This window comes from Parasteatoda tepidariorum, chromosome 8, assembly GCF_982258835.1.
Source record: "Parasteatoda tepidariorum strain Cologne lab strain chromosome 8, Ptep-v5.0, whole genome shotgun sequence".
Taxonomy (NCBI): domain Eukaryota; kingdom Metazoa; phylum Arthropoda; class Arachnida; order Araneae; family Theridiidae; genus Parasteatoda; species Parasteatoda tepidariorum.
This window is the reverse complement of record NC_141762.1, coordinates 25,821,219-26,328,180: the sequence shown is the minus strand read 5'-3', so window position 1 is coordinate 26,328,180 and position 506,962 is coordinate 25,821,219. Positions and strand designations below refer to the sequence as shown.

The window sequence follows — 506,962 nt, the reverse complement described above, 5'->3', positions numbered from 1 at the left end:
AATTGGAGAATATCCCTGCTTTAAAATTTGCATTGAAAAATTTATTTGCAGTATTTCAATTGCAAATAATTATAATCGAAAAATATACCTATATTAAAATTTGCACTGGCACTTCCAATTCCTCTTTCTTTCGACTCAAAAACCGAAACGGATGTGTTATCAGCATCATGTAAATCGCAGTTTGACTCCACTAGAAATCCAAACGAAAATCTGTATAAATAGAAAAAGAAAAGGAGAAATTAAAATTATTTACAAAAATTATATCAGACGGCGTGAAATTCATGTAAATAAGTAGCATACCTATTCGATAACGCTTTAATTTGGCTGAGATGAAGGTATTTTCCAGACTGAAACGGGAAACAAATATAATCAGAAACTTTTTTTTTGTAATTTTCTAAAAGTATAATGAGTATTATTTGATTAAAAAACTTCATTCGTTTCAAAAATTTATAAATTGGAAATAACATGTTTCAAGTTCTCAAAAACAGACGCCCATTTTCAAGACTCACCAGACATCAATGAAAGTAATTTGAAAAATAAGCAAAAGGTTGCAATAGAAAAGTTCTAGTTGGAGGAATGGAAAAGTTCTAGTTCTGTTTCTCGCCTTTATGTTTCCATTTTTGTTTTAGCAAATTCATGTTTATGTTACAAGTCAATTTTGTTTCTTCTCATTCACTACTGGCAATTCTAGAAAATAAGTGCCTGCTTTTGAGCGCTTGAAACATGTCGAACATTATTTCCAATTTGCATATTTTTGAAGCGGTTGAAGTTTTCAAACCAATTAATATCTAATCAAAGCTTTAATTTCTTGGGTTAATTAGTTTAATCTTTAATGTGTGTTTAATGTAGTCAACATCTCTACTGAGGCATTTTTTTTAAAAAGGAATTGAATGAAAATGGGTTATGGATGTGGGCAATACTTTTTAATCAGATTTTTGAACCAAACATTGCAAAAGAAAACTGCCCTGTCAACTCAAACAATAATATTATAGTAAAAACAATAACTACTACAAAAGTATAACTAAAACTATAGCAGAAAACTGTCTCGTCAACTCAAAACAGCTATAAAAAAAGGAATTCTTGTTTGGTTTAGAAACTTATGACAGAGCTCTACAATTGATATTCATAAAAACTGCTGAAATTGCACTGATATATAGTATTCTTCAAGTAAAAAATTAAATTTTTTGTCGTCAAGTTAATTTTACAACACAATCGCACTTTTATAAGGCAATTTTTTTAATACTTTGGTAACCATATCGTCGAAAAGTATTTGTAACTAAGTACAAGATAAGCATAACAGCCGACTTTTGCTTCTATCAATACTACTTAACATTATCGGTAAGCGGTAGCGAAATGAGAAGAAAGTTACCCATAAAATAATTTTGGTAAAATATTAGTATGCGTTACACGCTTGGAGTGTTTTTAAAAATGTCTCCAACGTTGAAATGAAGCGTTAATTAAATTTCTAAAACCTTAAAGTAATTGCAAAAGTTAGAGTTTCGCTACTATTTTATATATAAAAGTAAAATCCTCCATGAAAATTTGCAGTTATGCTAAAGTGATAAGTGGTCTGTAATTGCATGCCACGATGACACAAATTTTTGTATTGATGTGAAAAGTGTTTTTATTTTTAAAAAAAATAGAAATCGAACAATCGAATCAATTTAAGTTTGAAAAAGAAATCGATTCAATTTTAGACTAAAAAAATTATTTTAAATTTTTTTATACGTTATGGTATTCTTCTCTCTTCAAAATGTATTCTAAAAATAAAATAATTTAGTTTACTGTCTTTGTCTTCGACGCAAAAGCGATCAAAATTATCAAAGTAGAACGATCATGCTTAGCTGCAAATTTTTAAGCATTTTGCGTAAACTTCTATTTTTACACTTAAAATGATAGTAAACTTCATGGTTTCTATTTATATTTTGATTTATAAATTACAATCAAAATGATTTTCCCCACTACGACTTAAATAAATTGAACATATTTTTGAATGTAGGGTAATATATTGATGATATGTTTTTAGCTCTCACAAAATATAACGCATATGACTGGAATCTGTGACTTGAATACAATATTTATTTTACTACCACAGTAGAAAATCCTCTTCCCTTATAAAACTAAATAATAAATTGGCGTGCGTGGTCATGTTACCGAAAAATAGAGATTTGGAATTAAATGGGTTAGAACAACATGAAAAATAGTAGTTTTATCTATAAAAGTATCTGTCAAAATTTATGAAACTTAAATAATAGCAGCTTTAAATAAAATCATGAATCTGCTGTGAATACATTACTTTTTTAGTGTATCCTAGAATGTGATGAAATTCGTTTGGTTTTAGTTGAGCTGGGTTGCCTGTAAAATAGAAAGTAGACAAATAAGAATAGTAGAAGAAAAAAAATATTAAGTTGTAAGAATTTAAAATCCCACAATTAAAAGCGTTGACGAATCTTTCAATAAGTTTAGTGGTACTTAAAGTGTGTAATGCTTCTTAATTTCTTCAGCGCAAAATTACATCCAAAACTAAGGAGTTATTTTGAGGTTGACAGATGCTAAAAACACACCTGAAGTAGAAAGTGAGGTTATGTTTTGCACCAAAAATAACCTCATTAATAAACCTCAATTTTAACTTCATTTCTACCTTACAAAATCATCCTCATATATAACTCAGTGATACTTTTAGTAGCGAGAGAGTGAAGTTATTCACATCTCAAATATGCTTATTTGCTTGAAGTATAGAAAAAATAACCTGTACACCTAAAAAACAATCTTCCTGAGTTGGTTGCTCTAAAGTAGATTTCCATCAACCTCAAAACTACCCCAAATATGAATACGATAACTGCATACACCTTGATTATACACCTTGGGAGGTTGATTTTGTAAGATTGTTTTTGAAGTCAACTTCAAATGAACCTCAAACCAACCGTAAAACAACCTCAAATAGACCTCAAAAACAAATTAAATTGTTGTAAGGATACGCTTTTTGCGAAATATTTTATATAGTGCGAGACAATTAAAAACTAAAACTTTCAGAATGTTTCGCAATTTGCCAACATTTCAAAAGCCTCACCACAAGTTGGTGAAGTTGAGTTGTGTAGGGGTTGATGAAAAGAGCCTGTGCAATTTGCTTTTATCCTCTGTGCTGTGTGAGAGAGTTGAGCTGAAGATGATGAAGAAGTGAGGATACAAGATGATCATGGAGAAGAAACTTTAAACTAATTCGATGAGAAATTTGCAGTTTTCTGAGAACTCAATGTACAAAATTTTGTGGACCCAACACCTTTGAGTTGATGATGATGACGAAAGAAGTAGAAAAAAGTGATTGATGTTTTGTATCATTTGCATGAAGTGGTATGGAAAATAACTTTAAATGAAATTTGTAAAACAGAGAATCATACTTTAAAACATACACTTAGCTAGTAGAAATTTTCCTACAAAGCGTAGATTGTTGGCCGCCCTGTAAATATTAGGTCCACCGGAAAATTCTGCCCAGAAAAGAGCACGCCCCATTGAAGGTGTCTTTATTAAAATAAGCATGTTAAAACATTAATACTTTTTTTTTTTCATATAGTGACCTTTATTGCATATATTTTTCAGCGTAATATTTTAAGTAAATGCAAAGAACTTAAACTGTTACAAACATCTGGGCATCTGAGGCCGCTTGCGGCCCTTTTTAAAATTCGTCTTTAGCTTGATCTTTGTGGAGCTTCGATGAGGTTGTGGAATTCAAATGAAGTAAAAGAGTATTCATGTAGATCATTGAGGCTCTGACTGTGTAATTATAAGCTGTAGGGTGATTTTTGCTTTAAATATAAATGATCTGAATTTTAAGTTAAAGTGGTAGTTGTGATTAAGTAATTATATAGATAATAAATAAATAAAAGTGAATTGAGTTTCTACTACTTTTTACATTTTCAGTCACCTGTGGCATCCCTGTAAATAGCTGCAAATCTTCTATGTTTCGTTTTGCACAATATATTTTTGAATCAAATTTATATATTAATACAAGTATAAATTTTGAGGAACTAATTTGATAGAAAGTTAAAGTGTTTGGGAGGAATTTCCTGCTTAAAATGAAAGAAAATGACAGTTTTGTTTCAGTACGTGTAACATAACATAAAATTTAAAAAAATATTTTTATTTATTTATTGTAATAACAATTGAATTTAAAATAAATTGGATGTGTTGTAATTTCGAATTCCACATCAAAACGAAATCTAGAATTATGCCATGCGTCTACGGCTTATTTCTTCTTGGTTTTGATGTTTACGGCTTGGTTTTGATCTCAGTTATACAATCTGATCTTTCGTGGTTTGTGAGCACTTAATATTTACATACCGTTTGGCATAAACATTTGACTTCAGAGAAATACTCCAGAAACAGAAAAATGCTCTTCATTCATTTTTATTCCTAAAATCCATATCGTCAACGTATCCAAATACTTAATTTTGAACTACGCAATAACACAGTTACATTAAAATCTAGTAAATATGGTATCCCTAGACTGCGTCACGAAGCAGTGACACTAATACATCAAAATCTAATAAATGTATCACGAAAACCGTTCACGATGCAGTGACACCAGTTACACAAAAATCTAGTAAATTTGTCATTCCGAGACTATGTCACGAATGCCTCGTTTCAGTGACAAGTTACATTAGAAGCAGGGACACAATTACATCAAGTCCCAATAAATGTATCCGGCTATACACAGATTGCGTCACGAAGCAATTAAACATTAAAATCTAGTAAGTATATCACATTGACCGTGTCGTGAATCAGTGATACTTCAAAACCTAGTAAATGCGTCTCATATGGACTGTGATGCCAAACAATGATACCGTCTAAAACTGATACATTCACTAGATGCGTTGCTTTCTTCCTATAACAAGAATACTTCAAGATTTAATAAAAAAGTTCAATGTTAATAAAAAAAGGCATTATTTTATTTTTCGTTTTCATTGGAGATGTTCCGTACTTTATATTTACCTAGATACCTAATTCGTTGACCAAACAAATAAATTTCTCTGTTTTCAAATTCATTTTCTACTGTCACTTCCCCGTGTATTGTACCAGCTTGCCCATAAAAATCTAGAGCTTCCTGAAGGCTAGAAAATAGAAAAATACTTGCTTGAACGTTTGAAACGATTATATGCATGTGCTTATTTATGAATCACATTTTCTTGATGAACTTACTCATTATATTGAGAATGTAATGCTTTTAAGGGAACTTCTGTCAAGCCACGTACAAATGTTAGGAGACTTATGTCGTATTTGAAATCATAGACATCCGATGCTGCTTTCCACCTACAAGGAAATTTAATTTGTGCAATTTTAGTTTTCTATATCAGCGGTTTACAATTTTTTACGGCAACGGAACCCTAAATGATCGAGCATCTTTTGATGGAACCCTAAACATCTAAATAAAATTTATTATAAGATGTGAATAAATTAACCAAAGAAACACAACTAATTATTTCGACTTTATTTATTGAAAAGAATGAATTTTTTTTCGATAATCGTTTTATCATCAAAATTCTTAAAATAAGAGGTTTTATTTCAAACAGTTGAATTCGCAGGCCTGAAATGATATCTAGTCCATATAGAAATTTCTTTTTAAGACACATATAACCTGGAAAGGGATATAATTATACTTCTTGGAATAGTTAACAAAGAAAGATAATTTGTTATTCTTGAATTTAATCATTTTATTTTGAATTTAAAAGTTCGACGAGAAATTCTGATGCAATTTTTTTTATAAATTTTGCCACTTCTTTTTTTACTGGCATTATCCTCAAATAATTTTATCAAAATAACGAAATTATCAAAGAAATTATGGTTTATTGTTTTGATATAAATATTATTACAAGTTTCAAAAATTAGTACTGGTTTAAAAAATTCAAACTTTCGAAACCCTTCTGACCTTTTCAGGGAAACCCAGACTCACCATTTGGGAACCACTGCTCTACATCATACGAATTTCCTGAGATATTTAACTCTCCGCATACTTTATGGACACTTTATAGGTGTATAAGTTTAAGGAAAAAGTTTTCAAATAAATTACCATGTCAAAAATATTTTTTTATTTGATTTATAATATTTTTTAAATAAAAAGAATGTTCTACTTACAGAAGAGCGAATTTCACATAAATCATTCTTTTATCTGAGATATTCTCGTCGGAGGTTTCTCTGTAATAAGAAAAAAAAATCATAAAAATAGTAATTATTAGGTTAATAAAAACGTATAAGAAACACACACACAAAAAAACAGGATTATTGGAGCATATAAATTGAAATGAAATGTTATAATAATTATGGAAAATGTGCAATTATTAAGTATGCTTCTGTTCAAAATTGAAACTTTCAAAAATTTTCAAACTGTTAAAGATCGTTAAAACGAAAGGGGGGAAAAAGCTTTCCCTCAATAAACGCAGGCACCTGACTGGTTGATTCTTTCCCGTTAAGTCCAATGTCATTTTAAATTTAACGTAAAAACAATACTGCAATTAAATACGTTGAACTTAACAGTCTATTGTCATTGATAGTACCCTATATATACAGTAATAAAAAGTTCGGGATAAGATAGAATCAAAAGAATTTCGTCCACTGCTTAAATTGTTTTTTAGAAAAATGTATCAATCCTTTGCACTCTGATGTCGCCTCTAATGCGCCATCAAGGGTCACCACTGTAAAGTTTAAAACTTTTATACCATGATAATTAGCAACCACACTATTTTAGGATTCTTAAAAATACCGTATTAATGTTTTTTTAATGACTTTATGCCTATATCAATTTAAACATTTCAAACAGGGTTTATATGGTCTGGAAATTTTTTTAAAGTGGTAGCAAAAGTGAGATGTATCTAGATACTTTAAGCTCTCATATTAAATATTTAATTTAAAGGAAATATATATGGGTGGAAGGAATAACTCGGATACAATTTCGTAATTTACAAATGAAAGATACATTTAAGCATTTTTCAGTAAAATGTTTCTCAATGAGATTACAAGTTGCCCACTATTTAAGCGAAAAACATGTATCAATTTTTCTTGCTGTATTTTGAGAACAAAAATAATCAGATCAAACATTACCTTAAGTAGCCCGCAAAAAACAATCGCCATCTCCTCATCGGTGATTGGCACTGTAGCTGAAGTCCTCCACAAGAAAATGTCACTTCATCGACACAAGCTTGCTGAAAATCGAATGTTTTCTCCAATTTATAGATTTTACCAGTTTCCAATTTCAGAAAAATGAAGGCTTCAGCTTTATTGTTGCATTTTCTATTTATTTTTGCGACTAGAATCTCTGACTTTGAATTACCACCGTAGAATAAAATTTCATCATCTCTCTAAATTTAAAAAAAAATTATATGAATTAAAATATTAATTATAATAATATGTTGAAAAGAATTAAAATAGCACAAAAAATAAAAAGAAATACGCATTTATAAGATGCAACAGAAAACATTTGGTCAGTTTTAATATTAAATATTTTATTGCAACATAATGCAGAAATGGATTTCAAATTTAAGAATTATTATTAAGTGTTGGGCAGGGCGTCTAGTTTCCATAATTACTTCATTATAAATAATGTTGTCCAGGTTCAACTTTGCGATTTAATTAGATAAATGCACGTCGCTTGCTGCTAACTTTGACAGGAATACCTCGGGCGAATAAAAATCTAAGAAGTGGTGATTTATAAAAAGCAAAAATATATTAAGAGAGATTAAAAATTTTAAATTTTTCTAGCACATTTTTTTTCACTTTTCTACTGAAAAAAATTTTTAAAAATATTTCGCTTTTATTATGAATAATTTACAATGTTTGTCGTTTGACGTGTCGTAAAAGTTCAGTTGTCAATCTAAAAACTTCGAAGTATGTATAATTTTTCAGAATTTCTCTACCACTTTAAAAACAGTTTCCAGGTCATGTTTTTCTTTTAAGACTTTCGTAAAACTATGTTCGGACAGCTTGGATTCAGATCCTTGACGATTCCGGTCAGCCCATTTGATGTTCCTGACGAGGAAAAAATTTTGATGTTTTGAGTTATTGATGTTTAATCCTTTTGGTGAGTAGTTCTTAATAATTCTCTCGAAATTATGTCTGGACGTGGCAAAGTTTGAAGCTCGTAGTTTAAAGTAAAGTACAAATATTAAGTTTAAGTTTATTCAATTCAATTTTTAAAGTACTGCAAAATGAGTCTTCGACGTTGCGGACGTGGTGGAAAGACAAGCACGCCTACCGGGCGTCAAAACCTCAGTGACTCTACAACGGATGAGGAATCCACAGAATTCAAATCACGCAATATGGCTACATATCAAAATCATCCACGTGGCGGAAAATGCCAAACCGAAAAGACTTCACGAGAACCAACGGTAAATGTGGAAAGCATGAGTCCAGGTGAACGAAAGTTATATGAAGAATGGATGGAAATGATAAGGATGACCAACGAAGAAATTGAAACAACAGCGAAAGAGCTCCAGGATTGCTCGCAACTCAAAACTCAACTTATGGAAACTCAAGATGCAGGCCAAAATTTAGAACAGAAAAGCGAAATGACAACCGATACAGAAGATACAGCTAAAAATAATGCAGAGCCTCCTACAAAAAAGCGAAAAAGGAAGAAGAAAAAGCAAAACAAAGCCAAAAATATTGAGGATACACAAATCATGATTACAGAAAGCACCTCTTCTTCACCAATAGATGCCGCCACCTCCTTGCTACTATCTGAAACAATAGTCAACTCCGACATAGCTCCACCCATGGAAGTTCCCAATGAAGAAACAGACGCACCCATAACCTCTGCACAAGCACATCCAACTATACATATTAAAGTATTACTCCGTGGACTATCAACAGAATACAAAACAGATGAGATCTCCCATCAACTGGCAAAAACAGGCATTACAACTCATAAACTCATACAGTTTAAGAGAAAAGTGGGCGAGGCCTATAGGCTTCTCCCACTTTTTCTCATAATTCTTAAAAATACAGTGCAAAATCATCAAATTAACTCCATCACCACTATTCAAAGTATTCCAGTCAGAATAGAGAGATTTAGGGGGGGGGGGGGTCGTGGACCAATTCAATGTTTTAATTGTCAAGCATTCCACCACACTCAAAGATCATGCAACGCTGCCTCAAGATGTGTGAAATGCGCTGGCAATCATCGCTCCCATGAATGCAGAAAGGACAGACACACTCCACCAAAATGTTGCAATTGTAGTGAATCCCACACCGCAAACTACACTGGGTGCATAGCCCGTCCCACTAGGAAGGGCTCTCGCCCGATTTCCACAACAACAGCCGGTATGGCTCGCAGACTTGTCATAATAATAAAAGAACTGCAAGAACTCATAAAGAATGAAGAGGTACTCCAATTACTGCAAAGAATCATTAGAGATAATGCTCCATAATGTCATAGTCATGCCCAATTCCGGACTATTCATTCTGAACTCTTGCATTAAAGTAATATGTAGATTATCAAACTCTTCTTCAATGAAAAAAGTAAAACAGCTCAATTAAATTGCAAACTGTATCCGATAGATGACGACACCAATATTAAACAAAACTTCTGTAAATTTATCATATATCATGTTATATTTGTTTTACAACTTAAAATTACACAATTCTAACTTTATTCAATGCTAAATTGTCAATCGCATTTGCATATATTCTAATTTTACTCATAATTTATCACAACTTATGAATGCATCAAATTTAAATTCCATTCAATGCTAAAATATCAATTGTAATTGTTTATATATTAATTTAATTCATATTTTAATCACAACCTATGATTGCATCAAATTTAATACCAATTAATGCTTAAATATCAATTGTGCTTTTTATATTCACGAAAATTTCTGATTATTGCATAAATCATGACTTATATTAAATATCAAATCATGTTTAATTTATCAAGCAAATATGCTTGATCTTCTGTAATGCTACCTAAATGCTGCATAATTCAAAATGTTTTTTAATTCAACTTGTAAATACTTCATGCTGAATGGGTTAGGGGCCGCTGCGCGGCCCAGGCACCCAGTCTTAGTTAAATAAAGAGAAAACTATGTTCAGCCACTAACGGTCTCAGGCGCCCAGATAAATTTTGATAATTATGATGATGATAAAACTATGTTAATGTAACTGCAGTCAAGCTTATGTGGGAAAATAAAAAGAAGAGAATAATAATATTTGAGACCTACTTTTTTTTCTAGACAACAGAACATTCATAACTACCAGAACATATTAATACTTAAAACTAGCATATTTACACAAAAACTGAAATTCGTATTATTACTTTTTAATGTATAGTGGTAGTCACAGGCAATTCAATCCCCCCATAAAAAGTCCCATCCCGAAATGAATTGATATTACTACGAGTTGTTGTTGTCATCGTATGACATTTTGACAATGCTGGCAGGTCAATTTTAGAGCAGAGGGGTGCACTTCTTCTTCTATTTAAGTGGCGCCATCTATGTCCAAGAATTCGACTTCTGCCACACACATACGTCACAGCCAGTTTCACAGGGAGGACGCATTCCCCCTCCATCCATCCACAGATCGCAATTTTGACCTGAACCAGAGCACGATCAATCTCCGATCTAGTAACCCCAGAGATATTGATTTGTTATCCGATCTTAGTTTCCCGACAGATTTAGCATGCACATGTTACCATTTCAGCATGCACATGTTACCATGTCTTCGGCCGGTGAGGATCGAACTGACGGCCTCATCGACATGGGTCTAACACCCTACCAACCGGACTATTCCGGCCCATTATTATCAGTAATTTATTTTTTACGTATACGCAACAGCCCTGATGAAAGAAAGAAAAAAAAAGAAGTGAAAAAAAAGTTTATAAATTTAATAATTAAGAACAATGAAATTTTTTTATTCTACTAACACTTCAATTAAATAAATTTATTAGTGATGAACTTTAGGAATAATTTATAATTTTTCTAAAAACTTATTTAAAGTAATCACTAAACTTTTTTGTATCTATACTGCACCTAAGAACAGAGTTAAACGAATAAATGTTATTTCTATTATTAAGGTTGTAAAAAAATATTTTATTTATTAAGGGTGTCAAAAAATGTTTCATTTATTCACTGTTTGAAAAATGTTTTATTTATTCACTATTTGAAAAATGTTTTATTTATTAAGGATTTTAAACATTTTGTGCTTAGTAAAGATACATATAAAACAGAGAAGTTCTTCATTTATATCACACCTATGATGAAGAAATCAAACAAAAACTGTATTACTTCTATGAAAATTTACTACAAAAAATAAGTACTTCCCACAACGATCTATTTCCATTTTTGTTAAGAAAATTTATATAAAAAATTCACATCGTTGCCTAGTTATTTATTCATACAAAAATACAGAAATTTTTTAATATAAAGAGAATTTTTAAAGGAAGCACAAAACATTAACATAACTCTTAAATTTTCTAAAAAAATTCCTTACGAATAATCTTTGTAATTTTTATTTCATAAACACACAATAATATTTCGTTAGTAATATTTAATTTCTAGATTAGATATAATTTCTAAATTTCTACATTAGTTAAAATAGTATCGACAGCAATTATTATATTTTACTTACATTTCGTAGATGAGATTCTTTTTGGGGAGATTCTAGTTCATGCTCCTCTTCTGGAATCGTGAAGTTTACTTTAACTGGATCATTTTTGACTGTATAATCATACAAATCTATTCTTTTCTTGGCGTTACGTTTGTAAATTCTAACATACATATAAAGTATAAGCCATTTACACCACCTTGTACAATCTGCAACAAAATATTTAAAAATTATTTGTATGAAGGTATTTATTTATATCCTCTATTGGTTTAATAAAAATTTCGTACTTTTGATTAGTTTGGAAATTTTTGTATTTATTTAAGATTTAGCTTTTTTTTCTTTTTTTTTCTTTTTTTTTTAGTATTTCCCCATGTTTTCGTATATATGTTCTTAAGTACTTGAGTAGGTGCACTGTTAAAGTATTTGGTTACAGACATATGCAGTAACATGAAAACATAGATAAGTGAAAGTGAAGGGAAGTAAAACGATATAGCTACAACTGTATATTACTACATTCATTATGCCGGCCAGATAGCTGAGAGGTCAGGTTGCTAACTGAAAAGCCAAAGGTCACGGAATCGAATCCCGCTTTGGGCATGGATGTCTCTCTCTGTTCGTCCCCTATCGCGTGCAATATGAATGTTGCCCTTCCAATGAACGGGCATCTCTGGCAACGTGTCTGCTACTTTTTTCACACTATCCGTGTATTCTCGATATATCTTCGTATCTTTCAACCTTGAAAATTATAGTTCTCTGGCAATTTTTTTAAAAAAATGAATAACTCGTTGGTTTATATTTGTACATGAACGAGGACATCTGAATCAAAAGTATTTCCCGTAACCAAACGTTGTTGACCAATGACGAGTTAGCTCGACATTGCAAGTGTAATGACGAGTTAACTCGTCATCGGTCTACAACTTTTGGGCATGAGAAGACAAGTTGATTCGTCTTCTGTCAGCAATGTGTTATTACATAAACCCCTATTTATAAAGCTTCAAAAATATTTATTTTACAGACAATAATTCAAGCTTATGTATAAGATTCCCAAAAGCCTTAACAATTTTATATAGTGTTAAGAAAATCTGATAAACATTTATAATATTAACACGCTTCTTTCGTTCGTTGTAGTTGAGCTGGACGTCTGAGGCCTTATATAAACATACTCGAGACAACTATTATGAATTATTTCTTAAACTTGCATAAATATTGTGGAACTCAAAAATATTTCAACTTAAATTAATTGAAATAAAATTAAGGATTGTTGAAGTTGTTGTTGTTGTTGTCGTAGACCATTAAGGCAAGGAGTAAGATTGTTCTTGTTTTCCAGTGGCGGCATATATGACCAAGAATTCGACTTCTGCCACATCCACGCGTCACACCCGTTTATGGGACGAATCCATTCATGCATCCTTTCATTCATCCACAAATCGTTATTTTGACCTCAACCAGAGAACGATCAATCTCCAATTACCTAAAGTACCCTCAGATGTATAATTTACGATCACGAGAACGATTAATCTGCAATATCCCCAGAGATATAATTTGTTACGGCCATATAGAGGACTTTGTGACTCCGACAAATTCAATGTATATCAGTCACCATTTATTAGACAAGGAGTCTGCTAGATTTGAACTATCGCTCTCAAATACGTTAAACATTATCTTCAAGGTTCCTGCGGTCCCGAAAAAATTTTAAAAGTGGTAGAAAATGTAGGGTAATGCTAGAATATATTTTTTATTTTAATATACCATTTTATCGTTAAGTGCTGGAATTTTCATGTATATATACTTTCTATGAAAAACAATTTATAGTAGCGGCTACACAAGAATTAAAATATCAAAATTTGTCTTATTTTCGTTACAACTTTTTAAAAGTTTCAAGGCCCGCGAGAACCCTATATCAGAACTACCGATTTAAACAGTATCTAGCAGTACCTAGATCGTATATATTACTTAAATCTGCTCTTAAATTTAAATTGGGACAAAGATGGAAGAAGGGAGTGGTATTATTTACGTAAACTAAGTTACGAAATAAAACTATCAGAATTCGTTCGTTCTTTGTTGTGGAAGTGGGCGTCTGAGGCCTTACAGCCCTTTAAAACTATCAGAAAGCTTGCAAGCCTATCATATGTATGTTTATATTATTCAAATGCAATGGCTATCAAAATCATTTTAAACTGTATTTATCTAATGAAGAATAGAAAGTTATTCTATAAATTTTGCCACCATCTTAAATACAAATATAAAACATCTGCTGGCGAAACCGGAAGAGTTGGCAAGTATGCTATCATAAATAATAAAGCGATGTTTTATATTCACAATAGCAGCCTATGTTTGAAAATAAATTAGATTTAGCATAAAACTTTTTCATTAAAGTACCTTTTCACTACTAAATTATCCGTTCTAAATTACTTTTGATGCAATGGTTTCAGTGCACTATTAAAATTAAGAAAGTAATAGGAATTTTTTTAAAATTATTAATGTAAGGAGATAGTTTTACTATTAAAGCATTTTAACAATTTACGTGATAATATTCAGTTCTAAACTTGCTAACAGTGATTGCTAACAGTTACTTGGAAAACTCGAATTTTCCAGGAGAAAATATATTTACCAACAAGAAATGCATTCTTGTGACTGTTATTGAAAAATTACCTGCCTGACAGTTATTTGTTTTGAATGAACCATACTGGAAAAAAGGATCCAAAATTTTACCTACGCTACTGAATAAAATATTACAACTATGTTTCTTATGTTGTAGTTGCTCTCATTTTTTGAATCTTGAAAAACTCGAATTTTCCAGGAGATATTTACTAACAAGAAATGCATTTTTGTGACTGTTTTCGAAAATTCACTTGCCTGGCAGATGACACTGAAACTTTTTTTTGACATAATAAGCATTCTTTCTATACATATTCATGAAACATTCGTCTTAATTAAAACAATTAAATTTATTTCATGACACTGATATCCCAAAAGTTAAAGTCTCTTACCAGAAATTCTTGCTATAAATAACCCTATAACAAAAGTAAACAGAAGAGCTGACGATAGTTCCATGCTTGCTTCACTCTTAAATGTAATCGCATACTGATAGAAAAAAATGAAGATGAAAGCTTTGTAACTTAAGTGATTACTGATAACTGAAAATCAAGTTAGATTAGAACTGATTTAAGTACGAGAACGAAATTGCGCAATGTAATATAATTTATTCCTGACACCGATTACACAACATAATGTAGAGAAGGGCACATCATTGTTTTAATGCATATCATTAATGCATATCATTTATTTCATGAGTGGTTCTATAAATGAATGATAAGCTCGCAGGTATTTTTTTTAAAATGTAATTTGCTTAAATCATTTTAAATACTGAACTCTTTCAAAATATCGAAACGGTTCCGAATGCTGAGTGCCCAGTTGGTAATGTAGTTTTTTATTTTTATTTATACGTTTTTTAAAAAAATAACGTATAAATCGAAATTATTGAATTATATTTATTAAATTAAAAGAATAATGTATAAACTCGTAGACGGTTTTATTCTCAATGCCAAGAAATAAGGTACAAGTCAATAATAGTCAATAAGGTAGTAGGTTTAATCAGGTTCCTGCAGTTTTAAAAATTCTTTTAAGAGTGATTAAATTAAATAAATTTGATTATTTTATCTGGATAAAATTAAATTAATCTAGATAGATCACTATTTGCATACTATTTTATTAAAAATATTGTGCCTTAGAATTTTACGCTTTGAATCGCTTGTGTGCATTGAGCAAAAATAAAAGCCATTTTAAACAATTTTTAATCTTATAATCGGATTTTTACTCAGTAGGACTATACTTGGGAACGTTACTTTTAAAAAAGTAACGCCTGAAACTACAAGTACTTCAAGCAAAAGTAACGAGTAAAAGTAAAATATACAAATAAAAGTACCAAAGAAAGTAACAATTCTTAAGCCATTGGAAAAGTCACATCTATCTATCTGATTCAATCTGTTTTCTATTTTCTATCAGATTTTATTAAGTCATTCATTAAGAAATTATAAGGAAAAAAAATAAATTTAAAGTTTAAAATACATCCGATTTTAACTTAAGATTACAAAGTCTTAAAATGTATGAAAATGTTACAAAATTTATTGAAATAGTGTACTTAGAAAAAATCCAGAAACCAAACCAGAAATCGAAAATCACTGTTTGCTTCAATGTTTGCATGTAAAAAGGAGTTGCAATTTATGTTAATCCCAATTAAGATTTTTTCCGAAACTTACGTTACAATTACTTGTACTTTTTCCCAAATAAAATAACGAAAAACCAAGTAAAAGTACTAAATTTAAAAACAGATGAAGTACAAAAAATGTACTTACTTTTACTTTCGTTACAAGTAACGAAAGTAAAAGTTCCATGAATGTGTGGGACTCAATCTTACTGGTTCGAGAGGGTGACCTCAAATATGCTAATTAATAAGAGCAGACAATATTTTAAGTTACGAAATCAGATACAAAAAAAATGTACTTTCTCTAAGTGTCCGCTCCCCCAAAATATAGAGGACAGGATCTGGGAAATAAAATCCTTATAATTCCCCCAGGAAAGTGTTGGCGGAAGTTTATAATGTAATTAAATGTTGATTTTACTCTTTGTGTATTTCGCCATATATCAAGAATTTTGTAAGCTAATTGAAATTTTTGGCACGCAATTATACAATTCATTTATCCAAAGATAGTTCCATGCAAAAAATAATTTTCAATAATTATATTTATGATTTTTTATTGCTTTAATCATAATTGAAAAAAATTTTGCATTACTGAGTATACAAATTTTTACATAATTTTAATGAGTGTAATTTTCTATGCCAAAATACTAAGTTCGAACTAAATCGGTCAAATAGTTCCTAAAAAATTAAATTAAAAAAAAAATCAAACATATATTAAACATTTTCATCGTTAAATGTTATTTTTCAAATAAAAGATAAGTTTGTGTATCAAAATGTTTGTTCCAACTAGAGCTCTAAGCATGGCTGAAAGCCCTTATATAGCAAGACGGAAAAGTGCAAAAACTGGTACAAAAGACATTTCATTTTAGCATTTTTTTCGAGAAAAATAAAATATCTGTAACTATCAAGATTTCTTTTATAATTTTAGTCTATATATGAAACTGCTTAATTTCCAAGGATAATGTAGATAGTGTTGAATAGTTTTAAAATGAATTAGTTAACTCCTCCCGGAAACTAGTTATAACAGAAGTGGTTTTATTACCAGCCATTCCTCTTTTCCGTCTCGCTTTCATCCCTGGCTCTAAGTGTTAAAATAGTACCTTGAATAAAGATCTATTAGCTTTAAAGAAAATTTACTGTCATTATTAGATTTTTGCCACTTCAATCACAGCTGCATTTTTAGTTAACATAATTGATTAGCACTTTAACCTCTTCATGACATGCCATTCATAAATATATTCACACAGAATCAGGATCAAAGAAAAACTGTTAGCTTTCATGAAGGCATGACTTACTTTCACTTTAATTCTAACATATCCAATCAATGTACTTTACTTTATTTTCAAAAATTGGGCACCTGAGCCGCGAAGCGGCCCCTATCCCATACATCTAGAAATTTAAAAAAAATTTGAAGTAATAACATTTTGAATTTAGCAGTCGATGTGGTAGCTAATAGAAAAACAAGCACTTTGCTTGAGTAAATATAACATTTGAATATCTGATTCATCGAATCTAAGTTGACAAATATAAATATAAACATAATTTGACATTATATATATATATGTATATATATCCGCGTTCGGCTGACCACCTGACCGGAACATCTGCTCCTGCACCCCAGAGCCCAAGGATGACGTAGATTCTTTGCAATGCGGCGGTGAATTACGACCAGAGAGTGATACCTTTCCACCGCGAGCTGTTTTATGGTACGGCATGACTTGAAAAAACAAAATGGCGGGCTCAAAATCCAGACATCAAAATGGTCAGTTGTCAGTATTGTCTCTCCCGACTGAGGAACCTGACGAGATCAAAATCTGTATCACTCACCCTGTAACGTTCAGGATAATTCAGCTTGACCGGCATCGCAAGGAAGAAGAGGACATCAGTAGAGCATGACCAGCATGACATCACCGTCGAATATGACCATAACCTGACATCCCAGTGCCTTTTAGCCCCATCGCAAGTCTGATTAGCGAGAGAACCTCAATCAATGCTAGCTCATTGTGTAACAAATTAATTATTTTTATTCTGAAATAAGTAGTGGTGAATTAAATTAATCTAACTATTGCTACCTCGCCAACTGATAATACGTTAAAGAAATAATTTGGTTACCAGTTTTATTCTTTTAACCGCGTTTGTCTCTCGTTTCAGTTCACGACTACTAATAAAATTGTTTTTTAAAATCTTCAAATGTATGGGTATGGTTGTAATTCATTAGTTACTGCATAGTGCTCTCTTTAAAACCCTTTAATGGGCATTTATTTCTGGTAGAGGTAAATGAAAGTATTTTTGAAGTTAAAATTGTTTTAAGAATAGTAATTGATATAAGAAAAAAAAACTCATTTGGTTTATAGAAATGCCAGTTTTTTGGTGATAAATATATTTAACATGACCTATTAGGAACGTATTGACTTTTATATTTCTTTATTTATAAAATAAATTTTATAAATGCTACAAACTTCAAAAGGAATTATGTATTTCATAACTTTTATACGATTTTTAAACAAATAAATGGTTACCAATTTTATTCAAACGCACTTCAAGAAGGCTGAAGTTATTAATAAATAGAAACCTAAATTAAAAGTGGTAAAAAAACTGGTGGTAAGTATACTTCCTACGGACTTCGAAAGCGTTAAGAGACTTTTAAAAGACTCTTTTAAGAGTTGGCATATTCACAAGTTTATCATACTCTATTTAAAGAGTAGTTCGACATTACTGTTCAGTGTCCACTACTAAATGCATGGTCACTGTGGCAGGGTAGACATTTGACTTAGAAGAAAGCAAACCTCTGTAAATACTTGAAATTATAGCGAAATTGAGTTAAATAAGTAAATATGAAAGTATTCTATGGACCAAAACATTTTAGCTATTCAAAAAAACTTAATTATTGTTAAAATATGCTTCCCCACGGATCCTACAAATTAATTATGATGTTAGGTTATTAATTAGGTTATTAATACTTTTCGTAAAGGTCCCTCTTTTCATATCTCAGTTTAGCGCTAAGTTAACAGACCGCTCAGAGTTCTCATACAGAGATATTTCCGTTCAAATATATATATATATATATATATATATATATATATATATATATATATATATATATATATATCCGCGTTCGGCTGACCACCTGACCGAAACATCTGCTCCTGCACCCCAGAGCCCAAGGTCAGGAAAACTGAGATGGGCACAGTAAGCCTTGGCCCTCCATGGGCTGTCGTGCCGCTGAGTTTATGTATATATACATGCTTCAAAGGTGTATTTGAAATTATTGATGGTTTAGGATGGTACCATTTTTCAAACATCTAATAATTAGCAGCACTCTCACATTTATGAATCTATTAAAAATTTAAAGTTTGTATTTCGTTTCGTTTATGTTCTTAATAAAATTCGAATATTTAATCATTGTCTTTTTTTAATATCTACATTTTCTTTTCTTTATGAAAACTGTTTTTACAGCATGATCTGGATATTTATCATATTTTGCGACACACAGAAATGGTTGGATGTTTTTGCCTTATTTGTGTAACCTTTTCCCAACATTTTCTATTTTTACTTATTTCTGTCTTCTTTTCAATCCTATATATCTAAATTTGACCGCTATCCTATTCCTATTTGAATTACTGATCTTAGTTAACCCCCACTAGAGGCTCTAACTAATTCATTTGAGTATGAAATGATGTATGAAAATGAAGCATGATGTATGAAAATCGCCGAAGCGCAATTGAGTGAGGAAAAGGAGAGCAGTAACTTATAAATTAAGCGCAATTTAAGTGAAATTAGAGTGTGATCTTTAGAAAATTTGCAATTATTTGCAATTATTTACAGTATTTGCGTGACAGTACCCCATCAGATAAGAAGGCGGTTGCCGGGCTATACTTTATGTTATCGTGTATCAAGTCAAAATCGAAGTTCTTATAGTAGTTGCACTTATCATAGGATAGTGCAGAAGGTCGCACATACTTCAAAATTCGACCCTTTTTACCTAACGTGCTTTTAAATAATTTATTTAAGAAACAAACTGTTAACACAAGCGTCTTTTTCCAACACATATTTTGGAAGATTTCACATTGCAAAAGTGTTTGCACAGTTTGAAAGATCATGCTTGAAGCCTTTAGAAAGGATGTCATTTTCTTCGATGATTTGACTCGCCCGTCTTAAAGAGTTTAAATCAAAGTATTGATAATAATATCACCAATATATTATATTAATGATAAAATCACCAATATTTTGATTTAAAAATTAGGAACATATATAGTTTGTTTTACCAAGATTTTCAGTATTATACTAAAATAGTACTAAAAATATATCAAGATATAATATTATTGAGTAATTTGTCTTTATCGTTTTAAATATACTCATGCTCTGAAGTCTCGTACTTGGTCTTCCTTGTTCGTTTAAAAAGAGAAGAAAAAAAAATCACCACATATAATCGCGCTCTTTACTACATTTTAACATTTTATTTCCATTAGATTTAATGGAAATAAACTGTTTGTTTTATTTTAAATTACCTAAGTGAATCGGAAAAAATATTCTTTGAAATTATATACTACAAACGTTTCTGTAAAAAGGCTTGCACAGAAAGCAAAAATTGTTCATTTTGTAACTGTAATTTCATAGCTTTCAAAATTAGGTAATATAGTTTCATTATCTATTTCGTCTTCTAAAAGTAAACATCATTTGTAGGAGAACAATTCAAAAAAGAAACATTATTTGCTAACAAAATCGCTAGATGAATAGATTTCGTGCAGATAAAGAAAGAACTCTCGCGTGCAATTTCTTTTCTTTCTTGGAGGGAAACCCAATTCTTGTGTCTTTTAATCATAATTATTGAAAAAAAAATCTAACTATAATAATAGAATTGTCAATGAAAAATCGGTTTATAATTTAGATGATTGTGTCATTACCAAAATCTCTACCTAATTTGTAACGAACAAGAAAGTAATGATTTTTTAATACCAATAACACTAAGTATTTTGAGGAAATTTAAAAGTTAGCATTAGACTACTCTTTGCAAGTTTTACTTTGTGTTCCGGTGATTTTATTGCTTCTTAAGGATATTATAGATTTTGAATATGGTTATGATCACGATTCAAGGAGTTATACTGTAGAATATTTTACTAAATCATTGTATGTGTTTTTAGAACTGTTCCGTTTGGTTGCATTGTAGTGGTTGCATTCCTTTGGTTGCTTTATTTTGTGACTTCAAACTTACGTGAAAGAACGTTTAAAATTGCTGAAGGCAGCATCTGATTTTGAATTTCAAACAGTTAGAAAGTGAACAAAACATAGAGTTATATTAAAATTATTAATCAAATAGCTGATGGTAATAATGATATCAGACTCATAAAAAGTACTTGAAAATTGCTAAACTTCTAACCACTACAATTTTTAGCATACATAAAAAAAACTTGTAAATTCTGTGCTGGTTCAGGAAATTTCAGCAAAAATTTCTCCTTTACTTACAGTTTTCCAATCTACCACAACACTGATTTTATTATCATGAGCACAATGCAAGTCAAAGCGCTCATGACTTTTGTAGACCTATGGATCTGATAATAACTGAATAACTGAATTGTAAATAATTGATAGTAATTACGATCTCTGACTTACAAAAGAATTTCTGAAAAACTGAAATGTGGCAAAGAATTTAAGAAAGTTTCAATTTCTGATGTATTAGAAAAATTTGTCAATTCACTGTTGATTTTGGAAATCAATAAATTTTAAAAAAAAATTTTCATTCTCTACAGTATGCAGTTTTCTTATCTATTGCAAAACTGTTTTCGCTATACTGGGAAGAATAAAGGTCAAAATCACCTTTCCACAATCTTTAAAGGATTAAAAACTTCACGGAATCGCAAACAAGTAAAAACATTTCATCTAAAATATAAAAAATAGAATTGCCGTATGAGAAAGTCTTTAGAACATATAGACATGTCACACGTCACATTTTTGAAGTTGATTAAAATTCAATTCTCTGGATTGATGACTGTGATAAGCAATAGAGCTGCCTATCTTCTCTAAGACAAAACAAAGGGAACGAGTTGAAGCATTTAAAACATTAATATAGAAAAAAAATCACGGATAAGACTAGAATATCTTCAAACGATTTGGATACATCTTGTATGAAGCTTTTAAAACCTTTTTTGAAGTTAATATATGCATAAATTAATATATGCATGTGGAACTCTAAACTCAAACTCAGTGACACGACAGCCCACTCTATGTGTAACTCAGTGTATCTATGTAGATTCTCTGAATTGATTGGTGTCGTCTGAATATAGCTTTTTTGTGACAAACGAAACAAAGTAAGACAAAGCAAAGAAGTAAAAATATCTCGTCTATAAGTACAGAAATAGAAGGAAGCTAGGACATCTATAGAACGTATGATTATGTTACGCGTAAAGTTTTGAAAGCATTTTTAAAGTTATTTATATTAATTACAATTTCAAATACTTTAAAGATACTACTTCTTCAGTGTATTTTCGCAACAACAAAAATATTATGAAGTTTCCAAAACACATAACTGTGTCTACAATGCCTCTTAATAACGTCATCGAAGTCAAAACTGATCAAAATGGTCATATCAGGCTTACTGGTGGCACTGATGCGGCAGTGTTAAACATACTTTCGAAGGTTTTAGACTTCCAGTTTAACTTAAGCATTCCCGAAGACAAAGAATGGGGTCGTTTGGCCGCGGATGGACACTGGACAGGTATGGTTGGCATGGTTATGAGAAGCGAGGCTGATCTCGCAATATCCTTGATAAGCAAAGATGGAGAGCGCGAAAGCGTTATTGATTTTTGTGAGCCAATTCTATACAATGAGTTAACTTTCGTTACGCATTTGCCAAGAACTCGGAATAGAACGTTAGCATTTATTTATCCTTTTGATTATATCACCTGGATATGTTTGGCATGTGCTATTGTTTTTATGCCTTTTCTGTTTCAGTTTATTTACCAAAAAACAAAACTTTATTCAGATTTGTTTTTAGGTGTTTATGCCAGTTTAGTTCGACAAGGTGTAAATGAAGACATATTTGGTGGTAGATTGCTTACTTGCTTTTGGTGGTTGGCGGCGATGATAATATCATTTAGTTACACAAGCGTGCTATTTTCATTTTTAGCAGTTCCACTTGTCGATCAGCCTGTGCGGTCATTTCGTGAACTTGCTATGGCCGTTGAAGTTGGTCGATATAAGGCTCTGGTCAATCGTGGTACTCTACTTATACCAGTATTTAAAAGCAGTCAGAACGAGGATTTAATCAAAATTGCCGAAGTGATGGAAAAAAATGACTGGTTCGTAAATATTATTGATTACTTGAGCGAAAAATATTTTGATGGTAAAACAGCCTTTATTGGACCGAGATCTCTGTTTCAATTTAGGTTTGGAAAAGCACCATTGACAACAAAGTATATCTCTGAGGATACTGCTATTACTATTGATTCTAGTATAATAACTGGTAAAAAGTTTTGTTGTAAGAAAGCGATTGATCTTACCATTCTTCGCATGAAAAAGGCAGGCATACTATTGAAAATAACGAACGACCAACTGTTTAAATCGTGGCTATATGAAACAAGCAAAAAACGCGCATCTTCAACAGAGCATAGCATTTCCTTAAATGATATTATTGGTCCGGTTGCTTTACTTTCAATAGGCATTGGTTTATCAATAGTCATTCTATTTGCAGAAATAATTTGTAAGAAAACTTTTGGCTAAAAAAGATATGTTAATGTTAATCTTTTTTAATAAGTTCTTAGTTTAATAATTATGTTTTTAGCAGCACTATCACATATAGCGTTGTAATTACTATAGTTCAATAATACAACAAAGAAAATGTAATCGAAATGTTTCGAAACAGCACTCAGAAAATTTCGAACAGCTTTTCGAAACAGAAATTTTTGATTGAAAACGTAATCAGGCAGGTCATTAACATGCATGATCTTACATAATCAGAGCTGTCAACTACTACACTTTTTGGAAAATACTTTATTGAATAGCAACAGTGGCGTACGCAGAGAAGGGTTTGGGGGTTTAAATACCCCTCTTGAGCTCAGACAAAATGGCAAAAATGAAAATTTTAATAGAAATTATGCGGGCTATTATTTTTTAAGACTATATATTTTTATTTGCCTTATGCCTACTTTTTTTTCTTACGGTATTTCTCAGAATACTGAAAAAAAACATTTACTATAATAGGGTTGTACTTTTGAAACCAAAATCACGTGATAATGTTACGGACTGGTTCCTTTCTGTTCTGCCAGTCGTGATAGTTTTCGAGACTGGCTAGCATTCGCGAGGTCTTTACGCGATGATTCTGGAATCCTAGAATAGTGTAAATAATTTACTTTTCTTTTATCCTCAATTGTTTCCATTACTATGTATCAAATGGCGATTTTATTGTTATGTATAACCCAGACTAGAATTATGGTTTTCAACTATTGTACATACTGAGATTTAACTTACTGTTAACGCAGCAACCCCCTTCCCATCCTCCAATTTATTTTTCTATTGCGATGAAAGAGCAGATATCCAACACTGGATAAATACTCTGATAAAACTTGAATAGTTAGTTAGTGGAGTTAGTTAGTCAGACTTAGAGTTATCTCTGCCGCTTGTCTTTCGGAGCTTGTCGCTAAATCTGTTTTGTCTTAACAAAAAGTTCATTCAATCGCCGAACCCGTCGTCGTCACTATTTCGACTTGTGAAGAAATCAGTAACAATAACATTGGTGATACTGTGCTGTGCTCGTTGAAGTTATTCATTCCAGCTCGAAACTTTGAGATCGTAACATAGCGGATATTTCTGCACCAATATATTACTTTGAGAAAAAATCACGATTTGAAATTAGTGAGGTGACAGCATCTAGTACTGATGTAAGTTTTTCTGTTGTACGGAAATGTGATACTTCCGTTGAAGAAAACGTTTCTAGCATAACAAAATCTGATGAATGTGAAAGTGGCCCTCAAAGTGTTACTTCCCACCCATATGACTTTTTTCAGAAAATATTACATTATGTTCTGAAATTTAAAAAATCAAATCAAAATTTAATTAAACAATGTTGTCTAAATAAAAAGTCAAAATTGTCTAGCTGTCTAAATTAGGGAAATAATAGTGCTTTATTACATACTCGAATTTGTTTTAGTAGTTCCAGAAAATTATGAACACCCCCCTTGAAAAAATTCTGTCTATGCCACTGAATGGCAGACGATAAGAAAACTAAAGCTTACAGAATTTGTGGTAATTTTGCCAACATTTTAAAAGCCTTACTACGCGAGGTTTTGAACAAATTTTGAATTAAAGTAGTCTTTTTATAAAAGTTTTCGAATCAATTGGAAGTAATGGTGCGAAAAATCAAATTTACAAAAATCAAATTAAATATTTTGAATCAAATTTTCAAAAGAAAACTAAACTTTAACACATTAAAGCATAAACTTAGCTTCCACTAACTAAGAGACATTTTTCAAAAAGCATAGAAAGTTGGCAGGCCTAGATAATATGTTCAGTGTAAATGAAATGACACACTTCAGCTTGTTTGAAGAATAGTGGTTGCTAAACGTTTAAAATCAGTTCGTTTTACAATTCTGGTCGTTTGTAGCATTTGTTAAATCAATATTGCAAAACTGTCTGCACTACACCAGAAACATAAATTTTAAAACCTGCTAACTTTTTTTTGGAGATTTTATCAAAATTTAAAATTATGAAACTCTGTATACAACATTTTATATTTCTGTTTAAATTATTTATGTCTCATACTGGAGGAAATCCTTTTTACTCTAATTCAACTTATTCCTTTCGCTCTATTATAAAGAATATTATAATTTGCTACGACCAAAAATATTTTCTGATCAAGGCAAATTTCTTAGTAGACAAAAGATATGTATCAGCGAAAGTTTAGAAATGCTTGATTTATTTATCATGGGTTGTATGTATATGGAAAAATTTTAAAAACTCGTATCAGTTGTACAATAAGCAACTACAACAGAGCTTGTAATAAAGCAATAACAATTCGTTTTATAATTAAGAATTCAAATTCTTTACCTTTAGATCTATACAATTTTATTTAGAATTTTTAAACTACTCTGCACAGTTTACGATTTTATCTTTTAATATTATTATCTCTTTTTATTTTTTCAAAGTGCATGTGATCCCTGGTTAAGCTCAATATTATTTACAATTTAAAAATCTTTTATCGAAATATTTATAATCGAAGCACCATTTTTTGTTTAATGACAAATATTTCCATGAGAAGCATATAATTTCTGGCAAAAAATTTGAATTCTAAAAATAGTTTAGTATTTTTTTACAAGAAATTTGAAACATTAGTATTAAATTTATAATGCTATAGGAGAATTAGGAAGCTTTTTATATGGAGAAAAATTAAAAAATGTTTTATATGGAAATCACCATAAAATTGATAAAACACACTTAGAATGTTATCTCCTTAAATCATACACTTAATCTTTAAATTTCTAGCGATTTTTGAATTTTTGTGATAATTATTACTTCGACTATTATACACTTATTAATCCAATAATTCAAATTCCTTACATTCACAAATTATTTTAACAAAAAAGTCATCTTTTAAAAAAATTAACTCACTAAAGTCAAGCCTCACAAAGTAGTCGACCTACAGAAGACATAAAGAGATTCCAAATGTTACGAATTCTCCGTAGTTTCATAAAATATGTTTCCTAGTGGTAGCAAAAGTAAAGTATTTTTATTTTTATAAATTAGATATAAAAGAATTTTGTTCATCACTAAACATATATGATAGTACAGGCGAATGCATATCTTCTTGAATTTTAATATTTTTCCCCTCATGTGGACAATAAATTCACAGCCATCTTTATTGTAGCAAGTTGCTTACAACTATTTTCACTTTTCGTTTCAGTTAAGCAAGCAAGGTGCTTGCTTTACAATATCAGTCACCCCAGAGACTCTGTATGCAAACTGCTTATTTTTTTTAATTTGTCGGTAATTTAACGATGAATGGGATATGAGTCTTCTGCGTGGCCCACGTGCCCAGCTTTTCTTAAATAAAGTAAGTCTAATATTTTTTCAAATTGTTTTCAAATTGGTTTTTGTTTCATAAAATTTTGCTATAGTTCTCTACCACATAAAATAAGTTGTAACATGCTCAAAAAATCTGAGTTTCTGTATAAGAATAACGTGACACAATACAATTGTTTATGCCAAGTATAAATTTATTACCGTCATTTACCTCTTTACCTTTAAAAAAGCACCAAGGTTATTTTATGAATAATTTTACATAAATGTCGCGAAATTATTGCATCGAAATCATTGTATTTGACTGTCACGAAATAATTCCAAATTCGATGATTTTTACGGATTTCCATGATTGTTTTATACGTTATTTTATAACACATATTATTATATTTTACGTTATTTTGCACCACATTTCATTGTTGTTTTGTTATTTTACACCACGTATTATTGTTTTATACGTTATTTTACTCATCGTAATGTTAACTAAATTCCGACATTTTTAGAAAATTGAAACTAAATTGAAATTGAATTGAAACCAATTACGTTGGTTTATATAAGAAAAACACCTTAACCTTTTCGCGCCGACTGTCACAAATACGTGCCAGCATAAAAACGTATCAATCAGGGTAAAAAGATAAAACTGGTAATCAAAGTAATTCTTTAGCAATTTATTTGTGGGCGGGGTTATAATTTTTTGATTTATTTTAGTCACCATTACTTTGTTCAAAATAAAATTATTTAGTTATACTTTGAACTAACCTTGATTATTATATAAATAAACTAACAATAATTAAAGTAATAGCAAAGTAAGTCTATTAAATTAGCAACGCCTGCATTTAAGCTACCGTTTTTTATTTATTTACATCCAGATTCTGATTTTGTACGAATGCTTTTAAGAATCACCCGTCCCCAAGGGGTTAATGGAAAAAGTGTTAGTATTTATTTGTTTGTACTAAGTGGATATTTCTTTCCATTAACTATCTTGTGAGATTCAAAAAATCATTGTGATGAGACTTTATAATCAGACTCTTGACTTTAGATTCTCCTATACTGTTTATGAAAAAATAAATCTTTATAATGAAGCATTAGTGCAAATACTTGTTATTTTTTGAGAAAAGATACCGTCTCTCTAAAAGAACAGCTAAGCACCAATGGATTTATATAAAATGTGAATAAGTTTCTTACATATTGTAATCAATAAATCCTGCGGTCTCTCAAATATATAATAATGGTAAGTAAATTTTTGACATAAAATATATTTCATGTTCCTTGAAATGTTAATATTTAACGTTGCTGATCACCACAATAGTTTGATAATTCAAACACATATATAGAGTTGCGTAATAGATCTAAAGAAAATTTATAACATTTAAACTCATTTTCCCTGAACTGATGGTTAGTTAATTTCAGTTAAAGTTGAAAATTAATTATACAAAAAGTATTTATTTAAATTGTCTTAGGTTATTTCAAGTAATAATTTAAGTAGTGTTGAATACTTAATTACACGTTAAGCATTCATTTACAATAATTCTGTTTTCTTTTTACAGAAATAAAAGCTTAATTATGAAGAAATTATTTAGATTTATTTTCTACCTTTTCTGAAATTGCTGTAGAAATTTTAATCATAAAAGGAGCGCTATGACGATACATACTGTTATACCAACTATTGAAGAAGGAACTTGCCTTTTTAGGAGCATAAATATTATGCGATACGATAAGTTAATGACTCGAAAGGTGCGCGAGGAAGTAGTACAGCACACAATGGAAAATTAGAACATATTTTTTTCATTTTATCTTATTACGAAGATGGAAATAATTTTAATACTCTTACTGCCACCTAGGCTGAAATATCCTGAAGTCATAGTTGTGATGGTTTGCATGATTTTATGGTGGCAAGACAGATTTTAAATTATTACTAAAATTTAATATCTAGAGAAATTTCACTATATCGTGCACATCTCTTGAAAATAGTTAAAATTGAAGTCAATGAACACCCGCTCTGGCAAAGCCCCAACCAGCAACTAAACGGTGAAAAAAATTGATTAGTTTATTCTTTAAAACAGATTAAGTTTTCGGGAAGGAGTAACAGAATTAGAATCTTTAAAGACAGTTTCGCTGTGCATTCTTCTTAGTTAACTTTAAAGTTAATATGTTGCATAGAATAGTTTTGAAAGATAACAAAGCTGGTCACCAAAGGCAGCTAGAAGAAATTGGCCAATGGCCGATACAGTCTACAATGGCTGATAGTTTCATTCTGCGTGTGCATACGATAACCAAACTGTTTATGACACTTCTGGGTTAAGAATTTTGATTAAATTATGTTGTCCTTTACAGCGATTAAGAACTTATATTAACAAAATTACATAAAAGATTTCTTGTCATTAAAATCTGGTGTATATTAGACAAAATAAACTAATTAGAGAAGTTGTCCTACATTGTCGTATCATCAGCCTAATAATTTTTAGGCTTATTTCAATGAGCTCATACATTTAGTCTGTTTGGAAAATAAATCATTCACTGCTCAATTAGTCTGATTTATTAAGGCAGTTTGCAATAAACCCAGGGTAGAGGAGGTTTATTATGAATAGCATTTAAGTCTTGTTGCGATATACCTTAGTTCAGTCTGATTGAATAATTCTCCAGATATTTTCTTACTAGCCTAAATTACTTATTAAGCTGATTGTAATGAACCTAATAAATATTCTGCATATTATAAAATGTTGAGGACTTTTCTAATTATTCTCGCACATTGCAAAATTGGCCAATGACATTGGCCAATTTTAAAAAAGAAATGGTTTTAGATATTAAACTAACTAGATCTTAAACTAACTTAGATATTTTATGCTAAGTAAAAATAGAACAAAACTTGAAATAAATGTGGTTAACATATAGTTTAGGTTTTTACGCAATGACTTTATTCAGTAGTGTGCTTATAATAACAAAGAAAAAATTCAGACTCATTAAAAAATATTAAACTCTTTATTGGAAATAAATAACAAAACAAAAGCTTCTAATCTGTTTATAAGGCATCAAGTTGTCTTTCTAAAATGTGAACGTAAGGTCATTTTTGTGACATTTGCAATTTGGTTTTTAACAAACTATTTCTTTTGAAATAAAATACCCCAAATAATAATAATAATAAGTTTCTAATAGCTGATTACATTAAGAAAAAATTTTAACATATTCACTATTTTGGAATAGTACAAGAAAATTTAATATTGCAATTGATGTAAAAATATTTGTACTAAAAAGTGGTAGTAATTATAGGTTTAAAACAAATCAGTATAAAATTTTACATTAAAAAAGTACTGAGCTTTATAGTTCTGTAAAGCTCAGTGCTTTTTAAATGTTTTTTCTAATATGGGAGACATTATATAATTAATATAAAAATTTGAAATTATTGATACGCTATGACGAACACAACTATGTGCTTCCTTAAAAAATAAATACTGTAAACAAAACATTTTTTCTACCACTTTTTGTTTTTTGAAATTATACCTTCTTTTAACGAAGAAAAGAGTAGTCCCAAATAAAATGATTTCAGACACAAAAGAGTTGACATTACTGAGGCATAAAAGAATTTCATTTAGGAGTTATAAATAAGAGATTATTAAACATATATTGGAGTAAAAAAACAATTTTCCTGCACTTGAATGCATACAGATTAGAAACAATTTTACTAAATAAATTAGGTATAGTTTTCGATCCAAGTTCAATTATATAAAATAATGTTTATTATTGATTTTCCGTTTCACTATCACTTGGTTTCGGCAGTCGTTGCAAGATACCCTTATTTCCATCCAACAGCACGTAATCACCTATTTCAAAAACAAACAAAAAGATAAAATAATCAGTAACTCACATGTATTAACTAAGGAATTAATGCTACATATCGTAACTCGGGTATTAACGCTACCTCAAAGTAACGCTAAGTAACTCACCTATATAATGTACAACATGCTGTGTATAATATAGATCAAGGGTTTCCAACTTGCATGAGGCCGGGGACCTCAATTAAAAACAGCAGTTAAATGGTGGGCCGCAACTTTATCAAAATTTTATGTAGGAATTAACTCTTTTAAGTTTGAAGGAACATTAAATATTACTGTCAGACATTTATCAAGTTGTACAAAACAAAAGTATTGAATTACAAATCAAAATACGTAGTAGATTTTTACCCGAGAAATAAATTTTTTTCCACCGTTGGTACGTTAAATTTCACAGAAACGAAGAAATTAGGCTTTTTTTAACGAAAGAAAAGTATTTTAAATCCATAAAGATATTTTACGAAAATTGTCCGCAAAATAATAACAACTAATATATTTTTGTACGCTGTCCGCCTGTTTGTAACCACTCATATAGATGATCATTAACCCATTAACGTCGAGTTTCTACACACACACACGCACATATATATATATATATATATATATATATATATATATATATATATATATATCAATGTTGAAAATAGAGCCATTATAAAATTAGTGGCTTTCATTAGTAGTGGATATGATCACCACTCAGTAAATGGGTATATGGGTATTTAATGATTTAATTACTACTCGAGAAATCAGTAACTCTTTTGTATAAAAAAATTACCTCAAAATAACACAAAGTAAATCGCCTATATAATAAACAGCATACGTGCATAATACTGATGATCATTAACCTATCATTAAACACCGAATTTTTCATACATCAATATTGTGAAGAGTGCCATTATGAAATGAGTGATAGTTCATAAGAGGGTATGATCACCACTCGTTAAGTGGGTATTTTCAGATTTTAGTTACTACTCAAAAATCAGTAACTCCTTTGAATACAAAAAACGCTTAAATAATTAATACGTAAACTCAAAGTAACTCCCTTATCTAATATACAGCATGCTATGTATAATATACATGATCTTTAATCCATAAACGGATAAGTTTTTAATATATCCAATGTTGTGAAGAGTGTCATTATAAAATAAGTGGTAGTTCATAAGTGGGCATGATAACAACTTATTAAATAGGTATTTTCAGATACTAATTACTTCTCAAGTTTTAAATAAATCATAGTTTAATAATTATGGATTAAAACTAGATGCTTAATATTACTAGTCTATAGTGGTGTACATTGCGCAGAAAATAAACGAATCACCCAGAATAACTCTTGATCCCAATTATTGGATTTTTACGTACTAAGACTCAAACTTAATAGTTCACGAGGCTGACTTCAAATATGCTTAATAATTTTTAGGATATTTTAAGTTACGGAATCAGACACAAAAACGTACTTTCTCTGCATAAACGTATCTTCCTTTGCGTCTGATTTGGATTCCTGACCTTTAAAATTCTGGAGGCAGCCGCAATCTAGGAAATATGGTCCCAACAGTTTGAAACTCTTAATGTTAATTTTACTTGAGTATTTTGCTATATTTCGAGCAATTGTTTTAGCTAGTTGAAACATTTGTGTGCACAATTATGATATTCGCTTAACCAAAGAAAGTTTGACTCATAAATAATTTATTTTCTTTAATAATAGTCGAAGAAATTTTGAATTAAGGTATACAATCTTATAACATCATGGTAAAGCATTTAATTTTAAATGGTAAAATACCAAATGCGAGCTAAATAGTTAAAACAGTTCCTGAAAAATCAACTTTTATATACAAGATTTCTTTTAAAATTCGATTTCTTAAGGACTATTCAACTGGTCACGCTCAAACTTTGTATTTTGCCCTTTAAAATTATATTTAACTTCTTGTCCTCATTTTGGATGATGTAAATTTTGCATGGTTAAAAAGGACACAATTTTTTAAAACTTTCGAGCATGATCTTTCAAAATGTGTCAACAGTTTTGCCATGTAAAATCTTAACAAACATTTGCTACTAAAAGAAACATCGCTTATGTAGTGTTAGTATAGACGTGTTTACATATTTTTGTTATTCCCCTATATATAAACATATTATACTCCAAAATAGTCATGCTCCAAAGATTTCTTAAAGGTTTTAAGGTGTCTATTTGTCTTTATAATTGTGGTTTCAGTTCACTACCACTAATAAAAAAATTTTGTACGACACTAAAACTTTAGGGAGTATGTACAGTCCGCAAAAAAAAAAACGAATCACCCTAAATAACTTTCGTTCTAATGATCGGATTTTCACGAACTAAGTGTCAATCTTAATGGTTCCTGGGGGTGACCTCAAATATGTTAATTAATTAGTGCTAACTATTAATTAAGTTACGAAATCAGACACAAAAACGTACTTTCTCTGAATAAACATATATTTTTTTTTACATATTTGGAATCTAGACCCTTGAATTAGTGGGGGTAGACAAAATTTTAAAAAAATTGGGTGGTAAATTGGGCCGCAATAAAGGTTTATGTATTTGGCGATAGTCCAGAAAACCGCCAAAAAAAGTCGCCTGTGCAAATAAATATTTTAAGATAACCCATTGACTAATTCAAAAGAGGAGTGCTTAATTTTACTAGGTTGCTACGCAACCAATCTCTGATAGTAAAAAAATTGAAATAATGTTCAGTGATTGCTCGGAGGGGCTTAATTTATTGTTAATAGAAAATATCTCGAAGTTTCCAGGCCATAAACAATTTTTTTAGGGGATTTCTGTCCAAAAAGCAAAAAAATATTATTTTAATCTCCTTTGAAAAGTAAATTTGAATTGATTTATAAATTATTTATGATAGTTTTTAGAATTTAAATACATGAACTTTTTATGTGATATTATTTAGATTACACTGTTTTTACTATATTTATTCGAGGATTTTATACTAAAATAAAATGAGCATAACTTATTATAGCTATATACAAAATTTTAGGGATAATCATTTTTACAGCTTTAATCGAGTCTTCTAGGCAAGAAAGTTTGAAGAAAAAAAAAAGTGCTTGAAAAATAAAATGTAGATTATATAATAATTCTAATGCACATTCACAAGGCTTTCTATAATTTGCGATATTTCTTTTTTCTATAACTCAAGGAATTGCTGAATGTTTAGTGGCATTTTAAAAAGATTGAAATATGTTATGTTTAAGAATAAGATATTGAAATAATATGCTGCAAATTGTAGGATTCATTATTTAAAAAATCGCTTCATTCTACTAGATATATTTAGGTTACATCGTTTCCTTTGGATAAAGATGATTAGCAAATAGCATTCTCATGTTTCGATACATTCTGAAACTTATACGTTCGCAAATTCACCATAAAATGTCGCACAACATATTCTTCAATTACGATAAGCTACATTTACCACCAAATACTGCTACTATGCTTATTTTTGCTTTATTATATATATCTGATGATCTCTTTTTAAACAGAGCTCATAAGATCCTTAAGATACTGAAATGGGGGCACAAAAACTTAAGAGATAAAATATTTAATTTCATTAACTCAAAATATCTGGTGTCAAAATGTTAATTTTTAAGTTAAATATAACTTTTGCAATATTGATGTTCTTACATTTTTAAAGACCATATGAATCCTCATAAAATATTAAAATGCATATGTTTACTTTAACTAGTGTAAAATCCTTATCAAAATAATAATCAAGACCCAAATGTAAAACAGTATAATTGACGATAAAAACTCAACTGGCTTCAAAACATATGAAGAGGGAAGTAAAAGTCGACATGTTTCGAGTTTTCAAATATAATCGCCCATTCTCAAGACTTGTCAGGCTTGGATAACTTGTGACTTTTATTATTGGACGCTCAAAACATGTCTATTTTTATTATCATCTATTATTTTTTTAAATCAATGAAGTTTTTATATTTTCGATTCAGTTTCTTGGGATTATCCATTTAGTTACACAACATATTAAATTATTTCACTCGATATTAAAATAAGTTTTACATATGTTATAGGCACAGGTTCTTAGATTGAAAAAATAATAATTCACTACTTTGTAAAAAAATTAATGCAGTAAAAAAAAATTTTTTTTTTTGCTGCAAGCCTTAACATTTTAGTTTAAGGTCATAAAAAAATTCCGTTTACAATTGAAATTTCAAAAGTCGAATGTGAAAATGGAATGTCCCCTAGTACCAGGAATCGAAATTAAATAGTAACAAGGACAACTTTTTTAAACAAATTAGCGTTTCCGTCCTACTCGAAGTTGTTTGAAAAGGTATTTTTTATATATCGATTCCAAAGTTTATTCTACATATATTTCAGGGTATACTTTCGGAGTATTTCGATCGAGTTTATTTTTACACCCTTATTTGCTTAAAATTATTAAATAATTTACTTAAAATAAATTATTCAAGCTACATGATTTAATGCATTTATAGTACAATAATAAACGGAGCTTCCGACGCATATCCTTAACCTTAAATAGCTATCATTAAATAAATGGAATAAGCTTAGATAAATAATAAAAGTTAATTTTTCCCTCGTGTAATTTTCAAGGAATAATATGTTTCGATCAAACAGATTTCATTCTGGAAATAGCGAAATTATTGAGTAGGTCTCTTGGAGCAATATCATTCTTATCCTCTTTTGACGAAATATAGGAAAAATTAGTTTTCACAGTTTCTGTAAAAAGTATGTTAGCCTACTTGCCACGTTTTTTTTTAAATTTTTTTTTATTAAAATAAAGTCGGAAATTGTGTATTGTGTGCACAGCTTTGGAATCCTTACAAATTTCAATTTTTAGTATTTCCTGATTAACAAAATAAGGCATTTTCCTGATAACAAATTATACTACAATAATATCTTGGAAATCATGCTAAAGTAAAAAATTAAACTAAATAGTTTAGTGTATTATCAGAAAAAAAAATCTACTTGGTATCATAAAGAGTAAAAGATATAATGAAATAATTAGTGAATCACACTTGGTCAGAAAATTAAAAATTTAATTTCACAACTAAGATAGTAGGACGACATTTAAGATACTGAGATATTTTAAGACACTAAAAAAATTGGCTACGTATTCCACAGCTTTTTATGTTCGGTATCTTTATCCTCTTTGTAGTGACTTATAAAACATCAACACTATTTTAGATAATCTAAGTTGAAGTCACAAGAAGCAAAAAAAAAAAGACAATCAATAATTTATATTCTTTTTTCAAAAAAATAGTATGCTAAGTAAATAATCAGCTGTTTTGCATTAAATAATTTTAAACAGCTGAATGTTTTTAATTTCTTAACAAGGTTTTATTCTTAGCTAGCAGACAATAATTCTTTAAAAAAAACTTGACTATAATTTGAAAAGGAAACCTAAATTAAAGAAAATCTAAATTAAAGTTCTAAAAAATTATTAGTATATTAATGAAGAATTAATAAACGTAAAATGGAAAAGAATAAGAATTTTAAAATGTTAAAATTTTATTAAATAGCTGGTAAAATAGTTCTGCGATACACTTCCGGAAATTTCTTTTAAGATTAGGATGATATAGGGTAAACCAACAAATGAAGGAGCATTTCATAGATATTTCTTAGAAATAAGATTTTAAACGTTTTAATTTAGATTGATTGGTAAGAGTAGCTTACTACCTAACAATAGGAAGTTCTTTAACAATGCATTTAGTTATCTGGTCTTTGAGTCTTCTCTGGAAAAAGTTTTGAATTTGTTAGTATCTGTTCAACACCTTGTTTCTTTGACAAAATTATAAGGTCAATGTTTGTTGTTATCCGCTTAAACTACAATTAATTGCATATAATAATGCTTTTTCTTTTCATTGTGAAAAAAAGAATTCAAAATATGGTCATTGAATTTACGTTTTATTTATTTTAAGCAACATAACATAAGCAAGTACTGAGATTAGGGGGTGTTTATTAACTGGATTACAGAACGATGAAAAACCAATGTATAAACAAGTGTTCCTTTACTGGGATTTTTTCAAGTTAATGAAAATAAAGGAAAAATTTTAATTTTCTTGTACCTTTTGTCATATTATAAATCAAAATTATGTTAAAAATAAAAAAAAAAACAACTTCTAACCAGTGAAGGAACAGACATGTTCCTTCACTGAGAATAGATTTCCCAGTGAATGAATAGTATGTGTGAAATATGATATTACTTGGATAATTAGTAGTTCAGCGACATAGAGGACTCCTAAAATTCAGTTAAATGTTGTATGAATAGTTCCTATAACTATTTCATTTAAATATGCAAATTTAATTGCTAAATTTATTTAAAGAATTATAATAATAATTAATTTATTATTTATCTTTATAAATGTAGTGATTAGTTATTACATCATACCTTAGACTCCTTAATAAACTATGTTTATTAACTAAATATAACAACTGAATATAATAATAAAAGCTTGAATGGAATCTTTGCAGGATTTTGTGCCAATAATTAGCTAAATTATTATCCTATTGCCGTCTTTAATGTCCTAACGGGAACTGGTAGGAAAAATCCATTTAAAGACAATTATCTAGGTGAAAAATGGGTGAAGTTTTTTTAAGGTGACATCCACCGATAACTCAGTGCAATGCGAAGATAATTTCAAAAGGCAAAACTTCCCTTAGAGAATAATATTCGAAATACTGGTTTTAAGAACTTCAGAGAATCTTTAGGAGGGAAGTAGCCCTGGCATCCTTTTATAAAGTGATTGCATTTACAATGCGAATGAAACAAGAGTTGAATACTACCCTTAAACGGGAAAAATCTGCGGCCTTAAAAATTATAAGGATTTATATTCTAAAGTACCTAGGAAAGAAAAAGTACCTCCATTGGTAGTTTTTCCTTACAGAAGAATTCGTAGAGATATTACAGAATCAGTCCCTGCTACATATTTCATTGGAAAAAGCTATTCATGAAACGAAACGATGACCGCAGCAACATTTTACAAATATATTGCAAATGTTTCTACCCATGGCTAATTAAAAATGCAATCAAATTCCTAATTTTGCTACTTCTGGATAGGTATAAATCTCATATCAATTTGAAACTGAGCAAGTTTTGTTCCTCAAAACAAATTTTCTGGTTTAGTTTTCTTGGAAATCTCGTTAGATCTTGAAAACAAAAGAATTGTAAAACAATATGTCTAGAAAATTTTACATCCATTTTTAAATAAGATTTGAGGCATCAACTGATGAAGTTAAAATGCTTTTATGAAATGCGATATTTTTTCATTCGATGTAGAAAACGTTGACTGTAACAAATGCATGCAAAACAGACACCAAGAGTTAATGAGCAAGACAACTTATCAACAAAACACATGCTTCGAGAGTAACGATGCGCTATTTCTTCAGAAGCTTGAGAAGGAAATCTCACAAGTTATGTTGCAAATTTTTAAAGGAACATTGACAGAAAAGTTTAATCTCCCAAATATCCAATAGCCTGCGCTTTTCTCAATATTGAAGAATTTATTTCAAAAAGAACAATTGTATAATCAAATTTTGGCTCTGAAGCTGAGACAACTAACATTAATAATGAAAGTATCTTGAAAACCGATTTTGAGATAAATCCTCTTGAGGCATTGTTAGTTGCAAAAACGATTGGTTTCATAAGTAACTACTAGATATAAGTCAATGAGAGATGGGTTTTACTCAAACTTCGAAACTCCTTTTTCTCGTTTATTATCCAGTGAGGAATTCTTGAAATGGAACTGGAAAATCAAAAGAAATTTCAAAGATACATTTACATTGGCCAAAAATTTGGAAAAAAGAGGAAGGTTAAATCAAAAGAAAAAGAAATAAATTACTCATGACGAAGAGAAAAAAAAATACTTAAAGAGATTTAAAAAAAAGCTTGAAAAATATGAGGAAAAGATTAAACAAAAAAATGATCGAATTATAATAATAATAAAAACATCATCAGATTACACAATGATAAACATTCATAATTTAGAACGGACTATTAAACTGTGAGAAAAAAATGAAAAACATTTTCTTAAAATTATGTATTCAAACATATTTTACTTTCCATTCCATGACTGAAAAAAAAGTAAAATTTTCCACATTAACTATGGTTATATGTCGTAATTCCAAGAAAAATCTTGTTTTTAGACATTTGTGTGGCCTATGGATTCCTAACGAGCATCAAACATTATCAAAATTAAGTGTTCATTCTCTGGAAAATTTAGTGCTTATTCACTGGTAAGAACTGTTCCTTCACTTGGTCATCTTACTACTTATTATTTAAACCACCAAAAGCTTAAAACAATATTATGTAAGTTATCTAACTTTTTTTACATAATTTGCATTTAATAACAAATATGTCGAAACCATCATTTAGCTAAAATTACAAATTTTGAAATTTTTATGAATTTTTTTTAAAGGCAAGCTAAGCTTAAGTGTTCCTTCATTGTTTAGTTTACCCTATAAGATGTTGAGAAATTTGCGATGTTGTGAGAGATGTTTAAAAATGTTGACTACGTATTTTTATTAATATTTATAAAATATATATTCAAGAAATAGATAAATATATTATTCCAAATCTATGCATACGTATGTATATTATTGAAATTGTATCAGTTATTGAAAAACAAAATAAAAAAAATAAAAAATAATCACATTAAATAAGCACTATCTGGTGTATTCTATCAGAAGCACGCTTTTTTAAAACTAGACATTTGTTGAATAAAGTGTTTTTTATTCAAAATTCTTTACTAAATTGCAAATAAATTATTAAATGACTAAAAAAGAAACATCGTATTTTATAGTGTGAAAGAAATAAAAATAAAAAGATTAGCAAACGATTATTAGCGAAAAAAATATGAATGAAATTTTACGCTACGCGCGCGAAGTCAAGTTCCTCCAAGTTTATCACATTTTAATATTAATCGCCCCAATTAGTTATTTCTTTATTGTCGCCAAATAATTTTTTAAAAAATAATTAATTTTAATTTTTCTCAGCTTCTAATAAATAAAAATAGTTGAAACTTTAGATTTTTCAATTGAAAAATATGTAGATTAATATGGTATAAAAAAATTCATACCTTATAATTCAATATTTTTTCATCCTCACTTTAATTAAATAATAAAAAATAATAAATAATTATTAAAAATTATTTTTTGCATGAAATTATCTTTGGGTAAATGAGTTTTATGAGTGGGTGCAATTTTTTTTTAATTGCTTCATTAGTTTTGAAAATATGACTGAAAACGCAAAAAGCGAAATTAACATTAAGGGGTACGAACTTTGAATCACTCTCCTGACCAAACTATGGGGACCACATTTCCCAGATTGCGGCTACCCCCTATATTTTGAAGATAAGAAATCCAAATATGTAAAAAAAAATGCATGTTTATTCAGAGAAAGTACGTTTTTGTGTCTGATTTCGTAACTTAATTAATAGTTAGCACTAATTAATTAGCATATTTGAGGTCACCCCCAGGAACCATTAAGATTGACACTTAGTTCGTGAAAATCCGATCATTAGAACGAAAGTTATTCAGGGTGATTCGTTTTTTTTTTTGCGGACTGTACAATGTATACATGCCAACTGGTACGGACACTGACAAAGATTTAACATAGTGGTAGTAAAAGAACAATTAAAATTAAGAAATACTTTATTAATAATTAAATACTTAAATATCTCAGTTAAATGAGTTACCAAATAGATCATATAAAAATATTTTGTTAATTATTGATTTGTCGTGGGAAGTTGAAATTTTTTTGAAACTTTGAACTAGAGATTTAATACGAAAAACGCTATAATGTTGCTACCACTAAGAAACTTTTTTCTCAACAGCCGTACAAGTTGGCAACTAAGACAATGGATAAGCATGTTCTGTTTCCCAAATGAATTATAATGAACAACGACGATGAGTCTTATAATGAATTATAATGAACAACGTTCCTCGTCCGAACGACGGAATGTGAATGACAACAACGCTTTGAGGTGGCTCATGAAAATATGCGTGTGTCATCCCGTGTTGAATGAACGCTTTGATGTGACTCATGAAAATAGGCGTGTGTCCTCCAGTGTTGAATGAAGGCTTTGAGGTGGCTCATGAAAATATGCGTGTGTCATCCCGTGTTGAATGAACGCTTTGATGTGACTCATGAAAATAGGCGTGTGTCCTCCAGTGTTGAATGAAGGCTTTGAGGTGGCTCATGAAAATATGCGTGTGTCATCCCGTGTTGAATGAACGCTTTGATGTGACTCATGAAAATAGGCGTGTGTCCTCCAGTGTTGAATGAAGGCTTTGAGGTGGCTCATGAAAATATGCGTGTGTCATCCCGTGTTGAATGAACGCTTTGATGTGACTCATGAAAATAGGCGTGTGTCCTCCAGTGTTGAATGAAGGCTTTGAGGTGGCTCATGAAAATATGCGTGTGTCATCCCGTGTTGAATGAACGCTTTGATGTGACTCATGAAAATAGGCGTGTGTCCTGCAGTGTTGAATGAAGGCTTTGAGGTGGTTCATGAAAATATGCGTGTGTCATCCCGTGTTGAATGAACGCTTTGATGTGACTCATGAAAATAGGCGTGTGTCCTCCAGTGTTGAATGAAGGCTTTGAGGTGGCTCATGAAAATATGCGTGTGTCATCCCGTGTTGAATGAACGCTTTGATGTGACTCATGAAAATAGGCGTGTGTCCTGCAGTGTTGAATGAAGGCTTTGAGGTGGCTCATGAAAATATGCGTGTGTCATCCCGTGTTGAATGAACGCTTTGATGTGACTCATGAAAATAGGCGTGTGTCCTGCAGTGTTGAATGAAGGCTTTGAGGTGGCTCATGAAAATATGCGTGTGTCATCCCGTGTTGAATGAACGCTTTGATGTGACTCATGAAAATAGGCGTGTGTCCTCCAGTGTTGAATGAAGGCTTTGAGGTGGCTCATGAAAATATGCGTGTGTCATCCCGTGTTGAATGAACGCTTTGATGTGACTCATGAAAATAGGCGTGTGTCCTCCAGTGTTGAATGAAGGCTTTGAGGTGGCTCATGAAAATATGCGTGTGTCATCCCGTGTTGAATGAACGCTTTGATGTGACTCATGAAAATAGGCGTGTGTCCTGCAGTGTTGAATGAAGGCTTTGAGGTGGCTCATGAAAATATGCGTGTGTCATCCCGTGTTCAATGAACGCTTTGATGTGACTCATGAAAATAGGCGTGTGTCCTCCAGTGTTGAATGAAGGCTTTGAGGTGGCTCATGAAAATATGCGTGTGTCATCCCGTGTTGAATGAACGCTTTGATGTGACTCATGAAAATAGGCGTGTGTCCTCCAGTGTTGAATGAAGGCTTTGAGGTGGCTCATGAAAATATGCGTGTGTCATCCCGTGTTGAATGAACGCTTTGATGTGACTCATGAAAATAGGCGTGTGTCCTCCAGTGTTGAATGAAGGCTTTGAGGTGGCTCATGAAAATATGCGTGTGTCATCCCGTGTTGAATGAACGCTTTGATGTGACTCATGAAAATAGGCGTGTGTCCTCCAGTGTTGAATGAAGGCTTTGAGGTGGCTCATGAAAATATGCGTGTGTCATCCCGTGTTGAATGAACGCTTTGATGTGACTCATGAAAATAGGCGTGTGTCCTGCAGTGTTGAATGAAGGCTTTGAGGTGGCTCATGAAAATATGCGTGTGTCATCCCGTGTTGAATGAACGCTTTGATGTGACTCATGAAAATAGGCGTGTGTCCTCCAGTGTTGAATGAAGGCTTTGAGGTGGTTCATGAAAATATGCGTGTGTCATCCCGTGTTGAATGAACGCTTTGATGTGACTCATGAAAATAGGCGTGTGTCCTCCAGTGTTGAATGAAGGCTTTGAGGTGGCTCATGAAAATATGCGTGTGTCATCCCGTGTTGAATGAACGCTTTGATGTGACTCATGAAAATAGGCGTGTGTCCTGCAGTGTTGAATGAAGGCTTTGAGGTGGCTCATGAAAATATGCGTGTGTCATCCCGTGTTGAATGAACGCTTTGATGTGACTCATGAAAATAGGCGTGTGTCCTCCAGTGTTGAATGAAGGCTTTGAGGTGGCTCATGAAAATATGCGTGTGTCATCCCGTGTTGAATGAACGCTTTGATGTGACTCATGAAAATAGGCGTGTGTCCTGCAGTGTTGAATGAAGGCTTTGAGGTGGCTCATGAAAATATGCGTGTGTCATCCCGTGTTGAATGAACGCTTTGATGTGACTCATGAAAATAGGCGTGTGTCCTCCAGTGTTGAATGAAGGCTTTGAGGTGGCTCATGAAAATATGCGTGTGTCATCCCGTGTTGAATGAACGCTTTGATGTGACTCATGAAAATAGGCGTGTGTCCTCCAGTGTTGAATGAAGGCTTTGAGGTGGCTCATGAAAATATGCGTGTGTCATCCCGTGTTGAATGAACGCTTTGATGTGACTCATGAAAATAGGCGTGTGTCCTCCAGTGTTGAATGAAGGCTTTGAGGTGGCTCATGAAAATATGCGTGTGTCATCCCGTGTTGAATGAACGCTTTGATGTGACTCATGAAAATAGGCGTGTGTCCTCCAGTGTTGAATGAAGGCTTTGAGGTGGCTCATGAAAATATGCGTGTGTCATCCCGTGTTGAATGAACGCTTTGATGTGACTCATGAAAATAGGCGTGTGTCCTGCAGTGTTGAATGAAGGCTTTGAGGTGGCTCATGAAAATATGCGTGTGTCATCCCGTGTTGAATGAACGCTTTGATGTGACTCATGAAAATAGGCGTGTGTCCTCCAGTGTTGAATGAACGCTTTGATGTGGCTCATGAAAATAGGCATGTGCCCTCCCGTGTTGAATTAAAGCTTTGAGGTGGCTCATGAATGAACGCTTTGAGGTGGCTCATAAAAAATAGGCGTGTGTCATTTCGTGTTGTTGTAGTCATGTCATCATGCGTCAATCACGTGATGAGAAGCTTCGTGTTGTAGCACTCGAAACATGACGAATTTTCATTTATTTAAATGTAAAAGAAATTTTCATTTAATTTCATGCTGTTACCTGTTTGAAACTGCCTAGTTGCTCCATGCAGACCTGCTATACATGGCAAACCATATTCTCTACTGACGACAGCACCTAGAAAGAAATTACATCAAAACTACTGCTACTTTTTACAACTTTTGCAGAAATATTTTTTCCCTTCAAACTTATAAAAATATATGCTTTAAGATTTTATTCTTTACTTCATATATGTGGCTTAAAAATTTCAAAGCAGCTTGGAATTTAAATAATAAGAGAAAGTTTTATAAGAAATGTTTATAAATTCATGTGAGGAGGCATATTTGGTAAATGGATGCATTTTAAAGAAAATTCTGTTGAATTGCTTTTATTTTGATAGATGTGTCAAAAAGTTTTCAAACAAAAAGAAAAATTTTACCGTGAGAGATAAGGCCTCCTAGTTCTGTAACTACTCCACCAAGAATAGGAAAATATGGCGACCATCCAATGTCTGTACTATAGGTTAACAGGATTTCTCCCGGCTGTAATGCAGAAAATAATTTCATGCGAAATATTTTTCTTTTTTTTTTAATGTAATTTATCAATTTTATTTGCAAATTTCTAAAACAAAAGTATAATAAATACACAAAATAATCGGGAGAATGCACATTCTTACCTTTAGTTGAGCAGCTTCTTCTAAAGTAAGAGCTACTCTAACATATGCTTTAACCGTCCCTTGACTTACTGGTATTCCTAGGGAAAAAGATTAAATTTAAACAATTTTCAAATAAATTCAAAAATTCATACAGAAAAAAAACAACTTCGGAACTTCAAAATGCATTGATTTGTTTGTTACTTTTCATTTTTAATTTACAGAAACTTTCTCCTAAACTAAACAAATAAATTAAAAATACGAAAAAATAAAAAAAATATATGCATATAATATAGAAAAGAAATATAATCGAATGGGAAAATATTGTTAACTGAATGAGTATATATTTGTGGATATAATATGGAAATAAGTATGTTTTAAAATAATTTAATGACTTGAGTTTTGTGCCCAAATAAATATTTTGTTAACTTTTTAATATTGTAAAAAAGTAGTAAACTTTTCGAGCACGTCTCTTTATTACAATAACTTTATAAAAATATAGAAAGATAGAACTAAAAATAAAATAAGAGAATAGTATGTGGCTAATAGACTTGCAATAAGGATATTTATCAGGTGTTGATTAAAAATAAAGGTAAAAAGCGCGTCATCTAAATTTATTCTTACATCAAATGCATTAACCCAACTAAAAATATTTGGCATAACTAAGTTTTGTCCATTTTCTATTTTGTGCTATAAAATTTTAATTTTTTAATAATGTTCTCTTACATTTTATAAATCAATAAAATTCAAGTCTGAGCAGTCGTCTCCCAAAGAAGTAACTCAGGTCCCAATCCTAGCAATGCCAATTCTATTCATATACGCTATGAAATAAAAAAATTCCCAGAAGTAAATGGATTAAAAGTTTGGTAAAAAAAGACTTCGATTAAAAAACAATGATTAAAAATTTGGAATAAAAAGTGACATTCCTGCTTGCTTATTTTAGAACGTTTGATCAGTCAAGTCAACCCAAACGTTTTTTAAAATTTATTCTTTGGCTGACTTTACCTTTTAGGCCAGCCAGTTGAACGAGCCGTTACCGTGCCTGATTGCTAAGCCAAAGGTTGCGGATTCAAATCCCGCTCAGGGTAGGTGTGTTTCTTTCTGTGTTGTTTACTATTGTGTAATGTGTGAATGTGGCCGACCCTATGAATGGGTATCTGTGGAAGAGTGTGGCGTAGGTAATGCTGCTCACCTCCGTGACTTAGGTTCACAGGTGCCCATCGGGTAACTTTAAATGAGCATTATTCCCGGCATCTTTCTAGGTGAAAAACGAAAGTTCAGTGCCTGCCGTTGAAAAAAAAATTGTTCTCATTCACGTTCAGTCGTTCAGTTAAGAAATGTTGTGTTCAAGAAATTATTTCATTATAAGACTCTCTTGGAGAAACAAAACATGCTTATCCATTGTCTTAGCTGCCAGCTTGCACGGCTGCTGAGAAAAAAATTTATTAGTGGTAGTAACGTTAAAGAGCAGCACTACCGTCATCTTCCGAAGCAAGTTCAGCGCCTGCAAAAATAAAATTAAAGAACGTAAAAAAAAAATATAAAAAACTTTACCTTTCATAGAAAAGTTATCTTCACTTGAAATAGGAGTATTGTCTTCTAAGTTGATCTGAAACCAAATTGAAATATTATTAGAAATTTAAATTAGCATTTAAACTTGATTTTTTTAAAAAGAAAGAGGAGTTATGTTTTTATTATCCTGCATATAAATTGAGCTAAATGATGTTTTCATAACGGTCACACTCAGAGAAGTTGATCAGTTTTCATCTACATGCACAATGGTGTTCGATGTTATATTTTTGCTCTGTTTTTTGATTTTTTTGTTGAGTTGCTTGATTTCATTTGAATGTACAGGATCTTTGGTAAAGTTTTCTGTAGTAGTTTCTGTGACGGATAATGCATTTTATTTCTGGAGGAAGTTTGTATCGGTGGACTACTCATTTAATTTCTATTGTTGCACTTTTGTATGCTTCTGTAATTTCTAGTTGAAGTTGCTGGATGTAGGTTTCTATGATTAACTCGTCTTCGAGGGCTGGTAGATTACAAATATTTATGGTCAGGTTATTTTGATACAAGTTCCAGTCTGTTTTTTGTTTGGGTTTTTCAAAGTGCTGAGTGGGTAGTCCAATAGATAGTTGAACGGGCAGATGATCAGAGGACAGTTGATTGTGGGTGCAGTCGACTATGGGGACTTGGATAATTGATATTGCTATATCTAAGATGTCACAGCTATGGTTTTGCCTGTTCGGTATATAGGTGGGAGTGGTTGGAGCAATGACTGTGAGCCACAGTGATAGCTAAAAATTAATGAACGCTTTGAAGCAGATAATTTGAAACTTCTAATGGTCTGTATTATTTGTGGATTAAATGTTAACAACTGGCAGCTCTTAGCAAGTAACTTACACTGTTCCGCAGAGATTTAACACACTCGTGTGTGTGTTTGTCTATATATATATATATATATATATATATATATATATATATATATATATATATATATATATATATATATATATATATATATAAGTTCATATATATATATATATAAGTTCATATATATATATATATATATATATATATATATATATATATATATATATATATATATATATATATATATATATATATATATATATATATTTTTTTTTTTTTTTTTTTTTTTTTTTTTTTTTTTCTTTAAAAGAGTTGTGCGTATCGTTAAAATATCGTATGTTTGATATAGTTAAATATTTTGTTACAAATCATATTTCTGATTAAAAAATTACTAGATTTTTTGCAGAAACAAGTTCGTAATTTGAATAAAAAATTAAGCGAATCATTAATATATTTTTAAAATTCTAACTCAATTTTTTTACAAATTAATTGTTTTAGTCATCTTTCGTATAATAAGTTCGAATTAACCAAGACATAAATTTCATGGAAATAATTCTTGTTTCGCTAAACATGTTTATGGGAAAAATTGAAAAGTCTTAGAATGGAACAATATTTTTTTATTCTCACCATTGTTATATGAACATTGTTAAGATAGTAAACAAAATACCTTGTAAACACAAAGTTTAAATGGATAACGGAAACGCTTACATTTCAGCAGTTAGTTTAGCAGTTACTGACAAAACTTTTTGGAAAACTTCAGTTAATACAACTTATCATGATATTACTATAACTTTTAAAAATTTGTAATAATAAAATGAAACTCATTTCTGTAATGTTCAGTTATTATTTATGATTCGAGAGCTGAAAACTTGTTTTTTCACTAAAGCCATCTTTTAAAAATTTGAAGAAAAGAAGTCAAACTAAATGAGAAAAAAATTAAATAAACAAAAACAGAAAAACTATAGAAGTAAACAAGCTTTCGATCGCCAGATGCTAGAAGTATGATGGCGAATAAGAAAAATAACCTGTACTTTGCCAGACATTTTAAATTGCTGACTATCCAAATCCGTCACCGATCCGCCACTTCGGTGACGAGCTCGTCATCAGTAGTGACTTTCAAACGTCACCAAGACAGTCTTAAGTTTAGCTCCACTTATTCATACAGTTAAATTGCTCTAAGTTCATTAATATTAACATGGTTACACGTAATACTCTTCCTTTCTTCAGTCTAGAATGTTGAAGAATTTCATTGATAAGGCTAAACGCACAAATTTTATCATAATTGGAAACTTTCTTCTAAGGATAACTGTACCAGTTACTGTGAAAAAGTACAAAATAAAAATAATTCCTGGCAACTTATATGCAAAAAAATTAATTTTATGAAAATAAATACATGGCTTACTTACTGGTTTAGGAAATCCTTTCATTATTTCTGGAAATATATACTTGTCCAAAACAGGGTATCTGCGTTTCCTATGATTTGCTCTACAAAACGAAATTTAATTTTTTAATTTGACAAATAAATCATTTAAATTTTAAGGAAATTGTTAGATATGAAAAAACATAAAAGACGCACGAAATGACCAGTGGAGTTAATTTTCACCTTCATTAATTTTCACCCTTTCACGAGGAGACGGAGAAAAAATGGTGTTACATATACTGAGCTGCCAACTAATACGCTTTTCAAAAAATGTTAGAGTAGTAGATAATTTAAAACTAGCATTCTTAGAATTTTTAGTAATCTTGTTGACATTTTCAGATCCTTACCATTAGAGTAGATCAACACGGCGTTTCATACATCAAAACATAATCTTAGTTACTTCAAGAAGAAATTTTCCCATAAAGCGTCAAAAGTTGACGATCCTGCATATGTGCTTTTGAATGATGTATATATATAAAGCTCGCAGTTTCTACACTTTTTGAAAAATATTTTGAAGTTTAAAAGAAAATTTAAAACTAAAGCATTCAGAATTTTTTATATTTTTTTCCAGTATTTTAAAAGCCACACAACAAGAGAACTGAAAAAAGTCGTGTTTCTTATGAGCTTTTGAATCATTTATCTGTAGTATTGCAAAAAATAACTTTAAATCAAATTTTCAAAACGAATAATCATACAAAAAAAAAACATAAATTTATCTACCACTAGAAGAAATTTCCCTTAAACGTCTAGAGAATTGGCAGCCCTACCATTAGTTTCCCATGGAAAAGGGCCGTAAGGCCTCAGACTTCCAGTTCCACTACAACGAACGAACGAACAGTAGCATGCCCATAACGGCTACAAAATTTCCATAGTTCAGAAAACAAATTTCCCTGTAATTGCAAAATGTTCTAAGATTCTAATAAATTAGAATTAAAATAATTTTGTCCACCACTGCGCACAAATTATAGAAAGATGGACAAATGGTCAGATTTTCAATTTTGCTGGGAGCTTTATATGAGTTCTATTTGTTTTAAAAATTTCTGCCTTTGCTTACCACCACTGGAAAAATAATTTGCTGAAATTTCAGACATTCGAGACCATAATGTAGTCAAAAGACAAAATTGCCAGAGCAATTTGTATGCCGGAAAATATATCAAATTGGTAGTAAAACCATATTATATTTCATTTGTCTTCGGTAGAAATCAAGAACTTTGTCTACCAGGGCATATACAAGAATACTTCGCATTTTGAAACAAATCTAACATCCTAGATAGTGAACGAATAATTAAGATGAACTATACAGATTGAATGCATTTCATCAGCATCTCGACACTGATGATGTTATCTCGACACTGATAAGTTATCTTTATCTAGATAACATCATCAGTGTCGAGATGCGACATCACGACGTATTGATTTGATAATGTTAGGGACTGTTGATGGTCATACCGAAACGATTTTCTACCTTGCAAAATTTTATTTGTGCTTTATACATTTCTTTACGTTTCATTAGTAGTTTAATGATGCATTAAATAATTAAAAGTAATTGTAAATTATTTAACCTTGCAATTATTTTTGGTGATCTTGTCTCTAAAATTTCCCTTATTTCGTCCACAGTCATAAAGAAGAGTAGATCTTCGTCTGGTATTCTACCTTCTGATACCATAAGCTTTGCTAGGTGATAGTAGCCTTTTCTCCATTCATCTTGAGTCTTGATAAGCAGAGACTATGTAAAAAAAATACATATATTTGCTTTAAAAATGAGTAAACTTCACAGACAAGTTTTCGTAACTAAAGTTTACGTCTTAAAACACTAAAAGCTATCAAATAATGTCATCTTGGAAATTGTATTATATCAAAAATAAATAACTAAAAATTAGGAAATTATTATTGAAAAAAATGGATTACGCCGCCCATGCTTACCCCGTTATTTCATTTTACTTTAGAACCGTCGTTGAACAGCCAACCCAATTTCGAGTTCACGACTCAACTCCGTAAAATTGTAATTTTGAACTCAATTTAGAAGACAAGGGAACTCATGGATTAGTAATTTGCCGTCTATATGGAATTTTTGGTGAAACTAACCCGTATTTGCGTTACATGGGGAGGAAAACCACGAAAACCTCCCACGGTTAGCCTGACGCCAAGAAGATTCTCCCATGATTCGTCTACCTCTGAGGATATTTTATGTCAGCACTGTAGTCAGTGTGAGCCGGGAGCGGAATTCGTATCGACCAGCCAACTCTGGGACTCGAACCCCGGTTCACCTCATTGGAAGGTGAACGCTTTATTCCCTGAGTCAAACGGTTCCTTACCCGGATTTTTTTAAATTTCAACTTACGAATTTTAAAAAAAATAATTTTTTTAATCTTAATTTATAATTTTTTTATAAATTTTAATTCGTCAAACAGCAGACCCAATTTACTGGGGAAAGTATTTTTTAAATGTTTGAAAACATGTGAAAGTCCTAATTTTAATAACTGGTTAACTCCATTTACTTACATGTTCATCATTTCAATCTTCTTCTGTATACATTTTAAGGCAATTTGAGTTGTCTGTCAAACAAAAAACGCCATCACAATAGAAGCAAGATAGAAGAAACCCTTCACTCATTAGACTTAAAGATTTAAATTTCACACTATTCTGAAAATGCCTTAGTACGGTGATCAAAAGAAAAAAAGAAACCCCCTGAATAACTTTTGATCTAATGATCGAATTTACACCTGATTGGGTTAAGCCTTAATAGTTAAATTCCCATAACAAATCAATACCTCGGGGGCACTGGATCGGAAAATTAATCGTACTCTGATTCAAGTCAAAATTACGATTTGCGGATGGATGGATGGTGTGCAAATGTGCCCGTCCTGTATGTGACGTACGCATGCTGACTCTGGATCATCCTTAGGAATGATTCCAAGACCGTCGCACACTGTGTAGTTCTAGTGTGACGTAAACAAAAAGTACCAAGTACTTAACAAATATGTTAAATAAAAAGGGTAGACGATATTTTAAGTTACGAAATTGTACTCAAAATAGTACTTTCTCTGAATAAGCATTCATTTTTCCTTACGGATTATGATTTCTGATTCCAAAAAACAGCCATAACCGCCATCTAGGAAATACAGTCCTAACAGTTTAATCAGGGCAACAAGTCAAACTTTGATTAACATTAATTTAATTTGTTTTGTATTTCGTCATGTCTTGTAAAATCTTGCAGAGAATTGAAAAATTTTATGCACACCATTGTAAAATTCGCTTATAATCCCCGCAATAAATAATTTTAATAACTATTTACTATACTTTATTATTTTATTTAATAATGATTGAAAGAATAGTACTGCAAGGTATGCCGAATTTTACATAATTTTGAAGAATTTAATTTTATATGACAAAGTCCAAAATTCGATCGAAATCGGTTGAATAGTTCCTGAGAAATCGAATTTTAAACATCGGGTATTAAAAATAAAAATTTTCTGGAATTATAAGACCGATTTCATTCAAAATTTGTATTTTTCTATACACAATTCTTTATGTAGAGAACAATTCTTTAAAATGATGTCAGTTCAAAATGATGATAAATTCTTTAAAATTATGTAAAAAGCTGTATATCTGACAATTAAAATTTTTTTGGGAATAATGAAATAAAATAATAAGTAATTATTAAAATTATTTATTGAGTAGAATTATCTTTGGATACTAATTTTATAATTGTGTGCAAAACTGATTTTGATTTATTTGAATTATTCTCGCTACGTAGCGAAACACTCGAAAAGTAAAATTAACATTAAGAGGTTCAAAACTTGAATCGCTGTCCTGACCAAACTATTGATGACATATTTTTCAGATTGCGGCTATCCATTATATTTTGAGAGTCAGAGATTCAAATCCAGCAAAAAATTTATTCTTTTTCAGAGAAAATACGGTTTTATATCTCATTTTGCAATTAATTTAAAATATGGTGTAATAATTTAAATATTGATCTAAAGTTTTTCAGGGAATTTCATTTTTTTCTTCGCATTGTACTTCAATTAATCGTGGATAATTTAATATTACGATATAGTTGCCTGAAAATTCTACTTCTTCAAAACATCGCTCCCTCAAATTTAATCCAATTACAAATGCCGCTCTTTAAATCACAAAAGAAGGAAAACTATTAGGAAACTGCACTAGTTGGTAAAAGTGACTTACGAGCCGACGGATGTCATAGTTGGTTGGATTTTTTTTCAAGCCAAAATTCATGCATTTTGCATTTGCATGAAACATTTTAATTTGTTCATATAAAGCAGTGTTTCCCAAAGTGTGGTACGCGCAAAGAATATATAAGTGTGGCTTATATATTCTTTGGTACGCGTACCACCAGGGATACGGGAACAGTTTATCGGGGGTACGCGTTCTTATGCGAAATATCTTGCAACAAACGAATATTTCGAAAAATTTTATTTAAAAACAAAGCTAGCCATGAAAATTTACAATTACTTTTTTTTCTGTTGGCTATTTTTTGCAGAGTTAACAGTAAATAATGAGTGGTGTCAAAAGCCAGTTGTGATTTTTAACCTTTGTGCAATTTTTTATAGTAAAAACTACATTCCTTTTTTCATTAGTGGTATACAGCGTTACAAAAAATTTAGAAACGGTACGCAAAAGTCATAAGTTTGGGAAACACTGATATAACTGATATTAGCAAGGAAGTTGAGATAAAATAAGTTAGTTGAGATAAAATAATTATTTATTTTAGAGCTCGAAATGTTTATAATTTTAAGATTTTCATTCGTCAAAATATGCAAAAAAAAAATATTTTTAACATTTGTACGCTGCTGTTGCTGTAACTAAACAAATTCACAATTTTTACTTAGAATCAATTAATAGAGATGCCAAATTAAGGTGATTCCTTAAAAATCTTGCATGATTCTAATAATATGCCTTAAAATTATAATATGAGTTTTTCTAAATTTTAATTTATAACACAATTTTTTCAACAAAAAAAAGGGTCAATTCAAATTTCTGAAAACTAACAAGTATTTACTTTTCTGAATAAAGCAATATTCGCAGGTCAATAAGAAATAACTTGAGCACTTGCAATTTAATATAATTGAGTCACGACAGCTCATGGCATACAGCGTTCACCTCATAATGAGGTGAACACCAAGAAGTGGCAAATGCCGAAGGCAGATACCAAGGACAACACTTTTGCACAAAAGCATTAGAACAAAAAATGATTCATTAAACTTTGTTTTTCATCTTTTACTGAAATCGTAAAAAATATTTACCTTTGACAATTCTCTAGTCTGAACTCCTTGTCGACTTCGAGATATCAAGTATTTCAGAGTTAGTCTGGAAATAAAGTGCAAAGTACTTTAAACGCTTCTTTTGACACAAGTTACTTATAAAACTGAAAAGAAATTCAACTTAATCAAAAAGAAATTTAATTATTTGTATTCTCAAAAATAGATTACCTTGTCTTGAGACCGACATTTATTCCTAAATCCTTCAATGTTTGGTTAAAATTCTCCTCTTTCTTATTTGTTACTTTTTTCGATGAGGATCCGGCGAGATTCTGTAAATAAAAAATGCATAAATAAACATTAGATTTTCAAACATTCTGATCTATATTTTGAGGTTTTGAAACTAACATTTATTTTAAGCTTTAACTTATGAGAAGGCTTTAACTTTTAAGCTTTAACTTATGAATAAAAGGGGCCTATTTATTAATTATTTATCATAATAAAGTTCTGATTTAAGCTCTTCTTTTCATAGAAGTATTGACGTAAGGTTGTTTGTTTACAGGTATATCAATACTACTACTTCCTTATAGTCTTGATATACCCCTTAAATAAAAACCCTTAGTTAAAATAGTTAAATCCTTATACTGGGCACTAACTATGATAAGCACCCTCGCAATCAACCTCTGACTGAGCGGATGGTCAAAATGAAATGCATATTCAACACACGTGCATAGTTGGTGGAATTGGCTGTATCTAATTAGGATCTTTTAAAAAAAGGTCATTCCGTTGAGTACAAGAAACTGTGGAAAACTGGCATTGAAGAATGTTGGATTCTTGATTATATCATTCCGCTTGGAACATGAAAGGAATTAGGGGAAACTATTCTGTTCAGTAAAAAAAACTTCATGGGAAACTAGCATCAAGAAACATTTGATTGAAATTTGATTACTTCTTTCCGTTGAGAACACGAGAAAAATTCTAGAAAACCATTTCGTTCTGAATAAGAAATAAATTCTAGAAAACTAACATTAAGAATCGTTGAAGGCTTGGTTATTTCATTCCATTTAAAACACACAAAAAATTACAGAAAACCATACTGTTCTGAACAAAAAGAAACTGCGGAAAACTAGCATTAAGAATCGTTGAATGTTTGATTATTCCATTCCATTCAGAACACTCGTTAATGGAAGAAAGGCATTAAGAATCATTAATTCTATTCAAAACAAGACTGAGTTCGTGAGAAACTTTTCTATTCAGTTCAAGAAAGAAATTATGGAAGAACAAAAAGTACTACACTCAAATAAAGAAGCTGGACATCGAGTTAAAGTGTTTAAGAAGTATGTTTCGAAGTCATTCCAAATTTTGCTACCAGTTTTTATTTTTAATCAGCTGAAACTACTTAAGGTAACTGACTTAAATTTTTTTATCTTTAATGCTGATTCCGAGCTTATCATCAATCGGTTTTAATGTTAATTTCATTGCAACTTTTTTTTACAATTTGAGATGGATTTAAGAATGCTCAAAAGTAATTCACAAGGGACTATTTAAAGCTTACTGACTTAGAAACATTTCTTACCTTTAACAGCTGTATGAGAGTTGTAGGATCAGTTCCCCATGTTTTTTGCCGCAAATCAAACTGAAAAAAAGGTAAAGAATATTGAGATTAAATACTGAGAATATTTGAGATTACTTTTAAATATTAAAAAAATTTTAAAGGCTGTTTAAAGAAATGTTAATTGTGATACCCACCATCATGTTTACGACAGCATTTTGTATCTTTAAGTTTTATAAAGCGATACAATAGCTGCCAACATGTACGCTCTTCAAAGAAACTTTTACCTAGTGATAGCAAAATGAAATTTGAATTTACAATGTATTCAGACTTTTCATTTATATTCAGTCCACTCATCGAAACACGCAACGATAAGTAGTAGTATAAAATCAAATGGTATTAAATTAAATGTATTAAATCAAGAATCGATGCATGCAGTTTTTTACTCCTTGTTAAAGTTTCCACAGAAAGTATAAGCGATAAAAAATTTTAAAAAGGTTTTTTGCTTACCTTAGCAATTTTTGTATAGATTGAAAATAAACTTGCTTAGAAAAAAAATTGCATCAAAAAAAAATTGCTGGGAAACAAATTTGAAAAAAAAAATTCTATTTCATCTTTTGTTATTTTGTAAATACACGTGAATGCGTTACATAGGATGCATGTAATTACTTCATCAATATTGCATGGCTTGCTTAATCAAACATCATGTATTCTACTCAAAATATGGAACAGGAAATCAAAAAATCCGAATTAGCTGGTTTTAAAAGCATTTGAAATTGATGAAACATAGAAACTCATATATGAAAAAAAAATATTTTTTAACTTAATTGAGATCTTGTCTTCTTTAAAATGGATGTAAATATAAGTTCTCATTTTCTTTTCTTAGTTATAGAGAAAATTGTTGCAAAATATAACTCTTTGCACTCGAGGTTCTTTCAACTATTATATAACAGAGATATTTACTTCTTTTAGACATCTGTGTCCGTGTCTGGTAAGAAATTCACGGTACTTCTTTCCAGCGTCAGTTTGAGAATTTTGAAGCCATTCCACTATTTCCTGTTTGAAAAAAAAAGCATATTTATTTGAATATAAAATTTACCTGAAATTACAATTGTTGATTATTCAGTGAATAATCGTAATTACCTGATTACTCATTTTCTTCAATTCCTCTGGTGTTCTTTCTTTAGCTATTGCTAAGCCCAGGCGCTAAATATAATTCAAATATGCTAAGAAAGTTTTGAAGAGCTTATAATTCAGAACAAACCAACAATAAATTTGAATAATATTTTACCTGAATAAATATAAATAATAAAAAGAAAGAAGTACTAATGAATAATATATAAGAAAGAAAATACTTGCAACAAGTATACTATTAAATTTGAATCATAATTTGACATTATTATGTGGTGTAATAGTGATAAATTAATAATTTTATAATTATTAAGTGACTTGTGTAAAAATAGATTCCTATCTATTGCTTTCTTATATAGCTATTCCAACCTTACTCGATTTTTTATTTTAAAAAAATTTTGATAAGTGTTTGCAACGTTAATTCAATATTCTTCATTGTTGTTCAAAAGGATAACGCTTAGCAATTAACGGTGCAGTATAGCCAACAACAAGAGAAACTTTCCTACAAATAACAAGAGAAAAAGTATGTCACTTCACTTAAAATAACTAACTAAGTTCGTACTCGCTATCCCGTCTGACTAAAATTTTCTGTCGAAATTTGCTGTTCTCGATAAGATTATGGAACAACGATGGGCTCTTGTTAAAATGAAAAAGACTAGTTACTCATTTATTTCATTCTTGAAATTTTTCTCAAGAAAACAAGCCATTCTTGTTAATTATAAATGATTAAGAACACAAATATGAATGTTTTGTGCTCTAAAATCATGGCACTGCAATACTTCAAATTTTAACCAATATTGAAAAAATATGGTAAATTTGAAATCAAACAATTCAATAGCAATTTTTACTTATTTATTTGCATACGGACCAAAATTGCACAAAGCCACTTTTAACAACATTGCAATATATTAATATTGTGATTAATTTCTTACTTCGATGCTTGCGGGAACATCAGCACTTTCTACTTCAGTACTAGTTGTACAAAGTGTTGAAAAATCTCTGTATACTTCTGCACTCATTCCTGTAAAAAGATAAATCATTGTGATTAGTGATTACAGAAAAGTAATGATTTGAGTCAGAAAATATATAAATGTAGTACCGAATGTTTCGAAATAAGTGACCTAAAGACATTATTTAACAATCCTAAATAAAATGAGACAAAAAAATACATGAGTTAGGAGTTGACATTTATATCTAAGTTATAAGAATAAAGATAAGTTACAGGCTCTAACCAATCACTTTTGGGCTCAATAATAGTATAATTGGAGTTAAAATCAACTCCACTATAGTTGCCAATTCTTTTGGGTTTTCCCAATGATTTTATTTTCATATTTAAAATAATAGTTTGTTTTTCTATTTCAAGCTTGGACTTACAATCTAAATCAATAGTGATTTTAACAATCATTTGAAATGGATAAATTAAAAAAATTCAAAATAAAACGTAATATTTTTAAAAACCACGTTTTAATAGTAGAGAATAATAATTCAGGAAAAAATTTAAAAGCGAAAAACGTGGGGCGCATGAGATACATAACAGTAATGTTATATTAGTGTGTGTAGGTGTGCTCTTGAGAATATGTGTATGTATATCAGTAATTGTAATTGTATCTGAATGTGGATGTGGAATATGCTTTTGTATATGCATATGTATGTGGATGTATATGTGGCTGTGCATGTGTATGAGTAAGAAAATGTGTATATGTATGTGTATATGTACTGTTATGTATTTCATGCGCCCCACGTTTTTCGTTTTTCAATTTTTTTCTTAATTATTATTCTCCACTATTAAAACGTGGTTTTTAAAAATATTACTTTTTATTTTGAATTTTTTTATTTTGAATTTTTTTATTTTAAACTATGATTTTTTTAATTTTTATTTTATATTTTTAAAAAATTATTATTTTTTAATTATTATTCTTCACTACAAAAAACGTGGTTTTTAAAAATATATATTTTTATTCAGATTATTTTTCTCAGTCAAGAGTAGTCAAGACTACTACAAGACCACTACTAAAGTAATAGAACTTTTATTTTAAATTAGGGATACAAATATCTTTATAGAAAAACAATACCTTTACGACTTTCAATAGTTTTATGCTGATGACAACCAAAACAATCTGGAAATGAATGAGGAAAAACTGGATCCTACCACGTGATTTTTCAGCCAATAAAAATACTCCGACAACAAAAATCTTTTCACCTGACGCGTAATAATTTGAAATAATGGAATCGACAACAAAAGACAATCTCGAAAATAATTTTTTTTTTTAAGTTTTAATTTTATTTTACTTTGCATGTCTTTTTTCTCTTCATTTTCATGCATTGTCATCCAATTCTGAACTGTGTGCTAAATTTGAAGTTTGTAGCTAGTCGGGAAGATAGTTTAAAATCGATTACAAAATTCCACCCGGACAGACATACACGAAGGCAAGTTTATATAAACGTGGTAATAAAAATACATCTAAATCTGATTTGGCCATGGAAAAATATAAAAGTATACAAACTCTAGCTATTAAAGGCTGTTGCGAATTAATTTTTTTAAAGGTAGACAACTAAAGCAAAACGTTTTGAAACGATATATACAATTTTCAAATACACTGCTGGACAATTGCTAAGGACGGATAACACTATCATCCATAGCAACCACAAAATGAAAGGAAGCAAAATGTGGAAATTAGATTAAGTGCGGGATATAGTAAGAAGAGGTATGCGTATGCAAATTTTTTTTCCCACGTCTGTTCATCACGTGATAGCGCTGATAAGAGCTTTAAAGGTTTCGACGCGTGTGGAGAATTGTTGTTTCAAGTCAAAGTTTTACAGGAAAGATTTAGTTGACGAACTTGAAATTTTCGGCATGTCTTCCCGATATCACTTAGATGATTTTAAGCGTGGCCGAATTATTGGAAAGATCGAAGAAGGGCGAAAAATAAAAGACGTTGCCAGGGAGTTCGACATCGCTCGCAGCGTTGTTTCACGGCTGTGGTAATCATTTAAAACTACTGGAATGTGTAGTAGGCGGCACCGGGGAGGTCGTGTTAGAAGTACGACGCCTGCAGAAGACAGATACATCGTCCTGTCAGCAAAAAGGAACAGGCGCACCACAGCTCAGCAGGTGGCAAATCAGTTTCTTGCTGCCACGGGAAAGCAGATCTCCCGAAAAACTGTGGCCAGACGTTTCAGGGGAGGAGGACTATACACCTGCAGACCTGTTGTGTGCGTCCCATTGACCAGACAGCACCATATTTCTCGTTTGCAATGGTGTCGTGAGAATCACAATTGGACTGAACAGGACTGGGCATGCGTATTTTTCTCAGATGAGAGTAGGTTCAGTCTGTCATCGGATTGTAGACGCCAACTGATCTGGCGTGAGAGTGGTACTGGTTATCGTCCGGAAAATATCCAGGAAAGGGACCGATATCCGACGTGCAGTGTCATGTTGTGGGTCGGCATCATGCTCAATGGCCGCACGAGCCTACATGTGGTTGCGAACGGGACTATGACATGCCAACGATACATTGATGAAGTTCTACTTCCTCATATTCGTCTTTTCCGTGGTGCTGTCGGTGATAAATTTGTTTTTATGGATGACAACGCAACATGTCATCGAACACTCGCTGTTCAGGATTGTCTAGACAGTGAGGGTATTCAACGCCTCGTATGGCCATCACGTTCTCCAGATCTAAACCCCATTGAAAATGTTTGGGATGCTTAGGGGAGGCAACTTGCTGGTCGAAACGGTCCATCCCAACCTGTTAGTGAGAGAACATTGCAACAGAAGCTGCATGCAATGAGCATTTGGAGTCGAACACCTCGTAAGACGCCATTCCTCACGCAGACACGTAAAGCAGCGTGATAGCACTGGGCTAGAAGTCACCGAATGTGGACAACTGCTGACTGGAGGAATGTAATATGGTCTGACGAATCACGTTTTTGACTTTATTCAAATGACGCACGTCATCGAGTGCACCGAAGGAAAGATGAAGCATTTCATCCTAACTGTGTGAAAGGTCAGGTTAAAGCCGGAGGTGGGTCTGTCATGTTTTGTGGGTGTTTTTCTTATTATGGATTGGGCCCCCTCACTGAGGTGGCCACAATTAGGAACCAAAATGTTTATTTGAACATTCCGGATGATCAGGTGCTCCCTTTCAATCAACATCTTCATGAGGAATATACTGTTCTTCAAGACAACAACAGCAAAGTTCATCGGGCTGGAAGAATATGTGACAGGTTTTATGAGCACTCAGACGCTCACTACTTCGTGACTGGCCTACAAAATCCCCTTGACCCCCATTGAAAATTTGTGAAACATGTTGGAACAACGGGTAAAACGCCGAAATCAACATCCTCGCTATTTTGTAGATTTGCGCATTCAAATCTTCAGCGAGTGGCTTAAACTGGATTTCAAAACATTGTGAACTCACTTCCTAACTGAATCTAGGCCGTTATAGAATAAAGAGGTGGTGTTACATGTTATTAAATGATGTTTGTCTTTACTTCTCTAAGGGTGACTAATTTTTTGCTAGGTGTTCTTATGAACAAGATGGCGTGCTAACGCTGCAGCTATTAAGCTTGGTTTGTTATCCTCTTGAATCCATTTTTGGATCGGATTTAATTAGGTACCTGAAAGCGACATCATGCGTAGTTGTCGAACCTGATTGGCTGCTGAATCTTGTCACAAACAAATGCCACGATTCACCATCTAATTAGATTCGACCACCACGAATGACGTCGCTTTCAGGCAACCACTTATGCTTTTCCTGCACTTACCTCCTCTGGCCTTTTTAAGAATGCTTATGACGAACATATTCCATATAGAGGATGATTCTGTATTTCTCATATGGCTCCGCATTGACTGAAAAATACAAATGGATGATCAAACAATAAAATAATATTGCTTTTATGGTATGTGCAATTTAATGAAATGTGCAATGAAAAACCTTCTTTCAAACAAAAACATAACAGAATTCGCAAACGTCAAACAACTTACTTTCTTTTAAAATAGCACACAAAATAGGAATATATATTTACTGAATTTCGTTGCATGAAACTATTATCACGAAGTAGACATTGTTTTAAAAACTTAATTATTTTAAAATATTTGCTGAAGATTTATTTTAAATTCTATGGTATAACTGAATTATCAAGAAATTCAATATGAATGCACTTTTTCATTCTTTTACAATATTGTAATAAAGTCATTTATAAAAATAATGCATAAATAGTATCGATGAATTCAATATGCATACATTTTTGTAGCAAAATGCAGAAATTTTTCATATTGGTATTATAAAACTGATGAAAATTTAAAAGTGAAAACATCTTTAATCAGATTAAAAACATATAATGAAAATATATGACTTCGGATCAATTATTTCCGAATTAATTTATTTTTTAAAAAGAAATTTTATATACTTGTACTCAAAAAAAATTTTTTTTGTAGTATCGCAATTCTGCAGTCAATAAAGTTAAAATCAAAGTAGAACTAAAATATGGACGTATGTGTGTATTGCATAAATGTGTATGACAATATGAGCATTAAAGGGAAATATTATAATAACTTATTACTTGATTTCATGATTTTGTAAAGAGTACAAGCTATGAAGCTTGGTATATCTACTTTATATTTTCAAGATTTTAAATATTCAATGTAATAGATATATTACCAATTATTTGTACAAAGAACCTAGGTAATCTTCAAACTAACGAGAAAATCTGCAGAATGAAAATAATATCCTTTCAGGAAAAACAAGGTTTTCGTACGTTTAAATTAACGTAATGATATTCATTTAATTTTCGCTATCTGAAAAGAAATCATGCTGCTGCAATCAACACATTAGTAGATAGAATCAGTCATCTAAGTATCACTTTTAAAAATATTATAAGACTGATGAAAGGGTTTAAAATATCATAACAATTAAGAAAATTAATATTAAATTAAAACCAATGAAAATATCTTTTTAATTAAAACGACCGATTGTTGTAAAATCAAGCTCATTTCAAAATCCCATTAATGCATTTCTTTAAATTAACATTCCATGTACAGTACGCAAATAAAGGGACCACTCTGAATAACTTCTGATCTAATGATCGGATATAGGGCATTAATAAAAGCAGACAATTTAAGTTACGAAATCAGAGACAAAAACCCATTTCCTTATATAAACAAAAAAAATTGAGCGAAATCGATCGAATCGTTCCTGAGAAACTGAATTTTAAAAAAAGTCACATTATTGCACCACGACCTGTTCCGCTCAAATTTTGTAATTTACCATGCAAAATTATATTATTTTAAGTAAGGCAAAAAATTGCATACCTTTCAATTCATAATTCTTTGACGATAATTAAGTAATATAATAAATATTTAAATAAAGTCATTATTTTTTTTCATGAAATTATCTTTAGATGAACAAATTTTATAATTGTTTGTAAAAATTTCTTAATTCCCTTCAATTCTCGAGATATGGCATTTGAGTAAAAAATAAAACAAACATGCTGTCCAAGCTTTGGACCACTCTTCTGACCAAACTAGTGGGGCCATATTTCACACATTGTGGCTATTTTAGGGGTCAGGAATCCAAATCTGTGGGGAAAAAAATATCGTCCACACTAACTAATTAGCATATTTAAAGATACCTTCGGGAACTATTGCAATTGAGTCCCGTAAGTGAAAATCTGAACATTACATCAAAAGTTATCCAGGGTAATCTATTTCTTTTACACACAGTACATGTTGTTACTTCGATGGTAGGTTTAAACAGAAAACAACATTCAACAACATTGAACAGCTTGCTAGCAGTTTTGTAACGCCATAACCATGATCACAAAACGTAAAAATACGCAGGATATCTAAAAAAAGTGAGCATAAGCAAGCGCTTTAAATCTTAAGTAAGGAATGTACAGGATGTAACATAAAAGTACAAAATCTCCCTCTAATGTAATTTATTTATTTTTCGGTATCTAAAGGTTCAAGTCAATGCAATTAAACAACCGCAAAATTAGTTGTGAGAAACAAAATTCTGAACTTTAACTATTCGGACACCATAAATGCTCACATTACCTAGGTTAATTGTTGAAAATGCTTGGTTACTCACGCTTTTTGACTGATCACCCAATTTAACCTTGAGATTAGCTATGCAATGTGCATATTAGCTGCTTAATGGTGGTACATGTAATAAATCTGTTAAATTTTCAAGTTTTTGTAGTTGTTTCTAATGTCACTTGCCACACGGACAGACCTGCTTGGTGAAAACGAGCAAATTTAAGGCAGAGTGTGCGTTTCTTGTTTTTCAGTGGCGCCATCTATGGCCAAGAATTCGACTTCTGCCACACCATACGTCGCAAACGTTTATAGGGCGGACAAATTCGTACATCCATTCATTCATCCACAGATTTTAATTTTGACCTGAATCAGAGAATGATCGATCTCATTTTCGTATATATTTCAAACGTAATTTATAGAGGAATGTAACAAAAAAAAGAGAAGGCGATAGTTAATCTTTGGTGTTAGAAAAAATCATTTATACCAGTAAGAATTGTGTGAGAAAAAATTGTGATTGTTATAAAAATTGTGTCATAGAAATTAAATCATAAAAATATGAAAAAATGCAAATGCACTTCTTACCTGTACTAAATCCGTACAGGAGAAGAGGAGATGGTTAAACATTTCAAGAGATGTTTGAAAGCGTTCAACAGGAAGTCTGTAATTTTTGTAAAACCTCAATGCTTTATCCAGTTCCCTCCTGCTTAGAAAGAGCTGCAATAATCAATGACAAAAACTTTAAAATTAAAAGAAATTATATTAATTTATGGATATAAAATAGTCTCTGCTTAATATAATCACTTTAGAGGGACACAATGAATTTGATAATATAAACCGATTGATAACAATAAATGAATCTCGAAATCATATAAATTTATCAACTTAAGTCACACATACTTAGTTTGAAAATAAAAACCTCACTTCATATGTAATTTATAGATATACAGTAGTCTCTGCTTAATGTGATCCCTTTGGAGGGACACAATTAATTTCATAACATTAACCGATTGATAACAATCAATCTCGAAATCATATAAATTTATCAGCTTAAGTCACACGTACTTAATTTGAAAATAAAATGCACTCTTACTATAGATTTGATTTAAAATATAAAAATTATACATAATTTTTTAAAAAAAACATCAATATTTGGTTGTCTACGTTTTTTCTAACAAGCTCAATTGTAAATTGTTCGTAGTCATAATATTTTTTAATTTCATGGGTGGTGTATTTTATTCCACATTTTAACACTTTCATTTTAATCCTCCTTTTGGATTTGTAGAAGGTAGCTCAACATCAATAAGATCACAATTTTTCAATATTTTGCAAATCTAGAGGCTGAAAGATTTTTAACTGTGTTGTACTTTTACTTGTGTGCTGAACTAATACCTCAAAATCTGAGGTACCAAATTTCATCCCACTTTCACCTTATTATTGGCAAAGTTTAAAATTCGGCGCAGCTGGGTAAAGTTTTAAATTTACATTTCACTTAATTCTTCGGCATTCTATAGAATACCAAAAGAGAAACCGGCAAAGTATGAAATACATCTCCGCTTCATTTCAAATATCACATGGCAAGGCCCGTAATTTCTCAGTTTTGAAATTTCATACTTTTTGCCTTACTTTATCTTTTTACATGAAAATTTTGTTTTCCGTAATCAGAAAGGCGTAACTTTTGTTTTGGAAAGCTTTCATTTTTCTTTACGTACCACAATGGGCCAGCATCCAAGGTTTCGTGGCCAAAATTAGTATTTCGATTAAATTTGTTTCGAAATTTGGGGGGGGGGGTACTTAGGGGTTTTTATGTACAGGTAAATTCAATTCATAGTTGAAATTTTGAAATACACTAAAAATACCCACAAAAAAAACAAAATGGCGGCTGAAATATGGCAAGAAAAAATTAAAAAAATAATATAGTACGTTTAAATAATTAAATATAAGCAATAAAAATATTATATTTTTCGTAATTTTATATTGAAAATGAAAAGCAAATTATATTTCCGAAGTAATATTACAAAATAAAGCGAATTAATCACGAAATAACGCGAGAACAAGAAAAAAAAACATAATTTTTGTTTTTCGGTATATTTAGTCCACCTTTGCAATACGGGCAAAATGAGGCAGATTTTTCCGAAAGAAGAAGCATCAAAGAAGACAACAAAAAAAAGTTTAGCTAATTACCACGTGGAAATTTATGGAACTAAATTTCGAAAGTCATTCAAACATTGTAAATTGCAGATGATAAGATATAAACTATAAGTTTGCCAAGAGTATTAACTAATGCAGCAAATCGAAAAATTGTACTATAATATCAGACTAATTACTCTGATAAAAATTTAACAGTAAGGTAAATCACCTATATATATTTCTGAAATAAAAATTTAAAAGTTACATTTAAAAAGAAAAATTTAATATATTTTTCATTGCATTGTACGCTCATCGGTCTAAAAAGTAATTTGTAATGTTTGGAATGACTATGAATACTTAATTTGAGCTATATTAAAACTGCCTACACATATTTTAGTTGAAAATTTAATTTTTGACATTTGGCCATAGATCATGGTCTTCTGGCCCACAGTGCGTACTTCGAATAATTTCTTAACTATACTCTCATTATTGTTTTGCTTTTTTTCAGAACGCCATTCACAGTTTTGAGATATGTCTGCCATTTATATATTAGTCATGTCAGGAGCTTTTTTCATACTTAGCCTAAATAGCATTTATCATTCTAGAGAATGTCAAAGTATTACATACAATGCTTAAAAAATGTGTAATACTTTAACTAAAAACGTCCGGAATTATATACAACGTGCAGACATTCTATAGAATGCTGGCATTTCACACTTTGCCGATTACATGCACTCTGCTAATAGGTGGGTTCGCATCACAGTAAAATCAGGGCAATTACTTTTCTTACTGACGACTGTATCTTGAAGTGAATAAATAAATGCTGGAAAATCTTACCCTAGAAAAGGTGGCCAGTAATGTGTAAAGTCCAGCAAACATGGGTTTCTTCTTCTTTTTACCGAGGTCGAAACGTTCTATTGCTTTCTTAATTATGTCATCGTCTTCAATCTTGCGACCAAACAACGCAATCAGAATACCTTCATTCATTTCAGAATTTTCATCCATTCTTTCGAGAAGCTTAAAATAATTAATTATGCAGCCTATAGTCAAAATAATTAATTATGCAGTAAATTAGTATTATATTAAGTAACAGTATGGTATTTTTGAATTGGAGGAGGCTAAAATCTGCATCTTTACTTCATATTCTAAAAACGTAACTAAAGATGAAACACGTTTATAAATGCCCTTTCTATTATAATGCTCCCTATGCCCAAAATAAGTTGCTACGTTTGAATAACTTTTTACTGGTTATTGATAACAGGAATGCCAACTGCTCCACTTTTTGTGAAAATTTTAATGAATTAGTTGCGAGTTATTTAGTAAAACTTGTAAAACAAGCGATAAATTAGTTTTTTTTTTCTAGTCTCTTCTCAGTAACTGCAATCGACTTAAACAAAGGGTACGGAATTCCTAGCCCAAAAGACTATCTGCTTCTTCATTTAATTTGAAATTAATAAAACGTGGGAATATGGCTTACATAGCGTAAATTTGATACATAATAATAATAAATAAGGTGAGATACTGAAAAAACACTATAATGTTATGTGCAAAACATTAACCCTTTCGCGCCGACTGTCACAAATATGTGACAGCATAAAACCGCATCAATCAGGGTAAAAAGATAAAACTGGTAATCAAAGTAGTTCTTTAGCAGTTCATTTGTGGGCGGAGTTATAATTCTTTGATTTATTTAATTCACCATTACTTTGTTCAAAATAAAACTATTTAGTTATACTTTGAACTAACATTGATTATATATATGATTAAACTAACAATAATTAAAGTCAAAGCAAAGTAAGTCTGTCAAATTAGCAAAGACTGCATTTAAGTTACCGTTTTTTATTTAATTGCAACTTGATTCTGATTTTGTACGAATGCTTTTCTGAATCACCCGTCCCTAAGGGGTTAAACTGGGATAAGGGAAAAGACTAATTACAATATTTACATAATTGACCGATAGTAGATGAAAATCAACAAGCATCTCGAATCCCTGCATCACACCCTCGCCTGCCCCTTCCCCGAAGTACTTCTACGGTGCAGAGTGATACAGTTCATCTTGATATGCTGAGTAAATTAATTTGAGTAGCAGCAACAAAGTTGCATTCAATATAAGGCTTTGAATTTTGATGTGCAGTGGTGGAAAAATTATTAAAAATAAAATTAATCCAAAAAATAACTTAAACTTCGCTACCACAAGAAAATATATTTTACAAAGCGGAGTAAATTTGCATCTCTCAGTGTTACTGTTGATTTTGTTAGAAAATTTTTTTTAAGATTTCGGTGTGCTATGCTATCAATCAACAACTTTTACTTATCAAGCATTCCCTCCTTAAATCAGTACTAAGTTTATAAAAATCTAAGGTTAGTACGCTTTTAAACCGCGTCCCATTTTCTATAGACTCTTCCACTAGCAATTGCATTAAAACTCTCTTCTTGCTCATAAATTGTGAGTTCTTTATTTGTACAATTTCACTGGAGTCAATCTATGAAACACCATCGGAAGAAATTTATGATTCCATCTGCTTGAAATGTAGCAACTAATTTGGGTCAAATTTTCGAACTAAATGTGGCAACTAGTTTGGGAGGGAGGTAGTTATTGGTTTTATTATAAAAATTTTAAAGAAAATCTTAGCTAAAAATGTTGTGAAACTGTGTGAAATGTTGTAAATATTTAATAAGTTCTTCTGGATAATTTAAAACTTCCTATAATGGTAATCATTTAAAGGTACATTTTATTTTATTTCTAAATCGATAGACAAAACAAGAACACTAATCGCAATATTTTTTTTCTACTTAATACTTAGAACCAATAACTGTAAAAGTTAAATTTAGAGTCTCACAATATTATTATAATTTTGAAGTTACATTGATTCAATGGAAAGGAAATTTTGCTCACTCTTTTAAAAATAGGGCAATTATTGCTTTCAGTGCATGTATTATTGCATAAATTTATAAATTGAATAACCTCTTGCCAAATATTGCATTAGTCCACCGATATTAACAGGGCATGATTTTAAAAATAATCCTACTTATCATAATATATTTAATCCATTAATGACAAGCTACAAAAAAAAATTCCAGTGCCCACCTGTGTTACCATCCGTCAATTCAGGCATATACGGGGCGATTTTGTTAGCCTCTCTTTCAGGGGCACCATATTAGGTGGGCCAACGTCGCTCCCACAGTGACGACAGATAGTACAAAGAAGGAAAGAACATCCATGCCTTGTCTGGAGTTCGAACCCAGAACCATACTGATGCAAGGACAGTTCCCTGCCCCCTACACAGGCCGGTCGGCAGCTGCACTAAATGGTAGTATATATTTGTTTAAACAAACTTGATATTCCCTTTTCTCGCTTACCATTTTAACTTTTTAAATGCAATATGGCAGGCACTGAACTTTATTCGTATATATATATATATATATATATATATATATATATATATATATATATATATATATATATATATATATATATATATATATATATATATATATATATATATATATATATATATATATATATATATATATATATATATATATATATATATATATATATATATATATATATATATATAATAAAATGAAGATAAAACAAGGGAAAATTATAGACATATGCAAAAAAAAGAGGGGGAGTAATAATATTGAAAAAATAACAAACAACTGATTTAAAAAAAAAAAAGGATGTTTGTTATTTTTTCATTATTATTTCTCCCTCCCACCTTTTTTTGCATATGTCTATAATTTCCCCTTGTTTTATCTTCATTTTGAACTTATCTAATGAGTTCTGTTTACTTGAAGCTTATGCGCAATAAATGAAACTTATTGTTTTTCTTAACTTTCTTCGTGTTTTCTTGCATTTATTTATTTTGTTACATGTATATATATATATATATATATATATATATATATATATATATATATATATATATATATATATATATATATATAAATATATATATATAAGGAACAGAAATAGAGAAGAATAAGACACGAGTCCTAAAGAGACCAATAACTAAAAGGTATTGCTAATCCGTATAGGTACATTTTCAGTGGTCTGTCCGTTTACGTGTCTCTGTTCAATTTTTTTTTCTCTTTTTTTTTTTAAGGAGAAAAGCTAGTGCAATGAATTTAAATGAAACATTACAATACAGAGAGCATGCGTAATGCCGCAATTCAGATGAAATATGCTATTTTGTGACAAAAAGATCAAAAATGAAACAAAAAACTTTATGTCATTTTATGTTAAATATCCGAGATCAGCTGGTAGTCTGATTAAAAGACCAGTGGTCTTTAACGGATGACTGTTAGTTTCATGCTCAGAACTAATTAAATACAATATTTAATAATAAATAAAAAAATTTAAATGTGTTTTAATTTACATCCAGGGCGTAGAACATCACTCGAGAGCACATCGTCATAATCGCTCTAGGGTAGTATCTTGGCTTATCTACTGTTTCGAAACCTGAGCCCATTCTCCTCTGAAATAAGAAAGAAAAAAATCAAATTTCTTGCTTAAAATCTACATATACAGAGTTCGCACGAGTTACTAAAAAATCCCAAATGTGCTACGTAATAAATGTCGATATTTAATTAAAAGAAATTATAATTAGAAACTTTTTAAAGCACATTTTTTTAATTAATTAAAAAGTATTACTAGTCTATATACATTTTTAGTGATTCGTTGGTATAATGAAAATTTTGTTTTTAATATGAATATTTTGAAATAAAAGTGTCAGTGGTAGTTATGATTAAATAGATAATAAATGAATAAAAGTGAATTGCGTTTCTAACACTATTTAGATTTTTAGTCCTCTGTGTCATCCCTGCACATTTATCATACACAAGTATTATACATATTTTATTTTGTTGTAATAGAACACCAATAAAATGACTTTTGAAATATTAGTCCGATTTCATTTCTGTAAAGCATTAAAAAAAGTTCGCAAAGAAACGTTGACTGGTGATGAGCTCAATATATGAAATCAGAAAATTAGAATTATTTATAAGAGGTAAATTTTTCAAGCAATAATAATTTTAAAAAAATTTCTGTCGAATTTTTTTTTCTTTTTTTTTTGAATTTCCGACCCCAAAAAAAGCATTTTTATTGCTAAAAATTCATATATCATACCTGCCAACTCTTCCGGATTTTCCGGAAGATTTTATTTTCATATTTAAAGTGGTAGCAATACTCAAATTATTCCAATTAACTTTTGAATTATAATGATAATTATAGATGAGTTTGACCACCACTACATATAAATAATTACAATAAATATATGAAAGCATAATAATCTTTACGCAAGCAATTTTCAACGGGATCAAAATATAAATATATTTTTGAATCAGATTGATTTCCGGGTATTGTTTTACAACCACTCTGAAAATCCATTCTCGGAAGGAGTGAAAATTGGCAGGTATGATATATGTTCTATTCCAAATTCGAAAATGCAAAATATTTTTGCAGGAAGCAGTTTTTTGCTAGACCTACTGATGGTGAAATATATAATGTCCCGTCCACTGATCGCCAGTTTTCCCTGCAATGCACCCAAGTTTTATCTTCAAAAAAATGCATATTTATTAATTGCTGTGATAACATATTTATTAACTCAATTGCCTTAAGGTCTTTAAATTAATATCTGCATAATATTATTAAAATTAGTTTAAAAAATATTGTGGTAAATAATTTTCCAACCTTATACATTAGAACTATTTTGACATGCAACGATTAAACTTATAATAGCAAAATTACAGAAAGTACAAAATGATTTTTATTTCAACTCAAGGTGGAAAATGTGAAGAAAGTGGAACTAGTTGCGCCATCTCTTAACAATATACAGAATAACAAAACTAATCGCGGGATTTAAAGAGACGCGTAACTAGCGGCGAATTCAATTTCAATCGTGCATTTTTTTCTCTTCGTCGCAAGACATGCGACGCCGACCATTTCATATTGCTCCAAACCTTTTCTGTATGCACTTTATTTGCATACCGCAAACCGGGGCGAGTCTACCCATTTTTTCAGTTTGTCAACTTTCAAGTGGTCAAACTTTTGTAAATATTAAAGAAAAAAGGCTTTTAATAGGTGTTTCGGAATCGCTATTTATCCTTCTTTAAAGCTGTGAAATCGATTTTAGAAAATATTAACAGTTACGCTGTTACTGTATATTTTTATAGAACTGCTGACAAATCTCTCGCATGGGTTGAGTCTACCCATTCTACTAAAATGAATGTTAACATTGTAAATAATCAAATTTTACTATTAAATTGTTATTTTAGTTACTATATAGGATATTTATGAAGTAAAATTCATAACTTTATTATATATTCCATTTTTTTTATTCATAAAATAACACAAATTGAGTATTTGATCGATTATCACATTTTGATCACAGTTTTGTTTTTATAATCATTAACATTATAAAATAACATTTTTTTCTGATTATTGTTGATGAAAATAAATTAAAATTAATATAAATTTACAATTAAATAATTAATAAATAATAATAATTAAAGATTATTAACAAAATCGAAATTCAAACATTGGGAATCTTGAAAAATCCTTTTCCCATTCTTTTGGGAGGTGTGATTTTTCTTACAATGTTTTCTCGTTGAATGAGCTCTCGATCTGCATTAAATAAAAAAAGTTAATTTTGTAATATAAAAATTGAAAAAATAAGTAAAATAAACATATTTTATATTTACATTTATATTTAACCTATAAATTTTCTTATTAATGATAAATTTATCAATGCAGAATTAAAATAATATACTCAAATTCATTTAAAATGACTTAATTTTAATATAAACAAAGTTCTAAATTATATTATTATGCTTTATTAAAACTAAATACGAATGGGTAGACTCGCCCCGCGAATTCTGGCTTTTTGTTTACAACAGCAAAACTTACATTCTTTTTTTTTTTTTTTTTTTTTTCATATAAAATTAATGTAATCTTAGTCTTAGATAAGTTTTCCACTTAACCAAAGTGAAAATAGTAATAATAATAATATACTTACGGAGCACCAACTAAAAGTTGGTTGATTTTCAATACAAATCTCTCAAAAGACGTTTGAACAGGTCGGTTAAAAAGACACCAAATAAATAAAAACGGATCAAACTACTACAGCGCTATCTTCCTTAGAGTCTGAACTAAGTCCTCCGTCGGTAAAAATTTTTTATTTGCAATTTAAAATAGTGAAAATTAAATAAAACTAAAATGGGTAGAATAGCCCCTGGATGGGTAGACTCGCCCCGGTTTACAGTAAACGTTTTTCGGAACCATTTAAAAAATCAAAATCGTTAGCTTTAATTAATATTAATTTAATTATCTTTACTTTAATTAGTTTAGCACTTGTAATAAAATCTTTTAAAAGAAACTACAAAATATCTTGTACCACAGTGATTGAACTGTGTGTCTAAGAATGTGAATATCGGTGACTGCAAAAAATATTAATAAATGAACAAAATTTTAAAACCAGCAGAACTCAAATTATTTTTTTACTTATTTCTTTCTTAATGCTCAAAAATCTTCCTTGATTTTTATTTAAAAAACTTAACCTTGATTTTTATTTATATATGGTATTAATTATGAATAAATAGTTAAAGGAACAATTGAAATGAAATTTTAGCCTTTTCTCAGCACTCTAGCTCTTATGTTGCATAATAGAACTTATATCTATAAACACATTACATATAATGCATTGCTCACTTCATTTTAAACTGCGAAACAAAAAAAATTAATTAAAACTGCATATTCATGGTTACCGCAAAAGTTATTCTGAAGTATTTCATAACAACATCAAGAGACAGAGTTGAAAAGGCTCCAGGCATCACCTCACTGAAAAGCACATCCATAAATTATTAATTACTTCTTAATACTTAAATTATTTAAAATTGAGTGAGGGAGTGATCTAAGTGACATTTTAGTCAATCTGAATTAATGAACTTTAAACATCATACTTTGACCATAGAAAATGAATATTATCCTTTTTTCTTTGTTTCTTGCTCGAAAATGTTTACTTCATGGCATTCGCAATTCAAACGTGTTAATTTGCTGACAAAAGACTAAAGCTACTAGTTCACAGTTTATTGCCGAATGCCCTTAAATGGAACTTCCTTGATAAAAACATTCAGAGGATATTTCCATAGACTAAGATCTTCGGAATTAAAAAAACTTAGCAACATCAATCAATGTGTTGTTAATAATGTCATTTGCCAATACCAACAAGCCTGCTTGAAATCAGGTTAATTTTTTAGACAGGTTAATTTTTTTGTCTTATTCACTCAGTGGTGCCATCTATGATCGAGAATGCGATTTCATCCACATACATGGAGCAGTCCATTTTATAGGGAAGACCCAATCATGCTCCATTTATTTATACATGGATCGTAATTTTGAAAAGAATCAGAGAACGATCAATTTTCAATTCTGTACCCCCAGAAATATTTTGATGGAAGGAGTGGGGGTGGCAACTAATGCAACTGCCACATGAAAAATTACCCAGTGGTTTGGAGATCTTACTTTTTAAATCAGATTCATATATTAAAAATTGTTTATTCGGCTTTTTACCTCACCCTGGATTTTTTGATGGTAACCAACTTAACAACCAACAGAATTTTCAATCACAATATCTTGAAAATCAATTGGAGCAATCATATAACTCCATCTATAATCTATTACTCCAAAGAAGTAATTCGGGACAGATTTATGACAGTTCAACTTAAGAAAACAAAACTAGACAAGTAGGAACCATCCTGATGGTTCGAACGTGCTACTGATTATATGACTTTCTTGCCTGCTGAATTAGCTAGAATTTCCATCTTGGAAATTTACTATTTGAACCGTCATTAACCATCAAGATTCCAGTCATAGTATCTTAGAAATCTATTGTTGAAACATTCATGAATAACAATCACGCTAATTAAACGAGATCGAAAAAAAGAAGAACTCAGTTATCCCGATAATTTTTTCATAAGTGTCACTTTGACTCTTCCTCCACTCAAATTTTCATAATAAGTCATAATAACATTAACACTCCATCATAAATAACATTGGGGAACAATTTTTTAATCAAATATACTACCAATAAAATATCATTCTTCTCTATTTAATTAAAATTAACGCTATAATAAACTTGTTTATAGATTTTTAGCACATTTTAAACAATAAATGTATGAGATAAACTATGGGCTTTACGTATGTTCCCTTTTTTGGGCAATCCTATATTTCATGTGTATGAAAAAAGAATTTTGCTGGGAACTTATTTCATAAAAACCTAAGGAAATACTGAAGTAACGGAAGGAGACAACACGAAGGAGCACATTGTTTGTTGCATTTATACAAGTATTTGATCTTACCTAATTCAGGAGGGGAAACTTCAGGTCTGAATTTAATTTTGTTAGAAAAATTACTTTTTTTAAAATAATATTTTTGTAGTTTTCGTCTGAATGTACAAGATTATAAAGAGCGTAAAGTTTTAGGTACATATATAAACAGCTTGTCTACTCCATTCAAAATAATTCTTACGACAAAAAACTTAGGACCTTAATTCATGACATAATAAATAGAAATGTAATATTGTCCAACGTACCTCTCCCTAAGTAACAGATAAATAGGGAATATCAGTAGTAAGTTGAAAGAATTTCAAAATATTATTAAATTGTGTTAAACTAGCTACTAGAGATAAACCAATCGCATGTTTGAAATCAGCAATGCGAAAATACCTACAATCTGTTATAAATTCTTATACAACATAAAACAAAACAGAAATTGTTCCTCTGTGTAAGCAATAGATACCACATTTAAAAATAATATTACATTGCCTTTTGTCGCGGATTTTTTCCTAAAGCAGGTAATTAGAGAAAACTCATTACCTACTTTCGAATTTATATTTGTTTCCATGAAAAAACATTTTTTCAAAAGTTCTAATAAAAATCTGTATTTAAAATGCAATATTTTCTTCCATACCCGACATTGCAAACTGTAAAATAATCTTCTTCCATCCTCATTGGAGCGTCCATTTCGTGGTCAATTTCAAAATCTGTTTCTCCTGTTCCACTCGTTACAGGACGAGACTAAATTCAAACAAAATGTAAATGACAATATGAAAAAAAAATAACTCAAATTATGAGTCTTAAAAATGTTATCATATATTGCGAACAGCTTTTTGGCATTTCTATACATTTTTTGCACTTTTTCATACATTTCCTTACCAACTTTAAACAGTAGGTAATTAACGAGTATACGAACCTTAATCTTTTTTGCTTTGTAATTTTTAACCCTTAACATAAAACAAGAGAACTTCAGTATCAAACTCGGCTTCATGATGTGCAGGGGCATATTCAACTGCTACTGATGAAAGTAAGGAATTATTCTTGCATTTACTTTTCTGAACAATGGAAAATTCGAATTTAGGGCAATTTAAGAGAATGATTTGAGCGAATTTAATAGAGGGTAAATTGTAATGGCGTGAAGACTGGGAGCGAATATGTCCGAAACTGCACGATCGGTAAGTTCACGATCTGACGCAATCTATTTATTTGATCTACTCATGCAAAGTAGAGAAATGACGGTGAAACTAGCAGTAGACATCGACGTCCTCGCGTCATAAAAAAAACTGACGTCAGACCTGCTTGATGAAACGAAATCATCGCCTAACAGTGACTTATCTGAAATCCCATTATTATGCCAGGTCCAAGTGAAAGTCTTTAAGAACACACAGTTCAGCAGATATTATAGGATATGGGACTGCGCAACAACCGTCCCACTTGTTAGCCTCTGATGACACAGGCATGGGTGAAAGCCCTTATATAGCAAGACGGAAAAGAGAAAAACCTGGTACGTAAAACATTTCATTCCAGCATTTTTTTCGAAAAAAAATGAAATATCTGTAACTATCAAGATTTCTTTTATAATTCTGGCATATATATAAAACTGCTTCTTTTCCAAAATAAAGTAGATATTGTTGAAAAATTTAAAAAAAAAAAGAGTAAGTAAACTCCTCCCCAAAACTAGCTATAACTGAAATGGTTTTACTACCAGCCTTTCCTCTTTTCCGTCTCGCTTTCACCCCTGGACACAGGACCATGCGTATGTGGACAACAATTGTCTGGTCAGATAGAATATGATTTCTCATTCATCACGTCGATGGTCGCGTCACGGTACACCGTCTTACCTGAAAACATTTCTCCCCTCATGTTAAGAAAGAGCAGGTCATACACAGGCTAATGATGGTAGTATTATGTTCTGGTCGGCGTTCTCACTGGTGCCTCTGGTCTCCATTGTTACGATAGGACAGACTCTGAAAGCTTTGGACTATCTAAACATCAATTGCACCCATACATGGCGTCTGTTTTCTTAACTGAAAATGGACTCTTCCAGCAGGACAACACTTCAGTTGTGTTGGAATGGTTCAAAGAGCATAATGCTGTTTTATAATTTATGTCCTGGTTAATTCACTGGATCGTAATCCGATAGACCACATTTGGGATGTTATGGAAAAACAGCTCAAACACCACCACGCTTTGCTAAACCGCTGCTTTGACATTTGGAATTACCTGCCTGAAGTTATCTATCAAGAATTTATCTATCAAGAATTTATTAGAATGTTTCAGCTGCATTCATGCTCAGGGGAGTTTCAGCTGTTTTTAAAGTCAACGCGTTATTGAGCAGGTGATCATGAGGATTCAGTTCTTCAGTGCATATAACTAGCAGAATTCATACGGTTCTTAAAAAGATTTAAAAAGTGATGCTGATATTCTAATATTTTTATTAAAATATCAACATCACATTTTACATTTTTTTTATTAAATTTCAAAAGTGACGCTGATTAATTATGATGCTGAAAATTTATAAATTTCTTTTATTAAATTTCCTTTATTAAATTTCATTTGATAATTAAAAATTCTACACACCATATGTTGTAGCTAAGTATATTTATTCGCAAATATTAATATATTGTATGTGGTTATACATATTTATAGAGAGGAATTTTATTTTCTAAATTTTCCTACCATTTTTTAAATTTCTTAAGGACTTCATGAACCCAGACAAGGATGCATGTATTGTTGGCTCTATAATAAGTGCAAATCTACTTTACTAAAACATGAATGTCCGCATCGATTATCAATATCCATAATAGTATCCACATAATTTAAGCATTAATTTATAATTTAAGCATAATTTAAGCATTAAGCATTAATTTAAAATTTTTGCAATTCGAATAATTTTCATAACACGAATTCTTAAAACATTAACGCGGTGCCCTATAATAAGTAACTAAAATAATTTTGGTACAAAGGAGTACGTTTGACAATGAAGAACTTAACATGAAATAAATTGGTTCTTACTTGGAATATATACAAGTTGTTGTTCCAAAATCCCCATTCGATATCCCTGTGGGATCTATAGCTTTTCTCAATCTAAAAAAAATAAAATTTCTAAATAGTATTTTCATTCAAATCCATATTCCTTAAACAAATTTGATTAGTACTGAAATATCTAAAGAAAAAAGTAGTCTTTCGACTGAATTTTAAGAAACCCTTAGTTTGGACTATGCTCGTTGTTTTGAAAGGTTATTGCCAAACTTAATATGCTGGTCTATCATATTCGTCATACGAGCAAGATTTGAAAAGGAATTTAAGTTTGAAAATGCAAACTGCGATCGCTAGCGGGCAATGTTTCAGGACGTTGCAGAAGGACGAATCAGTTTACTAACGTAGAATTGGCCAATAGGATTTATGTGTACATGTAGGGTGCTGTGGGGGAAATTGACGAGCAGTGGAACTATTCAGAACGCTATCCAAACAGACGCCAGTCAAATAGTGCTTTGCCTGAGTAATTGTTTCACGGATTGCCTAAGGCAGGAGCTTTCCAAGTGCGTAACCACGTCGATCGAGAACGCACTACACTGACACCTGTCACAGAGGAAACTTTGCTACCGGGGTTTGAGGGGTACCCGGACACAAACCTCCTAGCACTCGAACGCGTCTTCGGCATACATCGTTACAGCATTATGTGCATACTACATGGAGACCTGCAACACCATTACCACGTCCAAAGAGTGCAAACAGTATGTGATAACGATTATCTCAAACGTGTTGCATTCGCACGTTGGTGTTGGCAAAAACGGGTAGCACTACCGAATTTTACATAGTGTATTTTGTTTATTGATGAAGTATCTTTTACACAAGATGGTGTCCTGAAACTGCACAACAAGCGCATGAAACACAAGGTTTACACATGCCCATGTAAATCAACAACGTTTCATCACAATTATTTGAGTCGGAATTATCGATGACATGTTTATTAGCTCTTATCTACTACCTCAACGCCTCGATGGGAATACATATCATACTTTTTTGGATAGATGGTCTGATAGTTAACGTTCCTGCTCCACTCGCCGAAGCATGTTGTTTCAGCACGATGCACATTTACACAGCACATTGCACTTTCTCAATCCAGCGATCAGGATAAATCCTATCGAGGTATTTGTGCACATTTTAACAACACTGTGCAGGAATACCTCGATAAGACTTATCCTGATCACTGGATTGGCAAAGGAGTGTCAATCACGTGTCCACCACAATCCCCTGACCTGACTCCTCATGGTTTTTACCTGCGGGGATGCATGAAGTCCGGGTTGTAGGAGACGCTCGTAACATCGGAAGCGTATATCATCGCCAGGATCGTGGAAACAGCAGTACATTCGTGACACACCTGCCTATTTTGAACGTCTCCGTGAATCCATGAGTCAACGTTGTGAATACTTTGTTGTAAAGGGGAAAAAATTGAGTATTTTCGGTAATTTAACCGTATTCTCTGATAAGAGTCATGTTAACACCTCGTTCTACATCATTTTCCCCCTATACCACTATGAACATTGCTCGCTAACTTTCGCAGTTTGCATTTTCGAGAACAAATTCTTATGTATGTTTTGTTCATCACGATATGACAGACCAGGACGTTAAGTTTTGCAACGACGTTTTGAAACACACTCTCTATATATTTTTCGATTGTATAAAAATTGTAGCTCGTAGAGAGAAACCGACTGCAAATTTGAAATCAGGGATGCGAAAGTATAAGATAATTTTGGAAGCCCTTGATATGAATCACTAACTTTTAAAATAACAGTGAAAAGACTAGTTCCTGAAGTATATCCCTGAAATATATCTTTGATCCTGAAATGCATCTATACTTACTTTGACAGCCAGTTTTCCTAAACGGAGTGACATTTCGTCGGTTAAGCAACATGAATTCCGATCATTTTCTGAAATATCTTGTACTTCTGTGCCTCCAGATTCATTCCCTTAAATACGAAATATATTATAAAGTTTAAATAAAAGCAATAACTGGTTATTAAGTTTAACTAAAATAAGTTTAAGTTTAACAATAATTTATTATACAGTTTAAACAAAAACAAAAGTTTATTATAAAGGTTAAGTATAAACAGGAGTTTATTAAAAAGTATAAATAAAGGCAATGATTTATTGCAAAGTTTAAATAAAAACAATAGCTTAAGAAAATTTAATTAAAGTAATCTTTAATTATAAAGTCAAATATAGCTAAATAAAGTTAAATAAAAGCACTAGCTGTACAATGCGCAAAATAAAAAAGTGAACACAATGATTACATTTTGATCTAATGATAGTATTTTCACGTACTAAGGCTCGGCTTAATTGAGTCCTCCACCTTAAATATTTTAAATAATTACCGCGGACGATATTTTAAACTACGAAATAAGACACACAGAAGTTTTAACTCTAAATATACATGCTTTTTTTGACGAATTTAAATTATGACTCCAAAAAAAGGGGAGGGGTTTCGCAATCTGGAAAATATTGCCCTGTACTTTCATTCGGAGAACAGTTGAAAGTTTCCACCCCTTAATGCTAATTTTCTATTTTGCACATTTCACCATATCTCGAGAATTTTTTAAGCGAATCAGAACAACTTGGCATACCATTCCAAAATTTATTTTTGAAAGATAATTTCTTACAGAAATAAATTTTTATAAACCATTAATTAATTTATATTATTTTAATTAATAATAGACGAAAATAGTTTAATTATATAATTTTATATATAATTTTGAGTGTACATACGACTACCAATGTTCAAAAATGTAACGTTGCAATTTTGACCCGATCCAGAAGAAAAGGGAACTCTTTGATCAAATATTTCGAGAAATTTGTATTGATTTACCACAGTAAGCCTGATGGCAAGGGACTGATAGCTTTAACCCATTATCCGTCAGCTACTGATTACATTTTACGTCATTGTGGTCGTCATTTAGGACACTGTGGTCGTCATTTAGGACACTGTGGTCGGTGCAAGCCTGGTACAGAATATTCGTATCGACCAGCCATCGCTGGGATTCGTGCCTGGAAACACTTCTATATCTCTCTGTAAACAATCTTTCCTTTAGCAGCAAATGTCTTAGACTATTTTACATGACATAATTGTTGGCACAATTTTAAAGATCATTGTTGAAGTTTTAGAATTAGTGACATTTTTACCCATGCAAAGTTTGCACCGACCAAATTGAGTGTGAAAAGTTAAATGTTTCTTTCTTTTTTTCAATATCTCTTCAATTAAAAAGCATTCTAATATAAATATTGGAGCATTCAATATTTATGTTAGAATTCCAATATAAATATCGTGCCTGGAAACACTTCTATATCTCTCTGTAAACAATCTTTCCTTTAGCAGCAAATGTCTTAGACGATTTTACATGACATAATTGATGGCACAATTTTAAAGATCATTGTTGAAGTTTTAGAAATAGTGACATTTTTACCCATGCAAAGTTTGCATCGACCAAATTGAGCGTGAAAAGTTAAATGTTTCTATCTTTTTTTCAATATCACTTCAAGTAAAAAAGCATTCTGATATAAATATTGCAATCCTATAGAATTATTTCAAAATTACTGATAATAAAACCAAAACTTAGTTATTAATTTTCTCTCCTCTTTTGGTCGTTCCAAGTTTTGTATGGGTAAAAATGACACCATTTCTAGAAGCTTCAAGAATGATCCTTTAAACTGTGCCAACAATTTTACCATGTAAAATTTTTCAAAACATTTGCAGCTCAATGAAAAAATGTCCATATAGAGTTAGAAGTGTTTCCATAATTTTTTCCAACCACTGTATTTTATATAATTGTGTATTTTCTATATTTTACTTTTATTTTGAATGAACACTTTACCTAATGAAAATACCTTTATAATTTAATTTATAATCTTTTTTTTATTCTGAAACTTTTTTTAAGAATAATAAGTTGTTAATATAATCACCTTGGAGTACAATTCTTTGACGTTTGGCACCAATTATTTTGTTGTGAACATACAAGTTGTCTTCAAAATCTCTCATAAGCTCAACTGTGTCTGGTTCTTCTGAGGCCGAAACGACAGACTGATATAAAAATAATACACAAAATTTCATTATGTAACGTATTAGAAAAATTAACAATAAAGAAAGGCAAGCATACATAACATTTCCTCTGTTTTTTCCCCACGAAAACGAAGTTATTCATTACTTATAATTTCTACTTTAAACGTTGTCAACTAACATTGTAAAGTACTTAATTATAAATTGGTCATTGCTTAAATAAATTCTACCGAAAGTTCTAAATAGTGTTCCGTAAATAACAGACAATTCCAAAAATATTCAATTAAATTACAATTTAATAAAAAAAAATGTAATGTGATGAGCATTAATGCGTTTGAAGTAAATCCTATAAAATAACAGCTACAACAAAATGTATTAATTAACATTCAAAACATGAAGCGAAAAAATTAGCAAATTATAAGAGCCCTCAGCGGCCAAAATGCAGAAACATTAAAATATACCCTAATAGAGGAAAAACCAACCCCAACCTAACGAGCCGTCTTCTATTCATCTACTCTTTCTTAATTCTTTAATTAGGTTCGTGTCGCCCTCTAGCAGTGAGCCAATCCCTACAATGTGCTGTTAAAGAGAAACGAAAGGAGTAAGAAATGTACGGGAATTTTATTATTCCCAAATTTGAAAATCTCTCACAAAGTTCACCTACGGATGGTTCCGTTATTTGAAAAATTTATATATTGATATTTTCTGTTACATTTCAAACCATTTCAACTTAATATATGTGTGTGGGCATATGTTAATAGCATCACACGTCATATTGCTCAGTGTGTAATTGCATCACACTCAGACTGAATAACACGCGCCGAAAAGCAAGTTTTAATTAAAATATGGTTAAATAGTTTTTCTTAATAAGCAGCACTCTCTGTCGGCATATTTAATCACTAATTTTAAAATAGGGTCGAGATAAATCATCTGGTTTCCTAAGCAGAACGAGGCAAATCTTAAATTTCTAGTGCCTAACTCTTTTTAGTTTACACGGAAATTTTAAACCGTCAGTCATTTTGGGGTAGGTACTTGAACTTATACACATACACAGTGTCAATTCTTAATTAATTGCTCGTATTTATAAATGTAATAATTATAAAATTCACAAATTTGAAAGCCTACCTCTCCAAGTCCATAGTTTGCGGTGATGGTCATCTTAGTTGGATTTCCAGTGAGGGGATCACAAGTGAATAATACACCAGCCACGTCAGAGGGTACCATCTTCTGTATAACGACTGCCATTGGTGAATTTATTATCTGACCATTCTGCCTAAAAATGAAATTTTATTAAACAATAATATTTTTTTCATTGCAGACGAAAGGTTTAGAGCAACACTATTTGAAATTTCCCTGAAGAATTGATTAAATAAAAAGTTTTAACTATTTTTTTTAACCATAATATACCAAAGCAGCAAATAACCATGAAAAAGATTGTGTTCAAACTACAGTGAGAAAAAAACCGCTTATTGACTGTATTCACCTATAACGGTTAAACAAACAGAATTTTACCATGGCAACTGAGCCCTACTTTTAAAGCCACATAGTTCCTTGAAGCTAGGCCCATATTATAGCCTAGAGAGCTAATCTGTCAATCTCATGACCAGCTGAACGGAGTTTGAATCTCAGCATAACATTATTTCTTCCATTCCTGCAACACATAAATAGCTACCAGTGTGTTGCCCTTCCTAATTGGTGACCCTGAGCTATTAGAATACAATACTCTCAGTCACGCATGGCACCATAAAGCTGCTTAACACCAAAAGTACAACATTTCCCCTCGTTTATGTTAGATAGTCCCAAAAGATGAACTAATTAAGCCATATTCCTCGGTTTAATTCCAATGAGTTCAGGCTTTTTATTAGGTTCACTACATAACGAAAAACCTAACTCCAATGTCCAGTTAATTTTCATTTTCACGGTATTGGAACCATGCTAGTTGAAAATGGTTAAAAAATGCATAGTTTTGTAGTCATAGTTTTTAAACCATACAAGTTGCAAAACGGTTTTAAAACTGTGAAGGTAAAAAAAAATTCTAAACCGTAAATTTTAAGGTAAATTGGATGGACCAAAGCAGCTGATTATTTTTCCGTAATTTTAGAATTTAAATTCTAACAGTGAAAGAAAAAAATCACCTATCATTTCGAGCAAGAAAAACAGCGAATGGTGGAGACTATATTATTATTTAAGGATACATAAGACTCAGATGACTTTGTAGACTTTTACAAAGATATGAAATTAGCACAACTCCTCATCAGAAGCTTTTATAAATAGAAGAGGATAAAATGAATACAAAGTCAATGCGTTATTGAGAAAATATACTGATTAAAAAACGCATAACTGCTGTATAGGTATTTACTGTGAAAAAGTTTATTTTTCAGATAATAAAGAACAGAAATTCACTTTTTAGACATAACTGCAAACTTTTTCTTTAATGAATTTTATTTCTGTTTCACAACCGTCGTTAAGCAGTCGACCCAATTTTGGGTTTACGACTTCTAATGTTCAACTCCGTAACCTTGTCCTTTTGAACCCAATCCAGAAGACAAGGGAACTCCTGGATCAAGTATTGGGAGAAATTTTGCCTTCGTGAAAGCCTTTTTAATGAATCTAACCCGCATTTGCATTATATGGAGAGGAAAACAACGAGGGACTCTAACAAATGATCCGTCTATCACTAAGGATATTTTAGCGTCAGCACTGTGGTCGGTGAGAGCTGGGTGCGAGATTCGTATCGACAAGTCATCGCTGGGATTCGAAACCAGTTCACCTCATTTGGAAGGCAAACGCTCTATCCCCTGAGCCACCACGATTCTCTTCAGCAAATTGTGTATATTACGTAAAGTAATTATTACAAACAAAATCGTACTTACTTTTTGTATTGAGTTGCAATGTGGCTAAATTGAGATGCCCAACATTTCTTCACGGCAGTGAGAATCTATAAAATTAGTTAAAAACGTTAAAAATTTCAAACATGCTTTTTTTCGTACAGCAGCAGAAATAAATAGTTATACAGCACCATGAGAATTTTTCTTATAATAGTGATTAATATATAACACAGGGGAAAAAATTTTTCTTTTGTTTCATGTTATATCTGTCTTCTGTTAGATCTTAAATACAATCATATCCTAATTTCATATCTGCAATCGGATTACAGTTTTACCTACAGTTTTTTTTAAACTTGTAAATTTAGATGAATAATAAACTAAAAAAATCTGTTACGTTAGGAGCAAAACTAATTTCAGATCTGTAATCCCCACAAACTAATTAGGCAAGATCAAATATTTTTATCAAAAAAAAATTGTTTTTCAGGGTAATCATCAATTCGCAAAATAATGAAACAACACAAAGAATCGAAATCGGTAAAATGCCTTTTTTATTTCAAGTAAATTCCAATACTAAAAAATTCCTGGTATTTATTTTAAAAGTTAAACTGTAATTTACTTTTAATATTAATTATTTTCGGTGGTTGATGAGTCCAGAAAGCTTATATAGGATAAAACAGGCTCTTTATTCCTCCAAATAAATAATGGATTAATTTTGATTCTTCACGGATAGTGGCCCTATACCACACTAATTTGAAATTATCCATTGCGCTTTACCCAGATGAAATCAAAAGTTCCTAGAAGAGAGAAGGCCTCAGTACGGATCAATTTCGTAGTTCGACGTAACTAATATAAATTGCACAAAGTAGAAAAAATACGAAAAATGTCACAACGTTAGGACTACTAAAGATCGATTCTCGTTTATGGTAACCCCTGCGGAGGCTTTCTCTCCTCTAGGAGGTTTTGATCAAATTCTGCTACTTTTTTATAAAGTAGGGCAGGAATAACTGTAGTTTAAGTTAGAGTTCATATACCAGGATGTGTTTTTGAGAGATGGAGCATACGGGCACAGTCTGTCATTCGCTGAGGGCCAAAGTTTATCGAAAAGAAACTGAACAAAAATTTATCAGTGTTGTTAACATTAGAGTGCATTCATAAGGTCTGTTTACTCAATTAAATCTGGAAATTATAGATGTGCCTATATCTCTTTTCTTTTGCCTCAAAAATTAAACATAATTATTCAAAGTATTTATTGCAAGAAAAATTGGAGTTGAAAGTAGTTATATTTTGTGAAATCGTTAGCAAAAACTATTACAGCTGTATTTGAGACTTTCATTAAGTTATTTAAGTTAAACATTTTAAAAAGAAATCTGTCCTTGTCTCCTTGCTAACAATATATTACAGTCAAAACGTTTCGCGAACGATTCCAAGAATAAAGATACATTTTTATACTGAACTAGCTGAATACCCGTTTTTCATTCGGGGTGGAAAAAAGGTAAACAATAAATAAATCATGCATAAAACTGAAAGAGAATAATATAATTAATTACATTTTTTAAAAATTTATTATTCGCCCATGCCAGTGACCTTACGTTAATAAATTAAGCAAAACGCGTTTCTAGTAGTTCATCCTATCATAATAAAGATTAATTGTATACAGTATTATTTGAAAATGCTATTTTTCTCGACTAGCTAATAATAGGAAAATTTTCCATGGTTAAGATATTTCTTCCGGGACTTATTCCTTCCAAGAGACCCCTAAAAAAATGCATTAAAGCATTGATGTTGATAATTTTATTCTGCTTAGAATAATGTTGCCAAATTGATCTTTTTTTAAATTAATAACTTTTAAAATACTTCAGTTATTTGTCTGCTCTAAACTCCAGATAATTCTTTACAGCGAAATGACATTTATGAACTTTTATAGCTTTGTTTCAAGTGCTAAGACACTTTAACTGTAGTTTTTTTAATTAATTTTCCTTGGCGAAAAGTCTTCGAAAAACATTGTTATTAAAGCAAGATTTGAGGAATTTTTCGCCAAACGTAGCAACATATTCCGATATCATAACTTTCACATCTTTAAATTGCAATTTTCTAGATTCTTGTCCTAACTCTGCTAACATAAAGTAATTCTAACTAAATGAACAAGGAATGTCCATTTTGATTGCTTGATAATTATGGCATCCCATGAATTTTTGCATCTTCCATGCGCATGCACCTGCTTTTACTCAAACAAAACTGATAAAACTAGTACAATACTCTTCAATATATTAAATCCACTTACATCGTCTAAACCTGCAACACCCAAGTATGTTTCCATTTGACCAGCTGCAGACATTTGTTCAGTATCTTCACCTGTGAAATAATATTTTATTATTTGATTTGTGCTTGTGAAGCAATGTGTAGTTAAAAGTAATTCAATTCTTATTAAGTGTAATATTTTGTTACTCAATTCAATTTTGAAAATACTTTTTTGTTTCTAAGCATAAGCAACAGTTATAGTTTATTTTTTCTAATAAAATCATTTTGTCATTTATTAATTGATTCAATAAAAACTATGTATCTGACCTGTTGCTGAAGATCTCACTGCAAATTGAATAACACCTTTCTCGGAGAAATGCTTTTGAAGCATGCTTTCAATTGCTTTCATGATTTCATTTGAGAGTTCCGATTTTATAATTTCATCCATAACCCTAAAAATATTAATGAAATGAAATGTGAAAAATATAAATGAAAAATATATATGAAAATAATAATACATATTAATTATACATATTAATTGTAATATGTGTAATAATACATATTAATTGTCTAATAAAATAATAATTCGACAATTTTGCAATTTTAAAAACAAATTACCTTTGGCATGATTCTTTAATATCACCAGGAACATTTCCGCTAGAGGTTTAGAAATATATAAATACATGAGTACACTAATAATAAAATTCATGAAATCTTATTTTAGTAATTTCAATGGTCACAGCGTCTTATCAAAATTAAAATAGTTGAGGGAAAACTTAATTTTTCGCTTATTTTAGATTAGACAATTTGTATAAACTATTGCGACATTTTAACAGTTTAAATAATCATTCATGTTAACAATTCAAGTAGTTCTAAATACGATTAACAAGATCTTATTTAAAAATAGAATATAGAAAATAAAATAGAAATTTTAAAGACTAAGAATTAAGTTAGCTTTAAATTAATTTAAAACTTGTGATTGCTTGTTTTGTAAAGTAATTACCAGGTCAAACATTTTTATTAAGACGCTGCAATTTCCGTAATATCGAAAATACCTGGCATGAATGCCAATTTTTATCGGTGCTTGACGGATCACCAAATCCTTTTTTACTTTCATGAACCAAAAACTGGGTACCTGGGCACTTACTAAACTTTTTGTTCTTAAACATTTTTTTTTAATTATTTAAGTGGTAGTGAAATGTATACCTTAATATTTTACCTTTGTATTTCAAGTTCCTGTTTGTAGTTCATTTTGAAATGATATTTAAGCTCTGATTTTGTTTGGTTCTGATATTTAGCTTAAAAGATTCTCTGATCCAAGTCTTGAAAAGCAATTAATTACTTTATTAAATATCAAGAACACATCTGGCTTGAAAAACCAATGCGATTGAAATTGCTTATAATATTTAGTATACGATCATTCGCGGCATATTCTAAAAAAATATTTACTTATTTCCGAAAAAAATATAAGTTTTATATATTATACAAATAATACACTAAACTTATATTTCTAAAAATTATATATTATATTATTAGTATAGATGGATTATAAAATTAAGATATATACATATTATATTAAAAAATATATGAAGAGCTCCAATTTATAATATCCATAAAGAAGCAGACAGGATTTCATTTGTAACTGCAGAACATTTGAAATTGCTTACTATAGAACATTTTCAAGATTCTTTATCTCCTTAAGTACATCTTTAGTTATGAACTTTAGGTAAGCTGCTGTGGTCACCACCATACCGTTAGGAACAATAAACTGAAAAAGAATTGTTTTGAAATTTTTTAACACATTTTTTGAATTTAAAATTCCGCATTTCAGATTAAAAAAACAGATATTTGTACTATGAAGCTAAAAGCTTACACTTGATAGTAGTGATTCGGTGCCTAATATGTGATATATACCTAATATGCGGCACCCCCTCCTCTTCTATTTATAGAAAGGAAATGGTAAGCTCAAACAAAAATAATTTAGAGCATGAAGCATGAAGAGAGGCAGCGAGAAAACAGAAGCCTTCGAATGGCTGTAGTGAAAGGTGTTGCAAAAATTTACCTTTATAGAGTATTTAAGTTTTTGAAGTGTAGTAAACCTAGAGAAAAATTTACCTTGGCCCCAATTGGGCTCAAAATTGGTTTAATATGGATCCTATAAGTACATGTACCAAGGCAGTCGAATCTAATTACCACGCTCTAATAATTTATTGGCCCTGCAATCGCGGCATATTTACCAATGATATCCAAGCATCTAGTTTATGATTTTTCAAGTCGATTATTATCTCTTTTATTTGTTTAGATATTTTTTTCTGCTTTCATCTAAATAATTCATGATTAAAACAACTTCAAAATAAAGTGACACACGATGGAGAGGTAAAAAGCCTCGAGCAACCGCATGACTATGATTATGTTTAGATATTGTTGAGGCCATGATCAAGAGCATATGCATTTTCTAAGCTCAAACAGCTTATAGAAATTTATCATTCAGTTTATATGCATAGCAGCTTTATTGAGTAGTTAATTGCAGTTGAGATGCTGCTATCATATTTGCGTAGTTACTAAACATTTGCTCAGAATTGATTTATTTATTTTTTTTTTGGCGTACGGTACATTAGATAGAATCATAATAAGTGTTATAATTTAATTTTAAATTATAAAAAAATGGCTCAAATTGGGAGTTTTTTTTATAAATTAATTGCGGTTAAGTTTTGATGGCAAAGATAATTATATAATGCCAGCAAATTAAAGATTCCCGTAAATTGGTCAATATTCAGAAAACTAATTTTTTTTTCCTTGACTAAGATCGCGGCACGAAAAAGATGTAAAGATCTCCGTACATATCATCACTAAACATTTGAAATTGACTATCAATTGAATTGAATTCAAAATCAAATTTTAGTTTTTTAAAGAAATGTTTCCCTACAGTTTGAAATTCCTTGCTCAGTTCCGTGAGCTTGCCAAGAGAGGAACCCTTTCCACCAGTCATGGATGATTCTTGGCATATTTTTTCAGCAAAATGCACGACCAATGGATTATCTGAAACAAATGTCACAGTTGATCCAAATAATGTAATAGTAATATTATATATTATAAGAAATTGCTTTTACAATATACACTGCTTGCTCAAAACAATTAAAGGATGTTGAGGTTGTGGGTTGATCTTGCACGTGGAGAATTGTTTGAATGATTGATACATTATCAAGAGACTTAGTAGGCTATATGAGATAAAAATGAAATTTGTTTGGCAGAAAAAAATGCGTTTTATTAAGCATTTGAGTTCAAAAAGGAAAAAATTCAGCATATGAGAAAACAAATAAAAAAAAGTTGTTTTTCTTAAAAGAAAATCGTTTTTGGTAGAGGGCATGGTTTCCCCGAACGGCTGGCGACGTTGAACATCTTTGAGGCATCGAGTCAATGTGGTTATTAATAAGGGGCTGGGGTATTCTGTCCTACTCCTTCAGAAGAAATCTTTCCAATTCTTGCAGAGCTTGCGGGGATGGAAGCCGTCCAGAAATTTGTCTGCTTAGAATGTCCCAAACAAGATCTATTATGTTCATGTCCGGAGAACGAACACGCTGGTCCACCTATTCGTATGATTCCTTCCTCCAAAAAGAAATCATTCACCAAGTTAGCACGATGTGTCCTAAAACTACCGTCCATTAACATGAAATCATCTCCAATTGCTGCAGCGTAAGGGACTATAACAGGTCTCAGGATCTTATCCCTATATTAGTGACCCGTCAGAGCTCCATTGCGAATGATATGGAGATCGGTGCTCCCATTAATGAAGATGCCAGCATAGACCATCACTCCCCCACCTCTAAATCTTACACTTTCATGCACGAACGCAAGACCATTAGCGCTGAATAATGGTCTCCATTGGGTGTTGTTGCACGTCAACGCCCTTGCCTTGATCAGCGGCCTGCATTTCCAGTCTCCAAAAAACGGTTCCAGATCCTGAAAACTACACTTTGCGAAACTCCAATGGCTTCTGCAAGTTCGGCTTGTGTTTGGCCCCCCTCTAATTGGCCAATAACTCTCCAAGCTCGTAATTTGGTTTATTGACTTCGTTGAAACATAAAATTCATCGAAACGAAGCGCTTACTGAATGTCGCTCATTATTTTCCACTTAATCTTACATTAATTTGAAAGCCAAATCAAATTCGTTGTCACTAAAACGTCGTCGTCGACGTCAAACTCAAATTTGCATACTACGAAGTTTGAAAAAAAGAAAAATTTGTATTCGTGGCTCTCTTCCTACATTTTATGCAAAAAAAACTTGCTTATACTGTTATTTCATACAAGACTTATAACTTCGCTATACAAGACTTCATTCTTCGCCATATTGACCTGCAGGAAAATTGTGATTCAAATTATTAAACAAACCCTTGAGGACATTCTAGCCCCAGATCAACTGACCCCAGTCATGAACCAACAATAGAGCATGTCATCGTTAATTTTTACTAATCAACTTTTAGCCTTACATTTTGAATTTTTATCTACTTTTGATTTTAGACTTCATAGACTTCTAGTCAAACTTTTACTTTTAGATATTTATTATTTGGACTTTTAGCTTTCATTGATTTTAGTTTTGAGATTTTTTTTATCTCTTGTTTCTTTATTATTATAATCATTTAATTCTCGACATTTACACCGGCGCTATTGGGTTTCATTGCCTTTAACACATGTTTTTAATTGTCAAGTGTTATTGTTAATCCATTTTTAACTGATCACCACCACTGTCATTTGGCAAAATTTTACTGTAATTTTGGTTTTTAGAGAATTTTATTGTAATAATTTTACTTTTATCTCCGTATACCCCCCTGGCGTGGGTCGGAGTTCAACCTATCTTATACAAAACTTATAAAATCCTTTAATTGTTTTGAGCAGTGTATATTATTAAAGCATTCGTGAAATAATACACATTATTAATACGTAACGTGATTGAGCAAAATTATGGTAACACTTTTATACTAACTCAACGTCAACAATCTTCAACAAATGTTTTGAAAGATGTTATAGGGAAAAACTGTTGGCGCAATTTGAAAGATCATCATTGAATCTTTTAGAAATGGCATTTGCTTTACCCATACAAAAGTTTCGACAAAATGATCTAAGACAATAAAAGCTTATTTCCTTTTTTAATAGCGCTATAATTATTAAAGCATTCTAATATAAATATTGCAATCTTATAGCACGATTTAAAAATTGCTGATAGCAAAACTAAAAAGTAGCGCCATTATCTCCCTCTCCTCGTTGAGGCACATTTTGGGTGGGTAAAAATGACATCATTTAGTAAAATTTCAAGCATAATCTTTCAAGCTGTTCCAGCAGTTTTGTCATGTAAAATCTTTTAGTACAGAATTCGTTCTAAATATATTTTTGTCCAAACACTATATTTTCTCCGAAAAACGATATTCATGAAAACTGTTTGTAACAAAAATCTAAGCAACAAAACTTAGTTTTACGTACATACGTAAAAAATATAATAATAGATGCAGTACGACTTGATGATTTCAACTGAGTGAAAACTTTGCTTGAAGTCGGTTCTGGAAGTGGTGGTCAGAGCAGGTCAAAACTGTTGGCTCAATATGAAAGATCATGATTGAGACTTTTAGAAATGTTGTCATTTTTATCCATGCAAAATTTTCATTGACCAAAATGAGTGTTTGAAACTAAAATCTTCTTTGCTTATTTAATACCATTATAATTGAAAACGCATTTGATTATAAATATCGCAATCGCTATATAATTATTAAATATAGCTGTGGAATTATTTAAAAATTGCTGGCATTAAAATATTTTTGACCAACCTCTCTCTGAATTTAAGGAAAAATACAAATATGTATGAAGAAATTCAATCCAAATTGTGCTTTTAATGCATAAATTAATAAAATGCAAAATTTAAGCTGTTCATATATTTACCTTTAGGCGTTGTGTCGATAGAATTGGTCGGCATGACTCTGTTTAGGGGGTTTGTGATAATTCTATAAAGATAAACATCGAAATTATGGTACCACAGAATAAAAATTCTATACGACTTAGTATATATCAAGGCATTTATAATGTATAAGTTAGTATCAGCTTAAATGACTGATATGAACATTTATAAGAAATTCATTTAAAAAAATCCATGAATTCGGAAAGACACAGCACAAAAAATAATTATTAACATGTAATAATTTAAACCTAGTTATTAAATGCATATTAGACTAGAACAGGGCTGTTTCTGTACTAGAATTAGCTTCTTTATTTTAATATTTTACTTGGGCTTCTTGGTATTACTCACCCGCTAAGTTTTACCCCAGCACATTTGTAAGAGTTCAAGTTGAATTCTGCGCAGTCAATTGTTACTCGCCCATGCCATCCTTTTTTACTTTCAAAATGTGCTTTTTTTCCTGTCAAACTTCCTTCCACATTATATGTCTTTCCTGAAAAACGAAGCTGTTAAGTAAGTTAAAATGGTTTCCTCAGTTTTTTTTTCGAAAATAAGAAAAAGAAACTTGTTTAGTTTATTCATGCAACAAATTCATATAAAAATTATTTAAGTATACAGAATGACAAAAAAATCCTTAAAACAAATTACAAAGCCCTCAGAATAACTTTGATCAGTTGATGATATATTCAAGAACTTCATGATTCTTAAACCTATTTAAATTTTGATAATTCGTTCATGTTGTCCATTAATGGAATCAACATAAAAAGCGTGATTCCTCTGAAAAACAAAACAAGGAAATTTCAAGTCAGAGATGACACCATCTTATGATCACGGGTATTTTATTCATGATTGATTTATTTGTGATGCTCATTATTTACTTTTAAAAAAAACTAAATCAGCAAAAATATCCATTCGACCTCTTTCTGAAACACCATCACAAGGGCTTTTCAAATAATATTTTTCATTTTCTTAGTTCCCTTACCCATTATCTAGTAATCCAGTAAGAGTTTGACAATTAATAAGAATTGCTTGTTAATTTAGTAAGGAACTTAAACAAATACACTGTTTCTGTTGAAAAAATTGGATTTTCAAGAAAAGTTCATGATTTTCATATCTCATTTAAATAAATTGAATAATTTGGTGTTGCCCATTAATTGAGAAAAAAGAGCGTTTTTTTCTGAATAATTGTAACATATAGTTTAGAAACACTAAATTGTAACCTCAAGATCTCAAGCTTGAAAGTAAGATCGAAAACAGAAGACATTGGTTGTAAAACCTTTTCAATTATAGTTTTCGTGAGGAGTAAAATAAGCTTTTACTTAAAGGGTAAGAATTCATCCTACAGGTAAGCAGAACTGCCAACTCTTCCAGGATTTCCGGGAAGATTTCATTTTCATAAATAAAGTGGTAGCGAAACTCATGTTATTCCATTAAACGTTTTGAATTAAAGTAGTAACTATAAATTTAGTTTGTCCACCACTACATATAAGTAAGTACAGCTAATATATAAAAGCATACTAATTATTGCTATAGCAAATTTCAACTAGGTCAAAATATTTTTTTAGTATGATTGATTTTCGGAAATTGTATTACAAACACTTGGAAAATTCAATCTCGGAAAGAATGAAAGTTGGCAGGTATGTACATGTTATAGCAATCTTGGTTAGCATGGATGTTTGACTCCTGACGTATATAAGATAGAATAAAATGATATTTTTACCAGCTTTCAAGCTTTTTCGTCTTAATATATGTAAACTTTCACCCTTGTTGGTTCTTAGAGACCATTCCGGAAATGTTAGTGCAGCTCATAAATTTTCTTTCAAAATCAAGTAGCATTCTGTTTTTGTAGCGAACCCCCAACAAATCTTAAGGAGATTAATTCTCTGTCAAATCCGCTGAGTCCTGACAAAGTGCTCGTTTTATGTTTTAACTACTAAACTTTCGATAAATGTGATATTTAGGGATCATTCATGATCTATTAGTTAGTTTTACCCCATTACTTTTATTTAAGAAACCAATGATGCAAACACGTTGCTTACTTCTCTAACAACAGAAGATTTTCAAACAGCAAAATGTCATTTTAATAATTTGCAGAATTGAAGATGTGTTGATTTACTTGTGATGGCCAATAACTTATAAATTAAGTACGTCATAAAAACGTAATTTTTTCTGCGAAAACATCACAAAGAGTTTTCAGCCACTAAGTTGTTTAAAACAATAAAGAACACCAATGAAATAAAGTAATCTGTTTCCTTGATAACAAATCTTATACCTTCATTGATAAACTTTGCTTTAATGTTACTTTCCATCTCACCATCATCTGTGGAGTTTTCTGCAGCAATGTGAATGTCATCAGCGGCAGACATTGCGCCAGTAGGCCTTACGAAGAAACCAAATTTCAGACTAAAATTATAAGCAAATTAAGAAAAATTAAATATTTGCCCTTGAAAATTCATCATGGTAAGAAAAATTATTAAATGACTATGGAAAAAATTTTAATTTAATATTATTGACTTTTCTAAAATAAGTTTTCAATTCAGATTCATTTATCGTTTTGTAAATTAATTCAGTGTAAAATTCTGAACCTTAGTACTAAAGGGATTGAAAATTCCTTCCTAAAATTTAATGTCTACAGTTAAATGAATAAATAAATTAGTTATGAAATTAATGCAAAATAAGTTAATATTAAATAATACATACTCTTTGACAACGTTTTCTATTGACACATCAGAAATATGAACAAAACTTCCAGTCTGAAAATTTTAAAGAATGTCATTACTTTCTTTTATGATATATACATATCACAAAAGATATATATATATATATATATATATATATATATATATATATATATATATATATATATATATATATATATATATATATATATATATATATATATATATATATATATCTTTTGTGATATGTATATATACATATATATATACAACAAGCCTGCGGTCTGACACATAAATGTTACCACTTCACTAACAGAACCTTTTAATTACTAGATAGAAGCAATTTTCAAACAATAATTTTCAACATTTCATGACATTCTGATTATTATTTTTAGAGGTTACAAGTTGTTTCAGTGAGCGCAGTTTTGAAATCTATTGATAAAATAAATTTTGTGTATTGATTAAGTATTGTTTTTTGATGGAGAAATTTACTGATAATGTACTAAAAAATACTCTGGCTGGATACTAAAATGCATTTTCCTGCTACCGAGTCACCATTTATGGCGACTCGGTACCAGGGAAATCAGTTATTATTGACTGATATGCTCAATTTAAAGGTACTCGTAAAGGCACTGGTGATGTTGAACACTCTGGTCGTCCAAAATAAGCTGTTGTCCCAGAAGAATTTGAAAAAGTTCATAAAATAGTTTTGAAAGAGTGCAATGAGAAGCTGCGTGAGATTGCTGACACCTTAAAGAAATCGGAAGATTGTTTGTCTACAATTTTTATGAAAATTTGAGCGTGCTCAAGTTGTTTTCGAAATGGGTACTTCATTTACTCACACCAGACCAAAAAAGAACAACATGTCGATAATTCAGGACACTGTTTGGAGTTGCTAAAGAGAACTAAAAAGAATTTTTTGCTTCAATATGTGACGATGGAATAAAACACGGATCCACTACTTCACTCCTGAATCAAAAAGATCTTCAGCAAAATGGGCAACAGCCGGCGAATGCTGACCGAAATGTCCAAAACCTCAGCTGGCATGGTTATGGCATTCATATTTTGGGACGCGCACGATATTTTGCTCATCGACAATCTTGAAAAAGATAAAACTATCAACAACGAATAATTATATGGCATTATTAGATCGACTAAGTGAGAAAATCAAGAAAAAGCGGTCTCCCATGCAACGAAGAGGTTCTGTTTCACGAAGACAACGCCCCTGATCATAAGTATGTGAAAACGTTGGTTAAATTGAGTGAATTAGGCTTCAAATGACTTTCCCACCCTTCTTACTCTCCAGATATGGCCCCTAGCGACTACTGGCACATTGCAGACTTCAAAAAGATACTCCAGGGATAACAATTCCGCTAAAATAACGAAGTTATCGCTAAAGTTGAGGCCTATTTTGAGAGCAAAGACAAATCGTTCTACAAAAAAGACGTCGAAAAGTTAGAGGGGCGTTGGAATAAGTGTATCCCTCTTGATGTTGATGATTGAAGTCAAATTTCAATTTTTTCTCTTAACTATACCGGAGACTTACTGAGTAACATGCATATATAATTGAATAAACTTATCCTGACCAGTGTCCTCAAAAAACAATTAAAAAAGGGTAGAGAAATTTCTAAAAGAACCCTCTAAACTCACCTCTTTACCTTTCCAATTATTTAATCTGCTAGAAAATCCCTGAAGGAGATTTTTTTCTCAGAATATTAATTTAAAAAAGTAGCATAGTAAGTTTTCCGACATTCGTTTCGAGATTTTACTACTAGTTTTTTTTTCTAAGAACGCTGGTCACTTCTGATTAAAAACAATGAAATTTTACTTACTCTGAGTGTTTGTCCTAAAACATGCAGAAATTGCGCTCGTTTATCGAAAGACGAATCACCTGAAAGAAAAATTAATAAATTTTTTACTCAATAATTTTACTGTGCAATGCTAAATTTATACTACAAGGTTTACTCAGGTTTTAAAAACTTTAAAAAGTAGTAAAAATACGAAGAATATGTTACATCACTTAAAACCAGAGACTCGAACTATTCCAGGCTGTTGTGAATTATTTTTGTTTTTCAGTGGCATTAATCTTAAGTGGAATTTTGAGAAACAAATAGATTTAGAAAAAAAATAGTTCGTCTGGTACCTTCAGAATTGATTAGCTTTTAACTTATGGGCTGTATTTTTTTGTCAAATTTATATTTTCGCTATTTTTATTTCCAAGGCTTATGACTATACTTGGTTACATATAAAAATGCTTATATTTTCTTACCCATGAACCTGATTCGCTCTCCATACAAATAAACTTCAGAAGCTTCTTCATTCTCCCCTATCGTCATTGTTCCAAAAATTACTCCGCATTGTGTATAGCAGTTAACAGCTCTATTGAACCTATTAGCAAGAAAATGCATATTTATATAGATTGCTCTATATAAAAAATGTATGTAAATTGATAAGATTACGTCGCAGCGTTAACGATCGTTAAATATTTGGAAGATAAAAAATCATTCTGATTTTTGATTCCGATGTATGTGTGATTAAGTAAAAATTTCAAATAATCAAGCAACGCTTACAAATCTTTTTTGAATCAAGTCGTTCATTTAAAAGATCCTCCAAAACTTTTCTATAAATTTTTTTCAAATTTTATATTTTCACTTACAATTACACTTTCAAAATTATGTAAAAATGTGCATACATTACAACCCAAATATTTTAGATTCGTATTTAAAAAAATAAAAAAATTATAAATAAATATTAAAAATTATTTTTTGCGCGGAATCATCTTTGAATAAACGAGTTTTATTATTGTGTTCAAATAAGATTTTGATTCGCTATTTAAAATTTCTGATAAGGAGGTAAAACGCGTAAAAGTGAAATTAAAATCACGCTTTCGACTAACTTACCGATGAATCTAGAGGGGAAACAGTTTCCGAATTTTTGACTTAAAAATTTTTTTTCGATAATTAATTATTATATTAAAAGTATTTTTTTTCAATGCCCAACTGTGTACATCCGTCAATTCGGGCATATGTAGGGCAATTTTGTTGACCTCTCTTACAGGGGCACCATAATAGGTGGGCCAACGTCGCTCCCACAGTAAGGACAGATAGTACAGAGAAAGAAAGAACATCCATGCCTTGCCCGGGATTCGAACCCAAAGCTTTTCTGATGCAAGGACAGTTCCCTGCCTCCTACACATGCCGGTCGGCTTATATTAAAAGTTAGGCCTTCGATTCATTAAGATTGAATCTCGGTAAAAGAAAATCTGATCATAAGGTATTCGGAATGGTCACCTTATTTCTTTTTCCTTTTTTTGCATAACAGATAAATTCTTAATCAGATATATGCAAGCTTTTCTGTCTAGTTATTTGCAATACAAGTACAGTCGGCAAAAAAAAAAAGATATCACCCTGAATAATTTTCGTTCTAATGATCGGATTTTCACGAACTAAGTGTTAATCTTAATGGTTCCTGGGGGTGACCTCAAATATGCTAATTAATTAGTGCTAACTATTAATTAAGTTACGAAATCAGACACAAAAACGTACTTTCTCTGAATAAACATATATTTTTTCTTACATATTTGGATTCTTAACCTTCAAAATATAGGGGGTAGCCGCAATCTGGGAAATATGGTCCCCATAGTTTGGTCAGGAGAGCGATTCAAAGTTCGTACCCCTTAATGTTAATTTCACTTTTTACGTTTTTAGTCATATTTTAAAAACTAATAAAGCAATTCGAAGAAAATTTCACCCAGTCATAAAACTCATTTACCCAAAGATAATTTCACGAAAAAAATAATTTTTAATAATTGTTAATTATTTTTTATTATTTAATTAAATTAAGGATGAAAAATTTTTGAATTATAAGGTATGAATTCTTTTATACCATATTAATCTACATATTTTTCAATTGAAAAATCTAAAGTTTCAACTGTTTTTATTTATTAGCAGCTGAGAAAAATTAAAATTAATTATTTTTAAAAAAATAATTTGGCGACAATGAAGAAATGATTAAATGGAGCGATTAATATTAAAATGTGATAAACTTGCGAGGAACTTGACTTCGCGCGCTTAGCATAAAATTTCATTCATATTTTTTTCGCTAATAATCGTTTGCTTATCTTTTCATTTTTATTTTTTTAAGCTATAAAATACGATGTTTCTTCTTTAGTCGTCTAAAATTCTATTTGCAATTTAGTAAAGAAATTTGAATAAAACATTTTATTGAATAAAATACATTTTATTCAGAGAATGTGGAGTTTTATAAAAGCATGCTTCTGATAGAATATGATTATACAACAGATTGTGCTTCTTTAATGTGATTTTTTTTTAATTTTTTTTTCTCAATAACTGATAAAATTTCAATAATATACATACGAATGAATAAATTTGGAATAAAATATTCATCAATTTCTTGAATATATATTTTATAAATATTAATAAAAATACGCAGTCAACATTTTTAAGCATCTCTCACAACATCGCAAATTTCTCAAAATCTTATAGGGTAAACTAACCAGTGAAGGAATACTTAAGCTTAGCTTGTCTTTAAAAAAAAATCATAAAAATTTCAAAATTTGTAATTTTAGCTAAATGACGTATTTGTTATTAAATGCATGTCAACATATTTGTTATTAAATGCAAATTATGTAAAAAAAATTAGATAACTTACATAATATTGTTTTAAGCTTTTGGTGGTTTAAATAATAAGTAGTAAGATAACCCAGTGAAGGAACAGTTCTTAAATTGAATGAACACTAAATTTTCCAGTGAATGAACACTTAATTTTGAGAATGTTTGATGCTCGTTAGGAATCCTTAGGCCACACAGATATCTGTCGCCCTGTAGATGCCTGAATTGACTGATGTTAACACAGGCGGGCATTAGGAAAAAAAAAATCTTTTAAGTTTTCGTGCCCCCATTTCAGTATCTTAAGGGCCTTACGAGCTCTGTTTAAAAAGAGAGTATCATATCAGATATATATATATATATATATATATATATATATATATATATATATATATATATATATATATATATATATATATATATATATATATATATATATATATATAACAAAAATAATCATAGTAGCAGTATTTGGTGGTAAATGCAGCTTATCGTAATTGAAGAATATGTTGTGCGACATTTTATGGTGAATTTGCGAACGTAAGTTTCCGAATGTATCGAAACATGTGGATGCTATTTGCTAATCATCTTTATCCAAAGAAAACCATGTAACTTAAATATCTAGCAAAATGAAGCAATTTTTTAAACAATGAATCATACAATATGCAACATATTATTTCTATATCTTATTCTTAAACATAACATATTTCAATGTTTTTAAAATGCCACTAAACATTCAGCAATTCATTGAGTTATAGAAAAAAGAAATCGTAAATTACAGAAAACCTTGTGAATGTGCATTAGAATTACTATACAATCTACATTTTATTTTTCATGCACTTTTTTTTCCTTCAAACTTTCATGCCTAGAAGACTCGATTAAAGCTGTAAAAATCATTATCCCTAAAATTTTGTATATAGCTATTATAAGTTATGTTAATTTGATTTTAGTATGAAATCCTCGAATAAACATAGCAAAAATAGCATAATCTAAGTAATATCAGATAAAAAGTTCATGTATTTAAATTCTGAAAACTTATAAATCGATTCAAATTTTCTTTTCAAAAAAGATTAAAATAATTTTTTATTTTATTTATTTATTTTGCTTTTTGGACATAAATGAACTTAAAAATTGTCTATTGCCTAGAAACTTCGAGGTGTTTTCTATTAACTATTAATTAAACCTCTCAGACAGGGCCGGATTTAAGCTTGGCGGGGCCCTAAGCTACTGAAAATGATGGGGCCCTTTTAAGTTCAATTCTATTTCTATACACCTAAAGTAAACTGTCGTATTTTTTATTGCTGAATATTAACATTATATTATTAAAAATTTGATAATATTGCTTGATTGTTAAATATATTGATTGAGATGGGACTATAATGTAGAGCCTTTCTATTATTACACATATTTTTTGAACGAAGGAAAAAACAGAAACTCATTTTAAGAACATCATAAGCGCAGAGTAAGGATTTGGCACGTTAGAAGAACCATTATATGTTTAACAGAGTTTTTTTTTTCTTGAAATTCTGAATATATGTTATTTGGAATTTTAAATAATTTTTTTTTCTTTTTGCGAATTTTTTTTCTGAATTGTTTTTTTTTTTTTTTTTTTTACCTTACGTTTCGCTTTGCTGCTCTATGACTTAGAAACATGAAATTATGAAGGTGTGTCAAAAATAAGCAAGGAGTTAGAAAGAACAAAAGAAAATACAATTTGATTATTAGTTTTATTTTTTTTATAACCACCGTTGAACAACCGACTTAATTTTGAGTTTATGACTACAAATGCTTAACTCCGTATAATATTTAATAATCACCTTATAATTTTGAACTCAATCCAAAAGACAAGAGAATTGGATCAGTACCCAGAGGCATTGATTTGTTGTGAGAAATTAGAGGACTTTGGGACCACGGCAGATTTAACATCCACCAGTCACCATTTTATACATGGGTATTCTTCAGCCGGCTGGATTCGAAATCCCATTCTCACGAACACGAGTTCAACGCCCTACCAACCAGGCTATCCCGGCCAAATTATTAGTTCATTTTATAATAGTCATTGAACAGCCAACCCAATTTTGAGTTTACGACTACTAATATTCAACTTATTAGACTTCTAATTTTAAACTCAGTTCAGAACACAAGGGAACTGCAGGATCAAGTATTGGAAGAAATTTTTGTCTTGGAGGGGGATGTTTTGATGGAACTGACCAGCATTTAAGTTACATGATGAGGAAAACCACAAAAGCTTTCCACTGTCAGTCTGACAACAAGGGGACTCTAACCTACGATCCGTCTACCACTAAAGATATTTTACTTCGGCACAGTGGCTGGTGTAAGCCGGGTGTAGAATTCGTATCGACCAGTCAACACTGGGATTCGAACTCAGTGCCCTTGAGTCCATCTTCACTAGGTAATAACTCTGCAAGAGATACCAATTTCATTGATTTGCCAAATTTCAGTCATCTTCAAAATGTAAATAGAAATTCAATCTTAATTTTTGTAGAACAAAAAGATGGAAATAAACCGTTTTTCCTCTTAATCTGCAGTGATTAATCAGAAGCAACCATGAGGGTTAGTGTGCAAAATGAACAGGGGGTGTAGCTTTCTAGTTTTTTAAATACTTGTTAAATTATTAGTTTTTAACATGCATACTTTAAAAAAAATATAAGAAATGCATTTTTCAGTATTAAGAAATAATAATTAAAAACTGTCACCAGCTGGAATAGAACCCGCGATCTCACTGTTTTGTGTTAGATTTCGTAATCATCAGCCCCAAATATACACACCTGCCTTGCTGATATTTATTTATTATTATTATTATTATTTTAAATTTAATAAATGAAGTTATTTGGATACTTGACATTCTTGAACTGGATACTTTAAATGCTTGTCATTCGTTATTACAGAATAAAAAGCTTTGAAAGACAAATATTAGTTAATGTTTAATAATATTTAATTAAAGAAAAAACATACCCCGTATTGAAATCTAACGAATTGTTCCTGATAAATTTTGTGGCAGTAAAAAAAATTGAAGCCTGATACATGTCCGGATTTTTGAAACACTTTCTAGTTTTACTATTTAATCAAATTGGTTTCGATGTCTTTCATCCCGCCTGTCTCATTAGTGATTCAGCATATTTCGATATCATTTTTGATTCGTTCTTACTTAATATTAATTTGTTTGCGACAATTAATTTGTATAACTTTTTAACTAAATTTTTGAGAGGAGTTTAAAAATATAATATCGAGGGCAATAACTGAAGTTAAATTGGCTTTTTTTGTATGCCTCTTTTACTTACATCATCCACACACCCACACGCGACCTACTGCTTCTTAGAAACAGATATTAAATAGTCTCTTGATCAAATGATGGGACAAAATTTGCCGTTTAAACAAATCAAAAAACTTTTCTACCTTTTAAAATTATTTATTTTTAAATAATTTATTAATACTCAAATTGTTTAAAAGATATGTTCCTTTTCATTGACAACACATTTTTATATTTTATCTAGTAATTTATTTATATTTTTTAAACCTATTTTTTATTTGTTTTTATTTTATTAAATTAAATGCACAGATTTAAAATAAAAACAAATCTGCCAAAATTTTATAAATAGTTTCAATTTGCAATTTTAGGAAGTTATTTGGACTTTGCTTTAAAAATTTGAAATCCTTATAAATTAAAAAATTTAGATGCCTTATTAAGTTTAAACCCATAATAACAACAAAAACCAGGGAGTTAAAAATAGAAACAAGTATGATCAATAAACAATAAAATCATAAGCTAACTAAATAAATGAATTTTGTGTACGAAACATCATATTTTACAAATTAAACATAATTCATATTTCGGGGATACATGGAAAATTTGGTCAGACAGGAGGTTTGAACAATATTTTTACATATATATTTAAACATTTGTTTAGCTGATGATCACTTGATTTCAATGCTCTATCAAGCAATATCACATGTTGCTTCTGTCTATTAGCAGTAAGTAAAATTAAAGTAAAACCACATCTGTTATCTCCATTTCATCCAAAATAAACCAAATCAAGAATTTTGGCAGATAGGCCTGTCAAAGAGGGAATTGAATAGTGGCCCACCATTAAAATAAATAAAGAAAGGAGTTCACGGATTCATGTACGAATAATTTGGAAAATAACAAATTAAAATCAATTACAATAATTAAGTAAATTAAGCAATTAAGCTAGTTAAAACATTTAGGATAATTAAAAGGAAAAAAAGCTTTTGTAATAAGTTGGAAAAAATATATTTTTGCAAAAAAGAAAAGTTTAAAATTAAACGAGAAGCTCTTTAACGACAATGAGACACAACGGAAATCTCGAAACAGAGTGACCCTAAACAAGATTCTCCCACAGCCCTAGAAATTTTTTGCCCAGAACTCAGACAAAAGGGTGTTTCTGTGGACAAATGAGCCCACAGCAATTTAAAGAAGCTGAAAACATTTCACACAGTGTAAATTGAGGCAGCTATTTGACTACTCCATGGAGTACCGCTTTTTAGGATTCATGGACTACTCCCATACTGGTAGCTACGAAAAGCTACAGGATATTTTCATCAGTCAAAAGGCCTTTTTATTGCTCTTTTGGTTAAAAAAGTGAAGAGTAACAATTATTTTATATTTGTAAACACTTCTATTAGATTTTGAAAAGCGTTCGCCAATGTAAAAAAGAAAAAAATGTATTTTAGGTTTCAGAGGGCACCAGATCCGAATAAAACTTTAAAAAAAGAAGGAAAAAGTTGGATCTGGGGGCCCTTGCCATCTCGGGGCCCCAAGCTACAGCTTATTTAGCTTATACGTAAATCCGGCCCTGCTCTCAGAGCAATCACAAAACATTATTTCAATTTTTTTACAGTCAGAAATTGGTTGCCTAGCAACCTAGTAAAATTAAGCGTTTCTCTTTTGAATCAGTCAAGGGTTATCTTAAAATATTTATTTGCGCAGGCGACTTTTTTGGCGGTTTTCTGGACTATCGCCAAATATATAAACCTTTATTGCAACCCAATTTACGACCCAATTGTTTTAAAATTTTGTCTACCCCCCCTAATTCAAGTGTCTAGATTCCAAATATGTAAAAAAAAATATATGTTTATTCAGAGAAAGTACGTTTTTGTGTCTGATTTCGTAACTTAATTAATAGTTAGCACTAATTAATTAGCATATTTGAGGTCACCCCCAGGAACCATTAAGATTGACACTTAGTTCGTGAAAATCGGATCATTAGAACGAAACTTATTCAGGGTGATATCTTTTTTTTTTTGCGGACTGTACATCCGACCACAAATCTAGCTTTACTTTTCAATACCAAATTTACAAAGATGAGAAAAAATTAAAACTCATTTAGAAAAAACAAATCCTATGACGGAAAAGTATGGAATAAATAATTTTAAAAAATACCTTTCTATGATTTTGAGCGAAAAGGTGAGACATAAAATATTGCGTGCAACTTACAAGAATCAAGTTGATATAATCTCAGTTAATATCAGTTAAAACTTTAATAGAAAACTGAATTTTCATCTGCTCTCTTTAAAAATGTTTTAAGAAATTCGTGCAATACTTTATATGAAATGAAAGTAATACGTGAAAAATTGACTGAGACTATATCAACTTGATTCTTATAAGTTAAGTTATAAGTTAGTTAAGTTAGAAGTACACCTTATAAGTTAGTTGTTCTTATAAGCTAATTTTAGTTAAAATTTTAATAGAAAACTTAATTTCCATCTGCTTTCTTCAAAAATGTATGAAGAAATTTTTGCAATAATTTATATAAAATGAATTTTTTTTTCAATGGCTGGCACTTGGGGTTTGTCCCATTGGCCACAGAAATGCCAGAACTGCTATTCTCTTCTCGTTACCCAGTGGGCACCTGTGGCGAAGCCACGACGGTGGAGCAACGTCGCCTATGTCACACAACCACAAACCCGGTGGGTTACATTCACACAAAGAATAAAAGACATAGAACACAGAGAGAGAAAGAAACATCCATGCCCTGAGCAGGATTCGAACCATCGGCCAATGGCTCTACAGTCAGACACGCTAACCACTCGGCCATCTGGTCGGCATATAACATGAAATAATACGTGAGAAGTTGACTGAGACAATATCAACTCGATTCTTATAACTTACACCTTATAAGTTAGGTAGGTTATAAGTACATCTTATAAGTTAGTTAAGTTATGAGTACACCTTATAAGTTAGTTAAGTTATAAGTGCACCTTATAAGATAGTTGTTCCTATAAGTAAATCTTAGTTAAAATTTTAACAGAAAACTAAATTTTCATCTGCTTTCTTTAAAATTGTTTTAAGAAATTCTTGCAATACTTTATATAAAATTAAAATAATACATGAAAAATTGACTGAGACAATATCAACTCGATTCTTGCAGAATCATAAAAAATTTTGATTTTTTTTGTTATTTATTTTTTTAAATTACTTAATTCTTATTTAGCAGAGTCATCCGTTGACCCTTAGGTGCAGAGGAGAAACCCGTGTTCCTTTTGTGCACTTTCTTTCTGATGCTCTAATTTCAAGTAAGGATATTTTTGGTATTTTTTAATTGTATACAACAGACTGCCACTGCGTGACAGATCCCGTGAATGTAACAGAGTATGATTTGATATTTACAATTCTAAAGGAGGTTTAAATCCTTTCCATTTTGCTCTCGCGAAACCTTCTGCCAGTGCTCCAGCCTTTATGTCTGTCGTGAAATCAAACACATCAGATGAGGCAGCCCACCTAAAATTTGAAAACACAGCTATTAAATCACAAAAAAATATCTATATATTTTTCTGTTAATTAATCTAATTGTGACATCTGGATTACGAGAAATATATTCTTAAAAAGCTAAAAAATGAGACCTGTATATTTATTATTAAGTCTACTGATAAAAAAAAAATTTTCTTGGATGTAGATTTTAACACATTGCTGCAAATGACAGCTGTAACGATTCTATTTTTGCGATAGTTAGGTAAATGACGGCTATAGCTGTCCTCAGAATGTTTACCATGTCAAACAGAAATCTTTATAAGCGAATCTGTCAATAATCATTTTTATTTTTAAAAAAAAACTAATTCTTATTTCTTGATATTATATGATTTGTAGTTAGCTTGAAATTCCTTCTGAATCATTAAAATTAAAATGACAAACTTTTACCGTACATTTTTACGTTAGTACAAATTTTACTAATGCATAGATTTGTTGATTATTCAGAAATACATCGGGGGGGGGGGATTTAACAGTCAAACAATTGCTTTTTTGTTGTTGTTTCTTTGGAAAGCGAAAAATAATGTCGTGATGAGCAAATGATGGCTACAGGGATTAAGAGTTTTTATGGAAAATTGTGACAAAATGTCAGAATTTTCACTTTCAAACCTACAACCTATTATCAATATCATATGATAAATGATAGTCATAAATAATCAAAGAAAAATGTGGTTTTTCAGCAATATCATCAAATTTTGAGTGTGCGACAACGTATTAAAGGAAAAGTTTTGCCCGCTCTGTATTTAACTGAGTAATGCGAACTGGTATATTAACTCTTTGATAATAGCCGTTATTTTAACGTGACACCCTATGCTACACAGGCGATATTAAAGTGGTTGAAAACTAACCACCTAAACAAGTGGAAATTTCCTCGATTGGCAACCAGTTAATTTCCATTAAATTTTACCTCGCAGAATTTGTATTTCTATCGTCGAGTTTGAGTTACCGTAGTTTTGTAGTTATCGAAAACGTCTTATGGTAAGAAGAACAAGGAACCCATTTTACAAAATAAGTTTCGCTACCACTTTAATAATATTAGTGGATCACTGGAAGTCATGTTTCTGCTTTAAATGCATCGGAATATTTAACACCGTAAAAGTTTTATCACACATAAAAAGATTACGATCAAATTTGTTAGAAAATCAAAATTTGCATCGACCAAAATGAGTAAAAGGAGTTAAAAAAAATTCTGCATTTTCGATACCACTATTAATTGAAGAATATTGTTTTCGTTGAACGTCAAAACTTTGAGGAATGTTTCTGAACTTTCTGGCACTAGTTTTAAAAGTAAGCCTTTATTTACTCCACTTATTTTTGTTGAATCTAATCTTGCAGATCTAAAATGTTGAAATCTTTTTTTGACAGGTTTTGTTCATTTTTTCGAGCAAAACAAAGTGAATGTCTTAGCACATTTTATTAAACTTATGTGCTGTAAATTTGCTTAAGTTTAGATTTAAATGGTCTGTTTAAGTTTAGATTTAAATCGTTAAACAAATTACAGTAATAAATTTTTAATCACTTAAATTTGTTAAAATTTCAACTTACAGGAGAGCAAACTTTACATGTACCATTTTCGATGAATCAGATTCATTGTCATCAGTTTCCCTAGAAAAAAACAGCAATACGAGATATATATATATATATATATATATATATATATATATATATATATATATATATAAAAGTTCAAAATGAAGAATAAAACAAAGAAAAATTATAGACATATGAAGAAAAAAAGGAGGGGGGGAAATAATAAATAAAAAAATAACAAACAACAGTTTAAAAAAAAAATTTAAAAAACCGGAAAAAAAAGATATAATCCTTTCATCAGCCCACACAATTACATCCGCAAATTATATCTGTCAACGATAAAGAGAAGGTTATAGAAGCGATAGATAGTCTGACAACTACCTTGTCTGCAACTCTGTTATAGGGATGACCCTCAAAAAATCAGCAACTAAGTCATGTTTCATAAGAACTTTGAAGTCGAAGTAGTGGTGTGTAAAATATCTTTAAATAAAATTTATAGAACAAGGAATCATAAATGAAAACAAAATTCGAAGAAATTTTCCCGAAAATCGTAGGAAGTTAGTAGCGGTTTGCATTTCGCTTTTTCTGCTCACAAAAAATTTACAGTTATGGCAAAATGAATATTTTTAATACTATAATCTTGTTATTTATAACGACTCGACAAGTTTGACTAACTATTAAGTGATTAAGTTGTCTTATGATCTTCAACCCTTTAACAATCGAAACTTTCATACTCAGACTCTTACTTTTTTCAAAAAGCTGAGATCTGGGTACTTAATAATTTCATCAGTTTTTGAATTTATTTAAATGAAACAGAAACCCTCAAGTACGTACCTGCCAACCTACTATGGAGTTTTTGCTGTTTCAGAAAATATTTTTCTTTGTGATAGCAAAGGTAATGTAGAAATATTTATTTTGATAAAAATTAAATAATTTTGTCCACCACTTCAGATCAACATATGCCAAATAGCATGAAAAGCGATAAAAGCGGCACATTTGGTAAAAGCGGTGAAGTTGTCTTTCTGCTAATATATTGAAATCAAAATAATTTTTATGGCACCACTATTCAGTTAATAAACTCAATTTTGATTTATTAAGACAGAACTACAACTTACGACTTGCAACAACTTGCAAAATACGATTACGATACTGAAATATTAAATTTTTCATGTGTCACGTTATGGCAAACAGTGAGGAATGGGTCAGTTTTCCGGCACGGAGCTTTTCGTGCGGTTTTAAACTATTTAATCGATGCAGTTTGAAAACAAACCGAAAAATTTAATCAGTTCCCATTTTAGAAAAAGAGTTGAGATATCTACTCTTTGTCTTTTTGCTATAAATAAACAATTTTGTGTTCATTCAATGCTGATTTAAATATTTTGAAAGCAAACTTTTCATTTTAATTCAAAATATTTTTCTGGCTCATTGCCGACAATATTTTTTTGTCCTTTTTTCATCAAAATAAAAATTCCTACAAAATATGCGTTTAGAAAATGAGAATTTGATTGGTTCCTTCGAAGCAGAATTATCAAACCATATTCAGTATGAATGCACCCTGATTTTTATAAAAATCATGATTTGTTATTTTATTATTCATTAAAATTTAAACCTTTTTACTGTAGTTTAATTTTCTGAAAGAAACATTTTAAATTACTGATGAAAGAAAATTATCATTAAGCAAAGAATAATGACGTCACGTAAAAATTTATGAACTGCATCAATTGAAGTTGTAACCGTTAAACGATTAACAACTGTAAATGATGAACTTTTAAAAAGTTGAAAAAATTTGGAGCGGTCTCCGAAACCTCCGTTCCGTGAACAACCCCGATGAAATACCTTAATAAACCATTGAAAAAGATTCTCCATCTTCTCATAGGTGTTATGTAATGCATTTGGAGATCGCCACACGTAAACACTTTCTTCTCGCAACTTGAGTGTTGGTAATTTGTGGTTTGCTTGAGTTGGTACACTTTTCCATTGCTGAGTTTCATGTATATCCAAGCTTCAGCCTCATTGTTTACGCCTCTCATTATTCTTGTTACAAAATACTCAGACTTTGAGTTAACACCATAGAAAAATACTTCATCAGATGTCTAGATAAATAAGTATAGGAAATAAGTATATAATAAAAATAAGTTATACGGAATGAACACTAAAAATTCACTCTTGTCCTCAATATCTTGCAACGCATAGAATTAAAAAATTTTCATAGCCCTGATAGAAATTTACATTTTTTGGCCAAACTTTAATTACCAATAATGCATTGAATCATTCGAGACCCCCAAGGAATTGTCTTTGCCTGAACAGTTCCGGCTTATGGGCAGCATAACCCCAGCATACCAGTTGTTAAACTGCGGAATTTCCGTGATTTCAAATATTATTGCAATATTGGGGGGGGGCCGAAAAGTAATGTCATTTCGGTGCATTTGATATTTGTTATCAAGATTTTATTTTCAATCAATAACGTATTCACCATCGTTATCAACAACCTTTCAATGCGCAATCGAAAATGAATCGTCAAAAAATGAATTGGTTTTTAAGACAAACTAATATTGAATGCGCCGAAACGACATTACTTTCCAGTCCCTCTATGAGCATTTTAATAAATTAGAATTAAATTAATGCATGCTACCTCTAAGTATGAATAATTTAAACACACATCAAGAATAAAATAGACTTGTTAGACAAGGTGGAGCTGAAGGAAGATCAAGCACTTGTATAAATGCAGCAAAATATTTGTTCCCGGGGTTATTTAAAAACCGAAATGGCCAAAATTACTATGAATAAATTTTACTAAACCAGAAATAAATTAATAATAATGCACAAGTTTTGTTAATAATAAAAAATATTTCTACGCACAAAGAAGCTGAGTGCTTTGGCATATCGTCGAACAGGAAGCTAAGCTCCTAAATATTTTAATAAGTTCATGCACACTGCAGCGTAATAATTTGAGTAACCGCATAATCTTTATGTACCTAAAGTTGAAGAATAATCTGTTTTGTATCTCAAAAATTCTTTGACATACTTTTGAGTAAAGGATTCATTTCCTATTTCCATAATGAAAGATTTTTACTGTTTAATAAAAAAAAAATTATATACCTGAGGAAACTTACAGTATATAGTTTAGTTTCTTCTAAAGGAGATTCTAAAGCAATTTCTTCTGGCGCTGAAATAAATGAAACCTTCACGGGATCATTGTCGGCCATTTCATCGTACAAATCGAATCTTTTCTTTGTCGTTCTTCTCGACATTTGAATGTATGCGTATGATACAAGCCATTTGCACCAGTAAATAAAACCTAAAAATAAAATTCATAAAAATAAACTTGCAACATTTTTACAACAAGTTTGAGCCATTTTTTAAAGAATTTTAAAGCAAAAGTGTTTGCAATTTTTAACTATTAATAAGTTTAAGTTATCTTTTTAGAAATCGTGGTAGTATATAATGTATTAACTACTAAGAATCTTTTTTAAGAAAGCACGCGAAACAGTAGCTGTGTAATTAAGTTTTTGTCACACCTAAATGGAAAAAGTTTGTTGGTGATTTTCAATATTGGTATTATGAAAGTGTTATCTTCTTAGACCCAGTTGCAGAATTTACAGAGTGAATCTGCAGCATTATCTCATAAGTAGAAATTTTTCTACTACCTCAACGCATTTAAATAAATAGTATTATTGCTTCTTTTTATTTTTCTATAACCCTACATCCCTTTGTCGGCCCTGGCTTGTTTCATAATTCTATTCCCTACATCTCTCTGTTTTGACTTCTCTATTCAACTACGAATCTTTATTATTTCCACGTCGTCAATAACGTCGTCTTTCCACCTTTTCCTTGGGCGGTCTCTGGGCCTGGTTATTGATATTATAGCAAATATTTATTTTAGCCCAACGTACATGTCGCAAATATAATGTCCGTAAAGATTATGCATAAAAAATTTATGATATTTAAATTTAAAGTTGAATTTTATACAATAATACTAAAAAATGCGGACAGAAATCCCTGTACAGTTACCCCAGTAATCAAGTAACAGAAAAAAAATTCTCTACAATTTGTTTTATTTGTAATGTTCTTTGGATTCACCTTATTAGTTTTCATTCGGTCAAAATCAGAGATGTTGTAAAAATAAGTTTCTGCAATTTTCTCTCCATTTGTTTGTTTATTTTTTGATGAAAAATAATCAGCAGGTGATCTGCAAAGAAATATCTGTTGATTATAATCATGGCCATCTGCCGTGATGGAGGGTTTCAGCTACCCATGTGTCGGGTATTACCCATGCCCTCCACCGTTTGCAGAATTTCCATATTTTTAAAAAATATATTTCATATTGGTAGTGAAAGTTTCGTATTCACAATTAATATATTCGAGTTTCAGGCACTACTCATATCCTCCAACGATTACGGTATTTTTGCAGCTTTAGAAATTATACTTCCTATCAGTAGCAAAAGTAACGTATTCACAATTAATATATTCCAGTTTCAGGCATTACTCATGCCCTCGAACGACTACGAAATTTCCGTAGCTTTAGAAAATATATTTCTTATTGGTAGCAAAAGTAACATATTCACAATTAATATATTCGAATTCTAAGAATATTGTCCATTACTACATAAAATGATTCCAACAAATATATGTAAGATTATATAGAGAAATGGTGATGTTCTTAAGTTTAGTTGAAAATATCACGGAAAATTTATTTGCTTTAGCATGTTTACTGCCTGCTACAGTTGGTTATACTATACGTAATCTATAAAGAGTGGTAATTTATGAGTCAAGTTACTTTATTTTAGCAACCGTTTTAGTTTTTTTAATTTTCCTAAAAGTTTATTTTAAACACAGTGTGTTATTTTCACGTAAAAATATATTTTCTGAAGATATGCATAATTTTAATTTAATTTATGAATTTAATATGGCAATATTCGTAATAATTGAAGATACTTGTAATAATTAAAAAACAATTTCAACTTCGGGTGGCAACAGGCAAAAAGCCCCAGTTAAAATTTGAAAGCGTTCCCTAGCTCAACGAAGAGTGGCAAAAAAGTTAATTGAAATAAATTCCTTACAGTGAATATTTCTTACTTATAGTAGTCAGAAAATGATTAAATCTTGCAATGTCGTCGAGATCTAAGCTTTAGCTATTACACTTTTTTAGCTGGTCGTAAATATAATTATCAGTAAATTCTTTTCGTACTGAATTCTGCTTTTAAAGTTCTGGAACGACTAGAACTTGCATTATCGTTAATTAGAGAGCAAAGTATTAGCCTCGGTAGCTCAACTTCATATGCTAGACTCTGTACAGAGTACATCAGGTACAGAGCCCAGCAAACAATTTGAAATTACATTGTCATCAAGTGCAGATCCTTTGTAGCCATAAGGTAAAGAACCTAGCAATAATATCGCTATAAATTCTCCTTATCACCGAATTCTGTTTCTGCTTGTAAGGACCCGAAACGTTAGTTAATCCTCAACACTTTTTGGCGTTGTCTTCAGATGCAGAGTTAAGTATTAATTTCAGTAGCCATATTTCGTTTACTGGGCTCTCCTCAGAGTACATCAAGCACAGATAACAGCTAATTAATAGTCTTGAATTATTATCAGGTACTAAACCTCAATAATCATCAGTTACAGAGTACAGCATTAGCCCATTTCTTTTTCTGGGCTCCGTACAGAGTACATCAGATATAGATTCGAACAAAGGATTAGCAATTGCATTGTTATCATGTACAGAACCTAGTCATAATATCGCAACAAACTGACAAATTCTACTGTATATTAATTACTACTGCATTAAATATTACAGCATTAGTCCCAAGTACCCAATTTAGTTTGTTGCGATTTTCAGAGAGCAAATCCGGCACAGAACCCAGCGAATTATTTAAACTTTAGCCATCAGGTACGGAGTCCCAATAATAATCAGGTCAGCAGCCCAGTAAACGATTAGATTTGAGCATTGTCATCAGAAACAAAGCCCAAATAATGATCAGGTTCAGAGTGCAGTTATGATATCCTGATAAATTCTGCTTGTAAGGGTCTGAAACTCATCGAATAATTGTCATCATGTACAGAGAGCCCCAGTAGAGTGAGCAAGTATTCGAAATTTCGGCACCATTCAGTTGGTTTTTTATAACACGCAAAGGTACCATATGAAAATTAATTCAGAAAAAAAACGTAGTTCACAAAAGGAATGTCTATTTTATCACACTAAAGTGACAATCTTGGATGCCAAAATTACAATCAATAATAGAAATTCTTTTTCATTCTTCTGTATTTGTATTTATCCTTTTATAGCTTGATAAGAAGCTTAATGTTACAATAACTCTTACTTTTTATTTCACGAAAAAAAAATTATCTTCTGAAATGACGATAATAATATTAAGACAAACACATCATCTTTATCTGATAAGATATTTATTATTTGTATTTTTTATCATTGGACTAGTTTTAGTGGACTCCGAAATTAGTATTTGAATAGTGTAATTCAACAACCCTTTCCGGTGCAGTGTAGTAAGTCACGGCAACACTAATTTAGCAAATGTTACATACTACCAGAAATGAAAAAGTTATTGCTTTTAACCGTTTAGCTGCTACGATTCTTTAAGCAACAACAGGCTGAAGCATGTCGCTGGTACCGAGTGGGGTGGTTTTGTAGGGTAGGGTTTTGGGGGTATTCAGTATAGGGGAGTTTAGTTGTTTTTTGGTAGGGGTGGGCAGGGATGAGGGGTGGAGAGCGGTGTGGAAGTGTAAAGTAGTAGTGATATTACGTGTCGTGTACGTGTAGTAGAGTAGTGTGTGTGTGTGTGTGTAAGTGGACCGTGTGTGTGTGGTATGTGTTGTAGTGTGAGTCGAGTGTCCAGTGACCGTGCTAAGTGTGTGTATGTGTAGTAGAGAATGTGTAGATTATACATATAGTATACTATATACATACATATATATACTATATATATATATATATATATAATATCTATCACTCTATATAATATATATATATACTATACTCTATTCTATATATATATATATATATATATATATATATATATATAAGTGGCTATTTGTTAATTTGAAAATCACTTCATACATAAGAAGTGGTAAAATAATATTTTATCTTTTACATTCTATCTACAGCATGCTATCAAAGTTGTCAACTTTTTAAGTTTTTTGAGAAATTTCTTCTAGTGGTAGCCACTTTATTAAATCTCTCTTGTGGAAAAGCTTTTAAAATATAGGTAAAATTATCAAAAATTCTGAAGGCTTTAGTTTTTAATTTCTGCGACTCTAAAGTATTTTGCAAAAAGTATAACTGGCAGTCCCGTATAACACACATTATTCAAAAGCACATGTGCAAAGCTGAGAACTTCCTACGCTTTCAGGGAAAAAAATTCTGTTAGTGGTAGCTAAGTTTGTGTCTTAATGTGCTATTCTTTGTTGTGTAACTTTGATTTAAAATTAGTTACAGTCAAGTTCATGTGAAATGCCCCTTTTTTCCAGATCTCTCATAATGAGACTTTCAAGATGTTGACGAAATTGTTAAGCTTTATTTTTTAAGTATTCTGCCACTCTGTAAAATATTCTGCGAAAAGCCTAGTAGTTGCTATACATTTCTGTGAATCAGATATAAAATGCCTTAACCCCTTCAGAGGCTGTGGGATAAAAACTGTCCCACTCATTTTTGACAATATTATAAACCTCCAAAATTGGAATAGTTTTTATCTCTTAACCCTTTAATGGACCATTTATTTCCAGTAAAGGTAAGTTAAAATAGTTTTGGAATTGATAATTGAAATAAGAAAAAAAAACTCATTTTGTTTATACATGAGTGCATGTTCATATATGACCCATATGTTACCTGTCACAGAAAGTTTTGTGACTTATTTTATTCCATATCCGAAGACTTTCGAAGAGTTTTTTTTTTTTAAATTAGATAATGGTACTTTAAATTACAGGCAGTAAATAAAGAGTTAAGCTCCTTTTTTTCGCAAATTCAATTTTTGGCCTATTATTTTTCAATTTTGCTTTTTCTTTAGAGGTACAAAGCACTGTGTCCTAAGTCTTAAAGTATCAGATTTTGCCATTCGGAAAAAGAGTCTAATAAAAGAGAGCAACAAAAAAAAACTTCAATAAATTCGATTTAAAAATTTGCCACTTGTAACATTATTTATTTTTTCTTCAATGCTCTGATTTATTTCCTCAACTAAATAATAAAAAGTTTTGAAATAAATGTTTTTATTTAAAATCATGGATTCGTGATTCGAAGACTTAAGATAATAGTAGAAAACATCCAATGTTTTACACATGGTTCAGAAATAAATGTATTACATCGTTTTATGCACTGGTCATATTTCTCTGAGTTACATATAACCTCTTTCCTGAGTTACATATAACTAATAACTGCAGATTGATGATTACATTTAATCTAAGAGGTAAACGTGTTACGATTTAATTTCATTTGTAGTAAACCAAAATATTATATTTAAGCCATAAAAAGGCATACAACTATTCTGTTTTCAATGGTTATCACAAGAGCGTTATCTAGTTAACCTCATTTGCTTTTTCATTCGGTAATTTTGAGATAACCTGCACGAAGTTCAATTCTTCTCGTAGCTTCAATTCGAAACTAAAAATAGCGAACAATAACGATGCTATTCATTTCCTGTGTGCCAATCATGGTCCATAAAGGCGTTCATAAAAGGGAATAACAAATACATAACCCTTCTGTCTCAAATTAGCAGCTGCATTTAAATACTTTCGCACTGATTATTGATACTGATGATTTTTTTATTTTGTTTGAACATATTTCAGCGGTTTCAAGATGCTATGCTATCATTCAGAAACATTAACATTCCAAGCATTCTCTCTTTAAATCAGTTTTAAATTAGTTTCAAAAATACCAGGTGCAAACGCTCTTAAGCCATGTTCCATTTTGTAAGGACTCTACCGCAAGCATAAAACTATTATCTTGCTAATTAATAGTAGACGCACTGTAATTTTAATATTTACTAAATTGCATTATTTCGTAGTAGCTCTTTAAAAAAATTTAAGTAGGTGTAGGAGAACAGTGACATTTTTCGCCAATATTTGAAAAGAAACGAGACATTTTAAATACGAATTCCGCATCCTACTTGCTTGCACCGACCACAGTGCTGACGTGCTCAGTGATAGATGAATCATGGGGTTAGAGTCCCCTTGTCGTCAGGCTAACCGTAGGAGGTTCTAGTGGTCTTCCTCTCCTTGTAACAGAAATGCGGGTTAGTTCCATTTCAAAGTTCTTTATGAAAGCAAATTTCTCTCCATACTTGATCCAGGAGTTCCTTTGTTTTTTGGATTAGTTTCAAAATTACAAGGCTACGGAGTTGAATATTAGCAGTCGTAATTAAAAAGAAATTGGGTTTGCTGTTCAACGACGGTTATAAAATAAAATAAATGTAAAATTTATGACAAAAATATTAAAAAGTATAGAAAAAAAAGAGGAGGAGGTAATCTTTATAGTTCAATAGTACATAAAAACTAATTACTTACTCAATGGTTCCGATGAAAAAAGCGAACATATTAAAGTAATGGGTGTTGCAATAATTGACCCCATGTTTCTGTCACTTGCGTAGAAGTTAAGCTAACTAATATCCTTTAAAAACTGCAATATATGTTTCTGAAAAGGTTTAAAGATAACTTGATAACAGAAACAAAGCTTTACTGATAACATTATTTTGTAAATAATAATGCTTGCGTTTTTTTATATCACTGAAAATCTGCTTCGTAAACTCCAGTCAGACAAAAAAAGGCTTTCTTTAAATGATTAGTGTATTCATTTTTACTTCATCACAATTTAGCAATTTTAATATTATCATGAATAAATCACCGCACTCAAAGAAAATTAATACAATTTGCATTTACTTAACAGAAAAATAAAAGTTTTTTTTAACGAAAGGAACCAATTTAATACAATTGTATACTCATCTAGTTGAAAAAAAATCTTATTAACGAACTCTTCACATTAGTTTGCATTCATTTTGCGAAATATAAAAACATGAGTGACATTTACAATTACTAAACAATACCTAACGTTACTTAATATATCGTATTGTAATTATGAAGTAATCAAAAGTTGTTCCATTTCCATAAGTTTACATTGTTAATTGCTGTACGCATAAGTTCTAAATTTTAATTTCTGGAAATAGCTGGCAAATTTTAAGCTTCCAACAGATGAGGTATTTCAAATGATTGATGTGGTTTTAATTGTTCTAGAAGTCAAAAGGTTCTGATAGTGGATTCTTGGTTTAATAAATTATGTTTCAAAGTATTTTGAAAAAGATGACGTATATTAAAAAAATATATAAGCTAACTTACCACCCTGGTTTAATGATTTAAAATGAAGACAAAATCTGATAGTGATACAGAAATTCATGGAACCAAGGATTTGATGTTACGTAGATTCAATGATTTATTGATTTACTTATTCATTGATAGCCATATTAAATGATTAACACATTTTTAATTCCTTTTTTTTCATTAATTCATTATATACTGATGCTTTGGTTTACTCATCCAGAGCTTTACTCATTGATCAATACACTCACATTTGTGGATTGGCAATTTCGCTTTTTGGTTCCCTGATTCCTTTACACGATTTATTTATTTTTTGAGCCATGTGATGACTGCTAGAGACTTAGATGATTTTGTGCTAATTATATCGACTAGAAACTTGGATGATTTTGTGCCATATGATGACTGCTGGAGGCACAAATTTTTCTAACTATTTTTAACTAAGGCACAAATTTTTCTTTTATTTTCTGCTGCATGAGAATTTTTATTTTCACATTGCTGACTTCAAATATGTAATCTACTTTGCTCCTTATTTATACTGAAATATGCTAAGTGTAAATTTATCAATAACGACGCTAAACTTTTGGCCGCTTCTCTGGTTAAACTATGATGACTAATTAACAGATTATGACAATCCCTTTATTTTGATGGTCAAGAATCTAAATAAGTTGGGGGGAAAGCAATTTCATGCATAGAAAGTGCATTTTTACGTCTGATTTTGTGACTAAAAATATCAACTGCTTTGACTTAAACCTTCGAATTGTTAAAATACTTAATTCTATCCTTACCACTAGATCAAAAGTTATAAAAGTTATTCTTTTTTTTTTTTTACTTTACTCACTTTACATCATAAATCATTTTTCCTTTTAATCTACAAATCATCGAAAACAATTGTAAATAATAATAATAATAATGACTAAAATATTAACTTATGCTTCATCAAGTTCTGTTGAATTATACAATAGCATTGCAAGCAAATCGAGTTGAATCGAACATAGACAAATAAGTAAAAGCAGCTTTTCAATTGCAATGATTCAAATAAAACGAAGCAGAGATAAAATAAAAAAAGAAATATTTTGCTATTTTAGATTAATCTATGATTAATTTTTATATTAATTAGATATCATATCCTTAAGATACTTATTTTATTCTGTCTATGTAATTCACAAAAATATAATACACTTTTGATGTCATAGTGTCTTTAAATAGTTTTATTTTCTGAAATAAAATCCCAAATAACATTAAGCAATTAGTAAAAGGAGATTTTCAATTGTCACTTTAAATTTAAATTTACCTCAGAAATTTGAAACTCTGAATGAAAATTAGCACGCATTAAAAAAAATTAAATCATTAAAAAAATTAAAAATTAAACATAAGTGCCTAGATTGTATTTTTTACAATAATTCAAATAAAACGAACAAATTAATAAAAGAAATCTTTCGTTATTTTCTTCGATATTTATCTTTCTTATCTTTAAGATACTAATTTTACTCTGCATAGGTAGTTTACAAAAAGACTACTTTTGATGTCATAGGACTTAAAGTAATTTTAATTTCTGTAATAAAATCCCAAGTAAACATTAAACATTCAAATTAGTTCATTATGTGCTTTTAGTCATGTTTTTAGTCTATGTAGAATACATAGAAAATAATATTTTAAAAATAATGCTTATGTAAAACCTTTTTATTACGTCATATACGACTAAAGAAAAATGTTCAAGCCTTCTTTGTTTCTTATTCTACTGTAATTAAACCTATAGTTAATTAATAGTAATTTTATTTTATCCAGTAGTGAAAATTGCGTTGTATGTAATTGACAACACAGCTTTTTCTAATATGCAATTTTAAAATTACTTTTGAGTAAACTTTGAACATTTTCTTTTGTCTTGAGAGTTTGTTTTCCTTCTGTTACCATAATTACTGCATTAAATCATTTCTGCTGAATTGGCAAAATTGAATCCTACTGCTTCCTGGATGTAGATAAAGTAGCCTTTCTAAATATATAGATAATAAACTGTTCTTAGATAACATATCCATTCTAATTATTGTCATTATATTGCTACACTTTAAGACAATAAAGCTTTTGCAAGCTATGGATGCTTTATTAATCTTTCTTTTTGTTACTAGCATAATTGCTTTAAATTTTTTGTTTAAACGTTCATGTGATTGATTTTTTATGTTAAAATCAGCTCCCATCAGTTTTCACCTCTGTTACCTTTTCCCATTCTCCCTGTTACCTATCATTTATTAAGCTTTATTTCCTTATATAATTTAACAAAAAACAACTTTAGCGTAATAAAATTAGTTCTATGAAAACTGTTTAAGACAGCACAACTTTTTCTAGGAGTTTGTTTTCAGCTCCCGTTACCTTTCCTCTCCGTTACCTTTTCAAACTCTCTCGGTTACCTATCATTTATTAAGCTTTATTTCAAGTTGATGTTATATATTTTTATTTTACGTTGCAAACCTAAAAGTGTACTGATGTTTCAAGTTATATAGACAAGAAAACCTCGAATGGCAGACAGAATTTTTATCAGTAGCAATTCGAATATTTATTTTTTTGAAAGAAAAATTTTCTTAATGCCTCTTCATTTTGAAAATGACTCAAACATCAAAATAAGATAAGCAAGTTTCAAAAATCAGCCTAGTCCTGGTATGAAATGATAATAGGGTACATATCCCCTCCATCGTATGTAATTCTTTGTATCGAAACATTGAGTTCAGCTGGCTTTGTGGTTGGTTGTTAGTTTAAAAGCACGAGCTCCTTGCTCGAAAAAATAATATAATTTGAAATAATAAGAGCAAGCTTGATCAAACTTATTCCGGTTGTTGATATAGCAATTAAGGTGAAGTATAGATGTGAGGAAGCTCCAAAATTATCGTTATATCTTCAGTAGTTCAATAGTCGAAGTTGGTGAAGTTATATTGCTGTAGTTGAAGTTGGAATTGAATTTTGAAGCTGAAGTTTGAGGTTAAAATTGAAAGTTGAATCTGAAGGTTGAAGTTGGCAGTTGAAGTTCTGGTTAATGAAATTGGTGATGTAATATTTTATCAGTTCATTTATTTTGGTATAGTTCGTTCATCAGGAGTTGGCACTTGGCTCCACCTCCTCCGACGAAGAGTTCATTTCAGCGAGGGAGTAAGAGGAGAAACGTCTTCGTGCTTGAAATTGAGACAACCCTTAATACACTCCAAACACAATCAATGAATTGCTTTTCAGTCACTTACTTCTCTGCATCATCTGCTTTTATGCCTTTTGTTACTCTAGCTAATTAAATATATTGCAGCAAAATGTCTCAAAAAGAACAAACTATTCACTCAAAAGAGAGAAATCTATATATATATTTCTCTTACACGGCGACAAAAAAAAGCCTCATTACAACTCCCCAATGGCAACGCTAGAAAATCGACCAATGATTGTCGCTAAAAATGTCCCATGCCAAATCTAGTTGAGATGGCTCAACATATAGCGCTTTTAAAAACGGAAACTGAAATAAAAAGTGAGAGCATAGGCAGAAGTGATTAGTCTTTGTCGATAGATCTCTATTTTAGTATTTTGTCGAAAGCATTTTTTTTTTGACGAATTTATATATTACGAATTTATTTGACAATTTTTGATTTATATCACGAATTTATTTGTTTTACTAGAATTTATTTGTTTATGCAGGTTTTTCCATTGCAATTCACTCATTTCAATTTTTAATAGACTCAATTATAGCCAAAATTTTAACATTTTTAAAGAGATATCAGTTTTAGAAATTTTATCTTAAGATTTTATACTATAGCACATTTCTAATAGGTTTAACGAATTACATGTCATTTATTTGAATTCAAATTTATTTTAATGACTTAGCATTTACTAAAAAGATGTAATTTTTTTTTAAAGAAAAGTTGTTATATGGATTTGAATGATCGTTTTGAATTCTTAGAATTTCGTGCAATTCGCGATCGCAACGCTCGAGTACGCCCTCTATCGGGAGCCTGTAAATATCAGACATTAATTTATCACGTTTTCATTTAGTTCCATCAAAATCATCGGCCATGACAGACGCCGTTTTCTTAGCAGCAAATAAAAATCAAAATTTCCCTAAGGAACAGCTGAAGAACTTGAAAAAACTAACCAGAACATGCCAAACATTGAAGCAGAACACGCCAAGCATTTGAAGAACAATTTCTCAATAATTTTTACCTTTCTATTACCAACAACATAACTTACAATTTCATGATCACTTGCTGTTACAGATGTGTATATTACGGTAAAATAATTTTTTCTGTCTTCAATTCATTACAAATTAAAATGAAGTCAACATTGCTTTCGTCATTCCAATAAAGAAATGTGAATTCAGAACGTCAAGAACTGCAATAGTTATAGAATTCTTCTTTGTTATAGAACAGTATATATTTCTGTATCTATATAATTCGGAAAACAACAATAAAGTATCAACCAAATTACTTGAAATAGTGTCATTTGTGCTGATGATTAATAAATTTTTTATAGTTTTCTTGGTAAGTATTTCTTAGTTTTGAAAGAATAGATAATTTCAACTAGAATTCAGCTGTTCTGTTTTTAAGCTACATATTCAAATTCATATCGAGATCTTACAATTATAAAATTTTGATGTGTGGTATGTTATCTAAAAGAAATAAAGGGATAATCCATGTACATATTATTTGAAAATAAAACTTTCAAACGAAGAACATTTCATTTGGAACTCTGCGGATTTATGAAGAAAGTAAGTGTTATGATTTTTATAATAAAAAATTAGCTTGTAAAACTTTTTTTTCTTATTTGATGATAGTTCTCTACAGAATGATTTCTTACGTCTGATTAAGAACTATAAGAAAAGAAACTATATGAACGCTTTTATTTCAAGGTAAAGAATTCTTAAAATCGTTTTTTATCCTAAGAATTCTTTATTTTCCGTTTTATAGTTTATAATTTTTTGATAAAAATTGCTGTCAAAATACTTTTTTTGAGAACATAAATGGTATAACATTATGTGTTTATGTATACTTGCATATTCTAATGTTTCAAGTAATATGATTCAGAAAAGTATGAATAAAAATTCGGTACTTATGTATTAACGCCACAACAGCTACAGATTTGGCTGTTTTTAAGTGCCGCCAATCAACACCTAAAATTTTTGTGACAAATCATAAAACGAAACACTTTATTTAAAATCAAAGTAGTTTATCGGATTTCGGAAAACAATGGGTTAAATATTTCGCTCCAGAAAAAATAAAATTTCATCTTGTTCTATTTTTGGCAAATCCCAAAGACGCATTTTCGTAGCACTAAAAAATGGTAACAAAAATCGAAGAACAAATCATTTTGGAATTCTTCTGATTTATGAAGCAGATAAGTGTTAATTTTTATGAAATAAAAAATTTTACTTTTAAGTAGTTTTTTTCTTGATGATAGTTTTCTATAGAATGGTTTTCTACGTCCGATTATGAATCAAAAAAGAAAAAAACATGAAAGTTGTTTATTTTAATATAAGGAATTTTTAGAATTGTTTTTTTTTTTTTTGTATTGTATCGTAAGCATTCTTTACTTTAAGTTTTTCAGTTTCTAAATAATGATTTTTATTAAAACTTAAAATTTTTTGATAAAATTACTTGTCAAAAAACTTTATTTACAAAATTAAATTACATAAAATTATGAATCTATGTATACTTTTTGCTTATTTTAATGTTTGAAGTAATATGATTCTTAAAACTATGGAATGTAAAGTTTAAATAGGCCTTTCAGGTTATATCATTAAATTTAGTAAAACTATTTCTCAAGCATTAGGTTTTAACTCTAATAAGAAGATGGATATTTTTTTCTGTTTATTTACAAATATTTTTCAGATGTGTTTTGGATGTTCCTTCTTAAAAAAAAAAAAAAGAAATACCATCTTGTTTTCGGTTGTATAAGAAAGGATATCAAACATTTTTCTCTTTTAAATTTAATAAGCTACATTAAAGAAGGAACGTTACAATGCTACACGCTACATTAAAGACGTCTCCAGAGTAACTGAATGACGGTTCATATAGAAATCGCAGGTATGTGTCTCATACAACAACGCCCCCTATAGTTCGTTGCGATCGCGAATTGCAATGTACCTAAGTTAGTAGCGAGCGAAGCGAGCTTTGTTTGCTTTGTTTGTTGCTCTGTTCGGGGGTTGGCGAGCGTTAGCGAGCAGGGGACGCAGCCCACTAGTATCAGCAAATTTCTGAAATATTTAATGTTTAAAAAATGCACTCAAGGGTTGCGAAATAAGTATTTTTGTCATACGATCGCCAAATAACAACCTTGTTCAGAATTCTTCACATATAGCCCAAGACACAAGCTCCCAAAAATAGCGCAATAGTATCATCGGATACCACGTGATGAACTATAGTTCCGTTTACCTTTCTGTATTTACGTTTTGTATCAAGCAGAAAAAAAGCCTTTATAAAAAGTGGTAGAATGCTTGGGATTAAATTACACGAATATTTTATTCATTTTGAAAACTAACTGTATTAAAAAAAATATTACAATAAACAGATTTCAGAAACAAATCTATAATTGTGTATCATTGAAATAGCTTGGAAGTTAGATAACCATGTCTTGCTTATCTGAGATAGATTCAAGTAAGGAAATAAATAATTTACTAATTAAAAAACTAAGAACTTAATTAAGAAACTGGTGAAACTTAAAAAAATATTTCTCATGCTCGTTTAGTATAAACTCTTTACTATTGTTACAATGTTTATGTCTTGATGTATAATTTCTGTTCTTAAATGGATAAAAAAATCATTTTACCCGACACTGTAACTAAATAATTCAAACATATTTATATAAGATCAATTAGTTAAGCAATTGTACTTTTAAGTGAAGGTAAAATAGCTTTACTGAAAACAAAAATTATTATTGTATTAATTACTATTTACTACCAACGACGCCACCACCATTGCTTTGAAATTAATTTAATAATTACTCTAAAATTAATAAAACATTTAAACTAATAACAAATGCAGAAGTGAAAAGAAAATAAATTTTAAGCCAAGACTACGAAATAAAAATATGTACACTCACCGAAGCTAAATAATTCCATTTAACTTTAATAAATTAACATTAAATTTAGAAAGCCATTTTAAATAGGCATTAATATGAAATGTCTGTAAAATTATTCCCGCACCAAAATACATTGCATTAAATTCAGGATAAAGAAAAATAGTGATTGACAGCTGCTGCCAACATTTAACTTCCTCGCATCATGCTATGTTTCTAGTTGTGTAATTCTCCAATTGAAATAATATAATTTCCATTTCCCGTATGTATGGTTGTTGGAACAATGAAACAATGCAAATAATATTTCACTCATTCATCATCATGTTTTTTTTTTCATATATCTGCCTTGGTATATTTAATATTAATGTAACAAAAACACAAAGAAAAATATTACTTAAAAGTTAAATTCGTTATTCTATTAAGGGGCAAAAAGTTTCGTTCGTGCTTTACTTTCAGATACGAAAGAATAAAACAAATCTTGCAATCGCATCATATTTCTAATAAATGTGAAAATGGTTTATCTTAGGAGGCGAGAAAATATATTTTATTAAAATAATGATGCTGCTTTAAATGTCTCAATCAAGGAAATTTATCGAGATTTCGCGAAATGACAGTTGCTGATAAAATTTGAATGCCTGCAAATTTTTAATACTTTTGAGGAGGATTTTTCCCAATGGTAGTAAAATGGAGTTTAATTTACATATTTAGGCAGAAACATACGCTGTATTTTGAAGGGGCTTAAGCGGACTACCTGAACACTATCTGATATATATAATTCTCTTACGTGGCTCCCAAATTTTGGCTCTATTTCTTTTCCGCCGGTGGCAACGTTTGCTTTGTTCTGTTTACGTTACTATTTCTCTTACACGGCGAATCGACCAATGATTCCCGCTAAAAATGTCACAGGCCAAATCTAGCTGAGGTGGCTCAACATATAGCACTTTTAGAAACGAAACCGGAAATAACCAGAGAGCATCAGCTGCGGCAATATCATACTATTAAGCTAGGCAGAAGTGAGTAGTCTTTGTCGATAGATCTCTATTTTAGTATTTTGTCGAAAGCGCTTTTTTTCACGAATATATATATTACGAATTTATTTCACGATTTTTGATTTATATCACGAATTATACTATAGCACATTTCTAATAGGTTTAACGAATTACATGTCGTTTATTTGAATTCAAATTTATTTTAATGACTTAGTATTTACTAAAAATATGTAATTTTTTTGTAAAAAAAAGTTTTTATATGGATTTGAATGATTGTTTTGAATTCTTAGAATTTTGTGCATTTGTAATGTACCTAAGTTAGTAGCGAGCGAAGCGAGCTTGGCTTGTGAAGCAAAACATATAAGATTGTGTAGCAATTTTCGGGGGTTGGTGAGCGTTAGCGGGCAGATAAATTAAGTTTATAAATGCAAGGAATATATATAAATCAAACATTTTACTACGACTTTAAATATAGAAATAAAATTTTACGCCAAATGCGTAAAAGTTGGCATTTATGCATTTGTGGATAGAAGCTAACCTCCTTAGAACTTCCGTCCAAATGTAGTTTTAACTGCTTGCAGCTGATTATATTATTGTCAGCTGCTGAAATTTAAAATGCTGTTTTAAAGTCGAAAAAAGTTTTAAATGCTTGCGACTGATTACATAATTGTTAACTTGCTACTGAAACAACATACAGTTATAGAAGAAATGAAATATATACGGCGGAATAATGATAAAACAGTCTTATTTTCAAAATACATTTTTTAGTAATTTATATATGTCAACTTACAAAATAACGTTACTCGTAAAATTAAATCAACTGAACTATTTTCTGCCAGAGCTATCAGACAAAAATGAGACAAGATAGTTTTAAATTGTAATAAAATAAGGTCATATACTTGCTTCCTTTTTTAAATTCATTGCATCATTAATAAAATCCATACAATAACTTAATATAAATATGCATGTTATATAAAAATTAGAGACTGAAATTGTTTTTTAAAAAATGACAAAAGCATTTTTCTTATAACTGGATTTAATAATCAAAGAGATTGAAAATAAAAAAAAAGATTAAATGCAATTTAAAGAAGATAACAATCTCAGTTTTATGCTACTGAAAATTATGCTAACAAATTCTTGCAATTAATAAAATAAAAAAAGCTTACATAAGTAAATTTAATAAAAAAATATTTTTATTTCCGATTCCCTTGAAAATTGGTGTTTTGTTCATGTATTGATGATGTAAATTAATGCTATACAAATGGAACAAAAAAGGAATTTCTCACATGAAATTTTAGTACAATGTGCTGTATATATTTATAAAACATAAAATCTAATCATAGAAGAAATAGGGTTAACAATTACGATTCTAGATTATTAATTCAGTTTGTGAAAGAACAAAACATTCCTTTCAGCATTTTTTTCAAACTGTTTAGTTTAACTACCTGTTCAGATATTATTTTATATAAAAAGTAAAAATATCTTATTTTTGCTGTAAGAGTTGCTTCATACTAGCATCTATCCTATAATTTGACTAGAAAAAAGAACAACAAAGAGTATGTTTAAAAGCGCACGCCGAGCTTCGAAGCATTGCCAAATGGAATCTAGTACATGATAGTTTCAAAATGCATAAGCCAGAATACCTAGTTCACTGCATATTTAAAGTGCTAAGCAAATAACATTTACATAAATATCGTTCTTTATGCTTTCTTTTTCAGATTTTTTTATTGTGGCAACGGCATAGTCACTAAATTTATAATTGCAAGTAGAATTTTTTTGAACTTGATCGAACATTTAAAAATTTTAAAGAATGCTATCAAGACTATTTATTCATTTAAACCTATTTAAGTCTAACCGTGGTCAAAATCATCATAGATCAACTTTTAAGCCTCGGGGGCTTAAGAGATAAAAAGAGCTGGCCTTCCACTGAGGTACTGTAGATTCCAATCCCATTGGTGGCTGGTCAATATGAGCTCTGCTCTTGGCTCGCACCAGTCACGGTGCTCACATAAAATATCCTCAGTGGTAGATGCATCATGGATTGGAATCCCCTTGCAGTCGGGCTAACCATGGGAGGTTTCGTGGTTTTCCTCTCAATGTAACGTATATGCGGGTTAGTTCCATATAAAAGTCCTCCGTGAAGGCTAGTTTGTCCCGATTCTTGATCCAGGAGCTCCCTTGTCTTCTGGATTAGGTTCAAAATTACAAGGTTATGAAGATGAACTTTGATAGTCGTAAACTCAGAATTAGGTCCGTTGTTTAAAGTCGGTTATAAAATAAAATAAAATAAAAATAGATCAACTTTAACATACTCCAAATTAGATTAACTATATGGAAATGTTAACTTTTAACATACTCCTGAAATAGAAATTGCAAAAAGAAAATACATAACAAATATTACAACATATTTTTTTATTTTAAAATAGAAAATGTGCATACGTAAAGAAAAAATACTTTTCCTGAAAGTTTGTATTCTGAATTATTTGCATTGATTTAATCACAATAATATAAAAATAACAGTTAAAAGTTTTAAGGATGTAATGAAGAAATGAATTCAAGTATTCTAGCCTTAAACAGCATCACACATAATTATTATTCCTCTTTCCTTAAATGTTGAACTAAAGTGATGTTTCAGCAATCTCTACTTTCTTTAATCGTTGCAAAATACCTTTGTTGCCGTCCAATTGAACATAATCACCTGAAACAAGTAGAAATAGAAAATAATATAGGGTTGCAACAGGTGGCTTATAATGCAAAAAGTGGTAATTACTGAAATGAAACATTTTATTAAATGATGCAGTTAATGCTGGATACTGGATGCTGGATATTGAGGTTATCTCGGCGTTTGGCGCGAAGCGCCACTAACCGATTCATCGAATCTGTTTTGTCGTATTCTAGGAGATCCTAAATATCCATGAAGTTGCAGTATGTTGAAACAACAAATCAAGTCCTTAAAGAAGTAAATCTTTAGTTTTGAAGTGAAATCATGTTTGGAATGGGGAGATCCCCTTGAGTAGAGCTGTATGATAAAGTTAATAGTATTTTGATAGTATGCAGTCTGAGCATAAAAAGGCGGTAATGGGGCTGAAATTCGAATTATCGCGGATTATATCAATATCGAACAACTTATTGAAATCTGATGTGGTGCATGTTTTTGCGTCGCTATAAAATTTTGTGGTCAATTTAGCTATAAAGCAATTGATATCATCAATGTTTAAGTCTTTTCTGTGTAATCTATTGCTAATCGCCCTTGGGGCGCCAGTCATTGTGCGTAAAAATTTACCTTCCGTTATAGATAGCTTCTTTTTTAGGTTGTTGCTTATAGTAGCGAGGGCTGGTCCATCACCTCCTACATCAAGAAGCCTCCACACGGTCTTTTATAAGTAGTCCGCGCAGACTGTTTAAAAAGTGAACCAGTTTTGCGCATGGACCCAAAACCTTTTATAAAAATAATTGAGAAAAATTTATCTTATATATTTGAGAATTGAATCTGTAGTGGTTGACAAATGAATAAAGTAAACCAATAATATTCATAAATAAAATAAATTTTTAGTCATATATTTGCTACCACTTTCTTATTTTAACTATATTCTGTATTAAATGACTCGTTCGGTAAGTGGATATCCTTCACAGTGGTCAGATCGGACTACCTGGAAAAAACCGTGTGGAGGCTTGGCAAGCATGCGTAAGAATTGGTCGAATCGCTTGTATATAGATAGTTCTCTAATTTGATAGATCAAGCTTTGAATTCTTATGCAGGAGGACTTAGAGCGCAAAAAACGCTCCTCTGGCTCTTTTGATTATGTCGTTTAAGTGAGTACTCCAGCTCAAATTATATGAGATCGTGACGCCTAAGTGTTTAACTGGTTTGATCTTGGTATTAAAGAGATAGATGTGGGGAGTATTTTGTTGTTTTTTCTTACTATTTATGATTAAGAATTGACTTTTGTCGGGGTGGTTTTGTGCGCCATTTGATGCACCATGTTTCAACTACTTGCAGTTAATGCTTGTTTTTTTTTTTAAATATGAATGATTTGAAATGTTAGTCATAGTGGTAGTTACGATTGAAAAATTAACGAGAAAACAAATAATTAAAAATAAATTGAGTTTCTACCTACCTCTTTTTTACATTTTTAGTCACCTGTGGCATCCCTGATAACGTATATTATTTCTCTTTGTCTTATTTACTGATTCAATTTAAATTACTTTAATTTTCTAATTACACATAATTTTTTATTACCAGTCTTAAATTGCCTCGTTGCTCCATGAATACCAGCAATACACGGAAGTCCATATTCTCTGCTAACAACGGCACCTGAAATAATAATAATTTTCCTACGTTAATCAACACTACACAAAATACGTGCGCAAAATTAGAACTTTTTAAGAAACCAAGAATAAATTATCAAAGTAATTTCTTCTTTTTCAGGTACGCTATTTAATGAAGCCGATCTATTGGTAGACATTTGCAGAGATGCCAACTGCTCCGGACATGCCAAAATAATTAAAAAAAACGGTAAATAACTACAAGGTAAATTTTGCAAATATTTGACTATTTTTGCTTGCTTTTTAAGAGGTATAGCACGACATAAGTATTATGAAGTGGTGAATTATGTAAGCCTACGAATTATTTAGAAATAGTGCCGGATAAAAATCTACTAAATTGAATTTATTAAGCCAAGAATCACAATTGGTATACTACAACTTTAAAATATATATTTGCTGTCCGGAGCAAGTTGGCATCTCTGCATTTGACTTAAAAATTATTTTTAATATCAACAAAAAACTTTATGGTTTTATCACAAATTGAATGCTATCATTTTGTGCATAAACTTCCAGCATTATTGGATAAGATAATGTACGAGTATTAACCAGATTTTTCATATGACAAGTTAACGTATTGTTTCGCGCAGTGTGTCCGTTTCTAGAACCTTCTTTTCCTGCTCTTTAAACTGCGAAACTTGCGAACTTGTTAATTATGAATAAAAAGTTTTGCGATTTTTTTGAATTATAAAGGAACAATGAATGCCTACCTATTTAAACATATATTTACAGGGGTTGATCAGAATAATGGAAACACGTCTATACTTACATGATGTAAACAATTTTTCTTTGAGCAGCAAGTGTATTGGGAGATTAAACATGGAAAAAATGTGGGTACTATTTGCACATTCATGCTTTAATCTTTCAAAAATTATGTATACTTTACCCATGCCAAAGTTACATCGACAAAATGAAAGTAGGAAATAAAAGCTTACTTCCTTTTTCAATAGCACTTTAATTACAAAAGCTTTATAATATAAATAATACAATCTTATGGCATGATTTAACTATTGCTGGTATTTAATACTAAAAAGGAGTCATTATCTTCCTCTCTTCGTCTATGAAAATTTTGCATTTAGAAAAACTTCAAGCATCATCTTTCAAGCTTTATCAACAGTTTTGCCATGTAAAATTTTTAATGCTTTAAATAAGACTGTTTACACACATTTAGCATAGAATTATTTCGATATTTTTGCCTAAACCCTGTATTTTCTCGGAAAAACGATATTCAAGAAAACTGTTTGTAACAAAAAAACTAAGCAACAAAATTTAGTTTCACGTACATATGTAAAAAATATAATTAATTATAGGTGCATTAAGAATTGGTGATTTCAACTGCGTGAAGACTTCGTTTGAAGTCAGTTGTGAACGTTGACTGGACTGAGTAGTGGTCAGAGAGCTGATCTTACATCAGAAAGGTCTTGGGTTCGAATCCCAGACAAGGCATGGATGTTCGTTTCAATCTCTGTACTGTCTGTTTTCACTGTGGGAGCAACGTTGGCCTACTTAAAATGGTGCCCCTGAAAGAGTAGTCAACAAATTTTGCCCTAAATAACCTTAATGATCAGTGTCAATTGAATGGGCATTGGAAAAAAGAAGTTTGTTGTACATACTCAATGGAGTTTAAGAGGCTTTAGGAAAATACAAAATAGAATACTTAGATATTTTATAAACTCAATTCTGTATTAAATAATAAAAGAATAATTTAGTAGTAAAAAAATATTAACACTTTTGTAGATGGGCAGTAAATAAAGTTAACACAATTTTAAGAGCTGCATTACCGTGAGATATAAGTCCACCGATTTCGGTAACAACACCCGCAAGCATAGGAAAATAAGGTGTCCAACCAATATCAGTACTGTAAGTCACAAGAATTTCACCTGGCTGAAAAGAAAATTCAGAAACGTAAAATTACCAGCATATAAATATTCACTTAGAGTAAAATACAAAAATTGGTCATGCATTCATTTATAGCGATGCGAAAATCATAGTAAAAAATGCAGCGCGCCTGAATATATATAGCGGTGAGATATATTACAAAGTATTTATATCTTGCCAAGATTGGTAGGGAGTTTTGCCCATATCCAAGACTTTGTGAGAGCGATGACCGCCGGTTGAAGACCCCCCATGCATGTAATTAATCGTGATTTGTGCACGTTAAAATTGAAACTGTCGGGTCACAAAGTTCCCATAACAAATCAATACCTTTGGGGGTACTGAATTAGAGATTGTTCATTCTCTGGTTTAGGTCAAAACTACGATCTGTGGATAAATGAAAAGATATTTGAATTGGTCTACCTTGTAAAAAAGGAGATGTGACGCGTGTGTGTGGCTGAAAATATTACACTTCTTGGCCGTAGTTAGCACTACTGAAAAACAAAAAACGCAATCTCTGCCTTAAAACGGTTTGGTCTCTCCAAGAATATATATATATATATATATATATATATATATATATATATATATATATATATATATATATATATATATATATATATATATATATATATATATATATATATATATATATATATATATATATATATATATATATATATATGTGTGTGTAATACGAAAATTAAATACTTTTGTATTAATAAAAGAATTAAAACTCTTTCGTTTTCATAAAATGTCTTTGTTAAAGAATAAACGTCGAGAGATTCTATTTTGGGAATTCAAGGCTGAAAACATACCATTGAAATATAAATAGATTTATATTTCAAAGGAAGAGTTATTTTTAGAATCGTTCCCTTTTTCAATTCCATATAAGGAAGCAGAAATGATTTTCCTTAATGCGTAAGGTTACAAGGAATGTACGAATGTGCCTTTTTACTTCAAATCTATGTTGGTATAAAACGTAAGAACGCATTGTTTTGCGTGTCCTTTTCATCATGATTTGATCCTGATAAGCTGTTCAGGAATTGTCAGAAGTCTTGTCCATTCCCCTCCCATAGGGAGTGTGGACGTAAACTGTTAGCAATACCAGCCTATATTTAAATAAACCTGTTTAGAACGTCTGATGGCTTATGACTGCAATTATTTCAAGCTAAATACAACACTGATAACAGGGTTGGAGCCCTGTTATTACATATATATATATATATATATATATATATATATATATATATATATATATATATATATATATATATATATATATATATATATATATATATATATATATATATATATAACAAAAGCACTAATGTGGAAAAAGGGATAACACATACTTGTTTATTTACAAGTGACTTTGTTATGTGTTACTTAACACTTTATCTTTAAAGAAACACTGTGTGTTGACTTTGAATAAAAATATGGGACTTTATATAATTATTCATACATTAAAATTATGTCATACATACATTGTAGAAATGAAAAATATGTGTTATACAAAATAAACTTTAATAGTGAAACAGTTGAAGATCAAGGGGAAAGAGCAGCTTATGTCCATTTCTCACGACGATGATTGAATTTTAAAGATTATAAAGTTTTGACAAATCTGTAACGTGGAAAATCAGTTTTCCCATAGAATACAGTGAAGATGGGCCATGATGTGGGAAAAAACAGTTTATGTCTAAGCGCAGAAGAGAAGAAGAAGAAAAAAAGTATAGTAGTGACGACGACGGAAATACTAATGAGAAAATATTGATTGGGGAGGAAATTTGGGGAAAATACGATCCTTGTACATCCAGATTTTCAAATTTTAATCTTTCTCAACATCAAAAATTGTAAAAAATTTTGGTTTAACCCCTGGACTCAGAATTTTCATTAATCCTATTTTCAATTTTTTTTCATTATTTTGCATTAATTTAGGACAAAATATTATATTTAGCATTTTAATAATTTTTGGTCATGAAATACAACATCGGTCCCTTTTTGCGGTAAAGGTAAATTTTTCCAAACATGACTTACATCCAAACAATAATTTTTCAAATTCGCACTTATTTATAACTAGCCGCCTAAGGCGGCCAGCTGTTCGCCACGTTATTAATTTTTTATGGTATCAATTTCTATTTCTATATAATTTTTTATGGTATCAATTTCTATTTCTATATCGCTACAAAAATTATCGTCTTCGCTTAAGAAAAAAAAATAGTGTGTGGAAAGAAGAAGAAAAACTTATTATAACAATTACGAACAGCGACAAATATTGAATATTGAGTATAGTTAAGTGCGGCGAGCTCTCTGCTTATCGCTTATAGCTCTGCGTTTAATCCAATTGGGTATAATATAAGAAAAACACAACTACTTCCACTTAGTAGGAATAACATTTACCAAGACGCAATGCTAAATTCTATGCCACTATCCACATAACTGCCACTATCCACATAAATCAATTATTAATCAAAAATCGATATCAATTACTTTTCTTTAGAATGCAATAAAATCTGGCGAGCAGCTATTTAAACGATCAAACACTTCGTTTGTTTATTTGTGGCTTGAAGTTAGGCTCGCAGAAAATGCCGTTCATGGGTTAAATTTAGTAGGAATAACACAACCTGTGACGTAGGCTATAGTATACCCAATTAGCGACAAATATATCAAAGCGAAGCGTTCTATTTACGTATCGAATATGTTGCCACAGTTTTAATACAAAAGTTAAACTTTTCTCCACTTTGATAAATGTAAACTAATGCTAACCTTACAATTAAATTTTTAATTCCTTCGTGTATTATTGGTTCAAGTTGTCGAAAATTAATATTTCAATTGTAAGGTTCGCATTAGCATACATTTATAAGAGTGGGGAGAAGTATATGCATTTTTTAATAGTTTTTTTAATATAGCTCTTTGAAGACGAAAAAGCATAGATTTTCTTACAAAATGACTGATAACTAAAAAAACTAATCCAAATTTTTGAAAAAGAAAAAAAATACTTCTTCATTATGTCAAAACACAATTATGTGACGAGTTTCGTTCCTGGGCGAGGCTTCTGGGGCGATATATTGTGATTACAGACAGATAGACGGACAAACAGACAGCCGCGTTTATTATTATGTATAGTTGTATAGATAGATCTAAGAGAAGCAGTAATTCGTAATTGAAATTTGTTTAATTTACAAAAATCAGTTATTCATAAGTTTTTGAATATGAATTTTTAAAAAATTTAACTGCTTTTTTGGATTTTATATTTTAGAACAAATGTTACGAGAATCTAACTTTTTTTTTCAATAACTATTAGACTGCTTTTTTTCGGAATTCAAAAGTATCAAAATATATTTTTACTTGACAGAAAGAAAGAAGATAACGGTGTCCCATCTGCGAAAGAGGGTAAATGTACTGGTCTTGTTGTTGTTGTTGTTGCCATAGGCCATTAAGGCAAGAGATGCGAGAATACTTGTTTTCCATTGGCGCCATATATGGTCAAATGTATTGTGATTGACACGAATGTCTCGCTTTATCAAAATAAATCCAAACAGAGAAATAAATGATTTATTGTTCTTTAAATTTGAGGAAAAAAATTAACTAAAATGTGTTTTATTAAAATGGAAATCTTTTAATTTTTTACACTAACGTCTATATAATACAACTCAGCTGACTGATTGATACTATTGACTCATCCACATTTTCAATGATCACAAAATAATTTCATGAGAATAATGATCGCGCATTTACACTTAATAATTCAGAATTTTGTTTTAATTTACTACTTAACACTTTAATGAGTCATTTATTTCTAGTAAAAGTAAATTAATATATTTTTGGAATTGAAATTGTTTTAAGAATAGTAATTCATGCAACAAAAAAAACTCATTTAGTTATTTTTAGTTCAAGGTTATGATTTAGTTTAAGATGCTATTTTTTTGGAGGTAAATATATTTAACACGACCTATTAGGAACTGACAGACTTTTATTTTTCTTTATTTATAAAATAAATTTTATAAATGCTACAATCTTCAAAAGGAATTATGTATTTCATAACTTTTGTACGTTTTTCTAAACTAACAAATGGCTACCAATTTTATTCAAACGCACTTCAAGAAAGGTGAAGTTATTAACAAATGGAAACTTAAATTTAAAGTGGTAAAAAAGTGGTGGTAAGTATACTTCCCACGGCCTTCGAAAGGGTTAAGTTATATAAGACGTATCGCAATCACGAAATTTCATATCCAGTTATAGATATAGATACTTGTCGATTTCTTCTGATTAAAAAGAATTATAATTTCATAAAATTAAAAATCTGTCAACCGAATTTAAAGAATACAGAAGAAGTATTATTTCTTACTTTTAAGGACTCGGCTTCCTTTAAGGTTAACGCAACTCTGACATAAGCTTTTGCTATTCCAGCACTCACAGGAGAACCTTAAAAAAAATGTTTGATAAAATTCGATTTCTTTTTACGATATTTCAGTTTTAAAAAAGTTTATAAGTGATTAAATATATTTCATCGAAATACACTGGTTATCATAAATTAAGGAAAATTCACAAAAATCGCGATAACTCAAGAAATTACACATGGAATTTTATGAAACTTACCCACAATATACAACACATAGTAAGGTATTAAACAACATAAAAAGAAATTATCAGACATTAATAGTAGTATAGAAATTAGCACATGTATAAAATAAACAAATTGGAAGTATCGGTTTGCAATAGAAAAAGTACCTTTAATATGGAATATGATTGCCTCTAGAAGCAATACAGCACAAACAGCGATGTGTGATGCTTTCAATTATGCGGTCTATCAGTTCAATAGGAAGTGAGAGCCATTGCTCTTGTAAAGCAGTTGCAAGCGTGGCAAGGGTCTGAGGGGGCGGATTGATGGCAGATACACGCCTCCCTAGAGCATCCCAAACGTGCTCGATAGGATTCAAGTCTGGGGATCGAGCTGGCCACTCCATGTTAGTAATTGTTTCCTGTTGAAGATAATCATCAACAATGCGAGCTCTGTGTGGTCTTGCATTATCGTCCTGTAACAGGAAGCAATCACCAATTGCCCCGGCATATGGGCGCACATAAGCATCAAGGATGTTGTCTCGATAAACCTGAGCATTCACGGTTCCCCTTGGAAAGACATGGAGGTATGTGCGCCCTCCTAAGGATATGCCTCCCCAAACACAGACACTGCCTCTTCCGTATGCATCTCTTTTACGGATGTTTGATGGATGATAACGGGTCCCAGGTTCTCTCCATATCAAATAACGTCTACTGTCACTTTCTAGACTAAACCTGGACTCATCCGTAAAGAGAACAGGCCTCCATTGATCTGACGTCCAGTGGACATGTTGTCGGGCCCACTGCAAACGGTCTCTCCTATGGCGTGATGTGAGCGGCACGCAAATGGCTGGTCTCGCATACAGACCACCTTCGTGGAGCCTTCTGCGCACAGTTGACGTTGACACCAACCTTCCGGTGGCTGCAGCAAGAGAGGATCTAAGATGTGTCGGAGTAGCGGTTCTATTCCTGCGTGCACTTAATGTCAAATATCGGTCATCGGCACTGGTCGTAACAGTTGGCCGTCCTTGACTGAACCTCCTAGATGCCGAATCTGTGGTTTGAAATTGCCTCCAAAGTCTATGAACCACAGATGGACTCACATTTAGCCATCTGGCCACTTCTGATTGACTCTGCCCTGCCTCTAGTCTCCCGATGGCTCTCCATCGTAGTTCTTCAGGCAAATGATGCCTAGAGGTCATTATTACGAATTGGCTATCTCAGATTTTCAATGTCGCAATCACAGTAAAATTTGTGTGCTTTCTCTCAAACTTGGACTTTTATGCTCCAGGCAGATGACGTAAGCCGAGTGCAGCGCCACTAATTTGCATATTGCAATTTTACTCAGCTACTCTTAGTGGACAACATATGCAAATTTTGCACGGTTTGGCTTACTTTTGAAAGAGTTATCGCTATTTTTGTGATTTTTCCTTAATTTATGATAACCAGTGTATTTGCTTTTTTTGGAATCTGGCTTAATTTGTTTTTAAATTAAGACTTGAGAAGTTATTATTCCTTTCCTTACCTTTCATTGAAAAGTTCTCTTCATCAGAAATTTCCACATCGCTCTCCATATCTATCTAGTTAAATGAAAATATATGTATTGATCACTATTATCTCTCACACAACATAAATATCTTTTAGCAACATATGTTTTGGATATATAATTTTTATATATATTCAAAAATAATTTATTATACATATATATATATATATATATACATATATATATATATATATATATATATATATATATATATATATATATACATATATATATACATATATATATATATATATATATATATATATATATATATATATATATATATATATATATATATTCAAAAATAATTTATTATATATATATATATATATATATATATATATATATATATATATATATATATATATATATATATATATATATTCAAAAATAATTTATTATATATATATATATATATATATATATATATATATATATATATATATATATATATATATATATATATATCTTATACATTATTAAAAAAAAAGAAGTAAGTAATAAATATATTGCAAAAAGTGTTATAACTCACATCAGCAGCCAACAATATTCAAAAGTATGTATTATTGTTGTTGCTGCTGATGAGTTTCAACATTTTTATTTATTACTCTTTTTACACTTTTATTTATATTTTTATTATTTTCATCTTTTTGTTATAATGTATAATATATATACTCTTAAATCAACCTTGTAAGGAACTGATATAGAAGGTTTTTAATATTGGTTAATATTTTTGAAAAAAAAACTTGGCATAACTTAATTTTCCTTATACAACCAATTAAAAAACTTTTAAGAAATTGACAGGAAAAACTGAAATGTTTAGTATCCACGTCTGAATGTTCAAGACGTGATTCGTCCGGAACAAGAAAGTTTTTGTAATCAATTATTAACCCAAAAGTTTTGCTTATTTTATAGTTAATATATACTTCTTCAATGATTTATTGAAAAATAAAAATATATTATATATGACTAAAATTAATGTAAATAACTGTAAAATTATCTTACTGGTTTTGGGAATCCTTTCATGATTTCGGGAAAAATATATTTGTCTAGTATAGGATAACGCCTGCGCCTGTGCCTTGCCCTGCAAAATAATAAGATTAGTTTCAATCTATTGCATATAGCTACTACTTTAAATATTTTTTTTTTACTTTTAAGGATTTAGCAACCACTTTATTAAGTCAAACATAAATATAATATCAAACGTAAGTATTAAAATACATTTTTTTTTCTAAATTTAAATGGTTCTAAATTTGATTAGATCCCGGTTCACAACAGGGTATCGAACACCGACACAAGACTCGAAAAACAAAGTTGCTACCCACACTGTTTAAACATATATTTTATGCTGACAATTTAATTTCATAAATATAAGGTAAAGTATTAAATCTTCTATCAATGGTCAATACATTATGAAAATTAAGTACTTTCAGTAACCCAATTTGTTAAAAATCCTGCATTTTAATAATAAAAATTAAATGATATTTCAGCATTTTATAATTTTTAAAATCCAAAAATGTTTGATTTAATATCTATTTAAATGTCTTTCATATTTCACTAAATAAATTTGCTCCAAAAATAAATTTTAAGTAACAATCTTAAAATATAAAAAAAGTGTACCTTGATATAATTTTTGGCGATCTTGTGTTAAGCAGCTCTTTAATTTCATTTAAATTCATGAAAAAGAGTAGATCTTCATCTGGAATACGACCCTCAGAAAGCATCAATTTGGCTAGAGAAGTGTATGCTTTTCGCCAAGCATCGATTGTTTTGATTAACAAAGACTAAAAGGAAAAAAAGCAATAATTTCAGCTGATAAAAGATAAATTTGCAAGAACTTTAGTCCCAGTCCTAGTGTTTTGATTGTATTGACCACCTGGGCCGTGAAGCTGTCACTATCCCATTCTTCTGGAATTTTAGAACTATTTTGGTTAAGCATTGAAGTAAGCAGGCAGTGGGGTTGCTTTTATGAATGTTTCAAGAACTTTGCTTGAATAACTAAAGAGGAATAAAAAAATAAAACGAGCAGCTTATTCCAAACTATGTTTATTTGAAGTTGAAGTAATAAAGAGTTTTTTCAGCGTGAAGAAACGTTATTTTCAGAAGGGTTGATGTAGTTATTTGTTTTGATAGTTATGATATGAGGCTTCGGAGGTGAAATGTGCAGCCGTTGGTCTATGGTTTTTATCTTTTATATAATTTTCAAATTTAAAGATTTCATTAAAATTTACTGTTTTACATTCTATAGCTTTACTGAAAAACTCTGCTCTTAGTTGGTTATAGAGTTGGTATTTTCAGATCTGCATGTATACTGGTATTCTGGATGAACCAACTGGCATTGGTTATTTTTCTAAAGATCTTGTTTTGAAATTGGTTTAATTTTTTCAGTAGATGTTGTGATATTTTTGTCCATACAGGTGAGTATTGGGCTGATCATTGCTGTACATAGTTTAAGTGTACATAGTTCTTTAGTTTAGGTGGCATATTCCGATTAAATGTTTATTATATGGCTATTATTATGAAAAAAATGGATAAATATGACAACCGACACTGACGTCTTCAGGGGGTACCAGCTCCGGAACAATCTCCCTTGTATTATATACAAGAATGTTCCAGTACCATGTTAAAGAATTGTTAATAGGTCTTCGTAATCACGGACATACGTTTCAAAAAAATGGCTGAACAATCAGTTTCTCTTTACCGGGGTACAAACATCTCTGGGTTTAAGTTAAGCGCTCCAAGCCACCAAAATCCATTCGCATACGACGTGAAAACCCGCCGTCTTTACATCAGCCTGCTACTCAAGAGCACCAAACATTATGCGGACTTCACGACTCATGGACCTGAGTCAAGCATGAATTTTCATCAAGTAAGGCGCATAAGAAACCTGAGGAAACTGAAGGACGAAGGCCGAAAAAAGTTTAAGCTAAGTTTTGTTCTTTTCCGTCTTCATATATTAGCAGATTTTTAGCCCTGAACTCAGCCTAGAAAATTGTAGATTCGCAGCCTGAAAAGTAAAATACCCCTACCGGAGCCTAAAAGCGTTAAAAACAATCGTCAAACTATGACTATCTTAGATTCCTTGACTGAATTATTTAATTAAAATTCCTTGCCCCGTAAAGAGTTAAAATATAATTTACACAAATTGCTTAACTTGAGCCACAATGGCTCAGGGGATAGAGCACTCCCCTTCCAATGAGGTGAACCGGGTTCGGATCACCAGCGATAACTGGGCGACAAAGAATCTGCATCCGGTTCGCACCGACCACAGTGCTGACGTGATATATCCTCAGTGGTAGGCAGATCATGAGTTAGAGTTCCTTTGCCGTCAGGCTAACTGTGGGAGGTTCTCGCGGTCTTCCTCTCCATGTAACGCAAATGCCGGTTAATTCCATCAAAAAGTCCTCCACGAAGGCAGACTTCTCCCAATACTTCCCTTGTCTTCTGGATTGAGTTCCAAATTACGAGGCTACGGAGTTGAACATTAGTAGCCGAAAACCCAAACATTTGTCTGGCTGTTCATCGACGGTTAAAAAATAAAAATAAAATTTATAGACATAACTTATTTAAATTTATCTTTTCGATTCATTAAGATTGCCTCTTAGGACGTGACTGTCCCATCATTAGATCAAAAGTTATTGAGGTATTTCGGCTTGAGGCGGTAGATTGGTATTGAGGCGGGCTTTTACTTCTATTTTTTTGCACATTTTACTGCCCTAAAGAGAGTAAATGCTATTGTTTTACATACCTTTGATAATTCTCTTTGTTGCACTGCATATTGTCCTCGAGATATTAGAAACTTTAAAAACAATCTACAAGCAACACAAATGTTTCATTACCAGGATTTATTTTTAAAGAACAATATAATTCAAACATAATGTATTATTACTATAAGTATTTATAATTGGATCAAAGTTAAAAAATGGTTATATCATGGTCGAAGTCCTTGACAGCAAAATTAAAATTGTATCGTGTTGATGAAGCTTAATAATAAATATTGTAAACTTCTGGTGCAATATTTTTCTGGGAAATTTAAAGTGGTAGTCCATTTTTTGCTCTAGCATTTTATTATCGATTAAATAAATTTGGCTTGTAATGATTTTGATGACAACTATACATAAATTCAAACAAATATATAAGACCAGGTAAGAGTACAGTGAAATTTGTAAATTCGAGCGTAATTATACAGGTTATAAACTTAATGTTTCTTTCTATATCTATAGTTTATATTAACGTGAACTTTCGCGCATTTTGTGTGAAAGTTTATATTTATATAAACCACGGATAAATATTTTGGAGTGATGGTCTTTTGATGAATGATTCTTAATTTAATAAATTTGATTCATAGGGTTTTTATTAACCACTATTTCTAAATAATTCTAAGACTTACGGGATGCGGTCACCGTTACATAGCTGCCAACTTGTACAGCCCTTGAAAAATAATTTTCTTAGCGGAAGCAACATTAGCGTTTTGTCGTTATATCTCGAAGTTGAAAGTTGCAAAGATTTTTCAAATTAACACGATAAATCAATAATTTAAAAAAATTTGTAGATGAAATCTATTTGTTGGCTAATTATGCTTACAGATGTGTTAATGGTTGTGTTTTAAGAAAATTCTTCCTAACATAATTGTCGTTCTACAACCACTTAATAAATCTTCTTCAACTACCGCAGAAGTTGGCAGGTAAGCAGAGATGCCAACTTGCTCCGCTTTGTAACAAAACAATTTTCTAGTAGTGACGAAATTTAAGTTATTTTTTGTTTAGTATTTCTTATTTCAGGTAATTTCTTCACCAGTACACATCAAAAATTCAAAGTATCATATGAAATGCATTTTTATTGCAGACATCTCGCGGTGTCACTTTTAAAGAGTGACAGTAATTATCCGTACTCTGCCAACGCCTCCTATAACTGAAAGCCTCCTCACGGTTTTTATAGGTAGTCCGATCAGACCACTGTGGAGGATATCCACTTACCGAACGAGTCATTTAATACAGAATATAGTTAAAATAAGAAAGTGGTAGCAAATATATGACTGAAAATTTATTTTATTTATGAATATTATTGATTTGCTTTATTCACTTGTCAACCACTACAGATTCAATTCTCAAATATATAAGATAAATTTCTCTCAATTACTTTTATAAAAGGTTTTGGATTCATGCGCACAACTGGTTCATTTTTTAAATAGTCTGTGCGGAGTACTTATAAAAGACCGTGTGGAGGCTTCTTGATGTAGGAGGTGATGACTCTGCACGTTTTACTATTTAATTCACTACCAATTTATTAAAACTTTTTCAGAAAATGGAGCAGTTGGCATCCCTGAGTATGCCATAGCATCTTATAGTTTATTGTTAATCAAATTTATTGAATCAAAAACAAAATGATTGAAGTTGCAACCCCTTTATATATTCATAGAAAATAGTACATAAAAAATAACGCGAATTATTATTAGAATTGCAGAAACAATATATATATATATATATGTTACAAGAATGGATTTTTCGTCTTGCCATTTTTATGTTCTTTTAAATTTTTGTAATATTTTCTCAAGGTACTTAGATAGTTTATGCAATTTCAGCTTAAACTTACTTGTTTGGAAAACCCAATGAAAGGCTCAAAGATGAGAGCTTTTCTTCAAAACTTTTTTTCTTATTCGAAACTTTTTCAGGCTTCCCAACTAAACTCTGTCAATAAGAGAATGAAAAAAATATTTAATTTCTCTTTTTACAATCTCAAATTCTTAAAAACAAATTAAAAGCTAAATTTATCGAGAATTATATGAAAAAAAAACTTACTTTTGCTATTACTTTATGTGTATAAATAAAACCTAATGGCAAAACCGAGCTGGAAATTTTGCATTCATCTTAGATTTCCTTTAAGAAGTTCTAAGTGGTAAGAAATATTATTTCAAGATTTTAAGGGTTGCCTTCGTGTCTCCGAATTCTATTACCAAGATTTGGGGACTTTTTAAGCCCCCTTTAACTTAACAGTATCCAATATATATCAGCGAATGAAAAATCATATCATAAATAATCTCTCGTTTCGGACTTTTACCAGAAAGCATTGGTAACTCCTAGGTTTTATAGCAAAAGCTTGATAAAAATCCTAAATATAAATCCATTTAGAACTTCTACCAAGCAACTTTGGAAGATCTGAGGTTTTACCAGTAAGATATAAGATTTACTAAACTTAAGACTTTTATAGTAGCATATACACAAATGGCTCCTAGTGGTCAAAATTATTTTAAAGATGGCAAAATTTTTATCATAAAATGCGTTTCTTCTTTTAACAAGTTTGTCATAAAACACTCTTGATTAGCACTGTAATCCTTTAAATTAAAATGCTGATTAAAAATTCTACATCAACAAAGCTAAATATATTTAAATTTAAGTGATTGCTAAATCAGGAATACTTACGTTTGCTTAAATGAGTATTTGCCTTAGTCAAAATTTTTTATAGTTTTCCATTAATAGGCCAACATAATTATGATGGCAACCATCTAGTGTCTCCATCATAAGCCACCGTATTTTAATATTGTAACCAACATAAATAACCATCATTACTACTACTTCAATATTTTAATGAACCATTGGTGCATTGGAATGACCTAAAAATCTGAACCTATGCACATAAAAATATTATATATTCAGAGCTCCTTCGGGTCTAGTAGTGGTAGGAAATTTGCGTTAATGTAAGTAGTATTTTTATAACTTCTTCGAACCCAAGGTATATATTAGGATACATAGCCAAATACAGGATACCCACAACCAAGTCTTGAGAAAATTAAAGAATGGTGAAGAACTTTCCTCAAAACTGTTTGAAATTTCCTGAAGTTAACTTCTATTTTTTGATAAAATCAATTTTAAAGTTTTCACACAACGATAAAAGAAATTTTTTAAAAAAATCACTGATATCACTACTTAAAGGAACTCATATTTTTTTAAATGTACTTACAGCTTTAAAACAATTTTAGGCAGTGCTTGGGGCATGCCATATCAAGGCAGAAGTGGTTAAGATAGCACTTTAACCGATACAGCTACGAATGGACTATGTTCAGTTATCTAAACTAGTGCAAAAATAACTCGAATGAAAATTTTCTTACCTTCAAATTGAACAAAAAGCGTTATGAACGGACGTTGTCCAAAAACACTAAAATAATTTTGCAATCAGTTCTCTTTTAAGGGTAAATAACAACAGCAGTTAACTTGTATAAAGTGTATAAAATTTAATCTTAAATTACTTAAATATTATTATCTTCCATAATTATATATATATTTATATATTAATGCCCGCCTGGTGAATGACCTTTCGTCATACAGGCATCTGAAGGGCATATTTGTTGACCACTCTTTCATGACAACTGCAACTTGCAATAAATAAAATTTTACAATGGGCTGAGCTAAATGGTTTTACTTTTTTACCCTCCAAAACATCATGTATTCATTTCTGCCGAAAACGCGGAATTCATCCTGAACCGGAGCTTTTCATAAATAACACTCTCATTCCTGTAGTTGAAGAAGCAAAATTTCTAGGTCTAACTCTGGATTCTAAATTGACATTTTCAGCTCACATTCAAAAACTACGAAAATCCTGTTTTGCAAAATTAAATATTCTAAAAGTACTGACAAATACATCATGGGGGGCAGATACTCAATCAATGCTTAAAATGTATCATGCTTTAATCAGATCTAAACTTGACTATGGGGCCATTGTTTATGGATCTGCTAGAAGGTCCGTTTTAAGATATCTAGATATTATTCATCATCAGGGACTAAGAATTGCCACGGGTGCATTTCGTACATCACCTAATAATAGCCTATATACATTGCACAACGAACCTTCACTTGATTCAATGCGAAATAAACTGTCTCTTAACTTTTACTTTCATACTAAATGCCATCCTTCACATCCATTATGCTCTCATATTTTAACACCATCATGTACTACACATTTTAACAACAGACCTGCCTTAATTCCTACTTTTGGATTGAGGATGAAGAAACTCTTAACTAGTTTGAATTTAGAAGATTTTCATGTATTAGAAACTGCTGAACTGATTCCGTTTTGGAACAAAGCACGTGTCCAAATTGTTGACATTTTCGATGGCAGGTTAACAAAGGATAATACATCTCCAGCTATATTCCGACAGTTATTTTATGCTCAAATACACAATTTTAACAACTTTAACGTGTTGTATACGGATGGTTCAAAATTTAATCACCATGTTGCTAGTGCAGTTGTGTGCAATACAGAGGTAATATCCGAGAAACTGCCTTCTATCTATTCTGTATTTTCCGCAGAATGTAATGCCATTCTAGTAGCTCTCAAATTTATTTCAAAGCAACAGTTCAAAAAATGGGTAATTTTTTCTGATTCAAAGAGTTGCATTGATGCATTAAGTAATTCGGTCAAAAAACCACACTCTATTATCCCGCATATATTAAACTTATACTTTGACTTGTGCAATAAAGATTATGATATAATATTCTGTTGGATTCCAGGACATGTGGGCATTACGGGAAATGAGGTAGCAGATTACATAGCCAAATCAACCAACAACCTCTCAAATAAATCTCTCTGTTTCTATGACATTCAAAATTTGATAACAGACTCTCTAACACAGCTCAGGCAACTAAACTGGGACGCTGAATTTAACAATAAATTGCACGAAATTAAATCGGAAATCAAGCCATTTAAAACATTAAACTACAATAGAAAATCGCAAGTCATCATCAACAGACTGCGCATTGGACATACCCGTTTAACACACAAATATTTAATTTTAAACGAAGCACCACCAGAATGCAGTTTTTGCCGAGAGCATCTAACCGTGAAGCACTTTCTGACCCAATGTTTGAAATTTAAAATCAAAAGACGACAGTATTTTAACTGTGACTTCCCGACTTTAGCAATTTTACTTGGAGACTCACCTCATCCCAACTTAATATCTTACCTCAAAGACATCAGATTTTATAATTTGATTTAGCTCAAATTTTTAATAAATTGACCAGTTTTTACCGAGTTATATTGATTTTAGAAAAAGTATTCTAGTTTTAATTTAGTTTTGATTTTAACCAAGTTATATAAATTTTAAACAAGTAATAAAATTTTTATTAATTTATTTGAACTTTTAACCTAGTTTTAGGCGCGGTATAGCCAAATCATGGCTCTTGCGCCAAAAATTCACATCACTCACTCACTCACTCATGAGCACCATGTTAGGTAAGCCAACGTTGCTCCCACTGTAAAGATAGATAGTACAGGAATAGATAGTATAGAATGAAAGAACATCCATGCCTTGCCCGGGATTCACCCCCAGAACGTCTCTGATGCAAGTTCTGATGCCGGTTGGTCCATAATTATATATTATTTATCCCATTAAATACTACTTGTTAAGAAATTGACTTACCTTCAACAGGTTAATCAAAGAATTGCGGTCTTCTCTCCATGGCTTTGTTCGCATATCAAACTGAAAAAACAAAATTAATTAAAAAATTTCATGGTCACAAATTCAAAAAAAAGTTTTTTTTTATTCTTTTCATTCATGTTTTTCATGTCATGAAACATTCAAGTTTTTACTTTTCGTTTTTTGTTTTTCTTTCTGAAATATCAAAGAATAACAGAAAAACAAACACCTGATTCTTCAAATTTCATCCGACGCCTCATATTACAATCATCAAAATAAATAATAGCCTCAACAAATTTCATAATCACAGATTCAACTACAACAATATTGAAAGATCTATCAAGCGTTTCCCCACGCAGAGCAGCAACCTGCTTCCAGTTCTATAGCCACACATAGTTTAAAGCAAGCTGCTTTGTTTCATTTTCATTATTTTTATGTATTCAAGCAAGTTGCTTGAGTCCCCCTCATAGCTACAACACTGTCTGTTGACCACAAAGAACTCACACAATGCTACGCAATACCACAATGAGTCAATAATTTAAAAAAATTTTGTAGATAAGATATATTTGTTGCCTAATTATGCTTATAGATGTCTTTATAATTTTGTTTTTAGAAAATTCCTCCAAACTTTATTTTTTTCTGACTACCACTACGTAAAAGATTTTTCAACGAATAAGTTGGTAGACATGCAGAATTGCAGACTTGCTTTTCTTAGTAAGAAAAAAAAATTTGATTGGTGAAGAAATTTAAATCGTTTTTAGTTCAGTATTTCTAATTTTAAGTAATTTTTCTACCACTACATATCAAAAATTCGAAGTATCATGTAAAATGCAACTTTAATGCAGTCACATACCTGACAACTTTTAATCCTTTCAAGGATGATCTTTTCCAGTGGTAGTAAAATAAAATTTAAATTGCAATTTTACACAGAAACATTCGCTGTATTTTGAACAAACTTATGTGACATTTTGCAATTGTATTACATATTATTATATATGCTTAATTTATTTAAAAATAGTGGTGTATCAAAAATATTATAAATTAAGTTTATAAATGTAAGGAATATATAGAAAGTATACATTTCATTACCACTTTAAACATAGAAATAAAATTTTACGCCAAATGCGTAAAAGTTGGCAAGTATGCAGTCATCCCGTGGTGACGCTTTTAAAGAGTACTGAATATATGTACAAAGGTATACATACAATACGTATGTTCACATAATGTACTTACGTATGCACTATGCAATAACAATTTATATGCATTAGTTAGCTCATACAACGTACCTCCATATATATGTACATACTTAGATAAAAGAGTTGGACTTCGATTACAGGCAATTGCAGCTTTGTAATCAATTACTTGAAATCGTGATTACTATTTTCAATATATGTATTCACGTATGCTCAAAATTTGTGTGTACAATTATATATACACTGGGTATTCATATACTGTACAAACATACATTCCACTTGCATACATTGTACGCACATTTACCTAGATACTTTCGAATTGCCTTTATTGTAATTATATGCATACATATATTGGACATACATGTTTTGTACATATGTGCATACAGGTTTTTAAAATGTATGTATGTACAATATTTGTATATCTAAATATATTTACAATGTATACAAGTTATGTAAGTAATCTAAATTTTAAAATTTTAACTATAACGACCACTAATAACGTCTCAAGCAATTTAAATGACTAAATCAAATTATATTGAAAGATTAAAAGCGAGGGGCAGTCAAAGAGTTAAAGAATTAATAAACGAATAAAAATGAATTGAGTTTCTATCACTTTTTACATTTTTAGCCACCTGTAGCATTAGAAACGCTATTTTTACCTCTCTCAAACATCTGTGTCCATGTTTTGCCAAAAACTCTCTGTATTTTGCACCTGCCATTGTTTCAGATTGATCCAAAAATTCTAGAATATCCTAGAAAAAAAATATATACCTTAAAGTAGCTAGTTGAATATTAAAATTTGTATTATTGTCAAAATGATAACTAAAAAGTACCTTTACTGATTTAGTCTTGAAATCCTCAGGCTGTATTTCTTTTTCAATGTAACTAGCCAATTCCTGCAAAATTTTAGAAGTGTGTGAAGTTTATAAACAAATTCTCAATGTGTCTTGTTTTAAATCTAAAGAGTTGAGTTTATCTAGTTCGGCAGAATCATACTTAACTTTTTGTCAACAATTTCATTTGAACCTTAGCAGAGTCGAATTTTTAAACAATCCATAATAAAAATACAATAGATTTATATTTTAAGTACAAAAGTCATAGGTATTAAAAGTCTCTCCATGTTTAATTCCAAAACTCCAATTACTTGAGAATAAAAAGAAGGACATTACTAAAAAGTTGATAGTTTTATTTTATTTTATAACTGTCGTTGAACAGTTACTCAATTTTAAGTTGACAACTACCAATGTTCAACTCCGTAACCTTGTAATTTTGAACAAGATCCACAAGACAAAGGAACTCCTTTATCAAGTATTGGAAGAAATTAAACTTGGTGGCGGACTCTTTTAAGGGAACTAATCTGCATTTTCGTTACATAAAGAGGAAAACCCCGAAAACCTCAGACGGTTAGCCTGGCAGAAAGGGGCCGCTAACTCAAGATCCCTTAACCACTGAGGGATATTTTAAATCAGCACAGTAGTCGGTGCAAACGGGGAGCGGAATTCGTTACGACCATCATCACTGGTTTTCGAACCTGGGTCATCTCAATCGAAGGTGAACGCTCTATCCCCTGAGCCACCATGCCCCAAAAGTTGATAGTTTTACGAAAAAATCAGTTAAATATGCGACAATTGGCAGCCAATGAATTATTCAAGTAATCATGGATAATCATAGTCTGCTAAAAATTTCAAATAATATGAAAACTACTTCGGAAATTGTACAGTGCACAAAATAAAAATCGGACCACCCAAAGTAACTTTTGATCCAATGATCTGATCTTCAGGTTCAAGGACTCTATCTTAATGATTCGAGAGGGTGACATTAAATATGCTAATTAATTAATTCTGATGATATTTTAGTTACGAAATCAAATACCGAAACGTACTTTCTCTGAATAAACATATTTATTTTTTAAAGGATTCGGATTTTTAACACCAAAATAAAGGAGGTATCCGCAAGCTGCGAAATATGATCCCCTTAGTTCTGTCAGAAAAGAGGTCCAAAATCTGGACCCCATAATGTTATTTTTATTTTCTGCGTACTTCGCCATGTCTCGAGAACTTTTTCAAAAAAATCGAAAAAAATTTCACACAACTATGAAATTTGTTTATCTAAAGATAATTCCATGCCAAATATAACTTTTAATAATTACTTATTGTTTTTTCATTATTTTATTCAATAACAGTAGGAAAAATTTTTAATTATAAGTTACACAATGCTTTACATTATTTTAAAGAATTCAATTTTAGATGGCAAAATACAAATCTTAAGCCAAATCGGTCGAATAGTTTATAACATTTCAAAGTTTAAATAAGCTGTATTTTTAAAAATTGATTTCTCAGGAACCATACGACCAATTTCGCTAAAAATTTGTATTTTGCCATGTAAAAATTACATCAGCTTAAAATGACGCAAAAAAATTTATACCTTGCAATCAGAGATGCCAACTTACTCTGGACAGCGGATAAATATTTTCAAGTGGTAGCCGCTTAATGTATGATTCTTGGTTTAATAAATTCGATTTATAGCGTTATTAATCACCACTACTTCTAAATAATTCAAAGGTTTATGCAATACACAATCTAATTGCTGTTTAGCCTTGTTGATCCTTTTAAAAAGTTGGTAAAATTAGAAGAAAATTGGCAATTTTTAGTTTGTGGTTCTCTACCGTTTATTAAAATATTTTGTCGAATCCTGAGTAGTTGGCATCCCCGTACAATTCAAAATTTTTTCGACTATTATATAAAAAAAAACAATAAATATTTATTAAAAGTTGTATTTTGCATGAAATTTTATTTTATTTTATTTATTTATTTATTTATAAACGAATTTCATAATTGCGTGCAAAAGTTTTTTAATTCACCTAGTTCTCGAGATATAGCGGAAAACGCTAAAAAAATTAACATTATGAAGACTAAACTTTGGAACGCTCTCTTTACCAAAATATGGGGACCATATTTTCCAGATTGCGGCTACTCTCCATATTTTGGGGATCAAAAATCGAAATTAGTTGAAAAAAAGGTACGTTTATTCAGAGAAAGCAAGTTTTTGTGTCTGTTTTCGCAACTTAAAGCACCGTCTGCATTATTTAATTAGCATATTTGAGGTCAACCCCTCTAACCTCTAAGATTGAGTTTTAGAGCGCTAAAATCCAATCATTAGATCAAAGGTTAATCTGGGCGATCCATTTTTTTTATTTTGTACAATCTGCACATGTTACATTTGTTTTTATTCTAAACATATTTTGCACATTTCTTTAGTGCTTCAAGTTACGGGTTAATATTAAAAAAGTGTACGACAACAAATTTACCCATATAATATTGTTTGAAAATACTTACTTCTATAGCCGCTGGAACATCAGCACTTACAACTTCACTGCTTATTCTCATCAGCTCCGAAAAATCCCTATATACATCAGCATTTATTTCTAAAAAAAATATTTGTTTTATATTTCACTTGGCTAATTACATATCTCTAATAATAAACATATTATGTGTCGCTAACAGTAGCACGTATCTCTTACAATAAAATAATAAACAACAAAAATTTTTGTACAAAAATGACATACTTCTTTCTAGATATACGTTGGAGCTGAAGACATTAATCCGGGCAAAATTATCCTCATCAGTATAAAATATATCTCTAATAGTAAACACATTATAAGTCTCTAATAGTAGTATTATCTCTAATAGTAAAATAATAAACAGCAAAATTATTTGTACAAAAAAAATCAGACAAAATATATTTCTTTCTAGTTATGTTGCAGCTGAAAGCATTATTAATTCGAGCAAAACTATTCCCATCAGTATAAAATATAACCCATCAGTATTTTAGGAACCGATGGTAAGAAGTGGCAGCAATCTTCCATCATTTGAAACTATTGAATTAATGAATGGATTAATTGTGTTTACAAAAATAAAATTTTGATCCTTTAATTCTCAGTTTGCATGATATTGCAGGTTAGATATTAGCCCAATATGTGTATAGTGGTAACATATTCATTTTAAAACAAGTTTAAACTGAGTTTTTTTTCTCCAAAAGCTACATTTCAGTATTTAAAATATTTTTTGGTTCAATATACATGCTACTTTTAAAAAGAACGAGCAAAAAACTAAAAACAATTTAACATGCCCAGTGTATCCAGTGTACATGCCCAGTAACAAACTATTTTAGCATGCCCAGTGTATCATCATATTGCAATTCTAAAAACTTATAAACATACGAAACATAAAAAAAAAAAACTTACCTCCTCGATATTTTATTAAAGCATTCAAAATGAACACATTCCAAACAGAAGATGCTTCGCTATTTTTTACATGAACAGTCATAGTCTAAAAGAAATTTAAAGAAAACAAATTATAACATCTATACATTTAATTCAGTTACTAGGTTTAAAAGTTCAGTTACTAAGTTATGTGTTTCTAATAATCTTGGCTTCACCGGTCACCGGTAACCCCCGTGGCGCTTCGAACAAACTCAGTGCCGGTCACCCCCATGGCATTCAACGTGTTAATATAGAGTATGACCTTCTGCAAGCAAATGCCACAGGCAAATAAAATTGTTAAAAGTGGTGACTAATAAAAATTAAAAATCCATTTCAAAACTTTAAATTTAGCAACTCTAACTTGCATATTTCTTTCATCTCACCAGTTAAACTAAATATATAAGGGATATCAACTACTCCGCTTTCTGAAAAAGTTTTTAATAATTGGTAGGAAATTAAGTGATAAAAGTTGCAGAATAAGGATAATTACGCCTTTTCTTTAAAAGAGTCACCAAAAGATAACTGCAATGAAGGTGCATACCTGCCAACATGTGCAGTAGCTGAAAAAGATTTCACAACGTGGCAGTAAAACAACAATTAAAGTTGAAACATTTTCTAAAAATTAAACTACTTAGACATTTAAGAGCTAAATAAAATAAATTAACAAATAGGTCACATTTACATATTTTTTTTAAAAATGCTTATTTGAAAAGCTTAGTGGAAGAACTGGGTAAGTGACATTTTTAAAAAAAATTGAGATTTCTCAGGAAAGTTCTTATTTTAATTCTATTTAAATATATAACATTCATTAATATTGCTAAATCTATTTATGCCGAAGATATTCAGTGGACGAACAGGTTAAACAACATTATTTGAATATTCAGAGGATAGTAGTGGATGAGTGACGTGGCGACATGTAGTCAAGAAACAACCCTAGAAAATCTCTTTTTTGGCATCGAACGCTATGGCAAGGGGAAAAAATTTGGTGAAAATGAAAAACTTGAAACAACAGCTTCCATGCATTAAAAAGGAATTAATGTTTTTTTACGAATCAATAATTAAAAAGTACAAGAGAAAATAAACAGCTTAATCATACATTTTTTTTGCTTCTGGTTCGCTTAGTTTGTGTTTAAACGCACTGCCCAAATAAAAAATTAAATTTTTTTTTCAAAATAAAGTAACGTTGAAAATAAATATTATTTAGTGCTTAGGCAACTTATTCAGTTTAGTATTACTGTTACCTGCTATTGTTACATATTTGTTTTTCTTTTTGAAATAAAATTAAATAATCAATAAATCGGTAATGATCAATGAAAATGACAAATACTATACTAAAAATAACTTAAATGACGTTACCGCTAGAAAATACGTTTCTACAAATCGGAGCAAGCTGCGATCTCTTTACTATTGATAATGAATGCTATCTGGTTTACTATTGATATTGATAATGAGTTTTCGTTTCAAACATCAATATCAATGAAAGATAAGTTATGGTGGTTACGATTAAATAATTTAATTTTGTTGTCCTCGGCCATTAAGCAGAGAGGGTGAGTTACGCTCTTGTTTTCAGTGGCGCCCTCTATGGCCAAGAATTCTACTTCTGATTCACACATTCGTCACACCCTTTTTTATAGGGCGGACCCATTCATGCACCCCCAGAAGTATAAATTGTTATGGGAACATAGAGGACTTTGTGACTCGACAAATGTTACATGCACCAGTCACCATTTACAACCCGGGGAGCCTGGATTCGAACTCCCATATTCACGAACGTGAGATCAGAGTCTTGCCAACCAGGCGAATAATTTAATAGATTAAATATATAAAAGTAGATTCAGTTTCTAGGACTTCTTACATTTTTAGTCGCCTGTGGTAGCCCTATTTCTGAAGGCCAGGCAAGAGTCACAATGAATTCTTACTCTTTCGTAAGAGTATACAATCCAAAATTCTTCAAAATTTTAGTAATCTCAAAAAAAAAAAAAAAAAAAAAAAAAAAAAAAAAAAAAAATTTCGAGTGGTAGTAAAAGTAAAGCAACAATATTTTAGTAAATTAGAATCAAAAGAATTTAGTCCATCTCCACATATAAATAAATAAAGCAGATATATAAAAAGCAAGACAACCTAGGAATCATTTACGCTAATTTAATTACCAACGATGCTCGGCCTATGTTTCCAGCTCCATATGACAAGTGAAAGGAGCTAGGAATCACGTTCTAAAGTCTAATAAAAATTTTATAAAAATTCCTTAGTAAATTTTTTTTTAAAAATTTCCTTTAATTCAATAACACAACAAAAAATATTTTTTTCAAATAATTCAAATGTTAAATGATAGGTCAATCCTCACTCACAGCCGTAATAAACTTTAATTAAGCACTTCTTCTAATTTTTGTAGTGAAAACGCGAAATTACAAATGATAATACATTTTTACCAGTATTTTGGATAAAAATAGTTTTAATTACCTAAGGTTACATACATATGTTTCAAATATATTCTGTATTCAAATAATTCATTAAAAAAATATAAGTATAATTGACTCACATCAGTAATTTCGGTACACGCATGCAATAAGGCATCAAACAATTCTTGAGACGTGTTATAATTTTCAGTTGGAATTCTGTAATTCTCATACTTTCTCGCTGCTTTTTTAAAATATTTTTCGTATCCAAATAGTAGCTAACAATAAAAACAGAAATTTCATAAATAAGAATGGTGGCAAACAAAATTACAGCAAATTCATTATTTCTGTTCCACCGGGTCTACTCACCCTACGGAGTTGTAAAAGCTCCTTTAGACTTGTTAAAGCGTCTGTCTTGGGTTTTCCAAACCTGTCATCAACTATGTGAATAAAATCTGAAACTTCTAATACATGGCCAAACGTACCGATGCTCGCTATTTTCATCATCTGTTCATCAGAAAATCTCTTTTCGTAGAACTTGAAGAAGAAAAATGATAAAACGAAAAATATCAACTAGGTGCAACTTTAAATGCATCAAAGTTTAACTAAAATTCTAAATTAGATTTATTAACTAGCTGAATATCCGTACTCCATACAGTATGAAAAAAACTAAACTATCAATAAATCAGTATTGAGCAGCGCAACAAAACTTAAAGACTTATATCAACTTCCCAAGTAGCACATATCTCAAAAACGATATCGTAAAAACGCAGCTTGAACATTGTATGATATCGAAGCGAAATATTGTACAATATAAAAATGGACCCCTATAATAACGTAAATCTTCAATATAGCAAAAATATATTATTCGATATTGTAAATATGTTGTGGAATGTCAATCAGCTGACATTGCTAACCCGATATTCAGTAAACGAATGCTGGCAATCACCAAAATTACGTTATTTGTTAAAATAAATGACTAATTTTGATTTAAAACTTAATAAAGATCAAAATGACAAGTTTCATAGAGTTTTACGCAACATCAAATGGGAATCGTACAATATCATACATACAGTGTAGGTGTCGATTTCCTCCGATATTGACAATGTCGGTTAATATATATTAAGGCTGTTACAATATCTCTGAGCTACACTGATGGACAAAATTAAGAGATGGAAAGCATTTTCGCACATTCATTTGCTCATGCAAGATACCCGCACACCGCTCCATGTGTTTGACAATGGTTCCGTGAATTCCGAGAGGTACAGACAGGAGGTCCTAGAGCACTATGTGCGTCTTTTCAGGGGCGCTGTTGGCCCTGAGTTCATTTTTATGGACGACAATGCGCGACCACATAGGGCTCTCATGGTTGATGAGTATCTGGAAAGCGAGGATATTCAACGAATGGATTGGACAGCCAAATCCCCTGACCTGAATGCTATTGAACATGCTTGGGATGCTCTTGGGAGAGCTATTGCGATGCGCCAACCTCCCCCCAGAACCATTCTGGAGTTAAAAATTGCTCTGGTGGAAGAATGGGAGGGTCGTCCACAAGTCCTCCTTAACTCCCTTATTAACAGCATGCATACTCGTTGTGCATGCTGTCTGTCTGAAAGAGGTAACCATACACCACACTAGAGGCAACACACACTGTACAAGCCTCACTTTTATTGTCATTTTTTATCCTTAAGTTCAGACTACATTGGATTTATTGGCAATAGGTCTTGCCAGTGAATGGCACTTCCATTTTTGTTTTGTATGCTTTATTATCATGGAATAAGGTATATCCATACCAAATTTCATTTATTTATATTCAGTATTTTTTGAGATATTTGGGAAAATGTCTTCCATCTCTTAATTTTGTCCACCAGTGTACTTGAGTTAATAAACAAGGCTAAAAAAATACCGTTTTTTTAATAACTATTGTTTTCTATACTTGCCGGTGGCTTTACGTTAATATATTAGGCAAAACTCGTTTTTAGTAGTTTATTTCATCAAAATAACAATTAACTACATTTAGTATGTTTTGATGTTATGGCTCAAAGTTAATTCATGATGATCAAAATGTACCACAATTAGGCGATTTTTCTAGTACTCATTCCTTTCGAAGCCCCGATTAACACCTCCATTCACATTATTAAAACTGCAGACCAAATATTAGATAATGGTAACATTTATACATAAAATAAAAGGATAGATTCTTCGATTAACTTTCACTTTAGTTATTATAAAATAAATTATCAATTTTTGAATAAGACATAGAACTTTTTGACTTATTATTGTTGGACGCGAATATCTTGTTTAAGGTTAGAGTTCTATATTCGTATGAAGTATTAGGCCTACTGAAAAGTTCTGTTCTTGAAAATACACGCCTCTTTTTACAGTAATGCAAAAGGCTCTTTCATAAGAGAAAGTGGTAGGAGAATTACCTTTTTAATCAATGGTAATGTTCTCGCTTAAAGACACATATATATATGGCGCGAAACAGCATGTGCATACATGGGTGATTCTCAGGAAATATGACAATTCACTGTCCCTTACTCCAAGATCTAATACTATAATACTAAAAGAACTTTTCTGGAAAAAAAAATAATAACTAACATTGCTGTTGGCATTTTGAAATGACTTTTTACTATCATTGACTGTTTTGTATAGTTAAGAAATTTAATTGAGTTTCCGGCATGTCACAAACAATATTTCCAATAATGACTAGCTTCAAAACTTCGCAAAAATTTTTAAATATCTAATTTTTTTCATCTCAACCGTTGTAAGCATTTCTAGAATATACGCAGAGGGTATTATTTACTAAAACTTCGTCTAAAATAATTTTTTCTGTCAATAATTTGTTTGTCACATGAAAATCTGTCACTTTCCTAGCTACTTTTATTTAGTAATTTATAACCAAAATAGATAGAGCCAGCAATCAATATCTTATGTTAATAGATTGATAAGATACCATCCTATCTGAACATGTCTTGTTGCATGAATAAAGAACCAACTTTCTGGTACAAAATCTGTTTCAAAAATATTTTCAAGGTGAGTAGGTTTTTATGTTGTCATTTTCCTGTCTTCTTGAAATCATTAATAACATAAACTACATAAATTTATCTGCGTTATTTAACGAAATCCTGCTGTTTTCTGCGGATTGTAAACGTCTTAGGCCGAAGTGTTAAATTAAAGTTAAATGCTATAAAATGGAAAGTTTGTCCTTTTCCCGGCTTATGAATGAAAGGACAATGACGTGTTACCAGAAAACATTTTAAACAGTATATTGTAAAGAGGGAAAGCAAATATTAACCTAATACCAAGTTTATGTATGATTGCAATATGCTTGGATGTAATCAAAGTTATTTATTTATTTAATGATTGATTATCATACTCAATTTTATTCTGTACATATCAGCAACAAAAATTTTTTTGTTTCTTTCTACAGGGGATAAAAAGAATTAATTTAAGCAATTTATGGTCCATCTAACATAAAGGCTTAAGTTGAGTTACTTACTATTAACTTAAAATTACTGTTTTTTAAACTTTTAAACTAATATGTCATTTTCCTGGCATTCAAGATTTGGTGAATTTATATTTTTTTTCCCTTGATAAAATGTCAATAAACTACTCTGCTGTCTGAAGATATTAATAAATGTAAGATATTAATAACTAAAGAAGTATAAAAAAATTCGAATATATTAAAGACTTTCAATTTGAAGAAATGTTTTGGTCCGAATTGTTGTGTTTCCAAAGAATCACCCACATAATTCAAACTTGTAACGAAAGTGTCCGACAAAACTAAGTGATACATGATATATATATATATATATAATATAATATGAGAAATTACCTTTAAATGTACATTTGATATATGTACATTTAAAGGTAAATGCCTTGCTGAATTTTTTTTATAAAGGAACCTTTTGCATGTTTTTGTATAACGGAGTGTGTTCTGTCGTGGTGAGAATTTTTTCTGATAGATCTAATATAAACTGCTTTCATGAAATATTCTAGATAACTTACATCACAAAGATGAAACATGGCACGATTGTACATAGAAATCATTCCTTTGCTATAATATGCTGCTTTGATATCTGTACTCCAATTGCTTCCTGTGTTTCTCTGAAATATGGTTTAAATTTATTACGACAATGTTACCATTATTATAACAACATTACCTTTAATTACTGTGACACCGTTACAATTATAATAACAGCGGTATAAAACAAAGAGTTGTATAAATTTAGTTAACTCGTTGACTAATTATCAATATTTTTTTCTCAACAAAAATACAGTTGCATAAAGTTTTAAGTTTTTACTTTAAGAAACTTAAATGGAACAATGAAATCAATTTTCTTTAAAATAATCAGAAAACAAAGACTGTATAACACTTTGCGCAGTATTGTAATGTGTGTTTTTACTTAGCGACTAAAAGTTCAGTATCAATTAAAAGTTATTATTTTACAGCTTTAAAAAAGTCACTTTTCAGTCAATCATTTTTATTTATTTGATTTACTTTTTACTTGAATTTTTTGTTTTCTGTTTTGATTCAAAGTGTCCTATAAAAGTGAATACATATATATATATATATATATATATATATATATATATATATATATATATATATATATATATATATATATATATATATATAATAAATACAAGAAAACACGGCGAAAGTTAAGAAAAACAATAAGAACGGCACGTTAAAACCCTATTGTTACACTCAATTTGCGCTTTTGTTTTCATATTTTGTAATCTGGCAATCTTTCTGCGAAAACTTTTTTAAATCATTCTTGAAAAATTTCCCGTCCATGTAAGTTAATCTTATTGCGCCACTCGCTTTATAGTCCATTTTTATACTGTTTTTTCTTTTTATTTTATTTTATCTTCTGCTTTTACATGTTATTTTTACTTATTTTTACTTTTTGTGTTCTATTTTATTTGTTGTAATTTTTATAAAAAAAATTTTTGAGTGCTCCTCTCACTATTGTATCAATATATTTTGCTTTGGCTTTATTGATACAATATCAGAAAGCACTCTGTTTTGCGGATATAATCGTGTGGGCTGATGAAGAGATTATATCTTTTTTTTCCGGTTTTTTAAATAAAATTTCCTCCTTTTTTTTTAAACTGTTGTTTCTTATTTTTTTACTTATTATTTCCCCCCTCCCTTTTTTTTCATATGTATATAATTTTTCTTCGTTTTATTCTTCATTTTGAACTTATGTATGTATATATATATGTATATATATATATATATACAGTCAAACCCCGCTGTAGTGAGCACGGTTTATAGTGAACTCCCGGATATAGTGAACGAAATGCTCGGTCCCGTGCCTTGCTATACACGTAAAATGTTATTTTTTGTGGATATAGTGAACCAAAAAAGTGAGGAAGTTGGATATAATGAACTTTTTTCTGTCTCCGACTGATTTTTTTTCTTCATTTTTCTTGTAATAATTTTAAAATTTCTACTTCAAAATAAATACATATAACAATGTTTAAAACCATCTATAGAGGGGAATGTAGCGATAAGCATTTTTTCTTGATTGCTTCTTTTATCTCACTTTCCAATCCCTAAACAAACTAAGCAGATGTTTCCAACCCAGGCAGTTGATGCACCTGTAAGATGTCAGTGGGATCAATATGCATTTTCTGTCTGAGGGAATGAGTAATTATTCATTATTGGTCAAAGGGTTGGACACTAATATGTGTTGATAAGTCCCTCATTTCAACTCCTTTTTGTTCTCAGTTCAGTTAAGAAAAAGTCTGAAAACAAGTGTCTCAAATTTAACTATGGTGAGCAGTAAACGTAAAACGTTCTCCATTGATGATAAAATGGGCACAATCAGAAAAATTGAAAATGGATGCAATCAAGTTGATATTTGCTCGGAATATAAAGTATCCAAATCTTCAGTTCGTAACATATGGAAAAATAGGCAATTAATAATTTCTGCTCATGAAAAAAAGTTATAGGGCAGAAGAAAGTTGAAAAAAGCAGATCACAAGGATGTTGAAGAAGCATTACTGAAGAAGTTCACCATTCGAAGAAGCCGCAATCTCCCAGTATCTGGAGAAATGTCGATGAATTTGCTAAGCGATTTTATGAGACTACTTTTATAAGCTCGAATGACAGTTTAGACAGGTTTAAAAAGCGGAATAACAGAAATTCAGGAAAAATTATCTGAGAGTCAAGAAGTGTTTCCATATCTGATGTTGGGGATTACTCATCTGCTAAAAATTAATTTTTTTTTTTTTGCACGCAAGACGAAGAGTAATGAAAAATAACACCTTTTTTGCTACTACATAATATTTTCCAGTCATTTATTTGAATAATGTGTAATAAAAGGGAGGAGTTTGGGAACCGTTAGTTAAATTGCCTGCGTAACGGATATAGTGAACTCCCGGTTATAGTGAACCAAATTTTCAGTCCCTTGAAGATTCACTATAGCGGGGTTTGACTGTATATATATATAAATTTGCCCAATTGAAATTAATTTACCATTTGTTCATGTTTACAATCAATAATATTATAATATCTTAAAAAACTGAAAAACTTGTAGTAAAAACTAAATAGAAAAATTACCAGGAAACTCAAACGCATGAATTTGAATAACACATCCAAGTTTAAAGGAGACTGAGCACCAGGCATTACTTCTCTAAAAGAAAATAGGCTTTATTAAGTAATGATAAACAAAAAAAAAGATTAAAAAAAGCGAAGAAGAAAATAAAAGATTTAACAAACTTCCAACGTCTCTCTGCAGGTGGCATAGCACTTCGGAATTTTTAACTAAACGAATTTTTTAGTTGTCACGTATACAGTTTGTTTTACATTAAAAATTTAAAAAAAAAATACAATATTCAGCTGTTTATGTGTTAGAAATGAATTAGTAATGAACACGATCAAATAGTACGATAGCAACTCTAAATTCAACCATAAACACAAGCCTGCCAACTACTACGCTTTTAAAGAAATGTTTTATAGAGTAATAGACATTTAAATTCCAAAGCTTTCAAAATTTTTGGCAATTTAGCCAACATATTAAGAGCCTCAAAACGAGAAAGCTGGAACAAGTGCAGAGATGCCAACTAGCTCCGGACAGTAAATATATATTTTCGAGTGGTAGTTTATTAATGTGTATTTTTTGGTTTAATAAATTCAATTGATAAAGTTTTTATACACCACTATTTCTACATAAATTGAAAGTTTATATAATTCGCCACTTTGTTAAAGCTAAGTCATGCTACACAATGTAAGCACAATTAATCTAATATTTGTAAATTTGAATTAAGTTGTTTACCGTTTTTTAAATTGTTATGGCCATCTCTGCAAGTGGTGTAACATATAAACCTTTAATTCATTTACATGTGGTTTTGTGGAAACTAAGTTTAAATGAATAAAAAATTATACATTATAACATAAACTTAGCTACCACTAGAATCAATTTTTATACAGAGCGTAAAAATTTGGCAACGTAGCAAACAGCGCACGCAGCTGAAAACAAATGTACAAATATACTTTAACTCTGTGCTGTTTAAAGAATACTGGTTGCTAAGAAAAGGTGTGATAATATGATATTCATCAGAGATGTCAGCTTGCTCCGGGCAGAGGATAAATACTTTCGAGTGGTAGTCTTCTGTAATATAAAATGGATACTTATTTCATAAATATTTGAAAATTTAAAAATTAGTTTAGATACCATACCCAACGTTCGCCACAGTAAAGAATTCATCTTCAATTCTCAAATGTGCATCCATTTCGTGATCGATTTCATAGTCAGTTTCTCCAAATCCGCTGGTTACTGGTCGAGACTATTGATTCAAAACACGTTCGTACGTTAAACAAGCATAAATTACAACTAGTAAAAAAAATGTAAATTTTATTTATGATTACTAAAAGCTTTACATTTTCATTTAGGCGCCTGATCAAAGCCTCCTATAACTCAGTCTCCACACAGTTTTTTATAGGTAGTCCAATCAGACCACTATGAAGGTAAACTAGTTTACGAAAGAGCCATTCGATAGAAAATCTATTAAAAATTAGAAAGTGGTTGCAAATGCATGTCTAAAAATTTTTTTAATTTATGAATATGATTGGTTTGCGATATTTACTTGTCAACCACTACAGATTCAATTTTCAAATATATATCATAGATTTCTCTCAAGTTCTTTTAAAAATTTCACCATTCATTTGCGCTTCGGCGATATATTATTTATTCCCACTCAGATGAATAAGTTAGAGCCCCTGGCGGGGCCGATGCTAAGATAACCACCACGTATGAGTATGAGTTCTTTTAAAATAGAATTTGGGTTCATGCGCACAACTGGTTGGCTTTTTAAATAATCAGCGCAGACTACTTATAAAGTCACTTGTGGAGGTTTTCTGATGTAGGAGGTGATGACCTGATACCAAGAAAGTGACAATTAATTGTTATTTCATAGCTACCAATGCATTTGGAGTTTCGTGCGAGATTTTAATATTATATTTAAAGTCAGTTGGGATTTAGCAATAAAGTCATTTCATTTGTTTGATATTACCACAACAACATGTGAATAAAATTAAACATTGATATACATGAATGATGATCGTAGTATGATGTGTTAAGGCTCTAGCAAAATGTAAAAATATTTTTTGTTCATAAATTATCTTTACTTTCTCATTTTACTGCCATTTACAAAAACCAGTTTTGGAAAACAAAAAATTGGCAAGAATGTTATTTGTTTAACTATTAAACCAATTTTCTTACGTAATATATTTTTCTAAAATGTAAGCTTTTATATGTGAATTTAGTTACATAAACATTATCAAATTAATAATAATTGATAATTAATGTAATGAAATAAACTTATTGATAACAAATAAAGCTGGATCCAGCAAAACACTGCAACTTTAATTTATAAGCAACAATTAATCCTAGGAAATAAAAGTAAAGTTTTAGCAAAACATATTTTTTTTTAATTAAATGCAGAAGCACTCACACAGTTTTTGTGGCAATTTTTTTAAACACCTAATATTTATGTTCTAGAACCATTTAGTAATACAATTATTTTTTTAAAAAATAAAGAAGCACATATGAAATATTTTGAATTCATTTAAGCAAAACTAATTCTAAATGTGCAGTGCGCAAAATGAAAACGAACCATCCTGAATAACTTTTGATCTAATGATCGCGTTCTAGGACTCAATCTTAAAGGTTCAAACGGGTGACCTCAAATATGCTAGTTAATTACTGCAGACAATATTTTAAGCTATGAAATCAGACACTAAAACATGGATGAAAGCCCTTATATAGCAAGACGGAAAAGTGCAAAAACTGGTATGAAAGACATATCATTTTAGCATTTTTTTCGAGAAAAATAAAATATTTGTAACTATCAAGATTTCTTTTATAATGTTAGTCTATATATGAAACTGGTTATTTTCCAAGGTTAATGTAGATATTGTTGAATAGTTTGAAAAAGAATTAGTTAACTCCTCCCGGAAACTAGTTATAACCGAAATGGTTTTACTACCAGCCATTCCTCTTTTCCGTCTCGCTTTCACCCATGCACTAAAACGTACTTTCATTGAGGAAATATATATTTTTTTCGACAGATTCAGATTTCTAAACTTCAAAATACAGAGAGCAGTTGCAATCTTTGAAAAATTGTCTCCGTCTGATCAGGAGAGCGGTCCAAAGTTTGAACCCCTTAATGTTAATTTTATCTTTTGCATATTTCGCCATATATCTAGAACCTTTAAAGTGAATTGAAAAAATTTTGACACAAATATAAAATTCGTGTATCCAAAGATAATTCAATGCGAAATATAACTTTTAGAAAATATTTATGATTTTTTATAATTTTATTTATTAATAGCTATAATTTTATTCATTAATAGTTATTTATTAATAGTTATTAATTAAAAATTTTAATTGTAAGGTATACAATGTTTTACATCATTTTAAATAATTCAATGTTTATTGGCAAAATACAAAATTTGAGCAAAATCGGTTGAATAGTTCCTGAGAAACCATCTTTTAAAAAAAAACGACTTATTTAAAATTTGATTTCTCGCAAACTATTCGACCAATTTCGCCCAAATTTTATATTGTACCGTTTGAAATTACATTCTTTTAAATGATGAAAGAAATTTTATACCTTACAGCTCAAAATATTTTCGACTTATTATTAAATAAAATTATAAATATTTTCTAAAAATTGTACTTTACCTGGAATTGTCTTTGGATAAACGATTTGCAAACATTTCTCAATTCGCTTAAAAAGTTCTCAAGATGCTGGTGACCAAACTCTATTAATTTTCTCTCGTGACCAAACTATTAGGACCATATTTCCCAGATTGCGGCTCCCTCCTATATTTTGGGAGTTCAAAAATCCGAATCCGTCAAAAAAGGTATGCTTATTCTGAGAAAAAGCTTTTTTATGTCTGATTTCGTAATTTAAAATATCGTCTACACTAATTAATTAGCATATTTGAGTTATCCCCTTGAACCATTGAGTCCCAGATCGTAAAAATCCGATTAGATCAAGAGTTAATCAGGGTGGTCCATTTCTTATTTTGCGCACTGAACCGGACATATTTCATTATTTTAAAACAAAATAAAGAGATAGCACTTTTGATATGAAGTATGCAGAATTTATTTAAAAGAAACTAAAAGCTAAATGCCTTATACATGTATTAGGAGGCTCCGCCCCCTGCTCGCTAACGCTCGCCAACCCCCGAGAATTGCTACGCAATGCTATGTGATTCACGCCGTGAACCATGGCTTGCTGCGCTCGCTCGCCAATGAACACAATGCTCTAGCACAAAGACATAGCATATTATCATCAAAGACATAGTATTTTATCATCAAAGACATAGTATTGTACTTATGTAGAAGAGTTCTATCAATCTTCTTATTGGCTTTTAAAAAAGTATAATAGCTATTTAGATTGTACATGGTGAAAAAAGCAAAACATTAGCTAAATGAGAAACATATTAGCAAAATAAATTATCAAATATAGCAGTTACTCACCTAAATTCAACTAAATGTGTATAATAAATTAGTTAATGCTAGAAATTCTGAAAGCTTTAGAAAAAAAATTTATTATTTAAAAATATAAACTTTGAACCCTAACTTTTCCTTGTGAGATAATAACCCTCAAAAAGTCTTTCATTTTCAAGAACACAAAAATTTGTTTTATCGCCAAATGAAATATTTTTTAGTGATCTGCATTATTGAAATCGATTTCTATATTAATTAACATTTGTGATAAAGTACATAACATTTTAGAACAAAATAAGGATGTCTTACATACAATAAATTAAAATGCATGGCTGTTAGCATTACCCGAGAAATACTGCGTGGAGGTCGTCATGCTGCATTTCTAATCGGGGAGTTTTGATTTTGGCAGTTCCCCTTGCCTAATGCCAATAGAAGTTTCAATTAATTTTTTTCCAAAAAACATTTTTTTCTGCTAAGCTCTAAGAAATTAACGCTAAGCATTTAGAATTTCTTTAAAAACACAATTGTAGATTTGGCATCTTGGAGCAATTACTGAATGGCTGTCAAATGACTTAACTCTTGACAGGCCAACATAAAGTTGTCCATGACTAAAAACTTGTTTAGTCAATACTAAACTGATTTTCTCAAAAGTCTGGCCTTGTGACTTATTCATAGTCATGGAGAAGGCCAGCCTAATTAATTCCTAATTGAGTTTAAATTAAATATTATCATGTTTTTAGGGCATGAATCTGAATTGTACAACCTGATGATGCTCACTCTGGTTATTGTTTTTTAAAAGCGCTATATGTTGAGCCACCTCATGTGATATTTGCCATGTGACATTTTTAGCAGCAATCATTGGTCGATTTTCTAACGTTGCCATTCGGGGCGTTGTAATGAGGCTTTTTTTGGTGCCATGTAAGAGAAATATATATATATAGATTACAGAGATGCCAGCTCCTTCGGACACGCCAAATAATTAAAAAAAACGGTACATAACTACAAAGTAAATTTTACAAATATTTGACTATTTTTGCTTGTTTTTTAAAAGGCGTGTGCGTAGCATGACGTAAGTACTCATACTCGTACTCATATGTGATGGTTATCTTAGCATCAGCCCCTCTAGGGGCTCTAACTAATTCATCTGAGTGGAAATAAATAATAAATCGCCGGTGCGCAACTGAAAGGTGAAAGTTGGGGTTCAGTATCTTTTACTGAGAGAAAATTAAAATGAAGTAGTGAGATTGAACAAACAAGTTTAAGAGAGAGAATAGGTTTTGTGGCAGACTGCCTCTCCACAATCCCCACAGCTCCGTGATCCCTCATTGAGCCATTACAGTATAGAAGAAATCGATCAGCGAATTGCTACTCGTGTTGCTCTTCTTAAACTAGTAAAGGAGAATAATGCCTTTAACCCGGAGACACTCACTTCCTACGAGCAGGAACTCATCGACTTACTTAGAGCAAGCAAGGAGTCTACGGTGTCCTGTGGAACCTCGATCGACCACGCCCATGGAAGCGGAAAAGACAAATCTGCCTGAAAAGACGACGGAACCCACAGAAACTGTTTCTTCCAGCGAGCCTCAACTAGAAATTACCCAAATCGAGTCATCTACTGAGATAAGTGTAGAAAAGGAGCCTGTTCCTAAAGTTTCCTCTCCCGAAAGACCGAGGAAGAGAAAAAAGAATAGTCGAAAGGCCAGCGGAAACCAGGAGATCATTTCTACCCATCTTGAACCAACACCTGAGAACACTTCATCCAAACCAGAATTGACGGAGCCTTCTACACCGACCAAGAACAATTACCTCCCGAGAAAACTTAAATTTCTCGTGCGAGGCCTTACAGTAGACATCCGAATGGAAGATCTTCGGAAAGATATAGAGGACAATGGTCGACGACCCATCAAGATAGAGCAACTAAGAAATAGGTATGACAACGGATACAAGCTCCTCCCCCTTTTTCTAGTGATTTTCCATGACTTCCCAGAACATCGGGACTTTATTTTCACAAAGAATCTGCTGTCCTTACCAGTCCAAATCGAGAAATTTAACGGAGGGCGTTACGCCATCCAGTGCTACAAGTGCCAAAAATTTGGACACTCACAGAAAGCATGCTCAAGTGATCCAGCCTGCATGAAATGTGCAGAAGCACATTTTACCTACCAGTGCGTGAAACCTCTCTCCCTTCCGGCCAAATGCATCAATTGTCAAGGCGATCACCTGGCCTGTTTTACGGGCTGTGGTGCTCGTCCGAGGCGAAATCATCGCACCTTCACGCGTAGACCACAAGATGCCCCCAGCAGTGCAGTGAAGTTCCTAAGGATCATTAAAGAACTTCAGGAACTTTTGAAAGATGAGAAAATCATCTCATTACTCATCTCCCTGCTCCCAGCCCTAAAGACGTAGATGAGGAGCCTCACCATCAAGCCTGCTACATCTTTCATGATGCCTTTCATTATTTTTTCGCATTTCAGGTTCTTTTCCGAACCACCAATACAACTTTCTTATGTATGTCCCTTTAGGATATTTCATGATGAATGGAATAAGGGCCATTTAGGCCTCAGATGCCCAGTTCTAAAACAACGAACGAACGATATCTATATATATATTTCTCTTACACGGCGACAAAAAAAAGCCTCATTACAACTCCCCGAATGGCAACGCTAGAAAATCGATCAATGATTGCCACTAAAAATGTCAGATGCCAAATCTGCCTGAGATGGCTCAACAGATAGCGCTTTTAAAAACGGAAACGGAAATAACCAGAGAGAGCATAAGCTAGGCAGAAGTGAGTAGTCTTTGCCGATAGATCTCTATTTTAGTATTTTGTCGAAAGCGCTTTTTTTACGAATTTATATATTACGAATTTATTTAACGATTTTTGATTTATATCACGAATTTATTTGTTTTACTAGAATTTATTTGTTTATGCAGGTTTTTCCATTGCAATTCACTTATTTCAATTTTTAATAGACTTAATTATAGCCAAAATTTTAACCTTTGTAAAGAGATATCAGTTTTAGAAATTTTATCTTAAGATTTTATACTATAGCACATTTTTAATAGGTTTAACGAATTACATGTCATTTATTTGAATTCAAATTAATTTTAATGACTTAGTATTTACTAAAAAGATGTAATTTTTTTTTTTTTTTTAAGTTTTTATATGGATTTGAACTCTTAGAATTTTATGCATTCGCAATGGAACTAAGTTAGTGGCGAGCAAAGCGATCCATATAAGATTGCGTAGCAATTTTCGGGGGTTGGTGAGCGTTAGCGAGTAGGGGGCCCAGCTCACTAGTTATATTTTAATACAAAATAAAAAAATGTAGTTCATCTGACATGAAATATGTAGAATTCATTTAAACGAAACTGAAATCCAAAAGTATGAAATGCATTCCATTATTAAAAACCAAACCCAAAAAGAATAAAATCATATTTTACCTGAAATATGTACAGATTACTTTTCCAAAATCCCCATTCGATATCTCGATGAGATCTGTAGCATTTTTCAATCTGAAAGGTTTTAAATGGTTTGATCTCATATCATCTTGAATGAAAAATAATAATGTCATTGCTAATATACTTACCTTGACAGCCAAGTCAGCCAATCGGAGAGCCATTTCATCTGATAAGCAACATGTCTGCTTCTCTTCTTCAGAAACGTCCTCAACGTTTGTCCCAGCTTCATCTTCAAAATCCAGAAAGCAAGTATTTTTTCATGTTAGTTTCTAAGGTTTTAATTTAAACTCTTTGAACATTTAGTGAATTAGATAATTCTAGTAATAAATTAATATTTTTGGAGTAAAAAAATTAAACGCATATTTTATAATTAAATTAGTTTCAAATTGATATAAATATTAAGTCCACTTCCCGATTGCTTCTGAAATTAAGTTTGTTGATCACTCCTTGTGGTCAACTGCTCCTGGAGACAACCTAAAACTTACTTGCGCTTAAAATTTATGTCCATATGAAAAAAGCGACTCACCACACTGCTTGACATTTTATACACGAAACAAACGAAGGAAATTCTTACTACCGCCGTTAATTTACAGCCACCCTTGGGAACTCGAATAAAAATAATTTCAGAAATTTTTATAAAAATTTTACAACAAAGGCAGGTGGTATCATAATTAATTGATAACAAATTTTATTTTAAATTGTCAATTAAAAAAATATATTCATCTGCATACAATAAAATAGCATAATAATAATGTTAGCTCAGGGGAACAAATGTTTTGTTGCATTTATGCAATACCAGAATAGCATAAATCGGGTGTGGGGATTTAATTTTTTTTTTTCGTTTTTCTCCAAAAGCTACTAATTTTTTAACATGATTTTTTAAATCCATTTTTTTTGTCGAACTGTTTAAGTTTAAAAACGTTAAGCAGGGAGTCGCGTAAATTTTGTGACCAACTTCTAGGGGAGGTAATGCGCAGCATCAGGATCAAAATTGCATAGGAACCCATGCCTAGACCCTATTATGATCTGCTCAGAAGATAATGAAGAAACAGTTCATCATAATAGGAGAAACTCCCTTAGCTGCGTAGGATAACATTTCCTGGCATGATTTTTAATGTAATTTTAATCCTGATGATGTGCTTTAACTCATCTATAAATTGGTCGCAACATTTATCTCGTCCTTAAACTTGTACATTTCGACAAAAAATAAACTAAAAGTGTCATTTTAAAAAAACTCTGTAGCATAGAGAGGAAACCAATAGCAGATTTAAAATCAGCGATACGGAAATATCTAAGATATGTTTTAAAAAATCTCATGCTACAAAAAACAAAAAAAAACTGGTCCCCAGTGTAATTAATGACGGTTGATTGACTCTTAATTGTAATTATTTTTACTTTTATTACAATACAATGTAATTCCAATGCAAGTGAATGTTTTGTTATAATGCCACAATTCCTCTTTATGTTTCTTTACTTTTTTTATTTATGTTTCGAACAAAAAAAGGGTATTTTTCAAATAATTTGCCTCTTAAAGGCAACTTGGCACCGATTGTAGTTAGCCGGAACATCGAAATGCCTAATACGCATATTGCACCAGTCTAGTACCCAAAAAGTTCAATTTTCTTCTTAAAATATTATTACCTTGAAGAACTATTCGATGGTCTTTTACACCAATAGTTTTGTTCTTAATTGACAGCTGATCATCAATATCTCGAGCAATTTCTATGGTATCAGGTTCTTCAGATGCAGAAACAACAGACTTCATACAAAGAAAAAAAATACTTAATCATGGATGTTTAGTTTGCATACAAGAAAATTATCATTGTTAGACAGTGAAAAGACGCAAAATTAAATTTTAAAAAAAAGGATAATTCAAGATTAATAAAAGTGGATACTTTCATATTTAAGCTATCTGTTTCATTTCAAAAGGTAGCATCAGGATAAAATCAAACAGTAGCTGTGGAATTTTTATTTCACATCAAATATTCCCTACTTTTATTTCATCAAGAACTGGTACAAAAATTTGTCCCTGACGTCCGCACAAAACATTTTTAGTTTTGTGCGGATAAGTAACAGTAAGGACAGATAGTACTGAGAAGGAAAGAACATCCATGCCTTGCCCGGGATTCGAACCCCGAACCTTTCTGATCCAAGAACAGTTCCCTGCCCCCTACACAGGCCGGTCGGCTTATTTATGCAACATTTGCATCGAGCAAGCAAAACAAGCGTATAAAAAGAAACTAATTTCATTTTTTAGTACCATTATAATTGAACAAGCATTCTTATATAAATATTGCAATCTAATAGAATGAGTTCAAAATTGCTGATATTTAAACTAAAAAAGGTTATCAACTTCCAACGCTCATTTTGATCTATGCGAACTTTGCATGGATAAAAATAACATCATTTCTAAAAGCTTCAAGCACGATCTTTCAAATTGTGCCAACAGTTTTGCCATGTAAACTCATCGCTGAAAGAAAGATTGTTCACACAGATTTAGAACAGAAGTGTTTCAATTATTTTGATCAAAGCCGGTAAATATTGTAACTTTTATAAGTTAAGGATTTTTTTAAGGGAAGGAGATACCAATTATCATAACTTTATTACTGGTATGTTAGGAAAATTAATTGCGAATTATAAAATTTTAAAGTAAGAATTTCAGAAGGTTTAGTAAAGTATGAACTGTTTTAATGAAAAGGAAATAAAATACTATTGCAATCTTAGAATTCTATTTCATAAAAAATATAAATACCTTTGAAGAAAAAGAGAAAGAAAATAACAATTAAAAGAGAAACAAGAAAAAAATGAACAATTAAAAGAGAAATAGATAAGAAAAGGAGCAATTTAAAAAGAGAAATAGAGAAAGAAAGACAAACAGTGTAAGAAAATAAAATAATCGAAAGAGAAGCTCTTAAATTTTACCTCGCCAAGACCATAATTGGCGGTTATATTCATAATTGTTGGGTTTCCATTAAGAGGATCACAGGTAAACAGAACCCCAGCCACATCACACGGAATCATTTTTTGTATCACAACGGCCATTGGTGAGTTGAGAATTTGACCATTCTGTCTGAAAATTAATTACTTCGTTAGCTCTAACTGCCAATTTAGTTAGCAATTTTTGCACATACCAATTGCAAAATTAATTGCTTCATTAGCACTAACTGCCTCTTTAATTAGCCATTTTCCATACAAATTTAAAAAATTATTACTCCATCAGCACTAAATGTATCTTTAATAAACCAGTTTTTTTTTCATACATTTCTATTTTTTTAAAAACTAGAGGGCTCCGCCCCCTGCTCGCTGACGCTCGCCAACCCCCGGAGAATTGCTTCGCAAAACCAAGAATGCTTTGATTTCATATATTTCAATATTAAACTGAATATTAACTGTTATCATCGAAAAGAATTAATTTTCTTAAATGCAGAATAAGCAGTGTGTCAATATCAATGTCACTTTTTTTCGTTGACTACAGTTCCTTCTATGTCCTATTTGTTCTTTAAATGAGCCAAAATTGTCAGAAATTAACATCAATGTGCAGATATAATCTTAATATGAAACTTGTTTAAAAAAAATGATAATCACAATAATACAGACTTTGTCCCAAAGAAATGAATATATTTTTAACACATTTAATTCAATATATATATATATATATATATATATATATATATATATATATATATGTGTGTGGTGCCAGCTCCTGTACACCAAGCCGATCTCAGTTCTCTGTGGTGCCAGTTCCTGTGCTGTAACCCGATATCAGTTCTCAGATCCGTAAGCTAGAAGTTCCGCAAGTCTATGCAAGCCACAAGCTAATCCCTGTGCACGACGAGGAAGCAGTGGGGATTTCCCAGAGGTAGAGCGCAATGGAGAACGAACCGAGATAGACGTGAGGATATGCACTCCAAAGAGGAGTTATACAAAACTTTTAAAGACGTTCCATACTTATTATTTTTTGTTATTTAATCGTTAATTGTTAATCGTCCGTCCAATGTAAATTTAATCTTCAATATATATGTTTTTGTTTAAGAACGTGTCTTTTATTTAAGACGACCACTCATGCCGTCCCCACATATATATATATATATATATATATATATATATATATATATATATGCAAACACTATAATATTTTTCAATAAGCAATATTGTTAAGAACAGGGTAATTTTTAAAAAAATATTTTAATAATATTCAGCAAAATAACTATAAATGAAAACATTAATTTTGCGGAATTAAAATAAACAATGCACCAATAGCATTTTCTTTACGCTAAATACATTTATAAATTTGACATTATATATATATGTTATAATATTTCTCTATATACAATATTGTTAATGACAGGATCATCTTTAATAAATATTTTAATGTTCTCCTTCGTTGTGCATCTTGACAATGCCACATATAATTGACCATGAGAAAAAATAGGCCGTTCAATATATAGCCCAACTTTATCGAATGTTTGGCCCTGGGCCTTATTAATTGTTAAGGCATAAGCTAATCTAACAGGAAATTGTCGTCGATAAAGCACAAATGGTAAGGAAGAATTACTTGATAATGTATTTAATTCTATTCTTGGAAGATTGACAATACTACCTTTATTACCAGTAACAATTTGGCAAGTCAATACTCTTTTCCCTATTTTAAGAACAGTCAATCGAGTTCCATTGCAAAGGCCATCAACAATAGATATGTTCCTGATCAGCATTACAATGCATCCAACTTTTAATTTGAGCTGATGAGGTGGCAGTCCCGGGAGATTTATGGAGTTTAAATATTCAATAGAATACCTTAAAGTAGCTTCTTCTTCTCTCCCGTCTGATTTATCTACTCCATATAGTGTGGCCTTATCAATACTATAACTTATAACCTCTTCACCTGGCACACGTGATAAAATATTTTCATTAACTTTGTTAACTTCATTATTTTGCGGTGATAATATGATGTGATTAATGAAGTTAGTATTAAGACAATCGATTTTTTCAAAAAACCAAGAAATGATATCTTTACAATAAAGATCAGGAGTGCTTGCATCAAGATGTAAAAGTTCTCCATTGCCAATTGTCAACAACCAATTGGCAACAACCAATTGGCAAATTCTTGGTTACCAGCTTTAACTCTCATATTAATTGTCAAATGAAGGATTTCAAAAAATGGCCAAAGAGTATTTTATAGTTTCATTAATAACCTGCATATGTGTAGCTTTTTTAACGACAGGTAACACTTGTCGAAAATCTCCACCTAAAATTATTATCTTACCACCAAATGGTATCTCATTAGCTAGAAGATCACGAAAAGTTCTATCGATCATTTCTATTGCTTTTCTGGGAATCATACTTGCTTCGTCCCATATAATAACGTCAACATTTTTTAAGCGAATCTTATCACATTTTTTTAAAATACAAATCCCATCGTCACTTAGATCAATAGAATGTAAGGTTCGCATAAGTCTAATTTTATTATAGCAGAGAATAGTTTAACTTTCATAAAAATAGGTGGCAACATTCAGAGATGTAAATAGAACGCTTCGCAAACGCATATATTTCGCTGTTATTATTTTTCATTAAATACTTTTATAAAATATCTCTTCGCTTATTTACTGTATTGCATATTAATTAAATTCCTTGTCATTCAACTTTATCTTATATGCCGGAACCAGATTAAACTTACGAATTAACGTTTTAGAAAACAAATAATCAGATTAATCAATATATCAATACGAAATAAGTTGAGATGTTGTAAAACTGAAGAATGAAATTCTAACTATTTTGTGATTGGTTGCATCTCTGAAAAAGAAAATTCAGACTTGTAAATCGCTTTTTTAAGCTTGCCGTTTTCAGACATGTGATTGGCTGTTGTGAACGGCGGTTATTCTTCATTATTAACTGCAAAATCGTGCTTTAAAACTAAAATAAATAAAAATTTAAAATTATGTAAAAGATTTGAATGCCCTAAATGTCTTCCCTGAAAGATTCTGAATGAATTGATTCCTTAATCTTAGATTTTCATCACGTAGTTAAAAAGTTTTTCAGGGGACAAAATTAACTGCAAAAACTTTTTTTTAGAATAGAGAGATTAACTATTGCATTAGTCCTTTTAATAAGTCGGTTTCTTTCTGCACACTTCTATTTGGAAAATAATTACTTAATTAACATTAAAGGTAGACGTCCCTTTAATAAACCCTTTCTATTTTTTCTTTCAAAAAATTAAAATATGGGATAAAAATGTTCGTTATGTTCGTGATGGTTCATTATGTAAATAAAGTTCATTGTGACATTATTCAGAATGTCTACCGTCTACACGAAAATCTCTTTCAGAGAATCACTTCTTTTTAGAAACTAATTCCTCGCTATCAGATTCGTTGGCAAAATTTAGTTAACTCAAAAATCCGCAATAATCTTCGAATTTATAATTAAGATCACGAAAACTTTCATAGACATCCTGGTTATTAGTATTCGTGTAAAAACGAATACGTTAGAACAAAGCGAATATTTTTCCAATTTCGGACTCTAATTTCCCAGAAAAAAATTTAAAAATTGCTGTAAAAATCGTAATAAAACATTTGAAAGCCTGTCTCTTAGGGTTAAAAAAAATAGGTCAACATTTACCTCTATATTAAATTTCATAGCAACAAGTGGCCTCATTTATTTTCAGTGCATCATACATCAGATTAAAAGCTCAAATCTTGTTATTTAGACTGCTGTTGTTATTTAAATAATGTTGTTGTTTTCATGGAATTTCTTTGATTTTGATGATTTTCATCTTGGATGAAAAATCTGCCTAATTGGCATTTTTTAAAATTTAAAAAAAATTATAAAAGCACTGGTTAATCATTTTGAGGCTTTGATAATTTTCTTCTAGGTGAAAAAATCTGCCTACCAAAGCACTTTTTAAAATAAAAAAAGAAGTTTAGTAAAAGCACAGGTAATCCTTTACGCAAAATAGTATAGTTTAAAATTAACAGCTTCACGTCAAGTGAAGGGAAACTTTTCGAAAACTCAGGCATCACATGAAATAATGCTTTTTGCGAATAATTTATTGTTTTCATAACTACGGTGAGTTATTTGTAATAGTTAATCACGACTGTTAGGTCATCAAGTTTACGGCATTAATTTTGACAATTCTAGGACAAAAATGTTTCCTAATTGGCGATTTTTAAAAAAGTGTAATAACTTTAAAAATATTTAAGTTACTTGTCCATTCTAAAGCCCAAATAATTCTTCGCGGCAAGATAACATATATAATTAAAAAGCTTTGCTCCAAGCTTTATGCAATTAAACTGTCATTTTTTTTTTTATTTTCCTTGATTCAGAGGACTTTGAAAAACACTATCAAGAGAACACATTATTAAGATAGAATACAAACATTTTTGCAAACTTTACCTACCTTTTATACTGCACAGCTATATGACTAAACTGAGAGGCCCAGCACTTTTTAATTGCTGATAAAATCTATAAAAAAAGTTATGTCAATAATCAATTTTAAAGCACAGGTGCCAAATATTCATGTTTTGCAGTTTTTTTCTGAAGGCTATCAAAATTTATGTTTCAATATAATATGTCTTTTGGTATTATTAATTTGAACTACAATGGTTTTGAGTCAACGGCCGTGACAATGAAGTTAAGTAGAGGAGACATCAAATTCAGATTTAATTTTAAGTAATTTTCTTTTTCTTATTTTTGCATCAAATTATCATACTCATATGTGGCAGTTATCTTAGCCTCAGCCCTGCGAGATGCTCTAACTAATTCATCTGAGTTTGAATGTATGATAAATCGCCGAAGTGCAATTGAATGATGATAGTTGGGGTTCAGTAACATTTACTGAGAGAAAATTAAAATAAAGTACCGAGATTAAACAAACAAATTTAAGAGAGAGAAGAGGTTTTTCTGGCAGACTGCCTCTTCTCCCCCCGAGGTAAAAGAAAAATTCATACTTGAACTATCTATGTAATACCAATTATTTCCGTAAATGCATGATTTCAAAAATTAAAAATTATGAACTGGCAATAATGGGTTAATTGCATTCTAATATACAAAGAGTAAAAAGTGAACTTTATTGCCTTATCGGCACAATCAAAATAATATAAAAGGTAAAATGTTTTTAAGAAAGTTTGTGATTCACAATAAAGAGGCAAGTTAAAAATTTAGTTCAACAAAATTTGAGTAGAGTTTGCCAGCAAAGTGAGTAGAAGGCCATGACTTTATTTAGAGCAATTAAAATTCAATAAGCTCTCTCGTATTCAAAGTGTTTTTCAAAATTTAAAAAAGAAAAAACACACACTTTTGCAATACAGCATTTGTAGCATTATAAATTACGGTACCTGATTAATGCCTGAAACTCCTAAGAAAGTATCCATCTGCCCTGCTGCTGACATTTGTTCTGTATCTTCACCTGAGTCAAAAAAAATTTTTTACTCAGTACTTTAGTTGTTAAGCCCAAATGATAAAACAATTTCTCTGTTATAAAACAGTAGAGGTAATAAAATTAAACTACGCGTTCACATGTTTAATAAAAAAATTTATAAAGTGTGACCAAAAAGTATGGTATCGGTCAAATATCTCAAGAAATCCGAATCAAATCAAAAATTTAAGAATTAAGGAAGGAAAAATTTTCAAAAGTTTAGATGATACCAAAATGCATTAAATGATATCAAACTTCGTCCCTCACATCACTAACTGGTAGTGGGGTGAGGGACCAATTTTAAGATCTTACCTGTTGCAGATTTGGATTCTTTAGAAAAAAGTGCCCCACTTTATCTTACAAGTGTTTGCTTTTAGATTGCAAGAAGGAAACGAGATGCAAATCGTTTAAAATGGAGAGGAGAAATACATATCTGATAGAAAATATTTTGTAAAAATTAGTTTTGGGAAAGTGTATTTTGTGACTCTCTGAGGCTGGGACAAATTCCCAGGCTATGTTTAAGGTTTACAAATTTGAGCAAACGATATAAGTTTCCTGTTCTTTTACGAGAGAGGGAGAATGCTCTCTACATGAGCTGCACATATACGATTCGCGCATACACGAGCAGTTTGTCTTAGTTTTTGTATTCGCACATACCTTTAGGGCATTGGAATGCAATGTGAATGGCTCTAAAGGGGGAGCACATAAGAGTAAGAAAACACTGGTATGTCGGTTAACCATTATCTTTGACAGGGTTGATATGGTCTGGAAAAACTAGAAAAGGTGTTGATAACTTAAAAGTTATAGAAAATAAAAGAATTTTAGGCGATTCTTATAAACTAAATGTGTTTGAATAACTTCAAATATGCTTTATTCTATAACGAAAATATATCTCTTTGAAACCTTTCTCCCACCAAACCCCTAAACCTTGAAGTGATACCTTACAAAAGGAGTCTTCTACTTATATTAAGGTTTATTTACTATATTAATTTTTTTCTGAGAGCTATGAGAATCCCAGTGCAAGTAGCTTTCATAAAAATTAAAACTTCAAAATATTTTTTTAAATAAAAGAGCTGATTGATACAGAATGGTGCACTACCTGTCGCAGAGGAGCGAACAGCAAACTTGAGGATGTCTTTGTCAGGAAATACTTTTTGAAGTGAGGTTACAATAGAATGAAGAACTTGGTCAGGAATGTTTGATTTCACGACTTCTTCCATCACTCTAAATAGGACAAAAACCAGGAATGAAAAAAATAAAAATAAAAAACTGGTTGTGAAACCATTTCTCTTATAGCTTGTTTTAATAAGAAGTGAAACATCAGTGCCACTTTTACGGTTTCTTTTAGAAAGGAGTGAAATATCAGTGCCACTTTTATTGATTGTTTTAGGAGGGAATGAAACTTCAGTGCCACTTTTACAGTTTGTTTTAGGAAGAAATGAAACCTCAGTGCCAATTTAGTTTGTTTTAGGAAGGAATGAAACCTCAGTGCCACTTTTATTGATTGTTTTAGGAGAGAATAAAACCTCAGTGCCACGTTTTTAGTTTATTTTAGGAAGGAGTGAAACTTCAGTGCCACTTTTACAGTTCGTTTTTATAAAGGAGGGAAACCTCAGTGCCACTTTCACAGCTTGTTTCAGGAAGAAATGAAACCTCAGTGCCACTTTTTTAGCATGTTTCAGGAAAGAGTGAAACTTTAGTGCCACTTTTTTTACTTGTTTTAAGAAGAAGTGAAAACTCAGTGGCGCTTTTATTGCTTGTTTTAAAAAGGACTCATACTCGCTGCTACTTTTATAGCTTGTTTAAGGGAGCAGTGAAGCATCCGTGCAAAACGCAAATTATTAGCAATTATAACATCAGACTTGCTAAAGTTTGGAAGAAATTCAAAAATGATAGTCGGCACATTTAGAAGAATCAGAATAATAGCGCATTTATATTTCCCAACGAATATCTGCAAAGTAAGAAAAATGCATCCAGAGGAGAAAACAGGCTATCTCAATTGCTAAAATTAAATAAAAATTTCGATAAGCAGCATGAAATATTTGTCACCACTTTATATATAACGTCACCAATCCGCAGAAACCTAGTTTGACAAACTCTTTAACTCTTTAAAGACCGAAGCAGTGGAAATTTTACCACCGTTAACATCCTCAGTTTTTCAGAAGAGAAAATTCACAAATGAACTCACCCTCTTTGTTGGGGGTTCTCTTTAGTCATTTGCTTCTCAGCAGGTCATTTGCTCCCCCACGTCACTAATAAATCAAAGGCGTGCTCTACTTGTCAGTGAAACTTCATGGCATTCAAACTGACAATCGGCTTGCTTATTTTTTCCCCTTGGAACGTTTTTCTGGTTAAATATTCAAAAGCAGGAATTAAGTAAATAATGAGATTTTTTTTTCCATATCTTCCTTTTATTTATACATAAATTTTTTGTTATTTTATTTATTTTTTAAATTTGGGGTTATTTTTTCTTAAAACAGATTATCTTCAAATGCCTATATCATGCAAAAATAGAAGAAAAAAATCCTCTTGAAAATGTGTCGAAAATTCAGTAACAAGAACAATTTTTTTAGTTATTTTTTGTTTCAGTTAATATTAACTAAATTCACGCTTTTTTTTTTAACTTTATGAGTCAAATAAAGTTCAAATAATATTGAAGTTTGATCATGGAAATGTTTTTGCATTAATTATTAGAGAAATATTTCCTTGAGCTATTTTTCTGATTTAATTGAATACTTGGAAAAATAACAGATAACTTTCAAATGCTGCTTTCAAAACGTTATTTGGGTGTAACTGCAAGAAGAGAAGCTGGAACTGGTTCTTAAAATACTGTTAAAAACTTGCAAATTGAAGAATTTGAGTTTTAGGAAAAAGTGAATTTTTTTAAGGTAAATTTTGAAGGAAAAAGCAAATGCTTATGGGATATGGTAAAAAATTAATTCATTTCTTTTCAATTTATTGTAAAGAAAATTTTTTAGCATATATACAAATGTGTTTTCTTTAGTAACAACGGAAATTACATCTTATGTCTGACTTATCGGATATCTTTTTTTAATTTTATTTATTTAACTTCATCTGTTTTCTCCAACATCAAGTCGGTTGTCAACATCAAGTTTCTACAATTTATCTGTACCTGTCTTCATTCAGTATTTATTTATTTTCATTTCAACGTACACTTTAGTGGTCTTGTAGGCACACTTTAGCTCTGTAAGTAAAATGGGATCAGTTTGGTTCAGATGGACAAAAAATATTTCATTTGTAAAATCTTTTCTATCAAAAAAAAAAAATGTGGAAAATTATCTTTTTCCCTTTTAACTATGAATTTTTTAAAAGGAAATTATTTTATTATTAAAATTAATAGAGGCTGCAATTGCAGTGATATATTTTTTTTTAACTATAACATAATTTCATTAATCAATTTCGTTGGATAAAAAGAAAGCATAATTAAATATTTTTAAATCTTCAAAGTCATAAGTTTAAAAAATTTTTATTTTTATTATTATTATCATTAATTTTTAGTTTTTTTTTTTTTTTTTTTTTTTTTTTAATTTTTTTTACTTTTAATTTTTTTTCTCTCACATTTAAAGATGCAGATAAACCATCGTAAAAGTAAAGTATGCATCTTCCAAGGATAATTTTAAACACTTTAAAAATCCTTTCTTTTTAAATTCATACAAGCACATTTTTATTTATTGAAACTTTGCTTAACTAAATTTATTAATGAACAAAAAGTTTCTCTGTTGCAGTGAAACTTTATTTTCATATTTATTTCGGATAATACCTAGTTCAATGTGCAGAAATATCACGTAAAAGGTATTTCTGCACATTGAACTATAAGTAAAAGAGCAATAATGCATCAAAATGACATGGGAAAAAAATTATTTTTAGTTTGAATTACAATTTAACAGTTAAAATAAATTACAATTACATTTCCAAATTGGATATTAGCAACTGAGTGCAAATTAAATTTGATAACATTGGATTTGCAGTTAGGTAATAAAAGAATTACAAACAATTTTGCGCAAACAAGATAGTTTTGTTCGATTATTCAATTGGCAATCTCAGTTCAACCTCTCAGTTTAGTCACAAAAGGGAAGGGCATTAGTCCCACTTTTTGACAGGAGATAATCTATGCTCATCTTTGAATGAATACTCCTTTGAAATCTTCAATTTATTGTATTCAGACTCCTTTTCACCTGCCTAATGATTTGAAAGGGTATCACATTCTTAGGTTTCTTTTTATCCTTAATAAAAATTAGCATATATTTTCTTCAGCCGACTATCAGCTGGTTATCCCCCCCCCCTTTTTTTTCTGCAAACCCCAAAATACCGAAAAAAAAGCAACATGATTACACAAGGATTACCCATTTTACTATTTAACCAAAGGCTAACACAAGTTTGAATTAAGAAATCATGCATAATCCTTTTACTGTGTACTAGAATCAGGGAAATAGCGATCCCTATGAAAACCCTTATATAAATCCAAAGAAAAAGAATTTATACATAAACCATTTATACATAAATCAAGGAAAAAGAATTAAAAGGATAAATTGGCTATTTATCGAAGAAAATATTTTTTTTTCTTCTTTTTTTTTTAGCTTTTTCTGAAGCAGAACTATTGTAGTTGAGATAAGAAAAGGAAAGGTTAACTATTTCTTTAACACCTCCCTGTACAAAACAATTTAAAATTCTGGTGTTTTCAAAAGAAGAATGAAAAGTAAAATATCCTTTCTATGCATTGCACCTGTTTAGCTGAAAGCGTTTCCTTGAAAGGGACAAAGGAAGCCTTAGTAACCCACCAACTTAAGTCCTAATTATTGAGTGCTATGCAAAGATAATCTATCCTTGATTATTTAGCAAATGTGTTTTATAATGACTTACAAAAATAATTATTGACTAAATTTTCTTCCAGTTTTTAAGAACTATATAAATTCCCGTGAAATTGATTTTGTTTACAAATTTTGATATTTCATAGTAAATAAATTTTTCGAAATCTTCTTGATGCACCTATTTTGTATTATACTATTATATCAATTACTATGCATTTTAGTTAGAGAAATTTGTAGCGCGCATTTTACCTTTTGATTTGTTTTAAAACCGTTTGTTAGGCGAAGCATATCTTTTCTCTGAACTTGTGTCAGTAAACCCTGCATTAAATTCAACTCAAAATCTCCTCGTTTCAACGTGTAATATTCAATTATTTAAATGCAATTATCTTTTAGCACCATAGTGTAAACAAAATTAAGAAAATAGTATAAAATAACTAAGCAAAACTATAAACGAGAAAAAATTTACAAGTTAAGTTAGTCACTAGTTTTAAGTATTTTTTAATGAAACTTTAATATTTACTTCCATAGTTCAATATTTAATAAAGGTAAATAACAGCCGACCAATTTTGGGCTTACGACAAGTAATGTTCAGCTCCGTAGCCTTACAATTTTATATCCAATCCAGAAGACAAGGGAACTCCTGGATCAAGTTTGCCTTTGTGGAGAACTATTTGAAGGGAACTGATCTCTATGTGCGTCACATGGTAAGGGAAACCGCGAAAACATCCTAAGGTTAGCCTGATTGCGGGGGACTCTAAGTCATGATCCGTTTACCACTGTCGTTATCAGCACTGTGGTCAATGCGAGCCGGATGCGAAATTCGCGTCGACTAGCCATCGCTATAGAATTCGAACTTGGTATACCTCATTGGAAGGCGAATGATCTGTAACCTGGGCCACAACGACTCTACATCGTATTATTAGAGCTAATGAGATTATGACAGCAATTTTGAATGAGGAATATTGTAACGTTAACCAAATATTGTGTAGTAATTTAAATTTTTATCGATTGTTTGAAATAGTAAGAAATTAACTAAAAAAGATGGATTACTTTTCAAATTAATTTTTTTATTAATTACAGATTTTTGTGTCATTCTATACAGAGTTAGTACTATTTAAATGAAATATTTTAATTCATTGATCAAGCAAATTAAGCCTGCAGCGGAAACAAATAATATTGTTAGACAAAAAAATTTACTTAAATAGAAAAATTTCTTTTCACAATTATTTTAATATATGCATTTAATTTAAAAAAGAATGAGTTCCTCCATTTATATTAATTTAGAAGTTTATCCGTTTCGCGTAATGAAAATGGAAGTATGTTAGCTATTTCTCTTTATATCATACTCATCAAAGGGGTAAAAATCTATATATTTTTAAATAATTAAGAAGCCTAGATTTCTCTTAGAAATTAATAGATGGTATCTTTAATATTATTTAATAGTATGGATAAAATATTTTCTTTGAAATGCATATAAATGAAATATATGAATCTGAACCAGTCTGAATTATTTTGAATGATGTCTAGTTTTATCAATAAATATGCTACACCTTCAAAGCTATATTTTGCTCAACATAAAATGTCTGAAACATATTAAAACAAGAAAAAAAAATAATACTTAAACAGTTCTTTATAGTATGAAATTCATATGTAGCTACAAAACTTCCTTTATAAACTTTTCTTTTATAAACAAATAAATATCTATTAATTCAGCAATAATAATACTGTTCTTAGAATTCAATAATAATACTGCTTTCAGAAGAGTATCAAATCAAACTCGAAAATTAACGTTTAAAATAAGGTATGGTTCTTTTTAGCTGGTGGGTTAACTTTTATTTCCTTTAAATAGAGATTAACTTTTAAAATTACTATTAAATTAAATAATTTATTTATTTGAATAAACTATTGATGGGGTTAGATTTAGCATTACAAATGAGCGTATTGTCAATTCTATTTAACCACCTGCACTCATTTACAGACTTTACCTACTAATCATATGAGAGTACTACCAAATGGTACAGCAAATAGTTGCGGCGTTTAGTGAATGGAAATAGATTCCAAGTATTTTTCAAAGAAGATAAGTTGCTATTGTCAATACCTACCTATTAGCTTCCCTTTTCGGCTTTGTCACAAAAGAACTGGATTTACTATCCTTTCCCCGTACGGTGATCAAGGAAAATCGCTTTCAGCAATTGTACTGACTGAAGGTTTTTTTTTTTTTTTTTTTTTGGAAATCTTCAATTTGTTGCATTTAAACTCGTTTTTAGCAACAAATGATTTAAAAGGTTCACTATAAAACTTTTCTCTTATAAATCTATTCATTTTGACATTTTCCCCTGTATATATATATATTATTATTATTATAATTATTAAAATAGTTAATGTAATTTGCTCAATTTTTAAGTCAACTAATGTATCTAGCAAACTGACTTAAGTATTTAAATGAGTGAATAGCAATTAAAATTACACCATTAAAAAAATCCAGATAACAGATACTATTATGTATCGTGTCTTGAAGATAAATTTTTAATCGGGATGTTTTTTGCTGCTATCTGATGCAGGACACAAATTTATTTTATACAAATTTATTTATTTATTATAAGACTTACTATAAGATTATTCAATTAAATTAAATTCATATCAGCAATGTCATTTAATAACTTTGCATTAGTCATGTTTTGCTATAAAGGACCAAATTAAAACAATAAACAAAACAATAAACTTAATTTTAAGCTGATTTGGAAATTGTAATTGCAGTGAAAAAGTAAATAATGATTAAAAAGCTCTGGTTTACAATTAGAATATATAACTTGCTGCGTAAAGAAAATGTATTCAAATTTAATAAGCTATTTCATAACAATTACCTAAAAACCTTACAGGTGAAATCAGAAAAACCATTTCATTCAGAAAGATCTGCGACATTGTTTGACTATACCTATTGAATTACTTATATACAAAAACTGCATTATCAAAATTGCTTACATATAAGTGAGATGACATTTATAAAAATCCTTTATGTGTGAAAGCAATTTCCTTTAAACAATAATTTTATATAACTTATTATCCTTAAATATAATTTATATATTAATTGATAGGAAATTAATACCAAAAAGAACGAAATTACTATACCGAAATTATATAATACAATGTAAAAAAATTTAGAAAAAAAAAGCTGGATTATTTTTTTTTAAATATTTGTATAGTATTTAAAATTATGTATAATCATAAATTTAGATATAATGGAATTTAGTTTTCTTTAATAAATCATTAAATAGAAATTTTAATAAGAATTTTAAGATTTAAAAATTTTTTTGTTGAAGTAAAACAAAGTCTAAAATATCTGCACTAGCCCAAGTTTAAAAGATATATTATTAATTTAATGTATTTTAAATTATTTTATCTATCGTCTAACATTCACTAATGAAAAGCACACTGTAATAAAATTGATTACTGAAAAATACCAAACAGGTTAATGGAGAACAAAATGGAAATAAATAAAATATTTGATAAAAAAATACCTATAAAAAGTTTATTAAATGATAAAAATAGTAACCTTTTTTTATTTTATTCAGGGATCAAAATTTCCATGAACGGGTTTAATGATATTTTAATGATACGATTTTAATGATAACATTATCATTAAAATATCAGTGATTAACAGAAAGTATTATACAATGTTGGCTTTATTCAAATTTTTTTCAGTAATTTCGGTATTTATGATACTGTATTTGTAATTATACAAAAAATTAACGTTTGGTAGTCAACAGTAAGCACATTACAATTTTATTAAAAAGATATTTGTTTTAATGGACTCTGATATTTCAAAAATAAATTCCCAAAAGAACGCCATTCCCGAATTTTTAATAAATGAATAAAATGGTCCAGTTCAAACAACAAACAAATCTGTTACAAATTAAGAGGATTTTGTGTTTCCCTAAAACCACAGGGGGAAGTGTTTCTGAATAAAGCGTGAAGTTCGCACACCTCTTCCTTTTGACTTTCGATGAGTTCCTATACATCACTGTCAAGCAGCTCATCCCCTCCCAATCACTACTACCCATTCACCCTTCAGAGTTCCCCACTGACCCCAGTCGGTCGTTAAGTAGTCCGGACTTCTTCAGGCCACTTGGTCTTTAAAGAGTTAAAGCGGTACCTAACTAACTTTTTAATGGAAACTTTTTACTTTTGTCCGCACTTAAAAGCTTCTCTACTCAATTGATATGCTGTATAAATATGTTTAAGTTGGAAAGCATCTACAGAGGTTGGGGGAAAATAAGTAACACTTCAAAACTAACGCAATATAAACAATCATTTTATTTTTTGGCTACAAATGTTCTAGAAGGCTTAACATGGGAAAAAAAACTCTTAGCATAATTTGAAAGTTAATACTTGAAACTTTTAAATGATGTCACTTACCCATGCAAAATTCGACCGGAATAAATTGAAGAGTAGAAGTTAATAACTTTTTCCTTGCTTTAATACCAGCAGTTTTGAAATCATTTTAAAGGATTGCAATATTTATATGATGTTTTCTTTCTAATTATAATAGTGTTGAAGAAAAAAATGTGTCCCTACAGTGTGTTCCACTTCCTACACAGTAGATGTAAATTTTGCTTGGGTTCAAACAATGCCCCAACTAAAACCTCAAAACATCATCTTTTAAATTGTGTCAACAGTTCTGCCATATAAAACCTTCCAAAACATTTACTATTTACTGTTAAAAGAAATATTCTTAAAGAGCATCTACATTCGGGTATCATATTCATAAATAAATATTTAAAAGGAGGTCGTAAATTTTATGGGCTTTAATTTCACGTCAATTTTCAAAATTTAGTGAATCGACACTATTATAAACTTATATAACTTACAAACATTTTCTCTTCTCTTTTTAAAAAATTTTTCTGTATACCTTGTTTCTGTAAAATTAATCCTAGCAATGAAACACTTCTGCTACCACTTTTTTCCTTTTGAAAAAGTAACGCCTCCTTTAATTAAAAACCTCCACACAGTTTCTTATAAATAGTTTGATTAGACCACTCGGAAGATAAACCTGCTTACGAAAGAGTCATTTAATACAAAATCTAGTAAAATTAAAAAAGTGGTAACAAATGTATCTCGAAAATTTTTTTTAATTTATGAATGTGATTGGTTTGTTAAAGTTACTTGTCAACCACCACAAATTTAATTCTCAAATATATATGATGAATTACTCTCGGCTACTTTTAAAAAAAATCACAGATTAAGCTCGTATTTCATGTATATCCATCTAATCATGGCTGTATTCATTTTTCAATGGCAATTAATGTAAATCTCCGATCAAGTTTGTACATACTTCTAATCATGGTTACTTTATTATAATGTTACCACATTGTTACTTTTAAAAAACAAAGAGCTTGAAACATTCATAAAAGCAACTCCACTGCATGCTTACCTCAATGCTCAACCAAAACAGCGTTAGAATTCCAGATGAATGGGATAGGGATCGCTTCGCTGCCCAATTGCCCAATAAAATCAAAACACTAGGACTTTTAAAAAACTCTCCCAATTGGCTTAAAACGTTTACTTTATCTACAATGCTTAAAGCCTATCCTTACATATACCTGCCCCGCTATGGGAAACATTATTAACAACTCTCTGATTAATAAACTTGAGGTTGTCCAAAACAAAATACTACGACGCATCACTGGTGCTCCTCGCTATCTCCCAAATATAAATGTAAAAAAATGACCTAAAAATTGAACCAATTGTCAACTATATTAACAGACTAAATGCTAGTTTCTTTGGTAAGTAAAAAAATGCAGACACACGTGGCTTTATTATCCTATTAAACAAAGAACTCATAGCTGATATGAAAAGCCACAACCCCATAACTTCATTTATGTTATCTGATTGCATATTATCCAAGTATTATAAATAGTCACCCCCATTCATTGTATATATGGATACTCGCAGAGAGAGGAAATGACCAGAAGGGTGATCCTCGATTCGCGAGTATTCCACCCCTATCTTTATACTTAACTTTTATATTCTATATTTAATTATGTTAGTTAGGATTTCCTTGCAATATTTTACTGCATCGAACCATTCTTATCCCGCTTATTACAGATCAGATCTGTATATGACTCCTTTGAACCAGAGAAAGGACCAAAGGTGATCTCTTGGATCGGGAGTGGTATACGCCACCCTATATATTAGGACTATCACTTTCAGTATAAACTGATTTGTGACTTCCGCTCATGAGTTTTCGCTCATCATCAACTTCTCTCAACTCATAGTCAACGTTATAAGCGCCCTCGGGCACAAACATAGATGAAAGAGTCAATTGTCCGCTTCGCGGACAAGCACTCTGCAAGCAACACCAGTTCAAGTTTTTACTTATAAAAAAGAATTTGAATTCATACCCGTAACTGGTTTACTTTTTAAATAATCTGCATAGCATAGACTATTTTTAAAGAACAGTGTGGAGGCTTTCTGATGTAGGAGGTAATGGCTAGGCACAGGTGGAATAGATGTTACTAGAGAAAAAGTGAATTGGTCCCACAGTGTTCTTTTTTTAGACAACGTCAAATTAAAGAGAATGAATAATGAATTCCAATACCTTTGAGAAAGTTGTTGCACATCTCCAGCAGTTCTTTCACTAGAATTAAACAAATATTGTTTATTTTATTTTTATACAATATATTTTTTGTGTGCAATGATATTTAGCATGATTTTTTTTTCATTCAATGTTATTCTTTTAGACAGAGTTCATATATCACCTCCTACATCAGAAAGCCTCCACACGGTTTTTCATGAGTGATCTGCGCAAACTATTTAAAAAGTGAACCTATATGCGCAAAAACCTAAATTCTCTTTTAAAAGTCATTGCGATAAATTTATCATATATATTTGAGAATTTAATCTGTGGTGGTTGACAAGTAAACAAAACAAACCAATCATATTCATGAATTAAACAAGTTTTTAGACATACATTTGCTACCACTTTCTTATTTTTACTAGATTTTGTATTAAATAGCTCTTTCGTAAACTGGATTACATTCATAGTGGTCTGCTCGGACTGCCTGTGAGAAACCGTGTAGAAGCTTTCAGTTTCAGGAGACGTTGGTTTATAAGGGCCTGGAAAAATTTAAAAAGTGGTAGAGCTATCAATATAATTTTTTATTTTAACTAAAAATAACTTAAAATCCGCTACCAATAGAAAATATTTTTTTACAAAGCACAGCAAGTTGGCATCTCTTTATCTATAATTTTTTTTTACCTTTTCATATCTATTTATACTGTTTATCGGTATCAGAGGATAAAATTCTTTAAATTTTAATTTACAAAAATATTAAAACATTACATTTGCTGCCACTTGGAAAATTACATTCTGATGCCACGAAAATTCCGTATTAGCTTAAGGATTTAAGATATTCACATAACATGGAAAAATAAGTGCAAGAAATGCCAGTGCACTAATGCAAAATAAATAAATAAAAAAAAACAGAAAGAAAAATAAGATATTTACTAAAGCACGTCTTCTAATAATTGTATTTCGTTCTTGACTTCTTCTGTGATGAACAATTCATAAGCAGCAGTTGTAACTACAACTCCATTTGGAACAATAAACTAAATTTAAAAGAATCGATTAATTTTGTAATATGAAACAAATTTCAAATAACTTTAGTTTAACATTTTTAGGTAACATAAATGTAAAAAATAAGAAACTAGGCTTTATTCATGGTGCAGAGATGCCAGCTTGCTCCAGATCCATTTTAGTAACGATCATAATATTTAAAAAATTAAAAGCATTAAACGTTTACTCGAATTATGTGTTTCTAATAATCTTGGTTTCGCCAGTCACCGGTGACCCCCGTGGCGCTACGAACAAGCTGAAAAAATATTCGAGATGCAGAAAGTAGATTCATATTTTATTTAGGTTTCTTTGATAGGATAGGCATAAAACTTTAGTAATTACCATGCATTATTAATAATAACACGAAACGAATGTGTGGGTCATTGCTCTGGGATATTATTTCTAATAATAAAATGATTTCTTAGATTGAAATTTGTGTTTCATAATAAGTTGATTTATTGAACAAAAGGAGTGTTGTTTTTCTTTGATTGCCAACTTGGAAATATACATAAGAAATAATAAAAAAAGATAGAAAAAGAAGGGGGGGAAAGAAAACAAAGGCACTGTTATCCTATTTTTGCATAAGGAATGTTATTCATTGTATTCAATGCCTATATAAGTATATTATCTACAATATAAAAGCAGGAGCTGAGGTGAAAGAGCATTCACCTCCGAATGATGTGACCCAGGCTCGATCCCAGGGGCGCTGGTTGAAAAGAATCCTGCACAAAGTTTATTACATGTTTTTATATTATTATTTATTTTTTGTTCGTTATGTCAAGTAATTTCTGTCAAAACTGTGGTGACATCATGGCATGACGTCATCAAAGTAATAGTTTAATAACTATCTGAATCCTCGTAACTATTTTCCGTACGCTTTTGAAAAGTACTTTCATGAACACTAAAGAAAAGTTGAAAACTCAACGATGATTGAAATAAAAGAAATTAATTATATATTTAATTAAATTAAAAATAAATTTAATTACAAATTAATCAAATATAATTAGTTAATAATTAATTGCTTTTGTTGTAGTTCTTGTTACTTACGCCACTTTCCAAAATCAGCAAGTATGCTATTGAAATCAGGCTAATTTTTTGAAAATAAAAGGGTGCGTTTCTTCTTCTTCCTGTTGGCCAAGAATACTATGGCCAATCTATGGCCAAGAATACTACTTGAACCATGCACAGGTCATAGTCCATTCATTCATCCACAGGTCGTAATTTTGACTTGAACCAGAGCACGATCAGTCTCCAATTCAGTAACCCCAGAAATATTGATTTCTTATGGGAACTTGGAGGACTTTGTGACCACGAAAGATTTCACGAGTTCCTGTCACCATTTAATGCACGAGGATTCTTCAACCGGCATAATTCTAGCTCATGTTCTCACGAACACGAGCCATGCATCGTACCTCCCAGGCTATCCCAGCCGAAATTAATTGGGATTATTTAATGGAGGTATGGTCCAAATCAGAGCAGATCTAGTTCAGTGCTTCACTATCATTTAATAAATTTTCGTTTGCCCCATTCTTATTGGATGATTCCTATCCTAATAAAAACGTATTCCTACTGATTGCATCTGTAACTGTTTATCAAAGACGGATTATAAGTGGACAGGTAAATGAAGTGACTTCAGCTTAGGCATCTCTATTTTTGGGTCAGGTTAGCTCAAGGATAGACATACGAGATCACGAATTAAATTTCTAAAGTTATCTGAAACAAAAGGGTTTATTTTATTTATAATTGCGTTTTAGAAACTTGTTCCTCTAAAACTAAAAAATTGAAAGTCATTTGTCGTTGAAATAAATAAATAAAAAATATTAAGCTATGTACTTAAAAGCAAAACTATGGAAAATTTGTGGTAGATTTTGACTATCACGGGTTACGCGCCAATCATTGTCGGTACCGAATAAAACTGAGTATAAATTTAAGTTTGATGAGTTAAACTTCTAAAAACGTTTTTTGCCTAATCTAATAACGTAAAGCCACTGAAAAAGACAACAAATAATTATAAATTTACACAGTTAATGCACACGCCTTTCAAATTGCATGATTTTGTAACATTGATTCATGCAGATTTATTGATTATTCGCTTTTTCTTTCTTTCCTCTACGAAAAGATATTCCACTAGTAATTCACACGTCTCATAGTTTTGCTTAAACAAGCTATATCGTACAGTTCGTACATTTCTTCAGAGGTTGAACAAAATTATGAAAACACTTTAATACTAACTCTAAGTAAGCAATCTCTCTTTTAGTAGCAAAATTTTTCGAAAATTTAACATAGCAAAACTGATTGAAAGATTTTGCTTGAAGCTTTTTGAAATGGTGTCCTTTTTATACATGCAAAATTCGAATCGATCAAAATGAGTGCAGGAATTTAAAAGCCTCCTTCCTTTTTTAAACCACTATAATTGAAAAGACATTCTAATATAAAAATCGCAATCCTCTATTAAAAATTCCTCTTTTCAAAATTGCTTATATTGAAGCTAAAAAAGCTTATGAACTTCATCTCCTTAATTTGGTCGATCTTTGTTTTACATGGGAAAAAAGACATCATTTCTGAATTCAAATCATGATCTTTCAATCAGTTTTGCCATGTAAAAACTTCCAAAATATTTGCTTCTGAAATAAGTCATGTTCGCATGTCTAGAAGTATTTCCATAATTTTGTCCAAACCTTGCATATATTCATTAAATTGACTCACATTTTTCAAATCTTTACTGAGCTCGGTTAACATTCCCAAAGAAGATCCCTTTCCTCCTGTTAAACTAGGATCTTGGCATACCTTCTCGGTGAAACTTGTCACCAATGGTTTAGCTGCAGAAATAGAAAGATGTTTAAATTAATTGTAATCCATTATTTACAAGCAAGTAACAAGAGCCACAAAAAAAGAAAATATCCTTTATTTTTAATTCCTAGCAATACTCTTGACAGAAAACATTGTATCCTGTCTTTATATGCCTAATCAACATTATCTTGAGCAAAGATAATGCGAACTTTTTCGCTTCTTAAGTACCGTGTGCTTACAGTGTAGTTAAGTAGTGCTTCTTCACCTTTTCCGTATAATTTTGCTCTATTAAACAGCCGAAAAACCTAAAATACTTTTTGTCTCAATAGTGGAAGTGTAGTAATTTTTTACTCGTCGTATGAATACAATTTGTATGTCTTTAATAATAACATTTTGATGGTGACTTGGGAATTTGTCGTAATAGCGGCCTATTACCTCAATTGTCGTAATTTGTAACACCTAATTTGTAGTAAAAAAAAGCGGACAGCGGACCTCTCACGATATACCGTTACATCAAGCTTTTGCTGTATTTTATTTCATTTTTATGTAAACTACTATAAATAGCAGCTGCAATTTTGTACACCGATATTTCTTCACATATCGCACCCTTGCTACAAAAGTGCCACAACTCAAAAATTGTAATTTTTGAGTTATGACCGTCATTAGACGTAGTTTACACGTCTCTACCAATCTTCAAAAGAGCCAGAAGTTGCATTGAAAAATCAGCCGCCAGAGGGCAGTTATGGCGTTTTGTTGTTATGGCGTCTGTTTGTACGTGAGAAATCAAAACAGTCGTAACTTGAGAAATTTGAATTTTGAGTCGGAAAGATGGGAAAACTAGAACAATGACTAACGATCATAGTTTGAGATGTATCGGTCTTCATATTGACAAATTCAAAAATACTAAAATGTGTCTAGTCAGCCCGGGAACAGTTTTTTGCAATTCCTGGAAAACGTAGTTTTTTGAGTTGTGGCACTTTTGTAGCAAGGGTGCGATATTTGACCATACTTTGCTTATAAGCATCTGTCCATTTGTGTTTTAGTCCTCAAAAGTAGTTGATTGCCCTTTAATTTTATGACATATCGAAGACTTTTACTACTGAAGTAAATCTTTTACTATTCATTTGCTGTTTATAGTAAAATAACATGAACTTTTGTCGCGATCTAAAAGAAAAAAATAAAGAACAACAGTAAGTAGTTTAAATTCAGCTAATTGCTGTCTTTGAAAACTACACTCGTATTTGTGAAGATTCCAGCTCCATGAAGAAATCAAACTAACAGAAAATGTAAAGTGAGGTAAGACATAGAAATGATTCGAATTAAAAATCGATTGAAGGGTGTTTATTGGTACCACAATCAATAATATGTAAAATAAATTTCAATAATTTCTGACAATTCCTTCATAGTGTTGCAAGTTTCACAAATAGCAGTGCAAATTACCTGAGTGGGTTTCACTTTTAAGACTTGTAGGAGGTTTACTTTGGTCATCGCTGGTATTTGATGGGACAAATATCTTTCTGTAATGTAAAGAAAAAAACGAGAAAAAAAATTATCTAAAATATAGCCAAGACAATATCGAGGGTAAATTAAAATTATTTTCCAATTTGCCATTTACTCCTCAATATAAAAATTAGATGCTTCATTAATTTGATATTAAAATGAGCAAATAGTTTTCTATAATAAAAAACCAAGAAAAATGAGAACGAACAAACTATGAACAATAACCAATAAGATATCTAGGGTAAATTAAAATTATTATTGAATTGGACATTTACTCCTCAATATTACTTTCATTACTTCAAGTGAGCATACTCTTAAAATTAGCCTTTACTCCTGCATCCTCAAGTCATCTACATACCTCCTTTGACCTCTCCGTCACGACACCCCGCTTAGTGTCAGCTTTTTGTATATATTCTTTGTATGTATTCTTTTTTTTTATTCGGTTTTATTTTATCGTCATTAACTCTGTATATAACCCTCTTTGTAAATATTTTCAAATTTTTCGACTCTCGCTTAAATTGTTACTACTTCCTTATCACCGACTTTTAATATGTTTTTAGCTCGTCGATTGTTTACTTTTAAGTACTCGGATTTTTACTCATTAACTGTTTCATTATCTCATTATTACCCTTAGAACAATGGATGCTCATGCTTACGACTATAGTGGTATGATCAATTGACCTCCCCCATCTTACTTGTGCACGCTCCTCCTTCCTTTCTTTTTTCCTCACTAAATTTAATTTTAACCAGGCATTTTTAATTTGGCCAATTACCCATCGTTTCCAAATTCTAGCGAATCGGTTTATTGCCGTCTTCGCTGCAGACACCCAGATTATGCAATCTTCGTGAATCGTGAAAGCATGCGAACAGCTGACCTCACAGTGGGTGATATGGGCCGCTTCGCGATTCATCTGCCAATTTTCAGAGCACTATAATGAAGGGAAGATGGGTGGGAAAAAAGCCGTAAACGGCCTCATCCACCCAGATAAATTTTGATGGTAATGATTTCAAAGTGGCCTCTTTAACTGAGAGTTGAAACTCGCCAAAAGATGTGCAAAGCGTGAGGGTAGCAGGTTCGAATCTCGCTGACAGCCTGGGTGCTGTCCTTCTCTGTATTGTGCTATCTGTCCTTCTACTTGAAAAAGACTTAAAAGCCTTAATTGAGCACACAAACCTTCAAATGTATGTTATACTAATAAATCAAACCATGATTTCGAAATTATTAGCTTTAAAACTAAAAGATGTTACTAACTTTCTTTTCTCGCATTTTGGTCGATCTGAATTTTGCCTGGGTGAAAAAGTTTCAAGCATAATGAAAGTTTTAAGCATGATCTTTCAAACTGTGTCAACAATTTTGACATCTAAATTCTTTTAAAACTTATGCTGAAAAATAAAGAAGGTTTGCATCGAGTTAATAAAGAAGTTTTACCGTATTTTTGTACAACTCCTGTTTTTGGATTCATTTCCTGCTCATAAACGTTAAATTTTATCCTTTTAAGGTATTAAGGAACCTTCTAAGCAGAAGAAAAATAATACTTCTGAAATCCTAGAGTGGCCTTAACTTCTTAATTTATTAATTAGAATTTAATCATTGATATAGGTTCTAAATTAAAAAAACATGATTTGCTTGTTGCTTAAAATTTTCTTCAAAAAATAATTTATAAAAATAAGAGAAAAAGGAAAGTGTGCGTTGTGTACGCATGAAATTAAAAATAATTTTATACCCTTCAATGATGAAACCAGATCCTTCGTTATTATTCAATTCAAACCGTATGTTATCCATAGCTTCGTGAGCCACAGGATTTTGAGTGCTGTAAATTGTGTTTGCTTTCTGATCCGGCTTTCCTCGCAATATATACAAGTTATCTGAAACACAAATTTGACAATAATAGCGAAATGCAATTAAAAAGTAATAATTAAATATTAAAAAATATTTAAATACCACTTTTTTTCAAAAAGACTAAAGAGAAGAGAATCCTTTTATTTTTATCAAACCAAAAGTGAGACCAGACCAGCGCTCGTCCCTTTCGAAAACTTGAGTAGGTAGCAATTAATTGTATAAATGATGTGACTTAAGTTTTTCGTTCTATGTGTACGAAATTATGTTTATTTTCTCCATTTCAATCATTTTGAATACAGTACAAGGTATTAATTTAATGCGAACTCCAATTCCTAACCACATTTTTAGCAAAGGTACTTTCCACATCAACAGCATGTTGCGTTTACGCAACGTCAGCGAGAAATGAATAAATGTAATTCAAGAAGATGCTTTCACGATTTGGATTTTCTTCAAGGTCTGTAATATTCTAATTCATTTCTGTAATATTATGTGTTTCCTTCATTTAAGTTGAACTGACCAGCGTCCTCAAAAAACTAAAAAAACTGGCAGCAAAATTTCTAAAAAAATATTCTAAAACTCACCTCTTTCCCTTTCCAATTAATAAAAAAAAAAGTATTTTTCTCAGAATATTAAACTGGAAAGGTAAAGCAGCAAGTTTTCAAATATCCATATCGAAATTTGACTAAAAATTCTTTAGTTTTTTGAGGACGCTGGCCATCTTGATTTAAGTAGATCTTAACCCAAAGCTGTTTCGTCGTAATCTTCTGAAGTCACCTTTATTGAACAAATATAAATATTAAAAACATGGAATTTGCTATCACTGGAAAATAAAACCTTGATTAAGCGCGAAGCTGGCAACTATTCATAGGGAATTTTTCCTCCTCAAAAGGAAAATTATCAACATTTAAAATCACATTTTATGATTACTGCTTCAGTTATATCGGTTAAAGAAAATCGTAATAACAATTGTTCCTGTAGAACCTAATAGACAATACTGTAGGGTTTTTTTTTATAAAAAAAATTCTTTCATCGCTTCTTGTGTTTTACATCACGTGACTTTAACGTATCTGACATTGAAACCACAGATGGTTAGAAACTAATAATGGCTCCTACTGAATTGCCTACTGTATGGATCTGTCAACGGGAACAGGTAATCAGGAAAAGACATCCTTAATCAATGGAGTTCGAAGTAGATCCTTATAATTTGAAAATGCAAGAAAAATGCATCTAGGCCTTTCCCAGAGGCATTCACCATGAAATTTCAATGTTTATGTCACGTTTTCTGTTTTACTGAAGTTAAGAGTGGAAAAAAAACTGATTTGGACATCATAAAATACTCCATAAAGCGATGCCAATTAGAGAAATGAACGATTAAGCAGATAACAGTTGAAAAAGATAATTAATCGTAACATCGAAATTATGTACGTTACAAAGTGAAACCAAATAGAAAAATCAATGTTTATGTATGTTATCTCTCTTACAACAGTTAAGAAAATAACTGTGTTCGTGATGTCACCATAAAAAACTCTCTCAAGTGAGACTAAGTAGAAAAATTAACATTTAAGCAGTTAACAGTTGAAAAAGGCAACTAATCATAACATCACCATGAATTACGCTATAAAGTAAGATCAAACAGAAAAATCAACGTTTATGTTATCTCTTCTGCAACAGTTATGAAAATAACTGTGGTCGTGATGTCACCGTAAAACTCTCAAGTGAGACCAAATAGAGAAATGAACATTTAGGCAGTTAACAGTTGAAAAAGGCAACTAATTATAACATCGCCATGAATTACGCTATAAAGTAAAATCAAATAGAAAAATCAACGTTTATGTTATCTCCTCTGCAACAGTTATGAAAGTAACTGTGGTCGTAATGTTACCATGAAATACTTTATGGAATAAGACCAAAACGAAAAATCCAAGTTAATGTCAGGTTATTTATACCACAGCAGACAAAAGTTCTGATAGTGACGTCACCACTCTATACAGTGTACTCACTTTTGCCATGAAATTTTATTATTTCATCATATCCACTTCTCTCTTCTTTTATATTTCTCAAGTCGAACGTTGCGTCAGTCACTACATCTATGACACCAGTAGGAGTGACAACAAACCCATGAGTCAAACTGAAAAATATATAAAAAGAAATATTTATATATTAATAGATACTAAAACAAATGAGCTTGGATATGTTATTAAAAACTAAAATCTTATAAGCATTTTTCAAAGTTAAATATTTTAATTTTAAGCACCAATTTGGAACAAGAGACAATCAGTTCGATCATGCTTTCAACCAAAAATGGATAATGCATAGTAAGTCCTTAGATGCCAACTTTCGATTTTCGATCAAAAGAACATTTCTATAGGTTGATGTTTTATTAACTGATTATTGATTTAATAAATGTGAATTAATCTTAATTTAACGGTCACAACTGATAAATAGTTCAAATACGATGAGTGTTATTTTAAGTAAGGACCGCTTTGCTGTGTACACTAGATGACGCTAACGTCGCAATGAGTACTTTCGTCTTGTCCCGGTATTCCTTGGGAAGAAATGTGCACAGTTGAAGCTGTTTAGGTAACCTGTACGGTCAGTTATGTGTCTTTAAAATGTTTAAGATTATTCAGTCGTCAGCCCCATACGAGGTACGGTTAGTGATGCGTTTTTTTTATCGGCAAAAACCTGTGTGCTGCAAACATCGGCAGACATATGAAGTTTACGGTGCTACTGACGAAAAGAACAAGGAATTTTGTTATTCTACGACAATGACTCTCCATCAGCAGCTGCAGCTTTATTGGACTCTTTGGGCTAGGAAGTTTTGGACCCTCCCCCTGTATTCCTGACCTTGAGCCGATCGATTTAAATATTTTCCGATGCTTCAAAGATCATTCCGGCGGCAAACACTACAACGAAGAAGAAGACGTGAAAGCCACCGTGACCTCTTGGTTATCGGATCAGATGTCAAGTTGCTATGAAGAGGGTATTCTAAATCGAGTTGTAAGGCATTATAAGTGTTTAAAAAAACTGGCAATTATGTTGACACAAAGAAAAACGTATGTACAGTCTGAAAATAAATTAATTTCCTGAAAATTTTCTTTCGTTTGATTTTTGTTTTCGAACATCCCTAACTTTAGAAAAACGCCTCGTATATGGGTGATTCTCACGAAATATGACAATTCACTGTCCCTTGCTCCAAGATCTAATACTATAATACTAAAAGAACTTTTTTTTTAAAAAAAATTTATAAATAGCATTGCTGTAAGCATTTTAAAATGACTTTGCACTAGAATTGACTGTTTTGTGTACTTAAAAAATTTAATTGAATATCAAAATGTCATTTTCCTGGCCTGTCATAAACAATATTTCCTGTAATAACTACCTTCAAAACTTCCCATACATTTTTCAAAATTCAATTTTTTTTTATCTTATCCTATGTAAGCATTTCTAGAATATACGCAGAGGGTATTGTTTACTAAAACTTCGTTTAAAATAATTTCTTCTGACAATAATTTGTTTGTCCCATGAAAATCTGTCATTTTCCTGGCTACTTTTATTTAGTGATTTATAACCAAAATAGATAGCGCCAGGAATCAATATCTTATGTTAATAGATTGATTAGATACCCTCCTATCTGAACATGTCTTGTTGTATGAATAAAGAACCAATTTTCTGGCTCAAAATCTAGTTCAAAAATTTTTCAAGGTGAGTAGGTTTTTATGCTGTCATTTTCCTGACTTCCTGAAATCATTAATAACAAAAACTGCATAGATTTATCTGAGTTACTTTAAGAAATACTGTTGTTTTCTACAGAATATAACGTCTTCGGCTAAAATATTAAATTAAAGTAAAGTTATATGCTATAAAAGGGCGAATTTGTCATTATCCTGGCTGTCATTTTCCTGGCTTATGAATGCCAGGACATTGAAGTGTTACCAGAAATTCTTTTTAACTGCTAATACTGTAAAGAGGGAAAGCAAATATTAACCTAATACCAAGTTTATGGATGATTGTAATATGCTTGGATGTAATCAAAGTTATTTATTTATTTAATGATTGATTATTATTTACAATTTTATTCTGTACATATCAGCAACAAAAAAATTTTTGTTTCTTTCTACAGTGGATAAAAGGAATTAATTTAAGCAATTTATGGTCCATCTAACATAAAGGCTTAAGTTGAGTTACTTACTATTAACTTAAAATGACTGTTTTTTAAACTTCTAAGGTAATATGTCATTTTCCTGGCATTCAAGATTTGGTGAATTTCTATTTTATTTTTTCTCTCGAGCAAATGTCAATAAACTACACTGCTGTCTATAAGATATTAATAAGTGTAACTAAAGAAGTAAACAAAACAATTTTTAAATTATTTTGAAGACTTTAAATTTGAAGAAATTTTTTGGTCCGAATTGTCATGTTTCGTGACAATCGCCCATATATCAGATCCGGTGATCATAAGATTGGCGAAATTTGAGAAGTTTCTGTTACATAAAGTAACTTTAATTATTATTTTTCTATCTCTAGAAAAAGTTGGCAGCTATGTAATAAGTAGCGATCATGTAAGAAAAGAATCCTCATAGATTCTACAAGATCTTCATCTGCTGTGTCGAGTCGCACAAACATCCTCCTTATCCTTATCCAAAGAATTGGAAGTTGCACACTTTTTAAAATACTTTACAATAGGATTTGAATTCGGGTCCCTGGCATAGCTCGTCGATATGAATTCCGCACTACCACAATGCTAACGCAAAATACCCTAAGTGGTTGATGAATCATGGATTAGAGTCTCCTTGTCGTCAGGCTAACTGTAGGATGTTTTCGTTATTTTCCTCTCCATGTAACATAAATGCGGGTTAGTTCCATCAAAAAGTATTCCACAAATGCAATTTTCCCTAATACTTGATCAAGGAATTTCCTTGTCTTCTTGAGTAAAAAATTGCAAAGCTACGGAGTTGAACATTGGTAGTGGTAAACTCAAAATTGGGTCGGCAGTTCAGAGACGGTGATAAAATAAGAGTATCATCGAACACGTGACGTTTATAAGAGCAGCGGGGAAACTTTTGATGTGAAATATTTTTGTTTTAAAAAATTTTGTAGATTGTTTAATTTTAGAAATTTCGTATGGCTTGTTCTGGAGGTCGATTTATACATCCGACCTACCAAAACTTTGCTTTCACGCAATCAAAAATAATGGGTCGACTTATACACCGGGATATACGGTGCTTATAATTTTGCAACCACTCTAGACAGTGTGGAGAAAATTTAACCCTTTTGTTTGATCGGTCTAAAATTATGTTTAAAAACATATAGAAACACGGTGTAAAAAATACTTACTCTTTTACTATATTAGGCATTGATATGCGAAACAAATGAACAACGCTCCCATTCTAAAATTTAAAAAAAAAAGATTAAATAATTTAAATCCTCCTTGACTCTCAAAATTTTTATTTTGCTAAGCCTTTAAAAAATTAATACCATACTCGATATACTTGTCCAAACAAATGATAAAACTCTATTTCATTCAAGATTGAAAAATCACCTAAAATAATGCAAAAAAACCATAATATTGCAACAAATATTGCAATTTTTTTGCAAAAATAATAAAATAAATAAATAGTTAACATAAAATTGAAATTGAATTTTTCTTCTGAATTTGTTAAGTAGAAACTTATTATTTTTCTTAAACTTTATTGTACACAAATGTTTTCGGAGACGACAAATAATCATATTTAAACTGCATTTTTTCTTATAATAGCTAATATTTTCGGTAAAAGGTATTTTGCATTTGTTTAGGAATTGTATCTGTTTTGATTTTAACACGTTACAATAAAAATCCTATTACAAAATACAAGGTGAAAATCACCAGGAGCTAATTTTCTCCACATTCTATTTTGTTCAAACTGTCTTTAAATAATATTGTTAAATTATTTATGTTTAAAACGATCTTCACCTAGTTGGTGCACGTTTTAAAGATTTGATCCACTATTTGAATTTAAAAAAAGCCCACCCACCAACCTTTAATAAAGAGTGCTGACAAACGAAATAAAATAAAAAGCTTAACGCATTTTGTCAATTATGGTACTATTAAAGCATGTATTTTTCAGCTTCTGTTTTTACCGGAGATTGCGTGGTAAGGTAAACATCCATTTTGAAAAAGGAAACATACCAGTCGATTAGTTGTCTGGGTGTCAGCCAGAAGACACACGCTATTCATTTTGTCCCTATTCATTTTGTCCCTATTCATTTTTGTCGGTATTCATTTTTGACACTCTCTATTCAATGTTGCCTAGAATAGCCCATCTCTGAATTACATAATTTTTTTTAAAGTGTTTAGCGAAATTAGAATTTTAAAAAAAATTGTATGAACAAAAACTTTTAATACTGTACTTTAAACTTTGTCTATTTTCTAAATAGCTTTTTACTTTTTGACACTTTATACTGAACATTAAGGAATATTTCTAGCCAAAAGTAAACATCATGTTTAAAAATTATAAGTAGTAGTAAATGTTTGCAACAAATGTATATTTCTGTTTAATTATGAAACTAGTTAAATCATAATCATTTCAAATCCATTTTTATTTTAATTATTAATGAATGTAACTATTAATGAACTATTAATGAATGTAACTATTGATGACCAATTTAAAGTATTAATGAATGCATCTTAGTATGCACGATTGCTTTTCAAACTCCAGATAAATACTGGGGAAAATAATAAATTTTCTACCAACTATTGCCTATTAACCACATTCAGAGCAATGCTTAATACATACCATAAAAAGTCTAAAACGTTTAAAGAAGTACAGACAAGCCTTACCTATATATCTAATTCTTTCACCGAATAAATACATTGATAATTCATCAGTTCCATCAACACTTAGGGTACCTGATATGGTTCCAGACTGAGAATATAGATTCAGAACCTTAGAAAACCTATTAAAGAAAGTAATAATAATATCTGTGAACAATATTAAAAAAGCACAATAAATATTTTTAAAAATTGAAAGGAAAAAGCTATATTGTCCAAATAGTCACATAACTCGGTAAACAACATAGAATTAGAATCATAGCATGCTAATATCATGTATCAAATATCATCATAAAATTCTATCGCAATTTATTGACAACATACAAAGGTTGAAGAAAAATACGGAGACACTTCAATACTAACTCTATATAAACAATCTTTTGCAATTGTTTTGATCTCTATATAAACAATCGCAGCAATTGTTTTGGAACGTTTTACATGGCAAAACTGTTGGTACAGCTTTAAAAAAAAAATACTTAAAGTATTAGCAATAGTGTCCTTTTTGCCCATGCAAAATTCGCACAGATCAAATTGAGCGTTGGAAGTTAAAAGCTTTTTTTTTATATACCAGAATGATTTTCAAAAAATTCTTATAGAATTATCACAATCCTAAAAACATAAATTCAAAATTGCTGCTAATAAAGCTAGAAATAAGTTATTAACTTTCTCGTCTCCTTTTGGACGATCTGAATTATACATAGGCACGAATGGCACGATTCTAAAAGATTCCTGCATGATTTTTCGAATTGTGTCAATAGTTTTGAATCGAAAAATATCCCAAAACATTTGCTGCTAGAAGAAAGATTGTTTCCATAGCGATAGTATCGAAGTTTTTCCATATTTTTGTCCAACCCCTGTACAATCAGAACATAGAAACAACATAAATTACAGTCATGGCTTGTTAACAACACAGTACAATTTAATAATTTAGATACGTTCAAACAATTACTCTTCTATAGGTGGCCTAAAGTTCAACCATTTCGTTTCAGACATCCCCTTAGCTAAAGCAGATGCGCTGATGTCTGAAGTAAAATCGAAAACATCCGACGAAGCTCGCCAACTAGAAAAGAAAGAAATATATTTTATTCTATTAACCTTTAGCGATGGAAACATTTCGAACAAATACTGAAACAATAAAATTTCAAAGACAGAAAATACAAATTGTTATTGATTTTATAAGAAGGTTACATTTTGAAATAATAAAAACTTACAAAATAAGAGAGAAAAAACTACATTATATATACATATATATACGAGTTAAAAATATAGAGAAAGCATGGAAAAAGATGTAAAGAGTTTTTTCAAAGAAGAAAAAAATATTAAAACTTTTTTCAAAAAATACTTTAAAAAATTTTAAAATAACGGGAAACAAAATAAGGAAAAAATATTATCTCGTCATCAGAAAAATCCAAAAAAAATAGCAAAAATTTTTTTTATCAGAACAATATATCAAGAAAATTATGTATATCAAAAAAATGTTATCTAATTTTGTGTTAATATAGCCAAAGCAAAATATATCAATACAATATTGTAAGGAACGCCAAAAACTGGAACAAAATTAGAACTTATTAGGCAAAAAATGTAAAATAAAACAAAAAATACTAAATAAAACAATCAAACAAAAAATACAAAATATAAAAAAAATCAAGAAAATGCAGAACAAAACACAAAATGTAATATATAAAACGAATAGCGAATTCGAACTTAACTTATACTTAACGGCATTTTTTAAAATTTAAGTGTTTTCGTAACAAGTACATTACAAAATATGAAAATAGAAGCGTCTTCTTTAGGTAAAAAATCTTACACATCGGGTTATTTAGACATAAATACAAAGCTAAGAAGATTATTTTAGACATCTTGGGTGTAAATTATATAGAAGAAAAGAAAGGGGAAAAAATTGGAGAAAGCATTTCAGAGCTTTAGGGGTTTTACAATCCATGGTATCCATACTTACATGAAAGCAAATTTAACATATACCATTTTCTCGTTGGTACCATCATGGTCTGTTTCCCTGCAAATAGGATAAAAATAGAGATATATAGTTTCCACCATTTATGCATCATTAATATGGCATTGACTGCAAACGTTTGTACTTCTTCGGACACTTACATCATCAATTGCAAGCAGAATGTTTTTAATATCATTAAAAATAAACACATATACATAAATAACAACCAAGCCATCTATAGATACGTTTTTATTCTACATATTTATATATACATTATATTTTTTATGTATACTGTGAGTCTTTTTTATATATACTATAGTGCACTTGTTGTATATTGTATATAGTATTGTCTTAATAAAAATATATTCATATATTTAAAATATTTTTTTGTCTAACATGATACATTATATTTATGTACCCTTTCTTTATTCTTTTTCTTTTTATTTCTCTTTTTTAAATTTTTATGTATATAACAAAATTCATTTTTTTTTATTGTTCATGTTCTTTTTTCTTCATTTATTGTTTCAGTAATTGTTTTTTCTGAAGCAAATGTGTTGCACTTCATTGTCTTCTGCAAGACTTTCAATACTGTTTTTTATTGTAAGAAGTTTTATATGTATTATCTAACATGCAAATTTTTTTAAATAAATTCCCACTGATCAGGCTAGCTCGCCAGAGCTGGACTGGTAGCCAGACGTGGACTATACGGGTAAGGGTTTTTGCAAACCTAGGTACGTGTCCACGTCTGGAGGAAAGAAAGAAAGTGCACTTGTTGTACAGTCCGCAAAAAAAAAGATATCACCCTGAATAACTTTCGTTCTAATGATCGGATTTTCGCAAACTATGTGTCAATCTTAATGTTTTCTTAATGTTTCCATGGGGTGACCTCAAATATGCTAATTAATTAACGCTAACTAGTAATTAAGTTACGAAATCAATAGTTAGCACTAATTAATTAGCATATTTGAAATCAACCCAGGAACCATTAAGATTGGCACTTAGTTCGTGAAAATCCGATCATTAGACCGAAAGTTATTCAGGTTGATATCTTTTTTTTTTTTTTTTTTTCTCACTATACCAACCGAAAGCAAAAGATTAAACTGTAGCTTTTTATATTTTCCTTAGCGGAGGATCTTTTGAAAACCATGCTGGTTATATGCTAAATTTACTTACTTCAGCAATCCATTATAAAATATTCTCCAAGCTCTCATGGGTGTTATATAATGTAGCTGAAGTCCTCCACATGAGAACACTTTTTTCTCACAGCTAGATTGCTGGTAATTTGCAGTCTTCTTCAGCTGATACAACTTTCCATTGCTTAGCTGTAGAAATATCCAAGCACTTGCCGCATTATTAGGATATCGCATTATCTTTGTCACTAGATACTCAGATTTGGAATTTACCCCATGGAAAAATACTTCATCAGCTGTCTGCAATTGAAGACATGCATTGAATTTGTTTTATTGAACTTTCTTCAAGATATATACTTCTACAAAAATACTACAACCTCATTTTATTCCATTTAAAATGTTAGTAAAAAATTAAATTTCCTTCTATAATTGTAAGTTGGCTTTAATATTAAAACAAAAATCAGCGGGAGTTTTAAGTAGTGTTACAAGTTTATTATGAACGTTATGCATTGCCGTTTTTCATAGACTAAACAGGAGAAAAATTATTTTCTCTTTTTTGGTCTATCTAAAAAACATGTTTTAAGAAAATTCAATCACATTGTTTTTTGTTATTTTACTTTTTTGTCATTTAATTTTTTTCGGTTAAAAATTTATTTAAATTCTAACTGTCGATAAATTCGTTTAATAAACAAAATAAATTCTACTTTTAGTAGTCAGCAGACAATTGAAACTATTATTGCTATATGCCACAAAGATTCAGTTGAAATTTAAGCATTCTAGCTAGTCGAAAAGTGATCGGAATTTCAACTGTTTGAAAATTCTATTTACAACAAACAAAACTAACAAAATTATAAAAACAAACAACAAAATGATAGTAACAAAATTATAAAAAGTACGTTTCTAAATGATAGGAAAATCCTTGAAAAATAATTTGTTAACCGCTATGAAGTTTCAATTGAAATTAAATTTAACAATCTAGGTAGTCAAAAACGTATTAGTTAGCAATATATTCTGCATTTAATAGTCAAACAATAATTAAAAAATTGTACTGTTATCTGGCACAAAACTCCAGTTGAATTTTAAACACTCCAGCTTGTTAGAAAGAGGTAGAAATTCCGATTGCATTTCTCTCACACCGTCACGAAAGGGTCTAAAAACATGATAAAAATAATGTTATTATTTTACATAAAATAAAACTTACTTTGTGCAACTGACCCTCCTCTAATGGCGATTCCAGATCTATCTCTTCTTGGGGAACAATAAAATTTGCTTTTATGGGATCATGTTCAGCATGAACATCGTAGAAGTCGAATCTCCCTTTCGTCAAGTATCTTGACAATCGAATGCAACCATAAGATATAATCCATTTGGCCCACACTACAGCCTCTGCAAAAAAATTTCGTTCGAGTTAATTTTATCATAATTCATATCGGGGGTTAAGTCTCGAACAAACTATGTCAAACTTAGTTGTATAAGCGTGGTGGCTCAGGGGACAGAGTGCTCACCTCCCAAAAAGATGAGCCGGATTCGATCCGAGCAATGGCTGGATTCGAATTCCACACCCAGCTCGCACCAACCACAGTGCTGACGTAAAATATCCTCAGTGGTAGACGGATCATGGGTTAGAGTCTCCTTGCCGTCAGGCTAACCGTGGTGTGTTTTCGTGGTTTTCCTCTCCATGTAACTTAAATGCCGGTTAATTCTATCAAAAAGTCCTCCGCGAAGGCAAACTTCTTCCAATAATTCAAAATTCAAAATTGCAAGACTGCGAAGTTATACATCGGTACTCGTAAACTCAAGATTAGGTCGACTGTTCCACGACGGTGATAAAACAAAAGTATCATTGGACACTTGACGTTTATAAAAGCAGTGGAAAAATTTCCTGTTTTTGTAAGAGTTTTTGATGGGAAATATTTTTAGCTTTAAGCAATTTTGTTGGCTTAGTATGTTTTGCTGTTAATGCTGTTTAACGACGGTTATAAAGTAGAATGAAGCCTAATCAAAGAAAAAACAACCTACTCAAGAAAGTTATTTATAATTAATTTATTTATTATACTATCATTATTAAATATCTAATATATATAATTCTCTTACGTGGCTCCCAAATTTTGGCTGCATTTCTTTTCTGCCGGTGGCAACGTTTGCTTTGTTTTGTTTACGTTACTATTTCTCTTACACGGCGAATCGACCAATGATTGCCGCTAAAAATGTCACATGCCAAATCTAGCTGAGGTGGCTCAACATATAGCGCTTTTAAAAACGGAACACATTTCTAATAGATTTAACGAATTACATGTCATTTATTTAAATTCAAATTTATTTTAATGACTTAGTATTTACTAAAAAGATGTAATTTTTTTTTTAAAAAAAAGTTTTTATATGAATTTGAATGATTATTTTGAATTCTTAGAATTTTATGCATTTGCAATAAACCTAAGTTAGTAGTGAGCTGGGTTTGGGATGCAAACCATATAAGATTGCGTAACAATTTTCGAGGGTTGGCGAGCGTTAGCGAGCAGGGGGCGCAGCCCACTAGTAGTAAAAACTAATTTTAGAATCATTCAGTCAATACCTGATGGGGCGTAGGAGAGGATGACAGTTGTTACGGCGAGAGGCACAGCGACTATTGCACCCATAGCTTTTCTTACATGTATGGCTATGAATAAATATCACAGAAGTCAGACTGATGCTGAAAAAGCTACACATTCTATTATCTAATAGATAAAAAGAAAGACATTTTGATTAGATATTGTTGTCAATGTACAATATGACAATGCCGTAAAAAAGGCATTATCAAAAAATTGATAATAACTACGATTTGAAATAAGAAAAATGAAAACAAATAAGATAAAAAAAAAGGTTAAATTACATAATTATTTTTATTAAAATTGATGCGTCTGTAATTAAAATGTATGTTTGTTATGTATGTTATTAAAATGTTTAAATATTTCAAATATAATTTTGATTAGCAATGAAAATTTAATGAAAAGTGTTTCTTAAAGAAAAAAATTCTTTTTGCTCTATTAAAAAAAGATTAATTATATTTTGTCATATTAAGTTTCCTTCATTGATGATTGATCCTTTAATGATGGTTTTGTTGATGATTGAACATCATAAGTCATTGCTCTGAAATTAAAAATTTTAAATCTCAATATTTTGTGACCACATTTTTATTATAATTGTTAGTTATTCTGTAAAAGTATTGTATTATGTATTTTATTATGTATTTATTATCTATTATTCTATATTGTATTTATGTATTGTATTATGAAATTCCATCATAAAATTTTGCATAACGAAATTTAAGATAAGTGGTAATAACATATTACAGCCAAAATTTACGAAAATCCAGAATTTAAAATAAAACGTTGCGAAAATTATTAGGAACTGTTTGCATCAGGTTATAAATAGATAGGCCTATCTTACTTCTATGAAATAAAACCGACATTTTGGAAGGACGCTAGGCACATGTTTGATCAACCTAGGCAGCCTATCATCCCACAATGTTAAAAGTAGCTGCGAAATAACAAATTATTCTTGTTGTTGTTGTCGGCCAATAAGACAGAAGGGGTGCGGTTGTTCTTGTTTGCCAATGGTGCCATCTAAGGCCAAGAATTCGACTTCTGCCCCACCCATACGTCACACCCTTTAATAGGGCACACCCATTCACACATCCATCCATTCATTCACAAATCGTAATTTTGACCTAAACTAGAGAACGATCAATCACCCATTCTGTTCACCCAGAAGAATAATTTGTTATGGGAACATGGAGGACTTTGTAAACCGACAGATTTAACATACCCAGTCTTCGGCCGGTTGGACTCGAACTCCCGTTTTTACGAAAACGAGTTCAGCAACCAGGCTATCCCGGCCCCCAAAATATTCTTAATTTTTTAATTTCGCCTGCACTTTAATTCCATTCGATTAGTGGGTCTTTCACATTTGTTTAAACATTACATTACATTGATTAAACATTACATATAATGGTGGTTAAAATCATTAAAAATCAAATTTATTAAATCAAAAATAAAATTCTATAATCCATCACCAATTTAAATATGAAAAGAAATATATCATACTTGAATAAGCAAAACTTGTCATTTCAGCAATTTTGTTAACTTATTCTCGCTGGCTCATTACAAATATACATATTTTTAATGCTGCCGATTTGTTAGAAAATTTCTTTTAGTGGTGGCTAAGAAAATATTTTAATGTATGGTTATTTGTTCCGTACATTTGATTTAAAGTTATTTTCAACACCACTGCATGTTAACTATTCAAAAGTTAACATGCTATTCAAATCCTGGCAAAAATTCTGAAAACTTTAGTTTTTAATTGCTTATCACTCAATAAAGAATATTTTGAGAAAAGCGTAGTAGTTCGCAGCCCTGTATTTTGTGGTTGTTACTTATGCCACTTGCCAATACCAGCAGGCCTGCTTTAAATCAAGGGAATTTTTAAGTAGATTCTTGCGCGCTTCTTGTTTTTTCAGTGGCGCCATCTGTAGACCAAAATACTACTTCAACCACACACTCGTCACAGTCCGTTTGGCATGTCCCCAATCACACTCCATTCATCCACAGATCGTAATTTTGACCAGAAGCAGAGAATGATCAATCTCCAATCCAGTACCCCCAGAGGTTTTTGAACAACCGAACCAATTTTGGGTTTACAGCTACCAATGCTCAAAACCATAGTCTTGTAATTTTGAACAGAATCCAGAAGACAAGGGAACTCCTGGATTAATTATCGAGAAAAACTTGCCCTCGTGGAGGACTTTTTAATGGAACTTATCCGCATTTGCGTTGCATTGAGAGGAAACAAGGCAAGAGCACTCTAACCTATAATCCATCTACCACTGAGGTTGTTTTTCGTCAGCACTGTGGTCGGTGCAAGCCAGGTGCGAAATTCGTATCGACCAGCTGTGGCTGGGATTCGAACCCAGTCCACCTCATGGAAAGGCGACATCTTCTTTTCTTAAAAAATTAATAAATAAAAATAACAAAAAAATTTTTGAGTGAGAAATACTGTATCAAATGTACTTATATGTTGATTGCATTGATCATAGTCAATTTGCATCCTGGAAAAATAAATGCTTAAAAACTCTCTTGAAAAAGATTTATACTGCACAGAAAAGATCTACTGCACAGAAGCATTAAGAGTTAAATATATTTTAAAAAAGAAAAAGAATTAAAAAAATAATAATAATAAAAACTATTTATAAATAAAGTGTCATAAGCGAAAACAACCGCCGCTGTTTTTTCGCCACCGACACTTAGTAAATACGGCATTACCATGGTATGAAGAAAAGTGTATTGAAATTAAGATGGAATGAAAAAATGTCATATTCGTTAGACTGGTAGTAAAGATTACTCTGTAGTAAGGAATAAGCTTGTAGATAGTGAAGATTAAACTTTTGAAGACAGCTCTGAAGCCCACAGAAATGCAGTAGAAGAATTAAAAATTCGATTGCAATTGGTAAGTACTTATCTCTCTCGTATAACGAGTAAAAGTACTACTTTTTTCTTTATTCTTATTGTGTCACACATTCTGTTTTTCTTAGTTTTAATTTTTTCTAAATACAGATTATTATTTTTCAAAACCAGGTAAGGGTTCATTTCATTACGATTACCATATTAACAAAATGTGTTTTCATGTAAAATTATAATAATTATATATTTAACTTTAAAAATGATCTTTACTTTTTTGAAATATATTGACTTTAGAAATAAAAAAAATTTTGATAAATGAGAAGCAACTATGGCGGTGTAGAGTGGAGCCTCGAATTAAAAAATAAATAAGAAGTTGTAAAAGAATTAAATATTGTTTATAAAGTTCTACTTTAAAATTTTTCCAAATAGCTCTTATCTTATCTTGGTTTTTAATGAAGAAATTTGAAGTGTGGTTAGAAAAACATTTTTTTTTTTCCTGACGCTGCACCCATTGAAACAAAACTTTTTTATCGCCCTTATTCCCGACTCAACAGCCTTATCTGTTTGCGTGGCAACGATGTTGCTGCCATTTTCTTTTTTATGATTTCAACTTTCTCCTTGTCATTAAATGTTTTTTTGGCTTATTGTTTCAGATCGGTCGAAAAAGACTGTTTCGTTCTTTCAGAACCTATGTTTCTTTTTTTTTCCTTTTTTTTTCGTGTTATTTTATAATTTTCAGAACATTAAAATAGAATGGAATGTCAATTTAAAAAAAGAGCATTTTCGATACTTCTCTTTGCTTTTATTTAAGCCTTGCTTTCTTTGCTTTTATTTATGGTTCTATGGCCGCAAAAGCTGCTCCGAACATTAGTGTTGTGAATGAAGAGGGTACCATAGCTGAAAAAACTGCCATATTTTCAATATCTCCAAAGCATAATTTAAAATCACTCACAAAATTTTAAAATATTTGTGACTGAATAGCAATGGTATTCATCCATCAACCCCTTGATCGGATCGACTTCCAATTGTACTATATCGACCAACCACGGGTCGATATCAACCACTTTAGCGACTTCTGGGTTAATCCAAATTTACCATGAAAAAGACGAAGGAAATGAAATGTTACTACTGTTAAAACTTTAAAGAAAAAAAAGAAATTTAGCTGTCAACCCAATATTTTGATGACGTTACATAAAATCTTGAACTAATTTCTTCCAGCTTCTCACTGGAAGCGCATCGCTAGAGATAAAATCATTGCGGACTGGAATGCAGAATTTCTTGCTTCGCCTCGGTCGCTCTGGACGAAAAGGTTCTTTCCATCCATTTTTCACCGTTTGCAATGTAAATTCTTTGCAACTGATTTTAAATTGACCCAAATTTTAACAAACCATGGAAATTTTAAAAGATATTTATTTCGTTTCCATCTGCAGACCAGTGGAATTTGTGCTTGCGGTGATGCTGATGAAGATGCTGAACATATTCTTCTTCACTGTAGTCTCCATGCGAGTGCCCGAATGAATTTAAAGACTGATTTGAGACGTCTTTCAATTTGTTGGCCACCTGTCTTATCAGAACTGGTCAAAAGTATTGAAAGTCTTGCGGCCTTGCGGAATTTTGTTTTTAGTGTAAATTTGTAAATTTTTCTCCTTTTGTTTTTTACTTACAACTGTAAGCCTCATGCTATACTTTGTGGTGCATGAGGAGTTTTAAGTCGTTTAAATTAAAAAAAAAAAAAACAATCAATGAAAAATTAATTATACCAAGTTCGACAAATATTGTCTACATTTCTACACAAACATTTTTCTGTTTATGCAAATTAATAAATAAGGTAAATTAATGTGAATTTTAGTACTGACACTGACAATTACTTTATTTTTTTGGTGTCAAAAAAAATGCTTTTTTTTTTTTTTTGATATTTTCGCACAAGCTTGAATAGAAAACTATTGAATGAATGTTTATGCAATTATTGTTTAATAATTCGTTTTTGGTATGTATATGATGGAGTTGCAAAAAATAAAGTTTTAATTTTCATCGTGATTTCTGCATGTGTCTACTGAAGAAACACCTAATGTTTATGCAATTGATACATAAATGTTGGTTTTCAATATTCGTTATTATTTTTTGCTGTCTCAAAAATACAAAAGCATTATCTTAATTTTATCCTTTTTCAGGTGCCCAGTCTTAAAACTTAAGTTTGTGCGATGAATGTATAATATTTAATTTTTTGGCAGCTATAATTATTTTTTGCTAACACAAAAAATTAAAACCATAATCTTAATTTTATCTATTCGCACGTGTCCAGTTTGAAACCTTATGTTTAAGCGATAAATATATAATATTTAATTTTCTGACATCTATAATTATTTTTTGCTGCCACAAAAATTAGAACCATAATCTTATGCATTTTGCAAGATTTTCTATTATTGACTCTCACCGTTATTATAACGCCAGCGAAAAAAAAGCGATATAATTCACTCCTGTGGGAAGGAAAGCATGGAATTGTATAGCTAGTCTTATACAACAATGACTTAGTTTTTACTATAAGCAGTTAATAATGACTACCACTTACAGTATTGTGTGCAAGAAGAATTTTTCATCAGGTAACAAACAACACTTAGCATTCACTAGTAAAGTTAAATGCAAGAAAAAACTTCAGTACATACTTTTTCAATATTATTCAATGTCTTGTAGTTTTAATAAATTAAATTTTTTTACAGTGATACTTCAAAAAAAAAATTTTTGAGAAACATATTATATATTTTTATAAATTTGTTCAGATTATAAAATACCAAGTACCAGCTTCTTTCCCTTTTTTTTAAAAAAAATTTGTGTCTATAAATTGAATTTGTGATAATTTTTTCTTCAGCTGTTATAAAATTAAACAAATTACTAGTTTGGGCAAATTAAGGAAAACTGATTTTACCCACCAGTACTTACCAGTATCAGTAAAAAAAAAAATTTTAAAAAATCTGTAAATAAAATGCCATTTGGTTTCGATTATCTAGTGGTGAGGCGTTTAAAGAATTGTCTGTATGTAACAAAATTATGAAGATTTCAGTGTTAAATACTCGGCCACTTTATAAAATATTCATTTGGAATCCCTGATATGCTTGTGCAGAAAAACCAAAACCTAATTTGTTATTATTGTAGAGCTGGATTATAAAAAATTTAAAAAGAGCGTGACAGAATAACAAACATAATTCCACCTGAGCAGTAGGGGCTCAGGGGGTAAAACGTACACCTTCCAATAAGGTGAGCCAAGTTCGAATCCCAACGATGGCTGGTCGATACGAATTCTACACCCGGCTAGCGTTGACTAACCACAGTGCTAACCTGAAATATTATCAGTGATAGGCGAGTCATAGATTTAAGTCCCCTTGCCATCAGATTAACAGTGGGAGATTTTCATGTTTTTCCTCTCCGTGTAACACAAATGCTGGTTAGTTCCATCAAAAAGTTTTCCCCGAAAGCAAATTTCCAGGAGTTTTCTTGTCTTCTGGATTGGGTTCAAAAGATTGGGTCGGCTGTTAAACGACTATTATAAAATAAAATAAGAACATATTTCCACTGAAATAGAATATTAAATGAGAAAATAAGTTTGATCATAAACTCATAAATAAGACACAAACATTCACCTAACTTTATTCAACAAAGAAATGTCGAAAGAAATATAAGTAGTTTTAGGTATTTTCTTTAATGACATTAAAATACTTTTTTTTTATTCATTAAACAATAAAAAATAATAAATCCTCAATAATAAACAAAAATATGGGAAAACATTAAACATGAAAGTTTTTTGCTTTAAATAAAAAAAACTTTTTACACTTTCATGAAAATGCGCTAAAACAGGCTCATGAAGCAAAAAGAAAGAATAAAAGTTTTTTACACTACGCATTAGCATGAATATTGATGTTATGACTTTAAAAAAATATACATGTAAACAGAAATACCATTGGATTCAATTTAATTTTAAAAAAATTTCTTATTTTGATGCTTTTATTTTACACCCTCTTTATGCTATTGAAATAAAAAAAGACCTTCTTTACAAAACTATTCCTATTACAACAACAACCTAGTACTATTTTAGCAGCTCTCTTTTAATTTGATGATCGTGTTCAGAAACAATTTTTTTTTCAATTGTTTGTGACTGCCATATGAAACTGAGCATCAATCGTATGTTTGAAAGTGTAAATTATGATATTTTGTCACAGTTTTTCTACATGTTAACTATAGACGGCTGTAGCCGTCATTTGCGCAAGACATTTTTTCCTTTCCTTTAACAAAAAAAAAAAATTTATGTTATCTAAAATGCTACATCTTATTTTAATGTATTACTGAATAATTAAGAAATATATGCATTAATATAATGTATTACTGAATAATTAAGAAATATATGCATTAATATACGTCATACAAATTATGTTCCTTTACCTCATTAATTAAAAATGTGCAGGACTGGGGAGTCATGAAAATTTTCGTGACCCGTATTTCCAAATAAACGAATCTTGTTGTTTCGATTGCCAAGGGTAATGCCAGCAAGCCTGATGGAGAAACCAAGCGAATTTTAAACCCATTCATACATCCACAGGTCGTAAATTTGACCTGAACCAGAGAACGATCAATCTCCAATTCAGTACCCGAAGTATTGATTTTTTATGGGAACTTAGAGGACACAACAGATTTAACGTACACTAGCCACCAATCTTCGGCCGGAGGGATTCGAACTCCCATTCTCAGGAACACGAGTCTAACATCCTACCAGTCAGACTATCCCGGTCCTTCAACGAATCTGATACTGAGGAATAGAAATTAGTTTCTAAAAAAGAGGTTGTGATTTACCCCAGTTTATAGAACATTTACAGATCCACTAACAGAGGTTTTTGTTTGAAACGGCGGACACTCAAAAGACGACTATAGCCGTCATTTGTCAAAAATCAGACAGCTATAACCATCATTTAGGACAACGTGTTAAACCCTCTCGCGCTAACTATGACAAATGCGTGCCAGCATGAAACGTTATCAATCAGAGTAAATAAGATAAAACTTATAACAAACAGTCCCGCACTGGACTGATCGTTATAAGACACTGTTCCCAGTAGATCACCGAAGTCAAGCATTACTGGCTGCGGTCAGTGTGCGGGTGGGTGACCACTTGGATTAGTCTGCATAGGAACCGAGGGTGTGCGGTATTGGTCCTCGTTAAACTGTTCTACCGTAAAGTGCCCAACTTCGTGTGCAGGTCGTCAGTGGCCCCCATCCCCCCAAAAAAAATTTGCTAACTTCCCCCTTCCATGTTAGCTTGTTCGAAATAGTGCTGCACCTGTAGTCAAGTTATGTATGCCTGAAAATGGCCAGTTGCTTCTTTTATTTATGTACGTAAAGAAAAATTCTCTCGTCTAAATTCCCCCCCCCCAAGCTTTAAGTGGGCGCATCGTGCTCCCACCTTCCCCCCTGATGGGGGCCCCTGCAGGTCGTCGGGCTACAGAAGCGGGGGTGCCATCCCCTCTGTAGAGGATCAAAATTGTGATGGCAAGTCTTCGGATCATCTTCAGGGATGTTTAACAGACCGTTGCCAATAGCCCATTGTGCAGCTCTAGTGCGACGTAAATGAACTACAACAATAACAAAACAAATTCTTAAGTAGTTTATTTGAAGGCGAGGTTATGATAGTTTGATTAAATTCACCACTTCCTAGCTCAATATAAATATTATATACTTACAATTAGAACACAAGTAAGACTCAAGCAAAACATTGCATAAAAAGTTAAGAGAAAAGAGATCCTCTGTACAATAGTGGGCACCAGCGACTGAACCATCTTGGAAGATGTGTAGATCAGTATGGGTATCAAGCACAATATCATTCCATACTCCTCTCCCTTCAAATCGGTTCTTTCGTGATGTTAGAGATGCATCAGATATGGATGCGTCCAGAATCACTGGTCAAACTAAAACTGTTCTTATCTGAAAAGAGTACTCGACCCATCTGCGCATCTGTCAAGTTGTGTTCCCGACACCAAATTAAACGGCTTCTCCGATGAACTGCAATTAATTGAACACACTGTACTAACCATCCTGCAAATAGACCACCCTTGTTCAGTCTCCTGGTCACTGTAAAACGCTATATCGGGCGTCCAGTACTTTACTGTGTGAGCTTATCTAATTCTGTACTTTTTTTCACAGTTTTTGCTTTAATCTATGTAGTACAAAGTATAACCTATCCTTCTTTTGGCAATTTTAAACAGTCACTAACTGTCTAACTGAACACAAAACTACAGAAAAATTGTTGAAATTTGTATGTGTGTCTAAGACTTTGTAGGTATATTAAGTAATGGTTCTTGAGTCTTTTGAATGCCCATCTATATTAAAATTACTTTATAATAATTAAAGGTATTATTTTAGTTTAATTCAAAAATTAAAATCAATTTTAAACTTATAACTTAATATGTGATGACAATATATGATTAAATCATGGTTGATTATTTATTTGTAATTCTAAGCTTGTTTGAACTTTCAGTTTAAATTAACCAATTTAAAGTGTAATAACAATACAAAGAAATAGCAAAAAGCATTTAGTTTCCTCGTAGAAATATTTCGATTTTATTCTTATATTTCTAAAATAATATAAAGCTATGACTAGACATTTTAGATTTAAATTTAACAAAAAAAATTTGAATTAACATCTCACGTTTCCACTTCTTTACATCTTCCTTCTATCATAGATTAAAAATACTTAAAGATGAAAGAGTTTTTGTTATAAATTTAACTACATTCTTTTGTTTCCGTTGTGCTAAAATAATTCAAAACTTAAAATACATTTGGCAAATTTTAATTACAAACAAAATACATATTTTGAAAGTTATACCACAGTAGAATAGCATTTACTTCTTAAATACAAAATCTATATAATTATTAGTTATGTGCAGTGAGCATAAAAAAAAAAAAATAACACCCTGATTAACTTATGATCAAATGATGGAATTTTCATTGGACTCAATTGTAATGGTTCACCGGGGTGATCTCAAATATACTACATATTAAGTTAGAATAGACAATATTTCCAGTTACAAAATCTAACACAAAAATTTCCTTTCTCCGAGTAATCATACTTTTTAGCCGAATCAACAGCAATCTGGTAAATATGGACACGAGAGCAGTTAAAAGTTTAGCCCACTCGGCGTTAATTTTAGCTTTTAGGTAATCTCGCTGAATCCACGGTTTGATCGAGAAATGTGGAGCATAGACTTGTCAGGCACAGGCATACAATTTTAAACCAAATTTATATGTTGTTTATTCATGAAGCGCTTTTAATTTATTTATAACATAAGTGAATCATAATACATTAGTAAATTTAAGCTCATATTAGTTTCAATCTATGTTTCTTAAGGAAGAAACAAAACAAAAATTATTTGTAACATTTAGAAAATCCTTAGATATGAGAGGGCCCTATGTGACATAGGCTATGCCTGTCAGGTCTTATGATAAATCAGGCACTGGCCATATCCCAAAAAAATTTGAATAGTTTCAGATAAATAGACTTTTAAAGAGGTCAAATATTTAAAATTTGATTTCTCAGGACCAATTTTGACCAAATTCAATTAGACCAATCTTGTTCAAAGATTATATTTTGCCATATTAAGATGATAAAAAAATTAGTATATCTTACAATTCAAAACTTTTTTCAACTATAATTAAATAAAATAATAACTAATATTAAAAATTATTTTTGTTGAGGAATTATCTTTAGATAAATTAATTTTATAATTGTGTGATAAAATTTTTCAATTCACCTACACAGTTCTTGAGATATGAGGAAAGAAGCAAAAAATAAAATTAACATTAAGGGGTACAAATTTTCGACCACTATCCTGAACGAAGTATGTAGACAATATTTTTCAGATTGTGGCTATCTTCTATACTTCGGGGGTAAAAAGAATAAGAAAGTATAGAAAGATATAGAAATATACTTTATATAGAAATATAGAGCAAAGAAATTATAGAAAAATTAGAAAGTATATCAAAAGGTCATCAATGAGCCAGCAAAGTATGATCATTGTTGGGACAATGATCACAAATCTAGGTAATTTTTACCAAACTTCCTTTCGCACCTTGGTGGATACGCATTGAATTTATGTTAAAAAATTATTAAAATTTCAAAGAATTAACTTACAAACAGGGTTCATGATTTTTTTGATTTAAATTGGATTATTTTTATTTAAATCAGATTTTTTTTTTATTCAAACACATTGTAAGAACTTTAATTTATGATTAAAAATACTTTATAAATGCTTAATCAAAATTAAATTAATATTAAGATAATATTACAGAAACTCTAACTTACTAATATAATTTTTCATTATAATACATAGCTTTGAATGCATAGCAACCATTTTGAAACAAATGCATGATTGAAATTTGAAGACTAGATGAAATAGAGAATTTAATGAAAGGGGTCTGTCTGGGTTTTTCTGAGAGATATTTATTTTGTGAAATTTTAGACATAATTTGAGAAAATTTATTCGTTTCTTACGAAACACAAAAATAAAATTTTTAAAAAATTTATTTTTTTCCTAAAGTTGAATTTGTGTAGGTACCCTAAGCATTAGCAAATTTGGCTTGGACAGACTCTTTATTTATTAAATTAAAGTTTCAATTTGCAAACCATAATTTTAATTTAAAATTGTGTTTTTTTTTCTCTTGATTTTTAATCTGACAAAATAAATGTAAGAGATGCAGTCATTCATCAAAAAATAAATATTTAATCTATATATTTTTATATTAAAATATTCATTTTTTAATTCTATATTTAAATAGATCAGCTAAGAAAATTTTTAAAAAAATCTATGCACTCATTGGAATTTTTTTTCACAAAATTTCTTTATAGGAAATCTGATAATGTCAAAGATTCTGTAAACATATTATGAGAAATAAACACAAGTTACCAGTTAATAACTCTATTGCCTCAAATAAAGTTTAAAAGGGAAGAATGACACTATATCAGGAAAAAATATCTGAATTCATTAGCCTTTTTCTTCTTTTTTTTTTCTATTTTTGGCATATTAGGGTAATTTCTTTTTAATATAACCTCGAGCTTTAGAAATATACATTTTCCACCAATAAAATATAATGTAGATTTTAATTCCATGCCATTTCAATCAAAAGGTAGAATTTTAATTAAGATTATTTGTATTTTCCTTTCGAAATTCATGTCTATTAATTACTTTCTATAGCTATGCGAGTCTATATTAAGACAGCATTAAATGTGTACTTTAATCTGTACTTTCAATCACAAGAATCAAAAGATTTTTTTAAAATGTAATTTCAAATGTGTTAGAATTTAACACACACCAAGAAAGAAAGTAATTTCATTAACTAAAATTAATTAACACAGCAATTTATTTAAAATAAATTTTAAAACTAAGAAAAGAAAATAATAAAAGTATCAATACTTTAAAACACTGTTTTTTAACTTTTAAAATCAATATATATATTGAAAAAAAAAATTTTTTTTTAAATCAATGATTTTTTTAAAAAAAATCATTTGATTTAAATCATGATTTAAATCGTGATTTAAATCGTGATTCAAATCAAACTGATTTAAATCAACGAACCCTGCTTACAAAAGCAATAAATTTAAAAAATTCTCTGATGAAATGCCAAAAACAATAAGAAAACATTAGGTACAATTTTAACTATTTCTGAATTTTTTTTCCTAGGAAATCAAGACTCCAAAGTACTGATTTTTTCTTTTTTTTGCTATTTGGTAGGTATAAGACAGTAAATTTTAAATCTAGTCGAATCAGAATTTCTTTTTTTGGCAATATTTTATTCTTTTTAAAAAGACATAATATAAATTACCTCTTTATTATACAATTTTAAGAAAAAATACTCTAAACAGACATTTATATAAATTTTTACAAATAGTTTTCCTTTAAAACTTCTACAGTTTTATACGGAAAAAAACGTAATTTTATAAAAAATATTTGATGATAAGATTAAAACTATTGTTAGTTCGGGTTGTATTGTTAGAAAAGAACTTTTATTTATTCTGTTGATTTCTTTCTTAACTAATGAAACATTGTATAATTTATTAGACAAATTCTATGTACGTATATCATTTAACAGCTATTAGGTTCAGATATTTCAAAGATATTTGCCCCCTTCTCTTTTATAAAAAAAAAATATTATTTTTAATAAAATATTATTTTTTTAGAAAACAAGTTTTAAAAGAACGAATGAATAATTCATTTTTCAAGATGTTAGTCAACTAAGAGCACACTTTAATTTTTAAGTAACGAAACTGCAAAAATACAAAATTATTTTAAAAAGACTTTTACATTCAACTTTTAAGTAGACATTAAGTAATAACTGAATTTTAATAAGCTCATGTATTGATACAATGTACTTATTATACACAAAAAATGTAAATATCTATCACAACCAAATAAAACAATTATGCATATGAAGTTTTTATAAATTACTTTCTTCAATGATGACAAATAAGATCTCGGTAAGTAGCATACATACAATATTCAAAATTAACAATCATTGATAATTCCATGCCACAAAACCTTACAGAATTTTTCTACTTGTGATCTGATAAGAAAGAAATCGTTTAAAATCTGGATCTGGTTTATATTATTTCCACTAATTAAAGAAGTTCACTATTGTAGAGAATTCTTTTAAATAATTTCCTATTGTAATACAGAATTTAATTGTCATCGTAAACTAAATGCCAAACTGCAATACATTAACTATGAGACCATATAAAAATATTTGATACAATTCTATAGCAGTTTTTCGAAGAAGAAAAAAATTAATATGGCAGATAAAATTGACATTTTCTTCTATATATGAACAAAAGAAACAGTAAAAATGATGTACAGACAAATTTGCTCTCTTAATCAAATACAGAATAAAAGGATGTTATGCACTACCCAAAATGCAAAATTTTTAGTGACGAAAAAAAAAAAGATTAACAACATAAATAATTCCAAAACAAAACCATTAAAGGGGATATTTCTGTATCGTGATCTGCTTCGCCAACTACAATCGCCAACGTGCCAAATAGATTTTAAACTTGTATCCAAAAAACATGTAGATGTTTGCTACGATTTATACCTTTCAAGTTGGTCCCATTCCATGATGACTTTTTTAGTTTCCCGAGGGACACTGCCTGGAAGTTTCCAAGACCTGACGATTATTTTACCTCAGATCACGATGCAGAAATCTCCCCCCATTACGCACAAATCCTTTAAAAAAATTTGAAAGGGAGCTTTTGATAATAAAAAATCATTACCAGTGCTGATAATGAAAACTTTGATACACAAAATCAAATATAAAAATAAATCTTCTAAACCTTTCATATTGTTGCACAATAATTAAACTCAGGAAAATTTTTTAGTGTCTTGTAGTTTCCAAATACCAGTTTGATATTTAATCCAAATCATCAGCAAATCAATACCCATTTGTAACCAACTCCAAAAAGGAACTAATTTTGAACCATCAATTTCTGTCCAATTTACAGCAACTTCTTTTATGGCCATAGTTTTTTTTTCAGCTATGTAGAGCAACTCTACATCAAAAGCCCAACGTTCTACGTGAAGTATTGCAAACAAAATGATTCCAGCTTCGCGAGTAAACATTTTAAATCCACATTGAGTATCCCTAACAGAGCGAACTGCAAATAACCATACCAAGAAATGGAAACCATACATTAAAATTGTTCGGAAAAATGACCGTGATGCTATAGCTTCTTTCTCAAGATGAGCTCTTGAGCCTACAACAATAGAATAAATGTTTTCTACAGTAGATTGCCTCATTTCGCTCTCCAATTTTTCAAAATCTTCGAACTTTGTTGCACCATCGGCATCAGCGAACAGCAAATATCTCCCTCGAGCATACAGCATACCAAGTCTAACAGCACCACCTTTACCACGATTTTTAACTAAGGTTAAAACTCTACACTTATCAGATCCATACTTTTTACTATATTCCAGACCAATTTCGGAGGTTTTATCCAAACTCCCATCATCAACAATGATAACTTCATATGAGAATTGCCGGTCTCTACGAGAGCGATTTTCCAGAAATTCCATACATTCATCTAACATCGGGGGAAGTCGATCTTGCTCATTGTAAGCAGGAACGATTACTGATAAATATAAGGAATATTCATCGAAGAGACCAGGAAATGGTTTTTTTGTTGGAACAGCAGAAGAAAAATCCATGTAATATTTCTCTTCATCGTAACGAATAATAGCCGGCATATTGTTGCGAGTAAGCTTTCTAAATATAAATAAAATGACAAAAATAACTATGAAACTGATCATAAAAATAATCATATCGGTAGAAAACAAAAGCATTTTGAGTTTATTTAATAAATAATATTAGATTTATCATCGCCGATGTTAGCTGACGTGTTTACAAAATTGACACTTAATCATTGTAACGCGGTTATAGTTAATAAAAATGTAAACATTATTATTACGTCTTTTATGGCTTCTTTTTGCCCGGAAAGGAACCAAGTTGTCTGAGCAAACTTTTATTTGGCTGAAATTTACACCACAGGTGAAAAATTCGCTCGCAAAGAAAACGGTCCCCACCGATTGATACGATAATGTGAATGTTATGAAAATGGTCCCTGTCAACTTTTAAAAGAGCTATTTCCTTTACAGAAAAAGAAAGGGAAGTTAGGAATTGAAGAAATATAAGAAAACCGCTGGAGGGGAGGAGCTGTCAGTTGTTTGTCTAAGATAGGTACTCTGACCGCCACTGAGTCTGCGTCAGTCTGGTGCTATGGAAACAAGAAGAGGGCATTTTAGGGAGAGTAGCTTCGATGAAGAGGTCTCCTGTTCTCTCGCCGAAACCAGTCTTAAAGAGGGACTCCGTACCCCTACTTAAAATAATCATACCTCGTTACCATAGTCACCGACACAGCTCCAGACGAATGTCTGGCAGAGTACCTATCTTAGACAAACAGTATGTCTCCCTCGCTAATTTTAACATTTCACATATTTCAAACAAATAAATAAAATTTTCATAAATTAAATTTAAAAACAAGAAATATATTTTCCCAAGCTGCATTATGCAGATGATATATGCACAAAGTTGATAGATGCAAAGCAAAATTAGTAATTCCTCTTCGCAAAACTTCATTTTTTTTTTGTTGAAAAATTTCACCATAAGTTATAATAATTTTGACTGCACATGAAACGAGATACTCTTACAGGAAAATTTTAATCGTGGCGCTCTTAAGAAATGCACAGTCTTAGCGCTTTAAATAAGTTTAACTAAATTTCCCCATAAAATCTTTATTTTCTACGTATATTTTGTAAACATCAAGTGTTTCGAGTCTATTTTCTTTTATACAACAAAACTACTAAGTTTCAGAAGTGTGTGAAAATAAAAAAGTGAAATTATACAGGAAATGGTGATTTTGCAACACTGCACTAGTAACCAGTTTTCTTGCTTTTATAATACATGATTTTCATCATTATTTTTAATCCACAGTTACTTTAAATTATCCACTACCTTCACTGACACTGTTTTTTATGTGATTCATTTATTAAGATACTTAAATTTCCATTATAGAAATTTTTAAAAATTGCATTATAATTTAAGATCTCCTAATTGTATAGATACATAATAATTATAATAAATAGATAAAATGAAACTAAAAAGTGCTTTAAGAGATAAAAAATTGTTATTTTATTAAATTTTTTTATATTCAAAAGTGGTAAATTTTTCGAAACAAAGTCGAATGCTACTAATTCTCTGAGCCTGACCATTTCTATGAACAGTTTAATGAAAGAGTCATACCTTAATTCTTATAATTGGGTATAATATGAAAAAAACACAACTAGAAATAACATTTACCATTTAGTTTAATTTATAAGCTGAGTTTTAAATATGTTTACTAAATTCGTAAACTTAGATAAAACAACAAAATTAATTATTTCAAAAGGAACTAGACTAATACAATTCCAACCTGCCGAGTAGCGACTTATAACAACACACTTCATTTAATGTTTACTTGTTGCTAGAAATCAGGTTCGCAGAAAATGCTGTTTACTAGTTAAATTTAGTAGGAATAACACGACCTGTGACATAGGCTATAGTATACCCAATTGGAACAATTCAGGAAAAATTGCCAGAGGAATATAGGTGACAAGGCTTACCAAAGAAAATTATTAAATTCTAGTTAAATAAATTCTTCTAAAGAATTTCACTGTATTTGGTAAAGCAGTTTCAAACATGCATGTTTGTAACGGTTTTGATGCGTCATATCCACTTCTTAAACTCAGCACAGCTTAATTTAAATATTTGACAGAACCTTTTATTAATAAGAATTTACATTGATATTTTGATGGTGGAACTAACTCCAAATATAAAAAAGTTTTTCTCCATTAGCTCTACCTTTAAAAATTAAATTTCATATTCTAACCACATGTCAAATGTGAAGGAGCTATGTATATATGCATTCACATATAATTCATACATGCACTGCATGTATAATTATACATGCTTGTTTCGAACAAAGTAAATTCGATTTCTTTTAATTAGATTTTACACCAGTCAAATAAGTTTAAAATTTTATCAGAATGAAACTAATGCTTGTGTGATTCACATCTCACCCAAATAAACCTTAAAAGAAACAACAAATAGAATAAGAGCTTGAAGTCATTAAAAGTGAACAGTATAAAAAATGCTCAAGAAATATTTTTTCGAAAAAAAAATATACTAAAACAAATAAAAAGAGTCATAACAGTTGAAATAAATTTAAAACGTAATATTTTTATTAAAATTCATAGGTGGAACAATTCCCTAAGCAAAGTCATTTAGTAAACTCAAACTGCCATCAACACAATGTTCACAAATTGGCTGCTTTATTTTTGTAATTTGTAAACTTTTTAAAAAGGCCATAAGAAAGGCTGAAGTAGTATGGTTATTTCCCACAATCCTTATTTGCACAATTCCAAAAATACCAAATGAATAGAAAATGTTTAAATGATACAGAAAATAGTGGATTCAAAAATTCATCTCATGCAAGCATATAAAAATTATAAAAAATAATCGGCCGAATATTAATTTCAGAAATAAAATGTCTAGACTTTTCCAGATATTTCAACACCCAATTTTATCTATGCACTGATATTTAAAGTCAGAAAAACGCTTAGGTATGTTAATGCAATTTTCTAGCTTTTTGTAGTTTGTTAGAATGCAGGTATTGTAGACTGTAGTTTTTCCTGACATTCAGTCAAAATCAAATTCTCTGACAAATCCAGGTTTCCCCTTAACTATGGTAACCCTGTATGTTTATTATCCAAAAGAAAGTAATAAAACATGCTCCAAAATGTGTTTGAAGTATATAAAGCTTTTATTTTGTTCATTAAAGTGCAATTATACAGAAGCGCATGCACTATTTCACATGCTTCACACAGAATAGAAATATATACAATCAAATCTACAAAGATAATAAGTAGGTACAATTTTAGCACTAACAACAAATTCACAACTCCAAAAAGAGTGCCAAAATTGGAACAATACTGTACAACATTAAATTAATTTAAATTATCAACAGATGAAATTCTCAAAAAGCTATTAATGGTGGGATTAGTGGAGGTTTGAAGAAGAGTCCACAACTTCTTTCAATAAATAAAAAGTTATATTACAGAGTTTAAATAGACAAGTAGAATAGTTCATGTTTGAAGTATTTTTTTTTTCTTTCTTTGCAGTCAACTATCTCACATTAATATTTTATTTACAAAATCCATTAACTTGTTCCTAACCACCAGTTTAACACCTTTTATTACAATATTTGATTCACTTTGTTTCCCGATTGTTAAAGTGAAAAATATTTCTCAACAAAGCTATGATGAACTACTATACATATTTGTTAAATGTATGAGCTTCAATATATTTACCCCATATAGAACAATAGAAAACCAATAAGTTGGTGAATTATATTTACAATATAACATCAAGAAATTCATCACCTAGACACACCAGCAATAAGCCAGATAGTGCAACTGAGATAAAAAGGATTAACTAGTTTGCTAAAAGAGTGAAAAATATCTGACACAAACACCTCACAAATGAAACATACAATGACATACATATACACCAAAGATAGGCAGATATTTTTCACTAACAATTTATCACAGGAAAAAAAAGAGCTAACAGGAATAGAAAAATTAAATTAGACATATTTGTATTAAACTGAGTTCTCTTAATTGCAAGTAAAAATAACCATATTACATTTAAGCAAAATGAAAAATACTTTTCCATTAAATTTGGTAAAAAAATAGGCTGTAAAAAAGAGAAAAAAACTTAAAATAATCGAATATAGTAAATCCTCGATAATCACAGAAGTTTTACACACAACAAAGAAAATTTAGGAATGAAATTTTAAAAGTTAACATAAGCTAATTGTTTTTATAGTTCATTGCTATTGTTCATAATAATTTAATTTCCAATTTAAAAAATTCATTTAATTTTCTGTAAGAATAAAAGTTAAAAATTCCCTTACATTTAGTAAAAGTTTTAATGCTAAAAAAAATGTCATACCAGTCATAATACATATTTGGCAGACAAAGAAGTGAAGCAAAAATAACTTATTTAAAACAACACATACACACAATATTTTTAAATTGTGATGTCATTTAAACAATGATATGCTTAATGAAATTTAGTTTTTAACATGATGGAATTATTATTTCAACAAGAAAAAAGATATAATATAAATAATAAATTTAATACAAATAAATTATAAACAATAAATATAATTTTAATAATCCGATAACAATCAGCATTTGCAACATAAACACAATAATTTAAAAACTGAAAAAACTTTCAAGCAATCTGATTAAGATGCTAATTTCGAAATTTATGTTTGTTCAAAAGGGGGGGAAATCATTTGTACTTGATCAAAATTAAGTTATTTCACACACATATTTGCTTTTGAATCATATTTTCATAATATAATATAGGATATCCTGTCATAACTTAATATAAGTTGTGTAAAAAAAGGAAGTGCTGCTGTTAGGTTTTCAAAGATCAGTGGTAAAATCTTACATGAATCTAAGAACAAATAATAGTAATTAAAACTAAAGAAAAAGAAAAAGAAAGAGGAGGCATAAAATTTTGAAGGCAAAATAACAATACAAAATAATGTAGAGTAACACACAAAACAATACAAAAATTTTAATAACAATGTAGTATAAAGACATTATAAGATGTGATTTTTTTTTTCTTTTCAAAATTTCGATGAGTTTTTACACAACAATTAGTAAACTATGAACTGTACCATACTCTATTTCAGTGAGTTGTTAGAAAAGTGCCATCAATATGCAAGATCAATAAACATCAATCAATTTACAGAGTGTAGAGAAAGGATTTTGTATTAGGGCAAAAGTTTTTCGGGGGGAAATTGAAATTTTTGGACATTATTTCAGATAAGCTCTCAAATTTTCTTATTGTGCTTTATAATCTAATAACTTGCATCAGTGAATTTTTCCATATTAATTTAAAACTTTTGTGAAATATGAATAAAAATAAGATTCTTAATATAATGTTTTAATCAATGCTATCATCCATCAGTATATTTTTTGAAAGAAAGAAAAATAAATTAGGAATATAGAGAAAAAAAATCAGAATTTTAATATAATTTTTACTATACATGATACTATAATTTTTTTTCTTCTGAACATAAATTTTGTCTAAAAAATTTCTTCGAAAGTGATCCATTGATATTTTTCAATGTATTATATAAACATTTCAAAGTGCAACACAAAACTTGTCTCCTCTAATTTTATGGAATGTTTATGAGTATAATTCAAAGGGAACATTTATACAAGCTAAGACTTATTCTCTTCATTTGCATATCACTACAAATATAATCATAGCTAAAACAAAATACAGTTGAATACAACTGTTAACATAATTTTAATAAAACTTCGAATTTCTTAAATGAACTTTAGAAGAAAAGTATCAAATGTAATTGATAAATTAGAAAACAAATGAAATAATTTAGTCACTTTAACAGTAATGTGATGTGATCAGGACAGAATATACAGATAGAAAAATATTGGTAGGGATATATATATATATCCCTACCAAACATACTTAAATAATTATAGTTAACGGATTGATTATGCGTAAATCACATCTTGAATTAAAATTTACTAGTTAGCAGTTTGATTAAGTATAAAACGCAATTTGAAATGAAATTTTATACTCACAGCAATAAAATCTATAAAATGTAAAAACCAAAATGATTTTAATGACTTTTAAGTTGATAGATTTTTTTATAAGTTAATATCTAAACACCAAAGAGTTTTCTGTATATTTATTAGTACAAAGATGAAGGGTACTACAATGCTAAATAATAAAAGGTTGTCTCCAAATTACAATGCCACAAGAACTGAATGCACCTAAGACGAGTCCTAAGGGGCAAAAATAACCAAAGAGTATGAGAAACTATAAGATCATTAGCAAACTCAGCTGCGAAACTTCTATTTATTTGAAAACGTGAGCGGTACGACTACTACAAACTACACTCCTTAGTACATCCCTCCAATACAACGACCGATACTCATGAAAACCAGTTTGCTAATCCAGCGACGTAATACTATTTTAACACCTGTTACACTTAACGATAACGTCTTGAATCTACAAGTGAATCATCTTGAATTTTTTAAGAAAATTCCAAAACTTTTGTTTTTTTTAAAGTAAATACTAGATTTTTTTTAAGTAGTAATAATTCAATAGCAATAGTTTATATGGTGTGATAATACTCAAAATTTATTTCTAACATATTAGTCATTGAAACTATGAAGGTCGCTTGTTGTTTTATTTTAGTATGAGAAAAAAAGGGACTTAACATTTCAACACATTATTAAACAATCGATTAATAACAATTGGAGATAAATAACCATTTAAAAACAGCGTTTTAAACCTTTTTATATACAAATGTCAAAAGGTATTTTTTATATTTACAAAATTAAATCACCGGGCTGTTTATCAATTACATTACAATTGTTTAACAATGTGTTGATATTTATAAGAAAAACTAAAAAGTAGAGTAATTTTTAAAAAATTTAATAATCCCAAAACATTTATAAAATATACGAGGAATTCTAAATCTTTTTCAGGTTGCATAGTCAGATTTTTCAACAAAAGACAAGCACCTTTTTAAGCACTCAAAAAATACTTTTAATACCCATCCAAAAGAAAAAAAAATTCATAGTTAGGATCAGAGCAGTAATAAAAAAATTAGTACTAAGTCAATAATCATAAAATCAATAAAACTTAAAAACATTTTCAAAAACTTTAGAGAATCATGATAAAATTTTGAACGACAATCGATACCGCAAAGAAAAAAAGTCTATTTTCATAAGATAGAAAATTAAGCACTTTTTACAAACCCTGAATAAAAAAAATCACCTTTAAGGGCTTTTAAAAAAACGTAAATCAAAAATAAGCACTTTTAAGGGCTTTTAAAAAAACGAAAATCAAAAATAAGCACCTTTAAGCACTTTTTTTAAAAAGTACACACCCTGTTTTTTTAATCTCCTGAAATATCTCAGCATAATACATGAAGATGCAGTTTATAAAGTAATTTAACACTATTAGAAAAAATGAAAACTACAAAAAATATGTGCAGTAGTATTCAACCACTACAACTGCAATTTATATCAGTATATAAGCAAAACATTTTTGGTTTAATAATTATTGAGAGAGATTTTAGCTACTTTTGCTAATTTATTTACTCATAAAAAAAATTTTCAAAGTGTTTATTGAATAAAAGTATAACACTTTATAAAATAGTTTGAAAACTTTTTATAGGCTTAGTGTGGCCAAAGTTTTAGTTCTAATTGATTAATTAAAATACACTGACATGTTGAAAAACGTTAACATTTTAATCAGTTATAACAGGGAAATTCAAATTTTTTTTGCTAATTGACTTAGAATAAATGCTATCAATAAATTTGGTTGGCTGTTGCCAAAATCATCACAAGCAGCATAAATCTGAATAATCTTAAGTAAGAAAAAAACGGCCAACTCAGAAAAAAAACAAGCAGATTTAAGTAATATTGAGTACAAGCAGCAACCCTTTATATCAACTTCCATTTTTAATTCTCTCAACAGAATGTAAACTTTAATTGAATGGGTTTAAATTCCATTTCTTAGAACATTTATAATGTTGGATAGTTAAGTTAGCGGAACACAAGACTTTTAACCATAGAAAGAAACTTGTTAAAACATCTAAAACGTAGGGAAATTATCCTGGTTCAGAAAACTAAAATCGGACAACAAAGAGGAATTTTTCTTAACATGAGATTATCTAGTCCTGATCACATATATAAAGCCATAACATCAGTGAACAATTAGTTTCAATATTAATCAATGAGGAAAAGAATTTCTCATGTTTTATTCAACTATTGAAAAGATCATAGAAAAACTTTCCATTTTTTTCTATAAAAGTATTCCTTTTACTCAGTTCTAGGAATGAGTAACAAGTTTTCATGCAACAATTTTACCAAACAGCTTGAGAGCTTAAGGGTTAAATTGACATAATTTAAAACCCAAAACAAGCCTTTTAAATGTTTAAATGACAGTTCACATTCCTTGAATGGAGTTTTTAAAATAAATATAAAAATATTTTTAAAATTTATTAACGTGTTTAAAACAGCTGAAAGAATATGAAGTTTTTTTTTCATAAAAAGTTTAAACTAATCTAGGCATACTATAAAATTAATTAATTGTGAATATCTATATCTTGAAACCAAAAAAAATAATAAGTTTTTTAAAAAAATTAAATACTGACATTAAAATTTTAAAATAAGTGCATATTTAAATTAAATATGCTTTACTGACATTTATAAAACAAACAGTTTTAAGTCTTGTAACATAAAATAATTCAAACAAAAATGAATTGGAATTCATTTCTGTTAGAACGTTTTATAAACATTTAACAAAATTTCCGGAATGACAGAAATTTTGTACTATCTCAACAAATTCTAACAAAAATGATGCGGGATTCACTTCTGTGCATTTGAACCACGGACACCAACTTGTTCATTCATTGTCACCAGGGAAGTGGATGTACCAAGAGAAGCCATGCTGGCACTCGGAACAACATTAGGCATGCTCACAACCACAACTGGTTTCACAATTGACTGGTTGTTGGAACCAACAGGTACTTGCTGGAGAAACTGCTGTTGTATAATAGGAATGGGGTTGATTTGGTTGACGGATTTCAACACAGGAGAAGCAAGCACTTTACCCAGAGACTGTTGATGAACAGCGCCTGTATGAGAAACTACTGATACAGAACCGACAAGAGGTGTCACGGCAGAAACATGGTTGCCCGGAGCAACTAGTTGTCCAACAGGCGTAGCTATGGGTGACTGTGAAACAACATGTGCTATTCCAGTTATGTGAGATAGATTTCGTACAGGATTGGATGTTATAGCTTTAATGCCGGTTGACACCCCATGATGAGTTCCGTTGTTGACTTGAGAACCTAAATTTAAAAAACAAAATTAATTTATTGATGATTGCAAATAACCACATACTAAAATTTTAAGGAATGAGTATTTAAAAAGTGAATATGGTCTAACAGAAGAAAGGAGAACAGCTCTTTTTTACTGTCTTTAATTATCATTAACCTTACTCTTCTCAAACAGTTAAATAGCAAAAACTAACTCTTTTTTAACACTAGAGCAGTCATATTTCATATTCACCTAAAACAATGACTGAGGGTCAATTTGACTCTCATAAGAAATTGACATTATTGCAAATTAAATGATTTTTTAATTGAAAAATGTTTCAAATACGGTATGTTTCTAGCAATTAAAAAATCTCCATTTTTTATTATCCTATTGAAAATCTAGCTATAGGGTGTAAAATTGCCTAACAAATTATTATTTTGAGAATGCTCAAGTAATACAAAAATATACAAAAGATAAGAACACAAATAATTCACAGTTGCATCCAACATGTTATTAAAATGTGAAGTTCCCATCATATTTTAGACATTAGCACAGGCACAGAGTATATCATGCCTGCCAACATTTGAGAAATAAAATAAGATTTTACTAGCTACATTATTTAGGTTATAAGTAAAGTTTTAATACATCATGCATAATTATGAAAGTCAAAATTGGAAATAATATAAACACTTACATTTAGTGAAGTAAAAAAATATGTATATAAATCATAATCTAGAGAAGATTTTTTAAGTCATTATTTATAATTACTTAAACTATTAACACTCAACATACTGCAGTACTGGTAATAGCACCATCTGTTGAGGAATAAGAGAAGTATTTTTGCCATCAGTGGATATTTTATCACCAAAAAAAAAATTTTTTAATAAATTTCTTCAACAAATACGGAGAAATTTGAGAATATACTGGTAAAAAGGAAATAGTCATAAAATACAGGAGTCTTCGTTAAAAAACAGGAGACATCCTAATTGGTTTCTAGCTTTTTAGTGTAATTTCAACAATATAAATTCAATTGGTACATAGCATATTAAATAGGACTTCAATGTAAAGAAATCATCGACATTAGATTAAAAATAAACATAATTTTTTTTCAAACTAGATTACATACTACATAGCAATTTTTTATTTTATTTTTTCGAAAAAGTAAAGAAGGGAAGAAAAAAAACATTTCAACAAAACATTATTAAAAAATTGTGCCATTGTAACAACTGTGTGCTAATACAGCTTCATATCATGGTTACAATAAAATCAACTCAAAATAGAACAATTGAGAGATTATGCCAATAACAAACTTAGTTATTTGGTTTCTAAATTCGCACTACAAAATTTTAATTGCTGGAAAAAAATTTAAACTAGTTTAGTAAAGGCGAATAAGTATAAAAATACTAAAATTAAATAAAAAATATGCTGAAATCAATGTGCTAGGCTTAGCCCTTTCTTTAAAACTAAAACTACAAAAAACTAAGATCAACACTGTTAGGAATTTTACAATGGATTGGATTGAACGTAGTTTGAGAGTGTAATAACTGCAAACAATTAGTGCCAAAGTAAAAAGAAGTTTTCAAAGAAATCTGACAACAAAAAAAGACTACAAGAGAGGAGAAAAATCACTTAAGGTGAAATAAATGTCCAATTTCAATTAAATGTCACAAATTTATAGTTCACAATATTTGATCTTTACAACTACTTTTTCTTGTACATTGCAAAATAAACAGTTAAAAGTAGCAGTAGAACTACAGTAGAGAGCTGATTATCCGAACTGCTCGGGACCGAACGCGGTTCGGATAATGAAAAGTTCGGATAATTGGAAAGTTGCTTAAAAACGAGTTTAAATGATTATTACTTAAGCACTAACTTCCCTTCACACTTTTTCTAGGCTTAGGACTGGCAGTACTATCTAAAATAGCTCTGGCATGTTTAAAAGTTTTTTTTTTAAATATTTTTAATTTATTTTTTTTTTAAAACTTTTTTTTAAATTTTGAATTCTCATATTTCAGCTTTTCATAATTTTTTTTCTTCTTTTTTTTTGTCAATTACTGATTTTACCACATTTTTCTTTATTTTCCATTGCAAAAGAAATCCAGCAAAGACTTTTGTTTCAAAGAAAATGCTCTTTTTTGAGCAGCCGTATCCCTTATTCTTTTTAAATAAATCAACTGCACCGGATCAATATCATTTTGACGTTCTAGCCAATTCATTGCAATATCTAATGAATTGCATGCTTCAATGTGAGAAGGTCCACTATCTTGAGCTTGATCACCTATTCATTCCTCTTCATCTGTGGAGTTCCGATTCACCACTTATCTACTCATAAACTCCTTTGGCATTCCAACCATAGTAGACTGCCAAATGAAACTCGCATTCTTGGAAGTTAATTTTCAGTTGAAGAGGGCTAAAGGGTCATGTAGGTTTAACTGTTTAACAATACATGTATGTATAGCTACTAAAAGAAAACTGCTAAAAAAGGATGTAAATTAAATATGGTCTTCAGATGTAGTAGATATAATTTGTTCTTTTAAATTTAGAAAAATTGTCGATAAGTTAAAGAGTATTATAAACTTTAAAAAAAAAAATTAATTCGGACATAGTTCGGATAATTGGCGTTCTACTGTATTTTAAAAATAATGAGTTTTCTACAGTGAATTCTGCCCTAAAACTAAATTTTTAATTGGAACATTAAACAATGTTCAAAATATTTTATATACAGTGAACCAGGGGTGATTGTAAGCCCAAGTCAAAATTATGGAAAATTTCCTGAGTTTGAAAAAAAAAAAAACAACAAAAAAAAACAGTTTAAATTGAAAAATTAGAAAAAAATTTAAACAAGGTTTTATTTCCTTCTTCAATATTTCTCAGTTTACTAAAAATATATTTAAAATTTTACACATACCTATACCATTTACGCATACCTATGATGACCTGGAGAAGTAATTAAAATTTACAAATATGTCTTTTTTTTTTTTGAGTTTATGATTATAACAACTATTTAATGATAAAAAATGAATATTAATCATGAATATAAGCTTATAAAGTATCTCTGTGGCTCTCCCTTACAAACAAATTAAATAAACTGTGTTTTTAAGTTCCACCTTTAAAAATTTGATTTCCGGAAACTTAAGTGATCAATGATTTTTTGAAACTTCTGGACTTTCGATCTCCGGAAACTTCCGGATCACTATTAACGAAAAATCCGGAAATCAGGATTTTTTCCGGAGCACAATCAGCCCTGGTGAACTCCTTTACAAATTTTTAAAATGCTTTTCTTTTAAATTTTTGTAATTTTCCTGATGCTTATATCTTAGCTTTTTGTTGTTTTCAAAGAAAGATGGAATTTCTATGTAACCAATTTCTCCTTACATGTGCTTGTTTCTTGAAACACTTTCTTTATTCATTCCATGGTAATGCATAAAAAAAAGAATTTTATATGAAAGGAAATTAGACCTTTTGAACAATCTATTATAGTATTTATTAGTCAATTGTTGATTAAAATATTAATTATATTTTTGAACAAATAACCATGACTAAAAACTTCCTAACAATTACTCAAATAATTGCAAAAACATAACTACCTTATTACGAAATATGCCTGAGGTGAATTTTCAAACTGCAACTAATTAATTCTGTTAAGAGACTTAATATATTAAAAATAGCATGTTAAATTAAATAAAATCACTTACATAAAACAGGGATAGAATTTAACAAATTCTAGTCACTAGTTTTAGTAAACAGGGAGGAACTAAAACTAGTCCCTATTTACTAATTTTCAATAGTCTGTTTACATGTGTCTCAATTTTTTTTTCGTTAAAAAAGTTAATAAAGTAAATTACAATACAGAGGTAGTGTAATGTTCACAATTAAGATGAAATATGTTATTTGTGACTATAAAACAAACCAACACACAAGACTGATAGAGTCAAAAAACCAAAACATAACAACCCTTTAGATCAATTACTGGTCTCGGTGAGCATTTTTTGTGATTTTAGACAAGGTGCTTAGCCAAATTATTCAACAAAAAATAAGCACTTTTAAAGCACTCAAAAAACATTTTTAAGCACTTCAAAAAAATATTATAACTAGGCAGAGTTGGAAAGTTTTTGAGAATTGACGGTTTTATCTTGTTTTAACTGTCATGTCAAAAAATAAAAACTTTTGGCTTTGTTTTTGACAATTGTTAAAAATCATGAAATTTTGAATCATGTAAAACGAATGGCATTTTCATACGCTACGGACCGACAATACGTCGAAATAGATTGGGGTTGAATTAATTGTGAAAACGTTGAATAGAACAATGTGAACTTCGTCTTTTTGCATAATTCGAAGGAAAAATAAACATAGTAAAGAAAAAAATCTCATTTTGAAAAAGGGTAAATTAAGCTCTTTTCAAAAACACCCAATGAAAAAAGCACCTTTAAGGGCTTTAAAAAACGCTACACACCCAGGACAAATTTTAGAGGGCCTGTACCAGCAGCTAAGTGCTACTTTTGACCCCTGTAAAACACTGTACTTAAAACAAGTGAAATTTTAAAAATGTGTTTACCTCCTTGTGTAATGATACTGGAAGCCAGAGATGACTGTATCACTTGTGGGTGAGATTTACTCATGTGTAGTGTCGCTATCATACCAGACGGTGAGGAGCCACTAGATGTGATACTGTTACTTGGCAAGTTGTTCTTCATGGCAATAGCCATGCCTCCAGACAAGACAGAGTTGCCTTTGACAGAATTTTGAGACAGGTTGGACACAGCAGAGGACGTAATTAGATCCGACAGGTGAGTACTGTTTGGCAGTGACTTTCCTGAAGTACCATGGCTGATTCCCACCATCGCTTGAGGTGAAACCAGAGCGAGAGGTGAAACCAGATGAGGCTTAGAAATGCCTTTTGCAGCACTCGAGGCTACCTGGACTAGTGAATCGGCTGAAAATGGCTTTGCCGACGATGCACCGATGGACGAAGCAAAGGATGCACTAGAGGAGGGAGTTAAAACATGAATTTGATTATGAGGATGGTGATTCACTGAGATGTGTTGAACAGATGATGTGGAAGCCATTATTGAATTTGGTGCAGTGATCACTTTTATGCCAGAGGGTTGAGAAATAACTTGCATGCCATGAGGAGTTGCAAAGATTCCAGCCATTGCATGTAAATTTCCAGTAGAAAATACCTAATTTAAAAAAAATCAAATATATTTATAATAAAATCTTTTAAGGAAAATATCATACACTTTTGTTAATATTTAATGCAACAATACTCAGGGATGTGTTTGGTAAAAAACTAAAAAACTTAAAATAGAATTATGAGCAGAACATATTAAATAAATGAAAAAATACCAGAAATTTGAGTAAGAAAAAAAGCGTATGTAAGAAACATATGTTCTTAGAATATTACCAACATAAAGTCGATGCACAATTTTTTAAAAAATTGTATGACTATGAATCTAGATGTGTGACCTTTAAATCACGTGAATGCAAATCTCAATGTAACCCTGACATAAAAGGGGGCAGTATGACATATTCGATAATCCTGCTTCCCAGTGGGTGACTGCGTGTTTATCTAAAAAAGGTGTAAATAAAAACCCCAAATGTAAACAGAAAGTAGAAATTTTGGCCACTGAGAAGCACTGATTCTCATCGAAAATATTATTAATGAAATTCTGAACGGCTTCCATAAAAAGGCAACAAAATAATATTACATACAAATATTCTCTATACCATAACTAATTTTAAAATGTTAATTTACTTTCTTGACGATCATGTATTTCATTTGTTTTTTTCTTCTTCGAATTATCAAATTCTTTAAATTTTAAACGATTGCATACTAAGCTATCAATTTTTATTCATTATATAATTTAAACTTTAAAAAAAAAAAAAGGAAAAATTTGAAGATAATTTAAAAATAGGAATCATTAGATCGCAACTCTGCTGATACACGAGTATAAATGTTTCTTTTAGCAGATTTGCATAAGAAAATTCAACTAACAAAACAGGACTAGTTTTCAAATAGATCCTAATCAAAACAAATGGGTACGACTCAGGAAATAGACTTCCACAACTTTTCCAAAAAAGTCCTTGAGATATGTTACAGGGTGGCCACTCAAATCAGATTTCAAATTTCCCTGATTTTTCCAGGTTTTCCAGATAAAATTCTTAAAATTTCCAGGTTTTTGTCTCTTTTTTCTTATAAAGTGTAGGATGTGTACAAGAAAAGTGTTTATATTATAAAATATTTTATTTAAAATGTTATTTTTTTAACATATCATCTTGAAAAAAATAATTTATTTTGACAATTTGGCAAGATTTTTTTATTTATTTTTTAATGTTTTTGTACAAAATTTTGAATTAAAAATCATAAATTGACCAACAAAAGAGTAAAATTAAACATTAATATATAGCTAGTTTTTAAAAAAACCTCTTTTTTTAAAATTAAAATATGTTATAAAAGGTTAAAATGAAACAGAAAAAAATTAGCATTAATGCAACAATTTGTCGACAAACATTGCTGTTAGCGATTGTAAAAAAATTTGTGATTGGTTGGTTTGCTGAGAAAAAATAATTCACAGATTTTTTCGAAAGGGAATACAAAAGCTTTCAGAAAAAGAGTGCAATATTAAATCTATTATTATTAAATTATAACCAACTAATTTTTGGAGAATTTTATAAAGTCAAAAATTCAAAAAAATTTTCAAAATGGAAAAAAATTACCAAGAAAGCATCAGAACAAAATTGAGTCATAAATGGATTCAGCCCAATGACAGAATTTAAAAACAGAAGCTAATATCCTAATCTCTTCTTCCACATCCACCACAATCTTTCCTAAATTGCACAGTCCCATAGCGGTCAAAGGTTTCTACATTCGTGTAGCAACCGTGGGAAAATTTTATGTGGCATTCTAGTTTAAAAGAGCTGTAAAGAAACAAATTTTGATGCAAGCAAAGTATCGCTAAGTTGATGATATTTCAACTATTTGGAGGTACATTTCCGTCTAAAAAAAGTGGGTACAATGGATGAAATAATTTAAATTAAGAAAATTAGTAAATAATTTAAATTAGTGAAATTTAAAAAAATTATCAAAGAAAAAATTTCCAGCTTTTCTTTAAAATTCCCTGATAATTCCAGGTTTTCCAGGTGGGTGGCCACCCTGGTTAAGATTGCTCTCAAAAAAGTTATTCCTGAAAAAATATACTTTATGTAGTTTTGTCAAAAGTTTCTAAAAAGAAAAAAAACTTTTAACCACAAATTTCAACTACCTATCATCTTAATTTTATAAATCCTTGGATTTAAGACTAAGCTTGCATTTTTTTTCTGAAAGCTTTGTGCAGCCTTTAAAATAGGATCCAGATCGCATTTGTCCAACATGTTTTTCCTCAAGTCCTGTTTTATTTTCTGTCAACAGAGAATTATATAATAACAAAAGAGAATGCTTTCCGAAAACTTAAGTGCTTACTCTGGCTGTTTGAGCAGGGCTTTCATTAGATAGCTGAGCTAGAGAGGAGGGCACTGTAGAAATCATTGGTGCCTTACTCTCAACAGTCATTGCAGATTCCAAAGTTGGCAAATAAAGGCTTGAGGGAGCTGCCACCTCCTTATGGGGAATTGATATTTGAGCACCTGAGATAGCTTGTTTTGATAAAGCTATAAAAGAATAAAATAAACACATATATCAAATAAGGTATGGGAGGAAACACTGAAATATGCTATAGATAAGATACAAGTCTGAGAGGTTATTTATATTATGCAAAAAAAATTTATCACTAATTTTGGAATGTATAATTAATACATACCGTCCTCTAGTTATTAATCTGAAAATATGCAGCATTGAAAAAAATATTTAATTATTATAAAAACTTACAAAGCGTATTAATTTTTTTTAAAAAATTATTCATACCCTTGTTGAGACAATTATAAAGTTTATAAAATTATCACTGTGAATAGAAATCGGCAAGCACATTGTAAAGTATGCGCATTTGGTTTAAGAGCTAGTTTCGAATAGCTTTATTCTAGTTCTATCAATCTATTTTCTAAAAACTTATAAACTCGAAAAAGGTTGAAAGTAAATACCAAAACAAATATTTGTTTAACATCTTACTTAATTAGGCAATTTCAGATTGTTAATAAACTGTAAGCCTCATTTTTGGACTTAGTATGGGTTACTTTGCCATTCTCTTTTGCCAGCATTAAAACCAAAACTTTTGTCTATTAATTTGTTATTCAAAAAACCTTAAATAAAATTGACATTTCTAGTTAATATTCAACTAATTTATAATATATCTCCTTTCAGGCCTGGACGAGCCTCTGATTCGGGTTTTGATCATCCACTCCGCAAAGACCCACCGAGTACATACGGTATACACGCTTGTAAAATCTGTGGAATTATAAGTCCTGTGGTAGGTCGCTGAGCCGTAGGTACAGGGGAAAATTCTGTCTCCTTCAAATCTGTTTCAAAATTGAGGAAGTAACCTCACAATTAAGACCCCTTCTGCAAAGGATCAAAATTGTGATGGCATGTTTTAGGATCATTCTTGGGGATGTTTTCTAGACCAACGCCAATAACCTATTGAGCATCTCTAGTGCAATGTAAATAACGTAAAAATTTACCAATTAATGAAGTCAATTAAAATTAGAGATACATTCCTTTAAATGTATCTAAATCTTTTATTTTATTAAAAAAATTAATTTAAAAATCTACTCTAAAAATTAAATTATTTGTAATAATACGGTACAAATAAATGGGAAATTAATCAATGAAAATTATTTATTTTACATAAATAATATCTGATAAGATATTTTAGCACATAACTAAAAAAGTACTTTTAAATTTAAATAAATTTTTTTTAATACAAACAGCAACATAATTAACAACTTCAGATGCTTCAAATACTTACTTCACAAAAACACAACAAATTTTTAACAATCTTTATATGGAGAAAAAAGTTTGTTAAAAGTTTTAACAGAACTTTCAGGAGAAATTTGATGCATGCTTTGCAACATGAATCAAATAGATAATAAACTAAACAGCATAACTAGAAAGGTATCAAATCAATGAAACCTATTCATAACCCCATCATCAATAAATAAACATGATTTGGGCATTTTATCATTTTTTATAAAAATTCAATACAGCTCGAGATCTATGCATTTGAAAATAACGTTTAAAAATCAATGATGCGATACCCACATAGGTTTAAGTACACTTATACCAATGTAATTTTAAATTCAAGCTCATAAAAACGTAGTGTACATGCAACAAGCTTTCACCTTTCATATACTTAGATGCGTTTTCAATTTAAAGCATTGTGAACAGGATAAAATCTAAATGAACACAATTTCAGAGAGGGCTTAAATGAGTAATTAGATAAAAATGAATTCTATCTGGAGCCTTTGAAGTAATCCAATCAAGAACTTTTGAACAAATTCTACTCACATACAGTTTTATACTGAATACATTTCTGAGTTTGTGAAATATAACAAAATTCAGGATAAATTATACTATCTTACTAAATTAATATTTATGAATTCAATTTTATATTATTTTTTTACTATATTGGGAGATTTTTTCTCATTAAAAAAAAAAATTTTGAAATATTAGCGTGCATATTTTATCTTTTTTAAATGGACTTTATAAAGGTTCAAAACCATGAGCAAATACATTTTGCACACATATACTACATGCATGCACTATAAATAAATTGTATAAGCATGCAAATATAGTGTTGGGTCGGGGAATTTACCCAAAGGTGTAGCAGAAGAAGCTGAGGTTGTATGAGGTCCAACAAGAACGGTACTTGTAGTTGACGATGAGGATGAACTTGTGTAATCTGAGGTCACAGCAGAGGGCATAGGAGGAGCCTCTTGAGGTTCACTGTCATCAAAATCACTTAGGGCACCACATTCTATTTAAAATAAAAGCAAGGGACTCGTATAGTAAATTAAAAAGAGCTTACATTAACCAGAAACTCCCCAAGAGAAAACATTGTCTTAAATATCCCAAATTTTCAAAGTAACAAACTCTATATGTAATTACAATAATAGGTTGATAATAACATTGCCTTACAAAAAACTTATTAATAAACTCTTAAAAGCATCAAAATATAAAATTTAATATACATCAACAGGGGTCTGCTTAGAAGAAATTTGGGTTCGTTAACGGACCTTTCACAAAAAAATTTATCTTTTAATCGGACCCTTCACAAATTTGTTTATTTTCACTATTGTTTTTTTAATCGAATAAACCCTTCCCGGGGGGGGGGAGGAGAAAGACAGGCATTAACGAACTAAGTTTTGTCTTCGGCAGATGCCTCTTCCTTTATTCGTCCGAAATGAATATTCTGTGTTTAACGGTATAGGCTAAATACCAAATATTTGCATGTTGCATCTCTAATTTAGCAGCAGCAATTACTGTTTATTTTTGAAAATTAAATTTTTTAATTATAATTTTACAGTGTTGAGCATAATCTTGTATCTATTTACAATTTAAAAACTCCTTGAAAAAGTTTTTTGCAATAACAGAAATTACTTGCACAAAATCGCAAAAGCAGAGCCCTGGTTGAAACTTTCATTGTTTGATCCTTTTTGTTTGGATGTTTAAAGGTATTTATTTTAATTTTTTTTTTTTTTGGGGGGGGGGGAGAAGAACCAAAATCTTGACTGTACAAATAATATGTCGATCACACATTATCAGTAGTAAGTAGTTTTTGTCACTCATTGTTTTTATCATTAATTGTTTCTGATTCATCTTTTCTTGTTCAACATATCATTTAATTTCTTTATTTTCTCTTATACACTCACAATAATTTTGCTATGGTACAAATTAAGTCATAACTAATTTTAAATTGAATATTCATCAAAATGGACTTTTCTGTTACACATAGATCTTGACTGCTTAAATATTTACTTTATATTTTTAAGTTAAAGATTAATTTTTTTTGTGCTTTGTTATTGTTTGTTAGTAATTGCTTTGGAACTATGAGGACAAGAATGCCAATTAATTTGTCAATGGTTATGAAAAATTATTAAATGTTTCAGTGAAGTGTTGTTAAAAAATTAGAATGTTATTTTTCAATCACAAATCACAATTAAATATAGGAAAAATTCACCAGATGCAGTTGTAGTGGTTTCATTATCATCCTCTGGAATAGGATAGTTATTCACATCAATGTGATCCAAATGCGATGCCAACTCTTTCTTCAATGTCGATAATCTTTGTTGGAATGCTATTTTTTCCCGTGCCAATCTTTCCATATCGTGCTCATATTCCCGCTCCTTGCGTTTGAGAGTCTATAAAAACAATATACAAATAAGATAAAACCGAATTTTTATGAGTTTTTTAAGCTTTCTTTAATTATTAAACCAATGAAACCACTGCAAACAATCATACTCTTAGTTTAATTGATTACAAATACAGAAAATATAATTCCAATAAACAGGTGAAGTAAATATATATATATATATGTAAAAAAAATCCAATATTTACATAGTGGAATTTTTAAGAAATATTGATTAGAAAAAATTCCTCTCTCTCTTCCTTGAACGTATTTATTTTTGTTAAGCTCACCCTCCTTCAAACAAAAAATAAATTTTTCTCAACAGCACTTAAAATTTAGAAAAAAAATATATTGGAAACTAAATATGTTTCTTTTGCTTTTTTAAAGTGTCCTAAGAAGTGATTCTCCACTTCAGTTTCAAAAACAGAAAAAATTAATAAGTTGTGCTAACCATAAATTAGAAATTTAAATATAAAAATAAATTTAGATACATCTTCCAAGTAAAAAATTTATGGAACTACTACAGAGTCCCTATTTTGTAAATAGCATAAATAAACATAGCTTCGCATATAATTTTCAAAAAATTGTCATTTATTTCCTTAACTTCAAAAATATAACAAGGCTAAAAAAAATAAGAGGATAAATGTTTTCTTAATCTTTAATTTTAAAAATTCTGATTACTTTTCAGCATGTTGCATGGAACAAACTAATGGCTTGCAGAAGAAAAAAAAGCATTCACAATTGGCAAAGGACATCATTTAGACCCATTTTCAAGTTATCTTTATAACTTATAAACTTCATTAAAAAAAACTGTAGTTTAGAAACACAAAAAATTTCCTATGCATTGAACTTTTATTTGAACAATAAAAATAAGAAACGGTAAAATAACTGCAGCTTTAATATTGTGTAGCTAACAAGTGTAGCTTTAATTTTTAGCTAAGACAGAGATTTTTGGAAAAAAAAATCCCTGCTGTGAATTTGCTATTGCCTGCAATATCTTATAAATACAGAAAAAATTGTTATAATTGCAATCCTTAACAGCAGATTGAATAACTTTTAAAGCGAGTTTGTCATTGGAAGCAGCTCCCCATATTTAAAGTTAAAATTGACATTTAAAGCTTATTGGTTCAAAATTTTGTGATTAAATAGTGTACAAGCCAGAGGAAGACCAAAATTCCGATATATTGATTACTTCAAACAAGATCTTCAAATACTTAAAATCAATAACTGAAAAACAAGGGCATCAGATAGGTCAAGATAGAAATCTGTTTTAAAGAAGGCAAAGATCTTTACCAGATTGCTGCCCCATTGAAAAAGTTTGAAATTACTTATATAAGTGAAGAAGAATTTGCCATAAAAAGTTTCTCCTACAGTTTAAAAGACCTCACAATATGGTTGGGTTGTTAACCTATATGTTATTCATTTTGCCCTTCACATGCAAAATAATATAAATAAAATAATATATTTAACTACAGTAAGTTTTTCATAAAGATTTATTTCACCAAACTTGTATATAATGAAATTCTGTCTTGATAAACATTCCTTATTATATGCTTTAATATGATTTAACAGAGCTATTTAAACTTTCAGAGAGTTTTTTATAATTATGTCCTTATATTTGTTTTATAAAGCATAAAAAAATCTTGTAGTGCAACACAGGGTGTGGAAAAAAAAGCTCGAACTAAGTAACTGCATCATAAAAAAGTCAACTAACTTCTTTTTATAATGTGTGTTCATTTTTTTTTGCCTATCGTTTTATTTATAAAATAGTTTATATAATATTAGTTTATGAACTGCTTTTTGGCTTTTATACTATGTCAAGATATTCTAAAGTTGACGACAATGTTTTTAAATTGGAGTGTGAAATTGCTAGTCTGCTCTGCACACATTTATTGTACATTTTTTTTTGGACTCTCTAAAGCAATTTTAAGTAGCATATTTAACCCTTTCTGGCCTACTGTCACATATACGTGCCAGCAAGAAAAGCACTCACTTTCCGGCCAACACACTGGTGTGCCAGAGCTTTTTCTCATTCACACCCGGCCGTCACTCATTTGTGCCAGTGTCCTGGAACGTTTCAAAAAATAAAATTTCTGCCAGGAGATGGCATTGTATGTCCATATGGTTTCAGATACATGCAGATTTGACCTTCTACTCAAAATGAGAGTAGTGTGACTCACATACACATGGTTTTTAGGAGAAAGGAATGGAGAAATAAATGTTTTATGACGAGTCTTTCAATTCGCACATGGTATTTGTTTACAGTAATCAGGGGAGGTTGCTTCTTTTCGCTACAGCGTTGGGTATTTCGATTTGCGGTCCAGTTTTTAGTGCAATGTTAGTGTTTTCAAATTTTTCATACGAAAAAAGGATTTTAAGTCATATATTTAGTTTTCAGATATATAACATTAAAAGTTATAAAAGGGTAAGTACATAATGAAAATAAAATGTGTAAAATATATACTTAAACAAGAAATAACTTAAGTAAATAATATCTATAGAAATATATATAAAGCATATGCCATTTAAATACTCTAGAGAACATTATCAAACATTGCGTTGATATTTCGGTAATTTCATGGATTTAGGCTTAACAGCAAAAAACCCTGGACAGACACTCGCGAGAGAGACTGACGGCCTTTGCGATAAGTGCGTGTTTGCGCTTCCCGTCGCGAAAGGGTTAAAGTAGACTTGTAGCCCATAGCTGAAAATACCAAAAAGGGTTCGTGCCTCTTCATTGCTGTGAAAGACAAGCAGGGGTGGAGAGCTTCATAAAATATGAAGTACAGGAGTCACTTTATGAACTTTTTTTCCTATTTCATAAATCACTACTACTGTGGAAATAAAGCAAGAGCCTTTTTTTATTATCAAAAAGCAGAGAGAGTGTAGAAATGCTTTACACATGTTTTAAAGTATAAAAAACATACATATACAAATGGGAAAAATTCAGTACCTGAATAAACCTTAGGGCACCCCGTAAAATACTCAGATTTGAAGTCTTTCTTTCATCCATATTTGGAAGCTGCTTTTTCAGAGCCTCAAAACATTCTTTCAAATGAGCACGTCTAAAAAGCAAAAAAAAAAAAATTTATTTTAATTATGTTTTTACTTTAATAGATTAAGAATTTAAAATTTAACTTTAGATAAATAAATAGCTAGTATACAATCGCTAATATACAACTGCTCCTACCAATAAAACTTTTTTTAAAACATGAAACAGGTAGCTACACTGATATCTATATCAGTAACTCATTTTATTTAAGCCACATTTATTTAGTTATAAAAAAAAAACACCAAAATTGAAAGTCATACTAAATATATCGTAAGAAGTAAATAAAAGAAAACTTAGGTTATTAAATACTTTAAAAATTTAATTTTGATTTGTTTCAGTGCTAATTAGAGTAAATAAATTTATTGAAACACACAATAGGACATTTATAGCCAGGATTAGAAAAATCCTGAATAATGTAAATAATACATACTCGTGCTTATTAAAATATTAAATAAAAGGGGGGAAATAAAGGTAGGGTGACCTGGGGTAATTCCTGATCAAAAAATGCAAACATCTATTTTGTGAGAAAACTAATCAAAATAGAATTTTAATATTTACTGGAAGTTTGAGGCTATATGAGATGAGTCCTATGCCACCTTCTTTTGTTTGAAAACCTAATTAGAATTTAAAAAGATTTTAAATTTTTAGTGATCAGAAATTACCCCTGGTCTTGATCATTTCTGGGGTAATTCCTGATCACCTCTGGGGTAATTACTGATCACCAGTTTTTGTTGTAAAGGGGCTGTTTAAAAATAATTATATAATGGTAATTAACAAATAAGACATCAAGATCAAGAGAAAGATTAACACTTTAAATTTTCAAAAATCTTTGTATCATGCCATACATTTTAGGCAATCAGTCAACTCATTCTCATGTTCGGCTGAAATATAAGAGAGTTCCCACGTGGGTTACTTTTGCTGGACTTTTTAACTTCATTAAGGGAAAGTATAAAGTTAAGTAAGGTATGTCAACAGCTCTGGCAGCAGCTCTCACACTGAAATTTTCATTTTCAATCATTATAAGAAATTCACTAATTTTGCTTTCTAGCAGCTAGTATCCTTTTTAGGCTTATAATTTCTCACCATAATTATACTAGGCTAATTTATAAACTTATCTAGGTAGACTTATCTATGGGCCAAAACATTGGTAAATTTTATTGTCAACTTATTTTACCCATCAAAACACTTTTTTTTAAAAAAAAAAAATTACGTCCATCATTTGCTCTCTCAAGTATGAGAAGTCTTGCAGTTCAATAGAACAAAGATATATCTACAGGGGCAGAGAGTGTCTTGAAACTAGAAGAATTATGGGACTCCTGGAGGGAAGAGCAGTTCCACAGACCCCCTCCCCCAGCAAATTTTGGTTTCTTCTTAAAAACCTAGGCCTTTGTGAACCTTGGCATGTGCTCAATCAAGTGCTAAAAAATTACTATTTTAAGACATGAATGCATACCCTTTAATTTAAACATCTTAATAAAAGGATAGATTTGGAAGAAAAAAAATAAATACAATACAAAATACCTAGCCACAGAAGCTTAGTTAAAATATTAAATAAATATAGCTTAAATTTAAAATAAAAAAGGCATATTACCTGTTCTTTTCTAGTTTGTTATGAACTTCTCTTGTTCCAGTGCTGAAATAATAAAAACCAAAACATGAAAGTTATTAAATAAAACTAGATATAATTTATAGTTTATTATAAGAGAAAATTCTACTAAACTCAAAATCCACTCTCATAGCTGCCAACATGGATAGGAAAAAATCCAGTAGATTTTACGAAATATAAATTTCATGCTAATTGTTGTATAAGGTATTAAATATTTTAGGTAATTTTAAGGATTTTTATACTAATCAAAAATACGAAAACTGCAAGATTTCCAGTTATGATTGACATTAAACATACTTGAAATATTAGGTATTATGCTTACTCATAATTTTGAACATTAATAGGCATTTAACTCAAAGATAATTTTTTTTAAAATTAATTTAAAAAGAGTTTTCAATAAAAACAAACTGAACATTTTAGAAAAAAAAAAAAGTTTTGAACTTATTTCTACAATTGAGGTTCGCTTCATTATGTATAGTAATACTTAAATATTCAAGCAATAATCAGTACAAAAATTCTATTTCAATAGGGATTTTATTTTTTAGGAAAATTAATCAATTTTAGGGAATTTTCTAAAATGTACAAAAACCAGGAAAATTTTAATTTAACTAGTTGACAAAGAGAAACTGGCAAAATTCAGCAGTCTACTAGAAAATCCAGTAGATCTGGCAGTTATGCACTCTAGTAACATTAAACAAGCTAAGAGTTGGGAAATTAAAGAGGAGACAAATCATTTGAATTAAAATTTTTTGTCTTGAATAAAATACTGATCATTAATTTCTACCGGAAATTTTTTTGAAAAATTTTAGCTTTGAATTTTTTTTTTAGAATTAAACAATATAATTTCTGATTTCAGTAGGCCACCACTGATCCAATAGGATTAAATCCTTAAAGAAATAAAAGAAAAATCAACAAATAACTATGAACTTAGTCCTTCTCATAATTTTTCAGTCCCTTTTGAATCTTTTAGAGAAATATGACCAATAATCACAATCATAGTAATCACACATATTAATTACCTATTATAATTAATACCATGATGGTAGTGAATATTGGAAAACTAAGACTTGGAAATACAGTTGTTGAGTCTAACTTGTGAATACTAATTATAACCAGGACATTGGATAAAAGTGGTTTTAACCATCAAAAAGTATCATAAATGTTAAAATGTTATTTTGAATGTTAAAAACTAAAAAATGCATCATGCATTAAAAAAATTCACCATAATAGCTTTATTTATTGCCTGCATAAAATTAAATGATCCTTTTGTACAGTTCTTACAATTGTAACAATTACATTTGATGTTTCAAAGCAGACGATATTAACAGATGTACCTTTTACTTGCAATTGGTGGCATAGGTAACAGCAAAAGAGAAAGAGCATATGTCCCTGGTTGTAGCATTAGAGATGAAATTTTTTTTTATGTGAATTCCAGAATAAATTTTTATCCTTTTCTTACACCCCCTCTCCAGTTTCATTTGTCAATTACAGGCCCAATAACTACTAAAAATTTGTATCCCATTTACCTAATAATTGAAAAGGTTGTGTGTTATTGTTGTAGTTTGCTAAGCAAGTAAGTTTTATTATTATTATTTTTTTTAAATTTCTTTACTCAAAAATAAAAAATAACTACAGAATGTCCGGAATTTTTTTCCCTCTAAATACATAAATTTTTCAAGCTCTAATTTATAATGTTCTAAATAAAGTTGTTTCTCAAAAAAATAAAAACTGAGTTGCTTATCTCAAATAAATAAACAAAATAAAATTAAAATAAAAAATACATAATGTGTGGTTTTAGGGGAATGAACAGTTTTTTATATGATTGAAATATTTAATAATAAAATGAATTTACATATATAATGAAATATTTATAAAAAAACATGAAAGTTGAAAAATATGAGCAGTCTGCCCTGTTATCATAAGCAAGAATATGGGCCGCCTGCCCCGTTTACACAAACATCAGCCCCGGCTGGGCTATGAAGTTTATTGCTTCAGCAACAAACGAAGACTGTTTCTTTTTGATTAAAAAGGAATGGTGGAGGAGCGGAGAAAATTGTGGCGTTGGAAATGGCGGCAGAAGAAGGGGTGAGAGGCAGTTCTTTTCCTCGTCCTTCATATATAAAAACTTCATTGATCAATTTTAAGTTATAATATAAATAACTTAAAGCACAGCATAGTTAAACAAATTTTATTATGTGAATGAAGTGAAATACATTATTGTAAACTAACCTAAAGGAATATTTAGATGGTTTCTATTCATATTTCATTTCATAAAGAAAAAGCAAAATAAGAGATGGAAATAAATAAAAACAAATGTAATAAAAAGAAAAGCAGTGGTATCTGATGCAAAAACAATTTTGGCAAGAAAAATAGTTCATTGGATGAAAAGATAAAAGCTTACAGAAAAAGAGTACAAGATAAAATCTATTATTAAACTATAACCAATTATATTTTGGAAAGTTAAAAACACTAAAACATTTTGTTGAAAGAAAATAATACCCCCAAAGCATTGGAACAAACTTTAACAGTAAATGAATTCAGCCTACGGAGCAAAGATCCTAAACCCTTCTTCCACTTTTATTACAATTATTGCCTTTCCTAATCACCAAAGAGGTCAACGATTTCGCCATTCATTTAGCAACATGGGAGAGTTTCTTATGGTATTCTTGTTTAGCAGGGTAATAATGGAAAGAATATTTAATACAAGCAAAGTATTACTAAGTTGATGATTTTTCAACTGTTTGACGATAAATTTCAGTCTAAATAAAGCGGATATAATGGATGGTAAAATAATTCAAATTAAGAATAAAATTCCAACTTTTCTTCCCTGATGATTCCAGGTTTTCCAGGTGCGTGGCCACCCTGACCAAGAAATGAGCTATGTATCATTTACTAAAACTTCAACAAACCTAGAAAAACTATCAATAAGAAACGTTGGCCCCAAAAAAGATACAATTGTAATATTTCTCAAAATAGCTATTTTGACAAAAATCAAGATATCACTCTTACAAGAGAAATCATTTGTATAAGACGTTTCATACATTTTTTTGAGAGGGGAAAAGGTGAGTTTATGAAAAAATTTTCACATTAAAAAAAATATTGAATTTATTGTTTAATCATAAATTCCTTTTAAACAAAAAATTTGCTGATTTGAAGGAAAGAGTATGAACAGTGTGTAAAATTTAATTAACACTGACAAAATAAATTGATGGTCAGAAGTCTTAAGATTATAGCCAGTTGAGACAATGCTCAAAAGTCTCAGAATAAGCAGATCTGTAACTTAAACTGTTGGAACCATTGTATTAAGGTCATATTTAACTATAAGCTTTAAGTATACAAATGTATTGGACCGAAACTTTTGCATGTTTTGAAGAACAAATATTTCAGAAAAAAATATTTATGTTGCATAAAATATAACTATTATACTAGTATAATTCCTTAAATCAATTAAGAATTTTAAAAAGTTGCAAAAAAGGAAAGCTACAAATCCAGGCAAGAAAATTTAATTACAGTTTCCTAACAGATTTGACAAAAAGAGTTGGTAAGAGTTCTTCATTATGTTTTTTATATGAAAGATTTTGCAAAATAGTAAAGAATCTACTCATAACTTTGTCAATTTGGAAAAAAACAAGCAGTGACACAAAAAGAAAATTTTTGAAAAGGGACATATTTTGGAATGAAATTATCTCTGAAGGATCAGTTTTTCTGATCTTTTGTGAAGGGTCCATTTTTATATTGAGCTATTTTGTGAAGGGTCCATTTTAACAATTTATTTAAGGGGTCTGTTAATGAACCTAAATTGAGTCCTGGTTGATCTGTTCAAAATCCCTTTTTTTTTCCATACGACAGTGTTTCCAGAAGTGTGGTATGCATACCCCCAGGGGTACGGAAACAGTTAAGCAGGGGCATGCGTTCTTAGGCAAAATATCTTGCAACAAACGAAAATTTCAAAATATTTTATTTAAAAACAAAGCAAGCCATGAAAATTTACGATTACGTATAATTTCTTACGATTACTATTGGCTACTTTTTGCAGAGTTAACAGTTAATAATTAGTGGTGTCAACAGCCACTTGTGATTTTTAACTTTTGTGCAGTTTTTTTATAGTAAAAAATACATTCATTTTTTAATTAGTGGTACACAGCATTACGAAAAATTTAGAAAAGGTACCCAAAAGTTCAGTGAAACATCAGGCCTTTCTGTTCATACATCTGCCTTTGCATTCTTAAAGTGTGGTTGTTGCTTTTCAGAGATGTTCAGAATTATAAAAAATATATTTGATTCTATTTAAATTTTTACTGGGTATTTTGGTATTCTTAAATAAGCAATTGGCATAGAAAACTCTGAACAAGCAAGAGATTCGGGAAAACTTGAAAATGCTTAAAGAAAATAATTTTAAAAGAATAAAAAGGGTATATTGTAAGCATTTTAAAAGTATAATTGAAACTTACCCAGAATGCTCCTGGTGAGATGAAGTATCCTTTGTCAACCCGGAGGAAGATGAACTAGATCGTCTTTTCTCTTTACTCTCTTCAGGTGAATGGGTAGAATTCGGTAAGCTTGGGGGCTTTTTTGGAGATATGTGCTCAACGGGAGTAGGATAAACACCATCTTTTCGTGCAGCACAGAGTTTAGAAAATGTATAGTAATCGTGAGGTTCTTCTCCTATAAAACATGAAACAGAGGAAGAAAAATTTTACAAAAGAAGCTATATATTTTTATATTTTATTTTGTAACCGTCGTTGAACAGCCGACCCAATTTTATGGGTTTACGACTACTAATGTTCAACTCTGCAGCCTTGTAATTTTGAACCCAATCTAGAAGACAAGGGAACTCCTGGATCGAGTATTGGGAGAAATTTGCCTGCATTGAGGACTTTTTGATGGAGCTTACCCGCATTTGCATTACATGGAGAAAAAGAACACGAAAACCTCAAGAAGACTCTAACCCATGATCCATCTATCACTGAGGATATTTCACGTATGCACCGTGCCGGATGCGGAATTCGTATCGACTGGGATTCGAACCCAGTTCGCCGCACTGGAAGGCAAACGCTCTATCCTCTGTAAAAATGTTGAAAAACTTAATAAAACTAACTGTATGACAATGCTACAAGACTAAGAAGTTTTGAAAATAAAAGTTTCCAAAGAAAGCAAAGTCCATATTTGCAATTCTTTAAAAAATATGTACCTTGAATAGCTTTCGTCATAATTCTATGAAAAATATAAATTATAGTGTTTTAGCCAAAGTCCCATGAAGAACATGTATTTTGAAGTGGTTTAACCACAATTCGGTAAAAAAAAATGAATCATGATATGAACAAGTTGGTACATAAGTGCAAACTTTCGAAATAAGATTTTAAAAGCTTTGTGACATTTTACATACTTATAATTTAAATGCCAAATAATAGCATTGTGGCGTAACTACCATTACGAAAATTAAACATCAATTCACTGGTATATAAGATATGCTAACTTGATTCAATCACGAGGTACCTTTTGATAGATGACGGTTGGCATGGTCGATAACTCCGCCCCCACATTGGTGACCTCCGGACGTGATTTGAACACGCAATAACGCCTACTTCGCAAAAATCTTGACAGTAGCGCCTACTTCGTTGGATGGTCCACATTGAACAGTTGACTTGCTACATGTGACTGCGACATTATCCACCTCCTCACGCTGTTGCTACTCAGTCTCGTCTCGATGAAACACAACGGCTGCCTGCATACACTTGACTGCTAATGGCAACACAGGAGCGACTACGACTAGTTAATACACCTCTCCCATTCAGCACTCAAAAACTCAGTGACCTTAAAACCAGCTCTCCCGAACTTTCACAAGTACAGCAACTAGTGGTATCCGTTCATCGAATTCTATCCCTGATAAAATTCTGGTGGGGGAGTATTGTGGCGTAACTAACACTACGAAAATTAAACATCAATTCACTGGTATATAAGACATGCTAACTTGATTCAATCACGAGGTACCTTAATATGCAACTAATTTATATTGGACAAATCATAGTTTAAAAAAAATTTTAAGACTTTTTTAAGTGTATGATTATCTAAAAGATGTTTTTCTCTTTATGATCAACTATTGATCCAATTAGAAAGTTCCGAATCAAATGGGAATTATGTAAACATTTCTATACAATATACATTTTAATATAAAAATTAGAAATAATTTAAATATTTCAATACATGAAACAAAATACACTATGTCATTAGACATATAATACACATTCACTACAATACACCATTTTTAGTTCATTTGGAACCTAAAAAATAGTAATTTCGTAAAAGTTTCACTAATTCGCATGAGTTATTAAAATAAAATACTAAAAAACATTTTTAATCTGTTGTCCCATATGTACTATAGCATCAAAATATGAAATTATACAGTGTTTTCACTACAGAGCGAGAACGCGAAAATCTCGCATATTGTTTTCTTTTCTCGCATTAAAAAATGATTACTGCGAGAAATTCGCGCATTCTATAAATCAATTTCAAAATTCGAGAATTTTTCTCATTTTGGAAGAAGCTTCGAATTACGCTGTTTAGAATAAAATCCGTTTCACTTTTCTTCCTGGATCTTTCATTATTTTCAATATTTGCTCCGTTATCTAGCTTCCCTATTTACCAGTATTGTTCAGAACCTTTTCGAACAACAGAACACAACCGAACCACGGAACCCCTTTCAGAACACATTTCTCTGCAACCACGTGTTTACCGTAGGTAAGGTTTTTTCATGTAAGACATTCAAATTTTTTATGCACTAATGTAAGATGGACAAATACCTAGTAAAGGCAAAATCTTCTATGATGATGCAGCAAGAATATTCAATGCTTTAAAAATAGAAGACTTAAAATGTATTATAATAAGAGAAATGATTTTTTTTCAAGTCTATTTGTGTTTTTTTAGTTTTTAGAAATCTCACTTAACTTTCTGAAATCTCACCCTATTTTTGAGAAAGGGTGAGAAATTCTCACCCATTTTTTTTCTATGATGAAAACACTGGTATACCAAAATTAAGCACACATTCAAACAAATCCCCCCGTTGTGCATCTCTCTTATGAAAAATTATCTAAGTCTGCTCAATTTACGTACTGAAGTTATAATTATTTATCGAAAAATTTCATTTTATAGAAAAACCTTAATTACAGCTATTTTATTTTAAACCTTTTAGCTTCTCTTACTTCAATTTCAATATTCCTTTTTTAAAAAAAAGAGGGAATAAGTTCAAATATTTATACAACACATATAAATAGCTTGTTAGACAAATATTTTTTTAATCAGAACAAATTCAATCCCTAGAGAGCATCCAATCCAACTTAACAAAATAAGCAGTTACAAAAATTTTTAAAAAGACATTTTAATTAGTAAACAAATATATGAGAAAAACCTAAGTTTACAATAAACTAATCACATTATTAAAAAAAAAAAAAAAAAACCTAATATGCATTGCTATAAATCAGCTGAAAAACATAACAATTACTTTAATTTCATTTAAATACTTTTTATGCAATAAAAAAAAGTGAAAGCAAATATATAAAATCATATTAGTACAATATAGATAATTCACTAAAAGTACTTACAGTGCCCTTTGCTATGGTGATCAATTTATAACCTTTTTTAAATACTAACTATAAAATTTAGAAATACAAAATAAAAAAAATTAAAAAAAACATTTCAGTACTTCTTACTACTAAAATAAATACTAAAGGAAGTAAACTAAATTTAATAATCAAAACAAAAGATTGAATTATTTTCATAGTAAAATCATAAAATAATTGCAAACTAAACCCAAATGTCTAAGACAATTTTTTTTACAATACATGTTAACAATTGCAATCTGGCATAATAATAAAGCAAAATAGGAAATTGCTAAGATTTGATTATATATTGTCGATTTGCAAAAATAAAGTTAAACAAATTATGGAAAAAAGAACTCTGTTTTTTAATAACAGAACATCGATCCAAGTTCTATCAGTGTTAAGATAGGCAGAACAATAAACATTTATAACAATAAATTCAAAAAAATATAGTTTAAAAATGTTAATTTGCAACTAACAATAAAAACTACACTTATCAAATCGGAAAACTGACAGAGAAAATTACAAGGAATAACAAACAACAAATGAAATAGTTGTGAAAAAGATAGGGACAACGATAACTCGAAGGTCAAAATCACAAAAGTGGTATCTATACTTAGTATCAAAATTGAAAATCAAATAAAATAAAAAAATCATAAAAAGAAATAGATTTCTTTTACCTATAACTGATCTTTTTCCTTATTTTAAACCAATTGAACACTGCAAGCCTGACAAAGAACGAAATGATATCGAAATAAGAGTAGTAATTATAGAGGCAATTTTTAGTCAGTATAACAAAATTGAACTTTTTAAGCAAAGTTAAAGTCAAATCAATAAACACTATTAGAATTGTGGTTATAAATTACAAATAAGAGGAAAACAATATTTGCAAACAAATCAATAAGACAGCAAGGAACTTAGCAGCGTCTTTCACATTAATGCTGCATGTTTAAGTGAAATCGTTCAGCTTAATACCACACCCTATAATGTAAACTTTTAATAAACACCATATGTTTTACAATAGATTGCAAAATAACTAAATTATAAGCTATTTAATACATACCACGTGCTTGAGCTTCAGCTTGGTATTCTACATATTTTGCGGCTTCCAGTAGAGTTGAAAGGCTCATCGCTTTCCAATACGTCCCAAGCACATTAATACGGCCTTTCGCATCTACAGATCACTAAAAATTCCATGAGTTAAGGATATTTAACAGCACATTGTAAAATAACGATCTCAAGATGGCGGGATGACATCAAAACACACGCATCGAGAGAAGGCAGAATACAAAGAACCACGTGGTAACCGTGATTGACGTTGGTTCCTTTTAAACGCTAAGGTTTGAGTAATCGAATACTGTTTACAAATATGATACGCAGCTACACCTTTATAATAAAGTAAAGCAGACGATCAGATCAAATCAGTTTATTTTACCTTCTCGGATAATAATCAGCGGCTCAGAACAGAATGCTTGTGAACACAAAAGGTATGTGCAGCGTGACGAAAATTGTTATTTACCGCAAATACCTGGATCAATGGCCCATCCTACTAAAAAAAATTCGATTAAACTATAGGTGAGACTTTAGGTCAGAGATTTTTGAATTTAAAACATTATTCTAAGAGAATGATAACATAAAATATACATTAAAACCATAAGAAAATTCAGAAATTTCTCGTGACCTGTCTAAAGTATATAAACCACGTTATTATGTTTGCATGTGTTAGGATCCAACAACCAATCATATACAAGCACACCATCGACTAGGCGGGGCCTTAGTCACATGGAGCATATGCTACTCTTCCATCTGTCATCGCTGCCCCCTTTTTTAAACTGTCAAAAAATATTTCATAGCTTAGTTCTTTTCTAAAATCAGATAATAATACTGCTTTTAAGGAAAGAAAAAATATTTCTTTATAATAGTGTACATGTTTTGATAGAATCACAATTTCCAATTGTATGCTGCAGCATTTTGCTATCAAATATGACATCGGGGGAGCTGTCATTGAATTCTAGTAGTGCTGCCATCTATACTGCATCTTACCAACTATAAAAATAAATGACAAGTCATATACAAAATAAACACTGCCAAGGCAATCAAATGTAACAGGAGCGATTACGTTTCACGGACTAGTGACCTGGGAGGCGCGATAAGTAAATAATTTTTTTAGGAATAAAAATGCGCCATCGCTGTGGTGTACTTTCATGAATCAAAAATAAAGCAAAAGAGAAATTTAATTTCAGGAAGAAAAAAATATTTTTTATTTTAATTACATAAAAAGTTCTATGAGAAAAAGGTAAAAATCATCAAAGAAAAAGAAGGATATTATTTTGGTAAAAATATATTTTGCATTCTTATTTAATGAAATAAGTTGAAACCGTATAAATATTTTAAAACATTTTTTTTTGTTTTTTTATTTTTTTAAATAATTACAATTATAAAAACTGTGGCCGTAAAATTAATTCTAGTTTTAAAAATTGCAGATCTGATTGTAACCAAGAAAGAAAAAAAAAAAAGGGGGGGGGAATGAATAAAGGTGATAAATTTCTAGATTAAATGTCGAAAAGTCCTCGTAGTTTCATTTTACTAATACTTTAATCTAACCTTCAATTCTATTTATTTATAAATCATATATTTTAAAATTTAATTTATCTATTCTTATAAAAAATTAAATTCACATAAAAAAATTTTTGTCGATATTTCTTTTAATAACTGATTAAAAACGTAAGTTTTATTCATTTTTTTTTCTCTATGTTAGTAGGACCCTTAGATACTATATGAAATTAGAAAATTTCGCAATAGCAGGCTGTAGCATTTTTGAGAATGGCCATTTTTTTAAAAATTTGGCCACAAATCCAAATTGGGTCGGCTGTTCAACGACTGTCACAAAATAAAATATTTTACTGCACATAAAAAATGATTACATGTTTGCGGGAAAATGTAAGGACATTTGAGAACACATGTTTAAATTTGTGAACTTTTTCTGTCCTCAAAAAGTTGAAATATCATATAAATATATATCCTATCATCTATCATATCATTTAAGATTTGAAGTATCATGAAATTTTCTTAAGAATAATCAATGAAATTCGAGGACTGTCCTCAAGATTTGAAAACGGCTGATAACCTTACTTCTGTGCATTATAAATTAAGCTGTAATTCAGATTCGCCGTTGTTTTGTGACCAATCACAAAGCATGAACTTAATTTATTTTTTACTGATGGTCATGCTGTAATTAAAAGAAACTGATAAATGAGATCTTAAAACATTTCATGAAAAATGCAGGTAATGAGCAAAATAGACTATAGTTTTTTAACCGTGTTTATAAAGAGTAGTACGATGTAATCCTTTGCTTTATTAACGCTTTTAATTATGGTAACATTAAAAAGTTCAGAAAGGATTTCAGACTGTAAAAACAATTTCTTATAATACCAATTTTAAAAATAACTTAAAAATGGCAATATATTTAGCTACGAGATCTGAGCTTTATCCCAGAAAGAAAATAAAAACATTACTTTTTCATTCAGCTAGATATGTTTCAAAACTTCAATTTTAAATCATTAAAACTAATTTCAATAGCTAATAAACAGTATCAAATAGTGATAGCAGTAAATAGTAATAGTATTAGCTAATAAATAGTATCGTGAGTTACTTGACGGGTATTGGAATTTTTTCTGAAGTCATAATACATCATGATTTATTTGTTTTACGCACGTACGTGCTAGGAGTCTACATTATTTATTAAATTAGTTATGCTTTATTAGAAGTATTATATATTATACTTAATTATACATAACATAGTACATTATTTCCGCGCTTATAATCACAGTAAAGGCTGCAAATAATTTATATGATTAAAAAGATTTGGAAAGAGCTTATAATTCACGTCAAATTTATTTTAATAACATTTTTTGTGTCAACTTTAATAGCATCAATTCCACTAGAAAATTATTTTCAGAAATCCTACCTGAAAAAGTTTGTCTATTTTTTCTTATTCGAAAAATTAAAGAAATAAAATTTTTTATTTATTTAATAGCTAAAATATTATATACAAGAAATTTGTGCCAAGACTTTTTAACATTTTCAATCAAGCATCGATTAAATTTCTTTTTAAAAAAAGCATATTAATATATTAATAGCATATTAATCTATCTAAAACATATCAATCAATTTAATATTTCCAAAAAATATCGTATTAATATCTAAGGCAAATTTATCTATTTAATATTTTTAAACAATCAAGCATTGATTGATGTTTTTCTTTTTTTATTATTATTATTTTTTTCTTATGCATAGATCTGCAAAATTAAACAAAAAATTAATAGCTTGCAGTGCTATATATAAGTTTGAGTAATGAGTCATAAAAAAACACGTATGACCGCATTTTATTTAAAGTTGATTTCTTAATCAATTCACTTAATAGCTGTTAAATTTAAAAAAAAAAAAAAAAAAAGCTTAATGTTCCAAATTCTTAAATTTAAAAAATAAACACCGAAGTTGTGAGCTCTTTGGAACTTTCGACTTGTACCACAAAAAATAAATGAATAAAAAAAGTGAATCGTGGTGAAAAGTGATGGTTATATTGACAGAAATAATAAATTTACAAAAAAATTATCGCATTATTCTAAGGCAAAATCAGTCCATGAACTCTCACTGCAATTATCTCAGGAAATATCTGTATCCCTTATTGCTCCTTAAAATATCTGCCGCTAAAACCCTTCTCGACATTTTTCACTGAATCCAGGAATACTGAAAAATCACATTCATTAACTTTGGAATGTATTTGATATTTTTTAAACCGGTTCCACCTTTCAAATGTAATACGTGTCAAAAATCTAGAACTGGTTTAATGATAAGAGTTTGACACTTTGATAACATTATCAAATTTGTTGATTGAAAATAATAATAATAAAAAAAGAGTAAGAGTTTCCAAAAGGAAAAAAAGATTCTAAAAGAAAATAAGAAAAAAATTGTTCCTTTCGTTACTTACATGAGATATCAAAGACATTTTTTGAAACTATTCTAAAACTCCCTGAAATTAATAATAAAAAAACGAAAAATTTTAAATACAACTCAAAAGTTATTTTTCACTATATACTTAATTAAAAAGTCATGTTTTTTAATTAATTAACTGATTAATAATGTAGCATTTTTCATTTTTACGTCCAACTCGAGAGCTATTTTACACTACGTCCTGAATTAAAGAGTCATGTTCGTAAATTAATTAACTAATTAATAATGTAGCATTTTCCCTTTTTTAAATCTGACTCGAAAGTAATTTATAATAATGCGTAATTTATAATAATATATAACTATAAAGATGCTTTTGAAAACAAATGTTTAGAACCTAATATAATTTTTTATTTCGATATTTTTAAATGTTTTGAAATGTTACAAATTGTTCGACTTCTACTAAAAACACAGAAAATTTGCAAGTAAAATTTTTCTTTTTATTAGCTTTCAGTTGAGTTCACGACATCTGCTAATAGTACTCAAAATAGTATTTTATTTTATTTTATAACCGTCGTTGAACAACTGACCAAATTTTGGATTTAGTGCTACAAATGTTCAACTCCGTAGCCTTGTAATTTTGAATCCAATAAAGAAGACAAGGGAGCTCCTAGATTAAGTATTGGAGGAAATTTACCTTCGTGGAGGATTTATTTATTTATTTATTTTTTTGATGGAACTAACCCACATTTGCGTTACATGGAGAGGAAAACCACGAAAATCTCCAACTTAGGCTATTTCAAGTCAGCACTGTGGTCAGTGCAAGCCAGATGCGGATTCGTATCGACCAGTCATCGCTGGGATTTGAACCCGGTTCATTGGAAAGCGAAAGCTCCAATCCCTGAGCCATCGTGGCTCCAATACTTAGTTAGTCCAAATATTTGAGTCCAATAATATTCCAATTGCATTGAACTACTTCTTAATAATTTCAGGTTTGCACTATTTATTTCTCTGGCAAACAATGAAAAACTTCGTTAATCTAGGAGAAATTCAGGAAACTTCCGGTGTATATCTCCGCTAATGTTATGATAACGAAGCGTTGAGTGAACAGGCTTAATGATCTAGGAAGTTTTATTATTGGAATTTTTTTTATCAAATTCCCTTGAAATTTTTCGATTTATGAGAGTTTTTTGTAGTTTATAAATTCTTACTGGTCATGAGCCGAAAACATATTAAAACATATTTATCCTTTATTATCACCAGATGTTATTGTTTGGGCAGCATCATAGCATGCGACGAGGTAATTTCTCGCAAAAAATAATTTTAAGTAAATTATCTATATTATATAAAACGCTAATATGTACGTATGTATCAATAAAACCGATGATATTTCTTTTCTCGCTCTGGCAACAGTTTTCATTTTTAATTGATTGGATTCGGCGCGCAAGAGCACGTAGTGAGCAAAATTAAGGTTTAGAATTGCTTCGGAGAAATTTGAATTGTTAACAATGACTTAAACAAAAAGTTTTACTTTAACTGATAAATACTATATTATAATTTTAACTTTTTCTATGACTATACTCATTTTCTTACTCTTCGTTTTTTATACATTTTATATTTTTGTGATAAAATAAAAAACTTATAGTTGTTCTGCTTCTGAACACTGATGAAAACGCAAAATGATGGGCTTCATCAACAATCAAAAATATATACATTTATTTTACAAATTCCATATTAGGGTGGCGCCATTCAGAGAATTAAAAATACAAAATTATCTTTAGCGAAGCCGATGCTTTACATCCGGCGTTCAGTGGCAGACTACTATTTCATATTGTTTTACAACACATGGCTTTAGCCCTTTTGTGGGAAAGACTTTAAAACAAAACTTACAACAGTTACTTTTCTCAACAACTGAAATTTAGAATAGTGTGATTAAGAAAAATATGTGAACTGTTTGCAATTTCAAATTAATATTGAAATGTACAGGTTTAGAATTTTCTACGGTGAAAAGTTTTCGGAACTTCAGTGTTCAAAAAAGTATACAAAAGCTAGACGTTAAGAACGTATCCAATGAGCGAGTAAAGCGAGCATCGGATTGCGAAGCAATCCGAAATGAACTGCGAAAGCAGTTCCGGGGGTTGGCAAGCACCAGCGAGCAGGGGGCGAAGCCTCTTTCTTATTATTTTATTTAATAATGATCGAAAAAAAGTTTAAATTGTAAGATATACAAATTTTTGCATCATTTTAAAAAGCATAATTTTACGAGGCAAAATACAAAATTTGAGCAAACGTGGTGGAATATTTCTTGAAAAATCGCATTTTAAATTTCTAACTTTTTTAAAATTCAATTTCTTAGGAACTATTCAACCAATTTAGCTCAAATATTTTAATTTTGCCATTCAAAAATATATTCGTTAAAATAATGCAAAAAAATTGGTCGAAAAAATTCAAAATTTTTTCGACCATTATAATATATATATATATATATATATATATATATATATATATATATATATATATATATATATATATATATATATATATATATATATATATATATATATATATATATATATATATATATATATATATATATATATATATATATATATATATATATATATATATATATATACTGAGTAATTTTTTTGTGGCATTATTTGTGGATAAACGAATTTTATAATTGTGTGCAGTTTTTTCATTAATTCGCTGAAGAAGTTCTCGAGATACAGCAAATTGTGCAAAAAGTAACATTAAGGGGTCCAAACTTTTGAGCGCGCTCCTGATCAAACTATTGGGACGTTATTTCGCAAATTTCTGTTTCCCCCTTAAAAGTGCTGATGACACTAGGCAACCCAGTGGAGGCAACTAAGTTAAGAAACCGGTTTTTGGTTTCTCGTTTGTGATCACACGTTACAACCTTCGCTTGTTCAACCAACTCTGAATAGTCCAATACCAGAACGGCACTGGTATTGGACTATTATAGTATTGTGGGGAGAGTTGTTACAGACCATGTCAACCGTCATCTATGAAAAGGTACCCCTACATAGAGTCGAGTTAACATGTCTTATATACTAGTGAATTATAGTTGTAATTTTGTAGTGGTAGATACGCTACAGTACTCCCCCACCAGAATTATAGCTATGATAGAATTCGATGAATGGATGCCACTAGTTGATTCATTGCTGTTTTGTGCGAAGCCGGGAGAGCTGTATTAAGATCACCGTATTTTTTTAGTGCTGAATGTCAGAGGTGTTTTAACTTCACGGTTGTAGTCGCTCCTGTGTTGCCGTTAGCAGTCGAGTGTATGCAAGCCAACGTTGTGTGTGATCGAGATGAGACAGAGTAGCAACAGCGTGAGGAGGTGGATAATGATGCAGTCACAAGTAGCAAGTCAACTGTTCAATGTGGACCATCCAACGAAGTAGGCGTTACTGCCGACGTAGGCGTTTCCAGATCAAAGTAAGCGTTTTTGCCAAGGTAGGCGTGTTCACATCACGTTCGAAGGTCACCAATGTGGGGGGTGGAGTTACAGACCATGTCAACCGTCATCTATGAAAAGGTACCCCTACATAGAGTCGAGTTAACATGTCTTATATACTAGTGAATTATAGTTGTAATTTTGTAGTGGTAGATACGCTACAGTATATAACAGTCCAATATCAGAACTTATATTTTTCAATAAAGTTTATTGCTAAAAGCTCTTTTAATTATCATGGAAGCGATTATTGACGATGTACTTGAAGTAGGCGTTGAGCTGATAGCTGAGGTTCTGAAAGAAGAACTAAAACAGAAAAAAAGGTGATTTGAAGGCAAAATAATTTCTTTCGTTTGCTTTCGAAAATTCATTAGTACTCGGAAATATCTGTCAAAGAAATATCTATCAAAATCTGTCAAAATGAGTATAAAAAGCTTAGCTATATAATTTTGAATTTTCCAATATTTAAACATTTGTAATTAGTTATATGCTAGTTTTTTTTTCATTCACTTTTAAAATTCAATTATAATTTGTAACTCTTAATATCTCCACAGAGGAAATTAGTTTATAGGGAATTAGTTTATTCGCATAATCTTTGTTATTTATGTCCCAAAGACAAGGATATGTTTGAAAAATTTCAAAAAAAGAAAGGAAAAAAAAGTACATATATCACTAGAATTCCATTTAAAACTAGTCATAGTTAGAAGATTAAACCAAGTTTAAATTTAAAAGATAAAAATTCAGGATGCGTCAGAATCAGCAAGTGTATTTTGTTTACTAAATGGTTGCTAGTTAAGGTTGAAAGTATTTGGAAACTACTATATGACACGTTTCAATTAATCTGGTTGCTCCACTAAAGTTGAAAGGTTTTAACTTCAGTTGCTAGTTGAAAGCAAGTTGGAAGCAACCGGGCAACCATCATATGACACGTTTCAACTTCACTGAAACCGCTAGTTGCTTTCAACTAGGTTGCCTCGTGTCATATAGCCTTTATATGTGTTGGGTCTGAAATCCGAATCCGTCGAAAAAAAGCATGTTTATACAGCTAAATCACCTTTTGTGTCTGATTTCGTAACTTAAAATAACGTCTGCATTTATTAATTAGGTCACCCTTAGTCTTAGAACTTTTAGATCCTTTAATTAGATCAAAAGTTATTCAGTGTGGTCTTTTTTTTTGTTTTTCCATTCACTGTATAAATTTAAATAGAGGAGTATGAATGAAAAACTGAATATGTAATTCAAGACTTCAATCCTGATATTTTTTTTTTCTTCTTTTTTATTTTATAAAAAGTATTTGGTATTTTTGACACTCAAAAACTGGTGGCTGCACATTTCTCAGCTACCTATCTCTCTCTCTCTCTCTCTCTCTCTCTCTATATATATATATATATATATATATATATATATATATATATATATATATATATATATACATATATATACATATATATATATATATATATATATATATATATTTATATATATATATATATATATATATATATATATACATATATATACATATATATACATATATATATATATATATATATATATATATATATATATATATATATATATATATATATATATATATATATATATATATATATATATATATATATATATATATATATATATATATATATATATATATATATATATAAATGAATGTCTGTGTGTATGTCCTTTATAGACTCCTAAACTATAAGACCGAAACCTACGAAATTCGACATACAGACAGTTCGAAGCACGAGGAAGGTCACTGTCGACATTAGAACGTAGACAAACCGTTCCAGTGGGATGAGCAAAAAACGAAATGGATTTTTTTGATTGGTTAAGGTTTAGCCATTGGTTTAAATTTAACGATTCAATTTTTCAAATATTTTAAAAATAACATCAGTGATAATTACTAGCTTATTACTCTATTTGGTCAAAAAATAGTTTATTGCACATATTTAAATATTTAATTATTTTGTATTCGCTAAGTCAGATAAATTCAATGAACATTACGTGGTAGCCCGCGTGGTCTGTCATCAAATTTATAATTTGTTTGATACTATGCGCTTTTATTTTATTTATATTAATTCTTTTTTAAATATGTTTCTAAAAAATTACTTATTTTAGCCCAACGGGATAGAAAAAAATATTTATGATATTATGAGAAAAAAATATTGAAAATACATATAAAAAAAATATTATTAAAAGCAAATTAATGAGAAAGTGGTACTAATTCGTTTAGGAGAAGCATAAAAAATCGATGCCAATGAGGCTTACGAAAAAGATGCTTAATTAAGATATTACGTATATTGAAATAAAAGAAATAAGCTATGTATGTACTAGAAAGCAAAAGTAATAGAGTAAAGGTATTTATTTGAACAGAAGAACCGTAAGAAATCGCCATACTAGCATTGAGGAAAATGATGCTTAATTAATGTTGGAAATATATATTAGTTGAAATAAAAAAAGTAATTTCTGAACTAAAAAGCAAAAATTGGGAGAAAAGATACTTATTTGGGTTTTGGATAACCTTAAAAATTTTGCATATTATTGGCACCAATGCTCAATTAAAATTGATAAAGTTTCATTAATTGAAATAAAATAAAATTAGCTATGTGTTAAAAAGCCAAGCTCACGAAGAAAAGATTATTGGGAAATTCGTTTAAGAAAAATCGTAAAAAAATCGCCATTTACAGATGACGCTTAGTTCATATGTATTCCTGAATAATTGCTATTAGAAGAATTTATCTCTATAATATTATCAAGAAAGGAAATTTATGGTCAATCGAAATTTTAAGCTCTATCCGATCGACTAGATTAAATTTTAACTGGAGTCTTGTGATGGGTAACACTATAATTTTAAATTATTTTTTGACCACTATATGCCAAATTTAAGTAGCAATTTTATCAAATTATAACTAATCGAAATTTCGATTGCTTTTGGACTATCTTTACATGCTGAAATTTCAGCTGATGCTGTGTGCCTGGCGTCAGTCCTGTTTTCAAATATTGTCTCTTAAATATTGCAAGCAAAATTTATAGCCATTTTATAAATAATCGAAATTTAATTCGTAATCGATTTTCCGACACAACAGAAATGTCTAAGAGGACGTCACTTCACATACCTGCTTACTAAAAATTCATCAACGATCAATCAGTTACTAATAATAGCCTATTGAAATGAGCCAAATAAAAAAAAAAAATGTAGTTTTCAAATGTTATATTTTATTTTATTAATTCTCCTTGAGAGATTGTTTTAACAAAAAGGATTCAGTTTTAAATTTTTGATAGTAGCCTCCACCTTTTGCAATATCTGACAATTTTTCCATAAAATCAATTAATATTCATATTTTTTTTAAAATTCATTAATGAATGTTAATAATAAAAAAAGATAAACTCATGAAAGTAAATAACTTTACTTTTTTTTTTTTTTTAAATAAAAGCTAACGATGAATAAAATAAATGAAAATGTTCAAATAAAATATTCAGTGTAGTGACTTGCAGTTTCCTAAAAAAGGAAGCATTCTACTTTTAAAGGTTGACCAATGTAAACATTTTTAATTCGATTTTCTATTCTATTTTATTACCCTTTTTTATTTATTTAGCGTTGATTGCATTAATGTAATTCAAATTCAGAGATATTTTACCTTATCTTTTTTTTTTTCATTTTTAAATTTTTTTTTCCTTTTTTTTTTTTTTTTTTTTTTTTATCCGTCGGTATTTTGAAAGGAAAGAATGCTCCAACCGAGTTCTTTCTAAATATAGAAACCATGTCACCTTTTTTAACAATAAATTTATAAATAACTAAAACAAATTTACATTTCAAGCTCACTAAAATTACTTAATATTATTAATATCTAATGAAATACAGTATATTTGAGCTCAGGAACAATATAATGTATTTCTTTTGGTAGAAACAAAATTATCTGCTTCATAATATCGCCAAGAGTAAGCTCTAATAAGCAGCTGTATACTTTCTAACCGGAAGTAGAGCAGGTCAAGCACTTGAGATTGTTCACACTGAAAACACCATCGATTTAAGTAAATTATCTTGTATCGATATGCAGAGATGAATCGAATAAAATTTTGAACAATATTATTAGTGTCTGCTAAAAACTGTAACTGTATCTATATACAGGTATTTTTGTTTATTCACTAAAAGCACTTTTTTTTTTAATTTCGAATGTAAACATACTGTAAAGTAAAGATACTGGAGGGCCATATCTTTAAAAACTATAATTTTTCCTTTTTCTTCAACTCCATGAATTTCTGGTACTGTGTGAGTGCAGCAGCACTCGTCATTGCTGGTTCATACATAATATGGGGTCCATCAAATCGACCTAAGCGGAAAAAGAAAGGTAATTCAACAATTAATCATTGATACTATATTTTAATTTTATTTTCTTAATTACTGGATGCATTTGTACTAATTTTGCTAGTTATGCTAATTTCTATCATTTTTTTCCCCTACAGTATTATTTAACTTAGAAGAGATATTAGTATCAACGTTATCGGGTTATCATCTTTTAAAGTTTATTTAGCTTTAAATTTTTGCTAAAATTATATTATTTGAACAATACTCTTCTAGCGAAAAATTCTTTCAGGCATTTAAATTATTTTACGAACATTTTAGGTTACTAATATTTTACCATATGAAACGCTGTTTCCATAACAACGAGGCTTGTTTATTATTAGTAACTCTCACACATCACTCTTTTCATCCCCTTCAAATGATTGATTCTGGTAGTTTATATAAGTTTAATGTCATACTAATTATTTTTTTCCACCAATTTTTGCTGTTTGTTATTTACAGATCAATATATTATTTAATTTTTATTTAAGGACCCCTGATTTCAGTATTTTTGGTTGTACTATTTGAATAGATCCAAATGGCAATTTTGCATGTCTTATAAATAACAGTGCTAAAAATTAAAAATCTTAAAACTTTACTAAGAGTTCTTTAAAATGTAATTAGAGAGTCTTTTTGTTTTGACTATGTGTCTATTGAGAATTTCACGCTCATAAAGAGATTATTTTAAAATTACCTCATTAGATTTAAAGTATATATATTATAATAACATCTATAAAATTAGATTTTATGCTTTTTTTTAACAAAAAAAAGAAAGAAAACACAATCTTATAAAATATAACATGATTTTGATTGTTGAGAATACAATGGAGTTAAATGACACACACAAAAAAATAGTTTTGCAGTTTTTTATTACCAAAGTTTATAAATCTTTTTACCATAAGATGTATTGCCCAGTGCACACTACATGGAGGTGGATCTATTTTGGTCCCAAAGTATATTGTATAAACGTCTTATCAATTATTTTTACTTACATCAAGACGATCTGAGAACTAGAACTGTTCCTAAAAGTTGGTCATTCTCTGAGAAAATTTGCAAACCCCAATAGCCTTGCCATGAGGCAGTGGCAATATTACATTCTACTTGACATCACTGTCTGACATCTATTAAAATTGGTTCCTTGCCCTTTTGAGGAGAATAGGTCATTATAGATGGCCTCTATATTTCATATTATAGAGCAATTTGGGGAACTAACTTGGTCAGGTATTACTGGGGGTTGAGATACTGAGTGAGATTATGACTTTATTGCTTCTCGTATTTTATTATTTTGTTTTTCTTCTTACATTTCGTCATTGGGAATAATAAAATAATCTTTTATTTTGTGACCAATAATGTTCTAAAGGAGTAAATTACATAGCTCATGTCCTTTTATTATTGAGTTTCACCAAAATTGGACATATTAGCAACTCACAAACTTTAACATGTCTTAGACTTGAGATATATATATTTATATATTGTGTTTAGAAAGACAGTCCGCCTTGCCTACGCTTTGATCCCTATACATTTGAACTATAAGAAAGCCTTTTTATTCATCCATTTTAAAGAAAAATTAGTTTGCTGTTTCAATTAAAACTGTTTAATTGATTACTATTACAAATAATAACTTTGTTAAGATTATTGTCAACTGGTTTAATTTTTATAAGTTTCTCTTTTTTGGGAGAGGAAGTATTAATACATTTTTTAATTTTTAGTATTTATACATACAGTAAAGTCAGAGCTCATTCTAGGCAGAAAAAAGGGCAGGGAGCAAAAGTTTAAAAAAAAGGGCATTATTATTCTAAAAAGGCAATAATTTCTTTCCGTGTTCTTTACACGTTCTATTAAAAAACATTGTCAATTTTTTTTTCTTTACTAAAAGTAGCAAAGCATTAATTACTAATTTTTATTAATAAATTAACATATATATATCGAGTTTATGAGCTAATTAGCTTAGTAATTTATTTAAAATGCATGCACATATTAATAAATAATAAATTTACGTTTTTAAGTGTTTGTAGTTATGATTTAATAATTAAAATGATTAATAATAATTATGATCTAATGATAGTGAAGTAACTGCAAACTTTCAAAGACAAGTGCAACAAAGGGGTGTAATGGCTATTTTTCCTTTCTCATATAAATCTATGTATTGACAGCAATGACAAACTAAATAAAAAGAGTTGAAAATAACAAAAGTTTAAGAAATCCATTGTAGATTTTGGGGAAAAAATAAAGAGGGGTTGAGTAAAGAAAGGGCAAAAAGTGTATGGAATCTATTACATCAGGGCACTAATTTACTTCAGAGGCAACAGGGTGGATTCTTTTGACTAAAAGGGCAGCAGGATGCTGCACCCTGTTCACCCTGCCTAAAATGAGCTCTGGTAAAGTAGTATTAATACATACTTTTTTTTAAGTGATTTTGAATGTTAAAATCATCTTTTAAATAAATATTTTATTTATTAATGAGAAATTTAAATAATCTTCTACTGGCTATGGTCTTTCTGCAAGATGTATGAAATCGCCTGCATTCCTTTTATTAATGTTCCTGATTGTAAGTAAAATTTATGCATCTATTGTTTTTCATCAGTTTTATCTGCTGTTCTATAAACATTTTCCTAAAGATAAAACACTTCTGCCTTATCTGACTTCTATTTGATAATTCTTTCTCAGTGGACTTTTTATAATTATCACAATAATTCTATATGTATTTATATGAATTGTTGTGTATTTCATCTTATATGCCAATTCCATTAATCTAATTGCACAATGTTAGTTTGAAGCTCAAATAAAGTCATAATTACCATTGGAATATTTAAGAATGAACAGTTCAAGTTGAATGTTGGAAAAGGGGGACAAGCATTAAAATAGATTAAGAGTAATGATCTGCTTGTCTTTGTGTAGATGGGATAAAAATTGAACTTATAAAGGTCAGTGACTCAAATCTGACAGATGAAACACATACAATCATTATGTAATGTTTGACTTAAGTAATTTTTAAAAAGAGAAATAAATTGGAATGTGGCTACTGCCGAAGAATAACTCTATTAATACTTTTTCTAATATAATATGTAATTTTATATTTCTTGATGGGACAAATATCATCAGCAAATAGTCAACTCTGTAGAAGAAAACTTATTAAAGACCAAATCTATGCATTAAGTCAGTTAGTAGAGAAAACCGAAAAATATACAGTGAAAGCATATATTTTGATTGATGTTGACAAGGCAGCATACAGCAGTGTTCTCTTTAAGTGTTTTTAGAATGAGTGCCTGTCCTGCTTGCCTTTTTATCTTAAAAAATACACCCTCTTTTCCCTTTTTGTAAAGATAAGCCGCCATCCCTTAGACCAGCGTTTTCCAAACTGGGAGGCGCGCCTCCCTAGGGAGGCGTGAACTAGTCTAAAGGGAGCCGCGAAAATTACTCACAATGAACAATTTTCCAAATTACTGCTAAAGTTTTCTACGCAAAAAATAATGAAATAATACCATCAATATAAAAAAATGAAAAAATAAATGAAAAAATACCATTGTGCTTTGTAGCGCATAGTTCAACTAAACATTTCGTAACTAGGCATCCATATACCTAGACGTCGTTAATTTGGCGACACTAGCTCCACTCGACCGATACAACTTAACAAAAGTCAGATGCGCGCACGCTAACGCCACTGGATGCCACACATCCAGATAAGATCGACGCACGTTTAGCTCACCAATTTGTTTCGTGTCACAGCCAATATTTAATTGGTTCAGCAGTGTTAGGTTGTGTTTCTATTGTTATTGACGTGATTGCCCACTGATCATAATAGTAAGTAATTTAATAGTTTTATTTTTTTAGAAAAATATAATATTATTCCTAATATTTCCAGACAAATGGATAAGTTTTTGATAGGATGTAAGCGAAAATCCACTAATAATGAAGATTCTGATGTTGGCACAAATAGTGGGAATACAAGCCCCAAGGAACAGGAAGGAAGAACTCCCAAGACAAGGAAATACGACTTATTTTATTTATCGTTTGGATTTACTAGTATTATAAACGATAATGTCGAAAAACAATGTGTTTGTTGTGTTCAAACGTTTTGGCTGCTGATAGTATGAAACTCGGCAAATTGAAACGGCACCTTGAAACTATTCATTCTGAATACGTTGGTAAGCCCCAAGAATTTTTTCAAAGAAAATTGGATGAGTTATCTAAAAACAAGCAAATTTTCAAAAAAATTGTTCATATTCCATCAAATGTCGTACAGAATCGCGCAATGTAAAAAACCCCACACAATAGCAGAAACTTTAGTTTTGCCAGCAGCTATTGATATGGTCAAAACAATGTTTGGCCAATCTTATGCGAATCAGCTGCGACAAATACCGCTTGCTGATAATACAATTGGCAGAAGAGTTGATGATATATCTGAAGATCTTTGTGACCAATTAGTTGCTCGAATGCGTACTTCAAAATTCGCCATACAAGTAGATGAAGCTACTGATGTAGCCAAAGACGCACATTTAATTGCATATGTTCGATATGTTGACGATACTAATATAATTGAAGATGTCTTATTTTGCAAACCAATTCCTGACAGAGCCACATTCAATGAAATGTTCAAAATAACAGACAGATTTTTTAATGAGAACGACATAATGTGGAATAATTGCATTGGGCTCTGTACTGACGGTGCACAAACAATGGCGGGACACAAAACTGGTCTTCAAACACTAGTTAAAATGAAAACACCTGAGGTTCTCTGGACGCACTGCATGCTCCACAGAGCAGCTCTCGTATCAAAAACTATAAGCGAGAAACTTAACAATGTTTTTGCAAAAGTAACGAAAGTTATAAATTACATAAGAAACAGTCCATTAAAAGCAAGGTTGTTCGCAAAACTGTGTGAAGATATGCGAGCTAATTACACGTCACTTCTGTACTATTGTGAAGTGCGCTGGCTATCTCGTGCAAAAGTGATTCAAAGTGTACTTGAACTTAAAGAAGAAATTGCTATGTTTCTCGAGGAAAATCATAATGAAGACGGCAATATGTTTAGGGATGATAATTTTATCGTTAAACTTACATATTTGGTTGACATTTTTGAAAAATTTAGTGTTCTTAATAAATCAATGCAAGGACCGCAAATGCATTTGCTTATACAAGAAGACAAGGTGAAAGCATTCATTAAAAAAGTGGAGCTATGGAAATCAAATTTGCAAAATAATAAGACTGACATGTTTCTTCGTTTAAATTTATGCGCCCGAGATAACATAGAAGCAAACAAAAATCTCTTTGTGGAACACTTGAATGGTTTGTTGCTTTAATTTTCGAATTATTTTGGTGATCTTGATTTTACAAAGTTTGCGTGGATACAGAATCCATTTATCGACGAAGAAGATGATGAATTTGGATTGACAAGTATTGAAAAAGAAAAATTTATTGAATTATCTTGTGATACTACATTAAAACATAAATTTCAGACTGTATCTCTGGTTCAATTCCGGTTGAATCTTCATACAGAATATAACACTTTGTCAAACAAAACTTTGAAAGTACTGCTGCCGTTCGCAACATCATATTTATGCGAAACGGGATTTTCTGCCTTGGCTGCTATGAAATCCAAATATCGAGCTCGTTTAGTTGTAGAAAAAGAGCTACGAGTAGCTATATCGTCACAAACACCAAGATTTGATAAACTTTGTGCTAATAGACAAGCACATCCATCTCATTAAAAACAATAATAAAATATCGTTTTCCATTAGTTTGTATGAATAAATTTTATAAGAGCAAAAATTTTTGTGTTTTTCTTTTATGAAATCTTCAGGGGGGGGGGGCGCCAAATGATTAAATATTTTTAAGGGAGGCGTAGTAACATCAAGTTTGGAAACCACTGCCTTAGACACACTGCCTTGTCATTCATATTCCATTTTAAAAAAAGATTAATTCTCTGTTTAAATAATAATTACACCCAGGTAAAATTATTCATGTTTATAGATTTAATTCTGATTCCTATTACAAATATTTACTTTTTTTTTAACTAGTTAAATGTTTATAAGTATCTCTTTTATTCGGGGAAGGATATTAATAAATTTTTTAAGTAATTTTGAATTTCAAAATTATTTTTTTGAACTGCAATTTTTTTTTTAAACGAAAATGCACCTATAAATGTTAATTTTCTTATTATTTTCAGTTTAAATTATAGAAAGAAGCTTTCAAGCTGTTTATAAATGAATCTTTTTTTAAATTTTTTTTTTAGTTTACTTTTTTTGAAAAAAATTTAGACAAAATTTTTTTTTAGCATGCTTAATTATTTTAAAATCTACAAATTTTTCACTTATTTTGATGATAACAGAGAATTACTTTTAAACATACACATAAACTACTATTAGAAGGTAATTTAAAAGTTGTTGAGAATAAAATTCAGTTATTACACAATATTACTGATTTTGATAAATTTTTATGCTGTTAGGCGAGTGTCCTTTCGAAACTCCAAATGTTCTTTTCTGAGAAGCAGTGTCCTACCATTTTTTAGTTCTAGGGAGAACTCTGAATTCGATAATGTAAAAAGATGACAACTACCTATATCAACTATCTATTAGGACTGCTCGAAGTTAAGATTTTAGCATCGAGATGAGATATATCATTGTTCTATCATTTTTGATTCATTGTGATGTATCGTCACATTAATGTTTTACATTTGATATTGTGTAATTTTGAATTTTTGCATATTTTGAACATTTTATTGATTAAGGAAATTATATTCTTATAATAAACTCAGTCCTCAGCTACCTAACAAATAGAGTGTCAAACATGCTATATATTTGTCTAGTTATTAACAATAAATTGTATTAAAAAAGAAAAACTCAATAAATCATGTTAGTAACATAATATATTCGTAACATAGCGCATTGAGAAAAAAAAAAGCGGTAACAACTTTGATTAAAGGGGTTGTGCAGTAGAAATTAGCCTACGGCAGACTATGCCTTTAATTTAGTAACTGTAAAAATAAAATCAATATTAAAACACACATTGAGCCGGCATTTATAAAAATCTTTATAATCAGAAAAAATAAACTGTGCTGTTTGGTCAAGAAAGTTCAAACACTTGAGAACAGTTCACACCAAAAGGCATGTGTAATTTCCTCATTACAAATCAGTCATTGAATAAATAGAAGATATTAAAAATTTGGATTAGTTAGTTGCAATTTTTTCAGTAAACATAAAATTTTTTATATTTTCTAACAACTATTATTCTTTTTTAATAAATAAATGCATGGGTGCCTATGCAAAATTTTAGTTAAAAAAAACCATAAACTGCTGGATTGATAGTAAAAAAATAATAATAATAAGTAAATAAAATCAACATTAAAGTATTTGCACAATTGAAAGAAACCACTTGATGAGCCAGAATAGAAGAAACAAGGGGAAAGATAACGATAATCACCACATTAATTCCTGTTCACTGGTGATCAGACGAAAATTCTCTTGGGACCTTGTGGTCATCAATGTCTGGTCGGGATTTCACGTACAATTGAAACAATCGATGGCTGGGAGGCATCAGGAAACATTGTGGACATTGCGAGCACATAGTAGTTTTTGATATTTTGAAAAAACTACTATGCACATAAAAACTCTTACGCACCTAAGCCCTGTGTTTTTCTAAAATTTAAGTTGCATAGTGACCTGCATTATAAAACCAGTTTTACACTTGCAGGAAAATAGAGCTAGTTTTATGATTTTTAAATCCTCTGAGCATTAGCTCTGTCATTTTAGAATTTTGAGTTGCACTCTTTCCTGCATTATAAAACCAGTTTTTCCCATGTGAGAGAATAGTGAATGTTTGGGAAATTATTATGCAATTTTTTTGCAGAGGCTGAATGGAATATATTATTGTAAATTTTCATAATTATTCCAGCAGGAATTTGAAATATTTTTTTTTCTCAGGATTTATTCGAGGCATCTCAATTTTTTGATGCTTATAATTATCTAAATTGCTGTGTCTTATATTTGCCCCAATATTGGGAGTTAATTTTTCAATTTTTTATACAGTGTTTTTTTATATTGGCTTATCAATTGAAAAGAAAAAAATGCTTAGAGTTTGGTCCTAAATCATTCCCAATGGATCCTGGTTGATTATTTACATAAAATAAGTGTTTTGCAGTTAATATAAAGCTTTTTCAATAAAATTATGGTAGGATTTAAACAATTATTGTTTTGAACAAATTATCATCTGTAAATAGAGGAACTGTTCATATTGATTTCCTTTTTGTCCTGTTTACATTGGACAGTATTTTTTTTTTCCTACCCCATGTCTGTTTCTTTTCAGAATTCAGGAATAAGTAGAAAATGAACTAAAATATAGTTGCAATTGGTTAATAAGTTGAAGTAGTCTCAGATATGTTACTCTTTCTCAAAACAGGCTAAATGTGAAAGGTCCATTTCCCTTTAGGAAAATAATAGTAGACTATGATAATACAATAATTTTTTTGTTAATATCGATTTTCAATCATCAACCAACTTATTTAATTATCCCTAAGTATAATTTTTGAAACAATCAGGAATAAGCCTACTAGCTAAATAAAGTTTAAAGAAGTTTTTTTATTTCTGTGTAAAAATGTTTCAATCAATTCACCGTCTTAAAAAATTTATTTATACTATTTGTGATCAAAGCTACTTGTTTACAAGATTTTTCCTGGTGTTGCAAAATTTATGTTCAATATTGAATTTTCATTGTAATAAATTTGATTTGCAGTCCTATTGACAATGACACACACTTTCTTTAATAATATATAAAAAAATATTTTAGGTTTTCCCTTTGTCCTTTATGTGTAAATCAATGATGATATCTTCTGGAAACCTATCCTAAACTGATAAACATTTATTGTTTAGCCCTGATTGATATTGCTCCTACTTTAAATATTCGTAACATTTTTTTTAATTTACTTTATTTCATTATATTAAATTCATATACTCTTACCCATAAAGAAAGAAACTTTTTTTGCGTATCTCTGCTTTATTGGAATGAATTTAAATTAACCCTAGACAACTAAGCACTTGGTCAACAAGACTCCTAACTTTTGCCAGTTTTGCAAAGTTGGGATGCTTTTAGAACATTTTACATCTTCAAGGTTAAAATGCATCACTTTTTGGTTAAAATTTAAAGGCATTGTATTTAATTTATGTTAACTTGCTTCACATAAATAAAGCAATCACAATAAGGTTGATTCATAGTTTATGTGTTGAATGATTTAAAGAGCATCAATGATTTCAGAAAACCGATATTGGGTTTGAATTTAGATAAAATTTCAGCACATATTTTAATGTAATTATTCGGCAGTTTTTTGCATTTAACATTTTGAATCAATATTCGGGTATTTTTTGATAATTTTCACGATTAGCAAAATTTAAGTCCTTCTCCGAACTTGTTAAATAAATTAAAATGTTTTTAAAAAAGTAATTTTTACTATTAAGTTTGATTTTTTTAAAAAGAAAAATCTAGTAAGTAAGTAAAAATATCATTGAAGACTTTTGAAGATACTAAACTTTCATTTCATTTTAAGCATAATTTTCTACATAGTTAAATTTAAGCGCATAATAATTTTTTAATTAGTTGGTTACTTTTAGAAAATAAACTATGTTCCTACATCAGTTCATTCAAAATTGCACACTAAGAACTTAGTGCCATTAAATCCTATATTCAATTCAATTCAATGCACACTATGAAATTTATTAGTAAGATCACACCAAAATATATAAGCTTTACAATATGACGTTTTCAAATATATAGTCTAAAGAAAGAATTACTTTTTTATAGAAATGCAGTGAGAGAGTAAATGGCTAAAAATAGTCCTCATTGCCTCTGCGTGAGATATGCATATTTTTTTCACTAATTTTTGTACTGCTTTAAAAGAAGTTCAAGATACAAAGTGCACTCACTTAGCTGCAAAACCTTATCTGGGAAATAAATGTGGCTGATGTGTAGTGTCACTACTAAGCTATTGGTTTTGAAATTGTGAAGTGTCAACTTCAATGACCAACAACTGGTTTTTTGTAGAGATTGCTATGCTTTTTAATTACATAATGTGAATTTTGAAATGAGAGGAAGGCTTCGATCTCAGAAAAAGCTTACTCGATTTAATAATTCTCAAAATCGAGTGTTTGAGAGAGAGGATCAATATACACATCTACAATAGTTCTTAAAACTAAATTTCATACATAAAAAAAGAAACAAATTTTCTTTCATTTGTTAACTGTCTGACAGGTTATTCTTTTCTTCTTAGTACTTTTAATTTCATAACTTGTTTTTAATTTGCGTTAAACTTGGAGATAATTCATAAAAGTTTCCTTTGTCTAAAATATTAGGGTGGGATTTTAGGAGATTTCTTATGATTTTGAGAGACACATACCCATTGTCCATCTTCCTACCATTCCTGTGGATCAAACACAAATTTTATTGGATAAAGAGTTAGCACAAAAAAGAATAACATCTCTTTCAAATAAATCGGCTATGCAACCAAAATAATGATTAAAAAATGCATTATCTTATATTTTTATCAAACAAAAAAATTCTTACATAAGTTTTGATAGTTTTATTATAAATAAAAATGCTTTGAGCCTTCAAATTTATCTCTGAATACATTCCCCCCCCCCTAGCCTTATAATTAGTTAGCAAATGTTTAACAATTCAATCTTATTTATGAAATGTTAAATAAGTTAATTTCAAAACATTTAAATTTTTTATTACTTAAAAAATATTATTTTGTTTTCAATACTCAAATTTTCTTTACATTTGCAAAAATTGTTTAAATGCTACAATATTATGAAACCTACTACAAATTTAAGCAATGTTAATTTTTTTCAATAATATCAAAGTAGTGCTTCACTGAACTTTTAAACTTTCTAAATTTAATTTAAAAAAATTTATTCCATAAGTCAAATGAAGTGTCATTGAAAGTGAAAAAAAATATTTAAAATTTTTGATTTTGACCACTTTTAATAGTTAAAATTTTTTGATTGTGACCACTTTTGCTAGAATAGGAATTTTTAATTAACCTTGAATTTTAGCTATTATCTAAATTTTATACCCTTGAGTATCAAAAAAATAAGAAATTCTCAATCTATCTTATTAATAAAGAAAGGGGATAACTCTAAAATTCTCCCCCCCCCCTTCAATAATTTAGACTAATTCAATAATCCTCTTTGATATCTTTCTTTTTAAGTGGGAAATAAAGAGAATCTGTGTCTTTTAGTAAAAAGTTTAGAATACTGTCATAGACGTATCTTTCAAGTTCTTTAAGTAAATGTTAATTGCTTCTGTGAAACATTATTTTTCTCAAAATAAACTGTTAAATGAGTTGTAATTTTTAACAATTTAATTTCAAAGTGATTTAACTATTATAGATTTATGGTTTCTAATTAGAATTAAAGAGGTTTTTTAACAAGTGAATTAAATAGCAATATAAGAGCAATTAAATGTAATTCTCTAAGTATATGAATCGTATAATTTATTCTACATAATCAAAATATGTGTAATAAGTTAAAGATCTAAAATAAGTTGATCATGCACCAATGAAACAGAATTAAAATGGAGTATATAGATATCCTTAGCTAGATAAGTCATACATTATTATTTTTATTAAAACAGTGAGTACTTCAAAAAAAAAAAAAAAAATGGTTTTTATTGTAATTTTAAATGTATTCCTTTTTTCTCTGCTAAAAGGAAAAGAACTGATTTAAATAAATCAATTTCTGTTTTTCTTATTTCTCTTCTATGCTGCTCTTCTTTCAATAAATGTTCTCTTTGATGCTGAAGTATTTCATCATTTTGTTTTCTTTGAATATTTAAAATTCTATTCAGTAAATCAGTTTGATGCAAACGTAGTTCAGTTTCTAAAGTTTTATTTGCATCACTTAATGTTTTTAATCGTTTTCTTTTTTCTTCTGACGATTTTTTCCGAGAACTCGCTTGTTTACATTGCTTATTGATTTGCAGTTCCAAACTACTTTTACTTTGATCCAAATCTTTCGCGGATAAATCAATAGGGGTGAATGCGTTCATATTGCGCTTCTTTTTCCTTAAATTTGGAGAGTTTTTAGAAGTGTTTGGATTGCTTTCGTTGTATGCTAAACTTTCAATAACAAATGGTGGTCGTATGATAGTACACTTACCGAAAACTTCGTGCACTTTATCATAGCAACCCAGTACTTTGCGAGCAAATGCCGGTGAGTAGTTATTATCAACGACTGTTTTGTAATCGCGGCGAAGTTTTTTAATTTTTTCCCGGCATTGTTCACCCGTACGTTGTATTCCAAGGTCTGATAAACGTTTGGATATTTTATCATAAATGCACATATTATGTAGTCTCCCTGCTAGTTGTTCTTGAATTTCTGGATCTGCCCAAATGTCTAACAAAGCTCCGATTTCACTGTATAGCCAGGCAACACCTTTGCTTGTAGTTTTCGGCGACATTTTGTAAAATTGCTTGAAAAATTAGTTCTGTTATTAGAAGATGCGTTCCTAAATGTAAACAAATATTATGGGTTGCTGGTGTTGCCAGATTGTGTGTTAAATTTTTATTTTCGATTTGTGATTGGTTGTTTTGCGGTGTCATTTCATGATGTGGGTGTGGACTTTTCGTGACGTTAGAAAGGGGGTTGGCTCCTTAGTTTCGTTTCAGGTACTCTGAAGACATCTGTGGTACATTGAAGAAAAATATTTTAATCATTTAATACAAATAATTGATGCTCCAGCTTTAGTAAAATATTAAATTTCTCGTATAGTTTGTAGTTATTTGTTTCAAAAATCAGTCTTATGTTGATTGCTCTTGTTTGTAATAGTTGAATGAGCACAATTCGAAAAATCTAAATTTAAGTTAAATTACTAAAAGATAATTAAAAACCTCCTAAAAGACAATGACTATGCTCAATTTTTTTTCGAAAAAGTAAACTAAAAAAAATGATTAATTGATAAACAGTTGAAAGCTTTTTTCTATAATTTAAACTAAAACTTTAGAGATATTAAACATTTAAAGGTGCATTTTTTTTTTTATAAAGAAAGGTATTTGTTTAAAAAAAAGGTATTTATTTGAAATATAATATTGAAATTTAAAATATCTTTAAAAATTTATTAAATTCCACCTATCCCCCTAGAAAAGAAATACTTATAAACTGGTGAAATCTTTATAAGATTTAACCAATTGAGAATAATCCTAGCAAGGTAAATATTTGTATTAGTAATCAGAATTAAACCTATAAACACGTATAATTTTTCCAGTGTGTAATTATTATTTAAATAGGGAATTAATTTTTATCAAAATGAAATATGAATAAGTAGGCAGTATTTTTAAGGGATGTCGGCTTATTTTTACGCAGGGCAAAAAGCTCTCATTTATTGGGATCATATGGTGGGCCGCCCTTCTAAAAACGCTCAGGAAGCGTTTGCGAACCCTGCATTACTTTATACATTAGAATTTTACTAAATTGGTGAAATGACTCTTCGTTAGTTGATTTGTAAAAATATTAAGGACTTAAGATATATGAATCTTTGCAAAGTATAACGAAAAATATTTTAAACTGGGGAAATAAGTATGTTAAATTTTCAAATTACATATGTTCTTGTGCAATATTTTAAGAAATTATTTATAATAAATTATTAACAAAATATGTGTCTCAATTTTTTAAACTAATCGGTTTAATGTAACAAATCGTGACTCATTTTAGCTTGTTCCCTAGGATATGTGGGGTGTTTGCTAAATACTTGATATATATTTATGTATTAAGAATAGTATCTCAAAAAAATTTAATTGCGTCTATTTGTATTTTGATAGGTTTTATCTTTATTTTGGACTCCTTTCTCCTATGAAAGCTGACATTATTAAGTTGACCACTCCCACGTGATCAACTTTCTTAGGATATTATAAATGATAATTAAGTTAATTTGAAATTAGTAGTATCAAAGTTTACTATTATCTTCTTTTTTTGTGTATGTGTGTAGGTGTTATACCTGGAATGCAAAACTTGGGGAACTCTTGCTTTTTGAATGCTGTATTGCAAGCTTTATCTGCATGTCCTTCAGTGTTATCCTGGCTTCTTCAGGTCGTTGATTATTCTACTGAATCTCAACAAAGTGACAAGTGTGTTCTTACCAAAGCACTCCTTTCTGTACTTTCAGGTAAATCAGTAATTTTAATTTTTTTAATATTTTTGTAAAAGATATGAAATTGCATGAAAACAAAATGTTTTTAACATTATTATTTGATACATAAGATGTATAATTTTTCTCATCAATTTTCATGTCTATATACATATAGAAATGATAGTCTGTTTGCCCTTTATAAACTTCTAAACTATCTAACCGAGGCGGGCAGATAAAATTTAACCAGTAGTCACAAAAACTGTATTATTATTATAGTTTAACAACTACTTTTACAAATGTAGTCAAATAAAATAGCTTTTTTTTTGTAGTAACTACAAACTACTTTGGAACTGTAGTAACTACCTCTCCACTTAAAGGAGACAAACTTTGCTGGAGAACTTAATTTACTCTTATGTTCAAAATGATTTAGAATAAAAAATTGGTTTACATTAAATGTTAGGGAATAATTAAGAAATATTTACTTAAGTTTACATGATCCAGTTTGTTAATTTAAAACATTTTTTTTTTGAATCTGTTCATTTAACCTTCAACTTTTTATGCCTTTCTCGACAGTGAATATTTAATTTAAGGAATGCTAAATTATCAAATACTTGCAATTTTTTAACTGTTCAATGCTCTTTTATTCCCTCTAAGAAATTAAGTACATTGAAAATATGTTCCCCTCCTTTGAAATAACATCAATGTTTCATGGGTGTCCATTCGCATGTGAAAGTATGACTAAAGTGATTAATTATCTATTTTCCGCAAAGTTTAAATGTTAGTTATACATGGTTTTAAGTACGTAATTTCTGTTAATGACTCAGCTGCAGCCACATGGTCCTTTTCATAGCGTCCATTGATGGACACACGAAGATTTGTGCCCATCAAATGTAAAAAAATTAGTTTGTACAAGAACCGTGTTTCTTTTCTAATTTAACTGTAAAAGTAATTGCGAGAAATCATTGCAAACTATTGTTTTTTTAATCGCACTGCACTACTTTTTAAAAAAGCAGCACACTACACTACAAACTACGAAAAAGTAGCAAATATATTAGTTTCACTACTTGTAGTGCGCTACTTCCGACCACTGAATTTAACATATGTATTTGACGACGTGAACTAACATAGTTCGAAGCACGGATAAAGTAACTGGTTTTATTAGAACATTCTACAATGAACTTTTCACATGAAATAAGTAAAAAACAAAATAATTTAGCATCATAAATAACTACCTTATATAAATTCATGAATCTGATATTGACTAAATCAGAAAATTACGACTTGCTTATTAGTGCTCCACAATATATTTGGCTCAATTTTGGGACTCTTTGTGATATAAAAACACTATTTTTTTAATGAATTTTTTTTTTTTTTTTTCTTTTTCTTTTTTTTTTTTGTTGGAAAAAGTTTATGTGCACTTGCTTTCTTTAACTGTCAATGATTTGAATTAATACAAAATTGAAAAAAATTTTGTAGCTTTAAATGAGAATAATGATGACTGCAGTGGAGCTGAAGTTATAAAAGCCTTACGATCACATCGATGGATTATCTCTAATGAGGAACAAGTAAGTTTTATATTTTGAAGCAAAACTTTAGTGTGTTAATATTATCGTTTTGTTAACTTAACAACTTAGAAGACTTAATTTTAATTGAAATTGAGCTCCTTCAACTTGATACTGAGGTATTTTCCAATTTTCTTCAGGTTAATGTGGTTTTCAGGACTCTGAAAAATGTAGCAATCTTTCCTTTTACTTTAACCGTTTGCAGTTGACTAAAATTTGGTCTATTTCAGTACATGCACATGCCTTATCCTTATGGGTTTCACGGCTCTCCACATGTTCTATACAAAAACATAAAAATTCAGTTGATCAAGTTAACACACTGCTGGCTGCAAGGAAGGCAAATTCATGCTCCAGCATGAATTTGCACTGATATCACTGAATATTATTTAGGACTCAAGGCATGATAACTCAAACAAGCTTTGAATGATTCACTCTGTATAATGCATAAGTACATGACAAATATCAAGTGGGATATTTCATAAAATAAATATGATTGATGACAAGAAATAAACATTAACCACATCGCCATAGTAGTAACGATCATCCATAGGCAGATGCATATTCACTGCATTGATGTCATAAGCACAAGCAGAGCATTGAAGTATTGACAACTCTATATAACTCTCACATAATTTATATAATGTTAATGGCAACTTACCTTTAACGAAAGTATATACAAATTTTAAATCGTGATACAAAAAAGACATGATATAACGCTGCATTTAATAATCTTGTCGTCTAGTGGTAGACTGCATGTTTACTCAAATAAGTATAGATGAAATCCCAAATATAAACAAAATATAGAAATTTTAGTAACCTCCATTAGTTTGTGCAAGTGAGGTCATTAATTGATAGAACGTTACAAATTGCTGAAAATGTTTACGTAAGAACTGTTGGAATATTAATTTCATCATTTTGGCTTTTAACCTTTCAACTGGAGCTTAAAAATTTGGGAATAATGATTTGAGCTTCTTTTAACTAACTTTCTAAAAATCAGGAAATAATTATTGCATTTTATGTAATAAATAATTAATTTGGTATTAAAAATAGACATAAATTGATTTCATTATTTAACATTGGTGCACAAAATATATACTTTTTTGGTGTGCAATCTTGTACTTTTTTGTACAATTTAAATCTTTTCTTTTTATTAAAAATATGTTTTGTAAAAATTATGTAAGCATGTTATTTTAAATTTCCTTGCTCTTACTTTTGTAGGATGCACATGAGCTTTTTCATGTTTTGACAACAACTATTGAAGAAGAAGCATTAGCTCTTAAACCTGTGTTATCTCTTCTGGATACTAAAAAGCTGGAGGTTAAATTTTTAATATTATCCTATTTTCTTTCAATCAGCTTCAATAGTATAGTCAAACTCACTTATGACGAACCCGGATTCAACATTGACAGAAGTTTAAAATACTTCATTGGCGCAATGTTAAGTATTATGGAGCAAAGCTCGTTTGTAAAGCATAAACCCCGGTTTTTGTATTAGTAATTTATAAAAAATTTTACTACATTCCACTTTTTCAGCTCTGCAAATCTTTTCTTATCAAATAAATAAATTCTTTTTTGATGTTTTTTGGGTTTACAAATTTTTTTTTCACGTTGACGTTGTTTTTTGAGGCACGAGTCTTACCTGAGAAACAGTATTGCAGCAAAGAGACAGTTCAAAGCAAATTAACTGTCTTCTTTTATACTGTGTAAAAATAAAGAACATATAAAGTGAGTTCTATATTCATAATTTCAAAAATATGCATGAACTTTAATGATTTTTTCAAGAACTAGCTTCATACGAGCAGTCCGTTGTAACAAATAATATTGTGGTCTATTCATGCTCATTATAAGTGAATTTGACAATATTTAAAAATTTGACAAATGCACTTTTTTACTATCAAGTTAAATAGTTATATGATATATGCTATCTATACACACAGACGTACCAAAAATTTTATATTTTAAAGGTTTTAGTAACTTTTCTGATCTAAACAGCAGCAAAATATAAATTGAGTATCTAAGTTTCTTAAGTTAATATTATAATTTTATTCTATTAATTAAAAGGGAATTAGAAAAAAAAAGCCTGATAGAACAATAAATTTTGCATTGAAATTTAAAAATTGTATAGTTAAAGATGATTGTAGTACCAAGTTGTTGAAAAAATGTTAATTTTTCACAATTTATTGATAATTTTCAGAAGAGTATGCAATATTTTTGAAAAATTGCAAACTTGCTGGTTTTAACTTTTTTAATGATCTTTTGGAATTTATTTATTTGTTGGCAATAAATACAAAACAAATGTTTTTGATGCTTTTATAACTCTTATTGTTAAATAAAATGTATTGAAATTTATTTTATTGTCTAAAAAATAACTAATTTATCTGATATTAATTGAATCTCTAATTTTCTTTAACTATGACTAATAATATTGTTACAGGAAAGCATTGGTATAGGTTGACATTATTGAAAGTAATGTGTTTTAGAATAAAATGTTTGTGTAGAGTCAGAAGTTGGTAAAAAAAATCTTATCTGTTTATGTTATATTCATTGCTGAAATCGAATGTCATATGTTGATAGCAGAATAAAACTTTTGCAAAACTGGATTGTTTGGTTGCAATTCATTCCTCAATAGTTTGCAATCTGATTTTCATCTCAAGTTATCAATAAATACCATTTTCTTTAGAATGTTTTTTTTTTTTTAAATTTTTATTTAATTTTTTTAAAAAATTTTTTTGATCAATGTTATCCCTACATTTATTTTTCATTAGTGAGTATGAATGTGAGAAAAAAACTGAGTGTTTAGATTACGTATAAATAAAGTAAGATTATAATAAATATATAATATAATAGATATAATCTATATTTAATCTGTGATTAAAACGAAATAAATAAAACTTAGAGCACAAAATACATTGGTATGAATTGCTGTCAATAATTTTACCATAAAGCAATGGTCCATTTATCTCCAGTTGAAAATTACATCTAAAATGTTTTATATTTATTTAAATACATTTTTTTAGTTCATAGATTTTTTTTAAAAATTTTAAACTTAAATTATTTTTCTGTTTTTATAAATTATATATTTTGTAGGCTGAAAGTGAAAGTGTTGCTGAGGAGCACCGGAATTCATTTATTTCATCTATGAAAGCTCTACCAATGAAGATTGCCTCTCCCATGCGGGGTCTATTAGTGAATGAACTTAAATGTAATTCATGCCATTATAAGGTCTGTAATGGATTAAATTTATAATTATAGCTGTATACACGTTTTTTTTTTATAAAAGAAATATAAGAATTTTTTTTTTCATTCTAGTATCCTGCCAGATATGATACATTTGACAGTATATCCCTAGTGATTCCTACGCCTAATTCTGTAAGTTTGGATCAGTATAAAAAAAATTTAATTGAAAAAATTATATTCTTACTCCAAAAATATTTACAATGCTTAAAAAAGATTGAAAACATAATTATTTATTTAAAATATTTCAAAAGGTTGGTTTGAACACACTCTTTTCTTATCAATGCAAATATAAAATTTTTCAATTTTGTAACATTACTATTTTATTCTCTATAAACTAGTGGGAGTACTAAAAGTTTCTTGATGTTTCGAAGACTTTGAGGTCTTTCACAAATGTTTTTCTGGTTATGGTTTCATTTTACCTTCCATTTTAATTTTGGTTGCACTTTTGCACTGCAACCATTTTTGTGATGTTTGAGGCACTTCCCTAAAACCGTAACAACTCCTCTTTTTTCTTCTTCATTAAGAGCTGTTATAATGAGTTTTTTTTTTCAAAATGAAATAATTTTACTAATTCTTTAAATGTCAATTTTATTGCTGAATGATAGACACTGGAATTTGCTTGTTTAAGAAATGATCTAGACAAGTATTATTAACATTGTAAGGATAGCATTTGTGATGGGAGCATTAAAATAAGATAATACATAAGGGAAAATGAAAGATACAGGAGCAATTCATTGAGGTTCAACAGTAGCTATTATTATGATTGTTAAAATATTTTTCTTGTGCACTACATTGGAAGTTTGTAAACTTCTTATGTACCCTAAGTTGTTATTTTCTTCCTTGACCGCTCATATAATAATCAAAAATATAATATGATTTCTATCTTAATCTTGGGATATAAGGCTATCAAATTTGGAATAGTTAAATAGTTTTCCATAGACAGTATGAGAAATAATCTTCTTCTTGGCACTACAGGCCAGAGCCATCCGAACAAGTTTTTTCCATCAAAGTCTATCAAATGCATGTTGCCAATTAGTCATTTGTAATACTTTCAATTTTTTTTTCAGTGTCATCAAGCCTAATCCGCGATGGCTCAGGGGATAGAGCGTTCGCCTTCAAGTGAGGGAAACCGGGTTCGAATCCCAATGGATGCGAATTCCGCATCCGACTTGCGCCGACCACAGTGCTGACGTGAAATATCCTCAGTGGTAGACGGATCGTGGATTAAAGTCCCTTTGCTGTCAGGCTAACCATGGGAGGTTCTCGTGGTCTTCCTCTCCATATAACGCAAATGTGGGTTAGCTAAATCAAAAAGTCCTCCACGAAGACAAATTTATTCCAATACTCGATCCAGGAGTTCCCTTGTCTTCTGGATTGGGTTCAAAATCACAAGCCTACGGAGTTGAACATTACTACAGTGTTCCCTCGCCACTTCTTGTTTAATGTTTTGCGGCTTCAGTGCTTCGCAGGTTTTTCCAAAATATTCATCAAAAAATAAAAATGAATAAATACAACCATGTCTGCAGCCACTTTGCGGAAAGGAGCATTGTTTCATGTTGATGCGCAAGAGGGAGATGAGTTGCTCAGAGTACATATGCCACGGTCTCTCAGTAAGGCTCGTGATTGGTTGATTAATGTTTATTACTGTATGAGGTTTTGTAATTAACCTTATTAATTAGCACTGACACCTTTAAGTAAAAACGTACAGTGTTGTAATTTTTGTCGTAAATGTGTTAAGTATGAATACTGCTTACATGTTAAAAACATTCGTGTACCCGCATACATGAAAATTCCGAGTGGCAAATCCTACTTTGTGGTTTTTCAACTATCGCGGAAGGTTTTGGTCCCCATTAACCGCGAAAAACGAGGGATCACTGTAGTCGTAAACCCATGAAATTGGGTCGCTGTTCAATGATGGTTATAAAATGACATCAAGCCTGACTCAAGAGATAGAGTGTTCACCTTCCAATCAGGTGAACCTGGTTCGAATCACAGCAGTGGCTGGTCACCACGAATTCTGCACCCGGCTCGCACCGACTGCAGTGCTGACGTAAAATATCCTCAGTGGTAGACAGATCATGGGTTAGAGTCCCCTTGTTATCAGTCAAACCGTGGGAGATGTTTGGTTTTCCACTCCATGTAACGCAAGTACGAGTTAGTTCCATTAAAAAGTCTTCCACAAAGGCAAATTTCTTCCAATACTTGATCCTAGAGATGCCTTTTGGATTGGTTTCAAAATTACCAGTCTACAGAGTTGAACATTAGTGGTCTGGGCTCAGCACGAATCACTTTTCTCTCTTAATGTCACTGTCTTAAAAAAAGTAAACTTTTATTCACTATTTTTAAGGCTTAGTCACTTATCAATCTTTTATATTAATGTTTCACAATTTCCACCTATTCAATTAGATTTTTCATTGAACCTGATTGATTTCATTCCATCATTTTTTTGAAGTTATTTGTCCTTTTGCGGACTGTTCCAAACATTTTTCCAATTTTGATACGATTTTATTATTTGGTATTTTAGTTATCACTTTTTGCCGCATTCGTTTTGCAAGAATTCTATTGTGAAACTACGTTTTTTTTTCCAGGTAGGTTTGCTATTTTACTTTTCTTTTGCAACAATAACAGTTATTTAACATTTTTTCAGCTATCTACACAATTTTTGAGCTCCTGAAATCTTCTTGAAAGTCCTCTTTGTTAGAAATTAATTTATTAAAAAAAGAAAAAACAATAACAAATTAGTGCAATTAATAAATATGTATTGACTTTACATGATAGCAACAGTATTTTTGTTGCATATTTTCACTGCTATTTTTAATATAATAATTAAAGCTGTAGTAGTTAAAGTTAAACATGTAAAAAATTTTTTTAATTATAGTTAATTAAAATGTAATTTAGAGTTATATTTGATTTCTTCAGACATAAATTCTATCTAATCCAATTTTTTTTAATACTTGTATATTTATAAGACTATTAAGATGTTGCCTGGATGTCAAAACTGTTTTTAATTAAGGGACTATTTATCACTTTTTTTAAAAAAAATTTGTCACTTTTTTCCCTATTTTTTCTACAATGACCTGTGCTAAGCCCTGAATAGTCGTTAACCCAAAATTGGGTTGTTGTTCAATGACAGTTAAAATATAATATCTGGCTTAAATAATATCTTTAAGAGATTGCTTAAGTACTTAATATTTGGAGGAGTCAGAATTTTTATCGCTCATATTGGTTCCTTTTACAATGCAACAAAATAATGTGTTCCTTAATTTTTATAAACTGTATAACATTATTTTATTTTTAAGGGAGAAGTTACTCTTCAAGATTTATTGTTGAAATTTATATCTTGTGAGCTTGTTCAGGATGCAGTCTGTGATGGATGCTCCAAACAAGAGGGTGATAGTAGTAGTAGCTCTGATCCAAAGGAAAAAGAGAAAACTACTTTTAACAAACAACTCAGTTTTGGGAAAGTAAGTGATTAGATTTCTTGCAGTAGCGGTTCCCAATTTATTATGGCTATGTAACCCTAAATTATTAACCATATTCCAGTAACCTTGGCTTTATAAACAAATTATCTAAAGACATTTTTCAACCAATAAAAAGACTAGTTTATTTTGAAAATATTTAACTCTTTCAAGACTTTTTTTCCCTACAAAAAGACAAAATACGACTTTAATACATAAAATAATTTAAAAATAACAATACTCTGTAAAAATAAATTAAAAAATGAACTGTTTGGCTATTTGGGAGAGAGCAGAGATGCGTCCCACTAGGTTTTTTTAGATGGGACCCAGTGGGGTTTTTGTTAGTGGGACATATATGTCCCAATGGGACTAAAAGAGTAAAGAAGAGGAAGGAATTTTTTGTCCATTATTTTATCAATAATAATCTTAAATTTGGTTTTATGTTCAACAGTTCAATTTACAGTCCTGGTACTGAATCTAGTCTAATTATGAATTTGTTTTGGTATATGTACATAAGCTTAAAATGCATGAAACAAACCAAATTCTGGTTTTCGTTGATATGAACACTGAAAATAGTCAGTAAATACTTTGAAAAAGGTTGTAGGGGAAACATATTCTTCAATAAATTTAGTTATTTTATTTTATTTTTTTTTGAAAAGGAAAAGCATGAGAGAAATAATCCTCCATTTTTTAAATCATGCCTTTTTCTAAATTTATTAATTGCACTAGACTTAAGAAGAAGAGTTTTTTTTTTTTTTTTTTTTTTTTGGAACTAGTAGTCATTCTTTTTATTGGCATTTTACATTCATTAAATAATTTTGTAAAGGCAACTGAAATATTAAGTAAATAAGGGATTATTGATCGGATCTAAATGTAATAACAGTTTTCAAAAATGTTAAAATTAACTGTTTAAAAAAGTCTTAACTTTTGGAACGCTCTAAACTTTTCCATGGAATCCTAGGGATCTGCGGGACACCATTTGGGAACTGCTTGCTTAAGGAAAAGACTCATAATTTAATTCAATGTGTGCTCTTCTTATTTTTCAAAAAAAAAATTTCTAAAAATTCTGTGAAAAAATTTATCTAGGGTGAAAATGTCCATAACATAAATTTTCTTTTTTATAAACCTTAAAAGCACAATATTTCTTAAACAATGAATTGAAAGTTTCTGAATTGCAATTGAGTACTTCTTTGTATTTCTTTTTATTTTAGTCATTGTAATTAGATTTAGAACAAATATTATTTTTGTGCTATGTGATTGGGTAATATCATTTTTGTGTAATATCTTTTTTGTTTCCTTTAGCTACCAAAATGTTTGTGCATTCATGTCCAAAGAACTATTTGGTTAAATAATGGCATTCCAGTCAAGTGTTTTGATTATGTGTCATTTCCCAGATTGTTGGCTATGGACTACTTTGTCCACTCCCATAGGCGTAAAGATAAGCAATTAGGAGCTAATTTTACAAGATCTCGATTAACTGGTGGAAATTCCTCAAGAAATGATCAGTAAGTTTTTTTTTTCCATCATACTAATTATAATGCACAAATCTCTTAAAATGTTATGATTAATGGAAAATGATTATTATTATGATTATGATAATGAAAAATTAAAAAAGTAACCTTTTTGTAAATTGCTAATGGATTCTGCCTCTGTTCAGTTTGCCCAACAACCCCCATTGATTGCTTCTCAATCATTTTTATTTCTTAGTAATAAGCCTAGCATCACATCAAGATTAAAAGTTTCATTGTATGAATACTAATTTGGCATCACAGATTTAGGGATAAAATTTAAACCTAATAACTATGCTTGGTTACCAGAGTTGGTATTTTTTCTGGAAGAGACTTATCTTTTTCAGGATACTGAGAGAAAATGGAAAAGTTCTAAAGAACTAAACTTTGCAATTTGTTCAACAATAACAAAGGTATAAATAGTTAAATTTAAAACAAATAAAATTTAATATGGTTTCTAAAGAGTTAAAAGTTTTTACATTTATTTATTTATTTTTTGAAATTACTATTTTCAAATTATTTATTTCAATTTTATTAAGAGTTTTAAAATCTATGTAACTTACTATGATAATTTAGTTTTGACTTTTGTTATTCTTTTTTTTTTCTTTCATAAATAAAAATATGCACTTATATCTAGATCAGGTCCTAAAATTTTTGCTTGCAGCTATTTTCACCAAAAATATAAACAATTTTCAAAATGTTAATGTACGTAGCATAAAGAACTTTCTGGTGACCTAAGCCATAAAAGAATGTAGAAAATAAAATAGTGAACCATGCTTATTACTAAACAACACCAACATGAATGATTATTGTTTTTATACACATCATTCAAAGTAATTAAAATACAATAAATATCATAAAAGTGAGACATCAGAAATGTCCCTATATTTTTAACACTTCATATTCGTATACCTCTGTCTTTCGACGCTAAAAAAATGTCAACTTCAGGTCTAGCAGCAAACTATGTGGGGTGGAAGTCAATTTATAGAATAATATATCGAGGTCAATTTATACTTACATATTTGCATGTTTTTCCGAACTATTTATTTTTATTTTTCCATGTTAGATTAACACTATTAAATTAATCAGGATAGTTTTCATGATATTTGGGGCAGTAACAAGGTAATGTTATATGCTTTATCGCTATGTGAAATCATGTCTTTCCCTTTTTTTTGGTTAATTCATGTACTGAAGCAGGTTTTTTAAAACCTAATACAGGGCTCCCACAGGAGAACAGGGAGAACCTGAAATTGTCAGGAAATTTAATTTTAACTCTAAAAAACAGGGAATAGTCAGGAAAAGTAACAATTATTACAAAAAAACATAAATTCCTTTATTACACCTGGAAAACATCCTGTCTTAGAATTGTCAATAACATTAATCAGGTATTGAGATACATCTATTACAATTATTTTATAAAATCCCACTTTTCAGGGAAACTTTTCCATCTTTCCATTCTCTTTCTATTGTATGTTTTTGCTCACAAAATCTAATATTTGACATTCAATGAAAAAATCAAAGTTTTCTGATGAAAAATTGCATGGTATATATAAAAAATATGGTATGGATTTCCATTGAAATTTACCTGACAAACCTGGAAAAGTCAGGGAATTTTTTTCCTGAAATTGAGTGAGAATCCTGTAATATTATTAACGATTTCAAAACTGTTGTACAAAAATTATTATAAAAATTATTTATGCCAATAATATACTTATTTTTTAAAAATCTTTACTGTTCATACAATTAATTAAGTATTAATGCAAATTATTATTTAATTATCACAGAACTTCATCAACGAGTAACAGTAATCCAATAGCTCAAAAGATACTGCAGGTTACCTCTGATATTACTTTGCCTATGAATAAAGTTCTTCCATTTAATTTAGAAGATTGGTGAGTTTACACTCAGATATTTATTAAGACATTAGAAATTATAGTATAATAATATATTTTACCAAGACTGGAATGGTCTAAGTAATGAGCTTAAAAACTGTTTACTTTATATGTACCAATTTCATTTTTTTTTACTACTAGCTGCATTATTACAAATTACTATTGTACTTGCTAATTAGTACAAATTTATAATTATTGTGATGGGTTTTTAGAGGGGTTAAATGATTAATTTAAATGATTTTAGAAAGGTTGAAATTTAAATACGATTTTATCTTAAGCGTACAAAGCAACATGTTAAAAATGTATCTTCAACATTAATTACTCCCAATCAGTCATATTAAGAATTTTTTTAATTGTTTATTTAAAGTAAGTAATTTAAAATTGTTAAATAGTAAATAATTCCTTAATTTCAACACAATGTCTGGAATATTACTCAGATTTTTCAAAACAAAAATTTTTTTATACTAATTTTTTTTTATTTATTAAAAATAAGACAATCTGTAACTTGATTTAATGAATGATCCACTTCAGTATAATATTATCTTCACTACTTGAAAGGTCACATTAAAGTTGTTGAGAATATAAACAAAGCAGCTTTGATATTTGTTCAATTTTTATTGTTTATGAGTGGAAAATAGCTTAGCTTTCAAAAATGTAAGACAATGTAGATAAGTTTCTATTGTTACCTACGGTTTAGTGACAAAAAAGTTTTCCATTTTGAGATCTTCATTATTTTATTTTCGTTTTGACATTTGGGTTAACTTGAGTCTTAATTTCTTTAAGTTTTTCAATGCATTTTTTGCTCCTATTGCCATATTTGTAATTTTATTCGATATTTAAACTTATGTGAAACAATATGGATAGTTAAAAAAAAAGAATAATTTTGTGCTCTTATCTTTAAAAACAATTGTGATGATGAAATTGGCTTATTTATATACCCCCCCCCCCCTTTTTTTTTTTTTTTTTTTTTTTTTTTTTTTTTTTTTTTTTTTGAACTACTTACAACTGTTTAAGCTTATAATATATTTACAAAATGTTTTCCAAGCAATTTTAAATATTTTTTTTTAAAGTTGTAGTCAATAATGCTGCATTATATTAATGATAGCATGTTTAATAATAAAATTCAGAAGTGTTAAATTCAAATCTACAGTACAAAACACAAATGATGTTATACGTTTAATATAAAAATTTTAATTTTAAATCCATTGGCTGCCAATAGTTGTCGTTTATCTGTTCTAACAAAAGAAAACTTATTGACTCTCCATCTGATTTCATTTGATAAATAAAATGACTTCACAAAGATTTGTTGAATCTTGAAGAAAAAAATTTCTCTCTATTATTCCATATTTAACTAAGAAAAAAAATTCCCCAATGATTTTAAAGAAAAACTGATTGAAACAAAATGTGCACCTAAAAATGTGTGTTTAACTTCCACAAGCATCTGAATTAAAGTATAATAAGGGTAGTGGTATAGTAAGGGTAGTATAATAAGGTATAATATAATAAGATATAACATATAATAAGGGTAGTGTAATAAATAGTGGTAAAGTATAATAAGGATAATAACCAAAATTTTTGCATATTTTTCTTGTTATGTTATTAAGGATACTTTTAAAAAAAAAAAATTATATGTTTTTTTAATTTTTTTTTTAATTTCTAGCCTGTGTTCCTACAACTATGTTTATCTATTAAAAGCTGTGATTGTGCATCAAGGCGATACGTCATCTGGTCATTTTATCGCCTATAGGCGGCTAGCCATAGACAGTGAGAATGAGAAGTGGTTTTGCATTTCAGATCTAGATGTGAAAGAAGTGTCATTTGAAGAAGTTTCTCGATCGAGTGCTTACATGCTCTTTTATGAGAAAATGGAGTAACTCAAACAGTGTGCTATTTATGACAGGTGTAGCATTGATTTTATCATACGTAAATCTGAAATGGCATTTAATTTTTTTACACTAATTATATTGAAATTAAGTTTTGTTATAATTATATTGGAATTAAATTATACTTTGTTGTGACTTTATTGAAGTTTAATAATATTTTGTTGTTTTATTCTTCTATATCTTACTTTGAGTTGTAATTGGATTAAATATTTATTGATATCTCATAAATTATATTGATATCTCATTAAATAATAATTCAATAATTAATTAAAATAGAAAATAATTTTAACTTTAATATAGTACCATCTTTTCTTTCAGGTTTTAATAGAAGGTTTTTAATTTAATTGCTTTTATGACCGGAGATAAAAGCATATTTTTGATGTCAGAGGAATATGCTTTCTTTGTATGGTTGTTTTCTATTGTTTTTAAAATTAATAAAATAATTTATTTTTTTAAGTCTTAAAGGAATAGTTTTATTTTCTCATCAGAATTAAGTCAGTGAACCCTTTGCAGATCAACTTATAACTCAGAACTAGTGTTTATTTAATGATATTCATTATAGCTTTTTGATTTGTTCTGAAAAATAGAAATATAGAACTAATTTTAATTGGAAAATTTCAGAATCAATCTTTGAGAGATTAACATTAAATTCTGCATAAACTATCCGTATTTATTTAGATTTCTATTACCAGTATTATTAAAGGTATTCATAAAGTTTTGTATTTAGAGTTATTTATATTTAAAGTCAAATCAGTAATATCAATTGACTTATAAAAATGTCGGATTTTGATTGTGGTTAATAACCTTTCACCCACTCTTTCACCCCCCACCCACCCAAAAAAAACATGTAAGCCTAGGTTTGTGGGTTAGTTAGAAACCTGCTTATTATATTGCAAAGCTAGTATTTTTAGTGTTTTTCAAAATGTTCTATTTTATAAAGCATGTAATTTAAAATTACTTTTGAAATAAGGATGTAATAAATCACTATTTTTTGACTAACTTTGTGCCAATACTAGTAGATTAGTTTTGTATTGTACAAACTTGAACATTTTCAATGTTGGCAAAATGAGCAAAAATTATTTGTGGGTTAAACATTGTTTTCTTACTATTTTGATATATTTAAAAAGAACAAAATGTAAACTCTTTAATTTTGTTTTTTAAAAGAAAAATGTTGTTATTTCTATGGTTGTTTTTAGAATTACTCTATTTAAACAAATATTACTTATATAAGCTACTCTATCCAATGTGTATAATAATACTTAACTTATTTTTGTAATTGTTGGTGGCAGTAATCTTTATGCACAATTAAATTTATACATGCAGTGCATTTGTATCTTTTGTGAATATGATTTGTGATATATTTATTATGATATGAACATAGAAAAATATGTACACTTATAAGCATTTCTAGTTTTATCTTGATTTTTTGTAATTTATTTGTTTTGTATGAGTTTTTATTTTTTATTCTACTAAGGAGCTCTGACCAATGCTCGCTGTTGCTTGCCAATCCTCAGAACTGCTTAGGTAGTTAATTTCAGATTGCTTCACTCTTTTTGACTTTGTTTAATATCTCAGTTTTTATACTTTATTTTTAATACATTAAATGCTAGGTTTCCAGCTTCCTATTTCCAGCCAAGCTTTGGAATTACTCATTCAGTTCTTTTCAGATAGCCTCACTCTCTCATTTCACCCGTCTTAGTTGAACAGATTGTTGATTAAGTGGCAGAAAATAAAGTCAGTCATTAAAAAAAGGCTAATTTCATATTTATATACTCTATAAATAATTCTTAATTTAAACATAATTATAAATTGTGTTCATTTATAACTTTACAATTACATGGCTGCAAAAAATTCTAATTTTTAAAAAAGCATTCGCTAAATTGAACTACACAGGGAAAAAAAACAATTAAAAAAAAAACTTTGACAAAATAACTTGATTACTAATACATTTTCATAGTTTTGGTTCAATCATATATATATATGTATCCTGGTCCTGTCTTTGTATAATATCCTGTAAAATGTTTAGTTCTCATATTAATTTGAATAATTTTGTAATTTAATTTTACAGTAATTAACAGAATAATTAGTCAGTTTACTTTTAAGCATTTAGCCAAAATTTTAATCTATGCTAATATCCGAAATCTGTTTGCATGTGATCATTTTCTAAGTTTTTAAATCTAAATAAGTTATACAAATATTGAAAAATACTATGAATCTTATGTGGATTACGAAAATTAAAATTGAAGATTCAAACAAAAATTTATTTTCAGTTTTTTTTTTAATATTTATTTTGTCTTTTTATTAGATTTGTTTTCAAATTAGTATTATCCATTATTATGATTATTTAAAATTTGTGCTAGTAATTATTTCGGAGTATTTCTATTATGCTTAAAAAATATAATGTTCTTTATAATTATCATTTTACTGATTTCTTACTTTTAAAATTATGATTCAGCTTTTTTAAGACGCAAGATCAGTAAAAGAAGTAAAATAATGAAAATTAATTAAATAATTTATGTAATGTATTGTTAATTAAATAATTATGTATGTAATGTTAATGTAATAATTTTTTTAAAATTTGGTATAAAATTAAAAGTTGCAACAGTGAACTCTTATGAATTAATCAATAATAATCCTAGTAATATTTTTTTATGAAATAATAGGAATGAAAATGTCCTCGGTCAAGTATTATTACATGTATGCTTAATTTTTTAATTACATTAATTGATGCATAAATATTATATGCTCTTTGTTGCGAAGATAATACATTTTTAAAAAAAAAAAATTTCACTGTAACAAATTCATGCAATTTGAATAAATATATTTATGGTTTCAAACTTTTTCAAAATAGGCATCTTAAACTGGCTAGTTTGATGTTAAAAAAAAATTGTAGAAAAGTAGTGTTTCTAAAAATTCTTAAGAAGCAATTAATTGGAGTTTACATTTAGCTCAGGTGGGTAGTTTACTGCAAATAATTTGATTTATTATAATTCGCTATTTTTTTATCTCATATATTCCATATATCTTTACCAGAAAAATGAAATTTATGTAAATAAATTTCGTTAACGTAAGTTAGAAAAAAAAACTGATATATCCAAAGATATGAAAGTGCAGTGTGATATGTATGCATTTCAGTGTATCACACTGCAATGCATTAGTAGTATATACTAATACATTGCAGGGTGCACAGCGTTTTTAAAAAGTTCTTAAAGGTGCTTATTTTTTATTTACGTTTTTTAAAAGCCCTTAAAGGTGCTTTTTTTTTTATTCGGGTTTCGCAAAAGGTGCTTAATTTTCTATTTTTTAAAGGGTGATTTTTATTTTATTTGCTGTGTCAATTATCGTCATAAATTTTAAAAAAATGCACGATTTTCACAATATTTATCAAAAACTAGTTATTTTATCATGATTAAGTAAAGTTTATAAAAATGTTTTTGCATTTTATTGATTTTATGTTTATAAATTAAGAACTTTAAAAGGCAGAAAAAAATAATTTTTATTACAGCACAGATCCTAATTATTATTATTTTTTTTTTTTGTGGAAAATAATTAGAAATATTTTTTGAATGCTTAAAAAGTACTTAAAAGGTGCTTATTTTTTGTTGAAAAATCTGACTATGCACCCAGTAATACATTGCAGTGTGATATGTAAGAGTTTAGAAAAGTTGTAACATTTAGAAAAGTTGCTGCATTTTGGGATTTTTTAAATACAGTCGAACTTGTTTATGACGAATGTTACTGGAAAAGAGAAACATGTCAAGATAAAGAGATTTCAAACGTGGTTAGCTAAAAATGTTTTAATTGCTTCTGAAGTATAAAAATACAGTGTTAATTTAACATATGTTTACGAAACTTTCTTTAATTTGATTAAATTTAATTAGATTATTTTATTCGATTTGATTATTTAATTTTGATTTGATTTTGGAATCAAATAGAAAAACAAATTGAATGGAAGAAAGAGATTTGAAGTTGTAGAGACTTTACACATGGTAGTTAAAAACGTTATAATTGTTTCTAAAGTATAAAAAGACAGTGATATTTTAGCATATGCTTGCTAATAATTATAACTTTAATACTAAAAATAGTTTTTTAATGTCTGGCTTTATTTAATTTAATTATTTAATTTGATTTGAAATTTAATTTGATTTTGGAAAAGAAAAACAAATTGAGATAAAAAGATGTCAAGTTGTAGAGGTTTTAAAAGTGGTTAGTAAAAGCGTTTGAATTGCTTCTAAAGTATAAAAATACAGTATTATTTTAACATATGTTTACTACTAATAATAATTTTAATACTAAGACTAGTTTTTAAATTTGTAACTTTCTTTAAATTGATTAGCTTTCTAATGTTATCAAAAGCTGCAAGTTTCTTGTGGCCAACATTTTCTTGATTTCAAGAAAAATTATGACTTTCTGGGTCTCTTTTGTTATTTTAGATACACCAGTAATTTCTGCAGCTTATTCTTCTTTTAAAAAGCATCTCATTATCGACGATTTCCGCATCTGTCAGAATTCCAATTGTAGAGATATAATCCAGATCTTAAGACATTATACTCTTGTGATATATTTATAACATTCTTTCTGATATGTTATATAATATATATATCTTTCTGATATATTTATAACACTCTTCTTCCTGCAGGGCCATAAAATTTTTCTTCGCTTACAACGTTTTTGATTGAAAAGTGTGATCTTTGGACAATGATTTCCTTAATTTACCTCTTTAGAACTCTACCTTCTTACTTTCTGAAACTAAGACTTACAGTGGTTTTGAAAGAAATTTTTTTTTTAAATTAACATGAAAAATTTATTTAGATTAACATGAATTAAAAATATGCATTTAATTTTAATTGTTTATCTATGGAATTTCAACGTGAATAAGTTCGATTGTATTTTCTTTTTGCCGCCCCTTATCAAATTGAATAAGTTAGAAACTTAGATTTTTGCTGAAATAAATATTTCTTTATTTTACCTAATTTCATTTCGGAAAAAAAAACTTAACATTTCTAAATATTCTACTTTTCATGTTTGATTTCTATATTTTATTTACACAACAAGAGGCTTTTCAAAGTGTGGAATCTTTCGTCTTAGGGGTTTACTTAAATAACCGTCAACAAATGTTTTAATTAATCTTATTTTGATTAATATGAAGTTTTTTTGTATGATGCTCTTGTAATGTGTTGACTACTGCTTATTTAATTTCAACAATAGGATAAAATAGAAAACAATGTTTTTCAAAACTTTAAATATCATGAAGTTTATTAAAATATAGTTAATTGTATTTTTTAAATTAAGATTTCTATAACAACTACCTTGTAAACTATTCATTTTGCAAATTATATCACAATTTTTTTCTTCATAAGTTTGCAATATTCGTAGTTGTACAGTATCTTGAAGATATATTCATCTTAACATTTCCTTATTTTTTAATAGTGACTTGAAATGGTAGTAAAATTCTCTGTTTTGATTATTTGATGGGAAGCTATTTCAATATTTTTTATTAGGGCTTGATTTTTAAGAAACAAGTACTAAAATATATCTATCTAAAATGTAGTAGAAATTGACTTTTGTATTCTAAAAAATTTTTTTATAATTGCAAGTGATTTAAAGAAGACATAGAGAAAATTACAAGTATTAAAATCAAGCCCTGATTTTATTAAAGCATCTTGATCAAATTTTCCAGCTCTATTTTCTAGTCTTTTATTTAAAGTGTAATGCTTGTTATTACTCTTATCGAAAGAAACGTCTGAGTTTTCATGAAAACTTTTTGCACTTGCATATTATTTTAATCAAATTAACTGATCACTAGTAGTGATATAAGTGTGTTTATGTATTTCATTTTGCATTTGGAATGAAATCCACTGCAAAATTGAAAGAATAATGATAATGTTGTGAAAAACACCTATTTTTTGTTATCTTATTTGTATATCATCTGCTACTTAAAAGTAGTTGTAATAAATTGTTTTTTATTAAAAGATATTTTTTCTGTCTTTAATTGAAGTTGTGATTAGTCTGTTTTTTTAAAAAGCAATTTATGGTGATGTTAACATCATAAACAAGTGCTAACTAAGGAGACTTCTTTGTGATATCTCAGCAGTATATTTTCCAAAATTCTTATTTGGATTAGGGATTTATAATGAAATCGACAAAAATAAAGCATATCAAAAAGTGATTAGTTATATGCACGATTCATAATTAACTAGCCGTAATCAATGTATCAGATTTTAAAAAACACATGGAAATTTGTAGTTTCAAGTGCTGAAAAAATCATTAAAACGTTACTTGGATTTATGATGAAATCTGTAGAAAATAAAGCAAGTCAAAAAGTGATTATTCAAATTTGAATATCATATTAAAAATATCAGTTATCTTTAAAAAGTGATTAAAAAACAACAGGTTTACAATAGAATCTGTGCAAATTGAGTGTGGCAAAAAGTGATTACTGAAATGTGCTACTCATAATGTTTGACATTTTTTGAAGAAAAAAAAAAGGTTAAGCTCTTGTGGCCACAGGTTGTGCATGCCTAATCTAAATATTTAGTTATTGGCAAACATTGAGCATACATACATAATTTTCACACAACTCAAACTTATATTTTTAAAAGGATAGTTTAATTTTTCTCCTTTTCCATACTTATATCGATCTCAACCGGTTTTAAAATTATTTCTCGCTTTTTGGCGTTACAGTTTAGTTATTACAATATGTACACTAGAATTTTTAAGCTATTAAATAAAATTGCAAAACAAATATATTTAAATTGTTTACCCCATCTTGAGAGATTAAATGTTTATCACTAGTTCAAATAAGATTTGTAAGAAATCTATAATTATAAAACAGGGAGTTTTTGTGTCTCATTTATAATTCCTGAACCACTTGTTCTAGTGTCTTGAAATTTGGGCAGGTGCTGCATGGGTCAATTTTAGCCTTCAATCCTAAAATTCGTTGGAAATTTTTGAATAGATTATTCGAAAATGAAATTTTCTCATCAGTTAAGTGTTAGCAATTGTTTTAAAATTAACTATAGATGATTCTATTAAATATTTTAACACACAGTAATAGTAATGTTGGTAAGCTTATAGCTCTATTTGATTAGTTTTTGCACACTATAGATTTGCTGGAATATACGGTACGGTTTTATTTGCTGTCTAAATTGAAGGATCAAGGTTAGCCTGGTAGAGGGGGTTGACTACATCATCAAATTAGTGCTCCTAAAGTTATCTGAAATGTTTTTATTTTGTTTATAGTATTTTCTTAAAACTTGTTTCTATTAAAATATATAATTTAAGATCAACATTTATTTAAATTAAAAAATTAGTTGATCATTGAAAGGCAAAATTAATAAATAGGTACATTCGTTAAGGAGAAATGTTAAAATCTGTCATACTATTGTTGTAAATGATGCTTTATCAATTTAGGTAATACGTACGGTGTGTAAAAAAAGGACCACCTTGAATAACATTTTATCTAATGACGTTTTTCATATTCTAGGATTCAATAGTTCTAGGACTTTCTTTGAATAAACACACATTTTTGCAACGGATTGGGATTTCTTACTTCCAAAATGTAGAGGTTAGCTGCAATCTGAGAAATATGATGCCAAGTTTGGAACCCTCATTCTTAAGTTTGCAACTTCTGTAATTTGTAGCTTAAAATATATGTTGCACTAATTGATTAGCATTTCTTAGGTCATCCCCTCAAACCATTAAGATTAAACCTAAATATCCAATCAATAGATCAAAAGTTATCCTGGGTGGTCCTTTTTTTGCACACTATATGTAATAAAATCAAAAAAATAAGCTATGTACTAAAAAGCAAAATTAATGGAGTAAAGATTTAAGGATTCATTTAAAGCATAGATTCTCAACCTTTTGAACGTTGCCGCCCCCTTAAGGAGCAAAAAGCATTTCAACGCCCCCCTTCGTGAAAATCTAGTTATTTAGAGCATGAGGACGGAGGGAGGTGTGCTGAATTATAAGAAGCAACATCTTTAAGCAATTTTTTACGCTTTAAATTTGTTTGTTTTTTTTTAAAAATAATGTGTACATTAACTCGATAATTTTCTCATGGCAGGTAAACGCAGTCTATTTGTTATGATCAAAATAAATACGTTTAAGGGGAAAAAAATACAACAAAGAAACCTATGCTTAAAAAATGTGTGGGGAGAGGAGTATTAGACCATGTCAACCGTCATCTATGTAGGGGTACCTTTTCATAGAAGACGGTTGACATGGTCTGTAACTACTCTCCCCACATTGGTGACCTTCGTACGTGATGTGAACACGCCTACCTTGGCAAAAACGCCCACTTTGATCTGGATACGCCTACATCGGCAGTAACGCCTACTTCGTTGGATGGTCCACATTGAACAGTTGACTTGCTACTTGTGACTGCATCATTATCCACCTCCTCACGCAGTTGCTACTCAGTCTCATCTCGATCACACACAACGTTGGCTTGCATACACTCGACTGCTAACGGCAACACAGGAGCGACTACAACCGTGAAGTTAATACACCTCTCACATTCAGCACTAAAAAAAATACGGTGATCTTGATACAGCTCTCCCGGCTTCGCACAAAAACAGCAATGAATCAACTAGTGGCATCCATTCATCGAATTCTATCATAGCTATAATTCTGGTGGGGGAGTACTGTAGCGTATCTACCACTACAAAATAAAATTACAACTACAATTCACTAGTATATAAGACATGTTAACTCGACTCTATGTAGGGGTACCTTTTCATAGAAGACGGTTGACATGGTCTGTAACTACTCTCCCCACAAATGATTAATTCTTAATCAGATGAATAAAAAACACCCAAAATATTTTTTTAACAGTAAAAAGAAGTGTCAACTAAACATTCAAGTAACTATGTTGGTGGAATGATTGTACTTAATGGTTCAGAACCAATTTCTTAACAGTCGGTTCAATACTTTTAGATGAAGACGAAAATATACTAGGTGCACAATTTCGAGTCGATTTCTCCTTTTTGTGACAGGATCTGTAACAGCACTGAATCCACGTTCGACAAGTTAGGAGGAAGGAATGGCAATTAAAAATTTTTTAATGGTAGTCTACAGTTCAGGGTAGAGACGACTGACGTTTAAGCAAAAATTCTGTGAGACGATCGCCATTTCAAAGTTTCATTAGTTAAAAGTTCGACCAAATCTGAACCTCTTCTGTTTCAATATTCACAAAAGTGTTCAAAACCCATAAACCCATTGAGGCACTTCTAGGGAACAAAAACATCTTTAAAACGGTCAGAAAAGTCCATGTACAAAGAGTCAAGGTGTTGACAATATTCTTGTGCATCATCAGAACGAATTTCTCCTGCTTGGCTGAACTCATTCCAACCAAAATTCTGCTTCCACAAAATGAGCTTTTTTAAGAAGGCAGAAATAACTGATTTTGCAGGGATCAAATTGAGCTCGTTGTCTTGAAGATGTAAATTATTACCCTTAAATTTTACAGATAAATCTGCCAAAGTCTTTCTTAAATTCCAGCAATCTGTCTCTCAGAGATACATCTCTGTTTCCGAAGAACTCAAGCATAGAGTCGAAAAGATTCCAATGCCTATTGAGACAGAAGCTTTTGGAAAACCAGCGAATCTCGGTGTATAGTAGCAAATGATTGAATTCTTCATTGTTCTTCTAACACAGCTGTCTGAATAATCAATCGTAGAGAGCATTGCTGTGAATTTTGTTCACAGCAGACATGGCATATTGCAATGATTTATGCGAACGGTCGCTGAGATTTTTTCCTACTAAATGCTATCAGTGAATCACGCAGTGAACAGCTAAAAATATCTGGTACCTATCTTTCCAAAAGAGCGATGTCGGCCCCCATTGCAGGAGCCTATCAGTGGCAATAGACATAATGTTCGCAAGAGGAATGTTTTTCTTAAAATGGTCTTTGACAGTATTAAAAATAGATTTACCTTTGATATCTACAATCAAGCTTCTTGCAAAAAGCATGTCTTGAATAATTTTTCCTACCTTTACAAACCGGACCTATGCCTACATTACCTGGCAAGGTTGATTCATCAACTTGAAGGGAAAATTCGTTGGATATCAAAAGTTAGCATAAAGAAATTTCAACGTCTTCAGCCATCTCAGCATTTCGTCGCTGCACTGTATCGTTGCTTATGGGATATTTTTTTATCACAGTGGATGCAGCTGGATGGTGTAAAACTATTTCTAAACCGGCAGTATCAACTCTGCTCCGATGGTATGAGCTCTCCCAGATTTAGCAATAAATTTTGATATATTATAAGAAGCTATAAAACCATCGTCGCATTTTTGTGATGAGGTTGCTAGTAACCCTGAGACTGAAGATGCCTTCAGAAACATGAAAAAAGATGTTCATGAAAAATGACAAATCTTTATTTTGTTCGTCAGGATGCGTTTTTTTTTTTTCAAATGCTGCTGCTAACGGTAAGATTTCATTACCTCATTAGATAAAACTTAACACGAAGTAAACATATGGGTACAAAGTAAACACATGGATAGTTGAGAGTTCAGCAATGATTGAACAAATCCCAACTTCAAGAACGTGGCACTGTATTGAAGACACTTCCTTTTGTTAACCGACATTGTTGGTGGCAGCAAAATACAAAGCATAAAAGAAAATCAACTATTTCTCAAAATTAATAAATAATTTATGATAAAAACTAATTCGCGCACGTACCTGGCAAATAAACTATGAGATCTAATCGAAACTGGTGAGAAAACCGTAAGGAAGCTAACGAAAACCATCATAAGAAATACGGGTCAAATCAAAAATTCATACTGAAAGTGCATGCACTTCAATTTCCAACAAATGACTTGAATGAGTCAGAGGTAAAAACTACTGACTCATGCGCTAAACTGTGTTGGCTCAGATCGGAGAATAGGAGTTGTTTAAGTTCGTTTTATTGATGGTACAAATGGTGTATCGGATAATCTTTATTTATTATATTAATTTAATCTTTTTTTCCTTAATATTAATTTTATTTATTAAATAAATCTTAATTTAATAACTTTTTTTGTTTTAAAATTGCATTTAAATGACAAAACATGCTCATCGCCCCCCTACCGCCCAAAACATATCCAACGCCCCCTACCGCCCAAAACAAGTTCACCACCCCTCAGCATACTCCCAACGACCCCGTTGAGAACCAATGATTTAAAGGATTGATGCCAAAGTGCTTAACTAAAGTTGGTAACATGTATTAATTGAAATAAAAAAATAAACCATGCTAAGTTAATGAAGATAAGATACTTATTCATTTTAGGGAACCGTAGAAAATCACCATATCATTATTATTGAAACAAAAATAAAAAATTTATATACAAAAAGAAAAGGTACTTATTAGAGGAACCGTAGAAAGTCAGCATATTATTAATACCAACATTGATGCAGATGAAAATTCATTTTGGTGTGTACATACTATGGTAACTGGTGCACTTTTAATAAGGAATTTTTCTACGGACATCACGACAAGTGATACTGAATACAGTTAATATTTATTCTCTTGGCATAAGTTACAAAAAACATGTGTTGCTTAACTATGTAAAGCCACCAAATAATAATAAAGATATAAATGGGATTTTTTTTAGCTGTATTAATTGTGTGTCAGTATATGCCCTCGTGTTTTGTGTATGATTTCATAATGTTGTCAAGCCCTGATTTATTGGATTATTTTCTTTTTTTATTCCCCAGTATCAAGGATGGGTATTCAGCTAGTTAGAAAATAAAAAAGTGCAGTGTTTGACCATGTAAAACTTATATTATAAAGAATAAAGGAAGGGAAAAAATAAAATACAAAAAAAGTTTAATAAATATAAACATTCAACATTACAATATTGGAAGAACATCTCAACAATAGTGTATTTTACAACAAGATAAAAAAGTAAAAACATTTCATGTTACAAAAAAACAAAAGTTGTAAACAAGCCTGTAAAGGAGCTTCATAGAAAATACATATTATGTACAAATTTAACAATGAACATATCAAAAATGTATCAACAAAATGCAAGCTATGTACGTCCAAGACTCAGGATGGATTTTCAGGAACTTTACTTCGAGAGGATATAACATGTTTAGGATTTCTTTTTACAGTGGAAACATTTTTTGGAGAATTGTCAATATCACTACCTTCTGTATCCGATGTTGTAGAACTAGTGCAAAGATTTCTATTGGTATCCAATGTCCAACCATCTTTTTGTAGGACATTAGCGGAATCTGAGTCATTCTTATAGTAGCCTAATTTGCCACCATCCACTTTATGGCTTTTTATTTCTACAGATGAATCGTGTAAACTGAGAGGGTTGACTTTGAATCCAGAAGCACTTTCAGAAATGTCCAAATGTGGTTTCTTGGAGACTTCAGTGTTCGGAAGTACATCTTCAATATTATTCAGAAAGGAAGAGAATGTTTTTAACGAAGGAGGGAAAAGGTCTTGAACTTGACTGGGGCAACTCAAGTCAGTAAAAGAGCCACCATCACCCTCCCCTCTCACACCGTGATTTACAGAACTTTCACCGTTTACCGACAGGTTTGCTTTCTGAGATGCTTCGTTCACAGAAGTTCGATGATCAGTGTGAGAATGGTTATATGGCAAAGGAATACGTTTTGGCGGCAAAGGGGGTTTCTGACGAGGGAGTTTTTGATTTCCGTTCATGTTCATAGTTCTTGGAAATAAATTGTCTCTCTCAACAAGCTGATCATCATTCAATGCTGCATTGTCTGCAGCTAAGATTTTTGAGAGAGATGGAGCTAATCCCAAACCTACATTTCTATCATGGTACACATCAGATATAGGCAATTCTTGGCTTAAGTGTCTCAACTGGGTGTTCACGGCTTGTTTATTGCTATTTTGCTTCCTTCCAGTTAAGCTATTATGAAAGGCTTGAGGAACATATAATGATCTTTCACGAGGATTAACACCGATTGTAGGAGGGGCACGAATTTCAAGTATATCAATATTTTCCTGCGTCTTACCTTCAAGACAAGGAGCATAGATACCTGTTTCACTAGATGGGTAAGATTTATTAGAAGTATCTATTTGGTGAATTTGAGCTTTAGTTTCAACAACATGGCCTAATGTGCTAGCTTTCCTGTAGTAACTTCTGTCATGATCCAGCCTTGATATTCCTTTTTTACAAAAATCTTTGCTCATAGTTTTATTTACAACTGAGGAAAACATGCAGGACTTCTTTTTCATATCACTTTTCATACTCATTGAAGACAAATTAAAATTTTGAATCTGCGACTGGAGATTTCCTAAATCACAATTGCTACCGGAGAAGTCAAATTCGGAATTCGATTGAGAAGATTGTGAAAGTTCTATATTATTACTCGTTAAGATAGACGATAATTTGGACGGATCACTCAAAGCATTGCACGAATTCTTCTTTAAATCTTCATAAGGCACATTTCGATTTTCTTTTAAAGACATAGCATCCACATCTCTTGAACTAATTTGTCTACGCACTGTCGACTGCCCAGACTCCCAATCAGTTACAGAGCTAGCTGAAGAGGAACTGTTTGGACGAGTAGCATTATTATCACTTGCTGGACTATCATTGTACATAGAACGGATTTTACTCTGATGGGATAAATTAATGGCCAAATGAGGCCCAGGTTGTGGTGAATGTTTCTGCCCACGCATGTATGGTTTCATAGTGTCAACAGGACTGGGTGTAAACGTGTCACTTTCTCTTCCTTTTTGATCGCTTCCCATTGTAGCAGTTCGGCCATCGGGTTCATCACGAGTTCTTGCATAAGTGCTAAAAGCTCCAGTGCTGCTTCTGCCTAAGATTTGATTCCCAAGCACAGGACGCCAAGCAGGATAAGCAAGAGTTGGTGCAGTTGTTGGAGGTGGAGAAGTTGTTCTAGTATCACTTGGCTCACTATCAAGACTTTCTAAAGAGCTTGAATCTTCTAGGGTCAAGCTTTTAGCAGCTTCTTGAGTATCTGTAAATTGAAAAATAAGTAATTTTTGTTACATAGTTTATCATTATATATTGACTTTTTTTTCCTTCAAGATTCTAAGCACTATGAGTCAACTTAATGATATCTTTGCAGATATCAAAGCATGATTTTTTTTATCACATCACAAAAAATAAATATTTTATTCAGCAATATAAATTTAGATAAGAACAAAACCATCAAACAGCAAAAATAATTTTGAGAAGGGAATATACTTTAACTAAGGATATTTATATACAGTGAAGTATTAGAGGTTTAGTTGCAAAAAAGTGAAAGAAAATAAAAAACAGTAAGCAATAAAAATTTCGCGAATTTCTTCACTTTTTGAATTTTGCGTATTACAACAATATGGATAGGATTTATGATGAAATGAGCATAATTAAATATAATTTAGAAACCCGCATGTTTTAATAATACTGTAGTTAAAATGTCAGGATCTCTTAAATTAAATGGAAAAGTGTAATAACTTAGAGAAAGAAAAAAATCTAAATTTCTGATGAAATTAACACAAATAAAGTGCAATGAAGAGTCATTATTTTTATGCGCAATTCCAAACTCTTGAGTCGTAATTATGTATTGAAATATAGCAATTTTTTAAACCATGTGGAAATGCATAACAACTGCTAAAAAACGATCAAAAGTAATTCAAATTTATGATGCAATCAGCTCAGAAAAAAGTATTTATTTAAATACGTAATTCGAAACTCAAATTTATTAATAATATTGTACTAAAAGGAAAAACACTTAGATTTACTTATTATTAGTAAGTCAATCAAAAAGTGATTATTTAAATGTACAATTCCAAAATCACAAGTCATAATTAATGTTACAGAAATTTAAAAGCCAGGCGGGAATTAGAAGTACAAAGTTCATGAAAAATTATTGAAGCATCGCCAGGATTTATGATGGTAAAAAAGAATTAAGTCAAAAAGAGATAACTCAAATTTCGAAAACTGCGCACATTGTATAAAAAATGATTTATTATTTAAAATCATGTGTAATTCCAAGGCAATAACTGTCAAAAAAGTAATCGAAGATCACGTAGATTTATGATGGAATCTTGAGAAAATTGAGTCTCAAAAAGTGATTACTTAAATAGGAGATTCAATATTTTTCAATAAATAAATAAATATCTTTTCATTGTGTTGAGATGCTTCCGACGAGCACACTTCAAGAGTTGGTGGGACACAGGTTGTGCAGCTCTATTTTATAAAATACAATTCTTATTTTACAAGTAACTTGATTTTAACTGCAATCTTAATAAAAGTGTTTCGTCTAAATTATTATTAAGCAAAATCTCCTTCAGGTCAATGTTTGGATAAAACTTGAACTTAACAATCTTATTTAGAAGATGAAAGAACTACTGGTTTGAAATAAATACAGTAGGGAACCGATTATCCGGAACGATCGGGACCATCGCTATTCCGGTTAACTGATTTTTCCGGTTCTCCGAAAATCTACAAAAAGCCGTTTTTTTTATTGTTAAACCCAACTAAAAAAAAAATGTTTGGAAATAATCTTAAAAAAAAGAAAAAACGATGAATACACTACTGATTATTTCCAAAATGATGGTAAGGTAAACATCTTTCTAACAAGAAAGAAAAATCTAATGAGAAAAAAAAAAAAAAATTTTAAAAAAATGCCGGGAAAATGTATTGAATTTCGTTCCGGTTTTTTGGTTTTCCGATTTCCGGATAACGGGTTCTGTACTGTACATATAAGCAGTTTTAATAAGCAGATTTTTTATTACTTGTATACAATGAGAATTAAAAATTAATTGAAAAGTGTATACTAACTTTAAAGCAAATTGTTTTTGTTGCAAAAATATAAATTTGCCTAAAATAAAAAATTAAAGAGAGCCTGGAAAATTAATAAAAGTCTATGTATGCAGGTTTTATTTATTTTATGAGCCATTATACAAAAATTTTATTAAAAAAGAAATATCAGGATTTCAAGAGAATAAATTTTTTTTAATTAAAACTTTCTCATCAGAGAATCTGAATTCTGACTTACAGCCAAGGTTGGCAAGTTTCTGCCTAGGTGGTTAAAACCACTGGTAGAAACCGGTAAAAACTGGCATGGCAGAAACCCTTTCCTGCCACATTTGTGGCAGAAACTTGGCATAAATTCAGAAAATGACATACAATGGATAATTCATAGAAAAAACAATTAAATGTTAAACAAAGTACAATTTATTTACAAAATTATCCCGATTCAAAATCAAATATTATATTGTTTGCACTCAGCAGTAATCTATAACAAAAGACAAGTTTTGATGCAGTTTCTAAACCTAAACAATTTCTCAATTTGCTATGCATGAACGAGAAATTTGAGAAGATTCTCTCTAGTTCAGCAGAACTAGCAGGCATTGCCATCAAGGAACAAGCAAGATTTGTGAAACTTTCATCTATTGCATATTTTTTAAAACTGGACCACCATGTAGCAGCTGGGGTAGTTGTCAAGACTGACTGGAAAAATAAATTTCAGGAAATGGGGCCGATTTGTTTTGCAAAGTTATGACATAAGGTAATAAATTTGGGTTAATATTGGCGAGTAAAATTCTGGCACTTTCTTCTTGAGCACATGATAATTTCAATCCCAAATACTTTGGATGCAGCATATAAGCTAGCAAATGATAATCAGTCACTGCCTGTTTAAATATGTATATCACTTCTTTATTATTAACAGCCATAAGATTCTCTTTACTTAATTCATTTTTCAGTTTACTTAAACAAAATGTCATTAAGCAATTACTAGAACTAATATAGACGTTTTTTAAAAAGTTTTTGCCGGTTTTTACCGGTTATGACCAGTTTCTGCCACTGGCATGGTAAAAACCAGTTTCGGCCTTCAAAAAGCCAACCCTGCTTACAGTGCAATATTTTCTGAAATAAAATTGATTAATCTGTCACAGATCTCTAATATTGCTTACAAAAACTGTTTTAAAGAAATTTTTTTGGAAAAAATAAATAAATACATCATATAAAAAATGATCACTTAAGGTCAGTTTCTAATTGTTTTAAAAATTTTCGTAAAACTACTCAAAAAACAAAAAATACTTTATTAAAACCAGTGAGGGGAAAATGTAACTGAAATTATAGTAAACATTGAATCTTACCAAAAACTGCTAACAATGCTTGTAACGCAAACTGGATGGTTCTTTTGTTAGCCTGTTTTCCAGTTCTAAGCATAACCTCATCTCGTCCTACTTCCATTAGATCAAAACCTGTAAACAAATAAATATTTATTTAAGAATATGAGAAACCAAGAGCATAAAAAAATGTCTAAAAAATATTCAACAACAATCAAGAATACTAAAACAAAACTTAAATTAATGTATTAAGTATTATTATAATATCATTTGCTTTAGTATGACTATATTATCAAAAAATAGGAAATATTAAGCATACATATGTATAACAATTTTATTGGAAAAAAACTAATATCTGAAAACTAAAAATAAAAAATAACCTAATGAAGCCAATAGTTCATGACATCCAGGGATACTCCATAGCCGCACATTGACAGAGCATTCAATGTTATCGATTTCTTGCTCCTTATGAAGAAACTGTGACATAAATTGACGAATCTACAGAAAAGGGAAAACAATTGTCGATTATTTCAGAGCTGATGACATATAAAAATAAAAGTTTGGCGATTTTATCTAAACAATTTCTTGATAAACATAAGCATGTTAATAAAAAAATTATATGCTTTATAGCCAGGAAAAATTTCTTTACTTATTTGATAGTTTAGGTAGGAGCACAGTAAAATGTTAGGGCCTACTGTTAATTTTCCCTTTTTTTTTAATTATCTCCCAATATTTGTGAAGCTATTTAAGCAAATGTAACATTTTTTGAACACAATTATAAAAACTAATTACCCAGAGATAGTTCCAAATAAAATACTATTTTATTTTACCAATTAAATTAAATGATTTTGTTCAGACCCTTGAACTATGAAGATTGAACAAGAAAATCTAACTACTAGATTAAAAACTGTTCAGGTGTTCCATTTTTATTTTACCAGAGTACATGCAAGCATATATACGGGTTATTTTCTTAATTCGTTAACTTTTGCATCTTAGGCAACATTTCTCATTAAAATATTTATTTTCATTATTTAATGGTCTGTTTTGCATAAAATACAAGGAATAGAAAGAATATGCATCAGACACATTTTGTACCGAAATTATATTTAAAAAAAAATAAGATATAGGAAAAACACATTTCTGAATTTTTTTAGATTTAATAATATGAAAGTGTTACAGAAATAAATGCATACACATTCTGAGCAGGGTTGGCAAGTTTTTGACACATGACGGTTTTTACCGTCATGTCAAAAACCCATAGTTTTGGTGAAATAATTTTGAGTATTTGGTAAAATAATTGATAAGTATTTGGTAAAATTTTTTTGTATCTTCTCGAATTTTGGACTCATCCATACTAAACTCATAAATCGACTGGGCAATGAAAAATGCGCAAAATTAGTCACTTGCTATCGTATGCTTCAGCACAGTAACCCTGACTACTGAACATGTAATTTTGTTTGTAATTAAGTTTTGCTTAATGTGCTTTTTTAACTGAATAAAAGTTTTTAACTTGACAAAATAGCAGTAATTCTTGACTTAGTTTGTTAGCAGTTACAAGTTTTGTTTAGCTTATTTCTAATATTTAAGAAATGCCAAATTTTGAATTCTTCTTTTTAGTTCTTGAATTTATTAATAGTTCCAAGCTGTTTTGTTTGTTTCTTTATTTCTAACAATTAAGAAGTGCAAAATTTTGAATCCGTTGCAAATCAAGCTATAATGATAAAAGTAAGTATTGCTATTTTCAATAAGTAGGATTACAATATTTCTGTATGAGTGTATATCCTTCTATAAGAATACATGTATATAGTTGCAAAATCAATAGCAATCATTTACAACATTCATTTATAAAGGCAAGTATGTGAAAATAATGTATTGTTCGCTATATGCCATAAATTTAAAAAAGCAGTAGGTTTTTGACGGTTTTTACCGGTAAAAACACGGTTTTTACCACTGTCATGTCAAAAACCAGTTGTTGATGGCAAAAACCCAACCCTGATTCTGAGTATGACTGTTTACTTGAATATTTATAATCAATATTCTTAAAATAATTCGTATATCTTGTTCTACACATAACTTTGCATATACTCCCTCCCCCACTTCTGTGTAATTACTGTCACAAATACAAAAAGTGCTAATAAAACACTATTGATGTTGTTCTAGTTGAATAAAATATAACTTCCAGCTTACAAAGAACACTCTTCTCTACAGAACTAAGTTTAAATGCAGCTTAATTTCTAATTAATCTTAGTTTAATTGCCGTACAACCAATAAGTTTACTTTTATTCTAAAAAAATATATGGGTGACTTTATTGAACTTAATTGCTATACCCTTAATTTTCATATAAAAAATTACAAGCAATTAAAAAAATTTTGATTTGAATAAAATTGAATAAATATGAATACGTATAGAAAATAGGGATTAAGCAAATAAAATATTTTTTCATAATATGCATTTATTCAATTTTAAGCACTTAATGAAACTGAAATTAGTACTTACCAATTGAATAATATCATCTGCATATTCAGGACTGCACAACAATTTGGAGAGTGCACACAGAGAAACAGGTGACAGACCTTTGAGGAGGAAAAATTTAAAATATGTAAACAGTTTAGCAATTTAATACATTTGTTTCCATAAAAATAAAGATACTTTTATCAACTGTTATATTAAATGACAAAAAAAGACATACATTTTAAAATGGGATGAAACTCGTTTATTGTTAGACTCCCTTAGTTTAACAAATCCCATTACAGTGCAACGTCCCATATCCGGACGTCCCTTTTCCAGAAGGGTCGATTTCCCGGACATTTTTTAACAATCGAAATAAACAAACATCTCTTCATCCTCCCCTCTCTTAAAAAAAAAAGGTCTTTTGATTTTGACACCTTTCATCCCTTCAGTGGGTCGATACATGAGTACCAAGCATGCTTGGGAACTAAACACTGGGGTTTTCGCGTTTGGCTGACCACCTAACCGGAACATCTGCTCCTGCACCCCCGAAAACTGAGATGGGCAAAGTAGGCTTTGGCCCTCTATGAGCTGTCGTGCCACTGAGTTTAGTTTTAGTGATTTATGCATTGAAGCCATAAATCACCAGAAAGAGGTAGAGAAGATTAACCAAGACCGTCGAGTGACCGTTAGTAACACTCCTCCTCTGGAATGCAGGAAAGGAGGGAGATTTGTTTTCAAAAGAGCACTGAGTCCCCTCCCTTTTTTTCCTATGCAGCTGGCTAGTAAAAGAGGCATTTCCTAGAACTTTTTTATCAGTGTGTTAGGGAAAGAAGAAATACTGTGAAAAAGGGTAAACACAGCAAACGTTAACGTGGAGTCACTTTCAGTCACACAAGAAAAAATTAAGAGAACACAATCAACATGCCGCGCCTTTATGCTTGATATATGATCAGAGAGAAAATAAGAATTTGTCACTTCCCCGCTCTCAACTTGAATGACAAATAAGGAGGAAATGTATTTTTCTCCTCCACCTACCCACCTTAATGAACGACAGGAATTTCCCCTTCTTGCTTGAATCGTTCTAGTTCAATTACAGGTGGTAATCGCAATAGCTAAAAAAAGATTTTGTTACACAAAGATTCTGTGTTCACATTACTGGCCAAATTTATTAAAGACAAATTTGTTAAGACTTTCACTGACTTAAATTTAACAAGTCAATTTCCTCACTCCTACTACAAGCAAGCTAAGACTGTATTGAACAACAATGAGAATCATAAAAATACTTTTTGCACAATTCAATAATATGTGACATAGTAAAATGAAATTACCGTTCATAAATAATCAATTTTAAAAAATAAAATAAATATCTGATAGAGGAATAATGAGAGTTAATAAATACCTAAAAGAGCTTGTAAACTAGCACTGCACTGAGTGAGTCTTTCTCCAGGATCAGATTGAGGGAAAAACACAGATGCAGGTGAGCCATTTGAAGCAGGTTCAAAACGAAATCCAACTGATATGAGTAATTCTTTCCAACCATTTACGAGCCCAACTCGCTTCTCAATTGCTTCTTGAGTTGTGTACATAGCATTTTTGTGCCCCCTGTGTATTCGTTGTAAGGATTTCTCAACCTGCAAACATACGAGTTAGAGCTTAATCATACTAAAAAAGCTACTGATTCTTTACTATAAATTTACATGCAGTTGAAAAATAAAATTACCCTTTTTAATTGTCCTTTTAAATGTATTTATTGTTGAAATTTTCTTTAATTACATATTTTTACTGACAAGTAAGTAGGATAGGAAATATAGAGGCAGCACTAGAGTATGTAAACATTAACAGCAATTTTAGATTTGAGAAGATAGATCTAAATAAATTTCAACAGCGAATAAACACCAGTAACTATAAAACTTTTTATTCCTTTGTAGCACAGTAACTTTTCTCTCAGTAGTTTTCTTTGGCACTTAATTTAAGAATATTATAGTTTATATATATCTTTTTTTTGCTTATTTGAATCAAATTTAAGGAATTGCTAAGCATGTAAGGAAATTGTTGGCTACAGTCGATGCCCTTAAAACTTGCATAATACTTTGAGGTTTGTACAATATTATTTAATTTAAGATTTCAGTATAATAGTACAGGAAGTTTATATTTATTATTTATTGAAATGTCACATTTCATATTGAGTGTCTTAAGCCGCAATTTGTAACCAGAATTTATATTGCATCATTTCGCCTTAATGCATTTTGTTTCCTTACTATGCAATGGATCTTTTGAAACATCAGTCCACAATTACATAACTTACAATCGCTAATGATAAAGTATATCAGAGCAGATGTAAAGCGTGACAATAAACATACCAAATGTAAAACAATTCTTAAAGCATCACTGCATTCTTTAGGAGTCTTCAAAAGGTCAGATAAAGCTTGTCCCATCAAAGCCACTTGATTACTAAGATGAACATCACTTCCAACAAGAACAAAGCTGGCCCAATTAGCTGGGTGAGCAAAATGCTTTGTGCTCTGTATTGTTCTCATTGCTTCAGCTAATGCTAAGCTTACTTTGCTTCCCTGAAATGACATAAAAATCCAAATTTTAAATACATTGTACAATGCTTTGTCTTTGTTTCTATAACATATTTTTACTCCATAAAACAAGAACGATAAATACAAGAAATAGAACAATAAAACACAATAAAAGAGTAGTCAAGTTATGTAAGCTGTCAAGGTATGATTATTCACAGACTATTTTATTTTTTAAACTAAGTTTTTCTTCTTTTTTTTTTAAAGAAAATATTTTATAATATATTAGGGCAGAGGAATAATGAAAGAATTATCAATTCTGGTGCTAGGTACACAATTAGTAATAGAAATTTGATTATTTTTGAACTACATTCATACAATAGTACATATCACACTATTATATATATTAGATTTAATTTACAAAATTTAGATTTAAGATAAAGTAGTAAATATTGAACCAGCTAATAAATTGAAATTAACTGTTTCAATTAGTTATTTATTGGTTTTCTAATTACTATTTTTCAACTCCATTATATTTTACAGCAAAAAATTAACTGTAAGCTAAACACATATAAAGCAAATGATTCAGAGCATTAAAGAATGGGAGCTGCTTTTACAGTGAATAGAACTTCCTATAATATCAGATAAAATAGTCCTATAATATTAGGTTTCTAATAAATTAATTCTGAAACAGTTAGAGAGGGAAGATAAACTAAGTTATTAAAGTTTCATTATTACCTGTAATAGAGCCGAATAAAAGGTTCTCAGAAGAATCTTGACTGCAGCGTCAGGCACAGGCCACAAAGAAACTAAAACACACTGAGCTCCAGCAGCTAAAAGAGCCCTGGTCAAACCAACGACTCCATCAGAGTTTGCTCGACCATGATGATTTCTAGTATGGCATGAACTTATAACCACTAGGCGTGCAGACAGTCTCAAATTCAAAATATCCGCAGCTGTGAGAAGGAATTCAGAGAGCGGTGGTAAATCAGTGGATGATAGTTCTGAAGAAGGCTCCTCTGCAAATTCGTTATTATCGTGACTCATTTCTGACTGTGAACCATGAGGATAGTGCCTTGAAGATTCCATGAACTCTCCAGGAGACAACACAACTGCAGAAAGTTTCCAGGAAATGTGAGTGGCAAAGTGGATGCACTCTGCCTGAGATAGCTGACTCAAAATATATTCCTTAGTCGCACAATTTCCAGTTATTGCCTTGCTAGATAAAATTTCTCCAACTAAATTTGCTTCCTGCTCAGCCTGAGGAATGTCATTCCAACCCCACTGTTCTGATACAATGGGTGGAATTTTGGGATTACCTACCACTAAAGCCGAAGATATATCTTTGCTGTTATTTCGTCGAACTATTTTTGACCTTTGGCTTGCTTTTAAGGCACTGATGGATGGCAAAACAGTTAAACTGAACCTTTCACAAAGGTATTCATCACAGCTACCATTCTTTAAAATGGCAAAAGGAACTAAGTACAGGTCACCATCAAGCACAAGAAGTAGTTCTTGCAGATCTGGGTCCCTTGGCAAGCAATCTTCAATGGGAGCGATCAAAAGATCATAAAGGGCGTGCAAAGGTGCAGGTCCTTGCCACTGAGAGCGACGAGATCTCATACTGCCCGGTCTGCTAGTTAGTCCACTGGCAATGCTACCTCCTAGACTGCCAACACTGAAAAGACTGCTAAGGCTGTAATTGCTGCTATTAAAAAGATGATTTCTATTGACCATTCTTAAAAATCCAGTTCTATCATTTTCCTGTAAATAAAAATAAAGATGAAAATGTAATTACCTTAAAAATTAAAAACATAATATTTAAGCAAAGTAGCTAATAACATATAGTTAAGATTTTTTTGGTGCACAAAAAGCATCATGTGTTGAGAATTTTTCCCTAATAAATTTATTTCTAGAAAAAATTGAAAAACTAATAATTAAACCTGCCTAGTTATAATACAAATGCCTTTGTGTAAAAGAATTAAAAAATTTTTTTAAAAAAAAGAGTCTTTTAAAGATGTAAGGAAAGTTGGTAGTTATACTATAAGTTAGATCAATTTTTTGATTTCATAAACACTTTTTAGGTTGGCTAATAAAAAAATTTGATGTGGCCCATATCAAATCCAGATTAAATAGTTCTTTTATTTAATTAATTTTATCTGTAGTAAGAGTACCAGCATGTTTAATAAATATTTAAAAAAAAAAAAAAAAAAAAAAAAGTGATACTACAGCTTATAGAAAACCAAGGCCTACTGAGTTCAGTAATCTTGACCTCGGGCTTTTGGGTGCCAGAGAAGAACAGTTGGTTGATCAGCTGAAAGCAAAACACTCACTGTTTAGTCCCCAAGTATGCTTGTTACTCAGTTTATTGACTCATTAAAGGGATAAAAGACAGAATGAATCTTGCATGGTCTAAGGAGAGAACCACAGACTTGTCGCAAACTCATAATGTAGAGAGAGAGAGAAAAAAAAGAATTGTACAAGAAATACATTTCTAAACTAGATTTTAGTAAAAGTTAAATGAAGGTTTTGCTTAGAACTCATTAGAGTTTAAAAAAAAAAAAAAAAACTTAGTTATACCTGATTTAAACGATCACCAAGTTCTTCAAGTTGCTGATTCCATAAATCACCAGCTTCGCTCTCCGTTTCACTAAGAGCACCATTTTGAGATGAAGGCAGATCAACACCGAGGGCTTCTCTTACATGAACTATATATTGTTCTAATAATGAGCTAGCAGAAGGCACAGCAACACTTGTTTCATTACCATTTTCATTTTCAATGTCATTGATATTACTTTCATGAAATTTCACTATTCCTGCAAATGAACAAAAATTTAATAAAAATTACATACAATTCAAATGCAATATAATTGCAAGTATCAATAAAATTGTATGTAAATTCTGAGTTCTAAGAATAATTAATAAAATTTATTAAATTAATGAAAAATACCTTATTCAGTGCAAAATTGTATTGCATAAAACAACCATGACTGCTTCACGTTTTAGTTCAAGTTTAGTTAATTGTTTCAGTTTTAGATGCATGTTCAAACAATCATGATTAATGCTGTGAACACTCCCATATGATATTCCAAGTTCAGAGGCAATAGCACCAATAGTTTTTCGTCTGTCAGCACACACAATTTCTCAAACATGCTCAACATTTTTATCTGCAGATGAGGAGGGGTTGTTGATGCCGCACAACCTTCATGAAAAGGTTTTATGTTTTTATCATGGCATGGTTTCCACATGCTTCCTCCATCACCTTGAGCTTATCAGAAGGGGATTTCTTGAGTAAAACACAGAATTTGATGCTTGCAAGTTTCTCTAAAGTCGACATTTCCAAGTTCGACAAATGAAAAATTTGCTTTACAAGAAATGCTCTGCAGCTACTATCAACAGAACTGGAAATGAATTTCAGATAGCTGTTTGCTTTAGTTACTAGTGCTGCTAACTTCTGGAAAAAAATATTTCTCCTCCAATGAACATCTGGGTTAATGTAGGTGACCATTCCAGGAATTTATTGACCCTAAATTGTAAACTTGTTCAACAAAGCGTTTATAAGATTGTTAATTATATTAAAAAATACTGCATTCATATGTGAAGAAATAAATTAATCCAGGTTAAAAATTGAAAAACCTGCTACCTGCAAGTTTTAATGCTAGCGACACCACAAATCTGCTTACTTGACTATCGTCAGATTTGTCGTAGGCTTTTCTGATTTAACAAAAGTTTAAAAATTTAAAATTAGAGAAGAATTTCAAAAATATTCGTAATTTTAATTTAATATTTTTTATGAAAATAATACACAAAGAAGGCAAAATACATTTTTTAAGTAATCAATAGGGAGATATCTTTTTGTAAACAAATTTTTATACAGAAAACATAAACACAAAATTTTCGTAAATTTTAACATTGCATAAAAAATGGTGTTAGCAGAAACCAAGGAAAAAAAAGCTTTTTAAATTAGTAAATTGAAAATAATAATAAGACTCACCTTTATTAGGTACTACAAGCCATGTATAGAGATAACCAGCAGCAATACTATAATACAAAACTGTTGCTTTCTGTCTGCTAACAATATCATAAATTTGTTCAACATTAGCTGGATTGAAATTCAAAATACTTTGGCTGGTACTGGTTTGTCTTTCAAGTAAGAGATCTACAAATGCTCTTGTTCTACCTCTTTCTGCCACTACAAGAGCTTCCTGATATCTTCCTAAACCAACTAAAACACGCTACAAGAAAATATATGTTTATATTACTACTATGAAAAATAGCACTTTGTACAACAATATAATAACTGTATTAGGGGTGCACAACCTTTTTGAGTGAACGGCCACTCGCACAGCAGAGAATAATGATGGACCACACACGTATTTAGACATATTGACGGCAAATATGATAATTTTATTATAAACATTAGTGTCATCAGCACTAATTTCTTTTAATCAGTAAACACCCATCGACGAAATTAAATACTTTTAATAATTAGAATAAATTCAAAAATGAAAAAACTGATACTTTTTTTTTAAAATTTTCCCTTATCAAAAATTTATGTATCAATATATATATATATATATATATATATATATATATATATATATATATATATATATATATATATATATATATATATATATATATATAAATAAATAAATACTGGGGAAAAGAAATTAAGAAAAAAAAATCATATCAGGTAACACAAAAGTCCATATTAAAATAAATTCTAATTAAATAGAAAAGAATACTGAAATGCTAACAGAAGGAAAGTATAAATAAATACATATTTTAATGAGTAATATAAATTCAAATTTAATACTTTAAGTAAAGGAAATTTATTAAATTTAAATAAAAATGAAACTTTAAAACAAAACCATTATAGTATAAAATAAGATTTAATATTCATTTGGTATCATACTTCAGATATTATTTCTATTTCTTGAATTATTAGAGATTTTTCTTTTTAGTTTTTTCTTTAAAAAAATCTCATAAGCTACAAAAATTTTTAAGTAGTTTAAATATTCATGTTTTCCTCTACTTTTCAATTTTTTCATATAGTAACATTCGATTAAAATATCCGAGTTTTAAATAGATTGTGGAAATGCGTAACGCTAAACGAAATAATGGAGGAAAAAGAATTTGGATTTACAATAAAATGGGCACAAAACTGTATCAAAAAGAGGTTACTTAGATGATAGTTTAGAAATTTATTTGTTGTAATAACATCGTAGAACAAAAACAGGATCGTCAATTATGAAATCAGCAAAAATAAAGTGAATCAAAAAGTGATTACTTAAATTCAAAATTAGCATACTATAGTGTACTAAATTTTTTTTAAAAATCTTGAGGAATCAATTACTGTGGAAAAAGTGATCGGGAAACAACTAGATTTACAATAAAATCTGTGTAAAACCTGTGATTTTTAATTATTGAGAAATAGATTAAATTCGATAATAATTTAGTTCTTAAATGTGAGGAAATATCTTATTCATATTTCAGCATGGCAGCAAAATACAAGTTAAATAAGTAATAGAACATACAGATATTGACAGTATTTAATATTTTGAAACATATTTCCTACCTGTAATGCTTGATAAGAGGCAGTTTGCAAATCAAACAGCGACAATTTATAATCACTGGTTCCCCGTGCTTCTCTTCTGATACTTTCAAATAAGTCGGTGGCCCGGTATAACTGTTGTTGAGCACCTTCCAGGTCATCATTACCCCATAATGCAAGACCTAATCTATGTCGCAGTCTAGCCTCGTCTTCTCGCCTACCTAGTTGTTCAGCAATTAAAAGTCCTTGTTGCAGGTAAGCTACAGCTTGAGGAGTATTTCCCAAAGCATGATGAACCCTTCCTATAGTAGAATGAGTTATTTAGAATTATATTGAGTCTTCTAATTTAATTCTTTCAAGCTTCAATAGAATTAAAAAAATTTCAAGGAAATTAATTATAAACATATAGGATTTTTTTTATTAGAAATAAAATGAAAATCTAAATCAATTATTGAAAAAAAAATGAGACAAAAATATTTTCTTAACACACCGCTTTTGAAATTAAACACATCTTACCTATTGAATAAAAAACATAATCCCATAAATAAATAAATTATAATGTGTGATTATCTGTCATATCAATTACCATTAATCTTAAGCAAAACTTGTTTTTTTCTCTTTTACAATTGAATTATAGTATGGAAATCGATTGTAATTTTTTCTTTAACAAATGCAATTTAGTATTTATTGTTTCAACTCTCAAGACGTTGAGCCTTTCGGTTAAAATTACACTGACATTTTACTGCTACACACTACTTTCTTGTTGAATAATATGAAGAAAATCATCACTTTGTATCAGGCAAGGCACAAGCTTAAAGTTTAAATAAAAGCCAGGACTAATACACCTAGGGTTAAAATACCCAAATAAATATTTCCTGTAAAGTCATAACTCTTTGAAATCAATTGAAATAATAGCTGAATCAGGGTAGTTTTTCATACAAAGATTGAAGTAATATAGCTAAAAAGAAATTTCAAATAACTAAACCATAATAAAAAATCTTTATCTTACCTAGACTACTATAAGCTAATGTCTTAGCAACTTTGTCATTTATCTGAGCAGCAATACTCAGATGCTGTTCTTGATACAAGATAGCTTGTTCAAAGTTACCAAGAGATTCATGGGCCACTCCAAGGTTTCCATAGGCTCTGCCTTGACCTGCCATATTGTTCGTTTCTTCAGCAATGTCGAGATCCATTTGATGGTATTTCAAAGCTCTTTGGTGATCACCCATTTGTTGATATACAGTTCCTAGACCACACGCAGCATCTGCCTCAGCCCCACGATCTGACATCTCTCTTGCTAAGTTTAATTGATGCTCAAGACATGCAATTGCTTGTTCAAAATTACCTAAGCTACTGTGAATGCCCCCAAGCTCACCATAAGCAGCAGCTTTAGCGCTAATATTTCCAAGCTCATGAGAAACAACTAAGCGTTTTTCAAAGCAAACCTATTAAGAGAAGAAAAAAATATTGGGTATAAAAATTTTGACAAAAAATGTATTTAAATTGAAATCAATATCATGACAATAACTCATATTACTTTATGATACATTTCATAAAAATATATATATTTTTTTAAAAATTTCTCAGTCTCATCTCTATTTTGTTTAAAACTAAACTAAAAATAAATATCTAACATAAATACATTTTACAGAACTATTATTTGAAAAAAAAAAAAAATTATGGATCATAAAAGTTAGCTTTTAAAAATGCACAAAACTAGAACAAAAACTTATCATATTTTAGACAATTTTTTTTTAAATATTCTTAATTTCAAAATCAACATTTATTTTTAAATGGCAATATGGATTACATATACTTACAGCAGCTTTAAATAAAGCTCAGAATTCATTTATTTACTTTCTTTCTTTTTTTTTCCATCAAGAATAAACTTATCAAGCATGATTTTACCAATAGCATAGTTAATATAAGCCTTGTTTAATCAACTTTCAATTCAAGCATATATTTTTCTTTTATTATCTCACTCACCCGAGAATAAACGAACTCCCCAAGCATATGTTTAACAACAATGTGCAAATTATTTGGGTTTTCTAGAAAATTCTTTATAAATAAATATACACATAATTTATATGAATAGATGAATGCATTAGAAAAACCACCAACAAGTTATTTTTATATTAATTTTTAGTATAAAATCTTTTTTTTCCCCTTCATTATCTAGAACAAAAACCTATCTCATACTAATAAAAAAATTCCTATCTCATGATAATAAATTCGTTTTCTGTAAGAACAGCTTACGCGCTTGCATTTCTCAGAAATAATCATCATAAAAAATTTTTCATTTAAGGAAGTACAGATCGACTTGACCAAAATAAAGAGAACCATTTAAGTGTTAATTCCCCCTCTATTTTGCATGATTATGACATAATTGGGAATTTTGCAGCACTTTCACCTAAGAAATCCCTATGACTAAAGGTGAAACGCTATGGTTTAGAGAGAGATTTTGATGCTTTCTTGAACAACTAACATGGTAAAATAAACCATGTGCCTGAACTTTTCTGCCCCTGCTTGTATTTTTTTCCCACCACATTTCTAATTGCTTATTATATGTAAAAAGATTTGTCCTTCCATTTAAAAAGATATTTTAGATTGAATATTTTTGTAGATTCAAATATATTAAGATATATTTTTGAATTTAATAAATGTTATCTTCAATCCACAAAGTAAAACAACTTATGAAAAGAACATCTCCAAACTAAATGCAATCATTAATTCTCAGGATATTTAAAAATACATACCAGAGCTTGTTGTAAATTTCCAATGCAGCGATGAGAGTTTCCAAGCCCCCTGTAAGATCTTTCTTGATCTCTTAACGACTGTCCTTTCAAGGCGATAGCTAAATACTGTTCGTGACACTTGATTGCTTCTTCAAAATCTCCCAGAGCATCATAGCAGTCACCTAGATTACCATAGGCTCTTCCCTTGTCTATAAGGGCATTATTATTACCCAGCTGAAAAATATAAATAAATAAAGGTAAATACGACTACACACCTTTTTGGTACTGAACATACAATCTAAATTAGAAAAAAAAATATATTATTAGTAAAAGCAAAATGTATTAAAGAAATTAGGAAAGCTTTCAACCTCTAAAGAAATTTTTTTTAATTATAAGCTATTGAATTACTGGTTGCACATTTGGGAAAGATATACCTTACTCTCAAGGCAAAATTTTCAGTTACGAAACAAATAAAAATAATAAAAGCTAAAAATAGAAGAGCTGAAAAATGCATAAATGAATAGTTTTAACTAGTTTGGTTAGTTGGTTATAGATAATGTCAAAATTATTCATGAACAATTTAAAATTTCATTGCTACAAAGCATGGATGACCAACCTGTTGCATATGTAATTTAGTGTGATATAAAACCTATTCCTTTCTCATTTACTCCTCCCCAACTGCAGAATGTCTCTAGATTTAAAGCTCTTTTTTTTCAGAAAAAAAATCAATCATAAATTTTTTTTTAAGTTTTGCCATTGGCTAAGAACTTTGAAAATCGGCTAATTCTATTCTTTTGATATTTAGACAATAATTCGAAATCCTTAGAGTAGGCCTTTAATATGTCTTATGCTAAATAATATGAAATTTTAAGAAATCACAATAACACCTAAGAACTGTATACCTGTTCAAGCAATGCAAGTTGCTGCTCAAAATACCCAATAGCATCTTCAAAGTGACCCATGTTTAATCGAGATATTCCTAAGTTCCCCAAGGCTTGAGTTTCTAAAGCACAATCCCTTAGTTCTTTAGCACGTTCTAATTGCTCTTCATAGCATTTCATGGCATTAGTGTAATTACCGAGAGACATATGAACTGCTCCTAAATGACCATGAGCTTTGCATTCACCTCTGACGTCATTCAACTCCTGTCTAAGTGTAAGCTCCTAAAAAGAAAAGAAAAATGTTTACTACAAATTCAAAAATGTACTTATTCAACATGAAAAAGTATGATTTATAATATTTTCATTGCTTTTTAGTATTGAAAACAATAGCTCTAACCTGAGTGTGATATCCCAATGCTTTATCAAAACACTGCATTTGTCGATGACATAAGCCTAGAGCACCATAAGCCACGGCTTCAAGAGCCCTATCACCACTCTGTTTGGAAAGAATCAACTGCTTTTGATAAACTTTAACAGCTTGACTTGGATCTTTCATCTTCATTAAAACATCACCCAAGTTTCCAAGAGCTCGAAACTTTCCCTATTAAGGGCAAACAGAATATTTTATTTTTACTTTTTTATTTTGAATGTTTACTTAATACATACTACATGAAATACTACAATTTAATTGTTTGCCTTTTCTGATAAATAATGGTTTAACAATTATGATAAATTAACACATTGCCAAAAATTTTACATAACAATACCAGTCTATAAAATATATGTGACAATAGAGTTGACAATAAGTTATTTTATTCCTAATAAATGATAGAGGAACTCACATAAGCAATTGTGTTTGTTTCTTACATTTTATGAGTTACATATACATAAGAGCCAGAAGTTTTTAACATATTCTAGAATAAAAAAAATAAAGTAATAATTGACAAGAATAATTTTTTCTAATTTAACTATTACTGTAAAACATAAATGTCATTATAAACTTCTAGTTCAATTAATCTGAAACATAAAGAAGCGGAACTTCCAGAATGAAAAATCTAGGAGTCCAGGTGGGATGATTGAAAAGGAAAATAAAATTGGATTAAAATTTCAGAGGAATCCAACAGGTAACATATAAACAGGATTTTAAAAACCATATCATTACTTACTTGAAGATGTTTCATCATTTGCGCCACAGCCAGGAAATATCTTTGACACTCAAGAGCAGCTTGGAAATTTCCCAAAGCTAAATGTGATAACCCTAAGTTACAGTATGCTCGACCCATGCTCAACCGATCTTGTAAATCTTTTGCTAATTCCAGGTCTTGCTCATAATAATGTATTGCATCCTATAAATATTAAAATTGCAATTTAGTGATAGAATTAAAATAAAATTTAGGCAGTACACATTAGTGTTACAGAATAATTTATAGCATCAAATCAGTATTGTAAAAAAAAATATATGCAATAAAACTGGTGAAGAAAAATTTCTCCCCACCCCATGCAATATACAGAGAGGTTCTAATTAACTGCAGGTTTGCTACACCAAAAAAATCTCGGCACTTGATGTTTTTTTCTGCCGAAAAACCACTATTTTTCTTTGTCATTCAATTTTAAAAATTATGTATTGAGAAAATATTTCTGTAAAAACTTGCCTAAATTCAAAATGTTAATTCAATTAATAAGCGCAGTTATAATTTTTCAGCTGAAACAGCAAGTTAAGAAATTTAGTCTGATTTTGCAGCGGTCTGTCCAGGCCAAATTTACTACCGTTTAGCGGTAACTTCACAAATTCAGCTTAAGGAAAAACGGTAGTTTCACAAAATACTTTTTCCTAAAATTTTATTTTTGAATCTTGTAGGAAACAATAAATCCATATTTTTGTGTGTTTTTTAATATAATTTTGAATTTTCACAAATTCTGCTTAAATTTTCACAAAATAGGTACCTCTCAGAAAAACTTAGCCAGATCCGTGCTTTGTCAAAAATTTAAAAAAAAAGTTAGATTCCTTCCTCAAGCCTCTTTTTTTTAAATAAATAAATAAAACTATATATAATGTAGAAAAACTTGAATTCTTCAATTACAAAATGAAATGAAATTTGCAATTACTGCACATTATTATTATTGACAACAACTTGCATAAATGATCAACACAAAAGATGTGAAAAAAATTGTTTAATTATTTTTAACATGACTAAAGATAAAAAAGAAAAAATTAACTTCATACTTTATAGTTTCCCAGACAGTAGTGAGCATATCCCAAAAAATGGCATGCTTTAGCTTCACCCTCAGCATCACTGATTTCTTGGCACAAACGCAAAAAACTTTCGTAATAAGGAACAGCTTGCGAAAACTCTCCCCTAGAGCTATGGCAGTTTCCAAGATTGCAAAGGGCACAAGCCTCTCCCGCAGTGTCTTTTAATTCTTGAGCAATGTTCAAGTGGCTGTGATAATGCAATAATGCCATTTCATGCATACCTAAGGCCTGATAAGCAACTGCCAGGTTACCATGAGTTGATGCCTCAGCACTTCTATCATTGACTTCTTTAGAAATAGTTAGCTCCTGTTTATGGAACTTAATAGCTTGTTCATAACGTCCCATTGCACTGTAGGCATTGCCTATGTTTCCATAGGCTCGTCCCATTCCAGCCTTGTCCCCTAATGCTCTAGCAATATTCAAATGAGCCTGATGAAGTTTGTGAGCAGCATCGAAATCCCCGAGCAGCTGATAAACAATACCTAAGTTTGAACAAGCTCGTCCCTCAGACACTTTATCCTAAAATAAAATTTTCAGAAAATTAAGCAATTTATAAATATATTTACAATGACTACTGAATAAGATAGATAAAACCATTTATACTAAATTTAGGGATTGAAATTCATGGTGGTCTGTTTCTCTTGGGCCACAAAAATTTGTTTTACAATAGTAATTAGACTAATAGTAATACATTCATCCATAGTAATATGTATAGTAATACATACTGGATGAATGTATTACTATACATAGTAATAGTAATACATTCATCCAGTGACTGATCACCATCAATCAAATGAAATGGGATTATATGCTGTTTGGTCACAAAGTTGCATTTCTTATCATAATTATAAATAATAGACATTACCTGTTATTTCTTAAACATAACACTTTAATAACTTTCATTTTACCTTTAATTTTTAGTATAATGTGCTACTTGGTAAATATAATCTGTTTATTAAAATATAATAAAATTTTGACTTCACTTTCTTTACATTTTTTAAAAGCAATTTACAAAAATCTAAATATTGTAGACATGACACAGCAGTTATGAAAAAGAGAAAAAAAAATATTTCCATGGTAACAACTGTCAGTTGTTTCAAAATGACATTACTCATGAAAATTAAAATTCTCACTAAGAGCTAGTCTGAAAAGTTCGGATTCTTAAAACTGAAATTTTCTTTAATATTTTTAATTAAAGTGTTTCACTAATTTTGAAGGCAACAACATAAATTTTTTCTTAAGAAAATCAATTTGAAAATTAGTTTATCATTTTTAAAGTTTCTGTGTACATCGAACTATTAATTGTAATAAACTGAATAAAGAGATTCAGAAACAGCACACTAAGTAGGATAAATAAGATACATTCACACAACAGGTTATTTAACAATTGTAAAGTTTAAATTGAAAAATCAGGAGAAAAAAAAAATTAAATACTGTGAATCTGCGTAAAAGTAGCACTTCTGACATCGTATTCGTCATGTTAAATTATTGTTTTGTATTTTTTTTCAAGTATTTTTCTTTTTTTTAAATCAATAGTGTGACAAGTGAAAGTCTGCATGAACTTCTGAAATCGTTCGTCACTGATTCAAGGGACAAGTGACTAAATTTTCTTTATGTTTAATCCTGAAGTATAACATTTCAATAAAAAAAAATTACATAAATATATAACAATATAGTACTGTAATTTGATTTCTTGAGTGTGTTGAGAAGAGTAATTCGAATCTCAACAACTTGACTACTTAATTAATATATCGATATTAAACAGTACTTAAATACAGGCAATATTAATCAAATTGCAAGAAATATAATACATACTTTAGCACCCAAAGCCATATCTAATTGTTTCTCATGCCATTTCTTTGCTTGTGGATAATCTCCCATACATCTAGCAGCATGCCCTAGTCCAGCATAAGCACGAGCTTCAATGGTTTTGTCACCAAGTTCTTGAGCTAATCTCAATACATGATTGTGAAAGGTAATGGCTTGTTCAAAATTTCTTCGATAATGATGAGAGGAACCTAAATTGCTGTAAGCTCTTGCTTCTTCAACTTTATTACCAAGCTGTTTTGCTAATCTCAAATGTTCTAAATGGCACTCAACAGCTTGATCAAAATCCCCCATGGCTAAATAAACGGCACCCACATTGCCGATTTCTCGAGCTTCTTGCAATCCATCTCCAACTTGACGTACTAATTGCACACATTGTTTATGACTTGCTAGAGCGTTGGGATAATCACCAACAGCAGTATAAACGTGACCTAAAAAATAAATTTAATTACTCTTGTCAGTATGAGTGTGGCATAAGAATAACTTGAAGCACATTTTTCTCAATAAAAATGAATTATACACCAAATATATGAATTAACTGCAAAGTTTAGAAGGAAAATAAGTATTAAATTAAGTTTTAATAATTTTCTAAAAAAAAATTAAAAACATATTAAAACATTAAAGTATCTATAGGACTTTAAACTACAGAGTAGGTTATAAAATCTGAACATTCCTATATGTTTTCATTAACAGAAATTCATTCATGATTAAATAATGATTACTAATCCATATGCTTCTTTATTTCAGTTCTGGAAATAATATTAAAACACAAACGTAGATACTCAACATATGATTTTAGTATAATAACTTTCTTTGCTTAGAGAAATTTTATAAAGATAGAACCGCTATTTTTGTTTATTTTATTTTATCCTCAACATTACAGACAATAAATAATTAAGCAGTGTTCGGGCTGTAGTTGTGTTCATGCAGATAAATGTGATGCGATGATTATGAGAAGCAAAATTTTCAAATCAATACTTATGCTATTTATTTTCTAAGTTTAAATGCAATCGCTCAATATAAATTTGCTCAGAATTCCTTACACTGAAGTTGAATTTTTTTTAAGTTAAGGAACTGCTCGGATTCCCCCCCCCCTATCTATCTACACAGTTCAGATAAATAAAGAATGTTCAAATTAAGTTTAAAATAATGTATAGAATTTCAAAACATTCTGTGGGAGACTTTAGTTTGAACACCCAGGAATGTTGATAGGATACATGTTTTATAATCAAGTAGCCTTAAACGGTTCATATTTTAAGTGTTTATTATATCATTTTCTTGTTCAGCTTCATTAAATAGTTTTGTGTATATCCATTCCAAATGCTTAAATGAAACTTCCAGAATAATGGTAACAAAACATGTTTAGCATCATAAAATAATAGTTCTGTATGAGTAAATTACTATATATTTTAAGAAGATTGCAGCAGAAAGTTAACAAAACTGGTACCCGGAGGTTAAAATTTGATATAGATTTGCTAATTTTTTTTAAATTTATGAAACACGTTTTGAGTTGTTAAAAAAATTACTATACAAGTTAACTTTGAATTTAATAGAGTTGCAATATTTGATCCGGTTTTCGACATGTGATAAAAGTGTAGCCAATAAAAATGTGCCAAAAAAGGTTGGTGATAAAAAAAAAAAAATGTCAAATATAAGATGCAGGGAGATAACAAACCAGTTCCAAAAAAACTTGTGTTAATTGTATTAAAAATATATCATTTAAGAAACTTGTTTTCTTTTAAATGCATTGTGACAGGTAAAAAATGGGTAAGATTTAAAAAAAATTATTTTTTTACAATTTCAAAATCTAAATATATCATAGACTTAAAAGTACTCACAAATGTTTTTTATAAAGACCTCTTTAAAAAACGTTTGTAAATTAGTTTCTGGAATCTTATCATGTGGATTTCATGTAATTGTCAGATTTTCTTTAAACTTCAAAAAGAGGGGTCATGTGCACTTTATAGAAACAAAGCTTGCAATAAACACCATTAACTCTAACATATTTTTTATTTTCATTGTTTAATAACTAAACTCTTAATAACTAAACCCTTTAACAACTAAACTGTTTAATAACATTGTTTGATAACTATTTTTAGTTTTGTTAATTTCCTTGTCCAAAAGAGAATGCATTTTTCTTGTCTGTTTTTACAAAGTATCTAAAAATTGAAATAATAAAATTTGGAATAATTTGTATAAATCAAGCTTTTATTAAAATTATATAAAATAAATTTGAGAATTGATTTTATAAAAAAGATACCTAAACTAGTTAAAGCTGAAGCAGCAGCATAAGTGTCTTTGCACTTCATGGCTAGAACTAGTTGATATCTATGGCTGGTCAAAGCTTCTTTGTAATTTCCTTTAGAAAAATATGCAGAACCTAAATTGCCATGGGCTCTACATTCTCCAGCTTGATCTCCTGTAAAGGAAGATATACAGTTTTTTTTAAACATTAATTTATTAATAAATCATTAGATAAGAAAAATATGAAGTTATAAATTATCATATAGGTAATTGTGATTACATTTAAATGTTATTATTATATGCAGACATATAATCACTGAATAAAATTATACATATGGACAATTACTATACATAAAATACATACAAAAATATGGACAATTACAATGTTTTTCTATCACATTAAGTCCACTGAATTTACTGTTACAATTATGCTACTTATGAAAAATACTGAGAAAACAAGGAAAGGAATAAAAGGGAAAAAATATTTATTAACAAAAAAATTATTTAAAAAAATTTAAATTTAAAAAAAAAATTTTTTTTTTAAATTTTTTTAAAAATTTTTTGTCCTTTTTAATTGAATAATGTAAAATAAAAAACATTTGAAGCATTTTTCAGGTTTAAATAAAACAAGTTTATAAAAGTATGCTTAACAAGAAACATTGAAAAGATTAATATTATTGATTATACTGAATTGATAAAGATGTGTAGAGAATTTAGCAAAATAAAACCTTTATTAACTCATATTGCAAAAGTAAATAAGTGAATGGTCCCCTACTAAATTTTTATTAAAATTTGGAATTATTAACAAATTATGAAATGTTTAAAATAATTCTCAAATGAAAATGCAATGAGAATCGAAACTAAACAATTTTCTCAGAAGTAAATAAGTCCTTATATTCAACCTTATTAAATAAATCTGAGATAATTAAATTTATAATTTAAATTATTTTTAAATAAAATGAAAAGAGATACCTAATTTCGAAATGGCAAATTTGAATCACATAAGACTTCTACTTGCATTTGCTAAACATTAAAATTTTGAAAAGCTCCTAAATTAATATGTAATTTGGCATGCTTAGTTGGCCCCTTGATCAGCAAAAAATTAGTGAGATATTAGGTTTGATTTCAGAGAGTGAGAGATAAAGCCTGGAATCAAAACTGTCTAGCAAAGTTGTAAATTATTGCAAGCATCCTTCCTACCAAATCCATCTTCGTGTACGTGCATGACGACAGGCTGATACTAGGGAACCGGAAAGTAATGTCGTTTCGACGCATTAAATATTTATCAGTCTTAAAAACCAACTAATTTTTTTTAATCCAATTTCGATCCTGCATTGAAAGTCTGTTGCTAATGAGAGTGAATACATTGATAAAAATAAAATCTTTATTACAAATATAATCCACTGAAACGATAAAGTCTTCGCTACATCAAAATGGATTGTGGTTAAATAAATTGCAAAAATGTTAAACAGTACAATTTGAAAACCACACTTTTGCTAAATTTATGATGACAATTGACATGAAGAGAAACATGACATTTATGATGACAATTGAAAAGAATTGATGACATTGATTATGATGACAATTGACAGAGAAAAATCTCATTTTGAAAAAGAGAAAACTTAAGACCAAACCATACCTAAAGATTTGGCCACAGCTAAATCTTGCTGCATGTAGGCAATAGCACGATCTAAAGTATTTAAAGCCCAATAAGCACTGCTCAAAGCAGAAAAGACAGAACCTCTGAGCTTTAGACTGCAGGTACCTATCCGTAAAGCAGATTCTAAAACGACTACAGCTGCAGCATGATTTCCAGTAGCTAATAATTCTTGACCAACAACAGATGTTATGACAAAAGGTGATTTATCTAAACGCATAGCTTGTAGTTGACGGTACGTTGGTTCAAGAGTGGCTGCAAAATTAAATGAATAAATATAAGTAAATTATTGCCTAACTATAAAATACTATACACTACATAACAAAAGTTAAAAAAAAAAAAAATTAATGGTGATGGTAATGACATAGATGCAAATTAAGTTTTTAATAAATGTTTCCTTTTGAAGGAAAAAAAAAATTGAGGTGCAAAAATAATTTTATTGGTCAATTGAGGTGTGAAAATAATTGTATTGTTAAATTTCTTTTATACTGTACATCACTGTAATAGGATTTTACTAGAGGCTATTTTTTCAAAAAATTATTTTTTAAAAATTTTAGAAAAATTAAAAATATATATAAGGAAGGGAGTGTTTCTAGTCAAATTTCAGGAATTGCAATGATTTAGGGAACCAAAAAAATAAATGTAATTAAACTAGGATGCAATGCTTCAAAATATCAAAGCTTAATAAATATGGTTTACTGTAAAACTAATAAAATCAAGTTTTAATTTTAATAAATTTATAAAATTTACTTTTCCAATAATATACTTAACCACATATGAGCAAATTTTTTTAGTTACAGCTAATAAATGAAAAATGTAAGCATTTTAGCATATAAAGATTACTTAAGTTTGCATCCTCCTTGTGTATTAAGAAAGTGCTAAACAGAAAACAAAATTCATACAAAAAGGTCTGATGTGAAATAATTAAAATCAGCAGGACGATATACAGTTTTAAATTCTACTTTCATTATAGAAAGTTGAAACTTTGCACATCAAAGCAACTTTTACAAACATATTTTATCAAAAGTATATTTATTTAAAAAAATAAATAAATAAATTATAAATGATGCAAATATAAAATAGAGACAAATTATAATTTTGCAAGCACATTACTTTGAATTATAAAAAAGATGAATTCATTTTTTAAACAAACTGAACATATCATAATCAAATTTCAACATTTTAATAAAAATACAACTGTAATTTCGATATAATACTTTCATAATATTAAACAATTGTTTTTATTAGTAATAATAATTTATTAAAATTTTTATTAATAAAAATATTTCTTTTTACATACAAGCATCTTTAGGTAAAATTTAGCACAATAATTGCAATTATAATGCAGTTAAAATGCTTTGATAAAAGAAAACTTGATAAAATCTTTAATTGTATTTATATAAGCATCCTACTATACCTCTCAGAGGAGATTTCATTGCAGCTTCAACCAGACCAGCCAATAAGTGTACATTTTTAGATTCTTGGGCTAATCCGGAGGCAAATGCTGCCAAGGAATCTGCGTGGCGTCCCAAACATTGAAGGGCAACACCTTGTCGATAATATGCCTGAAAACAATATTTTTTAATTACAATACATCATAAACATTTACCATTATCAATTAAATAAATTACATGCAAGAGAAAAAAAAAAGTCCACGAAAATCGCTACTAAAAAAAAAAGAAACTCTCAGAATCCCAGAGAATCTCCACGGAACCTTAGAATTCCGAAATATACATTTCGGAATTGCTAGTTTAGCCAATGCACAAAAATTACATTTTAGAATTGTAGCAGGAGAAGCATAAGCCTGTATTTTTAATGAAGATTAAATTTTCAGTATGATTTATGGAATAATTGAGGGGCTTAATAGTAGAGAGTATTAAGTGACATTTTAATATAAAAATTAGAAATAGTGATAAATCTCTAAAATAAAACATTACTAAAAATTAAATACCTTGAGTAGGATTATGCTGAAGCAAGTTGAATATGCCAAAATAACATCGTCAAATTTTTATTACTAATTAAAAAAGGGATTTACTTACTTTAGGCCATTTCGGATGCAATTCTCTAGCTTTAATGGCATCTTGAAGAGCTCTTCCATATTTTCCCACTTTAATATAGGCTGCAGATCTATTACTAAACAGTACATGGTTAGAAGGATCAAGCACAATAGCCTCACTATATAGTCTAATGGCAGTAGAGAAATCACCACTTTGACAGGCAGCATTAGACTGGCGTACTTTTTCCAAGAATAATGATTTGTTTGATGGCTCTGATTCAAAATTAACTTCAACCTATGAAAAAAAAATAGTTTTAATTGCCAATTAAATTAATAAAATTTGGATTTTGAAAATCAATTGGAAAAAAATCAGTAAATTTTACAACAATGAACAATTAACAATATTTATTTCCACACAACTAGATATAACTAAGTATTTTAATAAATTATCAAGCATAATTTATGTTTAATGCATACAAAATAACATATTTTAGGTAAAAAAACATAAAAAAATATACTTTATTACTCCATACATCTGAGTGAGAAAACAAACTAACTAAACAGGTATGCTGAATATGTTTAATCATGCGAACAAGGTTCAGGAGAAATTCAGGCAACAGAAGAGAATTTTGTTGGCCAATTTTAAAAAAAATATATAGCCCTACAGAAAATTTTCTTGAAAATACATTAAAATATATGTTTTTATTATTTCGTTTAACAAATTTTTTAACTCCTTATAACACATCAAATTACTGACTAAAGAGAAGATCAAAATTTTTCTATTATATATAAAACAAATAACTTTATATAGATTGCCTTGTTCGGCAAACTCCCTGGCCCCACTGGCCATACGTCTAGACCCGTGGTGGTGACTATGGTAACAGGGTATAACTATTTCAAGTAGAGGTGTGGGGTCACTGTTTAGGATAGGTTTTGGCTCGGGTCGGCGAGAGAAAGGGAATCTTTTTCTTCGGTCTATTGTATTAGCCCTAGAGTGAAGAGAAGCTACCCTTCCTGAAATACGTTATTCCTGTTTCCATAGCAGCAGACGGCCTCAGACTTTGTGGCGGGGGGAAGGGGGAGTTCTAACAGTAGACAAACTGTATGTCAATTTGTTTATTTATTAATTTGAATTCCTTGCGTATATAACTAATACCTTATCGATGGATATTTGTGTAGATTCTGAAATATTTGAAATTATGACTATCTGTGCTGGGCTACTTACAAATTTCTTCATGCAAGACTTATTTGGTTTATATCGTAAAAACATTTTTGATGTCTGCCTTTTTATTGACTTATGGGAACTTTTCCAAAATATGCCTCCTTAACTGGTTAAGGTGCCACTTTTAGGGTACTTTTTTTGTACAGAGTAAACATTAATTTGCATAAAACACCAATGAAAGGAGATATTTCAACTGTAGTGCTTTTAAAAGTAAAATTGCTAAAATGTGACACACTTGAAACTGTTGTTTTTCCTTTCTAACCTTTCCATAGGAACATTTGAATAACACACCTGTTTTTTTTTTTTTTTTTTTTTTTTTAAATCATGTTCTGGTCACCAGCTTTAGAAATTAAGTATCATATTTTTAGTCACCTCCTTTACAATTCATAATTACTTTTATCCCTTGTTATTTTCTTGCATAATACCATCTAAAGAACGGCCCTCTGAATCACTTAATGTGTGATAAAAAGCCAAATTTAAATAATTAATTGTTAGGATATGCAAACAATTTCATACGCTACTGTTGAAGCCGGTATGAATGTAGTAATAGTAGCGCCACCTACATTAATTAGAAAAAAGTTACTTCCTTGTTGGATTTCATTGCGTCTAGAGATAGACCAAAGCGCTGTTGTCAAAAAACAGCAATTTTGAGGTTATTGTTGCTACGCCCGTTGGCTTCTTGGCGTCATTGATCTCAGCTAAGAGTCAGTTAATGTAAAACTACCAAAGAGCAAACACGCTCGTGTTTTTGCATCTCCGCAGCGCTACCAGCGCACCCGCAAAATAAATTGTTTACAGTCCACAGCTACTACGGCAGCCATCTGGCAAAATATTTCCAAATTTATATCGAGAAAGGTCATCTCTAGGATATGGCAGGTTTTCAAACTAAATTAAGATTTCGCAACATAAAATATACTATACCAGATATGAATTCTTTATATTCTTTCCTTTAATATGTATCTACGTCAACTAAACTTAAAAATGCAGGAATCTCAATTTTGAAAAAAAGCGGAGATGACTGGTTTTAGGACTCATCGATTCAATTTAACACAGCAAATAATCTACTGAGAAAATGTTGCTGGCATGGCTAAAATTTATAATAAAAGCTAAAATTCCCTTTCTTGACTGAAGTTTCTTGAGTCTACTTGACAGAAAAATACAAAAACCAGAAATAATAAACCATGCTTCTTATAATATTGATAAATATATTAGCCTTCACATGAAAAAAAATCTCCATATGAATGCCTTTACAACATTTAATATCAACAATCTAAGGCATAAAAGCATATAAGATGCTATGTATATTAGGTAAATAAATAAAAGGAAAAAAAGACATTTAGTAGAGTAAACAATCATTAAGAAAGTATTTATGAATCAAGCTATTTTGACTTCTATAATAGCACTTAAGAATCAAGGTTATTACACAGATAAGTAAACATTTAGTGCCTTGAATACAGTAAACAACGATTTAAGAAAGTAACTCCGAATTGCACGTCACTTAGTATGATAATTAATAACCCTAATGAACCATTTTAATCATTAGTTCAAAATCTGCATAGCATATTAGGTGCATTACTAAAAATAAATAAACATTATTGGATTTAGTAAAGTATACAACGATTAACAAAACAACTATAAGCAGCATGTTTTTAATACAATTAATAACTATAACAAATTAATTTAATTAATGGTCAAAACCGAGTAGAGCAGTGATACAAAACCTACAGACAGCGAGCAAAAACCTATGCCTAAAATGTGTGACTTGGCCCATGAACAGTTTTAAATAATATAAATATATTATTTTAAATATAAATATGAAAAATGCGATAAAAGACTTCTTTCCCTTCACCTTGGTAGAAAATAATGCTGTATTAGAAAGTTAATTCGTCTTAATTACATTTTTTTACTAATTATCTTGGCGTATTATTAACCGTTTAAATGCAACTCTGAACTTGAATGTAACAATTCCTTTAACAAGTTTTATTTATGGCTATAATTTCAATACTTGAACAGAAATTTAGCAAAATTTTTCATATTACAATGTACATGAAGTATTTACATTTTACTTTTAATTAATATCTAAAAAAAAACTTAAGTTTTTAAAATTACAGTTTTGTATTACTTATGCTGGCTCCAACAGAGCATTTTTTGTTTTTCTGGAGCACTATCAGAAAAAGGTTGCGCATACCTGGTGTAACATAGAAGATGAGATATTATATACCAGGTTACTAAATATGTATTGCATTCAGCAAGGTAAACAATGATTAAAAAATAAGTACAAATCCCTTTTTTTATAATTTATAAATGCTTTTTAAAAAGTTTCCCTTAAAGACTTAATATAATTCAATCCAATATTTGGATAAAACCACTACACTGCAGAATAACCACTCAAATTTCTTGCTAAATAAAATCAAAACACATTAATGCTGAATTATTTAATTTATCAAATGATCAGAATCTTACTTCTTCTGGATCTCTTTGAGTTGTAGATTCCATTGATGGATTTGTAACAAACGATGATAGATGGTTTCATTTCTTCCCTTTTAGAAGATGTCAACAAAAATTTACTATTTAATTTTATTAATCACTATTGAGTCAAAACTGATGTATATACATCCACATAAAATATTAAATCCATAAATGACAGCTTTACAAAAGTGAGATACATCTGTTAATCAACAACTATTTACCCAAACAAAAGAAAGTACAATTAATGATATCTGCCAAAGACGGGAAAGGAATGTCAGGAATGACATACACATTAAGCAACATTTTAAAAAAGATATTAACACTGTTATAGAAGCAACTCAGTCTTTGTGAAATTCCAACTTAATTGATGCCCAATAAAAAATAGTTGATCAACTTTAAATAAAAAGAAATATTTTAAATAAATGAAAATAAAAACTCAACGCTAAACTACTAAAATGATTATAGGTTTCTATCAGCTACGGTTAGTGAAAGGTTAACTTTTTTTACCGTTTCGTGCTTCAATAAAAAAAATAAAAAATGAAAAGTATTCCCCTCCAGCATTTCTTTGATTGAACTCTAAAGACTGACTTTGAAGGCATTTTAATCAATAATATTATATATTTTATGCAATTGAGATTCTTTAAAATATTTTGCAACCCTTTTTTTGTGTAAAAGGTTGTTATTTCTCTTTGCGATTGATTACGATTTATTAAATATTAGACGATTTATCTGCTTAACTGTTAACTGTAATATTGGATGTAAATAAAATAATGGTTCGTTACAGACGTTTAAGTTCGGTTTCGCATCACAAATATTTTTTTGCTTTTTTAAATAAATTACGCCTCCATGTTTTATTTTATTGATTATGTAAGCTGGTTTTAAATGTGTTAATTCTTATTTTGCTATTTCATTGACGTTTCTTGGTCGGAATAATTAGAGTAATGATTTTTGTTTTGTGTCTATAAGTGTTCCATACGCTTTATTTCTCAAACTTTGTCTAGCCATTTCGTGGACATAATTTTTCTCAAATAAATGTCGAATATAATAACTGTTTATAAATTTTATGTTATGACATTTTTTAAAGCCCTATTCTTCTTATGTTATGCTTTAACATTGATTTTTGCCATTTACAAACTGTATTAGCAATTTCTCCATGTATGGAATTTTAATGTTCTGTTTTAAAAATGAGGTGTTTATTTTGAAAGATTATGTGTTAAAAATATTAGTAAATTTATTTCTATCTCTTGATATAAATTTTTGTAATACTGGAATAATTTATTAATGTAAATTCAAATGAACTTGAAAATAAGCAATTATACCTAGATGTGTAAAAATTTATTCTGAATATTGTTTTAATAATAAAATATTTAATAATGAAATTAATTATTAGTTTAAAATAAATTTTGAATAACATAATATTTTAATTCACTTCGCTCCCAAAACATATTTTCAATTCCTCAAATCTTATGTCATGGATTTTAGATGTTTTTTTACTTTTTAAGTAATTCAAAAATAAAAGGAATTATATTTATTTAAAATCACATTGATTGCTTTACCACAAGGCTTGAGGAAAAATGTATTATGCAGAAGTTACAAGTTTGCTCTGCTCTGTGATTTTTAGTTTCTGGTATGTCACTACCTAGAAAGTGCCAAAACTTGGCGAAACTACAAAACCGTAACTGGTGAGACTTAGATAATTGTAGTCGATAGAACCATACTACTAATATGGAACCATGAACAAGGGTGGATCAAGAAGATGCACTTGCTATAATTCAATATATTAAAAAAGTCATATTTCTTTTTAATTAAGAATTTTTTATCTTCAGTAGTTACAAATATTGCTTGTTGTGTTTCATGTATTAAATTCAGATTCACCAACTAGATGCAAAAGGTGCAACTAAATTTAATTTTGTAATTAACTAATATTTTTGTTTATTATTAAATGACATAAAAATTTTAATAGTAAATTAAAGAATACTAGCATATTTTTCTTTTGTGTTTCATACTTTACTTAAAAAATTTAAATAATGATTTTTTCTAAATTTCAAACTTCAAATGTTCTTATAAATACGAATGTTTTACTAAAAAGTTTTGTTTAGTAATTTTAATTATATCATTAGCATTACGACCAACTGTCAGCCATGGTTACTTCAAGCAGTTTTATCCATTTTGATCTCTCAGAAACCTCTATTCTCCGTCTATTGTTCCCACACTGCTCAGACACTTTTCTACATAATCTAACCATCTTCTACGTTACTCTACCTCTTTTTCTAGCTTGTGAAAAGTTATAATTTTTTTTACCAGGCTCTCATTATTGTGCACTACCTTTAAATAATGGAAGAGAGACTTTCAGTTTTGACATTTTCTTAAATTTCTCAAGAAATACTCAGAGGATTATTTTGTAAGATTAAGAAATGATTCACTTTAGAGGTGTTTGGGTCATGTGATCTCTACTTATGAATGAAGTTCAAAGGTTTGAGAGATGCAATTATTTATAATAATTGCATAAAATTTCATAAATGTGGCTCAAGTATTTATGGAGATATGAACATTTGTAAAAAGAATAATTTTTGTGTTTTGTTTTTTTCTCGCTATAACATTAAAAACTTTCTATAAAATTAAATGAAATTTTCAAAGCAGTTTTTAATTTGTTGCAAAGTTATTATCGTTAAATTTAGAAAAAATTTAAGCATTTTAATTAGATATTTCAAAGTGTGGCATGCATTAAGAAAATAAAAAAATGTTCTTCGCCTTAGAAGATGCCGGAAGTGTTGCTCATTATTATTATTACCCGGTGGGCACCTGTAAACCAAAGTCACAGAGGCGAGCAACATTACCCACGCCACATTCACACATCAGAAGGCGACACAGAGAGAGAGAGAAACATCCATGCCCAGAGCAGGATTGGAACCCCCAGTCAGGCACGCTAACCCCTCGGCCACCTGGCCGGCGTAATTTATTACTGGTCTCTCAAACCTCTAATAGCTTTAAATTTGATTGATAAGTATGAGAAATAGCTTGACCTAAACATCTATTAAGTTACACAATAATCCACTAAGTTTTTCTTTAAAAATTTTAAAAAATGCCAAAACTGTGCACGTGTTTTCTATTATTATAGGGTAATGTATCTGTTGATATGGCGGAGCCATCTCATCCGTTGAATTTTAATGAACTTCATTATATTTTTTTTCCTCTGAATTCATTGCAGAATTCAAAGTTGTATCTTATTTTCCATACAATATTCTCTTTTATTACACCGAAATTTCTTCTCCAGATCTTTCATTTTAATATAAATTGTCTATTTTAATCGAAACATATCAAGATATTTTTCATAAAAGAGAATTGCATGATTTTTGTAATATTTTTCCTGCTATTATTCAAATATAAGTAATTTATTTCCATTAAATGCCGGCCAGGTGCCCGAGCGGTTAGCATGCTGGACCGTGAAGCCAATGACTGCCGGTTCGAATCCCGCTCTGGGCATGAATGTTTCTCTCTATGTGTTGTCATCTGTTGTGTGTGATGTGTGAATGTGGCCCATCCTATGAACGGGTATTTGGGACGAGGGTAATGTTGCTCACCTCTGTGACTTAGGTTCACAGGTGCCCACTGGGTAACGTTAAATGAGCAACACTTCCGGCATCTTCCTAGATAAAGAACAAAAGTTCAGTACCTGCCATTGCGGGGAAAAAAAAATTCCATTAAATCCTTCCTCTGCATACAAGATTTAATTGTATTAACGAATTTATTTGTCATATGAAATCATGTAAAGACATTTGTCATAAAATAAAATGACATAAGTTTTGTAATCTCGTCAAAATATCTACTAACTTGGCATATTTTAAAATCACTACATTAATTCATTCTTTGTATGAAAACGTGTGATGTAAAAATGTACTTTTAATTATGTTCTGAATTGTTAAATCTTGTTATTGATGTGGTTCATTAAAAAGCATCTAATGTGATAACTTTTGTGATCAAAAGAATTAAGCAATATACAAGGGTATCAGTATTTAATGACTACATTTCTCCCTTAGATTATCAAGAAAGTTCAAGAAATTTAATACTGTATAAATTAGACATGTGCTATGGCAAGTTCGTCTAATGTATCCATTGAAGAAAGTGATGGAGATACTACCCATAGTAGTATTCACCCCAATCAGAATGGATTTAGTTCTTCTGAGCCAGGGGAGCAGGAACTAGCTATTGATCGCTTTGGTTTCATTGGCAGTAAAGGCTCTAATTTGTAAGTTTTGTTTATAGCAATAGAATAATCTATACAATATCGAATTAAAACATGCCTTAGGTGAAATATTTAGATTTACAAATGTAAATAAAAAAATTTAAATCTTCCAATGTAAATTCAATTTTTTTTTTTCATAAATTTTTATTTTAGCAAGAAACGTTGACCTAATATAGAATTGATATGAAAACTGTAATTTTTTACGAAGTTTTAAGGACTATAAACAGGGGTCTGTCCAGGCCGAATTTACTACCGTTTAGCGGTACCTTCACAAATTCAATTTCAGGTAAAACGGTTGCTTCACAAATTCAACTTTAGGAAAAACGGTAGTTTCACAAAATACTTTTTCTTAAAATTTTATTTTGGTATCCCTTAAGAAACGATAAATCTATATTTTTACCATGTTTTTGTATTGATTTTTTAATATAATTTTTAATTTTTCACAAATTATGTCTGAATTTTCACAAAATAGGTACCTTTCAGAAAAACCTAGTCAGACCCTGATAAATGTTTTAGTTATAAACATCATCACCAGTTCCCATGTTTTTTTTTTTTTTTTTTTTTTGGCTATAGAGCCCTATATGATCAACCTTCTTTCTGTGGAGCCCTGATTTTATAATAAAGTGCATAAAGAGAATCATGAACATATTAACCAATAAAAACTACTTTATTTTGATTTTATAACCGTCGTTGAACAGCCGACCCTAGAAAAACTTTATACTTTACAACTACTTTATTTGTAACAATAAGAGGAACAAATTTTTTGTCATTTTTTTATCATTACCTATATAAATATCAATGATGTATGTTCTTTCATAATTTATTCGATATAATGCTATTAGAAAAATTTTATTTATTTATTTTTTTTTTTTTTTTTGAAAGATAAAAAAAATTTATTGGCATTTTGCTTTATATAATTTCAACCAATGAGACAACCTTAATATTAAAATGATAGTGTACTGATTTGATATAATTAAAATCAGATTCTTCCAAAATGTCAAAAAAAAAAAAAAAAAATCTAATTCTTGCTACCCCTTTTCATTCATTCACTGAACCCAAGGGTTCCACAAAATATAATTTAAGAATCGCTGCTCTAGTTCAGAGGTTCTTAACCTATGGGTTGCGACCCAAAATTGGGCCGCGAAGCATATTTCTTGGGTTGCGCTGAGTCGAACCAAAAAGTTAGTAATACACCAAATAATAAGTAATACCAACACCTCCTAGAAGAAGTCATTGTGGCTTACTCAGCCTAGGCTTAATGAGGTACCTGGGTAACTCTATACCCTTAATCCTCGTTCATAATAATTAAAAAAGGCACATGACTCAAAATTAGTTTAGCATATCAAGGTGCAAAATTAATATAAGAATAAAAGATACTTAGTAGTTAATGTTTATAATAAAAAAGTAAAAAAGAATTAACATAAGGGCCCTCTCTAAGAGGTAGAAAAATAGTTCCTCAGAAGTGGCGCTGTTTAAGTCAAGGAATGAGTTAAAATGTCAATTATTTTCAAAAAGTTATAAATATATTTTAATTATATATTTTAATTATAGTTATAAATATATTTTAATTCAATAAAAATTATTAAAAACACTTGATTATTAATTAAATTTTCCTTGGATCGAAAAGTACTTTTGTTTATCTTTATTATTAAAAAAATAAATAAAAAATTTGTAAGTTAAAAAAAATCACCATCGTAGGATTGAAGATTTTTTTAAAAATACTATCTAAAATAAAGCAATGAAAAAATTTTGACTATTTTTTGGGTCGTGACATGAACATATTTCTCAAATTTGGATCGCGGCTTAAAAGGGTTAAGAACCACTGCTCTAGTTAATTAAATAGTTTGTTGTTTATTAAATTTAATAAAGTAATTGCTAGTTTATTAAATTTTATCACATATGATGAAAGATGATAACATTTAATAGGACTGAAGATTTAATAAGACAATGAAAAAGTTAAATAAAACATAATATAGAAGATTTAATAAGACAGAATGGAGAAATTTAATTATGTCTTATTAAATTTCATTATATGCTATAGTAGATCATATAAGGTCGCAGACATGTTTTCGCTCCCTTTCCTAAGCAGAAAATATAATTATTTAAATTTGTTTGTTTTTATAGTGGAGCTGCAATTCCTGTTGATATTTTAAGACAACGAGAGTTAAAATGGCTAGAGATGTTAGAGAACTGGGATCTTTTTATGACTAAAAAGTATAAGAAAGTAAGTGACTTAATATCTTTAAAAAATGAAAATTTTTATTATTTTTACTTGAAATTATGAAACTGTGTAGCAGTATTTTTTATTTTTTTCAAAGCATCTTTATTTGAAGTTAAATAAAACTTTTTTCCAGGACAGGAATAAAAAATGATAAGTAAATCTGTTAAAAAGATTCCCATAATCGATAATTTTATATTTCTCACAGTCCAGTCATACTCAAATAATGTAAATATACAGACCGTTCACAAAGATAGTGTTTTGCAGAAAACTCCCAAGATCTTGAAAAAAAAATTATGTGTATTATTATAGTCATTATGAAAACAAAGATGCAAGTTATTGTTGTCTTATTATGATAAGGAACACAGAGATGCAAAAGAATTAACATCGATTTAATTAGTTACATCTTATTTTATTTGAATAATTTTTTAAACTATTGCTTATCAGCTTCATTTACCAACAATAAAGTGAAAGTAATAACTTAATACATTTGTAACAATTTTTTCTTATTCATTGCCAGATATATGTTTTAGTATTCTGAAATTGTTTTTAAAGTTTCTTATTAAGTTTGTTATTTTTATTTAAACTGTATCTAACCAAATATCTTATTTTTAGGTAAGGGAACGGTGTCGAAAAGGAATCCCTCCTGCGTTGCGAGCGAGAGCTTGGCAATACCTGTCTGGAGCAAAGTTTTTGTTAAACCATTATAGACATAAATTTACAGTTAGTTTATTGTTTGTTAGTTTCTTGGTGTTTATTTAATTGAAACTTAAAGCTCTGCTATTTTACTAATTTATATGCTATTAAAATTATTTATCCACTGAATTATTACAGATAGTTAGACAAACGTTTTTGTGAGTTACATTTTTTGTCATTTAATATGAAAATATTTTCAATTGGCTTACATATTGAGAAATTGTATCATGCTTTAATTAAAGTAGCATATCTAAAACAGTTGCAAAGATAATTTTATTTTTTCAGTCAATTAACTAGTTATAATATAGTAAGTAATTTTAAAGTACAGCCTTCAGGGGAAATTTAATATCACTTACATCCAATCATCTAAATCCACTAAAAATATCCTTCCAACCCTGTCCACCTTGTGTCCCTGAAACAATATAGTTCTTTGTTACCTCGATTGCACTTATTAACTGTTGCAGATGATATTTTAAGTTACTAAATTAAACCCCAAGGGTTTTTTTTCTGAATAAACTTGTTTTTTTTTCTACGGATTTGTATCTTTGATCATCAACTGTATGGGTTAGTTGTAATCTGGAAAATATGCTTCCAATAGAGAGTAATCACGAGTTTCGGTCCCTTAATGCTAATTTCACTTTATGCACATTTTCCAATATCTCAGGAAATCTTTAAGGTAATTACAGTACTGAATTATAAAATTTGTTATCCAAAGATAACTCCATTTTTTTTAAAAAATGACTTTTAATAATTATTTACTATTTTTATCATTTACAGAAAATGTTTTAATTGTAAGTTGTGCAAATTTTCATACAATGAACAAAATCGGTTAAACAATTTCAGTGTAATAAAATTTAAATAGAGCCAAATTTTTAAATTTTTATTTCTCAATCTAGCCACTGTGGCACATATTGTAAAGAGCAACTATTTTCTTGTTTGGAAGGGTACCTTTCCTTTTGAACTTTTCCTTTTGGAAGAACCTTTCCTTTTGAGGAAATGTAAACAGTAAGGATTGGAGTGAGGCAGATATAGAAGCAACAATAGATAAACCTCTCCGAAATGGCGGTGAATATAAAATATATGGCGGTGAATATAAAACTAATTTACTTCCCTTAATCTCAGTTCAGAATAAATGCTTAAGATTATTAATTCTCTAAATATAAATAATTCAAATGTAACTACTACCAATATATATATACAAGAATTAACCTATTACCATTTCACCATAATGTATTTTTTCGTATATTACTCTATTTACACAACAATAAATTAATACACAAATTAAAAACTAATGTGTCTGAAAGGAGACCAACTGAAATGTATGAGATTTCCCTCTTTACAAAAGAAATTTCACGAAAACAGTTTTTTTACTTAGCACCTAAATTATATAATAAATTACCATTTCAGTTGCAAAACATCAAAATATATTCTTCTTTTAAGCGTGCTTTATTTAAATTTGTGATGAGCATTGACGATTTAGATCTCTATTTTTCACTTTAAAGGAAGCATTTGATTTTTTATACCAGTCTTGTGCCAATCCAAATGAATTTCTTATGTTACCTTTGTTTTTTTTTTTTATATATAGTTTCATGCATTTTTTTTTTATTTTCTATTATTACAGTGTTCAACAATATATGACGTCTTATGATGAGCAAAATAATTTATGATTGTAATACCTTTTTTTTCTTTTCTTTTTTTTTTTTTTTAATTTCTATTTTAAATTTATTGTATTCTTGTTCTTTGTCGCCTGAACAGGATTTTCCTCTTGACTACGAATATATATTCTTTGTGTTTTTGTTCCCAATAAAGTTATATTTGTTTGTTTAAAAAAAAAAAATGCAATAGCCCTTTATCAACTCCACCGAAACTGCCCGAGAGAAACTTGTATTGTTTACTTATATTTGTTGATCGTGATTGTCACCTATGTGACTCTAAAAAATCTAAGAATCAAATACACTTTCATTTGCTGCAAAACTGTCAATGAAATTAACTGTAAGACATTAAAATGCAAAAGGCGGTGGTTTTGGTTTTCTTTTTGTGTTTTTTGTTCTTTGTGGTATTTGTTTATATCCCCCGTCATTTGAAATAAGAAAAGGGTTTCTCACTAATTATTTCGTTAAGGATGGGTGAATTTATTCCTAAATTGTAAAACTAATATGACTAATGAATGTATTTATAAAATCATCTTTTCAGGAACTTGACGGATCTGAAGGTGACCCTAGGTGTGTTGAAGACATTAAAAAAGATCTTCATCGTCAGTTTCCATCTCATGAAATTTTTGTTAACTCTCAGGGTCATGGGTAAGTTTTTTTCTCTATTCTTATTCTAGTTTTTTTTTTTCTATTGGCGATTATGCATTAAAAAGTCTTATTTTAACCTTCACTTTCCTCCTCATAGCATAACAGGTTTTTCCTTGTTATTAGGTAATGAAATAGTGTATCAAGGAGAAACAGTCTCCAAATTTTTCTCATTTGCTAAACTGCCAGTGGGTTAATATAAATGAATATGGTCATGAATAGACTCTTTTTTATACAATTCTATAAATAGCTCTCACTATTACACACAATTTTTTTATTTTTCTATTTTCTGGTCAATGTTATCATATCCAGATTATTAAACACAAAACATGTACACTTTTTCAGAAGCTATCATTTATTATACCAATCAGTCCATTTTTATAAAATTTAATGGGAAATAATTTCAATTTAAATATTATACTTTTATGAATTTTTTATTCTTGTCTAGTTAAAATTTGTAATAATATAAGGAATTTTTTATATAATATAATTCAACAAAAATAATTTTCTACTTTCATGATAATATTTTTTTTTCTTTCTAAAAATGGGACACAACACATAAAATCCTAGACGGTCTTGAATATTAGAATTTTTTTAGAGATAGTTTATCAAGCCAGTCGGAAAAAAATTAAATCTATTTTATTATTATTTTCTATGTACATTAAGCTACATTTTCATTTGACATGAAAGCCTTGCAACTCCCTTTTTGCTGATGTTACTAATATTCAATAAATGTTAAATGCATCAGCATTACTAAGTTTCATGTTCTTTTTGATCACAGATTCCTTGTTTAAAAATATTCAATAATTATCCTCTGATATTCTAATGATTTTTCTGCCCCTCATATTTTGTTGGCTAATGTTGTATAAATTAAGTACAATTTTAATTACTAAGTTATTGTATAATGGAAGTATTATTTATCTCTTTAAAAAAGTCAGGGTGGCTATAGAACAAAGAATTCAATTAAAATATCCTAAAAGTCAGGGTAAATAAATTAGTTATTGAGGAACCTGAAAATCCAATATTTTCCACCAAAAATATTGGTCTCATAATTTTATTTTAATATTCTTTTAACTCTAATAACAAGTGTAAGTGTTTTGTAATATATTATATGTATGAGAATAAGACATAACTGAAGAATAAAACTTTTTTCAATAGTTTACTTAAATTGGGGAAATAAAAATTTTTTAGTTTAGTTAAAAATTTGTTTCTAGTTTAGTTCAAAATCCATAGTTTTTTTTAGTGTTTGTGGCCACTCTTAGACTGTATTTTAAGATTTTACAGTTTGCAAGGGATAATGAATTTAAGTATTTGTTTAATAAACATCTTTTAACTGTATAATTATCAAATTCTAATAATTTTGAACTCAAGTTTCAGTTATTTATTCTTTCTTTTTTATTTTAGGCAAGCTGATCTGTATCGAATATTGAAAGCATACTCATTATTTAATCCATTGGTGGGTTATTGTCAAGCTCAGGCACCTATTGCGGCTGCATTATTAATGCATATGCCTGCAGAACACGCATTTTGGTGTTTAGTAGCGATATGTGATAAATACTTACCTGGTTATTACAGTCCAGGCTTAGTAAGATTCTGTTTCCTTTTTGATTTTAAAAATTTACTATACTGTTCTGTTATAACATTTCTTTAAAAAAAAGTGAACATGTATATCTTCTTTAATACATATAGATACACTAGCATTCAAAAGTCTTTGGTCAAACTCAATATTATAGATGGTCGATTGGAAATGTAATAAATAATGTATAATTTTATTCCTAAACATTCTTAATATGCTTATCTAGTGCTTTGAAAGTCACTTTAAATCAAATGCAATTTTCATATCAGTCAGGTAGTTGTTTTTCTTGAAGCAATTTTCTTACATCTAAGAATTGGATGAAAATATAATTTTAACAAATAAGCATAAGTTTTTCATATTTATTTATGAAAATCGTGATTTTAACTTTAATTTAATATTGACATTTATTTTTGAAGAATTAGTACTTACAAGGCTCGAATTATATTAAAAAAGAAATATTCAACTGAACTGAGTTCAAAGATTTAAATTTAATCCAAAGAAGATTACATTTTCCATTAAATTGCAAGAAAAGTAAAAATTCTGAAATCAAGTGTAATATATATATATGTTGGCTTGACTAAATAAAACGAAAATCATCTCTACAAAGAAAAGAAAGAAGAAAAAAAAACACCTAAAAAGGTTAAAATGCCTTTCATGCATTGACCAAAAACTTTTGCACGCTAGTGTATATATGGCCTTGTACTTAAACACTTATTGAAACGTTGTTTCATAAAAAAATTATAGGAGATTTATTTTTTTTTTAATACAAAAATATAATTTAGATTTTATCTTTTCAAATATTAAATCTGAAATTAAAATCTTTTTTCACAAACAATTTTTTGTTATGCATTGGCCTTATACTGTTGATTAAAATGTGAATGGAAAAAAACTGCTTTTTGAAAAGATTTTTTAGTCTTGGAACCAATATGAATCAGTTTTCTTTGTTTAGTACCTATTTATTCTTAAAAATTTTTGACTTTTTCCCTTAATTATACTGTTTTGTTACAGGAAGCCATTCAGATTGATGGGGATATTTTATTTGGTTTGCTTAAAAAAGTTGCCCCTTCAATTCATAAGCATTTAGTAAGTCATATTTTTATTTAATTTTTAGATATTAACTTTAACTATTGTATTTGATGATTAAACTGTAATTTATTTCATCACTCAATAATTTGTATTGATTCATATAATGCGTTTTGGATAATGTTGCGTTTGAATTGTACATGGTACAATTTTGCATGTATTTGAAAAGTTATGATGAAAATTATTGAAATACATAATGTTATGATTTTAAGTAAGATCGTATATATTAATTTATTGTATATTTAAAAATTATTTTAATGATTTCTTAACGTTGAATAATTTATTTTGTTTATAACTTGTTATTTGTAATCGATGCGCAGTAACCATTCATGCAACTTACTCAGTAGTACGGCCTTTCTGCTGGGAAACTTTTCCTTTTTGGTCAAATTTTACGGGTGTGGCATATATCCCAGGGTTGTGTATCTCCACAAAATAAGTACAAAGCAGAAGCTAAGTAAAAAGTTGAAGAGACCATCAAGATGAGGAGTGATCTCATTATTAGAAAATGTATCTGTTTCTATCAGTATTATACTATTACATAGTTTATAAAAGCTGAAAGTTTGAAAATTCTATCAACTGAGTAGAATGTTTGTAAGAAAAACTGATGTTTTAAAAATTGTTTTTTTGGGCTACACTTTATAAATCACAAATAGCAGCAGCACAAATAACGTGATAAAGTGATTCTATTTTATGTTGCCAGTTAAAACTGCAATAGAGAAACTGCCATGGCTATCTATCACATATCATATTACATCATAGTTTTGTAAAATAGCAAAGCCGAAGTATGTTATTAACAGCTACCAAATAAGTGTTTGTTTTTATATGTACTTTTTAGACAATTACATGTTATTTTTTCTGACTTGCCTGGTTTAAATTTTTTTACAGGGTTCCTACACGGTCAGGAAAACCTGCAAAAGTCAGGATATTCTAAAATTAAGCTAAAAAGTCAGGATTTTTCTTACATATATATATAAAGTCAGGATTTTTCTTAAATATTCATCAAGTTAGGAAAATAAAGAAAAACTATAGTTAATTCAAAGACTGACAGGCAAAAATAAAGTTTCAAGGAAAAATTCTGTAATTCAAAATATGTAATTTCCTCATAATAACATTCCTCTTTCCCTGGTAGAACCTGTCCTGTTAGCAATTTTCCTCCTGTTTATCCAATGATAAGGAATTTTTGATAGGTTTGCTAGGTTTATTGCTCTTTGTGTGAATAACTGGTTTACAGACAATAGTAGCTGAAACAAAAGCATAAAAGGTATATTTACTGTTTTGTGATGCTGCCAAAAAAAAAAAAAAAAAAGAAGAGCAAATGAGTTTCTTAGAGTTTAATCCACAGCAAAAAGGAATAGATGAATTTTTTTTCGAAATATTTGCACAGAGAAAAAAAGTTTGAAAATTTGTGGGAGGTTATAAAAATTGTTCTTGTCCTCTCTCAGTCGAAAGGGGTTTTTTCAATCAATACAAGCTTATTGGTTGAAAACCTCAATGAAGACTCTATTATTTCACAAAGGCATGTGTATAATTATGTTTCATTTATAAATGGAATAAAAAAAACATAGACATTAATGAAAAAATGCTAGATGCTGTAAAAGGATCTAAAACAAAATGGAGACATGCATTAGAAGCAAAAAAAAAAAAAAAAAACGAAAAGAATAAAAAAGCTGAAATTTCTACCAAAATGAATAAAAGAAAAGAATTTGAATTGAAAAGAATTTGACGAAAACTGCTGCAACAGAACTGGATGTTCTTGATTCAGAAATTTTCAAACAACAAAATCGTATGTACTAAGTAGCATATTATTACTAATTGAAACTGCAATGTTAAAAGTTTTGTTGGAGTGGTCAGGAATTTTATTGAAAAGGGTCAGGGAAAACCTGCAAAAGTCAGGATATTGTTTTCTCAAAATAGTGTAGGAACCCTGCATTATTATTTACTATTCAATACTTAATGAATTGTTATTTTAATTGTTTAATATTTTCAGTTATTCATGCCGTAAAGTTAAATTTGTCAAAGTATTAATTTTTAAAAAAATATTGTTTTTTGTTTTTATACAACATATTAACTATATTAAATCAAGTAAATGTGTTTAGTTTTATGTGTCATGATTCCATAACTACCAATTAAACTATTGTATACCATTTCTTTTAAGCTTATTAAGATTATATAAATGTAATTAATGGGTGTTTTTTGCAATATGTCTTATAATAACATTACTGTATTTTTACTATCATTTGCTATTTTTCTTTCTTTTTTTGTAAAAGTTTATTATCATAAACAAATATTTCAATCTACTACAAACATTTACAGACTTTAACATTTGTTTTACCTCAATTTTTGTAATTTAAATGCTTAGTTTTATATTTAATTACTTATTTTAGAAAAAGCAAAGAATAGAGCCTATTCTTTATATGACAGAATGGTTTATGTGTGCCTTTTCAAGAACATTACCATGGTCAACTGTATTAAGAGTTTGGGACATGTTTCTTTGTGAAGGTATTGATTAATTCTTTATCAATATTATGACAGATTATTATAATATTTTTTTAACTTTATTTTATTATTGCTTTTTTTGTTAAATGTTATGTTAGTCATTATTTATATGAGTGCGTTTTGCTGTGTTACTCTAAATATGATTTAAAACAGGTCTGGCCAACCCAAAAGATATTATAGGCTACTTTGGAAAGCAAATTTTGCTATTCATTATATTTAAGTGCATAATTTTGCTGCAGTTTATCTAATCGTGTCTTAAGTGATTCAAAATTCACTCTATTGTATCCTTAATGGTCATAGAGCCGGACATTTTCATGCACTGTTGGTGGCCGAGATGAAGAGGTCATATGATTACTTCCACCATCTACCCTCAAAAAACTGCTGTAATGTATGGAAGCCAAGGGCCTACAATGTCTTCCAATCACCATTAAGCATTCATCGGAGATTTTCACTAATAACCCATTAGTGTAGTTCTTGTAATAAATACATTGACAACTAGAGTATTTATCAAAGCTTATACAATATCCAGAACACCAATCAGGTACTATCCTGAACTCAGCTTAGCCCTCCAGGCTTAGAAAATCTATGCAAAATTGTGTTAAAGTATTCTTGATGTGCACGCTTTTTTTTTATATAGAGATTATTATGCAAGAAATTGATTTTATTGATTCAGGAAAGCCGTCCCCTTAACATTTGGAAAAAGCTTGAACTAGTTCTGTGTTAAAAAAAACTAGTTTAAATGATCACTTCATAAAGTTTCAGATGTATTTGTGACTCTCAATAAGTAATTCTATATTAATTTATTTGAAGTTCAGAATAATTACAGTGCGAAATGTGTTATTTTTTTATAATGTATAAAGTTAGGTTAAAAATGTTCAATTTCAGTGCAATTTTTACACGAAATACAGTGCATTGAGAAACTGGTTTTTAGTCGAATGTTTGTGTAAAATATAGCATTGAGATTTTTTCTTTTCTAACTGGAATAAATGGTAACTATGTAAAACAAGTCTCTATTTACTTGTTTGACAGGAATCAAAGTATTATTCAAAGTTGCTCTTGTCATTTTAAGAAGTGTGTTCAGCAAATCTGAAACATTAAAAAATTGCCCATCAATGTATGAGACGCTTGAATGCTTGAGGCATATTCCACCAGAATATCTACAAGAAGATTATCTCATCGACCAGGTTAGTATTTTAAATCATTGTATTTAGTGTTTAATATTGTTTTAAGCCGATTTACTTTTGTTTAATAATGTTGGTATATTATATTACCAATGTGCCTTCACAATTTTAAATAGTAAATGAAAAAAAGCTTGTAATCTGTTTTGAAGTTAAAAAATTTAATATAAATACCTGTTTTAGTTGAAACATACCTTAAAGGTTAATGTGCTTAAAAAGAATTAAAAATATTTGCCTATCTTCAAAATCTAAAGACAGTAAACATTTCTGAACAGAGAAAGATAAGCATAATAATTTTAAATAGATTTATTCATGTAACAAAATCAGAACATCTAGATACTCACAGTGCATGTAAACATTATTAGATGAATAAGCACAGATGACTTGATATATTACAAAACATAACTCCCTGCAAATTAAATTAAGCAAATGCAGTTACTAACTATATTCCTTAAGAATGCAAACACTTGGCCAAAATGTTGAGCCAGCAAATTGGCATATTTGTTTGTAAATGATTATGTTTGTAGCAGAAAATACCCTGTGGTTGCTAAGTTCTCCTTGTTGAATGGCTCTTAAATTTACAAATTCTCTGTCATCCAACCATGGCCAAGTATTTAACCATATTTTCAGGGCTCTATTTTTAAACATCCATTGTAATAGATTATCTGCATGTAGAAAGAACCCCTTGAATTGCCATGTTGGCCCAACTAATATGGCACTCTGCTTTACAGGATTTACATAGTAAAAAGATTGTTAACAAAATTAAGTTCTCTATTTCTGCCCTGTTGACACTGGCTGTTACCAATGAAAGCCAGTGTCACTAAATTGATGCTGCTTATCAAAAAATTATGGATTCGTTCAATTTAAACTGAGCAGTTACCTTTTTGAAATCTTGGTCATTCTATTAAAGGACTCAGTATTTATTGTCCTGGAAGTGATTATTTGCATATGAAGCAGTATACTTCACTGCATGTATTGCAAATCAAAAACTGCAATTCCAAAAGTTTGTGCAATGATAAGCACAGTTGCATCCTCCATGGTTGAAGGTGAAAAAATTAGCGTTCCATGCCCAAACAAACCTTAAACCTATCCTTCACCTACTTAGAACAATTGATACATGTCCTCTTTGTGTGTCACGATGTGTTCTAATATAGAACATGTTTTTCAGAAATGATATGTCTGGATTGGCAACAGCATAATTATTTTTGCACTTACTTAGGACTAGAGTTAAACTAATCTTTAGGCCTCGTATTCAAACAAAGCTATTTTATGACTATATAAGGATAGTTATCAGCTAGATACTTTTTATCATTATCCTTTTAATAATTTTTAATCCCATATTTGTACTGAATAGTTTTTAGAAATATAAGCTTAAATATAACATAGCTTTTATATAGTGTTGAAGACATTGTTTAGACATAAAATTAGGACAACAATATTTTTCATGTATTGTATTGCGGAAATAGGCTTTATTATTTTAGAACGAAATTCTGTTTCAAGCATTTAAAAAAAAATTTCAAATTAATAATTTTCTAGTTGAGTGTTTCTCAAACTTTTTTGTCTGAGGATTATGCTGACTCTTTCCCAAAGGTATAAGTTAGGGGTGCACAACCTGCGGCCCGCGGGCCATATGCAGTCCTCCAACCCTTGATGTGCGGCCCGCAGGCGCAATCTGAACAAAAAAATTTTAAAAAATATTTGAAATTTAAGTTTTTGACGTACCCAATCTCAATCATCGTAGTTTTTTTTATCGCTATTGTCAATGGTTAACGCCACAGATTTAAGAAGAGTTTTGAAAATCTTTAATACGTCATTATTACGATACACAAATTTCGAAGTCACTTTTGTTGCTCTTCGTGTGTGAGGATTTATCATAAACGGACTTTTCGGTGGTTATTGCTACCCATTTTCACGTAGTTTCCGAAATCGCGATTTCTGAAAGTTATGAGACGCTTTATTTCACTAACTTTATAGCAAATCTAAATTACTTTTGATCCTTTTTTCGTCAGTAATTGTGTGGTTTTTTCGTGGCCGATATTTTCTCGTGGTTTTTAAAATAATGCTGATACTTAAGCACGATATTATTACAAATCGCGTGTAAAGAATCACTCATTTAGATAACCATTTTTTGACATGGTTTATTCGTGCTGATTTTATTGAAAAATCAAATTATTTTTTTCAATCGTTATTTGGGTAATTATTGCTACACATTTCTACAATATTTTGAAAGTCTCGATATTTTTTATATGCTATTACGACACTTTAATTTTGAATCCCGCATTTAAATACATCACTGTTTGACGCACTTTATTTACACCGATTTCATCGTAAATAAATATAGAAGGATTTTTATGGTTTTTTATTAGTTATTATTACGCTTTTCCCCGTGATTTAAAAAAATGCCTAGAACTACCTACAATTGCAGTCTAAATATTTGGGCATGCTGCCCCTCATTAGACAATCTGCTGTGCATGTGGCCCTTCCCTCAAAAAGGTTGTGCACCCTTAGTATAAGTAGTAAACTACTAATTAGGGGTGGAAAAGATTACCCTCTGCTTTAGAAACTTGTTAACTTTAGAAAAATTGTTCATTTCCCTTAGTTTGGGGATTATTTTGAGAAGTTCTCTTAGTGTTTTTATTTCCTTCTGTAAGATATTTGAGTATTTTGATTCATTTTCCCTCTGTCTAACTTATCTTATCTACACAATTTTGAACTCTGCACAAATTTTTATTTTTAACCTGTAATTTTCATGTTGAAAAAAAAATGCAACACTCTTTGTAATTTTTTAAAACAAATGTCATATTTTTAGTTTCTGTTAAAATGTTTAATTTTCTTATACACATCTATTTTCGTAATTTTTCTGAATTATTTTTAGTTAGATGTAAATTTAATAATATAGTTAAAATAAACTGCAATTATACACATCTATCATTCAATGCCCATTAACTTGTGCTGTAGTTTAGAAATCGCTGTTTCTGGTACTATATTTATTTTAGTAACGAATACCTGGTTTCAAATGAAATGTTGTTAATATTTATAAAATTAATTTATGTCAGAGTAATTCCTAATTTATGTTTTCTAATAATAAATTTTTTTGTCTAATTTTCAAAAAAAAAATGGCAGGTTTTGAAATTGAACATTAGTGAACATGATATGGAAAAAGAACATCAGAAACAAGTTGCAAAAAGAAGGGCTCTTAAAGAACAACAGATGGTACAAGACCGTATAAATGGTGTAAAGAAAAAAGTCAACTAAAACTATTTCAGGCATAGACTATATACCGTTTCCACTTAAGCCCATGTAAATACCAATTCTTGCTTTAAGCATAATGATGCAAATGCATTTGTTTCTTATTCTTAATGGCAAGTGTATATTTGTATTGCACATTTTAGGTGCCTCTAGCTATTTTCTATGTCTATTTATTTTAAAGTTTGTTTTGGATATTTGCAATTCATTTAATATTTTATAAATTAAAGTTGTTATCTGTAGGCGTGAATATATTTTTATTAGCTATTAATCTAGTCCCAAGTAGAAAACAACATGCTATTTTGTAAATTTTCGTTGATATTTTATCTTTAAAACTGCTGTGTACTTTGAGGTACTTTTTTTTAGCTAAAACAATTTTATGTCATGTGATATAATATACAGGGAATATATTTCACTTGTTTGTCCCACTGAATTTTCTTTTTAAATTGTTATTTTTATTTGATGAAAGAATTTATTTGTTTAATGAAATAATCTGTTTGTTTATCTGTTAAACCAAGTAATCTTGAAAAAAATTATATTAAATTTACTTATATAATTCAAAAAATGGTTTTAAAAACCTTTGCTCTTCAAGAATACTATAAAATATGCTGATTTGATTAGAAAGGCATACTTTTTATATATTAAGCAATTAAATATGTTTAATTTCTAAAATTATTTAATTAATCGAAAAATATTAAAATTTGTATTTTTAGGGAATTTTTAAAAGTATTTATAGTTTAAGGAATTTTTAAAGTTATGTTTTTAAAATGGCTTAATTCATAACTTATTCTGTTCTAACTGAAGACATCTTTCTTAAGCCAAATGTTATAATTAGTTTTTATTTCTTCTTGTAAAGTATAAATTTATTTTAAATTGTAGTATAAATTTTATATAATTTTGTATAAAATGTTGTAATTAAACTAAAAACTAGAAAAATTTTATAAATCTTATTAACTAAAATTATTTCTTACAAATAAATTTACCTCATATTTACTTCAATAGATGTTGTTCCAAAAAAATTAACTTTTCCTTGAAAATATTAATGTGGTATTTCTGTAAATAAAATTTAAATATGTAATACTTGATACATCAAGTTTTTAAAATTTGATGTAGTTTAAATAATTCTCTTTTTTGCTTTTGTTAAAAAAAATTATTATTATTATTTATTTATTTAATTTTTTTAGAAACAGAGAGGTGATTTCACTAAATAGATTTCACAAATTAAGCATTCGTTTTCTTTATTTTGTTTGTTTACTTTTGTATTTTTTTTAATGTTCTGAAACATACACAGACCATATCTTGATGACCAATTATCTCAGGTAGTGTATGTGTCATTTTTCAAGTAATGTATGTGTTTTACTAGTAATTTTCTTTTTTAATATCTCCATTTTTTCATTACTTTTATAATAATTACAAATTGATGAAAAAGATTAAAAAAACAAGTGTTATTATTCTTCATGTTATTGCTTTAAGGGCGTATATTAAAGTATTATTTTTACATCATCATGTGGGCTTTTGATTGCATCTCACTCATTTTCATTATTAAAAATTTTTTTTATCACCTCAATTGAAATCCACATTTTTTTTCCTTTCTTTTTAGTTTTAGAATCTCTGTTTTTTTTATTATTGAAATATGTTTTTAATTTTTTTTTCTTTAGAAATGGTATTGAGAATATTCAATCATGATATTCTACAAGTTTTTATTTGTATTATTACAAGTATTAGTATTACTTTCTTAAAACATCTCTTCTATGTTTTGGTACATTGCTAAATAAAACATTTGTGTTCGTGTTTTTATCCAGTGTTTTATTATTATATTTTTCTCTAATTTATTGACAGATTGATTGGCAGCTCATACTGTAGATTTAGACTATAAAATGCTTTCATTTACCTGTGAATGATTATTTGCTCTAAGGTTCCCTGTTATGCAGTATAAGTGCCTAGATATATTTTGTGAAATGGTGTTAAAATATTTAGTATAGCAATAAGTGTATTTTTGATAAGCTTGATGATTCCATCTTGTAGTTATAAATGATTTATTTTATAAAATAGAGTTTTCAGTCAGTTTTGAGGTTGCATTTCGATTTTTGGAAATATAAATAAATATATTTTTAATTTATAATATATTTTACTGAAAATTTACTGACTGTTGACTCAATTCCCGCTCAAAAATTTAACGCATGTTAATGTTTGTTTTATAAAAATTCCTAGTTATTAAACGAGTCTATGTACTCCATCTGGTTAAAACTATATATATATATATATATATTGATTGTAAAAAATGACTTTTTTAAATTAAAATTATTATTTATGTATCAAGGTTTTGACGAACTTTTCTGTAATTTTATTTAAAGAATTTTTGGAAAAGTTATATAGTTACTCAAGTTGATATCTCAAAATTTACCATGTAAAACATCAAAAATTAAGTTGAATTGCTTGCAAATAAATATAGCAGTTTTAAAATCATGCTTTTTAAAATTTTTGAATCACTAGAAAAGCCATAAAATCATCAAATGTTGCATTTTACTAAATATATAAATTCTATTCTTTAAAAGATTATATATATATATAAATATAATCATCAAAAAATATAGATTTTATAAAAAAAAAAAAAAAAAGATGGCTAAATATTTAAAAAAAGTTTTTTTTTCTGTTTATAATATTAGTGTCTTTCTAAATATAATTATTTAAAACTAAAGGAGAAGTTGCGAAATGGTTCTCCTTTAGATAATTTGTTTTAACAACATAACATAAAATTTTATAGTTATTAAAACAGGAACATTAACTAAGTCATTAACTGCTGATCTGCCGAGTAGTGTAACAATTTTTTGAAAGAAAACTTTTAATCTTCCTTGTCAGACATATTGCTGATTCATGGGGACAGTGAGTGGCAACAACTTTAAAAAAAAATATTATATTTTCTATGTGAAGCTTCAGTTTCACCAGGTTTGCCTTTTTTTTGTAAAGAAGTAGTTACAGTGTTAGTATTTCTAAGCTCACTGTCTTAACCTGATTGGCACATTGTGAGTTAAGCAATTTTATTTTGCATAGGAAATTTGATAACATAAAATAAATTTTCCTGTAAGCTGTGAGTATAGTATTTGTATTTTATAAGTTTGTCATAGAAGAAAAATTATAAACAATTTAAAAATAAAATCATTAAATTAAAGCATAGTGTTTTTAGTATGTTTAAAATATTCCTATTCATTTATTCTGTTGGCTTACTGCAAGAGTTACGAATATCAGATATTTGCTAACTAAATTTTAAAATTCTTTTGTATTTGTTATTTTTGTATTCATGACTTTCCTGATAAAAATCTATGAAAGTTTTAGCTGTGGTAAAACATATGTTTTACAATTGATAAATCTCAACTTTTGTTTTTGATGAATTTTATTAAAAATAACGTTTGACGTTGAAGAGCATTTTTTAATAAAATTTTCCATCAGCAGTTATTGTAATAAATCAAATTATTGCATATAATGATGCGAGAATGTTACATTTTTTTCCTATTCTCAGTATTGTTTTTAGTATGTATGCAGTGTATGTACAAATTTACACTGGCTTGTTAATTAGTTGTTAGTGAGTTGGCTTTCTTTAAAAATATAATCTCCCGGTTAATGCATACTACTCTGTGAATTAAGTGGATGCTTAAGTATCCTATGAAGTATTATGAGTGCTGTTCCTTATTTTGTTGAATTGTTATGACTGTACATATCAAACAAATAAAACTTGCCATCCTTATTGTAGTTTTTCAATTCCTATACTTATCATGTTAACATTCACAGGGTGCGTAGCCAAATTATTCAACCAAAAATAAGAACTTTTCAAGCATTCTAATAATATTTTGAAGCACTTTAAAAGAATATCATAATTAGGCAGGGTTGGAAAGTTTTTGACAATTGACGATTTTATCTGGTTTTAACAGTCATGTCGGAAAAAAATTCTTTTAGCATTGTTTTTTACAATTGTCAAAATTTTTGAATCATGTAAATTAACAGGCGTTTTCATCGATGCGCCGAAATAGGTTGGGGTTGGATTAATTGTGAAAACGTTGAATAGAACAATGTGAACAGTGTCTTTCTGCATAATTCGTGACGAAAATCAACATGCTAAAGAAAAAATCTCAATTTGGAAAAGGGAAAATTAAGCACTGTTTAAAAACACCCAATGAAAAAAGCACCTTTATGGGCTTTTACAAATCGAAAATAAGCACTTTTCAAAAACGCTATGCACCTTGATTCAGACCCTTATTTACTTATCGACCTTATAAAGTACTTAAATGTATAGAATTGTTAAATATTAAATTTATTCCTTAAAGAGTTCCAATTATTAATCAATAATTATAAATTTTTTTCTAATGCATTTTAATATACTAGTTAAAATCATCATATAGTAAAAGAAATAAATTAAATTAGTATAATTAAATTTAAAAACATTTTTTAAAATAAATTTTCATAACACTTATTGGGGTAAAAATTTGCATTTACTGCAGTAAAAATGTCTATGACCTCTAGATTTTGATGTTTCTTAATCACAAACAAATGAAACTTAAGAATCGGGAAGTTATTCAGGTGATTTGAGAAATACAACGCCCATCTTTGTATAATTGTGCTTCATTTTTGACTCGTGATAATTTTTTTATTTTAATATAAAGCATTTTACTTATAAGATTTACCCCCCCCCCCAAAAAAAAAGCAATAGAAATTGCAATACTATTGATTCAAGCTGGATTCATACACAATTTTCCACAAAAGTTGAGAACTGATAATACAGATTTTAAAAATTATTTATGTTTTGTGGGGATAAAATTTCGATGGTGTGAGTTCCTCTATATTAAATTTAAATTAAGTGGTGCCTCAAAAATGATGAAGTTAGGATTGTCGCTTAGTTATTAGAACATAATCATATTAACAGAACACTATTATTTTCTATAAAGCAATGAAAATCTTACATTTCTCACTATATTAAAAATGATATATATTTTTTTAAAATTTAAATTATGTTTCTGTTTTTTAATTAATTTTGTTATCTATAAAATAAGGAAAGTGAGATGAAATTTCCAAATTGATTATCATAGAAAGGTTTTTTTTTGTCCCAAGAAAAAGCATGTAATGTATGTGAAAATCACCACGAGAATGCAGGGAAACTTTCTAATTTTATTTAGTAAAGATTTAAAAACTTCAGAGTAATTTACTATGTATGAATTTTAACTTATAACATATTATAGAGGATCCAGATACATACATTCTATGTCATAAATTCATTGAAACAAACTCCTAAAAAGTATCTTCACTTACACATCATAAATAACTACAGTCTACCATGATAAGATATTACATAATTCTGAATAAATTATAGAATGTACTAATCCTTAATATAGTATTATTCACACACTTACTATACACACATTATTTTAATTGCCATAAATATGTAAAACATTTAAATAGAAATAAACTACAAAATACTCTTAGCACAACATCGGTAAATAATATTTATATATACACTTTTCTTTGGCCAACAGCAAATGAGAAATATTGAAGTATAATGAAAAGAAACAATGTTGACAACATTAATGATATATCTGAAAGTGGAATAACATTAAATATAATTTGTTTTCATTTCGAATGCTTTATAGATGGATCTAACCATTTTAATAAGAAATTAAGACTTCATATTTTCTTTTAATTTCATATTTTCTTACAATAATAGTATGCACATAGTGATGATTTTTGTTATATTTCTTTAGACAATATGTTTTTTAAAAGTGCTTTAAGCATTATTTTTGCATTGATTATCTATTTGTTATGTATTTATTAAATTCAATTATTAAAGCAAGCTTACAATATTTAACAATTGATTTATAGTGCAACAGAAATTATTTGAATATTTATAAGTATTTCTTTTAGCTTGATAATATTTATATGAAGTTGAGAATTTTTGTTCAAAATTAAAATGCCTTAAATCATTTTTAAACCCATACTATATTACTAAGTTTCATGAAATGCTTGGATTGTTTTTTCTTTTTGCAAGTCTTGCCATCTTAATTCTGCAAAAATATATATAATTTTATTACTCTTTAATAAATTAATAAACATGAAACAAATTTTTATGTTTACTAATATCAATTTTTATGTTTTATTATTTAAAATTATATAATTTATTTTAAAAAGAAGTAAATGCCTATTCCATTACATAAATAAAATTTTACTTTATATATTTTGAGTTTTGGTAGAAAATGGTTCTATGTGCTAGCAAGTTAATATTAATCACCTTTTTGATATTTTATACAGTTAAGTTTTTTTTTTTTTTTTTAATTTAGTTTATGTCTTATTCAAGTATTAAACATATTATTTCTTTTGAATTGCATTTTAGTAAAGTGACTGTTTATTTCAATTTAATTTCCTTTACGTAATGTTTATTTGCCAATTATTTTCAGCAACTTGAATTTTTCTTTATGTTGAACACCCTATTTATGTTTTTTCTTCTTCAAAATTTAGATAATCAGTTAATTTATAAAAATACTGTTTGAAATTTACCTTTAAAGCTGCCACTAATCCTGTAATTTATATGTAAATTAAGAATAGCTCTTTAAACTGACACATTCACTCTGTTTTGATGTTTAAAAATATTTTTGTACATAAAACAATAATTTAAATTTTAAATGCAAGTAATATTAATAAATAGAAATGCAACAATTGTATTACATTTATACTTTTTGTATCATTCACATATAAATTAGTAAAAAAGAATTTTTAAAAAATATTAACCTTTTTCTTCAAAGTAATTTTTGCATATATTGCTGTACACAACAGACATATATTGCGACAGAGATAACAATGTATTGCATAGTTTTCAGCATCAATATAGTAAAATAAAAACTAACATACGTATGCTGCTATTTATTCTAACGTCATTTTTAAATATACTATATAACTGGAAAATAAATAACTTAAAATAACTGGAGAACAACATTTAAGTTATAAATACAAAAAAAAAAAAAAATTAAGTTTTCATCTCAGTTTTTTGTATTACAATTTTTTTAATTTTCTGATGACTTTTTATCAAGGTAGTTTAAAATTTATAAGCAAAATAAATATCTTATCAACAAGAACAAAAGTATTCAGCTGAAAGTTTTGTAACCCAATATATTCAGAGTACTAATAAAATATAAAAATATCCAAGAAAAAAGTTTGAGCAAATATAAAGATAAGCATTGAGCAAAAAGGTAATCATAGTATATAATTATAAAATAGCAGTATAATCATTTCTTTAAAAAGAAAAATATTTCGTTGCAATAACACACAAACACTTCACACTTAATATATTTGTAAATGTTTTGAGCAAATTATTATAGTTAATCATAGTATTTAGTAATAATTTGTTGGAAGGCAATTTGTTGATTGATCACACGTAATTAGTGATACAACTGAATGCCTTACTTGAATAGTGGGATTACTCTTCTTTTCTTCATTTTGCAACAGAGAGCCTTAAAGTCTAATGAGTGTATCAATTTTATCTTGTTTCCTTTTTGGTACTCTGCCTTTCGCAGCAGAAATAAGATTGAACTAGACTAGTTTTCGAATATAGAAATGACTTTTATGAACACAAATGTCAGGCTACCTTCATTATTTTTTAAAGCGAAGTACAATTCAAATAAGGCCTTCAATTAATCAACATTACAAGCAATTCAAATAATTATTTATAAATAAATATACTTTAAAATTATTTATAAATAAATCAACAGTTAATCTTTTTAATAATAATATGTAGTTTGCATAGTATTTGTAGTTATATTTAAAAATTAACGATTTGGTAAATAGAAATCATTCTGTATTATACCATTTAGGAATTTATGCAATATAATCCTCAAAAACATATCACAATAATTCTTCTCATTAGCACCAACTATTTATTGCATTGCTAAATTGGACAATTAAAACTTTCTGACCGACAGTATATTTAAAATAAATTAAAACTATAGCTATTTTTTAATTAAGAGGGGTATTTTGACCTTCATAAACAAACCATAAACCAAATTTGGATATTACTCTTATAAATCACAGAGAATTTTTTCATTACTTTTATAGATAACTGCAAACATTTGTTTTTTCAAATTAAAAATTGTATTTAGCTGTAATTCGCAAATAAATTATGTTATGATATTCAATTTCATTATAAGAGTATATTAGTCGGAAAACAAAACAAACATTTAGTAATCTAACAATTTAGTAATTTTTGTTTTTCTAATATGATGGCCAGTTTTTTTTTCATGTTTTATTGAGGTATAAATAGTTATCCTGAAAAAAATATTTTTTGATTACGAACTTTGTGTTTAATAAATATTAAATTCCCTATAAATACCAAATTTGGTCAATAATTTAGTTTTCAAACATTAATCTGAAAAATACACCCACATCTTTAATTATAAATATTCTGCCTATCATAGCAAGCTTATCTGTCACAATTTACATTATACTCTCAAACTCATATTCATACTTCAATATATTTTCAGTTATATCTAAATTTTTTCAATCAAAACCAAGAGAAAGTTTTTTCCTTGAATTAAAATGGTCTTTTATATATATTTTTCTAAAAAATTTGGAAAGTTAGATAATTAATCCACGTAAACTATTCCTACTTACATTACATAACGGTTTTAATAATTTCAGACTTCTTTGAAAGTAAATTGAAATAACTTATAATAGTACCAAAACTGATTCCAATTAATTATTGTTTCTTATATTTTTTAATTGCAATTATGTTCTTATATTAACGTAAGTAGTTTAATGATATCAACTATTCCAATAGTGAGAAAGAAAAAGTCTAATTTTTAAAAAGTAGAACTTCAAAAAAGTTTAAATTTATTACAGTCCTGACCTAGAAATAAACAAAATAAAATTAACCTTAGTGTATTGTTAAGTTTAGTTAAACGAAAATGAATAAGAATAAAATAAACTTTTTTTTTATACATATAAAATCATAGTAGATTCGAGAGTGATAATAGAATTAAAGTTACAATCAGTAGAATTGGGTTTTTTTTTATCACATTAAATCCACTAAGTTTACTTTTACAATACAACTTAAGAGTAAGAGTTCAAACATAGTGAGCAATTTTTTTTCTATTTTGTACAGGAATAAAATAGTCAAAAAAATTAGCTTCAAATAAGAAGATAGCCTACTAATGTTCCATAAGAAATTCGCTTTCTTAAAAATTATTAAAATTGAAAAATTTAAGCCCACGATGAATCATTATATTCTATAATTAACATAATAAAAAGCATTGAAATAAGACTTAACTTAATTGTAAAATGCAAAATAAGTAAAATGCTTTTTAAAAGTATTTTTTGTGTGCTTATTTTAACAAATGAAGCAAAATGACTAACAAAAAGATAAATTTTTACAAATTTTAAACAGATATATGAAAGAAAGTTTAAAACGATAAATGACTAAAAATGGATTGTCATTTGAAGTGAGGTGATGAATAAATTAAAAGAAATTTAAAAACATGTTACTGGTTGGAAGACATGTCATAATTATTGTTCAGTTGACCATGACTGTTATAAATGGAGTCATATATTATTTCGACGTCTACATTTTTGTTCTTTGTATTTTGTAGAGATGCTGCTATGGCTAAGGCACTCTTTAGACTAGTGGCATGCTGGAAAAAAAAACCAAATAGATATCGTTAATAGTTCAAATATAGCATAAATCAAGTAGTATGAGAGTGGGAAAAGAACGAAAAATCTGAAAATAGGTACCTAATTTAAGTTGATAACTTAAATTTCCTTAACTTAATTAACTTTCTTTCCTTAATAACATAAATTTCCTTAACTTAAATTTACCTTTCATATTTAAGTTGATAACTTAAATTTGAAATCATAAAAAAATGAATAAATAAATAAAAATGTGTGCAACTATTTAGCATTAAAAGGATTTACATACTTATCTATAGTTATTCTGTTTTTATAATTATTATTATATTGGCGATCAAAATGGGCTGCAGGTGACGTAGAGCAGAACTCTCTACCTACGGCAACACTTCACATGCTTTCCCCATTAGCGTGTGGAGGAAGGAAGTATGTTAGTTTCTCTCTTGATTTTCATATAGATTAAAATCTTTTAAGTTGGAAAACTATATGGAACTGAAAACTACATTAAACATAGTTCCAAAGAAAAGTATCACGGAAATTTTAAAAATGTTTTTATTAAATAAAAAGGAAAAATATTAAGAAAAGGGAAAATATCGTAGTACATTCCTATACGACTGAAAAGAGGAGGAGAGGGAAGGGAGAACATAGTTCTAAAGAAAAGTATCATATAAATTTTAAAAATGTTTTTATTAAATAAAAAGGAAAAATATCGTAGTACATTCCTATATGACTGAAAAGAGGAGGAGAGGGAAGGGAGAAAGGCCAAAGGCATGAAACCGGTCTCTCCCAAGATGGCGTATTCGAGCGTTGTGATCGCCAGTAGGAACAGTATCAGTCCAACAAACTATTAAATTTTATGTATAAAATCATAGTTAAAGTGAATAAAATAATAATAAAGTTTAAAAATATAAGTTTTTCTAAAGTTTAGAAAGTCAGAAATTCTACTAAAAGGCAGAAGAATCTCATGCCTGATAAAAAAAAGAAAGATAAACTTGAGGTAATAGTTTACATTGTAACATGTTAAAAGCATACTTTACATATTTTAATAAGTTTTAAAGGTATAAAAAGAGTTTTAGGTAAAGAGCGATATTGAAGACACTAAATATAAAGGATATTACAGAATGCCTTTTTTTTTCTTTAGTTAACGATATTTAAAGCTTAGAAACTAGTTTTTTTTTAAATAGAAATCATTATATTTATTAAATTGAGAACTTAGCTAAGAAACTTAAAGTAGCTTAATAAAAGAAATAAAACATAGATAAACAGAGCTTGAAAGATTTTTTTCAGAATGTTTAAAGTGATGGCAAAATAAGTGCTACAATGTTTGATCATCAATTTGATTTAAAGTGATTTTGACCATTACAACATATAAGAAGATTTGTATGAAATCAAAAGCTTTCAGTGGACCAAATATTCTCTGCAAGTTGACATTGGGGTGTAACCTGGATGATGAACATAAATACAATTTCAGAATTAAATAATATTTATGCGTCCCGAAATCACTATTCCTCTTATGAATTTGGAAATTTAAAAATTTTTTTTAAATGAAATGCTATAAATCTATGAAAGGTAAAAATGATTTCCTACGGATCATTATGTCAATCAACATAACAATCCTGTCTTTAAAATAGTTATCTCTTTACATAAAATACCAGTCACTTTGCTTGAAAAGTACATAATCGTAGCTTCAGAAACAATAGTTCATCCTGGTTTCTTTAAAAATAGAATAGAATTTCTTCCATTTTTACGACTTCGAAAATATTTTGCAATAAACATTTGAACTTGTTATACAAGGTGAGCCTATGTGCTTAAACATTCTAAAAAATTGCATAAAAATAGATTAAACTTGATAATTGTGGTATAATGTTATTCAAAGCTTGCAAAATTTAAAAAATAATACTTTTTATTTCATTATTACTTTAAACTTTATGGAAGGCTACAGAATAACATAAATAGAACTTATAGTTTGTCTAAAATAAGAAATCCCCAGCCATTAGTCTGGAACTGTGGTAATGAGGTATAACTATTTCAAGTAGGGGTGTGGGGCCATTATTTAGGACAGGTTTTGGCTCAGGACAGCCAGAGAAAGGGAATATTTTTCTTTGATCTAGTGTGTTAGCCCTAGAGTGAAGAGGAGATACCCTCTCTGAAATGCTCTATTCTTGTGTTCATAGCAGCAAACGGCCTCAGACTTTGTGGCGGAGGGAGTTCTTACCGTAGACAAACTATATAGTTCTGTAAAATAATAGAAAAATATATGAATTTTTGAGATAAATACTACCAATAGACTTATAAATTTTTAGTACAATTAATTTACATGACTGAAGAAAAATAATAGGAAATTTAATCACATTAATTTTGAAAGAATTGTTAAATGTCATCACATTTATAAAAACTCTTAGATTTTTAAAAATAAATAATAAGGTTTGGTTTTGTACTTTTATATTCAAAATGTGAAATAGAAAATACAATTCTAGAAAATCAATTTTGAAAATATTGTACAAAATTATTAGTACCTAGTTAATATTAATTTTTAAGTAAAAGATTAATTACTTGTTCTAATGCAACAAGATATTCAATATTACCAACTCCTGGTCTACTACCAAGTAAACCAGGACCAGCGCCAGGAGGTCCAATATAAGGAAAAACTATACATTGAGGAGATTTGGATGGAGAAAGTGGTCTAACTTCAACAGGAGTAGGTTCTTGCACTTCATATTCATCTTGTTGCTCTGAAGCATTCTCTATTATCATGATGATTTATTTGTTGACTTGCTAAAAAAATAATTTTTATGATATGTAATAAGGTAAAAAGAAAAAAAAACAGCAATGATTATAATTCAACTAATTATTTTAAGTGTATTAAAATTGGTTTTAAGATGAGTAACACTCACGATATGTTTTGATAATTTTATGATATTTCTACCCTATTTATAAATTTTTTTTTTTGTATTTTTCATTCATTTTTCATACTAATTTTTATATAACATTTTAAATTGCTTGTGATATTTTAAGAGTTGATTTATATGCTTTTGGCAAGAATTACAATGTTTTTCATAGAAAAGTACGTAACATACATAAAATAAATAAAACAGATTTTGAATGCCGCTTTCTTAAATGTTTGCACACAAATAAGATGTTAAAAGCATAGTTATTGTTCAAGTTTTTAAATTTCATTGATCAAAGACTTATATAGAAAGAGGATTCTCATCATAAAAACATGTTTTTTCTTTCTTCAATCAATAGATTTTTATTCATAAACATAAAAAAGATGTCAAATAATAAATTCAAAATAAGATTTCAATAATGAAGTTTAAATAAACAATGTTTCATAATTCAAAAATATTTTTGGCTGATTTTAAATAACCTTTACAGCTTAACACTTTACAGCTTGTTCATTAATTCAAGTTAAAAAGGATAAGAACTATAAAAAGTCAAAAAACATTTTGTAGAGAAAGTTTTCTTGACTTTTAACTATTTGTTTGTTTTTTTAACTATGATATGTGAACAATCTATAAAATATTCAAGAAATTCCAGCACAAAATAAAGTATTCAGTATTTTTTGTTAAGTTTTTATTTTTGTTTTTTAAAGAAGTTTTATACATAAAATTCTATACATTTGAAAGAGCTAATCTTCATATAATAGATACTAATAACACTTTACTGTATCACTTTATGAGTATGAATTTGTCAGAATAATAGAAAACTTAAAAATATAAAAAGGCTAGTGAATTTGTTTATAATTTTCTCATTACAATTTTTATGTTTTATTTGAAGCATGATATAAGTATGATTTAATAAATTATTCTCCAAAATAAAATGTTCTAAAATTAATTGTAATTCACAAGTTTAATTAAATCTCATAGCATGTACTCTTTACTGTATTTCTGCTATTAGTTTAATATCAGAGAATAATTAGTACTAAAAACTCTTTCATCATTACTGAAATATGACTTTACAGGTTACACTATATTTAATATATAAAATGAAAAAGACTTGTAACCTATTTACCATCATAAATAGTTTTTAATTTTGTTTCGATATTCTTAAAGTTTCTCATGCTAGTAATTGAAACTATACAAAAATCATTGATGCATATCCACAAATCCAATGAAAAATGTATTGACCTAACAGGAATATTAACTGACAAGAAAATGTAGATGAAAAATTTGGTTTACAATAATATTTCACATTAAAACGTTGCAAAGCGCTTATTTGAATCAAATCAATAAAATGGTTTATTCTTCATGCAAAATAAATATAAGCTATTTAAAAAATATTAATAATAATGCATATAATATCATTTAATAAAATAGAGAACAATAGAAATTTTCTTTTCAAACGCATTGATTATGAATTTTAAAAGAAAAAAATTTTAAATTAATATTCTTTTACGTAGTAAAATAAAGTATTGGAAAGTTTAAAAATCGTTAGGACAGTTTGCATTTAGAATGAAAATAATAATTAAGAAAAGAAAGTTTTTGAACAGTATAATCACAACAATGAATGTTTACTAAATTAATTAGATCTCACGTAAGACTTCTTAAAGGACATAAAAAAATAATTAAGATAAAAATATCTTACTGGATTAAACGCTTGCTTGATCTTAGAATATCAATTTCAAATAACAAAAGTAAAACTAGCCAACCAACTAGCAGACGTTATTAAGTTTAGCTGTCGAAGAATAATTTCCAAAAAAGTAGTCGATATATCCTAAAACTTTTTAATATTCGTTAAAAAGTTTCTACATAACATTTAGAAGAATTTTATGCCTCAGATAAATTCTAATATAGTTTGAATTTCGATTAAAACTGTTATTTATGGTTTTAGGGTTAATTTGGACTGGCAAATCTGCAAGGAGGTCTATCTGAACTTTTAAATTATCTGATTGGCTTACACTGGATTGAGAGAAACATAGTCCTAGTGTTTTAGTGCCATCTACTGGCGGAAGTTGCTTTTTTTTTTTACATGTAATTGCACGATTTAAGAAAAAACCAATTTATAGGATTCGTTTATTTACTATCTCACTTTTGATGCAGTCCATCCAGTGAAACTTATCGCTTTCTTCAAAATTATGAGTTAAAGTTATCAAGCATTTCATCCATACCAATTTTTTTTAAATGTGAACTTGAATCCCCCTCGTCCGTAGAAGTTCCTTACAGAGGCGTAGTTAAAGTTTGCGCCCCCCTTTTTTGTATGATGCCAGACTAAAAATGTCTGGATTTTCGAGACATTTTTAAGTCTTAGATTATGTAAAAAACTGTTAAAAAGTTTTAGGATACATCGACTACTTTTTTGGAAGTTAATCGACAATTAAACTTAATTAATAACGTCGACAATTAAACTTAATTAATAACGCCTGCTAGTTGGTTGGCTAGTTTTACTTTTGTAATTTGAAACCACACTTGGCCTTTCATTGTAAAATGTTCATTGACTAAAAAAATTTTGAAAACTTAAATAACTACATAACTTTACAACTTTTGAAATCAATCGATTAAGTTAAAAATTTTACATCTTGAATAATATTAATATAGTTTTTATTACACTGAAGATGTTTTTGACCATGTTTATTGTTATTAATTTATTGAATTACGTATATGCCTCAATTACAGTTACTTCGACGAAAAACACTACATGAAATCAATAACTATCATAATAAAGAGTATCCTGTTAAATTTTTTTTGGAAAATCAAATAAAAAATTTAAATAGTTATGAGACCGATCAAATGAAATAGGTAGAATTTAAAAGGGGAAAGCATTTTACTCTGGAATTCATGTCACGTGAGCGTATTTCGGAGGTTGCTCCTAAGACAGAATTCCCGACATGCTCTCTTTTAGCTATAGGCAGCTGCGCCTTTTTACAAATGGGATGATATACCCTTACAAAAATTTAAGGTATATTTGAGGTATTTTTGAGGTATCCAGGTTGTTTTGAGATATACATGGTATATTTGATGTTGCTCAGAAAACAACCATAAAAATTATATTTCACAAAGGTTGTAATTGAGGTGTAGGTGTAAGAGGTTGTTTTACATATACTTCAGCTCATTTTGAGGTTGTTTAAAATTCACTTCAAATTACTCTGGCTGATGAGGTGACTTCTAAGGTATACCAGGTAACTTTTCTGACACTTGTAGCAAAAGAGGTATTTATGAGGTATAAAAAATTTACCTTATCTCAACTAATGAGAGTAAGGAATTTATTGAGGTGTATGAAATCATTTTATTTATACCTAAGCTTAATTCGAGGTTGTTTTAAATTCACTTCATATCAACCAGAGGAGGTGATTTCTCAGGTGTGCAATGTTGCTTTTCTGACACTTGTAACGAAAGAGGAAAAAAAATTCACCTTATTTCAAAGATAGCCAGGTATAGTGAAGTGTATGAAGTCATTTCATTTATACCTAAGCTAATTTTGAGGTTGATTAAAGTACACTTCATATTAACTATCTCACTTCCCAGAGTTCCGTGCAAGCCGGCGAATGGAGTGTGTGTTGACAATTGAAATTCTATGCGAAATTCAGTAAGTGTGTTTGGCATTTAATAATTTAGTTTTATCACTTTTAATCAAATATGCTCCAATTTTCAAACTTAAATTTTATTATTTTTATTTTAAAGACGCGTCCTGATCTTAAATAATTAAAGTCGGAGGTTATTCTTACAAAGTTATTGTTGTAGGCTTAGCAATAAGAGAGAAAAATCTGAATACTTCTTGTCGCTGTTTAGAGTTACGCTACTGGTGAATCGTTAAAACAGGTTACGCACAGTATATTTTATTGTTTGGTATTTATTCAAATACAGTCGGACTTCCATTTAACGAACTTCCATTTTACGAATTTCTCTATCTTACGAATTTTTTCAAGGAACCAAGAGCATTTTGGAAATTTCTTTGTAAAATAACTTCCAAATAGCGAAGTGAATTTTCTATTTAACGAACTTTTCATTGAGATCCACTTTCCCTATTTTCCAAAATATTTTTTAACATTTCAAACTTGTTAACGCATTTTATGGGGGAAATGACCTTGAATTAATTTTCGAAGTCACTGCTTTATGAAATGTATTACTGTTTTCTCTAAAAATTATTTTACGGAAAGCAGTAAATTCCCTTTCCCTTTTTGTTTGTATTTCAAACAAAAAACTCAGTTTAAAGCAACGGATTTTATCCGTAGAAATTTAACTTAAGAACGCATGTGGTAATGTATGTTTAAAAATTACTTTTATAATAAATCCAACTGTAATTTTATTCATAAATTTAGCCTTTTCTTAGTTGAAAATGTATGTAGCATGATAGTCTAACACTGAATAATGTTTTGCTCTATTCTCGCTTTCCATGCAAATTTCCTTATGGTTAAGATTTATAAAATTAATAGTAGATACTAGTTTACGAGATAAAAATGCATCAATTTCTATTTTCATTATGTTCAGTGTTTATGAATTTAAAACCTGTTTTGTGCTGCTGAAATATTTTAAAAGGTGATTTTCTATTTAGCGAACTTTCCATACGACTTATAACGAACTTATTATCGGGATTTAGTGACTTCGTTAAATAGAGGTCCGACGTATATCTATTTTTCTATTTTGCTTAAATGTATATGTTTTAACGTAGCAGTATACAAGCTGATTAATTGAATAAAATGTTCATAATTTCTCGTATAAATAAATAATTGAAAATTGAAAGATTTTAAAATAGCAATTTTGCTTTGAAATTCTACTACAGCTGTATGCTGATTGTTTGCTTGGATATCTGTATGTATATACAAAGTTTATATTGTTGTTTATGAGTGAAAATATGTATAATAACACTGCATTATAAATCTGATTAACATGCATTTTTTCTGAAATAAATACATATTTACAGATCTTATCCACAAAGAAGTTCGCTGTTATTGCTGAGATGACCTAGGCTGTACATAGTACTATATGTGCAGCAACGAGGAAGAATTAGCTAGCAAGCTACTGCTCAGCCTTTCCCTATGAAATAGTTCTGTGAACTTATACCAAAATGAGAAAGTAATCACGTATAATAAAGTACCGAATTTATGTAATTGTTGATAACAATAGTTTGCCTGATATTTGATAATTGAAAGCTAGTAATTACACTAGCTCACTTTTTCATGTTTGATCACAGAACTGTTATTTTTCACATGTTATATTTTCGCAGTTTACCTATGTTAGTTATTTACTAAGCAGATTGTCATTGCTTGTTAGAATATTAAGCAGAATTAAATAAAATCCGATTTCAAATTTATATGACAATTTGTTTCAAGGTTATGAGCATTTTTATGCCTGCTTATGGTTCACTACTTAAAAAATTAGCGATTTCGGTACATAACAAGTGGTACATAACTTTAAAATTTCATGTTATTAAACGATTGTTGATTTTTGATTACATTGATTCAAACAACTATTTTTTAAGAAACTATGATGTGATTGACAATAGCGGAAGTCTCTTTCAAAATTAGCTTCAAAAATATGGATTTTTCGAAAATAAATTTTAAAAAATTAAGAAAAACAAATATTTTTTAAAATGTAATGATTATTTTTTAGTTCTAATTTAATAAAATAAAGTAAAATTTCATTTATTATCATTTATTTTAATTTTAAATATGCTTTCTTATATGAAAAGATATATACATACTTTTACATTTGAATAAATAAAAAAAAATACGAGAAAAAAATTTAATCTAAGGGCCCCGAAAATTTGAATGGCCTAGGGCCCCGTGCACGCTTGATCCGGCCCTGCTCGAGGTACTCTTGCAAAATGTACTCTTCCAAGAGTATCACAGACAAAATCGATTGTATTTAGGTTTGCAGACTTAGCTGACCACTCAATCCTCTAAATATCTTCGGCTTCAAGGGTTTCCTCGTTATAAGCCAAGCCCTATGTGGGAGCGTGTTGCCTTTCATAAAAATGAGCTGAGGACCGATGGAACCTCTGAACAATTTTACATATGGGCCCTAATATTTCAACTTTGTACCTCAGATAAGTTAGACTACTTTCCTGATACTCTAGTCCAGATCAAAAGAGAGTACTAATTGAGGTACTAATACAGCCGACATCAATTTAGACACGGGTGCAGTGGGTCAGATGATGAGCGTCAGATTCTGTCTGAACAATGATTGTCGACGTGCGAAGAAAGAAACAGGGGGTTCAGTACCACCCTATAACATTATTAATCGCTATGGGGATCAGAGCATTACAGTGTAGGCCGACATGATGCTGAGGGGCATTGCAGAACAGCAAGTATTTCAGCGAGCCACTTTGAATTTTCCGAGGTATACGCTCATACTTCAAAGCTTTATGTAAAATTATTTAGATGTGCCGTCGATCCACAGTCCATTTTAATGAATGAGAACGAGCTCATGCGAGTCTGGGCTGATCGAAGAATATCTTGGGACTGATGATATTCAGAGAATTGTGTGGTCAGACAGATCTCCAGACTTGAATCAAATGACGCAAGTTTTGGATTATCTAGGGAGAGCAATTGTCGCATGCCACCCCTCTCAAGAAATCAACCGGCTAAAATGAGAGAATTCGTCGCAAGACATGTCTAACGATTAGAGAAGATTGTCATATCCCATATAATAATACCTTAAAGTGCCATTTTGCGACACCATTTTTGTAATATCTAGCAGCGATGCCCATTAATTCACGATTTTACACCTCATTTACACGAGGTCTTAGATCAGGCTCATGACGTCATAAGAACAAAAACCTAATTTTTCACCTCCAATTCTCCTGGCCTGCTTTAAGGCAAGCACTGTTACGCGTAGGCCGAGTCAGACCATTCAGGCTCATGATGATTGGATCTTTGCGTCACATAATTATTTTTCGCCTATTGTTGCAAGATGCGGTTCTTAATGTGACGTCTGAAGACTGCTTTTAGCCCTCGTGTAATGGATGGGTGGTCTAATGTAAACAATAACAAGCGTCCTTAAACCGGAAAAAATTTAGAAAATTTCCGGTGTATCCCTCCGCTTATGTTATGACTACGAGGCGATGTGTGAACAAGCCTAATATTCTATGCAGTTTTGTTATTGTAATTTGGGTTCAGATCTAAACATAATTGTACCATTCATAAGAGCTTTCAGAAATGTGTTGATTCTCAGAGGTCGTAAGACCAAAAAAATTTTTGGAAAGTTAATATCTCATTGTGAATAATTTTTAAGGTTTCCCATGTTTTGTATTTTATCCCTTATTTGGCTATGTTTGAATAAAATGTCGCCAAAAATATCTTTAAAAGATAGCCTAATTAGAAAATATTCTAATGATTATAATATTAATATGATAATGCTGAAATTTAAAGGCTGAAAGAAAGAACTCGGTACATGTGAAATACTGCAAAAGATATGATGCAATAATATGATGGTGCGTTTTTTCAATCTGCAGCGTAAAAATATATCGGAAGCAGTAACCCGGAAGTCTTGAAAGAGCAACTTTGCCACTAGCGCCACCACCCTTAGCTTTACACGATCACCCATCCATTGGGGTGTTAAGTTCATAACCTCACATTTTTGTCATCACCTTGTTTGACTTACTTATTTTATTAAATTTTTTTATGTATTTTCATTAGAAATTTCACTTGATTAGATTCATTGTCTCTTCAGTTCTTCGTAAAAATGTTTTTGTTCCTTAAGAGGTAGGTCTCTTTTCCTAATAATAAAGTCAACGGTAAAAGGGGTGGAGACGGAGAGAAATGTTTTAAATAGGTTTTTAATTATCTTTATTGATAAACTGATGTTCGATATTTCCTCTTAGTGGCTCTCGATTAGAATAATTTACTCTCAATCAAAGCTTAAGAAATATATAGCGTGTGGTTTTAGCTTTGTTATTAGTTTTTCCCACGCATAAAAACATATGTCTGTTTCTAGATTATTGAATATCTTTTTTGCGTAATTTAAGTTAAGATAATTTTTCAGTAGCATTTTAATTTGCATACCCCAGTTTAAACAACAATACTAGTAAATTTTTAAGTTTTGAAACAAACAAATGTATGGTATTTAATTACCCTCCCAATCACATGTTTTTATTTATCATGTTGTCCCATAATTGTTTTACATTAATGAGGTAAATAATTAGAAATTCTAAAAAATGTCAAGTGCTATTTCTCATAATCTAATAAAGCGGAGCGTTTATTTCCCCACATCTTCTGCCTTAAAATGATTTTCTACCACCAGAAGTTTGTAAGGATTAAAAGAAGTATCGATAAAACGAAAATTTAACTCTACCATCAGATCTATCTCAACCAAATGATACTCTACTATCAGAAGTTTGTTCGGATTAAAAAAAAAAAAAAAAACGAAAATTTCGCTCTACCATCAGATCTATCTCAACCAAATAATACTCTACTATCTGAAGTTTGTATGGATTAAAAAAAACGAAAGTTTAACTCTACCATCAGATCTATCTCAACCAAATAATACTCTACTATCAGAAGTTTGTATGGATTAAAAAAAAACGAAAGTTTAACTCTACCATCAGATCTATCTCAACCAAATAATACTCTACTATCAGAAGTTTGTATGGATTAAAAAAAACGAAAGTTTAACTCTACCATCAGATCTATCTCAACCAAATAATACTCTACTATCAGAAGTTTGTATGGATTAAAAAAAACGAAAGTTTAACTCTAACATCAGATCTATCTCAACCAAATAATACTCTACTATCAGAAGTTTGTATGGATTAAAAAAAACGAAAGTTTAACTCTACCATCAGATCTATCTCAACCAAATAATACTCTACTATCAGAAGTTTGTATGGATTAAAAAAAACGAAAGTTTAACTCTACCATCAGATCTATCTCAACCAAATAATACTCTACTATCAGAAGTTTGTATGGATTAAAAAAAACGAAAGTTTAACTCTACCATCAGATCTATCCCAAACAAATGATATTCTACCACAGAGGGCCCCATCAGGGGGGAAGGTGGGCGCACGATGCTCCCACTTAAAGCTTGGGGGGGGGGATTTTTACACTAAATAAAACGAATAGTTTGGGGGAGGGGAATTTAGACGAGATAATTTTTTTTTTTTAAGTACATAAATAAAAGAAGCATTGTCATATTATGAGTTGGTCATGAACCTGACGACTTCCTGAAATGGGCAAGTGATGGTGAGGATGACTATTCCTTTTGTGCTATATGTAATAAATCAAAAAGTCTTTGTATAATATATGTACAGCTTTAATGTGTGTCTTTATAGTTACATTATTTTAAAACAAATTCATTACAGAAAATATTACAAAATTCTAGTACATTAACAATTTAAAAAACAAACAAACAAGATAAACATCATGAGGAATGATATTTTGAGGAGGAGAAAAAATAGGAAAGGAAAATGAGATTTGGTAATAAACAGATCTTTGACAAAAAAAATTTATGACAATAATTATGATAAAAAAAAAAGCTGATATCTTCTCATACATTTATAGGAAACTTAATAGTATGTTTTAAAATCCTTAAAATTTGATTCACATCTTCATATTTTAAAGAAGGTGATAGTTATACTTGATTGAAAAATTTCATTAGCTTCAAAAAATATATTACATATATATATATACAGGGCTCGAAAAACAGCCCGTCCGCTCGTCCTCGGCGGTCAAAAATACCCCGCGGACAACTAATTTCTCGAATCCAACGTCCGCAAGGACGGCCATTTTCCCGTTAATGTCCGTGATATATTTTCAATTTTTGTTATCTTACAAGAGTCTAGCTCCTCACTTCTAAAATGACCCTCTAATCTCGAAATGCAGCAACATACTGCGCATGGTGGAGTTGATGTTTTCTCTGTCTGGGAGTACTGCAGCGGTTGAAAGGGGCTTTTCAGCAATGAACTTATAAAAAAACACATTACGTACTGGTCTTAAAGAACAAGTGTCAACCGCAATTATGAACATCTACCTAAGTGGAAAGCCTCTTTCAGATTTCTGTGCAGAAACCTCTGTAAATCATTGGCTTGATTGTGGAACTGGCAAACTTCCTATTTGATTCATTTAAAAAAACGCAGTACCATCGGATAAATTGACATGATAATTGACAGATAACTTGACCTTTGTTATTTAAATTATTTCATTAGAGAAATAAATGATTTCATTAAAGAAATACTAGGTTTTACTATTAGTAACCTAGTATTTCTTTTATTACTGTATAATGTTATCCTAGTATTTGTCGTTGTTGTTGCTAATTCCCATCTGGTCTGACGGGGTCAGACCAGATCAATGAATCCGTTAACATTGAGAAAATCCGAAACCAGAATGGGAGAGGAATGAATATCGCTCCAGTCCAGCCCTAAACAGATCAAGATGTGCTCAGGTGATGCCTGGTTTTGTTGGCATTTAGGGCAAAGAGGAAAGATCTTTTGATTTGCAGAAAATGTGAGACTTTTCAGGTGTCCACTGGCCAGTCGGGATAGGCAGGTGTTGGTTTGCCTGTCACCAGGGAGAGATAGAGAGAGCCCTGGTCTTTTTGCTTTATACCAGTAGTGAATAGGTGGAAGCAGCCACTTTTGTTTATTCTGGGCCTTTGCCTTGCAAAAAGTTCAAGGTATGTAAGCTCTGAGGTGGAGGGGACTGGATGGTCTAGTCCCTTCTTTGCAAGAGTGTCAGCCAACTCGTTGCCGTCCTAGTATTTGTAATCCTAGTAACTATTAATTCATAGTGCAATTTATATAAATGTTAGTAATAAATAAGAGAAAATTATATTTTTATTTATTTAGAAGCGACGGGTTAGTTTCAAAGGAGGACGGGTACATTGTTGGACAAGCCGTCCTCGGGGACGGGTAAAATTTCTGAGTTTTTTCGAGCCCTGTATATATATATATATATATATATATGAAGATGGTAAAACAGACGCCCATTCTCAAGACTTGCTAGATGCGACTGAGGAAAAACGAAAGCTATTTGAAATATAAAATGTAGAATTGTCAAAGAAAAAAAAGAAAAAAAAACCGCCGTGGCTTTAAAGGGGCAAAATGCATTTCCTAGAGCTGTGGAGAGGTCGTGGTGAAGTCATGTCGTAAACAAAGGAATCGGCATTCATATGAATGAAACACGAGTCCAGAGCATCAAGATGAGCCAAAGCAACTGATAAATTGCCTATCTCGGCCATTTTGGGGGAAAAAAAAGACCCACATCGGTGTGTTTTTTGAAGCCAATAAAGTTTTTTAATGAAGTATATCTTACCACTTTAGTTGCTTGGAATTATTTATTTAAAGGTAGCAGTTATTATTTTTTTTTTATAGGTTTTAGGATTTTCTATTCTTTAATGTTTTTTTAAATATATTTAATTTACAGCTTTTAATTTTTTACAAAAAATAGAGGCTTTAAAGAATATGTAATAAAACCTCGAAAACATTCTTATACAATAATTGCCATAAAATCCACTAAATAATTATTGATAAACTTATTAGAGATAGAAATTATTAACAGACTTAGTGGATTTCGCCATTTTCAAGTAAGAAGGAATGATATATTTCCTATTTATTAAGATAGTAATGAGTTTTATTTGTTTTGATACACAGATCTCATTTCAATTAATTTTAAATTTTCAATTCATCAACATCTTGGTTCGTGCCATCATATTGCAAATTGTTCTAAACACATTTGGCAACAACACTAATAGGATTTCAAAATGAACTGCTTCAGCAACAGTGACTATATTTTTACAAGAAGCACAAGCAATTTCACAAGTTCACGATGGAAAAAAAATAGGATATATTTTAAAAAACAGTAATTGCTTTTGCAAGTAAAAATTAAGTTCTGTGATAAAAACGTTTCTATAACAGAAGAAAGATTTGTAACTAATATTACTATGAAGTTTCAAATTTTCATAAATTGGTAAACTGTTAATATACACTAAACATTTTCTAAAACGTTTTAAAACATCAAACGTTTTAGAATTTTTGCAATTAATATCGGTTCATTACAATTAAAATGTCCATGATATTAAAAAAATATATATATAAGTAATTTGTATATAAATATCTTAATCTCTTTATTGATGCTGGTTTCACTATTTCGGATGATTTTCTTATTTTTGCATTTTAATTTAGTAAAATGCAATTGTTTTTATCACTTTAACCTGCATGGCGGAATCAACTCCTGCCACTGAAAATCTTATTACTTTGCGTTGTTCTGCTTCGCACCCTTCGCCTGACTTTACATTCATTTTGAATACTCTCACGTGAACTAGTAAATAAGTTATACGCATTCTGCGGAACATACTCTATTTCTCACGATCTCACTTGTTCACTTTCTATTTTATAAAACCTATATATTCTAGACAGAGGCTTAAGCAAAATTTGCATTTATATCAATGAAATTGAATTTTAGGTATTTTGCGATGGGAATTCTGAAAACATTAAGATTATGTTTTAAATTTAACGTTTAGTCGGACATTTAATTTGCAATGACCCAATATTAAAATAATTATCGATGTATGTTAATTTTTGTTGTTGTTATTAAGGGCTTCTTAAAAAGCAAACTCTATTAGAAATTAAATAAAACTAAACCCGATAAAAATGTCTAACATGACGCTATAAAACCTGAGTTAGTTAATTTATGATATGAACTAAAATATAATGATGAAAAAAATGCAACAGAAACAGTATAACATGTCTGACAGTACAACTTACTCTGATGTTATAAACAATTTACTCTTCTTTAACAAATCCCTATAGTTTATGAAATGATTTTATGAAACATTTAAGAGTTGAAGCAATTATTCTTGATGGGTATAAAGATATTACTCTTTACAACTCAACACAATATGGTACTCCTAATTCAAAATACGATATAATCAGTATCTGACATAACAAGTTGCATTTTTTTCTGCACCACATAAAAAAACAACAACAAAATAATAAAAAAAAGAAATATAAAAAATTCAACAAACTATGTCTACACACAGGGTGACTTTAAATAACTTGGAAATCTTAATACAGTATATGCACAGTGATAAATTTGTTTTTATCTTAAGTAAGAATCTGTGTCCAAACATTCTTTAGTTTTCTTAATTTAAATAATATTCACCAAGAATACGTATTTTGTTTTGCATAAAATATGTTAACATTGAGAAAGAAAGCTCTTATGACATTTATTGAAAGCATCTTAAATAGCAGACGCAATGCATCCTAAATTATTCGATAATGCATCTTAAAACTGAATGCAACGTTTTCTTCGAATACATTCAATCGAACATAGTGCAAAAAACTCAAAGCTTTGGAACAAAGAAATAGAATTTTTTTTCGCTAGTTCTGGTTATTTCGAAACTTAATTGCTTAATTCAATTTTTTTTCCTGTTTAGAAGTTGTAACTATACATACTTTAATACGATCATTTATAGAGAGAAGCTTTGAGTTTATCATGGTATACAGGGTGTAGCAGAAAAACTTTGGACTCCAGTATTGCATCATAGAATAGAAGTTAACAATTTTTTTTTTAATTTGTGTGTTTGTCTACTACTTTAACTATAAAATATTTCATAACATAATTCTTAGTTTACATATTTGTTTTATTTATTTTACAATGCCAAGCAAAAGAGCTGCTATTTTAGAACTGTTTAAGCAAGGAAAACGCAGAATGAAATCATTCGTTTGGTCTGTACTTATTCATTGCACACAAAAGGTAAGACTCTCTCTAAAACAATCGCTTCGGCAAAAATGGGATGGATTAAAGCCCATTGCTGACAATTTTAATAAGGGTTTGCGCCTCTGCATCACTGCAAAAGGCAGCCACATTGAAACCAATTAGATTTAATTATTAGTAAAAGTCGGCTTTTTTATTATTTGTTATATTTTACTGAATTATTTATTTTTAATAAAGCTATTTAAAAATTGTTCGCACAGTTTTTCTGCCTCACCCTGCATAACAAATGTATTTGATAAGATAAACGCATAACTTTATTAAAACTTTTTTACAAAAGAATTTTATATAATTTTATACAAAAACACTTTTATGCAAAACATCATTGAATAAATTTTATTAACGCAGTATGATTTTAGTATTAAATAAATTAGTAAATTCTTTCGATTAAAAAGCCCTTTAAAAGGAACTAGTGATCAAAATAGTTAGCCTTAAGATTTGTGGATATTTTTTTTTTTTTTTTGATAGTGTCCCAGTATGCTTGCTCTACCTATATTAAACTTTCCTTGTGATGAGACTATGCAATACTGCTGGAACCTTCCTAGCCAGTAATTATTTTTGACACAAAATGTAGCCTTTTCTTTTTATTCCATAAAAAAATCCATCATTCAACTGGCAATGGTATGTTTAATATTAAGGTAACATTTGAGAACATTGACATTAACTTTAAAAGTATAATCTAATAAAAGTTAACTGTTAGCAATTAAACACAAAGCAGCAGGCCGTTCACAATTTATCACTGCTATATAAGACTCACATATCAACGAGTATGCTCGGTTTTTGTTCTTAATATAGGAACACTATATATATTGGATGTTCATGTTATTTTTTGTCACCCTGTGAATCATTAAAACACTTAGGCAATTGTTTTCAGAATTAAGATACAGACTAGACACTACTTTTAAATAAACTTTTTCACATGCTTATGAATACAGAGTTTCACAACTTAGAGCTATGTGCTTGTTTGGTACGTCAAGGGTTTTTTCTGGACACATCCTTTCAGGCGATAAAACACAAAAAAGTTAAGTAAGGACTAGAATGACTGCAAGGATAATCTTGCTAAATAAGCGATGTCTTCACCTCAAGTATCTGCCTCGGGCAGTTATTGTGACATTTCTTGTACAACGCGATGTTGAAATGGCATAAACCCTACTTAACAGCTTTTCAGGCATTGGACTCTTTTAAATTTTCAAAATACTCAATTAGTTGATCGTAATTCATTCCCTGTGCGACTGTTTCCCATTCCGCGTCGGAACCCGGCACCCGGAATTTTCCGAGCTGGAAATCTCTTAAATATCTTTGGTGGGCAGATAAAGGGGGTAAATTACGATGAGGGGGAACTGGTGGGGGAGGATGAGGAGGAAATAATTTTAGTGCATTTCCAGGGGGTATAGGAGGAGGCACTGGATTGGTGACAATCCTAACCCTTTTTTCCCTGGAAACAGTTGCGCTTCCAGAACTAACGATGGGTACCGGTTTGATGTTATTCTGCGGGCACGTTGAAGTGCTCTTTTCAAGCATTGCTATTTCTTCTTCTCTTAATTCCTGGGGATTGGTGGTTATTCGAATGCTTATTTCAGAACCCGGAAAGGAGACATTGCTGCTCCGACAGCCACTTCCAATAGCACGCGTTCCATTATTCTTCTCCCGTCTCTGAACTTTCAAGGTAGAAGAATCTACTCCATCTGATTGGTGGTTGCCGTTGAAGTCGGCCATCGGGATAAGAGTCTGCGAACAGCGAGTGTTCACGGAATTCCTTTCAAGCGTGGCTCTGCCCAGCCATACCCAATCATGGGCATGGGCTACGGTATCACTAGTCTCTGTAACTGGTGGTACCTGTTTGCGTCTATATCGTACAGCAAAGACAGAACACGAGACTAGAAAAACGAAAATAGCCAAACAAAACACCCCGAGCAAAGCATACATTCCAATTTCGAGTGGTGTGAGATCCGAGGGATGAACGAGATTCTGACGAGCCTGCACAGCTGGTTCGTGGTATGATTTACCTCTATGACTAACAGCGTCTTGGTATAAAATGGAGCTAGCGTCGTTGGAATTCAGATATTTCTCGTTATCTTCTTCATGGGATGGTGAAAATGGATCTACGTGATCTGGTCTTTTTCGTCCGCCATCCGCGTTCTTTGGCGATTTCACTCGAACGTCGTTCATGATTGCTTTGCTATTTGGTGAAAAATCTACATCTATGTAGGCATACGCCATGGCTAGAGGTTGGCTACGTCGCTTTTGACATCTTTCAGCCAATTCTAATGTGACATGTAGTAGGTCTCCCTTTCCTTTCCCGATAGCAATGACACGGGGATGATGGAGACCAGCCATCGGTGCGAATGCCACAACACCACTGTCAAATGTATCAACAGAAAGATGATAGTCAGTATCTGTGACATCTTCTAGTAAGGCTGAGGTGCCATCAGAAAAGTGCACTTTTATATTCAGGAGCCCCTCCTAAAAATAAGATTTAATAAATGTTCAGAAAAGTTACACAAACAGAATAGGTAGTAAAACTGAACATTTAAATTTCACTAAAAATAATTAAATTACACAAATTATTATATTATTACAGTAAAAAAAAGCAATATGAAAAGTCTTTTAATTCTATCAGCTGTATGCAAGGCTTTTAATACTTAACCCTTCCAGAACTATGATCACGCGATTTTTCCTTCAAGATCCACGGTATCATGTATAAAAAACGGGCATTTCTGACTCTACCGGCTCAAGATAATGACGTGATCTCAATACGGTATTTAACACGTTCATAGCCAGCCGAGTGCGGTTCACCATTGTTGAAGAGTGGTAGCATATAAATATAAAATCAAAGTCAAATTTTCTTATTTTAGCAACCACTTTAGTTTCTAAAATTTACAATGAGTTCATTTTAATAGTATGCTTTTGTTATGAGAAAACATAATATCTTTTGCAGTTGGATGATTATGTGTCTTGCTACCACTTGATCTCTTTTAGTGACACAAACAAGAGCAGAGGTCTGACCAGACATTTTGTGAAAGGTCCGTTTTGGTAAAATTGTGAAAAAATTACTCGTAATTTATGAATATAAAATAAACGTTAAGTCACATTTTTTCAACCACTGTCCGCTTTTGTGAATTTGTGCAAATAGGGTCCGTTATTGCAAAAAAACTTTTTCAAGGAGTTTTTAAATTGTAAAGACATACAAGATTATGCTCAACAATGTAAAATTATAATTAAAAAAATTTAATTTTAAAAAATAAAAAGCAATTGCAGCTACTGGATTAGCGATGCAAATAAATATTTGGTATTTAGCCTATACTGCTGAACGCAGAATATTCATTTCGGACGAATAAAGGAAGAAGCGTCTGCAGGACAAAATTTAGTTCGTCTGAACTTAAAAACGGACCCTTCACAAAATAACTTATCTTTTAATCGGACCCTTCACAAATTTGTTTATCTTCATTATTGTTTTGTTAATCGAATAAATCTTTCTTCCCCCCCCCTTCCTAAGAAGGATTTATTCGATTAACAAAACAATAATGAAGATAAACAAATTTGTGAAGGGTCCGATTAAAAGATAAGTTATTTTGTGAAGGGTCCGTTTTTAAGTTCAAATATTTTGTGAAGGGTCCGTTTTTATGAAAAGATATTTTGTGAAGGACCCAAATTTCTTCTAAACAGAACCCTCTGAAGAGGAAAGAATTTCGACAACGCGATATCGTGTGATTCTGAACTTGTTAATCACGTTTTAGTTCGTATACTCTCAGAGTATGCGGACTTAGGGAAGTGTTTTTTTCTCATTTTGCCTATCTTGAAAGGGTAAAAGTAAACAGAACGAAATTAAACATGGCGTTCCGTAATCACCTCCTTTAATATAAACATATATATTTTTTCTCCTTATCGAAAATGAAACATAAAATATGAATATTAAGAGCCAGAAATTGATATTTCTGGCCCTTAATGTGCATGTGAAAATAGTTTGGATCGTATAAAAGAATATACGGAACTATTTATGAAAATAACAAATGCAAAAAAAAGATACAACCATAAAATAGAAAGATTAATTAGAGGATAAAACATCGTAAGATTTATCAAAGCTAAAAGACAACAGAGGATAGATAAGACATGTCGAAAGAATGAAGGAAACAGAAGAAGAAAATCATGAAGATAAAATGTGTAATAATAGAAAAAGAAGATCTGAAAAAATGGAGAGAAAAAACTGAAAAAATAAATCTAGGAAGAGAGTGATGTGTGTATATTGTGTTTCATTTTTCAACTCATTAAAATTGGCTTTGATCTGCAGATGATGTGTGACTATCATATTCTGTGATAATTATAATTTTGAACTTGGACATATCTTTCTTAAATTGATATTTCTTTTTTTTTTCTTTTTTTTTTTTAAAGATTCGATTTACTTTTTTAAAGATCTCGATTCGCTTCCTTAGTTGTAATATGAATTCAGTTCCGTTACCTTTTTGGTATGGTAAAAAAATATGATATGTTTTTATAAAAAGCAAAAACCAAAACTATTAATATTTATTTCTGATAAAAGTATAATTGAAGAGGTTCTGAGAAAAGTGAGTCAATTAGAATACTTTTTTTCAGCATTTATTTATTTAAAATTATCTTTCATTTTTTTTGTTTATTAAAAGAACATGTTACATATTTAAGCCAAAAAAATTATTTGCATTAGTGCGTACAGTTCATTGTTCACAATGGTTTTAAAAAGTAAATAATTGTTTTGAACTCATTTTTTTGATTGCGTACGTTGACTGAATACAGTTTTACATAAAATTTACTATAAAACGAGACTGTTTGTGACCCCAAAAAAAACAGCTGTTAGTGAAAAATCAATTTCATATCTAGCTTTTTTGGGAGATAAAAAGAAATTTGGTAACCATGAATAATTTTATTTTATTAATTTATTATTAACAGTCCTTTAACAGAAGAGCCAATTTTGGGCTTATGACTACTAATGCTTAACTCCGTAGCCTTGACATTTTGAACCCATTCCAGAAGACAAGGGAACTCCTGGATCAAGTATTGGGAGAAATTTTGCCTTCTCCGAGGGCTTTTTGATGAAACTACCCCACATTTGCGTTACATAGAGAGGAAAAGAACGAAATCCTCCCGCTGTTAGCTTGATGGCAAGGGGACTCTAACTCATGATCGGTCTACCAATTAGGATATTTTTACATCTGTACTGTGGTCGGTGCGAGCCGGGTGCGGATTCGTATTGACTTGTAATCACCTGCGATTCGAACGCGGTTCACCTCATTGGAAGGCGAACGCTCTATCTCCTGAGCCACCAAGGCTCAGCAATGATTAATTTAATTTTATTTTGTTTTATAACCGTCGTTGAACGGCCGACCGAATTTTCAATTTATGACTACCAATGTTCCACTCCGCATCCTTGTAGTTTTTACCCAATCCAGAAATCAAGGGATCTCCTGAATCAAGTATATTGGGAGAAATTTGCCTTCGTGGAGGACTTTTTTAAGGAACTAACCTGCATTTGCGCTACATGGAGAAGAAAACCACGAAAACCTCCCACGGTTAGACTGACGGAAATGGGACTCTAACCCATATGATATTTCAATCACTGAGGATATTTTACGTTAGCACTGTGGTCGGTGTGAGCCGGGTTCGAAATTCGAACCAACCTGCCATTGTCGGGATTCGAACCCGGTCACCTTATTGAGAAGCGACATTGCTCTATTTCCTGAGCTACCACAGCTACACCGTGATTAATTTTATTTCATTTTATATCCGTCGTTGAACAGCCGACACAATTTTGGGTTTACGAACTACTAATGTTCAACTCCGTAGCCTTGTAATTTTGAACCAATCCCGAAGACATGGAAACTCCTGGATCAGTATCAACAAAGGTATTGATTTGTTATGAGAACATGGAGGGCATTGCGACTCGACAGATTTAACGTGCATCAGTCACCATTTACTACACGGGGAATCTTCGGTCGGCGGGGTTCGAACCCACGAACTCCTGGACATGGGTCCAGTGCCCTACCAACCAGGCTATCCCGACCCTCACCATGATTAATTAAAAGTTTTAATGTATATGGAAGGCCGGGATAGTCTGGCTGGTAAGACGTTGGACTACGTCCGAGAGGTCGTAAGTTCGAATCTCGACGGCCGGAGACTCCTTGTGAGCGAATTAGGGACTGGTGCATGCCAAATCGTAAACTCAAACACATTGGTAGTCGTAGACTCAAAATTGGGTCGGCTGTTCAACGACGGTTACAAAATAAAATGTAAAGGTAGCTCAGGAGATATAGTGCTCGACTCCCTTTCCTAAGAGGTGACTCTGGTTCGAATCTCAGCGGTGGCTGGTCGATACGAATTCTGCTCCTGGCTCGCACTGATCACAAAGCTAACGTAAAAATGTCCTTGGTAGTAAACGAATCATGGGTTAGAGTCCCCATGCTGCCAAGCTAATCATAGGATGCTTCAGTGTTCTTCCTCTCCATGCAACGCAAATGCTGGTTTGTTCCTTCATAAAGTCCTCCACGAAGGCAAACTTCTCCCAATACTTGATCCAGGAGTTCACTTGTGTTCTAGATTGGGTTCAGGAATCGCTTATCAGTATCGCTTATTACCAAAGAATGATTTTCTCGATTGAATTTGACATTTTCTAGGTAGAATATTTAGCACCATCAGGCCTTCAGATCTTAGCTACCCGGTCTTACTTTACTTTCCCCTATATATGGATGCAAAATCGTAGAGAGAATATGCTATAGTAATGCTCAACTGAAAGCTAAATTTAAACGTCTTTACAGCATTGAGAAAAGTCATTAAGTGATTTTTTTCCCGGTCATAGAAACCTTGCTCATCTTAGTTTCATTCGTCAATCAAACAGATCTTGATATCTTTAATCTGGCTTTCGTCAGATATTGATAACTTTTTTTCAAGTTATGGGTTTCATTTGCGTCAAGGATTGGAAAATATATATATTAAAAACATATATTGTAGAAAATCCTTTGAATAAAAATAAAATATCGCAAAATCTTTGGAAAAGTTACAGTCTTTAAATTAGGGTTCAATTCTTACCTGATATTGTGATGTCAGCTTATGATGAATACTGGTCTGGCTGATGAAAACTCCTGGTAGCGTTTCATCAGGGGTTACGGTGAGTTGAAGACCAGCAACGACTGTAACTTCTAGATGAGTTATTGTTTCCTTATCAGTTCCAACTCGCACTTCTTTTGCTCCACTAACTCTTCCGGTTATGGGTGAAAGTACCTATGAATTGTAAACAAAAAATTTTTCTTATTAATGCGACAAGTTACTTATTGTATTATGAAAAATAAGCTGTTAATGTAAAATCCGACTACTAATTACAAAATGCTAATAATTTCCTTAAAATCAATTCACAAATATCTCAGAATTGGAAGCTTTAGACTCGTCAGCTTATAAAAACATCATACCTTGATTATAAAACCCTTCGAAGATGTTAAAAATGAAATGCCTAAATTAATTATGCAGAGTGTTCAAAAGTCAGGGGTGCCATAAAAAGCATAAAAAGAATGAAAACTTAACGTCATAACGTAGGTCATAATGGAGCGAAAATCACGAAAAACGCACACAGACTCTGAATCGCTGCTGGAGGATGTCACAGCAAGGATTGTCGTTGCTGTGGAAATCAATAATCGAAATCAGTAAAAAAAATCAGTAATCGAAAGCATTACTGATTTTTTTAGTGCTCCCGGGAATAGTTTTTACGTCGTTGTAGACTGCTCAGTGACATCAGCGGGATCTTGCAATAATTGTTCAAATTAATTTAGCAAGTTTGTAGCATGGTTTGCACTTGCTTTTGAAACTTGCATCGATTTTCATCCTCTCAACGTGTTTGCGATCTCATTTTGAATAGTAAATTTTCACGCTCCTCATGTCTCTTATTGTCCCTCAGAATTTATCAGTCGAACTTTTGAACATCCTGTATGTCACTGTGGTATTAATATTTTTGAAACGAATTTATGAAACTAAAAATGGAATACTGTAGAGATGTTTAACTGTAAAAAAATGGAAACTCAAATTTCACAGCTTTAGACGAAACCGTTTCCTGGTTTATGTCTCGAGCAAAAAATCTCGTCAAAGTGACGAAATAATTATCTTCACTTCTTCGTGGAAACAAATTTCGTCCAAATTTTAAAAAAAATAATCATTGTCATTCACTTTTTTTCCCAAGGTTTCGAGTTGAGGAAATACATATTTTTGTTACATATTCTAGAGTTCACTTTTCATCCCAAATCACGTAATTTCGAGACGAATAGAATAATATTAAATTATTTCCTACCTGAACTTCAGTCCTGCCACTTTGCATTCCCCTAACCACTGTTCCTTGTAGAGTCGCTATACGCATATCAGCCACCCTCAAGAAGGGTGACACCAAGTCTGTAATTCTCAGTTCTGTTTTTCTGCTAAGAAGATAAGATTCTCGTCCAGAATTGTGGTCTACGCTGAAGAACCTGGTATACACATCAATATGTCCCTGCTGATACCGAAGTCTGCAGATAATGTCAAAATCCTGAAATTGAAAGATGTAGTGCAACTTGAGCAATGAAACAATGCATTTAAAAGGTCTCAATTTTATGCAGCGTTAGTGTACAGTGCTCAAATAAATAAACGGACCTCTATAATGACTTATAACAAAAATAACGTATAGCATATATTAATTATTTTATTTAATAATAATAGTTGAAAAAATTCTGAATCTCAAGCTATACAATTTTTTACATCATTGCTATTTTACACGGCGAGAATACAAAAATTGATCGAAATAGGTAGAATAGTTCCTAAGAAGTGGAATTTTAAAAAAGCTATACTTTTAAAATTCGATTTTTCGGAAACTATTCGACCAATTTTGCTTTTTTTGTGTGTGTGTCTGATTTTATAATTTAAGCTATGGTCTGCTTTAAATAATTAGCATATTTCAGATCATCCCCTCAAAGCATTAAGATTGAGTCCTAAAACGTGAAGATCCGATCATTAGATCAAAAGTCATTCAGGGTAGTCCATTTTTTGCGCACTCTACATTTTTTTAAAAATTCTGGACATAGCATAGAAGTTACTCACATAGGCGTTACGTTGGTGAAAAAAAATGGACATAGCTATTATTGCGTGTGTCGAGAATTCTCACTATAGCTGTCTTCTGCGCATGTTGTTTTGGTGCGCCCACAACGCCACCAGTTGATGTTAATATCTCGATCTGAGAACAAGCATGTTTAGCTCCGTAAATGATTGAAGCTTAATTGCTAATTCATTTCTGTTTGTGTTTTCTAATTCCCTTATTATTAAAGTGATTGTCTATAAAACATGTTAGAGTCTTTTATGAGACTTTACAAATTGACATTTATTACCTCCAACCACAGTGGCAAGAACGGGGTAAGTAGAACTTACCTTGATTTATAGAAATAGTTTTCTTCAGATTTTGCTTAAAAATTGACAGCGTGTTTAATGAAACGGACATAGCACAAAGAACAACTTTTCAGCGTTAATTAATGAAGCCAAATCTTACATTATTCTTAAAATGGAGGGCACAAAGTCAATTCGATTAGTTTTATCAAATACCACAAACAATCATTATTCACTAGTTAATTATTTTAAAATACTCTAGTCAAAACACTAGTTCAAGGAACAAAATAAAAGGTCGTGTCCATTTTCTTAATGAACCGCAGAGGACAGATCATTAATATCATAGTAGATCACAAAAGTCACGCATCAAGTCGGTCAAGGTTGCGGTCAGTGTGGAGGTGGATGACCACTTTGATCAGCCTGCAAAGGGACCGAAGAGTGCGGTATCTGTCTTCGTGGAGGAGCTCTCCCCTCCCCAGAGGATCAAAATTGTGATGGCATGTCTTCAGATCATCCTCAAGGATGTTTCTCAGATCGTCGTCAAAAGTACTTTGTGCAGCTCTAGTGCAATGTAAAAATTAGATTTGTGATGTATTCTTTCTGTGAAAAATCTAAGGCATGATGAAGCCTGGGGATTGAAAACAGTTTTTACTGTATGAATTATTCAGCTTGTTTTTTTGTTTGTTTCAGCTTGTTTAAATAAAAACATAACAGTTGTAGATTACAGATGATGTACTTTGCATTAAAGTAATTTAAACTTGTTGAAATCTCGAACAAGCCAACAGTCTTTTTTCACACTGCGTTTGTCTTTTTACCAGACTGGTCTTTTTCTCTCGCCGTCCAGCAAGTTTTTATAACAAGATTTCAAGACATTGCTACTTTAAGAAATGTAACTTTTAAAGAATTGTTGATTTGACAATTAATTAGCATAACACATAAAGTATTTCCAAAAAGATCCTTTAAAAAAATGCGCATTTCAATATCTATTTTCTTAAAAGTATATTTTAAGATTTGTTCCAAAATTACCCGACAACATTTTTCAAACTATTTTTATAACGGCAGGAGATAATATTTTTAAAATACACACCTCTCTGTCAAGCCACCGGTCACTTCGAGTTGCTGAAGACGTAGCGAAGTTTGATTTATGGTTTACTGTCCGGCTAGACCCAAAGGACGACATCGGTTTTCTAAAAGCGAGGAAAAGAAGATTATATGTACTATTTCATGAATAAGAAAATGCATTTATAAAGATGTTTAGTTTAATTCAGGATTTTTGTTTGCTTAATAACACAAAACAATCAATTTGTTAGATGGTTTTAGATATTTCAAAATAACTCCGTGGAGCAAATTTCTTGTGACATTTATGCAAATACTTGATATTGCATAATTCGGGAGTGGGAATTCTCTCTAAGTTACAATCTTTTTAAAATGGCATTTTTAGTCTATTTTTGTCGAAATATACAAGTTTAAAAACTTAATATATAACAAAGGGTTCCATAAATGTTGCGACCAGCTTTTAGGAGAGTTAGAGCACATCATAAGAATTAAAATGGCATAAAAACTCATGCCCAGAAATGTCGTCATAAACAGCTAGAAGCACTACCCTGTTATAAACTGTTTCTTCATGTTCTTCTGAACAGGTTATAATAGGGAAGAGTCACTAGCGGAGTATGACGACATTTCCGGGAATGAGTTTCAATGTCGTTTTAAATCTAATGATGTGCCTTAAATCTCCTAGAAGTTGGTTGCAGCATTTATGGGATCCCCTGTTGTTTAGAACGTTTTTAAACTTGTATATTTCGATAAATAAAAATTCATTTCTCTAAAAATGTCCTTAAAAAAACTGTAGCTCAGAGCAAAACCGATTGCACATTTGAAAAAAGTGATAAAAAAGTATCTCAGATCTATTAAAAAAATCTCATGCAACAGGAAAAAAATTGTTTCTCAGTATAATTAATCCAAATAATGAATATGTCCATTTATTCAAAATTTCACCATAATTCAAAATAATTACTATTTCAATTTTTTTAATTTTATCTAATACCGGAAAAGATAAAAAAAAAATGGTAGTTTGAACACTTAATTTTTATCTCTCAATCAGGAAAATTAAAATCACCGCGACAACGACAACTTATCAATAAGTAAAGCACACATATTTACTGCATCTGTGTTAAAGTTATTAATAAATAGTCGTAGTCACAAAAAGTTTGTTTCCGTTTTAAAAAAAAAACAGAAATGTTTATACAAATGTTTTATTTAGGGGCCGTTCAAAAAGTACGTACATCCCGAAGGGGGGGGAGGGGATTTGCTATTATGTACGGTTTTGTACGATATGGGAGGGGGGGAGGTATTATACAAAGTACGTACTTTATAAACATACACCAAATTTAAATTTGACTTTATCCTACACACTCCTTAAGTAAATATTTAATTTTATTTAAAACATAATTATTTTAATTTTTATGAAAAAGGGGGGTAGACTAATAAAATGTACGTACTCTAAGGGGGGGGGGGAGTAAGACCTTATGTACGATAATGTACGAAGGGGGGGGAGGGGTTTAAAATTTCTCCATTTTTGTGTACGTACTTTTTGAACGGCCCCTTATTTATGTTTTTTTTTACCTTTTAAAATTAAGCAGCAGTCTTGCTAATAGTACAAGATGTCGAGAATTTTTGCAAATTAAATCAATATGACTGAAACTTCCATTGATTTAATTTAATGAATAAGTTGACCTACCTTTGAAAACTCTATTTATTTCGACAGGCCAGATGAAGATTTAGTTCTCACAAAATTATTTTTGAAATTAACAAATACATTTTCCTTAAATCTAACATGCCGGTCTTATAGTACTGCAGGTAGGTGAAAAAATTGCGTCTTAAATGTTAAAAGCATATAATTTGGTACACATGTACCACACAAATAAAGCCATCTTAGATTTAGCTCATACAAATATTTTGACGAACTCTTTTTAAATGTATTTTTAACAATTTTGAATGATATCTATTAAAGAAAAATTTTTTTTAAATATTTAAAAAGAACGCATCAAAACTTTTCAGGGGTCACCAATTAGAACGTGGGCTATTATTGTTTGGATAAATATGAGATGACTTTACATGTGTGATACATGTGTACCAAATTTTACGCTTCCATCATTAAAATGGCGATTCTTTTAATTATTTCACCCATCTGAACTAATATTGAAATTATGCACAGAACTTTCAGTGGAGCGAAGAGATGGATACATCTTTAAAGACCTACATTTAATCTGCATTTTGATATATCTTTCAGTTTTCAAGAATCATAAAAATATCGAAAACGAGGCCTGTTATTATTTCCCACTGACTTACCCTCTTTGCAAGTGAGGCGTTCTCCATCCTTTGATCTGACTGAGTTTTGTATCCGATATCCTAATGGTCAGTGGCAGTTCCGGCATCCATACCAGGAAGTGAGCCTGTCCTGTGTAGGAGCCGTACTTGACAAGAATAGAGGCATTTTGTGAACCACGGATCTCTGAGCCATCCAGATACACAGAAGTACAAGATGGAGACACCTGTGAAAAATTATTAAGACCCATGAGATATTGAGTCATAAGAATTAAAACAATAGGGAAATTCGACAAATCTAGTACCGATTTAGTACTAGATCCCGTGCGACTAGATTTGAAGTAACTGCGCATGCTCACGCGTTTTTTAGATACTACGTGTCTTTGGTGGCGTGGTTTCATAAAGCTACGAGCACGCTGTTCATAGCTGTTGTATGTTGTTTTCTGTTTAAGGCTATTTTCGAATTAACAACATGGAGTTACAAATTGAATTACAACGAAATCAAGAAGGATACCAATACAAAATGAAGATGAAGGATTCGTTATTACAAAATGTTAAAATGAGTCGTGTGATTTTACAACAATTGCTTGATATTTTTAAATTTTTTTTTATTGGTTTTATTTAAAAATTATGATTTTCTAATTGCACAAGGTCCATAAGAAACTAAAAATTTATAATTTGCTTACATAACTTATAGAATATACTTATTTTAATTATACAATTTAGTTGGAAGAAGTATGACTTTTGTAATACATCGACGTCCATTGTAAATATTTGTTTTGATTTTATCGTCGAAGTTAAGATGATATTTCACTACATTAGCGTTTTTAACTTACGGGTTTTTGCAAAATCTTTGATATTCATTCATGTAAGTTAAATTTTTTTTCACGGGCGCATGCGCATTTCACAACGCAAGTAACATAAACCTCCCTTATGCGTGTAACATAATCCAGACGCATGTAACCTCCCTTATGTAACCGTTTTGTTAGAAGAGCATAGCTTACTTTCAAGATGGACTCATCAGAAGCATGACAGGATGATTGAAGAGTAACATCTCCAACTTTGCCAGCTTGGCTCACAACAAATACTTTCATTGGCTGAGACACTTGTCTTCCATTCAATACAGCACTATTCAGAAGTTGATTCGACTGCAAAACCAAATAAAATAACTTTTTTATTTGATATAGGGAAAAAATACAAAATGATTTGTAACTATATTTTAAGTTGAACGGGTATTGAAAGGTTAAAATCCGTTTAAAAGAATTATATCTGATTGTACAACGTGTCAAGAATATCTCATTATAATATTTAAGCTACACTGGTGGACAAAATTAAGAGATGGAAAGCATTTTCGCACATGCAAGATACCCGTACACCGCTCCATGTGTTTGACAATGGTTCCGTGAATGCCCAGAGGTACAGGAAGGAGGTCCTAGAGCCCTATGTGCGTCTTTTCAGGGGTGCTGTTGGCCCTGAGTTCATTTTTATGGACGACAATGCGCGACCACATAGGGCTCTCATGGTTGATGAGTGTTTGGAAAGCGAGGATATTCAACGAATGGATTGGCCAGGCAAATCCACTGACCTGAATTCTATTGAACATGCTTGGGATGCTCTTGGGAGAGCTATTGCGATGCGCCAACCTCCCCCAGAACCATTCTGGAATTAAAAATTGCTCTGGTGGAAGAATGGGAGGGTTTTCCATAAGTCCTCCTTAACTCCCTTATTAACAGTATGCATACTCATTGTGAATGCTGTCTGTCTGTCAGGGGTGACCATACACCATACTAGAGACAACACACACTGTACAAGCCTCACTTTTATTGTCATATTTTATCCTTAAGTTCAGACTACATTGAATTTATTGGCAATAGATCTTGCCAGTGAATGGCACTTTCATTTTTGTTTTGCATACTTTATTATCATGGAATAAGCTATATCCATACCGAATTTCATTTATTTATACTCAGTATTTTTTGCGATATTTGGGAAAATGTCTTTCATCTCTTAATTTTGTCCACCAGTGTAGTTCACCAAAAGGATAAGGTATATTTTGTGCTGTGTAGACTAAAGCAAATAAACAAAGTGAATAATAATTTTCTATAAGGTGGGGCAAAGTTGAATCGATTACCTTGTCCGACAAAAGTTAAGCAATAATGAGAAAAGTTAGTGTCACAATGAAGAAATAGCACCACATGTGTGATTCTCAGCGGTTGAGCTGTCATTATGAAGTACTGGGATTCGCTCCCAGATGGCGGCTTGAAGCACATGCAGCTTCAGATCAATGAATACAAGCATGTCTGAAGAATAAAAGCTGTTAATGCACAACGCTGACTATATTGACGGTTGGTCACAAAATCGCGGAGTCTTAACTTTCACAAATGACCTCCCTGGCCCTCAATGGGCTGTAGCGAGACAGATTTACTTGATATATGCGATTAAATTAAGAGGCTATTTAATTCAATTAGCTACAATTTAGTTTAAAACTAGAACAATTACAAGATTTGATATTAAACAGTAGATTTTAAAACAATTTTAACAAAATGTTTTCTAAGCATGCGTTCCTATGCCATTTTAATCATGATGGGGTGCCTTAACTACCCCAGAAGTTTGTCGCAACATTTACGAGATCCACAACTACGTACAACGTTTTAAAACTTGCACATTTAGACAAAAATAGAACACAAAAAGTTGTTTAAAAAAATCGGAAGCTCTCGGAACAAAAATAATGCTGATTTGAAACCACACCCGAATTAAGCAAGATCAAGTATTTTTATAAATGCAAAAAAAATTTCTCCAGTGTAAGTAATTTATCTTTAAAAAAAAAGAAATGTACCACAAATAAAAACACTGGCGTTAAAACGGCCAGTAACTTTTGATTTAATGATTGGCGGCCCTAAATGTTGCCATTATTTTCTTTTGTGAATCTTTGTTTCTTTCTTTTTATTTTCTTAAATTGATTTTCCTCTTCATGTAACCTTTAAAGTAGTTAGTTCCATCAAAAAGTCCTCCGGGAAAGCAAATTTTTCTCAATACTTGATCCAGGAATTCCCTTGTCTTCTGAATTGGGTTAAAAAAAAAAAAAAAAAACAAGGCTACGTAGTTGGACACTAAGAGTCATAAACTCAAAATTGGGTTGAGTGTTCAACGACGGTTAAAATTGGTACAAAATGTATCAATATAAAAAATTAAATATTTTTTCTCATCATAAAAAAAATCATATCTGAAGAGGTTAAAACGGCTATGCATATTAACATTTGCATAACTAAATCTTGAATGTTTAAATTAGAAAAATAAAAATAATAATGTACCTTAGCGATAGGTAAAACTGCTTGTACATCATCTTTATGGATGTCTAGGCGAGAAGTTATCTTGGCATTGTCATCGTCGAAGTCGTATTGCTCAGCCATACTTGAGTCCAGCATGTACCGCAGTTGCCAAGTGATCCGACCATTGTCGTTGTAACCGGCACCTTCCTCAACTTCGAACAACCAAGTGAAGACCTCTTGGACGCTAAACAAAAAAAGTGGAAAATAATGTTAGCAAATCGGAATTAATCTGAGTATTGATAATTACTCGCTGCAAAATAATTAATTTAAATATTCTGTTTCCATAATACTAGTGAAAGCTTAAAAAAAGAACCAGATTCTTGATAAAATTTCCGTACACTTTTTTTACTACTTTTAAACAAACGTTTGGTTCTGTTATTAAGTATAGAAAAATATAAAATTTATAAGGTATAAAAATGTTAGCGATCTGCTTCTTTTATTCAGCGCTTTTGCTTTGTGAGGCTAACACTAATTATCAAATGACTTTTATTTAGCTTAAGATTTTGATTTTCTTTTATTTTTAAATTTTTTAGTCATTTTGGAGCAATTTGTTCCTTTTTTATCTTCGCTTTTTCTTCCATAGGTTAGTGATAGAATAGTTTTTAAGATTTTCTTTAGACAACAAAGGCTGAGAGGCGAGATCCCAAAATTTGGCCTTGGACTCAAGATTTGAGTAATCCTATGTATCTCAGGCTCAGATTAAAATTCTTCGGCCACGGACCTCCAAAAGCGGGCCCGATCTCATCTCCAGTCTCTATCGGGGACCCTCTTATAGTTGGAGATTTGAAAATAAATCAATATATATGAAAACAAGCCAAGAACCAATCACATAACGGTAAACAAAAGTTGCGGTAATCCAGAGGTGATGTCATTGAAAGCAAATACAGCAAAGAATATCATAGTAACCAGAAACGGAATTTCAGCAAAACTAAACGAAAATTATAGCCAAACCAAGGGGCTACCAGTTCAACTTTTGAACTGATAAGCGACATAATAAAAAACATTGAGCACAAAAATATGTCGTAAGTTGACTAAAATTAGGACCGAAAAACTTCTCATGTTATCGAAAGAAGAACAGGAAAGATACAAATTCTGACGCCATTGGAGCGAATAACATTATGTAACTTCCACTAAACATCTCTCATATTCCTCAGATCTTGTTCTATGCTACCTACACTAGTTTCCCAGTTGGGAAAAATATATTTAATGGAAAGCCTGGTAAATAGGACGTTGGGCTCGTGTTCGTGAGAACGGGACTTCAAATCCAGCCGGCCGAAAAAAACCAGTGTATTAAATGGTGACTGGTGCTCTTTAAGTCCTCTAAGTTTCCATAACAAATCAATACCTCTGGGGGTACTACTGAAGTGGAGATTTATCGTTCTCTGGTTCAGGTCAAAATTAAGATCTATAGATGAATGAATGGATCATCTCAGGGATTCGATCTCGGGCCACATCATTGCGAGGTAAGCACTCTATGCCCTGAGCCACCACGTTCCTCTATTACATAATAGGAGAAAAAAACGAAGTGTCGTCATAGTAACAACAAATTATAATTGAGACTCACTAAATAAATGACAATAGCTGAAGGCCAACAACTTACGTATGAAAATCTATCAGAAAATTTAAATTTTTCAAATTAGGAATGGGAATGATCTTGTAGCAAATTTTGTCAAGTAGGGCGCATGAGACAAAAAGAAAGGTTCAGAAGCACTGCAATTGTCAAAACACCTCTAGCAGAGCTTTCAAACCTAAGGAGATTGTCAGGATAGCACACAGATGCAGAATCAACAATCATGTCACCTCTTGCTAAAGTGCACATTTTAAGAAGATAGATCTTGAAACAACTTCCCTAAATCTGGCCCCATATTTCAAATGACTTCAGAAAAAACAAAGATGCTTTTTGTTAGCGGAAATATGAAAAGAAATGGAATCTTACGAGAGAGGAGTAGTTAGAGGAAAGGAAATCTATTCTTCGTGTTTTGTTCTTATTCACCAGATACAAGGCCGAACAGGGACCAAAAAAGGGCCCCCGGGAGATTCCGAGAAGACTGCCCAAGTCATTGATATCTTTTTTAAAGGAAAATGAATCCCCGCTCCCCAAGAAAAAAAAATTGCAAACATATCAAAATAAAAAAATTCCTAACAAAAATGGTTGGTATATTTTTTTCCCAATCTAACTGTTTGTCTAATTAAGGTAAACAAAATTGATTTGTGACATAGCATACAATAAATTGAATTACACAATGTAAAATTGTGTTATCCGCAATTGGGTATAATATAGCCTACGTCACAGGTTGTGTTGTTCCTACTAAATTTTACCCATGAATGGCATTTTCTGCGAGCCTAACTTCAAGCCACAAATAAACAAACGAAGTGTTCGATCGTTTAAATAGCTGCTCGCCAGATTTTATTGCATTATAAAGAAAAGTTATTGAAACTAAATACAACTAAATAAACAACAACAACTAAAACAAATAACAACAACTACTAATAACAATAACTAAATAAACAACAACTAAATTCCATTCGTTTAGCATTGCGTCATATGTTGTTCCTACTAAATCGAAGTAGTTGTGTTTTTTTCATATTATACCCAATTGCCTATTTAATTTCGAGCAATTCATTTTGCATATAAAATCCAAGAATGTTTTTCCAAATCCAAGAATTGGGAACACTAGTTGGAACTGGAATGCACTTCAAGGAGAAGATACCCACACACGTGACCTATGACGTCAGCACCAACTGATGGTTCATAAGGAAAATGGCGTGTTAAAGTTGAACTTAATTTCCCCACATAAGTTAGAATGTTAATTTACATGAAGTTAATTAAATACAGCTCCCTATGGCACATCGAGTTTGTCGAAACAAAAGTCTCTCTTGTCTACATCCTTTACTTAACTTAAATTTATTATTTGTAATGTGTTTTATTGTAACTGTGATATTTTTTTGATTTGTGTACCTGACAACTTAGATGCATAATTGGTTTGTTTATGTTCTACATGGCTTCATGCCTTTGTGTTAATGTAAAAATATATGGTAAAATAATTGAGATATTTGAAATAACATAGAATGTCTCACTTCAAGATAATTGATACTTGATGGGCTTCGGCTAATTCGAAATAAAATGGAAAACACATTTGCTAATATAAAAAAAAAAAATTCATCGTTTCAACAACCAATCAGGATCGAGATACCCACACAATGTCACTATTAGGTATCCCATTAGTTTAAAAAAAGAGCTATTTTAAGCATAATGCTTTAATTAATATTTAATTAGATTCTACTGCAAAGAACAAAAACATACATTCAATTACTTCCAGTTATGAAGTTATTTAGGTACTTACATATTATTATCTCGTCGATCATTATTTTTGCCTACATCCCATCAGAGTCATTCTGATGTTTTTTATATTTATTTTAATATAGTAATAGATTAAAAAAAATTGACAAAATACAATACGCGTTATTGCACAAAAAATTAGATAATATTTAAATTTGAACCACTTCCAAATTTATTTTCAGATTTGGCGAAAATGGTCGACTGTTAATACGTAAGTACATTTCTGATAATATTAAAAGGAATTCTTCCTTCATGCTGTAATCAGTATAATTAAGCAAAGATTATAGCGATCTTATTTTCTAAAGGACCTGTCATATTTCACCCAAAATCGACCCAAAATACAATAAAGGTCTACCAAGAGTTTCCCCGGTAGCGATCCAGGTTTAAATCGAAGGAATGATTGATCTATTCGTAAATACTGTTTCTGGCGCACACCAACTACAATGCTGACAGAAGAAAAAATGTCGACGAATTATGGGGTAGTGTCCAATTGATGCCGGTCAAATGTCGCCGGGTAATACCTAGTGGATAAAGGGTTATGAGTTAGCGTCTAAAGGTGCTAATAGTAATAGCAACGCCAACGAAATCAAAATTTCTGATGGTATTCCATTGATGAACTAACATAACCTTGATGGTAAGTATCAATAATTCCATCACGAACTATTATATTTTTGATGATAACCAACATAAGTAACCATCACCCCAATGCAGGAATTTAGACTGATTTATAATAGGCTAACAGAAAAATAGCAACTTGTTTTGATGGTTTGTTCAGATTAAACCATCAGAAATTTGCATCATAGTTTTTTAGAAAGCAAATGTTGGAACGATCATGAACCACCATCATCCCAATGTAGGAATTAGGACTGATTTATGATGGGACAACATAAAAAATAAAAAAAAATTATGGTATATTTTTGAGAACCAACAAGAATTCCCATTAAACCGTTATGGAAATGCATAGTTGGAACCATCATGGATTGCTGGTCCAAGAGAATCAAACTTCTCTTGATGGTTAACCATCATAGTATTAAATTAGCATTTTTCATCATGGAGTGAAGGAAGTTTCCTTGGCATATCAAAAACAATGAACGCATAATGGAAAATGTTGGATGATAGGGATCATCGAATGATGTTGGACCCTCATGAATCGCACTGAAACCAACATAAACCATCAAAATGATTTGATGGGTCCATCAAGAATTTTGACTTGGGCAAGCTAATGGTATAAAACACACTCATTGGTTGACGGGATCATGGGTTTGAATCTTTTTACCACAGGGTTGCTAATCGTGGCAGATTTCGAGCTTTTCTTCATCATTTGTTTTTGATATGCCAATGAGGATTAGTCCCCCCCTCCCCGGATGTATCTGAGTTGGCTTAAAAAGTATAAAGATGCTTAATTAAATTGATAAATTCACAAATCCAATATGGATAGCAATTAATATTTTTTTTAAAAGAAAAGATATGAAAACACATTTTGGTTCTTACCAAGTAACTTTCTCAAAACACAATAAATCATCACCAGAGCAACGCAGATGTGCAATATACCGCCATGTCATTTTTTTTAAGTGAGCATTATACGAAGATTGATCTTGTAACTGCTTCCCCAAAAATTGGCCCCAAATTTTAAACGACATTACAGCAAAACAAAGATAGCTTTTTGCTACTGAAATAAGCAAGAAACAATAAAGGAAAAGTTGAAGGAGAGGGAATAAAAAAGGCAAACTATAGGAATTCGTGTCATTGTGAGAAAAAGTCACGTTTTCTTAAGAGCCATTTTAATTTTAATAAATCATATTCCCATGCCGAACTTTCTACTTTTCTCCACAATTTTCTCACTGAATGAAGAGTTGTACTCAGCATCACTGAGGGAGATGGATGTATGAAATATGGTATTTTTGGGTTTGAGAGTAAGAAAAGAATGAATCACATATTTCGTGCTGGTTTTTATAATATTTTTATTACAATTCACCATGTTGGGTGAAAATACTTACGGCATGACGAAAATAATTTATAGCTATAAATTGCTCAAATATTGTTTCAATCAGTCGCCCAGTTTTTCTAACTAAAGATTTTCAGTTACGATAAAACAACATTTTATATATGTATGATAAAAAAGTAACTCTCCTCATGTTTATTTTAATAGTAAGCTATTTTTTCTATCATAAAGCGTACCTATTCTCATCTTCATTTTGCAAATAAGCTATTTTTCCAATGATAAGGCGTCACTCGTGTCATCTTTATTTAGGAAGTAAGCTATTTTTTCAATGATAAAGCGTAACTCTTTTCATCTTTATTTAGGACGTAAGCTATTTTTTCAATGATAAAGATAAACTCATCTTTATTTAACAAGTACGCTATTTTTTTTCAATGTATCTTTCTCATCTTTATTTGCAAATAAGCTGTTTCTTCAATGATAAAGCATAACTCTTCTCATCTTTATTTAGCACGTGAGTAATTTTTCTTAAGAATACATATTTGCAATGGGAAAGAAAAAATATTACAGCTAAAAATGTTAAGAAATATTTAAGTAAAAAATATTTAAGTAAATATTAAATATTACTTATTTATATATAAAAAGATATTTAAGTTCAGCTACGAAAAAAAAACTGCTTAGATATTTTAAGATTTAATATTAAAAAAATTATGCTAAATTACATTTTGAACTTCTAAGCATAATCTCTTTTACCAAGTTCCTTAAAATTGTAATAAGTGTTTCAATATATTGATTCAATATATATATTCTATATATACATTCAATATATTGTACAACATTTAATATAATTTCATTTAATATAATTAATAAAAAGTAACAAATTAAATTTTTTTTCTGTTTATAGCGATTGCTTATTTAAACTTATAATCGGTTTTACACTCGCCTGTCAGAATTTGCAATTATAATGGGAAAAAAAGAAAGCAAAGAACTACAGGAGTGAAAGGCTGAGTCACCCTTGCCCGGCTCGAGGATCGGACCAGGGACCTGTGGCACGACAGCGCGAACGCTACCGCTCAGCCACCGGGCGCCATGGCATGCATGTATATCATATTATTTAAGTCTTGTGGATTATGTTTTATAACCACAATGTGAACTAACACACTATAAAAATAATCTACAAAATATAAAACGTAAGAAATTATACTTAAACATTTTTTTATGTAATAATTGAAAATAATTTAAAATCATTACATTTAATTAATTTACATTAATAAACATTAAAATTAATATATTGTTTATGAGTTTACTTTCCCCTAAGCTGCATATTTCAAGGCAAAAACAGCAATTTCGTCTTTATTTCAAGAAGATATATTAGAGGATATATTATAGAGGGTATATAGGAGAGGATATATTATTTTTCAAAGAAAACATATATCTGTATTAGAATTATCCTCTATACAAGTATATTAGCACTCTAGTTTTAAAAAAAGTATCATGAATAAGGAAATTCTTTCTAACGTTTTCTATAATTCAATACCACTATTAACTAGAGCGATAGTAGCCCAGTGGTTAGAGAATCAGACTCTTATGCAGTGGGCCCGAAGTTCGATTCTCGACAGCGCTAAGACCCACAGAGCAAATGCGATATAAGTGCTCGCAAAAATCGTGGAAACGAAAGTCCTGAGGTTGATCACTGAACAAAACCATGGGTACAGAGATCTGGAAAAAATTTCCTTTCCTAAATTGGGGAAGTGGTCTTACGAATGAGCGGTGCTGCTGTCTATCCGTGGAGTTCTGAGGTAAGACGAGGTATTCTAAGGTACTTTCACCCTTGCGGTGTACTCTTATCAAACGGAAGGAGCACCTACCTGACTTAATTCGCAAAAAGGCGAATTCCTAGCGAAGTTGACTTGGCTAAGTATTATTAGAAACAATATTTTTTCGAGGTAACGAAATTCATGCTTACATATTAAATTCCTGATAAATTAAATGCGATAGGATATTTTTGCGCCTATGAGTAACAAATAACACCATAAATCAAATTTTAAAAAAATGTTTTGTTTCTGGTATGAGAGTATTCGTTTCAATTTAATTGAACAACAAGGTATAAAGAAAAGAGTAGTTATATTTCTGAAACGTTACTTTCGAGATTGTCAATGAGTTGCAGGGCTGTCAACTTTCTACGCTATTTTGCGAAAATTTGTTCTAGTAGTAAGTTTATATTTTAATGTATGATTATTTTAATGTATGATTTTTTTTGTTTTGTAAATTTGAGCGGTTAGCGTGCCTGACAGCGAAGCCAATGGTTGCGGGTTCGAATCTGGCTCAGGACATGAATGTTTCTCTCCGTGTTGTCCTCAGTTGTGTGATGTGTGAATGTGGCCCACCCTATGAATGGGAATTTGTGAGAGTGTAGCATGGGTAATGTCTCTCGTCTCAGTGACTAAGGTTCACAGGTGCTTACCGTGTAACATTAAAGAGCAACAATTCCGGCATTTCCCCGGGCAAACGAACAAGAGTTCAGTGCCTACCGTCAAAAAACAGTTTTTAATTGTGTATCATTCTATAAAATATTTGGCAAAAAGCGTAGTATAATTGGCACTCAATTTTATTTTATTCCTTTGCTATCACGTTTTTTAAATAGAATTTTTTCTAATATAATCGTAGAAAAGTTTTATTCAATTATATATTCAAGGTGTCTCCTCATGCTGACATATTGAAGCAAACATAGTTTAGAGCAAGCAGTTTTTATTACTTTTATTTTTCTTTAGTTACTCAAGCAAAGTGCTTGAAAAGAATATAAGCAACCCCAGTGTCTGATAACCACAAAGACTTAACTGAACACAAATATATGATAAATGGGAAAGTGGATGCTTCGCGGCCCAGGTGCTCAGATGTAGCGCAATACTAGGACTATTTAATTACATATTATCAGAGAAGCCAATTTGCTCCGATTTGCAAAAAAAAATATTCTTTAGTGGTAGCGAAATTAAGGTTAATTTAAGTTTTTTTCATTTTAAGTCATTTTTGCTCCACTACATATTAAAAATTCAAAATAACATATGAAATGCAACTTTATGGCAGTTATCCATTAGTAACCCTTTTGAAGACTAGACATAATTGTCCTTATTCTACGAGTTTTTACTATTTAATTAGCTAAAAATTTATTAAAACTTTTGCAGAAAGCGGAGCACTTGGCATCTTTGTATCACTGCCTGTTTCATAAGTCTGATACTTGTAAAGATTTTTTTCCAACCCCACAGTCCACATAAGTACTAACAGTTAATGATATTTTTTCAATTCGGTAGTGTTCTTCTTTTGCCTTTTCTCATATACTATTGATGAGAAACATTAATATTCCCTTTTTGTCTTTAGATAAAGAGATGCCCGAAAGTTTGTATGTATCTCTAATCACGGAACACAAGATTAAACTTTTAATTTTTCCGACCACAAAAGCAAAGTTTTTCTAAGGGAATAAATTTTTTTTTGATGGAACTAAATCTATAAATAACATTGATTATCCAACTCCATAACAGAAAATAACATTGATTACGCCAAAATCAAAACTCACTCGGCATAGTGTAATTTAATTTGAAGAATCGATAATTACACAATGCTGTTTTAAAGTACTGCTAAAACTCAATTCTCTTCGGAACCAAATAAATTACTTTGAAATTAAAGAAAGAAACGTAATTGTTATTGGGTTTTTTCTCCCTAAGAGCGTATAAATTTTGTTTTTATAACAGAGCCGAAAGCAAACAGAGCATGGCAGTTACTTTACTTTTATTCAAGTTTTACTTTTATTTTATACGTTTAAATTATTTTGATGCATTTTATACATAAATGGTTAAATGTAGAACCAGAAGGTCGGATTTTCACGTACTAGGGTTCAGTTCAATCAAACCAAGTATTTTATTTAAAATGTTAACTTTTCTATTTTGTTCATGTTTGAAATAAATCCTTAGTAGTGATTCATTAGATATTCGTAGCATTTTTGTTTCACACTAGTTTAAATATTGATTTGAGATCTGTGCATCCTTTTTGTACAAGGATTTTAAAAAAAACACATTAAGTGCGGTAAGTAGCGAAAGTCTAGTATTTTATTAAAAATGTTTTCTTTCCTATTTTTCTCATGTCTGAAATAAATAGAAATAATATGGAGTATTTCTTGCAAAATAAATCTGCAATCCAATTGTATCTCTATAAGACATAAAACGTAATGGTCTAACATAGTTTTTCATTAAAGTCGGTGCATTTTTATTGGTCGGAAAATCATATGGTTTTCACACATTGATTTCCATATTTGGTTGTCATCGGTATAAAATTAACAATAGACATAAAGGTATTGCTTTTCTATAAATATTTTTGTACCCTAATGTAAAGGTGACTTGGGATTTAATAGATGGAGAAATAGACCATCGAATAGATCCAGATGAAGTAAACTGACTGAGATAGCCTTGACCTGCAATCGGCTGTAGTGCCCAAGAAGAATAAGAATGTAGAGGTATTTATCTGTATTGCTATTAGTACGTTTTTTGATTTTGATTGTTTTCTAAATTAGGAGTTTAAAATAGTTTTTTAAGGAATAGTTTTTTTTAGCGTAATTAGCGTAGAATAGCGTAATTTTACTCTACATTTTAAGATAAAGTTATTTAAATTATTGTCCGATTTTATTAACCATTTTACAATTATTAGTTTTGAGGAGATTGCATTAATATACTATTATAATTTACAGCTAAAGATATTCTTTAAATGATTTAGAACTTAGCGATCAACTTCATGCACAATGTGATATTGCATGCCAGAATAGTCTTTAATATACCCGTCCACTTATTAAGAATAAATATTAATTGTGGTTGTGAACTGACTAAATTTGTTATAACAATACACTTATAATTTGAAACGTTATTTTTTTTAAAAAAATAATTGCTTCGAAGTACTACTTAAGTTTAGTAATAAATCTTAATGGAATCATAAGCGAAATATTTGTTGTCGTCGTCGGCCATTAAGGAGGAGGGAGAGCGATTGTTCTTGTTTTCCAGTGGCGCCATCTATGGTCTGAAATTCGACTTCTGCCACACCCATACGTCACACCTGTTTATAGGGCGGACTCATTTATACATCCATTCATTCTTATACAGATCGTAATTTTAACCTAAACCAGAGAACTATCAATCTCCAATTCAGTACCCCCAGAGGTATTGATTTGTTATGGGGACATGGAGGATATTGTAACCCGACAGATTTAACGTGCCCCAAAGTGAAATATTTAGGCGTGGGAAGCGGGGGTACTAGCTTAAGCGAACAGAATTCTTTTTAGTACATATATTTTAATAGAATAATTTCAACTTTCGTAGAAAAAACTGTTTTATGCCAACAAATAATAATTATCGCGAAGCAATCATCAAGGTTAGTAAGTGGCAGCGAGCAGGGGTTAACGCCCCTAGTAACAACAAAAATTTGCAGTTTTTTCAACTCGCCTCATTAGCCCCAAATACACCCTAGTATTTTCACATCTAATCATATGTTTACACGAAACAACATTTATGGTAACAGGAATTTAACTGCATTGTACTAAAACAGATAGTTGATCGTGTATGTGCCATTTTCGAGAATACCTCAAAGAACTACATGAGTGGCGTCCGAATATAACATGCGAATAATTAATCAGCAGCAGCACTTATTGACGAGCATAATAATTAGGAACTTGGCAAACGACAAGAGCAGGGCATATAAATCTTGTGTCAAATGCAAAGGCGCGAAATAAATTAGTTTATCAAAATATAGAATGCAGAAAGCTAATCGAAATAGACGTCATATGTCGATATACTTTGTATAAGCCAGAAGATAAAATAAGAAGAGCCATAACATTTTTTTTACATTTCTCCATCGGAAGGAGAAAATTCTAGCTCTTTTTTCCTTCAGAGTTGAAATTTTTTTAATAGTATCGAAGTTATTTAATTTTAACTATTCATTTTCTATTTATTTTTTAGAAGAAATAGCGCATCTATTATTAATCTATAAATGTGTTTCTCTTATGTGGCATAAAATCGGTTATTTCTCTATCTACTGGCAACAATATAGTTGTTATTAATTTGGTTAGGTTGTCTTAAACTTCTGGACCAAGTATTGAAACAAACTAGCCTTTGAGGAGGACTTTCTGTTGGAACTAACCCGCAATTGTGTCACTTGGAGAGGAAAAAAAACAAAAACCTCCCACGGTTAACCCGACGGCAAGGGGAATCTAACCCAACATCTATCTACCACTGATGATATTTTATGTCAGAACTGTGGTGAGTGCGAGCCGGAAGAAGAATTCGTATCTACCACCCACCGTTGCAATTCAAACCTGAGTCATCTCATTGGGAGGCGAACCCCTGAGGCTCCACGGCTGCTATATCTTTTAATATTTATAACCGTCGTGGAACAGGCAATCCAACTTACGACTATTAAAAGACCAAGCATTTGGATAAACTGGCTGTCGCGGAGGACTTTTTGATGAAACTTCCTCCCCATTCGCACATGGAGAAGAAAACCACGAAAACCAATCAGCCCGACGGCAAGAGGATTCTAACCCAGGATCCGTCTACCACTGAGGATATTTTATGCCCGCATTGTGGTCGTAGCGAGCCGGAAGCAGATTTAGTATCAACCAGCCATCTCAGGCATTCGAACCTGGGTCATTGAGAGACGAGTGCTCTATCCCCTGAGCCATCGCGACTCATTAACTTTAATTTTTTAATATTCTGGTCCTTTCTGGTCGAGCGATCTCACTGATCCACCGAACGGTAGCGGGCTCAAATCCCGCCACAGCCATGGATGCAATATTATGTCCTTTCCTAATTTGTGTTTTCTGCTTTTCATCTTGACAAAAACATGTAAGCCACGCTATAAGCACACAAGCTGGCATGCCTCAGAAAAATTATATACACATAAATTGATAATATTTTAGATAGATATGAAATTTTGGAAGCATCTATATTTTTACTCATGGTTTGAAAATTTTCCAATAAAAATTTTAGAGGTGTTAGCAAATTTAGTAAATGCTATTAGAAATTTATTTTTGTTTTTAAAATATCATTTTATCATTTCGTTTTGAGATTTAGCAATTAACACTGTCTCACAATAAGCTTTTCAGTAAGTGGGAAACATCAAAAACCAAATGTTTTTTCTTTTCTTTTTTGTGCAAATAAGCTGTTAAAATATCTTTACTAGTAACTTCGGAACGTTTCAGGGCTGTCCGTCAACAGCTGATAGGATCACTTTATCAGAAATGGAATATTAACACCTAAAACTGTAGCATTCTTACATGTTGAAAGGTTGTGAGATAACAGCGATTGACCTCATATTGTTTTGGAGCGGCTTCTTTTGAGTTAGATTTGTATTTTACACACATGTCTTACCACCCATGTTTTTTCAAAAATTTTGATTTAAAGACATGCATTTCCTTGTTTTGGCTGTTAAAAGTTTTCTAAACTACTCTCAATTAAAGTTAAATAAGTTAAAATAGGTTTCTGTTTTAATTACGATTTTCTTCTTTTTTTTATTTTATAACCGTCGTTGAACAGCCGACCCAATTTTTGGGTTTACAACTACAAATGTTTAGCTCCGTAGCCTTGTAATTTTGAACCCAATCCAGAAGACAAGGGAGCTCCTGGATCAACTATTGGGAGAAATGTGCCTTCGTGGAGGACTTTTTGATGGAACTAACCCGCATTTGCGTTACATGGAGAGGAAGATCACGAGAACCTCCCACGATTATCCGGATGGCAAGGGGACTCTAACCCATGATCCGTCTACCACTGAGGATATTTCACGTCAGGACTGTGGTTGGTGCAAGAATTCGTATCGACCAGCCATCGCCGGGATCGAACCCCGGTTCACCTCATTGGAAGACGAACGCTCTATCCCCTGAGCCATCGTTGAAAAGTTGATTCAAATCAGAGTTGCAGTAATCAATTTTCAAATCTGTAGCCTTCTTTTTGCCTGTCTCCAGGATTTTCTAGGATCAAGCATTGACATAAATTCGCCTTAGCTAAAGAGTTTTTAATGGAACTGTTACGCATTTACGTTAAAGGCAGGCCCGAAGCCAGGAGGGGGGAGGGTAGGCTGTTCGACCGACCTTTCCCAGAAAATATTAAAATAATAATAATAATAATTAAATTTTGACAAAAAAGTTCATGTTCACCTTCTTCCTTACCTCTGTCAACATATGTAAACCTTCGTTTCTTAGTTTCTAAAAACACGCGATAAGAAAATTTATTTTTTTACCTTTACTGCAACATTCGTGGAAATTTAAGCTCTCTGGAGATTCCGCAGTAGATGCAGAACACGTAAGTTATTTGGGTAGAATTCCACGTAAACTAAAAAGTATTCTTCGGAAAATGACGTTAAATCTACTTGCTCGAAAATGTAATTAATTTTAAATATTATATAATTTAGTTATTGTGACAATAATCTTTTTTTCTTTTGACTTGGTAATTATGTGATCTGTATGAAGCTTTTAAATTCATATTTACTTAATACTTAAAAATAATACAGTCAAAAACATGCAGGTTCACGTATATGTACCTTGGTACGTATGGCGAAATTTATGACAGAGTAGTAGTCAAACGAAATCTCATAGCATTATGAGTATTCAATTTTATATCTGCTTAGTAATATTTTATGTGTATTTTAATTACTTTAACTTTTGTGATTTTTTTTCTCCAGAAAGAATCGAAAATTTATGCAGACAATTTACCCCGTTTCGTCAATACAACATTTAGCGTGAAGCAAACGTTGCCAAAATAATCCATCACTATCAAAACTTACAACAACCTCATCAAATAAACATCCATCTCAGCCGCTGTTATTTTAAACTTTTATCTTCTGCTAAGTGGCATCGCTTCAATAAGTTTTTACATTTTTTTTAAGAGAAATTTATCTCATAGAAGCAGAGCTACTCAGTTTACTCAGAGAGTGAAGTCGGATAATAAATATACGGATAGAAGGAATTATGGTCTTACCCTAAGTCTGCTGACTCTTCCTGCGGTGCTTTGGTGGTAGTGTCCTTGACAAAGGCTGTGACGGTAGCAATTGTTTGTCTTGGGTTCAGTTCCACTGTTATGCTCCATTGAGAAGGAGGCGAGACTTGAGCACCGAGGATTCGAAGTCCATTTTTAACTTTGGCTCTGAAATATTAGAAGAAAAAATGAATCCATGATACTTTTTGAATAAATTATTCTAAATATTCTGCAAAATAGTTTCAAATAGCGCAATACACTTCAGCGACTTGAAAAAATTAACAAAAGTGTATACATATTACTGCTACGTAATATTTTCTCCTTATGAGAATTTAAAAGTGTTGAAGTTGTATTTTGGGTTCGTATACATGGTATAGCTGCTACATAGTTATCGCCGTTTCAAAACTGTTAGAAAATGTTCATGCAGCAATTATAGATTCCTATATATAGTGTTGTTGCTACAAAGGAATCTCCGCTTCAAGGATTTTAGATAATGTTCATATAACACTTTTAGATTCCTACATATAGTTTTACTGTTACTCAGGAATCTCCGCTGTAAAGCTTTTAGAAAATCTTAATGTTACAAATCTAGATTCTTAAATGTGTGTTGTTGCTACATGGAATCTCGCTTTAAGGTTTTTAGAAAATGTTCATGTTTCATTTCTAGACTCCCATTGCTGCTATACAGTTATTTCCGCTTTAAAGCTCTTAAAAAACGTTCCATAACACTTGTCTTATGCTATATCGTTAACACCGTTTAAAATATTTTGAAAATCATCAAGTTACATTGTTCGATTCGTATATAATATAGTTTAGAGGCTTAAAGGTTGGCTGAAAGCAAAGTAATTCCATTGCTATTTTTTTATTTATTTAAAATTGTTATTTTTTAAGAACTGCACAAACCTTGTGTCTAACACCCCTCTTCTAAAAAAGTGGAGAGGAAACGTTCGATTATCAGTTTCTTTTATCTTATGAAGTTGCCTGAATCTTATTTCATAAAATACTTGGAATAAGAAGTATTAATAACATCATAAGTAGTAATATTTTGGACTGAACTTATGCCAAAAATCTGTCAAAATTTCTCGAGTGTAACAGAAAATATCGAAAGTCAATAAATTTTTGTATAGATATATGTATTAAATAGGCTTGTATGTGCTTTCAAAAGGTAAAAGGTTATAACTGGAAGAAGCTCATTAAAGGAAAATATATACAGTTTTGTGTATAACAGAACGAAATCATTGTGTTAAGTTTATTTTGTTTTGTTATTAAGTATGTTGAGGTAAAATCTTTTCTAAAAAATCTGATACTTTTTCGAACCATTTAGCCGGAGAGCGCATCACGTTAAAACTTAGGCTGTATCGAAATTTTAATATCGCTTGACATCGTAAGAAAAATGGATATTTCAGAGCATATCGCGATATTTTTTCAATTTAAGTACCTAATTTACAACACTTTTACATTGATCAATACAATCATCACCCAAATAAAATTGACCAACACTCACGATAATATCATATTCAATAATTATTGTAATGCTATCTTATCCGATATTTATTCACAAATTGCACAATATTTTCAGGTTCTACATTAATCGTTATCAATGATGATCACGATATTGAAGTATTAAAAAATTTTCGTTTACATGCTCATTGTAAGAGTTTTTAAAATATTATTATCGTTTTTTTTAAAATATATATTTAACTATATACCGCTCAATTTGTTTCTTTACAGTCAAATTCAGGAAGAAAAAAAAAAGGAATTCGAATGTGTTTTTGAACTGGAAGCAGGAAATCAAATGCTTAAAATAAATGAATAAATAATGAAATCCTGCAAATGAATAATTAGAATTTTATTCAGAGGTTCTCACAATATTTATGGATTCTGCATCAATATTGATCACGATATTACCGTATTAGAATGTTTCGTTGTGCATGCTTATTGTAAGAAATGGCAAGTCATGACACATTGTAAAAATAATTTTTAAAATATTGTTATCGTGGTGTTTAAAAAAAAAACTATATTCAACTCAGCTTTTTTCTTTACAGTAAAATTCCAGTAGAAGAGGGAGGAAAAAAGAGAATTTGAATGTATTTTTGAACTGAAATCAGAAAATCAGACATTTAAAATAAATGAATAAATAATAAAAACCCGCAAATGAATAATTAGAATTTTATTCAGAGGTTGACCTCCGAAGTCATAAAAAAATAAATAAAACTGGGAATACATGTTACTTTTATAGTTAGCATCTTTATTCAAAACAGGTGAATAATCAACCCAGTCTAATGTTTATGCATGATAGGCGTAGATATTCGATACACAACATTCATCGTTTTTGGTTTAGGGCACACCTGCTCAGCTCTTATTCCTGTTTCTCAAAAGTTAGAAAAAAAATTCTAGACAACAATTTTGATGTAAAATACAAAGAAATCACTATGCTTTTAGTTTAAAAACGAAATCGAATCTAGAATCCCACATCTGCAGACGACTTTTTTTTCCCTCTGTTGTTGCCATCGCTGATGACTGAACTATCGTTATGCAAGTTTTTATATCTGAAATTGAACGGCCACTGTTGGAACTGTTTTTTGATCTTTTTTTCCCTCTGTCTTAACGACAGGATACAAAAATTGACACCGCGCCGGCATGGGTCCCATTAAGTTCTTCTAGTTGGCGATTAACGCGGCGTGAAAACTCTAAAATGATATAGAATGAAAAAAAATGAGAAAGAAATGCTATTACAAGTGGAAACATTATATCATCTAAAATTATTCGAAGAAAAAAAAGCGGTACTTTTTTTTTTTAAATCTTCGCAGTCAAACATACAAAAATAACCCCTACTGGGGTTCAGCGACTTAAATTCAATTCAGCCAATGATATGAAGGAAACGCATTATCGAAAAAGCAGTAACATTTAAAGAGTAAATATGAAGAAAGATAAAAATATCCAGCATTGATTTCTACAATATGTTTTTTTAAAATTTGGAACAACAGAACAGTTGAAAGTCCGATTTGTGTGTTCCATTACATTTCTGGAATTGTTTAAGAAATTCAAAAAAATGTTCATAATAAATTTCGTTTAGCCTAATGATAATTTTATGCAAAAAAATGTTAATATTTTTTTAAATTATTTATTTTAAAAAGGCTGAAAATTTTTCGACTCGCAACTTATGTAAATTTTTAATTAATTTTAAGCTATTTAATTTAAAATGGCGAAATTTAAAATATGGAAAAAATGGGCCAAATAAGTTCAGAGAAAGTTTGTTTAGATCGTGTGTTTAGAATTTTAAATCGTGTGTTTAGAATTTTAATTATCAAGAATTATTTCACCGATTTTGAACGAAGTTTGAATTTATTATTTAAAATTACATTGTTTAAAATGAGGTAAGAATTTTCAGGTCTTATAATCCACAATTTTTTTTATCACTATTAAATTTAAAGAATAATAATAGTTGTAACAAAAATTATTACCTTATTTTTCATGGAGTTTACGAGTTTTTAAGTATACGAGCTATATCATTGTGAGCAAAAGAAGTTTTGATTCTACTATAGTTCAAGAGTTATGGAGAATTACGCAGAAAGAGAAAAATAAACATAAAAATTTAAACACTCTCTTGTCTAATATTCGGTTAACCGCGTATATTTTGTGGGACAAGTATTTAGAAAAAGTACGATTTTGTGCCTGATTTTGTACAATAAATAATCCTTCGCACTAATTAATTGGCAAATTTAAAGTCGAACTATTAAGATTGCATGTTAGTACGAGCAAATCGGATCATTAGACAAAAAGTTATGAGTGTTATTTTTTTCTTTTCCTTTTTTAAATTTGCACATAGTACAATAGTCCCTTTAAGACCACTTCTTAATATTTCAATATTTATTTTATTTTCATTATTTTTATTTTTTTAAGAAGTACATTGGGCAAAAGGTACATACCTTGGCCCTTAAAATCTTCCACCTAAAAATGTTCTTTAAAGATACGGAATGATTTAAATTTAGTTTTAAAAATCAAAAAGTATTCGAATTCCCAAAATTTAAATAGAAAATCTTAAACATAAAATTAAGAAAATTTAACAAAAAATATTCAATTCAAAAAAAATGTAGGAAAGAGAACACTATTTCTAAGATAAGTGTCCACTAGTAATATGTTTTTATGGGTGCATTTAATCATAATGCTGGTCATCTTCTCGCATGTTTACTCCAAAACAACGTGTGAAAGAACCATAAAAGCATGTTGCTCTTCCCAGGCGCATTCTTTAAACATCATTCAGGCACTTAGTTTTCGCCACTTGAAAGATAAGAGTGCCGAGAGTGAAAATAGTTTCTCAAAGTAGAAAACGTGTCGTCGTTTAATGTTGGATTTTGAAGAATGCTATAAAATTTTCAGGGCTGTACAACTTTCTACGCTTTTTTCTTCAATTGGTAGCACATTTTATGTTTTAATGTGTGATTAAATGTTTAATAAATTTGATTTAAAATTATTTTCTGCCTCACCTCACTTGAATGATTTAGGGCAGTTTTTTGAAAAAACTCCGTCGTAAGATGAAATGATGCTTTTTAAAGAATAATATGCTATTTTCATAATTGCTGTGAGTTTGCAACTGTTACTCATGACTGTTAGGTCAAGTTTAGCCTATCTAAAGCCTATGTCCATGCTTATTTTGAAAATGGCACAAACGTCAATAAGGAGAAGAACATACTTCCCACACTGTTGAATTTGATTTTTTTTTTTATTGGATGCGAAATACTAATGCAATTTTTTATAAATGCATATAATTTTTATAATAAATTCATTATATTGTTGTTCGAGGTTGGTAGGGTACTTCATTTACGTCGCACTAGAGGAGCACAATGGGCTATTAGCGATGGTCTGGAAAACATCCCTGGTGATGATCCGAAGATATGCCATCACAACTTTGATCCTGGGATGGCTCTTTCGTTTTGGTAGCTCGACGACCTGCGCGTGAAGTCGAGAATAGTTTAACGAAGACCGATACCGCGCACCCTCGGTCTCTACGCAGGCTGATCTAAGTGGTCACCCACTAACTTACAAACCGCAGACAGTGATGTTTGACTTCAATGTTCTACTGGGAACTGTGTCTTTACGGGACTATATACACTGAGTGGCCAAATTATTATGACCACCTCAGAGTTTTATGCAAATGAGTTATTGCGTCACAGCGCTGCTACTAGAGGGCAAGATAACTATAACACGGGAATGCTGGACAAGTGAGTCATCAGTTATACTGTGTTGCTTGCTCAGATATGGGAAAGAAAAGTGATTTAACTGAATTTCAACGTGAAATGATTGTGGCTACGAGATTTGTCGGAACGAGTATCAGCAAAACGGCTGCACTTGTGAAGTGTTCTAGAGCAGCAGTTGTTAATGTGTACATAGAATGGACAATCAAGCAAAATACCGGGTCTCAGCGTCAGGATTGTGGTCGTCACAGGGTACTGAATGCTCGATCAGAAAGAAGGTAGGTCAGGGTTGTGCAGCGCAACAGGAGAGCAACAGTGTGACAAATTGCAAGTGATCTTAATCAAGGAGCAACTGTGAACGTCTCTGAACGGACTGTTCGATGCACATTGTGCCGTATAGGGTATGGAAGCAGACGACCTGTTCATAAGCCTCTACTGTCTGCTTTAAATAAGCGCAAACGTCTCCAATTTGCAAAGGAACACAAACAAAGGACAGTAGATGACTGGAAGAGGGTTATGTGGTCCGACAAATCACGATTTCAAATGCATCGCGCAGATGGCAGGATGAGAATATGGGGAAAACAGCACGAAAGCATGGACTCCAAGTGCATTGCCACGACACTTCAAGCGGGTGGTGGCAACGTTATGGTATGGGGAGTGTTCTCTTGGTATTGTATGGGTCCTTTAATTCCTGTACCACAACGCCTTAATGCCCAAAGGTATTTAAGTATCATCACAGATCAAGTGCATCCAATATTGTACTCTGGCGGGGATGGATACTTCCAGCAGGACAACGTTCCTTGTCATAAAGCTGGCATTGTCCTTAGATGGTTCGAAGAGCATGACGGAGAATTTAACTTGCTTCGTTGGCCAGCACAATACCCAAATTTTCAATCCAATTGAGAATTTGTGGGCTGATATTGAACGGGCGTTCAGACAGATGGATCCAGTACCATCGAATTTGCAGGAATTGGCAAGAGCAGTTCAGCGAGCATGGTCTGGCATACCTTCTACCACCTACCAACATCTCATAGAATCCATGCCCAGACGAATTAAGGCAGTAATACGCGCAAAAGGTGGCCCAACAGCGTACTGAAGGGGTGGTCATAATAATTTGGCCACTCAGTGTATGTTGCACGAAAAGATATTGTTAGCAATTTTCTTTCATCACAAACATTTTAATTAAACAAATTCATAATAATAGAGGAACTATTAAATAAATAATGGAAAATTAATTGGATATCAATTGAATTACTTGTTTCGAAAATCATAACCGGTTAAAAAAACATCTTAACCTTCCGAAACCCCCCATGTGACTTTTCTACTCTTTTGGGACATCATTTGAAAACTGCTGTGCTGTTCTACATTACCTCGACGGCATCATTTGAACAGCGACACCCGTCATGCGTTTATTTTCAATAAATAAAAAGTGGTGGCAAAAGTAAGTTGATATCAGACAATTTCAGAAAGAGATAATGCTTTGATAACTATAACATCATATGTAGGTAGGTATTAAATTTGATTTGGTAATTAAAATAAAAATCAATGATCTTTAATTAAGCACTTACCACCAATTTTTAATTTGACTGTTTCCTCTTCGTCTAGAATTTAAATAAATTGAATTGAAGTGGGTTAAATACCTAACGTACAGTTAATCCATTACTTTTTAAGGATATCAAGTTAAATAATCCTTACATAGAACAGGGATTATTCCTTTACTGTATTATATTCCTTTCTGGTTACTAATAAAGTGGTTTATTTTGTTTAGCAGATAGTTCTTTGTTACTTGATACAATGAAAATACGCCTTTTTTTAAATTTCTCAGAAACCATTTGACCAATTTGGTTGAAATATCGTTTTTTTTCTTCTTTTTTGCCATGTTATACCAAAAGTTACTTTTTGTTTTTATGGGAAAAATTTTTTTTAATGAAAAACTGTCATTTTGAAAGAAAATGGTTTAGAAAACAGCGATTTTTAAATGCAAATACGATAATATTCTAAGATATGTTCTTTATTTGCAAAAATTTAATGCTTTCACAAGGCTTTCAACACGCCATTCCACTATTATCTTGAAATTTTAGAGTAATTCAATATCGGTAAACACAATTTTGGCCGTGTGAAGATTTTTAAAACGATATAATAGCGTCAGTATAATTAGTCCATTAATATTGTTTGGACAAACGGAGGTTAGATCAGTATAAGGTGACCAAGATAAGGCCTAATTTTGATCCAAAAGTTTAAAATATTTATCTGAACGCCATATGACAAAGAACATGACTCCTTTTGTCCAAACTAAAAAGAATATTATGATTTGAAAATATTTAAATAGCATTTGTATTTAATCATTGATTCTTGAAAACCAATGTCAATAAAAATTACTCACCTTATTACGAAGACATACGGAGGATAAATTGGATTTGGTTGAAGATAAACAGGGACATAAACCTTTGATTTAGGATAAACAGGTCCTTGAGGGACTAGAATTCGAACAACATCATCACTTTTCACCTCCTCATAGCTCCCATGACTGCTGGAAAGAGGAACATCATCTAAATATACACTAGGTAATCCAGCGGGTACTGACACGGGTAAGGCAGCAGCATCAGAGCACTCAAATGAGCCACTTCGAAGAACAGCATACTCAACTCGAACCCAAGTCCTTTGGGTCTTTGGACTCTTCCAGGCAGGTGACTCGAGGGGAGGCCACCACGAAACTGGCAATGTGGCTTGAGCCAGGCAAACGCCATCTCGGCTGTCAGCCGGACTGCAAGCGGCCATTAGATGCTGTTCGCGATTGTGGACATACAAGACAACACAAATACCATCATTTGATGACAGTTTTCTATTTTCATTCGCACTATCCGATCCACCTGATCTTCGCTTTGGATCTGAAGCTGTTGCACTGTGGAAGAGCACTCGGAGGACGGGTCTATCACGCCTAACCTCACGAGTTACTAGACGAGCTGTTATGTCACCGGAATATTCCAGCATGGATTCGATTCTGGCATCACCAGAATCATTGTTTTTTGGATGGAGCGATGCCGGATGGACAACCTGCTTCGAGACAAATGGTCCATACTGTGCTCGTAATGTTGTAGGCAAGTTGGATTGAAGAAGAGTAAATCGGCGAACTTCTTCCTCGTCTTCAGGGTTGTTTAAAGCTTCGGCCTGGAGATTTCTAAGAAAGAAGCCACTCTCTCTCCCTTCCAATGTTAGTTCTATTTTGCAGTCTCCTTCTAAAAGAAAACGATATTTTTAATCTTAAAACCCAAAAAACTTATTATTGTAATACAGAAAATATACGATGAAATGTAATGTATGTAAAAATGCAAATTTTAAAGCTAATAAATTATTTTTAACGAGATTAATTTTGCCATCATTTAAGAATACAATTTATGCTTCGGTGGTTAAATCAATATTTAAACAAATAAAGTGTCATTACAAATAACAATGTTTTACTTAAATTTTTACTTAAATAAAAAATTTAAAATAAATTAAAAAGTTGAGCAGATAATATGTTTTTTTTATGCTACAATAATAACAAAAACAAAAGAAATAAAATGAATTTTAAAAAAATGTAGTCAAAATCTATAAAACACAAAAGAGAAGAAAAAAAAGAAAAAAACGTGAAAATTTACTAACTAAACGAAATTTAAGATTTGCATTAAGGTAACGGAAATAAATTTAGTGTACAAGTTAATTAATTTACTCATTATGGATTCATATGGAAACAAATTTTACACATTAAAAGTAAAAATTTTACATGTTTTTTAAGCTAAATTAAAGGAATGTTTAACTTTTTTTTTTTAATTTGGTATTCATCACATAATTAAGAAATCTTTTAGAAATATCAAATCATTCAACCGCGAAAGATTGAAGAAAATCAATTTAAATAATATTAAAGAATTGATTAATGCTTTTCATTTAGTTTTAACATTAGTAAAACAAAGGCAATTTTTTTTCCAAAATACGATTTACAATTCCATGAATTTTCTATAAATTATTTCAAAATCTTATTACTTTGAACAGAATGTTTCAAATATTTGGAAATTTTATTCTATATATATATATATATATATATATATATATATATATATATATATATATATATATATATATATATATATATATATGTTACGCTTTGAAAGCCTAAACATTGTAAGTTCGTAGTGTGGCCGGTGCTTCTTGAAAAAGATACAGGAAAATGCAGGAATCATAATATAATTTTATTAAAGTAAGGGCCAGAGCCCCAGAATGACAACCTTACATGCTGGTGGATAGGTAGAGAATAGCACATTTAACCTTGGAAAGAGGGTTTTTATATCTTGCTGGGCAATATATTTAAATGTTAATAGGTCTCAGTAGCGTGGGACTGATCAATTTCCCAAGCTGCTAAAGCCACATCATCACATTTTTTGAGATAATTAGATCAATATTATTACTTTCTTGTGGGAAAGGTTTTTAAACGTTTGCGCGTTAGATAAATGCTCTATTTATGGATTATATTTAATATATAATTGTTTTAACATTACATAATATTCCCCCCCTCTGAAGAAAGGTCTGATCAATATGCTAGCCTATTGGTCAGAACTTCCCCCTTCACGCGACCTCAAATTAAAATTTATTATTTCTGGTATATTGTCCAATATTATACATTTATAAGTAAAGTATTACAACAATAACATTTATATAAAAGTAACTAAATATTTCTGCATAACTTTGAATAACAATAATTAATATCTTTATAATAATTAATAATGATTATGTACATTTTTCCTTTTCCTGTTGAAAAGAATAAAAAATATCAAAACAACTCTAGAATATCTAAAACAAAAATACCATGACATATCTAAAATAAAAATAAATCAAACCACAATTTCACAACTTGTTAAAAGTTATTTTCTTGAAATAAACTGGATCCATTGTTCAGGCCTAAATTTATTAAGTTATTCGTCCATGTAAGAAGAGGAAAAGAATGTTTGCAGTCTTTATCATCATTGTTTCATTCTTAAAACAATTATTATTCATGAAGTCATTTAAATTCACTTATCATTTACCCACTTTTTCTTACTTTCTCATTAGTAATTATGTATTTTCACAAATATTGTGTAGAATTATTCACAACATATGACATACACTTGAAGAAATCAATACAAATAAAATAATACAAATAATATAAGTAATCTAATTTAAAATGTTCACTTTTCCACATGATAATTAAGTTCTTCGATAGCATAAAAATTTACATACAAAGTGCATTATAAATCTTTGTAGAAAATGATATGCTTTATTCCAAAATAATAAAAATATAAGCGTTATCCATTGATAACAATTGATAGTCTAAGTTGGGTAAAATATTCCCAACTAGATGGAAAAAAATAGGGTTTTAAGTTTGTTTACTCATGCTTGATCCTTAATTGAGGAGAAAACATCAGTAAAGAAACATTCTATGTGAGGAGTCCCACGGTTCAAAAAACCATTTCTATATATTTCATTTGCAAAAATAAAATTTATGAAATTTACCTAAATTTTCCGAAGTAACTCTCAAACATCATGTAATAAAAAATTCAGACATAGATGCATTAAAAAAAAATAACGGGACTCCAAAAATAGGGGCAGAAAATAAAAATGAAAAACATATGAAAATACCAGCATTATATGAAAATACCAGCATTGAAAAGCTATTGTGAATTTTTTACATACAATTGAAACTGTTGACTTGGATAAAATTTCCTTAATTTGTTTACATGTACTATTTCTGATTCTTTCTTAGTGAGAAAATTAGATTTATCAATTTCAAATGACACCTCAGATAATTTCTTTAAAATTTTGTATGGACCAGAATATGGTGAACTTAATTTCCTTGTGTTAGGATAATGGAATTCTTCGTAAATTACTAAATCATTAACTTTAAAATTAGGTTCCAAAAAATGAGCGTCATAACGAATTTTGGTTTTCTTAAAAAACTCTTGGGTATTTTGAGCAGCTATTTTTCTTGCTTCATCAACTGGAGGAAAAATATTTTGATTTACAAGAGAATCACAAGGTAATTTTCCATACATTAAATAAACAGGAGGAAATTGAGTTACAGAATGAGGGGTGTCTATAAAGGCGCATGTTATTACTTTTGTAATGTTTCCTATTTTAACACTTACCTTTTGGAGGTTTCCCTTGATATTTCCTTGAAATTGCGAAATTAAAATCCTAGTAGAGTTCAAATGTTTTTTTGATTGTCCTATAAAATGTTTCGGAATTATAGTGATGTTGGATCCTGTGTCCAATATAGTTAGTAAATTCTTATTGTTCACTCGCGATGTCACACATAAATAGTCATTTGATGGACAGCTGTTGTTATTGCTGGGCTGCGGAGGCTGGGAATCATGCTGAGGTACTCCATAGCGATTAAAAGAATTCACAAACCTTGGCTGCTGCATTCTGTACTGATTTTGGGGAATCCACTGCCTTGGCTGCTCCATTCTGTACCGATGCTGGGGAATCCACTGACTTGGATGCTCCATTCTGTACCGATGCTGGGGAGTAGGTCTATTCTTCAATTTCTATGCATTCATTTAAGTAGAAGGTAAATAAGTCTTTTTTCAGGTATTCAGATATGTTATTTATTTTCCAGTTTTTTTCCAAATGTAGGATTTCACATTTTTTATTGAAATACTTGATCCAGTTGGGGAAATTATTTTTATCCTCACACGGAGAAATATTAACGCGTGCTCGAGCGTCCACCTGTTTTTCTTCTGAATCAGGCATTATTCGTTTAATTTTTCTGTTTCTTAATTCCAAAGTCATCAAAATAAAGTTCTAATCGGTGATTAAAGCGAGAAGAAGACAAAACAAAGAGAGAAATAACAGTCCTCGTTCTTCTTAACCACACCCACGCATTCGAATTTCTAATCCAAGGTTACGAATCATTAACGAAGCGAAAGTCGATTATCAAAAGATGTATTCCATTGTTAAATTAAATAGCATTTTCAGTTTTCAATAATAATTTTTCGCGACAGGAAACTATCACTGCCGACTTATCTGTTACGCTTAGAAAGCCTAAACATTGTAAGTTCGTAGTGTGGCCGGTGCTTCTTGAAAAAGATACAGGAAAATGCAGGAATCATAATATAATTTTATTAAAGTAAGGGCCAGAGCCCCAGAATGACAACCTTACATGCTGGTGGATAGGTAGAGAATAGCACATTTAACCTTGGAAAGAGGGTTTTTATATCTTGCTGGGCAATATATTTAAATGTTAATAGGTCTCAGTAGCGTGGGACTGATCAATTTCCCAAGCTGCTAAAGCCACATCATCACATTTTTTGAGATAATTAGATCAACATTATTACTTTCTTGTGGGAAAGGTTTTTAAACGTTTGCGCGTTAGATAAATGCTCTATTTATGGATTATATTTAATATATAATTGTTTTAACATTACATATATATATATATATATATATATATATATATATATATATATATGATACTCTTAGAAGTCCGAAGCCATTAGAATAATCTTTCCTATATAATTTAAATCCTTTTGTAATATCACACAAATTTGGGTCCTGATAAATCCAGATTAGGTCAGTCTAAGCAAAATGCTCATAAATAATACTTTTCAACATGTAAAGGCTAATTTGTGGGTAATTTCATTGGACACAGCGTACAAATTATATAGTAACTACGTAACCTTCAGTCGTAATATCTAAAAAAGAAAACAAAAAGGGGAGGGGAGGAAACGAAAATCAATATCTGGGCTTTTTGCCAATTGAGATTTTCAAACGAGATCATATGTAGTACGCTAAGCTTTAACTCTTATCATTCAACTCCCACAATCCTAAATTTTCCTTGAAAAATAGCACATCCCCCCCCCCGACATCAGTTAAAGGTATCACCACATGTGATACCAGGTTTGCTCTATGCAGCGTAATAACCATCACCCATAATAAATATTTTTAGAGTACTTGTCAAAAAATGAATGAATTCCACACATAGGAGTCGCAAATATCTGAGGGAGGAAAAAGACAAAATCCTTGACAAAATCCAGTGAATCATTAGTAAGGGAGGCGGAACTTAAAAACATTAAAACTTCTTTTTGATTGCAACAAAATTAAAAAGCGATTATTAAGAACAACTTCAAGTTTCATCAGGTATTTAAACTGGTTTTGATACTTTTAATTACATCTTCTTCGCTAGTGATTCGACAGATTTCGGAAGTGATTTCATTTCATCCTCTATTAAATATTAACTTGTGACTTCTAATGTTTTTAACTACATTTTGGACGAAAATCCTTTCAAATATAAACAGTACAGAGTAAGTAAAAAATAAAAAAAACACTTTTAAATACGTAATATTTTATTTAAGTAAATCGAAATAGAAATCAGAAATTAAAATGCATTTCAAAATGTCTTGTTTTTATACAACATCATACAGATAAATAAATCAGTTGTCAAATCTTTCTTTTTTAGCATTAATGCAGATTCTACGAGAGACTTGAGAATGTCGAAAATTGTTTCGTCCCATATTTTCTGACCAAATGTTCTTTTAATTCTTTAACTGTCTTTTTTTCCTGATTTTTCATGTTTATTTTACATCATTCCACATTATTTCTCTATGGGATTGAGGTCAGAAGATGAAGCAATCTTCAGCAATTTTAAAAAATTTATTCCTTTATCATTCAGCCATTTTGTGGTTTGTCTTGAAGTGTGATGACGGGCATTGTCTCAAATGTTTCAGCAGCAAATGCTTAGGAAGATTTTACATGGTATACGATTCCCGCCGGCCAAAGGCCCCGCGTGTGACTGGTGCACGTTAAATCTGTCTGGTCACAAAGCCCTTCATCTTCCCACAACATATCATACCTCTGGGGATACTGAATTGAAGATTGATCGTTCTCTGGTTCAGGTCAAAATTACGATCTGTGGATGAATCAATGGGTCCGCCCTATTAACGGGTTGTGGCGTGTGTGTAGCTGAAGTTGTATTCTTGGTCATAGATGACGCCACTGAAAAACAAGAAACCGCCTTAAATTCGTTTGGTTTTTACCAAGCAGGCTAGCTGGTTGGTAAGTGGTATTAGAAACAACAACTATAGAAGTATTTCCAAATTTCTGTCCATTATTATCTCGAGTCACGGTGACTCAGGGATAGAGCATTCGTCTTCAAACGTAGGTGCGAATCCCAGTGATGGCCGGGGTTGATACGAATTCGACTTCATACCGACCACATTGGAAACGTAAAATACCCTCAGTAGTAGACGGATCCTGGGTTCGAATCCCCTTGCCATCAGGCTAACCGAGGGAGGTTTTCTTTGTTTTCCTGCGCATGCAACGCAAATGCGAGTTAGTTTCATCCAAAAAATTTCCACAAAGGCCAGTGTGTCTCAATGCTTGATTCAGGAGTTCCTATGTCTTCTGGTTTGGGTTCGAAATTACAAGGCTATAGAACTTTGATAGTTGAGCATTGATAGTCGTAAACTCAGAATTTATTCGGCTGTGTTCGTCACCCTTTTATAAAATAAAATACAAAACTTTTGCATCTATATTTGTTCAGTTTATATATAACGGTGGTAAAAATCATATAATTTCAAATTTATAAACCTTAGAATTAAATAGGAAAAAAGATCAATTTTTACTACCATTTTCATGTAAAAAAATTTAATATATTGGAATATGCCGCTTCTGTAAGTAAAACACAAAGGGGACCCCAGCACTAATATTTGTCAAATTAAATAAAAAAAGACCACCCTAACAACTAACAATATTATATCGGATTTCTTCTCATTTTTTCCCAAAGCAGTTACGCCCCTACATTTAATAAATACCGAGTTCAGTAACAGAAGTGGAAGAAGAAAAAAGAAATGAATATCACTCTCTGCTTTAATCCACGTTGATGATGGGTATCGCCCTGACTTCCTGTTATTTTCATCATTCTTTTATAATTTGGGCGCTTCGGAGTTTTCTCCCTTATGGTTGGTTGTTGACACAATGCCTTCCCTTGTGTGTCTGCTAAAAGTCTTCCACCTGGCCTTGAGTGTAAGATTACAAAAATGACTTTGTCGCCCCTCTTTACTTATGGGATATGGAGATGATAGAGAATGCTGGAATGGTAGCCAGACGAATAAAAAGCTTCTTTATTTAATTCCAAGTGGTTTTCGGGGATGTAGTATAGCTGCTAGGTAATAAAAATTAATGATAGTTCTAGTCTGGAAAATTACTCATGTAAAAATTTACAATTTTTTTTCACGTATTTAAATTATTTTGATATATAATTTCATCCTTTTCGCTCCAGGTATTTTTTATCTCTTAAATAGTACCACGTAAATTTTATTTTAAAAAAAATTCAGCAATCGAGTTTTTTTTAATGGTATTGAAATGAAAAAATTGGTTACGATAAGAAATGAATATTTATTAGAGTTCCCATGAATCTTATAAAATTTAAATAGGTAGTAATAGTAGGTTTTAATAGCCAGTACTAGTTACATTTTAATAGGTTGTAATAGTAAGATTTCAATAGCTAGTAATAGTTGAATTTTAATATGAAGTATGAAATTTTTATAGATACAGTAAAATTTTAATGGGTAGTACTAATAAAATTTTAACAGAAAGTAATAATAATAAAATTTTAATAGGAAATAATAGTTGAATATTAATAGGTATCATAAAAAAATTAATAGGGTAATAATTGTAAAATTATAATAGGTAGTAAAATATTTTAATTTGTAGTAAAATCGCTATTTCAATAAAGATAGTTCTTAAGCATAAATTGCGGAAAAGTAAAAATAAATCATAGGCTATCCTAGACTGAGGCCAACCTCCTTATTGATATTTGTTGCCAAAGTAAATTGAAGTTCGTAAATAGTTAGTAATAGTGAGAAAATGAGATAGAGACCAGAGATACAAATACACGTATAGTAATACAGATCTTAATATTTTTTTGTGGGTTTCTTAAAATCATATTGACTTTACTTATAATTTTTCCCATAATTAATTAATTTATAAAGCATGAAAAGTTGTGAAATGGATGCATTTGTTTCATTGACGTTGCGTTTATAGTCATAGTAGTGCTCTGGAACTGGGCACCTGGGCAACCAAGCAGCCCCATCCCATCCATCATGAATTTGTCTTGAAGTTTGTTTTAACACTGTGAGGTCAGCTGTCCGTGTGGTTGCTGAATAAGTAGTTCAACCACTTAGCTCGAGGATATTAAAATAATTGGAAATAATAAGAAGCAGTTTGCTAAAAACTTTAATTTGTCGGCTGTTGATGAGGACGAGGTTATTTAAAAATTAAATTACAAAAATATTTTAATTTTTTTTTGCAAAATATTATTTTTAAGGGCATTTGACACTATTCTTGATAACAATCGTCAAAACATTTCAAAAGTATTCTTTAATTTTTTTAAACATATATTTTCTTACAAAATAAAATTTTTTGAGGGCATTTGATACTATCCTTAATCCTTAATAACAATCGTCAAAATTTTCCGAAAGTATTTATTTATTTATTATTATTATCATATATATATATATATATATATATATATATATATATATATATATATATATATATATATATATATATATATATATATATATATATATATATATATATATATATATGCAAAACCAAATTTTTTGAGAGCATTTAATACTATTCTTAATAACGATTGCCAAGGAATTTCAAAAATATTCTTTAAATTTTTCTTAAAAAATATAATTTATTTTAAGTTTAAAATTTATTTGTAATTAAACAGTTTTTAACTTTTCTAAAAAAGCTCTTACAACATTTTCCGTACAAAAAATATCGTGACACAAAATAAGTTTTAGGATAAATAAATTTGTTGAATAATGAGTAATGCTAGGCATATTTATTTAAAAACAGCACCGGGAAAAGAAAAGAAAAAACGTTTCTAGTTTCAACTAGTTAAATTAGAATGGATGGTTTTCGTTCTTCAAAATTATGCTAAACACATACACTCAAACGCAGCAATTTAAAATTTACTTAAGGGAATAGAACTGTATGATGATTCTTCATGGAAATACGCAAGAAAAGTTCTAAAGATGGATGAATCGATGGATTAATCAGTCTTCAGATGGAGCGAACACTTAACGTCAAATCATCAATCATAGCAATTGCTAGAAAAGTACTTCTTTCCGAATATTCCATTAGCTTTTTTTTCTGCACCCGCCATTTTCAATTTGTAACAGACGATCGAAGAGCTTAGGTTAAGATAATTAAGCCGAAAGACGACACCTTTCAGATAGCAAAGAATAAAAACATGGGTGTTACGAATTTTTGATGTAAAATATATGGATGGTTTAGGTTTTAAAAGCTTTGTTTTTGTTTGAGATTCTTTTTTTATCACATTTTTCTTTTACCACTCTTGAATGTAGGAAGCTGGGATTCGTAGAAAAAAGGAAAGATTTAAAAAATGGTGAAAAATCTCTTATGAAAGCGTTGTAAACATGAAATGTTTCCCTTCACCTCTCTTTCAAAATGTTGAAGACTGGTAACTCCAATATTTCCATTCTTAGAAATTGTATTGGAGTAGATGGACGTTCCTATCAAATAAAATATATTAATATTTTTATCTATATGTATCGGACTAGGATATTCTGGTTGGCAGGGTGCCGGACTGAGGGAACAGGAGTTTGAATCCAGCCGGCCGAAGACTCCCTATGTACTGATGCACGTTAAATGTGTCGGGTCGCAAAGTCCTCCAAGTTCACGTAACAAATTATACCTCTGGGGGTACTGAATAAGAGATTGGTCGTTCTCTGGTTCAGGTCAAAATAACGATCTGTGATTAATGAATCGATGTATGAATGGGTCCACCCTATAAACGGGTGTGGCCGAAGTCGAATTCTTGGCCATAGATGGTGCTACTGGAAAACAAAAACAATCGCACCTCCTCTGCCTTGATGGCCGACAACAACAACATCTATATTTGTCTTTAAAACCAAGCCGTTGTTATGCTTTTTAATCAAATAATTAATTAACAGAAGAAAATTTCCATTTGATTTTCATGCAAATTTGCACTTTTTTCATAACTGCGAACTTAGAAGTTGCATTACTGCAAAGTTAGTTAAACGGTTAATTTCAGTACTCAGGGCGTTAAATCTTCATACATGCTTCATTTTAACTTTTAATTTACAAATGTATTTTGGTAGGGTAAGAATTCATTTGTTAATCATTCACGTGGTATTTGTGAGACAAAATTCTTCCCGACAGCTAACGGCAAAAAAAAAAAAAAAAAAGCAATCAGATATTAAGTGGTAGCCAAGATGCATATTATCCAACTATTTTTGAAGAAAATATGATGTTTTCTCAAGACAATAACGTATAGTTTTTTAAAAATAAACTTTTTTAAAATTTAAAAACTAAAATGGTTGCTTAAATAAGAAAATTTTACTTTAATTCTATGTTTATAGAATACTACTCTTCAATGATACGGTATAACCATCTGCACTCGGCTGACAAAGAAAGCGTTAAAACAAATATTTTACCTACAGATCAATTGTAACATTACCTATCAGTTTTACCACTTAAGAAATTTTTCCCACATTGCGTTAGCCTTTAATTGTCTTATACGTCTAGAGTTTCCACAACAAGAAAATGCACGCAGCCAACATTTCATTTAAGAAGAAAATATCCATAAGAACGCCAACTTGTTTTCCAACTACTACACGTCTGTGGCCGACGCTGGTACCATTTTTGCTCATTCCAGCACACATAAACGCCAATTTAATGTAATGTAATAAGTTGTTACTAAGGTGTTTTCTCCGCAGCCGTGCAAGAATCATGTTTATACTTTTTTATTCCTAATGCTCTCATGAATCATGTAATATTTTTTTTAAAGCGGTAAAAAAAAAAACGGTAACTTTTAATCCTTTTAAATATCATTTTCAGTAGGTCAATCTGAAAAACATTCTATTCAAGACTAAGCCTTTACCATTTTTTATGTACCCAAAAGCTTATGCGTTATAAGATGCATACAACCATGAATCTCCATTATACAATAAAGTATTTTTTTTTTTTTAAATTCTTTCCTTAAAAAAAAATGTATTTATAACAAAAAAGAATAATTTTATACATAAAAGACGAGACGTAACGGTATTTATAAAGCCCTCTTGGGCACAATTTCAAGGGGCTGAGGTAAAAAAAAAAAATTAAAAAATCAACTTTAAAAAATGGAAATAGAAGGGCTCTTCAATGCCGCTACGTTGCCAGAGCAAAGGCGCCTTTGCAAAAATCAATGACTCGAAGTTGACGTCACTTTCTGAATCATTAATCTCTTGGGAGGGGGGTCTGCCCCCATTGCCCTCTCCGACTGAATACAATAAAAATTTGGACAGAAGCTTAGCTCCATTTCGCATTCATACTCTTAACTGGCTTCGGTAGATGGGCTGGAAATTATTTTTTGGCTGGAAGATGGAAAGCCATTAAAAGGCTTCAACAATGACCAATTTGTCATTGTTTGAAAAGTGTTTAATTTTTATAGTTACTTTTACCGTGTGATAAATAATGCATGTTTCTAATCTTGTTGTTTGCTGAAAAATGGTTACATGGAAATGACATAAGAAAATGAGAACCTAACCTAGTAATTGATTAAAAATAAATTGAAAATATATATGTATGTGTATACAATTCAAAATAAAACTAAAGTAAAAAAGAGAAGGAATAAAACAACAAGAAAAACAAACATATCAAAATAGGTATGCAAATAAGTAGATGTTATTCGCATCAGTTATAAGAGATATGACAAGTTAGTTGATGAGAATAATGTTATTTGTATTGTTAGGCCTTTTAATGTTGATATCGATTTTTGAATTTTTCGCCATATTTCGGGAACTTTTTAAACAAATCGAAAAAAAAATTCATATAAATATAAAATAAGTTCATCAAAATATAATTCACCGCAAAAAAATAATTTTTATTAAAATTATTATTTTATTTAATGACAGTTAAAACAATTTTGAATTGTAAGGCATACCACTTCTTACACCATTTTATATGAAAAATTATCTAGTTTGAATGAAATCTGTTGAACAGTTTCTGGGTACTGAAATTTCAAAAATGTTTGTATTTTTTATATTTCTTTTCTCAAAAATTAGCACGATTCCCTAGAGCGATTAAATAAATAAACAAATATAAATAATTGCTAAAAAAATTTTTTTTAGGTGGAATTATCATTGGTAAATTAAATTTTGTTATAAGATGCAAAAAATTTTCTATTCTTTATTTTCTGTTGAAGAAGTTCCTGAGATGTGGAAAAAAACGCAACAAGTGAAATTAACATTAAGAGACACTAATTTTCGAAAGTCTCTTAACTTAAGCAGTGGGACCATAATTTCCAGATTGCGGCAACTTTAGTTAAAAATCCAAATCCTTCGGGAAAAAAATTATATTCATTCAGAGAAAGTGTGTTTTAGGGTTTGATTCCGTAATTTAATTATAAGTTAGCACTAAATAGTTAGCATATTTGTGGTCATCACATTGAACCATTAAAATAGGCGTTTTAAGATAGAAATGGAAAGATTGACAACCAGCTCATTTTCATATTTTTCTGTGAAATAATATCCCTGTTGTTACAAAATAATAGCACTTAATAATAGTACAAAATAAACCATTTTACCACTTTTTGTTTAAAATTTACATTGTGTTATTGGAATAGTTGATTTACACTAATATTATTGTCTCAACACGATAGTAATATTAAATTTAACACTTTTACGTGTTGGCTTCAATTTAAAAATAAATAAGAGACCACAAATAAGGGAATAACGTCATATTTATAGCTATTTAAATTAAGCATCAAAGATAAGGGAAATCGCAATAATTTTTATTTTTCCGCAAAATATCATCATTTACCAATTAAACTTCTCTGCGTGACTTTCTTTTCATGCAACGTCATTTTCTTTAATTCCAAGTGATTTATTCTTAACAATCCTAGGTAACTTAGTTAAATCTAATACTTGAAATATGGTATAATTAAAACAAGACAATAAAAATGGTATTTTTTCAAACTAATTCAGTTTTCCGGGTTTGAAAGCTTTCAAGATATTTGCAAACTATCAGCAAATTTTTTAAAAATATTTTAGCATAATTTATAAACCTATTATCATAAGTCTGAATAAAGGGAATGAGCAATTAGTCCTTAAATTATTACAAATGTAGGCAACTGGGGTACAGTATTAAGCAGTGGTTGAAGTGTCCTATTGAAATTAATTAAAGGGTAGTAGAACCATGTTATTATTTTTGGGTATTGATTATAAATATAATTAAAAATATAATTTCTAAAGCAGTCAAATGTGATTACTCGATTAAAAAACGTTATTAACTTCGAAAATATGCAGATGGAAATAAAAGTCACGCTCCAAGCGTTCAAAAATAGGCGTTCATTCTCAAGTTTTGCCAAACGTGAATGAGAAGTGATTTGAAATATAAAATGTAAAGTTGCCAACGGAAAATGGAAAATAAATGTGAGAAACAAAACTAGAAAAACTGCAGTAGTCGAGAGTGAAACAAATTCCCCTCTGACAAGTCTAGAGAATGGGTGACTATATTTGAGCGCTTAAAACATATCACTTATATTTCCATCCGCATATTTTTGAAGCCCATGAAGTTTTCTTAATCAAGAAATACATTTCCGCTTCAGTATCTAAAAATAATTCATTAAGTCAAATTTGATATATTTTTTTTAAAAATTAAGCTAAAGTTTATACACTTCCAATTGAGGAAAAAAACGAATCATTTAATAGCTTCAAAAAAGCAATTTTTTACTCGAATAAAAAAAAAAATTTCAAACTGTATCCAGAAAAAATACTTTACGTCAATATCGATATTCGAAAACGTAGAATGAGAAAATGAGTCAAGCAATTTCCACCATCACGCTCGGTAACGTGTAAAGTAAAAGAATTGGGACAAAAACTTTTGAATAAAAAAAGAAAAAGAAAAAAAGATAACGATTTATTTTTTTACTCTTACGTGTATCCAGTACTTGAGACGCATAGACTGTTCTTTTAAAGGGTAAAAAAAAAAAAAAAAAAAAGATCTTATGATCTGAAACAAGCAATTTTGTGGGAGCACGCTATTGCGAATCGAAGTACCATTCAATTTCCGGATCAGATTGATAGGATTCGAATAAAATTGGCCGGACTTAATGCAAGGCATGCATTCTATTCCCTGGATGACCAAACACGAGCCGAAACGGGTTTCCGGACATTCCGTATCGATTTCCGATTTTTCATTTTAAGCATGCGGAAGAACTCAACAGCAAAAAAGTTCTCCCACTTGATCACATCCTGAAAAACCTTCATTAGGGATACAAGAAATTTAGATTTAAAGGAGTAAAGAATAAATTTTGGGGATTCGAAAATGCATGGAGAAAAAATTCAGGAACTTAAAAACATGTGTGGAATAAATTAAAATGGAAATCAGATTTCTTTAACGTGTACTTATTAAAATAATGGTGTAAAGTAATTATTTTTCGGAGTGCCATAAATATGATTACAGGCAAATTCAATGTTTATAAGATATATATTTGAATTTGAAAAAACAAACATTTCGTTTAAGTTTAATTTTGCCAACATTGAGTTGTTTAAATATCAACTCTTTTAAATGAATGCCTTTACTCGGTTTCCCAAATATAGTCGGACAACTAAGCTAGTAAACCAGTATTTTATTTGCCTCGTCATCGGGCACACAGCTCAAATAGGAAATTGAGAGCTTCGATTAGTCAGATGAAAAAAAGATCGAAAAAGATCGAAATTTCGAATACATATTCAATGTGAATTTTAAATTAGGTTGAACAAAACCTTAAGATAAATTGTACCTTGTGATTTCGTTTTATTGTTAAGAAACGCACAAAAAATATTATCAATTTGATGCCTGCAAGTGACTTCATCGTAGGTAAATCGTGGCGTTTGCCGATTCAGAAGCTAATCAGATTCGACACACACTTCGTCGCTTACAGGTGATCCAATAAAATCTGATTGAAATCGTATGGTTTGGTATATTCACTTCGCACGAGTTGCAAGTACCCAATTAAGCATATTTATTATCTGTTACCATTGCATACAATTGTTTCAATAATTGGATACCTGCAAGTGACGGTATCGTATGTGACATTTATCAATTCAGAAAAAGAGTCATTTTCTACACACATGCGTGACGTCGCTTACAGGTATCCAATTAAATCGGATTTGAATCACATGGCTAGGCATAATCACTTCGCTTCTTTTCGACTGGCAAGTACCCAATTGAAAGGCTCACTTTTATTTTAATTTCATCATAAATTTAACGAATTTAATTATCAAGTCGAGAATAAGAAAAATTACGAATAATCTTTTTGAAATAACTATTTATTTTTACTGATTCCCATTTAACTGATTTTTTACTGCAGTAACGTGTTATCACACGATACGTCGTTATACCTTATTACCTTATTAGTATTCACGGGCACGTTCCTTAACTCTTCTTTTTTTTTTTTTTTTTTTTTTTGTTAAATTTGCTGCCACGAAACTAAACCATTAACCTTTTTTTATATTTTGAATCTCCTATAAAAATAAAAAAAAATACATCGATTTTACTCTTAATATATATTTATTCTATTTTTTTCCCTCCAAAAACGGAGGAAAGTTTTCAACGTCGATAAATCAGATTCTTGGTATAAAAAAGATAGTAGAGGAATATGTTAAGTGAAAACTTGAAAACACTCAATTTCGAAGAATTATGAACTGGTAAGTCGATATAGATTAGTGTTAGTAGGCGAACTCTAAAATTTTAATACCGAAATATGTAAAATAAATATCAAGATATATTGCAATATTTTTCCACCTATATGATACATTTTTTTAAACAGTGATCTACATATTTGCTATCCCAACGAAATTTATCAATACTCACGATAGTCTCGTAGTCGATAACTGTCATTATCGATAATACTCTTGATATTATCGTATTCGATATTTAACGCTATCGATTATTAATTTAATTTTAAAAATTCGATAGGTAACGTAACATTTGGGATATATGGTGTAATCATTTTAAAATATCGTTATCACGATGCTTAAAATTTTTTGATATATGACGATGCATCGATATATCGCCTAGCTCTAGTATGGAATATCGATTTACTTCGCCAAATTTTTTAACAAGTGGGCTTTAAATGGAGATATTTATTTTACAAGCTGATTCCTTTTCAAGAAACAGATTGCAGAATTCTATGTATTCTAAAGTTAATTAACTCCAATTCAATACGATGTTACCTCCAACCTATTTTTAACCCCTCTTAGGTATATTACTATTATTATTTTTAAATGAACACCAAATACCTGTATTTAACTTTTAACCCTAAATACAAATTTTATATAATTTTTCTTTAAAAAATTTCTGTTTGACTACAAAATGTAAAATTTTCGCTAAATCGGATAAAACTTTATAAACTACTTATTGTTAAGTACTTCATTTTCTTTGACTTTAATTTTTTTCTTTATGAAGACTTATCATGGAAGTTTTCGGGTATGAAATTTAGTAAGTTTTGAAGATTTAAAAAAGATTCTATTCGTTATGGCTGTTATTCAATTGACAAATATTCCAAAAGATGATTGAAAACTGGAAAATTCATGGAAACAGTAAGTGAAATAAACGGAAATTTTTATAAGTGAGCAATCTCAACTTTTAATAAATATTTTAGTTTTTTTTCTCTCGTTTGTTATAAATTGTTAATATCCTCTACCGATTTGATTTCAAAGTCATTTTTTTCTCTGGCCTGTTAACAAAATGAAATTTAAGTCTCTTAAAGTTCACATTAGCTTTGATAATCCATGAGGCATTTGCATCATTCCTTGTCAGTTCGACCTTGGTTACATCGGACAAACTAGAGCCACGGTGGCTCAGGGGAAAGCAGTGCCGTAGCGAGCTTAACTCGCGCCCGGGGCACAATACCTTTTTAGCGCCCCCCCCCCTCACTCGAAAACCATCTAATATTCGAAGTAAAATATACTCGCAAAGTAATAAATAAATTAAGTAAAATAAATAAAGTCATAGGCTCAAGCTAGGCATTAAATTTGAGACAAAAAATGTAGTTGAGAAAAGAAGACTAAATTTTGAAATGTATATGATCATCTAGAATTAGTTCAAAAGATACCCATTATTTATTTAACATATTTATAAAGAAATATTTTAAAAACACACAGTTTTAAAACAATAAAAAGTAAATATTTATTATCTCTAAGGAGATACATATATTTAATAATATGATTATAATACATTAATAAAACTAATTGCTATGTATACATTTTCCGCTCTTGATGAAGCAAATTTATCAATAATATCATCAAAGTTGATCATTTAAAATTTTTCTCTTTCCACACTTAAAAATGCTAAGTCACTTAGGCGATCTTGTCCCATCGTTGATCGTAGATATGTCAAAATTAATTTTAATTTGCTGAATGGCCATTCGCAGCTAGCAATTGATACTGAGATAGTCAGGAGTATTTGAAGTGCCACTCTCAGGTTTGGAAAAACATCTTCTCCATACGGGATTATAAAAGTAAGAAATTCTAATGGAGTTTTAAGTTCAATTTCTTTTCTACTGCGGAGTAACATTTTGCAGTCACATACTTCGATAAAGAGTTCTATTCCATTGAAATCTGTATTATAAAATTCACCCAAATTTTTAAAAAAAACATTTCAAGGTCGTTATCAACATTATCCTTGTTTAATAAATTTTCAACGTCTAGTAGAAATCCAAATTTGAAATTAGGGTCACTTAATCGTGTAAATCCTGCATATATTTCTTGTTGGAGATGATCAAGAACGCTTTTCATAACGCGAGAAATTTCACTTTCTACGGAAAGACTGACATCTCTCAGGGCTAAAGAGAATACAAGGGCTAGTTCACTCCGCTCTTAGAGCTGAAGCTACGATTTCCCTCCTCATGACGTCACTGTGTCTACAGATCTCAGAGATCGCGAGCAAAGATATGATAACTTTGCATCTTTCTCTTGTAAAAATAAGTTAGACTTTTTCTGGCTATTATCCTTCAAACTTTACGTAATTAACACATTATTTCCGTTCATAAACATAGTTCAAAAAAAACTTTCTTGGTTATTATATTAAAAAAATACCATTTTAAACTTATAAAAATGTTTTGCTAGTTGGTGAAAATGACACGATAAATACTTTATTTTAAAAAGTTCAGTTTTAACTTTAATTATTAAGAAAAATGAAGGCATATATCGACACTTTTTTTATCTACATATTCTTTTATAAAGATAAGTTAAGTTAAATTTAGAATCCCTTATTTTAAAATATGTCGTTAATAGCAATTTGTTCATACTTAATCATTAGGAAACATCAACCTTAAACGCTAATTACTGAAACAAAATAATAATTTAGGTTCATAATGACATCAGAAATTTTACAATTGTTTATAGACATTTAAATTTACGATGATATAATATATAGATATTTAAATTGAAGAGAATATAATTTTTAAAAAAAATCATAAATATTTAGAATAACTACATTAAAAAATATGTTATGAAATTAGGAGAATTTCAACTATATAATATATATTTTATTCATACTTTTTACTTACATTTTAATTTTCTTTGACTTTATCTATTTTTTAATTCTTTTCACCTGCCTTTCTTTATGAAGTAGCGAGGCGGTTTCTATTTAGATAATGAATTTTTATAAAAGTTCTTTACGACAGAATAAACGTATTGCGGTTTTATATTAACTGTGTCATTTCGGAATCCATTCTTTACATAGTTGTTCATTTACTTTAGGGAACACGCGGAAAATTATATTTTTTCCTTTTAGTTTTCTATAAAAAAAATTTCAAGTTGCAATCGCGCAAACTGGCATTTCGATAATAATTTTAAATTCTTGTAAATTCACTGCAAAAACTGAGGAAAGTCATTATAGTAAATAACAAATGTCTTAGAATATCTCGCAAAAAGAAATGCTCCAATATTAGTTAGAGCTAGTAAGGCCGAACGTTCCGTTCTTGAAGTAAAAGTGCGAGCTTTGCGCCAAAGTGACGTCACTAGAGTGACGTCCGAGGATCGGCGCGGCAAGAGATACTTCAAAGGAGTGAACCAGCCCTTCTATTCTCTTTAGCCCTGGACATCTCTAGCCAATTCTCCGGGCATTTTGCGGCGTCTTCTTACACGTATTGTTGCATCAATATCCCATTTTTCACAAAGAGACTTCGCTTTTTCTACTGCCTCTTCACAGAGCTTGTCTCGAATTTCGGCTAGTTCAGTCGTTAATGATTCAAGATCATGGAACGCTTCTCCAAAATTCATTCTAAGATCTTGATTCTTGTAATCTGAGCTGCACACGATCATTCCTCCTTAAGATTTCATATCAGAAATGAACTGAAGTTATGAAACTAAAAGTTAGTATATTTCCCAACAGAATTGGAGCACCCTGCAAATATTTGGAGATAATATATGTAACCACACAGCGTAGATGCCATAAGGAAGTGCTGACAGACACAGGTCGAGTCAGCCCTGCCATTAGAAGAGACGTGTCATTTCTATTATGAATATATTATTACAGTTTGATTAGTGTTCCTTTTTATTTACGAATTAACACTTATTATATTTCACTGGCACTAAATTTAAAATATATTTTCCAGAAATAAATTATAATAAAAATAAAAACTATCTAACAATTTTGTTTTGTTGACCATTTGGCGCCCCTTTGTGAGTAGCGCCCGCTATCACAAAGCGGGTCCTTGCTCCCTTGCTCCCCCCTCGCTACGCCACTGGGAGAAAGAGAGCTCTTCTCCAAATGAGGTGGCTCTTCTCCAGTATTGGCTGGTCGAAACGAATTCTGCTCCCGGCTCGCACTGACCACAATGCTGACATAAAATATCCTCAGTGGTTAACGGATCATTGGTTAGAATCCTCTTGTCGTCGGGCTAACCGTGAGAGGTTTTCGTGTCTTTCCTCTCCGCAGCAGTTAGGTTAATGCAGGTTAGTTTGATCAAGAAGTCCTCTCCGAAGACTAGCTTGTCCCAATGTTTGATCCAGGAATATTCTTGTCTTCTGGATTAAGTTCAAAATTACAAGATAAATTGATTATCGTAAATTTAGAATTGGGTTGGTTGCTCGACGCCGGTTATAAAATAAAAAAAATAGTTACTAATTCGCTGGAATAATAAATTAATGAACTGATTTTTTTTTGTAAATGAGAAATCTCAACAATTGCCAAACATTTTTCAAATCTTATCAATGACACATTATGCGTCTGACATAATTTATCCACAGTTGCTTAAAGATATTCTGCTTGAAAAAGAGACACGAGTTAGTTTTTAAAAAAAAAATCTGGTCTAGCAGACCAATGTAAGCTTTGAAATCCCACTAACTTCCTTGGCTGAAGACATCTTTTACGATTATTTCTTCCTGACCCCATGTAAGCCTCGATCGATATAACTATATCAGCTTAAAAAGATCTCCTCCGACCTCAGAGATTGGTGCCAAAAATGTACAGCGAGGTTTACATTTACTCTTAAATATTTGATCGAAAAAAGAGGAATTACATCAGATCCTGTTCTATTGTTTATGGAGAGTTTATTTTATTAGCCACCTAGAATCACCGATAATCCTTTAAGTGTATTTAGTTAGGACAGACATCGAATGCATACGTGAGAAAGATGAAGCATTATTTAGATAGGTTTATGTAAAGAATATGCATTTTGAATCCCAATCTGCGAGTAAGCATAGCAAAATGCTTCGATTTTATTTTATTTTTTTACTTTACTTTTTTACTTTACTTTTTTTTATTTTATTATTTTTTTTATAGTATGAATCTCTAAAGAATTTTCTGGCGCATTTTGATTTACAACGTAAAATTATTTTTTCCTTTATTAAAAGAAAATATTTAAAAACTTGACCAAAAAAAAGAAATAAGAAATTTATTCTATTTTAGTGAATAATTTAATTGAATAAAATTGATAAATGGTAGGTCTTTTGGCGATATTTTCATTCCAAGTTGAATGAAGGGAAAATTGTAGCACGCAATTCTTTAGTTTAATAGACGCAGCGTTACGAACGCAGTATATCCGGTCGCATAATCTAAGTACAAATGTTCCCCACCAGGAGATCTCTTTATCTGTAAACAAGACCAAAAGCGTTACGAACAGAGTAAAACAGGACTCATAATCTGAGTACAAACGCGCCTTGAACGGAAATCCCTTTATCTGTAAACAAGACCAAAAGCATTACGAAATAAGTATTAAATTCTAGTTACATAATTATAGCACAAAAGTGTTACGACCGGAGATCTCTTTACCTGTAAACAAGACCAAAAGCGTAACGAACAGAGTAAAACAAGACTCATAATCTGAGTACAAAAGCGCCTTGAACGGAGATCCCTTTATCTGTAAACGAGACCAAAAGCGTTACGAACGGAGTATAACCGGGAACATAATTTCCACACAAAAGCGCTACGACCGGAGATTTTTTTACTTGTAAACAAGACCAAAAGCATTACGAAATAAGTATTATATTCCAGTTACATAATTATAGCACAAAAGTGTCACGACCAGAGATCTCTTTACCTGTAAACAAGACCGAAAGCGTTGTGAACGGAGCATATCCGGTCGCTTAATTATAGCACAGTGTCACGACCTGAGATCTCTTTACCTGTAAACAAGACCAAAAGCGTTACGAACAGAGTATAACAGGACTCATAATCTGAGTACAAAAGCGCCTTGAACGGAGATCCCTTTATCTGTAAACAAGACCAAAAGCGTTACGAACGGAGTATAACCGGGCACATAATTTCCACACAAAAGCGCTACGACCGGAGATTTTTTTACTTGTAAACAAGACCAAAAGCATTACGAAATAAGTATTATATTCTAGTTACATAATTATAGCACAAAAGTGTCACGACCGGAGATCTCTTTACCTGTAAACAAGACCGAAAGCGTTGTGAACGGAGCATATCCGGTCGCTTAATTATAGCACAGTGTCACGACCTGAGATCTCTTTACCTGTGAACAAGACCGAAAGCGTTACGAACAGAGTATAAAGATGTCCAAACTGACGTCACTTCACTTACCTGTTGACTTGAAATTCATCAATGAGTTACAGATAGCAACCAATAGGAATACGTTTCTAATGGAATGTGAATATGTTTCAGGTGAATATGAATCGTCCAACAGCAATGACACAAACAACAATTGATTAATTTATTCCATTCAGAGTTATAGTTCAGCCTCTGGTTTAGACATCTCAATAACTAGTCATAAAATCTTAGTGCAAAAGCTCCACGATCAGAGATTTCATTATCTGTAAACTATACATATATAGGCCAAAAGTGTTGCGAGCGGACCTGGTCCAGTCTTAGTCCAGAAATTAAGATATTACACGTGTTCAAGAAATTTAAGTTTTGATCACTACGCACACTAAATGGGTTAAGTATTTATAAATTTCTAAAAAAAAATATCGTAACAATTATTTCGATCTTATTGATTCAATTCCAAAATGTTTTCAAATGCTATGATGTTTAAAAAAAATTTAAATTTAATTAATATTGTGATGCCATTTATATAGTTAATAGAATAGACCAGTGTAACCTCGCTAGTATCAAAGCTAACTATATTTTTATAACTGTTCAATTTTTCATACAATTTTACCTTTCATAAGCATTTTTTTTTAAACCTTTTAGAGTAAGTTTTCCAAATATGTTTCATAAAATGTAATCAATACGATAGGTTTTTTGGATGACGTATGAAATTCAATGAGATCATATGAAAACTCATTTGTATTTATGTCCGACAACATAAATAAGTAAATCAAGAAAATAAATAAAAAAATGAATAAAGTAAATAAGTTAATAAAATAAATAAGTTAATAAAATAAATAAATAAATAAGCAAATAAAATAAATTTTAAAATAGATTTGAGTTGTGTTGCGATAAATACCATCTACTTATTAAACTACATAGTATAATTTGGATCGCCTAGAAGAAAAACAATAAATTATAAATGCAAAGAAAATGCTTCTGTCAAAACGTCTGTAGTATTTGTTATCCAATTATGGTTAACCTAGTTGTGAGATTTAATTAACTCTAACATTTTAACATAGGTTGTTTTAACATAGCCATATATAATTATAAAAATTGTTGCACTTATGGAATGACAAAACAACACAACTTAAAAAAGAAAATATCATTAATCATTTTTATAAGATAATAACTTTTTTTACCATCTTGAAATTAGTGATTATATCTGATCATAAGATTAATCTTTTTTTTATTTTTAAGGTAGATAATCTAGCTCGATGAATATATTTATTGAAGGTAAATTGAATATTGCTTCAGTTTCTTTCTTTACATTGCAGGTCAATTAAGTTAATTGGTATTGATCATTATTCATTTTCACAATAATTCGATTTAGAAAGTAAACTGAAAAACATAATAGATAAAAAAAAAAAATTCAAAAAAGGTGAAAATAAATCAAATTTTTGATGATTCGTGTTTTTGTAAAAATAAATACTTGGTAAAATTTTACTATTCGTTTTTAATATGTTTCTAGAGTAGTAAATTAATTTCGACATTTTGCAAATAATACGTGCCAGGAAAAAAATTTTCCTCTTTAAACTTAGATTAAATAATCTAATTAATATTCCAAGATATCAGGATTTTTGTTCTCCATTTTGTGAGGTGTCAGATCTATGAAGCATAAATTTGGAAGAAAAAAAATTATGTTATACTTTTGAATACTGAACTATTTCAATGATATTTGCTTTATACTAAATTTAGAAACTAGAAAACATGTTAGAATCGTGACGGAATGGCTACAACAAGCGAAGTGCGAAATGAATTATTCTTTCCCTCCGAGCTTCGTAGCTATGTCAACTTAAAAAATTTACTGTGCTTTAAAAGAAATGCAAACTAGAAATAAAAATAGTATTTTCCGTTTTGGTTTTTTACATCCCTCTCTCTTTCTTTTCGAATTTCACTGTTACACCTCTGATTCACATAGATCCATAAAATTATTAACTTTTCAACTTAAGTCATACAAATAATTAACTCGTTAAAATTAAATTTTAAAAAATCTACAAATTAAAGCGAATAAAACTGTTTTAAGCTATTAAATAAAACAGTTAAAATATTAATTCATCAACACTATGATATTTAAGAAGAAAACAATTAATTAATCATCAATTGATTAATATAATCTCGTTACTGAAAACTTTGAATTGCGATTTTTTTCTTCAAAATATTAAGGCGATAACTAATAATAACTAAAATACGAAAAGATAACACTTAGTTTAAATGCAAGCATTCTAAATTTTTTTCACAAAAGCAGATTCTCGTTAATAAAATGTCGTATTTAAGAGAGAATGGTAGAGGATGCGTTTATACAACAAAATACGAATTTTTAAATACATGAAATTATAAGAAGGAAATATATTGATTCGGATAATAAAAAGACAACTAAGCATTTGAATGTCAAATTCAAATTAAGGTCACCTATTGCGTAGGAGTCGATTATTTTTCATAATAAAGTAAATAAACTGAAGCGTGTCGTACTTTAAAGTTTAATATTTAAAAATAAATTCTCTCAGTTGCAAGATTTTACGGATTTTTCATAAAAACCGTGGGAAGCAATTTTATAAAGCCGTGGGAAGTATACTTCCCACCATGTCGATGGGGAATTATTTTCCCACCTACAAAATTACTAACTCGGTTATTTATAAGCACAAAAGATCAAGTTTATAGCCAATTCCTTACAGTAGATAAAAATTTTAAAATACCACCCACCAAAGAAATGGTCTTAAAAGTTAAATTAATTTTTAACAAATTTCTTTTTTTATAAATCAGTCTTAATTTTGATTTATTTCACTCTATTGGTAGTGAGCTTCGCATTGCCATACCACAATTCATACGCTTCCAAAAAATACTGGTTTATTGCGGTATAATACCGCGGTATAAAAATACTGCGCTCAATGTTTTAATACTTCTAATTAATACTTCTAATTAAGGTCGGGATAGCTTGGTTAGTAGGGCACTGGACCCATGTCCAAGAGTTCATGGGTTCGATCCCAGTCGGCCGAAGACTCCCGTGTAGTAAATGGTGACTGATGCACGTTAAATCTGCCGAGTCGCAAAGTCCTCCATGTTCCCATAACAAATCAATACCTCTGGGGGTACTGATCCAGGAGTTTCCTTATCTTCTGGGTTGGTTCAAAATTACAATTCTACGGAGTTGAACATTGGTAGTCGTAAACCCAAAATTGGGTTGGCTGTTCAACGATGGTTATAAAATACTTCTAATTAAGAAACAACAATTTAAAACCATATATTTTTAGCTAATATTTTTTTTAAAAATAATCGTAATAAATAAGAGAAACGTAAAATTTAGTAAGCAATTGCTCAATATAAAAATTTGCTGCATAATTTTGCTGCTAAAAAATTAAGTGCATAATTTTTCATTTGCGAAAAAAATAATCATTATTATCTTCTCGTACAGCATTTAAATAATTATAAATATTTTCAGATGAATTCTTGCAAGAATTAAATTAAATAATACCAGTTAATTACGGAATGATTTATTTGGATCATAAATTAAATTAATAAGATAAATACTTCCTGAAAGTGCTTGACCTTCGTAAGATCATTTCTTTAATGGCTGCTGTTTATTGCAAATTACTCATTGTGATTAATTATTCAGAGCCTCAAGAAGAAATATAGTAGCTAAATTAAGACTACTCATTAATATAAATTGTAGGATGAAAGTAACTCTCGTTGGAAAAATCATTTCGAACAAACAATTGAGAGCACAGTAAAAGTAAAAACTCAATTTAAAAATTTATTTGTTTGTATATTATGTACAAATTATCTATATTAAACAAGAATAATTTTTGTATTTAGGATTATTGTATTATAGATTCATCAATTTCTTTCACTTTCTATAGATATATTGTAAATATATTTATATATTTCTCTCACACGGTGACACAGAAAATACTCATATCTGTTTCGGGTTGGTACAAAAGAATTGAAATATCAAGCGTGTGAGTAGTCATTAACATGAAAATGTAAATGTTAATTTAACAAATTTCAGAATGAAAATTCTTTTCTTACGTGGGCAATAAATAGCTGAAACAAATTAAGCTGAAAGTTGGGAAGAATTAAAAGCTAATCTGAATAGTTAGGTCATTTGGCAGCTTTACTGTGATAGCTCAAATATCTGAAAATTGTAATTGTGTTTTCACAAAGCTGTGAGTAGTGTTTTTTTCTTAAGAGAATAATTATCGTTTTGTTTCTGCAAATTTTTCTATTGCATGCCATTTTTCAATTTTTTTTTCCATTTCAATTATATTTATTGATCAAAAAATTTCGATTTTAAAAGCATAATTAGTTATAAAGATTTTAATAATTGATTTAAATTTTTAAAATTTTAGGCTAGAAAACATTTGAAATTGCTTTAACTTTGTAGTGAGTGAAACGAGCATGGTTTGGAAAGCAAACCATGTAAGATTGCCTAGCAATCTTCTGGGGTTGGGGAGTGTTAGCAAACAGGGGGAGGAGTTCAAAAGTTTTGATCATAGCTTTACTCATAACTTGAAGGAAAAATTCGTGAATTAATTATCAATAAATAAATAAAACATCAAATAAAAAATATTATTGTACAAGAAGACTCTGGGTCTATTTGTTCTGCACGCTAACGCCCACAATTGAAACAGCCCTCTTTTTTCCCTTTTTTTTATTTTTCACTGCAAAAAATTTTCATTGCAAATTCTCCTTTACCTCTATAGATTATTTAAAATTTAAACCATAGAAAAAGAGAATTTAGGCAAACCTAGAGAAAGCCACGAATTTTCAATTGCTGAAAAAAAAATTCAAAATATCAAAATGCAAACAAATTATTGAAAGAGAACTTCCCCATTGCGTAACCGTAAGATATCTTCTCATCATTTGTTCTCATTTTAATATTTTGAAATATTTCTTTCCAGTATTTGAAACTACATGGCTTACTCCATGTTTGCCTAAACTCCTTTTTCCATAATTTAAATTTTAAATCACTTAAGGAGGTGAAAGACAATTTGTTATGAAAAGTTTCTCCCCAGGTATCTTATCTTATACCTCCTTATCTTAAGGACAATCCACTCTGCCGTCATCGCAACGCGTTTCTGAAAGTTTCTCCAAGCCCAACAGGTCATCACATTAGATTTGAATAGTTGAAACACTTCGGTTAAAGTTTAATGTCTCTGTTATATTTTAATTATTTCTGTACGATGATGTCAACTATGGTTACATTAATAGCATGAAGGAATAAACTTCTTAGAGTATGATTAATTTTAAAGTTGTGTTTTTTCTTGCTTCATTCCAATAAAAATTATTGAATAAAGATAGGATTGTATGAATTTATGTTAGTGCTTCAGAATTTTTTCATATTATGTGTTTGAATAAAAAAATATAATTTTCTAATCGGTTTTAAGTTTTTTATTTTAGATTTAATAAAATAATGAAAGAAAACTATAAACTCATAAGTCTAACCAGTAGTTAAGCTTTTCGTTGTAGTGTGGAGCTAAAACCGTTTCGGTCTGCATTGCCATTTTGCCGTGCATTGAAAAACAAACTCGTCGTCTTTTTATATCCTCCAACATTTGAGTGAAAAACTCGTTGCATATTTCTCTGTGATCTAAATTATAAAAACGTTGTCACATGTAACTTGGCTATAAGCGAAACGTAAATTAAGATTTCGGGAAGATTCGAGAGAAACTTCGCCAAGTGTAGCACAGACACAGCTCTCTTAAAAGCACAATTTAAAGTACAAAAATAGACATACTATAATTTCGGTTCTATGGACAAGAACCTTCCTCAGTGTCTAACCAAACTGAGGAAGATTCCTGTTAATGGAACCGAAACTATATTTTTAATTTCTCTACCTTTATTTGTGCTTTGTATTCGCTGTTTTGCTTTGCTCATACGTAGCACAAAGCACACAATCACATTTTGAATTCGTAAGCTAATTGCTCTCTAAACTTAGTCTAAATATGTATGTAAGAACTTGATTCAATTGTGATAACGCATTAAAGGAATGGTGCCGAATATTTTCAAGAACAACTGATACCAGTATTGATAGATAGATAAGAATAAGAATGAAATATATAAATAAGCGTAGGCGTCGAGTACCACACCACTCCTTCAAAAAGCTAATTCAACACAACAGTGACATACTCTTGACCAGATTTCGAAAATCAGAAAAGATAACGACATCGTGACACCATTCAGTCGTCACAAAACTTCACTTAATATCTTTTCTTAGTTTATTAATGTTAATTTATTTCGTCAACACTTTGTTTTATATTATATTGTTAGATAATCACAAATAAACTCGATATGTGTTGTCCTTAGAAAAGCTCATAAATAATTCACGAATCTTGGTCATTGGTTGAACTCGTACGAAGGTGAAGATGCAGGCAGATTAGATCTAAGCCGCACTACTTACGATGGGAATTTTGAATTTATGAATGTATAATTTGAAAATTATTTTACAAGAATAGTAATTTGAAAGTATATCGCTTTGCCGTCAATCATACAGATTTCAGATTAGGTAAGTGGGGTAGAAATGACCAAGGTTAACAGAAATGATAAGTTAACAGTCACCTAATTCTGCATTTAAAACTACAGTGATAATACCTGTTTGCTCTGATATTGTTAATGGATAATATATTAGATAAAAATTGAGTCATAAGTTATGGCAGCTAGTGAAAAATATGGTTTAAATTCTAAAAGAAAATTTTAAATAACTGCTATTAAATACTAAAACAAAAAATAAAAAATAAAATAGTGAAAATGAGAGAGAACACTTTCAGAAATTTTGATCTGATAATCGGATTTTATTTTCACGTACTGGTACTCAATCTTTATAATTCGAGGTCCATTGAATATAATATTAAGTATACCAGATTTCGAAAATTTGAAAAAGATAATGATATTGTGACATCACACATTCAATCTTAACAAAACTTCATTAAATATCTTTTCTTAGTTTATTAATGCGAATTTATTTCGTCAATACGTTGTTTTACATTATATTATTAGATAATCACAAATAAACTCCATAGTTCTTCTTAGAAAAGTTTATAAATTTTTTAAGAATCTTTGGTCATTGGTTGAACTTGCAAGAAGGTGAAGATTCGGTCATATTGGATTTAAGTCACACCACTTAAGATAAAAAATTTCGAATTTATGAATACATAATTTGAAAATGATTTTACAAGAATAGCAATTCGAAAGTATATTGCTTTGCCGTCAATCATACTGATTTTAGATCAGGTACGTGGGGTAGGTCAAGGTTAACAGAAATGACAAGTTAACAGCAGCCTAATTCTGCATTTAAAACTACAGTGATAATACTGGTTCGCTCTAAAATTGTTGTTGGATAATATATTTTTAAAAAATTGAGTCATAAGTTATGGAAGCTAGTGAAAAATATGCTTTAATTCTTAGAGAAAAAGAAAAATTCAAGTAAGTGCTATGAAAAATAAGAATTTACATTTAAAACACTAAAATAAAAAACTTAAAGTAAGAGAGCATTTTCATAACTTATGATCTAGCAATTGGATTTTCATTAATATTGGGACACAATGGGACCTAAGGACCACACAAGGACCTAACCTTTAAATACACATATTTTTAGTGCAGACGATATTTAAAATTACGAAATTGTACATAAAACACAGTTTTTCTTAATAAACATGCGCTTTTTTCTTCTTTTTTTCCTGGCAACTAAAGATTCTTGACTCTCTAACTATGTGGGACAACCGCAATCTGGAAAATATGGTCTCAATAGTTATAGTCAGGACATCGGTCGAATATCTGGTGTCCTTAATATTATTTTCTTTTTTATGGATACTATTTCACTGACTCAAAGAAATCGTACTTTTAAATTTTTATTTTCTGACAACTATTCGAACGATTCCCTTCAAGTTTTGGATTTCATCATTTAAAATCACAGAAATTAATTTGGTGTAAATATTTGTGTACGTTACAAATAAAAAAAAATTTCCGATCATTTATAAGTTAAGTAATTTTTTTAAAAAATATTTTATTAAAACAAATTTTATAATTGAGTGTAAAAATAGTTTGAGTCGCTTCATTAGTTCTGGAGTTACGGCGAACTTCATAAAAAATAAAATTATAATTAAAGGGCCCAAACTTTCAACTTCTCTCCAGCCTAAACAGAGGGACCCAAATTTTCAACTTTTTTCCTGCCTAAACAGATTTCCCAGATTGCGACTTTTCCTCATAGTTTAAAGGCCAAGAGTTCAAATCAACCAAAAAAGATGCATGTTTAATAAGAGAAAGAACTTTTTTGTGTCTGATTTCTTAGTTTAAAATAACGTCTGAACAATTCGGTATGTTAGGCCCTCTAACCATTAAGATTGAGTCCTAGCAAGTGAAAAATCCGGTCATTAGATCAAAAGTTATTAAATCATCTTATGTTTCTTAGTTTTTTTTTTATTATTATTATTTTTATTTCGCGTATTGTGTACGCAAAACTGTAACGGATTTAAAAATGTAACATCCGCTTATCAGTCCATTATATTTGGCTATAAAATTCAAAACCTTTTCTCAAGAATTCCAAACAAACAAGAACCTTTTAATACCTACAACATTTTTTTCTATATCAAAATGTTCAAAAACACCAGTTTGGTATGCTCTAGGGGAAGAAAAAAAAACATTTACTTAAAAATTCTTCAGAGCTTTTCATAAAAAAAAAAGTGGAGAAAGTATAGATGACATTTATAGGCCACCTTCGCTTTCATTTAATAAAAGAGTTTGGTCGTTCTCTCTCTTCTTTTTTTCTTTCCACATAGTTTGGACAGCAAATGATTAGTTCATTTAGTGAAGCGTTGAGCGGTAATAAATAGGCGTTAGTGGCCTCAGGGCTTGCGTGTTTGTCAGGAGTAAATTTCCCCGACTATTTTTTTCTGACCATTCACACTAAACTTGGCGGAGAATGCGGTTTGCGACTTTTTGTCAAAGGCGATACGCCATATGAATATTAAAGATGCAATTGATTAAAGTTCACTTTTACAAGATCTAAAACCGGAAATGGTTTTTAAATAGCCTTCATTTATTAGCAGCTGGTAAATTCCTTTCGAAAGAAAACTTCACTGTTAAGACATTTTGGAGCTTGTTGATACCATAATAATACACCAACCTTAAGATGGTGCTAAGTGGAACCATAATATGGTACTTCTTGAAACTATGCGATACGATACTATGATTAAAATTGAACAAGAATAGTTTAAACTAACAACTTGTTAAGGTTTCGGCAAATTATTTTATGGTTCTAAGTATTTTTCATATAGTTCAATGTTGAACAGAGATTTTAGAGCAGGGGTTTCCATCTGGCGGCCCGATGGCCGCATCCGGTCCGTGAAACTTTTTTTTTGTGGCCCGTAAACTGAAATATATTAGTTGTCATTTTTTTGCGGACAATTTTCGTAAAAAATCTATATGGGTTTAAAATGGTTGGTTGGTGTCGTATCCTCTATTGAATCATATTTCATGGTGTGCTTGAATAGTTTTTGTTATTTCTATGGCATTAAAAGAATACAAATCCTCTTCTGTGGGGTAGTTTAAGAGGTGAAGGCCTGCAGCGACTGCAGGGCAGTTAAAAACATGACATGGTGTCAGTTCCACATTAAGACAGTTGCCACAGTTTTGATATTTTCTAGTCTTATCTGTAGAAATTTTCATGTTTTTATGATGTTTTGTTCTTAGTCTGATGAGAGTAGTGGCTGTCTTCCTATCGATGTCAAGATTAGTTATTTGATCGTGGGCTTTGATTTTTAAAGGGGTGAATAGTCTTGACTTTGCAAAAGCATTTGCATCTGCCAACGTGGTTGGGATTGAATTTTTATTTAGATCTCTGGCATTTTTAGCCAAGGAATCAGCTATTTCATTGAACTCTAGGTTCACATGGGCGGGAATCCACTGCAAGAAGCAATTTTTCCGGAGACGCTGAAGTTGTCCAAGTTGGGTTTAAAATACTGTGAAATTTAACATACCAATGGTGCAAAAAATTTATTTCTCTGGTTTTGCATCCAAGAAAATATTTATTCAAATACAAAAATAATCGTGTATGTTGCTCTTTTTTATTTCATTTTTTTTTGCATTTTGTGAATATAATTCAGCGTGCGTGTATCATAAATTCTCTCGAAGAAATTCTCCGATTCAACTTTTTGAAACCACTTATTTTGGACGAAAATATTTGCACACACATTTGTAAATTTTAAATGTAAATATCTATTCTCTGGTGGTTGCAGCAGAAAAAACCTCAATTTTCTCATTGAACATTTTGTGTGGTACTATGTAAGTTTCAATACCAACCTTTTTAAAGTTTTAAATCTTAACAATTGGATATGTGTTGCACATTAATTGTTTAATATATAGGTGGACATTAAAGTTATTGTAGCCCGATTTTTTATTTATTTATTATTTTTGAAAATATTATTAGTAACAATTTAGTATTTTTAAAAATCTACTTCTTATTTTAATTTGTAATTCAATACTTTTGTTTTGTACAACTTGGTAAAAATCTGACAGTAATATTTAATGTTCCTTCAAACATAAAAGAGTCCAACATAAAATTTTGATAAAGTTGCGGCTCGCCATTTGATTTGTGTTTTTAACTGTGGCCCCCGGTCTCATGTAAGTTGGAAACCCCTGTTTTAGAGGGATCAATGTTTCTCTAAACTTTCTAAGGAAAAATAAGCTAGGCTACCCAATTACAAAAAAAATTCTTATCATTTTATGATATAAAATTAGCATAATTCATCGAGGAGATATAATATACGTGAGAATCTTAAAAGTAAGTTTCTGAAGGCCTATAAAAAGGAACAAAATTTAATTATCTGGAAAGATTCATTGCAAAAGATACAGCAATATTCCAGCTACTTTTAAACCACCGACTTTGTAACACTTATAAATTATCATATCATGGTATAAGTTTTTGTAGTCCAGTATCACAGAAGTTTGCGTCTTTATATGGAGCCATCGAGTCAAAACTATATGCACGTCAGTGAAAAAGTACCGCCTAATTGGGAATTTCTACGTATGCATAAGCAGCAGAAGATTTGTCGTTCTAGCTGCAGAAGTCTCGTCGAACTGTCCATCCCATAGTTCCGATCTTGCTTCCGATTCTAACAGTTTTCGCACATGAAAAAATTCCTGTTTCAGCAACTATATTTCCTTTAGACATGCAGACATTTTTGACATATTGGTTCTATTCAAGGTCTATGATATTGGTCTTCACAAACATATTCGATATGGCAAGTGTTACAATTCAGGTTCTTAAGAAACTGGAATATTGCTGTATCAATTTCTATAAATCTTTGCAAGTAATTCCTTTTATGGGCCATGAAAAAATTACTTTCCAGTTGACACACGTACTCATAAAATTAAAAAGTGCAGCTGAAATTAAAAAATATCAAATTTGCCCTCTGATATGACTCCCCAATCTTACTAGGGCAATCAGTTATTTAATAATGTTCACAATTTTATCCAATCCAATTAAGTGACGATTCGTCCACATCAAATGTCTCGTCTCCGCACGAAGGTTCATAGAGATATTGTTCCAAATTGTTTAGCAGGATATTTTTTATTAAAAATTATGTTTCATTAAAGTGCAACAGACACATTTGAGCAGCGCTGGCTCATGGGTTTGAGCACTCGCCTCCTGATGAGGCTACCCGGGTTCGAATACCAGCGACGTCTGAGAGATACGATATCCGCACCCGCCTCGCACCGACCACGGTACTGACGTAAAATATCCTCAATAGTAGACGGATCATGGGTTAGATCCCTTGATCCGTCTACCTTGATACCTTGCCGTCAAGCTAACAGTGGGAGGTTTTAGTGGTTTTCCTTTTCATGTAATGCAGATTCGGGTTAATTCCGTCACGAAAGTTCTCCACAAAGGCAAATTTATCCCAATACTTAACCCAGGAAGGAGTTCCCTTGTCTTCTGGATTGAGTTCAAAATTACAAGGCTACGGAGTTGAACGCTTGTAATCGTAAACTCAAATTTGGGTCGGCTGCTCAACGACGGTTATAAAATATAAAACAGACACATTTGCCCATTTTGTCACAAATTAAAAAATAAAGAAAAGTTTTAGAAAAATAAAATAAAGACTTTATTAAATCAGAATTCTTAAATTAATAAATTACGATACAAACGAATTATTTTTAAAACTCATTTGAAATGATGAGAGTTCAATTTCCTTTAATGGTCAAATTTGACTGGTCATAAATTTAGTTTTTTGTTCGCTTATCAGTATCGAAATTTGTTGTCTTTACTCTAAAGCTGCTTCAAACAAATGTTGCTAACGTTTTGATAGACGATACTTTAAACTAGGCTGAGATGCCTTGTCCAGCTCAATTATGATTTAACTGAAAAACACTAAGTATTCCACTTCCAAAAATTTAATTATGGGCAAATTTCGGTCAAACACTACGCAACCTAGAATCCAGTGGATGTATCGTTGTGATTGTTTTTGTACTATGTGTTCGTCAACTAAACAAAGGCTTAAAAGCCATACAATAAAGTGATCACAAAACAAAGCATACCATAAGTAGCAATAAGTAAGGAGAATAGGGAATTAAGAACCAATAAAAATTGAGTTGAAGGCTTTTAATGTTACAAAACTTTTTAGTTATTTTTGTTTCATTCAAGTTAATACGTTATTAGTAGAGCCCGGATTTTGATGACCTAAAAAATCTCAATTAATGCCCTTAAAAAGTGCAAAAAATGCCCTTATGAACTGCAAAAATGCCCTTAAAAGTGCAAAAAATGCCCTTAAAATGCGAAAATTGCGCTAAAAATGCCTTATGACATGACTTAAATAGAAGTAAAAATATTGAACTAAAGCAATGTTTTACTCTTTAAAGTTATTATGAGTCGTTTCAAAAAATATAAAGCAATGCAATACTTGTTCTGCGTTCATTAAAGTTTGACAACTATGTTTTACATCCAAAAATAACAAAAAAAAGGAAAATATATTGACTCCAAAACATTTTCATTTTGTATAGAAACTTAAATGAATATAACAACTTCCATCTCATAATATTACTAAATATCAGAATTACAGTGAATTATTAATTTTTTTTTTAATATTTTGAAATGTAAACGAGCGTCTCTTGTCTGAAAGCAAATTTTTATACCAGGAGAAGCTTCTTTCAACGTCTACTGATGTTATTGGTGCGCACTTGAAAAGGACGGTCACACTTACTGACAATTCTTTTTCAATTTGAAAAGATGTTGCTTCACCTGTTAATATCCTAGAAATTTTCTTCATTGTTTGAAAGCCAGTGTAATAATAAAAAATTATAAAAAATAATAAAAATTAGAAAAATTTAACAAAAAATTTAAAAAATGCTTTAAAATGCAAAATACGCCCCAAAATTTTAAAGAAAATGCCCTATAAATCTCAAAAAATGTTCTAAAGGACAAAAAATGTCCAAAAATGCAAAAAATGCAAATGTCATCAAAATCCGGGCCTTAGTTATTAGTTATCAAATTTGGGGTTTTCTAATTTTGATGTGATAGCCAATAAAAGAATGATTTTTATTGTAAAAGTTTTTTTTTTTTTTTTTTTTTAAATATAAATAAATAAAACTGGTTTTTTGTAAGATGAGTAAATTAAAATAATCGACATTTACTAATCAAAAAGTGCTATGATATTATTTTCAGCGAAATGTTTGCAGTACATTTTTGATAAAATATTTTACCCTCCTGAAACATGAATAGTGTAAAGATTAATGCCTTGTAATATTGGAATTTCAATATCTAGAAAAATCGTTACGAATATCGATATTTAGCGAAATATTGCGATATTTTTTCAGGTCAACAATATTTTCTTTTTACATTTTACAACTTATTATAGAATTCATCAACGCTCACAATAATATCACACACATTCTATTTTCTTTGGAGACATGTTATTCACAATATTACCAAGAAAAATTTTAAAATATCGTAATCGTGATATTTATTTAGAATCGATATTTCACACTACATCGTCCAGGTTTAATAATGAATATTTGAACGTTGTTTTTATATCAATACGTTATTAAAACACTTAATCTGTAACAAAATAAATTTAACTTATTTAAACTGACTAAACCTGTATAAACATAAGTTTGCGAACAAACAGATTAATAAAAAATGTAGACAGAGGGGATTGTGCCCACATCAGTCTAACTTTCATTGTATCGAAGAAGATAGTAGAAAAAACTAATCTCACACACAGACAGAACAATGACTCTTTTGTGATAGACCAAAAAGGAAATAGTTCATTAATTTTTAGAACGGACGGAGGAATTTTTTTATGCGCCTTTTTATGAAATAAAAAATGAAAATGGTCTAACTATATTTTTGCATCAAAAGAACTTTGACAATCGCAGGATAGATGATGGCAATTAACTAAAATCCTGCAACATATACTTTTCACATGAATTTATGCATTGTAGATTTACGATGTCTAGATTTACATTTCATCCGTTTGAGCAAAACGTTATTATTATTATTATTATTATTATTATTCAATTATTTAATTAATGTTATTCAATTTCTTTCGAAACAAATAAATAACTTTTCATAAGTTACTTGTTTTTCGGGTAAACTCATTTTATTGCAGATTTACGACTTCTAAGAATTTCATTTAACCCATTTGTGCCCAATATACTGTTAAAAAGACGATTATTATTGTTCAGTAAATATTATTTATTATTATTCAATTACTGAACTATTATTGTTCAATTTCTTATTGCACATAAGTTACCTGATAAGCTTCCTAAAACTTTTCCCATAAATCTTTTTTATTGTAGATTCACGACATCTAGGTTTCCATTTAACCTATTTGTGCCCAACGTTTAATTAAAAATATGGTCATTATTATTCATTATTTTTATTCAGTTCTACGACTTTTTTTCAATTGCTATCGTTACAAATAAGTTACTCTTCATCTTAATCTTTTGTATAGTAGATTTACGACGTTTAAGTTTTCATTTCACCTGCTTGGGAGCAAATTTCTTATAAAAGAACTGTCACTATTACTCAATTATTATAGTTCAATTATTATTTTTACTTCTAGGGAAGTACTAATAATCAGTATTAAAATTGCATAGAAAACCATGCAAAAAATGTCATCATAAGCTTTCCCTTTTAGGAACTGTTCAGAAGCACTAGAAGAAACAGTTTATAATAGGGAAGGGCTCCTTGTGGCGTATGGCGACATTCCCGAACATGGGTCTCTAAGCAATTTTAATCCTGGTGATGTGCTCTAACTCCCCTAGACGTTAGTCGCAACCTTTACGCTCCCCTCTATGGCATATAGCGTTTTTAAACTTGTCGTTTTAAACTTGTCTTGTATATGTCTACAAAAAATAGACTAAAAATGCCATTTAAAGAAAATTATAGCTTGGAGGGGAAAAAACGATTTTTTTTCTTCAAAAATCTCCTCCAATAGAAAATTTTAAAAAATTTCCCAATGTAATTCATAAATTCATATAAAAGAGCTACTATGTTTCAGTTATTTCAGGGTAAAGCTTGCCAGCTGAATAAAAGTTTTTAAGTATCTACCAATTTAAAAATCGATCGCAGCATATGGTATTTTAACTATAGTGATATATTTTTATTACTTAATTAGTTTTCAAATCACTTTGTCCAATTATTTTCAATAAAAATACATTATTTAATCGAGAATGTTGCGAAGAAAAAAAGTTGCGACCGCAATTTTATTAACTTATCAAACCTATCAGCACAAACGTAACAATAAGAATAATTGTCTGACATAAAATTTTAAGGGAAATTTTATAATAAAACATGAACTGTCTTGTTTTATCAGACTGCTAAGATAAGAACATAAGGGAAAGCTCTGTTTATAGAATAAGGGCAGTTTGTTTACTTCAATTCGATTATTTACCACTCTTAGATAAGAAATTCCCAGTAAGCAGCGACAGGAAATCTTCAAATGCGATAAATCATAAATTGTTGAAATAACATATCTGAAAACTGATTTACCAATTATGTTTATGATATACGGGTTCAAATGGCAGGACTCCAGGTTTAAACTAGGTTTAAAAGGTTGACTGTCAACCGATGGTCTATTCTTTTATTAGCTTGTTTTTGGGAAAAGTAAGACTCATTAACACCTTGTGTGTGAAACCTTTTACGTACCTGCCAACTTTTAATCCTTCCGATGAGGATTTTTCCCAGTGGTAGTAAATTGGAAATTGAATTACAATTTTAGGAAAAAAATACGTTGTATTTTGAGAAAGCTTAAACAGACAACCTTGATAGTATCACATATTAATATATAAGCTTAATTTTTTTAAGAATAGTGGTGGTCAAAATCATTTAAAATTAAGTTTATAAAAGTAAGGATAGCATACATTTATTACCACTTATTTAAATATAAAAATAAAATTTTACGCAAAAGGCGTATAAGTTGGCTTAGGTATGCTTTTACCTATGTGACTTTTTAAAAATTGAAGATAATACTAAAATTATAAAGCAATAGTTTTATGAAAATAAAACTGTAATTCCTTTTTAAATTATAAACTATCCAATGCTAGTGCTTATTTTTTAATGGAATCACATACATTTACAGGCTTGTGTGCTCAATTTAGACTTATAAACCTTTGTAAATAGAAGGGCAGAAAGAACAATACAGAGAATGACAGCACAAAAATACATCCAGAGAAACAGCGGGATTCGAACCCGTTACCTCCAAACTTTGCAAGGACTACCCCAATGCTATTGCATACCTATTAACTTTTATAGCTTATAGGAATGATTTTCTGAAGTGGTAGTAAGATGACTATTGAATGAATAAAAATTGTAAGTTGTTAAACTGTATCAAACCATGCATATATATACGTTTAATTTATTTATATGTTGTTGAGAAAATAGTTTCTTATTAAGTTAATAAATCCAAGAATTATTAGAAAGGAGCAATTTTTGCAACTTCACTTATAAAATGAAATCTTACGGGAAATCAATAACAGCTGGCACCTGTACTATTTCATACCTGCCAACTTTTACTCTTTGCGAGAATAATTTTTCAAAGAAGAAGTAAAATACAAATTAAATTACAATTTGATGCAGACTAAGCTCTGCATTTTGTGAAAGATTGAAACAAAAACTACTGACTTGGAATTGTTCTAACAATTCTGAATTTATCATACATTTATTTTTATTTTATTTAAATGTAGTGATGGTCAAAATCATTTTAAATTAAATTTATAAACCCAAAGAGTTAACAGAAAGCATACATTTTTAACTTGCACCTTAAATATAAAAATAAATTTTATGCAAAATGTGAAAAAGTTGGATGTTACGCTATTTGATTTTTTTTGAATGGGAAACAGTCCGGAAGGCATTTCTTAAAAAGTAGTTGGAAATCTAGGATAGTTTACTCTTACCATAAAAATGATTTCAGAAAATATATAATTTTATTCAATTTTTTAAAAATAATATTTTTTTGAATAAGTAGCAGCCTTATCTATGCAGAGATATTTTCATGCAATACTTATTAATAACTATTACTATACATTTTAAACAAATAATCAAATCCCCATTTTATAACACACTCGTGTTCATGAAAAATGCAACACTATGTAGGACATGCAAGTTGAACCAAATTTACATGAAATGTAAAGTGAGATAAAAAAAATACAAATGATTGAATTTACAAAGCTATTGCTCATATTTATTTGTATCAGTAATATGTGGAATGAATTTCATTAATTTTTGACAATTCCTATTATGGGTGTTGACATTTTCAAAAACATTAGCGTATTACTCATCAGAAAAATAATAAAAAAGTTATTCAATTTTCAAGTAATCAATGAACTGCACTAAACAGTTTATAGCGTTCGATTCATTTTGTCCGTTGAATCATGAATGGCGAACAAATCGATAAATGTTCCCAGATTTTTATCAAAGAACTTCGGCGACTACGACCCTTTACGACGTCTAAAAATACTTTTCTGCCCCTGCTGTCGAGAGTAATGATATTTGAATTTTGCCTACGCCGTATTTTTCACGAAAAAGACCATTTTTTTACTGTCAATGTAGACTATGTAATACATAAAAGCTAGGGCAGCGGTTCCCAATTTTTTTCGACTGTGGAGCCCTAAATGATCGACCTTCTTTTGGCGGAACCCCCGAGTCTTAATGAATAAATTTCATAAGCTGTTGTGGAATATAATAATTAACGAAATACAATTATTTTAAATATCTTTATTTATTTTGAAAATATTTAGTGAAGAATAAAGAATGAAATGTTTTCATCATATCGTTTTATCGACATTGGTCTAAATATTGGGTTTTACGTCAGACAGTTGAATTCATCAGTCTGCAGTGGCATCTAGTCTAGTTCATAATTTGATTTTAATGCATGCATAAACTGAAAAAGAAAGAGCTGAATATGGTTTCCGTTAAAATAAAAACGAAAACGGATAAAAATAAATGTTGAGAATGGTTATTAGAGAAACATACTTCGTCAATTCAGTTATTTTTATACGATTAGAAATAGTAATGCAATTTTATTATCCTTTTCATAAATTCATTCATTATATTGTTGTTTAAATAATATTGTAAATTCATTGATCATATTGTTGTTTAAATAAAATTGTTTTGAATTTCTTTATCTAAAAGTATTTTAATGCTTTTATTAAAAAACGGAAATATTAAATAAATAAAGGATGATTAATTGGATTGAAATTTAATATCAAGTTATGAAAATCATAGCTTGTTAAAAAAAAACTTAACTTTTAGAACGATTGTTATCCTTCTACGGAACCCTAATGTTCCGCAGAATACCATTTGGGAACCGCAGCGCTAAAGAACAGAACAAAAATTTCACATTTGAACTACGTTAATGTAAAGACAAAACTTCAACTACGAGTATTTTAAAAAATTTATCCTAAGCGATTTTCATCAATAACACTAATAAATTTAACAAACTACAGTTGATAAAACTTTTTTTACCGCCAAATACCACTTGAACCTTATTTTAATAAATTTGATTTAATATGATTTTGATAACTACTGCATTTAAATAATTTAAACATACATATTAGAAGCCTGCAATTCATCTTGTGATGTTTTTAAATGTTGTCTAAATGTAAGTGCTTACTTACAATGTAAATTCAATTTGCTGTTCTCTGAAAATCATAGAAGTTTGCAGGTATGAAATTTCAAGATGAATGAGAAAATTTCGGACCTAGTTGGCCAGTTAAAAGAACCCTAGCAGCATTTTTACATTGTCCCCAGTTGGGCTCAAAATTGACTAAATATGGGTTTTTTAAAAACATGCACCGAAGGACAAATATAGGGATGCCAGATTTTTTAATATTTGTGCTAGAATGGCCTATAGTGGCTGAATAATGAATATAAAAAACCGGGTGAATCTGACAATTCTATATAGGGCTGATATTGGTTGCAAAGTGGCTACAAAATATCAGGTGAATCGAATTATTATGTAAAGGGTCAATATAGAAAATAAAACGGCCCTTTCAACCTTTATTGAGCTACAATTCCTGGATATTAGTCCAATGAGGGCCCAAGTTATTTTGCTGATAGGAAGTAGGTTAAAATTGTTAGACTTCTCACAAACAGTGGAATAGTTAGTAGGGAAAGGGGCAAGAGGAGACATGTCCCCCACCGCCAGTCTAAGAGGGGCGCCAAATTAAAAGTAAATTGCACAGTAAAATGCTTTCCTCTTTTAAATATCCCCAGTTTCATTTGCAAACTTAGCCTCAGGACCTCTGGACACAAATATATTGTTTTTCGAAGGCTTAGTCGTCACATGAAATAATGCTTTTTGCAAACAATATGCTATCTTCAAAACTGCCATGAGTTTGCAACAGTTGTTTATGATTGTTAGGATAAGTTTAGCCTATCTAAAGCTAGCGCTATCTATGCTTATTCTGAAAATGGAGAAAAAAAAGTCAACAAAGAGAAAAGCCACAATTTTGTGGAAATGAAAAGAGTCTGTGGTCTAACTTTTGTTGCATTTAAAAACTTACTCCAATGCTGCATTACCTCAGGCATTACCTGGGCTCATAAAAATTTGCAAAATCTAAGAATAAGGCAGTAATTTTGAAAATTTTCTTCTTGGTGGAAAAATATCACCAAATCGGCGATTTTTAAAAAAAGTTTAGTAGCTTTTAAAATAGTTAAGTCATTCGTCCGTTCTAAAGCCCAGATATTTCTTCACAGTTAGATGGTATGTACAGTTTAAAATCATTGTTTTGCTTCAAGTGAAAGGCACTTAAACTGCAGCTTTTAATTTTCCTTGGCGGCAGAGCTTCGAAAAACCATGTTAATACTGGCTGGTGTAACAATATTGATTTAACAAAAAACTGAAGATAATTAAAACGTATTTCAAATCAATTACTTAAATACGTCCTTGAGATATTGAGATGTGACAAAAACAAGCATTAAATTAAATTACTGCCTAATACGTTCGACTAAGGACATTATTCGAAGCGGGGGCGACAAAAACCCATTTAATTAGAAGAAAGAAACACTCTGGCGTTGGCATAATGAACTTAAATGACAATCTCAGAGGAAGAAAGTGCAGCAGGATGGGACATCCATGTCTGGTCGTTTCTGAGAATAGCTTTCGTTTCAGTATTCAAGAGCCATTAGTGTGGTGACAGAAATATGGCATATCGCTGAGTTAATGCGATGGTGCCATGTCAGCAAGGGGAAGCTAAGATTCTATAAATAAATACCCCTCAAAGAATGACAGGGAGAAATGGGTTCAAAACTCAGGTTTAATGGTTTCTGTTGTTGATCGTGAAGTAAAAAATTTATATTTAAATTAACAGGTTTCAATAATGTTACTTTACCCACAAAAAAGTAAAAACTGATTTAAAAAATTTATAAGTTTCTTAGCCTGTTTTCGAGAGGTGTATAATACTTTTGAATAATAGAACATACATGCTTCTTAACCTACCCCCCCCCCCTCCAAAAAAAAAATTGCCAGTGATAGGTAGTATATATGTAAGAACAGCAAAAGCTTTATAATTTCAGACTTCACTTTTTTAGAAAAGCACGTTTGACATGGCACTAAATAAATATCATTAATAATTCGTGGTAATCACAGATATTTTACTCCTCCAGAAACCAAGTAGAAAACTAAATGGTTTCGCGGTTGTACTATTAGTTTTTCTTCAAGAATAAAAAAAGTTCTAAAAGATTACAGTTCTAAACTTTTACTTTTAAAGATCTAAAAGTATCAACTTTTACCACTCCAAGAATTTTAGGAAATGATTTCCAGTTAACTCCGAAGGATAAAATAACTGATAATAGAACGTGAAGAAATATTTCGAAGTATCAACTCTTACCACTCCAAGTTTATGAAATGATTTTCAAGTATCTCCAAAGGGTAAAAAAAACTGGTAATAGAACATTTCATCCAGACATTATTATTTTTTTTTATCAGAGAGAGAGAGAGAAACATTTTTATTGACTACCATAACTTATTAGCAATGTATAGCGTATTCGACTTACAGAATTTGTAGCGCATTTAACTAATAACATTATTCATAAAAATTTAATGTATAAAATTACTTTTTATTTGCGAAAAAGTAAAAATCACAGATAGTTTACCTTCTTTCAACAATATTTTTTCTACAAGTTCTTTTTCCCCCTGCAACAAATCTTCTTATGATAAGTAGCAGACCTGTGACAGTGACACTTGGCACCATTACAAATGGTTGGACAAATAAGGTTCAAGAAACGAAGTTTTCCAGCTGACAAAATGTTATTTGACGATTGGAAATGAAAAAATTAATATGCAACGTTTAAAACTGACCCTATTCAAATCATAGCAAATAGTTCTGATATCACGCAATTATAGTCTATTGTCCCGATGCAGAAAAGTAGTAATTAATTCTATATAAAAACAAGTTAATCTTTTTTCTGTCAGCTACCACCAGAGTTAGATAAGATGAATAACTTTTTGGGAAAAAAAATCTCAATTAAAAAACTTTTGCGCGCATTGATTTAACTTTTGTAACTAATTTCAACACTTTCGTGGCCACCTCATTTTGGCAAAATTAGTTTGAAAATCACGGATTTTTTTTAATGTTTAATTTTTATAGAACTCTACATTGATTCATACAAGGATGAGTTTGGTAAAAAAAAAAGCTGAAAATAGAAATTCAAAAACATTTCTTAAATAAAGTATTATCCCTTTTAAAAATAAGCATTATCCAAAAGTATTTATCCACAAGTATTTATTCACAAGTATTTGTCCACAAAATGTTATCAACGTTTTAATAAAAATATAGATCCGAAATTTTGTTTATTTAAGTTTTGTGAATATGAATCCCAATGCATAATTTGTAAATCACACGAATACGAATTTCGACATTTAATTTTAAAATCGCTTGCATACAAATCTCGATATTTGATTTTAAAATCACGTGCATACGAATCTCGATGTTTGATTTTAAAATCACGTGCATACGAATCTCGATGTTTGATGTTAAAATTGAATAAATACGAATCTCGGTGTTTGATTTTAAAATTGCGTGAATACGAATCTCGGTGTTAGATTTTAAAATAGCGTGAATACGAGATCCGGTGTATAATTAAGTCACTTAAACACGAATCATGAAAGTGGCTTTTAGATCACATGAATATGAAAAGTGATATTTGATATAAAATCGAAAAGGTGCAAAACACGATGCGCTATCTTAAATTGCGTATATAGGAATCACGATATGTGATTTTAAATCATGTGAATGTAATTTTAAATCACCTTTGCATTGATAGTAAAAAGCGTGAAAATAAATCTTTATTTTTTCTTTATCTGTAGTAATAGTAAAAAAATTTCCGCGAACGACGTTCGAGCATTCGTTTATATTACGTGGGTCTGGCCACCACTCTTTAAGAATTACACAAAAATTGGGGTATGGTCAGTCAACTCTATATGGACAGTTGCATGGCATTAAAGAAGTTTACATAGGTCAATGAGCTCGTAACGAAAGTTTCAAGTGATCATTATTTAAGGGAAGATCCAGAACAGGGTGCATCAACGCGTAAAGTAAAACATGCATGTAGTACACAATCATAAATATAATTTAAAACGAGATTTTTTTGGCTCCATAATAGCTCCACCACTAAGAGCTCTTAAGACGGATGCTGATATTAAAAACGATTGTTAATTACATTTAAATCTCCAGGCAATTAATCGTTAAAAAAAATTTCAAATCTTATAACTAATAATCACAAATTTGATTTATGACAGAAACTTTTTGTGAGATCACGATAGCTCTTACGATGAAAGCAGATGTTAAAAGCAATTATTAAAATATATTAAAATCTCCTAGCAAATAATGGTTAAAATACTTACAAATCTTACAGCTAATAATAGCAAATTTGATTTAAAACAAATTTTTAATGAGATCACGATAGCTTTTACGACGGAAGCTGTGATTAAAAACGACTGCTTAATACATTTAAATCTCCAGGCTAATGATAGCTTAAAAAAATTCAAATATTAAAGCTCATGATCACAAATTTGATTTAAAACAGAAACTTTTTGTGAGATCACAATAGGTTTTACGACGGAAACTGAAATTAAAAGCTATTGTTAATATACATTGAAATCTTACGAACAACTGTTAAAATGTATTCAAATATCATACATAATAATAGTAAATTTGATTTAAAATGAAATTTTTTATGAGAACACGTTGGCTTTTACGAAGGAAACTGATATATCAAACGCGATTGTTAAAATAAATTCAAATCTCTTAGCAGATAATTATTAATATTTATTCAAATCTTGTAACTATTAATAACGAGTTCGATTTAAAGCAGAAACTTTTTGATAGATCATGATAGTTCTTGAGTTGGAATTAAAAGGGATCGTTAAAAAATGCATTCAAATATTTGAGTAATTAATCACTGATTTTTAAAAAAAAAAAAAAAAGAATCTTGTTGGATCATGACAGCTCTTAGAACGGAAGCTGTGATAATACGCGATTACTAAAATTGCACCGTTAACAAATAAAAGAAAATCATAGTCTATAACCAAGTAGCTCTTATCGGTAAAAGGCAAACATAATCGAATATGCTGAAGCACTTGTCTTCTTTTATTAAACACTCGACAAATAAAGTCCTTTAAATAAAACTGATAAGAGTGTTCAAAATCAAATATATATTGAAACATGGAAAAGAAAGCACTTTTTTTTTCTCAAAATTAACTAAAACGGAAATAATTTTTCAGACCCTTGCTTTAGTTGTATTAAGGATATATACTTCACTATAAAGAATAAATATTTAAAAAAATAATCCCAACAAAGTGAAGCGGTAAGATATTACTTAATTAAAACCCTCATTTGTTTCACAAATATACAAATTGGAAATAAAAAGTGACAGGTTTCAAGCGCTCAAAAATAGACGCCCATTTTCAAGACTTGCCAGACGTGAATTAAAAGTTATTCGAAATATAAAATGTAAAGTTGCAAAAGAAAACCTCTTTTTTGGCAACTAACTTTTGGTTTTGTAAATTTCAAATCACTTTTGTTTCTTCTCATTTATGCCTGGCAAGATTTGAAAATTGGCACCTATTTTTTAGAGCCTGAAACGTGTCAATTATTTATTTCCAATTTGTATATTTTTCATCCAAATGAGGTTTTCAAACAAGTAGTATAAAGAACATAATTTCATTCTACGGATAAAATTAAAATTATTAGTTTAAAATAAAGTACAACATTACAATGGTTATTGTAAAATATTACCATAACATCGTAAAAATTAAAAATACTATATTAATTTAATATATTAATTCAAAGGGTTAACATGTTAGAATAATATTTGTTTAAATTTTAATCTCAAACAATTTGGTCACTAGCCATTTTTTTTTAAATTCTCTCTGATTGGAAATATTTAGTAAATTTAAAACTCTTATGAATTGGCAAATGCGATTTCGTCTTGATACGAATTCAAGGTTTCTTCTGAAAAATGATATATGTTCTACTACTCTACAACAGAATAAATATTAAAAAAAAAAAAAAAAAAAAAAAAAAAAAAAAAAAAAAGACTAAGAATACGATACAGGGATTTAAGGATAAAAAAGAAGTCATTTTTTTCACTCATCGTGTCAGTTACCAGTCGCAGACAGATATTATCATTTAATCAGATGTAAAATAACGAATAGTCGAATACTATATATTGATGTAACTCATTAACTGATAGCAAACAGATGAAGGAGTTATTTAATATTTTTAAAGTGTATTTTTTTAGAAACGTGTGTAATGTTTTCAGGGGTAGATAAAATAAAAATATAATAAAGAGCAATGAAGGGGGGGGGGGGGACTACGCACTATCACATAAAACACACCATGACCTAAATTTATTATTTTTTATTCATTGTACGCCACAGTAACTAACTGAGGTAATTAAATATTAAAACAAATTACTAACTCCCTAGTTAAAAATATAAAAAAATGAAGTGTTAATTTCTAGTTAATGCTTTACAATTATAAAAGTTATACTACAGGTATTTCTAATTTGATAAGTGATAAAAACTAGATTTAACAATATTGATCAGCAGGTGTTCATAAGTAAATTAAAAAATACAAAAAGATTCCTCTAAAACTATTTTTAAAACACAGAAATTTTCTATAGTAACAAATGGGATTTTTATTTACTAACTTCCACCCTTTTTTAAAAAAAAAAAAAGGAAGCACGGCTATTTGACTCTAGCAACAGTTTTACCTTGGCACCACTCGGGCTCAAAATTGGCTCCATATGGATCAATATTGGAATGTCAAGATTTTTTTAATTTTGGTCCTATATAGGGCCAATAGCCTCTATATAGCCAGTATGGGGCCTATATTGGCTGAATATCGGGTGAGTATAAAATATCGGGTGAATCTAACAACTCTATGTAGGGTCATTATTAGTTGTAAATTGGCTGTAAGATATCGGGTGTGAATCGAACAATTCTATAGAAGGCCAAAATTGGTTGTAAATTGGTTGTAAACTATTGGGTGTGAATCGGGCAATTCTATAGAAGACCAATATCGGAAAATAACGGCCCTTTGAACTCTTATTGAGTCCCGATTCGTGAATGTTGATCCAATGAGGGCCCAAATTATTTTGCTGCTAGGGGATATGTGATTTTTTTTTTCGTTATTAGTTAATTTAATTGTTTTGTTATTTTTACAATTAAAACACTTCACAAAATAGTAATCAAACAATCAAATATGTTTGAAAGATATCTTTAATGAAACATCCTATTAAGAAAAATTTCTTTCTCTCTCATTTTTATTTATTACATTTAGTTTTAGTTTTTGAATCCATAAACATTTACGAAAATTATTCGCTCAAGTGGTAGCGAGATAACAATTGAGTTAAAAATTAATGGCTGAAATTTTTATTATTTTTTAATTTTGTCAGAACTTAAAGAGGCCACCATATTGATATTGCGCATATGTTTAGTTTATATAAGTGAAATGGCGGTCAAAATTACTTTTAATTCAATTTAAATCTGACTATAATTCCAAGAATAGCATACTGTTAGAAAGAAAGAATAAAAGAATTTTCTCCGAGAACAGCATATTGTTAGAAATGAAATCTTATGACGAATACATAAAAGGCAGCCACGGTAACAAACAATGCAATATTTTTTTAAGTTTTAATAAACCTTAAGCCTTTATTTAGAAAATTTATTTCTTTATAAGTAGTTGTTTCTCCATTTCAAGCGCTGCAGTGACAGGAAGATTTGAAAGTAAAACGCATAAGAAGAAAAACTAGTAGCAAACCATTTATTGCTGGTTCTCGTGAGGAGTTAAATAGGCTTTTTCCATTCTTATTTATAACTATTTGCTTCATCTTGATTAAAGAAAAAGAAAGACTTACACTCATATTACAACAATTAAACTTAATAGTGCATTTTCCCGAAAAAGATAAAAACTGGTAAATTTATTATTTAATTTTTTTAAATTTATTACTGTGATGCAGACATTTGTAATCCTCGAGTAATATCAGCTGTTATATCTAAAATTATACAATGGCAATATCTTTTAAAAACTTATGACGTAGTTATTATTATTTTTTTTTAAATGATCGAGTTAGCTTATGTAACCATTCTCTACCACCTTCTTTTTCTCAAAAAAATACTTCAGTCGTCATTAGCAGAGAATGGGTTAATAAACTATTTATAACTACTGCTATAATTTTATTGATTATAAGATAAGACTTCATTGGCATTTACCTAGCTAAAATATTGTATTAAAAATACTTTATTAATTCTTAAAAGACTCAATTAATAATTTGGAAGGAAAAATAAAGAGTATAAAGCCTTCAGAGTAACAAGAATGGGGTTTGTTGATTTGATTTGATTTATTGGTTTACATATATTTGCAGGCTTGTGTGCTCAATTTAGGTAGGCTTATAAGCCTTTGCCAAATAGAAGGACAAAAAGCTCAATATACAGAGAAGTACAGCACTAAGATACATCCAGGGTAAAGGCGGGATTCGAACCCGCTACCTCCATGCTTTGCACAGCGTGTAGGTAGCGGGTTCGAATCCCGCCGGAGTGCGGTATCTGTTACCCCACAGCGTGGAGGTAGCAGATACCGCTCGGCCAGGAAGGCCCCAATGGGGTTTGTTAAGAGCTTGAAAACCTTTTACTAAATTATTCACAATATGAAATTGGTGTATTTTTTTTAAAATCCTAGGAAATGAAAATTTTAGTTGAAAAACATTTTAACTTGTTAAAATGAACCAGTTTAGAAAAATTACCAAAACAAAAAATTAGGGGCTTAAATAATGAAAATTATACATATACAAATATTTAAAATTCGAAAAAACTTAACGAAGTAAATAAAAATAAAGGAGTTTGAAACAATTATGTATAGAGAAAAAAAAATTATTTTAATTACTATCGTCTGATAGTAGCTAAATATACATTTATTCGAATTTGTCCTAGGTATATAATTTTACTAATTACATATTTTCATTGCACGAGGAAACATACGTCGAAATTATCATAGTATATTTTAAAATATGATATGATATTATCTTATGAGCTGTTATTTTAATCCTTTTCAAAAAAAATTAATCCTTTTTAATCCTTTAAAAAAACTGTTGATACAGGCAGAAAAAAAACAATTAAATGAAACAATTATTATTAAATGAACGCATACGTTGTTTTTGTAGTATTATTCGCACACAACTATTTTTTAAAACAATTTTTAACTAATTTTATACGTAATAATCAAACAAAAATGTAAAATTTAGGAAGTCCTGTAATATTTATCTAAGAAATAATCATGTAAATCATGATGTAGAAAAGATTTGTTTGATAAGTTCTTGAATTTATTAAAATAATTTTTTAAGTTACAAACTCATTTTATTCAGATTTTATTTTTATTGTACAGATTTTTGTTCAATTATTTGTGGCCAAAAAGATTTACAAAGTTAATAATTTTAAAATTAATAAATAGTTACAATGGAAGCACAAATTTCTGAAATGAATAAAAATGTATAAAAACAGTTAATTTTTTATGATTAGTACATTAATTAATTTTTTTCAATATTAGTATTCATTCAGAAAAGTAATATTTTTATTCCTTACTTAAAATAGATCATAATTGCAAAAAGTAAATAAAAACTATTTTTAAGGCAGCTTTATGAAATCTATTCATAAGATTTTATTGTCAATAAAAGAAAACAATGAAACTATTTATAGTAATTTCTTTTTAAGTATTTCAAAGAGTATGGTTAGCATATAATTATTTTCACAATACATTTAGTTTATTCAATCTCATGCTGTTAATAAACCAATTGTTCTCCATAGTAAGAAAGATAATAATTGTTTAGTAAAAATCATAATTTATACTACTCCGTTAAATCTTTTTCTTTTTTTTTTCCATTTGTGAAGATTTTTTAAAATAAAAGAATGTCAATAAAAAATAAACAAAGAAACAATTTTTAATAATTTATGTTGATAATTTTAATTATTTCATATAATTATTTTCACAAAATAAATTGTAAAATCATATTATATATAGATATATAATCAATCAAATTGTATAATCATATCGCTATCAAAAACAAATTGAAAAAATATAATTATAGAAATTTTAAACAAACTATTCTAAATGTTCAAAAATATAATAATTGCTTATTTTGTATCACAATTTGTATTATATGTTAAATTGTTTTTTATTTCATAAATTTTTATTTAATAAAATTTTTAGCAGAAATTATGTACCTTACCATTTTTAATTTAATAAACAAATAGCGACAATTATAAAAGTAAATTTTTATAAAGCTATATTCAATCGATATGATAACAAAAACAAACACTTGCTTTTAATTAAACAATCATGAATTAAAACAATTTAAATCACTAATAATAGTTTTTGAAATGTTTTGTTTTCCTTTTTTGTAAATTTTCGTTAAAATATATATTTTATTGAAAATTATTTTAATATATATTTGTAATTTAATAAATGATTTATTTAATGTTTTCCCTTAATGGATATAGATAAAATATATTTTAAAACTATAACATAATCATAATCAGATGATGAACGAATAAGTCATAATCATCCACAAACGATATTATACGATTTCATTCATGGAATAATAAATCCTCATCTCATTTCATGCATTGTAAGGAAGTTTCCTACATTTCATCTAAAATAGTATGTGTATAACAGAGAAAACAACATTACACATTTGTTCATCTTTCACCCAAAATAGCCCCTCCCCCTTTCTGCCTTTAAAAATCAGATGATTCAAACATTCTGTTCCATTCATTTCAACAAACATTAAAAAATTTCAACTCACCAGGCGTCCAATACAGCAGGATCAACAAAAGAAAAATACCACTAAACATGGTGAATCTTTGTTCAGAATTTTGTCTTCAAACACGGTGGTAAACATAACGAAAACACAGCCGTTTTAGAATTATCGCCGGTGACTTGGTCCGCTTTGAAGAGTGTCATGGCGGCCTCTGCAAGGACCGCCTTGTTTCTTCCGAAAACCCCCTCAGTTTCGTTTTTGCCCCCCTTCCGCTTCGGTATCGGTTTGTGTCAGTCCGCGGATTACGAAGGCCTTTGCGTAGCAACCGTCTTGGTGACTCGGTGGAACTATATTATTGCGCAGGGATAATTAAACTCTACGACACCTATTAGCAGAGAGAAGAAGATTTTCTAGCAATTAACAGTTCAGCTGGTGACGGTGTGTCCGAGTCGAAATGCTTATCCTGCAAAACAACATCTGCGCAAAATTGAAGATGTATCTTTATCATTTTAATTAAATATAATATTGTTTGTTTTTTTGCGAAAAGGCACAAATTTAATTTTCTTAATTTCAAACTTCTTTTAAAGTTTTAAAAATTGATAGCAATTAATTAAAAAAAAAAAAGAAAGTATAGATTTATTTATTTCTTCAATTATTACCGAAAAATAGACTTTCTATTTTGATAATTTAATTTTTAAAGAAACTTCCTGAAAAACATTTTCATTAAATGCGAAAAAAAAAAAAAAAATCGATTTTTTTTTTTTTTTTTTTAAATATTATTAGCGTAGAGAGGGATTTTCTAGCAATTAAATAATCTGTTGGGAACGGTACGTTCTTGTCGAAATGTTTATCCTGTAGAAATTTGAAATTTTGCCTGTGTATTTTTAATTAGATGAACTAATTTGATTTTTTGAGAAAAGGCACTACGATCAAATTTGGTTAAATCTTCCTATAGAATACTATGTATTGAAAGATTTTAAATTTTCTTATTTATACTAGATAGGACTTCTTTTGAAATTATAAAAATTGTTAATGATTATTTTAAAAAAAAAACGATAATTGAATACTAGATAACTGAAATTTTAAAGATAGTTAAATATTTTAATCATGTAAGGAAAAAAACGAATTTTTTTTTTTAATGGCACAGTGAAGAAGATTTTCTGGCAGTTAATTGGTGACAGTATGCCCGAGTCAAAATGTTTATCCTTTGAAAATTCAAAATTTTACCAGTGTATTTTTAATTAAATACGCTAATTTAATTTTTTGTGAAACGGCAGAAATATCACATTTGTTTAAATCTTCCAATAAGATACTGTATATTGAAAGATTTGAAATTTTTCTATTTGTACTAGGTCGAACTTTGTTTGAAATTTATGGTTTTTTTTATCATTAAAAAAATACAATTAACTGGAAACTATTAAAAAAAACATAATTGAATATTTGATAATTGAAATTTTATTGCTTCCAGAGAATATTTTCGTCTATTGTATAAAGGGAATGGAAAAAACAAATCGATTTCAATTTTTTTTTTTTTTTTATTCGAGGAAGAATACTATTAAGTATCCATTTTCTAACAAATAGATGCATTTTTCTCTATTTATCTTTATTTGTTCTCATTACGAATATGATATTATTTAAAATTTTAAGAAGGAAAAAAATTGCAAATAACTTTATGCATAGACTGCAACTACTACGGATTCTCTGTAGTCTCAGAAGGAAAAAAACTTTTCCTTGCAATATCAGGTGTAATGTATTTATACTTTAATAAATTAAAATTAAAAGAATTATGTCCACTAAACACAACTAATTTAAACAGATGCATTTAAAATAATATAGACGAATACTTAAGTTTTGAAGGTCTAATGTAATTTTTTTGTTTTAAATATTTGTCTGTTTCAAAATATTCTGCTATAAATCCCTACTACTGAAAAAAATAATTCGAAACTGAGCAGTAGTTGGAGTCTCTGTTTACTTCATGCATTTTGTGGAATGGGGTGTGGGAAAAACTGCTAAAATATTATTTTACAAATTTCCGAAATATTATTTCATAAAGGTCACGGTTTCCATGTGACTTACAAATTTAAAAAATAATATTGTCGAAATTGAAACAAGTGTCAATATTTTAATACAATTGTGACTACCACTACATATTATAATAGGAGTTATATCTGTATAACAATTCTTTTTTTCTGCAATGAACGTTAAAGTGAATCTTATCCTATACTGTGCTGCGAGCATATACATCCTTGTGCAAATTAATTGAAACAAACTCAATAAATTCAGAAAACTAAGAGAAAATGCTATTTTATTTAAATTTATACAAACTCAAAAATTTTTAGTACATAATATGATCTCCACGACACTTTATTAACATTTGGACACGATTCGGCATAGATTCCACTAATTTTTTACAGTCATTTATAATATTTGTGTCCTTGTACCACACATGAATTAGAATTAACGCCGTGATTAGCTTCTCCATAGTTGTACAGTCCATATTTAATAGGCGATTCTTGCATATGGCCCAGAGATTCTCAATTGGGTTGATATCCGGAGAGTTCCCTGGCCATTCAAATGTCTCAATTTGATTCTCAGACATGAATTTCTTAACAATTTTGGGCGTATGGCAAGGAGCTAAATCCTGTTGAAAAATCCCTGTTCCATCAGGGTATCGTTTCTTCAACTCTGGAACAACTTTTTTACCCAGAATAGCAATGTACTGCTCAGAACGCATCATACCGTCAATAGGCTGCAAAGGTCCAACCCCATTGTAACCGAAACAACCCCAAAACATCTTCTTTAAAAAACACGAGAAAAAAAAGTTTGTTTCAATTAATTTGCACTAGGGTGTAAGTCCGATCAAACTCTGGGTAACAGGGTTGCCACGGGCAAATAAAATTCAAAAACTGCTGTTAATAAAATTCAAAATTATATTAAAAGAAATTAAAATTAACAACTATTTAAGCATTTTTTTTTCAGTTTATTATTGAAAGTGAAGGCAATGAAAGTTTTTGTTTTAAATATGAATAATATTCTAAAATAGTGAGCAGATAAGATCCAATCAAAGTCGGGGTAGCAGGGTTGCCACTGGCAACTAAAAATGCAAAAAGTACTGCTAATAAAATTCAAAATTATATTAAAAGAGAAACATCATCTTCGGAGTATCGGTTAAATGCATACCTGGCAGTGCAGTGAACCTTAGAAAAGCATTGATATAGGACATACCGGGCAGTGGTCCTTAACTAGACCAGTATATATTTTTGACATTTACCAAAGCGACTATGGGATTGTCAACATTCACCGGTGGAAGTTAATAACCACCAATTTCGGTCTTCCACAATAACATGTACATTTAATGTATTTTATCTCCCCAAGCATTTTTAAATTAAGTTTCTTGAAGTCAGAGTGTTTAACTTAATTTTATTACATATTTATATTTTTTATTGGTGCATTAGCTTTTTATAACCGTAGATTTTTTTAATGTAATTTATCCAAGTGAAAAAGAAAAAGTTAGCAAAAAGTGGCTAGCAAATGAAAAGGACCAATCAGTATCGGTCATTGACTCATTAGGCTTGAAGAAAAAGTGGCTACTAAGTCAACCGGCCACTGGCTACTAGCTGAAAATCTGAATTTTCAGATCTACCTCAATGCCGTAGTTCTCAGTAATTTTAAAAACCTATAAAAAAAATTTAAAAAAAACAAGCTTAAGATTTGAAAAGGTATTTCTTTATTTCCTGAGAAAATATATGATGAGGTATTTTGGAACTTTTTAATATTACACGGGAGAAAAAAATTTAAAATAAGATTTGAAATAATTGATTTTTTTTTTCTTAACTTGAGAAATAATAGTTTTACAAACAAAGCATTAAGCTAACACTAATTGCTAGTACTGTTTTATATGTTATAATGAGGCTAGGATATTGATAAACTGAAATTCTTTAAAAAAAAATCTTTAAGAAAAATGAGAAAAAAAGTATTTAAGAATCATTAAAAAATACTTTAAAACAAAAATAATGTCATTAAAAATGTTCGAAAAACATATCTTATAATAACTTTTTCATAAGAAAGGAAATTATAAATTTCAAATTACGCATTTAAGAGAAAATAAAGTAATAATTAAAATTAATGTGTAATTTATGAAAAAAATACAAAAATTTTAAATGCCTAAATAAGATTAAAAAGTATTTAATAATTTTTAGTAAATATCTTCAAGAACATGAGAATTGCATTGTATTATTAAATGCTTTTTTATGTTCTTCAATTTGAAAAATTGAGTCTTATATATCTGGAAAAACTACATCATCGACACCTAAATCAATGGGATTCAATACAAAATTCACTCATATTTATTTAAAAAAATTAAATACGCAAGCAAAATGCTCTTAAAATGAAAGTTTTTCTCAAAATTTTAAAAAATGTATTAAAAATAGAAGAAAAAAATCTAGAAAGTGAGAAATGGCTTAAAACTATGAATTTAACTACCTTTTAAACGAAAGAAGAAGAAAAACGAAAATGCGAAAAAATACAAAAGAAAATGCCTTTATCATCAACTTCACTTCCTAGTTCTATTTATAATGGGATACTTGCAAGCGACGTCACGCGTGGGTCATCCAATCAGGTTCGACAAACACGCGTGATGTCGCTTGCAGACATTCGATTAAATCTGATCCAAATTTATTTAGAGTGATAATAAATCCAAGCTTTAAAGTCAAAACATAAACACTATCCAAATGATTAGTTACAAGTATCTAATTCATATAACTCCTCGCTTCATTTTCAGTTCATAATATCCTAGAAACATAGCAACGAACTATTTTGATAGCATCATTAACCCTTTCTGGGCCGTGTTGCCGGTCTGGCAACTCTAATTCATCAAATGCTACAAACCACTAGAAATGTAAAACTAATTGCGTTTAAACGTTTAGCAACCGCTATTCTTTTAACCGGTATTGAATTGAGAGAGTCCGTCGATAGCGTCATCTGGTCGGACCATTGATGTTGAAGGACTGGAAGAGGAATCAATGTCACCAGGGTTCATGGACTTTGCATTCAAGATTTCTGACCATTTCATGCTGACCACTGATCGACCATTTTCCTTTTCGAGTGAGTAATACGTATTTCATTCTCTTGCAATTATGTTTGGATGTGGCAAAGGAGGTAAAGTTTAGATTTGACCATTTCATTTTAATTACTGCAAAAATGTTTTCTCGACGCTGCGGACGTGGCGGCAAGATTACTCACCCACCCACCAAGAGAATTGTAATACCGGTGATATATCCCAACTACATAAAGCCAGATGCTAAGCCCGGTGAAATTTTTGAAGATGAATATGGACACTTCCATTGCTGGTCCAAAAGAGGAAGTTACTGCACGCTCAGCGATTTTAAAGTGCCTGAAAGAGCTGTAAGACCATATTATTCGGCCAATTCAATTCCGGTAACTCAACAAATTGCGCCTGAAATGCCGACTACATCAGCTGACGCCCCAGCTATGGAAATCAACGATGACGACCAGCATATGCAACAGACTAAAGAAGTTTCGACCTCTGATTCAGAAAGTATTAACAAAAACAACATAGAACCTCCTACAAAGAAAAGGAAAAAGAAGAAAAAGCCAGCGGATGTCAAAAAAACCTGATAATTACACAACCACGACTACAAATAGCTGCTCCTCTTTACCGCTAGAGACCGCCACTATCTTAGCAACATCAGAATCCAAAGAGGATTTCAACAAAGCTCCAAATCCACCCTCAACTTCAGTGAAAGTTCTACATATCAAGTTTGCAAAAGTTTTAATCCGTGGACTACCAGTTGACTTCAAAACAGAGGATATTTCCCTTGAATTAGGGAAATTAAACATCGAAACCCACCACGTAATACAGTTAAAAAGAAGAGTAGGAGGAAAATACAGGCTCCTCCCACTTTTTCTCACAATCCTTAAAGAAACGGAGAATCACCGGCAAATTTTCACCATAACAGACATACAGCGGATTCCAGTCCGAGTAGAACGTTTTCGTGGCGGTCGAGGACCGCTGCAGTGTTTTAATTGCCAGGAATACGGCCACGCTCAACGGACATGCAATGCACCTCCCAGATGCGTGAAATGCGCTGATAACCACAGATCCTTCGAGTGTCGTAAGGATAGACTCACACCACCAAAGTGCTGCAACTGTGGAGAAATTCACACCGCAAACTACACGGGATGCAAAGCCCGCCCCAGCAGGAAGAGCCCTCGTTCTGTTCCTTCTACACCAGCCAAATTGGCTCACAGACTTGTATCACTAGTGAAAGAGCTGCAAAACCTACTAAAAATGAAGAAGTGTTTCGTCTTTTGCAAAGGATCCTAGGTTAGACAGCTCTAGTTCAATGACATATTATTTCTCAATTCCGGACTTTTAATTTCAACATTGAACTCTAAATTCTACACTTTCAATATATATCTTAATTAAACATGTGCTAGTTAAATGTAGAAATTTAATATGTATCAATTTCTGCTAATGCTTATTTATGTCAACCTATGTATATATATTACAAATTATGTTTATATTTATATATGTCAACAGATGTCAACTTAGATTCGATATTCAAATGTTATATTTACTACATTTATTTATGTCAACCTATGTATATATATTTCAAATTATGTTTATATTTATATGTGTCAATTTAGATTCGATATTCAAATGTTATATCTACTATATTTATCTATGTCAACCTATGTATATATATTTCAAATTATGTTTTTATTTATATGTGTAAATTCAGTTTCGATATTCAAATGTTTATTTACCCAAGCAAAGTGCTTGTAATTTTGTATTAGCTACCACATCGACTGCTAAATTCAAAATGTTATCACTTTAAACTTATGTAAATTTCTAGATGTATGGGATAGGGGCCGTTGCGCGGCCCAGGTGTCCAATTTTTTATAAATAAAGTAAAGTAAGCAATTCTTTTAACCGGGGTTTCTTAAACTTTTTGGTGTGGTGATCCCATAGGCGTGGCAAAAATTAAAAAGGAGCGTGGCACGTCATGCGTAATTGAGCTGTCTGTTTCTTTCTTTGTACTGCAATATGCTATGCAGTCTTAGGTCATTAAATTTTTATTTTAAGACACAGAACAATGTGAAAATTTTAAATAAGTAACAAATTTCGAAATATAAAACAATAATAAAAATGGGTCGAAGCGTTTTAATTTTTTCTTTGTCCGCATTGTCTTATCTTTATCTATTTTCCGATGCATTGTGTAAAAATACTCAGTAGTTATAAAATCATTATAATAAGTTAGAAAAATATCAAAATTACTAACATTTTTGTGCAAACCTACTGCAGGTACTGCGACCCCTGTTGACGTCGCGACCCACAGTTTAGGAAACTCTGCTTTAAATAACAAAGAGTTAAAGTGTGTCGTTCACTTTGAAATGTATTGTCTAAGGTCGCTCTAGCTAATGTCTACCTATATTTGATCGAAATTTGCTGTTCCGGAGGAAAGGGTTAAATAAATCAATTTTAACCCTCCTGGCGTCAAGCCCGTTATATTACGGGCTTCATTTCCTTGCTAAAAGCGGCTTGCCCGTGTTTTCACGGGTTCACGATCTGCCTCTGGAGCGGCGAACCCGTCTTTTTCTCCTCTAGAATATTTCCTTCCCCCTCAACCTCCTACTGCTCACAAATTGAGAGGCGTATAAGCTGTCATCGTAAATCACTCACTGTGCTATAGTATTTCTGTTTGAATAGATGTGAATATTTTGCATTCTTTTTGATTTTTGAACCCCCACTCAAACTAAAAGTTTACCTTTAATAAACAGGTTATTTTTTTTTTTGTTCAACTTATTCGATAGATTTAATTTTATTCAATATTTATTGCTTAATTTATTATACTAAATCTTTAAATGTTTTAAATCGTTTTGTATTTTTAAATTTCAAATAACTTTCGAAAATTCATTTAATTTTAGTGTAAATTGCAGCAAATTATTTCTTCTCTAAATAATAATGTAATATTTAATGAACTAATTTATGAATTTTTAATATTACCAATTTTCTATAATATTTAACTAATTTAGTTAAAGTAATTAATTGTTTTTTAAAAAAAATTTTTTTTTTTGCTTACAAAATATATTTCAAAACAATTCTTGCAATTGAAGTTAACTCTAAAAACATTCTCTCCTCTTCATGTAATGTTCTGGACTTTCTCAGCGTTTGTCTAAAATCCCGTCACCTATGACACTAGTTTTATTTGTACTTTAGTTTAATGATATTGAAACATTTTCATGGATAGAGAGGAAATCGAAATTCTTTTCATTTGGAAATACGTTTTATTAAATTAGTAAAATTACAAGCTGTTAAAACTCCAAATAACTAAGTGAGTTTCAATATACCAAATATTTTTTTTTCATCCAAGCAAATAATCAAATGAATTGTAAATTTTTATGTCACTCACATTACGATATACATTTTAAAGAAAACGATTTATAGCTTGTTTTAGTAAAAACAAATAAGTTTAATAATAAATTTAAATTTTCTTAATAAATTATATTAAAAAAAATTACAAGCTGTTAAAACTCCAAATAACTAAGTGAGTTTTAATATACCAAATATTTTTTTTCCATCCCCACAAATAATCAAATGAATTGTAAATTTTTTGGTCACTCACATTACGATATACATTTTAAAGAAAACGATTTATAGCTTGTTTTAGTAAAAACAAATAAGTTTAATATTAAATTTTCTTAATAAATTATATAAAAAAAAATTACAAGTTGTTAAAACTCCAAATAACTAAGTGAGTTTTAATATACCAAATATTTTTTTTTTCATCCAAGCAAATAATCAAATGAATTGTAAATTTTTATGTCACTCACATTACGATATACATTTTAAAGAAAACGATTTATAGCTTGTTTCAGTAAAAACAACTAAGTTTAATAATAAATTTAAATTTTCTTAATAAATTATGTAAAAAAAAATTACAAGTTGTTAAAACTTCAAATAACTAAGTGAGTTTTAATATACCAAACATTTTTTTCCATCCTTGCAAATAATCACATAAATTTTAAATTTTTTATGTCACTCACATTACGATATACATTTTAAACAATCCGGAATTTGAAAGTTGTTGATAACGAGGGTGAATACAGTGTTGATTAAAAATAAAATCTTGGTAACAAATACCAACTGCACCGAAATGACCTTACTTTCCACTCCCCCTAATATTCCATTAATTTAACACAATCAAATTAAGTATTACAGTACTGTCATTCGTACTAGAATATTCATCTATTGACGGTCTAAATACAAAAGTAAATGATACTTCTAGTTACGTGATGATCTTGTTAAGTTATTGAAATCGTTTTTAGAAGTTTCATTTGAAATGAGCAATAAACAAGCTTTATTGTGATGTAAATATAATCTAGACTCCGCTTATAACTGTTCGGATGAAGTGAGTTTCGCCTATCGCTTTCTTTTCTATTTATGATCAAAAATACTATGAAAGATGATCTAAAAGAAATGGACGTACTGTAATAAGCAGAACGTGTTGCATTAAGTTAGCGAAATGTGAAATGCAGAGAAGATTTGTCACTGTATTTTCTGAGATTCTTTTCGAGAAATTCTCGACTGCAAGAAAATAATAAAACTTAAAATAAGAGCTTCAATAAATTTAGGATGAATAATAATAATATTTGGGAATAAATATGAAAGACATAATGTTTTTTTTTTCATTCTTAGGAATTGTATATCTTTGAATTCATAAATGACGGTGTAATTTATTTTATAAGGCATAATGCAACCTCTTATATGTTTTTTTTTAAGTGATAACAAGTTCTTGCGCCCTACCATAGTCTCAAGTATATCCATAACCCACAAGCTCCTTAAATACGTTGCTAATTACTATAAATAAAATATTCTTAAAGTGTTACTCTTATAAATAGTAAATATAGTGGACAGGGAGGCAAGTTTTATTACACGAAATATTTCTTAGCACATATAATTTGAAACCATAGAGTAATACGTATAATACTTTTTTCTTTAAAAAATGTAATTTTAAAAAAAAAATGTTATTGCAACTTTTCATTAGTTGATATGTTACAAAAGTAGTGCAATAAGTTTTTATTTTTTTGCAAATTTGAAGCTAAAGATCCCGAAAACTTTATTCCTAAATTTGATCTGCTTAAATGTATTAGTAATAATTTAAAAATAAAAAAGAAAATTAGATGAAAGATAAAATTATACTGATAACCTCGTTAGAAATACAAAATATAGCAACTTCATTAAAATTCATTTATATATAGCTTACTTTATTCAATTAAATAGTATTTATAAAATACAAACGAAGTTATGCAATAAAATATTTATTTAAATGAGAAAATGTTAAACAGGTTAATGTTAATTAAAATATCAGTTGTATTATGTTTTAAACATGTGTAAAAATTACAAATTCTCAATTGTATGATATACTTCAAAACAAGGTACAACACACAAAGTGACATTGCACTGTTTACATTGAAATCGAGATTCTTTCCTAACTCGTTGTCCTTTTGAGTCAAAATTTTTACTCCGCCACCCCCCTAGAAAAGAAATCCTACCCTTATCTATTCTGAATAGAAGGAGTGACTAGTTCGATGACGTTCGACTTAAAAACCTGAATTTGCAATCCCATAGCTCATTTCCTATTATACGTCAGTCATTTCCTATCTCTTGACTTTGAAGAGGGATGAAAGAATGGAATTCGGGGGAAAGCAATATTTATATTGTAATAGATTTTTATACTTATACACATAAGTTTTTTTCAATTTTTTCTCCAGCTAAGTTAGGTTCTATAAAGAAATAAAAAAAGCAAACATATCCTACTTATAAAAATTAAATATAGACTAATGAATATAAGAATATAAAGTAATGAATATATAAAGTAACGAATAAAAATATAAAATCCCATATTCATTCTATTTACCATTTCCAATTTTGAAAATATCTTCCTTTTCTTTTGTGTAATTCTTTTCTATGTCATTTAATTGCCATACAAAAGGTGTGCACCTTGAATAATGCATAATCGAAGTACTTTTTTATGACAAAGTATTTTTATGTCATGTTTACAGGTTGTAATTATTGTCAGTTTTTTTCACAGAAAAAGAAAAGCAGAGCAACGATTTTTTTCCGATTTTGCATGCACTGTATTCTATTCTATAGGCGGAAAAAATTAGTGTTGTCAGCTAGAAGTATAGTTATTTACCTTTGAGTCTGAGACAATATTTCTAAATGGTGTCTCAGAAACATATTTGGAATAACTGATTCTATAGGTCATCATGGTGCAAAGAGTTAATTTTTTTCATGAAAAAAATTTAATTGATATTTATTATACTAAATCAATACAACCAAAAATCTTTAAAAATATGTTTATTTTTGTATATTTAAATTCTTTTACTGTGACGTACTTTTTTTCAATATATATTGTTTGATTTATATTGTAAAAATCATTCACACGAAATTAAAGCAGTAGACAAAATAGCAAAGAATCAATGTATTAATTCTTGAAATCAAGGATGGCGCCAGACTCTGCCCGACAAGGGGTCAAGTCTCCCCCGACTGGGGGGCTCAAACAAATTCAAAATATTTAAATTAATTATACTTTACATTTTTTTCAAGTGTGTTTCTAAGAATCTAAAATCAGTAATATTGATACCCATAATGTGCAGATTCCTTTTAATGTAAAATTTAAATCTAATTTTTTTTCTGTTATCGATATATTTTGTACTGTATGGTGCAATTTACCATACATTGTAATCGTAAAAATTACTTCTGTAATGAAGAATAGTTGTAGCAGTAACCGCTGTTTCAAAAAAATTCGACACTTCTTACTCTCATAAAGCAAAAATTATTCGATAATAAAAATCAGAAATTTCATACACATTTAACAAAACATTTAAAGAATATTTTAATATAAAATGTTATTTTTATATGCATCGATTGACTTTTGACTCATTTAAATATTTTTCAAATAAAGTTTTAAGTACATTTTTTGCATCCACGTATTCTATCTAAATATATCATGCCCCGTTTCGAAGGAACTTCGAAATGGTTATGCCCATAAAATTGCAAAATTTCTATTTTTTTTAATTGTTACACTGTATAATTTTACGGACAAAAAAAGGGCTATTTTAATCAGGGGACTCGATGCTAATATATATTGTAAATAAATACAAAGATACTTCGAAAATTTCTCCTTGCGATTCCCTTTTCTTTTCAAAGATGCTTTTAAAGTGAACATCTATGTCCGGCAAAATGCTAATTTCTCTATTTGAGAAAAAGAGTAAGTCCATCGGCTGAAAATATAAGATTCAAACAATATAGCTGAAATTTGTAATTATTTTTAAATTTACAAATTTTAAATTTGCTTCCGAGAAACGAATATTAACTAACTTACATTTTTAAAAAAAAATTGCAACACATGGCTGCTGTTTGTCTGCCTATGTTTTCGTTTCACTGCAAAGCTGAAAGCACACTTTCTACCAAGATTTCCGTTTCGCCCTGCAAAAGCGTTTTACATATTGGCATATGCCTGCAACGAATAACCTTTCACACAGTTAATTGATTATTGTTTACCACATGTCAACGCGAAACATTCTTTCCTCTACGATTTAAATTTGTTTTTGCTTTCATAGTTACGAATTTTAAGTCACAAGAAATGGACACTAAAAATTAAGAAGTTAGGGGACCAAATTTCGAAAAAAAAAAAAATTATTTTTATTTTTCAGGACTTATTTGACCGATTTTGCTTTTTGATTGAATCGAAAAAATTCTCATACAATTGTTAAAATTCGTTTTTCCAAAGGTAATTCCATGCAAAAAATATAGTTTTAAATAGTTATAAAATATTTAATATATTTATAATATGCGTTGAAAAATTCTGAATCACGATTTTTGAAATTCCCGTGCAGTAAATGGCGACTGATGCACGTTAAATCTATCGAGTCGCAAAGCCCCCCATGTTCCCATAACAAATAAACAACACTGGGGGTACTTATCCAGGAGTTTCCTGGTCTTCTGGATTGGTTCAAAATTACAAGGCTACGGAGTTGAAATTGGGTCGGTTGTTCAACGACGGATAAAATAAAATAGCAAGATCTACAAACCTGAAACTATAGACAAACTTGTATGTTTATCCAGATCAGAATGCGTTTTTCTGTTTATTTTCGTAACTTAAAATATGGTATTGATTCTTTGTACGTGAAAATATGATTAAATCAAAAGTTAATCAAGGTGTTCCCTTTTTCCATTTCATGCACTGTACATAAAATAAGTCAATGAGAATCTGTTAGGTTGATTAATATATATTTTAGGATATTGAATATGAACAGTTTAATTGTTTTTCTGACTCAATCAACAATCTTTTTACTACTAAGAAAATGATAAAAAAGATAATAAATAAAAAATATTTTGTTATTGTTTTTTTTCCGACTGCATATTTATTGCGTTGATTAAAATATAAACCTTGAATCCGAATAAGTAAATGATTTTCCTCAATTAATAGTATTTTTAAAAAAAAAAGATTAAAAAATTAATTTTTTTTTATTTTGTTCTTATACTTTCATTTTGCTTGAAAATTTCAAAAAGAAATTATGTGATCACATAAACCATTGATAAACACATTACATAAAAAAGAATTCGCAAAGAAGAGGACCTGTGTATCCCCTTCTTAGTTCTCCAGAAGAAAGAATAGCAGTTTGAAAGATAAGTTTCCAAGAAAATGAAGATGTGTCTGTGGGAAAGGATTTCTATGGGACTTCGAAAAGTCTTCAATTTCACCTATGTCTAATCGCATCCAGTCTCTAGTTTGACAATGTACAGGTAAAGTTATGGGTAGTGCAGTGAAACTATAATTACATAGAATTTACAATATATTTTACTAATTTTTGTTACTAATTAAGAACAAATAGATAAAAAGTCAACTACAAAATTTTTTTATTAGGCATTTGTAAAAGAATTTTTGACATAATTTAGAAAAAAATGTGACCAGACTATTTTCCGGACGAGACTTTAAAATTTTCCCGTGGGAGGGGGGGGCATGCCCGACAGGGGAGCAATTCCCCCTCCCCTGATCCCGCCTTTGCTTGAAAAAATATTCTTGCAATGATTCTTGTACTGATATTTATTCCTTGCATGCGAAATTTAATAAGATTTTGATATGTTTTCATTCTTAATATTATTTTTACTATGAAAAAATGTAATGAAAAATGCAGTTTTGCTTAATAACTACTAGTGTAAATAGAAATTCATATTTTTTGAAGTTTTATAAATCTCTATTAGAATACCTAACGATTTTTACTCAATCGCGTAAACGATGAATTAAAAATGGATATTTCGTTTTGAAACAGTAGCGCTAACAAAAGCTTTTTCTCCCTCTCAAAGAAAAAGAGCCATTATACATGAAAATATAATATCCACTGAATTGACGTTATATTTCGCATCTATAGTACTATTATATAAGTACTATATAAGTACTATAAATTATTTTTTAAATTCAAAGATATCATTAATGTGGATTAAAAAGGTAAATATGATTTGTTATTAACACGTATATCAACGAAATTGTTCTCATCCTACATGAACTTAGAACTGAAGTAAATTAAAAAGGATGCACATTTTTTTTTAAAACTTGGCAATTGTATCTGGGAAATCACCGGTGATACCTGATTGCGCTAATGGTTTTCTGAAATATGGTGAACTGCGCTGCTAACATCTTATCCCCCTTTAATAAAGGTTGGTGGACTGCGCTTAAAGTAACCCTCCTACCTCTTCATGCAGTAAAACAATTTCTGATAAAAGCATCGTCTCGCCAATATTGTTCGCCAAAAGCTAGTGTGTTGAGGGTGGAGGGGGATTAGTCAATAAGATTTCCTCCATCTTTTAGTAATTTCTATTTAAAAGGAATTTTTTTATATGTTTGTAAATTTTAATACTTCTGTAATTTTAAAATACGAACTGTATTTAAGCTATGAAAAAAATTTTTTTTCCTAGTTCATTTTAAGGTGACATATGGCTTTCAAAGTTTCGAAAATCGGTCAAAATTTTAATTAGACCTATGCAATTGTTTCAAGAATATTGGTTGAAAAGTTAAAACAAATATATACATTTGTTGCTCACTTGTCGTTTTAAGTTGGTTAAAAAATAAAAGTTCAGGGTAAAGTATCAAGTTTTAATTAAGTTTAAAAAACCTTACTTTAATATTCAATAATTTGAATTTATTTAATATATTTAATAATTTAAACATTTTTTTACATGCAATTTTTGAATATATTTAATAATTTAAATTTTAAACCAGTTTCAACCAATCTATCTTAACCAAACTTCTGCATATTATTTTTAAAAAAATATTTGAACATAAAATGTCTCTGACCAGAAGCCATGGTTGGCAATCATTATTTTTTTTACTCCAAAATCGCACATGTTTGATTTAAAATGGATTTATTCGAATAAAACTAATTTTATTTTTTAAAATTTACCATCCAAAGCATCTGATACAATATTTTAATAATACTATTGCTTAAAAATAGAAGTAAAATAGTTAATATTTCTTACTAAAAATGGATAAAATTATTATTATATTATTACGTACTAATCACTGCGTTAAGAAAAAAAATCATAGTTATATTTCTCAGATTCAACTTGGTGATAATTGCTAAAATTGCCAACTAGACGTGATGACAATTTGTCAACTAGACGCCTAATGAAAAGTAAATTTGTTTAGATAAGAAAACATTGCTGAAAAAAAAAATTACGTCATTCTGGTTTGAGGAAGACTTGATACACTCTAACTCTATATTCAATAAGATATAAAAGTTTTGCATTTTAATTAGCAAAAAACTAAATGGATGTAATTGAAATATGTTTTTTGAAAATTATTTTAAACATATTAAAAGGAAAATTACTATTTAAAGGTTTCGTATCACTTTTATTTAAGTGTAGTCTATTTTGAAACACAATAATTACATGAATATCCCTTTCTATATTTCTTAGTAAAAAAATCTTTCAATTCAAATCAAATTTCTTAGTAAAAGAATATTTTAAATTATATGTCTTTTCAATTAATATTTTTTAATAATTTTGTTGCAATTACTGATTTATTTTTTTAAAAAAAATCACTATTTACCTCAATGCATTTTATAATGAAAGGGATAACATAGTGATTTCAATGCATATGCATTTTATTATTCCGTAGTAAAAAAATTAGCTTCCTTAATAAACATACATTATCAATTAAATCAGACTTTTTAAAAATTCACACATTTAAGAATGTATTTATTAATTATACTGTATGAAAATATGTAAAACTTAAATTAATAATTTTTTTAAAAATTAATTCATAATTAATGTTATAAAAATTATGTTTGTTTAAGTTAATGTTTTTTTTAAATTAAACTGATTTAAATTAGTGATTTATTTTTAAAAAATTGAAAAAATTTAATCAGGATTTAATTCATGACTAAAATGAAGTGATTTATGCCAACCCTGACAGAAGCAATCAGAAACTTAAAAATCAAGTATATTTTTTTTAAAATTTAATTTATGTGTTTTTAAAGAAAAACCTTAAAATAAAGTTGAATTATTTCGTACATTTCTTCTCATTCGAAATGATTTTTAGCAAATTCTTTCTGTTTTGCTTACAGTAACATTGTAGTAAGAATTTGATTTTCAATATATATATTGAAAATCATGTTCTTTCATCTACTAAGTTGATAATTGAGTCAATCAGCAGATTAATATACGCTTTACTCTATAGTTATGTGCAATACAAATATGATCTTATATCGAGTTTTGCTGTCAATTCAAAATTTAAAAAAAGAAGAAAATATTGGAAACAATTTTTTTTAACAAAATTCTATTATTTTTCTTTAATCACTTAATAAAAATCCTAATATGTCTTATAAAATAATAGTTTCAAAAAACAACAACTTTTCTAAAGTTTTATTAGGAAAAGCAGAACTTAAAATACTGAGTGTAACTTTTTAACTTATGAGTGTCGAGTCGACATAGTCTCAGTTAATTTTCCAAGTACATGTTCTTCTCTTTAATATAATTTTTATCATAAAAGGCGTTGCAAGAATTTCTTATAAATTATTTTTTCAAAAAATAAAGGAATAAAATTTGGTAACTTATTTGATATTTTTATGTTATTCGACTTTTTATCTTTATTTTTAGAGTTAATAAGAAAATCTTGCAACAAATTTTAAGATAAAATTTAATAAAATGCCATAATATCAAAAAAATTGACTGAAAATATATTAACTCGATTTTCCCAAGTTACTTTCAATATTCTAATTTTTACTTCATCGAATAAAACTATAAAAGAGCTGTTTTGTTAAATTTTTAAAAATTATTTCATTCTTACTCTGAAGATATCTCGTGATTGTTAAACTGTTTCTTAATTTTAACTACGAAACACTGAGTACTATATTTAAACAAAATAATGCCTTTAAATGTGTCCTAATCAAATTTTTTATTCACAATAAATCGAAAGTTGAAAAGGGTTGAACACAATGTTCTCAAATGCATAAGTTCACCCGTTCTATAATTACATTTGTAAATTAACTTACCCATAGAGATAATAAAATTGTAATGATAAATGCAATACTATCAGTAAATGTATTACATTCTAATTGTAAATCTAATCCTGTTTGAAATAACTCGAATTTAATAAATTGGACTAATATATTTTGATATATTTCTTGGCTAAGTAGAAGCTTATCGCCAAGTTAGTGCTTGATTTTTATAAATTGCACCCCTCACATGTCAATGAGGGGAGAGATCTACCTACAAACGTTATTAACTAGCAGCGCAATCAGCATAATGCTAGGGGTGGGGGGTTATAATTGAGGCAATTACTGAGCGCAGTAAACCATTGCCCGGAAATCACAGAAGTCAAAAGAGCTAGGAAGGAAAAAATATCAGTAGAAAGAACCTATTCAGTACCATCACAGGGGATATTGATAACAACCTTTGATGTTATATATCAACGTTATCATTGTCAAAGTTCAAAGGACAAGAAAAAGTGTAATTTAACCTAAAAGCAATAATCTTATCAGTAAAAATGTCTTCTTCATTGCTTGATATTTCAGAGGAAAGTGCAATGTTGACCACAGTTCAAAAATGACTTTCGGAAAAGTGAATCACATACGCGATTCATCCATCAAACTGTCATGACCCACCTGGACCTCCTAGACCGATAATCACCCCTTTTAACCACAAATTGAAGTGGAAAGGGGAAAGCATACCTTTTGTCCGACCCTCGACACTTTTCGTGGCATCTTTCTAAAATGTGTCTGCCGCTTGTAGTAAGAAACTAAGAGAGAGGGGAAACGCCAGGAGGGTTAAATCTAGTTTTAAATCACATGTTTGTTTTTTATCGCAATCTTTTGTTTAATATTTTATTTCTTCAAACCCCTAATCTAACCTTGCCATTCTCGCTAACGAGCGTCGCCTCACCACGCCCAAATAACAAAATGATTGAAAGTTGAGGACTGCTTTTGGTGTGAAGCTGGTTTTCGATCACGCTATTTTGACTGTCGAAGAAAAAAATAAAAATAATAAAAACTGATACGTAAGATTGATTTAATCGTAAATTACCATGTAGAATTTTTCGCTTTCTCTTTGCCAGAGGCCGGTTATTATAATGCACTGTAATAATACTCAATTATAAATGCGATTACAATTAGATTTAAATCTTTGATTTCTATCGAACTGTAATGATCTGCGATAAAATGAATATCCGGAAAAAAGAAACGAAAAACGGTATGTACAATTGAGTAAATAAAAAAAACGATTATTATTTATCTCAACAATATTTGAAAATCGTTCAATTATAATCTACTTATTCATAGATTTTTGCTCTTACCTTAGCAATAGAAATTTCATTAATTTTAATTACCTCTTACTATTATTCAAAGGGTTCTCTGATTTTAAATATTAACCTTTTGTACTCAATTGTCTCTCTCTCTATATATATATACATATATATATATATCACCGCTACATGTAAATTATTCAAAAGTTAATATGAAGTGCTACTTTGTTCCAGCTCCCTAGTGGTAAAGTTTTAAAATATCGGCAAAATTACCAAACATTCCCAAAGCTTTTGTTTTTAATTGCCTTTAAAATTAAATACAATTGAAAAAATTTATTCCTGGTTTTTAATAGCAGAGCATTTTAATTTTCTAATATCCAATTTACTCCATTTGGTAAGAAATTTTTTTCAAATAGTAGCGGCATTTCTTTTTTTTTCTTCGGTATAATTGGTTTATTAAATTTGATTTATTATTAAATTTGTTTTAAATTTTATTAAATTTGTCTTATTAAATTTGTTTTGGTTCATTAAATTTGTTTCTGGTTTATTAAATTTTTTTTTTCTCCACTACATACAAATAATTCGTAAGGTCATGAAAATTGATTTTTTTTCCTAATTTCTCCGTAGTATTCTATTTTTATATTTAATTTGGTAATAAAACTTGTCAATTCATACTTGTTTCTTATTTTTTAACAAAAATTGATTTTAAATAATATTTAACTGATAATTTTTTAAAATTTTTTTTCCAGGTATTATTATTATTAATTATATTATTATTAATTATATTATTATTAATTATAGTATTAACTATATAATAGTATTAATTATATTATATTATTATTAATTATATTATATTATTATTAATTATATTATATTATTATTAATTATATTATATTATTATTAATTATATTATATTATTATTAATTTTGCTGAAAGATTCAATTTCCTCTTTCATTCAAAATTTTGAAAAGAAAAAAGAAGTTTAAGGATGAAAGAAAAAAATAACATAAAATAATAGTTTTGTTTCAATATAAAAATATCTATTTATATGAGCCAATCTATTTTTCTAATATATTTTTTACGAATTTTTCCTTTCAATGTACAAACTTTTATGCTTTTTTTTTTTTTTTTTTTTTTTTTTTTTTTTTTTTTTTACAGCATATGTTTAAATTTCAGAAGTACTAGAAAATTATCAATGATTCTCGAATTTGTTAAGTGTTAAAAGCTATTTAATAATCTGTAAAAAGTTAAGTACATTGGGACGTCCGTCGTGTAAAATTTGAAACAATCAGTTTCAAATAAAATAATTTAAAAAAAGTAATAATAATAAAAAGCACCAACAACTTTTCTTTCGTTTGGCATGGAAGAAATAAATGAAATATTGGGCACATTTTAAAAGAATTTCATTAATATAATTTCAGATAATTTTCCAGACATTTTATCAGAAATTTATCTTAAAATATGTTGCAAGAATTTCAAATATAAAATAGTTTTAATATGATTTTTAATGTTTCTCTTCTATCGCAAAAAGCAAAACGTAAATTTTTATTTCACTAAACAACAAGAATTATTAATTATAGTATTAATTATATTATATTATTATTAATTATATTATATTATTATTAATTATATTATATTATTATTAATTATATTATATTATTATTAATTATATTTGCAGAAAGGCGAATTTTTGTTGGCGAATTTTGCAGAAAGATTCAATTTCCTCTTTTATTCAAAATTTCGAAAAGAAAAAAGAAGTTTAAGGATGAAAGACAAAAATAACGTAAAATAATACTTTTGTTTCAATATAAAAATATCTATTTATATTTATATGAGCCAATCTATTTTTCTAATATATTTTTTACGAATTTTTTCTTTCAATGTACAAACTTTTATGCTTTTTTTTTTACAGCATATGCTTAAATTTCAGAAGTACTAGAAAATTATCAATGATTCTCGAATTTGTTAAGTGTTAAAAGCTATTTAATAATCTGTAAAAAGTTAAGTACATTGGGACGTCCGTCGTGTAAAATTTGAAACAATCAGTTTCAAATAAAATAATTTAAAAAAAGTAATAATAATAAAAAGCACCAACAACTTTTCTTTCGTTTGGCATGGAAGAAATAAATGAAATATTGGGCACATTTTAAAAGAATGTCATTAATATAATTTCAGTTAATTTTTCAGACATTTTATCAGAAATTTATCTTAAAATATGTTGCAAGAATTTCAAATATAAAATAGTTTCAATATGATTTTTAATGTTTCTCTACTATCGCAAAAAGCAAAACGTAAATTTTTATTTCACTAAACAACAAGAATTATTAATTATAGAATTAATTATATTATATTATTATTAATTATATTATATTATTATTAATTATATTATATTATTATTAATTATATTATATTATTATTAATTATATTTGCAGAAAGGCGAATTTTGGCGAATTTTTGTTGGCGAATTTTGCAGAAAGATTCAATTTCCTCTTTTATTCAAAATTTCGAAAAGAAAAAAGAAGTTTAAGGATGAAAGACAAAAATAACGTAAAATAATACTTTTGTTTCAATATAAAAATATCTATTTATATTTATATGAGCCAATCTATTTTTCTAATATATTTTTTACGAATTTTTTCTTTCAATGTACAAACTTTTATGCTTTTTTTTTTTACAGCATATGCTTAAATTTCAGAAGTACTAGAAAATTATCAATGATTCTCGAATTTGTTAAGTGTTAAAAGCTATTTAATAATCTGTAAAAAGTTAAGTACATTGGGACGTCCGTCGTGTAAAATTTGAAACAATCAGTTTCAAATAAAATAATTTAAAAAAAGTAATAATAATAAAAAGCACCAACAACTTTTCTTTCGTTTGGCATGGAAGAAATAAATGAAATATTGGGCACATTTTAAAAGAATGTCATTAATATAATTTCAGTTAATTTTTCAGACATTTTATCAGAAATTTATCTTAAAATATGTTGCAAGAATTTCAAATATAAAATAGTTTCAATATGATTTTTAATGTTTCTCTACTATCGCAAAAAGCAAAACGTAAATTTTTATTTCACTAAACAACAAGAATTATTAATTATAGAATTAATTATATTATATTATTATTAATTATATTATATTATTATTAATTATATTATATTATTATTAATTATATTATATTATTATTAATTATATTATATTATTATTAATTATATTATATTATTATTAATTATATTTGCAGAAAGGCGAATTTTGGCCAATTTTTGTTGGCGAATTTTGCAGAAAGATTCAATTTCCTCTTTTATTCAAAATTTCGAAAAGAAAAAAGAAGTTTAAGGATGAAAGACAAAAATAACGTAAAATAATACTTTTGTTTCAATATAAAAATATCTATTTATATTTATATGAGCCAATCTATTTTTCTAATATATTTTTTACGAATTTTTTCTTTCAATGTACAAACTTTTATGCTTTTTTTTTTACAGCATATGCTTAAATTTCAGAAGTACTAGAAAATTATCAATGATTCTCGAATTTGTTAAGTGTTAAAAGCTATTTAATAATCTGTAAAAAGTTAAGTACATTGGGACGTCCGTCGTGTAAAATTTGAAACAATCAGTTTCAAATAAAATAATTTAAAAAAAGTAATAATAATAAAAAGCACCAACAACTTTTCTTTCGTTTGGCATGGAAGAAATAAATGAAATATTGGGCACATTTTAAAAGAATGTCATTAATATAATTTCAGTTAATTTTTCAGACATTTTATCAGAAATTTATCTTAAAATATGTTGCAAGAATTTCAAATATAAAATAGTTTTAATATGATTTTTAATGCTTCTCTACTATCGCAAAAAGCAAAACGTAAATTTTTATTTCACTAAACAACAAGAATTATTAATTATAGAATTAATTATATTATATTATTATTAATTATATTATATTATTATTAATTATATTATATTATTATTAATTATATTATATTATTATTAATTATATTATATTATTATTAATTATATTTGCAGAAAGGCGAATTTTGGCGAATTTTTGTTGGTGAATTTTGCAGAAAGATTCAATTTCCTCTTTTATTCAAAATTTCGAAAAGAAAAAAGAAGTTTAAGGATGAAAGACAAAAATAACGTAAAATAATACTTTTGTTTCAATATAAAAATATCTATTTATATTTATATGAGCCAATCTATTTTTCTAATATATTTTTTACGAATTTTTTCTTTCAATGTACAAACTTTTATGCTTTTTTTTTTACAGCATATGCTTAAATTTCAGAAGTACTAGAAAATTATCAATGATTCTCGAATTTGTTAAGTGTTAAAAGCTATTTAATAATCTGTAAAAAGTTAAGTACATTGGGACGTCCGTCGTGTAAAATTTGAAACAATCAGTTTCAAATAAAATAATTTAAAAAAAGTAATAATAATAAAAAGCACCAACAACTTTTCTTTCGTTTGGCATGGAAGAAATAAATGAAATATTGGGCACATTTTAAAAGAATGTCATTAATATAATTTCAGTTAATTTTTCAGACATTTTATCAGAAATTTATCTTAAAATATGTTGCAAGAATTTCAAATATAAAATAGTTTTAATATGATTTTTAATGTTTCTCTACTATCGCAAAAAGCAAAACGTAAATTTTTATTTCACTAAACAACAAGAATTATTAATTATAGAATTAATTATATTATATTATTATTAATTATATTATATTATTATTAATTATATTATATTATTATTAATTATATTATATTATTATTAATTATATTATATTATTATTAATTATATTTGCAGAAAGGCGAATTTTGGCGAATTTTTGTTGGCGAATTTTGCAGAAAGATTCAATTTCCTCTATTATTCAAAATTTCGAAAAGAAAAAAGAAGTTTAAGGATGAAAGACAAAAATAACGTAAAATAATACTTTTGTTTCAATATAAAAATATCTATTTATATTTATATGAGCCAATCTATTTTTCTAATATATTTTTTACGAATTTTTTCTTTCAATGTACAAACTTTTATGCTTTTTTTTTTACAGCATATGCTTAAATTTCAGAAGTACTAGAAAATTATCAATGATTCTCGAATTTGTTAAGTGTTAAAAGCTATTTAATAATCTGTAAAAAGTTAAGTACATTGGGACGTCCGTCGTGTAAAATTTGAAACAATCAGTTTCAAATAAAATAATTTAAAAAAAGTAATAATAATAAAAAGCACCAACAACTTTTCTTTCGTTTGGCATGGAAGAAATAAATGAAATATTGGGCACATTTTAAAAGAATGTCATTAATATAATTTCAGTTAATTTTTCAGACATTTTATCAGAAATTTATCTTAAAATATGTTGCAAGAATTTCAAATATAAAATAGTTTTAATGTGATTTTTAATGTTTCTCTACTATCGCAAAAAGCAAAACGTAAATTTTTATTTCACTAAACAACAAGAATTATTAATTATAGAATTAATTATATTATATTATTATTAATTATATTATATTATTATTAATTATATTATATTATTATTAATTATATTATATTATTATTAATTATATTTGCAGAAAGGCGAATTTTGGCGAATTTTTGTTGGCGAATTTTGCAGAAAGATTCAATTTCCTCTTTTATTCAAAATTTCGAAAAGAAAAAAGAAGTTTAAGGATGAAAGACAAAAATAACGTAAAATAATACTTTTGTTTCAATATAAAAATATCTATTTATATTTATATGAGCCAATCTATTTTTCTAATATATTTTTTACGAATTTTTTCTTTCAATGTACAAACTTTTATGCTTTTTTTTTACAGCATATGCTTAAATTTCAGAAGTACTAGAAAATTATCAATGATTCTCGAATTTGTTAAGTGTTAAAAGCTATTTAATAATCTGTAAAAAGTTAAGTACATTGGGACGTCCGTCGTGCAAAATTTGAAACAATCAGTTTCAAATAAAATAATTTAAAAAAAGTAATAATAATAAAAAGCACCAACAACTTTTCTTTCGTTTGGCATGGAAGAAATAAATGAAATATTGGGCACATTTTAAAAGAATTTCATTAATATAATTTCAGTTAATTTTCCAGACATTTTATCAGAAATGTATCTTAAAATATGTTACAAGAATTTCAAATATAAAATAGTTTTAATGTGATTTTTAATGTTTCTCTACTATCGCAAAAAGCAAACGTAAATTTTTATTTCACTAAACAACAAGAATTCTCGCTTATCGAAGCAAATTTCAAAATTAATTCTAGTTCCATGCATTGTTTAAAGTTATTTAAAAAATAACATTTGAGCTAAATAGGAACAGGATTACTATTTAGCTTAGGGAAATTAAATACTTTTAAGAAAAGAGAGAGAAATATTGATTATTTAATTCATTTCCAAAAATCACTGTATAAAATGCTGTTTGAACTAAAGCACTAAATTATTTAAAATACGTAATACAGTATTTTTATATAAATTTTAGAACTCTTTAGGTTCGTGACTGTTGATGGCGTTTCTGAGGTGACATCAGAGTATAAAAGGATAAATGCGTGTTTTTTTTTTTCCTTTCCGATTTAATGTGTATTGAGGGAAACAATTCTATGATATTGCAGTAGATGATTCTTCAACTGTCCAGACGAAAGAAACCTACTAAACCATAATATTTCTTAGCATCACTTTCTTTCCATAACTGATTATTGTTACATATCTACTATAATCCATCATATTTCATTGGAACTATTGCTTATGTTGAATTTCTTTAGCCACAAATCATTAGACTATATTTTTAGAATTCGTGAAAAGAGTTTCGTTTTTTTTTTTTCCTTCTAGGTTTTAGTTGTTTCTTGTAATAATGTTAGATGGCAGCACTAATGCATTTTTTAATCAATTGCAGGAAGATTTTACAGGAATATTTATTAAAAAATTTTTAATGACAAATTGAAAATTGTTAATATTGCTTAGTTTCAAAAACAGAACAATAAAATAAAAGATTTTTCCGAAACATTCAACAAATAATTAAAATATGATGTGCACAGATTTTATATAAGCTTTATTAAACTACTTTTACAATTCAAATTAAAAATATCAAGCTATATCACCATTATTAGATATCAAGCTTACGCAATAGTTCCAAATTAAAAAAAGATTTTTAGTTAAAAAACACAAACAAATAAACAAATACATCTTTTTTTTTTGTTAAAATGCAATAACTAAGTTAAGAGATAGTGAAAAGGCAAAAACACTTTTCGTTAAGTTGAACTTTTCCTTACAATAAATTGAAAATTGCAATTAAAAAATGAATAAAATATGAATTTAAAAATAAATAAATAAACTGAGAAACTTTATAAACATAGAAATTAATGAATTTAAAAAAAAATTTGAACAAAAAAATTTTGAATAAAATAATCAATCCCCTACAATCCCAAGCGATGCCCGAAGACGTCTCTTTTAAAATAATATAAACAATAAGCAGTCGTCAGGAGTATCAAATAGTTGCTGACTTTTATTTTATTTTATTTTATTTTTCGTTTCAAGAATACATTTAATCTGAAACACATTCACTTATAAAAATTTATTTCGCTAGTGCATTGCCTTGTAGAAGTAAACTTTTACTTGCCTGAAAAACTAATTAAAAATAAAACAAATTTATGAATTTCCTGCAACTACTTGAGTCATTTTTATATACAAAAATACATTATATTCTATAGGCCATAACTATAGATTCTATATTTGTATATTCTATGACTATAGATGCAATAATCTATAAGTTACTGTGGGGAACATTTTTCTTTCCTGTTGCATAAGATTTTTGAACTTAAATACTTTTATATCGATGATTTCAAGTCAAATTTATAATCGGTTTCCCTCTCCAAGCTACAAATTTTAAAAAAAAAAAAAAAAACATTTTTAGTCAATTTTTTGTTAATAATAATAATGAATAATTTGAAATAAGTTTAAAAAGTTACATATGACAGAGGGGCGTGTAAATGTTTCGACAAATTTCAAGGCACATTATTAGGATTAAAATTACAAGGGGATTGCAAAAAGACATCGCATGCCCAGAAATGTAGTCACGAACCACAAAGGGTGTTTCCCTATCATGAACTGTTATGTGCTCCCTCACCTACCCCTTAGCATCCCCTAGCCGAGTACGACGACATTTCCGGGTGATGATTCCTACGTAATTTCAATCCAGATAATGTGCCCCGACTCCTCCTGACGTTTGTCGCAACATGTACGCCAGCCCCTGTTAGGTTTAATATTTTTAAACTTGTATAGTGCGCCTAGAAAAGAACAAAAAAAAACAGACTACTGTGAATAACTTTTGATCCCTAGTGATCAGATTTTCACGTTCTAGGACTCAATCTTAATCATCCTTCGGTACTAACGCTATGCTAACAATTTTCTTTTTATAGCAAATGTTTTGGAAGAGTTTACATGGCAAAATTGTAGACAGAATTTGAAAGATCATGCTTAAAGTTTTTTGAAATCGGGTCCTTTTTACTCATGCGAACTTTGCTTCGACCTTGACCAAAAGCAGCTTATGAAATTAAAAGCTTTTCTACACCACTATAGTTAAGAAAGCATTCTAACATAAATATTGCAGTCCTATAAAATTATTTCAAAATTGCTAATATTAAATTAGAAAGAAAAGTTACAAACTTCCCTTACTCATTTTGGTCGATCCGAATCTTGCATGGGTAATAAAAATTCCATTTATTTTAAAAGCTTCAAGCATGGCGTCTCAAACTATGCCAACAGTTTTGTCAATCTTACAAAAGAATTGCTGCTTAAAGTAGGATGGTTCACATAGACTTAGGATAGAAGTGTTTCCATATTTTTGTCCAATCCTTGTACTTTAAGCATCAGACAGTCTTCCATTTTGTTTTTTTGGATACAGGACTAACAACTTTCTACGCTTTTTGTAAAAATTTGTTCTAGTGGTTACTAAGTTTATGTTTTAATGAATTATTTTTTTTAATATTCTTATTAACTTCCCATATCACTACATGTTAATTATTTAAAAATTAATATGCCATTATTAATACGCCACTTTTTTCACGTTCTCCCGAGGTGAGGCTTTTAAAATTACTAAAAATTCTGAAAGCTTCGGATTTTAAATGTCTGACACTGTATAAAGTATTTTGCAAAGAGCGTAGTAGTTGGCAGGCATGTATACAATGTAAAAATGTAATGCTGGTATGTTTAGGCTTCTTGGTATAAGTTACAGAATAATGTATGAGTTATTTCTTCTCTTCCAGCAATTTTACCTTGGCAGTAGTGGTACTCAAAATTGGTTCATAATAGGTCCTATAAGAACATGCTCTTAGGAGCCAATATTGGGATGTCGAAATTTTTTAATATTGGTCCTAGAATGGCTAT

The 506,962-nt window shown here is 30.0% G+C and overlaps 11 protein-coding genes across 19 annotated transcripts in view; 3 read left to right on the top strand and 8 right to left on the bottom strand.

Annotated features, from left to right (window-relative positions):
* LOC107451670 (uncharacterized) overlaps nt 1-14,709 on the bottom strand; it is an 83,632-nt gene extending 68,923 nt beyond the window's left edge. Inside the window, exons 1-9 of one of the 2 annotated variants that reach the window (XM_087150041.1) lie at nt 14,580-14,709; nt 11,614-11,798; nt 7,093-7,349; nt 6,130-6,189; nt 5,197-5,307; nt 4,990-5,108; nt 2,297-2,355; nt 301-347; nt 89-210 (exon numbers count right to left, since the gene is read on the bottom strand). In XM_087150041.1, the coding sequence (XP_087006167.1) occupies nt 89-210; nt 301-347; nt 2,297-2,355; nt 4,990-5,108; nt 5,197-5,307; nt 6,130-6,189; nt 7,093-7,349; nt 11,614-11,798; nt 14,580-14,643 (1,024 nt within the window). In that variant the 5' untranslated portion in view covers nt 14,644-14,709. Of the gene's footprint in view, nt 1-88; nt 211-300; nt 348-2,296; nt 2,356-4,978; nt 5,109-5,196; nt 5,308-6,129; nt 6,190-7,092; nt 7,350-11,613; nt 11,799-14,579 lie in introns of both variants that reach the window. The other variant, XM_087150043.1, reaches the window with a different exon arrangement.
* A 7,615-nt stretch (nt 14,710-22,324) lies between these two features.
* Nucleotides 22,325-23,506, top strand: LOC122271453 (glutamate receptor ionotropic, delta-1-like). The gene has a single exon (XM_043052759.2). The coding sequence runs from the start codon at nt 22,325-22,327 to the stop codon at nt 23,504-23,506; it is 1,182 nt and encodes a 393-aa protein (XP_042908693.2).
* A 6,251-nt stretch (nt 23,507-29,757) lies between these two features.
* Nucleotides 29,758-125,668, bottom strand: LOC107441117 (uncharacterized). Of its 2 annotated transcripts, none has more exons than XM_087150038.1 (40): nt 125,495-125,668; nt 111,235-111,419; nt 109,958-110,214; nt 108,137-108,196; nt 106,454-106,564; nt 97,446-97,564; nt 97,009-97,067; nt 95,199-95,251; nt 94,771-94,901; nt 92,850-92,991; nt 92,486-92,547; nt 89,484-89,596; nt 88,225-88,325; nt 87,176-87,214; nt 86,885-87,009; nt 86,601-86,671; nt 84,365-84,429; nt 82,617-82,764; nt 81,398-81,515; nt 79,304-79,410; nt 77,453-77,524; nt 75,072-75,178; nt 72,869-72,941; nt 69,484-69,582; nt 65,936-66,115; nt 63,554-63,685; nt 60,700-60,784; nt 56,865-56,953; nt 55,945-56,007; nt 55,765-55,857; nt 54,826-54,885; nt 53,481-53,581; nt 53,295-53,358; nt 49,590-49,753; nt 48,014-48,092; nt 45,789-45,843; nt 44,259-44,335; nt 44,022-44,124; nt 43,646-43,720; nt 29,758-30,615 (listed from the first exon to the last, which is right to left on the bottom strand). In XM_087150038.1, the coding sequence occupies exons 1-40, from the start codon at nt 125,511-125,513 to the stop codon at nt 30,533-30,535; spliced, it is 3,939 nt and encodes a 1,312-aa protein (XP_087006164.1). In that variant the 5' UTR covers nt 125,514-125,668; the 3' UTR covers nt 29,758-30,532. The 2 variants fall into 2 exon arrangements, with proteins under 2 accessions (XP_087006164.1, XP_042908696.2); XM_043052762.3 differs by lacking the exon at nt 125,495-125,668 and adding an exon at nt 117,632-117,768.
* A 3,186-nt stretch (nt 125,669-128,854) lies between these two features.
* On the bottom strand, nt 128,855-210,064 carry LOC107436906 (uncharacterized). Of its 2 annotated transcripts, XM_087150039.1 has the most exons (40): nt 209,906-210,043; nt 208,535-208,719; nt 207,377-207,633; nt 206,210-206,266; nt 205,202-205,312; nt 204,262-204,377; nt 202,925-202,983; nt 202,779-202,831; nt 199,442-199,569; nt 197,326-197,467; nt 195,542-195,618; nt 194,018-194,130; nt 191,204-191,304; nt 190,295-190,333; nt 179,967-180,091; nt 178,788-178,858; nt 177,851-177,915; nt 173,383-173,530; nt 172,102-172,219; nt 170,589-170,689; nt 170,443-170,514; nt 163,719-163,825; nt 162,600-162,672; nt 160,034-160,132; nt 156,392-156,559; nt 156,166-156,300; nt 153,609-153,693; nt 152,701-152,789; nt 150,199-150,261; nt 150,025-150,117; nt 148,176-148,235; nt 144,356-144,450; nt 142,512-142,575; nt 140,384-140,547; nt 139,769-139,847; nt 138,743-138,797; nt 137,006-137,082; nt 132,564-132,666; nt 130,700-130,774; nt 128,855-129,157 (listed from the first exon to the last, which is right to left on the bottom strand). In XM_087150039.1, exons 1-40 carry the CDS (start codon nt 209,967-209,969, stop codon nt 129,078-129,080), a joined length of 3,966 nt encoding a protein of 1,321 aa, XP_087006165.1. In that variant the 5' UTR covers nt 209,970-210,043; the 3' UTR covers nt 128,855-129,077. The 2 variants fall into 2 exon arrangements, with proteins under 2 accessions (XP_087006165.1, XP_087006166.1); XM_087150040.1 differs by lacking the exon at nt 132,564-132,666 and having other exon boundaries at nt 209,906-210,064.
* A 12,948-nt stretch (nt 210,065-223,012) lies between these two features.
* Nucleotides 223,013-225,250, bottom strand: wol (Dolichyl-phosphate beta-glucosyltransferase wollknaeuel). Its single transcript, XM_016048741.4, has one exon. The coding sequence runs from the start codon at nt 225,128-225,130 to the stop codon at nt 224,153-224,155; it is 978 nt and encodes a 325-aa protein (XP_015904227.1). The 5' UTR covers nt 225,131-225,250; the 3' UTR covers nt 223,013-224,152.
* A 7,151-nt stretch (nt 225,251-232,401) lies between these two features.
* LOC107436912 (uncharacterized) lies at nt 232,402-259,539 on the bottom strand. Of its 2 annotated transcripts, XM_071180561.2 has the most exons (9): nt 258,855-259,539; nt 254,648-254,861; nt 250,182-250,223; nt 248,492-248,603; nt 245,371-245,551; nt 244,006-244,167; nt 241,722-241,909; nt 238,818-239,442; nt 232,402-234,294 (listed from the first exon to the last, which is right to left on the bottom strand). In XM_071180561.2, the coding sequence occupies exons 1-9, from the start codon at nt 258,919-258,921 to the stop codon at nt 233,810-233,812; spliced, it is 2,076 nt and encodes a 691-aa protein (XP_071036662.1). In that variant the 5' UTR covers nt 258,922-259,539; the 3' UTR covers nt 232,402-233,809. The 2 variants fall into 2 exon arrangements, with proteins under 2 accessions (XP_071036662.1, XP_071036663.1); XM_071180562.2 differs by lacking the exon at nt 244,006-244,167 and having other exon boundaries at nt 233,002-234,294; nt 258,855-259,517.
* A 10,781-nt stretch (nt 259,540-270,320) lies between these two features.
* Usp30 (ubiquitin specific protease 30) lies at nt 270,321-299,038 on the top strand. Of its 2 annotated transcripts, XM_043048429.3 has the most exons (11): nt 270,321-270,577; nt 284,539-284,715; nt 286,156-286,244; nt 287,460-287,558; nt 289,328-289,462; nt 289,550-289,609; nt 292,777-292,941; nt 294,238-294,440; nt 296,228-296,335; nt 297,996-298,235; nt 298,537-299,038. In XM_043048429.3, exons 1-10 carry the CDS (start codon nt 270,481-270,483, stop codon nt 298,207-298,209), a joined length of 1,347 nt encoding a protein of 448 aa, XP_042904363.1. In that variant the 5' UTR covers nt 270,321-270,480; the 3' UTR covers nt 298,210-298,235; nt 298,537-299,038. The 2 variants fall into 2 exon arrangements, with proteins under 2 accessions (XP_042904363.1, XP_042904364.1); XM_043048430.3 differs by lacking the exons at nt 289,550-289,609; nt 298,537-299,038 and having other exon boundaries at nt 270,352-270,577; nt 297,996-298,345.
* Nucleotides 299,039-310,014: 10,976 nt separating this feature from the next.
* On the bottom strand, nt 310,015-343,797 carry LOC107436905 (tetratricopeptide repeat protein 28). The gene is made up of 22 exons (XM_043048433.3): nt 343,095-343,797; nt 339,453-339,704; nt 338,831-338,978; nt 337,396-337,668; nt 335,773-335,931; nt 333,501-333,943; nt 331,656-332,204; nt 330,598-330,777; nt 329,829-330,032; nt 329,453-329,713; nt 328,572-328,784; nt 326,822-327,260; nt 325,837-326,114; nt 324,250-324,490; nt 322,836-323,071; nt 320,994-322,019; nt 320,094-320,303; nt 319,133-319,364; nt 317,779-317,855; nt 315,662-315,779; nt 315,309-315,416; nt 310,015-312,175 (listed from the first exon to the last, which is right to left on the bottom strand). Exons 1-22 carry the CDS (start codon nt 343,125-343,127, stop codon nt 310,254-310,256), a joined length of 7,602 nt encoding a protein of 2,533 aa, XP_042904367.1. The 5' UTR covers nt 343,128-343,797; the 3' UTR covers nt 310,015-310,253.
* Nucleotides 343,798-343,832: 35 nt separating this feature from the next.
* On the top strand, nt 343,833-362,375 carry LOC107436904 (TBC1 domain family member 10A). 2 transcript variants are annotated; one of them, XM_043048434.3, is made up of 10 exons: nt 343,833-343,967; nt 347,138-347,346; nt 349,468-349,567; nt 350,177-350,284; nt 352,451-352,557; nt 353,959-354,139; nt 355,139-355,213; nt 357,598-357,712; nt 358,739-358,893; nt 362,011-362,375. In XM_043048434.3, the coding sequence occupies exons 2-10, from the start codon at nt 347,189-347,191 to the stop codon at nt 362,140-362,142; spliced, it is 1,131 nt and encodes a 376-aa protein (XP_042904368.2). In that variant the 5' UTR covers nt 343,833-343,967; nt 347,138-347,188; the 3' UTR covers nt 362,143-362,375. The 2 variants fall into 2 exon arrangements, with proteins under 2 accessions (XP_042904368.2, XP_042904369.2); XM_043048435.3 differs by having other exon boundaries at nt 343,859-344,038.
* A 4,895-nt stretch (nt 362,376-367,270) lies between these two features.
* LOC107436910 (uncharacterized) lies at nt 367,271-376,526 on the bottom strand. 2 transcript variants are annotated; one of them, XM_071180564.2, is made up of 3 exons: nt 376,369-376,526; nt 374,338-374,559; nt 367,271-371,792 (listed from the first exon to the last, which is right to left on the bottom strand). In XM_071180564.2, the coding sequence occupies exons 2-3, from the start codon at nt 374,536-374,538 to the stop codon at nt 371,643-371,645; spliced, it is 351 nt and encodes a 116-aa protein (XP_071036665.1). In that variant the 5' UTR covers nt 374,539-374,559; nt 376,369-376,526; the 3' UTR covers nt 367,271-371,642. The 2 variants fall into 2 exon arrangements, with proteins under 2 accessions (XP_071036665.1, XP_071036666.1); XM_071180565.2 differs by lacking the exon at nt 376,369-376,526 and adding an exon at nt 376,299-376,353.
* An 11,218-nt stretch (nt 376,527-387,744) lies between these two features.
* dtn (transmembrane protein 132C dtn) lies at nt 387,745-479,065 on the bottom strand. Of its 2 annotated transcripts, none has more exons than XM_043048436.3 (10): nt 478,805-479,065; nt 426,299-427,151; nt 418,724-418,888; nt 404,419-404,620; nt 402,112-402,255; nt 401,132-401,334; nt 398,871-398,970; nt 396,726-396,956; nt 395,480-395,671; nt 387,745-390,889 (listed from the first exon to the last, which is right to left on the bottom strand). In XM_043048436.3, exons 1-10 carry the CDS (start codon nt 478,851-478,853, stop codon nt 389,591-389,593), a joined length of 3,438 nt encoding a protein of 1,145 aa, XP_042904370.1. In that variant the 5' UTR covers nt 478,854-479,065; the 3' UTR covers nt 387,745-389,590. The 2 variants fall into 2 exon arrangements, with proteins under 2 accessions (XP_042904370.1, XP_087006162.1); XM_087150036.1 differs by having other exon boundaries at nt 426,299-427,148; nt 478,805-478,990.
* Between the last annotated feature and the right edge of the window lie 27,897 nt (nt 479,066-506,962).

Bases quoted from the DNA above. Each gene is read 5' to 3' on its own strand.
- LOC122271453 (XM_043052759.2), top strand. From the start codon at position 22,325: ATGCCTCTTAATAACGTCATCGAAGTCAAAACTGATCAAAATGGTCAT.
- dtn (XM_043048436.3), bottom strand. From the start codon at position 478,853: ATGTTTAGTGGTATTTTTCTTTTGTTGATCCTGCTGTATTGGACGCCT. The intron at 404,621-418,723 runs GTAAGACCATAA...TTTTTTGTTTAG, and splicing joins GAAGAGTCAGCAGACTTAGG to CGTCCAAGAGGTCTTCACTT. The intron at 398,971-401,131 runs GTAAGTCAGTGG...CCTCGCTTTTAG, and splicing joins ACGCCTCACTTGCAAAGAGG to AAAACCGATGTCGTCCTTTG.
- LOC107436906 (XM_087150039.1), bottom strand. From the start codon at position 209,969: ATGGGTGCAATAGTCGCTGTGCCTCTCGCCGTAACAACTGTCATCCTC. The intron at 156,560-160,033 runs GTAAGTTATCTA...TTCTTCTTCAAG, and splicing joins CCATGTTTCATCTTTGTGAT to TTCTACGAAAAGAGATTTTC. The intron at 132,667-137,005 runs GTAAGAAATAAT...TTTTCTTTTCAG, and splicing joins AGGAAGCCGAGTCCTTAAAA to CCAGGTGAAATTCTTGTGAC.
- Usp30 (XM_043048429.3), top strand. From the start codon at position 270,481: ATGAATTTCTGGTACTGTGTGAGTGCAGCAGCACTCGTCATTGCTGGT. The intron at 286,245-287,459 runs GTAAGTTTTATA...TTACTTTTGTAG, and splicing joins TTATCTCTAATGAGGAACAA to GATGCACATGAGCTTTTTCA. The intron at 287,559-289,327 runs GTTAAATTTTTA...TATATTTTGTAG, and splicing joins TGGATACTAAAAAGCTGGAG to GCTGAAAGTGAAAGTGTTGC.
- LOC107436912 (XM_071180561.2), bottom strand. From the start codon at position 258,921: ATGAGCCTTTCAACTCTACTGGAAGCCGCAAAATATGTAGAATACCAA. The intron at 250,224-254,647 runs GTAAGTTTCAAT...TTATTATTTCAG, and splicing joins TCTCACCAGGAGCATTCTGG to CACTGGAACAAGAGAAGTTC. The intron at 234,295-238,817 runs GTAAACACATTT...TTTTAAATTTAG, and splicing joins CAGTATCATTACACAAGGAG to GTTCTCAAGTCAACAACGGA.
- LOC107441117 (XM_043052762.3), bottom strand. From the start codon at position 117,695: ATGGGGTCAATTATTGCAACACCCATTACTTTAATATGTTCGCTTTTT. The intron at 55,858-55,944 runs GTAATTACGATT...TTTTTCAAACAG, and splicing joins TGAAGAAAATGAGTAATCAG to GAAATAGTGGAATGGCTTCA. The intron at 30,616-43,645 runs GTAACAGCATGA...TTTTTGAAATAG, and splicing joins AACTAGGCAGTTTCAAACAG to GTGATTACGTGCTGTTGGAT.
- LOC107436910 (XM_071180564.2), bottom strand. From the start codon at position 374,538: ATGATAATAGAGAATGCTTCAGAGCAACAAGATGAATATGAAGTGCAA. The intron at 371,793-374,337 runs GTAATTAATCTT...TTTTTTTTCCAG, and splicing joins ATCTTGTTGCATTAGAACAA to CATGCCACTAGTCTAAAGAG.
- wol (XM_016048741.4), bottom strand. From the start codon at position 225,130: ATGCTTTTGTTTTCTACCGATATGATTATTTTTATGATCAGTTTCATA.
- LOC107436905 (XM_043048433.3), bottom strand. From the start codon at position 343,127: ATGGAATCTACAACTCAAAGAGATCCAGAAGAA. The intron at 330,033-330,597 runs GTAAGTAATGAT...TGCCCTTAATAG, and splicing joins AAATGATGAAACATCTTCAA to GGAAAGTTTCGAGCTCTTGG. The intron at 312,176-315,308 runs GTAAGATTCAAT...TTCAATTTACAG, and splicing joins AGCATTGTTAGCAGTTTTTG to ATACTCAAGAAGCTGCTAAA.
- LOC107436904 (XM_043048434.3), top strand. From the start codon at position 347,189: ATGGCAAGTTCGTCTAATGTATCCATTGAAGAAAGTGATGGAGATACT. The intron at 349,568-350,176 runs GTAAGTGACTTA...TCTTATTTTTAG, and splicing joins TGACTAAAAAGTATAAGAAA to GTAAGGGAACGGTGTCGAAA. The intron at 355,214-357,597 runs GTAAGTCATATT...TACTTATTTTAG, and splicing joins CTTCAATTCATAAGCATTTA to AAAAAGCAAAGAATAGAGCC.